General features: G+C 40.4%; 11 protein-coding genes, 2 long non-coding RNA genes and 1 other non-coding gene across 18 annotated transcripts; 5 read left to right on the top strand and 9 right to left on the bottom strand.

The window, feature by feature from the left end:
• Positions 1–15,745: 15,745 nt before the first annotated feature.
• On the bottom strand, positions 15,746–58,700 carry LOC109043865 (uncharacterized). The gene is made up of 3 exons (XM_019061205.2): positions 58,544–58,700; positions 19,048–19,257; positions 15,746–17,529 (listed from the first exon to the last, which is right to left on the bottom strand). Exons 1-3 carry the CDS (start codon positions 58,602–58,604, stop codon positions 17,192–17,194), a joined length of 609 nt encoding a protein of 202 aa, XP_018916750.1. The 5' UTR covers positions 58,605–58,700; the 3' UTR covers positions 15,746–17,191.
• A 750-nt stretch (positions 58,701–59,450) lies between these two features.
• LOC109043863 (tudor domain-containing protein qin) lies at positions 59,451–86,244 on the top strand. The gene is made up of 20 exons (XM_072297576.1): positions 59,451–59,660; positions 60,934–61,097; positions 62,227–62,414; positions 63,584–63,745; positions 65,917–66,318; positions 67,176–67,575; positions 69,089–69,371; positions 70,585–70,849; positions 71,391–71,852; positions 72,274–72,668; positions 73,809–74,123; positions 74,637–75,083; positions 76,113–76,406; positions 77,842–77,889; positions 78,478–78,918; positions 80,588–80,758; positions 81,380–81,473; positions 82,081–82,216; positions 83,469–83,631; positions 86,143–86,244. The coding sequence occupies exons 1-20, from the start codon at positions 59,451–59,453 to the stop codon at positions 86,242–86,244; spliced, it is 5,142 nt and encodes a 1,713-aa protein (XP_072153677.1).
• A 2,763-nt stretch (positions 86,245–89,007) lies between these two features.
• RpL24 (ribosomal protein L24) lies at positions 89,008–94,745 on the bottom strand. Its single transcript, XM_019061319.2, has 6 exons — positions 94,595–94,745; positions 94,400–94,475; positions 92,782–92,867; positions 92,201–92,362; positions 91,328–91,400; positions 89,008–89,227 (listed from the first exon to the last, which is right to left on the bottom strand). Exons 1-6 carry the CDS (start codon positions 94,597–94,599, stop codon positions 89,153–89,155), a joined length of 477 nt encoding a protein of 158 aa, XP_018916864.1. The 5' UTR covers positions 94,600–94,745; the 3' UTR covers positions 89,008–89,152.
• Positions 94,746–98,020: 3,275 nt separating this feature from the next.
• On the bottom strand, positions 98,021–104,228 carry LOC109043897 (uncharacterized). The gene is made up of 3 exons (XR_002010241.2): positions 104,070–104,228; positions 99,915–100,127; positions 98,021–98,337 (listed from the first exon to the last, which is right to left on the bottom strand). It is a non-coding gene; the product is annotated as an uncharacterized lncRNA (long non-coding RNA).
• A 158-nt stretch (positions 104,229–104,386) lies between these two features.
• LOC109043895 (protein BANP) lies at positions 104,387–116,587 on the top strand. The gene is made up of 8 exons (XM_019061252.2): positions 104,387–104,648; positions 106,435–106,793; positions 108,624–108,815; positions 111,340–111,487; positions 111,931–112,074; positions 112,665–112,835; positions 113,180–113,290; positions 114,062–116,587. The coding sequence occupies exons 2-8, from the start codon at positions 106,441–106,443 to the stop codon at positions 114,191–114,193; spliced, it is 1,251 nt and encodes a 416-aa protein (XP_018916797.2). The 5' UTR covers positions 104,387–104,648; positions 106,435–106,440; the 3' UTR covers positions 114,194–116,587.
• Positions 116,588–117,959: 1,372 nt separating this feature from the next.
• Arpc1 (Actin-related protein 2/3 complex, subunit 1A) lies at positions 117,960–127,101 on the bottom strand. Its single transcript, XM_019061251.2, has 8 exons — positions 126,893–127,101; positions 124,976–125,133; positions 124,111–124,219; positions 123,078–123,368; positions 121,939–122,120; positions 120,848–120,951; positions 119,456–119,633; positions 117,960–118,446 (listed from the first exon to the last, which is right to left on the bottom strand). The coding sequence occupies exons 1-8, from the start codon at positions 126,957–126,959 to the stop codon at positions 118,408–118,410; spliced, it is 1,128 nt and encodes a 375-aa protein (XP_018916796.1). The 5' UTR covers positions 126,960–127,101; the 3' UTR covers positions 117,960–118,407.
• Positions 127,102–127,426: 325 nt separating this feature from the next.
• On the top strand, positions 127,427–153,394 carry LOC109043866 (uncharacterized). Its single transcript, XM_019061206.2, has 19 exons — positions 127,427–128,027; positions 128,687–128,895; positions 129,773–129,897; positions 131,072–131,198; positions 131,742–132,003; positions 133,352–133,515; positions 134,186–134,342; positions 134,813–134,964; positions 135,589–143,525; positions 144,261–144,413; positions 145,243–145,441; positions 145,948–146,048; positions 146,754–147,057; positions 148,939–149,053; positions 149,411–149,705; positions 150,749–150,847; positions 151,315–151,491; positions 152,211–152,321; positions 152,719–153,394. Exons 1-19 carry the CDS (start codon positions 127,948–127,950, stop codon positions 152,818–152,820), a joined length of 10,869 nt encoding a protein of 3,622 aa, XP_018916751.2. The 5' UTR covers positions 127,427–127,947; the 3' UTR covers positions 152,821–153,394.
• A 688-nt stretch (positions 153,395–154,082) lies between these two features.
• LOC109043907 (uncharacterized) lies at positions 154,083–163,025 on the bottom strand. Of its 2 annotated transcripts, XM_019061267.2 has the most exons (3): positions 162,585–163,025; positions 161,064–161,192; positions 154,083–160,087 (listed from the first exon to the last, which is right to left on the bottom strand). In XM_019061267.2, exons 2-3 carry the CDS (start codon positions 161,130–161,132, stop codon positions 157,622–157,624), a joined length of 2,535 nt encoding a protein of 844 aa, XP_018916812.2. In that variant the 5' UTR covers positions 161,133–161,192; positions 162,585–163,025; the 3' UTR covers positions 154,083–157,621. The 2 variants fall into 2 exon arrangements, with proteins under 2 accessions (XP_018916812.2, XP_018916814.2); XM_019061269.2 differs by lacking the exon at positions 161,064–161,192 and having other exon boundaries at positions 162,585–163,024.
• A 180-nt stretch (positions 163,026–163,205) lies between these two features.
• On the top strand, positions 163,206–177,141 carry LOC109043905 (fidgetin-like protein 1). Of its 3 annotated transcripts, none has more exons than XM_019061265.2 (10): positions 163,206–163,417; positions 164,078–164,244; positions 165,165–165,307; positions 167,300–167,599; positions 169,139–169,256; positions 170,138–170,315; positions 171,049–171,206; positions 171,810–172,099; positions 172,810–172,927; positions 173,795–177,141. In XM_019061265.2, the coding sequence occupies exons 2-10, from the start codon at positions 164,102–164,104 to the stop codon at positions 174,348–174,350; spliced, it is 2,004 nt and encodes a 667-aa protein (XP_018916810.2). In that variant the 5' UTR covers positions 163,206–163,417; positions 164,078–164,101; the 3' UTR covers positions 174,351–177,141. The 3 variants fall into 3 exon arrangements, with proteins under 3 accessions (XP_018916810.2, XP_018916811.2, XP_072154298.1); XM_019061266.2 differs by having other exon boundaries at positions 163,206–163,522; XM_072298197.1 differs by lacking the exon at positions 163,206–163,417 and adding an exon at positions 163,527–163,635.
• Positions 177,142–178,725: 1,584 nt separating this feature from the next.
• On the bottom strand, positions 178,726–183,755 carry His2Av (Histone H2A variant). The gene is made up of 5 exons (XM_019061298.2): positions 183,605–183,755; positions 183,383–183,460; positions 182,853–182,966; positions 180,879–181,008; positions 178,726–180,088 (listed from the first exon to the last, which is right to left on the bottom strand). The coding sequence occupies exons 1-5, from the start codon at positions 183,605–183,607 to the stop codon at positions 180,027–180,029; spliced, it is 387 nt and encodes a 128-aa protein (XP_018916843.1). The 5' UTR covers positions 183,608–183,755; the 3' UTR covers positions 178,726–180,026.
• A 2,707-nt stretch (positions 183,756–186,462) lies between these two features.
• Positions 186,463–196,437, top strand: scf (Calumenin B scf). The gene is made up of 8 exons (XM_019061207.2): positions 186,463–186,619; positions 187,034–187,155; positions 188,315–188,442; positions 189,487–189,680; positions 190,105–190,350; positions 192,097–192,215; positions 192,965–193,156; positions 195,190–196,437. The coding sequence occupies exons 1-7, from the start codon at positions 186,598–186,600 to the stop codon at positions 193,151–193,153; spliced, it is 1,020 nt and encodes a 339-aa protein (XP_018916752.2). The 5' UTR covers positions 186,463–186,597; the 3' UTR covers positions 193,154–193,156; positions 195,190–196,437.
• A 4,134-nt stretch (positions 196,438–200,571) lies between these two features.
• Positions 200,572–212,503, bottom strand: LOC109043829 (LIM domain only protein 3; the record flags this gene model as incomplete). Its single annotated transcript, XM_019061149.2, has 5 exons — positions 200,572–205,637; positions 206,869–207,111; positions 209,409–209,550; positions 210,895–211,020; positions 212,280–212,503. Coding segments are annotated over 4 exons (705 nt in total), but the record flags the coding sequence as incomplete, so codon positions are not given.
• Positions 212,504–212,515: 12 nt separating this feature from the next.
• Positions 212,516–374,226, bottom strand: LOC109043868 (uncharacterized). Of its 2 annotated transcripts, none has more exons than XR_002010238.2 (3): positions 373,780–374,226; positions 261,501–261,637; positions 212,516–212,562 (listed from the first exon to the last, which is right to left on the bottom strand). It is a non-coding gene; the product is annotated as an uncharacterized lncRNA (long non-coding RNA). The 2 variants fall into 2 exon arrangements; XR_002010239.2 differs by lacking the exon at positions 212,516–212,562 and adding an exon at positions 235,646–235,799.
• On the bottom strand, positions 281,999–282,069 carry TRNAG-GCC (transfer RNA glycine (anticodon GCC)). The gene has a single exon. It is a non-coding gene; the product is annotated as a tRNA-Gly (tRNA).
• Positions 374,227–440,171: the final 65,945 nt, after the last annotated feature.

The following is a 440,171-nucleotide window of genomic DNA, read 5'->3' as shown; positions in this document are numbered from 1 at the left end:
CGGTATATAAACTTTTTATGCCCATTTTTATACTCGGTGAAATATGCAGGACGGTAGCCATGAATATTCGAGCCGATTAATGAAATGCGTCGGGGGCATTGTTTTATCATGTCGCCGGAGCATAAACACGGGTGAGTGTGGAGGATGGACGGCTTCTGTTGGGGGCGCCGCGATACGGTGCCGTTCCACGCTGCGTATAAACCGCTGATCTCCGTTCCCTTTACACGGGAGTTGCGCGGTTTTAGCCAACGGTGGCCCCGTGTGAGCCGAGTCGTAAACGTCGGCGGATCTCGACATGTGGTCGACACGCGGCTCACGACGCGGAGTTGTTGCCTGATCGAGCCGAGGGAGATCGTAAGTAGCGAGGCGCGATTGATCGATCATCGATTTATCCCCATTTGAAGCTGTGGTCAAGAATCGATTTTAAGGTGTCCGTCGCGACACGCTGTTTAAAGATCCTTTTCCATAGGTTTAGATGGTGGATCAATCGATGTATCGCAAAGCACACCACGCCACTGAAACTTTTAAAGCGTTTATCTTGGTTGGGACCGAGGGAGACGATCAGTGGCGAGGCTTCACTGGGAAAAAAACACATTGGATCTAGGGTCCAGACTCTTATAAACATCGACAAGAAAAAATACTTTTGATTCAATCGGATTTTTGCTTATATCAAGAACCAAGCCTCTTAATTTAAGCGGATTTCGTTTTGATTCAAGCAAAAATCCGATTGAATCAAGAGTATTTTTTCTTGTCAATGTTTTCAAGAGTCTGGACTCTCGATCTAATGTGTTTTTTTTTTCCAGTGTTCCTTAGCACTGCAGTACAGAACTCGTCCCTGGCCAGACAGTGAAGGCAGGAGACTCAAACGCACGTTTAGGAAAGGAAGAGCACGGTAGTACCACTTTTTTTCATCGATAAACTGCAGAGTGCGCTGTCGTTAGCCATTCCACCTCTCGACGGACCCCGGTCTCGTGGGCCCGAGAAACTAATTTTCAAATTAATTTAAATCTGATTGAATCAAGAGTATTTTTTCTTGTCAATGTTTTCAAGAGTCTGGACTCCAGATCCAATGTGTTTCTTTTTCCAGTGTGTCCGTCGCGACACGCTGTTTATAGATAGATCCTTTTCCGTAGGTTTAAATGGTGGATCAATCGATGTATCGCAAAGCACGCCACGCCACTGAAACTTTTAAAGCGTTTATCTTGGTTGGGACCGAGGGAGACGATCAGTGGCAAGGTTTGAATGATCGATCATCGATATATCCCCCATTTGAGGCTGTGGTATACAGAATCGATTATTAAGGTGTTCATTGCGAACATCCTTTATATCGATCCTTTTTCATAGGTGTAAATGATGGATCATCGATGTATGTAAGTTTTCGCTGCCGTTGGTTCTTTTTTAGCGATCAGGATATTATGGTGTGATCTGCGTTGATTCTCTCGGGACTTTTTTTAGGGTGTCAGATGTAATCGAAGCAGGGAATATTACGGAGTTGTCTTTTTTGGAAAATCTGGAAGAGGGTCGTAAAAAAGGTTAGGAAAAAAGGTAAAAAATGGGGGGGGGGAAGGTTGAAAAGGGAGGGAATTTCGCCCAACTCTGAAATGTCGGGGAATTTTGCTTCAGGATCTTGAAATTATTTCCTCTGGCCGAAAAAGTTCGCCATTTACGACCGCTTACTAAGCGTGAAAATTTGGGAAATTTTAAAAACAGCTGGACGTTTTGATTCTTCCTCACAGAAAATTAATATGATTGCACAATTTTTAGACAGGGCAATGGAGATTGCCGGGTTTGGAACCAGGGGCCTCATTTTGCAACGGCAAATACCTACACCATATCTCTCTGCTCCTACCGACTCCTCAATCTCAAACTGTCATGCCTATCAACTCCGTATGATAGTTGCGTAGAAAAATCGAAAGTTCTGCCGTTTCAAAACACCTTAGTGGTAGAGCAATGGGAGTCGTTCAACAGCATGGCAAGTTCCATTGAGTTGTCCCATTTTCTAGTCGTGACAATTCCTGCCACGGGAAAGCCCCCCTTCCCTTCTCCCACCCACCACCGCAAAGTTGCGCCGTCAATACTGTCCTCCGGGGCTGCACTTGGGTCCGATATTAATTTCATATCACTGTTATTATGGTCGCTGCTGTGCGGTCGGTATGAAATGACAGCACGAGTCTGAAAGTCTTTCTTAGATCGATTTTCTACGAGGGTTTTCTACGGAAAATGCCGTCAAGATCGAACATCGATATTCCCAGCACTATGAATATGTTTATCCCTTGGATGCTGGAAACAATTGCATTACAATATAGGGGGGTGGGTGGGTAGGGGTTGGTTGCACGACAACTTTCTGTACCTTATTTACAGAGGGAAGCATATATAAGAATGTTTTGCTAATATTTTCTTCATCTCATTCTCATTCCATGGATACTCTGAAAAGCTTTTCCTCTTGAGCTTATCAGGTCTTCTGAAAATTTTCCTATGGACGCAGAAACAAAAAAAAGGGGAACAACCATCGATATTCGATCAGGCCGTGCTTTCATGTTAGGTATATCATAGTGATTTAGAAAACGATTTGACAGTCGACCAATGCATTGATAATTTTTGGATTTCCGACGTTTTACGGAAATTCCTAAGGGCAACATGGTGCAGAAAAGCGTCAGATATTAGCATGAGCAATTCCGTCGGAAAATCCCTTAAAACAGCACCGCAAGTACGTACCAAGTGAAATTCGCGAATAGAAAGTTAAAAGCATTTACGAAGTTCACTCCATACGTGCTTATGGAGTTATTTCAACGCAACTCCCCATCAAATTCTGTAAACTTCCACCTGCTGTCCAACAGCGGAGAATAACTTTCGGAGGTTCTTGCAAAAATGTCGAAAATCCAGAAATCATCCACTGATCGACCGAATATCGAATCGTTCTCGAAAGTATAGAGCCATTGTGGCGTGAACGGTGATTATTCTCTCAGCCGTTCGATAGATCGATAAGATACGTCCGGTCGTGAGAACAGGCCCACTGCAAGACAGCCCCAGTCTGATCGGATATTCGGCCCACGACTTTCAGTTCGAGAAGTGGGGGGGGGGGAGGCTGAACAAAGGGAGGGAAGGGGGCATGTAAACATGGGTTTTGTCGTAAAACAAGTGCACTGTGTCGATCGAAGTCGCACGCTTTCGTCCGTTTGTTCCTCGAGGGCCGTTCGAGGATCATGCCGTACCAAAAAAACCCAATGGGAAAGCAAAAACTTTGAACCCGTATCGACGTGAGCTGCGGTGAGTAAGCTTCCCAAGACGAATCGAGGGTCATGTTGAGAGCACTCAGGAGGTTTTTCCCTCGATTCAATATGAAGCGGCATGGTATGGATAGATCGACAGAAAATCCGGGTTTGACCTAGTTTCCAAGCCCGTTGTGCTAACTCCTGCGGATCGTGAATTTGTTTCATTTTGTTTTGATTGAGATTGAGGAGTCGGTAGGAGCAGAGAGAAATGGTGTAGGTATTTGCCGTCTCAAAATGAGGCCCCTAGTTCCAAACACGGCAATCTCCATTGCCCTGTCTAAAAACTGTGCAATCATATTAATTTTCATCATCAGAGACAAAGAGACCCTTTACTGGCCTTTTGGCGACCGGTGGAAGCTTTTACTCTCGGGGACTCAACACTTGCTTATGGACAACTATAAGGAAGCAACAGTCATCTTGCCTGCCAGGTGAATGATGATCTTCGTGTAACATTATGAGCCGAACAAGCTCCCCGAACTTCGGTTTGTTTCCAAAACGAAACTCTCAACACGTTGTTTTCCATCCAGTAGGTAAGTGAGCAGTTGAACGTTGAAGTTCCTAAAGTAAAAGCTTCCACCCTTGCCTTACCTAGGGTTTCTTGTCTTTGATCATCATTACGTGAATCTGAACGTTGACTTTCGACCATAACTAACTTACCAACGACCCATACGCGAAGACCATGAAGTTGACGTCGAACATAATTCGTGTGTCTTTAACTTAACGTAAGAGACAGCGATGTGGAGTCTCCAAAATGTAGTGTCTCTGTTACCTGTCATTGCTGGAATACTGGCTGAGGGTCTCTATTTGTCTCCGATCCACCAAGTCCGGTGGTATCATGCAGCGTACTGCCGTGCTAAGGTAAAACGCCGTATGAACCCTTAGGTGTTGCCAAATTTCCTTTGATGAAACACGAATTTCATGGTAAACTTATGAATATTTTCCTTACAATTTTTCAGATAATTTTGCTCGCAATTTCACCTAAAGTCCCCGAAAATTTTAAGGAAAAATATTTAGATCTTTCCTCAAAAATAAACATTTTATTGAAGAAAATTTGGCAACTCTGGAATGTTCATACGGCGTTATTCCTTAGCACGGCGTCGTATGTGACGTGACGCGGCTCGGGAACCAGACGTGCCGGACGGGCGATGTCTTATTTTGGCGTGAAGGGACGTAGGGCCGCTGGTAGTGCGCGTGATCTATTTCACGAATTCACGCGATCCGGCCGCCGTTCCCTCCTTTTTCATAACGCTTATCTTCGTTGTAATAACGCCCCAGCCCCAGCGCCTTGCTTGGTTTTTCGTGAGAGTCGCGAACCACCACGTGGTGCACGGGTCCGAACATATTATTATTCATTTTCCACGACTAACTCCAACTGCTGTTTTTTCGGCTTACCGCTTACCAGGCTCAACGCCAGGGAAACATATGTATCAAGAATTTCTGATTTAATCGAAAAGAACTTCAGTTGAATATTTCCCACAGAAGATTTCTTCTGAAATTGGTCTGTTGCACGCAAGAGATACATCCGTGTTAATAGACCTCTCTAAGGTAAAATGGCACAAAAATCACGATTGTCACATGACACAATTTTGAATTCCTCATTGCGCATTTTGCGTAGTTTGTAACACGTTTTTTTTTTTTTTTTTCAAATTTCCAGCGTAACACGCTGACTCCTCTCTTATGAGGTGGAATTGAAAATGTTTTGTGTTTTCACTGTGCACTGGAAAAAAAAACACATTGGATCTAGAGTCCAGACTCTTAAAAACATCGACAAGAAAAAATACTCTTGATTCAATCAGATTTAAGCTTAAATCAAGAACCAAGCCTCTTAATTTGAGCGGATTTCCTTTTGATTTAAGCTTAAATCTGATTGAATCAAGAGTATTCTTTCTTGACTATGTTTTCAAGAGTCTGGACTCTAGATCCAATGTGTTTTTTTTTTTTTTTTTCTAGTGTGTACAAAAATCCTGATGAAACAAAACGAATTATGTCTTGTGTTGTGGTGTGAAATCCTTACCATCCATTTATAGGAAAGAGGGAAAAAATCTGAATTTTCGATCTAAACCACAGGAAAAAATCTAGTCCTTCAACAGGAAGTGCAGAAAGTGGAAGTCACAGGAAATCTCGGGCATGAGCCCCGCAAAATCAAAGCAACTCGGACGGAATGGAAAAATTCAGGAATACTCAACAGTTCGCGGTCGCTTGGGAGGGAAGGCAAACTCGGATAGCGTGTCCTATACACGATTCGGAAAGTTATCGTAGAAGTTGGCGCCCGCAGTCATGAAGAGATGCAACCAGCATTTATTCAGTGCACGATTAGTTGCGTATGCCGACTCTGCAAGGCGCTCTGAAACGGATCATCTATGTGACTCGATTGCTGTGGCGCTACTCGCTGGCTTACTGATCAGATGGAACGTGAACGTTAACAAGTGCCGAAAGAATTTCTCGGAATTTGGTTTTGCACCACTCTTTGTCGAGTCAGTAGTCTTGAATCGTATGAAAGTCTCGGTCAGGGATTCTCGTACAACATTCCTCCTTTGAAAGCACTGTTTCTAGAACAGTATGCATATATTTGAACTCCAAAAGTCTTCCGTATTCGGACATTCTTAACGATAATTACACTGGTGTCGGGTAACAGTAAAACTAATCTTTAAAAGGAATGGCCCTCTGTAGGAAAAATCCAACAAGCGAGAAAAAGTTCGAGTGAATGAATGTGTCTGAGAACATTGGGAAAAAAATCAGGGCAAAGGAGTAAATTGAACCAGAAGTCAAAGAAAAATTAAAATTGGAACGCTAGACACCGTGCGAGTTTAAGCATTCTAATACATGTTTCCTCACCAAAATGTCACTCACAGCTCGATTTGAACAACAAATATTACTGAAATCAACTCCAGACTAAGATATTAAATTTTTAGTTTGCATTGGTTACGGGATTTTTTAATTTTCCGCTCCCAAGAATAAGTATAGTCTACTTGAATCAAATTGTGCACTACAACAAATTTGTTAGGCCTCCAAATCGATCAGTGTTTCACGCCTTGTGTTTTAAAAGAGGTAGTTACGTGAACCGAGATATAGGTTGCCATTTTTTTATGCCGAAGCGATTGTTTCAATAACGTGTATCGCGCGATTTGACTTACCCAGATTTTTTTTCTCTCATGAGTAGGAAGTTTGAATTTACGCCTCAAAAAAGTTAAATATTTTAATTAGGAGTCAATTTTAGTATTTTTCTTTAGGAAACGAGCACGTACGTTTTCATCCCTATCTCTGCATAGAAAATTCAAGTAATAACATAGGTAGACCATCTCGTACATAATGCCAGCACCACTACTCATGAACTCTACTCTTTTGAGAGTTTTGTCGTGAGCTGAAACTAGGATTTTGACCAATTACGCCGCAATAATTTATTCTCGCAGTAGTTCTTTTACATCAATTTAGAGAGTTTAGACTCAGAGGTCGAATTCATGGCTTCTAAAACCCGGTGTTTACTCTTGAGAAGGAAAGAGGCATGAAAAGTTGCAGAATCCCCAGCAACCATCCGCGTCGGTCACCGGTCAACGATGCATCTTCTTTTCAACAACAATAACGCTACCCTTATATACTACTTATTTCCGACACTTAAGCAACCGTTCGGATGGCTCAATGGGTAGAGCACTCGCCTACCACAGTGAGGATGCCGAGTTCGGTTCCCGACATTGGAATTTTTTTTTTTTTTTTTCCAATCTGTAAAATCCCCCAATCATGATTCTTCGTCCAAATAAGTCACAAAACTCATTTTTACAACAATTAATTTAATATTGAAAATAGTTAGCTCAATCAGCGACTTTTACTGACTTAGCGGTTAGGTCAAAACTCATTTTTACAACAATTAATTTAATATTGAAAATAGTTAGCTAAATCAGCGACTTTTACTGACTTAGCGGTTAGGTTCGGTTAGGTTAGGTTAGGTTAGGTTAGGTTAGGTTAGGTTAGGTTAGGTCATCAGCTCTTTAATAAATTAGTGGCATTCTGTTCAACTAATGTTTTTCAACAAAAAAAAAAATTAATGTTTCACTCAACTTAAATTTTTTTAATTTCCGACTTTAAAAATTACAATCCTACTGTTTTTTTCGAAATTCCCGCGCTAATCTACGAGATAGCATCCGAATAGTCAATGGTCATCGGTCGATTACCGGTGCGCTCGTGGCAACTTTTCAACGCCTCTTTCCTTCTCAAAGTGCTTAATCCTAGGCCTTGAACCTGGTATGTAAACAGTCCATCTAACAATCAGTGAACCGTAATTATTACGGCTCTGAGATTCTGCCGTTGGCAATCCCTGCAATTTGGCAACGGTCCGCCTCGTACATTTATAAGCATGATACTTGTGAAAGAATCGATGCAGTATGTTTCACCGGAAATAGATTATTATTTATGTTTGACTTAAATGGAGGTAAAGTGGCGGATCCAGGAAGAGTCCATGATGGCATGCCATACCCTCCTCCTCCCCCTCTCGGGCTGTAAGCAGGAGGAAATTGAGAAGAAGAGAGAGAGAGAAGAAAGTGCTCCTAAAAATTTACTGAAATGTTTCAAGATAGAACCATATAACCAAAGTTCACTAAACCGACGGTTACTAAGTACCATAGAATCCCCCCCCCCCCCCCCCCCCCCCCTCGGGCTGAAAAAAGGGAAAAATTTAGGAAAAGGGAGAGAGAGAAAAGTGCTCCTAAAAATTTACTGAAATGTTTCAAGATAGAATTATATAACCAAAGTTTATTTTACTATAATGATGTACCTCAGTACCGTAATAAGTAGTCCACGCACTAAAATTAAATTACTCTAAAGGAGGTATTATTCGTCAATTTTCAACTTCAAAATACTGCACAAATTGAATGCTAAAACTGCTTAAATTCAATCTAGGAGGGGCCACTTTTCTTAAATTTTCAGGCGGAGGCCCCCTGCACCCCCTTGCTCTGGAGGTGTCCCCACTCCGACTCACTCTGGATCCGAAACTGAGTGGAGGATCAATATGGAACACCACTTATTATATGGTACTTTTAATCCTAATTTTCTCTCAGTGCTGACTGTCCGAGTCAAATCTATATCCGTTTTTACAGTGCACTCGTAAGAGCTTCGTCTGGGGTTTTCCAGCACGTCCACCGTGTTTCGCCACAACTTGGATGAGGAAACGCATCTTACCGTGTTTTAACGTTTCGTGCTTCATTTATTCTCGGCGTGCGTCGTCGGCTATCCTCGATTCTTCATAGAATTTTATCGCTCTCTCCGAATTCGATCCCGTCGGAACGAAACTCGACCCGCGTCTGAGGCTCATAAAGATCCAACTTTTACCTTTTACCGTCGATTTATAAAAGATTGTTACGTACCTGCCAACGGAGCCAACCGCGGCTGCCCCATATGCCAACCAGCTAAAGTTTTCCAACGTTGCCAAATCTCGCGCCGTCGAGGTATGATTATACAGGCCAAATTCAGTGGGACGTATTTATGCTGAAAGGAGCTGTGTTACACGCAATCTCTATGCACATAGTTCCTTTCAGCATATATACGTTCAGTTAGTGTGCTGTGCAGCGAGGGGTGGCTGTTTTGGGGAAAAGTAGAATTTTCAAAGCAATACTGCCAAATTTATTTTTAAAATTGGTGGCGCGTCAGAATGATTCCAATAATTAAAAAAAGGGGGGTGGGGGTCAATAAACCTGTATTAAACTCGGGAAAGTGAACCACTTATTTTTCTGTAGAATCCTTAATCTGGCAGAGAGAGAGAAAATCCCGGGTTTTCATCGGGTATTTGCCGCCAAAAATCAAGCAAAATCGGGAAATTACTAGGAAATGAGAATTTCTAGAATTCTTAACACGTGATTGCGTTCATTTCGTTCATTTCGATGGCTATAGTAGAAAAATGTGAAAATTCCATCCTATTAAAAATCTCCGATTGTGCTTTATTTTTTGAAGAAAGAAGAAAACCATCCAATATACCACATCGCAAAATGTAGTCCATTCCAAACAGATTTGTCACATTTTTTTCCTGATCACACGCAAAAATCAGCAATATTTGGTGAGAAACGATTCAGTGGGCTGATTATTATTGAAATTAAAAGACAAAGCGATGGACAAACAGAAAATGGAGCGATTCTATTTGTGGGAGTGAAGGGAGGTGAGTAATTGACGAACGAACGGCAAACCACGAGGTACCCTACAGTAAGTCCATCATTTTCCCCTGTAGTTTCCACCCGTTTCATCTAATACGATCGCTCCATCCTTCCTCTATCTTCTTTGTCTAGCGTTTTGTCTGTCAATTTCAATAACCAGCCCGCGACAAGATTTTGGTAAGAAACTGCACAATCATACTCCAGTAAAAAACTAAGGTGATTTTGTCAATTTTGAAACTTTGGAATAACTTTCACTGAAAAAAAGTTCTCATGTGATAATATTTTGACTTCAAACGTCGTCTCTTGTTGACAAAATTTGGTATTTTTGTTTTCAGTTAAATCCACGCGAATTTAACTTAAAGTCAGCTCTTTTGAGTTAAAGAAGCGTCGTTTTGGTATCACTAAGTTTAATTTAAAAAAAACAATAACAATACAACTTTTCTTAAACTCAAAAAAGTGACTCTGAGTTAAATTCGCACGGATTCAAGCCGCCCCCCCCCCCCCAGAAAAAAAAGTCCGGAAAGAATCGCCGCTTAAAGTCTCGATAATATCTCAAGAAAATTTTTTTTCAATGTTGTTTCCTCGTTCAGGAAACGAGAATTTTTGCGAAGCCTCTCCGCGCTTTGGCGGTGGCAACACTGCGGTAAACATTGTAATCCGGTGCGCAACTTTGAGCGGGCGTTGCGCCGAATAAGGAGCCGTCGCGGGGCACGATCCGATCGTTTGACATTTATTAATAGCTGTCAAAGTCCGGCTAATTAGAGCTAATTACTCCCGACGCCACCGCGCCACGCACAACTCAGCCCGGCACAAACCGCCGAACCCGCCGTTCCCGACGACTTTTTCCACCCCCGACAGATGCCAGATAACGTCAAGGCACGAGGTCTCAGCACGAATTCGGAGCAGCCACCGCCACTGCCAAAGTTTCGCTCACTGGAAAAAAAAACACATTGGATCTAGAGTCCAGACTCTTAAAAACATCGACAAGAAAAAATACTCTTGATTCAATCAGATTTTTGCTTAAATCAAGAACCAAGCCTCTAAATTAGAGCGGATTTCCTTTTGATTTAAGGAAAAATCTGATTGAATCAAGAGTATTTTTTCTTGTCAATGTTTTCAAGAGTCTGGACTATAGGTCTAATGTGTTTCTTTTTTTCCAGTGCTCTTGAAAATATTCCTGCCCTGGGTCGCCCAACACCGTTAAAACAAAGAATCCAGGGTGTCTACAAGTCTGGAATTTCCGGAAAGTCCGGAGATAGTACACATTTTTTAAGGGCGGTCCGGAAGTACTGAAAAAGTGCGTAAATTCCGCAAGAAGGTCCGGAATTTTTCTAATTTTTTTTGTCATTTTGTCTCAGTTTGAGCGAAATTCAAATTTTTGTCATTTTTTTAATTTCGTCAATAATTGGTGGTACTGAAAAAGTACTGAATTTTTCAGTTGAGGAGGTACTGAATTTCATGGGAATGTACTGAAAAAGTAGTGTAAAAGTACTGATTTTTGGTCAGCCTGTTTTAGTAGACACCCTGGAATCGATCACATAACGTAGGGACTATTAAAGGCTCATTATGAGACTCCATAGGCGTCTCGCATCTTCTTTGAAATCCCCATTTCCACTCACCATAACCCTTCAGAAGTAGATTGGTTCATCCCGAAATGGACCACTAGACGAATTACGGATTCAAGTGTAAAGAAAATAAACTTTGAGCAAATATTAAGCCTTTAATCACCTTTTAATATGAAGATGATATCTATTGATGTGTCGCAGGCAATTAGTCAAATCAGGCATTTTGTTAAATGCCTTGGCGAATAGTCAAATAATCTTACTTGGATTGAGTTTCTGATTCTTTTGCTAATTTTAGACAAAATAATTATTCTCTCAAGTTGATAAGGAATTTATGTAGAAATCGGCATCATACAATTGTAAATAAATTAAATCTAGTCCTCAAACGAGCTTTCCTCTCGGGATTTTCAGCATGTCTTACAATACCGACTTTTTAAAATTCTGAAAAATAAAAATGGAGAGCATTTGGAGGGCAAAATACAAGATAAGCTGGTAGTTTTGATGAATTTTTACTTTCAAAACAATGGAAACTTAATAGTTCCTCGTCAAAAACATACATGCCTTTGTAAACCATCAAAATTTGACTACCTGCCGAGGCACTCGATGAAATGCCTATGATTTGACTATTTGCCTACGACAGATGTACGTTTTTGGAACTAATTGTAAATCAGGAAATTAAATTCTTTCGTCGAAAAATATCGGAGAAAGTGAGATTGATTTTTTTCAAAAATATTCTTCACGGGCCTTAGTGTTGGAAATACTCAATCAAGCCTTTATTTCGCAACCAACGACAGCTAATTGGATGCTAATTTGTGCTCCTATGCATGCGACGAATAAATCGTCAAATTGTGGCGCAAGTTTTTTTTCCTTCCCGTGAGCAAATACCATTTTATGTCTCACGAAAAAAATCAGGGGAAAAAATTTAGATCGTAAAACCATCATAAAAGTGCATTTACAATTAGTGAATGCTCGCTCATTATGTTTTTTATGACTCTTCGCGCCTTTTTCTATACGCTCCAAAGGCCTTTAGTCTCTCATTTCTCTCAAATGACCAATGCCAAAACAATAAAAACAGAATTCGTCGTCTTGCAAATTCGTCTTGATTAATGCATTTCCATTCGCGCAGTTTGTGAAAGGAGTATTAATACGTATGCAGCCGCACACTTGAACAGAAATAATTCGCGTAAAAACATATTCTAGTGACTCATTTCGATGTATTTTCCACAAAGCTTTGAAACAGGCGTTTCTCGGTGGGGCGCCCTGTTTGGGTTGTTACTTCATTCGTCGAACAAATTGCAAAAGATACTGAAAGAGTTCTGTTATTTTGGGTTTAGTCCCAGAGAACGCGCTGTTCTCATCTGAAATTATGTGCGTGATATTTTCTCATCACATAGAAAAATTCATATATGTTGTCTCTCTTTTCTGTTTCTAGTTTCTCTTGAGGTCACTCGAATAATTGGACGTATTTCTATCAAACGGAACTATGTGCATTATGACGTGAGCCCTGATATGCACAAGCACATACTCTTATGGGTCTCAGGACTGACGTCATAATGCAAATAGTTCCGTTTGATAGAAATACGTCCAATTGACCCGGAATTTGCTGAAATTTAACATGTCTTGTTTTATGAGTCTCTAGATCCATAAGAATGCTTTTCTTCAAGGCTCATCAATTAATGGACTTGCTCAGTTTTCACATCGATCGTTCAGTTGTTGTCTGGAATGCTTTGATGCATCAGCGAGACGCCGAAATGTATTTGTCCTCGCCAGTCTGATACCTGGTTGAATTCTCATTAATTTTTATTATTTTTTATCGTTTCCTGGGAAATGATTTCTATAATTTCGATCAAGAGTCAAACTTATACAAAGTGTCAAGTGCTAAAACTGAAGGCTACTGTAAAGTGATCAGCGCCTTGACAACGGATGGAGGTCATCCTCGAATCGGCTCCACGCTTTTGCGTCAGAGCTATCGGAACGATCGGTTCTGCACCGATTTAAGATGTATTTTTTTACCCTCGCAATATTTATCGAAGGCCACCAGTCCAATAAGGTATTGTGCGAATGCTCAGGCAGTCAGTCTTTTGGTGATTTACCAAGTTTTGTATTTTTTGACGAAGAGCTCTCAATTAGTCACTTGGGAAAAAAAAGTCGCTTGGATCTAGAGTCCAGACTCTTGAAAACATTGACAAGAAAAAATACTCTTGATTCAATCGGATTTTTGCTTGAATCAAAAGGAAATCCGCTTGAATTAAGAGGCTTGGCTCTTGATTTAAGCAAAAATCCGATTGCATCAAGAGTATTTTTTCTTGTCCATTTTTTCAAGAGTCTGGACTCTAGATCCAAGCGACTTTTTTTTTCCAGTGGTCGATATTTTGGTAATGAAAATTGATCAAACAACGAGTTTTGTCTCGTGTTTTAAAAATCAATTGATTTTTAAAGACGAGAAACTTATTGATATGTTTCTCGTCCAATGGACGGTTTGATGAACCAGAATGAGCCTAACCACATCAGACTTCACCCAATATCCTCTCGTATTTTATTTGTTCAACAGGAAACTAACAGTAAGTAACATTCTAAGTTGAAATTTCGTGATTATATTTTTCATAATTCCGGGAATTACACATAGTTTCAAGACGTCAAATTATTTACTTTTCTGTTAAAGACGATTAAAACGTGAGAGGAATATACTCAACGTGAAATACAGTTGGACTGATTCTGGTTTTGGCTAGGTCCTAAACTAGAGGAGTTTAAGCTCTTTTAGAGTGAGGAATATGCACAATCGAATCTCTGGATGCAGAAAAGTGCATTTCTTGTTTGCGGCGTCTCAGAATTTTCGTTAACGTTTCATCCACTTTTATTGAAGCAAATGCATGGAATCCGTTAAAACGTCTACTGATTTTTCATTATGATCTTACAATGCTGTAAACTAAGAATTCCAGAAAATTCCCCGAATAATTTCCTCTTTAAAATACAAATTAGCAGTGGAGACTCTGAAACACCGCAACCAAGAAATACTCTTTCTGCACCCAACGCCTAATCTTAGGAACACCTGATGTCGCGTCTCAGTTTTTGAATGTCCTCTTTTTATTTTTTATTGTTAGTATCGCTTACCAGCAACGTTCCAATCATTCTTCGTCGCTTTGTCCACTCGCAGTTGTCCATTTCCAAAGCACTCGGAAATCATACTCCGCGAGTGCCAAATTCAAAATTCGGGGTTTGAATGGGTTCGCCTGATTCGTGTAATCACAATGCATTCTCTCCTGCGCACGCAATCAACACTCAACTCTTTTGACATTGCGCGGCGCACGGTGGATCGAGTCAATTGAAGAGGTCGGACAAAATTCGGAAACTTTAAACGCTTGTAACTCCGTTTATATAAAACTTTGAGGTTCTAAAAGTGGTTCCATTGGTTTTCTCGTGAAATTTTCTTCTAAAACCACCCCTTGAAATTTAAAATATGACGAAATAAACATCAAAATTTGCAGTTTTAGTCAAAAATTTCATGTCCGACCTCTCCAATTGCCTCGATCCATTGTGCGGCGCGCGCGGCGTGGCGTTCGATTAGGTCGTCAACGAGTTATCTCAATTCGGACGACAGCGGCGTGTAATAAGAAGTGTCGGGCGGAATGAGCCGAAGATGGTCGAACAATAGTCTCGCATCGAATGTCAGCGCTTTGATCGGCTAAAGGCTCGTGAAACGGATAGAGGCGATTGTATAACTCGCGGGTTATCGGCGCCAGCCATCAGACCTAGGATCTCATCCTTCGGCAACTCATCCCGGGCCCAGATGAAGATGACATCAACATGATGACGCAGGTCTTTCTGCAATGAGGAACTTTCGTGCCATCGAGGAACAAGAGCGGAAGACTCGCGATTCAACGTAGAATTTCGCGAAAGTTTCGATGATGCCGCGTTTTTGTTTTTTCTATGTGTAAAATAACTCTTATCAGTGTTGTCCAGAAAGTGGAAAAACTAGGAAATACCGGATTTATTAGGGAATGAAAAATATTAATTCAATGAAAGAATTTTGGTTGAAAGTTATGTTTAAAACCTGGCATTTCTACGCTCTCTCTTCCAGGATAAGTCATTATGTTATCAGTTTGGAGATCCGTGTTGACTTGACTTTGAAGAATCAAATTAACCAAAAGTGAATATACTCGTTCTAAACCACTAAATTATAGACTTTTCAATTATGTTGAATTTAACTAAAAGCAAGAAACTAACAAGAAGGTTTTATTATTTATTTGTAGATGGGTACTCTTAGCAAGGACACGTGCTCCCATGGTGATTATGCTACTGAAACGCCAAAACAAGTCCCCTTCTCTCCAGGAAAACTAAATATGGAAAATTAAGCGCTGAGTTCATTCAATTATCATCACAGGCCCCGATTTTTAAATTTGTACCTCAGAGTTTAAAGATACCTAATTCTATTCGAATAATTTCGAGGCGCGAAAAATCGCGCGTCGGCGTCGACTCTATTGATGATTCCAGCGCAATCTCGGTGACTTAAACGCATGGGTAGAAAAGTAGAGCTCGCTTCCAATAGCATTACAAATGTAAACCTTAAGTTTTTGGAGTATTTATATCGCCTCTTTCACAGCGTGTAGTTTCATACTCAACTCGTTAATACCTTTAAGCCGCTTCTAGATAAGAGCGCACAGTGAAAAGCCGAAAAGGTCATGCTGTGTGTATCCCGATTCTGGATTTATCCAAATGAAGTCGCCCTCGGGCATATTCCAAAGGAAGGTTGAAGGAAGCTCAGTTGAATCACGGCACATATCATCTTAAATATTTATTGCAGAACTATCGTATTGTATTTTTTTCTGTTTTTTCAAAGAAGGTTTACAATGTTCTTGTACACTTTAGATGCTTTACATTTGCTCATATTTATAAAATATGACAAAAATTTGAGAAGAGATAGGGAAGGGATGACATTACTTTAGAGTGATGGAAATAATAAAGATAATAAATAAGTAAATAAATAATTCCACCATATTTTTTTCAATTCTTGAGAGCAAATTACGAAGCTTCTTTGTCAGTCACATTAAAAGCTTCCTCCTAGTATTATTTTTTACCAAATCTCATAAAATTTAAACCTGATAGTGTAATAATTAATAGAGTTCCATTGTCATTGATTGCACTGGTGATTACATTCGACGGTATTTAAAACCATTCCATTTTCGTCTAACTCCATGCCTAGCTCGCTCTCTAAAAATGGTCTCACAATGGAAAGTCAATGGAATATCATTTTATAGAGCTACAGTAGTTTTACTGTTCTCCTTTCGGTGTTACATTCCCCTATTGATTTCAAATTAAATGTCGGTATAAACACTATCTTACAGTTAAACAGCAAAGCTGTCATTTGATGGCGCAGATAAATAACATAGTTAAAGCTACTGAGATCAAGTTTGGTTGATAAGCATTTCACAGTTTATAGAGTCAAATGTGTTAACGCCGCAATCAGAAGGTATAGCAACCGATGAATGAAATTTTTTAAAGAGGATTTGTAGATATTATTAACCTGTTTGATTATGTCACTCGATTCAAAAATAAAGCACCTCGTGTTGTGTTCTTTGTCATTTCACAGCTGCTAAATTGTCATGGAAGCTTAGAATCGAATAATTTGTCTGGTATATACCAAATTACAGGGTTTTTTCTTATCGTTTTCAGTAAGTTTTTATGCGACTTGCGTTGCGATAATCCAGTGATTTGATTATTTATTCTATCAATGACGGATTTTTTTCACAATTTCGAGCCTGTTGATTTACGCGCAGTAGAGTTTAATACCTAAATTTTATGAAGCACCCAAGAGGGTGAGAATTTAAAGTATTTGGGAACGATTTTCCCTCGACTTCAAAAGTTGACGTAAATCGTGCAAAATCTTGACCAAGCAGCGAATGCAGCGTTAGAATGAAGATGTCTCTGAGAGCTTTCGGATGGCATGTAGGTTGTGTGGCATTCAGGTGAAGTAGCCACTGAAAGCTCCCGGCTATTCACAGCCTTGGTCAATCGGTCATCAGTAAAAGCTCCCGGATAGTTATGCAGCCAGCCTGGCGTTCAGCTGGAGACTCCACCGAAAGCTCATCCTGGGTGGTTGCGCAGCCGGTGTGGCGTTTAGGCCAAGATGCCACTAAGAGCTTCCGAATGGTTTCACAGCCGGCGTAGTGATCAGATGAAGATGCTTGCTGGAAGCTCCTGGATGGTTATGCAGCCGGTGCGTCGCTCAAGTGAAGATGTCCTGAAGGAGCTGTTTAGTGATGGTGCGGTGGGGGCGGGTGGGGCTGAGTTTGGGCTGTCGGTAGAGCCGGTCGTTGATGGCGTAAAGCTGCTTGCTGAGCTCGCAGCGGACGTTGAACCACCAGTCGCAGACGAAGACGGCTTGGCTGAACTGGGTGCCGTTGGGGCAGAGGAAGGAGGCCTGGCGTCCGTCAATGTCGCAGTAGTGCCACGCTTGGCACCGCGTCTCCGTGTCGGCGAAGAACCCCGGGTAGAGCTGGTCGTCGCAGTAGAAGTCCGTGTAAGGCACCACCGACAGAATCGGGTAGTCCGTCCCCGGCCGACCTGAAACATGACAAATCGGAAAATATCAGCCAAGCTGTCAAACAACACTATTTTTAGGGAGGGACTGTAACAATCCTATCCCTCACCTTGGACTTACTCCTTCTTCCCGAAGATAATTCCAATCCAGACCGAGGCGAATGAAGACCCTCTACTGGTATCTTAGCAGCGACGAAAACTTCTTATTTCAAGATTTTATCTTTTAAGTGTGGGCCTGTTCTCTCGTTGGTTATTGAGCAATGGTTGGGTAACTTCAAATAAACCCTGGTTCGGACAACTTTTTAGGCATACTGTATCATTACACCGTACCCGAATCTCCCGGAATTCATAAAGTCAGCAGGAAGGTTATCAGCCCTCTAAACCAAAGTTCAGTTCCCTTAACTGAATACTTCGTTGCCTGCAGCCCTGCAGCGAAAAATTTGGCATTCTAGATAAACTTAAGTATTTTTCCTTGCGAAATACACGTAATCATCAGAGAGGTTTATACTCCTTCCCTGCGAAATGCATAACCATCATTACTCCTACGTTTCTTCTTCTTCGTTTAAGTCTCCGGGGTCCTCTCCGTGACGACTAAACCCCATGGAAAAATAAATAAAATGTAAAATTATGTTTTTCGGTGTCACAATTATATCGGCGGTACGGGCTTGAAGGGGGGGGGGGGGTTATCGGGCGCACGACGTAGACGGGGATCCAGCGAGGCGGGGGGGGGGGGGATCTGGGATGGAAGTGAAAGGAAATAGAGCAGCGCGGTCGGAGTGCCCGCGTGTGAGTGCGTGAGCCCCGTAGAATTGAGGCTGTGATGGTGTGACTCCCGGCTGAGCTGCTAGAAGTAGGTTGCCGCTTGCCGGTCGAGGCCGTCGTTGCCACGTTATGACGACCCGCCAACTTTGAAACGGGGTGAATTAATAGTTACCAGCAGGGCGCCCCCCGCCCCTGCCCGGACTCCCGAGCGGCCCAACCCTCAAGGACACCTCGCGACTTCAGTAAATTGCCAACTTTTGTATAAGTAACCCAGACAGATAGTCAAATTTTGAGGATCATCCGAGGCTTACACGTTTTTTATGTAAAGAACCTAACCTAACCACCGCGCAGCCCAACCCCCCAGGGATTCTCGGCGCCACCATCAGGGTTAAGGAGACGCTACCGGTACCGTAGGTGCAGTCCAACCCCACTGCGGGGCCTAAAATATTATTGCTCAAGTTTAAGGAGCACCCTTTGGAACCTGAAATGTCACAATCATCAGGAATGCTGTCTTGAAGGATTTCTTGAGAAATTTCGCCTCGAGAATGATGTGTATGCACATTGGCGGATCCAGCAAATCGGCAACATTGGGTTCCCTCCATTTAAACCTATGTTGAATAATCGATTCTTGTCGGAGCACCTGACCCCTCCAAAAATCGATACATTTCCATAGGTTCAAATGGGAGGGGAAAAAATGTTGCCAGTTTTCTGAATCCGCCAATGTGTGAGCAACCATGTAAGAGTCGTGTCGGTGGCAATAAGAAGTAGGAGGGGCCTTACCTGGGATGGATTTTCCTAGTTCGAGGTACTCGAGGACGGAGGGGCTGAGGAAGGCCGGCGGGACGGTGGGGGAGCCGGGGCCGCCCTTGGGCCGGTCCCGTTCCTCGGGGGCGTCCGAGCTGCTCTCCAGGTGCTGGTCCGGGTCCCGACTCAGCTCATCCACCGAGGGGGCCCGCGGCCTCTTCGCCCGAGGACTCTCTTCCAATCCACCTGGAAACAAACACCAAAAAACACTCATTAGAACTCCAGTTCACATAACCACAATGCTGAGTTAACGTTATTTTCACAAATTCTCGGGCAGGCAGAGACAATTTTTTTCGAAAGTCAACGCTCACATTTGTCGAACGATAATTCATGACAGAAGAATTGAATAATTTGTTTTGTAATTCTAACCAAATTTTCTTCTTCTCTCATTATTCTTCTTCTGTTGAGGACGTTATGGCTTATACTCCAGTCAAGGAGCCTTCAGCCAACTGTAGACAAAAAGTAAGATTTTTTGTACTGGGACTATCTATACCTCTGGGAATGACTCTACACTGAAAAAAAAAAACTCCAGCCGGGAAGCCATACTTACGGGCTATATAGACATACCGTCCGCGTTCTGGGTTAAGCACCCGGAACAGTCGAAGCTACGGTTCCAGCAGCCGAAACTTTCGGCTTCTGAGCCCAGAACGGATAGTTTATATCTATATATCCCGTAACTTTTTTTTCAGTGTAGCCTACAACTTAATTTCCAAATACTCGCCTCTCAAAGTACTCACTCTGACCTTCTTCACTCATTATTAGCCGAATTTTATCTGATTTCGGCTCAAAAAGTTGTCCATCAATACCGTCAGTCGAAAAATAGCGTTGACCTCCGAATATAACATTCGCCTAACTCGATTACATTATTCGATTAGCGCGGGGCCTCTGATACTGCGGAACGCCCATGAAAGGCTGGACCGCGTAGCTGTCAAGGAACACCCCCCCCCCCCCCACCTCTTTTATCTAGCATGAGATAACAAACGGGAGCATCGCGCGCGGATTCTTCAAAGTCGTCTTCAATGCAGGCGCTTTTGTTGGCGGGCCCACGCTGAAATTCCCGGAGGACGATGTAGGAAGTGGGCGGAAATGATATGCAGACGAGGTGGGCCGCCTTTTGAGTAGCGCGGGGCATCGTCCAGCGAGTTCGCTCGAGCCATAGATCGTATTCGATACATCAAGCGGGTGAGATTGTATCGATATCGATTGGTTCAAAACATAAACATAGCCTCAAAAGTAAATTCATAAATCTGAGAGAACGGATCTTTTGTAACAGATTTTTTATTCTTTTGAGTACCAAATACCAATGCCAAGTGAAATTCTCAGGAAATCTCTCATTTTCAGCTTTTCCAACTTAAATCCTTAAAATTTGGTTTGAGGTTATGTTCTACTGTTTTGAACCAAACGATACATCGAACCGTTATCGAATACGGCTATTGTCGCGTCGCGGCCGGAGACGGAGAAGAGATTCGTTTTCGGGTTTCGTCATCTTCTCCGCGGCCTTGGCGACTCGACTCATCGCAGCCCAGTTTGATCGCATCGTTCTCAATGCGCGAAGTAATTGAATTCGCGGTGTCAGTCATCTCCGAACGCGCGGGCTTCCGATTTTGGCAGCTTCTTCAGATCCGACCCCAGATACGGGAATCCTCGATTGCGTGATACTCGGAGACAGTTCGGTCTCGAAAAGAACATCTCGTTGGACGTGAATGCGAAAAAAACCCGTTTTTTCCAGCGGCAAAATACCTCTCACTGTTCGTTAAACACGATATAGCATATTAAAGAGCTGAAATAATGGTTTTCTAACGTTTTATTTTTTTATTTTGACAAAAACAATACTGCCGGAGGAAAATGACTCGGCAAATCTTGAATACCTATACTGGGAGAGTTTTGCAAAGTCTTGTCGCTCTCTGATTGGTCCATCAGTTTTCGGTTTCCAGCTACGGCACGGCTCTTAATGACTATGTAAGCAAACCCTATTCAGAGAATTTGTATCGGCGAGGAAGAAATAAATTATATTCCTGAAAGAAAGAAAAAGAAATTCTTGGCCACTTTTTGTTCAGGTATTATATCAGAAGTTGGAAACTAAAAAACTCTTGTAACATTTAGAATCCTGTCGTCATCTTTTTAGTTATCATGGCTCCAAAGTAGGAGCGGAGTTTGTCCATGAATGGAAAAATGGCGTAGCCAATCAGCGAGCAGCACAGTTCATGCAATCCTGCCCTGTAAAAGATGGTGGGAAAGTTCTAGTGGTAGCATTAATCATTTGCATTTGCGATCTTTCAGCAATTGGTTGATTGAAAAATGGAATCAACGTACTGTCAGAAAGTTGAGAGCATAAATATTTAAGCAGCTTTTTTCAGTATTCTTTTTTCCTTTTTTTTACGTAAATATTTCTCCAGGAAAAATGATAGGTCATCTTACTACCTGAGTCACTCTTTTAATCGAGTTGAGCCAAGCAGAAGAAAAAAAAAACCCTAGAAATTTCTCGAAAAAGAAGACACCTTTCCTCCCGTTGGTCCAGTAGTGGAGAATGCAATGTTTCAATGTCTTTTAGAGGAGCCAGGCTTGTGTAAGATCTTCGGTGCGTAACGCGCACATTCGGAGAGGGAGGCGTCTGGTGACACAAGAGACTTGTCAAAGCTCGGAGCATGAGCATGAACTTGAAGCTCGAACACAATGAGACTCGTAAAATTATATGCGGAGGAAGGTTGACCGCTCGTACTCGTTTCATCGCGAGAGAGATCACTCGATGCAGAGCCAGCTTATGTGAAACACTATTACGCGTAATATCAGTGATGCAGACGAAAAACAAGCTCGGATCAAATAGAGAGAGAAAAAAGAAGAATATAACTACTACTTATCCGAGGTAGTAGATAAGCAATCACATGTTGTTCGAAGTTCAGGGGAAAATCAGGGAATCAGAAAATTTTAGAATCAGGGAAACCCAAAAATAGTCAAAAACAAATCAGGGAAAGTCAAGGGATTAGAAGATAAATAAATTATGGCAATCCTACTTTTTCCTTCGCGACGGATACAAATGGAACCAGCGTTTTTAGCCGACAAAAAGACGAGGTGGCTCAGGATCAGGACGCAGGTCCGTAGACTTGACCCCAACACGGGACCCGATGACCCTTGACCACGCATGCTCCATGCACCGATTCGGTGACCCGTGACCAGGAGCGCGCGTGTACGGCGATTTGGCTTCTGTTCGCCGGGTTCAGGGTTCGCCATACCGCTCGTCATTACTGCCCCCTTTTCGCACGCCCAGCGTGAGGCCCCGCTGCTCCTTTTTGAGTTTGATGTTGGGTGTCGACTCGGCGTGTGGGTAGGGTTACTCCGCGGCGAGGTTGTCGGGCCGTCGTGGGAATCGCCTCACTCGATGGGAAGTTCGTCGTTTTTTAAGGGAATTTGGCAACCTCGTGGCCAATAATGTCCGGGCGGATTTATCGCCCTCTCGGTGGTGCTTTATGATCTGACACTTTCGGTCGCCTTTGTTACACGTGCGCTGCTCGAGTCTTCGGCCAGTAGAACGTCTTAAGAGCTTAAGAAAGTTGCCAAATTTTCTTTAGTAAAGGGTCGCTAAAGTTTGGGAAGTTTTAGGAAATAATTTAAAAAAAGAAAGGATTAATTCTTTTTGTTTTCGCTGTGCGGTCATACTTTTTTGTAAAAGTGGCCGCACGAAACCCATACTAAATTCCATATTTATTAATTAGTATTTTCATTTTCTTCCTTTTTGTAGACATTGGTAAGTTAAAACAGTTTGGCTAGTTTAGTCAGACATGAACAGAACTAGGAACTTTTTGTGGGACCTCATCCAAGGAGGTCGTAGGGGCACCGAAAGACACCCCGTGGAGGGAAATCCGTGGAGGGTTGCCGGATTTTCTCAGCCTTGAAGGCGGTTCGGGAGGCTTTCCAGAGAAAATTTTGAAAAATTGAGTCGTCTCAGGAGAAATTTTGAGTTGTTCGCTGTTCGTTCCGGGTTTACCGAATTACGATTTCAAAAAGGAAAGATATCTTACGCAGTTACTAATCAAAATTCCTCGCATCTCTTGGGAGGGCCAAGCAGTTTGCGGGGGAGGCAGCCCGCCTCGGCCACCTCCCAGTTTTACTCATGGTCAGAGGTTTATTTTGGTAAAACCACGGGTAATTAAGGGACAACCCTAGAATTTGGAATTTGAAGTTGGAGTTTAAAATGTTATGAATTTCACAACCTCGAGTAAAATTGTCTATTTTGAGAAAAGGCATGAATTTTTTCCCTCGAAATGCTGACGAGCGCTAAAATAAATTTAAAACAAAATGAAACAAATAAAAATAAAAAAAAATTTAAAGATTTAATGTTGAGAGTTGTACATGTTTTGGGGGAAGTTCGTATTTTATAACATTGAATTTGGCAACAGCCAAATGAACTTACGACGTTCTTCCTTATACCACTTAGCAGCACGGTAGTTTGGGAGGCGGTCTTTACGCCCGTATCGCCGTCCAACCCTACTTGCATGCACGGTTGAGGTCTTTTTCGGATAATCGGGCATTTTCAGTCGACACGAATATATTGTCATTAGGGTCGAAATGGGAATGGAACATGGCATTAGGATTGGCACCGGTACACTTGAGTTATGCGTCTGAGACTGTATTTAAGCACCAGGGGGTCGCCAAGAAAAGGCGAAAATTTTACAACCGACCTGTTTTAAAGTTTTGTTTTAATTTGCCTCACCTACCAGCCCTTACACAATTCAATGCCGTATGCAACTGACCCGCCTCAATGCATAGAATTAAAATCGCTAACTGTACTCTCCCTTTGATTGGTATTAATGTGTCCGTTTCTTTTTTGTTGACAGGTATGTTCATTGTTCAAGCGTTCGCTTCAATATATTCCAAGCTCCTCTGACTCGTGAGTTGCCACTTTCCTTCTTTTCTTTTATTCTTGAACCAGCGACAGTATATTTTAAAAACCCCGCACAGCTATCTTCCCTCTAGTGTAAATAAGTTACTTTCGGAATTCGAAGCTTACCGATGACTGATGACCGAAAAGTCGAGCAATTGATTAATGTGCTGGTTACACGCTCAAATTCCCATCAATTTTCGATCAAATGGTGACTGGTGCGCACCATCTACCATCAAATTTCTGCGGCCTGCAAAAATTTGATGGTAGATGATGGAACTGTGGGGCTCATCCTTCATCTGATTTCCACACAACCGTGCTTATTTCATGCTTATTTCAATCAACACGCTGTTTTAATTAATTTTACTCATCAATCTAGATAACTCTCGACCGCCATCTTGGTCATCATTTTGATCGAAATTTGACGGAAATTTGAGCGTGTAACCAGGCCATTTGCAATCATGACATTCAGCAGTCATCATTCGGCGAATTTCTTTTAATTTTATGCTCAACAAATTACTCATCAACCATCATTAGCCAAAAAGTAGCATCGCACTTCCAATTAACTTTTGCTTCACCCTATTACAAGGCTCGTTATCATTAACCCTGTCGTATATCCTGTTTAATGATTGTTAGTAAAGGGTCTCTAAAATATATTTTTTCTGATTTGGACGTCTTTATATGGAACCGCGTGCAAAAGAATGAAATCATAGAGAACTACATCCATAAGATTTCCATGTTTCTTAGTTCCTTTTTATTTCATGCATTCGTACACAGTTCTCTTTAGCATAACTATATCGATGTATCTCTAGCTTATGGTGTCGAGGGCAAAAGAAGCCCGATTTATCCTGGGATTCATAAGGAGACGAAAATATAAGGGAATTGGTGTTGAAAACGAGGCCTGTTTCTCTTTCCACACCTTTATTTTGTGTATAGATTTGAGCGCCTGCGTTTATTCGGCACCGCAGAATTGCCTTTATTATTGAAAAATTAACGGAACCTCTATCTTCGGCAAAAAATCTGATTTTCTAAGGGACAATCTGAGAGAAAGAGAGAGGAAATCCTTTATTCCAATCTGGACTTTTTCTCCCAAAATTAGTACCCTTTTAGGAAATTGAATCCAAGAAGATAATTCAAGATGCCAGATAATAAATCCGAGGACTTGTAAAATCTTATTTTTGTCTCGATTTCATTGTTTTTACTTGAAATGATGGATAGATTTTGGGCACGGACTATTCGTAGAGTGACCTTGTGCGGGATAGTATCTGATCAAGACAAGTATTGCTAGTTTCAGTGTCTAAGACAGTTCAACAGTGCTCTTCACTGTTCGACCATTGAAACTTTAAAGGATAGTCTATACTTAAAATAGAAATTATCTCTGATTTGCCTATCTAAATAAAGACTAATCAGGGAATAGGATATCAAGAATGTAAAATCCCATTCAGTGGATCGGATGACCTGTAATATAATTGTGTATAAACTTTCATGTCATCAGTTTTTCTAGAAATGATGGATTTTTGGGCACAGACAATTTTTTGAATGACCTTGTGCTGGATAGTATCTGATCAAAAGAAATGGTTTCAAGTAGCAATGATGGCCTGGAATATAATTGTGGCTCAATTTTCATGTCATCCGTTTTTCTTGAAATGATGGATTTTTGGGCACAGACAATTTACTGAATGACATTGTGCTGGATAGTATCTGATCAAGACTGATGGTTCTAAGTAGCAACGAAGACTTAACTTTCATGTCATCAGTTTTTCTAGATATGATGGATTTTTGGGCACAGACAATTTTTTGAATGACCTTGTGCTGGATAGTATCTGATCAAAAGAAATGGTTTCAAGTAGCAATGATGGCCTGGAATATAATTGTGGCTCAACTTTCATGTCATCCGTTTTTCTTGAAATGATGGATTTTTGGGCACAGACAATTTTTTGAATGACTTTGTGCTGGATAGTATCTGATCAAGACGAATGGTTTCAAATAGCAATGTCCAAGACAACTTTTCATCGCTATTCATTCACTAATGAACTGTAAAATCTCGAAGGAAAACATACTGTTCGCGTGAATACTAGAAGAAATTGAGAGAAAATTCCGAATGAATCAAGGCTTCGTCTAAAAAATAAGGAATTTCTTAAGGATCCACAAAAATTCAAGGATTTTAGCCATGAAACTCCGTATCCTTTCACGCACTCTGAGTGCTTTTCCATGCCCTTCAAAGCAAAATTTCTAACGTCCTGCCCACATACAAACTAGGGGCTTCAAAGAGGCTCATCGATGGAATTGTTGACTGTTGCCTTTCGTAGAGCGTCGGCCTGGAAATCTTTGGAGGTAACCGATGAGTTCGGGATATACCAAAGATCAGATTTTGAAATTTTTAATAAATTTCGACAGAAATAGCCTATTAGTGCCAGTTTGAAGGCCCCAGTTTATAGATGGGCTGGATGCTTTAAGAACGCACTGGGAAAAAAACACATTGAATCTAGAGTCCAGACTCTTAAAACATCGCCAAGAAAAAATACTCTTGGTCCAATCGGATTTTTGGTTAAATCAAGAATCAAGCCTCTTAATTTGAGCGGATTTCCTTTTGATTTAAGCAAAAATCTGATTGAATCAAGAGTATTTTTTCCTGTCAATGTTTTCAAAAGTCTGGACTCTAGATCCAATGTGTTTTTTTTTTCCAGTGCGGTGGAAGGACCAACAAAATTCAGCCCCAAGTAGTATTAAAAACTCTTGACAGAACGTCTAAAACGGATCTGCACAACGTAACTCTTCAATGCCGACGAGGTCATATCAGTTTTCCTCGAGCTCGCTCCCTCGTCGCCATTGACTCCTGTTTCAACCTCTCGAGCGGTGTCTGTGTCTTCCTGTGCGGCTCGGCGCGGCGAGCGCGGTCGTGATCCATGACCCTCGAGGGTGATGCACAGACACACTCGCCGTGATACAGATCCGATGCCCCATCGCTCCATCCGAGAGGAGATCATCGGCGAATGAGGAACAGCGCGACTCCTCGCGGCGATCCCGCGAACATGGGCGCTTTTGCGACGGTGCGAAACCCGTGTGGGCTCCGCGGTGTTGACGGCGATTCCGAGCAAGGCCGTTCCTTGAAAAGCTCATTATTTCCTGCCTCTCGCTCGCCCCCCCCCCCCCCCCCCCTCCCCCCTCACCAGGCTCTCCGCGCGCTTTGTTGTCTGATCTGTGAAGGAACCAGAAACAGAGTGTTTTAAAGCACGGTTTCGAGGACTTGTATGAATCGAAGATTACTGGGGTTTATGAGGCAGCGAAACATTTCCGGTCTAATCAGGGAATATTTGTCAAAAAGGAAATTTCAAAGAAGTTTTCCATGGTAAGGAAAATGCATCCCAGGATTTTTAATGGACATCTTATTTTTCTTCAATTTTCACTGATTTTTCGTCAAGTCTCTACCTGTGTTTCGTAAAAATTTCAAACATGAATTTTCAATCGGTTGATTTTCTAACGAATTAGTGGAGAATAAAGATCATAAAACGTCCTCTACAAACATGCAGCTATCAGCTCTCACCATACAATAGCCGACTCTCAGCAACGCATCCTAGTAATGTTTTTTGTGCCTTAAGTTTCAAAATAGGAAGGTCATCTAAAAATAATGAAACGTAACGAATCCCCTTCAACTCCGGGCATGAAGGAATTTATTTTCCCTCGAAAAAATACAATTTAAAGTGGCAGAGTGCTCGTTTCAATTGTTCTTCGGTATTAAAGTAACGCTTTTAAACTGCAGTGTCTTGAAACAGCGCCCGAGCCGTGTTTTTCACAGTGGCCGGGAGGCATATTCCCAAACCCCGCGTGGATTTTGAAATCCAGTTTAGACCCCAACCGAAGCCCCTTGTGCTGGTCCGAGACTCATGCGCACTGGCTCGGCTCAGGTAGTCTCTCATCTCCGTCCAACCTTCATGCCCTTCCTCTGATTTCTTCTCTGCAGTTTTGGCCACGAATTAATCGATGTAATATTTATTTATTCAGTTGAATCTTTTGAAACAGCAGAATTTGAGGACTTTTTCGGTAAAAGGGCGAATGGAGCTTGCCATGCTGTTGCGATTGCGCAGTTTTCTTACCGTTCGCGGCAAATGAAATTCATTCACAGTCGATTTATGTCATTTAAATCGCCAGGAAAAACTCTGAGCAGATTCAACGAAAAATAAACAGCAAAACAGTCGGATAGAGAACTACGTTGCACAATCTTAGCAGAAATGGACGTCTCATACGCCCTTTCACCGAAAAATGCCTAAATTACGTGCAGTGGAAATATTTTTTAATGCCGAAAATTTCGCAATGCAGAGTCATGACGTCACCTTCGTTGATCGCATGATCAATAAACTTGTCTATTGGCTATGCCTACCGTTTTGTTCTTTGTAAAAAACATTTTTGATGGAAAACTCTCGGAACATTTTTAGAGCAGCGCAATGCATATGCATCTCACAAGCCTCTTTGATTAGTGGAATTTGCGGAGCTTTTGTACTGGAAAAAAATGATTACGTAAGAATTAATATTCTTGAATTTGCCGCTAGGAGGAGATTTCTCTTGGCTTAAGCTGCAAAATGGGTACCTACTTTGAGAAAAAAGCCGCTGCCGCTCATATCAAGCAGGATTCGGCCTTATTCCAGTGACCTTATTCTTGATACAAGAGCAGTATTCTTGACGAAAAATTCAAGTAATTTTTTTTTTCTTTTTTCAATTATTTCCTTCCTTTTACTTATATAGTTCTGCGCAGAACCTATCACCTTGCTTGAAAGGATAAACAGTAAACCTGGTGGTGAAGAAAAGTTATAAAAAAAAGTCTCTGCATTTGCGAGGATGAATATGCACTTGGTGTCTCACCCGAATCAATAGGAGAGCTATTAAAACCCCAAGACACAACTTTCGACAATTTCAAAATGGCTTTCCCCGAAAACTTCCGCGAGCACCTCGTGAAGCGAATTTTCCCCGTTTCCGTTGTCCATATCGGTTGGACAAATATCCCGAGTAACAACACGTGCTGTTCGGCACGAACATCCCTGGGACACTGAAAAATTAGGAGGCAACATGCCGCCTGCATCAATATCATCGATGTTTGGTATTTGAAATCCATCTCGGAAGAGACAGGGTATGACTTGACTCTGACCTGAAAAAATCGTCCCAAGTGGATCGAATAATCACGGTTTTTCATGAACAAGTCAATGGTGCATTTCAAAATGCACTCAACATGTGACAACTCTGCGAAGGGCTTGTTTTGAGGAGGAAGAAGATATTTTCCGGAAAACAAAAAGAGTGGACCGCGAGGTCACCCCCATTCATTCCGAAGGGTTGAAGAGACAATCAGACGGCGCGGCGAGACGCGAGACGGGAGAAAGGAGAAAGGAGAGAGGATGGCCGCAGTGCCCAAGGCCACTTGCTGAAGAGGCCCATGCCGACCGCGGCAGGGCTCAGAAGGCAGCGGCTAACGATTTTGAGGACAGGCTAGATTTTTCAAAATCCACGCGGGGTTTGGGAATATGCGGCCGGGAGAACGTTGGAAACCAGGGCGCCTTCAATTATGCGGTATGCAACACAGACATCCGTAGAGCTCGAATAGTTGCATGCAGTATCATGTGAACGCATCGTCGTCGTCGCGCCTGGAGAAGTAAGGTGTCTCACTTCACGATTTGGATTTGATTTGTCTTCCATGAGATTATTTTCGGCGATGTTCTAGAATTGTTCACTTTTGGTCCTCCCTCCTTTTTCGAAAAAAAAAGTGTGTCCCTTTGGAATTTGGAGGGAAAAAATCGTTGCTCTAACGATGCTCATAGTGGATTCCAGATCCCACCGTCTTTCTAGCCGTGGTTGTATTGTTAATTTTACGGTCGCACATAGTTCTGTTCTGGTAACAATTTAGCAATGTCACGAGAACTACAGAATTGTTACCACCATTGAAACATCGTAACCACGCTTCTAGTATAGTAGGTGGAACCTGAAATTTTCTATGAGCATTGTCAGAGCTGCGATTTTCTTCGCCTCGAGTATGACGGATGGACAATGAGACTGTGGAAATGCTCATCTTGTTCTCGGTGTTTCAAAATATTCGCTTTCTTTTGAATTTTTTCAAAGATGACGAACCAGCACCATCGCTTAAAATTTTCACAGGATATATTTCACAGAGAGAACGAAAGTTAAGGGAGTCCAACCAGTGACGTTTTGCGTTTTTCCTGCTATAAATCAATCGAGACAGGCAGTCCATAGCGTCACCAAACGAGATACGTGTTTTTGCAATCTCACCGTCGTCGATAGGTCTACACTGTCAATAACCCCCCCCCCCCCCCTCCCCCCAATCTCTAGGGATACGACCGAGTTTTTTTGTCGCTGTTCATTTGCACTAATGCCCTAAAGACTTCAGCGCACCATGCAGAAACCAGGGTTTCTGTGTTTTAAATTTTCAAAATGAGGCAAAAATATCTCGCATAAGTTTAGGCGTCATAATATTCCGCTCTATTTATTACAATATCTTATCTTACTATAGTAAAAAAAAATAAGGCCTTTTTTGTGTGTACGTCCGTGTCATTTCGCATTCTCATTGGTCTTTCATTAACCAATCAGAAAACGTCATTGAAAATCCCCGGGAAATTTAAAGGTATTCTTCCGTAAATCATTCGATATTAATGATAGGTAGACACGGATAAAAATAGGATGTATTTCTTCTAATTAACCAGGATAAAATGGAGGAATATTACCTATACAGGATAGTCCTGGAAAAACGGGATGTACCTCTATTAATAAACTGGGATGAAGGGAAGGATATCGATCTTTATGTATCGCTCTTCGATATATCGTTTGATTAAAAGGAATATTGACTGGGATAAAAGGTGATTTCTTCTCATTAACCAGTATAAAAGGTAGTAATATTACCTATACAGGATAGTCTTGGAAATAACGGGATGTACCTTTATTCATAAACCGGGATAACAGGAAGGATATCGATCTTTGTGTATCGATCTTCGATACATCATTTGTTCTAAAGCAGTATTGACTGGGATAAAACGGGATTTCTTCATAATAACCGGGATAAAAGAGAGGAATTTTACCTATACAGGATAGTCATGGATAAAACGGGATGTAACTATGTTAAGAAACCGGGATAACAGGAAGGATATCGATCTTCGATACATCGTTTGTTCTAAAGCAGTATTGACTGGGATAAAACGGGATTTCTTCATAGTGACCGGGATAATATGCAGTAATTTTACCTATACAGGATAGTCATGAATAAAACGGGATGTAACTATGTCGAGAAACCGGGATAACAGGAAGGATATCGATCTTCGATACATCGTTTGTTCTAAAGCAGTTTTGACTGGGATAAAACGGGATTTCTTCATAATAACCGGGATAAAAGGGAGGAATTTTATCTATACAGGATAGTCATGGATAAAACGGGATGTAACAATGTTAAGAAACCGGGTTAACAGGTCGGGCTACTCCGATTTTATCCCGGTCGTGATTTAGGGATTTTATCGTCAAAAAATGGGAAAATTGAGGAGAGGAACGGGTCCGCGGTTGCTAAGCAACCGCAGCATTCTCAGTTTGATGTGTTTGATGTGTTTTATCGATATTCGATATATCGTTTCATTTAAAGGAGTATTGACTGGTGTAAAAGGTGATTTCTTCTCATTAACCAGTATAAAAGGTAGGAATATTACCTCTACAGGATAGTCTTGGAACAAACGGGATGTACCTACATAAAGAAACCGGGATAACAGGAAGGATATCGATCTTTGTGTATCGATCTTCGATACATCGTTTCTTCTAAAGCAGTATTGACTGGGATACAACGGGATTATCCATGACTATCCTGTTTAGGTAAAATTGTCATTGCGATTATCGATACATGCGATTGTCAGTTTGATGTGTTTGATTTGTTTGATTGTGTTTCATGGTGTGTTTGTTGTGTTTGATTGTGTTTCATGATGTGTTTGCTGTTTTTCATGATGTGTTTGCTGTGTTTGATGTGTTTGATTGTGTTTCATGATGTGTTTGACGTGTTTGATGTGTTTTATGTGTTTCATGATGTGCTTGCTGTGTTTCATGATGTGTTTGATGTGTTTGATGTTTGATTGTGTTTCATGATGTGTTGGATGTGTTTGCTGTGTTTCATGATGCATTTGATGTGTTTTTTGTGACACTAAACACACAACAAACACAAAAAACACATCAAACTGATAATCGCATGTATCGATAATCACAATACGGCGAGGCTGCCCGTTCCTCTCCCCAATTTTCCCATTTTTTGACGATAAAATCCCTAAATCACGACCGGGATAAAATCGGAGAAGCCCGACCTGTTAACCCGGTTTCTTAACATTGTTACATCCCGTTTTATCCATGACTATCCTGTATAGGTAAAATTCCTCCCTTTTATCCCGGTTATTATGAAGAAATCCCGTTTTATCCCAGTCAAAACTGCTTTAGAACAAACGATGTATCGAAGATCGATATCCTTCCTGTTATCCCGGTTTCTCGACATAGTTACATCCCGTTTTATTCATGACTATCCTGTATAGGTAAAATTACTGCATATTATCCCGGTCACTATGAAGAAATCCCGTTTTATCCCAGTCAATACTGCTTTAGAACAAACGATGTATCGAAGATCGATATCCTTCCTGTTATCCCGGTTTCTTAACATAGTTACATCCCGTTTTATCCATGACTATCCTGTACAGGTAAAATTCCTCCCTTTTATCCCGGTTATTATGAAGAAATCCCGTTTATCCCAGTCAATACTGCTTTAGAACAAACGATATATCGAAGAGCGATACACGAAGATCGATATCCTTCCCTTCATCCCGGTTTATTAATAAAGGTACATCCCATTATTTCCAAGACTATCCTGTATAGGTAATATTACTACCTTTTATACTGGTTAATGAGAAGAAATCACCTTTTATCCCAATCAATACTCCTTTAAATCAAACGATATATCGAAGAGCGATACACGAAGATCGATATCCTTCCCTTCATCCCAGTTTATTAATAGAGGTACATCCCGTTTTTCCAGGACTATCCTGTATAGGTAATATTCCTCCATTTTATCCTGGTTAATTAGAAGAAATACATCCCATTTTTATCCGTGTCTACCTATCATTAATATCGAATGATTTACGGAAGAATACACTTAAATTTCCCGGGGATTTTCAATGACGTTTTCTGATTGGTTAATGAAAGACCAATGAGAATGCGGAATGACACGGACGTACACACAAAAAAGGCCATCATGTTTACTTTCCATCCATCATGTTTTATCCCATATAAACCGTTTCAAACAGATTATTCACCTTATCTATAAATTCCAAACTTAATTGAAGTAAGTTTGTAGCTAAATTGATGATGATGTTTTGAATGAATAAGTATCTAACAGAACTTCAGCAGTATTAATAAAAATTACAAGAATAATGGGAATTAAAAAAAATTGTGTGATATTTTCATCATGAATTGACAGAATCTACGAGGGGGTTGGGCCGCGGAGCGGCCAGGGGGCGGAGCCCTCTAGTAATCCTAAATAATGAAAAAAATTCTCACTTATATCAAATCAGTTCAAATAGGTCGAAAAATTAAGGATTTGTTTCATTTTTGTCTAAAATGTCTGGGAATTAGTTTTTCCTCTGTCAGAAAATTTTGAATTTCCCCCCGGTTTTTTGGTGTTTTTGTGAGGGAAATGTCAGGAATTTTTTTTTTAAATTGCCAGACATCCTGGAAACGCAATGAATTTCCCTGAATTTTTGGCAACCAAGTGGAGCGGCGAATCTGGCGACTTGGAAGACGCGAGACTGTGGCGAGTGCCTGGAGTGGAAGCGATATCGTAGTAGTCCTTGACAATCTGCTCGAGCTCGGGGTCCGCCACCGTCCCACCGTGCAGCGTGCGCCACCGCAGGGAGCCGCGCAACCTTTTTTGTCACGTTAATTGGATCAGCCCCGGCCCCGGCCGACAGCCGGTCCCGTTATCCCGCAACACGGAAACAATCCGTCCTTGCTGTCCCGCACTATCCTTCGAAAGTCAGATTTGAGCGGCATTCATGCAGAAGTCAATTCGCAAATCATGCGAAATCAATTTTTAGAGGTTTCAGGGGTTGCCGAGTTCAGAAATGGGTCAGTTGCGCTGGTTATAGAATCCTTCTAAAGCCAGATTTGAGTGGCATTTATGAAGAATTCAATGTGCAAATCATGCGAAATCAATTTTTAGAGGTTTTAGGAATTGCGGAGTTGAGTAATGGCACAGTTGCGCTGGTCACAGAATCGTATTCTGATGCTTTAGTCTTGTAGACGAGCTAAAAATAATAAGGTCCGTCCCAACAGCAAATTTCTAAGTTGAATATTAACCGACATATCGCGCCCTGAAAAACTGGATGTATGATGTCATCAACCGAGGTTGTGCATAACATGTAATGTATGTACTGCCGCGGTGGATGACGTCAATAACCTGAGTTTTCGAAGGACGATATCTCGGTTAATGTTCAACGTATAAAGTTGACTTTTGGACAAATCTTATCATTTTTAGCTTTAGCTGAGCTTCAAGAATGAAGCATCAAAAGACAATTCTGTGACTAGTACAAGTGACCCATTGCCGGCAGTCTTAAAAAAATCCTTAAAATCGTACTTTTTTCAAACCTTCTTTTTCTCTATTTCTTGCCGCTTACATTGAGCCACAGAACTTTTTCCATTAGATCGCAGGACCAGTGCTGTCGTGCTGATGAAAAAGTCGATGATGAACATTCGAATGTTGCCAGATTTCTGGGGATAAAATATATTTATTTTTGAGGAAATGTATGAGAACTTTTCCTTGAAAATTTTCAGGTACTTAAGAATAAACTGCGAACAAAATTCTCGTAAAAAGTGAAAGTAAAATATCCACAAATTTTCCTACTAACTTTTATTTCATTAAGGGAAGTTTTGTAACGCTTAAAGGCTTATACGGCGTTTTTCCTTGGCACGGCAGATAAGAATGATGGGGTGACCGACAAAAATCATTCCCTTCCAGTCAACTCTCCGCAGAGCCCGCCACACAACCTTGGCAGTCGCGATTCCTACTACAACGCGTCAAAATTAGAGCGCAGCACGCTTTGTCCGATTCGGATACAGGAAATAAACAGTTCTCATATCGGAAGCAATCACGACTCGAGTCTCAAACCGTCCAGACTCTTTAAAATTAAAGCACGATGCAGTCGCTTCAATGGAAGTGGATCCGTGGTTCAGTTCAGCCAACAATTTGCCCAAATTTTGGCGATTGCCCACCGGGGTATTCGACAGGACACGTTGCCGAAACAGCCGAACATACCCTATGTCCAAATTCTGTAGATAATTGTATTAATTCATCATACATAAACAAATCGTGTAACCAATTAACGACTCATTAAAGACACGATACGATTTCGATTTCAAGAGACACTAATGCTATGGTTGGCTCTAATACTAACCACTGTATATGTTCATATCTTATCGGTTGCAGTTCTCGTGTAACATCAGCTTCGCTCAGCAATCCTCAATCCGTATAATTAACTTTATTCACTTGAAAAAAGTTTGGCACGGCCAATTTCTCGTATTCAAGTTGAAAATTGATGGTTTTTCTTAGAGTGCCTGGATAAGGAGAGTATTGACTTGTTGTAACATTGAGGTCTAAGGGCCCAAGGAGGCACTCCATCTTCCCACGAAGAAAAACGCCTGCAAATTGTCGCTGCCAATTTTCCTATTTATATGTCAAACCAAAGTGGCCAAAAATGTACACTAATGAACAACTCACCGAAAGACTGAGGAAATGCACGCAAAAAAACGAAATTTAATGTGTTTTTTGATAATAATATTTGAAACGTCAGGTAGTAACAATTGTGATTGTATTTAGCTCTGGATAAGGTGAGTTCCTTTATCATTTATCGGCTGCCCTTTTGGGTCCCAAGAGCTTCACGGCCTAATCAAGTGATCAAACCCAATCTCCATATGTCCATACTGTCCCTGTACAAGTGCATACTCTAGTTTAGCCCACTGTCCACTGTCTTAATCTGAACCTAATGTTGATCGTTGTTCTTCAGTCGACGAGTTAAGTGACGAGTCAAGTGGTCCTTTCTCGCCTCGCGTCGTCAGACGCAAATGCACCGAACGGTCTAGTCTGAAGCAGCCCATGGCTGGAAGATGGAATGACCTATCACGTAAAAGCCGAAAGGTCAGTTTGTTTTCCCGCCCTAGACTGCATGTGTACCAGTTTCTCTCTCGTGTGTTGACACAGACGATTGATCAATGAATTACTGCAGGTAAACTCCAATATAAAACGATAAATATGTTACTCTCTCTTTGTCAGCATGTAGAACGTTCATTGGAGGAGTTGGCAAATTCTGCGTTCTAGAGTGAATTTTAGCATTTCTGATGTGGTTCAATTGATTTTTTTTGCGATTTTAACTTTAGCGAGTGTACTTATTTGACCGATTATCTCTTGATGTGTGCAACAGATTAATTTTCCTACCGTCTTCCACGTCAAATCTTAAGGGGAGAACACGCATTTTGATGTTTAATTTCTGGAATTGTTCAGTGACCCATCATCATACTTAACAATTCACACAAATTCTACCTTAAAAAATAAAAATAAAATGTAGAGATAATTTTAAAAGTGTTGAATGTCCTTGATTTTTTGGTTTTCTGGCCAGCATGAACCATGCCCTTCGACCTCGTGCCGAGCTCGAAAAAAAATGAAGCCAAACCAACCCGAGGAAAGCTGTAAAATTAATGTCTCTATTGGAAGACCTTCACCTCCCAGGAGCAGGGTTGTCGGATCTCAGAGTCAAATCGGAGAAAAATTTGTTCGCTCTGCCGCAATTTTATGCTGCCGGGGGCAGAAGAAAATCGGGGAATGAACCGGTGGCAGCACTGCTCGGAGCCCTGCCGGCCGCCCCGATCAAGATCCAGACAATTAATTTTAAACTAGTGAACGCACTCATACCACCTCCCGACCCCGTAGAGGTGTGTAGTAGTGTAATTTTATTCGCACCGTAGTTGCCGATTCTTATCAGGGTTCCTAGCGTCCTCCGAATCCTCCAACGTGTAACGCACCAACCTGAGTTAAAACTCAGATTCTGCATGCAACTATTTTAACTCCTGTGTCGTTAAAGCAGTATCTCAGTTATTGAAGGCGATTTTTACCCGCACGGAAAAATTGGATCGCTGATGTAACAATTCAATTGTTGAAAAAAGTGGTTGCAGTGTTTCGAATGTACATTTTACAATAGTGAAAAGCTAATTTAACCACGGGGGTGGTAAAAGTAGCATTCTTTTTTGTAAAATCTACATTGAAACATGGCAGACACTTTTTTTAACTACAAAATTGCTGAATCAGCAATTTAATTTTTCCGTGCGGTACGTTTGAATTTTCCTTTCCGCGGTCTGTCGCGTCGGAAGTTTAGTGACTACGATTGACATGTAATAACATACATGCACCATTGCAAATATTCGATGGTTGGATGTACCATTCACGAATTAAAAACTGTCACATTTTTGGGTAAATGTTCGTTTTTTAATTAGCAATCATTAGTGCGTTTCGGTGTGTTTTACTTCTCTATTCGTTCGATTAAACTCAAAAGAGCGTTAACAGTAACCTCGTTGAACGTTTGTCAGCTGCAAAACAATAGGGACCAGCGAACTGATTGTTGTATGTTTAAAGCATTAGCACCATTCACTGGAAAAAAAACACATTGGATCTAGAGTCCAGACTCTTAAAAACATCGACAAGAAAAAATACTCTTGATTCAATCAGATTTAACCTTTAATCAAGAACCGAGCCTCTTTATTTGAGCGGATTTCCTTTTGATTTAAGCTCAAATCTGATTGAATTAAGAGTCCTTTTTCTTGTCAATGTATTCAAGAGTCTGGACTCTAGAGCCAATGTGTGTTTTTTTTTTTTTTTTTTTTTTTTTTTTTTTTTTTCCAGTGTTGGACATCGAAATGTGATATGCGCAAAGCACCCTTCAAAGTTTTGAACAGAGGTGATAGAACTGGCCCTAATACCAATAAATTCGACAGATTCGTCAAACACTATAGAAACTAAGCACGCTGTAAAATCCAGCAACAGTTTTTTTGGAGGGTGCAGCATTGGCGTTTTGGCGTCATTGGCGTTCTGCTGTCGAATCCTCCTGTTGGATCAAGCGCGGTTTGTTTATTTTTCGCGGCGCATTTGGCAGCGCCCAATCGTTATTTTTAATTAAAGTAACGACCGAACTGCATTGGATATGCCACGGCTGTGCGACTAGAAAACAGGCAAGATTAATAAGTGTAACGAAGTTGCGAACATCTAAGCCGTCAAGCTTTTCTCCCTGCCTGTCTCTCTCTCTTTTTTAATTGACTAGCTTGATGTAAGGTCACGATAGTAACCAGCTCGCGCCGAGCATTTTGGCAGTCTGGGCCGCCTTCAACGCAAAGTTGCAACGTTTCCCTTAAAAACGAATTTCTAAGAACTCTAAGAATCTAGCGAAGAATTCTAAATAGAAATAATTAGCGCTTTTCATCGTTTGATGAAACACATAGATGAGTGGAACGAACTAAATAGCACTTGTCCAATGATTACTGATCAACACATGAACATTACTGCATCATGTGTAAGTAATTTCGATCGATGAAGAAGAAATATATAATAGTGATCGATAAACCCAACACTCGAATTTTTTCCGTGTCGCATAATGCATTAATATAATGACATGCCAATGATAATCACTTTGCTTCCGACGGACCGTGTAAAAGGAGGTTCTGTTGCACCGGGTAAAAAAACCCTTCAAATACTGTGATACTACTTTAACGACACAGGAGTTAAAATAGTTGCACGTGGAATCTGCGGCTGTGCTCGAGCGCGGGATTGCCTTAATCGGAAGGACAGGGTATAATCATCCTCATTTTTGGTTTCCAATGAATCGAGAGTTTTCTGCAGAGAGGAAAAAAGGCGTGCGGAAGAAAAAAGAAAAACAAATTATTTCTCTAACTTTAAAACAATTCAAATACCTGGTTTTTGTTCGATATTTAACCAAAATGTCTTTTTTTAGGCCTTCACTATAATTCCTACCTCGATGTCTTGCTCATCACATCTAATGTATAGTTCTTGGAAGCACTCCATAGTGTCTATATAAGTCCGGAAATAGTACGGATTTTTTAAGGGCGGTCCGGAAGTACGAAAAAAGTGCGGTACTCCGCAAAGGCGTCCGGAATTTTTTCATCTTTTTGTCATTTTTGTTGTAATTGGAGGTAGAAATTCAAATTTTTGAAATTTTGTTGAATTTCGTCTATTGAGGTACTGAAAAAGTACTGAATTTGTCCGTCTAGAAGTTACTGAATTTCTTGGGAATGTACTGAAAGAGTACTGTATAAGTACTGATTTCTGGCCAACTTGTTTTAATAGACACCCTGCGAATCGAAAGTTTCCAGTTCACAGAACCAATTTTTTTCTAATCCATACTTAAATCTTATTGGACGAAAATTTTAGATTCTGCCGCAGATCCGAACCAAAATTTGGTTCGTATATGAACTTGACAAACCGTGAGTCTTGGTTTTTGTCTTTGGCTGGAGTTCTGAGTTAATTTGGCCGTAAGTTACGTACGATGTGGCAGAAGTTCGAGGCTGGCCCAGGCCCCAGGGGGTGAGCGCCGAGCTGGGAGCCCTGGGCGTCGCGACGCTGCCGACGCCGACGCCCAAGTGGCGCACGTATATCGGAATGCCCGCACGAGCCACCATACACCACACGTGCGGCTTTGCCGTTTTACTCCACTCGCTTCACGTGTGTGTGACCGTGTTCTTAACATTGTCTCCAGCGACAGGGTGTCTCTCAAGTCCAGTCAACTCACCCACGGTGACTTTTTGGAAAGTCGGGGAATTTTGCGGGATTTTTTTTTTCCAGAAAGGATTGCGTCAGGAATGAGACGGTACGGGAGATCATGGATGCCAAACAGACCATCGTGCATGACATTATGACTAAACAACTCATTTGGTATGGTCATGTCCATAGAATGGCAGGAGACAGGTTGCCGAAGAAGGTCCTTGACTGGGTTCCTCCTGGGAGAAGACGCAGAGGGCGCCCAATGAAAGGTTGGAGGGAAGGGATTGAAGCGGAAATGTTAAGGTGCTCAATCCCCCAAGATTTGTGGTTTGAAAGAGAACAGTGGAGGTTAGGAGTCGTAGAGCGCGAGGGAGTGCTGTAAAGCGACTTATATGTACGTGTATGGGGAATTTTGACCAACCCAGAAAAGTCAGGGGCTTTCGCTCCGGTGCTTTGAATTTTTTCCTCTAACCCAACAAAGTTACTCGTCGTCCAGAAATTTTTATGAAAATGAATCTAGAAGTAAATGGACAGCGTTAAACAGAAAGGAACCAAGCCACATTAGCCATTGCTAAATTTAATTAGGAATTTTAATTTTTTACATGAAAACGGCTGTGCGGATTTTATTGCAAATTCTAGTGAATTTTCTCCATAGTACGAAGTAAATTCCTGGGATTGTGACGGGATGAACTCTCTGATTTTTTCCACATTCAGCTCTGAAACTACATAGGGATCAAGGCTGGAAATTTTCGTTTCGTGGCACGAATGAATGAGCTTTTTACCGTGTGATTTCGCTAAAAATGGACCTTGGCCCCTAGCCCCCCCCCCCCCAAATTTTAGCGTACCCCAAAATCGTTCCAAGTGCATAAGGAGACCATAGATATGGTGTTCTCTGCAAATTTTGAATGAAATCGAACAGATGGATTCTGAGATATCGCTGTACACAGATTTGGGGGACGCCGGACAGACGGACGCACTCAAGTATGGTTATTTTGTCTCCTGGGACCTTAAAACGTCTAGAAATGATGAAATTTCAACTCCCCCCCCCCCCTTGTAGGATGACAATACTTCCTCTACCCTAGGGTAGCGAGAAAGTAAAAAACTTCTCGCCCTGTTTCGGTCCCAGCAGGAGACGAGTCCCTGAATCAAACATGGCGGTGTGTCGCGCGCTTTGGTGGTCACCGTGTGCCCGTCCACTAAAGTTCAAAAGTCAAGCTTGCGCCGCGACACCGCAACGGACCCCGCTGCTTTTCAGCGGCGCGCGCCCACCGCCAGTGATCAACCCCCCCCTCCCCATCATGGGGGGGGGGGCCCTCTGTGACTTGACAGCCCGCTCCGACCGTCAATCTGTCCCCCGCTGCCATGCCGCCGTGTGCGAAAAAATCGCGAACAAGTGAATGGGCTCAACACGGTGGTTACCGTTTGTCAAAAATAGAAAATATCACGTCATCTCTCAGGAAAAAAACGAAAACATCAGGAAATTCTGATTTAACAATTCGATTGCTAAAAAAAAGTGACTGCAATGTTTCAATGCAGATTTTACCCAAAAAATGCTACTTTAACCACTTTGGTTCTTACTCGTGGTTAAATTAGCTTACAATAGTGAATAGTGGTTAAAGTACCCAGTATTTTTTTTTTTGTATAATCTACGTTGAAATATTGCAGTCACTTTTTTTAGCAATTGAATTTTTAAATCAGTAATTTAATTTTTTTCCGTGAAAAGGGCTGAATAGCACGATTATTGCGATTTTTCGGTATTGAACGACAACACTCGGGCCGCGATACGTGTGATAACAAAGCACGCGTAATAAACGAGTAATTGAATACGTCGTTGACGGTATGCCGCATCGCCCATTCCCGCGCCCCGCCCCCACCCCCTTCTTCCCTTTCCATTTGAACGTCGCCCCCGCCCCCTCGCTTTTTACACCTCACCCGTCGAATGGGGGGCTCAGCGAATTGAAACCGGAGACTCCACGTCTCGCGCGGTTCGCGATTCTTGTCCAAGATGAAAATGGGATCCTGCGGAGAGACAAAACGTCCCGTAGACCCGACAATCATGTTTTCTGTAGTCATTTTCGAGGATCAACACTAATCTCCACCAGTGTCGTGGCGTGCTTCGCGGTATATCGATTGATCTGCCATTTAAACCTATAGAAAAGGATCGATTAACAGGGTGTTCGCAGCGGCAGCGGACACCTTAATAATCGATTATTTACCTTAAGCCATGGATAAACGATCAAATTCCGAACCAATTCCGACCAAAGTAGACATGCTGATGACTGATGGTCACCATCTACCATCAAATTTTGACGGGCCGCATTTATTTGTTCAAGTAAGATCAGAATGGAGTGCCACCATTCATAATTTCCTGCCTCAGGAAACATTTCTGCCAAGTTTTCATTTTTAAATGAAGCAAATTAATGAGTTTAAGACTGATGACTTCCGACACTTTGATCATACTTGATGCTACTTTGATCGGAATTGGTTCGGGGATTTGATTGTCTATCCAGGGCCATAGGTTTAAATGGCATAACAATCGATACATCGCGAAGCACGCCACGCCACTGATCTTCACCTACATCGTCCCCTATACAGACCTAGCTGGAATACATGATTGACCGCGAGCTCTCGGAGAATTTACATTATCAGGTTAGCGGGGCCGATTATTGAAATTTTGCGTTAGGGTATTCTGTAAAATTCACGGATTTTCCCCCTATTGAGTTTGCCGACACTCAAATCTCATTTTCAAGGTCCAGTTACACGATCAAATTGGGCCTCTCATTGGTCGCATCCTCACCTCAAGTCTTTCTCCACCAATCAGAGCTTCAATTTGATGGCTCAATTTGATCGTGTAACTGGACCATTAAGCATCCGTCGCTCGGCGCTCATTTCGTCGTGTATGAGTCATCACTGGAAGACTGCTGTATGATATTGTCACCTTAGCCGCACACAAACCGTTTTGTCTCGCCTTGATCCAATTTTGTCACACTAATAAACTCGGACGTTTTAGTGCCGCTACTAGTTGTTGAAAACGATGTTTATGCTCTGCAAGTTGTCTTTATCCTTAAAGTTCAACCGGTGTAAGTATACAACGTGATAGATCACGCAAATTCTGCCCCGTTCTCAACTTAGTCGAGGATTTCTTTGCAAACCCCAGAAGAACGAACTGAATGAACGTAAATAGGTTTTATGAAAGCAAAGAAAAAGAGGGGCCGTGATAACTGCGGAATATTGGCACATGATACCATTTTGGGATAAGAATGTACTATGTTCAACACATATTAAAACAAGGATTCTCCTTTGGTTTTTGTCAAATGATTAAATGCGAAACAATGGTCGTAACGTTTTTATTCTTCTTTCTTCCTTTTTTTCAAAATGATTTAAAAAGTCCAGAGCCACGGATGTGCCTGTTTCCTTTAATGATAAAGACTAATGAAAGAATGTCTACAGCATTGGCAGATCCACCAAATTGGCAACATTGTTTTTCTCCATTTAAACCTATGGAAATATATCGATTCTCGGAGGGGCCAGGTGCTCCAACAAGAATCGATTAATCAACATAGGTTTAAATCGAGGGAATCCGGTGTTGCCAAATTTCTAGATCCGCCTCTGGTCTACTGTTAGCTGTAGGCTCCGAACGGACAGCATAAGATTGAAGCGACTTACAAAGTATCCGTCAAAGCTAGAAAAATTACATTCTTTCAATGGGATCCCGCCCGGCGGGAAATTTCAAGAATGACGTCACAGTGGATGACTCGGGAGCTCACGGGTAAGAGCCAAACGCCGGAAATGAGCGTGCGGTGCGATGGACGAATGGACGTAACCGTTGATCGTCAAGCAGCTCGCAAGTTGAGCTTCGGCCGCGACTCGGGGTCGATGACGTTTGACGTCGCTGCCATGACGTGAGTCGGCGCACTATGGTCCGAATAGCCGGTTTAAGCGGCATTAAATCAGATACGTATGTTTAAACCTCGCAACATGAGTTTTCAGGGGTTTTTAGGGTCGCTGAGTGCAAAAATGCTAATATTCTTCAGGAAAAATCCATTTTTAACATTTTTATACTTTATATAACTGTGGTAATAATTTGTTCACAAACCTTAAATTGAGGTCATAATCCGAGTTGAAGCGGTGGAGCAATTGGCATCGCGTCTCACTCATCTTCTTGATGTCCCGGGTTCGATTCTCGGTAGAATTTTTTTTTTTTTTTTTATAAGTTTAAAAATTAATTTTACATTGGATGGACTATAAGAAGCTAAAAGTAGAGCCTCGTCAAACACTACTATCAAGGGAACTTGAAAAAGACAGCTCAGGATAATACTTCTACGTTTCATGGCTCCAGAGGCCTACTTTCAAGTCCCACCGATCAGCCGTTTGAACTTGTTTTCGTCTGCCAAGCGAAACTTAAGCTTAAATATATCCATTTTGATAGATTATTTGTTTGAAACATGGGTAAACGTAAAAAAAAAAACGTTTACGGGACCTCAAAGTGGCTTCCTAAGACAATTTCATTGCTCGGGAGCCTTACTTTCAAGTCCCACCGATCAACCGTTTAGACTTGTTTTCGTCTGCCAAGCTAAACTTATGCTAACATATATCTACACTGATAGATTATATGTTTGAAACACTTAAAACGTCAAAAAAAAAACTTTTACGGGGCCTCAAAGTAGCCTCTCGAGGCGATTCTTTGCTGTTCTTGAGCACAAAGTTTCAATTGGTCCCGATCAACCCCATCAACTCGTATTATTCTGCCTGGGCAGATTTAGGCTCTAATGCATTCGATTTGCTAGAATATGACAATGGAACATGATAAAAGTCATCGTCAATGGCATATGATAGCTAATTGTAGTAAGTGATAAGAAACGCGAAAACGTCATTTTTCATGAGAAATAACTTGAGGCTATGGTGGACTATGGTTCTGCCACTAGACTAAAAGATAGTCTAGAGTCATGACAATAACTTCCGAGTAAAATTACGAGGTGCTCAGAGGTGCTAAGTATATTTTTTGGGTCCTACTTCTGCGATTTTATTGATAAAACTGACTATGTCTAAGGGTTAATCTAGAGCATTAGATATGATAAAAAAGAATAGTTTCAGCATAAAACATTTTAAACTTATCTTGTATTTTGTGAATCAAGTGCCCAAACACTTTCAGGTACGGTGAAACGACGAAAACAAGCCCTTAAACACAGCACTGCCGCTCGGTAACTGGAATCGCACTCATAAAGTGCTCCGCGCGCCGCACTTCCCAGGCTTGTCACATCTTTATTAGTGCTTTAATCGAAGTGAAATTTTACAGGAGTCTTCTCTACAGTATGTACTATCGATCTACCTCTTAAAATCTAACTTTTTCCAAACTTCACTTTTTCGATTTATTGCCGCTTAAACCGGCTATTCGGACCATAGTGCGGCGGCTCGTCGTCAATATCTGCCGCTTGCTCAATGACGAGTTCGGACGTTTACGCTCCACCCCTTCCCTCCCCCCTCCCCCTCCAACCATGACCGTTAAGTTCTGCTGCTCTCTCTCTTGTCGCCAGATGGACCATCGACCATTGAGCTGAGAGTTTCCGGCATGAGAAAGTGGGAAAATACTGTCGTGTGACTGAAATGAGCAGTACACTGAAAAGAAAAAAAAGAAAAGAAAAGAAGAAGAAGAAAAAAACTCCGGCCGCGTGGAATTTGTACTTATGGGATACTTACTATAGACACCGTACTTACTATAGACATACCGTCCGCGTTCCGGGCTTAGAGGCCGAAAGTTCCGGGCGCAGCACCCGGAGTAATCGGAGCCACGGCTCCAGCACCCGAGACTTTCGGCCTCTGAGCCCGGAACGAACGGTATTTCAACACGACCAAATCTCATGAACATTTGGACTGCATTTTGCAATGGACCACTAGACAAGGAACGAATTTCAGCATTCTGATACATGTTCCGTAACTAAAATTTTACGTAGAACACGATGCGCACAACGAAAATTACCGAAATTAACTTCTTACGAAGATATTCAATGATTCTTGATGCGTGAATTCAAACCACCCGCTCATGAAAACTCAATGCTCTACGTAATTCACATCGAGCGCTAAACATTATCATGACAGTCTCTGCGATATAAAAATCTGGCAACCTCAATCTTGACAGCTTTGGCTCAGCTATAGCAAATTGCTTATAGTTTGAAAAATACATGGCGGGAAATGAACATTGCTCGAGTTGAGAAGCTTGCTGAAACCGTTTTAGTGCGCAATTTGACTCACGTGGAGCTTTGAGTTTCTTGGGAGCGGGCAGTTCAAATTCCTCGTAACCAATGTGAAATAAAAACGTTAATATCTTCATTGGGAGTTGGTTTCAGTAATTTTCGTTGCGTGAATCGTGTTCTACGTGAAATTCTGGTCAAGAAACATGTATTAGATTGCTTAAATTCGCACCTTGTCTAGTGGTCCATTTGGAAGTATAAATTTCGGCCCGGTTTAAAAACAACGTATGTGCCATTAGTTTTCCTATGCACATAAGTGTTTTTTTCAAAATGAGCCAGAATTTATAGCTCCAAATTGCAAAATGCAGTCCATTTGTACTCACCTATACTTTCATACCCTGAATTCATAAATGATCTAAAAAAAAAATTGAAATCTCAATTTGCAACAAAAAAGTCTTATTTTAAGCTCTAGAATACGCTCCTGCAGTCTGGGTGTTTTACCCGGGATCACCCTGTATGTTGGCAACGATGTTAAGGCGGCGCGGCGGCGTTTCGGTGCTGAAGACGACTCGACGAATTGCGGCGGGCGGCCCCCCTCGGCCACGCATACAAATGAAGTCGTCGCTGTCGCATCCGATGTTGGCGATGCTCCCGCCGCGAACGGCCACCCCGTGCCTCTTGGCGACGCGCGACGCAACGTCTGCCACGTATTCCGCGCACGATCCAGGTCCCGATCCAGTTCAGTTGAGTCATCAGCCCAAGCTCCAAGCCCTAACACAGGTGCCGGGGGTCAGGTCATCCGTCCAAGTATGCCCCATCACACAGCGGAAAAATTGTCAATGCCTCAATAAATCCAACACGCTACCTAAGTTTAAACCATGCACTGGAAAAAAAACACATTGGATCTAGAGTCCAGACTCTTGAAAACATTGACAAGAAAAAATACTCTGATTCAATCAGATTTTAGCTTAAATCAAAAGGAAATCCGCTCAAATTAAGAGGCTTGGTTCTTGATTTAAGCAAAAATCTGATTGAATCAAGAGTATTTTTTCTTGTCGATGTTTTTTAGAGTCTGGACTCTAGATCCAATGTGTTTTTTTTTCTCCAGTGCATGGTGTCTAGTTTTTTTAAAAGCCGGGATTCATCAGGGAATGAAAATTTACCGGGAAAATCAGGGAATCTGTTCCAGAAACCGGGAATCTCTTTCATCGGCCAGATAACATCAGGGACACCTTTTGACTTAAAATTTTCAATGTAAGCCAAAGAAATGGCTGTAAGATAATTAAAATCGATATTCATATCTGAAACTCTGGAAAATTATATTCTTTTCCCCAAGAAAATCCCGGGAAAGTGGGAGAAAACTTTGGTTTCTCATCAGGGAATGAGCTCCTGAAAACCAGGGAATGAGCTTTGCCAAGAAAACTAGACACCGTGGTTTTAAACGGTCTCTCCGAATAGTTCCTGAAGTTTTTGGGTGAAGTTCGAGCACGGCTTTGGAAGTTGTTTGAAACGAGCCGTACTAAATGATCAAGAAGCAACATGAATTTCCCGTACTCAATTATGCAGCTGGCTAGCGCTCCTCTTCGGCTGCGCCTCTGCAGTGACTCAAACGCATGGGTAGGAAAGTATCCTCCTCGTTTCACTCGCTTGTATAGCGCTCTTCTTCGGCTGCGCCTCTGCAGTGACTCAAACGCATGGGTAGGAAAGTATCCTCCTCGTTTCACTCGCTTAGCGCTCTTCTTCGGCTGCGCCTCTGCAGTGACTCAAACGCATGGGTAGGAAAGTATCCTCCTCGTTTCACTCGCTTGTTCTTAACCCCTCAGAAGTCTTGATCCAGTAATAATAAGCTAAACAAAACTTTTTACATAGAACTTGGAAAACCGGACCCCTAGGGACGTTAATTGATCGGTTGTCGTCAGAATCCCCCGAGACGCAATGCTGACCGACTTTAAAAGCAGAGGTGCAAAAAGTTCCAAAAAGCCGCCTTGTCTCATGATCCGGAATTGATACCTCTCGGATAATTATCTACTTTCGTCACGAAAATGTCGGATTAGCCTCATTTTGTTACGTGACCACGGTGTAAAAGTAGGATGGGAGGAAAGAAAATATAATGCTAAAAACTGTCTCACAGGTCATCACACGTTTACCGCGTGGACATTTCTTGATTTTTTAACATAACGTGGGCTACGGGCTCACAACCTAGGGTAATTATTGTAATGAGAGGAAAAATTATGAAAGAACATCCATTTCAAATGTTCAAAAATTACCCCCCCCCCCAAAAAAAAAAAACACCTCTCGAGAATTCGGCGAAAATTTTCTCTGTGTGTTTGTTCGATTACCTGAATCACAGTTTGGTCCTCATGATTGAAACTTCCATGACCCAGACTGGTAATTCCAGTGTTTAACATAAGCCGAAATTTATTTCTCTATGAAAAATCAGAGCAAACAGAGATGTCCCCAAGGACTCAGAGCGCCTGGTGTGGGTCGGGCCGCGTAGCAGTCAGGAATAAACCCCACCTAACATGAGCTCTGCTATCAGTTGAAGTCGTTCAGCCTTTCGAATTCGAGCATTTACGCGTTACTTAATCCCTCTATTTTCCTGCAGAAATCTGGCAGTTTCGTTCAGATGTCGCAAGTCGGACCGCGTGCACCCCCCCCCCCCCCTCCCTCTCAGAGGCTGGACTAGAAGTCTAGGACGTAAAGTAAATAATAGTTTTCGAGGCGGGCGCTCTATCAATTCACGTTTTACCTTGCGTTTCGGATTTCAGCGCCAGCCTCGCCGCCTCCCCCTCCCTCGCGTGCCCAGTGCCCCGCGCAGCTTGCTTTGCGTCCGCTTTTTCGTTTTGTCTTCGATTCGACCGAGTATCCAAAGGAAACGAGTGTAGTATACCTTGCGAGAAATTGGTATACCTTGCGAGAAATTGGTATACCTTGTGAGAAATGAGATAACCTGGTTTTGGAAAAATCTTTCATGTCACATCAAAAAAAATATGGCCTCGATTTGAAGCTTCAAATATGTTGCCAATGACCGTATTTTTAGTTGTTCTTTAAATAATACCAATTTAAACAGCGGGTAACAAGACTAATTTTTACATAAATACCACCAAAACGTTTCGGCTGAAAATTCAGCCTTCCTCAGTAGTATAAAAACAGTACGAATTTTAAAAATCTAAAATTCAGTTCTTGGCTGTGCCTCTCAAGGCGAGAAAAATGCTGACAGCAACAGATAACATTTTTCTCGCTTTGAAAGGTACATCCAAGTACTAAGTTTATAGATTTCTAAATGTTTACTGTTTTTATACAACTGAGGAGGGTGAGTTTTCAGCCGAAACGTTTTGGTGGTACTGAAAATTAGCCTTGGTGCTCGCTGTTCAAATAGTTATTATTGTATGTCTTTGTCACGGGCTGCGGAGCATCGTTGGGGGTTTCACTGTAACGCTTATTTCTGGAGTTCTACCGGACCGATTTCGACGATGCTTGACTCTGGTTAAAGCCCTTGACGTCCCGATGTCCGCAAAATTTTCAGACTTCCAAATTTTTCAGCCTCTTTCGCTTAAGACGCTTTTAAAGCCAAATCCACCCCCCTCCGACCTTAAGTTTCCGAGAGTTGCGGTATGTTTCCGTTGTAACGCCTAATTTGAGAGATCTACCGGGGCGATTTTTACGATTTTTGGGTCGACCGCAAGCTCCTAGCTTCTAGATGCTCGCAAAATTGTCAGACTTCCAAATTTTTCAGACTCTTCTTCCTGAGACGCTCTTAAAGCCAAATCCACCCCCCTCCGGCCTTAAGTTCCCGGGAATTGGTTATGTTCCTGTTGTAACGCCTATTTTGAGAGATCTACCGGGGCGATTTTTACGATTTTTGGGTCGATTGAAAGCTTCTAGCTCCTAGATGCTCGCAAAACTATGAGAATTTCCAATTTTTCAGCCATATCTGTGTAAACCGCTGAGAGATGCAAATAGACCCCTCTCCATATTACTACTACACAGCCTTCACCCAACGCCGAAGGTCAAACTCGGACTCAGTCTCAGCACTGCTCTGTCTGAATAAAAGGAAGCCGCCCCAGATACGTGGTTCCATAAAACTGTCGAAGCGGTGCGATGACATGGGTTTTCCCGTCCTTTTGTCTAACAACCCTCGAGCCCGAGACTGCTCGCTACGGGATCGCAGCCCTATTGTCTCATATGCCAAACAAAATCTGACCCTCAAAATTTAAAGACAATAAAAATGCAATTTTTTCTATCATTCGGAAATTGTTTTTACAGTGTATATTTTTCGATTCGCGGTGAAATTTTGAGCAGAATGGTGGTCAAACTAATGAAAATACATGATTCTACGGTACACTAAGATCGATACCACAACTGCTGCATTTATAACTTGCTGAACGATATTTCCGTTACTTATCAACATATCACGACGAAATTTAGTTCATTGTAATATACTTTTTTAGCAGAGCGTAAATTTACTGAGAAAGTTGAAATCGAACCCGATGAGAGAAATTTCATCAATTTTTTTGGAGCTCCACTAGGCCGAGCAGGAAGGGAAAAAAGGATGACGAATTGAGATCTATTGCTGCCGCCTGGTCTCCTGACTGTCCAGGCCCAGCTGTTCTTGAACGCTTTGACGAGATTTTGTCGGCAGACGAGTCAAAACATGATTTTCCGACCAGGGAGCGACATCCAAACCTCGCGCTAATCCTCTCATTGTATTTTTATTGGAGTTATGTCCGAATACTTTGAAGAAAACCGAAAATGGTCTCTTTTTTAAAGCGTAGTGTTTGCAATTCTGCCGTGCTAAGGAAGAACGACATATGAACATTCGGGAGTTGCCAAATTTTCTTTGATAAAATGTTTATTTTTGAGGAAAATTATGAATATTTTCCCCATGAAATATTCAGACGTTTTAGATCAAATTAAAAACAAAAGTATCCAAAATTTTCAAAAATTTTCCTGAAATTTAGTGGTTTTCCAGGGGAAATTTGGCAACGTCTGAAGACTCATACGGTGTTCTTCCTTACCAATGCAGAATTATGTTTGTCCCTCCCGTTACCCCTACATCAGCTACCTTTATCGAAGAGCAAAGGAAAACCGTGGGAAAAAACAGGAAACAAAATGTTTTCAGGACTGAATTGCTTCCTTTGAATTGCTTCCTCTGAGTTGCTCCGAAAATCAGTCTATTCGTGTACGCTGCCAACTTAGCTGCATCCTGCATCTCGAGAGCAACACTGATTAGATTTCGAAATCTCGCGACTTTTTGAGAGGTTGCCCATCGCTCATCTGCTTTCGTCGGATACGTTCTTTTACGGTTATGTTAGTTGATCAATGGGTACTTAACAATATCTGCTCAATTTTTCTTTCTTTTTTCACGGAACAGTTCCGATTTGTGAGTGTCCGATATTGAGTGATACTATTTTGCCTCTGTATTCGCGAGATACGTTCTTTTGCGGCCGCGCCAGTCGATGAATGGATATTTAGCAATTTCTACTCATACTTTCTTTCCTTTCTTTTTTTACGGAATATCCTCGGTTTTTTAGTGTCCAACCCAGTGCGAGGCTATTGTACACCTGTTTTCGCCAGAAACGTTCTACACAATTTCTACTCATATTTTCTGGGTGCAAATGTGCGAGATTGTTGCGTCCTGTGCATGAAGTTTGTCTCTTTTTAGTGCGTATACTAATTAATGAGTCTAATAATTTACACATTCAAACAATTCACTCGAATTTTTTACGCAGAATGTTCCTTGAGTGAGTAGCTAACGACTAGGAGGAGTAACTCCAAATTTACATGTATTTTGCCGGTCAGTGCCGAGTAACCGAAAATCCTTCTTTTATAAGGTAATACGTTTTGTACCCCGTTCGTTCATACTTTTGCGCGAAATTCATTTGAAAATACATCCATTTATATGATGGCCAAATGCATGAGATGCTTTTTTTCATGTAACATTCGAAATTGTCTCTTTTCTTAAGTCCTAAATTTCTCTACTACTGGCGCCACCCGACGTATGATTGTTTAAGTCTGTAGCTTTGGCGTGGTGTTGGCTGGAGTCCTGGAGGACGCCAGTGAGCTACTCCTCCTGGCCAATACCAAGTGCGCAGGGCTTACATTGTCATATTCCGGAGGGACTTCGCCTTATTTAACTCACAGTTAATGCCCCCCCCCCCCCCCGAAGAAAAATCCCTTACAGGAAAACTATCCATAATGCTTCTTGGCAATTTCGCGTAATTTCGTTTTTCTTTTGAAAATTTACAAGGAAGATCATTACGGAACTGAAAACAGGTAAACTAATTTAGGAAGGAATGCCTCTCGTATTCATGTATTCAGAAGAGTTCTTATTGGATTACATTACTTTATCATCTTTTTGCATTTACGGCACGGAATACGGCTCGCTTGCGAGCCGTAAGTCACTCGCGAAGCGAGTGACCGGGGGTCCAGGGGGCGGAGCCCCCGGCTAGACGCGAGGCGAGCGAAGCGAGCCACAGCGGCTAGTCAAACATATATCTCATGTCTTTCTTTAAACTGCTCCTTTCCTTAAGAGGCCCCACATTATTTACATTACGATTAAGGGAGGTTTGAAGAGACCTTGAACACAGCATCATGAAAAGGACAATTTTTGTAAATCTCGAGTAAAATTCAATAGTATTCTAAAATTTCCTAATAATATCTATCATGTCGAAAGGTACGTGGCAACATTACCTCCATAGTGGTACCGAGCTGAGAAGGAGAACTTTGCAAAAACTAGGTTTTTCAACTCTGGGAAATAAATGGAAAAAAATCGTATGTGCATTGCATGACTTCGTAGTGCATGACATGATTGAAACTTGATCCCCCTTGTCTGCGTTAATATTCTAAACTCATTGTCAGCTTTTTCCTGCGTTTATCCGACTTTAACCTACGAGTATATGTATTAATAACAGTTATTGCACAGTCAGTCACTCTGCACGCACTGATCTCCTCCGAAGCACAGCACAGCGTATACCCGTGACGTAACTAGATTTGGTGACGACAGAGTAACGCGAATACATTTTAAAAAACTTTACTCATTGTACCTAATGTAGCAGTGTAAATTCGCGTGTGACACAACTCTTTTGCTCGACGAATTTCTAACGAAAAACTTACACTGGAAGACGAACGAACTCCCAATACTGCCGTGTTAAGGAAGAACGCCGTACGAACATTCGAGAGTTGCCAAATTTCCCTCGATAAAACACGAATTTTTGACAGCATTCGTACATATTTTTCATTGAAATTTTCAGATATTTTAGATTAAGTTGTGTACAAAATTGTCTGAAAATTTTGGAAAATAATATTCGCGATTTTCCTAGTATATTCGGTTTTATCGGAGGAAATTTGACAACGTCCGAAGGCTCATACGACGTTCTTCCTTAGCACGGCAGAAAAACGCTGCAACCTTTTAACGACGACCGTAAATCATGACTGAACGATCCGTCGCCGAACAATCTGAACTATCGATATTCGACGGGGTCCGTTCACTCGCATTCAAATACTCGAAATTCGATAGGTCGAAGTGGGTATCAGAACGCTGGGCACGCGTCCCGCGGTCATCGTACTTGGACATGAGTGACGCACGACGTGATCGGGGAATCCGAACGAGTTGCGTCCTCAGTAGCGTGTCGCGATTTGCGATGAATCGATTGCCATTTAAACCTTTGGAATAGGATCGATTAACAGTGTGTTTGCATTGACGCCTTACTAATCGATTCTTTATCATAGCTTCGAATGGGGAAATATCGATAGCCGATGATACGCGCGTTGCCGCCCGTTGAGACCTCGCTGCCCATCCGTACAAGTGCAAAAACTCTCAATACCGTTACACGTTTCATCGAAGGGAAAAATAACAGAGATTTTGTTAGGATCACGAATGAAACATACAGTTATATGAACATTCGTTTGATCCCGGGCTTTCTCTTAGTTCCTATATCATTTTTCGTGCCGAAATCAGCGCAGCATTCTGTTTAATTTTAAAAAAACTAAAGATTAGAAAGTTTACAAGATGGCCTCTAATTCCGAAGCTGAATCAGATCCAATAATAGATAATCCTAGATAATCGATCCTTTCCCATAGGTTTCAATGACAGGCCTCTGACTCATCACCTCCTTTCCTTAGAGATATATCATATGGTTTACATTGTAACTCAGGGAGGTTTACATAAAGCATCATGCTCATGAAAAGGACAGTTTTTACGATCCAAGCGACTTTTTACTTTCTCGCTCCCCTAGGGTAGAGAGGAAGTATTGTCATCCTCCAAGAAGAAGAAAAAAAAAAGTTGAAATTTCATCATTTCTGGACGTTTTAAGGTCCCAGGAGTCAAAATAACCATACTTGGAAAAAATGTGTGTCCGTCCGACCGACGTCCCTCAAATCTGTGTACAGCTATATCTCAGAATCTATCTGCTCGATTTCATTCAAAATTGGCACAGAACACCATATCTATGGTCTCCTTATGCACGTCAAACGATTCTGGGGTACGCTAAAATTGGGGGGGGGGGGGGCTACGCTAAAAATTGTCCATTTTTAGCAAAATCACACGGAAAGCTCATTTTGAAAGACTGTAAATTTTGACAAATGCCTTTAATTCTTTAACAATGGGCATCAAGCACATCACCTGAGTCATTAATTTAAGTTCCTAAAAGATCTTTGGACTAAACTCAAAATTCAAGGGATTACGAGGCCCAAGAGTAGGGCACTTTGCTCCGCGACATCACACAAACAGCTCATTTTCAAGGACTGTAAATTATTATTAAAAAAAAAATGCCTTTAATTCTTCGAAAGTTGACACAAGAGCACCACTTGGTTCATTATTTTTCCAGTGCGCGAATCAGAAACAAGATTCTGTGTTTGTTTACATTTGAAGCAAGGATTCGATACTATATCAAATGACGTATCTACTAAGTCAGTCTGTTGAGGATTCCGTGACACGCATGACCGGGTTTCCTGTGGCCAGGTCGGCAGGTCCAAGTTGAAAGTTGAAGGGCGGCCCGGCCGCGGCTCCGATGGCGATGGGCGATGCTGCGGTTAATTTGCTAATCGAGTCGTCAGAGCCGGAGCCGATACTGTTGCAACCGTGTGCAGGTCGGAGCCGAGGCAAGTCGTAGGCACGCGCCAGGCTCCGCGCTCGGCCTTAATCCCAGTATCGCTCGCGACCCGCGCCCATCTGATCACGCCAAATGCAGCTACCATGTCATCCACCTGCATTCTGCACCGTCGAAAACAAGAAACCCCTCGACCCTGGTGTTTTCCTGCTATGGAAATCACATGAATGGAGAAATTGCACGCTAATTTTCTATTGCTTCATGATCGATGACGATATTTTGTGTAAACGGCTGGAATATCGTTGAATGTATTTTTATAGATCTTCGTCATTTCGGCTCCATTTGAAATCGCAGCGTTGTCAGAAAATGCACTCATTACCAATGTTAGACAAATGAAACAACGTAATAACTGCGTGCGTTTTCCTTTAGAACGAAAACCACGCATTCGATACTATATCGAAACGCCTAAATGCGAGTATTTCTTCTATACCACCTTTATTCGTTGAACTGTGTAAAATGTAAGTGAGTGCATAGACTCCTCGACCCATTGCGATCTCAAAATTCATACCATGCAACTACTGAAAAAATGAAACAATCGATGCGATTTCGCATGCGTCTGAATAAAATTAGCTATTCATTGCTTAATCTAAAAGTGCTTGAAGAGCTGATTTTGAAGTATTTTTTATAATTTTTTTCGGCTATGGGAAATGCGCCCTCTGCATCACTGATCGAACCCAAGAAGAAGAAACCTAAAGTGTCACCGCCGCAGTGGATGATGTCACAAACCAAATTTTTCAAAACGCACCATCTCGGTTATTAATGAACTTAGAAAGCTGACGTTTGGACAGATCTCATCATTTTTGGCTAATCTATCAGAATCAAGCATCATAGCACGATCCTGTGACCAGCGCAATCGGCCCATTTGACGTATCTATGCCGGAAGGAACCATATTACACGCGAACCCCATGCACACAGTTTCCTCTATCAAGAATCCGTCCAATTAGTGTCCGCTAACTTTTCTCTCGCTGCGTTTAAGTCTCCGGGCTGCTATTTGCGCCACCCCTTATATATTTACCCTCGGTAGTGGCGCAGTCAAGGCCGAATTGAAGGGAGTAGGTATCAATTTTTCTCGCACCGAGTGAGAAGAGAAAGAACCAAAGTCAGAAGTCCATAGTTTTTCAACGGCACGTAGAAACCTTGCACATGGGCATCTTTAAAGTATGTAAGACCATACTACCGTGCTGAAGAAGAACGCCGTATGAACATTCGACAGTTGCCAAATTTCCTTGGATAAAATTTTTATTTTTGAGGGAAATTATGAAAATTTTTCCTCGAAATTTTCAGACACTTTAGATCGAATTACAAACAAAACCATCTGAGAAATTGGCGGAAAAATATTCAAAAATTGTCCTGGAAAATAGGGATTAGCCAGAGGAAATTTGGCAACGCCTGAAGGCTCGTACGGCGTTCTTCTTTAGCACGGCAGTACACCTGAACCAGATTTTAGCTGAAGCCAAAATTTCAACCGAATTCCGATGAAATTTTCAAGACCCGAGGAGAGAGGACATAAGAGGCCCCATTTTTGAAGCACTGTCAATGGCTTTTTGAAAAAGTCCGCAAGGTGGCGCTCTGAGGCCGCAAAGAGCCGGAGCTCACGGTAGTGTCGCAACTGGCGCGTAACTGTATCGGGTGAAAATGATTGCAATGACCACTGCACACAAAGCTCCCAAGTTCGTGAGCCTAAGATCGCCGCTCAGTGGAGCAAATCGATGAGAGAGATTGGACATGATGTGGAAACTTAATAGCTTACTATGAACTTTAGCATGGAACGTAGAAGTTCTCAAGTGGCTCTCTCGTAAAGTTTCCAGAGTTCCAAGTTTCCTTCGTAAAGTTCCTTCCAGAAGCATTTCTTAAAATTTAGAATGGAACAAAATGAACGTTGAAATTCGCAGTTTTATTTGAAAATGTAATTTCCGACCTTTACCAAAGGCTTTTTCCACTGTGCTCCGTGGGCAGGAGCCAACATGCTCGCGAAAAAATATCTAGTCCCATCGTTGCCACGCTCACGTTTCTATGGGCGCTAACTGTGTTGCGTCACAGAAAAGCGATGTGTATCGAATTATTGTCATCGGAAGCATTGAATGATCATGGCAATGCTTCAGGGTACTTACGAGTCTAGAAATCAGGGATTGCCAGAAAATATCATAAAGTCAGTTGAAAATCAGGGAATTTTATGAAAAAGGCTGGAATTTGGAAAAATCTCACAACTTGAAATCTCAAAAAACTCAAGTAAAGGTGCGATGAAGGTCTCACCTCGCCGAATGGTGACGAAGCGTGAACTTCGACTACAGTATCGATGAAAATTTATTCTTTCCTACATCATAACTTTGGATTTTTACCAGTTGGCATATATCATTCACCCTCGTTTTACCTGACCCCTAACCTAACCCGAACCACGTGTTAGTTGGAAACCGCTCGTTGAATTCGTTTTATATCCTTATTTGAAAGCTGTTTAACGTCTTGTTGATTCTACGGTCACCAACACCGCCAACAGTTTTGAGTTTATTTAATAGCAGCGTTATCACATTTTTTACACTAATCTCTGATACCGGGGCAACGGGGGAGAATCTCCACAAGCGTTTTCTTCCGATGAAATTCGATGGAAAGACGATTAAGTCTTCAAAATGGGTAATGAGCATCTTTCCAACCTTCTCATAGACTAGCAGTGCTAGAGACCCTACCTACAACAGAAAACCCCGCGTTTTCCGAAAAAACTTGGCTCCCTCTTGTTGAGCTCGATTCAGCAGTCTATTGGCCGAGTAGTCGGATTCATTTCTCAGTATTTCACCAACAGAAGCAGAAGATAAAGAAGTAGATCGACAGTATTTCACGCGACTAGAGGAAGCAATGAAATAGTGGCGGCGCGTGGGCAGAAAGGGGGTCAAAATTTTGAAAAAGGAGATGAAGGTGTGGGTCCCTCCAGCCCAGTCCTCCAGCCTCCATCCGCGGAACCAACGTTGTAAACTTGGTACCCCTAGATGCAATTCTTGGTAGTTTTCACGGTTAAATATCACCTTTTTTCCGTCCTCGCATCACACGGAGGCCGCAACTAGGGTGGCGAAAGTTCATGAAAAATGAAATCTTGAAATTTGACGTGGAATTCGTCATGAAATTTCAGAAATTTATGAAAGATATTGAAAAATACCGGTTCCTTTTCATGTTTCGCAGTATGCAAAAATTGTGACTTTCCTCAATTTTTGTATGTTTGAGTGCGGGTCGCATTCTCTAGCCCCTGAAAAACATGAATTATTTCAGTCTCCTGAAATTTAAAGAAATATCTCTCTGAAATTCCCAATCTTTCATTTCTTTCTTACGATTCATGCCACCCTGGCCGCAACCAGACATCGATAGGTATTTCATCGGTATAATAGGGGTTAAAAAGATATCTCCTCCTCGGAGTCCTGTTTGAATGATTTCCCCAAGTACATATTTACTCTTTTCGGATGAATTTGTTCTCGTTTTCGAGTGACTCACCGACGATAGCAGAGAGGAGAAGGACGAGACCGGCCGCGAAGGCGGGGGGTGGCTGTTTCATAACAAACGCTTTGAACGGGACGCGCGCATACTACGATTAATCCTCTGTAAGCACTGCGCACTTGGGCTCGGCCCATACACCACTGACGATCAGCAGCAGCGTTGCTCAGCTTGTCCAGCACCAGAGCCCCCTTCTTCTTCCCCCCCTCCCACGTACCCCCTTCTGCTTCCCCGTGCCCCCTTATCCTCATTCTCCTCCCCCCCCCGCCCGGGTCGAAGTCCTCACCTCGCCTGTCAAGCTTAAAGCCTTGCCGTCAAAATTTTGGTAGTTTTTAGTTTCATGGGGGGGGGGGGGGGGGGTCCAGGCTTTTTATCCGAATTGAACTAAATTTTGCAATTAAGACCTTATAATTCCGGCTGCTTCTGAAGACAACGTATGTAACGTCATTGTACCTGTTCAGATAGGTGTTCCGCTCCTTCCTCTTTACATTTCTCTCTTGCCTTTCTTCCTCTCCTTGCGTTTCGTATACTCATTTCTTTCTCTCTCTCTTTTTCCTCTTTTTAAATCCCCACCGTCCCTCCTCTCCCTCTCTACCTCTGCACTTTTTTAAGTGTAAGATTTTAATTGTTTTATTTTTAAGAGCTGATGCCCGTTGATAAAACGATTTGTTTCTTTGTCATAAAATTGTCTTGTTTTACATTCTGTACTTTACAATGTTTTCACTGTCTTGTCCTTATATTTAATTCTTGAAAATGCCCAAAAGAGGTTTGCTAACTTCATTGTAGGATTTTTTTCAGAATCAAGTACAAATAAGAGGAAAGGAAAGTGCCTTTATTTGAATTGGTTGGCTCTTCACTCCTTTTTTACTGAAAGTTGCTTATTGCTAAGTGTTGTATGTTACAGAGCATGTCGAAGGAATCCGGTGTGAAAAAATTCCAAGCTCGAGCTATCAAAGACTTGCTAGCGATCGAGAAAGAAGCAACGGAGCGATTTGCTTGCATCAATGGTATTCTCCAGGTGGCGGAGAATAACTTTTTCAACAAACTCCGGGAAGAAAGAAACAATTTAATGAATGCTTATGTTCAGTTGGAAGAAGAATTAGCCGCCTCCAAAAATGTGAGTCTCAAACTTCTTTGCCCATTCTGTCACATTGATTATCTGTTTGTCCAGGCAACCCGAAAAATCGGAATAGTGCCAGTGAAATCATTTTCCAGTGATTAATAAGTGTGGATACACAAAAGAAAAAAGTACTTAAAATACTGTGGATACTGAAAAATCTATAAGTGCAAAGGTTGGTTTTATAATCCACCTTCGCACTAATAGATTTTAAGATCTGATGCCCTTTGATGAGCATAATTTTTGTCTTGGAACTTCTAGACGTCATATGAGGGGCTTGAAAGACAAGGCGCATAAGTGCAGTTTTTGCCATTTCGAGAAATACGAGTTTGAAGTTGAAAAATTACATGAATCCTTACGGCGGAAAGAGAGTTCAAACTTACATTTTGATGCTTAAAAATTGGAATTTGGAAGAAAATTTTTCTCATAATATGCATTGGGACTAGTTTTACTTGAAATCTTTAAAATCTCAATTTTTAGATAAACTGCACTTATGCCTCTCGTGCTCCAAGCCCCTCATATCTCCCTCAATTTTTGAGCTCTCAAAGTCAAACTTGCGCTAATGCATGTCATTCTTGCCATTTTTTGTCTCCATATTTCCTTCCTTTATGCGTAAGTTTTTCCAATAAATCAACTTATAATTACTGGAAAATAAAGGTCCATTTTCACAGATCGCGTTGCATTTTAATATCACCAAATTCCAACTTTTGACTTTCGTAAAAACCAAAACCAATATTGGTCAAATCAGCTTTCAACTGAGACACATACATTTAGGAAATAACTAAAGCTTGGTTTCACAAAGATTTTCATCCTCGACACTCAGTGTCTCCCAAATTGCAGAAAAAAAGGAAGCACTCTTCTTTGAAATGAAAAGTTTAACTAGTTTTAATTTAAGTACTAGAATGGCTAAGTAAGCCAGGAAAAGCAAAGCTAAGATGCGCCAGGTCCTAAACTGGGTATCGGCAGTGGGCTGATTGCTCTCCGACCTCCTCCTTGTGTCTTAAAAAAAGGTTTGACTTAAGGAGACCCAGGTACTCTGGTAAGTGGGAAGTTCGGCCTTTCAAGTATTGAAAATGCTTATATTTTCCCTGTGTATTTAGGGAAGTTGAATTTGGAAATTTTCTGTCAGCTCACCGTGTTCAGCATCAATTTTCTATGAGGAACCAAGTATTTTTGTCGTTAATGCCCCCGCCCCCTTTCCCTGTCTAATGATCCATTAATGCAGATAATTGTCACATAATAACCCCATGCATCGATTAAATTTTGTTTGCAGAGTATTGAGGCTATACTTACTGAAGCCAAAGAAGCTGTTGCAAAGAAAGGGGTCTCTGTAAATGTTTTTGAATTGAACAAGGCATTAGATGAAATAGCAACAACCGTACCATCAAATGTCTGTTGGGACAGCAGTGAAGCGCCAAGTGAAGAGACCACGTACAGGTAAATTTTTAAATTGATTACTTTTATTTGATGACTCAAAGCCCAGACCAAAACATTCTAGATACTTTGTAAGTTTGTATTTTTCCTCTAAAAACTACCATCTCATTTAATGCTGCAGGATCAAAAATAAAATTTATTGGCAGTACGCAACACAAAACTTCCTGTCCCAGGTTAAGGATTACAAATGGCACAGATACATTCATTAAAACGAAAACAATTTTTAATTCATTCAAAACAATAATCTTCCTTGCAAGTGAGTTCAATAATCACTATATTTTATTGTATTATTTTATGTTCAGAGAAACTTTTCAAGTTGCGTCTAACTTCTTAAACTCAGCCATAGGTGGATAGACTATCTATAAAGTATGGCCCAGATTTACTTGTTTTAATATCAAAATTTTGTGTAGAAAGTATCGCTCATATGCAAGGATTTGACAATTGACTTTCAATTCAAAATTTGGAGTGAAAAACGGTCGGAATCGACCAGATCCCACATAAAACAAAACATCTTTTTTTCTCAATCATTTTAATTTTTTTCTCCATGTAAAATGTTTTAATCAATTTCAGTCGCTTGTAACTATCATAGGAAAATATTTTCAAATATTAGTTTTCCACCAAAAATCTCTTTACAATTAGATAAGCCATGAAAGAACCTGAAGTTTGTTTTTGTAAACTAAATCTTTTAACTGATTTCTCTTTGAGCATTAAGATTGTATATAGCACGCATTGAATGTTAATATTATCTCAATGGTATAAGATACCGAAATACTCTCCTTGCAATCTGCTTTCAATTGGAAAAACTGGAGAGTTACATTAGTCGAAGCCTCTTATTCATCAACTTGATGATGACGAAGTCCCAATGTGTTTCTGTTTGGAAATTTTCCAATTTTTTAAGCATTTTACATGCTTAGCAGTTAGCAGCATCAGTTTAACTTGCTCAACGCAGCAGTAGCAACCACTGAAAATTATCCCTGGACTGGTACAAGTGGTTTTAAAAATTTCCTTTATGTATACAGCCAACAAATTCTTAAGCTCTGGTGAAGGAATGGTAAAGCTTGTGTCAGGCCTTGTACCAATTTTTTGAAATTTCTTGCTGAAAAGCTCAATTTTTGCGTTTCGATTTTTATAGGCTAGAAAAATTGACGGACAAGCAAGTGTCAGAAACATTCAAAGAGGCTTTTGAAGGTTGTTTCAAATTGAGCTGTCCTGCTCTTCCCAAAGTGAAACTGGTCTCAGATAAACATGTTTCCGATCACATTCGAGTTGAGGAACTGATCCAGAATTCTGAGAGTGTCTCATCTTTATCCAAACAGTATGGTAAGAACTTATTTTTATTAACTTGTATCTATATTTATGGCGATTCCTTCATAATTTTCCCGCTGGATAACGCACTTGAAGCCGTGGTAATTTCTCACGCAAAACATTTTTGAATTCTTGATGTGTTAAGATTCAAAAATTTCTGAGACCTGTTCCAATTTTTTCCCCTGTTTATGATGTTAGTTTCAAGATTTTGACCAAAATTTGTCTCTCTCAAAAGCGACGTAACGAAGAGAGGGGAAAAAAATATGGCATCAGCCTCAGGAATATTTTGTGCTACCGCATCAAAATTGAAAAGTAGAGGTAGTGATAAGGACGAAAATCGCTCCACGCCTGGAATCCCTAGATTTTTCTATGTTTTTCAGTTGATGACGTATATTTTACAGAAACACTTTGTTTCGGGAATATATACTTTTTTTTTTATCCTGGAATCGGAGTATTTAATTTATAAAAGGCCAAACTTCAAAATAATTCGCATACCTCAGTTTTCCAAATCAGATCGCATGCTGGGCTCAAAAGACTCACTTAATGAGCTTTAGATATTTTGTTTGAAACTACTTGAAACAGAAAATATGTGCAAATTTTCCATCAGATTCAACAAAACTTACTCTCCTGTAAATTTTTCTTTGGAAACTGAAGTCCCTTTGTTTTGTCTTGGAGTGAAATTGTTTTTTATTTTATCAGTGAACTTGGGTCTAAGATCTTTTGTGCAGCAACTAATTCTCTGGATTTGAACGGACAGATGAATTTAGGTGCTGCCTCTGGGTTGCTTACCTTTGGCAGTAAAATCTACGACAATTTTTCTCTTCTTTGCAACTTTTTGAAAGAGAATGAAAGAAAGCATTGTTGATGGTCTATGAGGACTTCCTCCCTCCCCCCCTTTAAAAAAATCTTTTCAATTTCAAAATATACTCTCAAAATTCCATCGCAAAGGTTTTGTGCGAGGATAAAATAATACAGAATTTAGACCCAACTGCAAACAAGAATGCATTATTTACATTTTAAAAATAAAGGTCCTGTAAATAAAAATGTGTTCCATGAATATTGTCTAAAACGTTTCCATCCTACCTTTACTGCAATTTAAGCAGTCCTCAAGGGGTGGTTTAAAATGAACAAAATATCTGTTTCATCTTGAGTGTGGTAAGTTATTTTCTTATTTCTGATCATAGGTATCCCCACTGGGGCCAAAGAAGATGACACCCTCTCACAACACTCCAGTCTAGGAAGTGACAGTCTAGGAAGTTTGGCAAATGTTGAATCCACTACTGAAAATGCAACTTCAGGTCGCTCATCGCCTATACTACCAACGACCTTAGCTACTCTAGCACCAGGTATAAATTAAACGCCAGGCTCTTAAAGGCCATCGCCCCATCGCTTTCAAACTTCACTACGGGATAGGAGTTCAAAACTGGGAATTTTTCTGCTTCTGCTCCGTGGCTATTTTTCTAATCTCTCCAATGCTCTAGCGAAGAAGTTAATAATTTCTTGTGTAAAATTTCATTTCAATTTCTCGACTTTATTGAGGTATTATTACCTCTTCTTAAGCATTTCTAAAGATGGAACTGACATCTCTGATTTCACAATAATGAATGATAATGAGAAATTTCTAAGAATTTCTGAGGATGCTGCTAGAATTCATGTTTGTTCTCTTAAACTGCTGTAAATTATCTCTTGGTTCATGCAAGGTTCTTCAAAGCTTTAGAATAATATCAAAGTTTTAATTAACTAGATTCATACAAACATTAGGAATGTTGTTGCAATCAAATATTTGAAAACGCTCGGAAGAACCACCTATAACTTGAAAGAAGTAAATATTTTTGCTCCAATCTCAAGAGGATAGTCTAGTATTTTTTCAGGAGAGGTCAGGAAAATTGAGAGGGAACCGCAGGTCTTCATTAAGGGTGTATTAAGAAATGAAAAAAAACTCAAAAAAGTTTTAGCTGAATGAAAAAAAAAATTGCATTTCAATTGCATGGTTTAAAAATCTCCAAACATTTTTTTTTTTTTTTTTTTTTTTTTTTTTTAAGAAAAACTAAATCAGAATGTCTTCTCACAATTTTATAATTTTTTTTAGAACAAGTGAAAGAAATTTACCGAAAACTTCATTAGAGACTGTCGGTTGGTTTTCCTTCAACACATGAACATGAGCAGAGGCTCACAACATTACAATTTTTAAGATTTTTATTTCTTGACTCCAGTCATCAATATGCTATTCAGAGTTATGGAGATGGAGAAGATTCAGAGTCAGAAGATAAATTCTGCTGGAAGATTAGTCAATGGTGTCTATTTAATGGTTTCATTCTGGATTTTTTTTTTTTTTTTTCAAGTATATGAAGATTCTTATGCTATAATGGGTCAGTTGCACTGGTTACAAAATCGTATTTTGATGCTTGATTCTTGTAGATTAGCGAAAAATAATAAGATCTCTCCTAATAGCGCAACTTCCTCTGCTCCATATCAACAGAGATATCGCCCCTTGAAAAGTCAGGTTTTTGACGTCATCCGTGGCTGTAGTGACACCCTTGGTTTCTCCCTCTTTTGTTCAATCAGTGATGCAGAGGGTGCAACAGGAAACTTCAACAACATTAAACATAAATAAACTGTGATGAACTGACTGACCGCCTTACCTCCTCTTGTCGAGTCCATTATCTCCTGATAAGATCCTTGAAGTGCCATTCCATCTTTTTCTTGAGTTTTTTTATGTTTAATGTCATTGAAGTTTCACGTTGCGCCCTCTGCATCACTAATCGAAGAAAAGAGGATGAAACTAAGGGTGTTATTACCGCGGTGAATGACGTCGAAACCCCGACTTTTCAAAGCGCAATATCTCTGTTAATATTGAACATAGGCAGTTGCTGTTTGGACAGATCTTATTAATCTAGCTAATCTACTACAATCAAGTATCCAAACACGATTCTGTGACCAGCGCAACTGACCCATTAGCTGTTCATTTAACATAGCTTAATTATGAGGAAGGTTTCAAAATGGAATGGCTGTCCATAAAATACAGAGTGCTATAAAGGGAGAGGGAGATCTGATCCTTTGTCGTGGAATTGCTATAGGGGTAGGGAAGGTTTCCAGGGCTGCGTTATACAATGCTGAAATGTATGGGTACTTAGTGTCAATTTCTGGAAAATCTGAGATGAAAATCAGTCAGGAGGTAGCAATTTTTCATCCAAAATCCATCACTCAAAACCAATTGGGGTTAACCGGAGCATCATTTAATTTTTTTAGAGGGATGTAAACCTGTGATACAGATGCATTACGAGAGGAAAGAAGACAATTTAAAAAAATCTGATCTGGAGCCTTTCGCATTTTATGAGTGGTCTGTAAGTTAAGAGTGCATTTCAAAAAGGAAGGGGTTTGGAAAACTGTGAAATTTGTGATTTGATATTTTCAGGGGATATTCAGCAGTTGAACCATGCATTTTAAATGCAAATTTTGACTGAAAAAGATAATCCATATTTTACTCTAAGAAATCTATTGGTTTTTATTATTTTAGGCTCGGCAGAAATGGTAACCGTTGCTCACATTGTCTCTCCCTCTGAGTTCTACATAAACCGCAAAGGAGTGTCAGATATACTGCAGCAAAACAAAGAAAGATATCGCAGATACGTCATGACAACCAATCCTGAGGTACCAGCATCTTTGAATAAATCGGGTTTGTACCTGGTTACGTTTGAGAAAGATACCAAAGACCAGTCTGGTGACTGGTACCGTGGGTTGGTACTGAAGACGGACATACCTGATAAGCCTGGCAAGGTGTTTGTTCTTTACATCGACTATGGAACCACAGCTTATGTGGATATATCCTGCTTCAGGATAATGCCGCACGATCAAGTCAAGAGCCAGCATATGCAATCCGCTGCTCGTTGTCAGAATGTCATCCACGTGAAGGAACATGGTGTGTTGAGGCAAAAAGGAAAATGACTGAGTTATGTGATAAATGTAAGTATTCTGAAAATCAATGAATAGAATAGAAAATCTCTTACATATGATGAATGAATGAGTCACTCAAGAAAAAGAGGGAATTCCCATATTTGTTAAAAAAACATATCTGAGCATCCATGGGAAAAGAAATGTTAGTTCCTTCATTTATTTATTTAATAGGAGTTTGAATAACCTACCTGACAGTACCATAGCGAAAATTGCCAAACGCTTGTCAAAAGATCGGTAATTCAGATAAGATTTAACAACAGAAAACTTATGAATATAGTTAAAAATCTTTGTTTATTCTTGCAAAAAGATGAGGGTGACAAATAGGAGCCAGGTTATAACTAAAAAATTCATTAAAAGTAATTCAAGAGCTGAAAACTCAGGTGCAGAGGAATGGAGAATAACCTGCTGCTGTATCAACCTTCTTATTTTTTCAGTCTGGATGTGATTTGGTACGGCTAAAACACTTTATTCAATGTCTTTTAGCCTCAGGTTTGTTTTCTTTATTTTATCATGATTTTAATGGTCGATGTGAAAAGTTAAGGAATCTCAATCGGTTAAAACCTGCAAATGTCAACAAATTTTCCTCCCCTGAGTCTGTAGATACCCTGCTGGCCGAATGGAAATTGATAGATAAGGGAGTCAAAGAGAAAATGGAGCAATCCAATCGGTTGAAACCAGGAAAATGATGAACTAATTTTTATCAATTTCATCATTCAGCAAATTCATGGAAGAACAAACTTAGCTAAAATTGGGTGAAGTTTAATGTTTTTGTCTATGAATTGGTTTCCATTTTAAATTTAGTAGATTCTCGTTTTTCTGTAGGTGAAGTCATGATGCATGTGATGGAAGTGACAGAGAAAGGTCTTGAAGTGGACTTGGTGCGTGTGCATGAAATAAACCATGTCTCAGTGCGTGATGCTCTCATCTTCTTGGAACTAGCCTCATTCCTCCCATCCTCAGAGAAAAAGCAGGAGGTTCCAAAAACGTTGCTCATTCCTAAGTCAAAATTCGCAAAGGGTGACATAGTCGAGGGCCACATTTCACATGTAGTCTCACCAAGCGAGTTCTACTGCGTTGAGCTGGACACCCACTACCGGCAGCTGCACGAGCTCATGGCAGAGATGACCGAGCTATACTCGGATCCAGCGAGGCAACCTGGAAACATCCTCAACCCAGTTGTAGGAATGTCTGTTGCAGCAAAATATTCCGAGGATGAAAAATGGTAATAAATCAATAATATAAAAATGAAAATGAAAATGGGAATAAATACTATTTTTGGTGATCAGGTCGTTTTGTAAATTTGCTTCTTTCATAAATTTTCAATATTTTTGTTGTGATTCATAAAATTGTACAGGTTTGAATGATTGTTTATCAGTTTTATAAGGATAAAAGGGAAAGATTTGTCTAAAGTTTAGCATTTTTAATGATGTAGGCAAATAAAAAAAAAGGTCCAACCCTAAAACAATAACTTAATAAAATATTCCTGGTGTAGACAAAATTATTTCCTCTCATCAAGAGTCCATTTTATAGTGTTAAATATTTTAGGTGTAGTTGAAAAGAAAAGAAAACTTTGTTGAGAATGAAGTAAGAATTAATAGACATGTATTTACACTAAACAGCTCCAGAAAACATTAGTAGATCAAAGTAACGTAAATAAGGAGCCAATATTTCAATACCATAAGTACTGTACTCAGATGTCTTTTAAAAAAAATTGCATTCCTTCTAAAAAGGAAGAATATACCAATAGACAAGACACAAATTTAAGCTTTCTGATTTATGTTTCCTCTTCAAAATTTCGTATGGAACAAAAATTACTGAAACTAACTCTCAACTGAAATAGTAATATTCTCATTTTGCGTTGGTCACGAAAAATTTGAATTTCTGGCTCAACAACAAACAAAAAAAAAAAAAAAAAAAAAAAAAAAAAAAAAAAAAAACCAGAGTCTACCAGAATCTAATCACGCTTTACAACAGTGTTGGCAAGCATCTTGATAAGCAGTGTTTCTTCCCCACTCTGTGTTGTTCGAAATATAAACAATGTGCAATAGCTGAGCAGAAGCGCAGACATTGAGGTCATCATATTTTCATACTGTTAACATTGTCACAGTAATGCTCAATGTGCAATTCAATTAGATGGTTAGATTCAAGTAGATGGTGATTTTTTTTTTCTGAGTGGGAATTTTGAATTTATGCATGGGAAAACGTTAATATCTTGGTTAGGAGTCAAATTCAGGGATTTTTGATGGGCAAATCATGTTCTACGTGACATTTTGATGTGGAAACCCGAATCATTATGTCTAAATTCGCACCTTGTTTAGTAGTTCATTGCTTTATTTATTTATTTATTTTTTTTTGTCATAGAAAATAATAAAAGAAAATTACAAATTAACTAGGTCCTTTTTTAAGGTAACTCTCTTTTAACGCCATTATTGTCAGTTATGTTTAAAATAATTTCATGGAGTATGATGATAGCACTACACATGAAAGTCAAAAGTCAATCCATGATTTTTAAAAATATGTTTTAGCCCTCTGCAAATCAGTCTGACTAAAAATTGATCTCTCTAATGCTTTTAAAATAACTTCTTTGGTTTTTGCAAATTAAGTTTTTGATTTGTGTAGCAACATAAGTGTAGTTGCATAAAATTTCATCAAAATCCATCTCTGAAATCAGTGATAAAACATTTCCCTACATAATGCTTCATAGTAATTGATTGCTCAAAATGTTCAAACCTCAGGTACCGAGCAGTGATAACCAATCTTCCAGGCAAGAGGCTCGTTGACGTTTTTTATGTCGATTTTGGAAATAGAGAGCGAGTTACTTACTTGGACGTTCGAGCCCTCTTACCAAAGTTCTTGCGAATGAGCACGCAAGCAATCCACTGCAGTCTGTGTGACATCAAGCCCCCGAAGAAGTCAGATCAGTGGCCTGAAAAAGCAGGCAAGCTTTTACAACAGCTTGAATACACGCTGGCACGTCTAGTTATCCAAGACATCAAGGTTGTTGACAATCAACCTAAAGTAAGTTCTACTTACATCATCTATTTGTTTTTGTTTATGATTCATGTTTGTTCCAACAGAGCATCTGTTACAGAGTGTAAGGAAGCGTACCAAGTCCTTAAGTATCTTCAATTTTTATTTTCCTAGTTAAGTCCTGAAGCCCTTAATTCTTAGGCAAAGTTGTAAAAGAACTCAAAAGTTCATGAACTTCAAGATTTTGCATTTGATTTTCAAATTTATAGACAAAAGGTCTACGTAGAATGAGGTGATACGAAATAAAGTCTCCCTCTTTGGTCTACAACCAAAATGTCTACAGAAAAATGTTAACTGGAATGAAGTTTGCATACCCTAATGAAGGGTCCCAAAACAGCATCTACTTTTCAGAATCTCCTTACATAAACCTGACTTGTATTTTCAAACTGACAGTGTTAAGCAGAAAGGAACAAAATCACATCTGCAATTGGCAAATTTCATTCCTTTAATTTTTTTTTTGGAAGGGGGGGGGGGGAGAATGGCTGTATGTGTAATTTGAAAATTTCAAAGAATTTGCCATATACCGCAGGAAACCCCCCGAAATTCTCAAAAGAATGTATCCTATTGTTCTACTGTCAAAAAATAAATCATCTGTTGAAATTTGGCAATGATTGATATGACTTGGTTCCTTTCTACTTTATGTGATCCACATATCTGAGCAGCCATCGGTTGAAAGTTCATACAGTTAACATAAATCGCTTATAATGGCAATTTTTTTTTTTTTTTTTTTTTTTTTTGGTGGAAAATCAGCAGATGACAATCATAATCCACGCTTTGTTGAAGTTCAGATTATCTTACAAACATCTCAAATTTGACTTAGTGAAATTTTCTGAATAGACTGCATTTTGTAGACTGTACCTATTCGTTCTTCTCTCTGTACATCAATACTTTTGCTGTAGCCGAAACAAAAGTAGACTTTTTTTGAAAACTCTTTCCTTTGTTCCTTGACCTTCTGGTTGCGCTCAGATTTTGGATAATTACAACTTGATTATAACAATTGAACGTATTTTTCCGGAAACAAACTAAGTACCAATGGACTGAATTAGAAGGAACTTGCGAGCAGGCAAGTTTTCGTTTGTGTTATTTCAAAGAAATTATCATTTTTATGCAACATTACCAATCTGCGTTGTTCGAGGATAGTCATGTTATGTAACAGATATCAAATGAATGACAGCTAATATTGCAGTGTCTTTCATTTTAGGTATCGGTGGTTCTCTTTACGATGAAACCAGATGCAGACATCTGCATCAATGCTTACCTGGTTCAAGAGGGCGTTGCAGTGAGCACAGGCGTCAACTCTACTGTCGTCACATTCCACCGAGTTCAGAATTCCAAGAAACTCACAGCACTCCAAGGTCTTTGCACAGAGCGGGATCAAGAAAAACTCAATGATGCACCATCAGATGTGGCGGCTAAACTGACGAAAAAAACCAAGAAAAAGACCACTGAGAAAAAGAAAAAAGAAGGTAATGGTGGTGATCACTATTTCAGGACTTATCAGAGTGTGTTTTTTTCTCAGGTTTATGAGAGCTATCCAAGCTCTCATCAGCTAAAAGTTTAAATTGTTTAAGAAGTTTTGTACCTTCTCTGCAAAATCAGGAATTGAAAAAAATTCATACTTTTTTTATGAATAATTGTAAAAAGTATTTTTTCTGTTTTGATGTCTCCAGCAATGATGAATTTTACAATTCAGATGTTTTTTCTTAATCCTTTTCTCAAAGCAATTAAACGCTTAACTTGAGCACGCTGCAATTTATCAGGTATTTTTCTCATCAATCTCCCAATTCCATATTTTATAATGCAGAATAATGAACAACTATGTTCATTTCAGTCCAAATGTGATGTTTTCTTGGAACCTTAGAATTATTCTCATTCAAGACAGTATAAAACCTTATGCATCACGCTATGATATTTTCTCGGCCCCATCAATGTCTTTCATTCACATCTGTATAAAGTAACTGATTGAGTTTCTCTTGCAAAGTAAAATTAAATTGTTTTCATTTGAAGGTGAAGAGGCAACATTTACGGAAGGAACGGATATCAGTTGCGCTGCAAGTGTTACATCAAGCTCAACAGCACTCACAGAAGAATCGGAAGATGGTGACCAAACGCACCGTATCGAAGTCAAAGTTATCTCGGCTGCCTCTCCGAGTCAGATCTATGTTCGCCTGCATAATCAGGAAGTAGACAAATTTATCGAAGAACTGAATTGGGAACTAGACAAGTTTTATGCGACGAGCAGTCCTGACCCATCTGCTAAGTGGAAAGAGGGTGACATTTGCGTAGCTTTCAATCCAGAGGATAAACATTGGTACCGTAGTATAGTCCGGGAAGTATTCGATGATCACTTCCTGGTTGTGATGAAAGATATCGGGAAGGATTGCCAAGTGAAGAAAGAACACTTGCGGCCGATCAAGGAGAAATTCTTGAAAGGATTCATTGATGGAACTATTCGCTGTCATCTTGCAGGTTAGTATCTCTTAATACACTACCCTTAATGCTGGTCAATTCGACCGCATACGCCAAATAACCAACGCTCGCAGAGCCAATTTTTCCATATCCCAGAATGTTGTTTTTTTTCTGTCATCAACATAACATATAAGGGACAATCAGGCAACCTCTGTTGTAGATAAGCTGATTAAATTCGTTCTTACATTAGTTCGTCTTTTTCTTGGGAGTTTAAAATTACTTGCATCTACCTTTACCTGTCAAATTTTTTCAATTTTCAAGACGTTTGCCTAAACAAATAATGATGAAAATAAACAAATTAGAAAACTTGTTTCGGTTTTTGGTCTTGAAACAGTTAAAATTGTTATTTGACTTACTAGACTTCTTTAATAGTTTTCTGGAGGGTTCAGCCGAGATCTTAAACGCACTTTCTTTCATGTAGGTGTACTAGCAGCCGGTGGTGGAAAATGGGCAAGCTATGCAATTGAGCGGGTTCAAGAAGAGTTAAACAAACATTCTTCTGTATTCATCACCAAACGAGGCCAAATCGACACAGAAAGAAAATCGTTGCCGATTGAACTGTGGGTGAAGCGCGTGACCTACGGTGGTGCATTGGAGCCAGATATTGAAGAGTGGGTCAGTATGAATATGTTTGTGGTCCAGCAAGGCTTGGCAATCCCGGACCGAACATTCCAAAAGTACATTGCTCCTGCAGAAGACTTGCTCCACGATTTGAAACAAATGCAGCACGAAAGTTCCAGCAATATCAATAGTAGATCATACGTTGTGTCATGGCTGCAGGACCAGGACGGACAGTCTGGGACATCGTCCATGGAGGTTTTCAATCTTACTTTTTTTCCCTTAGAAGCACTCAAAAATGATTTCCTATTCATCGAGTACTTACTATTCTCAAAATCAATCAAAACTTATCTTAACCGGCTCTTAGATTTTCTCAGCAGTTTGCCCAGGCGAAAGCATCCACAGAATGTATTGTTTTTTCAGGCTTATTATTACAATTTAAAATTAGTTTGTGCATTCCTCAGCCAGGAAAAAGTTTAGCAAGATTTACTTTGGTAAAAGATGCAAAGCCAAAATAAAAAGGTGGATGGCACAAAAAGAAAATTCAACCTCGGAATGCAGACAAGACCTAGGCAGGTCGAAATAAAAAAGCGCTCCCTATTGGCTGAGCGCTTTAAAAATATCATAGAACAAAATAGTCTTATTTCAGTCTAAAGAATTGATCTCTTAGGTTTCTCTTGTTTACCTGGGACACCCTGTTTATTAGTTTGTTTTGGTGTAAAAAACTATATCAATGGCAAAACTGCAGGAATGTATATTTCGGTTTGCAGACTTCCTGTCATACTTCGTTTTCTATGTGGAAAACTACTAAACATCATTTCTTGAAAAGTTTTGTGATTTTTTTCCACCGTTTTAAAAATATTCTGTGAAAATTTCAAGCCATGATGTTAGTTTGTTCTTCTTTTATAAAAGAAAATAAGTTTTTAAACCTCGCAATCAAGGTGTATGCATTTCTGCAGTTTCATCGTCGATATTACACATAAAGACTTAAACTTTTATCAGGATGACAGACCTTGCAAGGCAACAAGAAGTTTAACTAGCGTTTAATATATGGCATTAAAAATCTGTCAGCACAAAGTTGAGCAATCATGCTGACTTACTTTCTGTTATATGCACACAAAAAAATAAAAATTAATGAATAAATAAATAAATGAAAGTGTAAGCATGAGTCAGAACAATCTTTTCCTCCAAGTTGATTAGGTACAATCTTAAGTTAGTATCGGATTTTTTCATTGTTAAAGATAGATCATAAAGCACACTAGCACGCTGTTTGCGAAACAGCCACCTTGAACTGAATTTTTCACCTAAGATGTCCTCATTTATTGAGATCTTAGTTTCCCAGGAAGCCCAGTTTTATATCCAGACTGTTATTTCTTTGACTGAATCTTTTTGTTTCAGTTGAAAACTATGCAGGTTAAAAAGAAGAAAAAGAATGCAAGTGCATCAGCCCAAGAAATCTCGATGGATTGGAAACCACCTGCACCTCTGGATGATCTCGAGTTGGATATCATACCCACCTTTGTGGATGAAAATAACTTAATCTATTTCCACGAGCTGAGTCGAGAGGACACGTTGAAGCAGATCGAGCAAGCCCTGCTCGTCCAGTACAAAAATTCAAAGCCGCAACCTCAGGACATGTTTTGGTATGCCGGACAGCTGTGCATTGCGCAATATCACTCAAATGGGCTTTGGTATCGTGGAAAAATTATTAAGGTAATTTCTTACTTTTTAATAGCAATTTGAGATTTTTTCATCCCACAGACAGTGGCAGACGTCCCTTGCAATGATTCGATTGATCTGCCATTTAAATCTATGGAAAATCACGATCATCAGGGTGTTTGCAGCAAGCACCTTACTAATCGATTCTTAACCAAGACTTCAAAGTGGAAAATATCGATAGACCTGTGTTCAAAGTATGAACAACGTGCAATAGCTGAACCAAAGCTAGGAGATCAAGGTTGTTATTTTTCATACCACAGCCTCGGTCTCAGTAATGTGTGAAGTGCGATTTAACTCAAGAAAATTTTTGACTCAAGATGCTCTTTCTATGAGTGGGAAATTTAAATTGATGCATCAAAAAACGTTGATATCTTCAGTAGGAGTTACTACCAGTGATTTTGTTGTACGAGTCATAAATTTAATCTAAATCGATGAATATCAATTTATCTCATTATTCAATCAATGGTAACTCTAAGCTGGGTCACTAATTTTTTATCACATCCCCAGGTGACGAGTGATAGCACCTATCAAGTCCAGTTCGTCGACTATGGGAACGTAGAGGATGTCAAAGCAAGCGAGTTGCGGAAGCGAGTGTTTTTAACAGAAGTCCCAACGTTCTGCCACGTCCTCGCTTTGCACAATGTGAGAGCAGTGTCTGAAGACGGGAGATGGCAGACAAACGTCCTCGACTTCGTCCACGCCAATGTCGTGGAGAAAGTATGCCGAGTAAAGCTTCAATATCCTGAAAAAGATGGGGCGCCTTTTCTTGCACTATCCTTCGCCCCCCCTGGAGGCATTGAACTGGTTGATATTCTTGTTGGCTTGGGTTATGCTATCCGAGGAGGTGCCTCTGAGGAGGAAAGCTCCACCATCTCAGAAGACTCGGATGATGATGTTGTCGTTGTTTCATCCCAAAACAAAGAATCTGATGAAGAAAATGAGGCTGGTCTAGAGGTAAATCCACCAGAATTTTGTTACATTTATTCTGACTGTGCTCCATTTGACTTCAACTTCTCAGCCTGAAAGCAATATCAGGGAGTCCAGTGACTGAGAATTTTAGGAAAAAATTTAGAACAAGGTGGACTAAAGAAAAAAGTGAGAAAACCAGGGAATTTAAGACCTGTACCAGGAATTTGTTTTTGAAATGTCGTATGATGTGTGTGGTTGCGACTAAGAGCACAAGTAACTGATAGGTGGTATCATGGCAAGTTTGCGCAGTATTGTTAAAGCAGATGATCAGCAGAAATAACTGAATTGTTGCCAATTGCTAGTTGCCAAAAGAAAGGAATGACCTGCATATATCTCCCCTCGCCTTTTTTTGGTATTGTTTTTACCTTCAATTTTTTAGTACCTCAATCTTACGTTGCTTCGGTGTTCATCAGTTTGTAGTAGAATTTCTACCCTTTCTTTCTTAACAAGCATTATAATCAGAAAAAAGCAATTGTATGATTGAAGAAATGGAATACTTAGCTTCCAGAGGATATACTTCTATTTGAGCCATTAATCTCCGCTGAATTGAGTTTCAATCACCGAATTTCTAGCCATTTCCTCCCAGAGCTGGACACCACAGGAGTTTTCAGATTATTAATTACTGTAACAGCAAAGTGGCAGTTATTTTTGACTTCTCTAGCATTAATGGCTATAATCAAAGGACCTAGTCACAAGTCTTAAGAGTCGGATTTTATCTTGCTTTTTTATTAATTTAGTCTAATTTCTTTATTTGAATACCATGATCAAGCTTGTTAGAGAAACTTGATGCAGCAATCAATGAAGTGGAAACATTATTTAGAGACCACCCCTCAATTTTGATTTTCCTTATCTTATTTAATGCTGATAGGTTGGTGTAGCTCTTTTCTTTGCAGTTTCACCAATTGCTTAATATTAAATTCATTAGTTTTTGAAGGTCGCATTGGCGATGACATTTGACTTCATTCGAATGGGACTGTTAAAACTGTCTGATTAACTGTTCTTTTTTTTTTACAGGATCTTCTCTCTCCACCAAGTGAATCAATTGACAATATTGTCGCTTCGATCATGAAGCCGAGAGAAATAGACCTCCGAAGTCTCTCTCGTTCCAGCAAGTCAGATGGCGCTTCGAACAAGTCCAGAAATTCTTTGGTAGACTTCACTTCACCCCCTCCTGATTCGCGAATTCTAGATATCCCGAGAGATCCTTCAGTTGTGTCAGAATTATCCATAGAGTCTGTTATAGCAGAATCTAGTATTTTTGCTGAAAGTTTGTCCCTTTCCGTCCTAGATATGAGGGAACAACCAAAAGTAAGTTTCTTTTTCCCTCATTTTCATGACACTTACATTTCAGGAAAAATTGAAATTGAATTTAGAAACTGAGATCCTCTCCTAAATCATTTAGTTCAATTCAATCCTTTAACTCAGTCTCAAGAACCTCCTTTTCTCCTGCAAAATTGCATCAGTTTGAAAAGGAATCAATGGAATCTCCTATCTGCAGTAAAAGTGTGGATTGGAGATGGAAAAATTTTGTTGTTATTTTTTCCTGATTTTGCCGTTATTTTTCACCATTCCGATGTTATTTTTGCTGATTTCAACATTATTTTTGCAGCTCTTTTTGCGTTTAACAGCTTTAAATAAAGCTTTTAATTTGATTTAAGGAGCCATCGCTCAGTCTCTCTAGTTCTATTTTAAAGAAGCACTGATGCTGTAGCCAATGATGACCAATGCTCAAATGCAACTCTGTAATATCTTTAATTTGAAAAAAAGTGCGGCAAATTTCGTCTTAGAGCATATGTTCGTAAATTTCTCGAATATGTACGAATTTTGCCAATTTCGCGGTGAATTTCGTGGATTCCGAGCGATTTCGCGTTTTGAATCTAGAAAATGGCAGATTTGGCGTTATTTCGCTTTATATCTTCGTGATCAGGGAGTTATGATCGGTGCTTCTGTCTGATTTTCAGATTCCCAAGCACATTTTAAAAATTTTGCGGTGAATTGCGGCGGCAAAATTTTCTAAGCTCCAAAGATATTTTTAAATACTAAACCCATACAAATAAATGATGAAGCACTGAGTATAAAATGGAATACTTTTTGCATGTACAGTAAAAGTGGGATAACTGGTACCTAGATAAGTTGGTGACCTACCTGTTTTGGTAGAATCACTTGGTCCTGTTCGTCACCCATATAATGCAACGTCAAAAAAGTCAAGACAACTAATGCTCGCATAAACCTTCATATGCAAGGCACTCATCCTCAAAGCATTGTATTCTAACAATTCTTCAGTTTGGGTACCAGATGGTGGGCAGCGTATTGTGGATCAAAAGATAGGCCGGTGGGGACATACAGTTATTATGTGACTGCCACCATCACGCATCATGCAAGAGGGATGGGTGGTGAAGAGCCATCAACAATGATGGTTGTTAGGCTGAAAATGAAAGCAGTGCCCAATTTTGATAACCTTCGAAGAGCTTGAGCGCCATTATTCCATAAGAATTACGGCTCTGGACAATTTTCCCTGTAACCTAAATGCATATTGGCAGATTTTTTTCTTCATTACAATTTTTTAGTACTCAAGCCTGGAATTGTGTCCAACCCTAAGCCATAGCGCTCCTAGTCCCATATTAATGCATCTTTTACGCCTTTTAGCTAAATTTTCATGTAGGGTGTAAATCGTCCTTTTCTCTTTATTTTCCCATGCAGTTATACTATAACTGATGATTTGCGACTTTATTATCTGCTGCAGGAGGAGCTAGAAGTCACCTGTTTACTGTCACACAAATCATTCAATGAGGTGAGATCAGTTTTTCTTTTGTGTATCTTTGACTTAACTGCATTATACATGCTTCTCACCAAAGTTTTTGTCGCCTATGAATTTCTTGAAAATGCGGGAGATTTGCACTTCAACCAACTCATCGTGTAAAACTCGTAAGAAGTATGATGTTTACACCATCCTTGCTCAAAATTTTGTACCAGAAACTGTTACATTGCGCATTTTGGTGGGAAATTTTATGAGTAAGAATAATGTAATTGCAAATCCCCTGCAAGACCAGGAGTTCTACTGCAAGATCTTGCTTGTTCACTCTTTCTTCTAGTTTTAGAAATCTCAGAAACTCAATGGCATTTTTTGACCCCTTCTTTCTGTAGGGAATAAAACCCATCAAAACGTATGATAATAGGTTTATCAAAAAGCACTGAGTGTTTCCTTTAATTATTTGTTCTTTAAAGCATTTAACCTTGTAAAAGTTTTTAAAGTGGTTTGATGTTGCTTATGCCCACTTCCTTGCACTCCATTTTATGCTTGGTAAATTAGACCCTCACTTGGCTTTTTTTTCCGCAAGGCTTGCTTTGCACCGCTGTAGTTTGATCGCTTCTTTTTCAGGTAAGAATCACATGCGTGGTTGACATTGATACATTCTACGGTCAACTGGCAGCCCTTGATGAAGTAGTAGAAAGCGTGTTCAAGGATATGCAAACTTATGTCCCCGAAGCTCCGAGCCTGAGTAAGTTGAAGGTGGACACCCTCTGTGCCGTCTTAATGGACGAAGAGTGGCACCGAGCCCGAATCCTCACTCTTTCTCCCGCCATCACAGCTCAACTAGTGGACTTGGGTGACATTATTGTGGTGAAGGAAGACCAGTTGAGAGAAATCCCAGCCATTCTTCAGAGCGAGCGCATCCACTGCTTCAAATTCAAGATATCTAATGCCTCGAAGGAACACGCTAAACTCAAGATCTCCGATATAGTGCGAATTAAACCTGAGATGTTTTGCCCAGAGAGTGACAGCTGGATAGTCGTTGTTGAAGACAATCACCGTGCTCAGGTGAACAGTCTGCGTATTTATTTTTGTTCGTCGGATGCTCGCCCTTTTTGCACTTACTTTCCATTTTCATGAGAATTGAGCCTCGATTGTTTGAGTGGTGTAAATGCGTTAATCACACGAACCATTGACTCGAACTAGTGCAATTGAGTTGCTCTCAAGGTTGGCAAGCTGAAGGGAAATAAATTAGGCGCTCACAAATTGTTAGTCCATTGCCTTCAAGTGATGAAACATCTTGTTTCGAGATCTGGCAACAATTTTTTCGTTAGTTCCATCATTTCTGTACAACAACAATACTTCTCCACAGTTGTATCAGAAGTATGATTAACCCTATGATAGGCAACCTGGATTGCATGTAGTGCCGTCCAGCCGTCTCTTGGTTCCTGGTCCAGCTGTTGGGTGCTGTTAAATTTCTGCAAACGCGAAATACCCTCGGACAAGACAGACGTGTGGCCGCATTCCTGCAATGGGCGTCACATAGCACCACATGTATACCAGGTTGCATCAACTCAGGTGAAGTTGTGTCTTTACCCCCCTAAGCTGTCTCGCCTCTCCTGCCTTAAGTCGGGCCTAGTGCGTCGTCTAGATTGTGTTATCAGTCTATGAACCCCCCACATCTCCAATGGTATTTTTTCTTTTCTGCACGGTAATTTCCTTTTACTGTTACCTAACTCATTTTTTTCATGGCTTTGGCGGAGTTTGCGTTTTTCTTGATTTTGGCAATTGTAAATGAGCAAAGTAGAAGCTTTTTAACAGCTAGTTTTGTTGTTTTCTGACAGTGTATTTTGTATGCTAAGTATCTTAATTTTCAGCATGTATGCATAATAAGTTTTTAGGACTATTGAGAGAAACCAATATTACTGAATTTAGCCAGAATAAATACTGAAGCTAGGTTCAGGGGGCAACAAAATCATTGTAAGTCAATGGTTTAATTAAAAATTATGCACATAAATTTATGTGACAAAATTGCATTCCTGGCTCAGCACAGATTGCAGGAAGCTTAAATATTAAAAATTAATCCCAACGAAACCTATTCACTCTGAAATTGATTTTAAAATCAAAGGTGGAAATGGACCACTCAATAATTTCGAAACAAGAAAAAAACGTTACTTGTGTCCTCCTCAAAATCTTCTGTAGAAAACGACTCACTTGAGGGGAAGTCTGGAAATCAACTCCAGAATGAGATTCAAACAAGCATTTTTTATACAGATGGAAAGAAGTTCGATTATACAAATGATGTCATTCGTCAAAGAGCTAAATAAGTGTCATTAATTGGTAGGAGAGCTTCAAATCATTAAGCTAGGTAATAATGTACATGCCAGCTGAGAAGGTTGAAAGTGTTACCGTTTGAGGGTATTAGAACACCATGGATTGATTATAACATTGCTTACTCGTGAAGCCGAGGGAGGCTTTTACAAAACTAAAACTTTGATTTCTATGCAACAAGAGATATGCACATAACTCGTAAGAAACGCTGACAACAGCCCTTCATCTTTGCTCAGATGTTGTGGTATGTTTTAGTCAAAATGATCTTCTTTGAACAAAAAATTGTTGACCTGTCGGATAAAATTTTATGAAGGATGGCATCCTTTCATTTGAGTATATCGATGAATTCATGAACTAGGATGATTAATTAATATGAGTGGTGACAATAACATTTCTCTATCTTCAGGATTCAGTCATTAAGTCGGAACAAACCGGTGAAAAAGAGATTGTAAATGAGTTTGGAGCATTTCTAGACCTGCCCATACTGCCCACAATGGAGGAAGTTGGAGTTGAAGTTACAGCGATTGCCGGTCTGACAGATTTCTTCGTACAAATTAAAAAAACAACAGAACAATCAGTAAGTCTATTTTCCACTGCTGCAGTTCAGTAATTGTAAATTTTTAAGCTCTTTCTGTGCACACTTCGTGGGATGTCCAGAACCTTAAAACTAGACTTCCTCTTGTTCCTATAATCTCATGATGTATTGTATGATGGTCTACAACAAAATGAATCCAAATGCCTGAAAATTCAAACGGAAAGAAATTTTCCGTCTATGGAAAAGAGTGTTTTATGAGGATTTTGGCAACCAAGGAATGCCCTAAAATGCTGAATGGAACGGAAGTTATGACTGTTTGAGGTTTCTAATTTGAATATCTTAGTTTTAAGAAAAAGCAATTTGAACGCATAAAATCTATGAAATTTGGCACTTAAAATATAACATTTTGATGCAATTTACATTCACTAGAAACTGTATAGAAATGTAATTAACTGCTTGCAACTTATCTTTTGAGATGCCAGCGATAGTTTTTTGCTGAAATTTGAATTCCAATATCCGGAATCGACTCGATACAAATTGCTCCCTTGAAAACTTCTCTTTGTCCCTTTAGGTTCCTTTATCCGTAGCATAATAAACATCAATATTCAAGTTACATTTTAAGGGAGTTTGGTACAAAATTTAGGGTTTACTTTCTCTTTCTAGTTATTGGAGATTCTAAATGAATACGAGGCAATGTTTGAAGAAATCCAAAAGGAAGCACCCTCTGGTCGTCCTCTTCTAGAGCCCTTAAGAATCGGTAAGTTGTTCATGATAATGTATTTATCCTTTATCTGAAACAGAGAGAGTTTCACTTCTGTCCAGATTTATGAATGAACAGGCAGTCTGTTCTCCAATGCCTCCATCTCTTAAAATGGGATATTGGAAGTAATTTATCCCAAGATTAACGTATGGGTGGTTTTTTATCATATCATTTTTGTTTTCATTCTTATCTTAATAATCCTTGAAAATAGGGACATCAGGAGGATCACTCTCTTGGAGGAAAAAAAGAAGGGGAAAGCAAATTCTGAAGGGTGACATCTTTATGCACCCTATCTTTATGCATCTTTATCTTTATGCTTTGTGCACCCTTTGGTGCTCAAAGCTACCCTGGTGTTACTTCTCATATTTGTCCTAAAAGGGGACATATTGACCTGTCAGCTTTAGCTTTGACCTAATTTTTGCTGCGTTGATTTTATTTTTTTGTAATTCAACTATTCTAACATCAGGAATACCGATGCATTGTGAAATTTGACCAATAGAACTTAATATGTTAATGTACATGAACTTGATGGAGCTGCACCAAATCTCTATAAAATAAGCGTATTCGTAATTACATTCATGGCCCTTTTTTTTTATTGTAACAGGTCAAGAATGTTGTGCCTTATACGAAGATGACAACTGGTATCGAGCAGTAATCGTGGCTAAATTTCCTGAAAACGAAGAAATGGTCATGGTTCGATTCATCGATTTCGGAAACAAGCAACCAACTCCCACCAAAAAGTAAACTTATTTTTAGCATTATCGTTTTAAGTAGAGATATCGTTTTTTAAGCCAGATTCTAACTGAGGAATGACAAATAAACCTTGAGGCAGTGTTCACTTTTGAGGTCAGAATACCTAAGAGTAAATTTTCGATGAATTCCATCCTCCAGTCAATGAATAAAAGTGGCCTGTGTCATAATTATTTTTAAGACCTTGAATTTCGAAAATACTTCAAGAATCTGAAAGAAATCTGAATCACTGATTGTGATTCTGCAAGTCTCTGCTCATGTCTTATTATATTTAAGAGAAAACTAAGCAACGGCTTCTATTGAACTCTTCGGTGAATTTTCTCTAAAAATCTTTAAAAATTGCAAGGAAACACCTGGATTAGTTTTCTTTGAAGAAAATAATGAGCAGTCGGAGATTTTTAAACATAAAAATTTAATCCCATATTTCAGAAAGGGCACAATCGACATCTAGAACCCGGATAAAAGGCGGGAGGAATAAAAAATGAAGATAAGAGGGGGAAGAGCCCCTCTGACAGTCTGTATGAGGAGGGAGGGGATTTTTACCTAACTTTGATGAAATCTGACTCTGATGTAAATAAAATGGCAGCAGCAAGTTGAGCTTTTTTGTAAGCGCGTTTTTATTTTTTAAATTTCCTCCCCATGGTAAGCCACAAATATTCGTAAAATTTTTGAAATAGGTGAATTCGAAACACAAACGTATCGGTGGCATTCATGACACTTTAAAAAGTGAAGGCAACACTGGTTAATAGCTCAAATTTACCTTTTTATGAGGGATTTTCTCCCTTTAAAATCGTATATTACAGAAAAGTTGCTATTTTAGTAGGTTCAAATGCTTATTATTCGAAAAACAGTATGGAAATTTTGGAATATTTTTTTTGAAAAAATGGTAGCCTTTTTGGTCAGCACAAAAATACCAGAAAAAAAGACTGGTCAACATGCTTCAATTTGATCAGATATGTGTTTTTCTGAAACAATTAAACCCCCTGCAATAGTGACCTTTCTGAATAATGGGATTCAAGTGAGTTGCAAATTTTTGCATTTACCCAGCGATACATTCTAGATAGTAGACGAGGTGCTGATTTTGGGCTTTTCAAAAATATCTTTTAATGGGTTGATGCTATTAACCCTTCATTTAGAGAACTTGTTACACGTGTGGCAAGGACATTCAAGCATTGAAAATTGCTCTTCTTTATTTTCCTTTATCAAACAATCACAAAGAATTTTCTATTGTCTCGACAACAGTTTGAGGCCTGTGAAAAGGAAATGGATGGACATTCCCAGACAGTGTATCAGTGTAAGACTAGCAGACATGAAAAAAGCAGACGGTGTGACAGGGGAGGCGCTTAAAGAAGCATTCGAACTCCTACAGAAGATCATCTTCTGTCCGCTGAAGGCTGTCATTAAGGTTAGTCGATCCATTTGATCTTTCTTGTTCGTAATCTTAAGTGTGTGACAGGTTGCAAAATGTCATGAATTGTAAACTAAATCAGCTTTCCAGGGAAGAATGCAATTGATAATAAGTGTAACGTTTTCACGGTAAGAAAAGAATCAGCTTCAAACAGATATCATCCCTTGCTCTTCAGTCACATCAAATTAATTCAGTAGAACTTGCTTCTAATAAGTTGGCAATTGCTTACTTTCCATTTGCAAGCGACTGCGTTGCAGATGTCCTATAGCCATTGAAGGTTGATCGCGGACGACAACGTTAAAAGTTAATGAAAAAATCGGTCTGCTGGGTGTGATAGTCAAAAGTAAAAAACTGCCAATGCACTGGACGCAAGTTTTATCTGAGAGAATTTTTCAGAGTTTCAGTGCAGTTTTCTCTGCTGCCAATATTAGAAAACCATGAAAACGTTGCAGTAATTCAGCAAGTGCAACAATAAGAAGAGGCCTGCACTATTTCGTGAAATTTTTTGTTCCTGTACACTTTCTTGTTGAAACGGAAAGTTAAAAGGTCTAAAGTAAGCCAAATTAATCCTTATAAAAACTTATACAACCGATGGTCACTTTTTTCAGTCGTAAGACAAGCTGCAACTCTAATCAAAATTATTGACTTTTGGATTTTGATGGTAATCGCTTTCTAATGCTCTTTAATACGCTCTCAAGTGCAAAATTTTAAGAAATGTATTTATTTATGGAAAAAAAGACACTGCAATCCAAGGGACGGTTTTTTCTTTTTAGTCAAATTACAGAAATTACAGTATTTTAAAGTGATAACACTCTAATTCTCACGCAAGTGTGCGGACTCAATTGCCAGCAGTCTTAATTTATTTTTGTATCCAGAGGGAGGATGTGAATTCAAATTTTTATCAGACAAGTTTACACCCCACACATTGCGGACTAAATCTTTCAAAGACCTTTTATCTTAAAGACCTCCGTTTCTTTGTACAAAAATCTTTCAATCGTTTGTTTCATCGTACTGAAAATGTAGTTTCACGTTTTAATTTTTTATTAATATTGTTTTACTGATTGAAAATGGCTAGGCAACTACTCAAAATATTTGTAGTTTTCTCTGCTAAATAGCCTCGCTTCTGACGTGTCCCCTAGACTTGGGGAACAGAAACAACTGAGACTTTGTTGAAAAGAAATACTTTTATTCATGAAAAAGGACAAGGCACAACATGGAAATGCAGAACAAGAGACAGAGAGCCGGTAGACATCTTTAAAGTTCGACCTTGCTATGGTTAGTGGTCGTTCGGTGGTAGTGGACACCACAGCTTCTTGCTGTCTTGCAAGTGCTTCCCCCCCTCTCCTTTTCTCAAATTTGTTTTTTGAACTGCAAAGTTCAATCTTAAAGATTTCGGTTTCCTTTGACTTTAGGGCATTTTCAGTGTGAAAATGCTCTGCAAACTCTACTTCAATCGGTGGGACGGTCTTTTTAAGATCCTGCCCACACAAGCGCAGTATGGACGAATTAGTTCCTTAAACTGGGGGTTCCAGGAACAAATTATAGTTACATAAGTCATAACAAGTTCCTGGAACTGTGGTTGTGTGGACAAGGCCTAAGCTTTGAGTATTTTTGCATCTGGGATCTTCCTCCCATCGATGGTCCCAAAAAATATTGTTTTACATAACCTACAACAGTGCAGTTCTATCAAAGATCAGTTGAGTTTTATTTTTTTGTTGTTTGATCCAACCTCGAGGCAAAGTTGTGTGTTATTATGATAATTTTTAGGTAGTAAGCATTGGATTCAAGTCATGCCTAAGAAGAAATAAGAGGAGTGCAATTTTTTTTTATGTGCTGTTGACCTGCATTTGTTGATATTTAGTTTTGATGTGCTGTACCTCTCAAACTCAATAAGCAGTATCAGACATTCTGTTTACCAATTTCATGAAAAGCAGGGCTGACAAGTGAATACCAAATGAAGGATCAAGGAGAGCTCCCATTTACTTGCTGACCAAGGAAATTGAGTAGTTGTGCGCTTTTAATTCTATTATGGGTTGGTTGAAAAAAAGCCCAATTCTGTTGAGTTGCAACAGCAGATGGCGGATTGCTGCATCATTTTTGAACTGAGGTTTATCCAAAAAGCCAACACAGCAACAGTGCCATAAGAAAGACTTGAGCACTAATGCTAAAAAAATTTCCTTTTCAGCCTCAATTTTCCAAAAATTTGCACATGGATTGGCCAATTCGTTAAGCTCATTATGCTCAGGCGTTCGTTAAGAACATCACCTGAAAAGAAGACGAAATTTAAGTGATGCCGAGTCACCATGTACACTATTGGAAGTTTTTTTGAATTGAGGATTCTTAAAAAAAAAAAAGAAAAAGAAAAAGAAAAAAAAAAAGAAAAAAAAAGTTCCAAGAAGAAATGTGCTGAAAGAATCAATATTTCAGAAGCGTTTTTTCTTCTCAACTCTCTCTCTCAGGAATCAAGAAGTCTGAGACGTTAATCAATTTTCCTGTTTATTTTTTCAGGAACTATCAAACCCGATGCTCGTCCTGCTTTTCAAAGACGGAACAGAGGAACCGGTCTGTCAACCTTTGATAGATGCAGGTTTCTTCCAAAAGGTGGACTGAAAACCTGCCTGACTTGGCATCTCACCATCATCATCGCTTGATAGTTTCTCACAATTATTGAATGAACCATTGGTCTTGCCCCTCACCGATGTGAATTTAGTTCAGTTATCAAGGTCCTCTTTAGTATTAAATTTATCAATTGTGATTTTTAGGCAGATACATTTACTAGGTTGATCGAAGACCATTGAATAATGTTCCTCTGTCCGATTTCTAATTTTTGGCTAGTGAAATGAGAATCTCATCTACCAATGAATTAACATGGAGTCAAATTATCAGATTTGTTTGTACAAGAGTTCTTAAAAGTTTCTAGAAAATTGAGATTGGTTTTTAGCCATAACTTCTCATAGATTCAAGCGATCTCATTTCGCAATGGCTTTCTACTTTGCATCTCGTTTAATATGTATTAATTCCAATTTTTCAATCTTGTAATCGCTCCTCTTTTGTTTGTGCACTATTTCTATTTTCAAGAGGAGCTCTATTGTGATAAAGGCAGGCAATTGCGTGCATAATGTAACCATATAGTCGTGCATGCTTTGGCTGTAAGAAGATTCATAATCCTTGACTTGTTGTTTTAATTGTTCATTTATTTATAGTCCACGCCACGAAAAGTGGCGGATGAGGGGCGGAGACAGTCGGCCAGTCTAGTCTATCGTTGAAGGGTTGAAGCGCAGGTATTGGCCCAGTCGTTACCCCGTTTCAACTACGGGCCAATACCTGCGCTTCAACCCTTCAACGATTGACTAGACCGGCCGACTGTCTCCGCCCCTCACCCGCCACTTTTCGTGGCGTAGACTATAGCATTAAATTTCTATTATGTTCCCTTTTGTCAACTATACAAGCTTAAAGTTGTGGAACTGTAATTAGAGAAAGCTCCCCAATGTGTTGTCTGGAGTGGTGACAAGTGAAGTTGCCATTGAATTGCTGATCGAGGGAAGCTGTGCGTCTAGTTTATTTTTTTACTTCTTTTGACTCAGGTTTTTATGCTTTTTTGGAGGATCTATTTTTTTACTGTATTTACCTAATTACTAACTTAACTGAAGTTGTATTTTTCTCATTTGTTTTGATTTTCAGAACACTATACCACAAATAGTGTTGCATTATTTCTACTTAGAACTGATGTTTGAAGGCGCTAGCCACAATTATCCTCATTCAGGATTTAAATCGAGTCAGCACCCTCTCTAACAGAGATAGTCCTTACATGCCTTGTGATATGGTTAATTCCAGGAGTGTTTCAGTGTTTTTCTTTAATTTCCTTATTATTATTTTTACTGTGTCGTAGTTACTCTTATCTTTACGTCATCAAAAATCTTTTTGTTCTCATTAAATATTTATCTAAGAAGTTCCAAACTACATTTTTATTTTCTCGCTCCCCTAGTTTTTTTCTGTGCCTCATCCTCAATTTAGGCCACTATTTTAACAAAGATATCAGACAAGATCGAATTTTCAATATGCTGATGAAAGTGGTCAAAATGTATCCTTTCTGTAAGTATAAATTAATCAATTTTTGATACGTAAAATTGCAATCGCATGATGGAATGACCACCTATAGCAGAAAGCATAGTCGTGGGAGAATCGTATTTGAAGTTTTATTAGATGTGTCACTGAGTTTGTGCTGTAGGATCACTAGAAAAGCACTTTTTGTAATGGGCCTGTTTCTCCTAACTTCGCAATCTGCTTAAGAAATTAGTATTTTTTTTAGCTTCTGGCTTCAAAACGATACTACAGCACAGGTGAACATCTTGTTAGAGGAATCCTTCCATTCAACCCCTGCTCAATAGAATGTTTTGCAATATTTACATGGCTGACACTTCCGCGCGCAGTCTATGGGAGCACAAGGTCAATCAAGGCAGACATCTCTCAATAGTCTCAACGCAAGGGAAATGTGAACATTAACACGCTAATTGTTATCAGGTGGTAAGAATCTTGTCTCGTCACACATGTCGAAACATTCTAATGGGTTGAATGAAACGACTCCTCTAACAAGATGTTCATCTGTGTCAAGTATCAATCTTGAAGTGGGAAGCTCAAGAGCGCAAATTCATGCACAGATGGTGAAGTTATGAGTGCATTTCAGAATTTGCCAATGCAGTCATCATGATTTTTGAGACATTCACTGTAGGAAACAACTTTTATTTTTGCTCTAGTGAAGTTCGCAACAGGCCCATTGGATATACCTTTTGAACGATTCATTGTGCATTTTGGGAAAATATGTCAGTTTTTACTTTAAGATTGTTGATTGAAAACATGCTGTTAGTGGTTAATCCATCCACCACTTTGTCTCAAGGTAGAATGGCTGATTAAATGCTGAAAAATACAATTGACGCTTTGCTACAGTCATAGAATGTCATATGACGCAGAATGATGGCCCTTTGATGTTGATGAAGTACATGATAGCATTGATGGGCAGAAAAACATTGATATAGACGGTGAGCTGCAAAATTTCGCATCTCGGTTGCGGTGTTTCGAAATCTGCTACTATTTCATTTTGTAGAAGGAGACCAAACTAACATCATGGCTGTAAGATTTCACAGAGTTTTCTTTACGAAGAGAAGAAAAATACCCAAGTTTTCAAAAAATGACATTCAGCAGTTTTCCATGCACGAATGTAAGTATAACAGGAAGTCTGCAACCCCGCAAACCGAGATACGCATTTTTTCAGTTTCACCATGGAAATGGCGTATGAGTAACCATGACCAATGCCACCCAATTTTTAAGTAAGCTAGGAGTTTTATAAAAATAATTTGTGTAAAAAAATCTAGTCAATTATGAATTTTTAAAATGAGATTTTAATAAAAAATACAAGTGGATTGAAAGTCGGACAGGATAAGACCAATGAGATATCAACTGAGGTCATCGCTTATATTTGGGAAATATAAGAAAATGTCAAAAGAATAACAATAACAAGATTTTATCGTTTTCCAGCCACACGAGGTGCACTCTTCTGTTGAACTTTAGCAATCTTCTGTTGTTTAGGTTGCTTGGCCTGCAGAAACAAATAAAAAACAAAAAAATTAAGAGCGATCATTGATTACTTTAATGTAGCAACAGAACAAATAGAATAATATTAACAGGATGATATTCCTGTATTTTTGCATTAAATACAGTAGCTGAAATCAGATACAGACTTTACAAAATTGTCCAGCAGCTGGTCATAAACAGGAAAATATTAACATCACCTTCAGATATGCTGAACTACAGAGTGTGACTTTTAAGAGGGGGTTATTGAGTGATCAATTTTCTTTATAAATGGACGTATTTATGCTGAATGGACGATGGGGTGTTCTCCTTAGTTCTCGGGCCAAAAGAATGAGTGGGAATTAAAAAGCGCCAGTGACGTCAGTGGTGGCGAACGGGTTTGATGCCGGACGACGGGAGCGACGACGCCTAGGTAGTCGGTCTATAACTCATGAGCTCTGTCTATAAGGCTCTTGTCACTAGGGGTGCTCAAACAAATTCTTGCCGGAACGCTATCAGTACAGCCTCTTACCGAAACAGGTGGCAGTACCGACAGTGGCGATGATATGGTTTACAGACCGCCTTGTTGGAGTTTTGAGAGCTTGCACTCAATGCATTGTTGCCCCGTGTGTTGGTTTGTTGCATTACCTGGCACGACGGCGCGTAAAATAGATGTACAAATGGCAGAAGCTTATTTTCGTCAGCTCTGAAAACTCAGATCGCTATCGGTAAGAGCGCGGTAAAAAAAAGGATCTGTTTTGGTAGCTTACCGACAGCGGATAGAACAGCCCTATTTGTCACATGCCCAAGGCTCACGAGTTTGCACAGTTCCTTTTGATTTAATTGAAAATCCCGCTTTTCCATTTTCTCAAAAGGGGCTATATTCACTTTTACATTGTTTCTTATGCAGCTTGCACGAGCACACCCAATCTTTTTACTTGCAAATAGTTCCATTTAGCATAAATACGTCCAATGGAGATGTTGCATGTGTGAGGGATTTGTGATTTGACCATTGATTCTTATGTAAAAGTTCGCGAGAAACAGAATGGTGCCACTGGTTTTCTCTGAAATCATCTCCCAAGCACAAAAAAACCTCTCAAAGTGAGGCCAAAATGGAGGGGATATCCCACCCTACCCTGAGAGTCCACCTCTACATCAAAACAAACTCTCCATGGAAAGATAGGGAGCTAATACATTAGCAGGGTTGCCGTGTTTTCAGTTTTGGAGTCCTCAAATAAAGTGGCAACCCTGCTAATGTATCTGCTCCCTATCTTTGCATGGAGACTTAGTCTTGATGTAAAGGTGGACTCTCAGGGTAGGGTGGGATATCCCCTCCATTTTGGCCTCACTTTGAGAGCTTTTTTTGAGCTTGGTAGATGATTTCAGAGAAAACCAGTGGCACCATCAGGTTTCTCACGAACTTTTACATAAGAATCAATGGTCAAATCACAAATCCCTCACACATGCAACATCTCCATTGGACATTCGAGCCTGAAAATGGGAACACTAGAACTAGCATTAGACAGACTTCCAGACTAAAATTTAATGAAAAAAATGGGAGGCTATGAAAAATGAGAAGGCTAGTTCACCTTGGCATGCAAATCCTATTGAATTTCTAGGATTTTAGGCAACTTTCTAGAAAATCAAGCGGATTGTGCAAGATGATTTCAAGAGTCGCACATGATTTTCATCAAGTTCCAGCAATTCGTAAATGAAGAGCAAAAAGAGAGAAAAAACACCTCAAAAATATATTTGAAGATTTTGGGAAGAAGATGGATTATTCAGGAACGCAAATTAGAAAAATAGAAAGGTTAGAAACTGATTACATCCCTGGAATTAGGTTAGCTTCCCAATTTCTCTTCTAAGGAACGTTACAATATAGGCGCCGGCCTGCGGAAGAATGCCATCTGCGCCTTGGGACGTTGCCAAATTTCATTAGATAATATGCACATTTGCAGGGAAACTGGTCAACATCTTTCTTCCAATTTTTCTGAGCATATTGCTCGCAATTTAATCTTCAGTATCTGAATATTTCGAGGAAAAATTCTCATTACTCTCCTGAAAATAAACATCTTATTGGAAGAAGTTCGACAACTTCTGAATGTACATGTTGTCGTAGAAGACATACCTTGGTGGGAGGTGCAGCCGCTGCAGGTTTAGCTTTCTTTGCAGCTTGTGCCTTCTTCTGTTCTTTGGCAGCCCTAAAAGCAAGAAAACAAATAGAAAATTGAGCCAACTCACAAATATAGACACACACTAATAAATTGACAAATTATGATTGGCTTGGTTGAACCGTCAAGTTCCTTCATCTGATATTGACAGAGAGAAAGATGTCTCTTTCTAAGGTGCACGGCATATGACATGATGTAGACTGTGATATTGCATGAGGCACAAGCAGGAAGCTCTAGCATGCCTCAGGGATTTGCTATTTCAGTGCCAATGGTTTTTTCTAAGGCAAACTTCCTTGATCAAAACAAACAAGCGCTCAAAAGAAAGATAGTGATGGAGGGGATTGCCTACCCTACGCCTTAAGTCCACCTTTATATCAAGTCAAACTGAGCATTTTCAAGTGAGGAGCAAATATTTTGGCTGAGTAGGCAATTTATGCAGGGACTCCAAGGCTGCAGCCATGGCAACCCTGCTGAAGTATTGGTTCCCTGTCTTAAACTGGGATTTCCTCGAGTTTTTCCATCAGACAAATACCTCTTGGCCAAATAAACCATTACACATAAATATATCGAGCATTATAATACATGTAAATTATGTACAAGACCAATAAAAATTTCCCATACAGCATGTTGAATATTTTGAAAAATTCACAATTTAATTCATAATTGAGAAATTAGCATTTTGAGCACTTGTTGTAAATTCAGACTTCCGGGAAATAAAAAACTTGGATCTACTTGAATCAAATTGAAGTGATGAGAATTTAACAAAATGAAAGTTTGACATTCAAAAGAATAAGTAATTATGGAGGGGATGAAAGAATGAAAATACTTACTTGACTGCTTGTTCACGCTGTGCACGCCTAACTTCAGGTTTCATATTTCTTTTGGCTAAAATTTCTGTTAGGGATGCACCTACAATAGCACGCTGGAATTTGTGCGTTCTCCTGGTCCTTTTCCTGGTGTATTCCTCTTCCAAACCCTTCTTGTGTTTGCGTCTGCATACATAAAGGAGAGTTTTCTTAGAAAAGAAATTAACTCCAGAAGGCATAGATTACAAATAAAATCTTTGAACTTGCCGCTGTCTGATAACGTTTCTCGTTCTTCAAGAATTTTCAATTTACAAACATCCGTTTTCGTTCGTAAAAAGATTATGCTGTGGTACTGCAGATACACAACTGGCAAAAAGTATATGAGCCAAGGACACACAGGTTCCACTCTTCTCTTTCAAAAAGCTCATTTCAGAAGTTAAAGATTGAGATCTATTCCTCCTCACTAATCAACTCCTCAGGTTTCTGCAAGGTTCGGTAACTTATGATTGTTATTTGAGGAAAAGTCAACTACTTGCAGAGAGATTTAGTACATTCTAATAGAAGAAAAAAAAATATTTGACAAAAAATATAAGAAGGAAACATACCTGTAGAGGATTGTCCATTTGATTTTACGAGGATTCCTCTTCATGTGAAAGGCTCGCTCACATCTAGAACTGGCAAAGGTGACAACCTGCAGAAAATAAGAAACCAGATAAGAGGACTAGCAAAGAGAACTTTTCTCAAATAGAAATTCAACTGATTAAAAACCAAATAAAATGAGCTGGACGATGACACACTGTTGAGACAGTGCTTCAATCAGAAATTGAAATATTTGTACATATTTCATATCTAAAGGTAGAGGCTCGTAAGTTTCTTTCCACCTCATTCACACTTTTAAGACAACACTGTTGGCACAAGAAAGAAGGAGAGAAAAGTCAAAGCGACCAGAATGCATTAATCATCAATGGCTCAATGGTTACCACATAAATTTGCGTTGAATGGTGCCGTTCTCTGATGTGACATCTGTCTCTTCATTTCCTCCTCTGGTTCTGTGCGTCATGATGTTAATTCCAACAAGCAAATAATGGAATTTTTAAGGTAGTCGGAAGAGTATCATAAAGAACTGCTTGTTCTAGATCAAGTTTTTATAGAGCTGACTACAAAAATTAACCAATGACACTGCCTTTGCAAGTTGGTGTTCTGAAAATTAAAAGTAAACAACTGCCCACTTACATAGCAGTAATTAAAGTAGAAGACTGCCAATTTTCTCGATGCTGAAATGTGACGACAGTGATTCAGACAGGGAGCGAAGTTTCAAACTTCCCACCATAGTTATATGACTTTTTTCCAGATAAATGAAGTTTCAGTACAGACCCAATTTTACCTCTACCATCTTGGTTTCAACTAGGACATAGACATGTTCCGATATTTAAATTAATCGATAATCGTAAATCGATAAATCGGATTATTTTCTATCGATATATCAAAACATCGGATAAAATTAATCGATATATTTAAGCGGCACGTTCGAAAATGCGAATGAACGCATATCGAAAGGATTCATGGGATTGTACCGATTGTTACCTTAAGAGCATGACCATCTGAGGTCCTAAAATCGCCGGTAGGACTGGATCTAGGATTTTTGGGACAGCAGACGTATGTAGAGGCCTTCCCATCCCCCAATTGCACCTACCTCCTGAGAGCAATTCGCGCGTTTTTTCAATGGTTTTTTTCCGATAAATAATCGAAAAATATAATCGATAATCGACGTATCGAAATTTCAGATATCGATTATTTAATCGAAATTTTGACTTCCGATATATCGATTATCGACATCGAAATCGGTACATGTCTACTAGGACATACCTGATCAAACCATGCCACACACGCAACTCATCGCTGAGTGTGTTACGGAAGCACACAATATGTAAACTTCCCATGAGAAAAATGAAAAGCGCCATTACTATAAAATTGCAAGAGAGTGACTAAGAGATGGGTGTGTGGTAGAATTCCTTTGACAAGGAGATCAAGCTCCTAAATTCAAATAAGCACCCGACGACTGCGTAATCAACATACAGAGGGAAGTGAGGTTAGTTTCGGAAATGGCACTTTCTAGGTACGAAATCTGTTTTGAGTACGGTTGAAATTCATGGGAGTAGGTAGTCTAGAGGATAGAGATATCTAATGTAGCAGGAGGGCTCGAGAAAATAAAGAGAATAGTACCTTGCCGTCTGTTTTAACCATTGTCCTCCCATGGCCGGGGTAGATTTTGAAACCACTGTACACGCACAATCCTACCCTGGAAACATAAAGTAAAGAATTGCATTAAAGAGCAGATCATCGTAGAATGTAAAAGTATTGTACGAAATGTCATACGTGAGAGGATTGAAGAAATAATTCAGGATAAATTTTACTTACTTCATGATGCTGGTTAGCAAATTTCACGATAACAAAACACAAAATAAATAGAAAAGTCTGTCTACACACATCCACAGAGGGGAAACCCGCCTTGAGGGGGAAACTATAGAAACTGGAAGGAGATGCAGGATCCGAGGTTGTCTGCCATCTTGAAAATCTATTACGTTGCAATTAATAAACCAATGAGAAGGCGAGATTAGTCAGGCGCACAAGCTACTTCACGCCTTACTTGTTGAAACGGTAACTTTTTCAATAAAACGGTCTTTGCTTAAAGTGTATTTTTCCACTCTATACTATCTCCGAGCGTTTGATTCGTCGATAACTGGTGGATGCAGCGGAATTTCGCAGAGCGGCAATTTTGAACAAATTGAACAGCTTGCTCAATGGGCACAAATATACAGGGTGGGCCAGAAGTTCCAGGACGGTCGGCTAACTTTTGAACGGTTGGAGATAGAAAAATGAAACTTTGGGAATGTTCCTATCTCAAAGGGGACCATCTTATGGGGGAGTCAAAATTTTGGTCCCCCCTAAGGGAGGGGGCGGGGGGCCCCCAACTTTTTTTTTTCAAATGGCAACCCCTATCTTGCGATACCTCATTCGAAAGACCATAAAAAACTAAGAATTTTGGCGCAAACCGCAGATCAATATCTTAATTTTTGACCGAGTTATGATAGGGTCAAAGGTCAAATTTGACCTATTTTCAAAAAATCACAACTCCGGTTCAAATTATCGTAAAGAAAAAAATAAAACGGGAAAATTTACTAAATTGTGTTCGCTTTTTTGTAAAAATTGAAGAAATCACTTCGAACTAATTTTAAGGGGGGGTTTGGACCCCCAAATACGTCAATTTAAAGGTCATTCAATTTTCCCGCGAAATAAGCCAATTTCCCCTAGATTTGCTTCCACGTTATCTCAGTAAGGTCAAAATCAGTTCAACATTACGTTGGGCAAGTCCCCAAATTTCGGGAAAAGTTAAAATAACGCAATTTAAACGGTCAAAATTATTTACCTTAAATTGCGTTATTTTAACTTTTCCCGAAATTTGGGGACTTGCCCAACGTAATTTTGAACTGATTTTGACCTTACTGAGATAACGTGGAGGCAAATCTATGGGAAATTGGCTTATTTCGCGAGAAAATTGAATGACCTTTGAATTGACGTATTTGGGGGTCCAAACCCCCCCTTAAAATTAGTTCGAAGTGATTTCTTCAATTTTTACAAAAAAGCGAACACAATTTAGTAAATTTTCCCGTTTTATTTTTTTCTTTACGATAATTTGAACCGGAGTTGTGATTTTTTTGAAAATAGGTCAAATTTGACCTTTGACCCTATCATAACTCGGTCAAAAATTAAGATATTGATCTGCGGTTTGCGCCAAAATTCTTAGTTTTTTATGGTCTTTCGAATGAGGTATCGCAAGATAGGGGTTGCCATTTGAAAAAAAAAAGTTGGGGGCCCCCCGCCCCCTCCCTTAGGGGGGACCAAAATTTTGACTCCCCCATAAGATGGTCCCCTTTGAGATAGGAACATTCCCAAAGTTTCATTTTTCTATCTCCAACCGTTCAAAAGTTAGCCGACCGTCCTGGAACTTCTGGCCCACCCTGTATAGATCGCGTAATGCCTTCGGTATAAATTCTATCTCTGTTACAGAGATATCAACATATTCTCTTCTGTTCACGTAAGGACAGCAACCCTAAAAAATATTGCAATTTGTTATTACTTCAGGTACCTACTTGGTCAACTTCTTGACACTCGCCCCCCCCTCCCCCCATGCTCCAATTATTTAGAAAAGAACAGGAGCCTAAAAGAATGGCTATAAAAATTATCATGATGGGAAAATATAATTTCTCTCATTACATAAGACTTGGCTTGACTCCCCCCCCCCCTTTACGGCTCTCAATGGTTAAAATTAGGAGGCTTTCACTAAATTGCAAAAGAGTTTACGAACAAAAATTCTTACCAAAAATCTGCTAAGAACTTTTGAGTACATAAGTAGTCTCTTGCACCTTAAAGCTGAGATTGATAATAATGATCCAAAAACAAAACAGTAAACACTAATATTTGGATGAATAAAACTGAAAATAATAAGTTATGCACTGGTTGAGTGTGGATTTACAGCAGAAGTGGAAGTATTTAGATGAAAGATAATTGTTATGAAACGTTAAAGTTGCGCACTTGAGTTGGTGACAGGCTACGGTACCTACAGGACATTTCAGTCTGTGTTTAGGGCCAAAATTCTGATATTAAATGGCAAAAACTGCCTAAAACGATGTTACATTCTAATTTAGCGTAATATTTTGAACAAATTTAAAAAAAAGGTCAGATTTTTCCATTCCGAAGGGCTAAAAAGTCGGGGGACATGGTAAAGCAAAACTTATTTGATTCTATTCTGCCGCGACATGATCTCAAGCTCTTTTAGCCTGTTGATACAACAGCACCATTCATTTCTTCGATTTCAATATTCCTGACTTTTCTATGACTTCTAAGGGTTTTAAGAACTTAAGATTCCCTGACCTTTCCATAACTTCTTCATATTTTTTGGGGAGCATTACTCATTTGTCAAAAAATGCTCTTGAAAATTTTCTACAGCCTTAAGTCTCTTGAAATTGAAAATTCCAGCATACAAGGGGAGAAGTCCTAATTTTTGTTGATGGAGTGAGTGGGTGCAGTTCAAATAAATTTTTTGGCTGGGGGAAGAATTTTGAAGTTCAGTAGCAAAAGTTCCTGCCTTCGGGGTAGAGCAGAATTCCCTGACTTTTCAACTTTTCAAAGTTTTCAAGGACTTAGCAAGAATTTGTCACCCTGGGATAGATTAAAATGAAAGACAACTCAAAGTGACTATGGGCTTTTCTCCATTTTTGAACTGGATGTTTCAAAGGGGCACATCGCGGCCTGCTTGCATCGGTAGCCAATGAGAGGAGTGCAAAAGATGAACTTCCTGGAAGTGTCCAATTGGAGTTTTAACATTCCGTTTATTGCTTTAAAATAATATTTTTCTCTATGAATTACAAAGAGAGAAAAAAAAATTATGGGTAGGTAAGTACACGGGTGCAAATTGTTCTAGGCCTCTGCAATTTGCAGCAACGCACAGGGTTTTCTCAGAGAGGTCAAAAAAGGCGCAACAACAAGGCGTGGATCAAAGTTTTGTTGAATTTTTTGTTAATTTTAGAATGTGTGCCAAAGCTGCATTATTAATTGCATATTTAGTAAAGTTACATTAAGTTGCCAAAAGAGTTGAAAATCTGAGAACTGAAAAATCGAGGAAAGAAAGAAAAAAAATTCTCAGCCTCCACAATTTTTGGGGCAAGTCCACAATTTGGTTGCGAGTGAGCAGTCGAGAACAATTAGCACCCCAATAGGTAAGTATAAATGAATAAATGAGTGAATGACAGAGTCATTTTTGGAACAGAGTAAAAATTAAGAAAATGAACAGGGTCACATCCAGTTTATTTTCAAAACAGAAATTGCGATTAATTTAACAAAACTTATTCAAGTATCTCAACTATACATACTTCTAGGGTTAATGTGCTTAAAAGAAAGTGTGTGGCCAAGATGGAGGGTCGCCAGGTTTGACATGTCCGCCAAACATGGCACTTTTGTCTCGGAATCTGGAAGTTCTCTCTTTTTCTTTATCATCTAAAAATTTCCCAGCAGCAAAAACTGCTAAGAAGGCTGGGAAACTGTATTTATAATACTTCAATTGAAATCCAAAAAGATTGTGTTTTCTTGGTGGTGGCGGCATTCTGGAATCAGAGGAAGGTAGTGGTGAAACAAAGTTGCTGACACAAATAAGATCTATTTCCATACTGCCATGCTAAGGAAAAATGCGGTATGAACATTCGAATGTTACCAAATTTTCCCAGATAAAATATTAATTCCAAAGGTAAGATATGAATATTTTTCATAAATTTAAAGATACTTCAGGTAAAATTACAAATAAAATTACCTGAAAAATTGGAAGAAAATTATTTACAAATTTTCCAAAAAGTTTAGGTTTTATTCAGACAAAATTTGGTAATGCTAGAATTATGCCAAAATGGCAAAATTATGGACAATGAAACTCCCTAAACATGTATCTTATTAGCTGTGTTTAAAAATCTCCACTCCTCTTTTTTTTTTATTTCAACAAATCTACAAAATTCCTTGAAGTTTTTGTAAAATTTGCTTCGCACAAAGGAGAAAAATAATGGAAATTTTGAAATTTGACGTTGAGTGATTTTCCATTTAAAAAATAAAAGTATGACAAAAAGTATGTGACATCCTAAACCGAGACACATCGTTTTGGAGTTTCACAGTAGCATAGACTAGAATGAGATCTCATCACAAAAAATTGCATCATCTAACCTTCTTGTGTTGGGATGTTTGCATTTCATAGTATAACTAATAACTAACCAGCCTTTGAAAGAAACCGATCAATACCTGATAGAGCTGTTGTTCTGACTCAATATTTAGGTGGTGATCCACAAAAAATGTCTAGCTTTCTTTTTTTAAAAAAATAATCCCTCCCTCCTTCTCAAGGATGTCATGTAGCTTCGAAGCCCCCCCCCCCCTCAGAATTATGCTAGATTAGGGTTGACTCTTTCCAGTTACCTATTAATAAAAATTCACCGCTTGACAGGCAAAATTTTCTTAAAAATCAGCAATTTGAGCTGATTTAAGACTCATGTCAGATAAAGCTTGGACACTCCCCCCCCCCCCCCATTGTCAGGTATCTCCTGATCCTCCTCCCCTCGAAGATCCTGAATTCATTTAGCTCCTGAGAAGCAGTGTCCGCGAGGACAATTTATAGAAGCCATCTGCAATTTCTTCGAAAATGTGCCCATTTCTATCCCTGACATGAAAATTCGCATGTAGTTGTGACAGAATTCTGAGCTACTGAAAATGGTCACTACTTCAGACAGGCAATCCATAAATACGGGTGCAAAAAACCTGCTTCTGAAGTTCTTTAGAAGTGCAGGATTTAGTGGTAGGTATAAAAACACTGACGCTTTGAGTAAATCTAGAGCCCAAAGCTTTGTCCAGACTTAGTAGTTATAAAGCACTCCAGAGCCATTCATTTATTGGGTAGTAGTTGTGGGTCCATGAAAAAAATAACAGGTAAATACTAAATTGATAAATTTTTAGCGTTGATTACAGAGTTTTATCATAGGACAACATTTTGATATAAATTTTACTGAAAAATACAGTTACTTATCAGAATGACTGAAGTTTCATAAAGACTTTCCCTCACTACTGTAGACCATTGCTGCAAATCTTTGACACTTACTATAATTCTTACTTAAAGTAGAAAGTCTAGTAAAGTCTAAAAAAACTTACTTACATTCAATATTGTTGACTGCGCTTCAGGATTTAATTTCAAAGTTTTGCGTTTTCGATTGCCTTGATGTCTGCTACAGCTGTAGTTAATTTACCTTGTTTCCACTTCTGGGTGCGTGACCAATCTGCCCATATACAGTAGAAGAAAAATGACGGGAAGATTATACTAGCAGAATTCCTTCGGAAGAACCTTTTCACATCTTTAAAATCCATCAATCTAGGTACAATCAAAAAGCATGAGAAAAATTCACTAGTGAGAAACTAAGGAGATATACACGATTAGTATGAGCTAGAACGGTTTCAATACAAAAATTCTACTCTGTTTGATCACATTCAAGGCTTCATTTTGCAATCCATCAAAGTTCTATAAACCCTATCACGGGTCATCACCTGTCAGAAATGGAGAAACTTCCTGACCATGATACTGGCCGAGGCATGAGCCTGTCATGTGGGACAAGGAAAGCCCTCTGGGAACAAAGAAAACTGGAGAGTATCTGTTGGATTTTTCAATTTTTGGGGGTATCAACAGTGGAAAAGTCCAAATTATTAGGGGTAGTGGAATTTTTTTTTTGTCTTAGGAGGAAAATAATGGACCACTAGACAAGGTACGAATTTCAGCATTCTGATGCATGTTTCTTCCACCAAAAGAGGTTGTTCCAAAAACGCCGATTTTGCCCCCCCCCCCCCCCCCCTGGATTTGGCCCAAACTTTGCTCAGATGTTGTACTAAGTGTCCCCGATGCTTGAGCAAAATTTCAGCCCCCTCGGATAAATTAGGGGGGAGGGGGCAGGGGGGCAAAGTTGCAATTTTTTCAAAACTTTAAAAATCGATATCTCGCGAACGGTTTGAGTGTAAGTGTTGCGGTTTGCGCTAAAAAACGTTAAAAAATATTCTCTACACAAATATTGATGCTGTTTGCATGGTTGCGTAATTTATCGTAGTTATAAATCGATTTTTTCGATTTTGAAGGTTCGACTTTTTTTCGTTTTTCGTCTCTCCTCTCCAGGCGATCGTTGCTATATGAATAAAAACCAATTGAGGTGATTCTCCATAAAATTCTGCATCTTCCACACTTTGTTTAATCTTGGGGAAACGATTCATTCTTGAGTTATAGCGATTTTTCTGCGCGTTCCCGGTTACGCGCGGGCGGCATATCGGCGGCGCTCCATCCCCCCCGGGCGAGGCAGAGGTTGTTTCACTGCTAGGGCCTCATATTCATGCTGTAGGCTGTAATTATTGATATTTTCTCCTTCCCCCACCCTTCCCCTCCTATAAATATGTTTTTTATACTTCGTTATACAGGGTGTCCCGGACCACCCGTACCAGGTCTTTTTCTCGGTTGGTTTAGGTAGTACGAAGTGGGGGACCGCGGGGTTAAACAGGGAATTGACCCCAAGGTATCCGAATTTCATGGTCCCGAAGCCCCCCTACCCTCCCTTGGGGGGTAAAAGAGGGAGGCACAATGTCTCCCGACTTTAGGGATCGTAACCCCCTCTTTACTCCCCAAGGGCAGCATGGAGGGTTTCGGGACCATGAAAATCCGATACCTTCGGGTCTATTCCCTGTTTAACCCCGCGGTCCCCCACTTCGCACTGCCTAAGCCAACCGAGAAAAAGACCTGGTACGGGTGGTCTGGGACACCCTGTATAACGAAGTATAAAAAACATATTTATAGGAGGAGAAGGGTGGGGGAAGGAGAAAATATCAATAATTACAGCCTACAGCATGAATATAAGGCCCTAGCAGTGAAACAACCTCTGCCTCGCCCAGGGGGGATGGAGCGCCACCGATATGCCGCCCGCGCGTAACCGGGAACGCGCAGAAAAATCGCTATAACTCAAGAATGAATCGTTTCCCCAAGGTTAAACAAAATGTGGTAGATGCAGAATTTTATGGAAAATCACCTCAATTGGTTTTTATTCATATAGCAACGATCGCCTGGAGAGGAGAGACGAAAAACGAAAAAAAGTCGAGCCTTCAAAATCGAAAAAATCGATTTATAACTACGATAAATTAGGCAACCATGCAAACAGCATCAATATTCGTGTAGAGAATATTTTTTAACGTTTTTTAGGGCAAACCGCAACACTTACACTCAAACCGTTCGCGAGATATCGATTTTTAAAGTTTTGAAAAAATTGCAACTTTGCCCCCCTCCCCCATAATTATCCGGGGGGCTGAAATTTTGCTCAAGCATCGGGAACACTTAGTACAACATCCGAGCAAAGTTTGGGCCAAATCCAGGGGGGGGCCAAAATCGGCGTTTTTTGGAACAACCTCTTTCACAAAGAATACGCTGCGCACAACGAAAATTACCAGAATCAACTCCTTCCGAAGATATTTAATGATTCTTGGTGCGGGAATTGAAACCACCCTCTCATGAAAACTCAATGCTCTACATGATTCACATCACGCGCTAGATGTTATCATGAACGTCTCTGCGATAAAAAAATCTGGCAAGCTCAATTTTGACGCTTTGGTTCAGTTATAGCAAATTACTTATAGTTTGAAAAACACATGGTGGGAAATGAACATTACTCGATTGAGAGGCTTGCTAAACTGTTGTAGTGCGCGATTTGACTCACGTAGAGCTTTGAGTTTCTTGTGAGTGGGCAGTTCAAATTCCTCGTAACCAATGTGAAATAAAAACGTTAATACCTCTGTTAGGAGTTGGATTCAGTAATTTTCATTGCGCGAATCATATTCTACGTGAAATTCTGGTTAAGAAGCATGTATCAGAATGCTTCAGTTCGTACCTTGTCTAGTGGTCAATTGTGGGCTTGGATTAAAAATTGAGGAAGGCTAATTGATTTTGAGGGGAAGCTTGGAACTTTCCAAACCCTTATAATTAAGGCGCTGCATGAAATGACAGAATTAAAAAACTTATTAGTAAACGCTGACTGATTCAATTTACAAAACAAAATTCTAGAATGCTGGTGCACTTACGATAGGGATGTCGATACTCGAAGAAGTATCGATACTCGGTATCGATACTGGTATCAACTCTAAGCATCGATACCGGTATCGAGCTGAAGTATTGATACTTTTGAGGTATCGATACCATCGATACTATTTCTAGATTATGCTGTAATTCAGAGTGAGCGTATGTCTATCGGCCGTTTAATTTCACCAGATATACGCTCCTTTCGAAACCGCCCTTATTTGCATGATTAGTCAACTATAATGAGCCCTTCACTACTGTCATTAAATCGAGCTTTTAACATTTATGACAAATGTAAGCATCTTAAGAAACCAGATTACTCCATCGTCTGTCACAGTGCACAGTGAAGGTGAAACAGAAGAGAGATAAGTTGTTAAACTAGGAAAAAGAGGCCTTCTTCATGGCTAAATCAGATTAAGTATTGATACCATCGATATTGGGGTTTGAGGATCAATACTACATGGTATCAATATCGTTGAGTATCGATGAGTATCAATCAAAAGTATCGGTTAAGTATCGACAACCCTAACTTGCGCAATGTCACATTCACTGGTTTCATTTTTCCTTCAACAATAAGTTCCGGCGACCATGTAAAAAATAGAGTCCCTTTAGTAAAAAATTTCTTATTCTAGATTGAGTTCGAGCTAGCTGAAAGTGCACTCTACTCAAATTCCTAAGGGTTGGTCGATCTTCTATAAGATATGCTCAACCCATCTTAAAAATTGTCATAAGAAGGCTACTTTCTACTCTGTAACAACCGAGTGGAGTTCTCTCGATTGGGGTTGAAAAGCATTCAGAGAAATATGAATCCCTTGTTTACGATTAGGTTACACTTAGATAATTAATGGGAAATCTCCTGACTCTTCCTGAAAATTGGAAGACTAATCAGTCCAACGGTAGAAAATGAACGTTGGTCCACACTGAAGAGGAATGCAGATTCTGCTCTGCTGCGACTCCACAAAGAAGGAGTCTAAACATGCATAACAAGATGGACAATAGCAGTATAATCACAGAACAACAAGAACTAAACACTGAATGAGATGAAAATATAACATACTCTATTTTTTTGCGCTGCTGGGATTATGAAACAACTGCAACGAGAGGGTTGGAGAAGGGAAAATAACCTGGCAAAGACGTGCAGTACAAACCAAGTTGCTGCAACAGGAGGGATGAAACTCGAAAAAGATACAAAGAATTATTGAATTTTACAAGTCTTACCCATTAAGAACTCGGAAGAGATTATCCTCCGTATAAAATAAATTCACTAAACTATTCTTTATGAGTGATTACGCAAAATCCGCAATGGACATGGACTACGGCCGCTGCGCTGCGCCAACCAAGGTTGATGGTCGAGGTGGAAACAATCAGGTTCAATACATAAGCGATTCTGAATACTATCTACGTCATGTAATACTAATACTCGGACATGAGGAGAATTCCTCCACCTTGCATGCTATGACGTAACTGAGATTCAATTTCCATCCAATCAACGGCGATTCTTACTATCAGTCGCAACCCTTACTACATGTGTCCCTTCTGCAAAATGTTTATTATTATGATTCTAGACTGAAGTGATAAGAATGGGAAGATAGAATTCATGCCGTTTAATTGCTTTTAATTATTTGAAATCGATCCAAATTTTGAGCATTATTTAAATTGTGTGATCATCTCCAAATTCGGTTTTTTCCTCGCTTAATAAAGTTATTTGGAGCTGCTGTCTCACGCGACTATTTGTTTCATCAAGTTTATTTTTAGTGGGATGTAAGAGTTCAATTGTTACAGAAAGATCAGGTTTAGGTGAGCATAAATTTATGGTTCAAAATTCCTCTAACTCTTCTTTTCTAGCTGTGGCTACTAGCCTAGCGTCCCTAACAGTGAATTAAAGGTTTTTGCAGACCTACATGGTGTGCACCAATGACAGTTTTGCGAAGGAACGCGTGCACTTACTCATTCATTTAAAACAGAATTTTAGCTCTTATGGACGTTGCGCAAAATATACTTACTTCAGGCGCAGTCCGTCAATAAAAATAGCTACAAGTGGCTGTCAATTTGTCAAGAGCACCATGGAGAAGAAATGTAGCCCCCTGAGATTCTCTGAAACACAGAAGTTCTTGAGTGTTCCCCTAGATTCAACTGTGTTGTTACTAAGGAGGGGTGTTTTACAATAGCACATAATCCATGCTTTAGTCTCATTCAATAAGATCTCGGAATATTGTTCTGAAATAACTTCCTTAGAGTGTAATGGAGTGTGATTGCAAATTGGGGCTTTGAAGGAGGGAGATTCTTGTTGATGTGCACCCAGTTTAGATCAAGAATTTTCAAAGTGTTAATACTTTTTTTTTGTGGTCATGATTAAAAAAAAAGAATTATCTATGCAAGACTGTGTCTCTCAGAAAATTTGAGTAATCCTTCATTTTCAAAAGAAAATCTTACTCATTTCATATTAGTGGATAAGTTGCGTTCCTTGCTGATTTTTGGTCAGCGCGTAATTTTTATCTTTTGGTAAAAATCCCAGAGGAAATGAGTCTTTTCAAAGCTTATCTCGAAATTCTATGACAATTTGGATGAAAACCTTTCTTTGATTGCTATGTTAATTGCTTCTGTTTAAAGATAGCTGCTGCAAGCTCAGGCCCGCCACATCCCATCTCGGGCCCTGATACCAATTTTCTGGCCTGGGCCCCTAGCACAGGGGGGGGGGGGGGGGGGGCCTCCCCCCCGAAGAAATTTTTGAAATTTTAAATCTATTTGGACGCATTATGAAGCTCTTATGATGGAGATTTTCCATCAATTTCTGCAGAATACTTACGCCTTTTTGTTTTTTTCAGCACCAAAAACTTTCGAATTGTTGCATTCAAAACATCTATAAATTTTTTTTTGAGGGGGCAGATGATAATGTTCAATTCTATGGGGAGCCGGGCCCCCCTGGACTCCCTTTTCGTACGTCTATGGCAAGGGAGTTAAGCCATTGAAGTCGAGGATGCCCAGACAGGAGCCTCTTAGCATCCGACAACGGAAGAAAATGAAACACAGTTACTAAAAATATCATTCTACATATACTCAAAATCTTGAAAATCTCTAAAAAAGTGAGAAAAATTTTATAGTGCCCTAGCGTGTTTTTGAAACTTTATTCACCTTTTGCGGAATTTTTAGGGTAATTTTTTCACTTTTCCCTACGAGACAAGGGTTACACATGAATTCGTAGTGGTTTGTTACCTGCGTCACGTGCCCCTCCAGGGCCCGGGCCCCGGTACCAAGGACCCAGTATCCCCCCCCTTGTGGCGGGCCTGTGCAAGCTACCTAGCTTTTGTTGAACATTAGTGAGGGTGAAGATTTTAGAGAACATTTTCATTGGCACATCTCAGTAACCTAAGGAAGTTTCAATCACTCCAGTTTTACCAATTTTTAATTCCAAGATATTAAAATCAAAATTGTGCAAATTCAGCTCTACCCAATTTTGCCAGATTTATTCCCTCAACCGGTGAAGTTAATTACTGAAATTTAAACATCAGAAGATTAGACTGCCACTCATTCATAACCCAACAAACATTGAGTCTAACCTTTGATCAACTTCTTTTGTCCTCAGAAACTGATGGCTGCCACAAACACGTATGTCCTGAAGGGGGACGATGCCACAAACTCTCAGTTTGTCAATATTGTTGCCAACATTAGTCAAGCGATGCAAAAAATGACCACCGTGTTCGTACAACAAATGCAAGTTATCGAAAATACCCTGGAGCTTCTTGTCACTTCAGGGGATGATGTACGCGTCAAGACTAATTTTTCTGACAGTCTGAAGTTGCCAAGCCTTAGTAGTAAGGATATGCATCCATGCTGCGATAAGGTTTTGAGTAAGCTGTCTATTTTAGAAGGAGTTGTTCAAAAACTTTGCGAATCATTTTGTACTGATGTGAAAACATCCGAAAAATCTCAATCTAAAAGCACGTATGTACTTTTTTTACATTCTTATAATGACCATTGAGTTGTTATCGCAGAGATTCACTTCATTGACATTGTTAGTTTTAATTTTCCAATTTCATGATTTTCACGTTTTTTGAATACTCAAGTACCTAAGTATCAAAATAAAGTCCAATACTTGGTTTGAATTGACTTAGAAAAAAAATTAAAAGAAAGCTTTTTGTTTCAAATGTATAATGCAATACATCTACTGTGAAACTGCAAATATCCCAAGTAGCATTTTTCAACGTAAAAATTGATATAATGTATCAATTTATAGGTACAAAGTTGTAAAAAATATTGCAATAATATAGCTATAAAGTAGCAATTCTCAGTCAACATCTGGACGATTTTTCCCGATTTCGTCAGGTCAGATCGATAAAAAAAATCTATACTTAATAGCAATGTCATTGCTATTTGTGGCGGTGCCAAATGGTTTTAGGAAAATTGAGGAATTTATCAGTCTACCCTAATTTTTACAACGTTACAGAATCCATTCGAAAATCCGACCTTGCCGGAATTGACAGGATATTCATGATTCAATCATCCAGCACCCTTTAAATTCTTCTGTCCGAGGCGGGATTAGAACGCGCAACCTTCGAGTGACTGTCGTGCGCCGCCTTTGCCGTTTGAGCTAGCCAGGCTACCTGTCGGGTGCCTCACTTTTCACACATTATATAGCTCCGACATGAAACGAAACCCTTACCGGCGCATTTGCATGAAATAAAAAATTCAAAGAATTAAAAGTAACAAAAACAGAAACGAAATAAAAGGAGGAAAGAAAGGCATGAAAGAAGTAAAATTAAATTTCCCAGAACTTGGTTAAAAGCATAGACGATATTTATTTTGATTGACTGGAAATTCAAACCTTTTAAAAAAGCATTGAAATTTTTAAAGTTTCAGATTTATCGAGTTTGAGCTATTTCGAGAAGACTAAATTGAGGAAAAATGGTTGTTTCATCAAATTGTTGCGATACATTCCTGCATTCATGCTAGAGATTTGAAAACAAGTTACGGAAAGGAACACGCGGGAGTTTTTCATCATACTTAATAGCAAGATTATTGCGATAATTTTTGCGCCTTGCAATTAGCAGATTGGCAACAGGTGACACAACCAATAATCGGAATTTATTGCTACATCATAGCAACAATATAGCAATAATTTCCACGCCTTCAAATGAGGGAGTAGGCAATACGCATGGCAAATATAATATAGCAACATTCCTACGATTTTATGTCCATCTATAGGTATCCTTGCTACTTGGGATGCGTATCTCGGTTGTGGTGTTTCTAAGTCTCTGCTACATTTTTATTTATGGAAGGAGACCAAACCAATATTATGGCTTGAAATTTTCACAGAATATTCTTCTCCTGAAGTAGAAAAGTCACAGAAGTTTGCAAAAATTGACGTTTCGTAATTTTCCATGCAGAAACTTAAGTATGACAGGAAGTCTGCAATTCTGCAAACCAAGATATGCATTTCCACAGCTTTGCCATTGATATCCTCCTCTAGCATGCACCAAACTTACCTTTTAATCCTGAAGTGCCCCAATAACAAGTTTGGTTAGCAGTAGATTTCCTTTCCTTCTCAGTTTTTTCTTCTAAGGCCAGGCGGGTGAAGTGCAAGTGAGAAGCAAGATTTCAGCTCTTGCCACTGATCCTCTATTTAATTGACTGAAAGTTCTCAGAGTTAATGAATCACTTTTTGACGTAGCCATCACTCCGACTTGATTTTTTCTCTTTTTGGTCACTTATTTTTTTTCCTTAAACCTATTTTTATTTTCTTGTAATATTGCTTGCATTTATGCTCAATTTCAGGAAACTGAACACACCTGTTGTATTACTTACGGACACCAATTGCCGGAAACCAACTACCGTTCAAGCGCAAGTATCCCTTGACTCTAGTTTTCAGATTATCACTTTGAATGCTGAAGACGATTATCCTGGAGGATCATGGTTAGGAGACGAAGATATTGCTGAGGCTAGAGTTCGAGTTCCCATCTCTCCAGGGTAAATATCAGATTATCATATTTTCATAACATCAGTGTGACACGTTGGAAAATGTAAGTCTCCCTTGCAACGTTTCAAAATCGCCGATCATGTTTTATTTTTGGATGGCGTTATTCGGCGGTACAGTAAGTACGGTGGTCTAAGTTTTGCTAAGGTGCCTTTAAAGGATAACTTTATGACTGCTAACTGGAAAATTTCCTACCCCTAAGGTGCCTTTACCGGATGACTTTTTGACCGCTAACCGGAAAATTTTCCTCCAGTAAGATGCTTCCACCAGAGGAGCAAGCAAACGCCATCTACAGTGATCTATTGGTATTATCTATAGAAATTATGTAAATAAGGAAAAGGAAATCTTGGACGCGCAAAAATCAATGACCCACCATTATTTGCATCAGAAACTGGCTTCGTAGTTTCAGGCTACCGTAAAAATTTTGCACCTTTTCCCTGATCAGTTGTGTTTTCTTCAAGTTGTTGGCTGCATGTAATAGCAATGCAATATTCATAAGTTTTTTAAGTGCATTTATCTGCAGAAATTTGAAGTGCGTGCAGAGAACAGTTAGAGTTTACGCGAACATCGAAGCACTTGAATACCTCAGTGCATTTACATTCAGCCTGAAATACCTGGCATTATGATGTTACCTGCAGCATGTATAATTGTATACCTACTGTTGGCAGCTTAGCAGTACAAAATTTTCTGGTTAGTGGTTAAAAAGACATCCGGTGAAGGCACCGTAGCATGCCGAATAATCACTTCGTTTATTTTTTGCGAAGAAAAAAAATCCAAGTAAAAGCAGCACCTTGAAATTTTTTGTGAAAATTGTTTAATTTGTAAAGGGGATTCACAGAAAATTTCAAGGAAATTTGCAGGTTTTCTAATAAGAGGAACCCCGAGCGGACATGTACAATGTTTTAAATGATTGTGTACATTTCTCCACTTCAGCCATGTATATTTCGAAAATTGCAAGAGAATTTGTCCAGCCTGTGTTGAAAAACATAAAAAATCCAAGAGTATCTGGACAAAATTAACCAGATTCAACCAATTAGGAAGAATGAACCGGAGTCATGTTGCCTAATTGCCTCTTGTGTCGTATTTTTCAACTGAATGTTCTGAAAGATTCGGAATCTTTCTTAAATTATGAGGAATTTACTCACAAAATTTTGCTGAGTTTCCTGTCCGGAAAAAGGAGAATTTGAAAGGAAACTAGGAATCATGAGATGGAGTCAAGATAAAGCTTTCCATTTAATGAGTGACTAAATCAGGAAAAGAAAGAATAAATCTTTCCAAATTGAATTTGGGGTAACCGCCATTGATTGTGAAGGATAAGGAAGATGAGTGCATTGTCAGTTTTTACCTCTGGAAACTTCTAAGTGTGTGAAACTTCACGCCAAGAAAAACGCATCCTAAAACCTTTCTGTATAAGATTTTATAGGCAAAGGGTATTTAAGTCTCAGGGTTTGCTTGCTATCAATGAATGACCTTTGGCCTACAGAGAATATGACAACATCGACGATGGCCAAAGCAGACTGAAACAGCACTCCTTTTGGTCAAAAATACACCAGCATAGCAAAAGGAATAGAACCCTGTGTATCACCCTTGTCTATATGTAACAGTCATCCAAACAAAATTCCTTATAGCTTGTCTCCTCTGTACATTTTCATGAAACTTTTGCGAAATGAAATTGCTCAATTGAACTTCATCCCAGCATTCTCAAAAATCAATGAAATAGAATTAATAAATGAGGAAGATGAAAGACTGTAAAAACTCGTCCTAAGTTTGTTGACTGTGACAATTCATGTTACGAACGTCAGTATACATTGTCTTTGCGCTGTTGCGGAGGGATAGGAGAATAGGTGTAATAAAATTGTTCTAAAATTATTTCTACTCCCAAACTTTATTCATCATTTTGCAGGATCTCCGCCATTCTGAGAAAGTCAGGGAATTTACAGTAATCTGGAAAAGTCAGAGAATTTTGCGAGTTGCTTGTCAGCTAAGCAATTTGAGTCAGTGCCATTTAAGGGAGCTCTAACAGCTTCTGAGTGCCTTTTCTCATGATTGGAATCTATAGTTGAGGAAATTTTATCCAAAGTTTAGCAAAAGTTAGCGGTAATTAGAAAAAAATTGGGAGGTAATTTTTTTCTAATGTAAAGGAAAGTCTAGGAATAAGGAAATTTTAAAATCAGGAAAAGCGAAAAAATCGAGGATGAGTCCGGGGATTTCGGAAAAAAACAAAATCATGGAAACTTTGTTCTGTGGTAAAAACGTACCTTTTGAATGGAGTGCACAAGATAAATTATATTAACAATAAAAAATATACAACTGATTAACAACTCACTTGCACATTCATTTAAATTAGCGTGCAAGTAAGTTGTTAATCATACATATTTTTACTGTTAAACCCGTTTTGTAACATGTAAGTAGTTTGTCTTGATTTCAAGAATATATAAGATGGGGTCTTATTTTCAATCTCGTTGTTTTTTATTTTTTCTGAATTTCAAGTTTTTTTCTCTTCTTTTTTTGTAACAGCACTCTGCAGCAAATTAACACTGCTTGTCAAACTCCTGAAAAAATGGCCATTACTCTTCTTGATTACTTGTTCACAAGAGAAACTCTTGCAGTTTCAAATTTGTCTGGTAAAGGCAAACATGGCAAAAAACAGCTTGATCCGTTGTTGGTAAGTATGCTGTTTACTTTGTATTGTTTTCCATTCTGTATTCTTCATTGTTAGTAGTCTGCTTAGTTCTGTTAGTAGTAGTCTTAGAGAATAATTGCCTCATTGTTTCTCATCAACAACCCCATAACTTTTTTAGTTCTCCACAGACTTTTTCATCTATCTATCTTATCCTCAAGATGAGAATAGAAGTTAATCTAGACAAAATCAATGGTACCATCAATTTGCGAAACTCCCATGTCTCAATATGTAATCTGCTCTTGTGCTGATGTGTAATGTACCTAACCAATGTGTTTTTTGCAAAGTTCCATCTAGGATCGATTGGTTGAATTGAAGCTCCAGACTTCAGCATGAGCTTTGATCCTCTTGGATTATTTTCATAATATCCAATATTTTACTTTGTTTTCTAAGGATCGTTTATTTTTTTTTTTCTTACAAATTTCCAGATTTATGCAATTCGTTGCCATCTGATTTATAAATTTCGTATCACAGAAAAAGACTGGTGCCGTATAAAGCAAAACATGGACTCAAAATGTCGAACTACGTGGCGGAAAAAATTGAGAGGACAACCCCTGGGCGGAAGATCCAAGGTACCATTTTCTCTTTTTGTAGAGCTTACGATGAATGCAACTTTCGGGGACGGGGGAGGGGGGGATTTCAGTATTGAAATAGCTTCTAATTTAAAAGTAGGCTCATTTAATCCAGTGCTTGTGGACTGGATAAATACTGGATGAAAGAGAGAGGTAAATTTGTTTTTGAAGGATATAAGGAGGAGTAGGTACCTAAGTGACATTTTGGAGAAGAGGGGGAACACTTCTTCCTCATTCCTTTATAAATGAACTCATCATCCTCAACACCTGCATTCTACAAAAGTGGTTTTTTAGAAAGATGGAAAACCAAAAGTGCATTAGCCCTGGCTTCTGTTGTAAATATTGTCGAGCATGGGGTATGTCTATCAGGGCTTTCGAATTCTAATATTTTTCATGCGGAGAAGGCGATAGTCCAAATACTTATGCTTCTGCTAGACATTACTAACAAGGGAAACAAGGACTCGTGAGTTTTTGGACTTCCGCCTTTGGAAAATACACAGTACAATTGTGTTAATGATCAATCGATGTTAAAGTGCAATGAACATACCAACCAACTACTTATCTTTATTGTATGACTTACATCTTTTCAGCTACCTATTCAACCCAGTTTCTCATCGACAATGGTAAACTGTAACTCAGACTCCTCTTGTGGCAATTTATCTGGGAAGTCAGAGCCGGAGATTCTTATGAGGATTGATAGTGATACCATCAGTCTTGCAAGCCCATTCATCCGCGAAGATTATGAGGATGTTGGTACAGGAGTAAGTATTCACCATAGCATAGAAATCTCCTAAAGTAAATTCTTCCCCATTTTTTCACCTGAACAGAAATGTAATCTATTCTAAACTCTGAATACAGAAAAAATGATAATATATTAAATTATAGACATTTTATTTTATGGATGTTTACATCTCATTCAACTGTCCACAGAAACAGGAATGGATGAAAAAAATAAATTTTAATAGAGCAATTTTTGTTGAATTTGTTTGAAAAATCTTATTTTTGTTATTTGCCATAGCCCCATTAAGACGCTCTAACAATTTGTCCTGATTAAATCAAATGATAAGTAACTCATGATTCTTTTCTCTCTTTTTGTATTCCACAGCTTTTACGAACTGTTGACGGAGAATACAAAGTCATTCGAGCGTCCCGCGAACAGTTAGAAAAGATTCAGAATGCTCACTCAGTGTTAGAAGTCTTTGAGGCAAATGATCAGGTAAATCAAATTTTATATTCGAAGAACTTTTTTGTACTTATTACGTATCAGGCAAGTTCCAGTTCCAAGGGAAAATACATTCAAAAGGTCTAAATGCCCTCACATGGTTTGTTCAAGTGAATGTAAATGAAAAAGCTTTGCTGTTGCAAGGTTTCCTCAGGATCGTAAAATGAGATATAGGGACTGACAAATAAGCCAAAAATGAAAGTATTCTATCCTGCTCTGTAAAAATCACTTTGTCGCCATGGACTTAGGTCCCCTCTCCTGTGGACAAGCCGAAGTATTTTTCAGATCTCATTTATCTCAATATGTGTGTTGTAACCAGTGTTCGAAACTCACAGGCGCCAAATGCGCCTAAAAAATGAAGGTTCTGCGCCAATGTGGCCCCTAAAAATTGCCCCTTAAAAATTTGAATTTTCATATCAAGTACTTATTTGAAATTTTCAGCACCATAAGTGAAAGCTTCTTCTATTCTTCACGATTTTATCCTTTGTGCTTTTGTCTTCCCCAAGTTACAGCTACTTACCAGTTCTGTTACGAAAACATCTTGCATTTAACTTTTCACTAAATGCGTCATAATATGCAGGCAAAAAGTCAATTTGGCCCCTAAAAAATCTTCAATGGCGCCGAAAAATCGGGCTTGATGCGCCATTTGGCTCCTAAAACTCCAAGGTGAGTTTTGAACACGAGTTGTAACTTATATTCAGACTTTACTCGGTGGTTTTCTGGAGTGTCTCTATGCTTGAATCTTATGTATTTTTACTCTTTCAGGGCCCCTTACTCTCTGAGGAGGACACAAGAATGACCCTTGACGATCCCTCTGAAACTACGCTAGTCACAGACGATGATCAAGAAGTCAGTGTCCTAACCGTTGAAGGTGACTTGAACATCGACTGCAATTGAAAAGTAACCTCCAAACTTGCAAAAGGGATCTTAGCGCTCTTCAAGTTGATTTTGAGAGCTTCCTATTTACCCCTCGTAAAGATGCTTGTCAAGATGTTGTCAGCATTTTAGCTCTCCCTTGCAGAAGGGATTCCAGAGTTGTAAGTTGATGACTCAATCTAGATTGACCCTGTAAGATGATACGAGGTAACACACCATAAATCGTTTGTTGTGAACTGTTGAAGAAGTAACTGTTATGTGAGAATTGGTTCCGACTGATACGTAAAAATTCTGGTTAGGTTCTGATTGGAAGCTAGATTTTGGAGAGGAGTCGAAGAGAATTGGCAGTGTTTGGGCGTACTGTTGATAGTCGATCAATTGATGGATAATTTTCATAATTGAAACCATTCTTTAACGCCATTTAGTCAAATTATGTTGTCGTGCCTCAAAAACTGATCCAGGCCATTTTCTTCGGAAAATATTGTGTAATAACTTTAAAGACACCACAAAAGAATATCCCCGATCATTAGACAAAATGATCTGCAATATTGTACTAACAGCATGGTTTGACTTTCAATCATTTTTAAAGGAATCTCTTTAAATCCAGAAGTGATCATTGATTCAGTGACGGTGAAATCGTTCTTCTACTTACAATGGTACCACCTTAAGTTAGAATATACCAAAGATCTTGTACAGGTAACTATAAATTTAATTTTGCTGACAGTCTAAGCTTGGCATCTGTAGGATTTTTCTTGGAAATTGTTTGAAGTTAGATTAAGGTCTAGTTTCCTGTGGCTTTAAAGTGAGGCTTCTTAGACACAGAATTTTGTGCCAGACCTTTGAACAGCGCCACAATTTTATTTTTAGCTTCATGTCATAAAATTTAAGTCAAGAGCTTCAATCGGTGAATCAGGATGAAATTTATGTCTCAAATACATGAATGTAAACAAAAAAAGTTCATCTACTTGAGGACTTTTTAAATAAGACATGTATATAATAGTTTATGATTGGTGACTGGAATGCGCACAAACTCGAATGAGAGCAAGTCAAAATCTGAGATGAGGGAAACGAGGAAAATTTGCCGCATTAATACTATATTAAAAATCAGGGTTAGTCAAGGGTTTTTAACACTCCTGAAGATAGCCTCCTTTTGGGTGAAGCAGTTGTTATTTCTCGATAAATAGACATGGGTCATCATTTTTGAGAATGAGAGATATGGTGGCGCCAGAGCTGGGAACCTCAAGAACTACACTGCATCCTTGCTCACCAGTGGCGTGGCGTGAATAATCGATTATCGATATCTCGTCATTTGAAACTATGGTAAAGAATCGATTACTCAGGTGTTTGCTGCGAACACCCTGATAATCGATCTTTTTTCATATGTTTAAACGGCATAACAATCGATATATCGCAATTCACGCCACGCCACTGTTGCTCACTGCTTATAATGCATTCATTTTGACTAATTGTTTCAAAGTGCCTTCTGGTACAGTGGTTATGAAGCTCGTCTGTTTTGCTGATCATATATGAGGACCTTTCCGGCCAAACAGCATATACGCATCTATATGCTGCTTTATCCAAAATTCGCGATAAGGATAACTCATACCCTGGACAAGGCACCACTCGAATTTCATGTCAATAGCTGCAAAAAGACGGCAGATATGATTTTTTCGGTGCCCAAAGGTTGACCCACCAGTGCATTTCTGAATTAACAGCTTATAATTATGCATATTACGCCTTTGCTCAAAAATTCTGTTTACAGAGCATCATATCAAGGTGTAAAATAAACGGTTTACGTTTTTCCACCTTTTCTAACCCACAGGAATCATTTTTAAGGGGAGGAGGGGGAAGGGGTGTAACACAAATGAATAAATTACCTGGGAAAAAACCCCACTTTACTGTGTTGTATTCCGTTTTCTAACAGCTTTGGAGCCATGGGAGTTGGAGTTGAGAGCCAGAAGGGTTATCTTTCTTTGTCATCATTAAAACCTAATTGTATCACCTCGTATCGCACTTTTCTCTCAGAAACACCCTATTTCTGAGCAAACAGCATAGGTATAATTTAACTTTCAAAATTAATCATTGCAGACCAGAAATAACATTTTATACCTCTGTTTTGGATAGATTTCAGTCCTGAGGGATTAATTGATAGAAAGAAACCATTTTTGGCTTAGTGCCAACGACTCTTTGAAACCTGAGTATGAATGAAAACTGTAGATATGATTTTATGAAACCTGCTTTTTTCGCCGTTTGTTGTTTGGTCGGAAAAGTCCTCATATATCTTCTGATATTTTCTAAAAAGATTTTACCTGTTTGAACGGTACATTTTTTTCATGTGGCGATGTTTATTCAACAAGTTGCTGCCAGACAAAATCCTAGACTATTTTGTTAAATAAATTGTTTTTGCACAAATTGCCTCTGTGTACAATCAATATATTTTCAATCCCTACCGATGAACCTTTCAAATATAGAATACAGGTCTTTTACTACCGACAGGCCACTTGCATCAAAATTTAAAATTTTGACATTTTTTTTAATTGATTAAAGCCTCTGGAGGTAGGAGTACCATTACTCATCTTTTTTAAATTCCACAATCAGAAAAGATAATTGGCCAAGAATATTGCTAATTTTTTGCAAAATAGGCTCATAAGGTGCTGTAACAGTGTACTTTGATTGTGCTGTAACAAAATTTCTTCTCATATAATATAAAATATATTTTCAAAGGAGAATAAGCAAACTTTATTGCTACAACTTTGCATAAAATATTCTTTTTCGGAAGGAGAGAATCGTCGTAAATTTTCAAGAGACTGTGATAATTGGTTTCCCAATTAATTAATTAATTAATTAAGTATGATAGGTAGCCAGTGACAGTGCAAACTGAGGTATGTCATTTCAGATTTTAGCCGTCGATATTTCATTGTCCCTATACTTTGCCTCTAAAAAATTTGGAGTTTGCTGTTACGCAGCTGCTTTTTGAAGTTTCCCTTAACACTGGAGGCCTCTAACATATGCCTTGCCCATCGAGGTCTTCAATAAGGACATTCAGCGCTGATCATATTTTCCGGGCAATACATCCTAATAGCAATGACCTCTCATAATTTTTTTTAATTAACTTGTGAATTTTACATGGTTTCTAAAAATTGGACAGTTCAGTAAATTTACAGCGACCTAGAAATGTCAGAAATTCATGGGAAAAAGCAAGGAATTTTGTCAGTAGCCAGTTGTCTGAGCAACTTCAGTCAGGAATATTCTAGAGATCACGAACAACTTCCGAGTGCCTTATTTTATAATTTGAAACTCAAAAATTGGACATTTTGTCTGAAGTGCAGTCAGAGGCAGCGTAATCAGATGAAAAAAATTCTAGAGGAAAGTTTTGTTCAAAGGTGAGAAAGAGTCAAGGAATTCCAAAATTATGGAGTCACAGAAAAGCAAAGAAAGTCAGGGAATTGTAAATGACAGCAATTTTGGAAACCACAATAAAAAAGACGATTCTTAAAAAACCGTTCAGACTTATGTTTCAGGAAACGCCTTATGAATACCTTTTAAAGAAAAAGTAACACGTCCTGACATTTAAGTAAACCAAAAAGTTAAAAACTCTTCTCAGATTCATAGTGGTTAACACTTGAAATGTTTTCAAATCATTTTCAACAACTCTTAAAAGAAAAAGTAGTTTTTTTGAAACTCTTTTCTGCACTTTCCATGAGGTCAGTATTTTACTCGAGACAATATTCTGTTAATGGTCTGCGTTACTGGGGTAACTGAGAGAGATACAAAACATGACAAGATGTAAAAAAAGATTTGTCTCTTCATTTAATAACTGATTAATTTACTTTTACTATAAACGGTCTGTTCAAAAAAATAATAAATAAATAAATTATTAAAACACAGAAAATAAAATTAGAAATTGGTGTATAAATAGTTAAAAAAAGAAAAAAATGAGGATTACATATTTACTAACACTGTTTGATCGCAACTTAAAAAATTATAAATAGATGTAAAATAAGAATAAAAATTTAATACATTATAAATGCCAGAAAAAATATAAAATATGAACGTAAGTAACGCAATACTTTACAATGTGGATAATCTGAATCAACTCGCTAAAATAATTTAAACAACACAGCTTCATTGCTAAAAGTTAACGATTATCTGTTATTTGTAAGCGAAAGGACAATCATTTGTTGAGCATGGGTTTGCTGATTGGCCACTTTTCTTCCGAGATTTGGCATCAGGTTTTAGGATATTTTCATGTTTTGCATTGAACTCTCCAGTAGCTGAAACAAGCAGAAAATGTAAGCACTATTAAAAATCAAACAAAGATTTTGCTGGGTGATAAATGAACTTTTCTCCTGAGAACTAATCCTCTTTCCATTTCTTCTAATGATGATTCACTGGCTTTCACTCCAGTTGTGAAGCCTACAGCCATCTACAAAAAAAATGTATAATTTCCAGGGGTTTGAATTAGTATTATTTGGTCGTACTGAAATCATAAAGAAGTACATACATTCTGACATGAGCCATGTCATGCATGAATTTGTATGGATCTCAGGCCTTATGCCAGATTTAAACAGGTCCGTTTGTATGTAGTTGCAGGGATAGAGTATGTATGTTTGGATAGTTCTAGAAGAACAGCACCGTTTACACAAAAAGAGAATAGGCGATATGAAACGAATTTACCCTAAATTTGGTTCAAACTACCCACTCTTTTACTTCATTAGTTTTGAGGGTGGACGCCACTGGGAGTTGGACAAACTACCTAGCGCCAGCAAAACATCTCCATTTCAGGGCACCACCAGCATTGATTATCTTGTTATTGTTATTAATACTCGTTTAAATTTTCATTTTCATCAATGTTCCGTGTGGTCTCAAGAAAATTATTGCCAGAGCACAATGTCAGTAAAAGAGTTCAAAGATATTGACTGGAACGTTCCATTTCCTGAAGAGGAAATATTATCAACAGTGAGATTTTATAACCACATATATAGTTTTGAAGCGATGAAGACTTCATATCATACTCCATAATTTTAATGGAAAACTGTTAAAAGATCCCCTTGAAAACTTTTGTGATTCTCCTTTTCTGAGTGAAGAATTTTCAGTGAAAATTTTAAAGAATAATGTTGATTTCTTAACAGCTAAAAAATGAGAGAAAAAAAACCAGGATAAATTGTAACAACACAATTCAGATAATTGGTTTCGAAATTTCACTGTCAAAATTTATAGTACGCAGTAGAAGTTAAGGACTGATAACTTTTCTTCTCTCATGACACTGAATAGAATTCTTACATTTAAATCCCAAATGACGAGCTGACCGTCGAGGCCACTGGTACTAAATTTTGCTACATTGCCATTGACTCCGCTAAAAATTTTAGTGCACGTTATTGCATTTTGATGTATTGTTTCTAGAGATGTATTGACCTCTACTTTAGCTTGTCGGTCCAAGCTCTGAAACTTGCGCATTGCACTGAAATGACAAATAAAACAGGGTTATAAAAAAATTCACTAGAACTATGAAGTCTAATTAACTTGGAAATATTAAAATGGCACAGTGAGTCTTGTTTCTCCCTGAAATAAAAATTAAGAATACCTTCAAGGTTGTGATTTAACTGATTGGTCTGATTTTCAAGACTTTCTTGAAAATAATAGTCAGACAAAATGTTGCATGTCGTTTTGAAGATAAAAATATTGATCTTAACTTCGTCAGGAGTAAATTTCAAGTAAATAGAGGGTTTGTTAATTCACAATAACTTTTTCTGCGATTTTCTCCAACAAAATTCTACCAACAAATAACATTTTTGATACGAAAAATACTTTTCATAAAAATCATACCACAGAAAGTACTGATTACATGGCTGTGCTAAATCAATGCATACATAAAGGATTTAATTAAATCCAATTTCGAAGAAATTCCAATTGCATCTTTCTGTTCTAGTAAATATCTGATATATTCTAAATATTTTGGAGTCATGCCTAAACTTTTAATATCCAGCTAATTTCGACCAAGAAAATTAATTAAAGGTCGGCATTACAAAAAAAGAAAAAATATGATTAAAAGTAGGGGTTCACAAGTTCCTGGATTGCAGAATTGTGATCTTGGAGCGCTTCTGCCCTTTTTTGTGCAAGCAGTCAAGAACAAGGAATTTATTAAGATAGCAGTCAAGGTTTCTTTTTATTCAATACATATTTTCTTAATTTTTCAGTTCTCTAAGAGCAGGAGGCAGCGTTGGTTTTAGTGGAACACATTGACTAGTAACTTGGTTTTTGTGAAGAAAAAATTAATTAACCTAACACATTCTTTTATGTGAAGAAAATTGTCGAGCACACTACTTTTTTGTGAAAGCAGGGTCTTTCCTACACACTGAGCCTTTTCACTAGAAGGATATTTTCGTGAATGTACCTTGATTTGTGTGAAAGTAAAGAGCTTTCTGGGCTCCTGATTAAAAGAGACTGCAAAATTGCAATATTTTAAGTCTAATTTGTTAAAATTTTGATGTAGCAGTAGCAAAAAACATTTTTAAGGTATACTTGTTTTTACCATCAATTTTTACTATTTTCACCTAAAGAGCGAGCTGCATCCAAAAGTTTAAAGGAATGGTCGATATGATGAAACCAACTTGTATCAACCCTAATGACCTAGATTCATGTCGACAGCAGAGCACAATCTACAAAATAACTTACCTGATTCCTCCAGATTCTTTCTTTTGCGATGAGTCCAACTTGCACACAAAAGTAATTGAGTTCTTTGCGTTCACTGAGAATAATAGTGGACAGCAACTGTACCCCTGCAAAAATAAAATTAAAACAAAATTATGTCGTTTATTCCGATGAAAACCATTAAAATTAAAATTATAATATATTCTGAAGAACGAATCAGAAATTTATCTCTAGATTTTCTCGTAGTTTACTTTTATGTGTACAATTTTACAGGTAAGAAAAAGGTTAAAATTCAGACTAAATTGTAGCATTTTTGTAGAGAATTCAAGCTGAAAATGTATCAATAATGGAAGTTTGGAAACACTACAATTGAAGTAAGTGTCCATAATACTTTGTTTGATTTGTATTTTTTATTTTAGATTTAAACCAAGAAAAATTTCAAATGAAGGTATTTTTAGTGAAGTCATCCTCATCCTTAAAGAGCAAGACCAATGACCCTCCAAAACCAATCGCGAGAGGTCGCAAGCGCATGCTAAGCTTGCAATGCGGCAAAAGGGATGAAAGGTGCCGTCTGGTCTTCCCCCTCTCCGTCGCTCTCACACAAGTCATCGCCAGTGTTGGGTAGCAAGTAGCTGCCTGACTCTCCCTCCCCCTCTATTGCGAAAGCGTGCAAGTGTGAGAGTGAAGTGTGAGGCATGAACGGCAGGCTGCTCACTTTGTTAGTGCTCATTCATTCTTTTTTATTCGTATTCGTAACTTCGTGACAACAACACTCATTACTGCAAGCGAGCGAAACTCGTCCAGAGAACAGAAAATATGCAACACAACAGCAGAAATGGCGGCAAATTACTTTGTTATACCCAAGGTGCCGCTGCCATAAATTCGTAAATAGCGGGCTTTTTTACTAGTGAACGTATATGGAGGCACTAGAAAAATGAAAATTTCTTCATTATATCTAGAACTTCGTTTAAAGGGAGTTTGTTATATACAGGCTCCACTGTATAAAATATTGAAGGATGTGTAAGGACTGTCCTGAGATAGATATGTCTAATGATACTATCTTTAGGAAGACTATCAATTTGAAAAACTGATCTAAAAAATGAAAGGGTACTTACGGCCACTAAAATACTGTCAGGTCGAACCCACATACAATTATTAAAAGGTAAAAATTGTGTTTTTAAACTAGTGACACTTATGTTGCCATTAGAGGCATCAGCAATATTGATTGATGAGTTGTGCGCTACCCAACATATCCGATTGCCATCCCCACTGAAAGCAACACTATGCACCCAGCCTCCTGCAAAAAGAGACATGACAAATAACTTTTTCCCCTCATACAGAGAATACCTATCAACAGTTGAAAAAGCAAGTTTTGAGAAAAGGGAGTGGCAAAATGCACAATTTACCATGCCAACAGGGGCAAGCTGCAGAGGAGCTCTGCCCCAGGAATTCTTGAAAAAAAGATGTACCTTAAAGGCACATTTCACCTTTTTTCTGTCAAAACTTATGCAGGTAGCTGTCACTCTAGAAAGAAAATAAAAAATGTCAGAATCAAATTTTCCCTCCTCTGCCTGAAATGCGCAGCTCCTAAAGGCTGCCTGAGACAACTGTCACGGTTGCCTCCCTGTAAATTTGGGCAAGCAGTTGGTTCCAAGAAATTTGCTTCTTACCCTTTTGTACTCGTCATAATATTTTTTACAGTCACGCGTGGTGGGGAGCAAACATTGTTGGACTACGTTCCACATTATGAGCATTGGATGGTTTGAAATATTTTTATTTAAAAATAGCATAGGATAATTTAAAACTGCAAATATTGTGCACTACGTACTCCTAATGTTGCTTTTGCTGATTGCTACAAGACCAAAATTGCTGAAGAATTTAAAAAATTAATTTTTCTGGCACATTTTGGCATTCCCTGAAGATTTGCAAGATTGTTATAAATGACGCAATTAAAAATAGTTTTCAGGCAAACTTTGTTGTGTAAAACGTTGAAAGCATTCTAAAAAAAACAAACAAAGGCAACTTGACAATTTTTTCCAAACACTTTGACATTTTCCTCGATACTTCCCAGTTTTCTCTGACTGTGGCATCCCTGCGAGACACTTCAGTCAATACTCGCAGAGAAGAGAAAAAAAAGTCTACACATTATTGCTTTCTGAATTTCAGTTCTGTTACTTGTATTTTGGACAATTTGCTTTACCCTGAAACAGACTCATATGCTGAGATTTATACTTGATAGTGGAAAAAAGCTTACCTCCGAAGGAGGAATTGTGAAATTCAGCTAATGGAGTTCCAAATACATGTTTTGAGCCCCATGAGGTTGCTGGAGCTGGATCTTCAATGTCCTTAATGTAGACAGAGTATACTTTCACTTTAAAGTCACTTGTTCCGACGACTAATAACATGTTATTCGGGTGCCAGTCCAGACAAGACACTGTTGACTTGATGGGTTTCTTAATATGTTTTGACAGCCACCAGTTATTCTGTTTCTCAAAATAACTAACAGATATTAGTCTAGCACCAGTGCCAGCAGCAAATTTGTTTTCTGAAAAAGAAAAAAAAAAAAATTTATGCTTAGCGCATTACTTAAAATGCCACACCAAGCTTAGGGGCCTGACATCAAAAGGTTCAAACATACCACGTCCAACTCATGAAACGAACACCGGGTCTCCATAGACCACGTTCGTATCATTCTATTTTGCTGAGTATTAGATCTAGATCAATGAATGCCACTATGGTTTAGGAGCAAACCCAATATCCTCTTCATTGATTTTTGATTAAAACAAATTATGACTCTGTTTTTAAAGATTTTTCGATTGCTCACTATCGTTTGCCATTTCTAAGGATGCTTTCCTGGCACAATAAGGACACACATGTAAAATGACAATGCCAAGAATGGCCGCAAGCTTATTTTTACATCGTCTCTAACTTAAATTGCAAGTACATCTTCGTTTTCAGCTGGTCAGTCAAAAGAGGTCAAAAAATAAGTGAAAAAATATTTTAGTATCTGATTATTGGCTGCAAAATAATCAGGAATGTAAGTTGCAAAGTTATCATGAAATCACTTTTTATCTTGACCATGTTACATCATATTGCAAATCGCCCGATTAAATCCATCAAAATTGGACATTTTGGTGATTGCTCATCAGTTTGAAGCTCAGATAAAAAGCCAAATGATTTGCAAACTTAACCTGCATTCAATTTTTTTTTTTTGTTTCGATAAAAACTGAGCAAATAGAGGAGCTGCTCAATCAAAAAAATAATGACTAATATGGAAAAAATGTCACCTTCTGGAGACCATCGCACACAGGTGGCAGCTCTATTAATTCGTAACATAGCTAAGAATGGTTTCCATTTGCCATCCGAATCCAATCTCCATACATAAGCATTGCGGTCCTAAAACAAAATATTCATTGCAGAAGGTAAATTTTTGCAAGATGATAAAGTTCAGTTTTTGACTTACTGCCAACCTCTTTTACGAAAAAACGAGATTCCGTCTGGTGACGCTACAGTTCCAAGATTCAAGTTTCTATGTTGGCAGTTGAAGAGACCCTAACCAAAATTTTTCTTTCACCTCTGAAAGGTGAATTCAAAGATGGATGGTTGTAAACATTTGCAGTAAGCCACCAAACCATAGATTTAAGGTTGGGTCAGGATTTCGAAAATGAAATTCCCTGACATTTTTCTATTCCCCTAGATTTTGGTAGATTTTCTTAAATTTGAAAATATGTATGAAAGTTTAAAAAAAATTGTAAATGTCATTACTCCAAAAACCCGAGCACACAACAAATGTTGATTGAAACATTAAACATTAAATGAAAAAAATTAAGTTTGAGCCTTAAGTAACGGCAGGCTGATTATTGAAATTGATAGACAAAGCGATAAGCAAAGAAGTCTTAGGGAGTATGGAGCGATCCTACTGGTTAATGTGGGTAGTTCCTATAGACTTAGGAAGAAAGTGATGGACTAAGTATAGGGTCTATCGTGGGTTGCCATTAGTTTGTCTATTACCTACCTCCTTTGTCCATTGCAACCACCTGCTTCCACCAATAGAATCCCTCCATACTCCCTTTGTCTTCTATGTCTAAAGCTTTATCTATCAATTTCAATAATCGGCCCGCAGGAAAGATGCAAAAAAAGCCTCCTACTTACCACTGAGCAAGTGACAATTTGATTAGTTCTGGGAGCCCAATCAATACCCGTAACTCGTAGCTCATGCTGAGACAGGGTGTGCATCAGCTTCCACTCATTCGTGACTTTATTCTGTTCGTAAATGTGAACATCTTGATTGTTTAATGATAGCGCTAACTCTGAAAATGAAGAAATGCCAGCTTAACAATCAGGAAATATTGAATGCTACTAAAAACTTGTGTGATTTAGGACTTCAAGTTTGAACTCAACTGTTTATTGAATTCTTTCTTTCATCAAAATTTGTTCACATACTACAACTTACATGTGAATTAAAGATTAGTACCCTTACTTTCTGTAAGAATATTTGACCTCTTGTGATCATTGTTGCTTTCAAAGGTAATGGAGCCATTGATATTACGTGAAGGGGGTTCCGTCTTATCTTCCATTGCCAATTCCTCCACTTTTAGGATACCTGCCTCCAAAATGTCTGAATTTCCTGACTTTTCCAGATCATTCAACAAAACTTTCACTTTGGTTTTTCTCTTTTAATTACACTGACATTACCTAATCTTTGGACAAACTTTCCCTTTCCGGGGATTAAAACTAAAGAAAAAGGAGATCAAAGGTTGTTCACACATTCTCAAATGACACTGGCATATTTCGCTGATTTTCTCAGGTCGCTGTATGTTCTCACTTTCCGGATTTTTCAGATCACTAGAGACACTGATTAAACTGGTGGCTCAATTATAGGTCACTGCTAAAGAGTCACATATAATAGAGTATTAGGATAGTCATGGATCATGCATTCCTGTCATCAAGTGAAGAATGCTTTAAATTTGATTGGTAAAATTGATGACATCTACCGATTAAAAACGCGAATCTTTGGCTGAAGAGATTTTGAGGCTTTCCAGGAACAGATGACATTTCCGCTATGGCTGCTTTCTTTTAAAGATGGGAGAATCAACCACGATACTCTAAATGCTCTTATTTTGAAATGCAGCTAACATCGATGAGTTAAAGAAGGCTGAGTTCTTAACTAGCGAAGGAAGTGGAGAAATCTTTGCTACCTTTGATCATGCTCTAATCGCTGTTTGGTCATTCGAAAGCAATCAATGCTGCAGCATTTTCAGTAGGTAGTGTTACACCTATTGGTAATGATCCGCTGTTCATTTAGTGGCTGTGGATGGATCATTTCCGAAACATAATTAGGTGAATGATTGTTCTGTGGAATACAGGAAAAAGACCTCTAGCGCAACTAACTTACTACTCAGCTCCCAGCAATTTTGGATGCTGGTTTGCCATGGAAGAGAAACCTGAACTAGATAAACAATAACATAGCTCCGGGTTTGAAACTTCAAACTCTCCGTGTATTTAAACGTTTCGGAGGGCAAGTCTACTATCTTCGGCCAGGAGAAAGATTAAGTATTTTGACTCATGAAGGACTGGTTGGGAGGAACTGCATTCAAACATGCAACAAAGCAGCTGATTGGTTATCAATTTAGAGATGCTAACTGGTAGATTATCACCTCTGTGACTAGCTAGTATGAGGCATAACCTCACAATCCGAACCAAAATGCTACTTCCGCTTTCGGCGTTTGGAAACTCTTCCATAGTATTTTCAAAGTATAGTCAATTGATATCTGCTGACAATGAAATAGGACAGTACAGTGGTGCGAAATGACTTCTCTTTTCAGAAAAACTAAGTGCTTCATATTACATTATTACATTTGGTGGAGGGTAATCACAAGTGAGGTTAGAATCAACAAAATTTGTCAGAAATTTAAACTTTAGAAAAAGCCATATTGAAAAATGGATCGCTGGGGAGCTGAGACTAAGGCGATGTCTAAAATCGTCCCATTTTACTCTGCAGACTGGGGATTATGTAAAAGTTTGTGAAAAGTTGGAGTACAAGAGCAAGGGTTGTTGATGATTACTTACGAGTTTTATCATGATTCCAAGCATGGCATGTGATCGGTTCGACGCCGAAACTATGGCGTTCACTCATCCTCTATTTTTAATTAAATTAACTAGGATAAATTCAAACTAAGGTACAAAAATTACAAGGCCGGAAGGCCTCAAAAAACACCGCGCCCTGCAAGGGAGATTGATGACACATTAAACATACACACACACACATACACGCTAATGTAAACATAAACATAACTCACACACAGACATTGGAAAAGAAGCATCCATAGCTGTTATTAATTTCACCTGTTGGCAACTCCCTTAGGTGACTTCTCGTGATAAGAGGACAATAGTGACGAAAACTCTGAAAGCTTGTGATTCATTTAATGTAAATGATAGCTCTAAAAACATCAGAAACTTTGCTTTATCATTTAATTCCTTGGACGATGGGTTAAGAACAGGTGTCTTCATCCTTATTTCAGTCAAAATATGAATTTTCGTACCTCATCACAACTCATCGTTGAACAACGCTCTGCTGACTGTTGCATTGCAGATTGTAGATCACCGATGACCCATATATTGACTGGTAAAATGCACCTTAGTGATAATAAAATTCAGTGAAAATACCCAACAACTTTTCCTGACATTGTTTTTCAAGTTATTTTGTGAATTATTTGTAGTTTTCATTCGTCATTAGTTCTTTCAGCTGAAAAGATTTTGAAGTCTTTCTTCTGTACTCTTTCCTACGTCGCGGGTTCGGTTGATATTATTGAAACTATGGAAGTCAAGTGCTTTAGTGAAATCACCTGAGCCCCCTCAAGTGATTTTCTCTTCTCCTAGTTTCATCCGTCGTATTTATTATACAGCTATGATGTAATTTTCAATTTGGTTTTTAGTCGCTTTTGGCTGCATGAAATTAGGGATATTGCAGCCAGGTGGTTCATTACACTCATCTGGCCTCGGAGGTGTGTGCTCTCCTTAGCAGGCAAGTCACCATTTTTCTCAAGGTTCCAGCAAAATCTAGCTGAAACTTTAGTTTCAAAATGCATCAAATCCTCACTCCCCTGGACTAAAACCTGGATTGGATGAAAATGGTCTTAGTTCGATCCACTGCCGAAAGAAGTTTATGTGACCAGCCTTTGGAAGAAAACGATGCTATGAAAAGGTACGTATCCAGAAACTTCAATGTGCGGTTAACTCTCTAACAATCCAGTTACTGATGTCTAATCCTCTCATCAAACACAGTAAAAATACAGTTTTTAACTTTAGGCTTATCCTGTTACGATATATATGATCATGTTCCTTCCTTTCATTGATACGCCTTTATCTGGAGTTCGTTTTCTCTGGCCTATATCCAAAATTAAGTGTTTCAGACATGATACACTGTTTATGCAGGAACTCTTGATTTGTTGGATCAATTTTTTACAAGTTTTGCATAGTACTTGTTCAAAATATTTTTCCCCCATTGTCCTCTCTAATTGTAAGTAGGTAGAAGAAGTGTGGAAAATTTTACCTGCACCCTTTGTTTGCTCAAATGACATTACACGTTCGTTTATTTTATACATTATACCAATCTTATCCATCACATCTTGCTTTTAATTTGCATGTCTTTCTGAAGGTTTTAAAGGCAATTTTGACCCCAGTATCCTAAGAGAAAGTATTTTGTCCCAGTTCTTTCAAATTCTGAAAAATAATACTGACCCTCCTTGAAAAGAGGCCCACACTGTGTCTCTAGAATACTTTTTTCCTGCCAAGTGCGGTGCCTATCCATGAAAAATTAAAATCTAACATGCACTAATTGTCATTATAATTTTTTGCCTTCAGAACCCGAGTCCATGCTCAGCGAAAGTTTGCTCAAGGCGCAGCTTTATCACCAGTTGGCATCAAGAAGGATATCCTAAAATTCAACAGAGCATCTCCTGCAAGTGATGCCTCTCCTGCTAAACAATCCAGGAACCATAGTGAAATATCAGAGGTTCTTCCTTCAAAACGCCCTAACACGGAGGATTTTTTGACATTTTTATGCTTCAGAAGTAAGCTTCCCTTCTATTGCCTCAGAATGATCATAAGATGTATTGGAGTCTGGCACAATGTGTCTTAAGTCAGAAGGAAAAATTAGATAAGTGTACCAAAGCTCAGACGTGATATTCTAGATCATTTGGTACCGAGAAAACGCAAAAGTTCCATTTATCGACTCCTCAGCAACAATTCAAAGATCAAGGCTGAAAATGAGGAATTTGAGGAAACTGCTGCTTAACTTTACTGGCACTGTTGCCAGCCTCAGAACCAATTTACTTTAAATACTCATGACATCAGGAGTTATGCAAATTATAATTTGGAACCTAATTCAATGTCCTTGAGAGTATCAGCTCAGAAAATATGAAAAGCAATATTTTTGACAGCAACTGATTATTGCGCTGTATAGATCAATTTAAGATTCCCTTTTAAGGCATATATTGACTGACTTCATCATATACAGAGGTCCTGTAACTGAGCACAAGGGAGTAATATTATAGAATAGCTGGTTCCTCGGAATCTCTTTAACGATTTTCTTTACTACTGCTTGAATATCAATCAAATTTTAAAACTACCTACTTAGTGGGACACATAAAAAAAACATGATAAAAACAAAACAAGAAAAAATCAGTAGGAAAGTGATTAAACTGATGCAAGTGTCAAAGACTGATATGCCGCTCTTTCATCTTTAACTTTAATGCATCGGCACTTTTAGAATACCGATCTCAAATAGAAGCCTGTTCAGTGTCAATCAGTTTTAATATCTGTCAAATTTTCTGTTTTCCTAAAATGTATCAAATCAAGTCAGTTTGAACTTTCTGTTTTCCACTGATGCTCTGAAGGAATTATTTCCCCATTGTCAAAGTGAGTCTTATTTTTTCCTCTCCATTGCAGATACAAGCATACTTCCCGCTCGACTTGACTTTTTTGGCGCAGCCTCTGTTTCTGGTAGTGGTAAAAATTCTGGGAGCAACAAAAAAGCAAACAGTGAAGGAGCAGCCATGGGACTCGCTAACGTGGTGCGTACTAACTTTTTATCACAGTTTTTGAAATAAAGGTGGTAAATCCTCCTCTTCAAACTCTTGTGGCTCATCAGTAGTACAATTTTCTACACTTCACACGCTATGTCCAATGAGGCTGTTGTAGAATTTTATTTCTAATTCATTTTTAAAAAGCATCTCCGTATAAATAAAAATTCCCTAATTTTTTCATTTTTCATTAAATTAATTTTTGACTACACCGATTTGTCACCGCAGTCTTCAAATTTTAATTAGTTGAAAAGGTAACTTTCTTTGCATCTCACCAATACTTAATTCAGTCCGAATCCTTCCTTCAAATTGTGCAAGAGCCATTTCAGGAATCAAATTTTAGCTACAAAACGACTTTAAAGTCCTTGAAAATGTAACCTTACCTAAACGAAATTTCTTTACAGATTTCGTGATGTCACATGTGAAAATTGCCTATTGTGTAATCTTTCACCCGGGCATTTTCATTTATTTTCTTGCCGAAATTTTGTTGACAGGCCCTGTATCTTTATTGTGCTTGTAATGTCATCATTGATAGACGTCAAAATTCTTAGAAAAGTGCCAAAGATCAGATGACAGTATCGAGTAAACGTGGCACCAATGGTACAGAGGTCACAGTACATTTGTTTTATGGTGGTTAAAACCATGAGTCGTCGTGTCACATGATGTCATAATCTTCAGGCCAATAAGAGATGCTCTTCCTATTATTTTGATTTTATGCCTCTTCTGTTCAATTGAGAAAGCTGTTTTGAGCACTTTTAAGCCCAGAAAAGAGTTTCTTGTTAAAATTTACCCCAAGAATATCTAGGTACCTTCAAGGCAACTTCTGGATCATGCAAGAAGAACGCAGAAAAGGATAATAATTTTGACATTATTTCAGTGTAAAACATCACTTTGCAAGGTTTTTCTAGCCTTAATAAAAGAGCTCAATTTTGAATTTTTATCTTCGTAATCTGTATTGTTTCAATTTTCTAGCAAGACTTCATTCAAAGCGTAAATTAGTCTCAAGTTTTTTATTTCTTTGCTGTCATCTGAAAATGAAGTGCTATGTTTAGGAAGCATCCAACAGAATTTTTTTAACTTGAAGCTCCTACTAACTTTCTTTGCCAGTAGAAATTTAAAGTCAAACTCAGTTCACAAAAGCATCATGTTGTTCTCTTTTTTTCAGGCGCCTCAGAAATCAGAGGAACCAAAGAAATGTCAAGACAAATCAGTGACCTCTAAAATTTCAGTGTTGAAACAGAGAGAGCTTGCACGGAAAAAGAAACTAGCCAATCTAAAACATGCGCAAAGAGGTAAGCATTCATATCCTTTTAATCCAAAAGTTTCTCACCCATCATCAATATTTTTCATGTACACCTCTATCAAGCATAGAATCTGAAAATAGAGAAGCATGATAAGACAGTGAAAATTTGATTGTATTTAAATACATGAAGAAAATAAATCTGCTGATAATTTCCCACTCTAGTTAAGTCTCCTGAATATATTCAAAATTAAAGATTTTTATCATATTTTCAGCAATTTATCCCAGTAGTCTCAAATTTGATGCATTATTCTGAATCTAAGGCATGGGTTTTTTTTTAAATATTTTCTTCAGTCACCAGCTCAAAATTTTGTCGGTTTTTTTAAAATTGATAAATAAAAGTAGGTGTTTCTATCATTCGCTCGGCAGATACTTTCAGGTCTTAAAGAAACGGTCAGCTTTTAGCTGACATATTTTTTACTAATTTTGTCTTCCTTAAATTTCCTCTTTTGTCATTTATTTGCTAGACCCACCAGTATTATTATGCCTCAAGAGGTTTTCTTTTACTAAATACGCCCTCTGCTTTTGTTTTAAGCGAATGCAAAACATCTGAAACCAGCAGTTGACAGACGGAAGCAACTGAAGACCAATCTTGGAACAGAACGATCTCTCAGAAAAAATATGAAACTGAAAAAGTTGGAAGCTATCAAGAAGAAGGTTCCCAGTACCGGAAAAGATACTGCTGGAAAGAAAGCACCTTCAACAAACAACAAGACAGAAAAGGAAGTGAAACGACCAGTCCCTGTCAAATCACAGGCAAAGGACCTGAAACCTAGCCTCGTGAAAAGTTCAATAAAGTAACCCTCTATTATATGTTTTTTTTGTTTTTGACTAGCTCAAAGATGGCTCTTACAATGATTATGGTAGAATCCAGATCCAATCGAAAATTTCAGCAGGGTTCCATCTGTCTGGAAAATCTTGCATTTTCAAGGGAAAGAAGCAAATTGGAAACATGGAAAATTCAGGGAACTCTTTACAGACTTTGAGTAGAAAAAAGAAATCTCTATCGTCCAATCTTTGAATTTTTGTATGTTTGAATTTCTCGCTTCTGAGTGTGGAATTCAAAACTCAGAAATGTTTGGAAATACTTGGCACTGCTTGGGTGGACCAGGCATAAAGGAACTTTTGCATGGTGTCCTATAGTGTCATTTGTCAGCATCTAATTTTGGGTCAAGTATATGAGACTTTTTCATTGAAGAAAGAAAATTTTTCCTGAAACCCTGTCCAATCTTGGTTGCACTTTTATTTTAGAAATAACAATTTTCTTAGTTGCTGTCATAACTCTGCATCTGCATTGGGACTGAGACTAAAACAATTGTTCCTGCTAAAGTAATATTGTAACTAAGACCAGGAACTCAGGTTGAGCCTGCAATTACAGTGAGCATTGTAAGAGCTACGATTCTTTTTTCTTGAAGGTAGAAACTACTTATTCAGAATGATTAGGATGGTGAATGGAGGATTCTCACAGCCTCATAAAGTAAGAAAAACCAAGTACTAATAGTACTTGATTCTGAGGAAAATTGTGAGAATATGCCTGTGTCCTCAAATCTCCGCATTTTTGACCCTTGAGAATGGCAATGCTCTCATCATTTCATGCTTTGTCAATCATACCATGCAGGAGAACCACAAACGCGCAATGTTCCTTCTTTCCCCTATCTTATTAAGTCATTTTCTTTACTTCAATTTTGCACCGGTTTTCGACTCATCCTTGCAGCTTTATTGTACATTTTTAACCAAATTTATATAAATTGGGGACAGCCAATCAGAGATGGTTGGTTTCTACCAGAGAATCCACCAAAGCGACCAGCAAAATCTCTCTCTAATGGATGTGGCTGTCAACCATTTGTCCTTGATTGCCTGTCACCACCTCTGTCATGTCCATCATCGGAGCTCAGGTCAACTTACAAAAATATTAATAGACGATTTTAAGTCCACCAATCACCAGTCCACTAGTCTGCACCAACTGGCTCATCAACTTTGCACCTTGGTATTGCAAGAGAGCAAGCTGTCAATCAGAATACCAGCAAATCCAAGCGACTGGAATTCTTAACCAATGAAATTCATCTCTAGCTGATAGAATTCCCACACTGTTCTAAAGTGTTTAATTATAAATTCCACCAATCAAATTTATTACTGTCCTTTCAGATCCAAAGCGAAAAGAACTCCTTTAGGCGTGAGGCGAAATCTTCGTAGTGGAGGTAGCAGTCTTGGCGGCTCTCAGGAGTTGATATTGAAATCTAAAAGATTGCAAGTCATACGAAATCGCAAAGCAAAACTTGGTGCTGGAAAACAAACGACCCCTCCAAAAGGTACCTACTTTGCTCATTACATTTCTCTTTTTAGAAGTTCTAGACCGTGTGTACATTATGGGAGTTTGAGCCTTTTAACAATGGATTTGTTGCTCACAAGAGATGCAGGCAGCTGAGTATTATTTTTTCAAGTAAAATTGCATTAAAATTACTTTAAACACGTAAAAAATGTCTTAAATCCACCCTCCCAACAAACAATTTGCGAAGTCTGTGTAGCACTCTTTAAAATTCCCTGTGCCCATAGGTTTAAATAAATGATGTCATTTGTATTTTTGCCATTTATTGCATATACCCGCGTATGTTATGCACCCCAAATTTAAAGGTCCCCCTCCCCAAAAATGCTCTGAACAGGATTGGTCTGAACTTAGTTGTGGGCTGTATCTTGGGGCAATACCTCTGTATCGTAAGCACCCTTGATTTGAGAGCTGAAATTTTGAAAAAAAGGTGTGCACAATATGCAGGTAAATACAGCAACCAATTTTAATCATGAACACTTATATCTTGTTTAGGAGTTCATTTCCAATTTTCCTGATGTGTGATTGTTTTCCTTGTGAAATTTTGATGATAAAACATACTACATAGTGCTTCAATTCATACCTAACCTACATAAGGACATCACTCATTTCATTCATTTTATTTCATGGATTATCATTTTCTTTGTATCTCTTAGGACAAACAAAAAGTGCAAAAAGAGTTTCATTGCCCAAAGGTAAAACTACAGGCTTAGATTTTTCGTCAGAAGATGACCAGCCTCTTGTTAAAAAACAAAGGACCAAAGAAAACATTGAGAAGCCGTCATCCTTGCCAAAAATCGTGGAGCCTCAAACGTAAGTAACAAGCTGTACATTATTTCCTGTGTTCATTTTACTTCTCTAGCATCAATGAATTTACCCTGCGAATCAAATTTGAATTCTATTTTAAGTATCCTCTGTTCAAATAGATACATTTTAATGGGAGATGTCTCCGCATCAGGGGGTTTTTTTTAAACAAAAAATCATTTGCTGGATAGCTTAGGACTCCCAACATACGTGTAATGCATGTTATGTCCCAACAAGTTTTATGATAATCTGCAATCATCTGAACACATTTCTGTGATCGGCGCAAATATGCCATTGCTCAGTTATAAATTCTGAACAAGTGCAAGAACCAACTAACCAACAGTGGCATAAACTAACAGTACAATCGACTAAATAGCATGCAAGAAGGCAGTTGTTTTCAAGTATATTTAGCCTCTAAAGTTTTATTCACTTGATGACTTTCTTATCCATTAATGACTGTATTGTTCTTTGATTTATAGATCATCTCGATTGAGTAGAAAAACAAAGCAGACCTCTTCATTGCCTATGAAAACTCAAGAGAAAGATACTCGTGGCGCCAAAAAACCATCTGCAGACTTGGAAAGTTCAAAAAAGAAAAGTCAAGTCGACGAGGCTGCTGCGAAAACAAAAGGTTTTATGTTAATCAATTTTTTATCAGAATAAATTTCTTTTCAGTGATAACCACTCCTTTAAGCTTTACATTTTTGGACGGATGTCTCCATTTGATATCAATTGTCTCAAGAGCTTACTATCCAAAGCTGTAAAATTTTTACGTTTCAATGTTGGAGGACAGAGCATCAAGATATTTGAGTAGCTCATGATCATAATTTCCAAATCTCTCTTTGAATCTGATAAGAGATATTTAAACTTGTTGGAAAATTTGAATTGTTGATTACCACATGGTTCCTTTACTGCGTTTAATATCATATTTTTAAATATTCATATGCATGTATGCTTAAAAAAAGAAGAAATATTCTTTAAATGTTGCTAATAACAAAACTTGGATCGTTTTCTTTGTGTTCTCTATAAAAAAGAAAAGAAAAGCAAAAAATTAACTGAAGCTGAATACTCATTTGTGCAATGTTTAAGGGATGTAGAAAACACTTAAACTTTCGAAGTAAAAATCAATGCAGGTCTAGAGGGTTAATATAGTAATTTCCTAGCTGTCAGTGACAGGTAGTAGAACTTGTTGTTATCAAGCTTATTCTTTTCGGCAGTTCCATTTTTTTACCCAGTTGTTTCTTTAATTTTACAGAAAACCAAGAGAAGAACAAGAAAGGTAAACCAGAAGTTATGACGGAGACTAAAGAAGAAATTACGAAGAAGAACCAAGCAAAGCCTGAAAGTAGCCCCCATGAAAAACCAATAAAAGTGAAACCAAAACAAGCTGTGATCGTGAAAAAGAACTCAGTGATTGCCAACCGGACTTCTAAGGGTAAACTTTTGCAAGCCAAAACTCGATCTCATGGCCGGCTCGCCTTACGTGCTTCAAGCCAGAGCAAAAAAGCCAAAACCACTTTGACACGTTCTTTGCGCTCTGAAAAAGAGCTAAAAAAATCGAAGCTTGAAAATGTTTCTTCCACATCAGAAACAAAAGCTCCTAATCTTGTCTCAACTCGAAGCGGTAAGCTCCAATCTCAGCAAAATAATCCTCAAAAGCAAACCGTCGATAAGGTCACGAAAGTGAAAGAATGGACAAACAGTGGTGATAGATCTGACAGCGTGAAATTATCAATTTCTGCTGACAATGTCTCAAAGAGTTCAAAGGATGAAACGACTGAAAAGGCAAAACAGGTTGTGAAGAAAGAGAGGCCTGTCATCGAGAAGGCAAAAGACTCAATTCAAGGGCCTGCAAAACTTTCTGAAAAATCAAATCCAGTCGTTCATAATACTCGGCGGAATAGTGTGCCAAGTGTTTCCCCTCCTCCTCAAGTCCATAAAAATAAGAGCAAACCAATAAATATTCCGCCAGAAGGCGCAAGTGCAAGTGCTGTCAGGTCTTCTGCAAATATATCTGACGAAAAGAAAGAGCCAGTCAAAAAAAGTCAAGTCAAAACAAACCAGACCCTGATCAAGGAAAAACCTGAGCCCGCCAAGAAAACGAAAACCGTAGCCAAGGTTCCAACCCCAAAGAGCAGCAATGACTTGCATGACCATCCATCAAGTGGCAAAGCTGGAAAGAAAAAACTGAGTAAGTCAGAAAACTCCAAAGAATCTACCCAAAAAGACCAAAATTCTTTTGCTGTTTCTCTAAGATCTGGAGAAAAGAAACCTTCAGTTTCCTCTGATGAGGAAATTTTCTCTAAATTATCAGCATTAAAGAATGTCAATAAAAAAAGTAGTGAGGAATCAAAAGAAACTGAAAGCAAGTCTGCCGTTGAATTTTTGTTGAAACCTAGTAAAGTGCTGAACACAACAGCGTCAAAAGCTGGTAAATCAAAGGATTCTCAAGATTTATCAGAAAGCGAAACAGAAGAGCCTGAAGCCTCAAAAGTCAAAACCAATAACAAAAACAAACCAAAATCTTCAGTGAAAACTGGTCCTAAAAAATCAAATACAGCGCCTGATACTAGTAGTAGTGAAGACGATAAAATGGAAGACCTTCTGAATCTAGCAGCATTAAAAACAAATCTGAACAAGAAGTCGAATCTGTCAGCTAAAGACAAAGCAAAGAACACCAATGTGAGTAAAGCATCTAATCTTTCGGCAAGCAATGAGGGGAAGAACATCAATTTAAGTAAAAAGTCTAATTTTGCCAACAAGGATGCTGAAAAGGAGATCAATTCAGTTAAAACCTCCAATCTATCAGGCGGGGAGGAAGCAAAGAACATCAATTTGAATAAAAAATTAAATCTCTCCGTTAACAACAAAGAAACAAATATTGATCGGAGCAAAAAATCCAACGTCACTGCAAATGATAAAGAAACACGCCAAAACAAAAACGACACCAAAGTACTGTTGAATTCGCCAGGCAATATTGATGAAGAAAGTATTTCCAGCACATCTCTTCCAATTGTGAAGGAAAATTCAGGGAAATCATCCAAGCCTGATAAAATTGACTCTCACAAAAACTTGGCTGCTTATTCAATACTGTGCGAAAAAAATGTACCTAAAGTTTCAAATCTGCTGAAACCATTGCCTGAATCATTCAACACCACCTTGATTGATTCGAAAAATCAAAATTGTAGTTCTCCTACGGTGAAGAGGAACCAGATCAAAAGCTCGAAGTCTGTGTCAGACGCTTCCAAAATTGAGAAACTTCCGAAAGAGGAGAATTTTACAGATGAAGATTCTTTAAAACTTGAGGAAGTAAAAGGTCGAAAGGCAGTTGTTGAATCGACCGAAAAAGCTGCAATCTCTGAAAGAAAAAAGAAAAATCAGACAGGTGTCACAAAAAAGGTGAACAATAAAGTAGAAGATGATGATTTGAATACAGCTGAAACCAACATGTTGTTCACTAAGACCCAAGATAAAGATCTACATAGTGAAAGCAAACTTGAAAAAGCCTCAAATGCAATAGTTTCCAAAGAGATTAATTCAATATCCAAAGAACGCGGCAGAAAATCAAATTTAATCCCATCAAAAGACAAGAATATCCCAGAAAACAGCTCACCAATTCAATCTGCTAAAAAGTCAAACAAAGAAATTCATCAGGCAAAGTCTTCAAATTTGGTGCCTCAGGTAGAATCTTCTGTGAAAGCCAAAGAATTGAGTCGAGACTCGAAGGTACCTCTTTCCAAAGAAACAAATCCTCCGCAGCCCTCTGTCTCTCTGGTGCCAAAATCCTATATTTCTAATTTTACTGAAGCAAGTAACTCGGAAATGAAAGAATCTAAGAAAACATCGTTTAAAGGAAATTTGCCTCAAGTTAAGGATGTGAATCATTCCAATAGTCTTAATGAAATGAAATCTAAAAAGAAAGTCATGCAAGTTCAAGATGTTGAGCAGTTAGAAGTGTTGGAGGAAGCATCTTCTTCCAAGAATATCTCTCAAGTTAAAGATAGTAACCTGGCAAAAATATCCACCAAGACCACACCCAAAAGAAACTTGTCTGTGACTGAAGATGTAAACGTTTCAAAAGAGTCCAAGAAAAAAATGAGTGATGAAAGCTCAACGCAGTCAAATGACTTGAAGCGGCTTAAAGACTGCAACAAAATATCACCCAAAGAAACTGTGTCTAAAATGAAAGACATGAGCCCAGAACCCAACAAAGTAGCAACTAAAAAGACTTTGTCTCAAGCTAAAGATGTAAATCTGTCAAAAGAGCATACTGACCCAATGCCAATAGGAACTTCCTCTCTAGTTAAAGATGTAAACCAACCGAAACCATCGCATGCGGTGAGGATGGGACCTAATCTCAGCAACGCAGGCTCATTATGTGATCAGATTCCCATAACTAACTATGAAAATTCCTCCAGTCCGAAAATTGTGAACAAGTTGGAAAGTGGCAGAAAACAGTTGAATTTGACCACGTTGCCAAAAAAATTAGCCTCCAAAGATTCACCAGATGAGTCGAAAATTACTGATCAAGTCTTTTCCCGAACAATCACTGAACCAACGCAAGAAGACCTCGTAGCGGCTTCAGAAAGTTTAATAAGATTATCTATGTCCCATGTGCCCTTCAAACCCAACTTTTTTGGGCAGAGTTCGAAAGCAAACAACCAAGAAAGCATAAATATTCCAAGTTCTCCGTCTCCGGCTACCGTGCATGGAAAAAATTACGAACATCCAATGCCTCCATTGAAAAATACCAAAAGCAACACTCCTGTGATCTCATCTGGAAAAGGGAGCAAGTGTGACCTCTTGAAAAAATGTGATAATACAGTTACCGTGCCAAGTGCGTCTGGTGGAGAATCCCTCTTCTACAATAAATCAGCCTCATCTGCAAAAAGTTCGAACAAAAATATACTAGATACTCCTTACCAATTAAAAAACAATTTATCGTCCAATTCATCAAAGTTTGTTGATGCTAGCAGTTCTTTGGGCAATAACCTTCAACCTCCAATCTTGGAACCAACACAAAAGACCTCACCTTCATTAAACTTAATCAAGAAAACCAAAACTGATCATGAAGGGTACGGTCCAATGAGTGCACCTGTTTTGGAGACCAATAATTTAAGTAGATTGGACACAAATAATACTATCATTCCCGATCATAAAGAAAATAAACTACAATCTAAAAAAGTGAAAAATGTGGATGCAGATGCTGTAGGTGAAAATAGTAGAAAAAGCAAAAAGACAAATCTGAAACATGATATTTCTGACGTGAATGAAAAGATCAAGTCTTCAAACTTGACAGAGCCGGAAGTTCTTTCTAAGGTCAAAGCTGGCACCAGTGAAAGAGCAAATAGTAAGAATAGCATTGGTGAAATCAAAGAGTCAAGCACTGTGAGGCCCTCAGAAGGAAATAATCGTGAATCTCAAGAAAAATTGAAAAATAATTTTGCTGAAAGCAAACCTGATGGAAAAGCCGAGACACGATTACAAGGAAGACTTCAATCACTGAGTAAACAAAGTAATTTGTCAAGCAAACAAGATGAGGGTATGGACAAGAAGCGAAGTAAATCAAGTGATGCATCATCAGGAAGTATGTTCCCAATGCAGAGACGCAGTGGGCGAAATCGAGAACCTTCCTCGCCTCTCAGGAAAAGTCCCTCACCCTCACCTCCTTCTCAACGAGTGCTTCGAGCGCGAAAAAGTACCTATTTTGGAGAAGTGGATTCCTCTGATGAGGATGAAGACTTTGAATTTTTAATTGCATCAGGAAAGTTTCTCAATGAAAGTGAAGCAGGCAGCAGCCCAAAATCTGGAAAAGACAAGAGTGTGAACAAAGAAATAATCCCAGCAGATAAGAAAGAAGAGAAAAAATTGGTCCTCTCCAAACGCAACAATGTTGCCGAATCCAGATCAAATTTGAGGGCTTCAAATCAAGATAAGTCCCAAGAGAGTGTGCCAGACAGTGGATCTCTAAAAAAAATTGACAACAAGAATCAGTATGTAGACAGTGCAAAAAGCAAGTTGGAAAAGTTGGAACAAGCCTCCGCAAATAAGATGAATTTCAATGCAAATCCGTCGCAAAATGATGCCAGCGGCTTCAAAAATACTGTGATTTCTCCTGATGGGAAAAGCAAGTTCCCTAATGATTGGAATGACAACAGAGGCAGAAGTTATCCGCTGGCTGCTGCCTTGGGTACCAGGCCAGATGGCTTTTTGAAGAACACAAATACCTTGAGGCAGGAAGCAAGTAGTAGCTCTAGCTCTGCATCAAAAACTTCCTACGGTCTGCATCAAAATGAGATGTTTCCTGCCAAAACTCAGAATTCCGTCTCAAGTCCAATGGGGGCAAGCTCCTCATCACAAGTTCAGGATTCAAAATCAATAAACAATCAAATAACTAACTTCCTCTACCAGACACCGGTCAAACCACCAAAAGATCATGTAGACATGATGAAGAACACCTCGAACAACTCTGTATTATCCAGAAATTTAAATCTTACTCCGAATGCTGTTGGGACAGCCTTGAACTGCCCCATCAAAGAAACAAGTACTCCCCAAACAAGTGCAAATCCCTCAAACGCCGTAAAAGATACGAATATCCAGGTTGAGACTGAAAATAACAGTGCCCTCGTTCAGCAAAGTTGTTCCAGTGTGTCAAATTTACCGCCCAACAAAAGTCCAGAGCTCCCACGAATACCGAACAGCGATCCAAGCAAGATCCCCAACAATCCTCGGACATATTTCAATCGCAGTCTTGCTGCTGCACATTTAAAATCACATTCTGCAGGTATGTCTGGCAGTAAAAATGTATTCATGCGAGCCACAGATGAGAAGCAAGTTAATGAAATTCTGAAACCGGTAAACAAAGACACTGAATCAGCTACCGTTCATCCCAAGAAGGGTGCTGATTCAAACACACCCATGTCAGATCTTGTGAAGAAGTCTCCAAGTAAAGAGAAAGACTCGCTGGTTATATCACCAGCCCCCGAACCTGTCGCAGATGCAAGTAGTGCTTCGAAAGAACCAACAGCCTCCGCTTCAGTCAATCTCAGTGCATCTTGGAAGAATGCATTTAAAAATGTGAAGTTACCGAAACCATTTGCTAGTGTACCAAAAACTCCCATGGACAGAAATGCATGGATCAAGAAACACTCGGCTCCGTTGAGGCTGAACAAACCAAATGAGCCTCCTGGGTTCCAAAGTGATCCTTTCCTGATCAAAAGCAAACCAAATGATGTTTTCTCAGTCAATACCTTAAGTACCTCAAGCTCCATGGACAATCGCAAACTGATAAATTTTGATGTTAGAACAGGAAGCACACCCGGTTTATCTAAGCCAAGTGCTGGGTCAAAAGATTCCTCTCCCCAGTCTTTGAAGAAAGTTGAAAAGAATAATCCAAAATTCAGCCCTGCACATAAAAATATTAAAGGATCTGATTTACCATTGCCTCTCACTGGACAATTAAATGAAGGTACTCTACCCATCACCAATCTAAGTCCAACCAAATGTTCGGAGAGGAACTCATCAGCTGAAAAAAGTATTAGTGAACCCATATCCATAGGTAGACACTCGAATCTACCTCCTCTTATTGAACAGTCCTCGAAACATAATCCTCTCAAATTAAGTTCTCCAGCCAAAAAATTGTCGTCTACAGTCCATGAAAGAGATGTTCCAGCTCATGAGAATCCTGGAGCCTCATCTCTAACTTCTCGCAGTAAACAGTCTTGCGATAATGCTCGATCTCAAAAAGAAATTAACTCTTCTAAAAAAGACCCAATTATTAGTTCTAGCTCAAAAGGTTTATCTAATACAGCCTTTTCCCCAGAAGAATCTCCTATCAAAGTAGCGCCAGAAAAATCCTCTCCCCATAAAAAGGTGAGCCATCCATTAAGTATCGAAAATTTCATCAAACCAAGTACCAAGACGAATCATGAGTCTGTAAGGAAAAGATCAGGTAGTCTGTTGGAAACAGGCGAAGAGCCTGCTCATAAGCAAATGGCATCTGAGGCAAGTTCTGTCGGAAAAAGTTCTTCCTTGAAACCTGTCCCAGCTCTCTATGATAAAATGAGTGTTGGCGCAGACTATTTCCCAGAACCACAATCACAAAAACCAACCTACTCAAGCAACCCTACGCTGAAGAAATACTCACAATCATTGTCAACTTCAACTCGAAAATCGATTGACAGTGAGGTTGACGTCAATGCTACTGCATCAGTTTTATCATCCTCCTCTGAGGGTACTCCGGAAAAAGTGACCAAGAAAGTGATATTCCAACAGAGGCGCATGTCAACTGCCAAAGAGCTCGAGTCGTCCAAAAAAGCTGTCGCATTTTCACCGGAACATGAGAGTAGTGTGTATGCCTTTGAACCTGATCTCCCTCCTACTAGCACTCCATTTCGAAGGAACAAAAACAAATCGAACCTTGATTCCAGCATTGATTCAAATCCAGAAACAGATAGTTCATCTAACAATTCCATTGCAGTGCAGGTTAATTTAGAGACGGAAGCTGTTTTTGAATGCTCAACGCAAGCTGAAGCAGAAGAAGATGACGAAGAAGAAGGAGAAGAAGAGAACAAAGGTCAATTATTTTACATTCCTCTCCAGCAGTCTGTATCCGCTCCTTCGCCGCAAATTCAAGGCGTTGCTGTGAAATTAGATACAGAGGGTCCAGATCAGCGTGTGATCATGAGAGCAAAGTTGGTAACGAAACCCCCTTCAAATTATGCCAAGAAGACTGCTGCTGTGGCAACAAATACAGTAAATTCTTTGGCCCCTCTGCAAGTTGTGTCACCAGAGAAACGGAAGGTTCGACCCCTTGGAGCAAGCAGCGTAGATAGCAGTGCTCCAGTAGGGACAGTTCAGCCTACATCCCGCTCAACTTTAAGAGACTCACCCTCACCTGCAGCCTCACCAAAGAGTGCAGAGCATTCAACAAGCTCTGATTTATCGCTACCATCAACATCAACTGCTAGTAGATCTCCAAAACCTGCAAAAAGAGCTAAAAAGTCTGCTACTCAGAAAACTTCCACAGCTAAAGAATTCCCAAAACCTGAAAGCCCTGGGAAAATAGTTGAAGCGCCAACTTTCCATCCCACAGAAGAAGAATTCTCAGACCCGTTGGAATACATCGAACGGATCAGACCAATGGCCGAACAATATGGACTGTGTCGTGTCGTGCCTCCCTCTAACTTCAAGGTATTTTAGTTGTGTTTTATCAGCATGCCTCTTAATCCGCTCTTTCTGTCTTTATTAGGTTATCAAATTCTGTTTGCTTCAAAAGAGATACTGGAGGGTTCTTTTTTTGTATTTTTTTTTGCTTAATTTGCCAAACATTTCGGTGCTCAATGAATAGTAAAAAGGTGTTTAATATTTTCAAGCAAATACATGCCAAAATTAAAAACAAAACAGAACTGAAAATCAGCGCTTCTCCAAGGATCCTTCAAAAATCCTGTCACAACTTTATCTGTATCTTAAAATAGTGATTTGATTCATGAGAGCATTAGATGCCTGGAAAAAAGAATCTTTGCTGTAAAAGAAAGAAACTTTTCTGGTAAAATTTCGATTCTCAGTATACTTACACTATATTTTACCTGTATTAGCTGAATTAAAATTAAGTATTTTTTTTTTTTTTTTTTTTTTTTTAAAAAAAGTCATGAGATTATTTGGTTAGTTAAAAATTAAGCAATATAATGTTTGGAAAACACTATCCAGATTAATGAAATATTTAATTTTATTTTGTATTTTATTTTATTGTCCAGTAAATTTTGATGAAGAATGAAATAAATAAGGTAAATGTTGTGATGGGTAAAATTTAGGTTTGATTAAATTGTATTAATTTATCCTAGCAAAATTGCAGTAGTGTTGTAAATTTCCAATTAAAATGAAACTGTTGTAATAATGTAGCTATAATATTCTCTCTTTTTTTCATAGCCGGAATGTAAAGTTGCTGATGACATGAGGTTCACCGCCTATAATCAGTTCGTACACCGAATGCTGCACCGATGGGGTCCGTCCAGCAAGGAATCGGCAGCAATCCGAAAGCATCTAGCAACTGAGAATATCACCTTGAAAAATCCTCCATGTGTAAGAGTTTTATTCCTCATCTATCATCCCAAGGATCGCTCTCATCAAGTTTCATTGACCAAAAGTTATTATGAAGTATAAAAGATCTCTGTAATTTTAAAGAGCGGTATTTTTTTGTTTCCGCCCAATTTGAGAAGAGGTTTCTAGTAGAGATCAACAGGCTTCTTTCACTTAAGTGATATAGCCCCCCGACTGACATTTGTAATTTAAGGATAATTTTCATGAAAACCGCTTTTTGTATTCCATACTGAATCTATTTATCTTTACCGTAAATCATTTTCTGGTTGAAGTTTGACGCCTAACTTTATAAAATGTGTAAAATTGCCAAATTTTGCCTAAAGGGATCTTTTTCACACATAATCTTGTATCTTCGGCATAATATTTCACCAGAACTATTCAATTGTAATTGTGTTGATGGAAAGTTGTGAATATTACAAAGTGGGAATTTCAGAAACTAAACTGGTATAAAATATAGCTAATTTCAACTTCATCTACACATGGGAACCTCCATCAAACCAGTTTAACAAACTCTTGCACAGATGAAAATAACCTCTTCATTTAGTTTTAGTGAACCATGTCAAAAGCAGTTTGTCAAACTTGCAGCACTGAGTTTGCTCAAGTAGTAAAACCAGTTCTAAGTGGAAATATTTCCTCTGCAAACTAAGCCGCAGGCTTTTATCAGCACCTGTTGGTTGTTTATTCCATTTCATTATTTTATAGCCTTTTTCCTCCTTCTCTAGGAGTAATATTAAAGTAGATTCTCCTAAGTTCTGCTTCAACCTTGGCAATCTTTATTAAACGTTATTCAACATTTCTCCCCTGCTTTCAGATTGGGGGTGTCGAGCTTGATTTACCGCAATTATATCAGAAAGTTCAAATTTGTGGTGGACTGAAAAAAGTTATAGAGCAGGATCGATGGCAGCGGGTGGCAGATTTAATGAAAATACCCAAATCTGTTCACGACAGATCCTCAAAACTAGATGAAATCTACTGTAAATATTTGCTGCCGTATGATACATTGTCCTCAGGTAACGAAACACACAAGCCAATTCACAGTTTCTATCTAAGTATGCTTTAGCAAACTTTGAATTTAGAATCAAGTTTTCTGTGTCATTTCTGCTCTTTAAAGAAACTTTCCAACAATTTCATGTTTGAAACTAGTATTTAAAGTGATTTTCTTCTAGCTTGTTTAAAATTTGTGCTCATCTTACGTTGTTTCAGAGAATTGAATCCATGGAAATTGCTGTTTTGTTTAGAAAAGTTTTTTTTGACTTGAATCATTAACTATCAACAATTTAGGGTGTAAGCGTAAGAAAGAAATAGAAACAGAAATAGAGAAAAGAAAAATCGAGAAACACAGTTATGACAATCAAGAGACCAGTTGAAAACTCAAATGAAAGTATTTTCCCTCCTTCTGAATTAGAGTTATGATCTTTGTTTATTAAGAGGAAACAGTTTTTCCTTTCATGCTTTAGCCGTCAATTTCGGCAAGCTAGTTCTGTTCCATAATTTGGAATGTTTTGCATCTGTGCAGGAGAAAAGGCTAAGTTGTTCGCAGATGTTGAAAAGGAATGGAAGCATCACAAATCTGTTGAAAACGAATTGTTTGAAGATATTGATGACTGTATCATAAAGGTAATCAAAATTTGCTGCACTTTTTGTTGAATACCATGGTCCTTGTTTTAATCAAAAGTTTGCATTTAATACACCATTTTTTTACCACTCGGTTAAATGAATATTGATGGAACAGAAAAATCGGGAAGAAATAGTTTTCATATCATCCCGACACCATTTTTTGCTAATCTACTGCATTTGAATATTCATCAAGCAATATCATTGTTGCTATCATCGTTGAATTTTTTTAAGACAAATGATGTATTGCGAAAGAGTCAAAACAGTTGCAGATTTTGGAGAAGACGTTTAAGTCAGATGTTTATCCGAAGCAAAAAAAAGACTCTATTATCGTCAGAGTATAAAAATAGATAGGTAAAGTTCTATGTGTCAATTATATTCATTTGTTAATGTTGATAAAAAAAAAAAAAATTAGGTCCCAAAGGTTCTACTACGTTGTCCCAGTGTCTTACATTAAAATTAACATTATAAGATCCTCAGAAACACATTAAACCAAATTGTGACCAATAATCTTTGAATAATAGATGCTGTTGGTACAAAATAAATAAAATATGCCATGAATGCATAAATACATTTTTAGTTTAAATATCACAATCCCTTAGTGCTGTAAAATTGTTTTTCAGTCACCTGTTTGAAGATTGTTCTCAAAAGTAATTATTATTTCAATTCTCCTCATACTTATTATCCGCTCATGAATTTTACTTTCAGGGACGAAGCATGGCCTTGAATCAGTTCTACAGGGTAGCACGGAATATAATGACCATCCATTTCGGAGTTGCCGCAGCGGATAAGGAAATTGGCCCAGATCCAGAGGATGTTGAGTCCCAATATTGGGATTATGTCTCATCCGGTCAAAACCACATATGTGTTCATTCAGCCTCCATCGATACGGGTGCCAGAGGCTATGGTTTTCCAACTACCAAAAATTCCACTTTTGCCAAACACAATTGGAATCTAAAAATCCTCACCAATAATAGCGGATCTGTTTTAAGGTCGCTGGGACCTCTAATTGGTGAGCATGTTCCCTGTTTTTCCACACCTCTTCTTTCTATTTCTTTTTTTGTAGCCTTGTGTTTGTCCGAATTCACTTATCTTTTAATGAGATAACAGTGAAATCTTACTGAGTTGAACTATGGATAAGACAAAATCCCGCTTAAGTCGAAAATTTCTATGGTCCTTAAACTTTGCCATAAGGGCAGTGTAGAAAAACTACAAATAAGACAAAATGACTCTTGTTGTGGAGGAAAAGCTCCTTAAACTAAAGAAAAATTGTTGGAAAACCTGACAAAAATTTGACTTTTCGTGTGAAAAATGAAGGGATATGAGCAACTTCAATAGAAAACAACGTTTCAAAGTAAGGTTTTTGAATGTTATTTTTGAAAGAAACACAAAAGTTAGAGCAGCAAAATCTGTGATTTTTAATGTCCACCGATAATTTTTTAAAAGTAAAGAGATAATATTTGAAAATTCACCTGAGAAATTTAAAACTAAATATTGATAATTGTAAAATTTGGAAAAGTTACTTCCAAAATCACTTATTAGTAACTTGAAATTTCTTAGCTCAAATTTTCAAGCTTATTTCATGCTGAGCGGTAAAGTGCTGAGGCAAAAAGCCGCTCACGTCGAAATTTCTCTCGGTCTCTTAACAATTCGACTCAGCGAGATTTTGCTGTATGATTCTCCTTAAAAATATTATTATTTTACATTAATTCTAGCATCAATTTAAAAATTTTATGATTAGCTCATAATACGTGAAACAAAATCCTCATGATCTCTTAAGGTGATTCATCACGGTTTCTGGCATGGTCGAACTGGCATGCAATATATTGCATGCAAGTTTGACCACGTCAAATTAGAAATCTTAACCAATCACCTTAAATATTTTAAGATCTTTTGCATTGACAGTGAGAGTTCACCCTTCAAACTTCCCCAAAAAAATAGAAGACCAGAAGTAGCTGCTACCTATTATTTGATACCACAATTATGAAGATTGTACAGGTTTTGCAATTTTTTCAAAGTTAGAAAAAATTAACATCAATGATTTTCGCAAGAGCTAATTAAATTTTGTTCCAGGAAGGATAGTTGATAATGCACTAAGCTCTTAGGTGATCTTTTAAGTTAGCCTCTTGCTATAAGGTTGCTAGAACATTCAATGCATGCTTTGAGTATATTACCTCTGCATTGCGTTCAGTGAATTCAACCGTAGAAGAGGAATAATAGGTACAATGGATCAGTTGCATGTAAGAGATACTGAGTGACCTCTAATTAAGGAATATTGAACGGAAATCATGTTGAGCACATGAGGAATATAAAAAATCCACTTCTGAACACACGCTTAGCTTGGACAGTATTATGTTGTTGTTTTTTTTCAATTTAATCCTGTCCAGGGGCAGTTTTTCAGTTGCCAGGAAATAGGTTTGCAAAGTGAGAAACGAAAGAAAACCTAACCTAAACAAACAAACAATCTTGCAAAATGTTCCTCATTTATTACATATTCCAAGTCTTCTTGTCCCTCAGTATTTCAAAAACAAAAGCTTTAAATCAATGGAATTCACTTGTAAGAAAGGAATAAAACAGTTTATGAGGTTGTTTATTTATTTAGGATAGATTTTCTCAGGTCTCATTCTGGGTAAGCTTGATTGCCTGCAGCAAAGAAAAATTATGTGCGGACGCAGAAATTTTTACAGACTTGGCAAATTTGGTGTGAAGGAGTAGATTTTAAACATTGCTGATATGCTAAATGTAATTGTAGAGCCATTTTATCCTTTGAAAATCTACTCATTTGACTGCATCTCTTATGTGCAACAGACATAATCAGGCAATTTTATGAAAATTGGGGTTGACTCCCTTTTGTTGGCCTGAATGCTAACACGATAATGATGTATTTTTTCAGGAGTGACAGTACCTACCCTGCACGTTGGGATGCTGTTCACAACATGTTGTTGGTATCGAGATCCGCATGGTCTTCCATGGATTGAGTACCTCCATACTGGTGCTAGAAAGATTTGGTGAGCCAATTTCCCCATTTTAAAACAATCACCTCCTTTAAATTGATATTGTACGGGTCCTGTAAGAACAAATTGTGCTTGTAAAATTTTGATTTTGGGAAATGTGTTGGTTCGGTCATTCTTTTCCTATGAGTGTTGATGAGTAATTCCTTCCATCAGGAAATGACTGAACCAATGAAAATGTTGCCGCGAAGTCTAATCGTAACTGCTCGTCAATTCGGATTTATTTCAGAAAATCTGTAAAGAGTATTCTCATTAAATTAAGGAGGCAGATTGAGTTCGCCGAATTTTAACCTTCAGTATTCTGTTAATTTAACATGTTCTTCTTAGTATTAATATCATTTCCTTTTTTTTCAGGTATGGAATTCCTGCTGAATATAATTCAGTTTTTCGAAGTGCAATGTCGAAACTTTTACCTAGTCATAAGAGGAGCGACCAGAGCGTGTGGCTGGCATCGGACACCGCTATGGTGCCGCCACCATTGTTGGTTGAGAATGGCGTTTCATTATCGCGTGTTGTTCAACAACCAGGACAGTTCATCGTCGTCTTCCCTCGAGCGTTCACCTCCAGCATTGCCACAGGCTACTTGCTCTCTGAGTCCGTTTATTTTGCTCCATCATCGTGGCTGCAGTCGGCCAATGACATCTTCATTGTAAGTAAACGTTAGATCAACTGTAAATGTACTTTGTTTGAGGCACTAATTTGAATAGTTCACAGAAATATTGTTTCTTGTAGACACATTCTATTTGAAGTAATGGTGGAGTTGTGTCTTCAAGAATTGAATCAGTGAGTTCGAAAACACACCAACTCGGAAAAAAAAAAGTTGTACCTACAGGAAACACCTAAAACTGCGTAGTGGGCGAAGAAGTTAGTTTAAGAGAAACCTTTTTGGTGCCAAAGGACAAGTACTTAGAGACTTTGTAAAGCACCAAGTCGAAATCGATACGCCATGTTTGATGACAGAGAAGTAAGCGTATAAAAATTTCCGAGTTGGTGTGTTTTCGTTCTCACCAACTTTCAGATACTGATTTTTCATAGTCTGCCCTGAAAAATTGATATGTTTTGACCTGAATAACGCTTGAATGTTTATATAACTTGTTGGCACAAGGTATACTGAACCGAAGAAAGAAAACTCGCAAAATCGGATGGTCACCCGTTTCCCTTGAAATGGCCAAAAATTGGAATTTCCAATGAAATACTTTGATTTTTCCCTTTTCCTGTCGCTGTTTCGAGCACTTCCGATTGAAATTTCGAAATTTCCTTTTGCGTGCAGATGCTTCTATCCATAAGTGTTACTAAACCGTAAAAAATCGAAAAAACCCGAGTTGGTGTGTTTTCGAACTCACTGATTCAATTGTTCCTTGTGTTTCCTTCTCATAATTAAGGATCAACTAAGAAGAAAGTAGTTTAGAGGATTGAAATCAGAGACCCTGTAATTACACATTAGTAACAATTGTAAAGTGGACTTGGCATATTTTCAAATGTGATCAATCAATTAAAATGTGAGACTTTGAGACTTTCCAATGTAGAATTTACTTAGTTTCCCTTGTATCTAATCCTCAATTTTTCTACACTTACCTGGCAAAACGTTGAATGGTGTCCTTCAAATTTTCCAAGATTTGTTGAGTGAGTCTCATTCTTTTTTTGGAATTGTAACAAATATCAGTTTGTAAAAATTAAATTTTTTTTTAACAGGATCTGCAGAATAGTTGTGAGTCAAGTATTTTCTCTTTGGAACAACTCTTGTGCAGCATTGCAACTGACTCCAGAACATCGCTTGAAATTCTCACGCAGGTTTGCCATATTTATTTTACTATAATGCATTCATATTTGTTTCAAAAGATTTCCAATTAATTTTAGTATTCTTTAAATTATATTGAATTACTTTAATTATATTATGTTTAATTATCATAAATTTATATATAATCTTGGACTACCTTTATACTTCTGGCTGTAAACTGGCACCAAAAAAATATTGGTTTTTTCCTTTTTTGTTTTTACAGGTATCCGTAGTTTTACTAATGATAGTCAAGTGCATGCAAACATATTATATCCTCCTAGTATACATCTTTTACGTTAATAGACGTCTTTTACCAATGAGTCCATCCTTACAGAACTCAAAAATTGAAAACTTTCATTTCTTTCAGTTGCATTAGAGCATAGCTTCAATTGCAATGATTTCCCCTTTTATCTACACAAAAATAGAGTAATTTTCCTTTTTTCCACATCACTGTGCCATTATCTTTATTTACGTTGTTCAGGTTGCGCCTTTAATAAGTGAAATGCGGGATCGTGAAGTAGCACTGCGGACCCAGCTGGAAGATCTAGGTCTACGAGCAACTGAACGTCTGCCGCGGAATAACAAGAAAAGGTTGCAAGTGGATGAAGATGAAGATTATGAGTGCGAAATTTGTCATGCTAATCTGTTTATTTCTTTGGTGAGTTAGCAATTGTGACTTATTCAATCGGTTGCATCATAATGCAAAGAAATCTTTCTCTATGAGCACAAAAAATAATATTGTTCTGTAAATAAATATGTTCCCCACAAGAGACACTGACAACTGAATAGATGTTTCAAACGTGAAATTGCAAGGAATTCATGTTGAGCATATCGAATATGTTAAAAATTCACTCCTTAATGTATAATTTGTGTTGTCCATTTCACACATTTCCAAATTTAGTGCCAAGGTAGGCACTTATTTCGCAGTCATCAGCAATCAGGTTTGCAGTACCAGAAATCAGAGCATCTCCTAAACTGTTTCTCACTTACATTTCAATTTTTCCCCCTTTTTTCTTTGTCTTGCAAGAACAAATCTTTTAAAATGACTTGAGTCTACATCAGAAAGATGCGCAACAATTCGGAAGATTGTTGTCTTTTGAGCAAATCCAATTGCCGAGCTTAGAATACAATGTCTGCAGATTCTAAGTTCAAAAATGCATTTGAAAAATAATATGCAAATGATGGTTTAAGGAGCGGATTTTATACATTTCTGATGCGCAGTTTGTGCAAAATTTTACATTCTAAGGATTTTAATAGTTGGGTGTATCATCTGTGTGCAATGAAGTCTTAACCCAACTAACAGTGAGGATGGTGCCGTAATTTTATCAATGTCAATAATAAATGTGTGTGTATTGATTTCGGGATTTGATTTTCCAGGTCTCCAATTCTTTTGAAGAGGTCAATTACTGTCTTTGTCACGGCATCGAGTTATTATCTAAGAAACGGAATCATTTGAAGTATTGTAAATTGAAATACGCATATTCTGAGGTAAGTCTTTTCAAATTATTCCGTCTGCAGTAAAAGTGTCCTCATTCAAAATATAAATATTTTTGGAGTATTGAAAAAATGGGTCAAATCGTGTTTGCTTTAAAATTTGTGTTCAAAGACTAAAGCCTCTTTTTCTGTGGGCGGTGACATTTAGACAATTTTCCAAAATTGAAGTACATTCAAGGATTTTTCAAGGTGAAATGCATTCCTGGTGGATGACATCTATCATTGCAATTTTCAATGTGCTTTATCTCTGTTAATTGTAAAAGAGGAGACTTGGCTTTTGGACTTATCTCACCATTCTTTGTTAATCAAGCTGCAACCAAAAAGAAAGGATCCTGCGATGTGGAAAAGTGTGCACCTTATCCTATTAACATTTTCATTTGTTCTCTTACAGGAGGAGCTGGAGGAGATTATTGTGAAACTAAACGAAAGGATAGAGATGAAAAGTCAGAAGAAGCTCACTCACAAAAGTTCTGGAAGCACTCCAACCAAATGAGTGAGAACCTAAGGCAGTTGATCTGAAAGTTCTTTATCTCATTATTGTATCATTAAAATTTTACATGTTTTTAAGTTTAATCAGCCTGAAAACTCATTGCTGCTGATCGTCACTTTACACTTGTTGCAATAGTTTAAATTTTAGCGAATCAATGTTCTAGTTTTTATACTATCCCAAGTCATATATTAAGTTGTAACTTTTCGTAAATGTACATACACGGCGGGGACCTTTGAGGTAATATTAATACTTTATTTACATTATTGTACTTATTTAACGGAGCGATTTTTTAGTATTTTAGGAAATGTGGTATGAATTTTTTTTTTAATTGTAGACTCGTTTATTATGCATCTCTGGAAAAGTGAAATGAATTTTATTATTTTGTTGAAGTTTGACTGTAAATAGTTGCTTTTAGAATTTTATTACTGTCTCTTGCTTGTGGGTAGTGCGTCCTCTTCATTTAATCATTGTAAGTTCAATGGAAATCAGGAACTGTTGATTTTTAATGTGATTCCACTTTTAACTCATGTGAATTGATTTATACTATCATAAAAGATTACTATCCTTTTTCTTCCTATGCTTTGACTTTTTACTCACATCATCTACCTTTATTACAAAATAGGTAACTCTAGAGAAGTTAATTTAATTAACATACATGTCATTTGTTCTCTTCATGAATGGCAGACAAAGTTTCTGCAAGAGAAATTAAGTACTGCCCGACCGAAGTCTCATGCGTGTACCAATCTCAGGAAAGCATTAAATGCAAAGGGTTAGCTCACCATTTCTCTTGCATGATTTGTTCGCGCCTCAATTTCATTAGAAATAGAGTTTTTGGTGCCAAAATTGATGAAGTAAGTAAAATTCTGCCAATTTAGGCACTTTACTATCAGATTATGATTCAGCAGAAACAATGGAAAATGTCTTTATTTTAAAAAATAGAACAAAACGTTTAATTTAAAATACATATAGGTTCTCATAAACTCCTAATTTAACTTGGCATTTCTCCTCGTATAGAAAATAAAATTATAGAGAAAACGAATTCTGAACACAGATTGCAAATTATAAGTTTCAATGTACATTATGACCACTGTAATTCACTTTCTCTGAAGAAAAATTTTCTCTCAAAGATTGGCCAACCTACAGCACCAGTGATAATTTGATTTAAACAAAAAAACTGAAGACTGTGCTTTACATAGAGAGGAAAGTTTATGAGCATAAATACTGCGTCAAGGTCCAAGGAAATAAAGAGGACAAAAAAAAGGAAATTGCAGTAACAAAACACTTTATTAACTTACAGCACGATCCTTTTATGAAAATTGATAGTATAATAACTTAAGTACTCTACAGAAAAAAGAAGGGGAAAAAAACTTACTTAAAATCAACTTTTTACATGTTTAATAATGAACAAAAAATATAAAAGATTTTTTATGTACACCCTCAAAACTTAAAAATCATGCGCTGGTCGAATTAGATAAAAAAAAAACAAATTGAGTAAAAATGAAATTCCCATGAAGGGTGAGCAAGAAAAAAAACAGGGTTCTTAAAGTTAGAGGCGTACCTAACGCCAGTTCATCACTTGACCCTACATGTGACAAACAAGCCTAATCAAGATTGTACTCTCCGTTTAAAATACATTTCTGAAGTTTACCTATTCAATACAAAGATCTTTTTGGAGACACAATGTTATCATGTCTCTGAAGACTAAAACTCTTACAAACACATCAGCCTTAAACGTAGGAGACTATGTCAAGATACAATGATTAAAATCAGTCATTTGTGATAAAAAAAATCAGAACTAAAAATTGTTTACTCTAAGATCAACTTAATTAACTGAAAACTACTGAACTTTTCTGACACATTAAATCAATTTGAGATTGATTCCTTTCATGATTAAAACCTCATTTAGGTTCTAGAGGCAACTTCAAATGATATTTATGGACATCTGCCGAAACAAACGAGCAAAAGGGGACGAAATTTTTTCAAAGTTTCGGACAATTTTTGGCATTTTTGTGATTTCATCATTTCTCGAATGAAAAAACATGACTGCACGCAAGTGTCACAAAATTCTCAATGAAAAATTAGGTTTTTACTAGGAAACTGTTGGGCGTTTCTAACTGACAATTTCATGGATTTTTTCTCTGATTACACATAAAATTCAGCAAACTTCTGAACGAAAAGCGCAGTTTTATCCTTATTGAAAATGTAGTTTTTTAGTCAACTTTGCAACCTTGGGATGGATTCACATTTCTTCATTTGAGAAACAACGATTTAACAATTAATGCGCATTCAGTTCCAATTCTCATAAATTGGCAATACTGGGCTCTGTTTATTTCATTGTTGGTTATATTTACTGAGCCACGGTGCCTTTCTGGAAATGTTCATTTGTGATGGGTTTAAAAAAAAAATAGTAATACTGACTTGCGGGAATCGTTGCTAACAGAATGGTCTTTCCGTAAAGTAAAAAAATAAAAACTTTAAATCAAATGAAAAAGGAAATATTGGAAAACAAGAAACGAAACGATAAATCTTCTAGAAATGTTAATTCTTTTCAGAGAGAGAGAGATAGAGCAAAAAAATCTCTGAAACATGTTAAGTATATCCATCATTTTTTTTACTTAAAAACTTCTTTAAAAAAATAGCAAATTTCTATTGTTGAAGTACTTATTCTAGGTTAGCTGCACAAGGAAAAGAACCTTTTTTCTATTCATTGATTCATTGTTTCGACTTGAAAAAATCACGATAGACCACTGTTTTTTTTTTATTATTATTATTAAGTTGTATTTTTCTTGTTACGAGGGACAATATTTTGTTATCTGTTGGACCCAGAACTTAACTTTGGAATGATTCTCATTATACAAGATGATCCAAAAGCCCCGCTGCTCCAGGACCAGGAATCACTCCATTAACTTTTGAAAAACTGGAGATGGAGACTTAAAATTTAGCGAGTGCTTCTAGGTCAAAGGAAATGATTTTCGGAGCTCCTTCAAAATTTGAAGGGGATCATACCGAAAAGGGACAAGAACCCTAGGGGATTTGGAGGTGGTGCGGGACTATTTTATCACCTTGTATTTGCTTCTCTATACTTTATGCCCATTAGTACCTGTTACCAAGACACTTACAATTGACCCACTCCACCACAACTCAAAATGATGCTACTTGACCTTACAGTATAAGCCAGGATAGAAATTGCCCTCAATCTGTTCACTTTGCCTTAAAGCCAGGGGAAAATATCTTGGTTTAATTGAGTTACTTGTCTTTATCTGATAAACTATTATAAGTCATGGAGCAGTGCGGAACAATCTACCTTGAAAAGAATTGATCCATTAAAGGATTGATTTAGTAGTAAAGAAGGGAGAGATAAAGAGGGCTTCATTCACTTATTATAGGATACTTCCATGCTCATATTGAAATATTGTACATACATACATGACATTCTTCAAAACTTTCGACATAGATAGTTCCATACTGCATAATGACATGTAATTTTTACAATCAGCAAATTAAACACCTCTGCAGAGATGACGAAAAAAAAATTGTTATGATTTTAAATCAGAACAGCAATTTTAAAGATATTGCAGCAGTCGGTTAAATTTACACTTTGGCTTCAAAAATACACTTTGGCTTCAAAAATAATAAAAAGGTTTCTTGCTGGAATGATGTGATGCTTGGGTGAAGAAGAAAAAAAGTTGAATCAGTGGTAGGATTTGAGATACTTACGTTTTACAATTTTGACATCTCTACCTGAAGCTTCTACTTCTAGCGAGCAGCTTTAACGTCCAACAGACATAAAAAAAAATACTAGTTTCCGAAGAATTTCATCTTTGTACTGCTGAAAACTTGGGGAAAAATTTAACTTTAAGTCAGGAATGTAAAAGTAAACTAATTTAAAGAAAGAAAAAAATGATACAAGATCCAAAAAAGGATATTGAATTGACGATGATTTTTAAAAGAAGACTAATTGACAATGATTTTTAAAAGAAGACTGAGTCTCTAAAAATACTTTGAAAGGAGAGCTAGTTCCTATTTTCTGAGGAAAAGTTAAGTTTGGAACTAGATTAACCGATAATACTCTAAAAACATCTGTATCCAAAACTTTCTTTTGGTAAATTACAGCATCTTGAAGGGGTAGGTAACAAAAGAAGACATATGGAAAATCATTTTCGACCTCATTTTTTGTGACCTACTGTCATTTCATGGAACTCAAACTCACAAATGATCGAAGCAATTTTTTGAAAATGGTGCGATGCAAATGTGATGATTAAATTTTGGTAAAAATTATGATAACAGTATAAGAACAAGAAAGAATACATCAAAAGGGAACACGGCATCACTTTTTTAACTGAAATCTTCATTGACAGTACAATTTGGATTGGCACACGTCATATCATGACTCTTTGACCTCATCCATAAAACTTTAGCAAAGAAAAATTCTCTACTGTGAAAGTGGATTTCACACTTAAAGTGAAAATGAAAATTTAGAAAGATTCAGTACGAGCTGACGCTGCTTAGAGCTATTTCACCTTTATCTTACAAAGATAAAAGAAATTAATGTAAAAAAAAGTTCAAAGAAAATTTTTCTTGAAACAAAAGACAGAGATCCAAAATTCCTGTTCTCCTAGATAATCTGTATTATCTAACATTACTTTGTTTCTTAATACCTTTGTAAATTTAATTCATAAAGATAGATACCTACAAGGCATAATATATTTTTTTTTTTACAATAGTTTTAAATAAAATTTGTTTTAAAAAAAAAATGGAAACTAAGTTTGGCAGGCAAGTGTGTGAGAGAGTTTGAGGAGAATTCTTAACCTGTTAGATGATCTCTAATGTGTTTTTCTAAGTATTGTTTGGTAAAGAACAATTTGGAACAAAACTCGCAAAAACTACTTTCCCCAGGAGCAAAATGAATGAACAGATGCTTCTCGAACTCACTTTTTGAGAAGAATTTGGCAGAACAAAAAGGTTCAAAACAAGTGAAATAATCATGCAAGTCTCGCTCATGGTCTACCAATTGATCCCAACAAGAGAAAGACTCGTAACAGAAGATGCAATTAACAAACGATTCACTAGACTCAAATTTGGTGAGAAAATCGACAAATGGACAGAGTTCTAGAGGAATAAAAAGGTTATGAAGGTTCATTTTATGCTTCCGCATAACTTGGCGATTTTTGTACATGTTATCACAAATATCACATCTACTATTTTTATTCTCCTTTAACCTCACACACTCTTTTCTTACGTAGTGCGAGGCAAAACTAGTGGAATTCTGGAAAAGCTTTTGACACAGCCTGCACTCATAATAGTAAATAGAATTGTGACAATTCTCAAAGTGATTGAAAAGTCCTTTCTTATTGCTATGGTTTTCGTTACATAAGTGGCATATGTAATTGCTTTCATTCTGATTATTCTTTTGCTTTTTTCTTGAAATTCTTCCCTTGACAGTTGACTTTCGTTTCAGATTTTCCAGCTTCGACTTTTTACCACAATTTGTTCTTAGAGCACTTTCGGGGCGGTGGTGATTACTTTCATTCAGGCACTTGGCTGTGGGAGGTTCTTTGTCACATTCAGAATGGAGTTCCGTGACACATCCACTAATGCTATCTATTTTTGGGATAGGCTTTTGGTTCTGGTCTGCGATTTCAAAGTTTAACAACTGACTATGAAGCATGGAGTGGTTCGAACAAAAATCTCTTAAAAATGTCAGTTCCGATTTTTGGAAATCTCCTTCCGAACATGAATACTGGGGACATAAGTGAGTTTCATCTACTGGCATCTCCGCATCCAAACTCAGTTTAGCGTATAGATGATAGACTAGACATGCTTTGACATTGAATATTTGACCGCAATGAACGCACTCGTATATACTGTCGAAGTTGTGGCTCTCTTTCATATGCGAATACAAATTTGGTCTAGCAGTAAATGCTGTATTGCACAGTTCGCAAGTGGCTTCAATCGGCTTCTCTGCTGGATGGATGCGCTGCGACTGTAATCGTTCATAGACATCATCCGGGATGAACTGAACATCAACAATGAAACACTCCTCGCCGTCAATGATGTCAGTATCAGAGTCTTCATGAGGAATCACAAAAGATGGTTTAAGGATGAACGATTCGTCCATAATAGAAACTCCATCATCCGAGGTTCCGATTCCTGAGTCATGCGTCTTTGTTACCTCACGTTCCAGCACATCTGTGGCTGGACTCTGTCTCTGTAAGTCGTTTGAATTGGAATTTTCATCAGAATTTTGATTTTCTTGGTCAAAACATCGAGCGATCTCTGAACTACAGGATTCTTCGCTCATAAGCTCTGAACTAACGCAGGAGTTCTCTGAATCACGTCTGTTTGAGCAACTCCTGACTTCATGAATTGAAGATGAGGAATCCTCCGAGACAAGATCAATTATAGTAGAGGCCTCAGAGCCTTTTTCCGAGATTACTTTGGTTTCTTCAAAATTAGATGCTAAAGATTTTGAGGGAACTAGACATTTTCTGCCAGGAGAAGTTAGAGGCTTCCAAGAATTAGTACTTCCATTTAAATCCACACTAAACCTCCTTAATTGATTGCAACTGCTCGAAGCAAGAGAGCTGTCACTATCATTGATACAGGTATCATAACAGCTGTCTTTACTTTCTTCTGAGGGAGTCTTCCCCTCGACTACAGGTTTTTTTATCATAAAGGATGTTTTGCGCTTTCCGCTAACATTCGGGTTGGGAATTATGACAATTGGATTCAACCTTTTGTCGACTGTCTCTTCACGCATTTTCAACCTTGAGTTATGATTTAAATACTTATAGCAATTCTCATCATTTTCCAACCGGACCAGTCTCACAACAGGCAACTTCAGAAACAGATTCGAAACTTTGTCAATAGTGGTGCCTGACAACTGAGAAACCTTAAAGGAATTAAAACCATTGTGCGATGCTTTGTTGGGAACTTCACAGTTACCAACAGTTACCTTACAGTTACTAACCTTCACTTTCGTCACTTTTTCGATTGATGAGTCCGACGATGATGACCCTTCATCACTGAAGATGTACTCACTATCGCTTGACTCATCACAAGTTCCTTCACTTTCTGATGGTGCTGCGCTGTCTGAATTGTAATACAGGGATTTGTAACGCTGCTCCTTGTACGAGCTCTGCAGGTACTTCAAACAATTGGCATCGTTTTCTAATCTGGTCAATCTGATGTCTGGGAATTGGAGAGAACGGTAGCTACTGGCCTCCAGCAGACTCACATCTGAGCAGGGCTCCGAGAAAGAAGACACATTCTGGAAAAAAGACACACCAAGTTAAACTCAAACAGAAATAAATAAAACTGCAGTAACATTCAATAAACCCCTGAGATTTATTAACTCAATCATAACAATTGCTTTGTCAGTATACTAATACAGATAAGATCAACCTGGTGATTACCTACTGCTCCCTATTTTTCTCCGTTTTGATTTAAACATTTATTCAGCCTCTTGGCTACATTTTGTAGTGATCTTTCTACAGAAGAGCAGTCTCCAGGCACAGAGCTTCTATTTAAAAATCTTTTGATTGACTCTCTCGTACCTTTGATCAATAATCATTAAGCATTATCCATAAAAGAAGTTCAGAACAAAGCCTGTATCTACAAAAACTTCAAGAGCTGTTCATTATCATTTTTAAACTCATGATACAGATACTTGGATTTTTCTAACTTGATGACAGATTACTATAATTTGACTGCATCTTGAAGGCTATCCTGGAATGGCAAGTAATTTTTAAGAGCAAAGGAACTTTGCGATTTTTAGATGCTTGAACAGCTTTTTATCTTGGCCGAGCATTGATAACTGACTTTGAAAAAAGCGTAAGTGCGATGTTAAGGGGGATTTTGAATTGCTACTTTAAAACAGACTCAAAATTTTTAGGAAGATATTTCATGAAAGGTTTCCATTTTTGAAGATTCATCATGGGGGGCTTACAGCAAAGGGAAACAAATGTTTGATTACAAAAATTTTGAATAAAAACAGACTACATTAATGGCTTCTCTTCATTGTTTTTTTGTTCCTTGACGAAAGTTTTTTTTAATGGATCGATCAAAAAATAAAAATTCTTTACATTGACTGTGAAAGAAGTTGAAATTTAGATTGTGGTAGCATTTTTAGCAATTACTGATACTTCCTAAAAATATTTACACTTGATTATTGTGTTAGTTACCCAGAGCAGAAACCTGAGCACCCGTTTTTTGTACCTTCACCACATGAACCCATCCGTACTTACTGATCTTAAGTCAAAACTACTCTGAATAGAGTTTCCCCCTACAATGAGCCTAGGCTTTTTGTTACTCATTCGCCAAAATTCTGATGGCCGAATTTTCAAGAAAAGGGATTACTCTTTGATCAAGAGTCTCTAGAACAAAAAATTTGAAAAAATTAATGTGATGGATGAAAAAAAAAAAAAAAAAAAAAATTATAAGCAAAGAAAAGGTAAAGAAACTCCCACTTAAATTATTTTGGACAATTTCAATTTTTTTACCTCCAGAAGAAGAGAAACTATAGACTAGGAAGGGAATGCATGTTGATCAACAGTAATTGTGTTGTGATAATATTTTTATTGGTGATGACAATACTTAATGGTTATTTGAATTGTTCCACATGAATCCTTCTTGCTGTAAGTTTTCTCATAGATCCCTCGCTTTGCCTTGAAAATGTTAAATTACACTGGAAATTATCATTTACATTCTTTGTTTCTATTTGCTATTGTTTTTATTTCATTCATTTTGTATGCCTTCTCTTTTCAGTGCAATTAATAAAAGTAGTCACTTTGTTTTTTCAATCATCCCATTTTAGTATCTACTTAATGTTTAATTACAAATTTTTGCAGCTAGAGATTTTGTTGGGGAGATATTATGTATTTATAAAAAAATAAATATGGCATAAAATGAGGCTGTTTTTAGCTTGGACTGATCAAACTAAAACCAATGACCATTTTTATAACATTCTAACAGCATACCTACATTAACTTCTGTCACTGTAAAAGTACAGAGAGTTGACTCCATTCTTCTCAAACATCTGTTCCCTGGTAAGCAGGAACAAATACTAAAGTTCTGTTGAAACTGAGATATGTTCAAAGGTCGATTTCAGCCGCCCCCACATAATTAAAAAGGCATTATGAAAAAGATCTCAGATTATTGTCAACTACAGTTAGCAGTTTTCATTTTCAAGTGTCTTTTCTTCAGGGATTTTGAAAAAATGAAGTCTGGCAACTCCACAAAAATTTGAATGTAGTCTCAAAATTCAGGCACACAGCCATAAGCCTGGATAAAAAACCTAGCTCATTTAGTAACTTCAAGGCAGACTGAGTCAATACTTCCAACTCTGATTTTTACTTCCAATTTGCAAGCGACCGCATTGCATTCGTTTGATAGCCATCTAGGATTAACCGCCGGTATGGACGCTGCCGTACGCAGACGGTAAACCAACACACTACATTCCGAATCAGCTGGAATTGAAGCCCCAATTATACTCCCTCTGACAGGCAGCCTACAATGAGGCAACCAAGAAAAGGGCCACTGGGCGCAAGCGCAGCCAGGGAAACATAGCATTAATAGGTTTTAATGTCTTCAGAACAAGCGTACGGAATAGTCTTGACAGAAAGACAAGAAGACGTAGAGTAAATGAGACATTTAGTATCTGCATTCTCCAAGATACTGGGTCTCAGCAGACACAATTACTTAAGATTGCTGATCGATTTAGATAACTAAAAAATATAAACTAAGGTGACGAATAAAGGAATGCGTACCGGTTTCATCTCGTATTGCAGCATTGTTTACAGCGTAACTAGGGTGGAGATTGCAACAGTTGTTAGTTGCAAAACTTTAAAAGCATAAGTCCATCTTCACAAATTCAGGAGCAACTGCACTTATGTAAATTGAAGATTCATCATGCAACCACTCTGTTTACAGCAGAACATTTTTTTTCCTGCAGTGGGGGCAAGAAGAGCAAGAGATCAATAAGTAAGTGGGAAAATATTGATAACTACTTCACCGTATGTGTGGAAACACACACGAAAACTGGTTCCGATGAAAATATAACGAATGAATGCACTTTCTATTACATTATGACAATAAAATATAGCTAGACGAATTCCTTGAGCTAAGGGTGGTTAGGTCCGCTTGCTGAAATCAGCATTCAGCATTGTATTGATGGAGCTAGAACTGGCAAAAAAAACAAACTCCGTCACGGATTTGATGCTTGACCGGCAGAAGAGAAAGGGAAAGTAATAGTGACGTCATCAAAATCATTTAGAAAATTCTCTGTTCTTTCATTGGCTGATAATATGACATTGCTGGTTATGACGTCAGATTCAGGTTTCGCGCATACTGAATTTTCATTGGTCCGTTCTTCCCTCGGTTTTGTTTATATCTTCAAAATTTTGTATCATGTGTCAAATTGTCAATCAGTTGTCAATACATGTTGTTCTTATCTATTATTATTGCACACAAGCAATTATTGCAGTTTGTAAGGAAAATTCTAAAATTATTTCGTTATCTGGAAGACTATAGGTTCGTGAAATTCAGTGTGAGCCATAGTTTGCAGCTTGTATCCCTCAAAACTTCAGAATTCAACGGATAGGTAAAACTACAGCTTTGATAATCCCTTGATCTATGATTTCCACATGGGAATCTTACAAGCACCAATAATTGGCGAACATTGAATGCAGTTCCTTAAAGATAACAGGTATCTGTTTAAGTGGCAAAGCAAAAACAACCCTAGTCTTGATGAAAGTACCATGAAAAATACCAGGTATTAGAGGTACCCGAGAATCAAATTCTTGTATTGGCCCAGAGTATGTGAGTACTCTTCAAGTGAAAACAATTGATAACCCTAGCGCTGTGAAATGATAAGTACACGTAATAGTTTTTTACAATCAGCGGTCAAGTTACCGGATGCACACCACAAACTTAAAGTATAGGATAATTCATTATGTCTATAATGTCACAGATTACCCTATCCTCTAAGTTGGTATCTCGAGACTTTAAACACTATTCTCTCACACTGGGTTTCCACCTATATAGGTGTGTAGAAATTGCCCCTGTTTGCAATTTAAGGATTGAGACAACTGACACCTGCACAGTGATCAATGAATGAAGCTTTTGAAGAAAAGAAGATTTGAATTAGACACTTGGGAAATATTGATGAAGATTTGTAAGAAATTGAGTATTTTGTCAAAAATTTTAAGGAATTGGTGATTACTTAGATGCGATCCTTTTTATACTTACCATTTTGTTGCAGGTCTGTTTTATCCAAGGTTGCAACATGGAATCTGACCTATCAGAAGAAGACAAATTCCTTAATATTTACCAGAGGTTGGAATTCAGCCAGAAATTAGATCCTCACCAAGCTGTTTGTGATTCCAGAAATCAGTTTTTTGTGTTCTCTAAAGAACTTGAAAAATGGACGTAAGCATTACCGCAGGAAACTTCCCTCTTGACAAAAACCTAAGTCTGCCAGAATCTAATTGGCCTTTAAAGACATTTCAGTATGTCAGACAATGTAAAGATTCGCTTATTGTGCTGAATTGTTTGGCAGCAATTTATGAGTATTGAAAATCAAAGAAAGAATAAAGCACCACGAATGGAATACCAAATAATTTGGCGCTGGCCAAACTTGATTTTATTTGATTTGATGCTCCTTGCGACTGCCTGATCATGCTGAGTTTTTATAATTGAGCTTTCTATACGCCAATCTGGAGTATAGTGGGGCTGAAAAGATAATTTTTTGGTATTTTCCCAGGCAATTTCTGATTGAAATGTTGTGATATCTAATTGGTAATGGACAAGAGCTTTTGTTTCCTCGTAAGCTGAGCAGATAAGACATAAAAAATAAATTTCCTCCAACTGATAACAGCGTGCAGTTCACACAGACAAAGCAACAGTCCTGTAGCCCCATTAGACAACAGGTGCAAGAAGGTCAAGAAAATTACTATTCAGTCCCACTTTTCCCAACGCTAACACTCATTGTGCTGAGGAGGCCTTGAGGAAAACCATATCTAATAATATTGAAGTTCAGCTGAGGCCAAATTTCTTGGTATTCTGCGTGAAGTTCTTCTCGTAAAATTTAAAACTAGTTATCATCTACATAGATTTTGGTTTTTTATGAGCCGGGATTTTGAATTCACTGATTCCAGTGTGAGTTATTAATGCTTGCCTCTCTTTTATGAAATGATCTATAAAATTCTCAAAATGCACACCAAGTTCTACGCAAGATTTTCAAGATGAAATTTTTACTGTGGTGCCTCATTCCTTCCCTGTCACTAGACTGAGTCAGTACAGTGGTCCATCAAACAGTTGGTAATCTGTAAATTTGGTCTCTGTTTTAGTTGTAATAAAACTCAGCTTGTATGGATGGACATTCATTTGAATAAGATCAATTCAGAAGTTGATAAATATGACACGGAAGGCAGTATCAATAATGATTGCGATGCCATTTCTAGACTTGTGAAACAAAATGGGAAACACACAGGTAAGAGCCAGTCTTTCTAGGATTACAATGTAAAGCTTCTCTTCAGGGGGTGCCAAAAGTGAAGGAATCTCAATTAATCATCATTGAGAAGACAGTGGAAAGAGAAGGGCAACGTTTCTCCTTGAAATTTCTAATATAATTTTAAAAAATCTGAAAATTTAGAGACTTTCCTCAGGTTTGTGTCGTACCACAACTTGCTGGAGAACAATTTCCAGTGCTCAATAGCCTTACAAAATACTACTTATAAATAAATGAAACTTTAGTATGGGTCGAGTCCTTGCCAAATGAGTTTATGCACTTTTAAACTGCGACAGAAGATTGTGTGATGTCAGTTCAACTTTGAAAGTGAATGCAACGATCAAGATGGCGAATCCTCTGTCGCAGTCTCAAAGAGCGTTAACTCATATGGCATGGACCCCAGCATCAAATGAAAGGAGACTTCAAGTAGCAAGGATACCTATAGATGGACATAAAATCGTAGGAATGTTGCTATATTATATTTGCCATGCGTATTGCCTACTCCCTCATTTGAAGGCGCGGAAATTATTGCTATATTGTTGCTATGATGTAGCAATAAATTCCGATTATTGGTTGTGTCACCTGTTGCCAATCTACTAATTGCAAGGCGCAAAAATTATCGCAATAATCTTGCTATTAAGTATGATGAAAAACTCCCGCGTGTTCCTTTCCGTAACTTGTTTTCAAATCTCTAGCATGAATGCAGGAATGTATCGCAACAATTTGATGAAACAACCATTTTTCCTCAATTTAGTCTTCTCAAAATAGCTCAAACTCGATAAATCTGAAACTTTAAAAATTTCAATGCTTTTTTAAAAGGTTTGAATTTCCAGTCAATCAAAATAAATATCGTCTATGCTTTTAACCAAGTTCTGGGAAATTTAATTTTACTTCTTTCATGCCTTTCTTTCCTCCTTTTATTTCGTTTCTGTTTTTGTTACTTTTAATTCTTTGAATTTTTTATTTCATGCAAATGCGCCGGTAAGGGTTTCGTTTCATGTCGGAGCTATATAATGTGTGAAAAGTGAGGCATCCGACAGGTAGCCTAGCTAGCTCAAACGGTAAAGGCGGCGCACGGCAGTAATCCGAAGGTTGCGCGTTCTAATCCCGCCTCGGACAGAAGAATTTAAAGGGTGCTGGATGATTGAATCATGAATTTCCTGTCAATTCCGGCAAGATCGGATTTTCGAATGGATTCTGCAACGTTGTAAAAATTAGGGTAGACTGATAAATTCCTCAATTTTCCTAAAACCATTTGGCACCGCCACAAATAGCAATGACATTGCTATTAAGTATAGATTTTTTTTATCGATCTGACTTGACGAAATCGGGAAAAATCGTCCAAATGTTGACTGAGAATTGCTACTTTATAGCTATATTATTGCAATATTTTTTACAACTTTATACCTATAAATTGATACATTATATCAATTTTTACGTTGAAAAATGCTACTTGGGATTATGGGGGTGCAAAAAAGCCGGATCTCATGATCTGCAAATAGAAAGCCGGAATTCAAATATAGGGTTGCAGGGAAATTTCAAAAAGTGTGCTTGTATTTTGTATCTTCATTACATTCAAAATAAGGCATATTGCACATCTTGCAGTGAAATTGGAAATTTAAGTATCCACTCAACAAAGGAAGTATGAACAAGAGCTTAAACAATGGAATTAACTCAACAATACATATTAATGTATGTCTAATCAATAGACATAGATGTAAAATAGGCATGAAGGCTTCTGTTGCACTTACTGTCTTACTATCATCATTTTTGCTAGAGGAGTCACTGGAAGCCTCGACTGTTAGCAACCAGCAAGAAAATTCGAAGGAGTCCTCCAATTTACATAGTTCTAGCTCCGTTACATTGCGCATTTTTTTGGTCTTTACTGGAAAAATCAACAATATGTAGTGGTTTCTGTATGAGCCAATTTGATTATCTTCCAAATCAATCCATGAAAAGATTTTTAATTTTCAGATGCTCCTAAATGGAAGAGCTGCCTCTCAGAAATGGATGACTCCACGTTCTTTGATCTAATCAGATCTCCTGGTGAGTGCAAGAATCCAAATGTTGTAGAAGATAGCCCAACTGTCCAAAGTCTGATTAGTCTTCTCGTTACAAACAGTGAAAATACAAATAGACAACCTCCGCCACCTTCATCCATCCTCCATCCAGCCGCACCTACTTATAAGAAGGTGGAAAAATCCAATAACACCATACACCCAAAGCAACCAGTGAATCTCTTCAACTCGGGACGTTCTATTGCAACAAATTCAGGTAAAACTAATGTGACAGTTTAAGGAAAAGGCACTTCATTGTCGGAACTTTAACTACATTTTTTATTAAAGAACTACCGTTTCTAGCACATTCATAAAAGTAACCAACTGCATAAGGAAACTAATTGCTTTTATGGACTACTTTTCACAATTAGGACCTACAGTTTGCGGCTCAGTTTAGAAACAGCGCATATATCATTAGTTTTCCTGTGTTTTAAGTGTTTTCACGGATGAGCCATAAAATGTGGGTCCTGATTGCAAAATGTAGTCCTCATGATGTTGTTGAAATGAGTCTTAAATAGTACATTTCAGTCACTTAATGCAGTCCAACTAAAAATGGAGTCTGTTATGATTCAAGAAGAGCTTCATGATAATTTTGGGGAGACAAACGTTTAAAGCTACCCAAAGTTCAGATCCAAAGTTATCAGATCAATGTAACTAGGATCAGCCTAACTTCTACTATTTTATTTTATTAACATGAAACTAATCAATGCACTACTTTGAAATGCAGTGAATTTTCCTTGGATCAAGAAGAATATATTTACAAAATTCCAAGTTAAGTGTTGCTTAGGTTTCTACCGAAAAGCATAAAACATCAGGAGCATTTGGCAATGCCTAATGTGGTACAGCTATTTCTGTTTAAATCCATCCAATTTGAAGTTTCCTGTTAAAAAATCAGTTTTAAGGAGAAGCTATTTAGACTGCATTACACATTTTTGACTCTGCAATATGAGTGCATCTATTTCACAGAAAAACTAATGGCATTTGTGTTGTTTTTATGATTAGCTAGAAATATGTTTTCTTTTTCGAGGAATGTAGTCCATTTAAAGTTTTTATCTACTGTGTTGAAGGCTCAGAGTTGGACCACATTCTGGACAAAGGAACCATTATTTTTGGCATGTCCGTTAAAGCACATAGATATCTGCATAGGGAAACATTCTGTATGCAGTATTCCTTTCCGTGTTATTTAGTTTAGATGCCTGATTACAGTGCAACACCCAAAATCAGTATACAAATGAACTGAAGGCTCAGCCTTTATAGTGGAAAAATTAGAAATTGATGTTTCCGCAATGAGTCATCTAAGGAACTTCATGAGATTTCCGTTGACATTTTGGTATGTCCAGTTTGGTTGCCGACTGGCACGGAACATAAAGTGCCGTACTTTTAACCTCCTTTAACATAATTTATGGGATCTGAAAGAGAATTCTTCCAGGGAAAACTAGAATTCCAATTTTTTGATCCAATTATACAAAAATCCCTTTATTTAAAACCTTTTCCTCCTCGCATTGAGGTACCATTGTCGTCAACAGCTCCTCTCAAACTCTTTCCAAAATTTGAGTGTAAACTATGTGAATATCTCCCAATACCGAATAAATCTTGAAACTTGTACAATGTACATGCTGGAAAAACCATTTATCAACATGAAAAGGAGCATGTCGTCCTGTGAAATCATTCACAATTTTCATAATGTATGCCTTTTAATTATTGTTGATTGTGAGTGTTACTTCTCTTTCCTCACTTTTTTCGTGTTTCTATGCAGATTCTTCATCAAATGAAACTGATTTTGCCAAAGCCTACGGCAAAGATTCCTTCAATAGAACAGGGATGAATAAAGAAAACAATGCTTGGACTCATATGGGAGATGAAACCGAAGAATGGTAAGATATTTAGCCTTTTGGAATTTTATAAATAGTCAATGAATTTTAGTGTCCCCTTTTCAGAACCTCTTACTTTTAGTGTAAAGGACGAATGTTCTCATCCCATTTATCTCATTTGCACTTAATTTAGTAGCCCAGTCAGATGTTAGAATGTTGCCTTTAGAAATTCGTTCCCAAATGTGTGCAAGAAAATTAATGCAATTAAAAGGAAAAAGAAAAATAGGAACATAAAATGCGAGAATTAAAAGGCATTATCCGCTACTCGCTTTTTTGGGAATCATTTGCTTCTATACTTCTCACCTATGATGATTCATTTATTATATTTAAATTATCAAATCATCAGAGAACGGAGAGGAATTAGAGAATAAGAGAGATGCAATTCTACCTGCTTGACTGAAATTTCACCGAGTGATCGAGAATTCAACCAAAATTAACTTAACTTTATTTTTCAATACCCATTTTTTTCTGTCTTGTTGTTATTTCAGCTCTTAAGCAACATAATTCTTGGAACCCGTGAGTCTCCCCTAGCTTATAGAGGACACACTCACATAATTTTGTGCCAAAATTTTGCTTGTTTCTCTACTGGGTTGATAAAACATGAAAACTAAAAAGTCCAAGTAAAATGCAGTCATGCTGATTCTGGCGAAAGCTAGCTAATTTCAAGCATCAGCTCTTGTCCCTCCTAAAATTACCACACACTTGTATTTTTAAGCAGCATGCAGTGGAGATACAAATGCGAGTACAAATATCAATGTGTGGGAAATAATTTTACCAGCACCTATGTCAATCCAGGATCTTCGGGTAAGTATTCAAATGAATTTTCTTTTTTATTTACTACGTTCAATATCTGACTTGAATTCCATAAATTTTTACATTAACAGGTACCGGGCAAACAATTATGGTGGAAGAAAATCTCATGTTGCTGCAAGCAATCTAACTTCAAAATATGGAAATAAGCCATCTAGTGGGATATCCAGAAGCACCGGAGTATCTAATGCGGGGTCCAGTAGTGCAAGTAGTCATTCAAACAATGTATTCAGAACTGCACAAGAAGAACTAGTATGTTCTCAACCTCTTATCTGGTTTCCACATGACATTAATTTTGGATTAAAAATCAAAATTGAGAATTAATTATGATTTTCAATGCTGATATTTTGTAGTGATCTCGTAGGGGAGTGAAGCTTAATTACCTTGTAAGGTGTTATTGTTTCAATATTGCCTGAATATCCCAAGAACTCTGACAATACTGGAATTTGATGTTGTAATAATGTTGAGAACACGTACCAATGAGATAGAGAGCAATATTGCGAAGCGTTACCGTAGCAAAAAACAGTGCTGATGCTTTGTTTTCAGTCTGTTTATGTACTTACACTGTGTTGTAATTAATTGCAGGACCCTTATGTGGCCAATATTGTATCAATACTGTTTAAATGTTGGCAGTTATTCATTGACCCCAACCTTGTTGCAAGCTAGCATTTGTTATCTCCCAGTTTGTTCCTAGAGTGAAAAAGCTGAATATATATTACTTGACCAAGCTTAATTTCAAAATGTGCCTATTTTTAGGGGCATCGGGAATTATTGAATCCTATATAGTTGACGTGTTGATTAAAATGGGATAATTGTTGGTAACAAACTTAAGTGATCTGTCTGGCAAATGGAATCTTCAAGTGCCTGACAGGACTGTTTCTCATGATGACTTGAGCATGCTTCAGGCTAAGTTCCATTTAATTTCACCCAGAGATAAACTGTAAAGCAATTCTGTAACTACTAATCTAATAATTTATTCTTCCAGAGAATACAAAATGTCAATAAATATGGGAACGCAAATGGTCCGTACAATTCTGAAAGCACCAACGGAGGTTACGGAAGTCAAAAGAAATCCCTCGGTGGCATCGGCGGAAAACCTCGCAGTGTAACCAGTAAATTTAAACCGCCTGTGCCGTGTGAAGAGTTAGTACTTAACCATTAAATCTCTAAGTGATTTTTATATGTACATTGTTTGAGGTAACAATGGGATCTTTCAATAAATTGCTTCTCGTGTTTCTTTTTCTACCCAAGGAGTAACTAATTAGAAAGCAGTTTAGGAAAGTAAGATTGAAAATCCTTTAACAATTTTTGGAAGCTGCACTTGCAGCAAGTTCTGATGTTTTGCATCAGAATGTTACCCATGCATTGCCCTGTTACGCAAAAAAAAAAAATTTCAATTAAATAAGCCTGGCCCAATAATGAATAGCAACACTAAATTCAAATAGGAATGCCCTGTATTGTCGTGAAACATTTTCAATTGATACATGTTGCTTTTTTATTAGTTGAAATAACAGCCTACTACTGTAACAATCTTGAGTTATTCAATTTCCAGGGACTTTATGTCAATCTGTAGAAAATGAGTGTTTCCTGGAAATGCAACCAAAATCAGCTCTCTGGCTGTCTTAGTTCAGAAGTTGTAGCACTATTCTCAGTTCTTTAGAGACAGTTTTAGTAAGTCCAATGTATGAGAAAATCCGAGGAGACAAGTTTCTGTATTAAACTGATTGATTTTTTTAATTTCTCCAGGAACAGTTGGGGTTCACCAAACGAATCTTGCAAATCAAATAATGACCAGGGACGGAGTGATCTGTTGAAGTGTATCGATGAAAAAATGATAGAAATGATCGAAAATGAGATCATGGACCAAAGCACTCCAATCACATGGGATGATATAGCTGGATTAGAGTTTGCCAAGAAGACCATTCAAGAAATTGTAGTCCTTCCATTTTTGCGCCCTGATTTATTCACAGGATTGCGGAGTCCTCCCAAAGGAATCCTGTTGTTTGGACCTCCTGGAACTGGAAAAACACTGATTGGTATATTTGACTTCATGTTTCTGCTTCTTGAAGGGATATAATATCCATGTTTATGGCAGGAGCATGGCAGGTTCATGGAGAACCTGAGTTTAACGCATTGGCTTCCCAATAAATGTTTGATCAAACATGCAATAATTAGTAAATTTGAAAAATTATTTTAATGGATCATTAGACAAGGTACAAAGTTAAGCATTCTGATGCATGTTTTTTAACTAAAATTTCATGTAGAACGTAATTTGCGCAGCAAAAACTACTAAAATAAACTCTTAACCAAGATATTTAATGTTAATTAACGCGTGAATTCAAACCTCCTGCTCATAAAAACGCAATGGTCTATGTTAGCCAAATCGTACACCAAACGTTACTATGGCAGTCTCTGAAGTTAATCTGAAGTTAACTGGTACATCGACAGGCTATTCGATCGGCCAATTGACTGATGATTCAACTGTTCAATTGAAATGAGATTCGACTGGTCCACCAACAGAATAATTGATTGGTGGTTTGACAGAAGATTCAACCGGTATGTTGACAGATAATTCGACAGGTTGATGGATGGAGGCAATAATAATTCAGTATCTTAAAATTAAGTCCAACTTAATTTTGAGTTTGTTGGCACTGAGGCCTCTTTTCCTGTTACTGTTATTTTGACTGGACTATACAGAAAGCCCACAGGCTTGACTAATGCCTGTCTGTACCCTTTATTGCTTCAGGTAAATGCATTGCCTCAGAATCAGAATCAACGTTCTTCAGTATCAGCGCCTCTTCTTTGACATCAAAGTGGATCGGTGATGGGGAAAAAATGGTCCGTGCTCTTTTTGCAGTCGCAAGGTTTGTAAAATTTTGTACCTACTCCAATTGCGTTTGGTTTATTTTACAATTGTATCGGTCCTTCTCAAAAAGACTCAAGTGCCAGCTATGAAAATATGAGGATAACAGTGAAAAGTGTTTCAATTGACCTACTCGAAATCTCATAGCTCAGAATAATGAATGTGCAAGAAGAAAGCAGTGTAAAGTCGGATTGTAGTTCTATTAGAAATTGTTCTATGATTTGGACTAGGAAAGAAAAAAATGTGATTTTGGGCTTATTTGGAGAATAAAGGGACATATTGCAAATTTTTTCTTTTTAAAAGTCAAGTTTGTAGTATTTTAAGCCTCAATGTGCTTGAAAACTTCTGTTCATATTTTCTTTTTTTCACAGTTATAATAATAGCTTGCTGATGATGCTTTTATAGATACTGCTTCCTAATTTCACCGCTAGAAACAACTTTAATTGTCCTGCTGGAAACCTCAGAATTTAGAAAAATTTATGTATAAAAAGGAAGCAGATTTAAATCAAATTTCAGTATTTTAAAAAACTGTCTTATAATGTGAACCGAGATGAAAGAAAGTGAAGAATTGACTTTTGAGCCTTTTTGAAAATAAACCAGTTCAATGGACCTCTAGATAGGGTATTATGCTGGGGTTAAATTATAACACCTTATCAAAAATTTTACAAAGAATACGATGGTCGCATTAAAACTTTCTAAAATCCAATAATCAGTCACAAAATAATGGGCTTTGTTTATGCTACTTCACTCTTCCTGCTAACGGAAAAATGCTCAACTTGTTTTTTATGAAATTTTGGTGAAGAAGCATGATTTTTGGTGCTATTTAATTCTGTCTAGCAGTTCATCAAGTAATTCACTTTTGTTCCAGAACTCGACAACCCTCTGTGATATTTATTGATGAAATTGACTCCTTACTTAGTCAGCGTAGCGATACTGAACATGAGAGCTCTCGCCGAATGAAGACTGAATTTCTCGTTCAGCTTGATGGAGCGACAACAGGAGATGATGACCGCATTCTAATAATCGGAGCAACCAACCGCCCCCAAGAGTTAGATGAAGCTGCACGTCGTCGCCTGATCAAACGATTGTACATTCCTCTCCCAGACAAGCCTGCCAGAGTTCAAATCATCACCCGGCTCATGGCTTCAGAACGCAATGACTTAACACATGAGCAGGTTGACGAGATCAGTGATTTGACCGATGGTTATTCTGGGGCAGACATGAAATGTGTTTGCAAAGAGGCCTCGCTAGAGCCGATTCGATCGATTGACATCTCGAAGATTAAACATATCTCAGCACTCGATGTGAGGCCAATCACGATTGATGATTTTAGAGCAGCTTTGTCACGGGTCAAGTCAAGTGTTTCTGCCAAAGACTTAGACCAGTATCTTGAGTGGGACAAATTGTTTGGATCCGGTAAATAAGTTGCCATTAGAGTTTCAAGTTTTTATCCCACTTTGTAATGGTTTTACCACTCTTTGTGAGAGGAGGGAATAAGACATTCTTCTTGTCTTCCAGAAATCTAAAGTTTTTTTATCGTGTCTAGTTCAAAAAATAAAAAATCTGATGCAACCGCACGGTGCGTTTTAAACAATTTTAATGCGGTCAACATACCACCCGCGATTTTTTTGCGGAAATGTCAACTAGAAGGCCTACTGATGGAGGAACAACAAACCGCGAAATCTGTAATGGGGCCGTTTTTGAGAAAATGCGATTTTTCGCTTTTTTGGCGGGAATTTCGGGTCAAGGCGCTGAAAAAGTCAAGTTAGGCTGTTTTTGAAGTTCGTAAATGCATATCCTATACATTTTGAGTCAATCAAGTGCCAGTAGATAGCTATTCGTGCATATTGCCCAAAATTCATATCCTTAAATCCACGACTTTTGGGTTTTTGGGGGGTTAGTCAAGGAGAAATCCGAAAAAAAGAGGGTTAACCCGGAACAAATTGCTTAACAAACTTTTCCTACGTAAACTTCTTCAGTAGGTCCTATTGAACAACATACCAAAAGTTTACCACGGTTCGCTCCCGGAACACCCCCCCAAATTGCCTAAATTTCAAAATGGCGGCCATAAGAAGGCCTCTGGGAGTTCGATTTTTTTAAAAATACGCATACAGTGTCATGTGAGGTGTCAATTCCTATGTAATTTTGGTCGTAGATTTCAAATATGAAGTAAAAAAAGTCCCTTGATCAAAAGGGGGTACCCCAAATCCAAGATGGCAGCCAATTTTGAAAGTCAAGAGGGTGGATTTTTAAAAAGTTCGCGTGATAAGGCAAGTGAGGTATCATTTCTTATGTAATTTTGGTCGTAGATTTCATTTATGAAGTCATAAAAGCCCTCAAGTCAAAGGGATTGCTCCAAATGCAAAGATGGCGGCCAGCTTTGAAAGGCAGGAGGGTGAATTTTTGAAATGTTTACGTGACATCCCTAGTAAAATAGAATCAACCTGACGTTTCATAAACTACCCTGAGTCAGACTAATTCAGGCTGATATCAATCTGACTCAGGGTAGTTTATAAAACATACCCTGACGTCAGGTTGATTCTATTTTACTAGGGATGTCACGTAAACATTTCAAAAATTCACCCTCCTGCCTTTCAAAGCTGGCCGCCATCTTTGCATTTGGAGCAATCCCTTTGACTTGAGGGCTTTTATGACTTCATAAATGAAATCTACGACCAAAATTACATAAGAAATGATACCTCACTTGCCTTATCACGCGAACTTTTTAAAAATCCACCCTCTTGACTTTCAAAATTGGCTGCCATCTTGGATTTGGGGTACCCCCTTTTGATCAAGGGACTTTTTTTACTTCATATTTGAAATCTACGACCAAAATTACATAGGAATTGACACCTCACATGACACTGTATGCGTATTTTTAAAAAAATCGAACTCCCAGAGGCCTTCTTATGGCCGCCATTTTGAAATTTAGGCAATTTGGGGGGGTGTTCCGGGAGCGAACCGTGGTAAACTTTTGGTATGTTGTTCAATAGGACCTACTGAAGAAGTTTACGTAGGAAAAGTTTGTTAAGCAATTTGTTCCGGGTTAACCCTCTTTTTTTCGGATTTCTCCTTGACTAACCCCCCAAAAACCCAAAAGTCGTGGATTTAAGGATATGAATTTTGGGCAATATGCACGAATAGCTATCTACTGGCACTTGATTGACTCAAAATGTATGGGATATGCATTTACGAACTTCAAAAACAGCCTAACTTGACTTTTTCAGCGCCTTGACCCGAAATTCCCGCCAAAAAAGCGAAAAATCGCATTTTCTCAAAAACGGCCCCATCACAGATTTCGCGGTTTGTTGTTCCTCAATCAGTAGGCCTTCTAGTTGACATTTCCGCAAAAAAATCGCGGGTGGTATGTTGACCGCATTAAAATTGTTTAAAACGCACCGTGACCGTCAAAATAAATCTATTGAAATTTCAATTTTTTTATAGGTACCTACCTCTTAATACTCACAACACGTAATACTCTCCAGTTCTTAATATAATGAAAAACCAGTGAATGGTCCTAATTTTTACAGAATATTCTGCACAAAATGAAGGAGGACCAGTGAAAACTCCAAGAAATAACTTTCTTTTCTATGGGAAAGAGAAATTTTATAACAAATCTGCAGTTCCAAATCGAGATGTATCAATGATAAAACTCCTAAACGACGTACCTTGTTTGCCGTGTTTTAAAATCTCTGCTATCCTTATATTTACTTAAAGTAGAACAAATCAACATCATTATTTGAAGTTTTCATAAATTTTCTTTGCCTAGAGATATAAAATCTCAGAATTTTTGAAAATTTATGTAGAGCAGTTTTCCATTTAAAAAGTAAAGTATGACAGGAAGTCTGCAACATTGCAAACTGAGATACATACATCGTTTGGGAGTCTCACTGTTGATATGTTTTGAGACTTTCAAAATGGACACATGGGATATAAAACTGAGAAAAGCAACTGTTATTTTCAACATCAATTTATGATATGTATAAAATCTTTCATTTCCCCAGTTCTATTCTTTAGTTTTACCATAATGTTGTTTATCTGTTGGTCATCATATGGTCTAAAAGCTATCGTTTCTCAGGTGCTATTAATTAGTTTAACTACAATACCTTTTACTTGTTTCTTTTGAAATTGTCTTATCTGCAGTTTATTTTATGCTTTTCCTTTTAATGAGGGCCTTCCATTTTATACTGAAATAAAAGTATTCGAATTTGTAAATTAGCTTAGTAATTTAATATGTTAACCTTCAAATTATCACAAAAACTGAAACCGCCATCACCTTCTGTTTTTTCTCTGAGGGACAACTTGTAAACAAAATCATCACAACCTTGGAATGGATTAGTGAAGATTTTGATGGAAAACGACTTTAAAGAACTTGAAACTTGACTTTATTGACTTTAAAGAGCGACTTCATTCCTATGAAAGTAATAGGAAAATCGAATCTTTAAGTTTCATCATATATTCTCTCCAGGCACATCTGAAGTACAAAAATGATACTTGGGCTCACGAAACGAGACTTTGATTTCTTGACCGATTTATTTCCCCGTGTTACATCTTGGAAGAATAAGAGCCAGCGAATACCTGGGCAGTAAATAGTGAAAGGAAACTAGTATCATTTAAAAAAAAAAAATTAGTTAAGCATAATTTTGAGCTAATTGGATTGCATTTTGCATAAAAAACCAAGAGCATTCTAATGTGACTAGGATTGTGCAACTTATATTCTTTGCAATAAAATTACTGGAATCAAGCAAAAAATTAAATTTACAAGGCAATTTATATCTTAAATTTATAGGCAATTGAGATTAAAGATCAAACTTGTTTTAATTATTAATTCATATTTTTAGAGTAAAAAAAGTTGCACTATCAAGCAACATTGGAATGCTCTTGGTTCCTTTTTGCAAAATGCAATCCAATTAAGAGGCACTTCTCCTATCAAAATTTAATTTCTGCTAAGATATTTTGCATATAATTAGAAAACGGACTTTCAGTTTGTTTAGTACATTGAGCCTCACGGAAGGATAAAACTTCAACCCCATTTTAAATTCCTATCACTTGGTTTCCTTCCGCTTAGACATTCCCCGTTAGTTCCTAGAATTTTCAGGATACTGTGCTTGTATCACACCATCAGGTACGTTAGATGTGAATTGAAATATTAAAGATGAAGTTTTTCGTATTTTTAACTTTGAACCTGAGAAGAGATGAATAATATTGGGCTTTAAAATATTTTGAATCGCAAAGAAAGTTGACATAATTCAGTTGCACATCTCTCAGGGCTTACACAGGGTTCATTACAGCTTTAGATAATAGATGTATCAGGCATATGAAAATATTTTTGGGGACCTACAAAAATTTTGTAAATAGAATTAAAGAATGACTAAATGATAAATTCCTTCTCCCTGTACCTTCACTTTCTATTATTCATACAAAGAGAGGCAAATTAGTATTCAAGGATAACACTGAATCTAATGTTGCACTCAACTCTGCAGAAAAGGAAAAATGGCAACTAAGAATCTTTCAAAGGTCGCAGAAATAATAACTGAATGATGCGAATTCAGGGACTTTAAAATTCGAAAAATATTTGTAGCATATTCAAGGGGTTTTCACAGCGTTACAAACTGTTTCAATTTTAACTTTTATCAATATCAACCCCTCGCTAAGCGAGTGTTTTAACCTCGCAAGGTCACAGTTGTTTTTCTCATCTTGAGAAATGTGACTTGCAGGGATACGTAACAACTGGATGCAGGCTAATTTGATTCAGATCTGGTTGGTGAGAAATAAGGAAATGACTTTAATAGCAGCTAATTATATAAAACAGAGATCCTTTATTTCAGTTATTTTAAGTTAAGTCGTACATATTAATGATTTAAGTTATTAAAAACTTTGAAATAATAATTTATCAAAGAGATATTTAAAAACATACATGTAGGTATTTAGAGGGATGAGAACAGTAATACTCTAATGAAAAATACAACAAGGGCACAGGAAAGTTATTGCGTGCTCTCAAATTTAGATCGCAAAAAAAAAATCAGAAAACTGACTACTGGCTGTACAAATTTTATGTTGGGGCTGGGGAGTGGACGTAAAATTTCTGAAGAAGCAAGAAATTGAACTTGGTGATTCAGGTTTTTTTTATAAAAGATTTTAAAAAACAGGTTGACCGATGAAAACTAATTCCAAGGAAACTAAAGAGTACCGGGATGAATAATAGGAATTCATGTCAAGGATTGGCAAAATCGTATTTTACAATGAATTGTAGGCACTCTATGTTATACAGCATTGCATTTACAACAATCGAAAACTTCACACCACAACTGGCTTAGAATAAACACAGCAGTAAGGGAGGGGAAAAAAAAAATGTAGAAGGAAGCGTGCGGGAGAGCTATAAAACAAATGTGCACTGAAATTTAAGTATGTTACAGCAGTATCGACTACAACTTTTATCCCTCTTTTTGGTATTTAAACTTGAGAACAGAAAAATTAGAACTTGTGAAAAAATGTTTGTTCAGAGTTGTAGTTCGAGACAAAAGATGACGTAAAAAAATATTATCAATGCTGACAGTTTCATATGATAGGTATTATCCGATAACTAGCCAGAAATAACAATTTATGATACAGGTCAATTCTACATTTATGGCAAATTATCAAATATATTCTTTACACTGCTGTATTTGGTAATACCTGCTTCATAATTACTCAATCAAGATAAATTACTCACGTCACACTGATTTCTTATGTGCTCTCAATTTTTGGAGCACATGTCTCTTTCAGAATATTCTTAGGTCATAAAATTTTAACAAATTACATTATCATATCAAACGGTAAGTTAAATTACAAAGAAAAAAAAAGAAAAAAAATATGCAAAAATTTTGAACTACAATCGGTTTATATAAGGGAGAGGAAAGTAAACCAAATAGGAATGAACTTAAAATAAAATTACAAGTATAATAATATAATATTATTATGAAAAAATTTAAATAAAATAAAAGTTTGAATATATATTCAATTTAAAGAAAAAAAACACAGAAGAAAAAATAGGGGAGGGGGAATAAGACATGGGACGAAAAGAAGAAAGAAAGAAAATCTCCCTATGAAATAAATTAAGATTATACAGGCTTTTGAGTTCCTTTTTTGCCGATAAGTGACTTGTGAATGTGAGGAATGACACCTGAAACACACATGATAAGATGCATAAAAATCAAAAGGCAAGTGAATAAATGTTGAAAGAAATAAGAGTGCGAATAATCGCAAAATATTTTGAGGGGAAACTTTTTTTAGAAAAACAATTTTTGTAACATGATGCTTTTCCGATTTACAAATCAAACTCTCTCTAGGGTCCAAAAAAATTGTGTGATTAAGTTGCAAGCAGACTAGATCAATGTGGTGCCAACATAAGTAGAGGGCATTATGTCGCCTCACAATAAGGTAAGTTTACACTAAAAACAACCGGTTAGAATTTTGAATAGAAAGCTGAGAACTACAAATTTGAGCCTCAATCTTCCAATGGTCACAGCTCCGATTTGGTTCGAGGTTTTGGGGCGTTTCTGTCCCACGATGTGCGAATACTCCTCTGTATTCTCACATTAATAATATGACTGTAAGTTTTTGACGACCAAGGCCTCTTCTACTAATTGAGTTGGATCGGAGATCTGATAGCCAACCAATTCAACTCATGGTTGCAATGCGATTTCCCTAAAGTCCCTGATGAATTTTGAGGGAATTCCCTAACATTTGAGTAAATTCCAGGTGGTTGAGAAGACATAATTTAAAATAGTTTTCACACAAGTTTTCTTGTTCGAAACATCAAGTCATTCTAGAATGAAAATAAAGATGATACAACAATTTTTACATAACATTCCCGGATTTTACCTGACTGTACAGGAGTTCGAACATTTGTCACAGAATTAACAAAACAAACAAAGAAGAAAAAATAAAGAAATGGATAAAAAATAACTTACCACCACCAGCAATGGTCGCTTTGATCAGACTGTCCAATTCTTCATCTCCTCTGATAGCTAATTGTAAATGTCTGGGCGTGATACGCTTTACCTTCAAGTCTTTTGATGCATTGCCAGCCAATTCCAAAACCTAAAATACCAAACAAATAGGTCAATCAATCTTTCAACGCAAACAATTAACTTCAGAAAGATTCCACATCCATATTTTGATGAAGTTGGCTTCTCATGGAATCATGGTGGATTTACTGCAAATGCAGCAAATTACAGTGAATTTTGACAGAGACACGATGATAGGTTTCAAGAAATGTCATTGTAAGAGGTGAAATTAATCTTAAGTAGAAGTTGAATTTAAGGGGGAGAACATATTAGACTCGAACGTAAAATCTTAGGTCAGTCACATATTAATGCCCCAACTCAAAGACCATTAATCTCAATTCCATTGTTTCAAAATTTGCACTGAGGCTACATTCAGTCAAGAAGAAAAAACAAATTCGTCATTTTGGCTTGAAAGTCTGACACAAAATAACAAAATGGTACAAATATTATAAAACATTTTCAAACGATGACGTTGATTTGCTAGTCTCGCTGAAATATTTTAATGGGTTGGATTTAGGGAAATTCAAAAAGTAATTACATAGTTCGTGCGGCCTCAAGATAAACAAATCAAGCACTTTATTGTAATTTTTTCCTGAGCGCAACATTTCCCCCTGTATCGTGATTTTATAAAGTGAAAATTTTGTCCGTCTTGTTCCCCACACCTTCTTCTTCTTTTTTTTTTTTATAATCATTATCATGTGTTCACAAAGTATGTAACTTGTACCTAGCTCGGTCTCGGTGTTCAACAACATGTAATAAGTGAATCGGGGAATTATCTGGTTCTGGTTTCCGAAAGGTGAAATTTTTCCATGGTGAAGGGTGGCGGTGAAGGATTGTGGGTGTGATTAATTTATTGATATTAATTATTTAGGTACCTAAATCTTTCCCCTCTTCAAAAAAAATAAATAAATAAAAAAAGGCTTAGCAGCACTGAATCAAACATTTTTGACTCGACAGGAATTCGAAATTAGTTTAAGACCTAGGAGACACATTGGCCCGGAAATTAAATGAAAAATAAGGAAGTACAAAATTTTACATGCTAACTATGTAGTAATGAGGGAGATTGTGGAGAAATTATAAACAGAGGATGAAATCGGCCATTTCCGCCATGTCGACAATAGATCGCAATTTCCTTCATAAATCCGATATCTTTCGAAACAATTTACTTAACATCAAATGCTTTGTTTTATCCTTACAAAGAGCATAAACCACTGAAAATAAGGGAAGAGCAGGAAAAGTAAGGGATTTCCAGCACCCTCCCCAAAAGTCAAGCACTTTCAAGGCCGTGAAAAAGAATTTCAAATTCAAGCACTTTTCAAGGCTGCAATGTATTAACCTGTTGAGTAGTGATGATTTAGAGTTAAATCATGAATTAACGTTTGTCTCAACTTACAACGAACCAATCCAAAGCTGAAGGAGATGTGAAGAAAGTTCGACATTTCGTAGTGATGAATTCATATTGATCAAAACTTACAAAAACCACGAAGCACAAGCTAGTTAAATTTCTCATGGTACACTGGATAAATTGAAAAAACATGAGAAATTGGGGTGGGAACGCGACATTTTGTTCTTTCGACTGCGTTAGACTGCTGAAGGCTATCTTAACTGCTACGTTGTCTACCCTACACTTAGTACATTGAAAAATCTCAATCAACTTTGCTTGGGAATAGAGTTTTAAGTGAGTCACTGAAAACTAATTTAGATGTCTTTTGATGATAGCAGAATTGGGGGCATCCGTCTGTTCTCGACTGTGCTACGATCATCGATGACAAGATTAGAGGGAAAATTACATCACTCAGTAGGAAAAGAAAAAAGATTGAAGAGCAAATATAGCATGGAAAATAAAGAGAGGTACAGAGAAAATCTGTGAATACTTACTTCAGCGGTTAGATATTCCAGGATAGCTGCACTGTAGACAGCGGCAGTAGCTCCAACTCGACCATGACTTGTAGTTCTGTTTTTGAGATGTCTGTGAATACGACCAACGGGGAACTGGGGAAGAAAACAAAATGATGTGAGACAGAGCAAATGGGACAAAAGAGACAACACATGAGAGAGATTCAGAAAGAAATTGAAGCTGAGAGGGTTATGAGTCCTCTATCAGCTTGATAAGTTGCGACATCAACCGGTTCATTTGCAAGAGAAATTAGGCTGAGTTGAGAGAGATGGATTAGGGTATGTGTACAAAACTGCGCCCAAGAAACTTTTAGAAAGATATGCGAAAGTCCAATGAGCGAGTATGTAACTCAGATAATTCAGAGATTGCAAGAAATCAGGATGAGGTCTGTCACAAGGCTCAGTCACATTTTAGGCCACTGTCACGAATGTCGCATTCTGAGCCGGAAGTGCGGCTCGTAAGTTTCTACAGTACAGATAGACAAGAAATGAAGTAATATGGTAAAAATTACCTGTAATCCTGCTCTCGCAGAACGTGAAACTGCTTTGGCTTTCGATTTGCCCGAATCTTTTCCTGCTTTACCACCAGCCTGCAAATCGACACAAATAGGTTAGATTAAGAGACGAAAATTAATAAAATCCTTCGAGTAATAGGTCAGTGAACTAAATACTAAGTTAAAGAGCGGATGACTGAGTTAATTTAACAATTAACAAAGGATGGAAACCACACTTACCATGTTGAATTAGTTTCGAAATTTCAGGACGAACAACGCTTCACTGTTTACAACACGGGAAAGAAAAGAACAAAACCGCCAAACTCCGCGACCGTTGGGCTCTCCGGTAAGTCACGTGACGAAAAGGACCAATCACAAGGCTAGCTTTTGAAAATCGTCCCTCCACAAAGAAGCCTCTTCCCGCGCTCCTTATCGATTTTACTGTTTTCGAAAATCAAAAAGGAGGGAAAAGTGGTACTAGACACAAAAACCCGGTACATACTTCCGAGCCGCTTTCGCTCATTATCCAATTATTATAATTTGCAGTCGTGAGTCCTCTCGCCAGGGCTTCCAACGAAGGTGTAAGCTAGACAACATATGACACTTTCCTTCCAAAACAAATGACTGTCAATTATTTATTACAGAATATATAAATATGCGCTGTATTGACGGCGTAAGTCTGCAACCACGTATCTCGTTTGCGGCGTTTGAAAATCTCCGCTCCCATTTCATTTTTTTAAAGGAGAACAACTCGACATCATTCTTTGAAGTTACCGCAGAATATTCTTGGCACTGCGAAAAAAAATCAAGGCAGTTTTTCAGCATTGCCGCTGAGTAGTTTTTTTATTTAAAAAATAAAGTAGGTATGACAGGAAGTCTACGACGTCGCAAACCGAGATTCATGGTTGCGGACTTAGACACCGTCGATATGCTATTTTCCCATAATATTTGAAAAGAAGCATGGTTAAAAGCTATTTTCCCCGTGTTGCTAAGTATTTATTTATTTATTTATTTTTTTATTTTTTTTATTTTTTTCACATTTCTTCCAATTTTAAGACTACCTGCATATACCTGCGGATAAAGTACCTATCCGTTTTTTAATAGAAAATACAAATTGTACTTTGATTAGCCTATTTTTTTACATACGCATAGGTATTCAAAAAGTTCCCATCACCTAAAAAAAATTAAAAATTCTTCAAGTAACTTTGTTGTAGCGTACGTAGTTCTCGGATCTCGATTACCTGATCCTTCACTTGAAAGCAAAACAAGTTTATCCTTCATCATTTTTTAATTTTCCTTCATAGCAATGTTAAGTATAGATACAGCGTTTATGTGCCTATATTAACAAATATTTAAAATTTTAAAAAAATGATAATAAAAATAGAGCTCTCGCCGTGAGTGGTGAGGAGGGGGGGGGCTCTGGCCTCTCCGCTTTCGCCGTGGGCGGCGGCGGGGGGGGGGGGGGGGGGCTCTGCAGGACTCTCCCAAGGAATTTGAGGGACTTTGCTAAGCAATAAGAGCGTGACATATAGGTAAATGCGCATCTTCCATTTTTTTTTTTTTTTTTTTTTTTTTTTTTTTACTTTAAGGCGTATCTATACTAACTGAAACTGGCAAACTATTGACCCCGATTCTGATCTCTCAAAATTTTCCCTCTCATTAATTTATTTTTGCTCGAGAATACGGCTGGACTTTTTGGGGGGCGACTTTCAGAGAATATCGTTGAAAAAACGGAGAGAAATCAGCCGATGTGTCGTGCAAAATTATGAATCGGCCTTCTAAAAGGAAATAAATGTGTATAAGATATGTCGCGTCGCTATCCAAGGTACGTCAGTTGGTCCACATACGATCAATACATCACAATACAATCACAATAAAATCACAATGCAATTTCTGCTCGAAATGAACACGTGCAACACCCATGCAACAACAGTTGCTGCATACCAAGTTGAAGGCGAGTGACTTTTTTCCGCGCTATGTAAGTCTGTTTACAAAGTTTGATGATTTGGTTGGTCAGCACAACCCCGACTGGAAGTTATAATGGCAAAGCTGGGCAGCTCATCTTTTATCGCATTAAAAGTGTGTAAACTCATCTGACGCAGGACTCACGCCGACCGATTTTGCCGCGCACTCATAGCAAGGGCTCAGGAACATTACAACCTATTAACTGACGATTTGGACAATAATGAGCTAGCAACTTCGCCGCATTCTACAGAGTAAGTAGCAAAACGCAACTTAATGTTTTTAAGTTTTTTTTTTTTTTTTTTTTTTTTCCAATTCTGTAGGGGAGCGCTGTATTAGCGCTATAATGCTTGAAAATAATGCAAATCTAACATCAAAATTACAAAAATGGCGAAGTTTACTCTTCGTCCTGTAAAATTTTCAGTGTGCAGATGGGCGGTATCGCTCTTCAGCCATGGATGGACGGAACTAGGAACTTCTCAGAGGGGAGGGGGTACCTCATCGAGGGTGCCCAAGGAGGGCACGTAAGTACAACCCACTTGGTAGGATCTTCAGGGCTCCGTCAACTCCAAAGAGTTTGGGTGATCTAGGGAGTGCGGGAGACCTCCCCAAAATTTTTGAAAAAAAGTGTATCAGGGTCAATTTTTGAGCTGCTGTTTTCACTTTAAGTTGATCCAATTTCAATGATGAAAGCTAATCTTGGCTATGCCACGCATTCATTTCGCAAAATTCCTTATATCCCTTGGTTGGAACCGTAGAGATTTCGAGGGGGGGGGGGGGGGTGTTAAAATAAATGCGTGAAATATTTAGTTAGTATATTACCACTAACACCCCTGACTTTGTTTTCACAGCCGGAAGAACAAGGTGCTTGAACTGTCATATCTTCGATAAGATTCGCCACTTTTTCTCCCGGAAGAACTACAAAAAAAAAAAAAAATATTACCACTAATACCATTTCCGGTGTTAAAACCAGAGGGTTCCACTTCCAAACAGGGGGTTTCCTGTTCCATCTCCCGTTTCCGGCCGATGGTTTCCGTTGCGATATGCCGTAAAGTTCCGCTTGTAGAATGAAATGAAATGAGTTGAACCAGAGCCTCCTATTGGCTGCTGACTTCCATCCCAGTGGTGGCAAATGTGGCAAATCGAACAGATTTGTTTGTTTTTATTTGTTATCTCAGCAATTTTTATCTCGTAAGATTACGACTCGTATGTTTTCACGCTATTAAATACTAGTTAAATATATCTCTTTTCTTCTATTTCTTTACTTCTTGATGAAGGATTTTTCTCTAAATTGTAAGTATCTGAGTTTTGTTTCCTCCATTTTAAACCTGCGGCACGTGCGTCTCTAAAATTCCAACTCATCTGATGAACCAACATAGATTGCAGTCAGCAGCTTTCTCTCTCTCATTAGAATGAACGGTGCCGCTCGTATTCTACACGTGGGTGTGATTGTAAAGTTACAATTGTCGTGAGCGGCTTCCTTTCTGAATAATCTTGTAATTCATTCTAATTTAAGCAAGGTCTTTACAATGCTCTTGGCAGTTAGTTTACTCACAATCAGCGATGAAACGGTTGGTCGGAGGATACAGTCAATGACAATTTATGCTCATATCTTTTAAGCTCCTGAATCTTTGTGGCACAGCTGTAATATTTTTTGGAAATTCGTGAAACCTTTCATCTCCGTTTATAATCTAATGTTTATTACAGTTCCAGGCGTAATGATAAATTTACAAGCCGGCCTCATCTGGAGTGCGCTAATTATAATTTTAGTGCTCAGTCCATTTAATGATGTGCATGCTGACGAAAGCAAGGATAGAACTTTGAACAAGGTATTTATATTAATTCCAATCTTGCTGCTTTATATAAGTAGGTATTTGTCTTTCCTGTTAAGCAAGATAGTTAGTGCTATCTCAAAGCAAATAAGACCATTTGTCTGAGAAGGCGACAATGTATGAGGAACTGAAAGACGACTTGACTATTGCCTTCAACTAACCCTCCAATAGTGGTGATATTTCTTAAAAACACAATTATGAGATCGAACTTTGCGAATGTAATCTTACAGAGGATCAGAAGAATAACTTAAAAAAAGAGACACCATATGATCTGCTTGTTTTGTGTGGGTAAAATTCACCATTCCATTTGCAAGGATGAAATTCTCTGGTTAATTTCATTATCCAAAGAATTTTTAAGGATTTAATCGGTGCTGTCTTTTAAAAATGTATTAATGAACATCTATGTCTCAGTTATTCAGTCTGACCTTAGAATATGTTTACTCAGTGGGAAAAAAGTTACCTTAAGACCTGGCAATTCTAGAATCCCCCATGAAAGAAGAGCAATTACAAATTATTCTCCCCATTGTGATATTATTTTCTCTCAATCAATGTAACTCTACCAAGCTCCATATCGATGTGGAAACAGCAGAAACTTACATCTCATTTGCAGTATTTCATTATAATTCATCAAGAGAGAAGGCATCGACAACAATGCTTGAAATTTTTGAAGAATATACTTTACTTTGGAAAGAAAAATCAGGGAAGTTTTCAAGCAAAGATGTTGAGTATTTATTCATTTGAAATAGAGCTTGCGCATCGTATTTTGAGACAAACGTCAAACTCTGATTAGCTCTGAATTTGCACCTCTCAACAGGTTAATATATGCATTCAGATGGCACCATTGATAAGTGGTGACATAAACAATACTTAGACGTTTGTTTTAATGTACGATGCGCGAGCTCCAGAAATTACTTATGACAATAAATCTAAAGTGTCACAAAATTGAGTCGCGCGTTCTTGCAGTCTCACCATCGGCATCGAATCAGCAAGACAGAAAAACCAAAACCAGATCTTCAACTCTTCTTCATTCCTTTGAAAATTACCTAAAAATATTTAGGGTCAATTTTCCAGAATGCCACTCAGCAAGTGAAGCTGGCTTTTCATTAAATTCCTCCTGCAATATATTTTATATTAGTTTATTTTTTTTTCGAATCAGGACTTAAGCGACAAAGAACATTATCACAATGAGGAGCACAATGCAGACTATGACCACGATGCGTTCCTGGGAGAAGATGCCAAAACGTTTGACCAGCTTTCGCCTGAAGAAAGTAAAAAAAGATTGGGGTATGTAGCTACTACCATTCTATCTTTTGTATCTACTATTCATTCTGCTGTTTCTGTAACCTCAAGAGCATTGATTTCAATATCAGCTGCGTGTTATTGAAGGAAGGGAAAAGTCTTTTCGTGTTACAAGAGGAATTCCTTGCAGTCCCCAACAGGAACCAAAAGTCTATGTTCTTGAGCTACAACCAATTCAGTTGCTCACACTACTTTTCGGATTAAAAGTGAGGGCAAATCAAGTTTTGTACCTCTACTGAAACATTAAATAATCAGTATTTGGTTCTGAAAGAGACAAGGCTTTTGAGGTGTCACTGTAGTGCAGTTAGGTAATAGATGGAAAAGCATAAAATATTTTTTTTTCAAAAATATTTTTTTGCCTGATCTCTATTTTGACTATATGCTAAATCAACGATCTCTACTATATTTTTAAATTCTTCAAGGGGTCAGCCATTAAAGTATCGAAAAAGTTGAAAATAAGAACCACCCCACTGCTCACGCACATTGTATCACAAATGCAGAATAAAATTGTGCTGCATCTACTGCTGTATGTTGTATGTTACCAATTGGTATTACAATAAAAATATCTGCAAATATCTCCATAACCAGTATCAGGGTTGCAAGAGTGTGGGTCCAGGTAAAACCAGAATGATGGAGAGGTACATTCACTCAGAGTGTTTGGGCAAAAATTAGGTTGTGTTATGTACCAGCCGTGGTAACCACTATTCTTTCTGCAAAGTAGGTGAAACCTCAGAAAATCTCGGATTATACTTTTTTTTAAAAATTGTTTGTTAACTTCAAAAAGCCCATGAGAGCTAATTTCATTCAATCCTCAACACAAACCATCCCTAATTTCCTACTCTATCTAATCCGTGCTACTACCATACTTGCTATTGCGACTCTAGCTCTATATACCAAATTCCCTCTATATTAAGAATTCATTTTCCATTTTAAGAAATTGTATCTTTTGTAAAATCTAGAAGTCTCAGAATTTGACTAAATCTCCAGTGCTGGTTTTGTAAGTACCTTCAAGTGTGATTTTTTTTACAGATTAATTGTCGATAAAATTGACCAAGACAAAGATGGATTCGTGTCTCAAGATGAGCTAAAGAGGTGGATTCAGTATACTCAACGGAGGTATATTACGAGTGATGTGGAAAGCCAGTGGAAAACTCACAACCCAGAAGGAAAAGATAAAATCCTGTGGGAAGAATACAAAAAAGTGGTCTATGGTTTCATGGAAGGTGAGCTGAATTTCATTGCAGTATTCTTCATGAGAGACAGGGGTGCAGAATATGTCAAATCTTGCAATCTGTAGATTTCAACAAATGTAGAATGGCACAAGGAGCAATTCAACAAAAATTTTTAAAAGTAATCATCTTTTTTTGTTAGCATCTCAAGTAATTCTAAAGGATACGAAATTTTGGCAATTTTTTTTTAACGAATAATGAATTAAAAGGAAGTTTGGGAAATTTGGTTCACTCACAGCTAATATCTGGCATCATAGACTTTCTTTGCACTGTCGCATTTTGATTCATCTCCTTCGATTTGATTTATTAGCTTTGTCTTGCTGTGTCTTGCTGTGTCTTGCTGTGTCGGCGGGTTTTATCTAAACTTTTCAGTTTTTCAAATTGAATTTGCAATTAAATTGTGTTTATTTATTCTCAGACATGGATGCTACTGAAGCTGAGAAAGAAGATGAACGAGGCTTCTCTTACAAGAACATGATAAGCCGAGACAAACGAAGATGGGGCGTAGCGGACCAGAATGGAGATGGGGCTCTAGACCGAGATGAATTCTCTGCTTTTCTGCATCCTGAAGAAACTGGACACATGAGAGATATTGTTGTGTTGGAAACAATGGAAGATATCGACAAGGATAAGGATGGAAAAGTGTCTTTGGAAGAGTATATTGGTAGGTAGTTAACCCTTTATAATTTTCCAGGACTAGTACGGAGCAAGCCTTAACATGTTTGATACAAAATTTGGGGAGGAATTAATTAAAAGCACCTTCAAAGAATAAATTTACTATATCATGACAAATAAATATTGGTGTCGCAATATATCATTAATTCTCCAGTCGATTCTTTGAGAGAGCTTGTTAATCTGTAAAGTCAATTATAGATCTATGCATACTCTCTTTGAATTCAATCTAGCCAACATCTTGAGAGTAAAAGTCATTAATTCATGTCAATGAAAATCATCATATGATTTGGATTCAAATCTGAACTTGATTTCGACAATTAGTTTGCGAGTTCTAAGCTTCTCGGCATGGCCAGATGTTGAAAACGCTTTATTTTGCCAAAATTGTGAAATATTTCTATGAAAACCAGACTCTTTAAAAAATTTCAACAGCCTTGAAAAACCTAAAATTAACCTTTTCGAAGCAGAGCTATACTAGCATCTTCACCTTTCACCTGTGAGTCACAGTAACTCAACAAGGATTGTTTAATTTTGGACTCTCAAATTCTAATAGCAGTTGAAATTTTCTTTAGTTCTAATTTTCAAATAAATATCTCGCTGTGATGTAATATTTTTACAACATTTTGCAGTGTCAAAGAATTGGGATATGAGGGTCAGAACTTGCAAAAGATTAGTTTATCTGAATATGCAATGTATCAAAAGTTATAACAAAGCAGGTTCGAAAAATTAAATGAACAATTTTTTTCCGAAGGATGAAAAACTGACATGTTTTTCTATGATTTAAAAACAATTAGCAATTGAAAATATAGAAAATATGTCATCATAGCAAGTTTCAATTGATCTGACATTTTAATTTTCAATGCATCCTCAAAGTAAAAACTACCTCAAATCAAGTCTAAATATCATTTTCTCTATAAGAGATTTGAAGACATTTTCAAGCTGAAACTTGACAATGCAGTAGAGAGGAATTTGTTTCAGGCCTTTAATTTTTAGAGGAAATGTATCTGATATTGAAGGGGATGGCAACCTTAAAAACAAGTCTGGCTAAATCAATGAAAAAAAGTGTGCACTGAACGATGCCGAAATCTGTTTGCAAATATCTGCATCTGTTGAGCCGCTGTCGCGAAAAAACAGCTGAGCGCGTGATGTCATGAGCTCTGTCTAGCACTTTGCAGTATGTACACTGCATTCTGTCTCCGGTTTTAACGGACCAACATGTGTTCATGACAAGTTGTTAGTTCGCCCCGATCTCGCTCAATCCTTGCTGACTCTTTTTTCTTTGCTTAGGTGTGACTATTAAGGGGACCTCGCAGCGCTAGACAGTAAATGCGCCAGACTCCAAGTTGTGTGCGTGTGAACCGCAGTTGCACCGGGAGCGCATGACGTCACCAGTCAGACTTACAATCTTTCATATCTCTGCCGATTTTGCGAATTTTTCATTCGGGACCGAGCCAATTCGCTTCTTATACCTTCCCGCTTCAATTTTTAACACTATCTCATTTTCGATTTCAGGGTTGCCGTCCCCTTTAAGGAATAAAAAACTTATTTAAAATTTGCCAACATCAAGGGGGGGGGGGGAAGGATTTTCTAATTTTAATTACACTGAACCCATTTTTTATTCTTAGTTCTGCCTCCCCCTCCCCATTTTGTTCTTTTTTCTTTTAAGAAGAGTGTGACAGATGTAGGCCAACATTCTTAAAATTCAATGTACATATTTATTTTAAAGTTTTTGTTTTAGGTGACATGTACAGAGGACTCGAAGAAAGTCTTGAAGAGCCAGATTGGGTCAGAAGCGAAAAAGAGCAATTTTCATTGTACAGAGACAAAGATGGAGATGGATTTATGGACCAAGAAGAGGTATAAATATCTGCTACTCCTCTAAGAGGATATCCTAAATCAAATTTAGAATTATCAGATATTGCAGTCATTTAATCCTACAAAATACCCCTCAAAAAGTCCCAGTGGATTCTAATTTAAAATGGTTGAATGAAGTTTGATTCAGCATAACTCCTGAATAAGGTGGAGTAATTTTGATTTTTTAATCACATAGAATCTATTTGAAACAGGGACAATGAGACCAGTCAGTTGCCCCTTTTGCTTGATTTTTCTTGTAACTGGGTGTTTGAACTTAAATCATCTGACATTTTTAGCTGTGGCTTGGATTTTGAAAAACTATTAGTGTGAAAATGATCTCAAAATCTGAATATTTTATTTTTTGGCAATAACAAGTTCACTGTCAGGCAGGTCAAGGTGACCGTCCTTTAGTTAGTTGTACCAAGTCAAAACAATCATAGTGGCAGTGTTTTGGACAGTGGGTTTTCATGACTCTTTGTAAAGGCGTCTTCTGCAGGTCGTTGTAAGAACCGATTTTAGAGAACAAGTCACGAGTGTAAATGATTTGAAGCGCTATCATCATAGCAATCTGAGATGTCTGAGGTTTGAACCCTTCACATTTCACCGTTTTTTTGCGTGTTTTTTTGGCCAGACTGGATAACGGTTAGTGAACATTTTCAAATTATTTTTCTTAAGGATTGGTACAACTTCCTTCTTGTACATACAAAGAGGACAATGTAACTGTTGATGAAAATTTATCTTCTTTTTGCTAGGTGAAAAACTGGATCATCCCATCAGATTTTGATCATGCAGAGGCTGAGGCACGTCACTTGATTTATGAATCGGACGCAGATGCTGATCAGAAGCTTACGAAAGACGAAATTCTCTCTAAATACGACCTGTTTGTAGGATCCCAAGCAACTGATTTTGGTGAAGCACTCGCCAGGCACGATGAATTTTGATCTGTGAGTAAACCTCTATTCAATGAGATAAAATTAACTTTTTTCGGAGTATTCGAAATTTTTAAAAAGGAATACTGTGAATCAGCAGTCACAATAGTATGTTTGCGTTTTTTGAGCCTGTGCTTTAAGTTATTTTAAATCAACTATTTCATTAATAGCCTATTTTCTGTTTTAAAGCATGCAATGAAGATTTTCAGATGAAATGGACCACTAGACAATGTACGAATCAAAGCATTCTGATACACGTCTTTTAACCAGAATTCCACTTAGAACGAGATTCTTGCATCAAAAATTACTGAAATCAACTCCTAACTAAGATATCAATGTTTTTATTTTACATTGGTAAAGGGAAATTCGAATTGCCCGGTCACTAGAAACTTAATACTCCACATGAGGCAAATCACGTACCACAAAGGTTTCGACAGGCTTCTTAATCGAACACAATTCATTTCCCACCCTGTATAGTTCAAACTATATGTACCTTGGTTTATTGCTGAGCCAAAGCATCAAGATTGAGGTTGCCAGATTTTTATATCTCACAGACTGTCATGGTAATGTTTAGTGCGCAATTTGACTCAAGTGGACTATTGAGTTTTCATCAGCAGGAGGTTTGAATTCTTGCGTCAAGAAACATGAAATATCTTTATTAGGTGTTACTTTCAGTAATTTTTGCTGCACAAATCGTGTTCCATGTGAAATATTAATTAGGAAACATATATCAGAATATTTCTTTTTGTACCATGTCTAGTGGTCCATTGTGCCCTAAAATCAATGAATATGGGGAGAAGTGCTCCAGTTCACTGTGATGCTGCAAGGGGAGTTTTGATTTGCGTACGGATATTTTACAACCCTCATTTCCTTGCAGCTTTTGTTAATATTTGCCGAATAATGAGAGATGAGCTTGTTCAGGTGATAAACAGTTCTATGGATTAAAAAAGAAATCAGGACATATCACAGAATCAAATCTGATTTTTGATGTCAATCCAAAAAAAATAATAACTTTGTTTTTGATGCCAGACTTGTACATTTGAGTTTGTCAAGGAGATTGTCTCTTGAGAGACACGATCTTGGCATCTTCCACTTTTGCAAGAATAGGGCTGTTACACAGTTTGTTTTAATTCATTCTCGGAAAGCACTTAAAAAAAAAAGGATACCTGCATTTTTCTACGTTTTATTCCATCAATTTTTATCGGAGAAAATTATGTTCAAAATTTTACCCCATTTCAAATAGAAAAAAATATTTCACCAATAGAATTCGTAACAACACAAGAGGGATTGACTGCCAACTGCCACGTATACTTTTATGTGCGCCTGTTAATTTATTTTCTGGATGCAATTGTAAGGAGAGAATATGTATCCTTATTATGCTCGCAATATCAGCGCTATTTGAAGTGAAATTTTTTTGCCATTTCCCCAAGGGAATCATATATTTGTGATATGAATCGTGCGGCGGCCATGTTACATTGTATTCATGGTGGTTGAAACCATGGGTCATTGCCTTTTATGACACCATAACCTTCAGGCCATCTAGAAACATTCTTCTTATTACTGTTTATAACTTTCAGCATATTATTTTTTAAAACAGCTGTTTTGACTATATTATTTTAAAGTCAAAACAGCTGTTTTTGGCTATTTTAAGCTCAGAAACATGCTTAAATTCACTTCTACAACATGTAAATTTCAGGCTACTCCAGGCTTTTGCAACAGCCTTATTCCCTTTTATGCAGGAATGCAAAATCTGCCTGATCATATGATCTGCGGATCGTGTGATTCGCAAGGAAATTTTTGTCCAAAACAACACAAAAATTGTTTTCGGACTATTCTGCCGAGTATTCGGTCATTTTGATTTTTCAGGAGTTTAGAGCAAATTTTCCATGGTGAAGAGAGAAAACAAAAGGTCATCACTTTAAATAATTTTGGAGAGTGAGAAAACAATCTCGGATCGCGCGAAACGTTTAGCACTTTTTGCACTCCTGCTTTGATAGTCAGTGCATTTAGATTTGTTGATTTAATTGTTGATTTTTTAACTTTGCCAGGTTACCAAGAAAAGATTGCTGGTCTTAGCTTGAATTGCACCAAAAATTGAACTCAGAGTTAAAAAAGTCTTCCTATTAATGTAGACAAATTTTCAGAGAACGTTTCCAGGCTACAAGGGTCGTTTTCTAACTTTATTTTGTACTTAGTCATTAGGTTTAATTAGACGTGAAGGGTGTATTAGGTAAGGGTATTGCATATGATTTCATGTAAGCTGGAAGCCTGCTGTGACTTCCAAATTTACATTTTCAGTATTCCTTCCAATCTAAATGTTTTACCCGAATTTTTACTTGAGGAGAAACTCATCTCTTTTGAATCTCAAAATGGAAAAAATCAGTAGGAAATTCACAACATACTTTGTTATGAGATCTTCCAATAGATCTCAACACAAAGTTTGAAAGTCTGTCATTAGAAAATTTTGCTGATAATCAGCTGATAACACTGAGGTCTTTAATTTATTTGCCAAAAAATAATTTTTAATTGTAATGCTTGTGCAATAAGTGTTTTGCAACATAAATGGTACTTATCAAGAAACTTTAGATGGATTATGATTTTTGCATAATATTTGATTCATTTAAGCATGAATTGTTTAAAAAACACCGGCAGATTTTGGCTCTCAGTAAAATAATTTAGCATGTGCTCATTTTTAAGGAGGAACTTTTTCTGTATTGGATTCTTCAAATGAAATTATCAAAGTAAAGTGATGAGCAACAATTAGAGATTTAGAAGTCTGAGGTAAAAAATATGGTTATTCGTCTTTTTTAAAATTACCCAAGTTTTGTTACTCTTTAAACGATAAAAAATTTAATTATGGAAATCGGTCACTAGAGTACGTCTTTAGCGCAAAATCCCCAGGCACTCCGAAAACAGGGGGAAAAGGCCCTTTTTTGATGTGTCCCTTAAAATTATGGGCACATATTTAAATCTTCTAGAATAGATATTCTTGCATTTTTCTGTGTTTTGCAATTGACAGTTAGATGTGTGCTACTTTTGATGAAAATGTTTTAATAATATAACCGGCCATCTAATGAGGAATTCATGATTTTGAATTTACACTTAATTAATGTCTTTGTGCCAATATATTTCTAAAATGGATGCTGGCTTTCATTTAAACTTGTCGAATTTATAAGCGATCTCTGAAAGGTTTGAGAACTTTAAAGTATCTCAAATTACTCTATACCTATGTATTTTATTTTTTTACTCATCTATTTCTTTCCCGTACATTTATCTTGTTATCAACATTTTTTAAATTTTTTTTTTTTTTTTTGTAATCGTAATGTTTTTCTAGATTTGGCTACCCAAAATCTGGGATCATCAGATATTCTCGTTATTCTATTTTTTTATCAATGTATTTTTAATAATCTATTTTATATGTATGCCTAATTATTACTTATCATCCTTTTCATTATTTGCGACCGTCCAAGGGGGGCAGTTAGTCTTACAGAGGTCAATTGTTTTGGAGAGAAATTCTTGTCAAGTGGTCAGGAAAGTGAGAAATCAACTTTTCATCAACAAATTTTCTTTTATATCCCAAAGAACAAGTGATGAGTTTAGATCAGTTTTATGCTATAAGAGGTCATGTGGTATCATGATCCAACAATTTCAAGTCCTAAAGATAGAAGGCGAAATCCTCAAGCATCATTTTCTCAAATCTACATTTTTTTGTTCAAATTACTTTAAAGCATTATATATCCAGTTTTGTTCGACAAATTTTTAGGAGTTTCACGTTCATTAAAACGTTCATATAACCTCCTTCCAAGCGGCCGCAACAACACCTCTATTTTGACTTTTTCCATGGACGGTCTCATTTCTAGAAAAGTGGTATTCACTATTTTTATGCATGAATATGATCAGAGCAGTATTTTTAGCTTACGCTTACACCTTTAACGTAAATTTTCAGTGATTTTTTGTAAGAAATCTGCCCTTGGCTTTGTATCATTTTTGAGATTACGCTATTTGAGTTTGTGCAGCATCCTCTTAGTCTTTAGCATATGCATACAAAATTCTAGGAAATTCTATGAAAAGTTTTACTCAATGATTGCAAGTAGAAGTATTTTGTTTTAACTTACGCAACTATAGTTGCCTTCTGAAGCTAAAAACAAACTCTAAAAAAATTGATAGTGGAAAAAATAGGGTTGAGTGAAATGATCTAAAATGGACCAATTACAAGTAATCACTCTCAGTAATTTCAGCCATCCCTCCCAGCTGAGCTGCTTTCCTTCTTTCACTCACTAAGTCCTAAAAGCGAAAATTTTTATCTATGTCTTGCTTCCATTGTTGAACTCTCAAAGCTTCTTTGTTCTTAATGCATTCTTGAGATAGGCTGCTACAACTTTTAAGTATCAGGATTCATTATATCTATCATACTATCAACATAATCGTTGGTTTTAGAGTAAAATTTTAGCGGTGAGACGTTGTGGATTTTTTTGAGCCTGAAGCTGAAGATAAACTTGAAGTATTTTACTTTGTATTTTCTCCGTAAAATTAATTCTAGTGCTGTTATGTACACAAACAGTATTTGTTGAAGTAAGATTTTGGAAAATATTCTATTATGTTTAGAATGCAAATTTTTTAGATATCAATTCCAAGCAGTCGAGAAAAAGAGTCATAATGTACATAATGTGATTATTTTGTTTGATAACCTGTTTTTGCAAATGTCAAGCATAACTCAGTAGACCTTTTTGTCAACAACGCATGGTAAGTTTGTAAGATCATAGATTTTTCCGAATTCAGCAAGGAGGTTTAATCTCCATGATTAAGGGACTCATCCCAAAATTGCAGTATTTTATCAGAGACAGTATTAATCTTTCATCTGAGTATTTTTAAAGCTAACTGCCACCATAAACTCCTGTTTCATTTTTTTTGGGGGGGGGGGATGATACCCTCATTTAATTTATAATACTCAACATTTTTTTGCAAGTATTACAAATGTTTAGATCATGTTTCATCAAATTCTGAAAAAGAACGGTGGATTACCTATTTTAAAGTAAGTATTACTAAATTAGTGGTGATGCTATGTTTGATGTTTGGAAACACATTTACTTCGCCTCTATCTTTTACTGTGTCAACCTGCCGTTCCTCATTACCCAAATGGTTTATATCTTAGCATAACTTAATGCCATTTTTAACTACATATCTTGTGTTTACTTTACATACGGCCCCCAACTTCTCTACACAAAAAGAATCCCCAGCAAAGGTGTTGATAAGACAACTACTTTGTTCTTTTTTTCTTTTTAAAAAAAGAACGTCCTTATGAGCTTTGTCACTAAGCTGTATGTTTATGTGAGCTAATTTTTAGAAATGTCCAATGTATGTTTCTTTTTATCCTTCATTAATTTTTCCCTCTGAGGAAAAGGTGCTACAAATGGGTGGTAGGAAGAAAAAAATAGCTGTGCCAAGATCAATCGCACTTGTCGAATCGTTGGATGCAGAGAGGGATTAACAATTGAACCGGTTATCTCCAAGAAAATTTTCTCAAGGAACACAATTGTACCACGATACTCATCATAATTTAACTCTAGAGCTCTTAAAAAAACTTCAAGTTGAGGCAATAATGGAGAAGATCTCCCATTTCGTATGAGAGAGAACACCTTTACTCAATTCAACTCGCTATTCATAGATAATGCTAAATAATCCATAGAGTTGTCTTTAAGAGCTTTTTTTGGGAGTTGATTTCTGAGAAAACCATCAGCATCATTGTGTTTGTCTTGCAATCTTACTTAGGAAGCAATCACTAAATTGTAAACCCCTAGTGTTTGCAAGAGCTCCATTCACTCAGTGATGCTTTATTCCCTCATACCTCCTGGGTTTTTTTGTATAAAAGTCTACATCTTACGGTTTTTGTCTCTTTTGTGTCATTGATCATCTGTGCCTTTTCTAGAAATGATGAAAAATCATGCATGGTTTGTGTGGCCTTGATATGCACTTGAATTTTACTCTTCACTAATTGTCACCAAATAATGCTTGTTAAGAAAGAATATAGCATTTGATAATTAATAGATCCTTTGGAATTTTACGAATCGCGATCCACCTTCAAAGAGATCCAACTGCTGACGCAGACTCGGAGTCCTCGCTACAATAGAGGCAGCAGTGTCATCAGTACTTCTGCAATGCACAACTGTCTGATGCGTACTGTGTTGATAAGCTTCGAGCGAAGTTAACAAAAACATAAAACAAGACCGAATTTTCATCATTAAAAATTACAGTACTGGGGTAAACTCTGTGTGTATGAAAATATTCTGAAGAAGGTCTTGGAAAGTCTTAAAAAAGTGCGGGAATTTTCATTGCTAGGGCTGCACGAACCATTTTGTGATTGAGAGGTGTTGAGTTTTGTGTTAATCAAATTCAAGATCAAAGGTTTCTCGTTCTTCGCCAAGAATTTTTTTTGTTTAAATATTAATGTTCGCATAAGTTTTATAGGATCAAAATGTATTTCACCCAATACTCAGCCAAAAGCTTCCTCTAAGTGATATAAGATTATGTACTGTCTTTTTGGATTGTGAAATCAGAATTATGTGTTTAAAATAAAGACTTCTTTTCCTTTAAATAGTTGAATTTTCTTATCTGAAAGATAAATGCACATAGTTTTCCACTACTGCCATTTTTGTGGATGCGTATTTATTATTGAAGGTTCAATAGGCATCAGTAGCAGAAATCCCCACCTTTTGGCCGAAGTATCACAAGTGCCTTTCAAGATTAAACGCTATGTTGCTGGACAGTTCAACATTGTTTTTATCCTTCTTTTAAGCTTTGCACATATTTTTATGAAAATTTCAGAGACAGATTTTGATGACAAAAGAAATATGAAATATTTGTAGGTAATTCTGTTCATTAGTTTTTCTCTGGAAAATTGGACAAGTTTGAAAAGTTTTGAAAAATAAAGCCTCGGCAAAAGTTTCGCTTGTAATACTTTGGCTGGAAGGTGACAAAATGACTTTCTCCTTTTTAAAGCTTAAGAGTTTTCGGGTAAAATGAATTTATTCATTTATTCACTCTTTCTCCCTTAGAACTCATGTATACTTCCTCCTAAAATGTTGATGACCTCTTATGTCTAGTTTTTAATGGCACAAACATCTTGATTTCTTTCAGAGACAGCCCAATTGACGATTTTTCAAGCAAAATGTATTAGTGGGAAAATCTGTCTCAGACCTTTAATTTACTTATTTTTTGTCTCCCAAAAAATTATTGATTTCCAACTGCCTCTCGAGTTTTGTATCAAATTTTCGTTTTGGTAGGAATATAATCCTCACAGATCCTCAGCTCAATTTTTTTTTCATTTCCCAGTAAATTTTCAGTTTTTGAGTTGAATGTTTCTCGAAGTGAGACATTCAGTCATGGAAAAACCCCATTGTTTCCAGAAGGAAGAAATGTTTGACACAAGGAACAAAATTTTGAAAACAACAAAATATTTATTGATTCGTATACCTCTGAGCTTACAGGTCCACCTTACTCAATCTCTTTTGTAACAAAACACTAAGTCTTTTAAGGACTATCATTCAAAGAGTTCAAGATTACATAAAAGCACATTTTTTTTTAAAACTGTAACATAAAAAGAATTAAATTGGCAGAGTGTAATAACAATTTAGTTTCCATCATATGGACGGATTTTAACAGAAGCAGGCTAAGTCACATTTTGGGCAAAAATGAGCTGTTAGTACATATGTGGTTTTAAATTCAACTATTCGTAAATTTTCTCCCATCAAACTTTCAAAGTCGAGAAAAAATATTTTGAACATGAAAATAGTCACTGAACTGTGTCCTGAACATCAATGCTCATGAGGAATAGAACTTCAAACCTATTTTTCTCAGTCCAAGTTTAATGTGACTTGGTACATTTCTGTTGAAGTCGGTCCATATCGCCTTAACTTCAGCAAAACACTGAGCAAGGAGCAGTCAGAATTAGAATAAACCATTGATTTTAGATTTTATTTCAGTGTGGGCATTTCCAAAATTTCTCAACATTACTGAAATGAACACAGAACGCTCATCTTTTACTTTACGCAGTCACTTTCACATTGAGACATACATGTGATTGTACCTTTGATTTTGTATGGAATTCACAGACAGATTATTCAGACTGGAAATGCATTTTTGTTACCTCCTACAAAATAGTAGACTCATAATTAATTGTGAACTTAGATTTTTGCTTGCTGAGATCTCTTCTTAGGCTCTTGATGTTCATGAGATCTTTTTGTAATACAGTATGACTACTGCCTCTACATACAGACAGCTACTCGCAATAAACAATTTTTTTTAAACATGATTGGAACTAAAAAGACTCATAAAATAAGATTTACTTGTGAATATGCGGGAGACAGTGAATCAAACTAGAATAGAAAATGCACAACAGTCATGGGATTTCTTAGGGAATAATCTAAAAGATTGATTATTCATTTAACAGACCTGCAATGATCAAGTTTAAGTTTTGGAGGTATAAATGTCAACTGTGTAACTAATATACCCATTAGAGATAAAAAATTTCAAGAATTGAAACATTGCAATTAGTATTGAAAAAGTGTTCCTAACGCAGAGGAGGAAAATCTTGAGGAAAATCTATGGGGCATCCCAAAGCATCTCAACAACAGAAAAAATAAATTAATGAGTAGATGCTGCCAGATGGGAAAACAGGCGCATTTCATGACACAGTATAGACTGACCTAGGGATTGCATCATTCGATATTTGAAACATTCAATGGTTCTACCCAGAACAAATATACACTGTTTTGATATCAATCATCCTGCTGCACTCTTGAAAGGCGACGCAATTTAATGGCAATATGTCAATTGATGTAACCACTTAATCAGTCTATAGAGGTAGTTTCCATAGAAAGTTAAAAGTTGATGGAAATGACTGCACTTCAAAAAGAAGATCTGTATCTTGAAAGCTCAGATCTTGTGAACAGATATCAAAATTTCATAATGATAACTCATTAACACACTTGTCCTTTCAGTATTCTTTTTACTGTATCTTTTGGCAGAGCAGGCTGATACTTAGGATTTAATTTTTGACAAAAAGCGGGTGTTATTTCGGTACCTTCAATTTGAGGTATTTTTTGGAATAAAATTACTACGAGTAAAAACAGGTAAAAATATAAATGTTGAGTTCGTTTTCCATAAAATCTTTAGTCTACTGATCTTGGAACAATTTGCTGCTTCGTCAATGTAAGACCCAAATCTTTCGATCCGTAGTAAAAAGAATAAGAAAGAGAGTCAGCACTGTCGGCTAATTTGCACCTAAAATCCCTTCAAACCGCCACCGTGAAAACAATAAATTGCAAAGTGTGTGAAGGATCACCTCAAAAAGGAGAAAAGAAGAGAGAAAAAACAAAAATTATGTACAAACATCAACGTTATGGGAGTCCATTTCGATAAAAAGTAAGAAAAACAATAACTTGGAATTCCTAATCATAAAGTAATAAAAATAAAGAAAAATACCTAATTTGGCATCATAAAGACTAGGACTTTAAAATATAGCAATTTAACTTCTATACAATTCTATCAATAAAATCGTACAGTGACATCAGTGGGTTTTTTCCTAGTTATTTATACAGTATCATACAGTTTATACAGAATGCTCTCTGAGCAAAATCCTGATGAAGCCTCTTTTCTGTATCTTGAAAAGGACAAAGAACATTTTCAATTGCAATTCGGCCCGGTAAAATTTTGGTGTTTTTAGACTTGATATCCATTAAAATCTCTTTAGCACACTGAGTTAACATTACAACCTTCCTCGTGCCTATTTCAAGAAACTCAGGTTTAGGTAAAAAAGAAATTTCTAAGCACTATGGTTATTAAACAAAGGCATTGCTTTGCCACTGTTTCCGCCTTTCAAAAAAATTTTCTTTGTTTATGCAAGAGAAAAGGTTTTCCTTAGTTTGGTGGCAGTGTAAATTTTCAATCTTTCAACTCGTCTCAAATTAAAAGCCCGAAATTTCGTTTTATCACCCCTAATTTACTCTATTCAGGGGCAAAACACATCATATTGAAAAATTGAGCAAAATTCGTCCGAAGTAAAATTGAAATTGAAAATGTATCTTGATTTAATGTGAGATAAAATGATCAGCTTTATGGAATACACAGCACCACACTTACATAGGCCATGAATTTAACCAACAGATTTGTGATTTCGGACTCTTGGTCGCTTCTTTGACCACACTGTATCAATGGATAAACTTTCAAACCACATTTTCGAATTGTAACATTACAGACCTTATTTTTCAATTGGAAAACCAGTCAATAAATCGTTTTGAAAATTTCCATTAGGTATTTTTTCCCCTAAACTCCCCTTCTTTTTGCTCGTGAAAAGTAAAATAATGGTAATTTTCAAAAATCACAACCAAGATGTTGAAAATTTCTATTTCTGTACATTTCTGTGATTAGCCATTGATATTTCTACAAGCAAGCTAAGTAAGCGATCAAAGATACCAACATAAGACTGCTTTTAGAACAGTTATGGAACAGTAGCAAAAATAAGATGGGAAGAGTGCATCTTTAGACAACGCTCATCAAGAATTCAATGTCAATGCATCCATATGAGACATCTTCGTCAAATTATTTTTGGGTTAATCCACAGTCGAAATTATTAGAATCTTCTTTCTGCAGTTTTCAATTTGATCATTATTTTAGCGTTGATCCTCAACAGGTGCGTGCTTGTAGATACATTTCTCGTTCAAGATTTTTGAATTTTACTGACAGAAGATAGGTACATTGGACAGCTTAATTTTATGAATATATTTACAGTTAGGAATAAGAAACATTTTGTCCCTCAGAGCATTGGCATTAACAAAGGTAACGTATGTATGTCTACGAAATTGTAATCTTTTTTTTGCTACTACATGCGGATTATTCAGGAAACCTGTCAAAAGGGGAGGGGGGAGAGAGAGGGGGAGAGAGACAGAGATAGCTTAGCTTAGGTTTTTTTTTCCTGTCTATCAGATCTTAGGTACTGAAAAAATTAATTCACAAGTTAAGTCAAAAGTGTCTCAACTTGGTGTTGTCACGTGAAACCTTCATTACAAAAATGGCAACAGGCCACATGCAGATATACTGCGAGCCAACACCTCTGAGGGACACAACACAAGTGCAAGTTGTAACTGCGAGTACAAAACTGAACCAATGCTTCAAGCAGCGGAAGAGACTAGAACGAAGAGATATAACTATGCTATCATCATCGTTAGTTACATTTTTAAAACCTAGTGACTAGGGTTCAAATTGGTACAGTTTCTACAAAAGACTTCCTTGTTTCCCCCTTTGAGGAAATGGTACAATTTTAAAACTAAGAACATGAGTACAAAAATAAAAACGAAAACAATCAACAACATTTTTCTTCGAAACTTGACGCTCTAAAATAGACAGAGCTTCGTTATTTTTCTTTTTCTTTTTTTTTAAAAGAAAAAAGAACCAGATTCTGATGAACATGTCATTTAATTTGATCAATAGCAATTATGCCGTGCTAAGGAAGAACGCCGTAAGAACATTCGAGAGTTGCCAAATTTCCCTTGATAAAACATGTATTTTGGATGACATTCATGCACATTTTTCTTTGAAATTTTCAGATATTTTAGATTAAATTCGGTAGGTATTTATTGAAGGAGACTTGGCAACGTCTGAAGGCTCATACGGCGTTTTTCCTTAGCATAGCAGAATTTGCCAAGTTACCTACTTATTTTTGAATGTAAGGCAGCTTCCCTCACATAACTGACTTTCTTTGCTGCTGCATTGTTTCAATCACTCCCTAATTTTTTTTTTCCTTTCAGAGCTGCGATACTTAAAAATTTCCTGGAGAGTATTAAAATTTTTCTCAGTACATTAAACTCTCATGGCATTATATTTGGTGAAGTCAGTTGGTTAACATACTCAGGAAATAAAATTTGGTGCCTATCAACCATTTCAATTCTTAATTTGGGCAGCATTTTTAAAATTATTTACTGAGAGCTGTAAAAAGAGGATTATTTTTGAGGGTAGATTAAACTTAAAAACGGATTTAAAGTTAACATTACAGAAAACACAGTAATGAGCAATATAGGAATGATTGAAAAATTGGTGCTTTTCGGGAAAAATTTGCCAATTATTCATTTTTTATCACTAGTACAGAGCTACGATCTTGTCAAATATTCTATTGATTTAAAATGGTCCTCCCTCTCTTAAGCTCTGTACAAAAAGGTAAAGACATATGTGCTGAGGTTTTAGGCTGCTAAGCATTACTTCCTCGCAACGATTTGTGAACTCTTAAATTTTGGTTTCAATTATAATGAGTAATTGAATTAGTTGGTTATTAAACCATTAGTTTATAGGGTTCAGTTTTGAGACAGTTAATGAGAGAAGCTTATTGGCAAGAGGAATAGTAGACGCGAAGATGTTTTTATAACTGAAGTTTCATGGGCACATGAGCAGAAGTTTCGAAGCGCGAGCATGATTGCATCCACCGTTTTTGACTTGATGAGACTTGGCCCTGTAACAATAAGGAAGACAAAAATATAAAATACAGCAGTTCTTACCTACATTAAACACCTGGGGTGAGAAGGCTTCAAATTTTCCAAGGGGAAGGCCCCTATGAAATTAGGTTTGAGGACTAGGAACCTACGATGGGCTAAAAAAAGGTTTTATTTGAAAATCAAAACGCAAGAGGACAGAAAAGTTACATAGTGGCATCTTAATAAAGCTTATACTGAATAAGAGTTTCTTTAAATAAAATCTTTTTGAAGTTGAGCTCTTTGGTTTTGTGAGAAGTAACTCTTTTAATTTTCGGCATTTTCCACTATAGGTAGGTAATTAAATTGTACTTTCAAAAAATGGTAGAAATTGGCTAAAGCCCCTTTTTTTTGAAGTCTGGACTCACATAGAGTACTTACTAAGAGTAGGTGGTCTTGAATTATGTTAAGTAAGTATTACTCATTTTCTTCAGAAAATTCGGTAAGTGCCTACAATAGGTAGAAATGTAATACTCGTATCATTACACTTTTCATAGTTTTGCTGCCAGTTCCCAAGTAGCATTTATTGACGGAGACATCGCGATATTTTTAAGATTTTTTGGCGATAAAATTGCTAGGATCGTCAACATCTGAGGGATTATCCTCGATCTTGTCGCAATTTTATTTCTGTAAAATCGGAATTTTATCTGAATTTATCATGATTTTTTGCTCGATGATATTGCAATAAATCGCCGTCGATACCTAAAATGGCGATTTTATTGCAAATTTATGCGATACCTGATATAACACTTTTTTCGCATTTTTTTATCCAATAATGCTGCAATAAATCAACACCTATTTAAAATAGAAATACATTTTCCGATCAAATCACAACTTATCGCGATCACTGATACCCCAAGTAGCACAGTGCAACGAAAATATTGAAATAAAATTGCTATTTGATGTTAATAAAATTGTAATTTTTTACAATTAAATTGCAATACTTTTACATCATTTAGTCGATTTATGCCCATCTTAAACAATCAACAAAATGAGCTCCATGTGTCAGAGAGATAGGCAAAATGCTGTGCAATGAAAAATTGCAACTTATTTCAATTTTATTGCAACATGTCTCGATAAATGATGCCCCTTCAAATAGGAGCTAGGCAACATACACAACACTCGGTGGAATTGCAATATTTTTACAATGTAATCGCTACTTATTGCAATCTGTGCTACTTGGGTACTTGGGTTGGTAAAATAAGTACTTACCGGGATGGAAGCAGGTGTCAAGAAACAAAATCATTGAGTGGTCGATTCGAAAGTTTCTGAATCGGGGCTGCCGTAGCCGCTAGAGCCGTCATCGCGGTGTTGCTGCTGTTGCTGTTGTTGAATGATCTGAGGGGGAGTGGCTGATGGTAACATGGTTGGGATCGAGGGAAAACAAGAGGCGCCGCACGTTTGCCGTCGCACCTCCACTCCTCCCCCTACATTGCCTCTTGCTCCTGCTGCTGGCTGCACAAACAAAAAGTAAGACAATTTAGCCCTAATTACAATTTCTGACCCATTACTAGGTGCCTTAGTAGCACTGACTATTAAGACCATGATGTTAAGTAAAAAAACTGTAAATTGTAAAAAAATAGGAAACCGTTTCAAGGATTTTCCACACAGATGAATATTTACAGTGAGACTATCGGAGCATGTATCTCGTTCGCCGTGTTTAAAAAGCTCCGCTCCCACTTTATTTTTCTAAAGGAGAACAAATCAATATCGTTCTTCAAAATTTTCACAGAGTTTTCCTTGCTCAGAGAGGAAAAGTCATATAGTTTCCAATAATTCACACTGAATAGTTTTCCATTTAAAAAATAAAGTAATATAGGAAGTCTACAACATCGCAAACCGAGATACAGAGTCTGGTAGATTCAGTGTCCATGTCATATTAGCATAAAAAAAGTTGGCATCAAATTTTTCTTAAATTATAAATATGTAGGTATAAAATTTTATAGTGATGCGAAACTTAGGTACCTAAAGTAAAATGCAATACCTATAGGTATGCTTGATACAGGTGTAAAAAATAATGAGCGATTTTTGTTAAAATTTTGTAAAATACGTGGGAATAGTGCTGGTAAAATTGCAAGATGGCAATTTTTCTTAAAGAAAACCAGAGAGGATCCCATATTAAACCAATGTGTTTTGAAAATTTTTTCAGGAATTTTGTACAAAATTTTCAAGTTTTGAAACTTCATTTCCAACAGTCAAATCTGATACAGTACCCTGTCAATCAATATTTGAATATTTTCATCGTGAGATAGGTAATTTGAGCTCCAATTAACTCTTTGTCTGGGGGTCCATTAAGCAAAACTGTTTCGACTTGATTTAAACTAGTTTTTAGTATTCAACCATGACAGCTACTTTATGAGCGTGGGGGAACCTGGTAAGAGTGTAAGTATCAAGAGATAATTAGGTTCAAAAGCAAGTCTGGGTGTCGAACATTTAAATGGCAAATAATTTGAAATTTTTCACTCATTACAAGACTAGGTGTACAGCGAAATCGAGAAAAAGATAATATTTTTCAAAAAACCTCACCATTTCATTTTCAAAAAGAGAACTCTCCCCTCCCCCCCACCTAATTGTTTTTAAAAAAGAAAATAAGAAATCTTTTATAGGAGCTTTCTAAACCTACTTCATAAGTAGGTACTACAAATCTTTAATGAGGAAATTTGTGACAAAATTAGTAAATTAATTGTGCGTATTGTAAACTTGCGTTTTGATGTTTACAACCAATGAATTAGCAGAATGATAGTAAAATTTGTCAAGCAAGAGGTTCCCAGGTTTAATATAAATGGAGATATTACTCTTTGAAACACCTAATGGATGACAGGTCCATCTACTGCTTTCAAAGAACAACAGCTCTCTGATTACTTAGTGCAGGAACATTGCAGTTTTACAAAATAATATTATTCTTTACATATTCACAAAATTCTACCTTCAAAACAAGTTTTTGTGACCTTTTAACCGATTCAATAGGTGTTTCTAAAAATGCTCCAGAGATACTGTGATTGACATAGGTAGTTTCGAGTTAAAATTTAATACCAAAAGTTACTTAATTTTACTTTTTTTGACTTCGTTTACTTTTCCTAATTTTTTAACTTTTTCTTACTCTTCTAATTTTTTTACTTTCTTTTACTTTTTCTACTTTTTCTTACTTTTTTATTCGTTTTATTTTTTTATACTTTTTTACTTCTTTTACTTTTCCTATTTTCTTTAACTTTTTCTTACTCTTCTAATTTTTTTACTTTCTTTTACTTTTTCTACTTTTTCTTACTTTTTTATTCGTTTTATTTTTTTATACTTTTTTACTTCTTTCACTTTTCCTGATTTTTTTACTTTTTCTTACTCTTCTAATTTGTATACTATCTTTTGCTTTTTTTACTTTTTTTACCTTTTTTTACTTTTTTACTTTTTTTACCTTTTTTTACTTTTTTTACCATTTTTTACTTTTTTACTTTTTTTTTTACTTTTCCTTACTTTGTGTACTCTTTTTCATTTATTTTTTTTACTTCGTATATTTCCTTTTTATCTTTTTCATTTTTTACTGAATTTTACTTTTATACTACTCAGCTATGAACTTCAGTTTAAAAAGTCGAAATAAAATCGTGGAAGGTATATTTTTCTCCTGAAGGGGAGGGAAGCAGGCATTTTTTTGTTTCGGCTTGTTTTTCATTTCTCAGTTCAGTCTAAAGGGGTGCATAGATTGAGAGGGTTAATTGAAACGCTCATTCCCCAAGATTGCTACCTATCCTGGTCCCTACCTGCAACTGACTGACTTGCCTTCTGATATGTGCTAAGCTGCTAGGATTGTAAGCCATATTCGCAAACACGAGCCGCTCCTCGTAGTCATATTCACACAAAATTTTGTTATCACAAAGGTAAAACCGGTCGCCAACGCAAAACCTGAAACATACGTAAATATTCATTAGGAGAAAATACTTACAATGGAGAATTTGCAGGTGTCTGAAAATTTGTAAATTCCATGTTGAAAAAGAAACTGCTGAGAAAACTGAGCACGAGGATATCCTAAGTTTCTAAACTGAACAATTAACCGATGGAATATGACAGAACCTAATTTGCCAAAATACATGTGTTGCAATGGAAAACGCCGCCAGATGACGTCACAAGGCGGCACATTTTCTCACTTTTAAATATTTTTTCTCCGATTTCTCATTTCAGAAAAAAAAATTATGAAAAATACTGCGAACTCAGCTTATTAAGCGCTCTCAGATGAAGCAATAAAATTTTTGTGTGAAAATTCTTCATTAGATAGAATACGAAGAGAATATGGAATCATTATCACAAGGAAATCGTTTTCTTGGTAGTTTCTAAGAATGAGTACATATAATGCCTCTTCCGTAAAGGACGCAGCCTTTTCAGTTGAATAAAATTTGTGTGAGAATACCCATTTTCCCTTGTCTTGATGAGATTGTTTTTTTTATAACAATTTTTTTCTCTCTCAAAAAGTCGATTTAACATAAACAATTTATGTATCAAAATCGAAACTTATCATTTTCTACGGTCAACATAGGTTAAAAGGGCGCAGACCATTGGCTGGCCGTGACGTATCCTTGAAACAGAGTCTGAACCCTGTAAAAAATTATGATTGGCGGGATAAAATGCGGAGATAAAATTGAAAATCAGCTCTGATGTAAAATTAAAAAATTAGAGAAATTAAAAATTTGAATTAAAAAATCGTCTCCTGTTAATCTGATACCGGCTGATTGCTTCTTACGAGGAGAAACAGAGGATTGTATAAAACAAATCGGTGACTCGAGATGCGGTTAAACTGATTATTCGTTTCAATCCATCCCACTCTTCCTCTCGCACGGCAAGGAAGGATTGAGTGAGACTTAGGTCAACGAAGGAATACAACTATATTAACACTTAGGATGTGCGGATTGCCTATTTTCCTATTTGAAGGCGGTCAGAGTTCTTCGTTTTCATATCCTGCATTCATCCACGCAAACAACGACGTGACACGAAGACCGTAGACTCGGATAGTCAGCAATAATGCATAGAGCCGATTGCTATTCAAAACCACATAAAAGAAAATGCAACGTTGAAAGAGCGCTCATATTTTGCTGCTTTGGGGAAAACTAACAGATTTGGCGTTCTTTCGGGACTTTTTTTTTCTCGTTTTTTTCTACTTAAGTATGAACTAATTTTAAACAAAAATTAGATTCATGACTTCGTTGTGTTGCCCCCATGAAAAGCCAGAAGAAGAGGTGAAAGTGACAAACTTACCTATGATTACATTGTTGACAGGCAAAACAATCTAGATGATAAACATTACTTTTCGCCCGCATGACCATCTCGAAAGCGGGAATAGGTTTATCACACGCGGCGCAGAGGCCAGTAGAACCGAATAACCTGAAAGAAACAAAGAAAAGCCACTAAGAATAAGGAATATGAAAGGACCAATTGGGGTCTTTAAGCCCCTCACGGTGCGTTTAACTGACTTATTAAGAACTTTGAAGGTACATAAAAAATTCAAGTTGGAGGTTGTAGTGGGGTACTTTCTGATGTGTTTTTGGGCAATTTCGAAATAGGTCATCGGAGCTCTCGGAAAAATAATCGCATTTTTGTGGTTTTTGAGGGGTAAAATAGCAAAATTGGCCTAGGGACAAATTAAATCCCCTCTCCCTCATCCTTGCCTCGGCCGATCTGAATTTTTAGTATGATTTCACTTGGTATAAGATGTGACTTTCCTGAAATTTTTATGCCCGTACAAAATTTTTTTTGCCGCGTCAGTGTTGCCATGTTGCGGACCCCAAAATATCGAATTCGATGATAAAATGAAGGTTTAAGTGTGATTTCAATTCAAAATCAAAAAGTCAAATCGTGGGTTGTAGTAGGGTACTCTCATAGAGTACATAGAGTCGTGATGTAATTGGAAAGTGGGTGAGCTGGCGCCACTTTTAAGCATTTTCCAGGTCCCGAATCCCGAGACTCCTGCGTGACGCCGGGTCACTTTTTCGATACATAATCGATTGTTTACGATACACGGGTACCCGGCCATCCGATGTAAACACAGAAGATAGGAATCACCACGTATTCTACACCGCCATTTTGGATCGAAAATGTATCGAAAAAGTGACCCGGGCTCGGCGCACACCGGGCTCGGAACTCGTCGAGCACAACTTGGCGCCAGCTCTCCCATTTACATTACGACTCTATGTACTCCATGCACGGAGAAAAAAAACTCGTGCGTGGGACCCGAAGTTTAGGTCATATGGATCTCTGAAGTTCTCAGATTGAGCATCTGAACACTTAGGTCTAGCTGCCGAAGTTCGGATCATACATCTGAAACTTCAGTTCTCCACATCTGAAGTACTTCAGATGTGAGAACCGAAGTACTTCAGATGTAAGAACTGAAGTTTTAGATGTGTGATCCGAACTTCGGCAGCTAGACCTAAAGTGTTCAGATGCTCAATCTGAAAACTTTCGAGATCCATATGACCTAAACTTCGGGTCCCACGCACGAGTTTGTTTTCTCCGTGTGGGTACTCCCTGATGGGTTTTTGGCAAATTTGGAAATAGAGTGTTTGAACTTTTTGAAAAATAATTGAATTTTTGTGGTTATTTAGGGGTAGGGCGGTAAGAGGGGGAGGGAAAAGAGTGTGTCTCACCTGAGGTAGTCCCTTTTGCAGAGTATGAGGTTGGCTTTGGTGTAGAGGGTAGAGCCGACCTCGCCGAGACGGCAGCCGCAGACGCCGCACTTGAGGCAGTCCTCGTGCCAGAGGGAGTCCAGGGCTTTGAGCAGGAACCGCTCCGTGATGGCCTTCCGACAGTGGGCGCACTCCTTCAGCACCGCCCCGCCCCCACCCCCGCCGCTCACGACGCCCACCGTCCCCCCCGGCCCCGTTGCCCCAGGCACCCCCGTCGTCCCTCCGCCCCCTCCTCCACCGGACTCTGAAACAAATGAAAATCACACACATTAGTAATCATCGCGTCACGAGAAATTCCATCGGTGAACGTCCACAATGTCATCATTATAACCATGTCCTTCACTAAATCTTGTAGGGATGAGAACATTTTTTTCGAATTTTTAAAATTTACGTACACTGAAAAAAAAAAAGTACGGACTATGCAGAAAAACCTCCGTTTCGGGCTCAGAGGCAGAAAATCCCAGGTGCTGGAGCCGTAGCTTTGACTGCTCCGGATGCCACGCCCGGAATTTTCAGCCTCTGAGTCCGGAACGTAGAGGGTATGTCTATATGGATCGCATTTTGCAAAAAGGAACGACTAGCATTGCAATGATGCTAAGATTGTGCAACTTCATCCTTTGCAATTAAATTGCGGAAATCGTGAAAAACTATGAAATTTAGATGGTAATTGTTTTCTTAAATTCACAGTTTTTAGCGAGTAAAATAGAAACTATTAATGGATAATCGGTCTTTCCTCCAAGACAAAAGAAGTTGCATAATCTTAGCAACATTGCAATGCTAGTGGTTCCTTTTTGCAAAATGCAATCCATATAGCCCTTAAGTACGCCTTCCACAGCCGGAGTTTTTTTTCTGTGTAAAAGTTCTTGCGAGCCTCGAAATACGCGGCTTTCATACAATTCTAGAACTTCGAGAAATTTTATGACATTTCTGATAATTATATGGAATTTTGTTCCGCTTAGAAGAGAGAGCGTGAAGTTTCATAAAATTCCCAAATTTTCTGAGACAAGTCCTTCCTTATGGAACTTTAATACTTTAGACTGCTGCGTGGATTTCATAAAATTCTAGAAATCTACATGAAACGTTCTGAAATTTTATTTTAAATCTTTTAAAAGTTCGCAAAAATAATCAAAATTAACGTAAAAGTTCAAGAGAAATCCACGATAAATATTACCACGGTTTTGAAAGTAACAAACAACTTGAATTTCCACTTTGAAGCTCGTAAGTCTTACTTCGTCACATTTACTTACAAGCAAAGAGTAATCTCTGTTTTTACTCTTACAGTTTGTCAAGTTTTCGTAAATTTCAAAATTCCCTGACTTTTCCATCACTTTGTAGGGTTTCAGAGCGTAAAATTTCCCGACTATAACTTGTTTCCTTCCTGAATGATTTCTCATACAAATACAAACAATTTTTAACGCGAAGTTGCTTGAAATTGAAAATAACTGATTATTTCAGCCCGAGGAGAAAATTTCAAGTTCTTCCAACGAAATTCACTGACTTTTAAGCCCTGGTAAAAATTGGCAGTAGAATCTGTGTTCCAAAATACCATAGACCTACAGCCGGCTGTAAGATGTCCAATAGCTTCTATAGCCGGCTACACAATTTCTTATAGCCTTTTATAGCCGATGGCGATAAAGTGTATGCTAAACGTTACTAATTACGGATGCTAGGACTGAGTTAGACGGATGTTAGAGTGATTTTTTGGAATACTGCCCTCTTTTTGGGCCGTAGTATCTTGATTTATTTTGCGAGGAGAGCTCCGTACTTTTGATGGATGCCTGCCATTACTAATATATTAGAGCGCCTTCAGTTTCGTATGATACTGTGCAATACCTCTGGTGTGAAATAGTTGCTTCAAGCGCCGTGGCAGGCGGGCAGCCAGCGCGAAACACGCATAGGCGCCTACAAACCTAACAGGGATACTTCACGCGTTGCGCAATGCGTGAAGTATCCCTGTTAGGTTTGTAGGCGCCAGTGCGTCGCCGCTCCGCTTTGTGTTAGGCTCTAATATTTAATCTGGCGGAGTCAGCGTTATTCAACTCATGATTTTGAAATGTTTGCACATCCTGTATGGATTATTCTCATTTTAATTGATGAAAAAAAATATGTACTAAAGGAAAATAAATGTGTGTTTTGTAAATATTAAGGTGGTTCCGTATCAAACTTAATGATTTCCAAAGCATACGACTTTCTACACAATTTCTTATAGCTTTTTATAATCTATGGCGAAAAAGCAACATCCAGGCGATAAAGTGTAAAGCCCGGCGATAGGAACTATAGCCCGGCTGCATAGTTTTTTATCGCTTCGTATGGCCCGGCCGTATGATTTTCTCCGCATTTTACAGACAGCTATTTGATTTTCTGTAGCCTTCTTTAGCCGGCTATAAGAATTCCTATGGTATTTTGAAACGCAGCTCTTATCGCCAATTTTTACTAGGGAGGTTTAGGCAAACTCCCTTGTGTTTTCCAGGTTTCTGATGACCTTCAAGGAAATTTTCACCTTGTTAAACGATACATTATTCCATCATTATTATGCCTTGTTGCAACCGTATCGACTTACTTTGCAACTCTTCCTGCAGAAAATGCCACTCGGGCAAAGCTCGGCTCCGGAGTGCGACATGGATCACACCCTTACGAGGTCGCCCCAACCCCGAGTGGGCCGCGCGGCAAGAGCGGGACTTGCTCGGGCGGAATAAATCCTAGCGAGCTAATTAACCTTTCCTCAACCTTTTTTCGCGTGAACTTTAAGTCGGGCCGGGCGCCAATTTCCACGGCGCTCACCGTTTACCGGGCTTTTATCCGAGCGCATTCGAGTTCTCCTCTTCAAGTTGATCTTTTCTCCCATTCTGCCGTGCTAAGGAATAACCCCGTATAATCCTTTCGGCGTTGCCAAATTTCCTCCGAAAAAACGACGAATTTTCAGGGAAATTTGTGAATATTTCTTCTCTAATTTTTCGGAGGATTTTGTTCGGAATTTTATCTAAAAAGCCTGAAAATCTCAAGGACAAAATATTCATAACTTTTTTAAAAAATAGATATTTTCCGAGAGGAAATTTGGCAATGTTCGAATGCTCATACGGCGTTTTTCCTTAGCACGGCAGCATTCTTCCCGGCCTCGATCCCGACCCCGACGGGAGACAAAGGAGCTCCGGAAACCTTTCCAGGCGTCTCTCGCCCGTGAAAAAGTTGTGTTTTAATTAGAGGTGCTCCAACAGCAAGGAGCTGTTGAATACACCCGCCCAACGCGGTATAATGCCTTCAAATTGGAGGGAAAATTGTAATTACCGCCGTCTAGGAATTCACCTCAGTTTGGCTCAGTTCCTCACTGGTCGTCTCCGAGGGTTTTGTGCTCGTATGTCTCGTCAATGCTACAAAAATGGCTACCCGAATCGAGGAATAAAGAGGGGCGCACTTTTATGAGAATAGGTCTTGAATGCACGGTGACACATTTTCACGAATTTCAAATTTTGAGCAATTTTAGAAGTTAGGTACCTTGGATTACCTTCTATAATTCGTCCGTTTTACTTGGTTGGGAGGAGGAGGGGTCTGCGCTACCCCTCATACAAATCGTCAATGTTACAAAAATTTCGTCCTGAATCGAGGAACACGAAGTGAGAAAGACTGAAATTGATTTTAAATGAATTAAAGTGACGCATTTTCTCGAATTTTACAATTTTTGGAAGTTAAACTGGTTCAACTTTGTTTCCTTCGAGTAGTCTAAGAGGGTTTTCATGTATCATCTATTCCATTTTCGTAATCAAGGGGTTAAAGAAATATAAAGAAAAAAAAAGAAAAGAAAAATAAAAAACCATCGATGCTCCAAAACGAATCAAAAAAACGGAGAGAGTACCTCTATTTCACGAAATTCGAAAATTTTCAAAAATTTGAAATTGCGACAAAAATGACAAAAAATTAGAAAAATTCCGGACCTTTTTGCAGAATTTTCGCACTTTTTTAGTACTTCCGGACCGCCCTTAAAAAATCAGTACTATTCCCGGAATGCGAAAGGGTGTTTTATTGATGTGCCAGAATTTGTAGTTTATCGTAGTCTAATTACAACCACGGAGAGATAAAAAAATGAAAAGGGAAATACGAGAGTTTAAAGTAATGATAACTATGAAGCCATTAGCCTCGTTTCCGCTGCATCTCTCGCTCGCGGCTCGCGTCTTAAACTAGTGCGGGGATCTGTGCTGCAGGCTGCAGGCGTGATGTGAAAAATAGGAGGTGTAGTTGCAGCTGTAGGAGGATTACTGCATCTTTTAATGAGCGCACTTGTTAGGGAGCTTCTTCGCTAACTCGTCTGGATCCTTCCCGGAATTCCGCCGACTTTGCCGGGTATCGCGTGTCTAATTTACTCAAAATTAATTACACCCCCCTACCCCATCTCTTAACGACCCACAGGTATGAACGTCACTAAAAAGGTGACCTTTTAACCTGCGTTATATCGAGGTCTGTACATTTTTCAGCGCGGACAACTTATTGTTCGGTCGCCGACCGTCAGTCCGACCTCGGGGAATATGTCCCTCGTGGACATTTGTTTTTTTGGAGAGGGATTTTTGTTCAGTTAGGTCAAGAAACCTGAATAGAGATTTTATAAACAGAAGTGTTGTGCCAAATATGCTGCTATCTGAAAGAATCAGCTCAGGCTCAGTTTTGGGGAAGGGCGGGAAGTAGCTCTCCTCAAAATGAATATTCTCACAAGTTTCAAACCGACCTGGAGCAACGGCGCACAGAGGAACGAGCTAGTAGAAGAGATCGGACGTGAATTTTTCGGCTAAAATTTCAAATTTTCACGTCTATCTGGACACAAATTCAATTTCAAGGGTTGTTCCTGAAAGGCAATTTCGCGATGTGATAAATCGCATCAAATCTCTCCATAATTTCAGCTACTTGTAATTTTTTTCGAATTTTGAGATCGCACTTCTGTTGTCATGAGACTAAAGAATTCATGTACCAAATTCGACAAATAAATTCAACGTAACAAAAGCAGGGTTTTTTTAGAGGAAAAATATCGCATTCGATACTGATATCAAAACTGCATTCTAATGAGATATTTTCCCTCTGAAAAAACCCTGCCTTTAATACGTTGAATTTCTTTGTCTTTGGTACATGAATTCTTCAGTCTCATAACAACAGGAGTGCGATCTCAAAATTCGAAAAAAATGACAAAAGTAGCTGAAATTATGGAACGAATTGATTTGACGTCGCTTTGACGCTAAAAATGGCAACCGTCGAATCACCTTAACTAGGCGATGACAACATCCTTGTTCAGTTATGACATGCTTTGCGCTGAGACAATCGAAACGGTTGCTGCGCTTTTGTCTGACGATAAACCGCACAGAGCCCTTTGTGCGAATTGCTTATCAACGGAGCCACAGGGGTTGTGCCTGGCCTCTTTACCGCACGCAAATCAGTCCCTCCCTGTTCTAATTGCAAAACTCGCTCTGTCACATTGCCGCCATGCACCACCGGGATCTCTGTCATTATGAAAATTGTCCTTATGCTTTCAAATTGCTGAGTTTGTACGGAGAAACGATCTGGGTATTAGTGGCATTTTCCAACTGAAAATTGGGCTGCGAATTTTGTAATAAAGAACCATTCTTCCTGGTTTATTTTTAGAGACAACATATGTGCCATTAGTTTCTCTGTGCAGATAAGTATTCTATGGATGAGGTATTACAAAGATACTTTTCTGATTCAACCTCAATATGCACAAGTAGGGTCATATTGGCCTGAGGCTTGCTGAAAAACACGTGCCCTGCGGTGCGGCTTGTGTGAGACCGGTATGTACAATGTACATGCTAGCTTTAGATATGGATTTTTACAAATACACCGTACAAAAGAATCGACCATTAAATTAGAGAAAATAAAAACATCGAGTGTCAACTCAGCCGACGAAAGGAGAAACGAAATTTAACTTTTTTCTCGAATCTGAGCGAGACCTCATCGGCAGCATAGAGCAGAGCGCATTGCGAGTTGACTCCTCGCGCCACCGCGCCTTCAATTTTGCAGATGCGACACGGGCATCCGTCAAGCACGAATAGTTGTATCTCTGCGCCGTCATCAGTAGCGCGCGCGTTTTTCCCCTTCCTTCGTGGCAAAGAACTCCTTGCTTCTGGTTCCATATCGATGGTTAGACTGCAGAAATGAGTATTTCAGTTGGCGGCGTTGCACACTTTGAATTTCCTGCTCACATTGCGACAAAAATGACAAACAAATGAAAAAATTCCGGACTTTCTTGCGGAATTCCTCACTTTTTCAGTACTTCCGGACCGCCCTTAAACAATCAGTACTATTCCCGTACTTTCCGGAAATTCCGGACTTGTAGACACCCTGCCTGGAGACTCTTTCCGCACTTTTTCGGTACTTCCGGACCGCACTTAAACAATCAGTACTATTTCCGTACTTTCCGGAAATTCCGGACTTGTAGACACCCTGCCTGGAGACTCTTTCCGATTTTTTTCGGTACTTCCAGAGTCCAGACCGTCCTTAAAAAATCAGTACTATTTCCGAACTTTCCGGAAAGTCCGGACTTGTAGACACCCCGCCTGGAGATATCGACTCTTGAGGGTTGCCGTTCGGTAATTTCTTACTAACTTTGTTTATTGCAACCACTCACTCCAACCAATAGGATCGCTCGATTTCTTCTTTGTCTTCTTAGTCCCTTAACTGCCCGCAGGGATGACGAGTGCGAGCGTTGGAATTCCACGGCGATCCCTTCGACACGGCAACGCGGAGCGGCCGCCCTGATCGCGTGAGCTGCGCCATTCCAATAAAAGTGAGCGCAATTATGATATGTATTTTATTTCCGGGAAATTAATTAAAAAGATAGACAAAAAAAACGAAATTAAAAAACTCGGCTTTTCCCCCGATGACGTTCTTCGGAGCGTCCTATTGTTTCGCCGGCCCCCTCCGCTCCCGCTTTGGGACCATAAACTCCCCTTTGTCCCGTAACTTAGCGCCTTCTCCCCGGTTTTTTTTTTCATTTTCTTCCCCCGTCTTTTTTAATCTTCTTTGTCCGGTCCCGGTCCCGATTCGCCGCCGCCGCCGCCCCCGCGCGGATGTTTAATTATTGTTCAAAAATTAATTAAAACTTTCGTATGGAACTTTAGTTAGGGCCTTTGTAAATAAAATTGAAACGTTAAAATTGCTTTCGCGGCGGCTAGACGTCATTTTCGCGGGCGCTACGGCCCGCGGCGACTTGGCGTTGGACGGTGAGCGTTCATCGGTGTAAATTGCATCGGTCAGTCAAGACCGGCGGTTTCCGCAATGAACACTTCCGGTTCTGACGTCACCGTGGGGATTCTCTGTTTTATCGATGGGCCACTGGAAAGGGCAGAGGAAAGTTTCAACTTTCTTTAATCTTAAAACGTGATTCATCATCAAAATTATATGCAGAACACGTTAAACATACGAAAAACACCCAAAATCAACATAAAAGATGAAGATTAGGGTTTAATCTCCGAACCTTTAGACTTTTCCCTACGATTTTTGTCCCTCTTCTGATATATCCTAGTTATAAACTTGTCACAGTGAATCCAGCTCTACTTGGGATCAATTGACGGTATAGATAATGCATAGAATCAAAACTCACATCTGGGTATCGATACTGTCGATACTACGCGATGGAAACGTTTTGCGCATTGGTTTACGGCGATGCTTGGCGCCTCTACTCGACCTGAAAATTGATGGATGGCGGGGCGAATCGAAACTAGATATGTCGTTGGCTAGAATTGTTGAGACATTCAGGGGATAGGGACGTGTTTGATTTAAAGCGCATTCGAGCTTCTCTTTGCTGTTATCAAAAGGTATCGATACCTCAGGGTCGGTATCGATACTTTCTCAAGTACAGAAATGCCTAAAACGAGGAAAATCCTGTTGTTCAAACTAGAAATTCCTGTCGCGGTATAATTAACAAGAACGGAGCTGTTGCATGTTTGAGGAATTTGCAATTTGACTACTGATTCTTACGTAAAAGTTCGCGAGAAACACGATGGTGCCACTGGTTTTCTCTGAAAACAACTCCCAAGCTCAGAAAAAGCTCTCAAAGTTGAGGCTGTAATAGAAGGGATATCCAACGCTATCCTGAGAGTCCACCTCTACATCAAGACAAACTCTCCATGCCAAGATAGGGAGCAAATACATTGACAGGGCTGCCACTTTATTTAGGGACTCTAAAACTGAAAACATGGCATCCCTGCTAATGTATATTTGCTCCCTGTCTTTGCATGGAAAGTTGGTCTTGATGTGGAGGTGGACTTTCAGGATAGCGTGGGATATCCCCTCCATTTTGGTCTCAACTTAAAGCTTTTTTTGAGCTCGGGAGTTGATTTCAGAGAAAACCAGTGGCACCATCGTGTTTCTCGCGAACTTCTACAAGCAATTGTCAAATCGCAAATTTCTCACACATGCAACATCTCCATTCCTGTTGATCCGACAGAAGAGTTTCCTCAGCGAGTTTTTCCGAATCACACGATTCCATGTCCGTAAACTCGGCCGATTTTCGTTTGATCTGTCAACCGTGGGAGCGGGGTGGGGTGAGGGGGTTGCCTCGGTGGGCAATTGATTGCCGAATCGTAATTCGTCGGACGGCGGTGTCGATGCAGGAGCCCGGATAATTGCCAGGGCGCCCCTTTCGTCCTTCCTTGCTCCGACGACCGGAGACCGCCGGCGACCTTTCCACTTGCCAGTCATCACTTTTAAACCTTCCGTGGCATTTAAGGGCTCTCCGGCGCCCCTCCTGAGATCCCGGCCACCCCCGCTCGCTCTAGCGTTCAACGTCGTTGCTGCAGACGATATCGGTGGTACGTCACAGATGTACATCGATTTCTTCTCATTTGCACTGGAAAAAAAGTCGCTTGGATCTAGAGTCCAAACTCTCAAAACATTGTCAAGAAAAATGCTCTGACAGTGAAATCAGGATATTTGGCGTTAAATCAAGGGAACCCAGCCTCATTAATTTAAAGCGAGATTTCCTTTTGATTCAAGCAAAGAATCCGATTGAATCAAAAGTAATTTTTTATTGTCATTGTTTTCAAGAATCTGGGACTCTAGATCTAAGCGACTTTTTTCCAGTGTGAGGTATTACAGGGCTCATAATGATTTTTATAAATTATTGAGGACTTTCAAGGATCTCTGACAAGTAAAATCAAGGATATTTGAAGGACTTCCGAATTGTTTTCGAACTTTGCTTACAAATTTTTCCTCCCACGATATTGTTATTCTCTGCTGCCAATGTATGACTTACAGACAACGAAATTTGAATGTTGAAAGTCTCCGAAGCACAAGGAAAAGAGGATCTATTTTCAAGCGGTCATGGACGAGGTAAACTAGATGAAGAACAAATCAATTGCTCTCGAGTACCTCTAGGACAGTATCCCACAGTTAAAGTGTATTTGAGGATCGAAGAATTCAGAAAAAATTTCACATGTCCTCGAGAACTTTCCAAGCTGTCCATTTTATAATTCCCCTAATCAAAATTGTGTTTTCCGGATTTTCCCAGTCCAAGGCAGCATGAAAGTAGTATCTGCAGTCCTCCATAATTTTGCCGGTTTTGTTTTTTTGGAGGCGAGACGGACAAGTCACGTATTTTTAAGGCAGAAATTTGGCAAGGGTGGTCGGGCGGAAAAGAAAATGGACTAGATTTTCGAGAGATTTCTAGATTTGTCGTGCCTCTATTACGCGTACCTATGATTAATTACTCTCCCTCGGAAACACGTTTTTAATATGTTTCAAGTGTTTCCCCTGCTTTTCACTCTCGCGTCTCACCCCCAACCCCCCAAAGAGCTCAGGTTGTCAACGCGAGTGAAATAATTAAAGTGTTTGTCTCGAGAGGTCGCCATTTTTCCCTGCTCAACCCTCCCCCCCCCCCCACCACCCTCCTCCCAGGTTTTTCATCTAGAGAGCGATCTGGCGATAAAGAGCTAGCTCGAGGAGAATGAAATGACAACACGCCCAAATTAAAAGTTTCATTGATAGCCCTGGCAAATGTATCAAACGTGTAATTTTAGATTGATGACATAAAAAGAGTGTGTCACAGATCATACAAAAAAGGATCGATTATAAGATTCGGCAACATCCTCATCGATGAGGTAATCGATTAAGTTCTCGGTGAAGTCGCTGATGTACAGACATCGAAGGAGATAACTATTCGAGCGCGGGTGTTGGTGATATAGCCGGCAGCCGAAATCGAAGGCGCATTACAAAACGCAAGAAAACGCGTTTTTGTGTTGAGGATAGGATAATATGCAAGACGATTTATGAAATAGGTAACTATTCGAGTAAGGATGTTGGTTGTATTGCCAAAAATTACCCGACCATGGTTGACATTCCTCGATTTTGGCCGGTTATTACCGGCGATTGCAACCCTAACGACTGGCATGACGTGATCTAGTGATCCTGCAATCATCTCGGGTACGCGAAAAGCAGGCGCAGGGTGGCAACCTCACGAGGATAAAGGTGGGCGATGGCGGGATGGGGTGAGGGGGGGGGGGGGGAAGAGTCCCAAAGGCGTGAACATGAGCTTGACGCGCGCATGTGTGTACGGAAATAAATTAAATTTGATGATTAAGAATTTAAAAAAAGGGAGAAAAAAAGTGGGAACGGCAAAGGCACGGAACCGGGGGCAGGGGGCGGGAGGGGACAAAACGTCGGCTGCTTCTCCCGGTTAATTAAAGTGGGAATATCTTATTAGGCCCCCTTTCCCACTCCCGACAACTCTCGTCTGTTGATGCCAGAGTGCCGGCTGAAATTCAGTCTCTTATCTCAAAAAGTGGTTCATTCGGAAATTGAACATTCTTACGAAGTGAAAAAGGGGGAAAATGTGTCGAAGATCGTTACGGGGATTGATTCAGGACTTCAAGAGTCTTACAATCTAAATACCTAATTACTTAAAAAAGGAAATCTTAAAAAAATAGGGAAAACAAGGGGAAAGTAAATTTTGTTCAAGTAGGTACACGAATAGTATAAGGAGACCCTTTTTCGAATTTTTCCGTGAAAATGTCACCTTGTTTTCATATGAGTTTCTATTACAGTAAATTTTGCTAACCTTTAACTGAAGTTATTCTGGAATTTGCATGTTGCATACTCGCACTGTTATTTTGTATTCAAATCATTAATACGCTGGTAATTGTCAGAGTTTCTTCAACTTTGGTGCTCACGTTTTTTTTATATTATTTTACTCAATTTTAATTTAAAGTTTATCAAAATCGCAACAGTCTTTTTTTTATTTTTTACTTTTTTTTTAATTTTTTTATTGTTCTTCAACGTTTGACTGCTAGTGATGATTGGTATCTGAATGGACCACTGGACAAGGTGCAAATTTCAGCATTCTGATACATGTTTCCTCATAAACATTTCACGAAAAACACGATTCGTGCACCGAAAATTAATGAAATCAACTCCCAACTGAGATATTCAACGTATATTTTGACGCGTGAATTCAAACCTCCCGCTCACGAAAAAATAAAAGTTTACGTGAGTCAAATCGCGCACTAAACGTTACCGTAACAGTCTTCCCGGTATGTAAAAATGACAACATCATTCTCGATGCTTTTGCTCAGCTGTTGTAAGTTACACTCATGAACAACACAAGGAACATTGCTCGATTAAGAAGCCTGGAAAACCCGTTGAAATGCGTATTTTGATTCAAGGAGATATTGTTTTTCAAGTGAGCGCGGAATTCAAAATTTCCGTATCAAACATGAACTCAAAATATTGATATCCAAGTAATTTTCGCTATGCGAATCGTGTTTTTCGTGAAATTTTAGTTAAGAAACAATGAAACATACATCAGAATGCTTAAATTCGTACTTTGTCCGACGTCCTTGGTCCATTAAGTGGTCTAATGTGTCCCGTGTCGCCGCACTGGAAAAAAAACACATTGGATCTAGAGTCCAGACTCTTCAAAGCATCGACAAGAAAAAGTACTCTTGATTCAATCAGAATCTAGCTTAAATCAAGAACCAAGCCTCTTAATTTGAGCAGATTTTGTTTTGATTCAAGCAAAAATTCAATTGAATCAAGAGTATTTTTTCTTGTCAATGTTTTCAAGAGTCTGGACTCTAGATACAATGTGTTTTTTTTTTTCACAGTGCGTCGGAAAACATAAAACATCTCCTGTTCGTTTCGATTTCGCAATGCGGAATTCGCATTTCTCTCGAACTTGGCATCGAAGGGACGTTATCCTCTTTGTTTAATTGGACTTCCCTCCGCACGGTGGGCGGGCGCAGAAGGAGCGAAGGATGAAGTAGATTTTCAACAGATCTCAAAAGTCACCATTTTGAAGTTAATTAGGCATACTAACGAACTCAATGTAGACCTCCGACGCAACCATAGGTGTACCTAGGTCATTTTGCTAGAAAGGCTGGTCCCGTACCACCGGGGGACCAGTCCGGGGAGGGGATAGAATACCCTTTCGTTCAGAAGAGGGTCCGGGGGACCTCTCTCAGAAAATTTTTGAAATTTTGAATCTATTTTGACGCATTTTGAGGCCTCCATGATGACCATTTTAGAAAATACTACGTGAATGGGCACAGTGTTATCAATTTAGACTCTCCGTTAAGAGAGATAATCATACTCGATGAAAAGTCTTTTCCACCATCCAGAATTTCGGGGGAGGGGGGCAGGTGATACCATTATCAATTCTAGGGGGGCAGCCCCCCCCCCCCTTCAGCCGCGCTTGCAGAAAGTACCTTCATGAAGAAGAGGTAGGGAGAGAGAAAGGGAGTATTGTCACTGGGTCCATGGAGACCCTTGGAAACCAATATAGGTTGATGAAGGGTTTGTTGCCTACTAATGATGGTTTTCACCCTCTCCGCTTGTTGCCAACCTTGCCATGGCAGAGGTTTGTATTGGAAAGATGTTAACATGAACCCGTACTGTGGCAAGGCATGCGATGAGGCAGCAGGCAATAATCGTCGAAAGATGGCAACAAAACTCTTTGATTTTTTCTAGGCTCGGAGGGTCTTCGCAGGGTTTTCTATTTATCATACCTCTCTTTGTAGAGGTGCCATAACGTGAATCGGACTTTGAGAGAAACGACAATATGTCACATTTTTTACGACTCTCTTTACCACCGTCTACATCCTATATAACTAGAGGAGGAGGGGGGGGGGGGGCGGTCTACATGAGCGAAATGGAAAAGTCTGGGGTCGTCATCATTATGTCTTTTCATTCAAAAATAGGGTACGTATGGGTCAATAGCGACAAGATGTGGGAAGTCTGATTCGTGCGTTTTTCGTCAGAATTTCGCACAGAAAACGATACATACGATGTAATATCAACCCCTACCCAGTTAGACCGACAATACTTTAACAATTTTTTTAAAATATTAAATTAATATGTCCACAAAATATATATTAATAAAACCTTATAAGAATATTTCATAAATATTTTTTGTCAATATTTTAAAAATATTTTCAAAACATTGTTGTCTAACTGGGGAAAAACAGCGGGTCATACGTCGCATCAAAGTTTTTGAAGCTGGCGGGAAAATCCCCTAATACGATAGCTGTGTACTCTTAAATTTCAGACGAAAAAATCCAACTTTCTAAAACCTGTTAGCATCTCTCCCCGATTTTCCCTTCGACTCTTCCAAATATTGGCCCAATACTGCCTGAATATTTTATCTCAACTCGAGTAGAGCGATAACGGCCTCACTTCGACAACGTCGGGCGAAAAGTGAGCGGGGGAAGAGGGGTGGAGGGCGGGGCGAAGGCGCAATCATTATTAAAGGAAATTACTTTTTTCTTTACTTAATTCTTTTCTCTCTTTCCTTTTTTTAATTTAAGTTTACACCTCTCAGGCTCCCCTCGCGGTGGTGGCGAGGTGAGGGGCGCGGTGGGGTGGGGGGAGGGGGGCGGCGAGCCATCATATTTTGTTTTTTTCATTATATTTTCGTGTGTTTTCTCGGGGACTAATCTGGTTTTCCCTCGATTGCTTTTCCGTATCGCTGCTGATGGAAAATCGATGGTTTATTGTGCCGACTCGAGTGCCGGTGCCTCCGAAGCCGCCAACGCCACGGCCGCGCCGCGCGCCGTCCAAGTCGCACACGCGCTCGCCTTTGGCTCGTCCCGGAACGAGCTGTACAGGGTGTCCCACGGTTAAACGACCATAATTCAGGAGAGTCTCCACCGGATCGCAACTTGACTCTTCGACTGTGAAGTTTATTCTGTACGTATCTCCAGCCGCAGTTTCGGTCCTTTTCCCAAATTTTTCGGGAAAATCTTCATATTTCCTGGATTTTGGCGGCAATTCAGTGGCAGATCCAGGAAAGGGAGTCATGGTGGCATAAGGCCCGCCACTTCCCATCTCGGGCTCTGGTATACCGGTTTTAAAGTCCAGGCCCCATGACTACCAACAACCCCGTGGATTGCTGTTATAGTCTTTTATTACGTACCTCATTCGGACGTATTTCTGTTAAGCAGAATTAAGCGCCAAATTGAGTTCCTTCAGAGGATATTAGAATTCCGGACAGCGCGTTCCGTCAAACGGAACTAAGCGCCATGGAAAAGCATTGCGAGTATAGGACGGGACGAGCAGCGCGTTCCGCAACATCCGCCAATCCAAGCCCCCACCCCCCTCCCCCTTCCTACCCCTATGGCGCTTAGTTCCGTTTGAAACAAATGCGTCCATTTGTCCGTTGCATCCACCCACTGCCACCATTAGGATCCTTTCATTTTCTCTTTGTCTCCTTTGTCTATAGCTTTGTCTAACACTCCCTATGATTAGCTCGCGTCCGGCTGGCGGCCGGTCGCAGGTTCGGGAAATTTCTGCACCCTTAAGTCTCTCCCATGCTCCTTTCCTAGCGAGTGGTAACAATGGAGGATTTCTCAGGGTCGAAAAGTGGCGGAACTTGGGCCACTGAGCTCGCTCACGGATCGCGGAGTGGCTTTGTGTCTCGCGGGCGGGCGCGGCGCGGGCTCCATTACTTTGATTGCTTCGGGCCGTTGCCGCCGCCGCCGCCGCCCGCCGCGTCGCGACGCCGCATCGGCACGCGCCGACTTCGTCTTGACGTCTCCCCGTGACGTCATCAATGTCAACCGCTCACCCCGTCTTTAATACACTCACGCTCACTAGCTCGGCCGAGGCAGAAACGATCGAGACTGCCTAGACTCAAGCTCACGCTTTTACACCATTGATTATTAAGGTTCTCACATAATGATGTTATCTGGATCGAGCTCAACAGAGAGGTACCAAGTCAGATCAAGATCAAATCGAAGAAAACAGCTTCTAAGGTTTATTTCTCCGTAACAGTCAGTGTTACGGATGTAGCTCAACATCTGCTTTGCACGGCTTTTTTTCCCACAAGTTTTGAGAGAGAGACGTCAACTCTGTTCCAAGGTAACATAAATCATTCAAAAAATTAAATAATAAGAACACGACTGCGCAATTTCTGCCCAAGAATCTGCTATTTTGCCGAAATCAAAGGAGATATTGTAAACATTCAGTTGGAAACGCCCGAATATTTTCTAGTAAAATTGTAATTTGCGAGAGGAAATTCGTAAATTGAAATGTAATCACTTTATTCGTTTGGTCAATGACGATATGGACCACTTTTAGCAGAGAGGAACGAAGTCACATTAGCTGTTGCCAAATTTAACGGAGCATTTTAATTTTTAACAAGAGAACATTTGTGCGGATCCCTTTGAAAATTTTTAGGAATTTGCTTCGTACTATGCAGAAAATTCGCTGAAATTTGCACAAACATCCACACAACCGTTTTCACGTAAAAAATGTACTTGCCTAATTAAATTTGGCAATAGATGATGTGGCTTGGTTCATTTCTCAGGGTGTCTACTGATACACACTGGCCAAAAATCAGTACTTTTACAGTACTTACTCCGTACATTCTCAAGAAATTCAGTACCTCCTCAACCGAAAAATTCAGTACTTTTTCAGGACCTCCATTCAACGAAATTCGGAAAATTTCAAAAATTTGAATTTCTCGCTTAAATTGCGATAAATATGACAAAAATTCCGTATCTTCTTGCGGAATTTCCGCACTTTTTCTGTACTTCCGGACCGCCCTTAAAAAATCAGAACTATTTCCGAACTTTCCGGGAATTCCGGACTTGAATAGACACCCTGTTTCTGCTTAACGCGGTCCAAAAGTTTTTCTTCCGTAAAATTCCTTCTATTTACTGGAAGAGGGCGAAGTACTGGTACTGCCAATAAACAAGGACCACGAAGAATCTGACATGTTTTATTCCAATTCCTGGGAGAATCCGGTGGCGACTCCGGTATTAGCGGCCGGACGGGAGTACATTGAAACAAATAACCGGGCGGCGGCGAGCGGTCACTGTTTCGGGGATTCGGCTTGGCGGAAAAATGGCCGTGATATCTCACCGGGGCTTAGGGCGTCGCCGGGAGCCGGGAGCCGGGAGTCCGGGTTTTCGTAAATCTTTATGAATAACCTCGGTTCTAGGATAAATGCAATGCATAACCTGGACTCGACAACCCGTGCCCCGTGTCCAGTCTTCAAGTTATCCCAACGGCCACGGCTTAATCACCCGCCTCTGCCCCGTTGCCGATGTCCGCTCCAGGGAATCATCGCCCGGCTAGGCTCATCTCATCGGAAATCGACCATTCTTACGTGGAGGTCGTGGGGTTGCGTTCATGCATTTTGAAGGCGAACCAAATATGGCGGGATGACGACTGACTGATTACGACTGCGACAGGTACGAAGTTTTCCAGTCTGTGGGGGAGGGGGTCTATACCGCCTGTTGCTTGTTTCTTGTTAGGAACTACTGAGTGTTTCGCAATTTTGGCTGATGACACGGAGAAAAAACTTTGTGCATGGGACCCGAAGTTGAGATCATATGGATCTCTGAAGTTTTAGGTCCAGCTGTCGAAGTTCGGGTCAGACATCTGAAGTACTGCGGTATATACAGAAGGGTTCAGGTCACACATCTGAGGTGCTCGGTGCATAACGAAGTACTTCAGATGTCTGACCCGAACTTCAGCAGCTGGACCTCAAGTTTTCGGATGCGTGATCCGAAAACTTCAGAGATCTGTATGACCTCAACTTCGGGTCCCACGCACGAAGTTTTTTTCTCCGTGGACGACTGATTGGGGCTGCGGCAGGGACGAAGTTTTCCAGTCTGATGGGGAAGGGAGTGTAGACCTTTCAGTACGTGTAGTACAGATTTTCAGTACCTCCTCAACAGTAAAAATTCAGTACTTTTTCAGTACCTCCCATTAACGAAATCCCAAAAATTTCAAAAATTTTAATTACTCGCTCAAACTGCGACAAAGATAACAACAAATTAAAAAAAAAAATCCGGACCTCCTTGCGGAATATACGCACTTTTCCAGTACTTCCGGACCGCCCTTAAATAATTAGCACTATATCCAGACTTTCCGGAAATTCCGGACTTGTAGACACCCTGTTATACTCTCGGTTCAAAAACCATTCGTCGGCGGAGGGTAGGACGTTGTTCATTTTGGGCGGGCTTTTCCGGGGATTTAGGGGGTAACTTTGGCAAGGGGGTGGGGGGTTGGGGGTTGTGGTCGGGGACGTTGCACGTAGCGCGAGTAGATCACGGGCCGCGGCCGCGGTCGTTGCGGGGGAATGTTATTTATTTATATCTATTCCTTTAGTGATACGTCCGCATTTATATTTCTTTGTATACGGGATACGCGATACGTGGACGCGGAGTCGGGTAGTATTTCGTCGTGGTTATTTATCCGGAGCCGGAGCCGGGGCATTATCGCTGCCTCTGTTCATAATTTCACTCCGATGAATTGGCCCGCGCAACGAGCACGGACATAATTTACTCCGCACTCGTCTTACATCCGAGCGGCCATCTTGGAAAAACAACCCTCGACGTCTCGTTATATAACTCACTGGCTCGTGGGATCCCACCTATATGACGGAGAGTACCTGTACACTGCCGTGCTAAGGAAAAACGCCGTATGAGCCTTCAGGCGTTGCCAAATTTCCCTTGATAAAACACGAATTTCCCAGTTAACTTATGGATATTTTCCTTCCAATTTTTTGGCCAATTTTGTTTGCAATTTCATCTGAAGTTTCTGAAAATTTCCAGGGAAAATATCCATAACTTTCCTCTGAAATATACATTTTATCGAAGGAAATTTGGCAACTCTCGAATGTTCATACGGCGTTCTTCCTTAGCACGGCAGTATACAGGATAGCCACTTTCAAATTGGAACTTCTTGACTATTCGAGACTGCGGGGCGCGGGCCCGTTCCAAGCTTCAACTTGAGTCCCTTTATACTTAGAGTCAAGACAGTGTGAATCCATTTCTGATTGGTTACCGTATTTTAGGTCTCCACAGTGTCACAAACGGGAATTAAGATTACATTTTCACCAATTGCAATGATTATAATCTGGAATTGGCCGTGGAATTATGGGTTCGGCAAGGAACAAATGGAAATGGGAGAAGGAACGGAGAAAGGAATTTGAGGATGGGCCGATCAAAGATTACGAAAAACGCTCAATTTGTGTAGTCTTTATTCCCGTTTGTGACTCCATGAGGGGGTGTTGTCTTGACTCTCCGTGTAAAGGGACTCTAGCTTTACGGCACAGGTGTGAACATAGGCGTACCGAAAATTCAAGGTTTTAGGGAAAAATTTCTGACTAATACCTTCTCTTTCGCAGTTCAGAAAAATTTACTCACCTATCCTTACTTGCCATATTTTCCGAGAAATCGTCACCCTTGTGTCTTTACGGTTGAATGAGATATACAAAACAAATTGTTCTAGAATAGGTGTGATGTATCCTGTGATCAGTGACGAGTTAAAAGTCTAATTCTCCCGACTTTCCCCGGATTTCCCGTAACTTTGCCAAAAAAAACTCCGGCTTGTCACACCAAAATTCCTACCATTTTCCCTAAATGTCTATGGTGTTACTGGAAAACTTCTTTACTTGTGTGGTAAAATCCTATAACAAAGCTAAACAAACGAAACAAGCAATACCATAATCGGCCAGAAATCGGTCCACTTCCTGCTGCCTCTTTCAAAATGAAAAAATTCCCTAAGCACCGCGAAAATTCCCTGTTTGCCAAACACTCGGTTCCTTTCGGTAGAACTGGACTAGAAGGTAGCTGTAAACACCCCCGGTCCATTCCCACGGCGCACAGTGGATCGAGTCAATTGGAGAGGTCGGACATAAAATCGTTGACTAAAACTGCAAATTTTTGGGTTTATTTCGTCACATTTTAAAGTTCAAGGGGTGCTCACAGAAGAAAATTTTACGAGGGAACCAATGAAACCACTTATAGAACCTCAACATTTTGTATAAACGGAGTTTTGAGCTTTTAAAAAAAGTTTCCAAATTTTGTCCGAGCTCTCCTATTGCCTCAATCCAATGCGCGGCGGGAAAGCGGGAAATAGCGGGAAAGCGGGCTCGGCCTCGGCCGGATCAAGTTTATTGGTTTCGCGATCCGTTTTCCTTTCGAGTCATCTAACTCACCATCCACCATCCGCCGACTCACCTCAACTGGGGGCGGGGGAGGGGGTGACAGCCCCCGCCACTAAGACGGCTCGGCCGAGGGGCGGCGGGGGGAGAAAGTAATAATAAGACGAGTGCTGGCCAGTTTAATCACATTTCCCCTCCCCCTCCCCTGCCCGGCCCGGGCGTCTGCCGTCAAACCGAAAGCTCATCTCCTCTCTGTTTAGCTTTTAATTCGCTTTCAATTTCACTCCCTCGGCGTTGCCGGCTCCCACCCCTTCCTCCGTTTCCCGAGAACCCGTCGGCGCTCTCAAAGGAGCCTATACTCGGACGCGTAGCTCCATTTTTTATGGAAGCTTTTCTGAAAGCGAAATCGAGGACTTTCGAGGAGTTTTCCAAGAGTTCTGATTCGATAAAGTCGAGGAATTTCATCAGTGGCGTGACGTGTTTTGCGATATATAGATTGATCTGCCGTTTAAACCAATGGAAAAGGATCGATAATCAGGGTGTTCGCAACGGACACCTTATTAATCGATTATTTACCATGGCTTAAAATGGAGAAAAATCGAAAATCGATCACTTATGCTTCGCCACTAACTTTCACAAGGGGGTTTCTAGGATATTAAAAAGATTGGACAACATGGCGATTTTCGCCTCATTCTGGAAACAACATATCGTCATTTCCAATCAAAGGAACAGAACTAAATTCCAATGGTTCAAAATTTCCACTCATAGATTGTATTTGAGTTTGTGGTGTTTGTGTTTTGTATTGACTTTCGGGCATTTCTAACTGAAACTTTCACTGACTTTTCTTCTGATCACACCCAAAAATCAACAAATTTTTTGACGGGAATTGCACAGTCATAAAGTTGTAAAAACTCGAACCGTCTGGGTCAGTTTTGCAACCTAGGAATGATTCAGCAGGGAATTTGATATGTTATGTGCTATTAGTTTCCCCACTATGGTGTAAAAATTAGTTTTGGAAGTGAACGTTTAGATTCGCCTGACGATGACTGATGACCAAAGAGTTGAGTAATTGGTTTGACAATTAAAATCCAGTTTGCAAAAACTCGCCTAGCAAAGTGCACATCCCGACATTCATCAGTCATTATTCGGCGAATTTAACTTATTTTTGCTCAACAAGATGCTCATCGACCGTTATTTCGCGACAAATGGCGGTGACATCAGAAATCAACACTTGTCTCACTCGATTACATTATACTTAGAATGTTATAGTTCTTATGTACGTTGTCTCTGTGCATATAGTTCTTTTCCATTTAATTCATAGATCGTATTCGATACATCTAACAGGTGAGATTGTATCGATATCGATTGGTTCAAAACATAAACATAGCCTCAAAAGTCAATTTAGAAATCAGAGGAACGGGTCTTTTGTAACAGATGTTTTATTCTTTTGAGTACCTATGCCAATGCGAAGTGAAATTGTCAAGAATTTTCTCATTTTCAGCTTTCCCAACTTAAATCCTAATGGTTCGGTTTGAGGTTATATTCTATTGTTTTGAACCAAACGATACATCGAACCATTATCGAATACGGTCTATTGTACATAGTTCCTTTTTACACAAGTACGCCCAGCTGACAGACGAGGGTGCTCAAGCTCCTTGCCTATTCTGACACCTCCGCTGGACTTCATAATAAGAGCCGCAGCGACGCGCGAAGGGGGGTGGAGGGGCGCGGTATCGCGGATAGGTAGCTTTCAACAAGCTCTTTTAAACTATTAATCAAACTGAAAACATTCTCTAATTTAATTTGTTCCATTATCTGTATTATTACGCGCAGCGACTCGACTCACACGGACGAGTGGATGGACGGGACGGGCAGACCCAGGTCCTCTCCCTCGCCCCCTCCACCCTGCCGTGACGTCAGATTTACAGCAGTACGCCATACCTATAGAAATATATCGATTCTTGGAGGGACCGGGTGCTCCGACAAGAATCGATTATTTAACATAGGTTTAAATGGAGAAAATCTGGTGTTGCCGAATTGCTGGATCCGCCTCTGGTTCGTCACAAAGGTTTGAATGCTACTTGTAGCTCAGAGCATGTTTGATATTTTCTCGTGACTTAAAAGTCCATAGACGGCCAATGTGAAAGAAAGAAAAAAAAGGTTAATATTTTAACTTTGTTCACTAACTCTTGGTGGCCCTGCACAATGGAAGATTCAAATTGAAATAGTCCATTGGGTGGCCTTGAGCAGATTAAACTTGTCTCTCTTTACATTTTTACAAAAATGGCCATATATTGCTGGATAGAAAACGAAACTACTTAGTGGCTGTAAACTTTCTGCGACTTTATTATACGGGCCATGACGGCTAAATTCGCAAAATTTAAAGTTTCAAGCTTAGATTTTATTTAAAACATAAACCTGAAGGTGAATTAGGAAACGTCTCATGTAGTTAAGTTGATTTCGGTTAAATTCGTCTAACTGTTACTTATTTTTCTTTAAAACAATGAAGATGAGCGGAAAACTGCAACGTCGCATTGGAAGATGGATATTTTTTTACAATCGTAACTATACCGTAGATGCTGAAGACTTTCTTTGTACGCAAAGTCTCAAGTCGCGTCAAACTGAGCCATATTTAAATACATTGATTTCGATAGTTTCTGAAAAATTATCAATTGTATATTTCTATTTTTGAAAAGGACAAACAATTTTTAATTTGCACCTTTCCGGTGACATACTGGCACAATCCCCCTTTCTTCTCCTCCATTATCACAGAATATGGAAGTAGAGCAAGAGAAAGGACACGCATCGATGAAGGCGCATTGACACAACTATTCGTGCTTGATGGATGTCCGTGTTGCAGCTGCAAAATTGAAGGCGCGATGGCGCGAGACGTGAACTCTCAATGCTCCGCGCTAAGCTGCCATAGACGTGTCGCTCAGATCCGAGAGAAAAGTTAAGAAACAAGGCCCGATTACTTCTATCTTTTCTTCGGCTGTAACGACACTTGATTTTTTCTTTTTTAAAATTTTATGTCTGATTTTTTTTCAGGGTGTATGTGTGGACCTGTATACCTGACGCTCGTACGTACCTGACCGGCCTTACACAACCCAACGCACGGGGCACGAGTTTTTAGCAAGCCTTGGGTCAATTTGATCCAGTTTTGGCACTTTAGGCTTTTTAGTCCCACACCGTTGCGGAACTTTCAATGCAGATATAGATAGTTTATTTAACACTATCCATGTATTACTGGGCTGGAGGTTTTATCCGTCTTATAGCTCATCCAATCTTTCTTTATCAACAAGTCCCCGAACAAACCATCCAATGATTTCAGACACTAATTTTAGTTTATTGGCCCAACTTTTTAATTATATGTATTTTAACTGTAATTATTCAGTTTGTAGGCAAATGTTCAAAAAAATAGACTTGTTAAATAAAAAAAAAATTTAAAAAATCTTCCTTTATTCCATTTAATAGCCCCGGTTGATCCTCGCTGGTTGGTGTCAAAGCGACAACCCCGACAACAGCAGACACCTGCGAAAACGGGAGACGGGGGAGGTGCACGGTATCGTTTGTTTTCATTTCGTTTGGCAAACCTCCCCCTCCCCCTCTACCCCGCCGCACCCCACGGTTTTCAGCCCCCGAATTCCGTCGTTTAATTGCGTTTTGGTCGTCTTCGAGCCAGGAGGCTAAGCTGCAGTATGCGACAAGAAGGAAGGATTTGTGCACCGATTCAAAAGAGTGACGCTCACGGTTTTCTGCAGCTATTTGGCAAGGGTTGCTGAAATTCGCGTGTCTGAAAGGACGATCTGACGGAAACAAACGATCTCGCCGAATCGGTGCCCTGAAAAGGAAGTGGGGGATCCACGGGTTCCAGGGCAGCTTAAGGGACTTGAAGAGGCTCAAATCCGTTTCGAGTGGGAGCGTTTTTAGAGAGAAACATTGTAAATGTCGAGGTAAATGTTCTCCCTTACATTTTAAACTCGACGTTTCAAAACAACTAATGAAAATTGGGGTAACAATGCTTACATTCGATTAAGTCGAAAAGTCTCCAAACTTTGAAGAGGGTTGGAACTTGGAAGTACATAATGGTCGATGATTACCTGAAACACACGAGAAAAAGCAAAGTTAAAGCGGTTGAACAAGAGGCAGTAGAATACTATTTTCTCCGATTTAATATTACTTTTACGGAGACGTTATTATGGTGAGAACAGATATCGGTTATTCAAACCGAAAAGCTCGGTGAGAGTTTTTCGGTTCAGAGAATTAATCGAAAAACTTCGGTTGATAGAGAATATGACCCATAAAAGCAAAAAATTCAGTTCAGACCTGAGCCCTCCGCTCATCGAACTGAAGATCAGGTCAATCAACCAAATACGTTGCTTCGGTAGACGATAGGCTTAGCCATCTGGGCTAAGAAGTGCCTGTGGAACTTTTCAATCCAAATAAACGAGGTTTGTAATCAGTGATAAATATACTTTTCAAAATATTGCAGACATTGCACTAATTGTAAGAGAGCGAATGAAATTCCTCGAGAAACTAAATGAAAATCAATACTCTTTTTAGAAAATTAATATTTTTGTGGAAAAACGAAATGGAAAAAACCCAACATCCAAGCGTTTTTACGGCATTTTTACTTAACACGATCTTTATGCTCGAGGGCACACTATTTTCCACCTTTCTTACCACCCTTACCCTTTGTGTGCACTTTTCCATGTTTCTATAATTAAGTGTGATTCTCACAGGGCCCGGTGCGCCCTCTAGGTGCGTAGCGCAATACGTACTTGAAGCGGTCCTTCATAATCCGTGAACTGCTCACATGATGGATAAAAAGAACCGCCGATGCAACCGATAAACGACGTCACTCGATTTTAGTGCAGCCTCACTCAAACAGCCCTCCATGGGAAGCAAAAATTGAGGAGCAATGCTTTGATGTCATACTATGACTCATTCAAAATGTTTCGTGGTTTTCATTTTTCGGTTATCATTATACTGCTCGTGCTTGCTGCTTCTTTGTGGCTAATGCTTACAACTACCTACTTTCTTATTTTTAGCACAAAATACTTTCAAATTGTTTCATTCGACACATCTAGAAATTTTTTGGAATTTTAACTCTGTTCAGACGCATTTTGAGGCCTCCATGATGAAAATATTAGAAAATACTATGACTGAATGAACACGGTGTATTGATTGAAGACTCTACATTGAAAGAGATGATCATCCTCAATGAGGGTTTTTTCCCACCATCCAGAATTTTCGAAAGGAGAGGGGGGGGAGATGATACTATTTTCAATTCTGAGGGGGACCAGGCCCCTGTGCCTCCCTCCTTCGTGCGACCATGAACCTACGAGAGACTTTTAATTGTTGGTCCATCATTTGTTTAAGCTTTTTCGTCAACAGCAACCAGCTATTTCAATCGAAAGGATCGGAGTTTTTCCCGATGAATTCTTTGTCGATATCTTTGCCGATCGATTCCAATAATCAGTCGCGGAAGGAGGCGATGAAAATCGACAACGAGGCGTTTTGCCGCAAAGTGGCTAGCGAAGAGCTTATTAATACACCGTTGAGCCGTTAAGCACTTTTTCAAAGGCCGCTCCCGCTCGCTAAGATCCCTCTCCCTGGAGCCTCCGATGTTGGCACTCGACGGGGAACGGAAAAAAGGAATTTTCGAAAAAAGGAAGACGGGGGAGAGGGAGGGGTGGACGGCGTTGGAGCGAGAGGCCACTTGAGAACTCCAACTCGAGTATCTTCCAAGAGCATCCGAGAATGATCCGTCCGAGCCAGCGGAAAAACGAGGTGATCATCACACTCCTTATTTAAGAAAAAAACGACCTATCAGCATGCGCGACTTGCGAATTTTGAATGGATCACCGGACAAAGTACAAATTTAATCATTCTGTAATATGTTTCCTCTTTCAAATTTACGTAAAACACGATTCGCGCGACGAAAATTAGTGAAATAGATCCTTAATCAAAATATTGACTTCTTTCATCTTTATGTCGTCCATGTGTGCATTGCGTTGTCGACGTTCACTGGAGAAAAAAACACAATGGATCTAAGAGTCCAGACTCTTGAAAACATTGACAAGAAAAAATACTCTTGATTCGATCAGATTTTTGCTAAAATCAAAAGGAAAATCCGCTCAAATTAAGAGGCTTGGTTCTTGATTTAGCAAAAATCCGATTGAATCGAGTCGAGTATTTTTTCTTGTCGATGTTTTTAAGAGTCTGGGCTCTAGATCCAATGTGTTTTTTTTCCAGTGTTATCCAACGTGCGGGCTGATTGTTAAAATAGATAGACAAAGCTGCAGACAAAGAAGACAGAAGGGACATGGGGTCCCTTCGGTGGAAGCTAGTGGTTGCAAATGGATATAGGAGGTAGGTAATAGACTGACGAAAGGCAACCCATTAAAGACCCTCCCTACACTTAGTTCATCATTTTCTCCCGTCGTCTGTAGGAGCCCATTATTAATTACGGTATTTCTACTACTGATTTCACTTCCTGTTCTTGCAGCCAATAAGATCGCTCCGTACTGCCTACGGCTTCCTTGTCTATCGCTTTGAGTATCAACTTCAACATACGACTCGCTGTGCCCTGGGATGTTCGCGGGGGTTCCCATGCAGGTGTGAATCAGCATTTGCACTATGTACTTGAGAGTCAATAATCATCGTTGCTTAAAATTTTCGATGATTATTCGGCAAGTTTAGGCACAATTATTTCCGTGCTTTCTCCTGAAATCCTGTGTTACCCTACAATATCAGGACTTTTGGGCTTTGCGTTATAATTTTTGGAGGTTTTGTGCTGATTTTTAGAAATTTGACATAGGGATTGGGAAGTTTTTAACGTTTGCTTAATCGGTAATAATTAATGGATTCAACAGTAAATCGATATTCCTACAATCGATCCAACAGTTGATCTAAATTTTAACAATCGATTAATTAGTTGAATAATTAAAGGACATTCGATTAAACGATTTACTCAACGAATCAAAGGAAGTCCAACTAATCAATCGCTACTTGAAAAACTCAACTCTGAGGATCCAGAATTTTCCGTCACGTTGCACGTTTGTTTGAACCGCGCGTCTCTCCCGAATTTTAAAATCGGGCTTTACGCTGACCATTTCCCAATCGGAATTTCGAGAGAGCGACCTCGCTTCACCTTCTCAATTTGCTGACGTCATCGTTTCCTCATTTCCTCCACGAGCCGCGCCGTCCTTGGAAGACATGGTCCGTGGATTTGCTCCACAGAAACGTAGGCCTTTAAGAAGCCACTCGGGCTGGAGAGCCGAGCAAAGAATGAGAAGAAGATCGTTAAACGTTTTCTCGACTCATTTTCCTAAACGCTCCATCGCGGCAAGTTCCCGCTGAAAAGCTCCTCCATCGGTGCCACATCGCGAGGGTTCATGACAGCTATTCAAAACCAAAATCGAGGTATTTTTAAGAGGGTGGTAAAATAGTGATCGGTATCCACTAATTTGCGGGGAAAGCAAATTTTCGGTTCCTCTCTTTTGGAGCGTTCCATACCGACTCGGCGGAAGGAATTTAAAGGGAGACCTGGCGGGTGGGGCTGTGAATGGAGGCGATGGGACGGAGGGGTGAGGATGGGGGTGGAAAACCGGTGGCGCGCTGCTCCCAAGTCGAACGTCGGGGAAGACGACCGAAGGGGATGCAGGGGACTAAGTAACTTTCTCAATGAATATTCCCTCTTAAAAAGATACGTCTTTCCGCCGCACAAACCACCGCATCCTCCAACTTCTAAACAAGAGTGGAAAGGTTTTACCTGTGTTGTGTGTCGACCAAAGGAGGGACGTGGAATAGGACGCATTCCGGCTTTTGAAAGGAGGAGCAATTTTGCTTTAAAAGGTCTGAAGTCCCCTTAAGACGCGAATTAATTGTTTTCCCTATAGTAAAAGAATATCTAGTACATATTCTCTGAGCCCCGGCGAGGAAGAGAGCATCAGGAGGAAAGTGGGAAGAAACTTGGGATGCAAAATCCATTAAACTTTAAAGCATTAAACGTTAGAAGTTGAATTTGACGCCTGTTAATTTCAAATGTAAAATAAGTAATTTTTCGATACATCCATTTTTGACATGGAAAAGAGTGCGTTCAGCGATTAAAACTACTTCTAACTCAGTTTCCCCCTAATAGTGTTACTTGGTCCCTCTCTGTTAAATTTAGAGTCCCTTTATGGTGTGGGGAAGGTTAAGAGAAGTAGATTCATAGATGTCACCGAACGATAAAAAGTATTACACAGTTTAAACATTTTTCGTAATCTTTGATAAACCCAAATTTTTTCTCTCCGATCCTTATCTCATTCCGTTTGTTCCCTGACGTCCCCCAAATTCTCCGGTACATTCCAGTTTATAATCTTTGCATTTGGTAAAAATGTAATATTTTTTATCGTTTGTGGCTCTAAGAGGGCCTGAAATACGGTAGCCAACCAGCAACGGATTCCTGAGTTTCGAATCTCAAGTAAAATTCAGTCAAGATTGTCTCCATGGTTGGTGGAGAGGGCCGAACTGGCTGTGACTCGTGGCATGGCCCACAATCAGGGTGGAAAAATCTCATGAAAAATAAAATCGAAACAAAATATTTCGTGAAATTCCAAAAATTATTGAGCGCGGGTTGCGTACTCTAGCTCCTGAAAAATATGAAATATTTTACAACGTCGTGAAATTTCATGAAATATTTCGTGAAATTCCAGAAATTAATGAAAGATATTGAAAAATACAGATTCCTTTTCATGCTTCGCAAAATGTAAAAATTGTGACTTTTTTATATTTTCGTGTTTTTGAGTGCGGGTTGCATACTCTAGCTCCTGAAAAATATGAAATATTCAACAACGTCGTAAAATTTCATGAAACATTTCACTGAAATGTCCAATATTTCATGTCTTTCTTACGTTTCAAGCCACCTTGCCCACAGTGCGCGGCGGGTTGCGTCTGGCGCAGTGTCGGGCGCGCGGGAAAAGAGGTGATTTCTTGAGTGCTTGCTTTTTCACTCCCCGCCAACAATCTCTGACATCCTCCCTTCCTCCCCTCCGCGGCCGCCGCCATCACTCGACGTAGCGACGTAGCTTCGCCGCAAATTTCCATCTCGTGTCCCATTGAGTGGAAATTGAACAGTTTTAACGTCCCTCCACGAATCCCCGTCCGAGGCGATGCGTTGCCAAAGACACCATCCAACAAGAGGACTGTTCTTAACCGTCCTCGGGGGTGAAATTTGTAGTGGCGTACTTTTTGATGAGTTGGATTTAGTGTTCGAAACTCACATGCGCCTAAGAAATCGGTCATGGCGCCTAAAAAAAGAAGGCTCTGCGCCAACGTGGCCCCTAAAAATTGCCCCTCTCCCTCCAAAAAAAATCCTAATTTTTCTGTTTAGTGATTTTTCGAAATTTCCGCCACGTTACAGTTACAAGTTCTGTAACTAAAACATCCTGCGTCTAACTTTTCACTAAATGCGCCGTGATATATAGGCAAAAAGTCAATTTGGCCCCTAAAAAATCTTCGATGGCCCTTAAAAATCGAGCTTGATGCGCCACATGGCTCCTGAAACTCAAAGGTGAGTTTCGAACACTGGTTGGATTGAAAAATTGGATTTAGCATGAGATATGACAAGCATTTTTCGATTAGTTGATAAACCGATTGATCACATTTTTGGATAATCGAAAGTTCAGCGATGGATTAATAATTGTATCGAGTCAAAATTAAACGACTGATCGAATGTTAAATCTATATCGATGTGCATATTTTGAAACGGTAAATTTTCAAAATAACAACCTGTACCCTGGGATGCCCTCCAGGGTCCCCACACTGAAAAAAAACTCCGGCCATGGATGCCGTACTTAAGGGCTGTATCGGCGTTCCGGGCCCAGGGGCCGAAAGTTCCGGGCTAAGCAACCGGAACAATCGAAGCTACGGCTCCAGCGCCCGGAACTTTCGGCCTCTGAGTCTGGAACGAACGGTATGTTTATACAGCCGGTAACTTTTTTTTCAGTGTAGGTATGAACCCTCTCCGTCCTAGATTTTCACAGGAATCATTGCCTAAAATCTATTTTCCTTGGAGGCTTTGACAGGAAAATTTGACAATTAATTCACAAACACGGTAATCACTCACGCACTTTAGGGTCACCGAAAACTTCTTGGATGATTCCCGGGAAACTTTGATACAAATACACACAATAAAGCACACAAAAACGGTAATCACTCAAACTTAGAGGATTTACTGAGAACTTTCCACGAATATATCCGGGAACTTTCCCTTTTCCCGAATTAGATTTCCTCATGAGACTTTGACAAGAAAACTAACACGTACACATTTGCACACATACAAGGCAATGACTCACACTTTTAAGAGCTTCTGAGAACTCGACCGTTGACTTCCGAGAACTTTCCCGTTCCCGGCACTTGACTTTCCCGGAAAACTCCGGGCACTTTCCCATTCCCGGAATTAGACTTTCTCATGAGACTTTGACAAGAAAATTAACACACACACTTACACATATACACAGTAATCACTCACACTTTAAAGAGCTACTGAGAATTCACTCGTTGAATCCCGAGAACTTTCCTGTTCCCGGCACTTGACTTTCCCGGGTAACTCTGATCCATAGGTACGTTTCGGAGGCGGACCCACTTGGCACAGCTGGAGGGAGCATCCTTTCACCGTGCAGCCACTTAGCTTTTAGTCCGCGGGCCGGACAGGGGGGGGGGGGGGGGGGGCAAGGGGCACGGGTGAGAGGAGAGCGGTGTGACGTAGCGTTGAGGGACGCAGCTCCAATAAAACGATTCCGGTGCGATTCGTACGAGGCACTTGCCAGCCACTCGCCTTTTGCTTTTCGGATCAACCTTTGCCTCTCGCAGCCTCGCAGGACCGCCGCGCCGCGACATCGGATTGCAAAGGCTCGACTCTTGCCAGATCTCCTTCGACGGAAGTGGTAGATCTTGGATTATCGGATGCCTAGGAAAGCCTAAGAGAAGCGCGGTCATGATCATACACCGCATGGGAACCTTTCAGAGATGTGGCGTGCTTTGCGATACATCGATTGATCTGCCATTTAAACCTATGGCAAAGGATCGATAAACAGGGGGTTCGCAACGAACACCTAAATAATCGATCTTTTTACATAGCTTCAAATGGGAAATATCGATTTTCGATCATTCATGCCTCGCCACTGGAGCCTTGAGGGTGAAAAACAACGAGGTTTCTAGATCTATACCAGAGACTCTTCAAGAGTATGAGAGTATAGTGAGATCCGTATCAAGACTTTGTTCAAAGGCGTGCCACTTTCTTCGATAAGAATTGGCGATTTGATCGTCGATTTAGGATGTTAAATCGTCAATAGATATAGGTGATCAGCTCATGGTGAGATCGCCAATTCTCACTAGTTGCAGTACGTGCCTATATTTTCTCGATTGGCTATGAATTTATCGGTTAACGAAAGTCTTTCGATTCGACTGATTAATCATTTGTTAAAAAATTGATGACTGTTTAATGATTACTTACTACCGATTAATCAAAGATTAAAAACTTCTCAGTGCCCCCCGGTCAGTGGTTTCATTTCTATTCCTACATCGGCCCTGAGTAAAAAGAAAGGAGAGAGTGGTGTTTGAATGGGCAATGGGGTTGGCTTATTCTCTTATTTAATTAAAAATCACGACCAGATTACCATTGGAGTGAGGGGCGTATAGCGCACAATATTTCCATCTTTGACTCATCCCACTCGTATTCCACCGTGCTTAGGAAACCACGTTGTATATACGATAGGATGCCCCCAAATTTCTCCTGATATTGGATTTATTTTTGCGAAAAGTTATAAATATTCGTCCTTGAGATTTTCAGGTAAGTTAGACGAAACTCGGAATAAAAATCTCTGAAAAAACAAGTGATAAAATATTAACAAAATTTCCAGAAAATAGTATTTCATCGCGGGAAATTTGGCAACGTCGGATTGTTGATGCGATGTTTCTCCCCACAAAGCGGTGTTACAGCCCCTAAAACTGTTCGGCTGCAGAGATTGAGGACTCGGAATACGAGCCCCGATATCGCATCCGCTGAAATTAAAAAAGAGCAGGGAAAAATGAGGGCGGGGGACGGGGTTTTACCTCTCGCGAACTCTAAACAATCTTTCCCTTGGCTTTTGTTAATTTATATTATAATTTGTTTTCCGTCGTGTTTTTTTCGACCCTCGTTCCTGTAGCTTTTGATGACACTGCTAATTAGTTTTGTCTTGTTGCGTTACGCTCCGCGAGATGAGCAGGGAGCAAGGCCGAGTAGACCTCGAAAAAATGAATGCAAATTAAAATTCTAAAGACCGCGTTGGCTCGGGCTTTGACTGAAATAATGCCTGATTTAAGTACACCTGTACAATATGGCACTTATTTCATTATGCCCCTCTGTCTGCCGTTAGCGGTTTGGATGAGATAATCTTCAGAATTAGGTTTCTTCCCGCGGCAGTCGCCGCGAAAGAATCTGAATTCCGCGCCTAACACTACACACAGAACCTCCCTGTCACACCCTCACATACATACGTACATAAAGGACATAAATACATAAGGATACATAAAGGAAATCCAAGGTCCCTTCGACGTCATTCCGATTGCTTGAATCGATGGAGGCAACGGGACCGCACCGCCGCACCCGTTGAGTTCAACGACACATGACTAAATGACGAGTTCATTACCATGACTCGATGGGTCACACACAGGAAAGAAAAATTCCGTAATATCAACAGAATGGATATATTTCGTTAGAAAATGAATCTAAAAATGTATCACACGTGAAATTTTTCATAAAAGTTTAGCATTTCATGAAAAACTAGTTATTCCGGGCTCACTGGAGCGCGGCGATCCACCACACACTGGAAAAAAACACATTGGATCTAGAGTCCAGACTGAAACTCTTGAAAACATTGACAAGAAAAAATACTCTTGATTCAATCGGATTTTTGCTTGAATCAAAACGAAATCCGCTTAAATTAAGAGGCTTGGTTTTTGATTTAAGCTTAAATCTGATTGAATCAAGAGTACTTTTTCTTGTCGATGTTTTTAAGAGTCTGGACTTTAGATCCAATGTGTTTTTTCTCCCAGAGCAGCAAGTCATGCGGACGGCTCCTTTGCATTGATTAAGTCCAATTGAACGTATTTATGCAAAATAAACTATGTAGACATGAAAATAAATCAAAAGGAATTACAAAGCACATACATCCTATGCACATAGTTCCTTTTTATTTAATTATTTCTACATAGTTCCTTTTAGCTTAAACACGGACAATTATCGAAGAATATCCGTCCGGGCCCGCGAGTCCGGTCGGAGGGACGACCCGGAGGCTATTAGGAGCTCTCCGAAATTCTAAAAGGGATTTCCCGCGGGAGCCCGGCTAATGATACGATGAGAAAATGATAAGCGGGTCGCTTCCAGGAGAGGGGCGGGGAGCGGGGCTGCATTAGAGGCTGGAACAGATCTGGGGATAAATTCCTCCGAGCTAATAGACACGTTACAAGGATTCGCTGTTACATTTCCGTTTCCTGTCCGAGCAACTCCGCGCGTCGGGCACTTCAGCTCCGTGCCAACCTAAGTAACGTCGCGTCCTGCCAAGTTTCTTCGATTTTTCCCCCATTCTCACACCGCCCGAAGCAGAAAGACTGTCACTCAATTTTATACGAGCTCAGTTCTTTTCAAGCCCACACTGAAAAAAAAAATCCGGCCGTGGAAGCCGTACTTACCGGCTGTAAAGACGAACCGTCCGCTTTTCGGGATCAGAGGCCGAAAGTTCCGGGCGTAGCACCCGGAGCAATCGAAGCTACGGCTCCACACGGAGAAAAAAACCTCGTGCGTGGGACCCGAAGTTTAGGTCATATGGATCTCTGAAGTTTTCAGATTGAGCATCTGAACACTTAAGGTCTAGCTGCCGAGGTTCGGATCACGCATCTGAAACTTCAGTTCTTACATCTGAAGTACTTCAGGTGTGAGAACCGAAGTTTTTCGGATGTGAGAACCGAAGCTCTTCGGATGTGAAAACCGGAGTACTTCAGACGTAAGAACTGAAGTTTCAGATGTGTGATCCAAATCTCAGCAGCTGGACCTTAAGTGTTCGGATGCTCGATCCGAAAACTTCAGAGATCCATATGACCTAAACTTCGGGTCTCACGCACGAAGTTTTTTTCTCCGTGCAATACCCGGAGCAATCGAAGCTACGGTTCCAGCACCCGGTGCTTTCGGTCACTGAGCCTGGAACGAACGGTAGGTCTATGTTGCCCGTAAACTATTTTTTTCCCCCACTGCAACAGTCATTCATCATATTTTTGGAGTGACCGTGACATACTGGCAATGTAGCTCTTGCATGCGTGAGGGATTTGCGATTTAAGTGCTTTAACATACGCAAGAAGCTCGATGGTGTCACTGGTTTTCTTTGAAATAACTCCAAAGCTCATAAAAAGCTCGCAAAGTTCAGGTCGTAATGGAGGGAACATCCCACGCTAACCCGAGACTGAGGGTCTACATCTATATCTGGTCGAACTCTCCAGGCAAGCAAAGATAGGGAGCAAAATACGTTAGCAAGGTTACCGTGATTTCAATTTTGGAGTCCCCAAATAAACTGGCAACCCTGTTAATGTATTTGCTCCCTATCTTTGCATAGAGAGCTTGACTTGATATAGAGGTAGACTCTCAGGGTAGCGTGGGCTATCTCCTCCATTACAGCCTCAACTTTGAGAGCTTCTTTGAGCTTTGGTGTTGATTTCAGCGATAACCAGTGAAACCATCGTGATTCTCGCGAAATTTAACATAGGAATCAATATTTAAGTCGCCAATTCCTAACACATACAAGAGCACGATTCAAACTAAGAAAGAGAAGGATGATGGTGATCGGTTTTCCGTGGTATGGATTTGTAATATATTTAAGTATGAAATATCAGCTAATCGAGTTTTTAACGTAGTTTCTTTCACTACGCGAGCAAGAAACTCAGTTGTGGAAAGTTTAGTGGGGGCAATAAAATCAGGCCTGTTACCAGCGCCACTGCTGGTTTTGTTTTGGTTAAAACTCATCACGTGAGAACAGTGTGTGTGCCGAGCGGTGACTTTACCGCTATGCTGGTCTGCCTTCAGTTATCAGAGTAGGCAACCTAAGCTCCCACGTGGCCGAATAGTGGTATCTCTCTCAGATATCACAATGGAGTTGTTGCATGTGTGAGGAATTTGCGATTTGACTGTTTATTCTCATGTAAAAGTTCGCGAGAAACACGATGGCAGGGCCGGATTTACCTACTTGCCGCCCATGGGCCGCCTGTATTTTTCCGCCCCCTTCTCATTTGTTTTGAAACATCAATACGTCGTGTTCGACATTGGTTCGATGTATCGTTTGGTTCAAAACAATAGAGCATAACCCCAAACAAAAATTTTAGGATTTAATTTAGAATAGCTGAAAATGAGAAAATTCCTGACAATTTCACTTTTCATTGCCATTTGGTACTCGAGAGAATAACAATTCGATCACATAAGACCCGTTACCTCAGATTTCTAAATTGACTTTTGAGGCTGTGGATACATATTGAACCAATCGATATCAATGTAATCTCACCTGAGTGTTCTGTCGAATACGATCTAAAAAAAACCATCAAGTGAGCGTGTCGGTGGGGGAAGGGTTATGAGACGCGTTTACTCGTGTTGGGCACATTTTTTGTGAAAGTCCTGTCAACACTAACAAGAGTTCAGTTCCGTAAACCCATCCCTGTTTGGACAAGGCCTTCCATTTATTAAAAACGGATGAAAAAATTATGAAAGAACAAACATAAATGTGGTTAAAAATGTTTACTTCCACCGCTGCGCCGACCGCACTGTGTTGGCGCAATGCGTGAAGTATTCATGCAGTCTAGTAGGCGCTATGCGTTTCAAGCCGACTACTGCTGACCGCAGTGTATTTGACGCAATGCGTGAAGTATTCATGCAGTCTTGTAGGCGCTATGCGTTTTATGCCGACCATCGCGGCCGAGCCGCTCCGTTCCAGGTCAACTTGCGTGTTTGGTTTCTCTCTTAACTCGAATAATTAAAGGTGTTGTCTCTTGGATCACCGGAAGACGACAAAATTAGAAATTATTGTACTTTTACACCTGGGAAATGAGAGATTTTGTCGCCTTTTCTTTTTTGAAATTTATTTTCTGAATCCGATTTTTTCCTCTCTTTTTTTGATACCTACATTCAAAACAATTGCAAAATTTGCCGCCCCCTACATTTTGCCGCCATGAGCCGCGGCCCATGTGGCCATCCCCTTAATTCGGCCCTGCACGATGGTGCCACTGGTTTTCTCTGAAACCAACTCCCAAGCTCAAAAAAAGCTCTCAAGTTGAGACCAAAATGGAGGGGATATCCCACGCTATCCTGAGAGTCCACCTCTACATCAAGACACACTCTCCATGCAAAGATCGGGAGCAAATACATTAGCAGGGTTGCCGCGTTTTCAGTTGTGGAGTCCCCAAATCAAGAGGGCAGCCCTGTCAATGTATTTACTCCCTATCTTTGCATAGAGAGTTTGTCTTGATGTAGAGGTGGACTCTCAGGATAGCGTGGGATATCCCCTCCATTTTGGCCTCGACTTGAGAGCTTTTTTGAGCTTGAGAGTTGATTTCAGATAAAACCAGTGGCACCATCATGTTTCTCGCGAACTTTTGCATAAGAATCCATAGTCAAATCGCAAATTCCCCATCACACATGCAACATCTCCATTGCTCGAAGAATAAAGCGGGAAGATTAACCAAACTTCCAACCAGGACGTTTGGCATGAAGCGGCTTTACCTCATATTTTTCTTTTTTTTTGCGAGATTGCGGCACACCCGGGCTAGTCCGACCCTGCACGTAACAACCTTCACCCGATCAATCCAAAATGACGCGCCCGACATAAATGAATGAAGCGTAGTGCTACACAAACGAAAAATTTACTTGTCATAACGATTAGGGGTCTTTACATTGTATTTCCTCCGAAGTTTTTCTGCCGAGAGATTTACTAAAGTTAAATTACCTAGCCAGACCTACGTGCGCGGTTAACTCATGCAAAGAAATTTAATATTTCGCGCAGCTGAACTGCTATCTCGGTGCAGCTAAACTGCGCTCATGGAGTCGCGGCGCATTTTACGGCATATATAATTATCGGAGGCAAACGGGAAGAAGGAGCGGGTAAGACGCTACGGCGGAACTGGATGCGAATATTTTTTGCGAAGTTGGGCGGGGGGAGGGGGCGGGGGGTGTGGAGGGAGAACTTTAACAATAAAAAAGACTCGGCGTCATTCCTTTCTCTCTCTGACGAATTTGATTCCAAATTGCTCGGCGGCAGCCGCTCCCGGCTTTAAACATTCATTCTACCTATTAAAAGTTTCTAATGTCCCGTTTCCCGCGTTTCGCTCGCCGCGCCGTCCCTGCTTTTTCGGAGCTTTTATTGTCGTGCTTTCGCTACCGCGTGCTCGCTTGCGCTCGCTTCCCGTGTTTTCCTGTTTTCGTCCCTCCGCCCTGGCGGCCTGATTATTGGCATTAGACAAAGCGAAAAGCAACAGAGTGGATGGAGCGACCCCATTGGTGAAAGCGGGTGGCTGTTATAGACTAAGGGGGAAAATGATAGACTATAATTCGTCGTTACCCGGACGTATACTGGAAAAAAAAACCACATTGGATCTAGAGTCCAGACTCGTGAAAACATTGGCGAAAAAAATATGCTTGATTCAATCGGATTTTTGCTTGAATCAAAACAAAATCCTCTTAAATTAAGAGGCTTGGTTCTTGATTAAGCTAGATTCTGATTGAATCAAGAGTACTTTTTCTTGTCGATGTTTTTAAGAGTCTGGACTCTAGATCCAATGTGTTTTTTTCCAGTGTAGGAACGTAACTCCATTCCAGGCTTGCGAAATTTTTGACTCAAACAATTCAATTTTTTACGAGAAAATATCCGAACAAGTCTCGCCTCAGACTTTTTTATTTTTGCATGAATTCACAAGAAAAGTCAGATTTTTCAGTCAGAAATACCCAAGAATCTCTTAGCAAAAATGCAATTTGCAACGGGAAAATTAGGCAACATGAAAAGTTACGCTCTTTTGTGAGAAAAACGACGAAGATTCAGGGGTGCAGAAAGTGTTTGATCGGCCGATCGCAGACGGATCGCGGAGCAAATGTGAAGGCACCCGAAAACATTGGCGGATCCAGCAAATTAGCAACATTGTGTTTGTTCCATTTAAACCTATGGAAATGTATCGATTCTTGGAGGGGCCAGGTGCTCCGACAAGAATCGATCTTTTAGCATAGCTTTCAATGGAGAAAATCCGGTGTTGCCAAATTGCTGGATCCGCCTCTGCCCGAAAAGGGGTAAAAAATGTGAAGGCACCTGGCGAGGGGGACAAAATGTAAAGGCAGAGAGTAGGAACCGGTTAGATGCATGGTTTTTTGAGAACCAATCTATTGACGCGCTCTCTTTTGCTAAGAAAATAGTTTTACGTGTACTCTCTCATGCAACGGAAATAGTGGAACACGTTTTTCTATGCGAAGGAAACAGTGAAACGCGCAAGTCTCATGTGGTCAGCAACGTGAGGTGACGACAACCTCAAAAAATGCAAAAGCTGCCTCTAAAAATGTAAAGGCGAAGAATTTTTTGATTTTTGAAAAAAATTCACTGAGCTTGCCTCCCTCAGAAAGTTTCCTAGCTTGTCCCTGTATTTCTCTGGTGGCTTTACCGGAAAAATCACCGACCTACAATCGTAAAATTCCCAGACGATTCGGGAAAAACTAAATCCATAACATCATAATGAGACGATAGTTTCGTCTAATCCCCGCTCAGACATTCTGAACCGAAAATGTCCCACTCTTCCCGGTTCCTGCGAACCATCCCGTCTTTTGCAACCCTGTCAAAGTTAGCAGTACAAAAAAAAGGGAAGATCCTGCTGAGCAAAGCAAGGTGGATTCCCCGGCTTTGACGAAAAAGAGAGAAAAGAAGGGGGGAGGTTGTTTCAAATTGGCAGGGGACGTTGCCTGGGCGCGAAGGGGGGTCGGATCAGAGGGTAAGAAAATATCGGGGGACCTGCGAGGAGCCAGGAGCTTGCCTCTGACTTTTTTATCTGATACGTGAGAGGTTTTGCGATCCGATCCAGGGCTTCGTCATTATTCATGATTCTCGCTCGCAGGCTCTACAGGCGGCTTGCAGTTCACTTCCTCGTAGTATTCCGCGAAAATTTTGCTCGGAATACAGGTAATCTTCTACCTGAACAAGTAAAAAATTTGCTAAAAGGAACCTTAAGCAGTCAAATAATCAAGTCGTGGTTTCCCAGACGAAGGAACGTAAGTCTATTCAGAGGCGGATCCAACAATTTGGCAACACCGGATTTTCTCCATTTAATCGATTCTTGTCGGAGCACCTGGCCCCTCTAAGAATCGATACATTTTCACAGGTTTAAATGGAGAAAAAGAACGTTGCCAATTTGCTGGATCCGCCAATGATTCTATTCCATGATTGTAAACTTGGACGTATTTATGCTGAATGGAACTATGTGCAAGTGGAAAGGTGGGGTGTGCTCGTTAGTTGAGGGCCATGAAAATGAATGGGAGTTTAAAAGCGCCAGTGACGTCAGCGGCAATGATCGAGACGGGGCACGACGGGGAGATCGGTGACGGAACTCTTTAACTGATGATCCCTGTCTACAACGCTCTTGTAACATGCCCGAGGCTCACGGATTAGCGCTCCAGTTCCTTTTGATTTCATGTAAAATCCCGCTTTTCCATTTTCTCAAAAGGAACTCTATCCACTTTTAGATTGTTTCTTATGCAGCTTGTACGAGCACACCCCTTCTTTCCACTTGCACATAGTTTCTTTTAGCATAAATACGTCCAATTGACTCAAAAAAATTTATTTTTTTACAAGAATATACCTATGAAATTTTCATCAAAAATTTTTGCGTGAGATTGGATGAAAAATCGGTGGAATTTTTAGTTAGAAATGCTCAAAATTCTTCTGATAAAAATGTAATTTGCGCGGAGAAATTTGGCAATATTCAAATGTACTTACGGTCTTTTATGAGGAGAACGACGAGATTAATTTATAAGGAATCGACTGAAAATACGGCCCAAAGCGGCAAGACAGAAGGAAAGTGCAACTTTCGTTTGAATAAAAATCGGTGGAATTTGTAGTTAGAAATGCTCAAAATTCTCCTAATGAAAATGTAATTTGCAAGGAGAAATTCGGCAATATCAAAATGTAGTCACGGTCTTTCATGAGGAGAACGACGAGATTAATTCATAAGGAATCGACTAAAAATACGGCCCAAAGCGGCAAGACAGGAGGAAAGTGCAACTTTCGTTTGAAATAAAAGGAGCTTTGGAGGCGGCTGTTGCGTCTCCTGGTCGGACGGTGGCCCACGGCAGGTCACCGCCTGGGGAGGCCGCGCGGGGGGAGGCGAAGACGAAATTGGAAAGGCATTGAAAAATGGATGTATTTATTATTCCATTACGGGAGGGGTCGGGGCGGCGCGCGTGCTTCTGCCCGGCCCGGCCCCGGCTTCCGATTCATATTCTCTAAAAATGAGCGAATAAAAAATATATTAAGTTCCCTGCGTTTGTCGCAGCTTCTTTCCCTTTTTCCCGGTCAGGAGTAGAATCAAATAAGTTTTGCTCTACCATGTCTCCCGACTTTTTAGCCCTTCAAAATGAAAAAATCTGACCTTTTTTTTCTTTAAATTTGTTCAAAATTTTACGCTTAATCAGGTCCCAACATCGCTTTAGGCAGTTTCTGCCATTTAATATCAGAATTTTGGCCCTAAACAGCTGAAATGTCCTGTACCGTAGCCTGTCTGCGACTCAAGTGCGCAACTTTAACGCTTCATAACCATCATCTTGCATCTAAATGCTTCCACTTCTGCTGTAAATTCACACTCAACTTGTACCTAACTTATTATTTTCAGTTATATTCATCCAAATAAGTGAAAATATTGACCGTCTTTGCGTCAAGCAGCGTTGTCTGCGGAATTCGCGTCCTGTACCGTAGCCCCCTTTTTTCAGCATCATTTCGTCCGTTAGAGTGCAGCACTTATGAACTTTGTTTACTTTTTTTGTGTTATCGTGACTATCACACGCTGATGTCGAGCAGAGGAAAAAAACCGCAATGAAACAGTAAATTTTGACCGTTTTTTATGAGTTTCTAGGTTTAACGACCATCTAGGATGTCCTTACCGTATACCTACCTTTTTAATGCATAAATCACTTCAAACTCTCGAATTTTGGTATTTTTTGATACGGTCTGATATCTTAACCTCAAATCCAGAATTTCAACCACATGCGTGCATATGCCCGAGCACCGTTGCCAATAATCACACGATTTGTCCGCACCGTAGCCGTCCGTACCGTAGCCCGTAGCCGTCCGGTACCGTAGCCCGTAGCTGACGCGCGATGCGGCCGGGTCTACGGTAAGTACGGACAAAATGCGAAAGTCATCCGAAAATCGGTGCGCTGTTTGATAGATCATCCCACTTTACTTTATTTTATCTATCACCAAAATTTGGAATTTAAAAAAAAAGAGAGACGTATTTTTTTTTAGTACGACGCGACTTAGAAGAAGGAGGCTTTTTTTTCGATGATTGCATAAGGATCGCCATCTTTTTATTTTTTTCATTTTTTCTTTTAGAACTTTGAGTCCTCTTTTTCGTCTGAAGTTCATAGCAATTTATTCGTTTAATATTTATTCGTTAATATCTAACTTATTTTTTTCTTATTGTCCTTTAAATATTTATTTAAGGTGATTTGTGACCACATTTTCGATAAATTTACCTTTTTGTTTTCTTTCTTATTTTGTAAAAGTGCACCTAAAACGTTCTAACGTTGTCAAGCTTGTTTTAAGAACTCAGCTTCTAAGATTTGTCCCTAATTATTTAATGCGTTTACTTTAAAATAAAAGCAGTTCATTATTTTTGAAAAACTGATTTACTTACTCTTTTTACCTTTATTGCCTGTAATTATTTATAAAAGTGGCACTTATAAGCTATGCTATAACTTAGCAGTTTATTCTCCAATGAATTTCAGTTCTTTATAATTCGGCCCTTGCATACATTAATATTTACGAATGCCTCTTCGTCCTTACCGTAGCCCGTTTGTCCGTACCGTAGACCAGTAAAAAATTGTACAATTTGTAGCTTTAAAAAGAGCAAACCTGTAGAAATTCTTTAAAAAAGTTGTCTACCACATCTTCTAAGTTAGTTCTAAAGAAATTAATTAAAATTAAGCGCTTAATTACATTTCCTGGCTTTTTTAGGAGAAAAATGATGGCGAAAAATTCTAGAAATCGGACTTTAGAGCAATTTGGGGGCTAAATTTTGAAAGTAAAAACTTTGAAGGATATTTTGTTTTATTCTTCTACAAGAATATAGCTCTATGAGTGCAGAAAAACTTAAAACGGTATTATTATCGCACGTATTGATAGGAAAACAAGCCTGTTTAGTTGGTCTACGGTACGGACAAAAAATTTAACTTCCAGTGATAAAAGAGGCCAAAAAAAAATTTCTGTTGAAAACGAAGATTGACCACTATTAAAATCGACTTTCCAAGAGTATGAGGGCTTCAGAAAACATGCTGAAGTTTTAAAATAACCAAAGTCACTTTTTTAAAAAACGATGGCTCCAAGAGCAAAACTTATTTGATTCTACTCTCAGGCTGTGTCGGGCCGCTCCCGAATTCGAGTTCTCCTTACCAGATCCGCTATTCGTTGCTTCAATTGTAGAGGCACACGTCTGGGCCTTCAATTATTCGCTTATGCAACCCGGACATTCATCGAGTTCGAATAGTTGCATTAAGGCGCTACGATGCCTACAATTCTGCCGTAAATCCGCTATTCGTTGCTTCAAGACATACGAGTGCACCTTCACTTTTCCGCTTATGCAACGCGGACATCCATCGGGTGCGAATAGTTGTATCGAGGAGCTGTGATGCCCACAACTCCGCCGTGCTAGGAAAGAATCCGCTATTCGTTGCTTCAATTATGCAAACGCAGAGGCACATGTGTGCGCCTTCACTTTTTCGCGTATGCAACCTGGACATCCATCGGGTGCGAATAGTTGCATCAAGGCGCTACGATGCCTACAACTCCGTCGTGCTATTCAAGCATCCGCTATTCGTCGCTTGAAGTACAGAGGCATATGTAAGCGCCTTCACTTTTACGCGTATGCAACGCGGACATCCATCGAGTGCGAATAGTTGCATCAAGGCGCCACGATGCCTATAATTCCGTCGTACTATTCAAGAATCCGCTATTCGTTGCTTCAAGTGCAGAGGCATAGGTGTGCGCCTTCAATTATTCGCTTATACAACCCGGACATCCATTGAGTGCGAATAGTTGCATCATCCCACAACTCTGATATGAGAAAATTATCACGAGTCGAGGGAACTGGAGGTTTTCTTCGAATTCTCGATCATTCGTTATAGGCTGCATACGCAGCAGCTAAAAATTCGATGAAAAATAAATTTGCAGCAGCATCAAGAAAGTCATCGTGCACGTCTGATCAGGGATAACATGGACGATGGACGCAGAACGAGGCCTGTTTTTTAGACTTCATTTTAAAATAAGGAACAACTATTTCTGGCTCATTTCTGAAACAACATATCGCCATTAGTTTCCTTACGCAGATATGTCCTTTTACAGATAGTCAAAAATAGTAGTTCCTTATTGGAGAATGTAGTCCAATTAGACACAGGAGCAAATTCGACGCGGGGAAAAAGGCGGTCGTAATAAGAGCGGAGGAGAGAGATAAACGATATTCATCCCGCTGATATGACCCGCAAAGGCGGGGGTGGGCAGAGCGATGGAGAAGTAAGGAGACGGGGGGGAGGGGGAAGTCAATCGGTCCGTTCCCGCGACTCCGAGCGGGGAACATAAAAAAGAACCAATTTTCATATGTTATTTCTGCGGCGCTGGAATTAAACACACCGGGACCGGGAGAGCCGAAGCGGATCCACACAAAAATATACCATTATAATATCGAAAAACCAATTTCCGCCGGCGGATATAATATACAGTTATCGGCCCGCCCTCGGATCCCGGGCGCGCGGGGCGGGGAGGGGACGCGAGGGGGCGGGAGGGAATTGAAGAAAAACCCAGCATATTTTCTTCGGGGTTACCCGTGTATTTTATTGTTTGCTTCAAATTGTGTTCGCTGATTGATTCTCCTACTTTTTTTATCGGTCAACCCCTTCCCTCCGCCCGGCTGTGCCGTTCTAGCCTCCCTTATCATTTTTTCCCTTTTTATTTTGTAGCCAAGTTGTCAAGTTTTTTGTTTATAAATAGTTTTCAGGTTTCATGCAACGAAGCTGCCGCTAACCTTAAATGCTTCCTTTCTTCTTCTTCTTCTTCTTCTTCTTCTTCTTCTTCTTCTTCTTCTTTAACCCAAGCAATAATCTGAAACCAAATCGTTCTCCTCCCAATAAAGACACAGTTAAGCAATCCTCCCAACAAAAATCTCATTCAAAATTTCATATATTCCAAGCTAAGAAAATATTATCACTATTTCATATTAATAGATAAATTCCTATGTATAACCCTATGACAACATCAAACCTCAATGAGCTCCAGTTAAAAAAATGTCAACCTTAAATGCGAACAGCGTCATTTGATCGTCGCCTTCACTGGCGGATCCAGGAAGTTGGCAACACTGCTTTTTCTCCATTTAAACCTATGGAAATGTATCGATTCACGGAGGGGGTGGATGCCTCGACAAGAATCGATTATTCAACACAGATTTAGAAAGACAGAAGCAAGTGTTGCCGATCTGCTGCTTCCGTCTCTGTCTGAATCTGTGATGGCTAAGCTCGTAATGTTTGTCTTTTCTCAATGATCCTTACTACCAGGACTAGGTCAGGTTTTCAAGTGTGAGTGCCTTTTCTTTCTTTTCGTAAGGATTTAAAACTCAAAAGAAAAATAGTTAAAACCGGCCTAACTTTCGATTTACAAAACAATCTTTCATCCCACAATTTTCAAATTACAAATTTTTTGAAAAAAAAGAGGGAAACATTTTCGAGTTTAAAAAAAGTCAAAATAAACATGAATTTAAAATCCTGTAGCTACACCCCGGCACCATTCACAGTTTTATTCGAGCATGCTCAAAAACGCGTCGCGTTCGCGCAGCGAATCAGCGTCCCTTATTCGAGGGACAGGGAAGAGCGAGGGGGAGGGAGGGGTAGAGAGGGAAGGGAGCGAAATAGAGCTTAAATAAAAACGTTACTGAATTTCGTGGCAACTGCAGTTGGATAACAAAAGCGAGCAACATTCCATGTATTAAAACTTTACAACCAATGGCGCGATTATGTAGTGCTGGCCGCACTAAATGCTGCATCGGAACGCTGAAAACTTGTAAAAATCGGAAAAAAAACTTCAGGTAATTGCTCGAGTATGAATTGAGGACCATGCCGGAAGAAGGGCGTATGTACAAGGTTCAGCGTCGTTAGAAAAACGCATTTGAAGATTTGAAATGGTGTCCCGAAAAATGAAATGCAGCAGTTGGTTAAACCAAAGTCAATTCTCTTAAACTAGATCCTACAGCTTTGAAATCCATTAAAAGTTTAAAAGAAATAAATAATTTGCCCTCTGTAATCATTGGACAAAGTAAGCCAGAGATACGCCCTTCTTTCGGAATCCTTGTATGTACGATAAAAAAGAGGATCGTTTTTCTTCGATAACTCATAAAGTAATGAAAAAGAAGAAAATCGGGGAAATGACTTTCTGCTAATACATTTCAGTATTCTAACGAGCCAAAGTTTTTAAAGATCGGGTCACTGGTTGCAGAGAAACCCAGCTTTTTCTGGGCGCACTTGTGATTGCTGAAGACACTAAATTCACTACTAAGTTGATTTCCTTCTTTTGTATCTCGTGACAAAATTAATTTAAAGGAAATCAAAGAAAACGGTTTCTGCAGAATTTCTTCAGCTTTCTAACGAGCTATAGTTTTTTAAAATCGGAGGTTTATTAGCGGAAAAAACTGAACTTTTCCGGTTGCACGTACATGAGAAAAGTGCATTGTTATTGTCGTCGGAAAACTGTTATAATCCGCTGTTGCTCCTTATTGAGTCTGGAGGGTCTCCAAAGGTGGTCGAACATTCAATTGGTTACGAATTGCACCCATTGGATTCTGTTTGTCTAATATCAATTACATCTTGCCCCCCCCCCCCTTCCAACGGTATGGGATATGCTGTGTTGCCAATCGTCCAGAAATGAACCTTATTGGTATAGCGGTTTCTTCTTAAAATTATTGTCTTTTCTTTGGTTGTCATTTTAAACTGTGGAATTCCTTATATGTTTGAACCGAGTGTTGCTTAATAATTTGATACATTGTCCGTAAAAATGAACTTTTCAATGGCCAAACCTTCATCACCGAATGCTCCAATTTTATGAGGATGGAAAATGCGTCGATTTAATCATTCAAAAAAAAAAAAAAATGCCCCTATAGAGAACTTTTCTTGTCATTTTTCAAGAGTATCTGATGAAAATTCTGTAAGCTCTTGTCTGTTAAGCTTCATTGATCTTATAATGTTGCCAAATTTAATTAACTCTCAGATAAGGTACGCCCCTTGACCGCTTCCCACTCCAACCCCCCAAGCGCTTCGTCGGGTAATCATTTTCAATAAAAAAACCCATGTTGAATATTCTGTAGTTGTTCATGCGACAGATTTCCACTTTTATTGATTAAAAAACTTAAGATCTGTCCGATGTTGCAAAGTTTCTGCAATATTTTTCGTAATATTCTCGAGAAGTATACGTTCGCGCCTGCGAGTAAGGTGGCTGATATATGTAGGAAGTTCCACGCTGCGGCGCGTCATCACAGCAGCCATTTGGGAGATTTCACTATCGCGTACTTGTGTATCTTACATCAAACATACATAGAGTCACGAGAATTTGTTTATAAACTTGCAACTCCGAACAACTCCGAAACTTAAAGCTTCGGACTGCATTAACATTACTAATGTAATATGTGCAATAAATCGTAACTCTCACATTTCACGTTCTGTGATGTACAGTAAATAAAAATGAATAAATAATCATTCTATTCGGCTAAAACTATTCCTTCTAATGAGAACAAAATGGAAGTGACACTTCTTTCACCAGAAAACAGGTAAAAATCCATATCACGGAAGGCAAAATGTGTAAATAAGAGGAGAAAGTTCGTTGGCCGGAAGAAGGGCGTATCTTCGGTGTACTTTACAGGTCAATTATTCACGTAACAAATCGACAGATTTTTCTCAAACTTGGAGGATACTCTCACTATTCGACGTAGAATCAGAAAAGCAGAATGTTGAAAAAAGGGCGTATCTCGAGATACGCCCTTCTTCCGGCATGGTCCTCAATTATTCCAGCGGGGAGAAGATAGAATATATTCCATGGCGGAACGGGAGGGGGGGGGGGGCGGCGTAAAATTCCAGTCGGAGCGTCGCGACTACATTTTCGCTACAAACAAAAACCGCGTAACCCAGAATACAAAGCAACAGCGAATTACGTTGTTTTCGCTTCGAGCCGGAGCACAAAGGGCCATTATCTCCCGGAACACGGCCGGAAACCGAGGACCGAGGGGTATCTTTCGCCGTTCGAAAAAAAGTTCTAAGAAAGCGCTAATTAGTTTTCTTGGCCGCTTTTTAATACCCACTGTTTTAGTCGGCACTTTTTTAATTAAAAGTTCATGAATAATTTTTGCTCCTATTTTAATAACCGAGGCACCCTCCTGAACGATCCGCCGGCGGAGGGGAAGGGGGGAGGGTGGAAAAGCCCTCAAATCCGAATGTAATTAAAGGTGCTCCTGGAAGGAGTGAAGGAACTCGGTTGCGTGAGGGAGCCGCCCGAGTCCTCGCTCAAACGGAATCGCGAGGCTGCGTCGTCTCCGCAAAACAGGGCTCATGACGGTATCTGAAAATCGAAATCGAGCTTTTCAGCGGGCTGATTTTTGAATTTGATAGACAAAGCGATAGACAAATAAACATAGATAGTACGGAGCGATCCTATTGGTTGAAATGGTTTGTTTCTATAAGAAAGAAAATGATGGACTAACCACGGGATCTCTCGTGAGTTGCACTGGAAAAAAAAAACACATTAGATCTAGAGTCCAGACTCTTGAAAAATTGATAAGAAAAAATACTCTTGATTCAATCGGATTTTTGCTTGAATCAAAACGAAATCCGCTTAAATTAAGAGGCTTGGTTCTTGATTTAAGGTAGATTCTGATTGAATCAAGAGTATACTTTTTCTCGTCGATGTTTTTAAGAGTCTGGACTCTAGATCCGATGTGTTTTTTTTCCAGTGTGCCGTTAGTTAGTCTAAAATAATCTATGTACCATCTTCTTTCATTGCAACCATCCGCTCCCACCAATAGGATCCCTTCCAAATCCCTTTTGTCTTTTATGTCTGTAGCTTTGTCTATCAATTTTATAACTACCAGAATAACGGTTTTTGAAAAAATGACTTTTGAAAAACAAATTGTGAAATTTCAAGGGCGCACAATCTTTTTTTCGGAGCATCGAGGAATGTTTAAGAATAAACGTTCTCTCTTTCCATGTTTTCTTTCTCTGTTGTTTGCTTAAAAAAAGACAAATATACAATGTTAAGGCGACGAGGGTACAATGCTACATTTCTAAAGACCCCATTAGGAAGGATTTAAAAAACCTATCTTACAAAGATCATGAACAAAATAACTAAATGATGCTTAATTAAAACACGTTCGTGCGTATTCGGGCGATTTCGCAAAATAAGAGGACTCGTATGTCTATTCGCAATTTTTTTTTTTTTACACTGAAAAGAGAGGCTCGTTCCTGACTTTCAGGCCCGCCGGTGATAATCTAGGAACCTGTTCAAAGAGATTAAAGGAATATCGAAGGGAAACACGATTTTTTCTGAAGCCTTTTCCTAAAAGTCATTTCCACGTTTACGAGGCTTATTTGCCGCAAATTCACTCGATTTCCGTCGATTTCATTTTGATTTAAACCTCGGCTCGAAGTTTCCTGCCGAGGCGTGAAAATCTCTTCAAAAATGAAATTTCTCTCATTAAAACCGCTCTTCTAACCGAGAAACGGATAAATCACGTTTGCTCGTCGCATTTATTATGACATTATCGGCGGAAATGCACTTTTTTCTCACATAGGCAAATGCAGTTCGCGGAGGATATTTAACTCGCAATTTTTGCGCCGTTCAAGACCGCGCGGCATTAATCAGTTTGCGAAAAAAAAATGGCGATCACCTGAAATATAACATAAATGGCACTTGCAGAGGGAACAAATCTTTAGTGATCCTGTTCAAAACCGCCTATCTACTAGGAATTTCATGAACCAAACATTCTCTTTAGTGAGGAAATTAAATACCCAGAAAGTAATTTACTAGAAGTACATTACTAGGTACTGGACGAATAATAATGGAGAATTTGCATGCAAATGTTTTATTGCTTCATCTGAAAGTGCTTAAAGAGCTGATTTCACAGTATTCTTTATAATTTTTTTTGATATGGGAAATAGTATAAAAATAGAGTTAAAAGTGAGAAAATGCACCGCCCAGTGACGTCATCTGGCGGCATTTCCCATTTAAACACACGTATTTTAGCAAAGATCATTTTGACGTATCTTCTCCAATAATTATTCAATTCATGAACCAAGAGTATCCTCGTGTTCAGTTCACTCAGTATAGTTTCCACTTAAACACGAAATTCATCACATTTCTGACACCTGCAAATTCTCTATTAAGGGATACATTCAACTTAAAAACATCACCTCTGGTTCATCAATTTCTTTGTTTTATTATGTGTATTCAGAGGGTCATGGATTTCCTTACCTGTATTATTTTCATTTGTGTTGAGCATTTTGGGCGAAATTAGGTTGATTTTGCCTATTTTTCCGGAGGTGCTTTGGCCCGCGATGAATACCTAGCTCATCGATGCCACCTTCCTCATCTGGACATCTCACCGGAATCTGCAACAAAAAAATATCTATTCTAATAACTTTTGAGTGAAATCCGGAGAATACTTCGATCCTCGCCGATTGCTGGAAGGAAACCTGTGGAGAAAAGTGGAACAGATCTCGAGGTAAAACAATGGCGAACATGAAAATACTAAAGTTGGGTCAAAGATGGGCCACTTGCAGAAAGGGTCTGAACAGGAGAAAGAAGTTACATGTCTCGTCTTTAAAGATATCGTCAGGTTGTTGGGAAAGCAAGTGAACGAGATATCATCGAGAATTTTTAACACATAGCAAATGAAAGTTAGATTATATCGGGTGTTTCAGAACAACCATCCACTATCTTTTCCTCGGAAACGGCCGAGAATAGAGCGTTGGGCCGAAAACTTCTAGAGGTAAATCGACTTCAAAGAATTCAATCAAAATATTTTCAACCCCCCCTATCAATAAAATCAATAAAAAAACTGGAAAACCCCTATAAAATTAATTGTACTGTTTCATACTTCCGATTTTGACGATTTTCCGAACGAAAGAACATGATTACATTTCAACGATGTAAAATTTCCTCTTTCATTTTGTATTTTCTTCAAAGAACTGTTGGGCGTTTCTTACAAAAAGCTTCCACTTGACTGATATCGCACTGTCATAATTTCAGAAAAAATGGATTTTTTAAACGAATTTGGCAACATTGTAATGGAGATACGTTCCTTCGACAAATTAGGGGCGTTCCGGAGCGGAAGGGTTGGCGGGAAACTCGCTATCGTGCCGCGAGACGAGAAAATAAAAAGCCGATTGATTGCGGCCCCTGGCGAGAGGGGAAGGGGGGGGGGGCGCATCGCAAGTTACGAGGTGAAAAAGGCGCGGAATTAGGCAAAACCGGCGCCTGATCGGGGGAGGGGGTGCCAATCGTGACTGCGGGCGCGAGTTCACACGCGCGCGCGGGGGGCGCGGGGAGATGAAAAGACGCAATCAAAGGCGCATAAAAGGCACTCTAACTAACCTTCGAACGCCCCCCTCTCACCCCCCTTCGACCCAATCACCGAGGAATGGCCGGGAGGGGAGGGGGAAGGGGTAGGTGGCTCTATTGCCAAATTGGATCATCTAGGTGAGGAGTTAAGTAAGCTGTGTGTATTCGAGTTAAAAGCAATACTTTCAGGATCGATTTTGGGGATCAAAGTGAGACTTTTTTGTTCTACAGTGTTTTAAAAACCCCTCCCTCTTCAGAGTTACAGCCCCTCAAAGTTTCGGCCAAAAATACCGTTTTCTCTTCATTGTATAGACAGTTATAAATGAAAATGCGTGAAAAATCACACCTCTATGATTTCACACGCTGTAGACATTTTTGGCCGAAAAAAAAAATAAATTGTTTAAACATATAGGTTTATCATCCGCCTTTGAGCCATGTGAGTTTAAAATCAATTATGCTCACATTTCGTGGTTTAGGTGAAATTTTTTATGCTTGTGGGTAAGAAGACACGTAAATGTGAAAAGCGTTGTAAGCTAGACACGTAAATGTGAAAAGCGTTGTAAGCTGATAAAAATATTTGTGTTCTTGTGTTAATTTTGGTTAATATAAGAAGTGAAGCACATACCAACCCAGATTTTGTGCTGATTCTGGTACAGTTTGCGGTGAATTTAGCGCAGAGAACAATGGAAAGACTGAAAAACCCCAGAGTCCACCGAAGGCTTGGGTTATTTTGTGTTTTACTTCCGTATTAATCAAACTTCTGTGTCAAGTTATATATGGCATGTGGATGAGTATACGCAGGGTGTCTACTAAAACAGGTGGGCCAAAAGTCAGTACTTATACAGTACTCTTTCAGTAAATTCCCCAAAAATTCAGTAACTGAATAAAAGTCTCAATAGAAAAGTTCAGTACTTTTTCAGTACCTCCATTTGACGAAATTCGAAAAATTTCAAAAATTTGAATTTCTCGCTCGAATTGAGACAAAAATGACAAAAAAATGAAAAAAATTCCGGACCTTTTGCGGAATTTCCGCACTTCTTCAGTACTTCCGGACCTCCTTAAAAAATCGGTACTATTTCCGGACTTTCAGGAAATTCCGGACTTGTAGACACCCTGATACGCGGGTCAAAGGGTCATGGATGAATAGTCCTGGTGCTATGGATCAGAGCTCGGTTGTCCTAAACGAAGTATTTTTCTCAGTAAAGATCATAAAAATTATATCGCGTGAAGCGACAACATTGGATCAAAATGAAGGGGTGGTGATTGGATGGAGCAAGGGAAGCTTGAGCTTCTGATTAGTGTCGGTTGCCGGGCCGAGATCCAGATCTTCTTGCCCGACACCTCGGCAATCCACAATCGTCCCTTCCTTTCGGTGCCGTGGCGTGCTTTGCGATATATCGAATGAGCTGCTATTTAAACCTACGGAAAAGGATCGATGAACAGGGTGTCCGCAACAAACACCTTAATAATCGATTCTTTACCATAGCCTCGGATGGAATATCGATAATCGATCATTCACGCCTTGCCATTGCTTACTTCCCAACTTCCACCCTGAGCTTCGAATCACAGAGCTTTCCACCACCCTTGTGTCCGGCTCCAGAATTGCACTGTGCGGTGCACTGGGGAAAAAACTTCGGTTTATAAGAAACACAAGTTCTTTTAGGGTGACCAAAGTTTTTAATAATCAAACCGATTGTGGGAATGAGTGGTATTTTTATTTTCAAAAAAACACTCAACTCACTTGCGCGTAAAATTTTGAAAATTAGCGGATCTCCAAAAACGATTTTTTTTTATTTTACGGAGGACTACCGTTATCTGAACCAGGGTGTCAACTAGAATTTCATTTTGGACTCTCCGTATATTTTCTTGATTTTTTCTCATATTTCCCGAGAGACTTTTCGATTTTTCGCACGAATAAAGTGACATTCGTTTGTTTCTACGAACCAACATATATTTGATGGGTTGAATCAAACGTTTCTCTTGTGCATATGTATAACTGGCTGTAGCTGTAAAATGCTTGACGCACTCGAAATTTCCTGATCCATGACCTAGTTTCCTGATATTTTCCTGATTGAATTGAATTTCTTGATATTTTCTGGTTTTTCCTAACGGCAGACACCCTGTGAACGGAAGTTCAGTTTCCACTCCGCATGATTCAGTTACACTACCAAACAAAAACTTTGGTGATCCTTATTTACTGAAATTCGGTCATTGTAACCAATATCTTCACTTTCTCGCTACCCTAGGGTAGAGGAAGAATTGTCATCATGCAAGGGGGGGGGGGAGTTTTTTCATCATTTCTAGACGTTTTAAGGTCCCAGGAGTCAAAATAACCATACTTGAAAAAATGTGTGTCCCTCCGTCAGGCGCCCCCCAAATTTGTCTACAGCGATATCTTAGAATCTATCTGTTCTATTTAATTCAAAATTTGCAAAGAGGTCCATATTTACGGTCTCTTAATGCACGTCGAACGATTTTTTTTCTACGTGGGTTTGATCTCTTACCCCTATATCCCTTCTCCTTATCCTATCCTATCATTGAGTGATTGAACGAATACGTATCGACGCGCTAATTTCACGGCACTCAGTCGTTGAAACGATGGAAACCCGGTCGATCTGGCAAAAGGGTAGTTTTTCTTTGGCGGGAGTCAAACAACTCGGAGTAATTACTCTTTTAATGACTCGTTTGGGGTGGACGAGCGCGAGGGAGGGCGGAGAGGGTGGCGGTGCGGTAGGGGATGCGAAATCAAGCGCCGTGAAATTCGCGGTGGATGAGCGAGCGGAAATTTAAAATTTATGAAAATCAAATGGCGCGTATTTCGCCGCGCTCCTTGTTTCGCACGCTTTGATCTTCGCGGCACGTCATCGCCCCGCTGCCATTTTTCAATCACTTTGAGTCAGTTCTCTAACAGTAGCGAGGTGTAAATGATCGATTATCGATATTTCCTCATTTAAAGCAGTGGTGAAGAGTCGGACTTTAAGGTGTTCGTAGCAAACACGCTGTTTATCGATCATTTTCCTTTGGTTTGATCGTATTTGCTAAAGTTTCGATTTATTGTCGGGTTCAAAACAATAGAACATAACCTCGAACAACAATTTGAGGATTCAAATTGGAAAAGCTGAAAATTGCTTCCCCCCGCGCAAAAAATGCGGCGACCATACCCATGAAGCAACGCGGGCCTTAGTATTACAACACTATTAACACGGTCAATGGAAAACGGCCGGAAAGTGCGTGCACTACTAGCGCGGTGAACGCTCAATATTTTTGAAGCCCATTAGAATGGTCAAACATTTATCAAGAATGAAGTAAAAGAGAGCGAGAGAGAGATGAAGCAGCATAAATCGTCGCTTCTCTGACGTAAGGGCGTATCTAGATTTTCGCAAGAGCCTTAAAAAGCAAAGAGTGAAACGGAGCACAGGGGTCACGTAGAAATCGAGATACGCCCTTAAGCCGAGGGCCAGAGGGGCGACGATATGTTGCGTCGATGGAATTCTGGCAAGTGTTAGAGATCTGCGACTTAAATACTGATTCCTACGTAAAATTTGAATCTACGAGAAACACGTTAGTGCGGCTGGTTTTCTCTGTAATAAATTCTCGAGCTCAAAAAAAGCTCTCAAAGCTCAGACCGTAATGGCGGGGATGTCCCAAGCTACGTTGAGGGTTTACCTGTATATCTATAGTCAAACTCTCCATGCATGAATAGGGAGCAAATAGATTAGCAGGGTTGCTATTTTTGTATGGGAACTCCAAGTTGGGACCACGGCAACCCTCCAGCCAGCCACGCCAGCCCAGGCCCACGGAAAAAATTAGCTGTTAATTTAGCATTTATGATGTTAAAAACATGTCCAACAAGTTTCAAATGCTGATTTTACATTTGAAGAAATGCCAACTTAACTGCACCCACTGTAAAACGAACAAATTAAAATGTTCTGTTAGCATTTTTGTATTATAAAATCAGCATTTGAAACTTGACGGGCTCTTTTTTAACATTTGAAAGGCTAAATCAGCATTTAATTTTTTTCGGTGGCTGATAATCGAGATGTCTTAACTCTGGGTATAAAGGGACTCTAGAAACGAGTTGTGGCACTTGAAGCATCGATATGACGACACAAAAGGATTCATCGGATCAAGCATACTGCACATCGGCGGAAAAACCAAGGCGGCAAGACCTCTTGATGTGGAGCCCTCTCAAGTGCACGGTGTCGGCGCAAAAAAACCAGGACAAAGGGGAGGTCATAGGGGAGGGGAGGGGGCCCGCAAATCCGGCCTCTCGCAGTCGAGCTTTTCTCACAGTCGCAGGTCGTGTGGGTCAATTTTAAAAACTAATTACGCGACGCTTTCGGAAGGCAATTAACTGCGTCGGGGGTAGGGGGTAGGCTTCGGCTCCCTGGTCGTGGTGGCAAGCCAATCACCACCCCAAGGAGAGGGGGAGGACGGGAGGGGGGTGGCTCTATCTGATTCGGACGCAATTGCACGGCGACTATTAAACTGATACCAAGAGGGGAGAATCTGGTTCGATGCTTATCTCTTGGCGGCGGCGCCGGACTGTGCAAAATGATTGGCTCCTCAGCAAAGATACAAAATGACATTACGTGAAAATTCAAGATTTTGTAGGGGTTGCGTATGCGACCTGTCACAACTTTCAGAGAATGCGAGAAGAGACTTATACTTCTTTTTTTTCATTTTTTTAAATGAAAATTTCAAAATTGAAATTTTACCGTTTCTATTTGTTTCATGCAGCATGTTGAGTCCATTCCAAAAGTTTTAAAAATGTCATGAAATTTAATTTCTTTGAGTTTCCTTAAATTTTGCATCTCTTGCTCCGGAGAAACTGAGATTGCACGTCTATAATGGCGCACTATGGTCCCGCGATTAATTGGACGACATTTTGCAATTAGGAACTATAAATTCTGGCCCGGTTTAAAAACAAAGTACGAGCCATTAGTTTCCCTAAGCACATGAGTGTTTTTTACATGAGCCAGAATTTATAGTTCCAAATTGCAAAATGCAGTCCAATTAAAGCACCACAAATTTATGTTTCAAAATCAAATGTTTGGCTACAAGTTGTTAAACAAGTTGAAACTCAACTTATATTTTGGAAATCGGAATTTTTGTTGCATTTAAAACAGCAAACTTAAAGTCCTTGCTTATGAAAAATCCAAAATCAACAAGGGTCAGGTCGGTCAATCTCAATAAACTTTTCGTTCGTAAAATAAGTGCAAACTTTGATAAACGAAATTTATAATTTTGTTTGGAAAATTAGCACACTCCGGAGAGGAGATAGGCAGAGGACAGGCAAACACAAAGCTACAGGAGAAATCATAAATGGATTGCATTTTGCCAAAAGGAACCATGATCATTCCAATGTCGTGAAGATTGTGCAACTTTTTTTTTACCTTGCAAATATAAACTAATCATCTAAACAAGGTTAAACTCTACTCCCAGTGAACCATAATTTCAAGACGAAAACTACCTTTATAAAATTAATTTTTTTCGTGATTTCAGTGCTTTAATTTCAAGGAAGGCAAGTTGCACAATCTTAGCAACATGGGATTGCTCTTGGTTCCTTTTTGCAAAATTCAATCCAAATCACAATGCTTAAAGTCGTGCTTTGTCAAGCGTTCCATTTCCAATCTCCATTTCATTTTTGCCTATCAGGTTTCACGGACGTCGGCGATTCCCAGGGATAACCGAACGGCAGCACAACGTGGCAACACGGGGGCGCGCAACTTTTGTACAGGAATTGCAACCCTCTTTACTCCACGGGGCGGGGTGGCGAAGGGGAGGGTCGGTATCCTATCAGTGGCAACCACAGCTCGATTGGACGCGTGGCGCAAACGACCCTTCCCCGCGCCCCGCGCGCCCCTCCCGTCGTGGCGCTACCCGCCCTTTAATGCTCCTAAACGGGAGCCTTTAAACCTTTTTAATGCCTGCCAAACACTCGCCGTCCCGTCCCCGACCCTGCCCGAGGGTCAACTAACAGCTCACGTCGCCGATGAAGACACCATTTCGATCGGGAACCGCGCGGTCACTCTCAAACATGATCGCGCCGCGCCACCTACACGGTGTAAAATGTACTTTTAAACTCGAAAAGCACTCCGTAGAATTAGAGTCCCTTTAAACTGAGAGTTAAGACAACACCCCCTTAGAGTCCCTTTATACTGAGAGTCAAGACAATGCGAATCCATTTCTGATTGGTTAACCGGATTTTAGGCCTCCACAGTGTCACAAACGGGAATAAAGATTACATTTCCACCAATTGCAAAGATTATAATCTGGAATGGACCGAGGAATTTCGGGTTCGACAAGGAACAAACGGAATGAGAGAAGGAACGGAGAAAGGAATTTAAGAATGAGCCGATCAAAGATTACGAAAAACGTTCAATTTGTGTAATCTTTATTCCCGTTTGTGACTCCATGAGGGGTGTTGTCTTGACTCTCAGTATAAAGCAACGAACTACACCTCTAGAATGGCTGACCAGTGTTAGAGACCCGGAACGTTTTGAAGTTGATATAGGTTAGGTTTACTTGGGCTCACACAGCAGGCTGCCATCTAAACCCATGTCAGACGCTGCCCACATTTTGCCGAATATTGTTGAATAAAGTGATAGCAATGAAAAGATTGCTGAACAATCGCACCTCAAAAGGTTTTCTTTACTCAAAAATTAGGAACTTTGAAAGAAAACCTCAAAAAAATGAAAGTTTACAAAGGTTGAAATTTTCACATGTAATCCTTATGGGCAAGACGCAGCAGAAATGGAGATTGAGGTTAGCTATACTTGGGCTCCCACCCCCCTCCTGCCTTCAAAAACCGGCCCATGCGCGTTACGCAGGTTGGCTATCTCGCGGCCATTCTAGAGGTGTAGTTCGTTGGTATAAAGGGACTCTAGTCCATTCCAGATTATAATCTTTGCAATCGGTGAAAATGTAATCTTTATTCCCGTTTATGACACTGTGAAGGCCTAAAATACGGGACCCAATCAGAAATGGATTCACATTGTCTTGACTCTCAGTATAAAGGGACTCTACGTAGAATATGTCTGACGAAAGAGACCCGGTTCTCAAAGAGCTTCAAGCAGAGTGGCATGAAACGGAAGAAAGAAATGAAAGATTGGAAATGTCGGTGAAATATTTCATGAAATTTCACGAGGCTGTGAAATATTTCATATTTTTCAGGGGCTATGCAACCCGCAACCAAACACGAAAATAGAAAACAGTGACAATTTTTTAATTTTGCGAAACGTGAAAAGGCGCCGGTATTTTTCAACATCTTTCATAAATTTCTCGAATTTCATGATAATTATATTGCACGTGAAATTTCAATATTTTAAATTTCATGAAATTTTGCCACCCTGGCTTCAAGTTTTGTTGAAAGAAATGTGCGGTAACTGCTTTAAAAATGTCCGACTTGGAGATAATTAAAATTCCGTATTTGCGGTTGTGATGTCTCACAACAGTTGTGTTGTGTGGTCATGGGCATTTTTCATTAGTTTATTCATCTTTTTCCATTTTTTATTTTTTTATTTCAATCACATTGAAGAAGTAGGCGCAAACACTAGTATACTCCGAAAGAAACCCCAACTTTGAGGTTTAAAAGGTTTAAGTCATACTACATTTAAGGACCGAAACATTTTCTCGTATTTTTAACTTCGGATTTATTTTAGAGAACTGAGTTACATGAACTAAAACAATCTCCATTCCCCAGCTTGAGAATTTTCAGCTAAATTCAGCTTTTCACTTTCTGGAATTTTTTTTAATAAATAACTTTCTGCCTAAAATATGGCAACATTTAAAAAATCTAAAGAGTCTTATTAACACATTGATAGTAAAATTTAAAGTCGACTACAATTTATTTGATCAATTTAATTCATGAAATCCTATGAAAAAGTTATATCCGTCAGATTTGGGCACTTTTCGAAAGATGATATTCAATTTTGTAAAAAAAAAAAAAACCACTGGAAACTTAGAAAAAAAGCGGGGGAAAATGATTCACAGGAAATATTCAATTTGCAAGATCTATTTTTTGGGGTTTCAAGTTTACTTCTGTCGAGATCTGAGAGGAGAAACTTCATTCAAGAAAATTGAACATGTTGAGTTCACGAAGAAAAAAACATAACCTCAACATAAAATACCTCAAAACATAAAACATAACCATAATTTCAGAAAAAGCGAGCAGTTTGAACAGAGCCGTAACTGAAGAACATCTCAGTGAGCGCCTTCAACAGCGATACAACTATTTCGACCTTGCAGTAATGTGGTATTGCTTTGATCGCAATTGAAGGCGCACTGAGCTTCGCACTGACGACTGCGACTACTGTCGGTTTCTCGCGCTCCTTCTCTTACCTAACCAGCGAGTTAATTACAGCTGAGGTTTTGTTTCCTTCTTATTATGTAACCAACGAAGACTCCTTGACAGCTACACGGACCCCTTGACGTGATTATCAAAGGGTTTAAAAGGGATCTTTATGCTGAAAAACTAAAAGCTGACTATTTGTGGCATTGTTCCCACGTGAGTTTTAGTAACACTTTATCATGATAATTAACGGCATCCAAAAGCATTATTTATGGTAGTATAAAGTTGTGACGCAAGCAACGAAGTTTTAAAATTCTACGCAAAATTTAATTCCGTCCACTGAGGAAAAATTCTACTTCAATCAACGAGAACCTCCGTTGAATTTATGGTCGGAAAATAATGTCGATAGTTTAACAATTATTTCTCTTCAAACAAGAGGCCACTTTTTTATTTCTTTTTAAAACGAGAGCTTCTTTACGTTCGATCAACAGGAATTATTCCTTTTTTAAACAACCGGAATTCTTTTGAAGAAAATATCCGATGGATTGGATTATTTGAATCGTAGTTTTCTACAGCGATATTATATATTTAAACTTATGATTGATAGATTAAAGTGTTGTTTGTGACCCAAGACCGAAGTAAATCACAATCAACACGAGTCGTTTGTCGAATCATTACCGAATGAACTTGATCGTTGAATATCGATGACTATGGTAAAAAACTACGTATCTCCGTTCGCGACTTTGAAGACTCCCTATGTTACTTTATTTTTGCTCCAGGAAACTAACAGGTCAACGTAACGTAGTTGGAAACGTCCTTGGCTCTTCTTTTCTGTAAGCAGATGATTCACCGAAAAAGTAAAATAAGGGCGAAAATCACGATCGATTCATCGATATCATTGCTAAAATAGGGATTAATCGATCAGTCATTTCATGACGAATCAGCTATTAAAAACTAAAAATCCGATGTCTCACTGCACTCCCGAAAAATGTATATCCATGCATGCTTTATAGATACATTTATATGATTACGTATTTACGTCCAGGGGGCTTCAGACCAATTTCCTTTTAATTTTTAAATTCCTTCTCTCGCCCCTCTACGTGTGACGCACTTCCTATAATAAAACATGACGCTAACACCCCCCACCCCTCCCCTGCATTCCCACAGGTGCGGGAGCGTAATACTTTAACATCCCCTAATGAGATCATTTCATCTCGGATAAATGGAGATAAATATTTGTGGGCGGCCTGGGGCTTAAATATCACGAAAATTGACCGAGAGAGTCCTCAGACATCAATTTTGCCGAGGTTCGGAACGTAATGAAAAATAAGCTGAGCCACATTTATTATTAATAGTCAATTCGGTTCGTTTGTTTGTTAAATGATTTATTTGTTGTGAAAGATATTCTTAGGACTCGGAAAATGTCCAGATTTGATGGTAATTGTAAGTAATACAAATAATTTAACTTTACTCGTAGATGTCCCAGAAAACCGTGCTTACTTCTTCCGCTTAGAAGATTTTGATCAAACATTTATTGGGTTGCCCAAGCACTTTAAAAATACAGATGAATAATCTGCCTCCAGAGGAATGCAATGTTCAGGCATCTTATTTTCGTCTCTCTATATTCTGTATTTACGATTGAAATCGAAGTTCAACGATGTATTAGACTATCATCATCTTCATTCGCCCAAACTACCGTGCTAAGGCGCTGTAGAGCTTTCGTTTGTTGCCAGATTTCCTTGGATAAAACGAAAATTGTTTTGAGAACCCGTGTACATTCTCCTTTCAATTTTTCGATGAATTTTATACATGATTTGATACAAAAGCTCTGAATATTTCAAGGAAAACAATTCAAAACTTCCCTAAAAAATAAACATCCTATCGGAGGAAATTTGGGGACGCCTGAATGTTGATACGCCGTTCCTCCTGAGCGCGGTAGAAAAGCCCTCCGAGGGCAAATTGCTAGACACGTCACCGGCACGACGGCAACCTGGCGCTAAGAAGATAATAGAGTCTGTGCATTTAAGCACCGGCTGGAAGCAGGTATATCGAATTACCGCTGAGGGCAGAGTTGCAGCTCTCCTTGTTGCCAGACCCCTACCGGGTAACGAGTGATTCCACATTTCAGTCAATTCTGCCGTGCTAAGGAAGAACGCCGTATGAACCTTCAGACGTTGCCACATTTCCTTCAATAAAAACCTAATTTCCTGGGAAAATCGTGAATTTTTTTCCTCTATTTTTTCAGACAATTTTGCTCGTAATTTTGTCTGAAATGTCTACAATTTTCAAGAGAAAAATACGCATTTCTGTTCTCAAAAATAACTGTTTTATTAGGGGAAATTTGGCAACTCTCGAATGCTCATACGGCGTTCTTCTTTAGTACGGCAGAATTGATCTCGTAGGTCGGAGACAATCGGCCAACGCCGCCCCCCCCCCCATCCTCCCCTTGCACGATTCCGGCCCGCGAAAGCGCTGACTACCGGTGTTCCGAGTTGGATCAACCCCCAATTAAGAGGAGCCAAACTACCCGATAATTAAGCTACCGATTGCGGAATGTCTTAGTTCTCGGATGGGGCTTCGATAATTATTGTATTCAGCGCGCATTGGAGCTGGCTGAAATCTGGCCTTCAGACGAGAGTAGCTGGAACGATGCCGTTCGCAGAACCTTCAGTTTCCTCTATGGAGTGGCTCTCTTGATCAGGGATCAGAGTTTCCCAGAAAAGTCAAGAGCTTGGAACGGAAAGGGACAGGTTTCAGGGAACGTTACCGGTGGCTCTACAAAACAAAGTTTCAGGGAATCACGGAAGAAGATCCCAGGAACGTAGGACAGGAACACAGCCGTGCTAAGGAAAAAGGCAGTATGAACATTCGGAAGTTGCCAAATTTCCTTCGATAAAACAAGTATTTTTGACGACATTCATGCTTTCTTTGAATTTTCAGATATTTTGGATAAAATTGCGTAAAAAATTGCCTGGAAATTTTTGAAAAAAATATTTGAAATTTTCCCAGTAAATTCAGTTTTTATCGAAGGAAACTTGGCAGCATCTAAAGGCTCATACGGCGTTTTTCCTTAGCACGGCAGAACGCGACAAGAGTCGTGCTGAGGATACCAGAATTCGAGCTGGCGAAACGCATCTACGGAAGTGTACACGGAGAAAAAAACTTCGTGCACGGAACCTGAAGTTGAGGTCATATGGATCTCTGAAGTTTAAAGTACAGCTGCCAAAGTTCGGGTCAGACATCTGCGGTACTTCGGTATATACCGGGGGTTCGGGTCACACATCTGAAGTGCTCCAGTACATACCTAACTACTTCAGATGTCTGACCCGAACTTCGGCAGTTGGACCTCAAGTTCTCGGATGTATGATCCGAAAACTTCAGAGATCCATATGACCTCAACTTCGGGTCCGATGCACGGAGTTTTTTTCTCCGTGTACAATTTACGCGCGAGCGAGCGCAGACTATACTGCCGTGCTAAGGAAAAACGCCGTATGAACCTTCGTTGGTTGCCAAATTTCATTCGGTAAAAAACGAATTTAATGGGAAAATTGTGGAAATTTTCTCCGAAGTTTTTCCGACAATTCTATTCGCAATTCAATCTAAAATATATTCCTCCCTTCCTCCCTCCTTCCCTCCCTCCCTTTCTTCCTTCCTCCCTTTCTTCCTTCCTCCTGAACTGACTGACTTACTTACTTACTTACTTACTTACTTCCTTCCTTTCTTCCTCCCTCCCTTCCTCCCTTCCTCCTTTCTTTCTTTAAGCGGTTTTCCAAAATTTTGCAGGCTTCCCATGTTTCCACGCGATCTGCGATCGTGCAATCTGGAAGATTATCGACCGCTGCCTTAACAACCCCCCCCCCCCCCCCCAAAAAAAAGATTCATTCACGTATGTTCTGCGAAAAAAGTACTTTTTGAAAAAGTATATTCGTGGAAGATAAGTTGAAAAAATTAGTTGCAAGCACTGTATGGAAATCCGGTTTTCTGTGCACGGTCACATTATCTCGATAAAATTCCACGAGATTTGGCAACTGCGGAGGGCGGCCCGCGGGCACGACGACGACGACAACGACAACAACAACAACCTAACGAGCCGGGCGACTAATTAGCGGGGGCGCCCGAGGCTCCGGGCGGGGCCGGGCCCCCCGGTCCCCGGGTGGCGCGTGCTCTTTAGCCGGGCCTTTGATAGCGCTTAAGTGGAATGGTTGTAGGCCGTGTCCCCCAGGCCCCACCCCTCGCCCCCTCCGCGCGTTTAATTTACTTCACTTTGTAGTCTCATAATTAGACTTTCAGCCCCTTACGCCCCCCCCCCCCCCGCACCGCGCGCGGTTAACAAACGGAGGTTGTTGGCGTTGGGTTTCCCGTTTTTGTGACGCTCGTTAAAGTTCTTGCTCCCTCCGCGGTGCCGCGCTGAGCCACTTTCTTAGCTCCAACACGGCTCGTGCCGTCCGCACTTTTCCATCGAAATATTAGGTGAGGTAAGAATGGGGTAAGAGAAATCCCTATAAGGAAGTACTTTCAAAATGATTCTGTTGAATTCCACCCGAGGTTTATGAAAATCGTTCTTTGATACAGGATGTCTAGTTTTTTTTTTTTTCATTTTAGGAAATCCTGATGAAATCCTGATTTTTCCTGATTTTTGACTGCTAAATCCTGATTTCATTATTTTTCCCAATCCTGAGCAAATCTTGATTTTTTGCGGAGAAAATTAACGGACGGATAACGGACAGTTAACGGAAAATGAGCGGACAACCGATTTATCTCAAATCCTGATTTTACGACCGATTTTACCTCAAATTCTGATGAAATCGGGAAAATCCTGGTGCTAGACACCCTGTTGAAAGATGCAATGTTCTGCGGCCTTCTTGAACCTTCCTCGATCTCCATGTGAACCAAAATGGGGTCATCCAAAAGAATTAAGCTGTTTTCGAAAGGGAACGAGTCCATTTTATGCATGAGCTTTGGTTCGCATAGAAGGACATGCTAACTAAGGCTCATGGAGGAATGTACCTAATCCCCCTTGAGAACAACTGATTCATTGTTGGGGACCGTCATCATCAGCTGATGCGCAATGCAATGCACTCTGGCAACGCTTGATATGATCAAAATTTTAATCTATAGGTGGAATATTTTGGAAATATTGACATTTTTGTAGAGCAATCATTGAGGAATATCCGTGTATAAAGTCACCTTCCAAAAGCTTGAAATAAAGTCAAAAGATTCGTTTAAAATTTGCGATCGAATTTGAATTATTGATATCCGAGGTTTGTTGAAAAGAGACTTCTCTTGACTTTAATTTAAGATTTTGGAAGGTAATTATCGGCACGGATATTCCTCAATGATTGCTCTAAAGACTAAAATTCCGATACTTCCGGAATAGTTCAGCCAATGGTTGAAATTTTAACCATAGCAATCATTCAATCCAGGGTGTCTACTAATACAGGCTGGCCAAAAATCAGTACTTTTCCAGTACATTCCCGAAAAACTCAGTGCCTCCTCAACTGAAAAATTCAGTACTTTTTCAGTACCTCCATTTGACGAAATTCGAAAAATTTCAAAAATTTGAATTTCTCTCTCAAATTGCGACAAAAATGAAAAATTCCGGACCTTCTGACGGAATTTCCGCACTTTTTCAGTACTTCCCGACCGCCCTTAAAAATCAGTACTATTTCCGAATTTTCCGGAAATTCCGGACTTGTAGACACCCTGCAATAAATTGTACCCAAAATGCATGTCTTGAGAAACGACCATGAAAAACGCCATATTTAAACTCTTTGCTAGTTCCACTCCATGTCAGTTTTCGCCATCTCGGTCATCTGTGGTATGAGTGGCCGACTTGGCAACGCCGCCCTCAAGGGCGACCTGAAAGGGGAGGAGAACCCCCTCCCCTCCTTCCCCAGAAAGAGGAGGAGGGGCTCTCTAGTTGCAGCGAGGCGACTCACTCCTTTGATTAAAGCTCGTGGAATATAATACTCAATTTAAATTAAAATTAAGACTCCGTTTCCTTGGGCCCTCTCGGGCTGCCCTGGCCAGTCTTGGTCCGGCTCTAATTGGAAGCAGTGCCACCAACCCCACTCCTCAAACTTGCCCACGTCTCCGTCTGAGAGGCCATCACATCTAAATCGCTCCATGATGAAATCTAACAAGTCCATTTCCATGATGAAATCTAACAAGTCCTTTCCTGCGGCCTGATTATTGAAATTGATAGAGAAAGCAATAGATAGTAGAGTACCTTTATAGACAGAGTATGGCCATTTCTGTTCCGGTTTTTCATTGGTCGCGAGCGAATAGGCTGACACGATGCTCTTAGGGCCATAAATAAACAAACAAGATGGCCGTTATCAGCAAGCAAGATTGAGGTTATGCACATCTTTTATCCTCCTGTGATAACGGTGAAAGGCAATTGAACAATGTTTTCATGTGTTTTTCGTGTGCTATTCGTAGATATGCTCGTTTAAATTGTTACTGCCGCATAATTGAAATTTTTGTCAAATTTAGTTTCTCATCGATGTTACGATGAGCCGCCATCTTGTTTGTTTATTTACGGCCCTAAGAGCATCATGAAGCCTAAGAACTCGTTGACCAATCAAAAAGCGGAACAGTTTTCCTGTAGTAAAAAGATACGAATGGCCATACTCTGTCTATAAAGGTACTCTAATAGATAGAGGAGACAAAGGAGAATGAGGTGATCAGATCGGTCGAAACGGCTGGTTTTTGTAGAATAAGGGGGAAACTGATGGACTTACTTTGGGATCTCTCGCATAGGCGGATCCAGAAACTTTAAAGGAGAGAAGAGGGCGTAAAGGGGGTCTTCCCCCAAAGAAATTTCAAAATTTTAAAGCATCTAATATACAGTTTGAGTTCATTTCGTCATGAATAATTATCAAATATAAGCTTCCTTTCCTCTTTTTCCTCCTTTCCTTCCTTTCCCTCCCCCCTTTTTTTCAGGTGTCATCAAAAGAACATATGAAATAGGAAGTGAGAAGGCAAAAAGATGGAGGAGGAGAGGAAAAATGGCGGATTTAGGATGAAGATGAAAGTAAAGAGCAGGAGAAGCATTGTTCTTTGTTCGTCTTTGCCCTCCTTTTCCTCCTCCTCCTCTTAGGATTTCACTTCTTATTCCTCATTTTCCTCTGTCCTCACTTACATACATACATATCGACGGTGAAACTACCAAACCACGTATCTCGGTTTGCGACGTCGCAGACTTCCTGTCATAATTTATTTTTTAAATGAAAAACTACTTAACATCCAGTCTTGAAAATTTCTGTGATTTTTCCTCTTCGTGCGGAGAAAATTCCGTGAAAATTTCAAGGAATGATATTGATTTGGTCTACTTCAAAAAAATAAAATGTGAGCGTAGATTTTTAAACACCGCAAACGAGATACGTGGTTTGGTAGTTTCACCGTCGATATGAGTCGCTGTCACAGCGCTCTTGCGCTCTGCGACGTCGAATCGCCACAAATCTCATTCCTCCCATAACCCGTCAGGGAGTTGTCACTCCCTCATCTTATTTAAAACCCCCTGTTGGCACCTTTTCACTAGGCGTCCCTTCGTCTCCTCCCAGGAGGAGCCCAACCAGGTATCTTTTTTGGCAGCCTCTCTTCCGTCATCCTATTTACGTGACCGTACCAGACAAGCTGTTTGGTCATGACGTCAAACACGACGCCTGTCCTCACTTTCCTTTCCTTTTATTCCTCTTCTTCTTCCTTTTCCGATCCAACGTCCCCATCTCAAATATGCCATGGAATCCTAAACTATTGCACCTTCAAAACTTCCCAGTTAAGTGGATTGCATTTTGCAAAAAGGAACCACTAGCGTTGCAATGTTGCTAAGATTGTGCAACTTCTTTTGTCTTGGAGGAAAAACCCGATTATCCATTAATAGTTTCTATTTTACTCGCTAAAAACTGTAAATTTAAGACAAAAATTACCATCTAAATTTCATAGTTTTTCACGATTTCCGAAATTTTATTGCAAAAGATGAAGTTGCACAATCTTAGCATCATTGCAATGCTAGTGGTTCCTTTTTGCAAAATGCAATCCAAGTATGAATATGGTGCCTGGTAGGCACCGGGTCTGAAACACCCGAGCCTGTCTTACTTGGGCCCACGAATATCAACTATGATCACCTTGTATACGATAAAGCCACCCAGGTTCGGACTTGTGCTATGGCGTCTGATTTGGCAACGCTGATAGGGCGGCCTTCCTCGTTGCACCTTTGCTCGACATTTCACCTTTGGCTCGACCGAGACGGCGACCGGAGACCGGAGGCCGACGAAGCCATTTCCCTGGCAAATTAGGAAGGAAAAACGAAACGGCGAAGCCAGAGAAAACCTCACTTTGCCGCCCCCCTCCCTCTCGCTTTTCTCCCTCAGATTTATTTAATTTCATAAACGGGATGAAAATGCCGAGCCAACGCCGCCGCCGCACCGGCCAGGAGGAGGAGAAAGGGGGGGGGGGCGCGAAAGGCAAAAACGGAGAAGAAAGAAGGATTTCATGTCAATTTGTTTTAATAAATAGCCGCCAAAGGCGCTTTTCACAGCTTTTCTCGCCCGCCGCTCAGCGGCGATGCCGGTCTTGAGGAAAATTCCTCGTCCGCATCTCACGCTGTAAAAAGTTCGGTTCATGTTGTACAGCATAGTTTCCGGTCACAGAAACCAAGCTTTGGTTCAACGAACCGGAATTTGGTTCCTAGGACTGAAAACTTCGGTAATCCGAACTAAAAAACTTTGTTGTTCCATATAAACCCTAGCCATCGGTTTTTCAAGAGGAAATGCCAGCTAGTTTTCTTGAAGAAATTTAATAAAAAAAACGAGTGGTGAATACAAATGTCGCAATTGGAGGAATGCATTTTCCCAGTATCTTTCCTGCTTTAAATTCACCGCGAACTGTACCAAAATCCACACAAAATTCGTGTTGGTTTCGTGTTATATTTCCTATATTAACCAAAAGTAACAGAGGAACACAAATATTTTTATCAATGTACGTCGCAAGCTAAGAACAATCGCCGGCGATTTGGGGTGGTCGACAGTGACGACCGAAAAGACGGCGCCTTCATTTTTTGTGATACTCGACGCTTCGTCACGGAGTTAGTTTAGTTGCCTGTCCGATTCAAACACGATTAGGTTCACGGATAACCGAAGTATCCTTTTCAGCGACGAAGAATTGGACGGTATGATATAGTCTGCATTATCTGCGGTGCACTGACAACATACGTTCAACTCTACACTGTTGAATTTCACACGAGGTCTGTAAAAATTGACCTACTGACAATGGCATGTGAAAGGCTGGCTTTTGACTCCCTCAATCACAGAAAAAACCAAATAACCCTCTGTGGATAAGAACTGTTTGAAAAACGACACAGAGAAGAAAAGTTCAAATCATATGGTTTGATTCGGTGCTCCAAATCAATTGAATTTTTGTTCGGCAGACCAAACGTTTAGTTCAGGTAACCGAATATTTCGGCGTAGACTAAGCCAAACAAGAGGTCCACTTATGCGAATCGGTAACATGCAGTAAAAGTTCAGCTACAGGAAGCAGAAGTCCGGTTTGATAAACCAAACTTTCTGATGCACGCAACGGCTCGGTAAATAGAGGCACTCAACCATGCTACGGAAAATCACCTACGAGTTTTCAAACGTTGCCAAATTTCGTATGATAAAGCAACAATTGCCTAATAATTTTATGGCTGGTTACCATTAAAATTGTAATTCGGCTAAGACTGTCAGAACATGTGACAAGAAAATTTTTTCAAAAATTCGTGAAAAAATTAAGTAGAAAAAATGTTCATACAGCGTTTTTCCTTAGCACAATACCATTTTTTGCACTTGGCTTTACGGAGTGGTTTTGGAGGAAATGTTATCGAACAAAAACGTCTTATTTAAATTTCAAAAATGGAATCAGAAGATGTTCACGTTTAATTTTGGGATCCTGTAGAGCAGCGTACCGACGGTTCATGTGACAGGACCATTCTTTTCAGTGTGGGTACACGTTTGACAACGGCGGCGGGCATGGAGCTCGCTGGCCCTGTGGCCGCGGTCGGCGGGAAGATTTCAATAACAAGCGCTCATTAAAAATAATAACTGGCGCACTTCACAGGGCGAATCTCGCCGCGCTAAACCCCCCTCCCCCCGGATCCCCCCGTCCCCTCTAATTCCACCCCCGCGGACCCCGATCTCCTCTTGTTTTCCCGCTCTAACAAACCTGCCCCCTAATAACGGCACCTGCATTTCGATTCGAGTATGCACAAATTCCGACCCTTTTCCTCTTCCCCGGGCCCTTTTGCCGAAAACCCTCAAGACTTAATACTTTCGGATATCGGTTCTGCCCCCCGAGTCGGGGCCGCCTCCTTTTTTCCTGTCCAATTTTCCCCGAGTCCTTCGAGAAGTTGGATCATTAATGTGTTCCCTTTATTTGCATGGCGAGAAGCTGTGTTGCCGTCTAATTTTGGATTTTATAATAAAAGTATATTTTTATTTGATAAACGTAAAAGAAGGAATATTATGGCTTGAAATTTTCGCAGAGTAACCGAGATAGATTTGAATAAACAAAGGAAAGGTCAAAAATCATCCAAAAGTTGTTTTTGTTCTAAAAAAAAAAAAAAAAAAAAAAAACAACCGCGGGAGGTTTGCACTGGCGCATTTTGAAATCCGTGTTTTAAGTGTTTAGTCATCGATATAGCGAAAGGAATTTTTTAAACACAATAAAAAAAAAAAAAAAAAAAAAAAAAAAAAACTACGAATAGCGCAACTCCTATGCTGATGATTCCTTTTCATTTAATTTCTTAGTCAGTTTAACAGTTTCTTTAGCATTAAATGCGATTGCCTTGGCTGAATTCAGAGGAAGGAACTACAATTCCGGGTTCATTTTTAAAGGAACGTATATGCCATTAGTATCCCCATGAAGATTGTTATTTTTAGGGATGATCCAGAAATAGTGCATTCCTTTTGCGTAATACACGTTAGATCAAAATACCACGAGTCTTATGATTCTTCGACAGTTCATGAAAAACGCGTCAATCACTTTAAAAATTTAAAAAATCGTTTAGATTAATTGTGCGGCTAATTGCTACGTTTTCCTAAAGCCTACGTTTGAAATAGAGAATTAAAAACTTTCATGCATCGGCCGGGAATCGAACCCGGATCGCCCGCGTGGCAGGCGAGCATTCTACCATTGAACCACCGATGCTGGATGAAAGGCGACGCTGAAATTTCAGAAGAAATTCCGAATCAACTTCCAATAAATTTAAGTACATCGAAATATTTTATTAGATCATCTAAATTGATTGTAAAGTACTCTCAAGAGTTATACCTACGGCAACTTTTTCTTTTTTTTTTTTTTTTTTTATTTTTTTGTAAATATTTAGTGGGTTTTTATTATTTCAACCTTTAAATTGAGGTGGAGATTTTTCCAGCTTGCTTCGTTGGGAAATACCAATCTAATTGTAAGACGGAGATAATTTTTTACGAACTATAAAATTTACCTCTAATTTCGAAATTTTAGAATTTTTTTTAAACTGCAGAATCAACTCATCGTTTTCTTTCATACGCAGCAACAAAACTCTCGAGCAAATTCATCATTATCGATAAATCACGGATATTCGAACGAACATTCCTGCAACGACGAATGCAATAAGCGCACTCTTCTAAAGCAACAGGATCTAAAAAAAAGTACTTGAAACGTCCACTTTGACAAGAATAGAAAAGGGAAGCTGGGTACAGGGACCATCGGGAGGGGGAGGGGGAGAGGGGTCTACTGGGGAATGCGGCATGACAGGACGGAGTAAAGTGAGTTGTAAAGACACCGGGTTTTCGCGTTGCATTTGGCGAGACGCGAAAACAGCATCTTCCTTTAAAGGGAGGAATGCATCGGATTCCGCTCTTCCACTCCCAGCAGACGCTATCCGCTTCCTCCCCGCTTCGTTGCCAAACACCGCGTCGCATGTTCGCAACACCGATTTTTTTCCTACAAAGGAACGTGGCTTTGCTACCGAGCGAACCGCGAGACTACGACGAGGAGGTAACCATCAGGTCCCATTTGCGGCATTTTCAAATCGGGGTTTCTTTGCCATTTCTGGTTAAAAAAAAAAAGAAGAAAAAATATGAAAATTTTTTTAGAAGCTTAATTCACTTCGTGCTTCCAGAAAATGAAGAGAAAAAAAAATGGAAGCCGTTAACCTATTTGAGGCCCTCCTGATGAAAATTGCTGTTTCAGAAACGACTGAGAATGGCTCCTTCTTCGGTACACAGACCAAATTATTCGGTTGGTGTCACCCACCCGTTTGGTCAAGATGAACGAAATCTTGAGATGGGCCATTAAACAAGGTCTAAATAAGAAGAAAACGACACATACGTGGTCTCATCAAAATCTTACGTAAAAAACGATTCACATAACGGAAATCAACTCCTGAACGGGATATTAACATGTCTATTTGACACCAGATCAAAAATGGTAGTTAGATTACACAAATTTTTGCCATTAAACCAATATTAAGTAATTAAAAACATTTATATCTTATTTAAAGGAGTTGATTTTCAGACTTCCCGTTGTGTGATTAGTTTTCTTAGTGATATTTTGAAGAGAAAACACTTTCATACTTTGCCTAGAGGTCCATTCAGTCCAGCGGACCAAATAGTTAGGTTGAGAACAATTCGATAGTTGTATCGAACCAAGCTGGAGTCCGCATCACTTTAACAGTTCGATTATGTCTGAGTGCACGATCCGGCATTGAAGCCTCGCAAGCGTCTCCAAGTTGAGAAATTTCAAACGTGCGATGCGGCCAAAAACGCGTCGAACGCGTGACGTCACAAGTCAGTTGTGAACGGGATGGGGTTCGGTTTCGGAGCGGCAACCGAGGAGGAATGTAGATTCGGAAGCGGGTAGTGTGGGAATGCTCTGCGGAACGGGGAAGGGGCGAGGCAGCGGTGGCAGCGGCGGAATATGGATTTGCTACATGCTTTTAAAACTTGGCGAAAGGGAAATGGGATGTAAGAGCGATTCCTTGTACGTCAGCTTCATGACGCAGCCACGTCGTCGGGGCCCCTTGACTCTATGCAACCGGCACTACGAGCCTGTGTCACCCATGCCTATATATAGCCTCCGACGAGTCCATCTAAGTGGCATTGGTAAACGTGATACACCCAGCAGCATTTGTCACGGAAACTGTCAAGGCAAAATCCCGTGGTCTTGGTGTCTAAAATTCTTGAATAGAGAACTTGCAGGTGTCCGAAATTTGATGAATTTCGTGTTTAAGTGGAAACTACTTAAGTGAACTGAACATGAGGATACCCTTGGTTCATGAATTGAACAATTATCGAAGAAGGTATGACAAAATGATCTAATTTGCAGGGCCGGATTTACGTACTTGCCGCCCATGGACCGCTAGTATTTTTGCCGCCCCCTTCTCATTCGTTTTGAAACATCAATGAAAAACATCAAATGAACGTGCCAGCGGGGGAGGGGTGCATAAGACGCGTTTGCTGGTGTTGAACACATTTTTTTGAGAAAGCCGTGTCAACGCTACTAGCAAAAGTTCACGGAACTTTGCGCGAAAGTTAAGTTTCGAAAACCTATCTCTGTGTGTACAAGGCCTTCCATTCATAAGAGATGAACGAAAAAATTAGGAAAGAACAAACATAAATGTGGATTAATGATCTTAACTTCCGCCGCCGCGCCTCGCAGACCGCACTATGTTTGACGCAATGCGTGGAGTATTCACGCAGTCATGTAGGCGCTATGCGTCTCACGCTGATCGCACTGTGTTTGCCGCAATGCGTGAGGTATTCGTGCATTCTTGTAGGCGCTAATATGTGTTACATGCCGATCGCCGCGCCGAGGGCTTCTCCTTTTCATCTCAAGTCCTCGTCATCATTTCTTGCTAGGTAAGTCGCGCCGTTCCAGGCCAAATTGCGTGTATTGATTAATCTTCCAAATGCATAGGTTGGCAGCGGCACTTTTTTTAGTGATTTTCGTTTTTCACGTTGTCGCCCTTTTGGGCGCTAAGAGCTGAAGCGAGTTGTCCATACTCTCCCTATAAAGGTACTCCAGTCCAAACTAAAACCTAAAAAAGTTTGAGTGTCCATTCCAGTTGTTCTGTCTTCTTAAGCGACCCGCGCGTCCACCGCGGGAAGAGTGTATTTTCCGAAGGGGGGGGGGGGGGGATCAATCTGTAAGGGAATGAATTAATTTCTTGAGGCATAAGAGCAGCACAGTTATTCCCACTGTGCGACGAACAATTTATCCAGCATCTTCCTTCCCTTGACCCACTGTGCGACGAAAAGTTTGTCCAAAAACTTCTTCCCCCTGACCCACTGTGCGACGATCAGCTTGTCCAAAAACTTTCTCCCCCGACCCACTGTGCGGCCCTGCTCCGGTCGGCTCCCCTCATGCCGCGCACCCCTCGCCTAAAACTTTCAAAGCTCGCCATTCTTAAACGGCTCGGCCGATTTAGCTCAAATTCAATACCAAACCAGTCCTAGGGGAGAACTACCACCTATAAAAATTTCAGCTCAAAATATTCATTTTCGCTCGAGTTATCGAGTGGACAAGATTTCACCTCCCCCCCACTTTCGAGCCCCACCCCTCAAAATCTATTGCCTCAAATTTCAATTTTTTTTCGCAGAATAGTAGTCCTAATGAGTCTCTACAAAATGCAAAAAAATTGGTCAAAATATCTTTCAACGTAAGAAAGATATAACCACTCAAAAATCGAAAAATCTTCAAAAGGCGGAAATACATCGAAAAACGAGCCACCTTGAATATCTGCCGAACGCGTCGGAATTTCGAAAAACGGTAAAAGACGTGTTCGTTTATATCGAGGGGGACACCTTTTGGCGTATTCGACATTTTCCCAAACCGCGGGAGGGGCGCGGGGCGGGGGGTGCCCCACCCGTAAGTCGAACTTTTCAAATGGCACCCCTACTTTTTTATTTCAGAAATCAATTCTACGCAAAAAAACAAGCCACCCTGTCCAAACCGAATGTAAATCGGACAATTTTTCAGTGATTGACAGAGTTTGAAACATTTTTTTCATGCTCTTTTCAAAAATTTCCCACGCCCAATGGAATTGCTGTATCAAACCAAACTCTCCGCCAAAAAAATTCTTAAACATTGCACTTTCGATAAAAAAATAAAAAAAATCTGCTGCACTCGAAATCTGGAGCACGCGGAGCCCTTCTTTGCGACATTAAAATTCGTTATACCGAACATTTCCGAGGGGCGCTCATCGGGAGGGAGTAGTAAGTTTTAGACAAGAATTATTAATCTTTTTTCTGAAGCATAAGAAACCGTGTCCATGAAGAAGCAGTTAAGTAGAAAAACAACGCACCGCGGAAAAATAGCGTCCTCAGAAGTATCAAGGTCCGGCTCAAGTCATTGACCCCCCCCCCCCCCCCAAAAAAAAAGCTAATCCATTTGTTTTTCTACTTAACTGCTTCTTCATGGACACGGTTTCTTATGCTTCAGAAAAAAGATTAATAATTCTTGTCTAAAACTTACTACTCCCTCCCGATGAGCGCCCCTCGGAAATGTTCGGTATAACGAATTTTAATGTCGCAAAGAAGGGCTCCGCGTGCTCCAGATTTCGAGTGCAGCAGATTTTTTTTATTTTTTTATCGAAAGTGCAATGTTTAAGAATTTTTTTGGCGGAGAGTTTGGTTTGATACAGCAATTCCATTGGGCGTGGGAAATTTTTGAAAAGAGCATGAAAAAAATGTTTCAAACTCTGTCAATCACTGAAAAATTGTCCGATTTACATTCGGTTTGGACAGGGTGGCTTGTTTTTTTGCGTAGAATTGATTTCTGAAATAAAAAAGTAGGGGTGCCATTTGAAAAGTTCGACTTACGGGTGGGGCACCCCCCGCCCCGCGCCCCTCCCGCGGTTTGGGAAAATGTCGAATACGCCAAAAGGTGTCCCCCTCGATATAAACGAACACGTCTTTTACCGTTTTTCGAAATTCCGACGCGTTCGGCAGATATTCAAGGTGGCTCGTTTTTCGTGAGACACCCTCCTCGCGGATTCGGGGGAGCGTAACTGACGAGGCTGGAACGGGCAAGACAGCCCGGCGCTACCACTCGGCGGGGGAGGAGGCAGGGGGTTGACGGAGGGGGGGAGGGGGTGCGGTTCGGGCGCCATCCGCCATCGCCGCGGCGTGAGGTGTATCGATCAGGTGTAATGATATTAGGAGCCAATATTCCGAATTGGTTTTTCCCTCCCTTTATTGCTCGTAATATATCTGCCGCCGCCGCGCCGCCCGACTGAAACCGCACTTCCCGCCGCGCGGCCGCCCGCCCGCCGGAGAAATCCCTTCCGCCCGGCTGTGCCGCCCCGCGGAAGAGCGGGGATCCGGCGACGCTGGACTTCATTTCGAAATTGAAGTACCCCATCTGCCTCATTTCGTAAGAGGTCAGCGCCGCGGACATCATTCACCGTCTTACCGCTGCTTACCGCGCCACCGCCGCTATCTTAACCCGCGCCCGGTTCGGGAACGTCCCGTCCAATTGGAATCCGAGAGTGTCCCGTAGCCTCCGTCTGGAACTTATTAAAAATGGAGCACCCAGGAAAAAACCGCGAGCCAATAGGTTAAGTGGGCGCTTTTCGGTTCAGCCCCGGTGGCGCGAACCGACTCCATCCGTTGATGGAACCATGCTTCGGTTCGGTGAAACGGGCTCAGGACGATGCATCCACCTGAGATGCATCCACCCAGCCGTTAGGTTAGGTTAGGTTAGGAATAAGTACACGGAGATTAAACTTCGTGCAAGGGACCCGAAGTTTAGGTCGTATGGATCTCTGAAGTTTACGGATTGAGCATCTGAACACTTTAGGTCCAGCTGCTGAGGTTTGGATCACACATCTGAAACTCCAGTTCTTACAACTGAAGTACTTTGGCGTTAATATCCGGAAAACTTCGGTTCTCACATCCGAAAAACTTCGATTCTCACATCCGAAAAACTTCCATCCTCACATTGAAGTACGATCAGAATGATGTAAGAACTGAAGTTTCAAATGTGTGATCCAAACCTCGACAGCTAGACCTAAGGTGTTCAGATGCTCAATCCGAAAACTTCAGAGATCCATATGACCTAAACTTCGGGTCCCACGCACGAGGTTTTTTTCTTCGTGTAGGTTAGGTTAGGTTAGGGAGGTTACATAAGGGTGGATGCAATGTCACGCATCCCGGTGAAACGAGGGCTGCCTTCTGAACGAATCTTGAGGATTCGGTTACATAAGAGGTTCCGGTTGTATGCAAACCGAGGCTCGACCAAGGAAGCGAGGCTTCCTGGCTCATATTTTAGAGGAGAAATTCGTGTTTTTAATTGTCCTATGCAGATGTGTGACTTATTGGACGAGCCAGCGCAGTGGAGTGGCTACTGAAATTCGCAGACAAAACGGGAGACGAAGGTATAAAGCAGCGAGCCTATTGATTGATGGAAGCGGGTGGTTGCAATAGACATCTACAAGAGACTTTGGGGCCTTGTCCACACGAGCACGGTTCGCGGAACTTGTTCCAGGAACTTATTATAACTCAGCTGTAACTTGTTCCTTGAACTCCCCAGATCGCGGAACTTATTCGTCCGAACTGCGCTCGTGTGGACAAGTCCTGCGACTCCTACAGTTAGTTAAATCATTTCCCTTAAAACGCCAACTTTGATGACTTTCCTCAAAGATACTAATTTTATCGGAAGAAATTTGGCAACTTCCGAATAAGCCGTTACGCTCCATAATCCGTTTTCCCTCACCATTCTAGGATGGTTCATACGGCGTTTTTCCCTGGCCTGGCAGCGTGTAGCCGCCCGACAAACGCACAAGCGAGCCGGTTTATATCAAAGTCTTCAATCCGCAGAACTAACGATCACCGCCCGGCACCGGGAGGGGGGGAGGGGGAGGAGATCCGACTCGCGATTGAGTTCACCGGGAGGAAAACGCCGAAAAGCTACTGTGTGGGGGGGGGGGGATGCTGGATGCTCTGATGAAATCGAATTGTCAATTTTACGCAAGGTTTATCCCGCGCTCGGGCGGCGAGCCCCCTCCCCCCTGCCCTCCCCAGCCCCCCGTCGGCTGCCGGAGAGCGATAACTGCACGGAGAGGGCAAACCGCACCCTTGATTGTTTCGGGGAGGGGGAAGGTCAGACGCGGCACGAGGGTCGCGGGAGAAATCCCTCCGTGGCACCCGCCGGGTTCCGCTTCTTCGACTTGGAGACGCGCTTCCCTGAAGCTTGCTCACCGTTCTGCCGTGCTAGGAAAGAACACCGTATGAACATTCCAGAGTTGCCAAATTGCCTCGGATAAAACGTTATTTTTGAGGACAATTATGTATCTACTACTTTGGAATTTTCAGACGTTTTGGATAAGATTGCGAACAAAATTGTCTGAAAAAATGGAAGAAAAATATTCACAATTTTCCAAGTAAATTGTGTTTTTATTGAAAAAATATGGCAAAGTCTGAAGGCTCATACGGCGTTCTTCCTTAGCACGGAGGTGCCGTTTTCTACTCAGACGAAAGGGGAGCGCTGCTCCCTCGGAAAATCCTGAACAAGAAGGAAATCGTGATGTCTAGAATTGGACGTATGGTAACAATTCTGAAGCTCATTTTTCTCGAACGACCCCCATTGGAAGTTCGTGCTAATATGCACAACTATCCATTACGGAATGCAATTTCATAAAATTTCTTTTTGCTGGAGGAGATTCTCAAAATTTCATTGACTTTCAAGGGCTGATAACAAAATTTGCGAGGAAATCTCAAGATTTCAACGGATAAGTTGAAAAAAAAGTTGAAAAGTTCTTTTCAAAATTCGAAAGTGTATTTTCACTACTCCTCACTGGAAAAAAACTACATTGGATCTAGAGTCCAGACTCTTGAAAACATTGACAAGAAAAAATACTCTTGATTCAATCGGATTTTTGCTTGAATCAAAACGAAATCCGCTTAAATTAAGTGGCTTGGTTCTTGATTTAAGCTAGATTTTGATTGAATCAAGAGTACTTTTTCTTGTCGATGTTTTTAAGAGTCTGGACTCTAGCTACAATGTGTTTTTTTTCCAGTGCTGAGTGTTTCTGAGTCTTTTATGAGTCTATTGTGAGGATGTCACACAATCACAATAAACGCAACCAGCACATCAAATACATCAAACACATCACAAAAACAAAAAAATGCTGTTAGATATCACGAGACAAAATTCCATTAACTTCTGCATCTCTAGTGCGGGGATTTCCCGTACAATCGGGGAGCCCACAGTGCGACGAGGGGACTATTCTCCCCCGAATTTTGTTTGCGCTCTCCGCTTTTCAATTTCTTCGACGTTTCCTCAACTTCCTGCCCTTCTCACCCCCCCTTTTTTTTCTCGTGCGCCCCATCCTGCGCCGCAACCACTCTCGTTGCTTCGTGCTCAATTTTTCGACTCGATACAAATAAAACAATCATCCTGTACCTCTTTAATAAGCTGACTCGTGCTTTCCATTCGGCTTTTCCGTGTCGCCTTTCCCACGCTGCCAATTTTTCACCAAGAAAAGCTTACGGAAAATGAATTTTTTTAGAGGAGAGCGTCCCTGCTGAGATCCTTTAATGGGAAGAATTAAAACTCGGTTAAAAACTTCGTAACACTTCAATGTTCTCGTCAACAATCAAGGTCATGCGGTCAAAATAAACTAAAAATGTATAAGGCAACGACCAACCCATCAACGGCAACGAGTCGATGTGACGTCATGTCCGGTTTATATAAACTGCGTGACCTTTAGATATTGGCGAAAGTATTGATGGTTTGATCAGGACCAAGGCTACGGAATTTAATCACGAATGGAGTCTTTTTAGAAATTTTCTACCGTGAATTATTTTTAGACGAAAACTCATCATGCCTAGGCCTAACGTGTCTACGGTTGTGCTGACCCTTCGAAGTTAAACCGTTAAGTTCATTAAAAAAAAGCTCGCTGAGATCAAGGTAATCTTTCCCTTAAAAAATGACGGAGCCAGGGGTGTAGCTAGGAAATTTCTCTGGGGGGGGGGGGGGGCATGGGACCACCTCTCGTGGTGAAGAGAGCGGGGGGAGGGTGAGGAATGAAGGATCCCGTTTTTCTGGGGGGGCAGGCCCCCCCCCCCCCCCAGGACCCCCCTAGCTACGCCCATGGACGGAGCACACGGAATATTACGCTTATTGTAATTAACTGGTAGTTCAAGAGGGGGGAAAAAGAAAATGAGCCTAAATATCTCCATGCAACTGCCAACTGTCAATGAATATTTCTGGATACGGAAAGAATATCTCATGAAAAGTTATCGGTTATCTTTCCGTCAGAAAAGTAAAACGTGAGCGGAGATTTTGACGCCGCAATTATTATGAAAAGTTTTCCATCGATGAACAATTACTTTTGAAAGACTTTAGTTTCATGATTTCGATTTCAGGTTTGTAAATTTATCTTTTTGGGCTATACTTGGCAATCTGATGTTTGTGCACCGAGTGCAACTGTGGGTACATGTTTTCATCTCCTTCCTCATTTATTCTATTTTCTCCTCCCGTTGAATTCCGAGATGCGCAATTTTTTTCGCCTCTAATCAGGATCCACTCATCCTTTAGCTACCGTTAACGGAGGCAAAGATTGCGGCTTCATTTCGCGAATCGATATTCGACTTGCTCCCCTCCAGTGCTTCCACGGGGAGAAAAATTGTGGGAGACATGTGGGAAAGGGAGGAAAAAACTGTGAATTCTAGCAGCCACAAAGCGGAAACTACAGAGGCAGATCAATGGGCAATGCGGACGCATTTAAATCAAATATTTCCATCTGGATTAAACATTTTCAAAAAAGACAAATACGGAAGTAATCGAAAATAGTTCGGCACTGTTAATTTAAGAACTTTAAGTTTAATGGCATTAAGTAATCTACTTCTCTGTTAAAACAACACTAATAGACGCGACGACGTGAAATGCAATTACGCCGATTTTGGATAAATCCGTCCATTCAAACTTGAGAAAAACCACTTTATCTACTCAAGATCAAGTCATTTCTTCTGTCGTTTTGTCCTCCGTCCATAGTAATCTTTGAACGGTATGAAATTCCACCTGAACCAGCTTCCGAATTCCAATATTAGAATTGAATCCGTCCCGGCGAAAAAAGGGGCAAAAAGCCTGCGGGTTCAGGACAATATGTGGAATTGCGATATGCGTACGTACTGTCCGGAACAGGGAAAAACTTCTCTCAAGTGCTAAACGTGATTTTTGTGCGACATTACTCGTTTAGAAATCTCCTTAATGGGTTGTATTTCATGCAGGCAAAATACCCATTCAAACAAACTCGTAGAGCTAAGTGACGGGCGCGTTTTCATTAGGTACGCTGATTCGGTCATGTGTCAATTGGTGAGGGAGGTGGGCGTGTTTTAAAAAAGGCGTCCAATCACGAGGGATGATGAACATTCTGCCGTGCTAGGGAAAAACGCCGTATAAAGCTTCAGGCGTTGCCAAATTTCCTTTGATAAAACGCGAATTTCCTGCTAAACTTATGAATATTTCCCTCCCAATTTCTCAGATAATTTTGTTCACAAGTTCACCTAAAGATTCTGAAAATTTAAAAAAAAAAATATTCAGAACAATCCTTAAAAATAAACATTTTATCGAAGGAAATTTGGCAACTCTCGAATGTTCATACGGCGTTCTTTCCTAGCACGGCAGCATAAGTATAGGCTGTGTAAACAGACAAGGCGTGCAAAATGTACCTTAATTGGCTGGCTTATAGGTAGTCATTCGCTGCCAAATGTATTTGGTTAAGGGGATGTACTTCATGGTAGTTTCTGTCATTCGTTGCTAACGAATCAAATTCAGAGGTGATTCCCACCTGAAAAGAGGATGCAGAGTTAGCATGAAAGGTGATGAAAGGATAGTAGAGGTTTCGCCAATCGCCATATTTGCCTTCAATTTTCGAGATAGGCCAGATATTAAATTGTGTTCTATGTTATCCATTAATCTTGCCTTGTAAGAAACTTGGATCTGATGGTAACTCTGCTTCCCAATTAAGACTTCGTCAGCCATGAGTTATTTTCATCAATCTTTCTCATTTATTGTATTATTAATAATTATGGGGACGATTATTCGACATGTCATGTACTCTTGTCACCAAGAAAGGACTAGTTTGCTGAACTTCTTCGGCAAACTTCTAAAATTAGCATGCTTCACTAATCTGTAAGGGGAAACTAGTGTGGGTTACCAAAATTAAATAAATATACCTCTTGCAAGAGAAAAATACTTGATTTTCGATGGTAGTTTTTTGGGAATTCGGGAGAAAGTATTATTGCCGTAGTGGCATTCCGTTCACCAATCGTTGCTAATCCCGCACATTTATCTTTTTAAGCACTGGAAAAAAAACACATTGGATCTGGAGTCCAGACTCTTAAAAACATCGACAAGAAAAAATACTCTTGATTCAATCGGATTTTTGCTTAATAAATCAAGAACCAAGCCTCTTAATTTGAGCGGATTACCTTTTAATTTAAGCAAAAATCTGATTGAATCAAGAGTATTTTTTCTTGTCGATGTTTTTAAGAGTCTTGACTCTAGATCCAATGTGTTTTTTTTCCAGTGAGGGCTGAACAGAACACATTTTCCAAAGCGACGCAAAAACTTTCGACTTTCTGATTTGGCAACAGCGCTTTGAACGGGGGGCTCAACTTAAACGTTGGGAGCCCCTCTCCTGCTCCCTCCTCCATTTTTGGTATACACTAATTATCCCGTTCCCCGTTTACAATATCCGCATCCGCCATTCAAAGCAAACAAAGAGCCAAATAGTGGGGGGCTAATTAAAAAGTATTAATTAACTTAAATGAAACTTAGGTTTGTTAATTAACGCCAGAGTGAAAAGAGGGGAGGGGGCGTGGGGAGATGGAACCCCCGTTCTCCACTACACGCGGAGCGAGTAGGAAACCTTTAGTTTTCGAGGGCTCCTAGGGTTCAGGTTGCCAAACCCTGATATTTCACTCGGGAACCGGTGTGGAGGATCGTCGAATTTCTCCGTGGCACGGCAAGTCGATTCGTGGCGCGATGAATACAGGTCGGCTTTGTTTTTCGAAGTTTTCCCCTGTGTTATTAATTTCATTCAACTGCGTGCACGATTTAAACCTTCATTACGGTGAGGTCGTTTAGGTACTTTCAAATGCACCCCCTTGTGTTTCGTTCGAGCCGCTGTGTTCAAGAAGTTTCTAGTCTTGCCAGCTCGGTCGAATACCTTGAGAGCGAAAGAGCCAAAAAGGTTCATGGTTTTCTTACAGTGAGGTTTTATAAACAGTGGATGTGTTTTCCAAAGTTTTAAGAGTCAGGAAACAAGAAAGATTCGAATGAGACGTTTAAAATCTATGCTATCGTCTCCTTCTCGAAGTGGAAAATGAGTGAACGTTATTATTAGAAATTTTTACAGAAAACCAGTAAAAATGAAAATGTTGTATAATAATGTTTATTAGTTTCCCGTTGGGAACATACGATGTTACAAGTGTCTGTTGCGTCGAATCGGAGACAAGTTTTCCCAATTTCACCATCGAATTGTATCCGGGCCTTTGCCCACGCACAAACTGAAGCTCACAGGTACACTCATTCAGTGCAGTTGTTGAATGTTGCCTCACAAAATTTACCGAGTTGATGTCTTTTGTGAGGAATTGATAAGTCTATTATTGTGAGCTTCAGTTTGTGCGTGATGGGCATGGGCATGAGCAAGGTCCTTCAAACTTCAGACCGAAGATTAACACTATTTTTCAACTGATGATAATTTATGAGGAACTTTCTGAGTTCTGATGCCTTAGTATTAAACCAATAAATTGGATGAATGTCAGGCTGACTATTTTGCAAAGCTAGTTTGTCAAACTAGGTCTCAAATGTGAAACAGATTGAACGAATTTTCGGTCATCAGACACTTTGAGGCGTTGACTCGAAAATACTTGTCGCACTAAAGGGAAAGTAACAGAGCGAAGTTTCTAAAATAACTTCAAACTTCCTTCAGAAACTGACCAACTCGATCATTCTTACGGTTAAGGGCTCTCTTTGGGAATACTTAATAAAATGTGATAAAAACATTTCACAACCTTTGAAAATTTACGGCTGCACTCAGACTCATAATGGATTTTTTCCCCCCAAGTTAGGGACTTTTTTCAACAAGATATTCAAATTTTCTCAGTCGGCATATTTTCTGCTTTTTATTTTTCGTCGCAATTACTATACCTGTCTCTTCCCATGGTCAAAATGAGGACTGTAAACTTAGACGAAGAGCGATAGCAAAGAAACAATACCTGTAAACAGTATGTACCACAATGGAGGTTTCAGATTCCAGACTCTTCGCTCAACATCAACTTCTCTCGCGAACAAAAGCACCGAGCTGAGTACGCACCTGAAACAAAATCAATTGTGACGTCAGAAACATTTAGTGAAGACTGATCCAACGGTGATAACAATAAGTTGCAGAGTCAACTGACAATGAATTGAATAAAAAATGCAAATATACAAGGTTGATTTTTTGTTTCGTGAAACGATATCATTGGAACTAGATTGGAACTGTGTGATTTCATAAATGACTGGGTTTTAGTACCTCATCATAAAGCTTTTTCAAGGCGTTCCTCTTCACTTTCTCCTGACTTTCCGAAAACTCCTTGATTTTATAGATTCTGTAGGGTCCTTGCTCCATCATTACCTTTCTTTCAATACTTCCTTACACGTATACAAAGTTTAATACTCGCCAATTTCCGAAAGAAATAGAAAATCGAAGAACGAAATCAAAAAAGAAATGTAAATTGCGACAAAAATGACAAAAATTCCGGACCTTCTTGCGGAAATCCGCACTTTATCAGTACTTCCGGACCGCCCATAAAAAATCGGTACTATTTCCAGACTTTCCGGAAATTCCAGATTTGCAGACACCCTGGCATACATGCTGCTTTATCCAAGCTCACCACAACGATTCCGTATGTTCGTACCTTTCCAGGAAAATCCGGAATTTTCGAAATCTGTAAGAATCCGTGCTCTCCCAGCGTACCCGTGTTCCGCACGATAGACATCCTGATTTCAATTCGCAGTGGTCCATTGGGTCGGAGACCCGGCAAGAGTGCGCTCGGCGGTGTAACCGAATCCCTTCCGCCAGGGCCGGGGCAATTAGCACCCGGCGCGAAGGGCGCGAAGCGAGGAATCGTCCCGAGGGGGGCCGGGGGGGCGGAAGGGGGTGAATTTTAAATTACGATCCGCGATAATTAACCTTAATTTTTCGTACGGTATTTTTTCTCCGCCGCTACCGCCGCGCGCCACCCGCTCGGGCGGGGAAGGGGGTGGAAAGCGGGGGGGAATCGGTGGCGGGAAAATTATGGGGCGCTAATTTGGAGCGACTGTCGCTGCGTCGCATTCGTATTCCGCCGCTAATGAGAAAGCGATTCGAGCTCGCGCTCTGCCCGCAGCGCACCGCGCACTGGGGCAGGACCACTGCCAAGTCGACGCTTTTCGGTGTGTTAGACTTCGGCTCGGTTATTTCAATTAGGGTGAGGGTTTGACGATTTCAAATGTATTATGGAGAGACAGCGGTTTTTGGCTCAAATACAATAGTCCAGGCAAATGAGGGAAAGAGCCTGCAAAAATCCCGGGTAGTAATGTTTTCATCGATTCATACGTAATTTTTGACGCTGAATCCGAATTTTAACTTTGCACAGAAAAATTCGGACCGAGAAGTTTCCAAATTTGGCAAAAATGGCCTAAAATTGGCCTTTTTCCGGATTCCGGAACGTAGAATGCTGCTATAAAAGACCTAACGCGGTCTGGCGTAGATGGAGGGTTTTTCCCAAGTATAAATGCAGAAAAACTTATTTCACGTGACATTACTTAAAATAGTAACGTATTTTCTGCAGAAAGCCATCAAAAAGAGAGTTTGAACCCTTGGCAAACTCAAGCTCTGGATGGAATCTTGAGTACGTACTTCTTGAGTATTTCAATTTGATTGCGGTTAGGTGACACCATTATTGCATATAATTAATTACCACACCAAGATTGGCGTTCTAGATGAATTAAATCAGTGTCTCGACTGGGTAGCTTCGTATTCCATGCGAACTTGTATTTTTTTCGCGTGCAATTACTTTCTCGCTCCCCTTGCTATCTTGCTGTCTTTTTGTGTACTATTCGAACAGATTCATCATACTGTCGTTTTTCCCGTATGAGGGAACGTAACTCCATTCCAAGGTTGCAAAATTGACTAAAAAAATCAATCTTTTACGAGAATAAACCTGCATACTAAGCTTCAAAAATGTGTCTGATTTTTTCATGAGCTCAGAGGAAACATTAGTGAAATTTTCAGTTAGAAATTCCCAAAATCTCCCGATAAAAATGCAATTTGCGCGGACAAATCTGGCAACATTGAAATGTAGTTACGTTCTTTCGTGAAAGAAAAGACGATTAGATCCCTGAAACCTCGCTACATCAATTCAGATTTTCCCATGTCAACTCCCCGAGCCCGACCGCAAATAAAACGGCAGCAGCGGGACGAAAATTCCACGGGCGGACGTTGAGGGTGCAGGGGGGGGGGGGGATCCAGGGCGAAAATTGGACTTCGGTAGCGGGGTGGGGGGTGTGTGGGGGGGATGAGAACGGGGTTCGGAAAGGAGTCGGATGCCAATTATCACGCGCGTGGAGAAATTATAAACCTTTTTTTTATGGGAGCTGAAGAAATAGTAAATCATTGGCGCGTCCAATTAAAATGAGTTTTCGCATTCGCGCCCGCGTAATTATCTTTTCCGAATTGACGTCCGCGCTCCTCTCCGTCGCTCCGTGGGCCCTCCCGCTCCGGGACGGAATAACGTCAAATTACCGGGAACGCGGTGAAATGGTGGAGAGCGCGTTAAACGTGCCGGGAATTAGTGGGAGTTATCAATTAAAGGAATGTTTCGGTAATTTTATTGTCTTCTCGTAAATTTACTGTGAATTCGTGAGAGAAAAAATGTAAAACATACTAGAAACAAAACGATCAGTAAACCGTAAGGGACCGTCCCTAAATTACGTAACGCTTTGGAAGGGGAGGGGTCAAGTAGAGTCCCTTTATACTGAGAGTCAAGACAATGTGAATCCATCTCTGATTGGTTCCCGTATTTTAGGCCTCCACAGTGTCACAAACGGGAATAAAGAATAAAAATCGCATGCGACATTTCAGCACGAAGGGAATCCCAAAATAGTGGAAGGTCCTCGTCAAAAATAGTTCAAAAATTCCTGAACCTTTGAAATATTCTTTGAATTGTTTCAATAATTCGAGCTCCCCGGTAAGTTCGACGCCTATGCGATGAAATGAAAGACGGGCCTCAAAAAAGTAGACAATAGTTCTCAGAAGGTTAACGACGCCGTTTATGGATTCGCAGTTGAAGCTGACGAAGTGATAGAAAAGTGATTTTTTTCGAGTAGACAACTATTCGCGCTCTCTGGCAAGTTTTTTGCCTATGCGACGAAATTGAAGGCTGACCTCCAGCGGACGAAATCCATCAGAATTACGAACGATATTGAGGGATAAAGATAAGAAATCCTGCGATGTCCGTCATCCAAAAACAACAACATCAACGAAACTGATCAAAATCAAACCAAAGAAATTGCAATAAAATAAAATGAGATTGATTTGTGGATAATTTCTTGATCAATTTTCATTTTGGTGCGATGAAAATAACAATTCACTCTTGATAAATCACAATTTGATTATATTTTCATTATTTTTGTTGTATTCGAGGCACCGCCATCTGGGTGCACTCATTTGTGGCTTCATGAGCGAGAACCCATCAGAATTGGATTTATTTTTTGGCCACTTTCAGCCCAACCGAGCCCGACCACAAGTGAGATGTCGTAACTCTGGGTATAAGAGGACTCTAATCAGAATGACACATAGTTCAAGTGCTGAGTCAAAGTATGCAGTCGCTTAGCTACGTTTCCAAAGGACTTGCTATTCATTCAAATCATACTCCCCGGTAGTCTGACTCCGACATTCATCGTTACTCTTCTTCTTTCTCTCCTGTTTTTCATCAGTTTCTTTTCCATCCCTCTCATTTTAGCGTCCTCGTCGAGATTGCGCCTGGTGCACCCGTTCGTCTTGCCCCACCTCTTTAATCCAGCTCTGAGAGAAGAGGAAGACACAGGAGGAGGGCGTAGATGAAGAGGAAAAAGGAGAATTGGAGGAAGAAGAGACAAGAAGAAAAAACAGGAGGAAAAGATAAAGGGAAAGCAAGAAAAGAGAGAGAATAAGAAGAGAGAGTAAAGGACATGTGAGGGGAAAACGCTTTCCTCACTGCTTGCGATGGGAAAGCCCCGTGGCCCGACCCGGAAAAGCGGGGAAAGCGGCGGGAGGAGGGGTGGAAGCGGAGGGGGGCCTCGCTTTCGGCCGAGGGATTAATTTGTAGGAGTGGGCCGGCTAATGCGGGATAAGCCGGGGCCGTTTAGCTGTTAAACGGCCTCTTTCGGCGCGAGCGCGGGGGGACGGGGGGCACGCGGGGGGCGTCGCGGAAAATAAAATTACGGCGAGCGCGAGAGTCGTTGACTCGCGGACGTCGGCGGCGTCGGCGTCGCGTCGCGTTGGAACACCTGTTGCCCACACCTCCCCCCCTTCCCCGCCGCACCCGGGCGCACGCCTCAAGGTCGCGAATTAATTTCGAGCTTCCACGACCCCCGGCCCCCTCGCGCGGGCGCTGTTGTTTTAGACCCCCGGCGAGCTCGTGCCGTTCCTGGCGCCCTCTAGAGTCCCTTTATGCTGAGAGTCAAGACAATTCGGCTCATGGATGTCACAAACGGGAATAAAGATTACAGAAATTGAACGTTTTTCGTAATCTTTGATCGGCCCATCCTCAAATGGCCTTTCTCCGTTCCTCCTCTCATTCCGTTTGTTCCTTGCCGAACCCGTAATTCCCTGGTCCATTCCAGATTATAATCTTTGCAATTGGTGAAAATGTAATCTTTATTCCCGTTTGTGACACTGTGGAGGCCTAAAATACGGGAACCAATCAGAAATGGATTCAAATTGTCTTGACTCTCAGTATAAAGGGACTCTAGCGCCCTCCATGGTGGGATTCCGCCGGTCAGCCCGTCACTCTCCTATCATCCGCCGCCGCCGCACGCCGCGCCGCGATGGGGGCATGGCATAATCAGTGGAGGGTCTGAGGCTTCAACCTGAAAAACTGATCATCTCATGATTTTTAGTTCCTTTCCTTTTTAACCCTCTCCTTCGTTTCCTTCTTCTTCTTCCTCTTCATTTTATCTCCATCTCCGCCTTCTTCTCCTTTTCTTTATTTTTTTCTAACGCTGCCTTTCATTCATTTCATCATTTTCATTCTTCCCCTTCTATTTTTGTCTATATTGATCCTCCATCTTCTTTTTTGCCCTTTTTTATTCCTTTTCATTCTTCTCATTCTTGGCTACTCCTTCTTCCCTATTCCTCATTTTCATTGTCCTCAGCTACTGCTTCTTCTCCATCCCATTCCCTCCTAATCATTCATTTCAAAACTCTTACCCTCCCCTTTTTATTCCAATTATCTCCTACATTTTTTATTTCCCTTCTCTTTCTTGCCGTTCTCTTCCTTCCTCCTCCCCCTCTACTTTTTCTTCATTCATTCTACTCCGCCTAAATTTTGCCCTCTTCTCTCTTCACACTCATTTTCTTCTTCTTCTTCAAGTCATTCTAGCTTCTTGTTTTCCGGTTGAGCTAAAAATTCTTTAGGATTCGATTATAATTGAAAAAACATGGTATAAAACTCTCTTTCCTGCATGATGGACTTTGTCCAGTTTATGGATTTAGTTGGATAAAAAGAGCTGAATGAAAGAGGAAAAAAAAAAGATTGACTGAAAACGCAAACGATTTCTTCAGGTAATTGGCCTTGTATCAGGATTGCGCCTAAAATAGGCCGAGGTGTGCAGAAAGGAACCAAGCACACAGACAGATTAATAGGAAACGACCACCTGTTTCGGGGCAGGAAATTAATGTCAGTTGTGTCGTTCTTTGAAAATAAAGAAGATAACCTAGAAAGTTGGGTACTTCTGGCTCCACTTGCTGTGGATAATTGTTTCTCGCTGATCCCAGAATCTGAAGGGGGTCATCACCCTGTAAAATCATGAGCCAAAGCATTTCAGATTTCGTCACAGAGCGAATTCCTTCACGACTTACGATAAGGGGGATGCTGGGTGGGGATGGGAAGGGAAGCGATCACGGGTTTGGAATAAATTCAAAGAGCGAACTGAGATTAAAATTTTATGCTCAGCGAATAACGACAGAAAGAGGGGTGAAATGGAATGAATTTTGCTGGAGGGAACTTAGAGCAATGCAACGTTGCTGAGATTTTGCAACGCATACATTTACAAAAAATTAAGTGAAAACAGATAAACAAATGAAATTTGCAAGATAATAATGTAATACTATGACGCACGCACATTTGTGCGTGTGCGTGAATACTAAAAAAAGTATAGTGGGGCTAACTAAAAACCATAGTATCGTGAATATGGCATCAAGTGTTTCGCCGAAACTATTGGATGGAAGTAATCAAAGTCCTGGTGACATTTAGATGGGACTGCAGTTTGCAATAAGGAATTACTATATTTCTGACTCTTTGTAGGAAAAACTAAAGTGCCTTAAGTTTCCCAATGCAGACAGAGGATTTTATGACTGAACTAGAAATAGTAGTATCTTATTGAGGAATATAGTCTATGTCATGCTAGAGCTCGCTACATGCAATTCGGCTTTTGATTATCCCTCAACCCAAAAGGCTACCTCGGTCCGTGCACCATACTTCCTTCCGTGTGCTTTCCATAGCGGTAAGATGAGAAAGCACGTATTGTGATGCCGTAATTCTTAACCTATCCACCGAATCGATTTTTGAACTATCATCTGACGACCTTGATCGATAAATCACTATATTAACAGACCTAGTGGGGCAATTGCCTTTGCATTTCAAAAGGCCTAGATACACGAAAAAAATGTATCAAATCGCTGAAAACTTGATTCATTTCTTTATTTAGATACCATATTAAGTGTCATGTTAGGTCACTTCCCCCCCCCCCCCCAGTTTTGGTAAAATAACTTGACTACCAGCAGCGGTCCATTTTTACGATTATCAGGAACTATTGTCTTTAGCTAATCCCTAAAATCACGTGTCTGCATACGAAAACTGAGGGCTGAGGGCAGATATGTTATTTCTAAAATGAGCCAGAAACAGTATAGTTCCTTGCTGCAAAATGTAGTCCGTTTGGTCCCAGATTTAAGCCTACCGATCCCGGACGCAGAGCGGAGGCCGCAAATCTGTCCCTTCAGATTAGAGGCTGGGAGGAGGGGAGGTAACCCGGAGCTTACGGAAAGGGTGAGAGCCAGGGACAGGGCTACGGTGAGAGGAGCCCGAAATTGGACGGAAATCGGGAGAAGAGGGCCGGAGCGGGGAGGGAGGGGGTGTTCTAACGGAGCGCATTGGCATTCCGCGAGCGGCTCCAAACAGATATTTAATTAATTAATAAATTGATAAGTTACAAAGGAACGCCAACGGTGCCCGATCCTAATAGAGCCCCGAGGGCTTTTTGCCAGATCGCGCCGAAAATCCTGCCGACGAAGGGACTGTGATTTGTCGCGTGCATGCGAAAGAACTGGAATCTGCTATTTTCGATTATGGCTCATGTCGCGACTTGTAATCATTAGATTTGTTTGTAATTAAGAAATAACGAGTAAATCTGATGGTTACATGTCGATCTGAGAAAACTCAAATACAGGGCAGCGATATAAGCTACCTCCGAAAATGCGTTTCAGCATTCAAACGGTTAACAATCTCAGGTATTGTTTTATTCCCTTCCAGAAAACTGATAAAATGTTTCCTTGCAATGCCGTGTGATTTTCTTTAAAAGGAGAGAAGATAACTCACAGAAACAGTCAATAAAGCCTGTTGGTTGATTTGTTTTTGAAAAACTAAGATAACTCACAATAAAACTGTAATTAGGAACGCGTTTCCTACTTTAGCCATTGACCCACTGCTCTCTCGGGAAGTAATGCCCATCAACTCACGCCTTGCCGAAGATAAGGCTAACAGCCTATCGGTAAAAAATATTGTAAAATATACGAAATATGTTTCAATACAGGTATAAAACATCTGGACTTCATTTTGCAATCAGGAACTGCCATCTCTGGCTCAGTTTACAAACAAGGTATGTACCCAGAACACACTGTACAAGCCAGAAATTGTAGTTCCAAATTGCAAAATGAAGTCCACCTCACCTTCGTTCACGTTCTTCTTGAAATTACAAAATCGCTACACAGGCTCGTGTACTGGAATTGAACCCCTTAAAATTGATAAACCCTACTGCAGGTGACGCAACTTTAGAGATTCTTCGTGCTATGAAATAACCAAACTATGACAATGGGATAATCTCTTTCAATACTACCACTAAGAGTATTTGTCACAGGCAAATAGTCAAATATTTTTAGTTAGATTGGAATTTTGAAGGACAAAATATAAGTTTTCGCTCCTGTAGAACAGAAGTCTCTTCTAAAAATTTCATTTTAAAATTGAAAATAAATCATTCCTGATCCGAAAACGAGTACCTATCTCAAAATTTTCAGAAAGTCAGATAAAACAGAACTTTTAATTAGTTTGACATTTAATGTATGCAAGGAGTACGTGGAGCGAGTAAAATACAAGAAAATTTCATTTTGGCCAATTCTCCACTCTAAAACATTGAAAATTCAAGAGCTTCGCGTCAAAAACACACGTAACTTCGTAAAGACTACAAAATTCGACTATACACTGGATAAAAAAAACACGTTGGATCTAGAGTCCAGACTCTTAAAAACATCGACGAGAAAAAAATACTCTTGATTCAATCAGATTTAAGCTTAAATCAAGAACCAAGCCTCTTAATTTGAGCGGATTTCCTTTTGATTTAAGCTTAAATCTGATTGAATCAAGAGTCCTTTTTCTTGTCAATGTTTTCAAGAGTCTGGACTCTAGATACAATGTGTTTTTTTTCCAGTGTATGTGTCCACTGTCCATCTAGGCATTTGGAAAAATAGCTGATTTGAATATTTGCCTGCAAAATATCGATATATATCGCTTTTCCGAGACGTAGCATTAGCATCGCTTCCGCTCTTTCGAAGGAGCTACCGCGGCAACAGCGCGAGGGTTCGAAGCCGGTGTCGACGCGATCAGTTGTTTTATGTTTTCGCGATGAATAATAGTTGAGGGCAATCAAGGAACTAATTACCCCGTTTCATTACTAGCGTCTCCCGTGCCCCCCGCGGATTGGGGGGTAGGGGGATCCACAATGAGCGCACTTTAATTGGATATCTATTATTAATACTTGGCCCTGCTCCTCAATTTTCAATTACTCCGCAATTAATCAAGGCGAGCCGCGCCCGGGCCCAGCGCCTTCCAAGCAGGAGTCGGCAACCCGCCGCACAGCCTCCCCTTCCCTCCCTCCCGTGATCGACGTCCGGCACAGGCGACCCTTGCCCCGTCGCGTCCCTGTGTCCCCGGTGGATCCCTTTTGTGTCCGATGGAAAGGTTTCGCATGGTGTCGTCCTCTCACTTCTGAATTTTTATGGTCGGTGATGAGTTCTTCTAGATTTCATAAATCCTTGTCTTTTCCAAGACTATTTCAGTAGGTATTCGAGGGTGCGAAGTACGACAATTGGACGTATTTCTATCAAACGGAACTAAGCGCCAAATTGAGTTCCTTTTGAAGATTTCAGAATCCCGGATGGCGCGTTCTGTCAAACGGACCTAAGCGCCACGGAAAAGCATTGCGAGTATAGGAGGAGCGAGCATCGCGTTCCGCAACACCCGCCAATCCAAGCCCCCCTCTCCTTTCCTCCCCCTATGGCGCTTAGGTCCGTTTGATAGAAATACGTCCAATTAATGAGAATGTAATATGCTTCGTAGAAAGAGGTGTGCATTTTGCAGGTATAAAACCTTGGTTATACGAGCCGAATAGGAATAGTTTAGTAGGCGCCTATCGAATCTGCGGATCGAGCCATCCGTTAAGCGAACCGAGAGCTGGCTGCTTCATTTGACGGGACTGAATTTCCACTTCAACCAGTAGACCGATGGATCAGTTCAACGAATCGAAGTTTCAGTTCGCCAAACAAAAAACCGCCGGCCGATATGGATAAAGTTCCATATACATAAAAGTGAAGTTTTTTGGTTCGTAAAACAAAAATCCTCGATCAGATAACTGTGGCTGCACGGAGGACGTTTTCTTGCCTGTCTCGAAAATTGAAGGCGGAAAAGCAATGCCCTTGCTCCTTTACTCATATTTCCCTCTCATGACGAATTTGAACGCCTCATGAGCATTCAAATGTTGCCAAATTTCTTCGAATAAAATATACAATTGTAAGAAAAATTCTAAATATTTTCCCTTAAAATTATCTGATGAGCTGGAATGAAATGCAAAGGAAATTCTCTCAAAAATTTGACGGAAAAAATTCACAAGAGTTCCAGAAAAGTTTTAATTTCTCAGAATAAATTTGGCAACGTGGGAATGCTCATAGGGTGTTTTCCTTCGACACGGGAGTCTTGCTCCTTGTCCTTGCTCCTTTACTTATATTTCCCTCTCATGACGAATTCGAACGCCCTATGAGCATTCAAATGTTGCCAAATTTCTTCGAATAAAATATACAATTGTAAGAAAAATTCTAAATATTTTCCCTTAAAATTATCTGATGAGCTGGAATGAAATGCAAAGGAAATTCTCTCAAAAATTTGACGGAAAAAATTCACAAGAGTTCCAGAAAAGTTTTAATTTCTCAGAATAAATTTGGCAACGTGGGAATGCTCATAGGGTGTTTTCCGTCGACACGGGAGTCGGATCCATTCCTTGGAGTGCAGCGACTTGGGAGCGGTCACTCTCCCTCACGGCCTCGGCCGGCGGGAGCAGGTGCAGGGGAGGAAGGAGGGGGAGGCGCTTCCTGTCCGAGGACAAATGCCCGCGCGAGAAATATTAATAAATACAATATTCTAAGAAAATATTTCCGGAAATATTTTTTAATATACTTGAAGCGGGTGTGGGCCGCGTCCCGACTCGCCATCGCAATCACTTTTTCGCCCCTTTTTAATATGCTAGATTCGGAGTTCCGTGCACCCGTCGGGTGAGGGGGGTAGGGGGGAAATATATTACGAAAGTAATATCGTTGGCAGCCGACTGAGTAATGATAGGAGAGAGAGCTCGAACCACCCTGTTGCCGGCAAGGGCTACGTTCGATTCTCACCATATCCCACCTATTGACCACTCCTCAGCTTCGTCTGTTGACAGATACTCTACAATACCTTAGAGTCCCTTTATACTGAGAGTCAAGACAACACCCCTCATGGAGTCACAAACGGGAATAAAGATTACACAAATTGAACGTTTTTCGTAATCTTTGATCGGCCCATCCTCAAATTCCTTTCTCCGTTCCTTCTCTCATTCCGTTTGTTCCTTGCCGAACCCGTAATTCCCTGGTCCATACCAGATTATAATCTTTGCAATCGGTGAAAATGTAATCTTTATTCCCGTTTGTGACATAGTGAAGGCCTAAAATACGGGAACCAATCAGAAATGGATTCACATTATCTTGACTCTCAGTATAAAGAGACTCTACAATACCTAAAAGGTTTATCATCTTCTGACCAAAAATTAAGTGACATGCGACAGCAAATTATGTACTAAACATTGTACAGTGCTTTATGTACTTTAAGTGCAGTACATAACGTGACAGCAACCTTTGACGTAGCATAGCAAATATTTTACACGGCTGTCGATATAGCAATGACTATACAATGTCAAAAAATGCAATTATCAACTAAAAGTTTAAAAATCTTCGTAAATAAATACATAAAAGCTCCTTATAATACCTATTCTGAAATATTTTTGAACAAGTGAAAAAAATGTAAAGAATAATTTAAAAGCAAATGTTAGTCAGCGATATCAAGAGTTATTTTCTTCGGTGACAAAGAAACCAATCGGGAAGCGGAGTCGCAATCGGAGAGACAAATTTTACGACTTCAGCCATCGATATGCGTGCATAAGGAGCCCAGAACACACAGTTTAGAGAGCAAAGACACACATCAAAAGTTGGAGATTTTCATGGGATATTTCATGAAATTTTACAAGACTGTAAAATACGTGTATGAAACGGGGCTGGGCGTGCAACCCGAATTAAAAAGCGCGAAACGAGGAAAGACTTTTGGGTATTTTGCATTTCATTTCATTTTTTATTGCATGCAAGGACCATTGGATTGGGCAATGCTTGTAACCACATGTATTTTCATCAAAAATTCACGTTGAGCACGGTGCAAAAAATTGATCAACTCGAAAAAGGGCGATGAGTGCGTTTTTTATTTTCGTCGATGCAAAAAAAACCTAAGTTTAATCACACGAGGCATGCAAAAAGTGTGTGTTTCAGTGTATTTTACGTTATAAGACACTGTTTTGTGACATACTTGGGAGTAAAGTGCATCTCTGAGGGATAACATTTTCGTGAGAGTGAAGTCTACTTAATGGCTCAAATTATAATATTCTCGTATGACATTGTTTCCTACGGACAATTTGACGTACAACACTTTTACTTTTTTTAAAAAAAGGGAAGTTTGAATGGAACATTTTTTGGGGGCAAGCAATAGCCATTAATCTCTCACTTAAGCATTGATTTTCTACAGCTGCAAATGTTCAACGTGCTTTTAAGGATTTTTCGAAAAAACTATATAGAGTATTTTTTGTCAAGTTTGGTCGCAAAAATGGATTGTTACTGTATTTGCAACTTTCAGATTCAGTTACGCTCCTCCATCCGGAGAATAACAAAATGCAGAAAATGTGCGTATAATGACACCAACATGGCCACTTTGTTAGTCGCAGTGTTCCGGGTTTAAAAACCCTTGGTTTAAACGACAAACGGGTACGCTCGACGATTCCTCCCCCCCCCCCTTTCGGTAACGGAAGGGGGGGCGGCTCCGACAATAATTACCAGGGAACTATTTTTCGAGAAAAAGCCTCGCTTCTTGGCGCGATCCGGAGCTCCGCACAGCACTGCCGTGCTAAGAAAAAATGCCGTAAGAGCATTCGAGAGTTGCCAAATTTCCTCCAATAAAATGTTTATTTTCTAGAAATGTTATGCATATTTTCCTTTGAAATTTTCAGGAACTTTAGATGAAATTGCGAACAAAATTATCTGAAAAATTGGATAGAAAATATTCACAAGTTTACCAGGAAATTCGTGTTTTATTGAAGGAAATTTGGCAACGCCTGAAGGCTCATATGGCGTTTTTCCTTAGGACGGCAGAGCGCGGCGGGGCCCGATCCCCGATCGCGAGAGCTCTCCCATCGCTCCTTAGACCGTTTTCAATTACAACTTGAAATTACTTTTCTCCCCCGGCCCAGGCCACGGTGAGGGAGGACAAACTTTGGTCCGTTTCCCTCCCCCGCCCACACCCACCCCCGGCCGGTCCGCTTGTATCATTTCCAATTTCATTTTAACGTGAAATTAAATTGCACCTCAAATGAATTATTTCCCCCGCCGCGCCGCCGCAGCCCGACCTGTGTGATCTAGTTTAACTTTTTTTCCGCCTTTAACCCCTCTCGCTTTTTTCCACCCCCCACCCCCACCCCGCCCCTTTCGAGCTCTGCCGCCTTGCGCTTTGCCCTTGCGGCCGCCCGCCGTATTTTTCGATATTAAACCCCGCTACGTTTCATTAGCTGTGGGTTTCGGGTAATTGTTGCAGTTTGTTTGCCTCCCAGCCCAGGCGGGTTTTTTCTCCGTTTCCGTTGCCCGCAGGAAAAATGGACGTAGTTATGCTAAACGGAATGGATATAAATCGAAAGAAACTATAAATCACGTAAATCCTATGTACATAGTTATTTTTTATTTCATTCATTCTCAGATAATTCCTTTTGTAATGAGTATGTTTAATTTCTGTTCGAATCGAAAGGAACTGTGTATAAATGAATTCACCAGAAGGAACCATGAGCCACGCAAATCCTATGCACGTAACTTATTTTGATTTCTTTCAGTCGTACATTTTTCTTCTTTTTTTATTTTTTATTTTTTGGGCATAGATGCATCCAATTGTGGTTCGAATCGGAAAGAGTATTCGTCGTTTGTTTCTTGCGGAAGAGTCGACCGTTAGGGACTGGCTAAAGATTATTTGACAGGAGTGCAGAAAATGCTCCAGCGCAACCGTAAGGAAACATTCTGATGAAACTAATTTTTTTTTAAAAAAAATAAAAGGAGGATACAAAAGCGTGCAAAAGTTATACATTTACTCGCTCAAGGGTACTCTTGACATTGTTGCGGGGTGGGAAAATTTTCCAAATAAGTGATTAAGATAGCGACTAATTTCCTCAAGGAGCCCCATTTTAGGTTCTTGCAGGAACCGGCAAAAAAGTGGCCAGTTTTTTTTTTATTCTTTGCTTAGCTCCTCTCCCCTCCCCGACTTAAAAGCGCAGGGTTGGAAAGTTTAATGAACCTCCAATGAACCCTAATGGTAAATTGATGATACCCTTGCCAACACTCTGCGTAATTCACTGATTGGGGTAGCCGAATGGGGGAGAATGGATTAAAACGAGGTAACTACGCTGATTTCCACTTTTTCGAAGGTGAAAGCACGCCGACCGTCACAACAACCCCGCACGCCGACCGTCACAACAACCCCGCATTACTACCGTGCTAAGGAACAACGCCGTATGAGTCTTCAAGCGTTGCTAAATTTCCTTTGATAAAACACGAATCTCCTGGTAAACTTAAGAAGATTTTCCTTCCAACTTTTTGGATAATTTTGTTCGCAATTTCATCTAAAGTTCCTGAACATTTCAAGGAAAAATATTCTCAGTTTTCCTCCAAAATAAACATTTTACCGTAGGAAATTTGGCAACTCTCGAATGTTCATACGACGTTCTTCCTTAGTACGGCAGAATAGGGGCAATGGGGGGTCGGGCGTGAAAACGAAATTCCGTTCATTGGGCTTGATTCCGCTTAAAACAAACAGTGGAGCCGGATGATGCTGCAGAGAGCAGGGGCCGGGATATTTGTGCGGGATGAGCGGTTCGAGGGGTGACGTGGGGCGAAGGGGATGAAAGGGGGGGGGGCGTGAGTATACGTGACCGTCAACGACGCGGCCGATTTTCACGGCCGCCGTCGTCGTCGGCGTGCTCCCGCTCTTCAAACGCCCCCCCCCCCCCCACGTCTGGGGATCGGTGAAAGAATGAAAGGCTACGTTGCCGCATTGGGCTGGGGTTGCGATAGTCAGGGTGGCAGAATTTCATGAAACATAAAATCTTGAAATTTCACGTGAAATATTTCATGAAATATCAGAAATTTATGAAAGGTATAGAAAAATGTCGGTTCCTTTTCATGTTTCGCAAAATGTAAAAATTGTGACTTTCTTCAATTTGTGTGTTTGAGTGCGGGTTGCATATTCTAGCCCCTGAAAAATATGAAATATTTCAAAGCCTTGTGAAATTTCATGAAATATTTGACTGAAATTTCCAATCTTTCATTTCTTTCTTGCGTTTCATACCACCCTGGCGATAGTCACCGTGACGGAAAATGGCTATCGGTTTTTCCGTAGGGATATATTGGATTAATTATTTGCGCAAGTTTGTTTTTCTTTTTTATTAACATTTTTAGGATTATTTCAACATTTCTCTCGGATTTCCTTGGAGAAATAGTATTAAGGGATATAATGGTATAAATTAAGGGATATTTCAGGACTTTTTAAAATCGTCACGAACTCTGCCGTTGCCTTCATAACTCGATAATGGCCAAGGATTTTCATTGACACGAATCATCAGCCCTTAAGGTTGCGGGACGTCCAAGGTTGGTGGGGCTGCATGGTGGCTGAGATGAAGGGCGGTTCCTAGTTTATGCATGGTTGTGTTCGAAAAGGTTGTGTTGATTTTGGAAGGATGATGTCGGTACATTGGTATGAGTGTCGGTTCAAGCAGTGCTCGAGAGATGCGCGTGGCGATTATTAGGGGTCGCGTGGCGTCTGCGCGCCCCGATAAGCCCGCACCCTTCACCCGCACTCGTGGTCCCGAACGCACCCCAAATATAAATTTTCGTCACCACCGCAATTTATTTCGCCGAGATCCCTCCGTTGCCACCCTGTAAATCCGCAATAATTTTCAAGTAATCGGTAAGAGTGTCAGGATGTTTTTGAAGATAATATTAAAGCGAAAAATATTTCGAATTATCTACACAAATTTTCATGAAAACATATGGGGCTACTGAAAATTTTTAAGAAAAAATAGCCTAAAACGGTGCACAAGTTGAACAATTGGTGACAACATTTTAAACAATTTCACAACATTCTGAAAATATTATAAAAATGTGTGTCGAATAAAGCATTGAAAGCATCCTCACGATATTTCTAAAATATTTTCTGTTTGAGTGGGCAGGTTTCTTGCTGAAATTTCTACAAAAACCACTTCAATTTTGAGCAAGAATCTTACATTCATTGTTTTTCTTCTACGGAAATCAAATCAACGAGTCCTAGAGAACCATGCTGTTCTTTTTCTCTGATTTTCTCGTCATTTTGGTTTACAGCCTTCGTTTGACTTTTTAGAACTTGTCGCCCTATCGAGATTGTGCCTCTTTGGGCAGTTGGGCACCCCCCCCCCCCTCCTCTAAGGATTTTCCTTGAACGTCGGCATTCGGTCAAAGAGCCTCGCCAAAAAGTGGTGTTTTTTCGCCCCTTTTTTTATACCCGAGTTGGTCAACCGGACAGTGCTCAAATGAAAGCCTATGGTAAGGCAAACTTCCATGCAAAGTTTCAAATTGAAGTGACCCTTGGTTTAGGCTGTACAGCGTTGCCAATTTTCCAGTTTCATGTGCTAAAATCAAGGATATTGGACTATCAGTCCGGTGCATAAGTAGACTAGTACACCCAAGTTGGTCAACGGGACAGGGCTCAAACGAAAGCTTATGGTAAGGCAAACTTCCAGGAAAAGTTTCAACTTGAAGTGAAACCTCGTTTAGGCTGTACAGCGTTGCCAATTTTCCATTTTTATGCGCTAAACTCACGAAATACTGAATCATCATGGTTCAACAGACTATTATACCCGAGTTGGTCAACGAGACAAGCCTCAAAAAAAGCTTACGGTAAGGCAAACTTCCAGGAAAAGTTCCAACTTGAAGTGAAACCTCGTTTAGGCTGTACAGCGTTGCCAATTTTCCATTTTTATGCGCTAAACTCACGAAATACTGAATCATCATGGTTCAACAGACTATTATACCCGAGTTGGTCAACAAGACAAGCCTCAAAAGAAAGCTTACGGTAAGGCAAACTTCCAGGAAAAGTTCCAACTTGAAGTGAAACCTCGTTTAGGCTGTACAGCGTTGCCAATTTTCCATTTTTATGCGCTAAACTCACGAAATACTGAATCATCATGGTTCAACAGACTATTATACCTGAGTTGGTCAACAAGACAAGCCTCAAAAGAAAGCTTACGGTAAGGCAAACTTCCAGGAAAAGTTTCAACTTGAAGTGAAACCTCGTTTAGGCTGTACAGCGTTGCCAATTTTTCATTTTTATGCGCTTTACTCTAGGAATACTGGATTCATCACGGTTGAACAGACTAGTATACCCAAGTTGGTCAACGGAACAAGGCTCAAACGAAAGCTTATGGTAAGGCAAACTTCCAGGAAAAGTTTCAACTTGAAGTGAAACCTCGTTTAGGCTGTACGGCGTTGCCAATTTTTCATTTTTATGCGCTATACTCAAGGAATACTGGATTCATCATGGTTGAACAGACTAATATACTCAAGTTGGTCAACGGGACAAGACTTGCGCTTCTATTCGATCTCAGGGTAGTATTCAGCTTGTAGACCGATGCACTAGTCTGTTATATATGATGCATTGGACTATTAGTCCCGAATTCCTTCATTTTGGCACATAAAAATGGAAAATTGGCAACGCTGTACAGCCTAAAGGAGGTTTCACTTCAAGTTGAAACTTTTCCTGGAAGTTTGCCTTACCGTAAGCTTTCTTTTGAGGCTTGTCTTGTTGACCAACTCGGGTATAATAGTCTGTCGAACCATGACGATTCAGTATTTCGTGAGTTTAGCGCATAAAAATGGAAAATTGGCAACGCTGTACAGCCTAAACGAGGTTTCACTTCAAGTTGAAACTTTTCCTGGAAGTTTGCCTTACCATAAGCTTTCGTTTGAGCCCTGTCCCGTTGACCAACTTGGGTGTACTAGTCTACTTATGCACCGGACTAATAGTCCAATATCCTTGATTTTAGCACATGAAACTGGAAAATTGGCAACGCTGTACAGCCTAAACCAGGGGTCACTTCAAGTTGAAACTTTGCATGGAAGTTTGCCTTACCATAGGCTTTTATTTGAGCACTGTCCGGTTGATCAACTCGGGTATAAAAAAAAGGGGCGAAACTTGGCGAGGCTCTTTCGCTCTTTCTTCAAAAACGTACGCTTACATTGAACTATACACTGGAAAAAAGACACATGGGATCTACAGTCCAGACTCTTGAAAACATTGACAAGAAAAAGGACTCTTGATTCTATCAGATTTAAGCTTAAATCAAAAGGAAATCGGCTCAAACTAAGAGGCTGAGTCCAAACTCTTGAAAACATTGACAAGAAAAAACACTCTTGATTCAATCAGATTTAAGCTTAAATCAAAAGGAAATCCGCTCAAATTAAGAGGCTGGGTTCTTGATTTAAGCTTGATCTGATTGAATCAAGAGTATTTTTTTTTGTCAATGTTTTCAAGAGTCTGGACTCTAGATCCAATGTGTTTTTTTTTTCCAGTGTAGGTGCTAATACAATCTTTCTCCATTTCCCTTATACTATATAATTATGGAAAATCGTTTCCAAGTATTTCATCACTTATTTTTACTTCTTATTAATACTTTTGGCAACCAGGCTTCGACGATCGATTGCCGATCCGAGGGCCCGTAGCCGCACGAGCCCGGTTTCTTGCTCCTCATATTTGCCCGGTAGCTTTTATAAATTGCCCTGAAAGCCAAGTTTTCCACTTGGAGGCTTATCGTAATTAATTTCAGTTTTTCCCCCTTTCCATCCCTCATTTCCCTCGATCTCTCCCGGTTTCGACGACCGATTCCAAGCTTCCAAGCTCAGTCGCGGAGAGGGGGTTACCGAACGCACTTGATAATCCGCAGGTGATCAAACTTTTCAAGGCTAACTCTAAGTAAAGTGGCTCAACCGTCGCTAGGACCGTCAAAATACATTTTGAGCTGAGCCCTAAAATGTGTCACCTCCAGTGGCGTGGCGTGCTTTGCGATATTTCGATTGATTTGCCATTTAAACCTATGGAAAAGGATCGATAAACAGGGTGTTCGCAGCGAACGCCTTAATAATCGATTCTTTACCGTAGGTTTAAATGGCATAACAATCGATGTATCGCAAAGCACGCCACGCCGATTGGTCAACTCCATGTTGTCCGGAGTACATTTGCGAGCGGAGGTGTGCCTTTTTACCCAGCCGGGAAAGAAATCGGAGTTTTTGGAGTGACAGCATGTAAAACTCACCATGACGCGGAGTTATGATACAGGGTGTCTACTTACAGAATTTCAGACAACGAGCTCTGAACGCTTTCCCTGATTTTATGCAGATTTTTGTTCCTGATCACTGAACTAATTTAGCTTGATACGATATATAAGACAACCGTTGATAGGTTAAGAGCCAGCCGGAAGGCATTTGCTACCAGGGACGGACTGGCCGGGGTGGCGATGGGGCGATCGCCCCACTTTCATCGGCTAAAAGGGGCCCCGGAGGGGCCCCTTTTGGCCGATTTGAAGGGCCGTATTTCGCCGTTTCGAAGAAGCGCCCGAGGGCTTTTTCGGTTCGTCCTCGAGAAAGGGCCCCGAGACTCCTGAGAGGACAGGACACTTTATTGCTGATTCGGAGAGCGCCCTGAAGGAGCTTTTTTATGCCGTATCTAAGGGCGTTGCATTTTGAGAGCCCTTTTTTCTGATTCGAATAAGTCCAAAGGGGTCCTTTTTTGTCATTTCGGAAGAGCCCTGAAGGACTCATTTATTGCCGATTCGAAGAAGACTCGATGGAGCCTTTTTTTGCCGCTTCTAAGGACCTTAAAAGAGCCCCTTTATCTGATTCGAAGGAGTCCTTTTTTGCCGTTTCCAAGGGACCATTTATTGCCGATTTGAAGAGGCCTTGATGCGGTTTTATACCGCCTCTAAGGACCTTCAAGGCACCGGGCTCTTTATCGCCGATTCGACAAAAGGGTCCTTTTTGCCGGGGGCCCTTTGGTACTGATTCAGAGAGGCCTCGAGGGCGCATTTCTATGCAATTTTGAACTTTGGAGGCCCCTAGTAGGGAACCTTTCCTACCTTCCTCAAGGGATTTCGTAGGGGCCTTCGGCGATTTTTCCCCCCTTTAGCGAAATCCATAATGGGGGCTGTCCATAATATACGTAAAGCAGTTTTTCCGATTTTTTTACCCCCATCCCCCCTCCGTAACGCATGATCGATTTATTCATTCATTACGCGTCATTTAACTAGTAAACGGCACTGATTTTTCTATGAGCAGAGCGAAGAAAGGATCCAATAAAACGTTCAAAAAAAAATTAAGACAGTTGTCAATTTTGGCGGCTAAAAAGTACATTTAAAAAAAACAAACGAACAAAAAAATCCGAACTGTGTTTTTCAGAATGTGTTCTTTTTAGACTGTCACTATTACTATTCTACTTGATTCTATGTATCTTCTGTATACTAATTTAGCTTTGGCACAATTTTTCGTTGGAAGAGGAAAATAAAAGTTGAATTCCAAGTATACAACGGATTCTCATTTTTTCATCCAGTTTAAGAAAATATACTAAGTTTTGCATTTCTGGTCTCTTTTTGGATAATGTTTCAAAAATAATATTAAAGAATAGGGTCTAAAATAGCGAAAAATTCATTCTAAAAGGGCCTAATTTTCAAAATTTTCCGGGGGAGGGCCCCCGGACCCCCCTTCTACTGGGGGGCCCCCCAGACCCCCCTAGGGGGCCCGCCCCTGTTTGCTACGTGCCAAATGTTGAAAGAAATCAACAAATATATGCATCACAGAGTCTGCTTTTATTGGTCTTCAAAATTGTTCAACAAGATGATGAACTATTAAAAGGGATTTGCCTGACTCATTTATCGTTGTTGACGCTCCTTGATTTTCTTGATTCTCTCTGTTATTATTAGCATTTAACGACCATTGATAATTCCAGGAATCTGTTTGCTTTATACCGAATGTTGAGAAAAATCAGTTAATCAGTGTCATGTCATCAAAAAAGACAGACGTAACCGATTATGAACTCGAGAATCCGGGGAGGTTATCATGGAGAAGAGGAATCGATCTTTTTTCATTTATTTCTTCGAATCTTGCCAGCTAACACATATCTCAAGCTCTTCCCGGAACTATCCGTTTAAATGAGGGACCGTGAAAAAATCCAGACATTTAAGGGTATCTCCCAAAATTCTCCTGGCGTCACAAAAATATCTACTTTTTCCGGACCTGTAAACACTTTGCAGTATAATTCTTCAAACGATGTGTTTCCTCGAAAAGGGAATAGATACATGGAGCTTTATTCCATCCTGAAGTCTTGCAATCTTGAAAATCTAAGTTGGAACTCACTAACGATGGGATTTTTTAATTTCCGATGGAGAAACAAGCGGAGAGCATTAACTGGAATCAACCGATTTCCTTTGACGTTGCAAATTCCCTCTTCAGTTTCATTTTTGAACAGATTCCTATAGAACATCGTGCCTTGAACCTTGCTGCGGACCCCCTCTAAGTGCTATGTTTACACATTTTTTGAGCTGAAAATGTCCCGCTTTTTCAAATTTTTGAACACGAATTTGTATTATGAGCATCCTATTTGACCATAATGTAATTCATGGACAACCCCTGAGCCGTCTACGAAAAAAAAAATTGAATATAAGGGGACAGTTTGCAACGTGAAATGCACTTATGCCAAAACTGGTCGAGGCTATGAAAGCATGACAATAATTTTATCCCACTTGTTGCATCGTTGAATTCCGCTTATTAGGGGTTGTGACTTTTGATCCGGTAATTGGATTAATTGCCGCAATTCAAGGAACGTCAATATGATTCGACGGAACTCCCGACGGATGAGCCTTTCGGCATTCCAAGTTCCAAGAACAAGGGTTCGCGTTCCGACGTCCTCGGATTATGCATCCAGGAACAGAAACAATTCTCCCAGTTGACAATATTGGGTTTCGTCTACTTAAATATGTTAAACAATCGAAAATCGACGCAGGCTCCTTCACCCAAAATCGCGATTACTCATGATGGTTTTAAGTGGAGTTAAAACAATGTCAACTTGAACTTTTGGGGGGCTAACTTAAGGTTCAAATTTGTCGCACTCTTCAATTTGGGTGCGACTAATTTGCAATTCGGAAAGGAGCCCCGAGTTTTAAAATTGAGCCCCCCTATTAACTCCCCAAGATGGACTTCTAGACCATGATATTCGGATTCCTTGGCGTCGATTATCTGACTAACCGTCTTCTTCCAGAGAATCTACATCATTTTTAGCATCCGAAGAGAAATTCTGGGGCTAGTTTTGATCAAGTCTCCGATGAACTCACTCAACTCATCACTCACCACTCAACTCACCGTCTACACTCAAGTTAGTCTCCGATCGAGTCTCCAAGTCCCGTCTCAAATCTCCCCTCCTCAAGTCGCCGCTCAATTCGCCGCTCAAGTCTCCACTCAAGACTCCGATTAATATTAAGCCTCCGATCAGGTCTCCGCTCAAGTCTCTGCTCAAGTCTCCAGCTCAAGTCTAATCAAGTCCCCTCAAGTCTCCACTCAAGTATCCGAACAATTTGGCTTTAGAGCAATGTTATTTATCATGAGGCTGATAGTTTTCAATTTAAAACCTATATTTCATACATTTCGAAACATCTCTGGAATGTATTTGAAGACATTCAAATAAAAAATTACGTATATTAAAATAAACCCTAATGCAATTGTCAATCCTGGAAAATTCGACAATCATGAGATCCTTGTCACATTTCGATTGGAGACCAGTATCACTTTTCGTGGGGCTGATAATTTAAAACTCGAAACATAAAAATCATGAATTTGGGAAATTATTCACGTGAAATTCCATAAATTCTAGATCCCATGAGATTTTCCCACAATGCGGGGGACCCTTGATACAGCGCATCGAGAAAATCCACCACGGAGGTAGTAAACTTGGTTATACGAGGGCAGAAAGCGTTTGCTTTCCGCGTTGCTGAAACCGTTTGCCCTCTTCCCGCGGAAAGCCCCAAGTTCTGCCTCAGAGCCCGGGTCGCTTCCCCGAAGCCCCCCCCCCCCCTTCCGAAGAGGGGTCAGGGCTGGATCGGGGTCGCAGGTGGGGTGGGTTCGCGGAATCAAAGCTCAATTAAAGGCAACAGATAGTGGGAAGTCGGTGGTGGGATGGGGAATCGGACGGCTTTGTTCGCAATAATGGGGTCGCGGATGCAAATCTAAATTAGTTGGCGAGAACACAAGCCGTTGCCGCGTTCCCCGCCGCGCGTCGCCAGAGCGCGTTGTCCGTAGCTTTTTCGCCGAAACTCGCTTGGCAACGGCTATCAAGTCGTAAGCGTCCCTTTGGGTCACTGTCAGTCGAGCTATGAAAATAAGCTCTCCCGGAAATAGAATACCTGCACCTCATGATCTACTCTGACGATTCTTGACAATGTTAGCACACTTACAGGGTGCTTCAATTCGTAATATCAACAGAAAATTTATCAGCGAGTTGTTTGGATCGAAACCGCTTTCCGGAACAAGCTCGGTTGTTCCACGAGCACACTCATTCTTGGGTTTCATCTCCCCGAGAATTTCGGCACGACAAAATTTCACGTCAAGTAGATTGTAATATTTCCACTTGCCAGAGTTTCAGAACGTGAAATTCCATATTGGTCTCTTATTCCCCATTTTAAAATCGGCTTTACGTTTTAGTGGTACAATTTCAAAAAGTAAAGGCTCCAAATATTGATTATGGTAGTATGGGAAGGAAACTCAAAATTATTACGGATTAAAATAAATCTTTAAGGTTAAATTGCAATTGATTTTTACTTTCTCCGTTCTTTTCACAATAAAGAGTGAAATTTCCCAACTTTCCAGGTCTCCCCTAAATGCCCATAATAGTTAAGAGCATAAATAGTGCCACTCTCTGATGAGGAGAAATCAAAGGTTAATCCACGTAATTTTGAAGTTTTGGGAGCTATTGAAAGTAGCAATGGGTATATCTTGAAGATGTCAATTGTCAACTAGAGAAAGACATTTTTTTAAAGTTTGACTTATTTAGACATATTTTCTTACTTGAAAATGACTACTGATTACTTCTTACAACAAAATGAATGCAAGGATGCGGCCAAGACTCGTGAAATGAATCTGGAGAGTTGAATGTCATGGTTCTCTCACCTGCAACAGACGGAAAACAAGTGCTCAGTGAAAAATGTGCACACACTATTTGTTTTAGCTCTCTACATGGAGAACAGAACTACGATACATATAAAACAATGAAGTTTTCAGTACAGGTAACTAAAGCTTTCAGTCATGGGAGGAAGAACGCCGTACGAACATTCAAGAGTTGCCAAATCTCCCCGAATAAGACATGTATTTTTCAAGAAAGTTGTGCATATTTTTCCTTGAAATTTTCAGATATTTTAGATTAAATTGCGAACAAGATCGTCCGAAAAATTGGAGGAAAAATATTTGGAATTTTCCTGGGCAATTCGTATTTCATCGAAGGAAATATGGCAAAGCCTGAATGCTCATACGGTGTTCTTCCTAGCACGGCAGCATAGTGAGTTGGAGTTGAATCCTTGCAGCCGAAGTTGTTTACTGTCTCCCCGAATAAGACATGTATTTTTCAAGAAAGATGTGCATATTTTTCCTTGAAATTTTCAGGTATTTTAGATTAAATTGCGAGCAAAATCCTCTGAAAAATATGTAGAATTTTCCTAGGAAATTCGTCTTTTATTGAAGGAAATATGGCAAAGCCTAAATGCTCATACGGCGTTCTTCCTAGCACGGCAGCATAGTGAGCTGGAGTTGAATCCTTGCAGCCGAAGTTGTTTACTGTCTCTCCGAAGTGCGGTAAAAATTCTCGAATTTCCCGGCGGATTCTCTGATCCAGGAGACGACTCGGCTCCCGGCTCGGGGACTGTCTGGATGAAGACGTCACCGGCTGGCGGGTCGGGATCGGGGATATCGGGACCGGGCGGAACACGGTGGCCGGGCGTGAAAGAGGGCGTAATGCGCGGGGCACCGGGTATCAGGGACCTCCATTAGAGACCATTAATGGATTAGAGTGGTTATGTTATGTTGCACCCCTCCCCGCCGCCCTCCCTCCGCCCTCCCTCCGCCCAGACTGGGTGGCAATCCCACTCCGGTGGCGGTGGGTGGCGAGGCGGCGGCGGCGGCGGCGGATCCCGCGCTCTAATCAATCCGCCCGACGCGACGACTAGGGCTTTTCACCCCGAAACCGCCCGAACCGCCTTTTCTCCCGATAAAAAGAGCTTTTACAATTATTCACCTAGGGCTCGTTGTCACATCGCTTCGCGGAAAGGGAAGAGGGAACCCCGTGAAATGGACCAGACAGGGTCGGATTCATCGTCGTGCTTTGAGTAGCCCCTTTCCTTGGGTGGACCCGGTGTGGTTTAGAGCCAGATTCTTAGTCGTTTCTAAAAAAGCTCCAATCCTTAGGAAGCCTCGCCTCGTACATATGGTTTACATGGTGATTAAGGGATGTTTAAGGAGATCCTTGATATAGCATCATAAAAAGGACTATTTTAACGAGCCTCGAGACTAAAATTCAATAGTGTTACTTTGGGATTCCTACGGATTGAAGTGATTTGCCTGCTTTTTGAAAAAAATTAAACAGACAACACTGGAAAAAAAACACATTGGATCTTGAGTCCAGACTCTTGAAAACATTGACAAGAAAAAATACTCTTGATTCAATGTGATTTAAGCTTAAATCAAAAGGAAATCCGCTCAAATTAAGAGGCTTGGTTCTTGGTTTAAGCAAAAATCCGATTGAATCAAGAGTACTTTTTCTTGTCGATGTTTTTACGAGTCTGGACTCTAGATACAATGTGAATTTTTTTTCCAGTGAATAGAACAAATGACGCCTAGTTTTGAAAATTTTAAGGTATGTTCGCAGCTACCTTAAGGTTAGAGAAAATCATACAGTTTTTTGGGAACGTTGTCTTCAATCCACAGGGTGAACTGTTTCTTAGTATACAAAATCTGACTTTCCATGACTTTTCAGGGTTTCTGAAAAAAATTTCGGAATTTTACATGAATTTCAATGTTTTTATGGGCAGAATTTCTCATAAAAATGTTTTCCACCTTCTTTTGCTTTTTTCTTCTTTTTTTGCGCAAAGACTCTAAACATTGAAAACAAATAGATGTTTCGGCATGCAGCAAGAGTTTCAAAGTTCTTGGCGAAATTCACTGATTTCTCATGCCTTTCCAGGATTGGGCAAAATCCCCCGACTTTTCAAGAGCTTGGCACCCTGCAGCAATTGAATGCACTTAAAGCAATCGATTCTACGCAAGAAAAACCAGTCACAGTCGCAGATCAAGGTACGGATTTTGAAACTTTCCTCCATCGAAACGGAACATTCTCCCTCGGTGCGACAACGCGGGGAGAGGGATTAAAAACGGCGGCCTTTAATGAGCCGCGGGGAATTTTAACCCAATCATTAGCCGAGGCTTGGCGCGGGCAGACATCGCCACACAAGGGATGGAGTCAACAGGAAGAGTGGGACAAAATTTGGAAACTTTAAACGCTTATAACTCCGTTTATACAAAACTTTGAGCTTTTAAAAGTGGTTCCATTGGTTTCCTCGTGAAATTTTCTTCTACAGGCACCCCTTAAAATTTAAAATGAGACGATTTAAACATCAAAAATTGCATTTGCAGTTAAAAATTTCAAGTCCGAGCTCTCTGATCCACTGTGCGTCATCGGTCCAGCCGCCTTTCCCGGGAGCTCGCGACTTTCCGACCGTAAAATGGCTCAATGGAACCGGAACCGCCCGAGAGTGGCACAGTGGGGGGGGGGGGGGCTGGGGTCCCGCATTCCGGCCCTGGGAAGGGACCCCGGCTCGCGGTTCGGGCCGAGCGTATCTATCGCAACATATTAGCCGGCTGCCCCTTCAATTTCGCGCCCGGCAACCGGCAGCACTGAGAGCCCCGACCAATCTAACTTTTTCAATATATTCAATCGTGGGCGCCGCGCGCTCCGAGCGGGATTGCCGCTCAACGTTGCCGGATTTACGTCGAAAATTGGATCGTAGACGATTCGCGTGTCTCGTGTTTTGGATGGTGGCAAAAATGAAAAATAGGGGCGAAAATATACGGGGTTCACCCCAAGAAAACCTGGCTGGAAAAAAGTGTGACCTTATTTGAGGAGGAATGTTCCTTTTGCAATCGAGAAATATAAAGCAGAAGAGATTCTTATATCGAGAAAAATGCACCTGGTATCAAAAATGTATTTCTCTGATTCAAGCTATTTCATTCTAGATTCAATAAGGTGAAAATTTTCTCGACGGCAAAAAGTAATTTTTTCCAGTGCTGATCCCCGTTCGATTAGTTTCCATGAGAGGGTGGACAAAAAGTCCCCTGTCTGCACGCAAATAACTTTGGTGTTGACTAAGATATTGAGTTAACATTTTTGGGATGTTCCAGGGTCAAAATGAGCTATTTTGGGCCTAAAAAATTTCGATACAGCGTTTTTTTACCTCAGATATAGCGTTGGAAATGACATTTAAAGATACAAGCTTTCATGCATATATGAGGTTCTCGTATCTTGACTCAAGGCATCAAAAAATTATAGAAGTTCCTCCAGGAAAAGGTATTTTGGCAATCTATGCAAATCTCCACAATTTTCCTTTAAACGATCTTTCGACCACTAGTACACTGAATGGTGTAGCCAAGGAATGAGAATCGACACATTAAATCTCCGCCAATTCCCAAGTAGCCACATCCTTAAATTCTTCATCTATGATGGTGTGAAGGGGGGGAGGGGCTGTAGCAAGATTGTTGAAATTTATGTCGGCACGACAAGACTCGAAAATCGACATATTACACAGTGCAGATCTTAGTGTCTTGTCTTTTCTTGCCGAAAAAGCCAGTTACAGTTTCAACAATCAGGCTGCTGAGGGTTCCCAGCCTGCCTTACCTTAAACATGTTTTCAGACGTGCAGTATGGGGGGGGGGGGGGGGGCATAGGTCGCAAGAGAGAGGAGGAGGGGGCGGGAGGGGCGCTGAGGGACGTCGTCGGCGGCTTGGCTCTGGCGGGGTGGGGGGGGGGGGGTGCGAGTGTGTGACATGGGGACTCGAGAGTAAATACCATTTCCCTTTTGCTTCCCGGTTTTCAGCTTTCACTTAGCGTGCATTAGAGCCACTCGTGTCTCTGTCCCGATTCCTGTATCGTCCCGTTTCGTCCCTGACGCCTCCGCCACCGATGTCAAGTGAATCGGCTATTTTGGAAACAGCTTACTGAAGAACGAAAATCCGGATGGACTCCCAATTTTCTGGTAGCTATCGATTCCTCGTAGTTCCCATTCATTTTAGCTTAATCCGGTGATTTTACGTCCTGTAACACTTTTACCGTGTCCAAGGTGATTTTACCGATATTTATACTGGGGCGTTGCTGGGCTCCGCCTACAATTTATGGATGACCTCTTTCAAGGGCTGTTTTGGACAGATTCGATCGTTTTTAGAGCAGTTTTCCAGATTTTTCAGAATACCTCAAACTCTCGATACCCCTCCCCCCTTTGCCACCTTACCCCCGCCCCGGTGCTCGAGGGGCTCTCCGATAAACAATCTATCAGTATCAATACTGCTTGAGTATGAGTATCGATGCTTTCGAGTCGATACTTATGCGTACTCTTCGATACCATCGCGGCGGCGAGATTCCTGGATTGTAACAGATGGATTTCTTCCACTCCGTTGAAGAAAGCATCCACTTTTAGTGGTTTCGTCGGGTCAAGTTCCAAAGCTGGTCAAAGGTCGAAGCAATACTTATCAGCTGGTGAAATTTTCAGTAGAAAATGCCCAAGATTCTCCTGGTTACGATGCGATTTGCAAAAGAATATTTGGCAACATTGAAATGAAGTTACGTTCTTTCGTGAAGGTAACGACGAATTCTAACCCAGACGCTCCAACCGTAACTCCCGGGCTGACCAGCGCCGCGCGGACGGCGGGACAGCGCGCAGCGGCCCCCCGAGAGTCCGACGTATGCACTCGTCCAGAGGCCCCCCCCCCCCCCCCCCCCGTCTCCTGATGGAGGACCTAATTAAAAGTTTCCCGGAGCACCGAGGAGAAGGGAAAGTGTCTCCTCTCTCGTGGCGGAGAGCTGCGCCGAGTGCGCTCGCCATTTGTTTAAAAGCGCGGCTTTTCCGCTTGAGATCTACGCCTTTGGTGCTCTGTGGCGCCCTCTGCCGGGTTGCGACATCAGTCAGGCCTCTGGAAAAAGAATTCAGCATTAAGTATTACTTCAGTCAGGTTGAGCTGTGCTGTGACCTCTCTAAATTCCGAACATTTTTGGTGCAATTCGTAGGGCAGATACACATGGCAATCGTCCCTGATAATACCAGCCCTACGAGAGGGACCTTCAGCACAACAAGCTAGCAAAAAATCAGTACTTTTACAGTACTTCAGTGCATCTCTAAGAAATTCAGTACTTTCTTAACAGAAAAATGCAGTACTTTTTCAGTACCTCTATTTAACGAAATTCGCAGAATTTCCAAAGTTTGAATTTCTCGCTCAAGTTGCGACAAAAATGACAAAAAAAATGAACTAAAGTTCCGGACCTTCTTGCGGAATTTCCGCACTTTTTCAGTACTTCCGGACTGCCCTTGAAAAATCAGAACTATTTCCAGACTTTCCGGAAATTCCGGACTTGTAGACACCCTGTCATCCCCACCCAGAGAGAGTGAGTCCAAAGAAACTGAACATGCAATTATTCCAAATCCAACTGCGCTTCGACTTGCCGGAGGAAAATGGCTGGGAAAATTCAAGTTGCGACAAAAATAACAAAAAAATGAAACGAAATTCCGGATCTTCTTGCGGAATTTCCGCACTTTTTCAGTACTTCCGGACCGCCCTTAAAAATTCAGTACTAGTTCCAGACTTTCCGGAAATTCTGGACTTGTAAATCCAACTGCGCTTCGACTTGGCCGGAGGAAAATGGGTGGGAAAATTCGGGACGCTTGGCAGCGGGACCGGGCGAACTCTTGAATTACTTGAGAGGCCCGCGCGGCCGGGTTCGGCTCGACGGGACCTGAGAAGCGGCGGCTCACTGTATCAATGTCACCGCTGCCCCGACCCGGGTCCCGGGTCCCGGATCCCTCCGCGGGCGCGGGCGAGGGCTCAGTGTTACTTTTCATAATAAGGAATCCCAATGACAGAGGTTAACGAAAGAAGTCCATTAAATAAGGGAGTCGCGCTCCCCGCCCCGCCCCTCGCGACCCCCTCTCAAAGAAAACGCCCGGGAAAGCGAAATACGGAAGACGGGAGAGTGGCAAGCCGGGAACCCGTCCCCTCCCCCACCCGCCCAAGATGACCCGCCGCAGGGATGCCAGACCTTCGTGAAATTAGGCGCGGGATCATCTCAAGATCCCGTACACCAGGGTGTCGACTAAAACAGGCTGACCAAAAATCAGTACTTTTACATTACTTTTTCAGTATACTGGAAAAAACACAATGGATCTACAGTCCAGACTCTTAAAAACATCGACAAGAAAAAATACTCTTGATTCAATCAGATTTAAGCTTATATCAAGAACCAAGCCTCTTAATTTGAGCGGATTTCATTTTGATTTAAGCTTAAATCTGATTGAATCAAGAGTATTTTTTCTTGTCTATGTTTTCAAGAGTCTGGACTCTAGATCCAATGTGTTTTATTTTTCCCACTGTACTTTCCCAAGAAATTCAGTACTTCCTCAACAGAAAAATTCGGTGCTTTTTCAGTACCTCCAATTGACAAAGTTCGGCAAATTTGAATTTCTCGCTCAAATTGTGACAAAAATGACGAAAACATGAACAAATCTCAGACCTTCTTGCAAAATTCCGCACTTTTTTAGCACTTCCGGACCGCCCGTTAAGAATAAATACTATTTCCGGACTTTTCGGGAATTCCGGACTTGTAGACACCCTGCACACGGTTACAGCGATCGGGAAAATGAAAGGGATCTTATTCGGATAGACCAGAGACAATATATTTTGGAGACTCCGCACCAGCAATTTAAGTAGTGTAATTCGAGTGCGGCAATAACTAATTTCGGAGGTTAACGCGCTAGATTGCACCTTATTATGGTTGATGAGCAACTTGTTGAGCATAAAATCAAATCACACTGAAAAAAGAAACTTCGGCCGTGGAAGACGTACTTACGGGCTATGAGGACAGACCGTCAGTGTTCCTAGCTCAAAGGCCAAAAGTTCCGGGCGTAGCACCCGGAGCAGTTGAAGCTATGGCTCCAGCACCCAGAAGTTTCGGCCACGGAGCCCGGAACGGACGATTTGTCTATATCACCTGTAACTTTTTTTCAGTGCAAATTCGTCTGGTGATGACTGAAATTTTGGGCTGGACACTTTGCTGAGCGAGTTTTTGTAAATTAGGTCTACCTAACTCGAGGATTGCTGAATTAGTTACTCAACTCTTCGGTCATCAGTTATCATTGGCGGATCTTAGAGACTCCTGAAAGCAACCGCCACAATACAGGAAAAATAACAACGTGTCTGGTCTCTAAAATAGCTTGTTTCAGACCCCGCGAACAGTACATGACAACTAGAGAGGTAAGAGGAATTTGATTTGAGGAGAAGTCCTAGAAACAAGGGGGAGTTTTGATACTTCATAAATAAAAAATATAGGGGGTGAAACTATGAGAATTTATGATAATAATTTTGGCTTATTGGATTTTAGCACTGAATTCTGTCGTTTCCAACACCGTGGAAAAAAAAAAAACACACGAGAGAAAACGAGAGAAAACCGACGGATAAACTGTTCCAAGCAACATGAATCAATCAATAAACCTGTGACAGTGTGACCCATTGGATTTCTGCTTGGCGTGATCCCTTAAAGTTGAGGTTGTGACCTCCTTGGGGGCGTTAGACACGGCAACGATGGAATAGATGCCAGGAGGAACGGGGCCGCGATGCGCGATGCGGGGGTGGTTCGGTTGGTGGGGCGGGGAACGGGAGGGGCCCTGAAAGCGTGAAATAAAGGGATTGAGAAAGGCACTCAAATGCTTTTAAAACGAATGAATTTTATCCCTCAGCCAATACTCAGCTGTGACATGCCTACACCTTACACTCGACCACTCTTGCCAATTCCTCCTCGAATCCCTGCCTCCGATGGTCCCTATTGTGGGTAACGCTCTACTCGACCCCCCCCCCTCCCCCTTGCATGGGCGTAGCTAGGGGGTCCTGGGGGGGGGGGTCCTGGCCCCCCCAGAAATCTCGTGCCCCCCCTCAGAAAAACGGGATCCTCCATACCTCACCCCCCGCTCTCTTCACCACGAGAGGTGGTCCCATGCCCCCCCCCCCCCCCAGAGAAATTTCCTAGCTACTCCCCTGCCCCCTTGAGCGTTTCGTAAATCATGGACGGGCTCTTAAATTAAGCATTGATGAATTACCCAAAGAGCTTTCAGGACTTTTCGGCTTGATCATCAAGTTGACACGCGCGAAACGATGAAAGCTTCGTTATTTCGAGGATGAATCGTTCTTTGGCAACGGCGCCTCTATTTGTTTCCCGAAAACTTTTTTCCCTCCCCGCCGAGCGCCGACAAGAGAGCCGCACTGAGGCCGGCAGTGTATAAGTTTTCTTTGTTTATTATTAGACAACTTTTATCATTTCTCTTTTAATTTAAGTGCTCTTTTGTCTTCTCTCCCTCTCGCCACCTCCCGTCGGACCTTCGCGGGCATGTGTGCGTGTGTCGTGTGGTGTGTGGTGGTGCACTACGCACTCACCTCTCAACTTTCCTCTCTCGCCAACTGACTCTCAGCCTCGCACGAACTCTCCATTTTCATAGGGTGGCACCCGGAGACGTTTTCCGAGAGTTTTCCCGACAAGAAGGACGTGGACACGTTTATAAGAGCCTTGTTTGTGTGGAATAATCAATGTTAGATACCTGGTTTCTGACCCAGGCCAAACAACATAAGGCATGCTAAATTACGCAACAGATACATGCTCCAGGCGGTGGGTGTCCTTAACTTTTAAAGACATGTTAAAATTAAGTACACGTTATTAATTGAACTGTACATTTGCAGCCAATTGATTCCCGCATGGGGATGGCTTGGCTTATTCAATCAAATTCCTTGCACTTTTAAAAAATTCCGATGAAAAATTTTAGAGTTTATATAGGAGCCGGTATATGGAATCTGCACATGTTATAATTTGAACAAACGAGGTTTTAAAATTTCGAATCCAGATCTCATTCGTTCTGATTATGTTTTTGACTTAAAATTTAGGACGGTTTGCTCTGAAGCAATGTGAACCAATTTGATCTAAGTATACTTTACGCAATTAATAAAACTGACATTAGCTCTGGTGCTTCAGGAAATTTTAAACGCACATTATGTAAATTTCATCTCCACGTGAAAAAAATGTGATGAAATTTTATAAATTGGATCGAGCATCAGAAAACTCAAAATTCTCAAAAATAATTTGCGACAGGTTCGTTTGTGTATTACGTGTAACAGAGCGCAAACTTTCATTTTAATGCGACTAATTCGTACTCTTATCATGGCAGATCAAAATTGTAAATCACTCCGTCTCCAACCTACGGTCCAACCGCCGCACCAAGCACAACTAGCTCGGTATAAAACTCTAGGTATTATGTGTTTTGCATTGGTTGTAAAAAACACTCTTAAGAGGCGTGAATAACTATAAATTTTGAATTTTTTACACAGAAGAGCCTTTTCCCGTGAACAGCCACGATTTTCAATATTCTCTTTGTAAAATTCTGATCGGAATTCATGTCTTGTGGCACTCCAATTTTCTTCGTCTAAATGGTCTATGAGTATTTGTGAGCACCCTGTAAGCGCTCACGAACACTCCCTCCGTCGTGGGCATGTGTGCGTGGATGTTCTCAGGGTGTAAATTGTTTACTCTTGCAACCGAAGCTTTTAATGTTGCATCTTTGTTCCAGAATCTTACGTTCGCCTTTGTTCCACGATCAACATTAAGGAGGGGGCGCGCTGACTGCGCTGGGTTTAAAGCCACGGTTACACAGACAGCGCGCGACGCAAAATTCGCCGCGGGTATTGGCCGCGGTGATTTTGAACTTGTTCGTTGCCACAGGCGTTGGCGACGCGAATCGCTTACCAGTCACCAGAGGCAACAGGTAGCTTTAAAATCACTGCATCGTTGCATCCAGGCCAATTGCACTGCGGCCAACTTCGCTGCCTGTGGAACCGTGGCTCAAGATCTCGGCGACCGGAAGAGCTTTGCACACAGCTGCGTTAACACATGCTCCCCTTGTTTTCTTTCCATTAATCGGACGCATTTCCTTGGAGGGACTCGAAACGCAAGAATTTTCAATGCGGCGTTTCAGTGTTTTAAAGTGAAATCCGCACCGGCATTATTACCGGCCCAATTAAGACCAAAGAATTTCGGCAATATTGAGCCAATCTTTGAGTTTAATTTCTGACTTTTTTAGCCCAATATTGCCACCATATTGAACCCATGATAACATTGGTACAATTTTACTGATTTATTGGTATTTTTTTAAACGTTAGTCAGCGTGCTGCCCGCCGGATAATCTCGCTGAAATATTGATTGAATATTTTTCAATATTTTGCGGGCATTTTATTGAGATATTTTTACTTTCAGCCCCTTGGCTAGCCAAAACGGACGGGTGCGCTAGAACGGCTAGTGCGCTAAAAGGATTTGGTCACTCAATGCGCTACAGGTGCTGAGATGCGGATTTATAAAAATTGTAATTGCCGCACAGTCTATTTACTGGTCAAACCATGCTTGGTCAAACCATTCGGTGTTAAAAAGCGAAAAGTTTGGTGTCCCTGAACGAAATTAAGTCGAGCGAACCGCTTCTTCGGTCGTGCGAACCGAGCTTTATTGTATTTCATACGGACCAAATTACAATACATGTAACTGAACATTTGGACTGCATTTTGCAATTTGGAACTATAAATTTTGGCTTCTCTGGAAAAACACTTATGTGCAAAGGGAAGCTAATGGCACATACGTTCTTTTTAGACCGGGCTGGAATTTATAGTTCCAAATTGCAAAATGTAGTACATTTGGTGTATATTTCCGAAGACAATACAATACACCCCATGTGCAAGCTAATAAAACAAACAGCGGTTAAAAATTTCAAAAAATAGCGCGCTCTTCGAATTGAGAAAATCCAATGTAAAGCACAGTTGACTTAGGGAGTCTTTACTATAAACGGATTTCTTTCCAGGAATGGGTAAGACCAGTTATAACTTTGAATATTAAAGCCTCTGCATGCATTTATGCTATTCCACGAATCCGCAGGAATAGAGCGGAAAAAGAGTTGAGAAAAAAGGGTTGAGAATAAAAGTTGAGCGAATAAAGCCATACACAAAAAGGTAAAAAAAAAACCTTGAGCAAAGAACGAGACGGCTTGAAAAGTCGTCCATTTAATTGGAGGGAAACTCGTTTAACGCGTGTTCAACGAAATCAAGGGAGGTTTTACGAGACTCAAGTATCGGTCTATGCCCAAAAGGGCCACAGAAAGGAAAAAAATAACATGGAGGAGTCTGTCATTACCTCCGCTCTTTTTCAATGGACTAGAGCAGGACGTTCTCCAATGTTGAGAAATTTCTCCACATACTGCCTAATTTTTTAAAATTAAGTCGATGCGAGGCCATCAATTGGAAAAATTATAAGTATTTCGGAGCGAAAAAATAGTAAATTCCCGACCAATTATTCCCTTAAGAAGTCCATGAGCGTCAATTTCAATTTTGGTAAGGTTTCCTCACAAACAACTCTCTCTGAAAGAACCGGCTCGATGCCGCATGCCACCTAAGATAAAAAAAGCCCGTATTGACGGCAAATTTACAAATGCGCGATGTGCAAACTGTACCTTAAGGAGTATATCTGCTCTACGTGATTTTAGTTCGATTTTACATTTAAGCAGTTTACCCGATTGGCTATATCTCTCGGGTGCAACAAACCCATTTTCTCATGTGATCGGAAAATCGTCTGGCCGTGCGCAACACCGGAATGCAATTATTGCTCTCTATTCCAAAGAAAAATAATGAAAAACTGCACACACATGCACGCACACGACACATAGCTACTCGATTTTTTTATACGTAGCGCGATTCGAGACAGAAAAGCAGAAATGATGCCGGCACACAGTGTAGGTTGAACCTGCAATCTTCAACTAAAAATGCAAAGTCAGGTGTTTATTCCGAACGAGTATGAATTTTTAAGGAATGCTCCTCAGATGCAATTTTGCGGGGGAAAATGAGACTCCTTTTAAACTTCTACGCATTGTCTTTATAACAATATAACCTTTTTAAGTTTTTACGCACCATGTCCGATCTCCGGCATGAAATCCCTCCACTGCGCGGCGCGGAATATGCAGGGCACGAAGCTCGGGTCAAAAAAACCCAATCGGGAGCGCCAATTGAGCTGAATCTTGCAAAAAGGATGCGACAAAACATCGCACATACCAACATACTTCCGATGCAGATAGGTGATTTTGCGGACGAACCGGTTCCTTTCTAGCCGCGCAATGCCGTTCGATTGAGCTGTGGCGCTTTTTCCGGGAAACCGTCCCTCGGCGGGCTCGAACCGGTTCGGCGGCCGAGGTCCTTTTTCGCCCGGGCGGGATCTGGATCTGGAATCCGGTCGCCGCGCCGGTAATTAGCGGGGCAAATCGTCCGGGCATCGGAACCGGCGTAATTACCGTCCTGCTACCGTATGCCGCCGCCGCCGAACCATATGGGGATCACCGCCCCTCCCCCCCTCCCGGTACTTCGAGACGTCATCCACGGTTTTCAATGATCGTACAATTAATTGGACCATGCTATTGTAAATTGAAACATGTACCGGTATCTGCAGGGTTGCATGAAACGTAAGAAATAATGAAAGATTGGAAATTTCAGTGAAATATTTCGTGAAATTTCACTAGGCTGTGAAATATTTCATGAAATGTCACGAGGCCGTGAAATATTTCATATTTTCTAGGGTATGCAACTCGCACTCAAACGCACAAAAATAGTAGAAAGTCGCTATTTTGACATTTTGCGAAGCATGAAAAATTCTAGAAAATGAAATTTTCTAAATCTGGATTTGCTATGAAAAATTCGAGAATCACCACTTGCGTTTTGCCATTTCAGCATAATGCCACTATTCGACCGACTGTTCACGGAGAAAAATGTTAAGAGTTATCCCCCAATATTGTGGTACTACCCCAACTAGTTGGATGTTATGGATATTTCTAATTAATTTTGGTAGTACCGCAACATTTTGGTTCATAACCTAATTTATTGGGGTACTGCCATAATTAATTGGAAATTCTCAAGTCGGGACTTGGCCCCTGACTCTTTTTTTCCCTCGTGTTACACAGTTTTGAAATCGCAACCCCCCCCCCCCCCCACAATGTACACTCACGAATATCGTAATCGACGACAATGAGCGGAAAAGTGATCGGTTAGGAGAATAAAAACAACATTTGCATCTGAAAAAGAGGGGCGTTCGTATCCGGGCGAGGGGCGCTTTTGACAGTGAACCGAATCACAAGTGCAGATTCGAAACATCCAAACATAATTAATGCTTTTCATACATTTAAATTTACATCAAGGGATTGCCGCTATTCGAGCGGTTGACCTGGCTCACATCCTCGTATTCTGAGTGTCGATCTGCTGTGGGAATGCTGTACTTCGTTGTCAATTTTGTGCTACATCTTTTTTTCCTGTTTTTTATTTATATTTTGATACTTTTAAGACAGTTAAATGACGGAATCCGGCTTGGGCATCCGGTTAGCAAGACTGCGGCTTGATTTTTGATAATGGTGAACAAAGCGATAGACAAAGAAGACAAAAGGGGCAAAGAGGGAACCTGTTGGTTGGTGTTACGATGGACAAAATAGGTAGGCAATAGACTAATTAATGGCAACCCACGAGTGACCCTACATTATTCGTCCATCACTTTCTCCCTCAGTCTACAATAACCATCCATTTCAACCAATATGATCGCTCCATACTCCCTATGTCTTCTTTGTCTATCGCTATGTTATCAAATTCAACAATCAACTCGCCAGGCCTAATTTCTAACCCTCAAAAATCTCGTGGTCCGCGGATCGTGACCAGCGTAGCCAAATCTTGAACCGTCGGACTATTTCCACAAGAGCTGACCTTTATTTCCACTTTTCATGACCATCGCCTTTTAATAATAGGGCATTGCACATTCGAGACATTATGCTTTAAAATTGAGAATTTTTTTGTGAGGAAACGAATCGGAAAACCGAACATGGGAAAAAAACGACGAATCGCGTAGAACGCTGTGGGTTCTGAAACTTTTTGCATCTATTTCTTTTACAAGCTCTTTATTTACCAATCGAGTCCAGAGGTGCACGTGATAAATTGTAAGGGTCAGTAGTTAGCATTTATTTTAAATTATTTAAAATATATCTGATTTTGAGTTACATGAATTTAAGAGTGTTACTGAGAAACGTTAAAATCCACGGTACGATATCCGGTATTTTCCCTTAGAACCATTTACTGATCAAAATATATTAGTATGCTGCACAGGGGACATAATTTGTGAGATCCCCGTGAAAAAAGACTTTCTTTGCAATTTCATTCCAGGTCCAACACTAGCGAATTCTGGCCTCCAGAGCCTTGTGCCAGCAGGGTTGAGTTTGATGACACCCGTGAATCCGTGATGCACATCAAAGCAGAGCGCTGAGTTGGACTTCTATTCATCAGCGTATGGATTGTCGCGAATTTATCGGCCATTCATGGAACAATCTTGATCGATAGGAACAACGACATGCGATAGGCATTAGTCGATAATAATCATTCAAGGAGCGAGCGATTCCCTGTACAGGCTTTGCATTCCCTCGTCTCAAATTGACGTGCCTTTTGTCCCATCGCGGCGGATATCATCATTGAAAAAAAGCATTTATGGCGCTTTGTCGAGATTACGACGCGGACGCAACGATGCAACAGCGACATTCCGCACGACGCACGTGGAAAAATCGTGCACTTTTTTATCGCCTCCGTTCTGACGTTGTACTTTGCGGTCAAAAACCTCAGGGAAAAGTCAGGAAAGAAGGGGTATCGATAAAGGCCGTTTTTCGGCTCACACTGAATTTCCTCAACTCTACAATTTTTTCTCATTGAAGGTCGAAGGTCTATAGTTTACGGAATGATTCATGTTTTGGTCATTCTCGCTCTCTTTTTGGGTCTAAGACCCACTACTAGGTACTGCTAGGTTTTGACTGGACAGAAAGAAGTGATTTAAACGTCATTTCAGTTTGCCTTCAATTTTAGAGTCGGCAATACGAGCTCCCACTTGGTTGAATAGTAGTATCCATAGAATATTGTTGTAATCATTTGCTTACAGCGTCCGTGCACGCGTAGATAAAAATTATAAAATCTAGACTCGTCCAATTCAGATTTTTTGGTTGACGATTTTGAAAATAGGATTTCTCTCCTATTAATTGGGCTTTCAACTTGTGGTTTGGATTACATTGATCTGAGAAGATTATTTGAGTTCAGTCAAAACCTTTTGTGGGTGGAAAAAGGTTCAAAATATTTTCGAAGACATCGAGATTTCCTGAGCTTTGGCCTCTTAATCGTTGCGTTAACTTTTTCTCTTGTTTTTTTTCCCCCTTCCCCCTCGAACCCTCCAACAGAACCTCCACGGCCCACAGATTGAGAATCGCTGCTCCATAGGACTTACAAGTATAAAAATCTCATAAAGTACATAGAGTCGTAATGCAAGTGGGAGAGATGGCGCCACTCTTAAGCATTTTCCAGGTCCCAAATTCCGTGATTCCTGTGCGTCGCCGGGTCCCTTTTTCGATACATAATCAATTGTTTGCGATACACGGGGACCCGGCCATATTCCACACCACCATTTTGGATCGAATATGTATCGAAAAAGTGACCCCGCCCACCGGGCTCGGAACTCGTCGAGCAGAAAATGGCGCACTGGAAAAAAAAAAAACACAATGTATCTAGAGTCCAGACTCTGGAAAACACTGACAAGAAATAATACTCTTGATTCAATCGGATTTTTGCTTGAATCAAAACGAAATCCGTTTAAATTAAGAGACTTGGTTCTTGATTTAAGCTAGATTCTGATTGAATCAAGGGTACTTTTTCTTGTCGGTGTTTATAAGAGTGTGGACTCTAGATCCAATGTGTTTTTTTTTTCCCCCAGTGCGCCAGCTCTCCCACTTACATCACAACTCTATGTACTGTATGAAAAATCTAGCTCTAAAGCCTGGAAAGTACCAAAAATTCCGCGGGGTAAATTACATACATTCTGTACCATAGGCAGTGGGACTGCGATCTTTCAACAATGGAGGCGGGTGGGGTAGGGGGGGGGGCGATATGGGGGTCGTCGAGCTAACCGAATAAGCTAATCAATTTTCGACGCGATTACCCACGGTCCTCCGAGGACAAAGGGGGGGGGGGCATTGCGCGTTGCGGGGAGGGATAGGGGACCGCTTTCGGTCCACCCGCATACAGCGAAAGCCAAGCACACACGACTCGCGTCAACAAGCCAGTCTTCCGTCGCTCCCGGAGTGGCAACTAAAATCAAGTTTGAGTTTTCGAAACACGATCCCTTCGCCTTGTATGGGTTTCTCAAACAGTAGAAATAACTTCGATCACAAGGAACAAACTTAGGTAACTTAGGTAAATATGAACTTCAAAATGATGTAAAAAATTGCGCAAATGCACGAGCAAGCACGCTCTTTTGGATTTTTTTGAAGAAACTTTATGTGAAATTTTTACATTGAAAAAATCGGAAAAAGTATTGTGTTAGGTTCTGAAAATCAATCCTACCATCGCTAAAGTAATAATAAACTGCATCACAAATCAACTTCGCACGGAATTCCAAATTTGAAGTGCTGATACCTTTTGGACATTGTGCAAAAGTACAATGTTCGCTAAACTTAATTTCTCTAAAAGTCAAAATTTTTGAGCTCTGATGAGTACCAGTACAAGACTGAGGACGGAGACTGAGAAGGAATTGAAATTTTTGGAACTTTTTGACTTCATTTTCCCCGCAAAATGGTGTGGACCCAACACTATTTCACTACTTTGTTATATACAGTTCGGGTCATTTCTTAATGTTTTTTTCCTCGTTTGGTTTCAGCTAATGTACACTTTCTTGACTTAGCAGCAATAATTGATTCGGAGAATTGCTTTTAGAGCATACGCGCTGCATTGAACATATCTTCGATCGAAAACTCGCGGACCAATCAGGAAGCGGCACAGTTTTTCTGCACTTCCCCTAAACGGGTTCGCCAGCTCTAAACGGGCACTGGAGGCGGCACGAGTTGACAATCTAGGAAAGTGGAAGCACTGTCTTCTATGGGGATAAAACACGAGTTTCCAACTAATAAGCGAACCGCAAACGGTATCAATTACAGCTCTCGATGCGTGCTCCGCTCTTACAACGGCCCCCATCTCCCTTTGCCTCCCCCTTCCGGCAGTAGCGTGGCGTGCTGTGCGATACATCGATTGATATACCATCTAATCCTATAGGAAAGGATCGATAAACAGGGTATTCGCAACGAACACCTTAATAATCGATTTTTCACCACAGTTTCGAATGGGGAACTATCGATAATCGATCTTTCTGTTGCGGCAACGTCGATAGTCCTAATCGCGCATCTCGTCCGTTTGCCCCCTGATTAGCTCCTTCGACTTTTCAACCCCCCTCCGGCCCGCTTCATCGGTTTTAGTTCTCATTAGCTACGAATTAGTCCGCTTCCGTCTTCGGATACGTGCAGAGTCGTATTGAATTCCCGGCAGAGAGTGCGGTTACGTGGTTACGTTGCGGGTCGCAATTTACTCCGTTCAAAGGAAAATAGGCGAATCTTTTACAAGTCGAGTGCTTAATGAGCCGCAGCATGAATTCTAAAGTCGGAGTCCTCGGCCAGAGAAGTAAAATTTCATGAAATTCTATTTTGAGTAGAGTACAAATCTCGAGGGATCGTCGGTACTTTCCGGGCAAAGACAATATATTTTAGAGAACCCGCACTGCTAAACTGCTAATTATCCCTATAAAGTGAAAATTATTTCGCACTGGAAAAAAAAACACAATGGATCTAGAGTCCAGACTCTTAAAAACATCGACAAGAAAAAATACTCTTGATTCAATCAGATTTAAACTTAAATCAAGAATCAAGCCTCTTAATTATAGCGGATTTCCTTTTGATTTAAGCTTAAATCTGATTGAATCAAGAGTCCTTTTTCTTGTCAATATTTTCAAGAGTCTGGACTCTAGATCCAATGTGTTTTTTTTTTTTTTTTTTCCAGTGCGGAGGTCATCGTTTTTATTCGCCTAATGAGACCGTAGAGTCCAAAAATGGGGTTAGGAATCCTAATCTAAGTTGCAAAAACTCTCATCAGTGCTCAACCCGACGTTTACATGTACAAGTTGTCATTAGGCAAATGTTAATATGTAATTTTTTTTTTTTTTTTTTTGGGGGGGGGGGGGGCTTGTCAACCATCGTTAAACGAAAAATAGCGTTGACATCCGAATTTTGCTTTTGTCTCGCTCGATTACATTGCTCGTAACATGTCTCTGGCATCGAAGCTAAATTCACATGAATGTTAACACAGCTTTCAGAGTTGACGATAAATCTGGAAAATCACAATTTTTTCAGCTCACTACTGCTGAGTAAAAAAAAAAAAAAAAAAAAAAAAAAAAAAAACTGAAGAAAAATAAAAAAACTCACTGTTGCAGCCTTTGATGCAAGACAACTATCATCATGATGATTGTTCAAACTGTACCTGAAACAGATGAGAAATTGGAAATTAAAAAGAATCATAGTCTGGATTTAAATTGTCCCTGCTTTATATTCTGAAAAAACAGCGAAAATTATAAGCTCCATAATAAAGAGCTCGATATCTTCCACAGAAAAACTACTTGATTGTTGCTTCGACGTGCTTTTCAATAAATCGATTGATCTGCCATTTAAACCTATGAAAAGGGTCGATAAACAGGGTATCCGCAACGAAGATCTTGATAATCGATTCTTTACCACAGCTTCAAATGGGGAAAAATCGATAATCGATCATTCACGCCTCGAAGAGTAAACACCGGAGACAACTGGTTCCTCGCCGAGCGCCAAGTGCCGCACTATGGTCCCAATCCGCTCGGGAGCGCTCAAAAATCGATATTTATGAAATTGGACGACATTTTTTTTTCGAGTCAAAATTGATAAATATAGTATCTACGGGTCATAAACTACACGTAGTATACCTCAAAAAAATTTCTAGTCACTTTGAAAGTGTCACAAACTGTGCGAATAGTCGGATATGTATTTTCTGACCCGTGAAGTGGCTATTTCTAACAAAGCGTTCGGAGCCTCTCCTGAATCATGAAATGGTCTCTCAGAATTCTTGCTTATACCATTTTGTAGAGGACTCTAAGAGGATTGTAACGCACTAATTACAATTTTTCTCCGAGGCATTCTGATACATTCTACACAAGGTAGAAGTTGGGTACCTATTTTTCATGAAAAAATGCCGATTTTTCCCACGTACTTTCATTTTAAAAAAAAGTCACCAAAGGTCACCTAATGAGACACCTTTAGGGAGCTTCTACACATCCTTGGGAAGCTACAGTAGAAATATTTCGTGCTTTGGTTTGCTTTTTCTCGAGAAATCGAATTTATTAGGTCTCTAAGTCGGTGGCTAAAATAACGGTATTTAGCAAGTTTAGCCATCGATCAATCTGCAGTCGTCTTAAACTTTTTTGAGGCATGCGACACCTCCAAAAACGTGCTTAAGTAGTCTCTATGAATCCTTAAGAAGGATTTTAAACCAAAAATTGTTGGTTCTTCTTGCTTTTTGAACGAATTTTGAATCTTTTTCGTACCTGCGTGTTTCCTTCAAAATACTGTATTACAACCCTGGAAAGCCCCTCGAAAAATATTCTGAGACATTTGGCACCTCCAGAGACACTTTTAAGTCGTTTCTACAGATCCTTAGGAAGGCAACCGAACCAAAAATAATTGCTTCCGCCTGCTTTTTCGACCAAATTTGAATTTTTTACGTGACTACGTGTTTGCCCCAGAAAAACTCAATTTTTTGCCCTGAAAAACACCTGTAATTGCAGCCTTAACACGTGCTAAGCAATTTTGCATCTACAGAGACGCCATTATGTAGCTTCTATGAATCTTTTTGAGGTTGACCGTTTCGAAAAAAATTTGGTTCCCCCTACTTTTTGAGATTTTTTGAAAAGTTTTCCGTTCCGCAGTTTTATCTTTAAAAATGCTCTTTTCCATCCTAGAAAGTACCTATTGATGTAAAATTCCTTACTCCCCGAATATTTATCCATTGTTGATTGAATTTTCCTTAACGTGACAATATTGCACCCCCCGCTCTTCAACATTGTTATGTACCCGATTTGCGTTTCCCGGCAAATCAACATAAAGAAAAGTCTTCTCTGAAGCATTATTTCGACATTTTTAAAATACAAATGAATTTTAGATCTATTTCATTTTTTTCAGTTTAGTTATCCTAAAAAAAAAAAAAAAAAAAAAAAAAAAAAAAAAAAAATGGGGGTGGGGGTGTCAAAAAATTAAAACATCCTTAATTTTGCATGAACTGTACATGTATGTGCAATGAACGCATGGTTTTCATCCAATCTAAGCAAGTATAACAAGCCAATCGTATGGCAGTTTGTGATTTATGTGAAAAAATGACGGTAACTTTTGCCAATGATTTTTTAGGGAAAAGCGGAGGTCAAATTCGGATTCAGCGCATCAAAATCATGAGGAAAACATATTTTAAATGTATTTATACTCAAACGGAGAGCCGCTATGATTTTTGATCACTGAAAAGTGAATTGGGACCATAGTGTGCCGTGCAGGGGTGCGGGCTCGTCATCTCGTCGCACCAAACGTGGTCATTGTTCGGGGGCCTCTGCCCCCCCCCCCCCCCCCCAAGAGCACCACCGGAGAGAGCGCGCCGAGGGAGCAAGGACCGGGGGGGGGGGCTAATTATCGGTGAATGTCGAGCATTTGACGATTATTAGCTTCTAATTAGTGGCTGGAGCGTTTTCTTAATTGCCAGCCACATGTGCCTCGCGTCGCGTCGCGTCGCCGTCGCCCGCCACCCTCGGCGAGAACCTCGGATCCTGCGAGGGGTTTACTGGGGGCATACGCGGTTTTGTCGACAAGCGACCGGGGGGGGGGGGGGGCGTGCGTGCCATGAGTTCTCGCTCTTTCCAGAACAAAAGCGCATGGCATTATGATGATTGCTCTCCGGGCCCGGCAAAGGGAACCCGATCAGACACTCGCTCGTTCGTACGGGATGATACTCGCGAGCAGTGACGAGGCGTGAATGATCGATCATCGATATTTCCTCATTGGATGCTATGGTAAAGAATCGATTTGTAGGGTGTTCGCAACGAATCACCTGTATATCGATCCTTTTCTATAGGTTTGAATGACGGATCGATCGAGATATCGCAAAGCACGCCACGCCACTGATCGCGAAGAGATACTCACCTTGTTCAAGAAGACGACCCTCGAACGAGTATACGATGTTCCCCGGCGCCGATGCATTTGCGCTTGTTTTTCATAAAAACCAGGTTTTCTGAGGTTGAGAATGAAACTTTTGAAAGGATTAAATTGAATAGGTGGGCTTTTCTGTTGCGGAATACACAGAGAAAAAATCCTCGTGCGTGGGACCCGAAGTTTAGATCATACGGATCTCTGAAGTTTTCAGATTGAGCATCTGAACACTTAAGGTCTAGCTGTCGAGGTTCGGATCACACATCTGGAACTTCAGTTCTTACATCTGAAGTACTTCCGTTTTCACATCCGAAAAGCTTCGATTCTCACATCTGAAGTACTTCAGATGTAAGAACTGAAGTTTCAGATGTCAGACCTGAACTTTGGCAGCTAGACCTTAAGTGTTCAGATGCGCAATCCGAAAACTTCAGAGATCCATATGACCTAAACTTCGGGTCCCACGCACGAAGTTTTTTTCTCCGTGTACAAAGGTACAAGAATCACTCGAACGCGCCAATGGTAGATTCTTTATTGGGGGGGGGGGGGGGGCGGGCATGGTGGCATGACCCACTTTCAATGGGTCAAAATTAAAGGGATGAAAGTGGGATTAGTGGAAGTAGCATACGTAAAAATTTACTACAATGGTTTTAAGACCTGCCTAACTGCGTTCCTCTGCGGACTGTTCTTACTGAAATTCGAGTGCTCCTATTGGTGAATGCGGGCGATTGGAATGGCCAAAGGGGGTATAAGTGATACGATAACTGACGGAGACCGAATCATCATTTGCCTCCTATGGGTCTATAACAAACACCAGTTTAGGGAATTTCAAATAATAGGATCATTCCCTTTTTCCGCTGTATTTTTGTCTTTTGCTCCATCTGTAATCAATATAATCAGATCACAGATTTACTACTTTATGCCTTTGAGGTAAGAGCTAGAGGATTCATTTCCAATTGGCTCACAATTTAGCATCTTGGGCGTCAAGGAGCTTTCAAGAACGACGAGACGGTGGACGCTGCATACAGGATACAGATGATACTTGCTTTTATCTACGTGGTTCGTTGACTTCCCTTAAATTGCAAAATTTGATTAGTTATTTCAGTTTTGGAACCAATTTTGGGCATTACATCGAAAAAAATATTTTCAACCCACACCTCTTGTACGGAGAGGCTGGCAACAAGTGAAGCAGGTTGAAGGTTCGCCGAGCCCTTGCTATCCAGAGTCGCTGCCATTGTATCAGTATCTATGGGTTTCAATGGGATTCATCAGTGTCCATACTCTTCTATGAAGGATCCCAGCGTCATTTGCAGGCTGATTATTGGAATTGATAACAAAGCGTATACAAGGAAGACATGGGGATATATAGTAGAGTGATCCTACTGGTTGAAATGGGTGGTTGTTTCGGGGTGAGGGGGAACATAATGGACTAACTACAGCGTCTCTCGTGGGTTGCCGTTGCACACCTCCTTCGTCCACCCGCACTGAAAAAAAATTATCGGCGTTTTTACCAAGGTCCGTTTGTACTTTTACCGTCTCACTTTTTTTTACCACTTATTGGTAATTTTACCAAGACAGACTGGTAAGCTTACCTAAAAACCGGTATTTTTCCTGTTTTTTTTCAGGTAAGGATACCACTTTTATTGGTAATCAATTCCCGGTAACTTTGCCATTTTATCTCGGTAATTCTACCACAGTCGATAAAAAATATTGGCGTTTTTACCGAGGATCAGTGAAATTACCGAGAAAGTCAATAATTTTACCGAGATTTCTCGGTAAAATTACCAATTCCATAAATGGTAATTTTACCAAGAAAAAACTGGGATCAAAGAGAATCCTGAATTCTTGGTACTTTTACCCTTTTCTTGGTAAATACACCGAGATTTTTTTTTTCAGTGCGCTCTATTTTCCCTTTGTCCATAGCTTAGTCTATCACTTTCAGTAGCCTGCTGACCCATATTAATAAGAAGTTCGATGAGAATCCTTTATCTGTCCTATCGATGCTCCAGTGATGGAGTTGCCGCGATGGGGGTTGGGGGCGGGGGGCGTAATGGGCTTGGCAGGCGGCCTCAGCCGAATCGAGGATCGGGCCCGGGACCGGGGGAGTCTGATTGTGAATTGGAGTCTCGATAGAAGTGGCAGAATTAATTACACACTGCACAGTTAATTTATTAGCCGATGCAACGCGACGCGACACGACGGCTTGCCGATTCTGAAAGCCGCCTCGCGATTCGCGCGGCAGTGCCAATTCTCGTGCGCGTCATTGGTTACTTCTGAAATTCCATTGATGGGAGAGCGAACGGGCTTGTGCGGGCTCCTTGAGAAGTAAAAAACCTTTAGGATGGTTTGGTAAATTCATATCTAAACGGGCCACTACACCGAGTACAAATTCAACACGGTTTCCATAAATTCTACATTTTGAATCTCCGAACTTTCTTTTGCTTCTTCACTGGAAAAAAAAAAAAACACATTGGATCTAGAGTCCAGACTCTTGAAAACATTGACAAGAAAAATACTCTTGATTCAATCAGATTTAAGCTTAAATCAAAAGGAAATCCGCTCAAATAAGAAGCTTGGTTCTTGATTTAAGCTTAAATCTGATTGAATCAAGAGTATTTTTTCTAGTCGATGTTTTTAAGAGTCTGAACTCCGGATCCAATGAGTTTTTTTTTCCAGTGCATTGATGGGAGAGCGAACGGGCTTGTGCGGGCTCCTTGAGAATGAAAATTGGTGAATGAGAATTGGTAAATTTATCTCTGAACGAGCCACTACACCGGGTACAAATTCAACAAGATTTCCATAAATTCTACATTTTTGAATCCCCGGACTTTCTTTCGCTTCTTGACTCCGAGATTTCCGAATTCTCTGGCTCTCTCCTAACCTGACCTGCAAACGTAACTTCCGCTTAGATTTTTTCTCTTGAATAGGCCTTCTTTTGTTAAACTATGGATGAAATTCTCCACCTCTAGTTCTAGAGATTCAAACTATCGAAAAAGGCAATCGGAAGTTTTTAGTGCTCTTTCGAAAAGCACCGCCTGACATGCAACTGCTGCGCCGCGGTGTTGTCTTAAAAAACAGGATGACAAGTTTCCATGAATTTCAAAGTTCCATGACTTTCTAAAGTTTTTGAACATCCAATTTCCTGACTTTTCCGTGAGTTTTCTATTTTTCTCCCTTAGAGGGAAATGGACGATAGCAAAATGCCACAGAAATGCCATTAAATTTTACAGTTAACCGTTTAGGGGTTTAATTTGGGAAATGTTCAGAAATTTGCGGAGTTAATCATAGATTTATACCAATTATGGTTGAAATGGTTTTAAATCAAGGGTTTTCAGTTTTTCGGCTGAAAAAAGAAATTTCTTGGTCCCACATCAACATTACTGACTTTAGCGAGTTGGGCAAAATTCCCTTATTTTTCAAGGTACTGAATGACTTTTCAAAACTCGTCACTTGCCACCCTGAAAACAAGAGAAAAAGAATCCGAGATTTCGAAAGGTTGCGTTGGAAACGCGGGTTTCTTAATTGAATCACTAAATACAAAAAGGGCACATGTCCAGAAAACCAAATTGTTCAGGAGACACAAAAAACTGTTTATTTCGTGGTGGATATTTTTTGGAAAGTCGTTATGTTTAAAAAAATATCTACCACGAAATAAACAGTTTTTTGTGTCTCCTGAACACTTTGGTTTTCTGAACATGTGCCCTTTTTGTATTTAGTGATTCAATGGCAAGTTAAGTCGTGGATGTGATTGGAAACTAGGCAACGTGAGATGGAATAAGGCTGATTTTGGTTAAATCCGTCCAAACAGTGTCCGATTGGCGGCGACTGAGCGCGTCCCTGGAGCGTGACCGCGCGCTTTAAAGATTAATAGAATTGTGCCAGGAATTAATTGCAGCCGCGCCACCAGCATCCAGCATCACGCACCGTGCACCGTACCACGACACTCCACCTGAGCCCTGCTCGGCTCATACAGTGTACTTCGCTCCGCTCTTTACCAGCCGAAGGTTCCTATAAGGTTCCTCGACCATAGACGTCGTGTACCAGATTGTGCAAACTTGTTTTAAATGTCCAAATTCATGGTCTTTTCTATGATTTTCCCAGTTTCCCATGACTTTTCAAGGTTTTGGACATAAAATTCCCTCGCTTTTCTCCTACATAAATCAACAAGAAAATACTTTTACCTACTTTTTTATCAACGCAAGATTTATTGAAACTGAATAAATCCAAAATTTGTGAAAACTTTGTTTTGAATTTTCAAATTCCTTGTCTTTTCTATGACTTTCCCAGTTCCCCATAACTTTTCAAGGTTTTTGTAATAGGTCCCGGGTTCGAATCCCGGTGGTGGCGTCTAATTTTCACGGAATTGACGAGTAGATCTGCTGAAACAGATTCTCCTCGGCCCTAATCCCTGAAAATTAGAAAAGCCTGGAGCATAGAGCCTGATGTCTACGGACACTAAACATTGTCTAAAGTTGGCTAAAGGTGCAATAGACACGAAGCCATTAAACCAGCAGAAAAAAAAAGGTTTTTGTGCGTAAATTTCCCTCGCTTTTCTCCTACATGAATCAACATGAAAATATTTTTACCTGCATTTTTTCGACGCAAGATTTATTGAAACTGAATACATCCAAAATTCAAGAGCTGCAAAGGCAGAAGTTCTGAATCCTATTAATAGAGCATGCACTGACAAAAAACTCAGCCGTGGAAGCCGTGCTTACAATTACGCGCTATATAGACAAACCGTCCGCGTTCCGGGCTCAGAGGCCGAATGTTCCGGGCGTACAGCACCGAAAGTAATCAAAGCTACGGCCCCAGCACCCAGAGCTTTCAGTCTCTGAGCCCGGAACGGACGGTATGCCTAAATAGCCCGTAACTTCGTTTTTTTCAGTGAGTGAATGTGGCAGAAAATAATTAAATTCGACAGAAAGAAAATGGATCTGCACCAAATTGTCCCTGACTTTTCAATGTTCCTTTTGACATGATTTCTCAAGATAATGCTTTCATAAAAAAATTATTCACGGCGAAGTCCATCGAAATTGAAAATACTCTAAAGTTCGAGAACTATAAAGGCTTAAGTTCTACAATTCGTCGATAAAAAGTGTGAATGTGGAAAAATATAAATACATTTTTCGACCGGATGAAAGAATATGTGGGTATATGTATAAAGCCGCTTCTATAGCGCTCTCTGGCGCTCTGCGACCCCTATCCGCCAAAGTCCCCTATCCTCCCAAAGCTCTTCAGGTTCCACGACAAAATTTCCTCACCTCTAGGGTGGTCCTTTGTTGCCGGCAGTTGATGCCACGTGGCTGTGATCTCTCCGGTTGACCTCTTCTAGGGCCCGGGGTCTGCGGCGAGCAAGAGCGTGTCGGATATTGAATCGAACCGATATTGATCGACGAAGGTGATTGGCAGTTGACGCATCGTCGCACTCGCGACGTCACAACACGAGCCCGCGATTTCGCGACTCGTCCGACAGATCCGGGCCGACCGGAAATGAGAAGAAGCGACGTAGCAACCTCTGATTTCCATGCCGGAAATCGCCGGATTCTGCCGATACCTTGAGTTCGAACCACCCTGGAGGGTACTCGAACCACACTCGATTCCTCGTTTTCATTTTCGCTCGGCCAAACACGTCAGCTTGTGATGAGTTACAATTCTCATATTTTCAGTGTAAAACAAGAAAAATGTACGTAAAAACCGTAAAATTTACATAAGAATAGTAAAATTTACGTAAAAATACTAAAATTTACATGAAAATAGTAATATTAAAGTAAAAATTGTAAAATTTACGTAAAAATACTAAAATTTACGTACAAATTGTAAAATTTACATATGAATTGTAAAATTTACGAAAATTTTGCCGTCGATTAAAATTTTCAACGTGAAAGAACCACGGAAAAAATAGATAGGGGTTGTAGGATGAGGTAGACATTTCCAGTTGATTGAGGGTTGGCACCCCGATAAATTAGGACACTAACCCAAATGCTGCGGTACCACAATTAATTGGAGATGCCAATATCATCCAACAAATTGGGGGGTTAGGGGATAACCCCCCAACATTTTTTGTCCGTAGAGCATAGAGGCGATTTCACGTTTCCGTTTTGTTTTAATTCCCACCGACCCCCTCGGCCCCTCGCTTTAATATCTGTCTCTTTTTTCAACAAAATAAATCCTAGAACCGAACTTTCTCGAACTTTTTTAGAACCGAATGCAGAACCGCTTCTCTGCAGTGGCGTGGCGTGAATTGCGATATATCGATTGTTATGCCATTTAAACCTATGGTAAAGAATCGATTACTGAGGTGTTCGCTGCGAACACCCTGATTATCGATCCTTTTCCGTAGGTTTAAATGGCATAACAATCGATATATCGCAAAGCACGCCACGCCACTGCTTGTCTGCGGCTCTGGCAACGGCGCCTGGGATCTCGGTGGCCAGCATGGCATTTTAATTAAACGTCTTAATTTATTCATTGCCCAACGCAAGGATCCAGTGGGCTTCGCCCGAGAGGCGATAACATCTCAACACTAAAGGGACTGTCACTCTCAGCCCCCCCCCCCCCCGCCACCCCCCGAATATACTCCTCCGCAATCGTGCCCTCCACCCCCGCCCCTAGCCCTCGGGATTCAATTTTGATCGTGCGTCAGTCGGTCACCGCGAAATTTCATGCTTCATTTCATGCCGCTGCTTTTTTCGCCTAAGAATAAGGGATGCTGATGAGGGATGAGTCTCGCCGCGCTGGAGAAGAACACCATATCAACATTCGGCCGTTGCCAAGTTTCGTTTGATCGAATACGAATTTTCTGGAAAGCTTGTAAGAATTTTTCTTCCTGGGGGCCACAAAAGAGAGTAAGAAATAGAACACCACATTATATAATTCCTTATCAAAATTTTACGTAGAATACGGTGGATGCATTAGAACTTTCCAAAAACAACTCATAAAGAGGAAATAAGGGTAATTTTTTCAGGATAATCCACCCCCCCCCCTCCAAAAAAGAAAACCAGAGTCTACTCTAGTCAAATCGAGCACACTGGGGTAATCTGAGTACATTTTACGAAGGAAATAGTTTGATCAGTTTTTGTTGTGCAACATTAAAAATTGTTGTGTAACATTTGTTGTGCATCAAGAAATATGTGCGAAAAGAAGCTCTAGTTATTTTCCCTCAACATATATTCTTTTCAACGAGTTGATTTGAATGTCTAATTTAACCCAGGTAAGTTGATTATGGTTTTTTCGCAAGCGAGAAGTTTGAACCTACTGTCCATTAAGTATAACCTACTAAAGTTCATTTCTTGCGGATGAATGAATTTCGAAAGTTTTCCGCAGGTTCTGCGTGAAATATTGAAGAGAAAACGTGTGTTGAAGTGCTTAATTGCTTCCCCTTTAGGTCAAATGGTCACTTCTTCTGAGGAATGCGCAAATTCCAAGGTAAAATTCTCCAGGGTGTCTACTAAAACAGGCTGGCCAAAATTCAGTACTTTTCCAGAACATTCTTAAGAAATGCAGTACCTCCTCAACAGGAGAATTCCGTACTTTTTCAGTACCTCTAATGGACGAAATTCGAAAAATTTCAAAAATTTGAATTTCTCGCACAAATTGCGAAAAAAATTAAAAAACTTCCGGGCCTTCTTGCGGGATTTCCGTACTTTTTCAGTACTTCTGGACCGCTCGTAAAAAATCAGTCCTACTCCCGGACTTTCCGGACTTGTAGACACCCTGCACTCATGAATCTTTTCAAAAATGAATATTCAACCGGAGAAAATTTGGCAACCTCGAATGCTTATACGTGGTTGTTCCTTAAAACGGCAGAGTGGGAGTGGGGATCTGTAATTCCGTGATTCCGGGAACCGCGCGTGGCGTCCGCAGGGCCGGGAGGGACGCTTTAAAACGCGACATTTGTATAAATATTCAGCTATGTTAATGGACGCCAGTGTCCCCGATGTTAACGTTCCCAAGGAGTTCAAAATCCTCGCGGCTACGACGGAAACGGGTTACGTCAAAGGAGCAGTTGAGGAGGGATTGCGTAACTGCGGAGAAGGGTCCAGGAGGTCAATTCTCATCCCTACCGTTTTAAAATTAAGAGAGACGTCTACATAAGCTTTTCTTGAATTCATAATTATTCTTCGTCCCATCGCCGCCTATGAAAAATTGGACACAGGACACGATGACTATATAGCTTAGAGCAAAAGGATTGGAACCAACCAGTGGCGAGGCATGAATGATCGATTATCGATATCTCCCTGTGGTATAGGATCGATTATTAAGGTGTTCGTTGCAAACACCCTGTCTATCGATACTTTTCCGTAGGTTTAAATGACAGATCAATCGATAGATTAAAAATCACGCCACGCCACTGGACCTAACATTAAAATCGAGTCTCTGGTCTTCTGAAGAGGCTTCACATGCAGGACCATTTGATAAGTATGCACAGATCCATATGGTGTTGCTTTGCGCGTTGCTTGTTCTGAATAAAATAGGCGGGAATGGGGCGACCAGGTAATGTGTCGCGTTATCACGAAACGGGATTTATGAGATTACAGCCTTTCTGTTCTGAAAAATTAATATTCTATTAGTTTCCCGGGAAACGCTAGTGCCAGGCCTGGAATGGGAAATTCCGGGAACACTCCCGATCGCTCTTCAAAGTGTGAGCTGTGAGCGATTATCGTTTTTAAGTGCAACCGTGTGTGTTCCTCTCATAATTTGTGAACGTTTCTTGGGAAAGTGGATTTTAGCCGAGAATTCTTGAGAACTTACCCGAGAGTGGAAAAGTTCCCACTTACAACTCTATTCTGGAGAGCAACATTTCGATTTCTCCAAAACAATCCTCATGAATGTCGAAATTTGAAGTAATAGTGATAGAATCTTTGCGCAAAAGCTTTCGGATTCATTTCCGAGAAGATATCACGGAGGCACAGAGAAAAGGCACATACTATTTCGTCTATATCCAGATGTTTAGCGCCTAGCTTGGCATCCCTGATCCCTCTCTTTCTTACATCCCTTTCTCGTTGTTACCCGATGGGTCGTAAACCCCTTGAAACCCCCCATTTCCCTTCATGAAAACGGAACGATTCCGAGACGATCCGGCAAGCGTTTCTCGGGCCGAACTAACGAGTCGGTCGGTCCCTCGAAGAAGACCTCCTAATTGGAGCCTCTAACGAGGATTCTACAAAAGAATATGTAGTGAATATTTAGAGTGTATATTCTTAAACTGTTTTCCCTCCTAATGATGGGCTCCCAGGCGGAGGCGGCAGGCGGGGAGGGAGGGGGGACGGAAAAGTTGGGAAATTTGAGTGGGGCGGGTCGCGGACGAAGAAAGGGGGGGGGGGGCGGGAGAGGCCAACGGCTCGCAATCTCGACGGATAAATTGCATTAAAGCCCCTCGAAATAATTGCCCCAATCGAAAATGTGCTCCGCGGGGCATTTGCCCCTATTTTTATATTCCTCCCAAGCGGGGGCGCAACGCTTTCCATGGCGGAAGATTTGAGGGCTGGACAGTGCCCTCTTTTTAGTCCGGTTCAAGGGAATGCCTCTAGTTTTGTGGGTTCACCGGAGCCGAATGGACGACAAATCTCCAACCGATAGAATTTCGAAAGACGATTTGTTGACATACATTAAAAAATGTTGACCAGACCCACGGCATGGTGTGAACGCTTACGGTGGAAAAATTCTGTAAGAGCCTTCAAACGTTGCTAAAGTTCTTTTGATAAAACATGGATTTTCTGGTAAACTTATGAATGTATTTCAGAAAACTGTCTTCGGAATTTAACCTAAAGTTTCTGGAAATATCAAGGAATAACATTCAAACTATCCTCAAAAATATATTTTTCATCGGGATAATTTGGCAAACTTCGAATGAAATAGCAGCAGCGCTGACAGGGGCAGTATGATGACGGAGTGTCCAAAAATGCAACCGGATAGTTCCAATTCATGTCTAGCATCGAATTAACACTACCAAAAATGGAAGCAATCCTTTGGGGGATTTTTTCCATCATTTTGGTTGAAATGACACTTTGTCGACCGTACCTCCTCAACAGAAAAATTTAGCTCTTCGTCAGTATCTGAATGTGACAAAATTGTACTTATACAGGGTGTCTACTAAAACAGGCTGGCCAAGAATCAGTACTTTTACAGTACTTTTTCAGTACACCCCCAAGAAATTCAGTGTCTCCTTCACATTAAATATTCAGTACTTCTTCAGTACCTTCAATTTCCGAAATTCGAAAAATTTCAAAATTTTGAATTTCTCGCTTAAATTGCGACAAAAATGCCAAAATAATGAAAAAATTCCGGACCTTCTTGCGGAATTTCCGCACTTTTTCAGTATTTCCGGACCGCCCTTAAAAAATCAGTACTTTTTCCGTACTTTCAGGAAATTCCGGACTTGTAGACACCCTGTTATATTAAGTATTTCTAAAAGAAGAAAGGAGATTGTTAGTTTTGAAAACAGTAAACAGTGTAATCACGCTGGTTCCCGTTTGTTAAATGCAATCCACATATTCGCAAGATACCCGGAGGCAAGTTTCCTTTTAGTGGAGGAAATTGGGCAACGTTGGAGGGCACATACGAGGTTTTTCCTCGGCGCCGCGCGGGGACGACGCGGCAGCGTGGCGTAGTGTCGCGTCTTGAAGGGTCGCGGCGAAAAGGCTCGTTAGGGGCTGCTCGGGCCGCGGCCTCGTTAAACATCGCATTGGCAACAGAGATGAACTAATTAGGCATATAATATAAACCTCTACCTTTTTACCGGGGTCCCCCCCCCGCGCCCCGCCCCCTCTGTCGCGCTGCTTGTTAGCCGCTTCCTCCGCGGCTCCTCTCGCGGGTGTCTTCCTCCTCGCCGGGGCTTTTTCACCCCCCCCCCTCCGCCCTGCCAGCCACCCCTTTCCCACTTTTCTTCCCCGACAATCCAATTTCCAATTCTCTCCTTCATTAAAGCTCGCTCCGACCGACGTCTTACCTTCCGCCCTTTGTTGCCCGGTCGCCCCTGGAAAAAGGGTTCGCCGGTTTCGCAATTGACGTCATCGCTAGCTCGGCATCGGATTGGACCATTGCGAGCCGATCGTTGGGATTTTATGTCGGAACAGTGCTCCCATTTCCCGGAACTAGTTCCGAATTCCGGAACTTTTGAGATTTTCCTGAATTTTTCCCGGAACTTTTGAAATTCCCGAAAGGTTCCGGAACTTTCTGAGAGCTTTTGAAAAAATCAAAAAGGAATCCCATAACTTTTGGAGGTCATGCAATGGGAGAAATTGGACCAAAAAAGTTCCGAGTCCCGGAGCTTTTGAAGGACATGGAATGGGAGAACTGCGTCAGAACGACATGACATCGAAATGCGATGCAAGGTTTATATGAGTCTTCATTCGACGGATAGGTCGTTTCATCTTCCCGCTAACGAAAATGCTCAAATCAACGAATATGGAATGAACCAAAATGAAAAAAAAAACAATTACAGTTCATAATTCGAAAAGTAACTTAATTGGGGTTTCACGAAAATTTATCCTACTCGGATAAAGACTTGTCGAAAAAATTTGAGCATACACTAAGAGAATTATATTCAACGCTGAGAGAAACTGAGGTTAACTAGTTCAGTGACTTATTAGAGGAGTGTCGACCCTGGTTTTTGACGAGTGAAGATTTTCAATTGAGGGAAATTAAATAAAAATTTCTATTCCACTCGAAGAAATTCTACGTAGGAACCGTGTTCAATGCTAAATTTTGATAAGGGACGACATGTGTTGCTGTGTTCATATTCTTACCCAATCCACTGATCAATTCTCAAGCTTTCTTGATCTCTATTACTTATGGACGGTGAAACTTAATTTGTGTTTAACTTCGTGACCCGGAAAGACTCTAGAATGCAAGAATTTGTCTCAGGGAAAAATCCCTCCTCCCGTGAACGGTCACAATTTATAATAAATTACTATGGTAATTAAAATGGCCGCTCTGCCGCCGCTGGCACAGATGTAATGGAAAGGCGCCGGCTGCTTGGACGATCGTGTCAACGGTGTTGACTAGGTGCGGCCGACTCGTCAACTATACGATAAAGCCTCGGTTAATTACAGACTTCATCCCCTTGCCTTCATTCCTCATCCTCCCCTTGAAGGGTGTCGTGGACCCTCCTGCACTACCCCCTTGTGCTCCCACTTCTATCTTCGTTGTCCTCGTCCGTCACATTCTTAAAACCTCGCTAAAATTCCCGGGAAAATCACGAGAGGAACCAACATGATTGTAAGCAGCGGGCTGATTATTGAAATTAATAGACGAAGCAATAGACAAAGAAACCAGAAGGAAAATAGAGCAATCATACGGTCAAAATGGATGGTTGTTATAGACTAAGGAAGAATATAATTGAATAAGTAAAGGCTTAATACGGTTAAAGAGTTAAGGGGTAATATCAGTGGCGGTTGGGTGTCGCAGAGCGCATAGAAGCGCTATAAGAGCGACTTATTAGTAGTATAAGTAAAGGGTCTCTCGTAGGCTGCTATTAGTTAGTCTACCTCTTCTGTCGAGTGCAATCACCAGCTTCCACCTATAGGATAGCTCCATTTTCCCTCTTTCTTCTTTGTCTAGCAGTTCAATCATCAGCCTGCGGGAGACCTTGCGGAAGCAAGAAAAACCCGAAAACCGCAAACAGAATCAACGTCATGCAATTATTGAGACAAGTAGTGAGGAAAATTTCCTCTTGAATCGAGGGAAACTTCTGTTGAATATCTCCTGTCAAAGAATTACCGTTGTTCCTATTTTGTCTACCGAAATCTAAGCCACATTCTGATATAAAATGTGGTAGTAAAATATTGTCCACGCCGGTAAAAGAAAAATGATAGGAAATTATCCTGGATGTCCAAAATGTGTCTGGTAATCCCTGGATGATGGATCGACTGCCTCTGCAGTTAATTTTACACCCAATCTTTCATTTATATTAACAACCTGATTTTACATTTAAAATTACAAATTAATTAAAGTGAATACAACAGAATGATAAGAATACTGGGCCAACGCGAAATGTGGTTAGACTGCTTCCGATTCAATAATTTCATTATACAATACAAACTGATTCTGAAGAAGGCCATAAACATCTGGAACGATCTCGAGGACGTGTAGATATGATATCAACTTAGTCTGTTGTAATAGTATACAACACGTTGTGATATAGCCCCATAACCGCACTAACCTTATATTTTACCGTTTCATTCACCGTTTTTTTTTTTATTTCCACCGCATCGACCTTTCTCGAACCCGCGGCCATTCGACTCGCCTGAGCGACTAATTAAATCAAAACCCTTTGAAAACTTGAGGGAACCGTTCCACATCGTCGATGAGAAACCGCGCAAACTCTCGAGGAAATTTCATCCGAATCCGCGATGTTTGACATCGTCGAGTTGCAACTGCGATGGGTTTTTGCATAACAAGTGAGCGGCGATCGACAGAAGCGCAAAAACAACCCGGTCGAGCCACCCGATTATTCCGGCCCATTTAACCGGCGGCGGCGGTTGAGGACGGTCGTTTCGGATTTCGCGTGCGGTCACATGATAAAAAGATGAAATTAAATTAGGCTCCGCTACCGCGGGTCACCCAGGTGCGGTGTAAGCTTCATAATACCCGTCTTCAGAAAAAAACGTCGTTAGAGCCTTGAGACGTTGCAAAATTACGATGGATTAAATACGATTTTACGGGGAAACTTATGATTATAAAATGAGGGAGCTTTTCCGCACAAGCGTCACGTAATTAAAAACTTTTAAAATAAAATTTAAAACATTAACTCACTTGCGACGAAATTCTTTGGTACCGGCAGACGCGTTTCCAGCTACGGCTCATCATCGGTACAACACCGGCAGGGTGACTACTAAAACAGGCTGGGCAAAAATCAGTACTTTTACGAACTTTTTCAGTACGATCCCAAGAAATTTCGTATCTCCTTAACGGAAAAATTCAGTACTTTTTCAGTGCTTCCAATTGACAAAATTTGAAAAAATTCAAACATTTGAATATCTCGCTCAAATTGAGACGAAAATGACAAAAAATTAAGAACATTCCGGACTTTTTTGCGGAATTTCCGCATTTGTTTCAGAACTTCCGGACCGCCCGTAACAAATCAGGACTATTTCCGGACTTTCCAGAAATTCCGGACTTTTAGACACCCTGAACAGGCGACACACGGTCACACGATTCGGTTTTTGAGTCGCACCGATGATGAGCCGTAGCTCGAAACGCAACTGCCGATACCAAGAATTTCGTCGCAAGTGAGTTAATTCAATGTTTTAAATGTATTTCAAAAAAATTTAAACTTACAAATATTTACTTTTTAATTTTTCGACGAATTTTGTTCGGGATTCAACCTAAAAGGCTTGAACATTGTAATGAAAAATATTCATATCTTTCCTCAAAAATACAGAAATTACAGACGGAAATTTGGCAATACTTAAATGCTCTTCGAAGAGTGTTCTTCCTCAACACGGCAGAATATACGCGTCAAAGTTGGCCACCGGACGTAAAAAGTTGGCGAGGAATCACGGACGATTATTTCCGAGAGGGTTGTGTTTCGGGGTTCTTTTTTTGCTCATCTGGCGGTTTAGCCGCCTCATACATGGGAGAAAAAATTATTACATGCTCCCTCTGGACAAGGTCTGCTATCAGTATACACGGAGAAAAAAAGCGAGATCCATTGAAGCATATTCTTGGCCAATAATCTAGCCAATCTTGTCCGAATTCTGGTTGATTCACCGTATTTGGATTGAATTAGGTAGAGAAAAATTAGGAGGGAGGAAAAAAGATAAAACATGATGCTACCTGTGAATTTTGACGTCATCTATGGTCCCCTTTCAGTGACAAAAATATCTGCGCAAGTCTTACCTGTAACAGAAAACAAACTATGTCAGACAAAATCACAAGGTACATTGTACATTCACGGGCAATGAACACGTAACATGTAGAGAATTCAGAGAGTTGTTTTAAGTTTTCTGTAAAATTTTACAATATAATCCAGTTTATGAATGCATAAACCGTATTTGTTTCAGCTCAAGGAGACTTACATTGGTTCTTTTCTGCTGGTATACAGTTCGATGTTTTCCGATTTCTATTCCGAAACCCACCAACAGGCTGATTTACTGACTATGTCATTCGATATAATATGGAAATCTTGGTTCAAACCAAAACGAAGTAACACAGCCTCATGAACGAATTCCTCATGAGTTAATTGTGTTCCTTTATTAAAATTTAGTCATTGACCAGTCATAAATCAATTACAGACTCATTAAACACGAAAACTTTCGATTGTAAGAAACACTTGGACGCTTTAGGGCCATGGCGGAAAGGGCGCGAATCAGAAATACGATTCTGTGCTTGTTTACATTTGAACCAAGGGTTCGATATTATATCGAATGACGACCACTAAATCAGTCTACTTTGGAGAATAAACATGCCATGAAAAAAAAAACCATCCGCATTATCAGTATCAGTCATCGGAAAACGGTGCAATGACTTATTGGAATACCGATGCGTGGCGCGCCCTTCCAGGGAGAGGGGAGGGGTGGGCTCCGCTGACTAAAGCCAGCCCTGATTTATTTTCACACCCGAGCGACTGTTCATGCCCCTCTCGTCATCCTGACATAAAGCCGATGAATTTCTCGTCCAGATATTCCTCGATGAGGATTTTGACACCCCTACCCCCCCCCCCCCCCACTTAATACTCGTTCATCCGACTTGAGCCGAAGACAGACGGCGCACAGAGCGCGCATCGTCCGTCTGCGGATAAAAAAGACGTATGAATACACATGAAGATGAACCCTGTTCTTCGTTGGATACGATGCTTCCCAGGGTTCACCTCGTGGTGGAGTAATGCGTTCGTGTCGGGCGAAACGACGACATTAAGGCCAGCGCAGCAACGTCCGTCTTAATTCGACGGTTAAAGCCCCGAGTGTAGAATTCGTAAGCGACGCAACGAATGAGATTACACTGGTCGACGGGGTGAGATAGGAAAGTCCCCTCGTAAAATACAGGATGATTTTGGACCACGCTCCATTTCGATCAATAGTAAATAATCGATTTCGGGTGAGACAGCCTGCTTCGATAAACATCGATTGTTTGACAAGCATTGAGGAGCAGATCTCAGTGTTGCCAAATTGCGTGATTTACTGATTATTGCAGAATTTTGACCTTAAAATTGTCTTAAATCGCGTCTCGTGGGTGCCAAATGTCAAATTTTTTCAAGAGACGGCTTCCGGACTGCTCCATTCGCTGAAAGAAGCCTCCAACAGCCTCCACCCTTAAAATCATCCCCTCCTTGGGAGCTCGCCCTGCATCGCCACCGCTTGGACACAACATCAAATATCGGAAAAAACCTATTATAACTTACACTGGAAAAAAAAAAAAAAAAAACACATTGGATCTTGAGTCCAGACTCTTAAAAACATCGACAAGAAAATATACTCTTGATTCGATCAGATTTAAGCTTAAATCAAGAACCAAGCCTCTTGATTTGAGCGGATTTCCTTTTGATTTAAGCTTAAATCTGATCGAATCAAGGTCAATCAAGCTTTTTCTTGTCAAAGTTTTCAAAAGTCTGGACTCTAGATCCAATGCGGTTTTTTTCTCCAGTGTATCGCCTTGTAAATAACCGAGGTCTTTTTCGTGGTGTACGGGGAATGAGTAAAATTTGCAGTGCGCCGCACAGTGGACCGAGTCAATCAGAGAGATCGGGCATGAAATTTTTAACTAAAACTACAAATTTTGATGTTCAATTCGTCACATTTTAAAAGGTAAGGGGTGCTCCTGATAGAAATTTTCACGAGGAAACCAATCAAACCCTTTTAAAATTTCAAAGTTGTGTTTAATCGGGGTTATAAGCTTTCAAGTTACCAAATTTTGTCCGACCTCTCCCATTGACTCGATCCTCTGTGCGCCGCGACTTTGTCAGACGCAAGTTCTTCCTCTCCCAGACGTCGCCGGAACGGAATCACCCCGTAGATTTGGGATTCATTCCATTCCAATCTAGGCGAGCGCAAAGAAGGGGTGAAAAGTAGATACCATCGTGGGGGGCGTGCCGAGATGGCGGGGGGGGGGGGGGGGTTGCGTCTGGCAACGCAGGTGTGAGTGGTCGCGCCATTAGTGAAAAAATGATAATCGGATTACGGGTATGAAACCCGCGCCTGGCCCCACATCCGCGTAACACGGTCATTCTCAGTTTATCCGCCACCCAATATTCGGCTCCGTTCAGAGATTGCCGAACCTCTCGTTGGACCCTCTTCCGTTGCCGCGAAGATGGAATAAACGAACTATAGACCCGAAATGGCAACAGGGCGGATAAGTAGATCAAAGGCGTGAGAAGTCAGTGGTCGGTCAAAGAGTCGCAGAGAGGAAGGCTAAGGACAGTGGCGTTGCGTGAATTGCGATATATCGATTGTTCTGCCATTTAAACCTATGGTTAAGGATCGATTATTAAGGTGTTCGCTGCGAACACCCCGTTTATCGATTTTTTCCCATAGGTTTAAATGGCATATCAATCGATATATCGCAAAGCACGCCACGCCACTGGCTAAGGTTCTCCCTCCGTTCATCCGCAATCGGAAGGGGATCAATCCGTCATGGGCCCTCGGAGATGATCAGAACCACGAACGGAAGAACGGCTACAGACGATATATCCGTCCGCACTGAGTATGTATGGGATCGCAGAGGGAGAAAAAGACGGAAACCTCGGTTAAAGGAACCAATAAGTTTAGTAAACACTTATCTTGATCGTCCGAGTAACCTCTTCAGTTGATGGCGTTAAATTTCGAATCTGAAGAACTGAAAAGCAGAAGTGTTCGAAAACGATTCTTGCAGAGGAGGCTTGCCTCGCCTAAAATCGATACTTTCAATGGATTTAAATGGACGAGAAACAGTTTGGCCAACTTGCAAAATTGCCACTGGTGCTTACGTCAGAGGGACGAGGAGAGGCGAGTTCCGAAATGATCGGTTCAAAATGAAGCGCCCATCTCGGCGCGAGTCAGCATTATGAAGTGGTGGTAAGCCGTAAATCATCAGTTTTCGGTATTCTTCCATTTGAAGTTATGGTAAGGAATCGATTATTCCGGTATACCCTCATAATCGATGCTTTCCTATAGGTTTAAATGGCAGATCAATTGATTCATCGAAAATCACGCTACACGGAGAAAAAAGCTTCGTGCATGGGACCCGAAGTTGAGGTCATATGGATCTCTGAAGTTTTCTGATCACGCATCCGAAAACCTGAGGTCCAGCTGCCGAAGTTCGGGTCAAACATCGAGGCACTTCGGTGTGTACCGGAGTACTTCAGATGTGTTGTGTTACCAGAACCCTTCGGTATAAATCGAACGTCCCGAACTTCGGCAGCTCGTCCTCCAGTTTTAAGATACGTGATCCGAAAACTTCAGAGATCCATATGACCTCAACTTCGGGGCCAACGCGCGAAGTTTTTTTCTCCGTGAACGTCTCTGAAACGGACGGATAGTGGCGAGACTGAAGAGGTGTCGTCGGAGTCGAGTAGTTCTGCAAGGAAGGAGCCGGCCGGCCGCGGCGGGAATCGTGAGAAGTCATAAGTGAGCAGCGAGAGAGACAAATGCAGGTTATTTGAGGTCGCTTAGACGAGCCAGCGGGGCGGAGGGTAGGAAGGGGAGTGCTTGCGTGCATGTAAGAAAATACTTAAAATATGACAGTAAATAAATACCCCGATCAGCGACCCGCGAGAGGGGGGGGGGGCTTTCCACGTTTCCAACTTTCTCATGTTTCAGTCCTGCGACGACGCTGTAGGTACGCTTCGTGATAATAACCGCGCTCTGAGCCAGAGCTCCTCAGTCGCTCGCACCATCGGGAATTTCTCAGTTTCCGCGGTTAAAATTTCCCGGGTTTCCATGTGCACGTAGAAAACCAAAACCCCGGTTTTGCGAACCAAATAGTTAATAAGGCACTTTTCGGTTCAGAGGATAAAACGGGCGTATTCAGAGTCGAGTCGTTCCTCAAAGGGAGCCGTCCCTTTGGAGGCTCCGTATGGTGTCAGGGTGTCCACTATAACAGGCTGACCAAAAATCGCAGTATTTTTTCAGTACATTCCACAGAAATTCAGTACCTCCTCAATAGAAAAATTAGGTACTTTTTCAGTACCTCCAATTGACGAAATTCGATAATTCATAAAATTCGAAAAATTTGAATTTCTCGCTCAAAATGCGACAAAAATGGCAACACATGAAAAGGTTCCGGACCATCTTACAGAATTTCCGCACTTTTTTAGTGCTTCCGGACCGCTCTTAAGAAATCAGTAGTACTTCCGGACTTTCCGGACTCGCAGACACCCTGTAGACATTAAATTCCCTGACATTTTCCTGAATTCCCTGACTCATTTTGATGAAATTCCCTGACAATTGAACAAATGCCAGATTGTTAAAAAGACATAATTTAAAATAGTTTTCAGGCAACTTGTTGTTCAAAAACCCATTCGAGAAAGCAAATATAGGTGACTTAACGATTTTCCCCTGACAGTTTCGTCATCTTCCCTGACATTTCCCGGTATCCCCTGACTGTGGCAACCCTGACATCCTTACGATTAGAGCACCTCACCACAGAACTGCCACCATGTGAAACGCACAGCGCAAAACGGAACCATCCTTTTTAGGGTACAAGATAAAAAATAAATGAAAAAAAATTAGAAAAAACAAGCGCAACGATTCTATTCCTTGTCGATGACTAGACTCGGGGCTTGTATTGAGCTCGTTGTTTGTCCCACACTTGTCATGACGCAACCCGGGGTAAAAAGGTGATGTTACATTATGTTCCAGAGGAGGGAGGGGGGTGCAGCGAGGAGTCCTTTTCTACGGGGTTCGAGCCTGGCAGACTGCTCGGTGGGGCGAACCGGTTGCATAGATTAATAACATTATGGTAATTGTAATTAACATTTATTCTCGCGCCGATGCTTTGTGGCTGGTGCTCGGTGTGCGTTCGGTGTTCGACACTCGGTGCTGGGGGCTCGGAACGGCGGAAACAGGTTGTTGCGCTAGATGGTTGTTGCGCTTGTTGGTTGTTGCTTGTCGGCTCCTAAACATCCATTTAAATAACAAATCACGATACGGCACTCTCCGGTTCCCATCCAATTCACTTTTTCAAAGCGGCTCACTTAAATTCCTTGGGGCCTCCATTGTTTGACAACACTGGAATCATGATTTTTTTTCGGAGACTTTTATAGATTTAAACAAAAAAAGTTTCTGTCTTTACATTTTTCAATGAGGCATCTCCATTTCTAACTCATTTTAGCAACCGGATGGTGTTATGGTAGCGTTTGTAGGAAAACTTTCTTGTTGAAGGTCCCTGAAATTTCCGATCAAAATTTTCAAATCCCACAACCATTGATAGAAAAGCACACTCATACAATCGCTCACCACGGTGACGAGTCTTCTTAGATACTCAAATTATTTAAATTTTCAAGGTTTTAGAACATACAATTTCCCAACTTTTCAATAGCGTAAGTTCTCGATAAAAAAATTTTCACGGGCAATTTTTAGCGCAAACTCTCCAGCAAAATTTTGAAAAATGTACTGTTTTTATAGAAGGGGAAAAAATGTTCAAGGTTGTACAGAAAAATTGCCTGACTTTGACCTAATTTTCCTAGATTGGGCAAAATATTCTGAATTTTTCGGGTTTTCCCAATTTCTCAATAACTTGCCACTCTGCTCTAGCACGTAGGAAGGCTTCCTGAAACTTTCCCGGAGCACTCTAATTCATCTTGCCACCCTGGCGATGAAAAAACTCTGCCGTTCTAAGGAAAAACGCGTATAAACATCGGCATTATGCCTAATGTTTTCCAATAAAACATTTATTTTTGAGAGAAGTTATGAATATTTTCTCTTGAAATTTTCAGATTCTTTTGAATTTTATTGCGAAAAAAATTTTCTGAAAAATTGAGAGGAAAGTAACTACGAGCTTTCCAAGAAATGTGTCCCTGTTCAAGAGAAAGGCAACGCCTGAATGCTCTTACGACGTGTTTCCTTGGCACAGCAGAAACGGCGATGAGGTGTCCATTTCTTGTCGCCTTTTCCGCGTCACTGGGCGTGGCGGAAATTTGATAGAAGGTGCTCCTGCGGCCCCTGAGTAGCCTGGGACATGGCATCCGCGGGTCAAGGGGCGCGAACTCCGGTCTCCGGGCTTGGCGACGGACGAGCCGTCCGAATCGAACAAGCTTATTATACGCCGACCAGAGAGGATGCGCCAACTGCGCCGCAGCTGGTCATGGTGCCGCCGTTTAAAAGTGGGTATGCAGAAACAACGGATGTGTTCGGTACTTTAATCGACGATTCGTCACTTTCATGAAGCTTCGTATGCATATCGCCACGACGAAAGAACCCGGGTGCATAGGCAAGCAATTATTCTCGTGACCTACCCGACCTATATTAAGCCGTACGGCTGTGATCGCATTTGGACGTACTGCCTTTTCTGACCCTGAATTTTTCTCTGGGGAACTGTTGAACACACATGGGTTGGATTCTCTTCTTTCCCCTCACTGGAAAAAAACACATTGGATCTAGAGTCCAGACTCTTGAAAACACTGAAAAGAAAAAATACTCTTGATTCAATCTGATTTTTGCTTGAATCAAAACGAAATCCGCTTAAATTAAGAGGCTTGGTTCTTGATTTAAGCTAGATTCTGATCGAATCAAGAGTACTTTTTCTTGTCGACGTTTTTAAGAGTCTGGACTCTAGCTCCAATGTGTGTTTTTTTTTTTCCAGTGCTCTTTCTTTTTATTGCGAGAACTGTACGTCTTGAAATCAACAGTGAATAAGAGTTGCGAGGCAAGACAACCGTAAGTGCTATCTTCTGCATGATTTCGTGCTTGCGTTTTGGACACACAACAAACACATTTTCAGGTTAGAAATTGGCGGAGGAAGGCGGCACTTTAATTGGAAGCGCTGTTTTCATTGGCTCTATGGAGGAACGATGTCATTGGCGGCTGTTTGGCCTGAAACCGCGTCATTTTTTGAGCACTTGTGGCTTTCTCATTTGTCTTGGTTTTCACATAATCAGGATGAATTTTGCTGTTTTGGCTACTTCAATGATTTCATTTAAAAGAGATTGGACGAACTTTGAAGGAAACTCGATTTCGAAAATTTGACTTTCACTGCTTTCTTCGCTATCACAGCTGTACGGAAAGGAGTTGTTTGAGGAATGACTATGGATACCACCCTAGCGCTAGCCTCTTGAACTACCATGCTAAGGAAGAACGCCGTATGAACATTCGAGAGTTGCAAAATTTCCCTAGATAAAACATGTATTTTTGACGACTTTCATGCACATTTTACTTCGAAATTTTCAGACATTTTAGAATGAATTGCGTACAAAATTGCCTGAAAATTTTGGGGGAAAATATTCGCAATTTTACTATACGAAATTCGTGTTTTATCAAAGGAAATTTGGCAACGCTTGGAGGCTCATACAGCGTTTTTCTTTAGCAGGCTAGTGCAGGTGGCTGATATTCGAGTAAATACACTCGGGTGGAAAAATGTAAAGGGCGCGCATTACAAGTCGTCGGATACTTGGTTGGAGTTGTGCGCTGACCCCTAACCTAACCTCCATGCGGAGTGGCATCGATTCTGGAGAGAAACTTGACTCCTGTGCGAAAATTACAGTCATAGTTCATCTGAACTCCGCGTCCGCTCTTGAGCTCTTGACGCCCGACACCCTCGTGGGATCGGGTGTTGCCTCCTTGCGCTCTGGCGATGACTACTAATTCCACCAGTTATGAACTTACATTTTACAGTGCTGCAGGCATGGTTGATTCAACCATATTTAAAGAAGCATCATTGAAGAGAGGCTAGGTGCCAAAGTACTGAAATAGCTGCTGCATACAACGGGCTAAGTGCTACCATAACTAGTTGTAGTTGAACACTAGATTAGTGGATCTGCGTCTGACGTCCGGAAAAAATAAAGGTGAAACCATCCTGCTTTTTCCCGCGTAACTTCACCTGATCTAACCCAAACTATGTGCTAAAATTTGGGCAGATTAAAACAAACTGAGATCAAATTTACTATAACCCGTTGCGTTCTGCCGTGCTAAGGAAAAACGCCGTAAGAACATTCGAGAGTTGCCAAATTTCCTTCGATAAAATGTTCATTTTTGAGGAAAGTTATGAATATTTTTCCTTTAAATTTTCAGAATCTTTAGGTGAAATTACGAACAAAATTTTTTGAAAAATTGGAAGGAAAATATTCGTAAGTTTACCGGAAAATTCGTGTTTTATCAAAGGAAATTTGCAACGCCTGAAGGTTCATACTGCGTTCTTCCTTAGCACAGCGCGTTCCCGTCGGTGGTGCGATCTGGCAGGGTGGGAGCTCAAATCCTGGTCGGAGTAATTAATAACAGCAGGTATTATCGCACACAGCGTGCCGCGCCAGCCGCGTTCCGTATGAAGCTCGTAAAAATTCGTTATGTTTAAGCCAGCCGACCGTAAATCAGCTTACAGTGTGCGGGGTCAAGAATCCTCGCAACCGGTAGCCTCTTACGACGAGCATAGTCAATATCGCTACCAAAAGGGCAACCCCGGCCGGCCTCGGTTCGAAATAATCTCCTTGATTCTTTATTCTTTTTCTGGGACACTAATTTTTAAGGTATGTGAACGGCCCGTAGGAATACCGATAGGAACTCTTTAAATTAAAACTCACTTACTTTTTCCGTGGAAATTTTGATAACTGATTGCCCTTTCGAGCTCAACAATAGTGGACTTAAGTCCGGCATTTTCCCGCGCCCTTTCACAGTTACAATAAGAAAAAATGCCCGAAGAGGCCTTATTTAAACCTAAATTTTAACTTGGGGAAAATGTTAAATGCGTAAAAAGATCGAATGATCTAATCTCGGTCTCACGGCCGAGCTGCGCAGTTGACTAACAATTGGATCACACGTTTGTCAATTGAAGAGCCTTCTGGCTCGTCCTTCAAACTAGCCTATTTGCAAAGGGAAACTAATGGGTTCATTGTCTTAGTTAGAAATGGTAGTTTCTCATGACAGAATGTAATGCAACAAGCGAGATCGATTTAGCGCGGTCACCTTTGCTTTGGCATCGCGCACTGCCTGTACAAGCGTGGCTGAAGAGTGAGGAAAAATCTCTGCTCCGTGATATAAATTTCCGCTGAAACCTCAGCTCTGGAAGTCGCAGTCGGCGCAAATCCCACGAAAGTGATGAGGAGGGGATCATAAAACTGCGGGTCTAAGCGGCGATGGTGTCGTCGGATACACACGACTCAACATTGTAAGGAAGTAACTGAAATTGATAGCTCCGCTACGTCGCCCGACGTGCAGCGCTACACCGTGACTTGGCACGGTATCGTTCGCACCGTCCACTTCAGGAAAAACCGAGTAAGAGCCCTCGTTTTGCCGAATCTCGTCATGTAGAGAATTTTTCGACGAACAAAATTTGCCAATATTCGCTCTAAGGATCACCGTATGGGCACCGGTGCACACTGTTAAAAAATTATTTTGGCTCTGAGTGACTTGGAAATGTTCTACACCGGAAAAAAACACATTGGATCTAGAATCCAGACTCTGAAAAACATCGACAAGAAAAAATACTCTTGATTCAATCGGATATTTGCTTCAATCAAGAACCAAGCTTCTTAATTTGAGCGGATTTCCCGTTGATTTAAGCAAAAATCTCATTGAATCAAGAGTATTTTTTCTTGTCAATGTTTTCAAGAGTATGGACTCTAGATCCAATGTGTTTTTTTTTTCCAGTGTAGACTGAACCTAATTCAGAATTAACATAACTTCGGCACCGGGATGATTTGTCGTAAAAACTAGTGACTTCACTCACGCACGAACAAATTCTTTTCGGTATTTAAGACCCTCTAATAGATACACTCGTCCTCCTCATTTTTACTCTGGGCAGAAATCTATTAGGCAGAACGAATCTATCTACATTAGTATCTTTGAAAAAACACTTATGAATCAACTTAATAGGACGATAAGTCCTTGTTTAATTCCCCTTCGAGGATACTGCCTACATTCACCCTGCTTAGTGACTTCCAGCAAATATGCATGTGCACCGAGCAGAGCGCATCTATCTACAAAGAGAGGTTCGAATAAACACGTATGAAACCAATATACTATAATCAATATACGTCTTTTTTAAATCTTTTTGGTAGATACATTCTACATTTATCATTCTCAGTGACTTTTCGCAAGCAGAACGGATCTATCTGCAAAGGATAACTTTGAAAAAAAAGAAAAAAGAAAGAAAAAAAAAAAACACGTATGAAACATGGAAAAATAATGGACTGTATGCGTCGTTGCTTTTCTTGGTTTTTTTCTCTCTTTTTTTAAATCCGCGTTAAAGATAGATTCGTCCCTTAATGACGTCCAATTGACAGCAAAGGAACGGAAGTTCCCTCTTCCAACAGACACAGGCGCGCTATCAGACTCATTGTCGAACAGAGCTTTCATTCGAGGTGACAAAAGTCCAAAAGCCGATTGCGAACGAAGCCTGAGTGAACCGAATCAAAAGCCCCCTCCCACTCCCCTCTCATCATCGCGATGATATTAATTTTTGGGCTAAATCGCGACGAGGCCACTAGGAGAGGAAGCCCGTGACAGGATATAGGGGGGGAACGGGGGGAGGACATGAGGGTAGGCGCTAATCCACCCCCTCCCCACCGACCACCCCCACCGTCGATCAAATTAACGAGCAGTTTGCGACTCGATTGCAACTCGTTCAGCGGAGCCACCGGATTATTCGCCACCACGTCGTCGCCAAATTTATTCTTGTTATTTTATTTTATTTGGACGGATTCGACCAGAATCAGCCTTACTACACAGGAAGGCTGATCATTGAACAGGATAGACAAAAAGTCAAAGGGCAAACGGATTGACAGACAAAGCTATAAACATGAGAGACAAAGTCAAAATGGAACGATCCTATTGGCTGAACGGGTGGTTCTTACGAACTAACGACAAGCGGAAAGATGATGGACTAACTGCAGGGTCTCTCGTGGGTTTCCGTTAGATATTACATGGTTTATTACGTGCCCGCTTTGTCCATTGCAACCACCCGCTTCCATCAATAGGATCGTTCTACTTTGACTTTGTGTCATTTGCTTATCGCTTCGTCTGTTAATTTCGATGAGCAGCCTACAGACGTCACCTTACTTTTCCTTGCTTTTTAATTTCTTTGGACGGGAAAGTAAGTTTTATCCTACCTAACTAGACAGTTTGTTAGTTTATACTTGATCGTTGAGGGAATATTCACAAAAAGTTCCTAAGCGTCATATTGATTGGATGTATTTAGAGATAGGAACGATTTACATAAAGATATGGGCCCTTAGATTCATTAGATTACGTATACAAGGTACGTGCCACAAACTGATCGAACCCTTCGGATCAGAATACATTTATTTAGTTCTCTATTGACAAATGGAACATGAGAGAAAATTAGGCGACGTGAAATGCAACTAGACTGATGATTTTCCTGGTTTATTGTTTTTACAACTTCACTGGAAAAAAGTCTCTGGGAGTCCAAGACTCTTAAAAAGTATGATCAGGAAAAATACTCTTCATTCAATCGGATTTTTGCTTTAATCAAAAGGAAATCCGATAGATCAGGAGGCTTGGCTCTCGATTCAAGCAAAAATCCGATTGAATCATGAGTACATCTTCTTATACTTTTTTTCAAGGGGTCTGGACTCCGGATCCAAGAGACATTTCCCCAGAGTCTATTTCAATTTTACTTGTCCTAAAGTGTGATTTTTCCGAATTATTCATCAGCAAAAGTCTTGTTTAAAGCTGAAAAATCGCCGCACCCCGAAATTTCGCTGGTTAAACCTGGGGCACCCTGCCTGTGCAGCGTTATACCCCAAACTCAGCCTCCATACGACGGAACCGGAGTTAAATCCGTCCTCAAAATAGGCACGTTCATCCCGAAAAGGCCCAATCTAATGCAGATAATTCCCTACTGGTTAGTAACGTCGAATTGCCAGTTTTCAATCGCTTCCCTCACGCACTGCTGCATTCAACATCGCACAGACGACTGCACGGAAGTTTGGTGACAGCGCCTCGCTGGAAAATCAAAAAGTGATGTCTACAACGACCGTTGATGAGATCCATCAATTATTCCTGTGCGAGGCGCGGAGAGCCGGGACATGGAAGGGGGAGGGGGGAGGGCGAGATGAGGAGGGGCATTTGACGAGCAACAATAGCCCCCGTAATTGGAGTAAAGTGAGCACTCCGACATGAATGCCTTGAGTAAACTACTGGTTGCGCTTGCGCCCCGGCCCCGTCTCGTGTCTCGTGTCGCCATTCAGCCGTGCTGGGCCAAATCTCCTAACTCCACAATCGTAACCATGTAAGGATACGCGGTTTTGGCGAAAAACTCCAGACCACTAGACGGCGGCCGGCCATGCCCAAGGGAGACGCGAAATTAGAATGGGATACAGGGACGTACGGGGTTATTCAGGGTTCAGTAAAACGAGACCTATGTATTTAAAACCAGATATGTGTGTAACTTTTCTAGAAACTTGATGATAAAAAAGTTTCATGATGAAATTTTTGAAAAATTCTACCGTAGACGCTATATGCACTGAAACGCATAGAAACGGTAAAATCTTGAATTTTGAATTTTCTTTTAGAAAAAATATCTGGCGTCGAATTTCGAAGTTTCCTATCGAATTTTCGATCGATCATTGTTGTGGATTCAGGGTGTCTACTAAAACAGGCTGGCCAAAAATCAGTACTTTTACGGTGCTTTTTCAGTGCATTCCCAAGAAATTCAGTAACTCTTCAATAGAAAAATTCAGTACTTTTTCAGTACCTTCATTTGACGAAATTCGAAAAATTTCAGAAATTTGAATTTCTCGCTCAAATTGCGACAAAAATTCCGGACCTCCTTGCGGAAATTTCCGCACTTTTTCAATACTGCCGGACCGCCCTTAACAAATCAGTACTATTTCCGGAAACTTCGGACTTGTAGACACCCTGGGATTGCATACACAGCCCCTAAAAAATCGTTGAAATTTCGCTAATCAGCGAAATGAAACATTATTTCACAATAAATTTAATGAAATTTCATTCTGCCAATTTGATTGACGAAAAATAATTATGTCTATCTGAATTGGGTATTTTGGATAAGGCCAAATAAATGGTGAAACACAACACTGCAAAAACACGAGCACAATATTAATGACGTTTTCGAAGTTGCTACCTGAATTCTTAATAGGGTTCTTTCGAAATACGATTTTTTGTGTTTCAGAAGATGATTCTCTTGGTCCAAATAAGACGTGTGGGACATGGATTTTTTTCCAATCAGCTTTTGCCAAAATTTTTGGTCCGAGTGACCAACCATTTTTCTGTCAAATAACCTGAACCTCCGTTCATATAACCAAAGTGTTTCGTGAGGAATCCGCAAGTCCTCCGAGTGCAAGCTATGGTTACAGAAATCGTGATCGAGATTTGGATCTCCTATTACACATAATTAACTACGGCTATCCGGAGAAAAAGCTTCGGAGTTCCATATGAATCTGTAACATTTTTTTCGGTGCTTTTATTAGGGAAAGATAAATCGCTCCTGTTTAAGTACGGCAACGTCTATGGATGAAATCGGTAAAAATTAGCACGGAAAATAATTAGTAAAAAGTCGTGGGAGGGTCTTACGTGAGGACCGGTAAATAGTGAACGGAACAAGAAATGCGAAAGTTCGCCCAATAAAAAGAGAGGACCAGATGAACTTCGCTTCGCGCGCAGCAACGGGGGACATTTAAAGTTGCGAAAAATTAAACGGAGTCATTAGCGCTTAATTTCCCGACCAAACTTGGCCAACTTAATCTTCAAGTTATTCCCTGCAATTTTATTCACGAGCGCCTCTGGTTTGAAAATTTACAATCCTGATTAAAAAGTTGCTCTCTTTACATTTTTAACTAGCTTCGAACCGAGTCGCTTTGGTTTCTTTCCGTGATATTTTTGACGGCTCCCACGTAGGCACGCTGGAGAGATTTTCTGCGTAGATTCATCTGCTTTGCTCTCGTGTTCACGGTTGAATTTTAGAAAATAGTTATTTCATTAATGTCATGATCATGGTCATCAAGATGAAGGCGAACTTAATTTTTCAGTCCCGTTCTCAGTTAGTCAGTTTCAGTTATTCAGTTAGATATGAGCACGGGGGCAGGGCTACATTCTAACTTAAGCAACTTATCCCGATGTGAACATCAAAATATTTTTCAATCGAGGAAATCCAGTCAAAGTTACTGGAAGTTTTACATCGATGGTCAAAACACGAAGATTACGACGAAAGTCACTCTCCCTTCGATCATCATGCTGAACTAAAATTCCTGATACAACTATTTCAACTCCTGAGCCGCTCAAATTGCATTCATCTAGTTGAAGGCGAACTTGATTTCTCAGCTACATTTTTAGTTATATTCAGTTATGAGCGCGAGGGCAGGGCCACATTCTAGCTTTTGTAACTTATCTCAAGTACTTTATAAGTAAATACGTGCCTAAGTGCAAGTAAACAAAAAGGGGCGGACATTTTTTTAAAAAATTAATATGTTTTTGTTTTGTTTTTTGTTTTTGTGGGGAACATTGGCTGGTTTCTTCTTCTTAAGGTTTCCCATAAAGTTTAGAGCCTCGTGAAATAGGTAGAAAAATTTCTAGGAAATTTTGACCCCTCTATCTCGACTCCCTTCTGTTATAAATGCCAATCTGCAAAAGGACATCAGTTTTCTATGGTATAAACAACCAACATGACACATGAATTTGTACCAAATTTAAAATGCATTTCAAGAGGACATTTTATGAAGTTTAACCCCCCCTTTATTCAGCAACCAGTGCCTTAACCTAAGAAGATATGCCCTCCTCCCCCCAAATTTGGCAGGAGTAACGCTGCCCCTTCGACTGGATTTTTTTCGATACCGAGTGAAAATCCTACGCGGTAAATGTTCGATGAAAGCTTTCTTTCATTCAAATACCTAGAAATATTTCTTCAGTGTAATATTGCAGTTTCTTCTCCGATATAGGTAGCTTTCTTAACTGTGCACGAGGGAACAGGAGGTACAAACCGCGATTCCGGCCTCATGACAATGCTCTAATTGAAAACACCGTCGTACTCAGGGAGAATGACGTATGCGGGTGTGACTGTCGCCAAATTTCGTTTTATAGATCATTTTTTAAAAAGAGTTATGAAAATTTCTCCTGGAAATTTTAGATTGAGTTGCTAACAACATCAGCTGAAAAACTGTAAAAAAAAAAATTCAGAAGTTTCCCAGAATAAGCGTAGTTTAGCGGAATAAATTTTGCAACGTCCGGATGTCCACATGGCGTTTTCCTTTCACATTATACTGATTACTACTCCGCTAAGGAAGAATGTTGTATGAGCTTTAGAATGTTGCCTTTTCTTCGATAAAATTCAAATTCTTCGGAAAACTAAATGTTTTTATAGGCTAATTAGATTGCGCTTTGCAAAAAGGAACCACGATCTTTGCAATGTTGCTAAGATTGTGCAACTTCTTTCGTCTTGGAGGAAAAACCTGAATATCCATTAGTAGTTTCTATTTTACTCGCTAAATACTGTAAATTAAAGACAAAAATTACCAATTGAATTTCATACTTTTTCGAGACTTCCGTAATTTTATTGCAAAGGATAAAGTTACACAATCTTAACATCATTGCAATGCTTTTGGTTCCTTTTTGCAAAATGCAATCCAATTTTCCACAAAATTTTATTCACACTTGAATGTATCGTGTCTGCAAACAAAACTTAACATCATAACAGGGGAAATTCGGCATCACGCGGAGGTTGATACGGCGTTTTACCTTAGCGAAGTGATATACTCAATTACTCAATCAGAGATGGACGAGAAATACGTGCGTTATTGTCATGAAGCCGGCAGCGCGGTTTGGGAACGCTCCAACCCGCGTGGCTGGTAAAAAATTTAAATTTAATTAAAGCCGGCCTCGATATCGATGTAATAAAAAACTGACAAACGATCAAATATTTGCACCATGTTCAATTATCGTGTGCCGGGCGTGGTCCCTCCCGATGATAACAAACCGGGGAAATTGAAAAGAGGGTTGTATTCCTGCTCCTCAGGATGCACCGTGCACGCTCCCCTAAATTGGATCGGGTAAAAATGTGGCCGCCACATTAATATCGAACGGACTTGGATAGGGAAATATCCACGTCGATTTCGAGTTTTTGCTTGCAGGGTGTCTACTAAAACACACAGAAAGAACGATATAGTGCTGAGCACTAACTGTTTAAATCAAATGGAGCCAGCTAGTATGGCAGTGGCGCTGAGACCTAAAGTCTGTAGGGCTAGACCCTAAAGTTTTAGGGCTCAGCGTTACTGCCGTACTAGCTGGCTCCATTTGATCTAGACAGCTAGTGCTCAGCACTATATCGTTTTTCCCGTGCCTAGGCTAACAAAAAATCAGTACTTTTACAGTACTTTTTCAGTACTTCCAATTATTGACGAAATTTAAAACATTTGAATTTCGCTCACATTGAGACAAAAATTAGAAAAATTCCGGACCTTCTAGCGGAATTTCCGCACTTTTTCAGTATTTCCGGACCGCCCTTAAAATATCAGTACTATTTCCGGACTTTCCGGAAATTCCAGACTTGTATAGACACCCTGGCTAGTCGGCTTTTAGACTGGCACACTCATACCCACCTGGCAAAAAGCCTGCGCACTGATGCAAAAAATTTTCGGTAGGAAAAAAAACCGGTTAAATTCACGAGGAAGGAACGTTTCTGGAAAACTTTCGGAAGGGAAAATTACGTAAAAAAAGTCTTAACAAGCTTTTGACAAGTATATATATTGTAGTTATTTCAACTCATCAAAATACTGGGAAAATGGTGCATAATTGCCTCAGAATGCACTCCGACCTTCTTAAAACTACTTTTACGTCTATAATTTTGAAAATACCGAAAAAGGTTTCCGAGTAAATAAATTTTCCAATAAAAATTATTTTCAACGGGCACTGCTTTTTTTGATGTGCTCAGGAAAACGCCATATCGTCGTTTGAAAGTTGCTAAAATCCCCCCATAAAATATTCATTTTCCAGAAAAGTTACGATGTTTTTCCCTTAAAATTTTCAAGCACCTTAGATTGAATTGCGAATATCATTCCCTCGAAAAAATGGGGGAAGAGGACCAGAGAGCCAATCAAATTTCCCAAAAACTTTGGGCTTCGCATGAAGTGAATTCAGAGATAATTTTCTAAAAAATATACGGCTTTCTCTATTTAATGCGGTGGCGTTATTAAAAGGGATTTGAAGGTTGAAGGTTCCATGATTTTCAAGTGGAAGCCCAAAAAGCAAAAGAAAGAACTTCGCGCCGTCCAATAAGACAGACCTCTGTAAAGAGTGCTTATAAGAAAGAATGAACGTGGTGGACCATTTTTAAATCTTAGTTAACACCAAATGAGAGGCCATCGAAATGAGTGAGAATGCAATTTTGGGCCATTAGTACCAAACGCGGCGCGAATTGGTTTGCTCGTTAGTGGGAAAAGAAAACTGTGGCCGGAATTCTGTTTGGGCTCGATGGATGATTTTTCTGCGCGAACTGAGCAAAGCTGGGTCAAGCCGTTTTGGGGAAAAATGGGTTAAGAGTAGGTAAGTATAATACTTTAAAGCTTCGGTGGTCGTAGAATGGTGTAAAAAAATAAAAAATGTAAAGCATTTTAAGAAAAGTTGTAGGTGCCGTACCCGCGGCAGAAATCATTGCGGTAACTTTCCCAGTCGTAACATGACTGGGTGTCAGTATGTACAAGGGTTGGTTTTCTTCAATTATTAAAGAGGCACGACAAGTGTTTCAGGGATTACCTATTGCTATTGATGTGAAATCGGCGATATAAAGATCTCGAGAGCTCAACCAGAAGAGGTCTCACTGCGTGCGATCCCCGAACTGCATTCTCAGAACATTTTGAGGCATCCCTCTTCCCGCGAGGCTGGCATAATCAAGTCATCCCATTATCATAATAGAATTTATACTTACTTTCATTATTCTACCACCACGAATCTGTTTACAACTTTCGGATTATTCCTAACTTGTCAAAGTTTGTTCACCCTCACTCGAGGTACCTCAACGTTTGTATAAGTACTTTGTGTGATTTCCCTAGCCCTAGCAGATGTATATTTCCAAAATTTTTCGCAGAAATGCCTCTGAATACCATGTTGAACAATAAAATAGGAAAGAATACGGATAATTTGAAACACTGCTAGTTGATGTTGTGATGTTGTAATGAAAATAGTTTCGACTGTGTCGGCAACTCACCTGTATTATCCCGAGGAACCGAAGAGAGCAGAATAATCCAACGCAACCATGAAACTCGAAACACACAAAATATATTCCTCGATCGTAAAATGCACAACAGCAACAAGAACACAAACAAAACCAGACGACTTAGATCGTACGTAAACACAGAACTTGAAACGTGAAACGAACAAACGAATCCAGAGTCACGTGGGTCTCCAAAAATGGGTATCGCACGAACTTTCAAAGCTCAGCAAGACAAACCGGGAATCCTGTGTTCAAAATTCGGAAAATCCTGAGTTTAAAGCACTTGTAGGAGGAATGAACCGCGAGATTCGGCAAGCTTTGCGGCCGAGTGTCGATAGTGAAAACTTCGCGAAGGAGAATTTCTCGAGACAGCGCGAGACGGAACGACACGTCCACTAGCTGCAACACACCGCACTGCACTGCGCTGCGCGGGGAACGGGAACGAGTTCAACCACCACGCACCACGCTGGCTGCCCGCCCCTCGCTTTTCGCGTTGCCCCGCTCGCTCGCCGCTCACGGCTCCAGACGAACGACTCTCGAAATGAACGAGTCCGCTACCGTTTGCGTTTGCCGCGGCTCACCCGTTCAGCCCAGCTTTTACCCCCAAGTTTCCGGACTTTTTCCTGCATTCTAAGTAGCGCAAGTTGCTAAGAATGGAGATCTTGCATGTGTGAGGAATTTGCAATTTGACTACTGATTCGCATGTAAAAGTTCGCGAGAAACACGATGGTGCCACTGGTTTCCTCTGAAATCAACTTCCAAGCTCAAGCTCTCAAAGTTGAGGCTTTAATAGAGGGGCTATCCCCGCTATCCCGCGCTATCCTGAGCTCTACATCAAGACGAACTCTCCATGCAAAAATAGGGCGCAAACGCATTGGCAAGGATGCCGTGTTTTCAGTTTTTGAGCCCCCAAATAAAGTGGCAGCCCTGTCCATGTATTTGCTCCCTATCTTTGCATAGAGAGTTCGTCTTGATGTAGAGGTGGACAGGATAGCGGGGGATATCCCCTCCATTTTGGCCTCAACTTGAGAGCTTTTTTTGAGCTTGGGAGTTGATTTCAGAGAAAACCAGTGGCACCATCGTGTTTCTCGCGAACTTTTACACAAAAATCAACAGTCAAATCGCAAATTCCTCACACATGCAACATCTTCATTCTTGCTCGGGAATTTATTAACCGGAAATTTTTTTTCTCAGTGTTTTTTTTCTCTCTTTGAAGGGGAACAAAACAAGGTCATTCGTTGAAGTTTTCAAAGAATCTTCCTAACTAACCGAAAGAAAACCACTGAAGTTTAAAAGAATTGGCTTTTAGTAGTTTTCCTCTTGAAAATTTAAGTTAAGCAGTAAGTTTGCAACGTCGCAAACCGAGTTACGTAGAGTGGGAGTATCACCGTTGGTATCAAAACACACGTGGAGCTGATTTTATTGATTTTCAAAATGCCATTTATTGACCAAATGATGTAAAAGTAAAGAATTGCATGGTGAAGAAATTCGAAGTATATTAACATATAATACTAACTTATTACAGTATTTTCGCTACAGTGTGCGACGAGGATTCTCTACCAATTTTATCAAATTATTTCTGCTTCCTTCCTGGAGTAATCGTGACATCTCAGAGTGATACCACTATTCGGCCACGTAAGCGCTCGGGTTGCCTACATTAAAAACTGAAGGCGAACTGACACTGCGGTAGTCACCGCTTTACACGCCACACTATGTGAATTATTTCTGTTTTCTTCCTAGAGCAATCGTGTCAGAGATTGGTACCGTAGTCATTTTATTATTCGGCCACGTGGGAACTCGTGTTCCCTACACTGAAAAATAAGGGTAAACTGACAAAGGGGTAAAGTCCGGTCTACAAAGTTTTTCAAGGTTTTCCTTAATACTAAAAAAATTACCCGGCAATTATCCATTTTATAGGTGTCTAGATGCCGCGGTGTTTCTCATCAAATTGTTCGTCTAACGGTTGAAGATTTTTAAAAATTAGTCTGGAGGACCATTTGACTCGGTCTTCCTGGGAACATTCTAACTCCCAGCCCCTCATGCCCCTCAACCCCCGGGGTGGGGCCCGCGCCCCTCAATGTGCATGCCATCTGGGCCTTTTCCACCGGTTCAGCCCTGCCTTTATGGGCTTTTGAGGGTCATGAGGGGCCCGGCCCACGGGTCCAGGTAGCCCCTTCCCACCCTATATGTGGACTAGCCCTACCTACAGTAGATTCACCTTAAGGCTCGGTCTAAACGCTTGAACACGGGTCGAACTTTGCAAAACTAGTCAGGCGAATAAGATTTAATTTGGATCCAGGAAACAACGAGTTAGCGGTGAAGTCTCATTTGGACATTTCCAATTAATTGTGGTATCCAATAAATTAGGTCTTCAACCCAAATGTTGCAGTACTACCAAAATTAATTGGAATTGTGCTTATCATTCAACAAATTAGGGTAGTGCTACAATTTTAGGGGGTAACCCCCAACACTTCTTTCCGTGATAATACCGAACTCATCCAGTCGAACTTTCTGTTGTATCTTGTTTGGTGGAATTATTTTTTAGAACTGCGTCGATCTAAGTTTATGACAATTTTGCCAATGTTCGGGCACACACCTGATGAACCGGGTCTAAAAATTTGACGATACGGTGCATTTTCAGGGCATCAAGTAAATTTTTGAATGTTGTTAAATTTCCACATATAACATAGTTATATTTGGACCACGTTTAGCAGAAAAGAACCAAGCCACATCAGCTATTGCCAACTTTAACCGGGCAATTTAATTTTTTACAAGAGAACGTTTATGCGGATTCCTTTGAAAATGTTAAGGAATTTGCTTTACACCATGCAGAAAATTCACCGAAAGTACAAAAATCCGCACAACCGTTTTCATGAAAAAAATTAAATTGATCAATTAGATTTGGCAATAGCTGATGTGGCTTGGTTCCTTTCCGCCTAACGCGGTCCTTTTTTAGAATGGTTATGGATGTTTATCCCTCAAATTTTCACAGGCACAAGATTAACTTGCGAAGAAAATTCTCTGAAAATCTCAAAAAGAAATATTCCCAATTTTTTTTTTGAAAACTGACTTTTCATCCAAGAAAATCTGGTAACGTTCAAACGTCCATACGTCGTTTTTCCTCAGCACAGCATTGACGAAGCCAGTTCGTGAGAGGAACGATTCTCGCGAACGAGTCCGGCCGCGGAGCGAATCCCCGCCCCTCACGAGCCACCCCGCGAGGGGCGAGAGCGGCCGTGGTGGGGATGAACCTCGACTCGGAGGGGGCGGGGGAGGGGCCGGCGGGGGGAGGGGAAAGTAGATCAGTAAATTAACTTGAACACAGATTGGAGGGAGTAATTGGTTAGCTTAACAATGATGTGCTTGTCTGGGGGTCGCTGCGGGGGAGGGGGCGGGGGTGGCTTGAACCATCACTTTACCGGCATAATACACTTGAACCCGAAGCCAGCCTCCCCACCCCGCTCCGCCACGGCCGATCACCCTTTCCTGCCTTTACCGCCGCCACGCGGCCCCTATTCCCTTGTCGGGTTTCGGGGCGCGCGCCCAAAAGCTCCCTTTACGCCGCCAAAATTCCTCGACTTGGACCTTCGCGCCGTTTACAGGAAAAACACCGTAACGATGCTTCGATATTGAAGAAATTCGCTAGAAAAGTATTCAGATTTCCGAAAGTAGGTACCTGATAAATTTTTGCTTTGAACATTGTCGACGGTTTGATCTGTTATTTTTCAATTTCTAAGAAAAAAAACGTAACTTCAATGAATTTTTGCTAAATTCCAAATTGTGTTTTTACCGGGTGCCTCTTAAAAGTTCCTGATTTACAATATTTCACTGACTTGTTTGCGAATTAAAGGCAAAAATCAAATACCAATTATTTTGCAATTCATTAAGGAAAAGAACTTGCAAACTTGACTTAATATTACACGATTGGCAGGGGACCCAATGCCCTTATTCGCTCTGTACGGTGCTCCAGCCAGTGGTGCAACCTTAGGTCATCGATTGCATTTCAACTTATTAACATGACATTAAGAGAATATACAAAGGGTCATTAATACATAATTGCTGGTAATAGAGAAGAGCGGGATCCTCGGTGCCCAGCAAGAGCGTTACAAATGGAAAACAAAGGCCATGGATGATCCTGAACAAAGGCTGAATATTCTAAAAAGAGCGATATTCTGTGTTCAGGAGCATATTGAAATCACAAATTATAAAATTTACGGTAATTCAAAAATAATGAGTTTTTATTTCATCAAAATTGATCTCTGGCATGTGTTAAAAGAAAATATATGAACTCCTGTCTTTCCTTCCGTTCGTAACTGCACACACCGCCTTTCTTTTTTCACATGTTTACCTAGGAAGGTAAAACTTAAGAGCAAAATCTCATTTTTGGGGAGAAAAAGAAAATACAAAGATTTACAAACCTGTCTTTTAGTAGGGCTCAGTAATTACTTTTGCACCCATAATTTTCGTTCGGTAAAAAGTCAAAGCCGCCTTATACAAACTGACAATCTGCTCTAGTGGTTTGTGCCTCAAATTTTCGCTGAGGTGAGTTTGAAATGTTGCGCATTGCAAATTAGCGACTTTTTTCCCCTCTCGACCCCAGCGCCCTCTGAAGAATATAACACTGAATTAACCGCGGGCACCGTCATCATTTAAATAATTCTCGACGCAGAAAAAAACTTCGCGTTAAACAACGCTGTGTTCTAATTTAGTTTAGTACTTTTTATAGCAAGCCCCTCACGCAAAAAATAGTCGCATCTTTTGAGGCGTGTTTGGCCATTTTCGACTATTTTTTCTTTTGTGAGTGGCTAACTAAAATTACTGCAAACTTGAAATGTACCTACCTCACACTCTAACATCCGTCAGAGTCTGGGAACTTACAATATGAAGGGGTGAAATTTTAACTAGAAACATTTTATTGCCCAAGTTATTTTCTCATTTGACGCCGTGTCGTTTGCGACAAAGAGCCCAAAAGAATGCAGGGAGAAGTTCCGACATGCTCTCAATTTGTTTAAATGTTCTTTATCTCTACTCTAAATGTTTTATTTACGGCAGACTGACTTGGTGACAAAAAGACAAAGCCGACAATAAATTGAGGAATGTGTGCAGATTTTATGTGGTCGGGGGAGCACGATTCCTTGCAGAACACGCGACGAATTTTTTGAAATAACTGCATAACATTTCTGTCATTTCCAGTATTTTAATTTAATAATTGTTTCATCAAGAACAGCTTAAAAATGCTCACTGAGCCATTTCATTTTTCAAAAAATTGTCTGGCGGGCCCGGGAGGCCCCCCAGACCTCCCTTTTCCTTCGAAATGGGGGGAAACTTTCAGTGCCCTGTTAGTATAGGGCTCCTTTCTCTGTCGTGCTAGGGAAGAACTCCGTATGAACATTCGAGAGTTGCCAAATTTCCTTCGATAAAATGTTCATATATGAGGAAATCTATGAACATATTTCCTCAAAATTTTCAGACACTTTAAATCAAACTACAGACAAAATTATCCGAGAAATTGGCAGAAAAATATTCAAAAATGTTCCTGAAAATTAGTGATTCGCCAGAGGAAATTTGGCAACGCCTGAAGGCTCATACGGCGTTTTTTCTTAGCACGGCAGTTCTGCCCCCCTCCCTCCGCAGTTTTCCCATGCCCTTTACTAAAAATTCATAGTACCGCTCAGGGAGCAGGTTTCGTGGTCAGCGTGTCCACTCTGGCTCAAAAGGTCTCGAGTTCGACAACAACTTTCCACGCAACTACCAAGTGGGTCCGCTGAAACAAATTTTCTTCCGCACTAATCTCTGAAAATTTGAAGAGACAAGAGCATAGATGGATATATATCCTCAGGATATAGACATATCCTTGCATTATAGTCCGTATTATAATAAAAACTTTAAGCTTTCGTCGTATCAAAAACAGCAAAAAAAAAGTAAGACAAGCTTTTAAACACTTCATATCCATCGATGTTTTTTTGACCTTTCTTCGCGTGCAATTTTTCCAGGTCACGGATCGAACCTCGGCCGAAACTCTGATCGTAGAATGCGGAACTAACGAGATGCGCAGGTGCGGACGTGGGAATTAGGAATAAAAATATTCAATGTAAAATTTTCACAATCAATAGAAGTGAAGGGTTGCGAAGCAGGCCCGGGGTTTTGAGCGTCGCGTCGCCAGGAAGAAAAGCGTAAGTGCAGAATAAAATAATGGCAAGTCCCGCGTTTCTTCCCACTATGCCTGTTCGCCCCGTTCGGAAGAAAATTCGTTGTGGAGTGTGGAGTCTCAAGCCTTGGATGAATAACATTTAATCGGATTAAAATAAGACGGTCAACAGCCCGGTTGCCTTTTTAAAAAAAAGGTCCCTTACTCCCTTCACCCTCCTCACCGCATTATTCCCCTCGGGATGGGCTCATGTTGTTGCGCAATAATACCGTGCTATGGGGAGACGTCATATCGACATTCGAACGTTGACAAATTTTTCATTTAAAAACTGGAATTTCCGGAGGAACCTGTGAATATTTGTCCTCAAAATTTCCGGAGACTTTTACTCGAAATTCAATCCACGGTACCTGCGAATATCAAGAAAAGATATTCAAATTTAATTGCCAAAATGTAAACTTTACTCGGGAGCACTTTGGCAACGTCAATTTGCTCTTACGGCGTTCTTCTTCAGTATGACAGGAGGATACTTTTAGCGATGGAAACGCGCGCAAGACCTGATTTCACGGCCTTTTAAATTGAGAGGAGAAAAGGGTTAATTAATTTTAATTAAGGGACAAAAAAGACGCCAGTTGACAGGCGCACGTTTTACTTTGTTAGTGCCCACTTTTCAAATTTTTTTATACTTACCGCGAAGGAAATAACCTCGAGTTAGGTTGAATGAATCTTGCTACTCAGCCATTTCGATGGTACTTATGGGCACAGTTACGAGAGATTTTTTTGCTTTTTTTGCGATATTTTATTCTGTTATTTAGTATTATATTCTATTATCATTTCTTTTTATTCGATGCAGCTAGGTTTTAATTAAGCTCCTACTTTTGAGGGACCCAAAATCGCGCAAGAAAAGTTACAGAAGCTTTGGCGTTCCTCACGCCTGATTTCAGGAACAAACAAGTTTTTTATTTCATGATACTGCGTTTTTTGGAGCGAAGTAATTTGCACCACCAAAGTAAAATTGTGATTGAACTCAGATGAAAAATACGGGTCAAGCCTAAAATAAACAGAGGTTGGTAGAGAGGAACCAAGTTTTTGGGCAAACAAGGCGCCTATATGCCATAGAATCTCTATCGCACTTCTCGTAAAAAAAACTTTTTAGCTTCAAAATTTTCATTTTAGTAAATTACAAGAGCCACGTTTGTTTCTTTCGGACGAAAAAAGTCACATACTGACTGAATTTTCTAGAATTCACAGAAGGAGAGTTCACACTAAAAATCACATTTTTAGAATAGAGTGAACCCAAGCGTCCCAGCAACATTCTACTACCCTACTACTGATGGTATCATAATAAAAGACAAAATTATTTTACAAAGTATATAGTTAGTTAGTTATTTTATTTATAGACATTCAGCATCCTAGGCTATTAACGTCTTTATACAAAGAATTTGAAAGATGGGTATAACTTATCATTTTATTGTAACACCATGTATATACACTGGAAAAAACCACATTGAATCTAGAGTCCTGCAGATTCTTGAAAACATTGACAAGAAAAAATACTCTTGATTCAATCGGATTTTTGCTTGAATCAAAACGAAATCCGCTTAAATGAATAGGCTTGGTTTTTTATTTAAGGTAGATTCTGATTGAATCAAGAGTACTTTTTCTTGTCGATGTTTTTAAGAGTCTGGACTCTAGATCCAATGTGTTTTTTTCCCCAGTGTACTCTGTCACATTGTATATATTTCTCCCCTTAGCCCCCTATCCTGAGGACAACATTGTATCCTAATAGTCTTAGGTTCAGGTCTTAGTTAAGTCATATTCTTAGGTCGAGGATTAATCATATTGTAAATATTCTAATTTCAATGTACAGGGGACGAATGATTCAAAATACATAAAAAGAAAAGAAAAAGTACTGATACTGAAGTAAGTAAAGTAAGTGAAGTTAGTACTGATTTGAAGATATAGCGACTGGGTGGTTTCTGCTGCTCGGGCCGGGAACCGAGTTCGACGGGAGGGGGAGGGTGGGGGTGGTGAAGGAGTTGGAGCCAATTAAGGTAATTACTCCATCATTGATGGCGTGTCTTTATCCCCGAGCCTGAGTCGTAAAAACGTAAAAGCGTAAAACTCGGCCGTGGAGGACGCGGAGAAGAGCGGAGTGCCCAAATTAGTGGAGCCAATTAAATTGGCACGAGCCAAAATAGAACCCACGCCGCGAAGACTTTTCTCAAGAGGCGTTCTTACTCCGAATCCAAAGGGCCTAGGGATCCGATCCCTTCATCTCCGAAATCTTCGAGTCGGCCGTTCCGGTGAACTTCGAAACTAAAAATGAGACAATTAAATATTTTAACCTTAATTTCATGGACTTCGAGACTAAATATGATTCGGGATGTGCGAAAACCGCCAATTTCCATTTCTCAAGTCTTCGGTTTTTTTGAGTTGATGATACTTTGCGGAGCTAGATACAACCACGATGGTGGCGTTTACTCGTCTCCGGGTTACCTCAATCCCAAAACGAGTCCTTTCATCCCTTTAATGGTTGTATCAAATCTTTAAAAGTAATTTCAACTCCAAAAAACTGAAAACTGGAAAAATGGACATAAGCGGTTTTCGCACGTCCCGATTCATATTTTCTAAACACTCGTCAACTAGAGACTGGCGCATCCCCATTTGACAAGTGTTACGAGTCTTTTGCACTTGCTTATATTATGAACCGATTATTTTTCAAATCACATAAGCGCCTATCTCTATTTTGGTGGTAGAGGTGTTGCTTTTTCTTTGTTTTCTCTGGTATAATTAATCATGTCTAATTTCAAAACAGCCTTTTAAAAGAACATACATTTTTGGAATTCGGAGATTGTCGACAAAGCGAATAAAACGATTTCTCTTGTTTTTCTCGCATTCGCAATTTCAGCGCATACGTGATTTGGAAAATAATCGGTTCATATGTGTTTTTCACCAAACTATTCAAGAAGGCACGACCCTCTTTTTAATTCCATCCAATTATATAGCAAGCCTCGGGTCTACATCTCTACAAGCCCCAAGTCGGTTAGACTACGGTCAAATGGACGTATGTAAACCGAAAGGAAGTATCTCCGTCGTGGCATATGCCCTGAGACACATATGACCACATGCATGGTGGGGTCCACGCCACAATAGAAATAGTTCGTTTTTACTTGTATATGTTGAGACGATGGCATCCTCGCCTGCATGGCTGCTTCCGTATCCCCATCATTTAGCCGAGTTGGAACAGGGCATCGCAGCTACTGTATCCTTACAATTAGCCAGCGCACGGCGCATGCTGCCTTGCTAAGAAAGGACGCCGTATGAACCATCGTCAGTTGCCAAATTTACTTTGATTAAAATTGATTAATACATTTTCCGGAAAACTCGTGAACATTTGCAATTCAATTTTTTTAGAGAATTTTCTTTGTAATTGGATCTAAATTATCCGAATATTTCAGGAGAAAATATTCATAACCCTCCTCAAAAATACATGTTCCATACGCGGAAATTTGGCAACCCTGGAATGTTCATACGGCGTTTTTCCTTAGCACGGGAGCATGGCTCGGGGACTCGAATCTGAATAATTTCGCAGCCAATTTTAATCGGGGCTCTCCGACCGTCGACCGGCGGCGCGACGCATAAAACTTACAACTTTACAATTACTGCCACTGCTTACCCCGCTTTCGATCCGCCATTAACTCGCATTAACTGTTAGGTTCGTTGAGCCTACTCGGCTGAATGCCCAAATGGTCAGTTTTCTACGTTTCCTCCTCTCGCGAAGAATTCAAAGGAGCTATGAATTAGTCCTCATCAATAATCTCATGCATTAGTAGCTTCTGACTCTCACCAGGAATGAGGAGTAAATACTACTTTAGATTTAAAAAAAAGGATAAAAAAACCGAGGAGTACAGGGTGATTCAGCGTTTACTAAGAGAGAGGGGGGGAGAGGGAGAGAGAAGAAAAAAATCAGTCAAATTAAATTGCTCGTATCGACAATCGCTGAACTCGGAGATTAAAAAATGTTCACGAAACAGAGAAATATGAGTTCAGTCGATGTTGAAACATGAAAGCATCTTTTGGAGCCTGTTCTGTTCATCTGCCACCAAAGAGAGGCTTACAGGTAAATGGAAACATTTCAGACGGTTTGCTTTTAAAAATATGAGCAATTCCAAATACTGGAGTTTTGAAGGCCCGAGCTGAGCAGTTTACGGAGGAAGACATTCAGATACCGATTTTCCCGAGGTTCACCGTTCATCTGGAATTCCCGATAAGTGTTGGTACACGAGAGATGTGCGTGGCATATCTAGAAAATTGAAAGCAAAGCAGCCATGTACGTAATCTTCATGCGTTCCTGGTAAAAATTGGCCTCACAGTAGTATTTTGGAACATGGCCCAGCTGTAGGATTTCTCATAGCCCGTAGAGCCTGGCTACAGGATGTCTTACATTATCCCAGCCTATATAGCCTATAGCTATACGGGATATGTTCCAAAATAATATTACACAGCCAATTTCTGTCAATTTATTTCTCTTGCAATGCTCATAGTAGATTTCATGCCCGCTTACTTTTCTAGTTTTACTGTGTTACCGCATGAGTAATATTTTAACTGCGACTTGAGTAGTAAGTCGGACCTTCAACGTTTGTTATTTTCTCCGCGAATTCCTTTTGATTAATACGTCCAAACGATTTTTTCGGCATTTATTTGATACTTCATACACTAATGAAAATTTTTCTTTTTTTTTCCTGTTGTTTAAAGGCTTTGTGTCAAGCACCTGCAGCCAACTTTAGAAGTTTTCTTTGCTTCAGTAAAATTTTGTCCTCTTGAACATGTTAGGTTTTGGACGTGAACCGATTGATTTTGGAAGCGGAGCGTCAGGCGTTTCGCTCCGCCTGACTCGTATTCCGTTGCGAGGGCATCGCGGGTTAATATTAATTCAACATCGAGCATGGAGCAACAGAGCCGTTGGCAAGTAATCGCTTAGCGTAATGCTAGAGTAGCCGCGAAAACGAGATTACACGCCACACCGTCCTATGAGCGCCGGGCCGAGTGGCGTCTTTAAAGCCCCTCTTTCACAGGCAGTGCGGGACGCAAAGCTGACCGACCGCGCCATCAAGTCAATCGGGCGGCAGACTCGCGCGTACAAGGATTTTAACAAACCTTTCCGTTTCCTAACGTTAGCCTTCCCTAATGTAAGGTTTCACTGGGAAGCTCGGTTGCATGAACCATTTGGTTCCTCTCCTGGAATTGTGAGAGCGGTCACATGAACCAAACAGTATACGGCCGATGTTGAACACGGTATCTACGATTCATACTGCCGTGATTGCGAAGACGGCAGTAAGTGTCAAATGTTTGAAATCAAGTTTCCTTCAAAATTCGTCCAATCTCTTTTAGATGAAATCGCTGAAATAGACATAATAGACAGCAAAATTCTCTTATTTGTATAAAACCGAGTGCGCAAAAAATGACGTAATTTTAGGCAATTCAGTCTATATTCAATCATCCGAACGGTTTTTTGGAGTCTTTCGGACGATTAGTGGCAATTTGACAAAGGGCAGAAGCTTCTTTCAATAAAATTTTCCGATATCAGAAGTTTCTGAGCCCGTTTTCTCAAAACTTCATTTTTGCTTTTACTACCTTCCTCGCTATCTCGGCAGCATATGATCGAACTTTTTTTCTCAGTACGAACATCGAGATATTAAATAAATGTTATTAAATTACTGGTCCCTTCTCAAGTTTTTGACAAAAAACTGGACCCATTACACATAGAGACCGCATGTTAGCAGCATTACTGAAGAGTCTTTTTTGTAAAACCCAAATGAGTGACGGACAAGACTATCGGTGCAAATCTGCGGCGTGGTTGACTTTGCGCGGCTAACTTGGCGTAGCACTCTGCCCGTGGAACCGTGGCTGAAGAAAGAAAGGAAGGGCGGAAGGAGGGGAGGGGTTTCTTTGGGCAATGCACCGATAATTAGCATCGCATCATGCGTCATCCGTTGTTTTTTAGTGCTTAAATCCGCCACTTTGAGTGGCTCGCCCTCTAGAATAATAAGGCCGAAGCGTTGCCGCACTCACAGGAGCAAATAAGTCGGGCACAAAAAAAGCTAATTTTTCAATATTAGGGCATAGGGGATTAAACTTGACGCATTGAATTTATTTTTGAATATTTTGCCTTGAAATTTTCAGATACCACTAAATTGTGAATAAAACCTGCGCGAGAAATTAGATGAAAAATATCCCAAAGTTTCTATGGAGATTCGTGTTTTATATCAGGTTTGGGAGTATCCGATGGGTCATACAGTGTTCTTCCCCATTACGGCAATACTGCCATGCTAAGAAAGAACGCCGCATGAGGCGTTGCCATATTTCCTTCAAGAAAAACCGAATTTACTGAGAAAATTTTGAATATTTTTCCTCACATTTTTCAATCAGTTGTGTTCACGAGTTAATCTAAAATATCTGAAAATTTCGAGAAGTAATATACACAACTTTCCTAAAAGATACATGTTTTATTTGGGGTAATTTGGCAAATCTCGAATTTTCGTAAGGCGTTCTTCCTTAGCACGGCAGAATACAGCGCGCGGTCTATGAAATATTTTCCCCGAGTGGCAACTCAGGCTGAGGTCGGGTAGTAATAGGTAAAAGCATGAATTAGCGTATACTCACCGTAAGTAAACAATCAAGCAGGCAATGACCGTTGGCCTGGCCGTGTTATTGGCCGGAATCGAGGAGTTGGTATACGAAAAAACCAGCGACACCAGCCGAAGCGGAGCGGAAAACAGACGATGCTACGCTCTAACTACCAATCCGATCGGTCACCGTTGCATTGCACTTCATGGATAGCTTCCGATTGCACGCTTGCACACGGTAGCTCGGCCACGCAGAATCATCAATAATAGCGTTAAAACAAACCATCAGGGTAATTATCGACTCTGATAGGCAAACCGATAGATGAAGGAGACTCGGGGAAAACGGAGCGATCTTAAAATCAGGGCCGGATTTAGGGGGTGGCCACATGGGCTAAGGCCCATGGCGGCAAATTAAGGAAGAGGCAAATGTTGTAATTTTATCAAAAGTAGGTATCAAGAAAAAATCTGATTCAGAAAAAAAATTACAGACGAGAAAAGGCGAAAAAATCTCCCATTTCCTGAGAGTTAAAGTATGGTAATTTTCAATTTGTTCGTCTTCCGGTGATGCAAAGACAGCGCCTTTCATTAGTCTAGTCGAGAGAGAAACCAACCAGGCAATTTGGCCTGGTGCGGCACGGTGCCGAGAGCAATGTTGACGAGGACTAGAGATGAAAAGGAGGATCCCTCGGCGCGCCGGTCAGCATGAGACACATTTAGCGCCTACAAGACTCCATGAATACTTCACGCATTGCGTCAAACGAAGTGCGGTCAACAGCGGGCGGCGTGAAACGCGTAGCGCCTACAAGAGTGCATGAATACTTCACGCATTGCGTCAAAAACAGTGCGGTCAGCAGCGGTCGGCGTGAAAAGCATAGCCATAGCGCTTACAAAAACTGTAGGAATACTTCACGCATAGCGCCAAACACAGTGCGGTTGGCGCGATGGCGATGGCGGAAATTAAAATCATTAAACAACATTCATGTTTATTCTCTCATAATTTTTTCGTTCTTCTCTTATGAATGAAAGGCCTCGTTCACACAGAGATAGGTTCACGGAAATTAATTTTTGCGTAAATTTCCGTGAACTTTTGCTAGTGTTGACAGGGTTCTCACACAAAATGTGCCCAACACGAGTAAACGCGTCTTATGCACCCCTCCTCCTCCGGCACGTTCACATGATGGTTCGTATCAATGTTTCGAAACGAATGAGAAGGGGCGGCAAAATACAGGCGGCCCATGGGCGGCAAGTAGTAGGTAAATCCGACCCTGCTTATAATTTGTGGAAGCGGGTGGTTGCAATGGACAGAGTAATGGAAAAACGGCGTATTAACATTCGAGAGTTGCCAAATTTTCTTTTAGAAAGTATTTATTTTTGAAGAAAGTTATGAGTATTTTCCCTTGAAATTTTAAGAATTTTTAGATCAAATTAAGAACAAACCTAAAAAGAAAAAATTAAAAAAAAATTAAAAAAATGTATGACTTTCCTCAATAATACACACGATGTACATGTTGCATCCGAAGAAACTTGGCAACTTTTGAATGTACTTACGGCGTTTTTTCTCAGCACGGGAGAATAGCTATGACGCATATGTCAACATCTCCGTCTCTATATGGAAGCAGCATTGTTGGAATTCGAAGCAGAATCAGAAAGCGGCTGTTTCACTGTATCAAACGGGCACATACTCTGAAAAAGATACACTCTCGGCTTTGAATAGGGCATTTGGATGTACCGGCAAAAAGTCGAGTTTTCGGGGCAATTCGAGACGGAATCGGGTGTTGCCCGAGACGGTGCCGTTGGATACAGATTAAATTCGTGTCGGAGGTCAGTTTCCTCGGCGGCCGAAGCGTAAGGAGTCGGGGCGGACAGTGGAAGCCATTAAAACTCGGGACTCGGCACTATCCCGGGTAGCATCCCTATCCTATCTGCGACTCAACTGACTCAAGTGGGTATCGTTTGCCTTATTGTCAGGCCACGCTGAAGCTGTACCAATATTGGCTCTACAATCACTGCCCCTCGAGAGCCTTTCCGAGAAAGGGCACGGCTCACAAACCTCCAAGATTGCGTTCTATTCGCTCTGTTGCCGACTCGACACGCTAGAGCGCGTATGTGAGTCCTGCTTAAACCTCGTAAAAAGTGGTTAGGTATGTAGGAGTAGGAAAAATTCTCAATTGAGGGGCTTAGAGGACAAGGCGCACAAGTGCAGTTTTTGAAAAAATTGAGATATTAATGATTTCGAATAAAACTGGTCTTAATGTTTATTCTGTGAAAAATTCGCTCCTAAATTCCAATGTTTAATCATCAACGAGTCAGTTTGAACTTTTTTCCGCCTTAGGGATCCATGTAATTTCGAAACTTCAGAGTTTTATTTCTCGGGGTAGCAAAAACTGCACTTGGACGCCTTGTCCTCCGAGCCTCTCAATTATACTTAACCGATAAGTTTTTTCTTTTTTTTTTCCTGATTTGTTTTTCTTATGTTGCGATTCTATTGTTGGTGAACATTATCGCGGGATTAGTAAAACCATGCTCTAGGCTTTCAAATTTTCAAGGAGTAAGACCGAATCGACTCTGTTACTGCAGATCCACTCGTCAGTTCCGTGGAAATTCGACGCCACTACCGGGATTGGAACCCAGGACCTGTTGACCTAGAGTTAGACGCACTGACCACTAGGTCAACCTGACCGGTAACCAATAAGTTTAGTCGCTTTTTGGCACTGCGTCCTTCATAGCGCGAGCCGACCTCTTCAGATTGACTGAGAGCAGTTCTGAAAAGTTTGATCGCAATTCCACGATCCAAAGGGTTAATTCAACGAACCGTAAAATTTTGGTCCATTTAGGACGGTTAAAGCATTATGTTGTATACTTTTTTGTTTCCTTTCTAAATTTTACATAGATAGCGATTCCTGTGACACAAAGATCGAAAATCACCTCCTACAGACGATATCAACTTACCCATACAGCCTTAATTGAAGACAGGCGGAAACATAGGTAAAAGGAAACGACCAAGGGATGTTCCTTGAGATTAGTCATTAGAATAGGCAGCGATGATTTCCTCCCTTGTCAGATTTGTTTTCTCATTACCGGAAGGGGCGGAGGTGCTAATGGGACCGAAAAGAACCCGCGACGCGATGTTTCTCGTAGGGGTCCGAGATTTAGGGTGGTAAATAAATATTTACTCGAGTTTTAAATGAATTTCGGTAAACAGTGCGCCGCTAAACATACACCAGACCAGACAGTATTGAAACTTACGCTGATGCCAGACGCAGGAGGCAGGACCAACCGCGGGCTGTCGAAGACAGGAACAATGCACCTACTCTCTTATCATGCAGTTTACGAAGGTTAATTTTCGGGCTCTGCCACTACAAGCGATCGTGAAATCGACATCTTGGATGTTACGACCATCGAAATTATGTGAAATCATCCGTCTCTATCAAATACAATGTAATGTTAGTTTTTACTTCTAAATTATAGGTGCGAAGTTTGCAGGACATATTGTCTCGGGCAATGCCCGCTTATAAAAAAGAGGTTTTTTTAAAAATGAAAAAGGCTGCACGAGGCCCCGTTATTTAATGTTATCCAAGATATGCCGAACTTAAACTATGCTATCGAAAACCGCTTTTCTTTATTATGGGAGTAAAATCGTCACTTCAATTAATTTGCTGAAATATTCAAAAAGGGCGCTACTTAGTCCAAAAAATAAATGTGAATGGACAAATGCAATATTTGCTAAACGTCGACTTATAGCCCCATGCACGAATGCAGCTATGGTCTAGGGAAAATTAAGAGTTCCTAGTGGCTCTGAACAATGGATGTTTTTATTCGACAATAAAACTAAAATCTAAACAACACTCGGCAAACATTTTTCGTGTACAATTTTTAAATTGTTAAAAGAACAGCCAATGGCGGCTTTTTATGAAATTGTGAAAGTTATTGATACTCAAAACTTGTATAGGATGGGCAAGCCTACAAATCGTCTGGTAAGGGTTAACATAATCAACTGCGAGGCAAGATGTGCAGACAACTCCAAATGCGCACGAATCCTCGAACAGACATCTATTACTGCCTCGAGGATATTTTCTGGCCTACCTCAAAAATTGAAGGCGAAATAGCCAAGCACGAAACCTCCGCACCCCTTCCGCGTCTGTTTTCAGTCCTGCCTCCTCCAAATGTTTCATTCAGTAAACGCCCCGACGAGGGATGCAACCAAAACAATCGGCTGAACTTGAGACAGAGCCATCACTCATCCTGGCTCACAACAACTAATTATTTCAAGGCGCGCCTAAACAAACCAGGAACCCCAAATCCCGCGTGGCGTCAGTGGCGTGGCGTGAATTGCGATATATCGATTTTTATGCCATTTAAACCCACGGTAAAGAATCGATTATTAAGGTGTTCGCTGCGAACACCCTGTTTATCGATCCTTTTCCATAGGTTTCAATGACATTACAATCGATTATCGCAAAGCACGCCACGCCACTGGCGCGGCGTTTCCCAGAAACGAGAAGGTGCCGGGCGGGTTGTGCGTTGCGTTGCATCGCGCGTCCATCTGTTTCGCCTCCCCCCCCCCCCCCCCCCCGGTCCAATTTCACGTCTTATAACCCTACCCTTAATTGTTTATCTTATCCGCGATGCGCTGCGCTGCGCTCAAAAGCATCCCTAATAGTGGGGATGTGTGTTAAAGGTTCCACGAATCGACTGATAACTCCTCATCGACCGAGTATCGAACATACATACTGCCGTGCTGAGGAAGAGCGCCGTATGAACATTTGAGAGTTGCCAAATTTCCTTCGCTAAAATATTTATTTTTAAAGGGAGTCATGCATATTTTTCGTCGACATTTTCAGGAACTTTAGGTGAAATTGCGAACAAAATTATCTGAAAAATGGACCACTAGACAAGGTACGAATTTAAGCGATCTGATACATGTTTCTTAACCAGAATTGCACATAGAAAACGATTCACACAACGAAAATTACTGAAACCAACTCCTAACGGAGATATTAACGTTTTTATTTCACATTGGTTACGAGGAATTTGAACTGCCCGCTCACAAGAAACTCAAAGCTCTACATAAGTCAAATCGCCCACTAGAACGGTTTCAGCAAGCTTCTCAATCGAGCAATGTTCATTTCCCACCATGTGTTGTTCAAACTATTAGCAATTTGCTATAACTGAGCCAAAGCCTCAAGATTGAGGTTGCCAGATTTTTATATCGCAGAGACTGTCATGATAACGTTTAGCGCGCGATGTGAATCACGTAGAGCATTGAGTTTTCATGAGCGGGTGGTTTGAATTCACGCATCAAGAATCATTAAATATCTTCGTAAGGAGTTAATTTCGGTAATTTTCGTTGTGTGCATCGTGTTTTACGTAAAATTTTGGTTAAGAAACGTGTATCAGAATGCTGAAATTCGTACCTTATCTAATGGTCCATCAGAAGGAAAATATTCATAGTACTGCCAAGAAATTCGTGCTTTATCAAAGATAATTTGGCAACACCTGAGGGCTCATACGGCGTTCTTCCTTAGCACGGCAGCATAGGAGCCGTTCATAGAACACGTGATGCTATAGATGTTAAGAGCGAAAGGGTTGAGGAGAGTGCTGTGTGTTCAAACCGTCATAACGTCGTCTTCCGGACGAAGGAACTTAATTCAATTCCAAGATTGCGAAATTAACTCAAATAATTCAATTTTTTACAAGATTATACCTGTGCAATTTTTGTCAAAAAAATGTCTGGTTTTCGCAAGAGGTCGGAAAAAACTCAGTGAAATTTTTAATTTGAAATACCCAAAATCCTCCATGTCAAAATGATTTTGAGAAAGGCAACATTGAAATTTAGTTATGTTGTTTCGAGAGGGAATCGACGATAACCGCGTTTTTGGTGATATTGGTTAACTTTTTCGTCTAAAATGTTCGCAGAGCACTCCCCTACAATGCAGTATCCATAACTTTATTCTTGGTTTCTGTGAGAAAGAGAGCCAATTTCCCTGAAGAGAGCCAATTTCCCTGAAAATCATCAGATTTTAGAGATGAGCTCTCCGACGAATGGAACTTGTCCGCAGGTGGACGAAAAATACGCGAAGGAAGGAACGACTCCGCACTGAAGGGGGCAGGAGAGAGAGGGGCCATCGATGTCGACGCCGGGACGAGAGGGATGAGGTAGGAGCGACACCCTTCAGGGACGACGGCATTGGCAGGGATCGCGACGACGACGGACGACGGAGGCGCGGAAAGGGACGAATAATAAAAGTGAAACGCGAAAACTGGTCGAATAAAGTTTTAATAATCCGAGAAGAATAATACATTTTTTAAATAACCTGGCGTGCCTCCCGCCCCTCGCATCCCCTCGCGACCTTCCAAGGTCCACGCGTAGCTTTCTTCCCCTCCAGAGTCCGACCCCTCCCCCTCTAGCGTCGCGACGCGTCGTCGTCGTCGTCGTCGACGACGTCGGGAGAGCTTTTCATTTCAACTTTCGTCCGGCCGAAGTTCATAATAACTTGAGGCTTGTCCACCTCCGTGCGCTCCCCCCTCCCCCTCCCTCCGTGGCCGACCGTCGACCTCCCAACTTATTACATTTCTCCTGGACATATTTCATTTCGAAAAAATATCCGTTTATTATAATTTCAATTTTATTTCGTCTCCTGCCCGCAGTTTTGCCATGCCGGCGCGGCGAGGCGCGCGTCGGAGGAACGGACTCCACATACCCATGATTTAATAAACGCTCGGATTTACCTCCCCCCCCCCCCTCCCCCAGTGGCGTAACTAGAAATCTGCGCGCGCCCTCGCCGATCTGAGACTGCGCCCTTTCATATCAGAGTTTTGAGCTGCGCACCCCCGCCCCTCCCCCTGTCCGTCTGGTCATTCAGATCTGAATAAATGGGAAAAATCCATGTATCGCTATGAGAATAGAAAGAAAAGTGAAGAGGAAATTCGAGTCCCAAAAAAGTATGTAAAAATGTGAAACTTACATGAAATGTTTGCATAATCAAAATTTTTATCAATATCAGTTGACATGTCAGAGATCAAGTCGCAAATTACACTTAGTCACCCGTGGGAGTGTTAAGTACTTGTTCTCCTTACTTTCCTCTTTCTTCATCTTTTCTGCCTCTCTCTCTCTCCCTCTCTTCCTTCCTTCTTTTCTTTCTTTTTTCTTCTTTTTCTCCTTCTCTTTCCCGTTTCCTTTTCCCAAAATTTTGCGCCCCCCCCCTTCCCCGCCCAGTGCTGGCGACAGATATGGTAGTAACGCCACTGCCCCCCCCCCCCCTCCATCTATCCTCGCCGTATCTTGCAGCCCTCGCCAAAGAGTGGAGGAGTCGTTAATTTATGTACGCGCAGGTCCATGCGAATTGACGTTATGGGCGTTGCTCGGGACTTACTTTTCGATTCGCGAGTAATTTTCTTCTAATTTCGCAGAAAATTCAGAAAAAAATGTTGAAAAAAATCATGCAGTCATAAGCTTATGAAATTTGTTTATCATTTTAGTCAATTTTATGACCTTAGAATGTGACCATGTGCTCATCATGAAGGCGCTCTATTGGAGGTCCGAAACTGGTGAACCAATCACAGGGCGGTATATGTAGACATGCCAATGGTGTTCCAACACGTGGACGGACTAGGTAATGAAATCAAAGCTTCCTCTCGTTAGCATGAGCGGCGAAACGAGTGCTTTGAGGGTGGCCTACTCACCCATATCAAGGCACGGGGCGCTACGGATGATGGGGGGGGGGGGGGGTGATGGTGGCGCGCCCTCGAACGAGGAGCCAAAGGAAACCGCTAATCGCGGTCATTTGCGTCATTTATGTCAGTGCGAATCGCTTTTTGCTTGCCGCTATCCTCCCTCCCCCCCCCCCCGACGCCACCACCACCCCCTCCCATCAAATCCGGGCTAATTTTCAATCGACGCTCAGCAGACGCACTCGAGCCTCGCGCCCCGAGCACACCCTGTTGCCATCCCCCTCTCAACTGAAGCATGTAGAATCAAAAGGGCAGAAAGTCACTACCCCCTTTCAGAAAATTGCATAAATTATTACTTTTTTTGGCAAGATGAATTATTCTGACCAAAAGCGTAAACAGGTCCGGACTAGCAACATCAGACCTAAACATTTTAGTTCTGAAAAGATGTGTTGCTTCCTGCTTATTTCACCCTTTTTTCCATTCATGAGCCCAGCAGCCACCTTTTGATAAACTGAAATGCACAAACCACGCGCAGATTTTCCAGACGATAGTTAACATCGATTGATTTTGATTTTTTACTGTAGGAGGTTTACTATGGTAAAATTTTGTGAGAGGGTTGGCAAGTCTATAGACCTGTGAGAGCGTTTGTTTACTTAGGATCGCGTGAAAATTCCATGAAAGACTAACACTCGTAGACCAGGCAGGAAAGAGCACGAATTTGCTGTATAAACAATAGACAAAAGCCCGAAGTGTCTCTATAATGGCAGTCTTAAATGTCCTCAACCCCCTTTTCTCTTTACCTGTGGAACACATGAACATATAAAAACGCTTGAGGGGTGTCTCTAACATTAAGTCAATAAGAGCTACACTTAGGCATATCTAAAAAAGTGGAGGGCGCTCTCGAAGATCAAGAAGTATTTCTCATTGATTAGAGTCCCAAAATAGCATTCTGATTTGTGCATATGTGCAGGCGTTTAAAAAAAAGAGGAGAGGGGACCTTTCGGACACCTTGCATGGGTGCTTCAGGGCCATCGTGCCGTTAGCCGTTACGCAAAATCCACGGTTCGCAATGTTTCCCTACTCTTAAATCTACTTTTTTTCTGAAACGTTAGCATCTGAAGAGGCATGCACCAGTCGGAAGTATATTTGATGAACGGAGCACGCATAAATGCATTGAATCAAAAGAAGGACTAGCAATTTCGCGCTTTGAAATTAGCAATTTCTGGTTGAACGCTCCACGGAACGGCAAAACCAACCAAATTTTCGGTCTTAAGGGCTCCAACTTCGCTTTTTCCATAAGAATTCAAATATCATATTGCTCCAAGACCATAAATTTGACATACGCCCTTTAGGCCACTTGCGCAACCCCTAAATTTTTTTTTAAAAATAAAACCGTATACATTTTTACCACCAACCTCATGTTTTAAAAGAATGGGAGGTCAACATTTCGAAAATTTCAAAAATAAGAGCCACCCTAAAGCTAGGAGCTTGCAAATTCTACGTAAGCTACACTGGAAAAAAACACGTTGGATCTAGAGTCCAGACTCTAATTAAAAACATCGACAAGAAAAAATGCTCTTGATTCAATCAGATTTAAGCTTAAATCAAGAACCGAGCCCCTTATTTTGAGCGGATTTCCTTTTGGTTTAAGCTTAAATCTGATTGAATCAAGAGTCCTTTTTCTTGTCAATGTTTTCAAGAGTCTGGACTCTAGATCCATTGTGTTTTTTTTCCAGTGTGGCTACTTTTGATTTAGTTAGTCTAACCATAGACCCTTCCAGCACAAATACATCCAGTCAAGGCGGCTCAAGTTCAGTAATTATCACACATACGCCTTGCCACCCTTCTCATAGCTCAGGGTGCGAAGCGTTGCGGCGTTTGGAGGATTGCGTTGAGACGGCAGGGACACGGCATGCACGGTTCATGACAGAGCAGGGACATACGTGAACGTCGCTCACTACCGATGCGCCCCCGCGCCCTTCGCAGATCGCATCTCTCCGACGGGCCCCAAGAGCGGAAAGAGGGCTCCCACACCCCTTATTTTGATCCGGATCCGACTCTGAATTCATTTAATGAGAAATTTTCACTTCGATAATTTTTTCATTAACTTCGCCTCCGAAATCGAACCGCCCTTCTTCGCACTCTTTTTCGCTTCTCCGTATCTCGTTTCTTCCCACTTTCGTTTCATGACCCTCTCTCCGTTCGGTCCTCGCGTGGCTTTTTCTCTTTCCTTTTCGTTCGCCTAAAATACTTTTTTGGAGCTTGTGAAAAAGTTGACAATATTCTTGAGGGGGTTTTAGTAAGAAGAAGGAAATCGGATTTTTTGGTCTTTTTTTAGGAGAACGCGTATTCTAAATCTTTCTGATGTTACCTATCCAAAGATGTGCAGTCTTGTATATGGTCGAGAGTAAAATACTTAAGAGAAAGATAAGAAGCAAGTGGCAAGTACATTCTGTGGGAGCAGTGTTTTGCGGAAAAGGGTGTATGTTCCGCATTGAAAATTTGCCATTTCTCTTTAAATTGCTTGCTTACTTGAAAATTGAGAGTTGCTAAATCAAAACCGAAGTTTTTAACTTGGTCTTTAGTAACTTTAGTACAAACAATTCGAAAGCTTATGCTTTGAAGTATAGACGAAGCTAGAAAATTTCGAAGGGGGCGGGCACAGGAACACTTCAAGGGGGGGGGGAGGCGCCAAAAGAAACCCCATCATATGGTATCTGTGGGATTTCCCTAGTTCCAAACATTGGTTTGAGGGATTCCCCTAATTCCAAAGAGAGATCTGAAGGGCTCTCTGGGAAGATTTCTTAAAAAAGAGTCGTTCCAGAGGGAATTTTTAGCTGCTCCCGCCAAAAAATTGATCGAAATACAGTTCCAAAGACGAGAGGTACGTTTCTCATTTCCTCAATAAAATCCCTAATATCTCTTGGGCGCTGGGTCAACTAGATTTCTGGGGAAGGCGTTGCAAGCTCCCTCGGCCCTCCATGTTTTTTGACCATGTTTAAGGTGTTTTAAACTTTCAAATCAATTTTTCCAAAATGTAGGTTTTACGTCTTTTTTTTGTAAAAGGACACAAAATGTAGGAATGATGCAAGTGCACAGTGCACACATTTGGTTCAAAATTCGGCAGCAAAGCCGTTAGCGCTGACGTAATTCCAGCGTTGATGCTCCACCTTGGCATTCCGACCGCTCCACGCTGGGGTAAGGGGGGGGGGGGTTGAGAGGGGGGCGGAGAACTAATAAAAGGTGCGGATGACAATAAGTTCTCTCATTAATGAGAACCCCTGAGCCTGCCGCACTCCCGCCCCCCGCCCTGTCCCCTGCCCCCACTCGGCCCGCAACCCTCTCGTATTTTAATGAAACCACTGCTTGTCATAGGAAGCAGTTTAAATTGCTCCAGCCATTATTCATGATAGCGCTGCGGATTCGGTTCCGACGGGAGGAGGGGGGCGGGAGGCGACGGGTGAGTTTCGCTAATTATTGCTAACACTAAGGAGTGTCGGAGGGGGGTCGGGGGGAGCCAGGGGGGGCGGGAGCAATTATAATCTGAAGTCTGTTTCTGCTAGTATTTCGCCTTTCCCTAACAAGCGCAGTTTTGAGTTGGTTTTATTAATCCGCCAACTGACTTAAACAACGCTGCCACGCCGAAAAAGAGGGGGCCGGGTTTCCCGGGGATAGCGGGTCTTCCCAGGGATTGAGATGGTTCAAAGTAGAGTAAATAAATAAACGCTACACGGAGAAAAAAACTTCGTACGTGGGACCCGAAGTTTAGGTCATATGGATCTCTGAAGTTTTCAGATTGAGCATCTGAACACTTTAGGTCTAGCTGTCGAGGTTCGGATCACACATCTGAAATTTCAGTTCTCACATCTAAAGTACTTCAGATGTGAGAACCGAAGTTTTTCGGATGTGAAAACCGAAGTACTTCAGATGTAAGAACTGAAGTTTCAGATGTGTGATCCAAACCTCAGCAGCTGGACCTTAAGTGTTCGGATGCTCAATCCGAAAACTTCAGAGATCCATATGACCTAAACTCCGGGTCCCACGCACGAAGTTTTTTTCTCCGTGTTTGAGTGGTACGTCACAGTGAAGCGATATTTATCGATTTAAACTCAACGGTAGCATTGAGGGATGCTATATCACTATCATTTTTCGGATCCAATCCGATATAATGGAGATCCCTATGTTGATGTTTCGACTAATAGTGTCTTTAGGGAGAGTGTCGACACTGCGGAATCCATTCCTGATTCGCCCCGTTACGTTTCCCATTCTAGCAAGTCATGAGCTACACTTCATGTTATCCAAAGAACGTCAGACATTCTAAGCAGTAATTGAAAAATGACTGAAAACACGGTTTTATTCGCTGTTGCCTCTGGAATTTTAACTATATATGATACAATGATAAAATAGCCCCATATTTAACTTCTGAAATAAATTGTTGGCGCACAGAGAAAAAAAGAATGATAGTGGTTACCAGATTTCTGGTTGTATATGCACCCCTGGAAATCCAGAGCTGGAGAACTATCTATACTAGAGATAGCAGGCAGAAACTGACAGAGGCAAGCAAAAGCAGACAGAAGCCAATAGAAGCATGCAGAGGAAACAGGCAGAAACAGATAGAGGCAGGCAGAAGTTTCAAGACGGCAGGCGACACGTAAAGTGGTTATTTCCAATATTAGTATTAGAATCGAAGACAGGTCGGAAGAGGGTGGGGGGGGGGGGCAAAAGCCCACTTGAAATGATGGGTGAGTAACGGGTGGATTATTCCGATTAGAAAGTGCAATTAAATCAGAGCGCCAACATCCAACAACGCCAATTAGATGCTAACACCGGCACACGCTCCCGGCGTGGCGCGGCGCACCCCTGCCCTCCGTCCCTTCGGCATTGGCTTGCCAATGCTTGAAATAATAAGCGGCACGACGCATTCAAATCCGAGCTCCGCATCGGATCGGATGGGGCCCCCATGGCTGCTTCTCTGAAAATTGAACCAATTTCCCCCCTTCCCGTCCCCCCCTCGCACCACCTCCCCCGAGCTTTTGCAAAAATCCACACCAAATTGCAACAGTGCCAAATTGAAGGAATATGCGTGCCTTTGTTTTGATGAAATCAACGGAATAGATTACCAGACAGGGTGAAAACTCAAGTCTCGGGCTGGTCTTCACGACCTCTCGAGCTTGGTAGCAGGAAATTCAGGAGGCTGCACTGCACTGAGGATTGGCCCAACAAGGCCGAAACGCGTCTGCATGTTGCCTCCCTGAATGGACGTAACTAGTGCTGCTCCAAACAGCGTATCTCTTTGAGGGAAAATTGTGCTTGTGTGTGAGCTTTTTCCCTCTGTAATGAGATATCAGCTTTAAGCTGAACTTTTAACGCACGATGGCTAAAAAACTCCGTCTTACGACCCGTGCGTTCACCGCAATCAGTTCATGTAGGGTGAAAACTATCCGGCCCTTCCCGATTTTCGCCTTTCATCGGAATACTCACTTTGTGCGGGTAATATCAAGGCAACTGACCGTTTCTCAAGTCGGATTTTGGTGACTCTCTACAATCAAGATGGCGGCCGAGTCTTGAACGTGGTATGAATTTTTTTTTCATTTCAAACTTTCCAAATATTTTTGCCGGAAATTCCCTTTTTTTTGCAGGCATCATTTACTTCTCTCTCGAAAATGCTAATTTCTCCGGATCGAGTTTCGTGGCATTAGGCCCCAAAAGGCCCAGTATGGCCTTAGACTGTTGAACCAATCTGTAAAGATCGGCACCGACATCAATTTTGTTACATTTTTTTGTAAATATTCTTTCTATGTATACGAATTTTGACCTGGGAGAGCACACATAGTGCGAACTGAGTAACTGAGCCAAGGCAATAGTCGCTTTTTACTGAAAGCCTATTCCATACTCGCACTGCGCTCTTCTTTTCAGCAGAGAAAGCCTTCAGCTTCCTATCAGCTGTAAGGTGTTGGATATTGGTGTTCCCTTCCAACGTAGCAAGCAATAAGGAGTGTTTTCATCCAGACTGAATGGAAAAGGCGTTAAATTACGCCGCGGCCAGTGCAACACACCCCCATAAAAAGATCCGCCGACACCTCACCCTTCACGTCCCGCACCCCCTCCACCCCTCTCTCCATAACCTGCCCTCCTTCCCATCGCCGAGCGCAACCCTCGATCGTTTACCATTTCCGGGCCCGAGCCGAGAAAATAGCGTTATCAAATTAAAGAAGTTATGAAAAATAGATTAGTATTGACAGTGGAAACCGCCCCTCGCGGTGCTGTCCGCGGCCACGGCCGAGGGGTGGTTGATTGTGCGTGTTACCTCGCGGCCGGCCTCGGGGTAGCGCGGGGGGTAGGGGGAAGGCGGAGAACCCCGATTGTGTAGCGGCAGGGATTATAATGACGTGGAAAGCAATATCCGAGAAGAACTTGGTCCAATCTTAATTAGATCGCCAACAACTTTGGGGTCTCCGCGATTGCGTCTAGCCCCCTCCATCGCCGCGGAAAACCTCCACCGTGGGGAGGGGGTCGGGAGGAAACGGAATGGAAAAGAGGGGTGCGGCGAGAGAGAGACGGAGAGAAAAAAAACTAACCTTAATTTTGTGTCGAATGGTAGGTTTCCCTCGCTCCGCTCCGGGCCGACCGGACCTTGAGATAATTTTCCCCGAAGTCCGCGAGCGTAATGGAACTCGGCTTGCTAAGATGCGTATAAATAGTCTGGAAACAATTAAAATTAAAATTAACTTTTCGGACTGGGAGGGATGCCGCCGCTATCTGGCGAGGACTGGGAGCGCCCTTTTATGGGCCCCGGACTACCCGGACAAATTCGTTCTCCTCTTCTGAATGGATTTCCCATCGCCGCGCCTCGTGGAGGGAAAACTTACCGGGCTTACAATTGTTTTATTGACCGAGGTTTCCTTGGCCGCCGAGATAAAAGCGGGAGAGAAGAGTGTGGGATTATTTTCCGAAGCTCAAAATGTTGCGTGCTCTGGGGCGGACCGCGCGCTAACGTTGGACCACTGTCCTTGATTCAACGGATCATGATGTCCTCTGACGAAAATTCGCTGTTTCCCAGTGAAAGAACGTAACTTCATAATCAACATTGCAAAAAGTTCACTTTCAAATTGTATGTTTATCAGAGAATCGTAGGAAACAAACTAGGAACTTCACAAATTATTTCCTCTAATAAACGCCAACACCGCGATCCTTTTTGGCAGTAATTGTATGATCATACTCCTATAAAAAAATCGAATTGTTTGAGTCAATTTTGCAACCTTGGAATAGAGTTACGTCCTTTCTTCGATGATGACCGAGTTCACCCCGCGTTCTTTTTGACGGCAGCGGCGACCGGGCTAACGTTAGTGCATGGCTGATGAGTTCTAGGGAAAAAGGGGGGATGGGGGTAGTCGGCATGCATCGATGGGGGGGGGGGGGGGTCGCCGCCCTCAAGACGGAAGATGAAAAGGCAGCACTATTGCGCTGAGAAAAAAACGACGCATGAACGTCCGGACATTGCCGAATTTCCCCCGATAAAATATTTATTGTTCAAGAAAGTCATGATTATTTTTCCGTGGAAAATACAGATACCTCAGATCGAATTTTTGACGAAATTTTCTGAAAAATTTGGTTAAAAATATTCACACGTTTCCCAGCAAATCTAAATTTTATCCCCTAAAATTTGGCAACTTCCCAAGGCTCGGACGGCGTTTTTCCTCGGCGAGGCCGTCCACTTGGCCGAGACGCAGACAACGCAGAGAAATGCCCGGGAAGAAATTAGAAAGTGGAAAGCTCGTGACAAACTAGGCGGCGGGGGAGGAGGAGGGGGTAGTCCACTCAATGACGGTATCGGCAAAAGTGCAACTCCGGGCGGGAGGGGGGCCGGGGGGCAAGGGCCAGCTACCCCCGCCCGCCGGCGGGGGGAGGGGGTAAAAGCTTTTTATTTATTAACTTGCACTAGAATAAATTGGTTCTTAACCCTCGGAGGAACCGTTCATTCTTAATTGAACCGGGAGACTCGACGTTCGTGAGCTGCTCATTCATCTTCGCCCGGCCAATCTCCCTCTGAATATTCGCCCTCCCCCCTCTTTTTTTAACTCTACTTTTCCCCGTTTTCTTTTAATCTCTTTTTAATTCTCCTCCCCCTGCTTGCCCTCGCAAGGCTCCATTAAAATTTAATATGGCCGGCTTTGGGGAGTGAGGTTTCGCTATGTGTGGCTTTCGTTCCATGCACGGTGCGGTTTTTTCGGGAGAGTTCGTGGACTCTCTTGCAGGGACAGTGGTGCTTTTAAAGTGGACAGTCTATCTTGCGGCCGGTCGTCGCTCCCCCCCCCCTCCCCTTCTGCGTTTGAAAAGAAGAAAAAGACAAAGAAAGTGGATAGAGGAGGAAAGTAGCCTCTTTGAAAAATCAAGTGCAAAACTACAATGTACTGCCGTACTGAGGAAAAACACCGTGTAAAATACGGAAGTTGATTTTTTTTTTAACCAATTTTGTTTGAAAAATCAATTGTGAATCTTCATCGATTGCTATGGGAGTTGGTACAATAGTTGGGATGTTAACATATAGGTGGTTATCGCCCATCTTAAGTTCGCCTTCAATTTTTCGTAGAGGCAACGTGCCCATCTGGGAGCGCGAACGGATAACCTATTCGATAAACGTACATTAATTTCGCTTATCCATAAACTCTAAAAATCAAAATAACACTCTGAAATTACATGTTGCTTGCCTTTCTTAGGACCGGGCTAAGTGAGTTAGAATGTCTCAATTTTTTCTTTGATATGTTTCTATACTTGTTTATTTCTTTTGCTTTCTTCCTTACCCCGAAAAAACCATGCAGGAGTCACAACGTGTCAAAAATGCTTATCCCAATTGCAATCTGGATCTAGGAATTTTATCTCGCGCCGAGGCGAAAATGACACTCCACGCAAAAATTAAAAACTCACCCTCACGCGTGGATTTAAAATCCCCATTGGTTTGGAAGCAAAGCATCCGAGAGGTGGGGAGCTGGAGGAGGGGCGAACGCTAATTAAAACAAATACAAACCAGGGTAGGCAACGTGCGTAATGAAATCAAAATATGCTCACTATCGGATTCAGCTGGCTCGGAGCAAACAAAAAGGGAATAAATTCGCCCTTAAACACTCGAAGCACTGATCAAACAGCGTAACAGGGGTTGCGAGGGAGTCAATTATTCTCCCCCCTCCGCCCCACCATCCCCCGGCCGGGTCGCTTCGCCGGCATATCAGTCGCTGCAACTCGGTTTTTGCATTCCGTTTGATTAATGCCGCGCGAAACGGAACGGCGTGTTAATTAACGGAATTTAATGTTAAATTTAATTAATAATTAAAATAATCTATTTTCGGGCTGTCGGGAGTTGGTGGCGAGTAATTAATGTTGCGCGTTGGGAAGCCCTGCCTGAGCTTCGGCCGGCGCTCTTTCGCCGTTGCCGGAAGTCGAGACTAATCACCGGATTGTGCCTTCCTAATCGCTGGAAATGAAATGTTTTTCCCGCAAATTTGGAGATCACGTCAGGTGATATAGGTAGCGACGGTAAGACAGCAAGAACGTGAATCGGGATACGCGTTCTTGCAGCTTTTGCAGTTCTTGCAGTCTTTTTCGCGTTTCTGACGCTGCAGTTTTCCTGCCATTCATTTTTTAAAAATCAAAATACTCAACATCGAACCTCAAAAATGTCCATAATTTTCTCTCTCTGTGTGAAGAATATTCAGTGAAAATTTCAAACAATGATGTTGGTCCACCTATATTTAAAAAAAAAAATGAAAGCAAAGATTTTTTAACAACTGCGAACGAGATACGCGATTCTGCTGTTTCACTATCGATATTGTGATCTGATACTGTATATTTGCAGCTGAAGTAACACGCATGCATTTCGATATTGAAAATCGCAAAATATTCATCGATTCACGGCCAAGGGTAGCGTAGAACTTCTTGGTGGGGGCATTGGGTATGATGGGGGGGGGGTCCTTCCTCCTTGGGGGCTGGTTATGATTATGACCCCCAGAGAAGTTGTGATCATGTGTAGTTGTTCGGTACCAGTGGATCTCGTGAGAGGTAAATGGGCCCTCGGCTTCCTTGAAGGGAGTTCCTTCACAAAGTTTTCACTTTACTATATGTATTTCAAGTTTTGCAGAAGTAATAAATACATAAAAGTCCTTCCTCGTACAAATTAGATACAATCGAAATCTAGAAAAACTAGGGGCGCAGAATGACATCAGACCAGAGAGGTCTAGGGGCACTATCACAGTCCTGAGGAAATGAGGCACACGGGCTCTCCAGGGGAACCCTTGGAACTGAGACGTCTTATTAGGAGTAATTTTGAGATTTTCTTACCATAAAATCGATTAAAAGCGGCGTGAAGATCCTACAAGACTACAAGAATACCTCACGCATTGCGCCAAACAATGTGGTCAGCAGCAATCGGCGTGAAACGCATAGCGCCTGCAATACTGCATGAATACTTCACGCATTGCGCCAACACAGTGCGGTCGGCGCGGCGGTGGAAGTTAAAATTTTTAACCACATTTATGTTTGTTCTTTCATAATTTTTTCGTTCTTTTTTATAAATGGAAGGCCTTGTCCAAACAGGGATGGGTTTACGGAACTGAACCTTTGTTAGTGTTGACAGGACTTTTACAAAAAATGTTCCCAATACGAGTAAGCGCGTCTTATATACCCCTGCCCCACTAGCACGTTCACTTGATGGTTTTTATAGATCGTATTCGACGGATCACACAGGTGAGATTATATTGATATCGATTGGTTCAATATGTAACCAAAGCCTCAAAAGTCAATTTAGAAATCTGAGGTAACGGGTCTTATATGATCGAATTTTTATTCTCTCGAGTACCAAATGGCAATGAAAAGTGGAATTTTTAGGAATGTACTCATTTTCAGCTTTTCCAAATTAAATTCTAAAATTTTTGTTTGAGGTTATGTTCTATTGTTTTGAACCAAACGATACATCGAACCACTGTCGAATACGATCTATTGATGTTTCAAAACAAATGAGAAGGGGGCGAAAAAATACAGGCGGCCCATGGGCGGCATGTGGGTAAATCCGGCCCTGGTTTCACTGTCAGTGTCCATACTCTCTCCAAGAGAGTACTCCCGGCTGATTATTGAAAGCTATAGACAAAGAAGCTATGGGTCGTATTCGATACATCGAACAGGTGTACTATCGCTGGGATACTATGGATACGATTGGTACAAGACAATACCGCATACCCTCAAACAAAAATTTTAGGATCTAGGTCAGAAAAGCTGAAAAATTGGAAATTCCAAAAATGCTACTTTTTATTGCCATAATAGTAATACTCATAAGAATGAAATATTAATCACGAAAACCATTCCCACGGATTACTTGATTGATTTTCGAGGCTATGTTTCTATGTTGAACCAAGCGACACGTAGAACCACTATCGAATACGATCCATTGGTATGGATCGAGGCGGGCAATGACGGATCTCTCGTATGTTGCCGTAAGTTCGCCCATTACTTACGTCCTGTATCCATAGCACCCACCCGCATCCACCAATATGATCGCTTCATTTACCCGTTGTTTTCTTTGTCTATCGCTTTACCCCTCAATTTCAACAATCAACCCTCTGTTGCTTAAAAGGAAAACGACTTATGAGCATTTGAACGTTGCTAAATTTCTCTCAATGAAGTATATTATCAATTGGAAAATTATGAAGATTTTCCTTCAAAGTTTTAGATACTTCAGGGCAAATTGCGAATACAATTTTCTGGAATATTATTGGAACAAAATTCCATATTTTCCTGAAATGTTTTAATCTGTGATAGAAAATTTGGCAACGTCTGAGGTTTTATATAGAACTCTTCCTTACAAGACAATTCAGCTGTGGAAAAATTGCTCGAGTCGCGGCGGCAACGAGGTTGGCGTCTGATGATGCGGCGCGGAGCGGTTGCAGTGGCGCGGCAGGCGGCGGGCGCTGGAAGCTCGAACGTAATTAGCAGAGGTGGTGTTATTCTGTTTAATTAAGTTGCCACTCCTGTGTCTGTGTCTGTGCGTGCCCTGGACTCGAGGAAACTGCATTCGAGGAGCCCTCCGTCGCCGCGGGCCACAAGAAATCCTCCAAAGAAAACAACCAGTCCTTTTTCTCCCGCGCCTTTTGATTTATCGGCTGTAATTAAAAAAAAATACGCGCCATTTCCGCCACGTATAGCCGTTTCCCGGGCACGGCTTGCTCGCCTCCTGTCGGTGGACCCGCCAACAGAGAGCGCCCTCGCGAATCGGGTCCGGTGCCGATTCTCGCGAGTTGACATCGGTGTAGCTATTAGGGGCTGAGGGCCCTTGCCCCCCTAGAATTTGACATCCCTAAATTGCTTTGCTTTACTAACCAAATAAGAAGAAAAGAAGAGACCGTCTATTAAAATCACCAAGTCTGTAAAATTTGTGATGCGAATTTGCGTCGAGGTAGCCCTAAAATGCATCTAAAGTGATCTAAGTTTTTTAAAGTGATCCAAAATGCATCTAAATGATTTGAACTTTCACCACCGCGCCGCGCAGACCACACTGTGTTCGGCGCAATGCGTGAAGTATTCCTACAGTGTTGTAGGCGCTGTGCGTTTCACGCCGACCGCTGCTGAACGCAGTGTGTTTGACGCAATGCGTGAAGTATTCACGCAGGCTTGTAGGCGCTATGCGTTTCACGCTGACCGCAGTGACCGCACTGTGTTTGATGCAATGCGTGAAGTATTCATGCAGTCTTGTAGGCGCTAATATGTGTTACATGCCGACTGCCGCGCCGTGCCGAGGGCTTCTGCTTTTATTCTCAAGTCCTCGTCATCATTCCTTCCTAAGCCGCGCCGTTCTAGGCCAAATTGCGTGTTTGGTTTCTCTCTTAACTCGACTAATTAAAGGTGCTGTCTCTTGTATTACTGAGAGACGACAAAATTAGAAATTACTATACTCTCAGGAAATGAGAGATTTTGTCGTCTTTTCTCGTTTGTAATTTTCTTTTTTTTCTAAATCCGATTTTTTTTATACCTACATTTAAAAACATTACAAAATTTGCCGCCATGGGCCGCGGCCCATGTGGCCACCCCCTAAATCCGGCCCCGCTCATGGAGCTGGGGTCCCATTGAACCCCCTTGGTGATATGTCTTTTTGCACTCCTCGACCTCCTCCCCTTATTACAGTAACATCCTGTGCCCCCCATCAAATAATTCATATTTTTGCCCATGCATAAAATTGGTTTTAGGGGGAGGGTCGCGTGGTGAAAAACAGCCATTCGGAAGCAGAAATTCTACCGCGCGGCAATACGTTTGAGTCACTGCGGGCTGACTATTGAGCTTGATAAACAAAGCAATAGACAAAGAAGACAAAGGGAGTTTGGAGCTATCCTATTGGTTGAAATGAGTGAGTCCTCTAGACTAAGGGAGAAAATGATGGACTCATTATCCGATCTCTTGTGGGTTGCCGTTAGTTAGTCTATATTACCTACCTCCTTCGTCCATTGCAACCACCCGCTTCCACCAATAGGATCCCTCTATATCTCTTTTGTCTTCTTTGTCTACAGCTTTGTCCATCCACTTCAATAATTGGCCGGCTGTTTTCTATCCAATGCATCGGAGCTCTGAAATGAAGCCCGGGACAGACCTTGACCCGCTTTCAATTAAATATGATCGGTTATATTAATATTGAATATGACGAAAGTTTCTGGGAAATTACGCGACGATCTTCCAATTAAGGATGGAATTGGTCTGTCACTAATCACTCGGCTGGCTGCGGCTGCGGTATCGCCTCCGTTCGCAGCGGCAGTCATTAATTTCCGATTTCGGAGAAAATATCCGAAATAACGTGACGAAAACTTCGGGAAAATTACGGCTCTTTAATTAAGACAGACTCTGTGCTCCCTCATCCGTTGTTGCCAAACTTAATCGGTCCCGTAACGCAACCATCGTCAGCCTATTCCGATCCAACTCTGTCACGAGGTGGAAAATTTCATTAAATTTTTAGAGAAACCTCAAATGGAAAAGAAAGTGAGGAATCCAAATAAATAAGGGGAAAAAGGAAAAAATTCTAAGTCCAAACAACTCAAATACAACTAAATTCTAATTCCACGACAAATCAGAATTTATCCATTAATCGAAAGTCGATTGATATGATCGATATTCTTATTTCCGCATGTCACTTTTTTTAAAAACGAACCCGATGTACGAAAAATTCTCAATTCTCAAGCTCCATGTGTATTTTACTTTGGAGTCACACATAGGACCCACTAAAATGGAAACTCAAGTTATTCAGATAACCGAACGATTTGTGGTCAAATCTGCAGATTTACAGTTTCCGGTGTCGAATTATCAGAGAGCGGGTTACTGTTTCATCAGTAAAATGATTGAGATTGCAATACTCTCCCCAGTCCTTATATAGGAGCTCTACTACTCCATCACCACGGTCCTTAATGGTACCCCACAAAGGAAACCCAGTGGCCCTTCTCAGTGAGATGGAGGATGCGAATCAGAAGTTTCAGATTCTGTATTTTGTCACCGAGGACCAGCAATGACGTGCACGAAGGCGCCAGGAAACGGATGAGAGACGGTGATAATAAAAATTGGCCTAATGAACTCGGCTGCGAAGTGTGAATCTCCCCCGCCCCTCCCCTTTTCACCGGCTCAGCCATTGATGAAGCCCTTTCATCAGTGGCAGAGCTTTGTAGTGGATTTAGCGCTGCTGCCAATTCAACTCTACAGAAACGAACCCCAGCCCATGCAAAGTAAAAAAAAACTCGTTGGATGAAAGTCCTCCTCTCCATATACACTGGAAAAAAGTACGGTAACATCTACTATAAGTCTACTTGATTTTTTACACAGTGGTGCTATTTAGTGAAAATAACCAGAATCATATATAGTATTTACCAGAACTCAGCTGATACTTGCCAAAATATGGTAAATGCTACCATAGAGTCTGGTGTTCACTGCCATACTCATATCACAGTGTCAGAGTATGATAAAATCTACCATATTTTGTTTCCAGTCAGATGGATCAAAAAGTAAGTTTTCCTAGGCCTTAGTTAGATTAGATTGGTTTTTAACCTAAAAGTCAGAAGAAATCTGAAACTTTTCTGAAAAGTGTTGGCTCATTGTGATATTTGTCAGACCTCAGTTGGCTAGGATACGCCAATTTGTATTTGATGTAATTCTAAAAAAATTCGTTCGCTTTTAGAAAGAAAGGTCTTTAGAATGTACGCGGTGACACATCGACAATGAAACTCCCAAACCACGTATCTCGTTTATCGTGTTTCAAAATCTCCGACCCATTTCAGGAGAACAAATCAACGTCCTTCTATAAAGTTTTTAAAGAATTTTCTTCTTACATGGAAGGAAAATCACAGACGTTTAAAAAAAATGACTTTTAATAGTTTTTTCTTTAAAAATGTAGAGTATGATAGGCAATCTGCAACGTCGCAAACCGAGATACGTCGTTTTGTAGTTTCTCCGTCGACATGTTTTTCAGACAAGAATACTGGTGATTTGTTGCCTGAAGTGGTATGGCACAAAAGAAACCTATAAAAGATAGGAAAATTCCGTGAAAGATTTCAGGAAAGTTTACGTGGTTGTGAGATTTAGAAAATCTCCAACTATTCATTTCAGAGGGTGGGATACTAAAGAAAAACAAATAATACAAAAAATCCTTAATTTTTCATCTAGATAACTCTGGATATTTAATTATTTTTCTAGTATCAAAGACATGAGTATCACGGGTAAAACAACTCCTCAAAACAAATTTGGCAACGTTTTAATAATTAATTAGCCTGAGCTGATAATCGTCGATTTAAAATTTACCTTTCAATATCTATCCTATATTTCAGAAATTTCATGAAATCTTCCACGATTTATTTTTCATAAAATTTTGCCACCCTACTCTTCTCCTTAGTAAAGTCCTGTAGCATCTAGCACACATTTCAAACCTTCCTCCCGTCGGTTTCCCGTTCTAGTACAATCAATTTTGGTTTGAGAATAATCACAAGTATCCAAACATTTTCAAAAGGATTTGAATTTTCTTTCCGTTTAAATATAAAATTTATAATCGGTCAAAAACCACAGATCAGAAAAACTGACTTTCAATCCACCTCAGTATTCCGAATTTCTGCCGGAAGATACTTTGGAAAAGCTTTTCGTGAATTTTCCGTCATTAGAATCACTCTCCGTTGGAAGGGTGCCATGGATAAAGCTCGTTGGGTTGGCAACACTACCTAACCCTTTGCCGCTTTCGGAGGGCAGATGAATACCAGCTGATGAACATCCCTATAGCCATGTTGCCGCTATTTCATGTTCTATGCTGTTTATCTTGCAAGGTTGAAGTCAATGTACGATCAATTAGTGATAAAAATTTAATCGACAATACTGTAGAGCCGCTAATGGCCATATTAACACGAAGTTAAACAAAATTACTTTAAATGAGTTTTTGTGCTACCAAAACAGTACTGATAGGCTTTGCACAGTACACGGAGAAACATTTTCTGTTAGATCAAAGGATCCAAAAAAAAATTTCCGGATGAGAATTATCATTGAGCCAATGGGAAAATTCATTTTTTTCAAACGATATTCTTTTTAATTTAAAGATCATCCTGCCACTTGAAAGAGATTACCGGTCGACTCAACGAAAATTGAGGGACATTGTGTAAGCCTTATATAAAATAAAAATAGAATTAAAGGGTTCATATAAAAAAAAATTAATAATCGCTCGTTATGGTGTGATTTTTTCACACTTTTCCTTCCCTATCTCAAGAAATGCCAATTGTACGAGGGTTGGCACAAGGAAGAAAGGGTGAGAAGGGGAGGGTTAAATTAAAAACAATTACAAGTTGACAAGAGGCTCGTTGGAAGGGGAATGACGGAAGGGTTTCTCTTTAATCTCGGTAAGAATCGAACACGCGGTTTTAATTGCGGATATTTGCATTTAAATAAGGAATTATCTGGGTTAGCCTGTCAACCCCGTTGCTTCGATGTAATGCGGGTTTTATTAACGTCAAGATCAAGAAGGCACCGCATTGCTTCGCAATCGTGCCCAAAATGCTAGGCTCGGAACGTTTCCTAATTTCCATTTAATATTCATTTTTGAGGAGAGAGAACGACCTTTATTACTCCTCACAACTAACCCTTGTCAGACAATAACCAGGGTTCCGAATAAATTCACTACTCTGGCACAATGGACTCTCATTAGGATCCATGTTTTCAAATTATAACTATTCGATGGATTATTTTCGAAATAAATTTGAGTCCTTAGAAATATATCATTGAGGACTTTTTTTCCAAACATCATCTTCCAAAATATAAAAATACAGTCAAAAGTAATTTATGGAAAATTACCTTGCTTTTCCATCTCCGTTGGCAGAATATTCTGCATAAAGTCCAAACCATAAGGTTAGCTCCCTTCTTTTCGAAACTGTAAAATAAAAGCTGAGCCTTTTGGAAGACAGCAATGGAGATACTTGGTTTCGCACTTTGGCCATTGACATATTGTAGAAGAGCCGACTGTGACTGGACCTGTGAAAAGGGAGCTCATTTCCCAAGAGAAAATTTTCGAGAACTTTTTTTCAAATACTTGAACCATGTTTTACCAAGACTTAAGAATTTTTTTTCTTCGAACTTCAAAACTCAAATCCTTCAATTTTTGAGCATTTCGGGTCGAACTTTTGCCAAAATTTCCAGATTATCCTCCTCTACACTTTTGCAAAATTTTAAGAAAAATTTTATTTTCGAAGATGAGGAGGCCTCATTTCTCAGGTCCAGTCACATTTCCAGGACAAGAGAGCCCTATTTGATCCCTTGGTCGGGAATGTTCTCCCGAGGGATGGGACTGGAATTAACGTCGAAGCTCCCTTTGGCAAAGCTCGGCTCGTGGAACTGGATGCAGATTGGAGCGCAAAGGTTTGATACCTGACGCAGTAATTTGTGGAAAGCGACTAATTAATTGTTGAACGGAACGTTGAGTCGCTTGAATTGAGTTGATTGGCCGGATCGCATCGGTGCGGCCACACCGGCGGCTAATTAGGTGCGAGAATGATTAGGCCAAGCTCTGTCATCAAAATAGGCGATTGCGTAAAAATATCCAGTTAATTAGACGTCATGTTGGTTCCAGTTGCAGGGCCAGAGAGAAATTAATCGACAATGTTTTTCAGGCCTTGATGTCGAGTTTCTCGGCGCTATCTCGTCGAGTCGAACTTTCAGGGAAACTCCTCTTAGAGGGTGGGAAAAACGATGGTGGCAAATAGACTGATTTAATAGCCAAGCCATACATTCATATCACAGTTTGAAGGTCCCTTTGTAATCAAACACACAGTTTTCGTTGTGTGTTCGCGCTATGGTGACATGGCCGGATTCAGCTACTTTGCGCGAAAGTTAAGTTCCGTAAACCTACCTCTGTGTGGACAAGGCCTTCCATGCATAAGAAATGAACGAAAAAATTATGAAAGAACAAACATAAATGTGGATCAATGGTTTTAACTTCCGCCGCCGCGCCGCACAGATCGCACCGTGTTTGGCACAATGCGTGAAGTATTCCGACAGTCTTGTAGGCGCTATGCGTTTCGCGCCGACCGCACTGTGTTGGACGCACCCCGTAAAGTATTCACGCAATCTTGTAGGCGCTACGCGTTTCACGCTGACCGCAATGGCCGCACTGTGTTTGATGCAATGCGTGAAGTATTCGTGCAGTCTTGTCTCCTTTTCATCTCAAGTCCTCGTTATCATTTCTCTCTAAGTCGCGCCGTTCCAGGCCAAATTGCGTGTTTGGTCTCTCTCTTAACTCGACTTGTTGAATGGTACTGTCTCTTGTATCACTAAGAGACGACAAAATTAGAAATTACTACACTCTCAGGAAATGAGAGATTTTGTCGCCTATTCTCGTTTGTAATTTTCTTTTTATAAATCCGATTTTTTTTGTACCTACACTTAAAAAAATTTTAAATTTTTGCCGCCCCTTAAATTTGCCCAGTGGCGTAATGGACCTCCGCTGGGCCCCCCTGCAAAATTTTTTCTGGGGCCCCCATGTCGATAAAATTCAAAAATCATCCCCCTCCCACCCCTCTACTTCCCTCACCCCTTCCCGTTTTTTGGCCCGAGACATTTTAAATCACGGACTTGGACTTGGAATGCCCCTCCCCTCACCGTCCCGGATCCCGTACCCGATTAAATGGGGCCCCTAGAGGATGAAGGATCTAAAGGGTGGCGAGGGCCCAGCCCAGGCCCAAGAATCGAAGGACCCCCAAGGGCCTTGTGGGCCCTTTAGATTCATGGGTCACCCAAAGCCCGAAATACCTACGAAAAGTGACAAAAAGGAGAAAATTTTTAGTAATCACTGAGTGGACATTGGAAGGCAGGAGCCCTCCAGCAAAAAAAAAAGTTAGGAACAGTCCAAAAGAAGTAGGAATAACCCTGAGCTAACATTAAAAATCAGCGGAAAAAGCCCCATCTTGGTAAGTAAAGGCCCAAAGTTTGAAACCAAAGCTAAGCATCAAAGAGAGAGAGAGAAAAAAAATTCCGGCGGCCGAGGGCCCCCTAGGCGCTTGGGCCCCCCTGCATAGCAGGGTCTGCGGGGGCGCCCGTTACGCCACTGGATTTGCCGCCATGGGCCGCGGCCCATGTGGCCACCCCCTTAATCCGGCTCTGTATGGTGATAAAGTGCTCCTCAGGGTTTCTTGAAATTGAAATTTCTATTGTTTAGGGAGTCATATTAATTGATTAATGTTTTGAAATTGATAACATTTTTAATAACCCTAGTGAAAAAAACATGATGCACGCAAGTCAGCTTTTGTGTCCAGCACTATATTTTGAAATGTCGAGGATGCCACGGTCAAGTAGCTGAAATGAGGGCGAAAAAAATACAATGCTAATTTTACCAATTCCTATTTTTGTTTTTAGCACTAATTACGATGAAAAATCGCATAAAAATCCTATCTCGTCAGGATTATCCGAAAACCCGAACTTTCCTTCAAAGTTAAGGGGTTTTCAAAGAAAATCGTAGCCTCCCAAAAACGGGGGTTTCCGGGAAAGTTCGGTTGTCCGACAACTAGTGCATGGTGCAAGAGTATATATTGGTTTGAACCAGGGTTACTTCCGGATTTAGCAACCAATAATACTCAGGCGCTCACCGACGAAATGCCTGATGACTCCTCTCTTTTTATTAAGAAGCCAGGAAACGAATCGGTATTCCCACCTTTGATTTGAGTCGAGAAGGATATAGAGCACCTGTTCACGGGATAGTATTGCAATCATCCTTTTACTACAGAAAAAGTATGCCGCTCTCCGATTGGTCGGCTATCATGGAGCCCCAAAGTTGGCCCAGTGTAAACAAACCCTAGCCGCTCCGCCCCTAGTTCGACCCAATGTAGACAAACACGATGACGACAAAGTCCTACAAAGGACTACACGTGATTTTGAGTGTGTTTGGAATTTTCTTTTATAATCAACTTCTGAATTGAGTTCGGATCGACCTTTAATGGATATTTTTGTCGAAAATTAACCTTCGAGGATGATTATCATTCATTTCTCAGCCGATAGTACAAGTACGTGTTCCTATGGGTCAGGTTTGTTTACCTACATTGAGCCAACTTTGGAGCTCCATGATAGCCTAAAAATGATGAACTAACCAGAGAGCGGCACAGAGATGGCAATATTCTCCCGTATACTGCCGTGCTAAGGAAGAACGCCGTATGAGCTTTCAGGCGTTGCCATATTTCCTTTAATAACCAACAAATTTACTGGGAAAATTCTAAATATTTTTCTTCCAATTTTTTAGACGATTGTGTATCCTATTTAATCTAAAATATCGAAAAATTTGAAGGAAAAATACGCATGACTTTCTTCAAAAATACATGTTTCATTTGCGGACTTTTGGCAACTCTCGAATGCTCATACGGCGTTTTTCCTTAGCACGGCAGTGTATAGGTACTCAAGAGAAGGAGCCGCGAGAAGGATCGGGTCATCGGCTCCCATCGGTCTGCCGGACCTCGGCGAGGCAATCGCAGATCCTCGACCGGGGAGCAGTTGGCGACGCGCTCTATATTGGCATATCAATAAAATAACTGCAAGTGTCCATAAATGTAAGAAATTGAATAGGTGCTTTCGGAGGGGCTCCTCCGACGCTCCCCCCCCCCCCGCTCCTCCCGCCCACCAAAACGACGCGCGGTGTCAGCTAGTAATCAAAATCCACCTCGGTGCAATTCGCCGACAGAACCCAACTCCCCTCCCCTCCCCCTCCCTCCCCACCCCCCTCTCGAAGAGCCCGGCGGGGTCGGTTTCGGGCAGATATAAAAATTGAGATCTGTAATATAGATTGCATTTTTCAATATCCTAGTGCGCTCGTGCCCTTGCCCCCCCCCTCCCCCGCGCTCTCGCTACCCCGCTTTTTCATTCTGATTTCCAATTTCCTCCCTCGCAGCGCCCCCTCGCTCGGGCTCCTCCGTCTTACGGCGCCCCTCCGAAAAATTTTCTTGCGCGTTGTTTCGGCTCTCCTCAAGTGTCCGTCTCTCTCCACGATTCTCCTTCTCTCTCCACTCTAGGGTTGCCTTGCACATCTGTCTCTTTCGCGCGGTGGAGTAGCCCCCCCCCTCCTCCTCGAAGCTCCAAATTGAGCGCAATCTTTTTCTCGCGATTCCCAACTACATCCTCCTAACTTCAATCTGACGATGCGATACCCTAGCCCGCACACTGGGGCGGTGAGCCCCGGAAACTGGCCGAAACTCGAATCCGTCACGGTCGACGGGAAAGGAACTCGATCCACAAAACTTATATATGTTATTCATACCAAAGTGTAGAGAAGAGTTCTAGGAATATGTTTGGGCAAAGACGCTTAAACATGTCGAACCTTACCGGTGACATGATGATTTGAAGTTTCCGCTTTTTTTTTAAATCTCTTGATCTTTTAAGTTCAGTGCTTCGCCCTCATTTTACAAATACAAATGGAAAAAAAGTTACCAGCAACATGCTCCGTCGAACATTGCATTGGAGAGAGTTTCCCATCGGAAACTAAAAATCCGATCATTCGACTAATGCCAACAAAACTTCGCAGAAATCGCTTTCCTAACAATTTTGCTTTCGTGGTCAAAGATAGGAATAGTATACGATCCGATCACATTCGAATGGTCATACTGGCGCTGGACGGATAGTGAAACCAAGATACTCTCTGGCGGAATAGTGCTCCTTACGGCTGTTTTTTCTGAAACATTGTCAATTTTTGCGCATTACGGCTGTTTCACATGACTCGTTTTCAGACGATCAAAACGAATTGCGCTCCTTCAGCTCTTTCAGTCATTCATCTTAAAGAGATAAGACGAATTTTGAACGAAACTCGATTTCGAAAATTTGAGAGTTACGGCTTTCTTCGTTATCACGGTAGATGTGCCGCGCGTTCAATTATATACCCGGTCTAGTGGTTCATTAAGCAATGTCAGTTTTTGAATATACGTTTGGCTGACTTTTTACTCAAAATACCACAGTGTGTGCCGTTCGCCCTTCCCCCCCCCCTCCCACGGCACGGTCACAGTGTCCGTTTTAGTGCTGGCTTGTTAGAGGCTATGAGCATTGAGCCAGAGTACAGATTGATTTCTCCGCGACGCTAAAGTGCTTTTCATCCGTCTGCTCCCTCTGCTCGCGTCTCTGTCTCCTCCCGGGAAAGGAAAAGGACACTACTACTACCCATACCTTTAAACCTGCCGTCGTGGTTGCCAAGAAAGCTGGAGTGTACCTAATACTTTCTTCTCTGTGCGCAAAGACCGCCTTCAAAATTTCAAGTATGCGATACCACGACAGCCAGTTCTTGAATAGTTAGCGCACGTCCTTATCAAAAGGCAAGTGTAGTGTTCTGCCGTGCTGAGGAAAAACGCCTTATGAGCCTCCAGGCGTTGCCAAATCTCCCTCGACAAATCATTAATTTTCGGGAAAATTTGTGAATATTTCTCTTCCAATTTTACAGAGGATTTTGTTCGTGATTCGATTTAAAATGTCTAAAACGTGTGAGGACAAAATTCGTAATTTTCTCCAAAAGTAAATCTTTTCTGATAGGAAATTTGGCAACATTCAAATGTTCATTCGGCGTCCTTCCTTAGCACGGCAGTGTTGGTGACGACGTAAGCATGGGCTTAACACTTTTGCATACGCAAAAATTGCCCTCCGAATTTCGAGTAAGCGCTGAATGGGCATGCCCTGCCCCTCATCAAAATGCGCCTTTAGAATTGGCGTCGAGGAAAGCAAGTGCTTACTACTTCCTACGAAATGCGCTGAAATCGCCTTCAAAATCTCAAGTATGCAATCCGTTGACAGCGGTGTTTGAATAGTTATCACGTGCCCCTTATCAAAAGCCGAGGAATGTATCAGGCAAATAGGTTATACAAAGGATAATTAATCACCTATGTGACAATGGAGTTGATAGGAGCTTTAGATGGTTTCGTATGTTTGCAGCCCGTGCTCACGCTCTCCGCGCAAACCAAATTAAATGCATCCTTGCCAAACGTATGTTACCGGTTTTACACCACTCCAAAATAGTTTTTCTTTCAGAACTCTCAATAGACATTATCACACTATCAACATATTCGTCAATTCACACCGAAAATGATGTCATGAGCAGTCCATTTCTGTCAGTTTTCAAAGGCCCGCTTTATAGCGTAAACAGGGTTTTTGTAGATACGACTGGCTTGCTCAACACTACCCACTTAGCTGCGGATTCGTGAATGAGAAGTCCCTGGATTTTGGTTCGTTGAACCAAATGTTCTATGTTTCCCAAACCGAAATTCGGTTCTGTCAACCGGGGAGATTGACTTGCATGACCGCAGGTTCAGTCCTCTGAACAGAGGAGCGCCTCCTGTACTTACCAGTTTGTACACGGAGAACAATATTTCTGTTCACATGGAACGCCGAAAAACCGACCGAAGTTATCGATCATTCCTAATTGAACTTCGGTTGAAGTAACCAAAGTTTTCTTCAGTCATGCTCATAATCTTAACTGAAAACTTTAGTTATCTGAATTGAAGTTTTGAAGAATTACGACTAGAGACTTCGGTTATCTGAACCGCAAACTGTGGTGTTCCTCGCGAGGTGGTCTTAAAAAAGGTTTGATCTAAAGCCCTGGAATGAGATCAAATTTCGAACCAATTCTGATCAAAGTAGACATGCTGATGACTGATCTACCATCAAATTTTGACGGGCCGCACTTATTTGTTCGAAGTAAGATCAGAATGGAGTGCCACCATTCATCATTTCCTGCCACAGGAAACATTTCTGCCAAGTTTTCATTTTAAAATGAAGCAAATTAATGAGTTTAAGACTGATGACTCCCGACATACTTTGGTGCTACTTTGATCGGAATTGGTTCGGGAATTTGATCGTCTATCCAGGGCTTTTGATCTATCGAAAATCGACGGGTCTGATTGGTCAAATCCGTTGGCAACAGTGTCCATTAATGTTGATGGTTGATGAGACAAAATCGGGCAGAACTTCCGAAAGAGGTTCGGAACTTCAAATGAAATCCGCTTTTACGAATCCTCAACCAGGATATACACTCCGCACCCGTTGTCTGGTGAGCACCGAACTCGGGAGACGGGCGCTAGACGGAAACCCCGCTCAGATCGATGGTGAATGGAGCAGTAAGAAGCGCTATCCCGGATCCGGCTGCAATTTTCCCGACTCGGGACTCCCGGCGTCGTCGGTGCAGCGACCATCGCGTGGCCGTTTCGGCCGCATAAAAAGATGTTTTATCGCCGCGATTAGCCAAATGTCCCGCTCTCCTCTCCGATCTCCGCCCCCAATTAACTTGATTCATTCTGACGAGCGGGCAAAGTGCCTCCGAGGAGCACGCCAGTGCCACGTCGCCCCCCAATTCCTCCTCTCCGTACAACTGGTGAACCCCCATGCTCCCGTGCTGAGGAAGAACGCCGTATGAGCCATCAGGCGTTGTCAAATTTCCTTTGGTAAAGCACGAGTTTCTTGGTAAAATTATTAATATTTTTCCTTTAATTTTTCAGATAGTTTTGTTCGCAATTTCACCTAAAGTTCCTGAAAATGTCAACGAAAAATATGCATAACTCTCTTTAAAAATAAATATTTTAGCGAAGGAAATTTGGCAACTCTCGAATGTACATACGGCGTTCTTCCTTAGCACGGCAGTATGGATCCGAAAACGCAAAAGAATACTATCTATATGCAGCTCATCTCAAAATCGGCATGTTCCTCTTTAACTGATATTGCGTTGGAGAAAAACCGCGTACCCGTATTGGGTGTTTCGTTTGACTTGTGAGGTTCTGTGGTCGACGTGGCTCCGGGTGAATTTTGAGCGGTGCGATCTGACATTCGATGCTATGGTTGCGTTGTTCGGATTCTCCTGCCAAAGGACCGTGCTCGATGACGTTACGACGAGGATTCATCGCTCCCCGCCAAATCGCTTGTTCTCGCTAACTGCCGTGCGGGGACCGAGTCTCCGAGACTCCGTGTTAGCAATCCGAGTAAAAGAAGCAGACAGTGATTTCGTTTCAATGACCAGAAAAATAGGTCAGTTGCATAATCGTAGAATCGAATTTTGATAGTTGAAACTTACAGATTGGAGTAAATATTAAAATCCGTATATTCTCCTCGTTCCACAATTTAATGTGAATGGGGATCCTGTCCACTGTGAGGAGCAAAAAAAATGTTTGAATTTGCCACCAAAGTGAGCTTTCTCATTAATTGAGGAGCGAAAATATGTTTATATTACGAAGGCAGTCACTTGTGTAAACCTAATGTCCGAGGGTTTCAAACTTTTGTCCGGAAATAGTGAACTGGTAAACATGGCCGGATTTACCTACTTGCCGCCCATGGGCCGCCTGTATTTTGCCGCCCTCGTCTCATTCATTTTGAAACATCAACAAAAACCATCAAGTGGACGTGCCGGAGGGAGAAGGGTGCATAAGACGCATTCACTCGTGTTGGACACATTTTTTGCCGATGCCCTGTCAACACTACTAGCAAAAGTTCACGGAACTTTGCGCAAAAATTAAGTTCCGTGAACCTATCTCTGTGTGGACGAGGCCTTTCATTTACAAGAGAAGAATGAAAAAATTTTGAAAGAATAAACATAAATGTGGTTTAATTATTTTAACTTCCGCCGCCGTCCCGCGCTGACCACACTGTGTTTGGCGCAATGCGTGAAGTATTCATGTAGTCTTGTAGGCACTGTGCGTTTCACGCCGCGCCGACCGCTGTTGACCGTACTGTGTTTGACGCGATGCGTGAAGTATTCATGCGGTCTCGTAGGCGCTAATATGTGTTTCATGTCGACCGCCGCGTCAAGGGCTTCTCCTTTTCATCTCAAGTCCTCGTCATCATTTCTCTTTGCGCCGCGCCGCTCTAGGCCTTACGTGTTTGGTTTCTCTCTTAACTCAACTAATTAAAGGTGCGCAGTCTTTTGCATCACCGAAATACGACAAAATTAGAAATTAATGAACTCTAAAGAAATGAGAGATTTTGCCACCTTTTCTTGTTTGTAATTATTTTCTAAATCCGATTTTTTTGTACCTGCATTTAAAAAAATTGCAAAATTTGCCGCCGTGGGCCGCGGCCAATGTGGCCACCCCCTTAATTCGGCCCTGCTAGTAAATTTTTCTCAGCGTATAAAATCACGTGGCGCTTCTCTAGGTACTCTCTGCGAATTTTTCTGTACCTGTGTAGTGTAATAAAACGTGTTTGGTTTATTTTAAATTGTTTTAGCGTTCAAATAAAACACTTCCTTCCTTCGTGGATCTTTTTCGTGACGTAGTTGACAACAAGTGCAGCTGATGAAAACTAATAAAGAGACAACAACCTCACTTTCATCCAAATTCGCCGCCATTTTAGGGCTCCAGGCAGCATACATGAGACTCAGTTCTCGACTTTTCTTCTAAAGGTACTCCACTCCATACTCTTCTATTTGCCAATATCTCACAAAATGTTCCCATTTTCGCCAAAACGTGACAACTTTGAGTGCTCGGTATTAATAACCGGAGTAAAATTACTAATTAAAATTTTACTGTTGAATTAAGCAAGGATGGGAGTGTGCAGATGGCTGCTCGAGGGGGAGGGGGGCTGTTGGGGGGATGAGTCCGGGGTATTGGTGCTTACCGTAATTGATTTATTTGAACGGGGATTGTAAGGAGAGAGGGGGTGAGGGTTGCACAGGCTTCATAATCTGAAACGTGTGTGATAATACGGTTTTATCATTAGGAGCTCACTCTTTAGCACGGTTGTCAGGCTCTGTAAAAATATTCCCGCAGATATGAACTTTTGAACACGTATACATGAGTTAAATCACAGGAAAAAGTTGAGGTCAGTTTTACTCGAAGTCGTACTCTAAGTTACTTTTATTTTATTTATTTTTTCATAGTTGCCTCGGTGATATGTTTTAAAAAAATCGTAGAATTTTGTTTGTCTTACTCTCGAAGATACACTGAAACTTTCACCGGCGAAAGACTTTAAAATCACGATATCGACCCGGAGCGCCCTCATCTTTTCTCGATACTCTACGCATTATACCACCAGCAAGACCCTTTATTTGCCTATCAAGTCCTAGCCTCGTGTTAACGATCTCATTCTTCAGTTCGAACACGATTTTGGCTTGGCGTCACATTGCTAACTAAGAGTCCTTGTGGAGTCCCAGGAAGGACTTAAAAGAAGAGGAAGAAATTTTGTTGTGTTCTTTAACGGGATAAAAACTCAGAACTTTCATTCCTGCGACTCGAACTTGGGAAAAATCCCGTGAGACGTCCCGTGAAGAAAGTGACGCGTGACGTGAATTGCGATATATCGATTGTTATGCCATTTAAACCTATGAAAAAGGATCGATAAACAGGGTGTTCGCAGCGAACACCTTAATAATCGATTCTTTACCATAGGTTTAAATGGCATAAGAATCGATACATCGCAATTTGAAGACAAGGCCTAACATAGAGCTGTCAATGGCTTTCTGGACCCTGCTCTGTTTGGTTTTTTAAACTATCTATAAAGTGTTCAGCGTATATATATAGATCGCAATATGGCTTGCCATACTGCTAATAAGCTAAAATTACAGTTAGTATGAGACAAGTTTCGATTCTCTTATCTAAGCCCTAGAATGACAGCGCCATTAATAAAGTCTATTGTTTGGATATCGTGTCAGGAGAAAGAAGCACACAAGAGGATAATGCGTCTTGTCAACAACATCCGCGGATTAAATCAGTAAATCGGGGATTAATTATCAACTGCAATTCCAACATGAAGATACTCTCGTCATGCTCATTCATTATTGGAAACAACCAGAGATTGCTTGCACTTGAAAAATGAGTTTTCCTATTGTGGACTTCCGTTACATTTCGTGCATGCGCCGAGTCAGCAAAGCCATGATTCTCGAGTATTACGTACTTCAAATGGACATATTTATGCTGCAAGGACTGCGTTGCATGAAAATCCTGTACACATGAAAATTGAAGAGGATACCTACACCAAAAAAGAGGATGCTGACTTAATATTCAACGTTTATATCGATCGCATTCATTATACATATCTGCATTCCCAAATGCAGATTGTGAGTTGTCGCACACTTTTTATATCCAGAATGGTAGATGAGCATACTTTTTTTCAGTGTATTTAAAATTCTCTGCTTTGGAAATCTGACTCAAATCCTCTTAATTTCCTTAAGATATATCATGCTGCACATTTTTGATACTTCTTAATTTGAAAACAATATTCACAGGAACAACCCATTAAGCGAATTTTCGCGACCGAATATCATTCATCATTAAATGATATTCGACAATTGTGCATTTTTTTTAAAAATGATATTCAACTCTTTCGTTGGTCTCACAGGAGATCGTTGAAATCCATCAATTTGAAATTTTTAATTCACCTCGGGACTTTGATTCGATTTTTGAATTGATGCAAACGATGTCAGAAACTTCATCTTTCACCAGAATTGCTTTTTCGTCATTTTTCTCCGTTTTTGTGTTTTGTCATTTCAAGGCTGCTGTGTTTATAATTTGCTGCGTTTCAGTGTTTCGTATTTTCTTATTTTCTTCTTAATTTCATAAAAAAATCCGAGCTCTGATTGGTTCCTGCTTTTACCGATCATCGGCATCACTCAGCACTCATCAATTCGTTTGATGAATGATATTTGATCGCGAAAATGCGCTTATTGTTGGATGACCGCTCACTTTTTAGAGAAAATGCGGTTCAAGACACCAAAAGCTTTGATGGCTAGTAGCACTAGCGTCTTGCGCAGCTCGCATGCTCGACTTTCCTAACACGTCCTCAGGGGCAAACGTTTACGGAATAATTAGGATTCCTGCCACTTGTAGACATTATCCGGTACATGATGAACGACCAGAAAAGGTTCATGTTCATCCTCTCGCTCCTGATTACAAATTAATTTTTTGAAGCGACAACTTGAGGGTATTCCTATTCCGTCTCATCCTCACTTCTCCATTTGATGAGAGGTCTTTAGATAGGTTGGCTTATTTTCCAACGGCGCGGCGCGGCGGTACCTACGGTGGATACCACTGCTGTGTCAAGAAAAACAACACGTGGTGGTTCAAATATTGTCAAATTTCCCTCGATAAAATAATGATTCCTTCGTAGACCTGGATCCCTTTCCTGAACGGTCATTATTTATGAATGTTCAGATGGACTTCGGTAGGAGAAACGTCTCTGCATAAGATATTTTTTAAAATGAGCCAATCTACTTTAACTCTAAATCGAGTCTCTTCAAAATTCGCCTAATTTCAGGGGTGAATCTGGCTTGAGTTTAGCTGGATCTGAAGTATATCTATAGAAAAAGCCTTACGCCGAGTGAGTTTTAAGGACTGGGCTTTTAAGACGGTCGCCTTTGGCAGACACAGAAAGTTTTACCCGCCGTTTTTTTTTTTTTTTCCTTCCATATCCGTCCGGTTGAAATTGAGTAAAAAAGGGAATCGAATCAAGCAAAATGGACTTATCATCAGAAAAATTTCATTAGAGCCTCTAGTGGTTTCTGCAACAAGAGGCCAACCATTTCAAGTTCGTTGTTGCTTTTCATGCACCCTATATTTTCATCTGCGTCTTTTGTCTAACTCGAGTTTCAAGCCCTAAAATACTGCATTCTGATCTTTTTTGAAACTATCAGGATAGAATTATTACACAGACTGATTTGGGAAGACACGCGAGTCGTACAGACAGAAAGTTGGAATTTTTTAGCCAACGTACGTTTAAAATTCAGAAAAACTGGAAATCTTAGTACAGAGGGAAAATTGTGAAATTGTGAATTGGGAAATTCTGTATATCTTTGAGGGAAACTTGTTCTCGATTGAGCTTTTTCCCTCTGTAAAGAGCTTTCCAGTATTTCTGGATTTATAACGCTTTTTGGCCAAAAAAAAACCCACCTTTCTTTCTATAGAATGGTTACCTTTTACCTGATTTCATCCATTTTTCTTGCAATATTAAGAAAGACTAGATTGAGCCATGACACGAACTCCTTGGAACGAGAGGTTACCCAGAAAAAAGTCGTACTTCAAGCAGGGTCGGATTTTCCTACTTGCTGCCCATGCTCATGGGCCGCCTGTATTTTGCCGCCCCCTTCTCATTCATTTTGAAACATCAATAAAAACTATCAAGTGAACGTGCCAGCGGGGGAGAGGTGCATAAGACGCGTTTACTCGTGTTGAACACATTTTTTGGGAAAGCCCTGTCGACACGATTAGCAAAAGGTCACGGAACTTTGCGCGAAAGTCAAGTTTCGTAAACCTATCTTCAATGGACAAGGCCTTCCATTCATAAGAAATGAACGAAAAAGTTATGAAAGAACAAACACAAAATTTGGTTTAATGATTTTAACTTTCGCCGCCGCCGCGCCGACCGAACCGTGTTTGGCGCAATGCGTGAAGTATTCACGCAGTCTTGTAGGCGCTATGCGTTTCACGCCGACCGCTGCTAACCGCACTGTGTTTGGCGCAATGTGTGAAGTATTCATGCATTCTTGTAGGCACTATCCGTCTCACGCTGACCACAATAACCGCACTGTTTGATGCAATGCGTGAAGTATTCGTGCAGCCTTGTAGGCGCCAATATGTGTTACATGCCGATCGCCGCGCCGAGTGCTTCTCCTTTTCATCTCAAGTCCTCGTCATCATTTCTTCCTAAGTCGCGCCGTTCCAGGCCAAATTGTGTGTTTGGTTTCTCTCTTAACTCGACTAATTAAAGGTGCTGTCTCTTTGTATCACTGAAAGACGACAAAATTAGAAATTACTATACTCTCAGGAAATGAGAGATTTTGTAGCCTTTTCTCGTTTGTAATTTTTTTTTCTAAATCCGATTTTTTTTTATACCTACATTTAAAAAAATTGCAAAATTTGCCGCCCCCGAGATTTGCCGCCATGGTCCGCGGCCCACGTGGGCACCCCCTTAATCCGGCCCTGACTTCAAGGAAAGCAATTTGACAACGCTCGGATATTCAAACGACACTTTTCCTCAGCACGGCTGAACAGGGACATCCTTGACTTGTTATCGAGCGAACTCGATCGATAAAGTCCCATCTTACCAATGCTATTTGGACGTAATTCTATCAAACGGAACTATGTGCATTAAGACATGAGCCCTGAGACCCGTAAGAAAACATGCATAACAGGGCTCACGTCATAATGCACATAGCTCCGTTCGATAGAAATACGTCCATTTATCGATCGAGGTCGCTCGAGAACGATTCGACAATCGATGGGCGGAGAAGATTCAATCGAAAGTCTGATACGGCCCAATGGCGGCAAAAAAACGTTGCTACTGACAACTAGTCACGGTTGTTAATGGAAGATCTAGATATCATCCCGCCTTTTTTCATCCCTCTGAACTGAATTATGAAATGCTTGGTACGAGCCCTTATTGGTCGTCTCCTAATTTTAGCCTCGCTATTACAGTCGCAAAAGGACACGATTACTTCTCCGATCGTGCTCTGCCTCGTCCGAGCGAAATTGGCGAAACAACTAATCAGTTTCGCTCGGTTCTTTTGTTTGTTCTGCTCTCTGTTTGAGCATCACCATGCGGCCTGAATTGGAAGTGGATAGTGGCTAGGGTTAACCTGTGATCACTGTCAGTTTGCCGAGGCCTGAAAAAAACATCAGCGCTTACGACCAGATGGATGGTCGGGAGCTAGTTACACTTATCTTGCGAGTCGTAACAATACTTCTCTGGATGAGGGCACAGGCACACCCTTCAAAAAACATGGAGTTTTAATGTCATCCACCAAGGTGGTGCATACTCTGATTCCTTTGACCTCAATTTGGTCAGCGTTTAATAGAAACGAACCAAACCACATCAGCTATATTGTCTTTAACCGGGTAATCTCCTCCTATGGTGTAGTGGTTGTAGCGCTAGCTCTATATGATCGGGAGGTTCCGGACATACTTACCGTATACCTTGATCAAGAGTACCTAACATCAGTGTTATTTTTATTTTATGCAATGAATTATGTGTTACTCGACATCGACACAGAGCTAAGTGGGCTCATTATTGAAATTGATAGACAAAGCTATAGACAAAGAAGACACAGGGAACACGGAGCAGTCCTGTTGGTTAGAACAGGTGGTTAGATAAAGGGGGAAATGATATACTATAACTATGAGGTCTCTCGTGGGTTGACGTTCGTTAATCTATTACTTACCGTCTTTGTCCATTAATTGCAACCACCCGTTTCCACCAATAAAATCGTTTTATTTCCTTCGCGTCTTCTATGCACTGAAAAAAAAAAAACTCTGGCCGTAGAGGCCTTACTTACGGGCTGTATAGACATACCGCTCGCGTTCCAGGCGCAGAGGCCGAAAGTTCTGGGCATAGAAGACGGAGCAGTTGAAGCTACGACTCCAGCACTCGGAACTTTCCGGCCTCTGAGCCCGAAACGTACGCTACGTCTATAAAGCCCGTAATTTGTTTTCAGTGTGTCTATCGCTTTGTCTATAATTTTCAATAATCAGCTCGCAGCACAGTTCCCAAACGCATTAAAAATCAGACAACGTCTGATGCAGTTATGCTATGATTCTGGTTATCCGTCCAATTTTGAGTGAGGGAAAGCCGGTAAACTGTTTCTGGTAAAAATCCTGAGCCTCACTTTTCCAGCGAGTCTGATTTTCCGCGGCTCGTTCACGCACGGATTCGGAACGGGCGCCGGCTGGGCCGAGCGAAGGAGGAATTATTAGATTAGCCGTTCGAGCGGTGTGAGCGGTAAGCTTGCAGAGCGGAACAAACACGGTGTTACACGAAAAACTCGAGTGCATATTTAATGCCGCTCTTAAAGAGCCCTAACACGCCGTGCCCGTGCTCAGCCGTGCTCCCAAGCTCAAGCGCTGAGTCAACAAACCCATTTCTCCGCCACGGTCAACCGCCAAGTGCTCATCGCCTTCTCGGGGGCAATCATTTCAAAGAGGCAAAAATTCCGCTAATTGATGAGCCGCCCAGCGGCGATGAATCGAATCATCTGCCTCTTGAACTTACGATAAAGAATCGAGACCTCACTAATCGATAGTTTATTACAATCGAGAGGCTTGGAGGACATGGCGCAAGTGCAATTTTTGAAACAATTGAGAGTTCATTTAATGAGGGGTTTGGAGGACAAGCCGCATAAGTGCAGTATTTGCTACTTCGTGAAATACGTGTTCGAAGTTTCGAAATTACACGAATCCTTATGGCGGAAAGAAAGTTCAAACTGACTTTTTGATGCTTAAAAATTGGAATATGGGAGCAAATTTTTCAAGGAATATCCCTTAAGACAAGTTTTACCTAAAAATTATTAAAATCTCCATTTTTTCAAAGACTGAAATTATGCGCCTTGACCTCCAAAACTCCCCCCAACCAAACCGTCCCCAAAACAAACCCCTCATCAATTGTATCTTCACAATTATTGAGGTCCATAGTAAGCCCATTGATAGTTTCGCAGAGAGCCCCCCCCCCATCGCTTAAGACGGCGTGGCAACAGAGACTTCGGGGCAGTGGACGGAAGAAGCCGGAGTAAAGCTACCTGTAAGAACACCCCCCCGCCACCCCTTTATCGGGGGTCTCCATGTAACACGCTCGGAGCGAGTGCTCGCGCTTGTTTATTCGCGAGACTCGCGGCTCGCTCGCGCTCGTCCGACTACCCGCGCCCGCGCACGAGGAACGAATAACATTAGTCTGGCTAATACTGCTAAATGCCTCGTAACCGCAATCCACGCTCCGCAATGACCGTGACCCTGGTAATGGGATGGCCGAGGAGGGGCTGCGAAAGAGCACGGCCAAGACCACCGCGCACGCTGTGGCCACGTCCGAGGCCCTCTTTGATGACGTCATCAAATGTGTAAACGTCCTCTGCGGACACCCCCGAATAAGAGAGACATAGCTTTGTTTCGACGAGGTTAGTGTACACGGTGATTCAGGATTTGGTACAGACGTTTCTGGCAGAGACTATTGGAATATATATCTCAGAGACCCCGCCATGACCCGAACTAATAACCTTTTTGAAGGGGGGTCTAGGAGGCACTGAGAGAAAATTTATATCAAGGAGGGTCCGTAAGACTCCCCAGTTTCAAAGGCAGGGCCGGATTTACCTACTTTGCCGCCCGTGGGCCGCTTGTATTTTGCCGCCCCCTTCTCATTCGTTTTGAAACATCAACAAAAACCATAAAATGAACGTGCCAGCGGGGGAGGGGTGCATAAGATGAGTTCACTTGTGTTGAACACATTTTTTGGGAAAGCCCTGTCAACACTACTAACAAAAGATCACGGAACGTTGCGCGAAAGTTAAGTCTCGTAAACCTATCTCTGTGTGGACAAGGCCTTCCATTCATAAGAAATTAACGAAAAAATTATGAAAGAACAAACATAAATGTGGATTAATGATTTTAACTACCGCCGCCGCGCCACGCAGACCGCACCGTGTTTGGCGCAATGCGTGAAGTATTCCGACAATCTTGTAGGCGCTATGAGTTTCACGCCGACCGCTGCTGAAGGCACTGGTGTTCGACGCAATGCGTGAAGTATTCACGCAGTCTTGTAGGCGATATGCGTTTCACGCTGATCGCACTGTGTTTGATGCAATGCGTGAAGTATTCGTGCAGTCTTGAAGGCGCTAATATGTGTTACATGCTGATCGCCGCGCCGAGGGCTTCTCCTTTTCATCTCAAGTCCTCGTTATCATTTCTATCTAAGTTGCGCAGTTCCAGGCCAAATTGGGTGTTTGGTTTCTCTCTTAACTCGACTAATTAAAGGTGCTGTCTCTTTTATCACTGAAATATGACAAAAGTAGAAATTAATAAACTCTCAGAAAATTAGAGATTTTGTCACCTTTTCTCGTTTGTATTTTTTTCTAAATTCGAATTTTCTATACCTACATTTAAAAAAATTTCAAAATTTGCCGCCCCCTATAGATTTGCCGCCATGGACCACGGCCCATGTGGCCACCCCCTTAATCCGGCCCTGATCAAAGGGGATTCGGGGGATTTTCCTGGCTTAAAAGGGGATTCGGGAGGTCTCCCCGGAAAGTTTTTTAAATTTAAGTCGTCTTATAAGCAGTTTTGAGCTGTTCTCACCGAAAAATTAATGCAATTGCAACTTGCAACTTGCAATTTTGCAATTGCAAATCCCTCACATTCTTGGAAGGGACCAAGTTTACGTAGCGAATTAAAGCACAAAGTGATACCAGCAATCAGCATACTTGTTTTTTGTTAAACATGCAAACCAAAGTCTGCTTTCCTCACCTGATTGGCGAGCTTTGATTTTGCTTTTATTCCTACATCTTTTTGAAAATTGTGTACCCGGATTGTAATCTCTGGCAATTTTCACAATTTTTAGAGGATCAACAGCCTGACTTTTGAAATTTTGCGTTTGCCTGGTCGACATAGATGACATAGATTAAAAGGCGGAGTGTGATTGGTCGGCTATGTCTCGTCGCTGCTTGATCGTGCCTATGTCGGGTGGAACTCTCGACAAGTTAAAGGTTAAAGGCACCTCTTAAGTTTCCGACAGTATGTCGTCCATTCCACCTGACAAAGGCACGATCAAGCAGCGACGAGACATAGCCGACCAATCACACTCCGCCTTTTTAACCTATGTCATCTATGTCGACCTGACAAACGCAAAATTTCAACAATCAGGCTGCTGAGTGTAATTATGGTTTGTAGTTTTATCCCGACGATTTTAGCCTACTTATTTGACAAAATACCAAATATATATAATATTCCTGGACTTGTAAGTTCTAATGGTGGACTCTATTCCGATAGTTCACTTAACAAGGGGAACTTACGGACCTGCCGCCTCCGATTGGGCTGAATTTTTTTTTACAGACTCTATGGACCAATTCTAGAGGTCAATTTGAGCCGTTTTCCCGAATGCGCAATAGGAAGGGCGTAAAAAATTCCCAAAAGTTGCGTTTTCGGCGTGTGATTTGGTCGTGCGGCGCGTGGCAACACTGAAGCAGCCTCTAGTACCGCTTTATCGGCCTGAAGGTTTCAGCGGAGTCCGGAGCCCTACTGCACACGTACTGGTTCCATGATAGTGATGTCCCGGGTTCGAACCTCGACTTTTTATTTTCCGCATGATCACGTAACATTTTATTTTTAATTCTTCATCCGCATTTATAAATCAAGCAGTTCCGATCACTATCCCCCCCTCCCTCATTTTACGTACATTTTCCCCCGATATTTATTCACATTGGCCACATATAATCGTATGAAACTTCATTGATATAAATTAATGAATTAAAAAGCAAAAGAAAACCTTATTTGTTTACTACATTATCTTCAAATGTTTTCCTGGAAAAATATGTAATGTGTAAATAAATCGAAGAGCAACCCCAAACCCATGTGCATGCAAGGGTCACCAAGAAACACATTATTTTAGCCCTTTGCTTTTTAATTCATTAATTTATATCAATGAAGTTTCATACGATTATATGTGACCAATGTGAATAAATATCGGGGGAAAATGTACGTAAAATGAGGGAGGGGGGGATAGTGATCGGAACTGCTTGATTTATAAATGCGGATGAAGAATTAAAAATAAAATGTTACGTGATCATGAGGAAAATGAAAAGTCGAGGATCGAACCCGGGACATCACTATCATGGAACCAATACGTGTGCAGTAGGGCTCCGGACTCCGCTGAACCTTCAGGCCGATAAAGCGGTACTAGAGGCTGCTTCAGTGTTGCCACGCGCCGCACGACCAAATCACACGCCGAAAACGCAACTTTTGGGAATTTTTACGCCCTTCCTATTGCGCATTCGGGAAAACGGCTCAAATTGACCTCTAGAATTGGTCCATAGAGTCTGTAAAAAAAAATTCAGCCCAATCGGAGGCGGCAGGTCCGTAAGTTCCCCTTGTAAGTCAATCAGCATCTTTGGTAAATCGACAAGATTGTGTATTCAAGTGCCACGAAATAGGGACCGGATCTTAAATCTCTGCGACCACGAAACATCAGGGATAAAAGTGAACGCGCGGGTCCATTTTGCGCGTTCGCGCGTTTTTCCCTGTAATAAGTCATTCGGCGGTCAATCAAACAAAACACGACGAGAACAGTGTAACATTTATAAAGGCGAATAGGTGGATTTAATCACTCATAATTTGTGTCGATAACATACCTACTCCAGTACGCTTGGTTGCGCAAGGCAGCGCTCGGTTTATATGGACGGGCCTCCGCTGCGCCAGCAAAGGTACACGCTCAAATAAATCAAAGAAATCAATCAGCGTATCCTTGACTGATCAATTTTATAATTGCAAATTGCCTTATGATTGCACCGATGTTGCCGCTCGACAACTTCACAGCCAATCGGGAAATCAGCGAACCGATATTAATTGGAAAAACTATCAACTAATATTGCCGTGCTAAGGAAAAACGCCACATGAACATTCGATAGCTGCCAAATTTTCTACATAAAAACAGTTATTTTTGAAGAAAGCTATGAATATTTTTCCTTAAAATTTTCTAGGACCTTCGGTGAAATTGCGAACAAAAGTATCTGATAAATTGGAGGAAAAACATTTACGAATTTTCCCGAAATTTCGTGATTTACCAAAGGAAATTTGGCAACGCCTGAAGGTCTATACGGCGTTTTTTCTTAGCGCGGCAGAATTCGCTTCGTGGTTCCGCGTATTGCTACCATTTCGGTATTTGATTAATTAACTGTGGTCAACAAATGATTTTTTTTACACTTGTTAAAAAGTTAAAAACTAACCACGTGTGGAATTTCAACCCTGATTTTGGATTTACCTCCGTTCTCCGGGATGAGCTCACTTTTCCCGAAAAAATCGTAATTTTCTCCCAAATCGAGATTTTCTGCGGAAAATTTACATTCCCGGGAAGACTGTGCATGATCAGGAGACGTATAGGTTATTTCCGGATATACACTGAGAGACAAATTTCGGTAACAGATCCGGAACCTTTAATTAATATTGAACACTGAACAATTTCAGGTCAGGTAATCAAAGTTTTCAGTTACACAAACCGAACTGCGGACTCCTGTTATCAAAAACTTTGATTAACTACAACATATAAGTCACTTTCGGCAGTCAACGCTCAGATTCGCTAAATTATTATCTGGCGAATTTCATATTCAGAAAGTTGCGTATCAATCTTCATTACGTCACCTTCCGACCAAATATCACAAGCGCCATGCAATGTTTAAAAATTTCCGCCGCCATTCTTTTTTTTACAGAGAAATTGTTGGTTGAATCTGTTTGAAAAGTTCACTGAAATTTATCGGCAGCACAAAGAAAATTCAGTGAAATCTTCCGACAGCTTCGTAGAAAAATCTCTACAAGAGAATACAATTGTGGCGGAAATTTTTAAACGTCGCTTGGCGTTTGTGACACTTAGGTTGGAAGGAGATGCTTAGGTCATGAGAAGCACGTTGAACTCCGAGCAGTCCGAACTTAACCCTTGTCTCCCCTTACCTATTGCATTTCTGCGGGGCGATTATTGAAACTGATGGACAAAGCGATAGACAAAGAAGACATAGGGAGTATGGAGCGGTCTTCTTGGTCGACATAGTTGGTTCTTATAGACTAAGGAAGAAAATGATGGACTAACTGTCGGGTCTTCAGTGGGTTGCCGTTAGTTAGTCTATAACCTATCTCCTATGTCCATTGCCACCACCTGCTTCTACCATTAGGATCCCTCCAAATCCCTTTTGTCGTCTTTGTCTATGGCTTTGTTTATCAGTTTCAATAATCGGCCCGCAGAGATGGTTAGTGCGAAGTCTCTAAGATATGTTGTCTCCGGTTCTAGTTGACAATGTTAGTCTAGTTGAATGTCTAGTTGCAATGTTATTCTAACCTCTTTGTTAGTCATGCTCCGTTCGACGAGAGCATGTGTGAGTGCCTCGAGCGGAGTGATTTTCACGAGGAAAAGTGCGAATGGGTGTAAATGTATAATCAGACAATCAGTGGCTGCTCGCCATCTCGGGAGACAAGGAGCGACCGGCCCGGTCGCGAGGAATGGTGAGTGGTGAATGGTGATTAGCGAACTGGTGTTGTGCCAGTAATTAATAGCAGTTACAGAACGGGTGCCGCCGCCGCCGCCGGTGACGCCTATTAAAACCCAGTGCGTGGTTGCCAGGGAGCTGCGAGGGGTTCGCCCCCTGGCCGCCACGTCGCGCCGATCCTCGCAGCCCCTCATCACTGAGTAAAAATTATGGTAACACCAATTATAAATCTATTTAATTTTTTACACAATGATACTATTTTGTGAAAATAACCAGAATTATGGTGGTATTTACTAAAACTCTGGCGATACTTACTATAATATGGTAAATGCTACCATAGAGTCTGGTATTTATTACCATACTCGTATCACAGTGGCACAATATGGTAAAATCTACCATCTTTTTTTGCGTGCAGGATCTGTGACTGGTACATTTTCCTTCCTTTTCCTTCCGAGGTACCTTTTTCCAATCCCGCATTTTTATGAGTTTTACGTCACACCTTGTTCCAAAGCAAACTGTAACAACAATTTTACATCAAGGAGCCGATAAGGGCCGTTTTTGGATACGCTTATTCCTTCTAATTGAAGGTCTATATCTTGCCGAATGCATAATGATTTCGTCCTTTCCGGTCTCTTTTCAGGTCTAACACTGACCTAAACATTGGTCTGAAGCCAATTTCTGCGAAAAATGCGGGTTTTTCGGTATCCGATCGCAAACCCATAAAACTCGCATTTTACGCCAAAATTGGCTTCAGATCCATGTTTAAGCCAGTAAGATACCGAAAATGATCAAATCATGATGCATTCAGCGAAAAATAGACCTTCGATGGGTAAAAGATCTCAGAGTTGAAGAAATTCATCTGGGAGTGGCCCCAAAAACGGTCCTCATCGATAGGCCTCGAATTCAGCTTTATGGACTGCGTATTCTACAGTTTATTTTGAGTTCTGGATCTACACAAACAACTTTTAGAATTCAACAAAAGTTTGGTGCCAATTTTTCACGACATATAACTCAAATTTCTCGCGAATCTTAATTTAAAGAAAGTAGGACGAAAGGAATTGACACAAACTGATTGCGGTGGACGCACGGGTCGTAAATCAGTATGTTGGATATATCTCTTTGAGGGAAAACTGCACAAATGACCTTTTTTCCTCTGTATTGAGATTTTCAGCTTTATGCTGAATTTTCAACGCACGTTTGCTAAAAACTCCAACATAAAAGGAATTTCCTTCCTCGTTTACATTAACAATTTTTTTTATGTTTTGAGTCAAAATGTTGCACTCAACGATAGGGCCCAGTGGGAGAAGCGACAACAACCAGCTAGAGGAGGCGTCCCTCCTGATAGGGCATTAATGAAATTGTTACCTACAGCGAGATGCGCGAGAGATTCGCTTAAGTTTATGGAGAGATGAAAAAAGCTCTACGTCCCATCACACCCGGTCGACGCGCCTCCGGACGATGGACGACAGGGGGGGAGGGGAGTAGGTGGCGGAGGGGAAGGGTGGAGGGAGAGAGAGAGACGGTGGACGGAGGCATCGGGAGAAAGAGACAGTGCGGAGAAATGCTCCCTGTTGATTGTATGCCAATTCATTAAAGAAAGCGGTTGACTCATTAAACGCAAATTGGTTTACAAGTTTATGGCAATCCGGATACTTTACGTGCGTCAATTATTGTATAGTGGCCCCGCGCTCGGATGCCAGATCTCTCTCGCTCGTCGAGGGCCTGGTGTCAAAGCGCCCGGCTTCTCTGCCGTCCACAGGAAAACCGCCGTAACTCCATCACAAATTTCGTATTTTCCTTCCGCACATTCTGCTCTAACACAAGAAAATCCAAGTGTGACAAGGCTTTATTTTTTTAATGGACCACTAGACAAGGTACGCATTCTGATACATGGATTGCATTTTGCAAAAAGGAACCACTAGCATTGCAATGTTGCTAAGATTGTGCAACTTCTTTTGTCTTGGGGGAAAAACCCGATTATCCCTTAATAGTTTCTAGTTTACTCGCTAAAAACTGTAAATTTAAGACACAAATTACCATCTAAATTACATAGTTCTTCACAATTTTATTGCAAAGGATGAAGTTGCACAATCTTAACATCATTGCAATGCTAGTGGGTTCTTTTTGCAAAATGCAATCCACATAGGTCTTAGTCAAAATTTCACGTAGAGCACGATTCGCACAACGAAAATTACTTAAACCAACTCCTAACGAAGATATTAACGTTTTTATCACACATTGTTTACGAGGAATTTTAACTGCCCGCTCAAAGAAACTCATAGCTCTACGTGAATCAAATCGCGCACTACAACGGTTTCAGCAAGCTTCTCAGTCGAGCAATGTTCATGTCCCACCATGTGTTGTTCAATCCATAAGCAATTTGCTACAGCTGAGCCAAAGCGTCAAGATTAAGGTTGCTAGCAGGACCAGATTTACCTACCTACTTGCCGCCCATGATTCGCCTGTATTTTGCCGCCCCCTTCTCATTCGTTTTGAAACATCAATAAATACCATCAAGTGAACGTGCCGAAGTGGGAGGGGTGCATAAGACGCGTTTACCTACTCGTGTCGGATACATTTTTTTGCGAAAGCTCTGTCAACACAACTGACAAAATTTCACGGAACTTGACGCGAAAGTTAAGTTCCGTAAACCTATCTCTGTGTGGACAAGATCCTCCATTCATAAGAAATGAACCAAAAAATAATGAAAGAACAAACATAAATGTTTGTGGCTTAATAATTTTAACTTGCGCCGCTGCGCCGCGCCGCGCTGATCGCACTGCGTTTGGCGCAATGCGTGAAGTATTCCTGCAGTCTTGTAGGCGCTATGCGTTTCTCGCCAACCGCTCCTGACCGCGTGACCGCACTATGTTTGGCGCAATGCGTGAAGTATTCATGCAATCTTGTAGGCGCTAATATGTGTTATAGCTGACCGCCGCGCCGAGGGCTTGTCCTTTTCATCTCAAGTCCTCGTTATCATTCCTCTCTGCGTTGAGCTCCAGGCCAAATTGCGTGTTTAGTTCCTCTCTTCACTCTACTAATGAAAGATGCTTTTGTATCATCGGAAAACGACACAATTAGAAATTACTAAACTCTCAGGAAAGAGAGATTTTGTCTCCTTCTCTCATTGATAATTTTTTTCTGAATCCGATTTGTTCATACCTACATTTAAAAATTATTGCAAAATTTGCTGTCCCCTAAATTTGCCACCATAGGCCGCGGCCCATGTGGCCACCCCCTTAATCCGGCCCTGGTTGCCAGATTTGTATATCGTAGAGACTGTCATGATAACGTTTAGCGCGCGATGTGAATCACGTAGAGCATCGGGTTTACATAAGCGGGTGGTTTGAATTCACGCATCAAGAATCATTAAATGTCTTTGTAAGGAGTTAATTTCGGTAATTTTCGCTGTGCGCATCGTGCTTTACGTAAAATTTCGGTTAAGAAACATGTATCAGAATCCTGAAAGTCGCACCTTACCTAGTGGTCCATTTTGAGTTCCTAATGGTACGTCAAAATCGACTCGAAAAAATGAAGGATGAACATTCGCTGGTTTTCTTGTGAAATAGTTTTCTGTCAGGAAAAAATCGAAAAAATGTCGAATGGAGTTACGACGTTTTATCTTTGGACGGCAGTTCTGGGGCCCGAGTGATAGATGTTTTCAGGGTTGACCAGAGAGCCGTAACCCATAAGGGTGCGCAGTGGATACATCGTTTTAAAGAGGCCTTTGACACCTTAGGGGCAGCCAACCTCCTCACACGAAATATCCGAAAGAGAGCCGTTGCCAACCTTTACACTCCAAAGGAAGTTGGGTGGTAGCGATTAGAGTCCCTTTATACTGAGAGTCAAGACAATTCGGCTCATGGATGTCACAAACGGGAATAAAGATTACAGAAATCGAACGTTTTTCGTAATCTTTGATCGGCCCATTCTCGAATTCCTTTCTTCGTTCCTTCCCTCATTCCGTTTGTTCCTTGCCGAACCCGTAATTCCCCGGTTCATTCCAGATTATAATCTTTGCAATCGGTGAAACTGTAATCTTTATTCCCGTTTGTGACACTATGAAGGCCTAAAATACGGGAACCAATCAGAAATGGATTCAAATTGTCTTGACTCTCAGTATAAAGGGACTCTAGTAGCGATCAGAAGAGAAAACATGTTTTCGTTCTAGTATAAATAGAAGACGGTCTCTGAGGATTGCATATACTGTCCAGAATATTTGCACTTAAACAAGAGCAACGCCTGACATAGGCGGATCCAGACACTTGAAGCACTCGAATGCGATATGTTTCCTCCAAAAAAATACGACTTTATTACGTTGAATTGATTCGTCAAAATTGGTTAGTGAATTCTTCAGTATCCTGACAACAGAATTGCGATCTCAGAATTCGAGAAAAATGACGGGTGGTTGAAAAATTAAACCAATCGATGCGATGTATCGCATGTCGCTCTGACACAAAATATAGCGTCCATTGAATTACCCTAGGTTGTTTTGTTGCCTCGGAACCACCCTTTCAGAGCGCGCGGTTGTACGACGTAGCGACCTAGGAGGGACCCTGGCCAGGCACGTAGCCAGGATTTTGTTTCGAGGGGGGCTTGGTTGGGTGAGCGGGGTTCTTTCCCTCCCCCAACTAAGGAGAGAGTTCGGGAGGTATTAAATATCTCCCAGTTCAGAGGGGGGTTCAAGGGGCCTCCCCCGACCTAAATATTTTTGGAAGCATTTTGAGGCTTCTGTGACGCAGATTTTCCATCAAATTCTGCGGATAAAATACGGTTTTTTTTTATTTTCGGTCTAAAATACCTTCACATTGTTGTATTCAACACACACTGGAAAGAAAACACACTGGATCTAGAGTCCAGACTCTTTAAAACATCGACAAGAAAAAATACTCTCGATTCAATCAGATTTAAGCTTAAATCAAGAACCAAGCCTCTTAATTTGATCGGATTTCCTTTTGATTTAAGCTTAAATCTGATTGAATCAAGAGTTCTTTTTCTTGTCAATGTTTTCAAGAGTCTGGACTCTAGATCCGATGTGTTTTTTATTTCCAGTGCATCTAGAAAATTTTTGAAATTTTACCTCTGTTTGGACACATTTTGAAAGGTCAAACTTCCTATTTTCTCGCCTTTTCTTCTTTTCTGTCTTTTCTTTCCTCCATTCTTTTCCTGCCTTTTTTTGCTTTCGGAGGTGGCTTGTGCCCCTCAAGCCTCCCCGCTGGATACGTACCTAACCCTGGCACACATAGAGATAGAGCAGGTTTCCCAGAGCATAGAGCTGGGTGGAATTGTAACACTAACACTAGGACGATATGAGGTGTGATGATTTATCGGACACCTCGTATGAAATGCAAGTGGGACTAATGAGCGAGAGGAAACAGTTGAACTCACCACTGGCACTCGGGCACCTGGCTGCAGTGCGATATAATTACCTTGATTATTTTCACGGAATGAATGGGCTGTGTACGCCTGCACGGGCTCGGGCTCAGCTCGGCTGTTTGCACTGTGCAGTCGCTTTACGAGGCATTAAACACCGGGAATGCGTTTGCGCTCGCGTCTACACCTCCACCTCGGACTAATGAGAACCATGGAAAAGTATTTAATGGCATTTCGCTCAAGAGAGTGCCTTCGCCCTCTTTTCCTCCCTCGTCTCGAGAAAGGGAACGATGAAATTAACTCGAAAAAATAACCAGGGATTAATGACGAGGCATCTGTGCAGTTTTTCTGACAATTTCGGAGACAAATTTCAGGGACCCCGCATCGCACTCTATCTTCTATTTAGTGTGAAAGTTACTCAATAGGCGGATCCAGACAACTCGAACGGGAACCTCCCCCAGGGCCGGATTTACCTACATGCCGCCCATGGGCCGCCTGTATTTTTACGCCCCCTTCTCATTTGTTTTTAAACATCAATACGTCGTATTCGACATTGGTTCGATGTATCGTTTGGTTCAAAACAATAGAACATAACCTCAAACAAAAATTTTAGGATTTAATTTAGAATAGCTGAAAATGAGAAAATTCCTAACCATTTCACTTTTCATTGCCGTTTGGTACTCCAGAGAATAAAAATTCGATCACATTAGACCCGTTACCTCAGATTTCTAAATTGACTTTTGAGGCTGCGGTTAAATATTGAACCAATCGATATCAATATAATCTCACCTGTGTGATCTGTCGAATACGATCTATAAAAATAAAAACCATCCAGTGAACGTGCCAGTGGGGGAGGAGTGTATAAGACGCGTTTACTCGTGTTGGGCACGTTTTTTGTAAAAGCCCTGTCAACACTAACAAAGGTTCAGTTCCGTAAACCCATCCCTGTTTGGACAAGGCCTTCCATTTATAAAAAAAGAACGAAAAAATTATGAAAGAACAAACATAAATGTGGTTAAAAATTTTAACTTCCACCGCCGCGCCGACCGCACTGTGTTGGCGCAATGCGTGAGGTATTCATGCAGTCTTGTAGGCGCTATGCGTTTCACGCCGACCGCTGCTGACCACACTGTTTGGCGCAATGCGTGAAGTATTC

This window comes from Bemisia tabaci, chromosome 3, assembly GCF_918797505.1.
Source record: "Bemisia tabaci chromosome 3, PGI_BMITA_v3".
NCBI lineage: Eukaryota > Metazoa > Arthropoda > Insecta > Hemiptera > Aleyrodidae > Bemisia > Bemisia tabaci.
The sequence above is the reverse complement of the archived record's forward strand: the minus strand, read 5'-3'. Positions and strand labels throughout refer to the sequence as shown.

What these genes read in the sequence shown, in the direction of transcription:
- LOC109043905 (XM_019061265.2), top strand. Translation starts at nt 164,102, where the DNA reads ATGGAATCTGACCTATCAGAAGAAGACAAATTCCTTAATATTTACCAG. An exon ending in TTCTATTGCAACAAATTCAG is followed by an intron (nt 167,600 to 169,138) that starts GTAAAACTAATG and finishes GTTTCTATGCAG; the next exon opens with ATTCTTCATCAAATGAAACT. An exon ending in GAACTGCACAAGAAGAACTA is followed by an intron (nt 170,316 to 171,048) that starts GTATGTTCTCAA and finishes TTATTCTTCCAG; the next exon opens with AGAATACAAAATGTCAATAA.
- LOC109043865 (XM_019061205.2), bottom strand. Translation starts at nt 58,604, where the DNA reads ATGAAACAGCCACCCCCCGCCTTCGCGGCCGGTCTCGTCCTTCTCCTC. An exon ending in TCTCCTCTCTGCTATCGTCG is followed by an intron (nt 19,258 to 58,543) that starts GTGAGTCACTCG and finishes GTTTGTTTCCAG; the next exon opens with GTGGATTGGAAGAGAGTCCT. An exon ending in ACTAGGAAAATCCATCCCAG is followed by an intron (nt 17,530 to 19,047) that starts GTAAGGCCCCTC and finishes GTCATGTTTCAG; the next exon opens with GTCGGCCGGGGACGGACTAC.
- scf (XM_019061207.2), top strand. Translation starts at nt 186,598, where the DNA reads ATGAAGGATTTTTCTCTAAATT. An exon ending in AGGATAGAACTTTGAACAAG is followed by an intron (nt 187,156 to 188,314) that starts GTATTTATATTA and finishes TTTTCGAATCAG; the next exon opens with GACTTAAGCGACAAAGAACA. An exon ending in GTCTTTGGAAGAGTATATTG is followed by an intron (nt 190,351 to 192,096) that starts GTAGGTAGTTAA and finishes TTTTTGTTTTAG; the next exon opens with GTGACATGTACAGAGGACTC.
- LOC109043907 (XM_019061267.2), bottom strand. Translation starts at nt 161,132, where the DNA reads ATGAGTAACAAAAAGCCTAGGCTCATTGTAGGGGGAAACTCTATTCAG. An exon ending in GTAGTTTTGACTTAAGATCA is followed by an intron (nt 160,088 to 161,063) that starts GTAAGTACGGAT and finishes TCTTTTTTCCAG; the next exon opens with AATGTGTCTTCTTTCTCGGA.
- LOC109043895 (XM_019061252.2), top strand. Translation starts at nt 106,441, where the DNA reads ATGGCTGCCACAAACACGTATGTCCTGAAGGGGGACGATGCCACAAAC. An exon ending in AACAGCTTGATCCGTTGTTG is followed by an intron (nt 111,488 to 111,930) that starts GTAAGTATGCTG and finishes ACAAATTTCCAG; the next exon opens with ATTTATGCAATTCGTTGCCA. An exon ending in ATGAGGATGTTGGTACAGGA is followed by an intron (nt 112,836 to 113,179) that starts GTAAGTATTCAC and finishes TGTATTCCACAG; the next exon opens with CTTTTACGAACTGTTGACGG.
- RpL24 (XM_019061319.2), bottom strand. An exon ending in AAATGGACAATCCTCTACAG is followed by an intron (nt 92,363 to 92,781) that starts GTATGTTTCCTT and finishes TTATGTATGCAG; the next exon opens with ACGCAAACACAAGAAGGGTT. An exon ending in CGGCTGCACCTCCCACCAAG is followed by an intron (nt 89,228 to 91,327) that starts GTATGTCTTCTA and finishes TTGTTTCTGCAG; the next exon opens with GCCAAGCAACCTAAACAACA.
- LOC109043866 (XM_019061206.2), top strand. Translation starts at nt 127,948, where the DNA reads ATGAAAATGGTCTTAGTTCGATCCACTGCCGAAAGAAGTTTATGTGAC. An exon ending in CCATGGGACTCGCTAACGTG is followed by an intron (nt 129,898 to 131,071) that starts GTGCGTACTAAC and finishes TCTTTTTTTCAG; the next exon opens with GCGCCTCAGAAATCAGAGGA. An exon ending in AAAATCGTGGAGCCTCAAAC is followed by an intron (nt 134,343 to 134,812) that starts GTAAGTAACAAG and finishes TTTGATTTATAG; the next exon opens with ATCATCTCGATTGAGTAGAA.
- Arpc1 (XM_019061251.2), bottom strand. Translation starts at nt 126,959, where the DNA reads ATGAGTGAACGCCATAGTTTCGGCGTCGAACCGATCACATGCCATGCT. An exon ending in TCACAATTCCTCCTTCGGAG is followed by an intron (nt 122,121 to 123,077) that starts GTAAGCTTTTTT and finishes CTCTTTTTGCAG; the next exon opens with GAGGCTGGGTGCATAGTGTT. An exon ending in TCGTCATTTGGGATTTAAAT is followed by an intron (nt 118,447 to 119,455) that starts GTAAGAATTCTA and finishes TGCTTGTTTCAG; the next exon opens with CTACTGGAGAGTTCAATGCA.
- His2Av (XM_019061298.2), bottom strand. An exon ending in CTGCGAGAGCAGGATTACAG is followed by an intron (nt 182,967 to 183,382) that starts GTAATTTTTACC and finishes TTTCTTCCCCAG; the next exon opens with TTCCCCGTTGGTCGTATTCA. An exon ending in AGCGACCATTGCTGGTGGTG is followed by an intron (nt 180,089 to 180,878) that starts GTAAGTTATTTT and finishes TGTGTGTTTCAG; the next exon opens with GTGTCATTCCTCACATTCAC.
- LOC109043863 (XM_072297576.1), top strand. Translation starts at nt 59,451, where the DNA reads ATGTCGAAGGAATCCGGTGTGAAAAAATTCCAAGCTCGAGCTATCAAA. An exon ending in TGAGAAAAAGAAAAAAGAAG is followed by an intron (nt 70,850 to 71,390) that starts GTAATGGTGGTG and finishes TTTCATTTGAAG; the next exon opens with GTGAAGAGGCAACATTTACG. An exon ending in CAACCAACTCCCACCAAAAA is followed by an intron (nt 82,217 to 83,468) that starts GTAAACTTATTT and finishes TCTCGACAACAG; the next exon opens with TTTGAGGCCTGTGAAAAGGA.